This window comes from Mauremys reevesii, linkage group 7, assembly GCF_016161935.1.
Source record: "Mauremys reevesii isolate NIE-2019 linkage group 7, ASM1616193v1, whole genome shotgun sequence".
Classification (NCBI taxonomy): Eukaryota; Metazoa; Chordata; order Testudines; family Geoemydidae; genus Mauremys; species Mauremys reevesii.
The window spans coordinates 87,652,982-88,132,950 of NC_052629.1; the positions used below are offsets into that span (position 1 = coordinate 87,652,982).

At 43.2% G+C, this 479,969-nt stretch overlaps 2 protein-coding genes and 1 long non-coding RNA gene across 10 annotated transcripts; 2 read left to right on the top strand and 1 right to left on the bottom strand.

Moving 5' to 3' along the window:
- Positions 1–107,069: 107,069 nt before the first annotated feature.
- LOC120409118 lies at positions 107,070–117,878 on the bottom strand. Its single transcript, XR_005601132.1, has 3 exons — positions 117,837–117,878; positions 107,697–107,783; positions 107,070–107,258 (listed from the first exon to the last, which is right to left on the bottom strand). It is a non-coding gene; the product is annotated as an uncharacterized LOC120409118 (long non-coding RNA).
- Positions 117,879–143,628: 25,750 nt separating this feature from the next.
- Positions 143,629–145,130, top strand: HRH1 (histamine receptor H1). The gene has a single exon (XM_039482171.1). It carries the CDS (start codon positions 143,703–143,705, stop codon positions 145,128–145,130), a length of 1,428 nt encoding a protein of 475 aa, XP_039338105.1. The 5' UTR covers positions 143,629–143,702.
- A 19,991-nt stretch (positions 145,131–165,121) lies between these two features.
- ATG7 (autophagy related 7) lies at positions 165,122–467,078 on the top strand. 8 transcript variants are annotated; one of them, XM_039547597.1, is made up of 19 exons: positions 165,122–165,209; positions 170,802–170,997; positions 171,321–171,375; positions 173,336–173,453; positions 176,977–177,054; positions 181,346–181,462; positions 185,157–185,306; positions 187,167–187,255; positions 194,934–195,055; positions 197,339–197,432; positions 200,594–200,738; positions 201,226–201,384; positions 216,829–217,023; positions 257,859–258,062; positions 258,325–258,440; positions 259,417–259,492; positions 275,530–275,610; positions 314,199–314,321; positions 314,708–315,930. In XM_039547597.1, exons 2-19 carry the CDS (start codon positions 170,820–170,822, stop codon positions 314,753–314,755), a joined length of 2,148 nt encoding a protein of 715 aa, XP_039403531.1. In that variant the 5' UTR covers positions 165,122–165,209; positions 170,802–170,819; the 3' UTR covers positions 314,756–315,930. The 8 variants fall into 8 exon arrangements, with proteins under 8 accessions (XP_039403531.1, XP_039403534.1, XP_039403532.1 ...); XM_039547600.1 differs by lacking the exon at positions 165,122–165,209 and adding an exon at positions 167,061–167,081; XM_039547598.1 differs by lacking the exon at positions 165,122–165,209 and adding an exon at positions 169,623–169,826.
- Positions 467,079–479,969: the final 12,891 nt, after the last annotated feature.

Consider the following 479,969-nt stretch of genomic DNA (forward strand, 5'->3'; position numbering starts at 1 on the left):
TTTTAGGTTTCATGTTTGTCCAAAATGGAATATTCATCAAGCTAGAAAGAAGCATCTAGAAATGCCATCTGGTTCCAGCCTTACCAGCAGGAAATAACTCCTAGGAGACCACATATTTGGCAGATATCCATGGGAAACATCTATAAAACCACCCTACAATCACCCATAGTTTCATCTGTTGGAAACATCTCCTGTGAGATGATGTACCCTTGGACTGCATGTCCATCAGAAAAAATCTCTACTATGAGACCTCATATAATCAACTGCAATATCAACTGAAAGATTATACATCCTTATTCTACTGTGAACTTCCCAGATTAAGGACTGTCCTCTGTTTTGTACTGCTCTTGGCACATCACTGAATATAATAAAATAACTCATTTTACTACTTTCGCTGTTTTCTTTCTAGTCCAGGAGAATCTACCTTCTCCATTATGTGCTCTCTCTCAACATGATATTGCTGAACCTGTAACAATGCCTGAGCTTTGGAAGCTGGTCTCACCCTCCATTATTCCATTGCACTACAACTGTGCAGCATTGCAGTATATTGGTTGAGCTGGACTATCAGCAAAGCAGTCTGAGGCCTGGGGAGAGGTGTGAATTCTGAATCACTGCATGAGAAGAGGGACCAGGATTACCAAATAAATCCATCATCCCCAGTAATGCACCCCATAAGACAAATCCACTCCTCTCTCTCTCTCTCTCTACTGCAGCCCTGTGAACACAAACCAATTAAACACACACCCTATGCCAAAAAAATCTCATTCCCAGCAACCAAAATCAATTCAACTGCCTCCCACCACTAAAAGAAAAAACAAATCCCTCACTCTCAATGACCAAAACCAATTCAACGTTTCCTGCCCCTCCTCTGCACACCCCAGAGACCAAAACCAATACAATGTTCCCCCACAAAACTCACCCGCTGTGACCAAATCCCATTTCTATTCCCCCCATAGCCACTGAAGGCTCCTTTTCATGGCCACATTCTGTGCTACTTGAAGCCATCACAGGCTTCTCATCCTGCTGCATGGAGCCATTACTTGTCACAGCTACTGCTGCAGGGAGCATCCTGAACCCAGCCACCTGCCAGGCTCTTCAAATTCCCCATTGCCCATCAGGATTCAGTGGAGAGACAGGCAACCCTTCACCACCACCCTCCCCACTGCTGCAAAGATCCATTCTGCATATGGCTCAAGCAGCTTCACTCTGTGGCTTCAGCTACTGCAGTGTATTCTGGGGTAATGTGAGGTGCTGGCATCATGAATGCAGAGCAGCAACTGTTGCTTCCCAGCAAGTCCCCTACAGGAGGGAGCGAAGGGAGGGACTTATTGTTCTGTATGATTTAAAAAACTAGGACTTTCTTTCAATATACAGAGGAGAAGTTTAAAAACAGACACGGCCATTGAATTACAGGAGCCTGCCAAGAAATTTCTCAATAATCCTATGGGACAGTCCAGTCCTGGATCATTGATGCACCTCACCCAGTCAGCTGTCAGGTCATTGCATTATGGAATGTTCCCATTCTTTCAAGAAGGGGAAAAAAAGTGACCCGGGTAACTACAGGCCTGTTAGTTTAACATCTGTAGTATGCAAAGTCATGGAAAAAATATTAAAGGAGAGAGTAGTTACGGACCTTGAGGTCAATGGCAATTGAGACAAATTACAACATGGTTTTACGAAAGGTAGATAATGCAGAACCAACCTGATCTCCTTCTTTGAGAAAGTAACAGACTTTTTAGACAAGGGAAATGCGGTGGATCTAATATATCTTGATTTCAGTACGGCGTTTGATACGGTACCGCATGAAGAATTACTGGTTAAATTGGAAAAGATGGGGATTGAAATTAAAATCCAGAGGTGGATAAGGAACTGGTTAAAGGGGAGACTGCAGCGGGTCGTATTGAAAGATGATCTGTCGGGTTGGAGGGAGGTTACCAGTGGAGTTACTCAAGGTTCGGTTTTGGGTCCGATCTTATTCAATCTATTTATCACTGACCTCGGAACCAAAAGTAGGAGTGGGCTGATAAAGTTTGCGGATGACATGAAGTTGGGAGGTATTGCCAATTCGGAGAAGGATCGGGATATCCTCCAGGGAGATTTGGATGACCTTGTAAACTGGAGTATTAGTAATAGGATGAAATTCAATAGTGAGAAGTGTAAGGTTATGCATTTAGGGATGACTAACAGGAATTTTAGTTATAAGCTGGGGACGCACCAGTTGGAAGTAACGGAAGAGGAGAAGGACCTCGGAGTCCTGGTTGATCGCAGGATGACTATGAGTTGGCAATGCGATGTGGCCGTTAAAAAAGCTAATGCGGTCTTCGGATGCATTAGGCAAGGTATTTCTAGTAGAGATAAGGAGGTGCTAGTCCCGTTATACAAGGCGTTGGTGAGACCTCATTTGGAGTACTGTGTGCAGTTTTGGTCTCCCATGTTTAAGAAGGATGAATTCAAACTGGAACAGGTACAAAGAAGGGCCACTAGAATGATCCGAGGAATGGAAAGCCTGTCGTATGAAAAGAGACTTGAGGAGCTCGGTTTGTTTTCCTTAACCAAAAGAAGGTTGAGAGGAGATATGATTGCTCTCTTTAAATATATCAGAGGGATAAATACCAGGGAGGGAGAGGAATTATTTCAGCTCAGTACCAATGTGGACACGAGAACAAATGGATATAAATTGGCAGTCGGGAAGTTTAGGCTTGAAATTAGACGAAGGTTTCTAACCATCAGGGGAGAGAAATTCTGGAACAGCCTACCGAGGGAAACAGTGGGGGCGAAGGACCTCTCTGGTTTTAAGTTTAAGCTTGATAAGTTTATGGAGGGAATGATTTGATAGGATAACACTATTTAGTCAATAGGTCAATAACGTGCCACCACTGGTAATTAGTACCGAGGGTCAATGTTGGGATATTGAAAGTCTTTTTCCCGAGTGTCTGGCTGGAGAGTCTTGCCCGCATGCTCGGGGTTCAGCTGATCGCCATATTTGGGGTCGGGAAGGAATTTTCCTCCAGGGTAGATTGGCAGTGGCCCTGGAGGTTTTTTGCCTTCCTCCGCAGCATGGGGCAGGGGTCGCTTGCTGGACGATTACCTGCTACTTGAAGTCTTTAAACCAGGATTTGGGGACTGCAACAGCTGAGTCAAGGGAGAGAATTATTTCAAGAGTGGGTGGGTCAGCTTTTGTGGCCTGTATTTTGCGGGAGGTCAGACTAGATGATCATAATGGTCCCTTCTGATCTTAAGTTCTATGATTCTATTCATCTTTAAATTGGGAGAGAGGTAACTATTTGAAAAGTTGTTGTATAACTTAATTATTGTTTTGCATTTTGAGAGCCTTGGAAGCCTGGTGTTATGTTATCTAAGGGTCTAATCCAAAGCCAAATAAATGTAATGATAGACCCCTATTGACTACAATTGACTTTCCATCACACCTTAAGTGCAGACATCATCATTCATATAAATGGAAAGTTATTTATTTAATATTTCACCCTAGATAATAGGATATTTATCAATATTTATCCTCATTGCACCTCTGCTTATCCATCGTTGAAATGGAACTAATACTTACTACTCCACAGCATATTTTCTGGCTTAAAATTGTTGCCACTTTTAACAACCTTGGAAACAAGTTGCTAGCTGAGTGCAGGCACAGTGACTATAATAAAAGTTATTCTTGAAAAATTCAATATTTATAAAAATATTTACCAATATTTCTTTAGATGCATCAACATTTTCATGTTTGTATGGGGCTCTGACTGGACTAGTCGCTAGACAGGGCACTAAGATCGTAAACACTTTGATAGTCCTGGGAAGAGATGTACACATACTGTGGCAAAGTTCCTCCTCTCCTCTAGTAGGTCCTGTGCTTATTGGCGGATTTCCTCCCCTCAGTGGTCTTCCCCTTGGATGAAACCCACAGTCTGGATCACCTCCTCCTATGTCTGATTAGGAGTAGCGAGGCTTGGGGGGAACCCTGGCCCACCCTCTACTCCGGGTTCCAGCCCAGGGCCCTGTGAATTGCAGCAGTCTCTATAGTGCTACTTGTAACCGCTGCTTGACCGCTACAGCTCCCTGGGCTACTTCCCCATAGCCTCCTTCAAACACCTTTCTTATCCTCACCATAGGATCCTCCTGGTGTCTGATACTGCTTGATTGTATGGTGTTTCCCCAATCCTCCAGTAGTACACCCTCTTAGTTCCTTGTGTCTCTGGCTCCCAGCTCCTCATACACCCTTCCTTCCTCTGGCTCCTCCTCCTTAACTGGAGTGAGCTCCCCTTTTTATACCAGGTGCCCTGATTAGCCTGCCCTGATTGGCTGCAGGTGCTCCAATCAATGTAGCTGTCTCCGGTGCCTTCTAGAAAGTTCTTAATTGGCCCCAGGTGCCCTGATTAGCCTGCCCTGATTGGCTGCAGGTGCTCCAATCAATGTAGCTCTCTCCAGTGCCATCTAGAAAGTTCTTAATTGGCCCCAGGAGCCTTAATTACCCTGGAGCAACTGCCATTTTGGTTCCCATGGTACTAGGGATTTGCTTAGCCTGGGGCTAACATACCTGTTCCTGAGTACTTTCCTGTAGCCATCCGGCCTTGCTCCATCACAATACATAACAGCCCATGCACTGCTATTGGGGCACTGAGCTAAAGTCAGTACTCCGTTTGGCCTCTGGAAGAGCTGGTTTGCACTGTGTGATACTGCAGCAATTTTGATAATACCTGTGATGTTCGTCGCGAGACTCGACATACAGGCCTTCGATAGAAGTAAGTGAATTTTTTCAGATGGCCAACGTAACACAACTGTGTAAGTTATATATTAAGTAAGTTGTGGTTCCAGAGTGGTCTTAGACCAGTTCTTCGTGAGTGCTTAAAACATTTCTTCTGTCCTTCTCAAGCTACACTATTCCCATGTAACACATGAGGAATAAATAAAAGGTTGTAACTCAGCATGTTAGGAATTTTAGCAGAATGTCCACTGGGATGGTAAGTCTAACTGTAGTATAGTCAGAGTTCTCTGCTCACTGATACATTTTGACAATAAAATACAAAATCCCATTAACTAATCAAATTGTGGCTTTCAGATAATGTCCACAGTGTGGGTCTGTGTGGTCAGGGGCAGTTCCAGGCACCAGCACGCCAAGCGCGTCCTTGGGGCAGCAAGGGGCGGGGGGCGCTCTGCTGGTTGCCACCAGGGCGGCAGGCAGGCTGCCTTCGGCGGCATGCCTGCGGAGGGTTCGCTGGTCCCGCAGCTTCAGCGGACCTCCTGCAGGTGTGCTGCCGAATCCGCGGGACCAGGGACCTCCCGCAGGCAAGCCGCCGAGGGCAGCCTGCCTGCAGTGCTTGGGACGGCAAAATACCTAGAGCCACCCCTGTGTGTAGTGGGGCTGTACTACAGCTGGAGATTCAGCAGAAATTCTCACTAATGTGGGTTTTGGTGGGTACATTAGGGATTAAGCAAAACTACTCATGCACTTCAGGCATTAACTTTGATTTTAGCAACCATTGATATTTGAGGTGCCTCACTTTATTCATCTTGAAAACAGGGATAATGGTAAGTATCTAAAGTTATTAATTATTGTTTGGCATTTTGAGATCCTTGAAAGCACAATGTTATGTTATCTAAGGGCCTAATTCAAAATCAATTACATTTCCTGGAGAACCCTATTGACTAGAGTAGACTTTCAGTCACACCTTTAGTGCAGACAATATTATTAATATAAATAGAAAGTGATTTATTTTAGGGTTGATAAATATCCTAATATCTATCATCACTGAGCCTCTGTTTATCCATCTTTAAAACAGAGATAATATTTACCTACTCCACAGTGTGTATTCTGGAGTCAGCAATGCTTTTACTCCACAACTTCTCAGTGCCTTCCTTAAACCCATGGTCTATTAATTGCTTTGGTTATTGGTAAAATATCACAAATTTCCTGGGATATTTTCCTGTCATTTTACACACAGGAACAAAATAATAAATATATTGCGTATTCCCAACCCTAAATCAATAGATAATGAAGCCTCCCGGTGCCCCGCCATTCCTAACATTTTGTTGTTTCTATTTCATTTAGGATGAAATCTCCATTGAGGGTCAGACCACATATCTGCAGCCATTTTGCAGCTACTTTTTGGCCCCTCACATACTTCTTCATCCCAAATGAAGCCCCTTCGCCTCTCACAAAGGCACATCAATCCTTATTCAGCAGGTAATTCTGGCAATTCGCACACTCATTCCTGTAAGGTACAGTACTTTAGGGACTGCAGGGTTTCAGGTACATGTATGGAACAGGGCCCCCATTTTTCTGAAACTGTGGATGCAGTCCTGTTTAAAAAAAACCTCTTCCCTACCAAGAGGTCTGTGTCCTGCCTAGACTCCTGCAAAGTCTGGGTCTAAGGAATGCCCATGTCTGGAGCTTGGTACACATTTTTCTACATTATGAGGCTCCTCTCAAGTGAGAGAAAATAAGGGAATTAGGAACAGAAAATGCAGCAGTCACATCTCTAGTGCTATAACAACTTTCTTCTCTGTATTTCCCTTGGACTGTAGAGTAGGCAGAGGGTGAGGAACATTTCTACTGAGAGGACAATGTATTTGTAAAGGCCCAGTTTGGGGAAGGGGCAACTGAGAGCTCCTCCTATAATCACTTGTAAAGAGATTATTCCCTAAAATCGTTTGCCTCTGAGTAGTGTAACACTCTGTCCCTGATTAGATGAAGACCAGCAAGAATGGCTGATGAATGGCTGATGAAACAAACCACATAGAAGGGACCATATAGAGACTAGGCAACCCTGGGGCTCACTTGTGGTCCGTGCTTTTGCCCATTTTGTTGATATGAGAATTTCGGGATATGCAGGAGCCCAGTTCCCAAAATAAGTTTGAAATTTCTGCTGATGAAACAATAGAGATTTTATTAGACAATGGAAGGACGCTAGATTAACATTCATGTTGCTGGAAAGTAGAATTATGGGGTGTTATTAATGTATTTTAGGATGAGTGCTCCCTCATGAGTCAATTTAATCAGTTACTCTCCTTTGCCTGCCTAGGTACTCTCAGATGCTCAGCTCTTCATGCATTAAGATGCTTTCCTTGAGCAGAGCAGATCCTCTGCTGCTGAGTGAGGATTGGGATTCCTTCACTTCTTTCTCTGTGTGTATATTAGGGAGGGTGTGTGGCAGGGCCACCTGGGGGGGGGCAAGTGGGGCAATTCGCCCCAGGCCCCGCAGGGGTCCCCACGAGAGTTTTTCAGGGCCCCTGGAGTGAGGTCCGTCACTGGCTCTGGAGGCCCCGGAAAACTCTCGTGGGGCCGGGGCCCCTGGAGCTTCTTACGCTCCGGGTCTTCAGCGGCAATTCGGCAGCGAGGGGGTCCCTCTGCCCTGGGACCCGCCCCTGGAATGCTGGGGAAGACACCAGGCCCCCTGAATCCTCTGGGCAGCCCTGATGTGTGGACATGTCTGTACAGGGCTTTGCGTGCAAACACACAACATGGTTACCACCTTTCTAAAAAGATATAAACAAGACAAGAGATTCTCTGAAGTCGTTGTAAGGAAGAATCAAATTCTGTCTCACATTGGGCACTTTCTGACCAACCATTCCTTCTCATGTTAACATTCTTGCGATACAAATATACCTTTCCCTCACTTCTGACTTCACCCTGTTACTACCCATGTAGTGATTGTCATATTCTCCCATATGACTGCACTTCAGTGGAGGGGGAAAGTCTTAACATATTTTGCACAGTAATTCAAAGACTCAGTCACTGCTACGGCAGAGGAATTTACTGCTATTCTTAGAGCTGGAAATCAGAGCTGCACTGGTCCTTATCAGCCTGAATCCCATGGCCTAGCACCTGCCACTGACAATTTTGGGGTTCAGAGTAAGATATTTATTTTCAGCTACTTGTGGGGATAGATCGTGTTATGTCTATTGTCCCATGGAGTAATAGACTTACTTGTTAGGGTGAAGCACCTTTGGTTGTTCCTCTTCTTCTCACAATTATTCACTTGTTTCTACTACCACAACAAAGACTGAAAGGCTTTGAACTATGGATTTTATTAAAAGTTGGAGGCAGGCAAAGGGGATTTAAACAGATTGTACTGGCACGGGTGAATTTAACTGATCATGAACAGGGACCAGTATGGCAGATTGGGGACAAGTGGGGACATTGTTCAGCTGCTAATATTTTGTGTCTATTTCTCTTATTTTAGGACATTCTGTACATTAGCAGAGAGCTCAGATGCTCACATTCAGTCATTGGCCCCATGAAGTTTGGGCTGGTCATGTAATTCCAATCCCTTCCCCCCACCCCCACACCAGTGAGTGGTCAAGTTCTCCTGAATTCTAGCTTGTGTGTAGCTTGTGTGTCGGAGAGGGTCTATAAGGGTTCAGATGCATGTGAGGAATAGTGCTGCCAGCTTCCTGAAAATGCAAGACAGTTCTCTCATTCCAGCCATTGTAAGAAAGCTCCACATTCGCTCTCAGCTTGTGCACTGTCTGACCACTAAATAGCCCTGGCCATGACTCCACCTCTTACCATCCATAATTAGAGCAAACTGCCCCACCCTTTCCTTATTTATATAGTTCCAACGGTGCTTTACAGAGAAGACCAAAGGCAAGGTCTCTACTTGGAGACTCTACAATCTCTCTGGACAAGGGACAGGTGAAACATGTAAAGCCCATTATTCCCCTTCCTTTAGTTCTTTGCCTGCTGCTTCCTCCCCCTTACCCAGATGACAAATGCTCATATAGCCTCCTTTCAAGCAATACACGTTTTATTAGAGAAGGGAGGAGGACTGATACAAATATGAGTGAAATACAAACTGGCAGAGCTGATAAAGGGGTTAGCTCTGCAGCAGCTAACAATTCAACTCTCTTTCTTTACGGCTGAGCTCTCCACCATCACAGCTATTGCACCATCACTGGCAGCTGAAGACCCTTATTTTACCCCAGACCAACCTCACATTCTAGCCGGGGGCTTTCCTGAATCACAACTGACCATCTTCCCCAGAGTGAGTATTCAGAGTCTCAGCCATTCTTCCCTGAGTGAACCTCAGAAATGGGTTTGCTATTTGCCAATTTGTACAGGGCTTTGGCTGCTGAAAATGAAACTTCAGAACTACAGCCTACAGCCATTCCAAGGAAGCACCAAACTGACTCACTCAGGGCATTATCGAACCCATGGCCAGATCCAACAATTCTAATTTCATGGGACTTGTCCATTGTGAGGGAGCCTGCTAGCGCTGACTTATTAATATCTATGCAATGTTTACACAGAGTTCCTTATTTCTGGAGTTTACTGCTGCCTACTGCAATCTTTTACTTGTTACTTCTGCCCTCCTTGGGCAGAGAGGCTTTGCATTTTCCCCTCTAAAACATGATGGCATTTATCAGGAGTCTGAGGGAAGGAGAGTGGATTCCTATAGCTGTGACAGGCAGATTAGATTTCAGATCTATACAGGGTATGAAATGGGATTTTTCAACTTTGGCTGAAAATTTAGTTCTCTATTTCTGTCCTTTTAGGATGTGGAATCCAGCATCAGGCAGTTGCCCAGATCAGTGTTCATTCCCCCAGGAGGCCTCAGTCTAACCATTCTATCGAGAAAGAAGAGACTTTATTTAGAGCAGATCCTCTTCCATTCAGCAAGTACATAGGGTATTCTTTTCTTTTTGTGGGGGGAGGGGTCTGTAAAGGCTTAAGTTAAAGCATGGAATAGAGAGTTGCCATCTACCTGAAAACAAATACATTTTGCCATTCCTGTCCTATCTGCCACTTTCAGGAGTCAGCCCCACAACATTAGCAGAAATGGTTTCTGTCAGCTATTTTCACATGGCAAGTATGGGGATCTCCTCACTTCTGGCAGATGGCAATTTAAGAGGCAGAATTTTGGGCACATGCAGGGAAGGATTCTGCCTCTAACTGCAGTTGGTTTCCTTCATCTCAGAAGGTGAGAGAGTTAAAGGGAAAAAATAAGTTTACGGTTCTAGCAATTAATTCCTGTAGTTTTTATTGGTTATTGCCCAACCCATGAATTATTATTTGTACTTAGTTTTCTGATGTCTGAAGAGTTCCACCCATGAGATTCCTTCATCTAATTGGTGATATTTCAGCAGGGATGTGTTATCTATTTCAAAAAGCAAAATATCAGAGATGTAGCCGTGTTAGTCTGGTTCTGTAAAAGCAGCAAAGAATTCTGTGGCACCTTATAGACTAACAGGTGTTTTGCAGCATGAGCTTTCGTGGGTGAATACCCACTTCGTCTTGCATCTGACGAAGTGGGTATTCACCCACAAAAGCTCATGCTGCAAAACGCCTGTTAGTCTATAAGGTGCCACAGGATTCTTTGCTGCTTTTACAAAAAGCAAAATGTTGATGGTATGATTTAGCTGAATAAAACTGATGTCTCCTGATTGCATTGCTTCATGTGCTCATCAGAGCATAACTGGGACTTGGGATACCATGCAGACATGCAGTTCGGTGCCTATCAATGGAGGTCAGAACACAGGCTCCCATCTGAAGAGGATTCATAGGGTGGCATTAATAAACCCATTATGCAGCAGTGGCTGTATGTAAGACCCTCGTCATATTCTAATATTCTCAAAGCACTGTACACTATCAGGATCAGACTAATTATTGAAAAAAGACTGGGAAGCTGCACTGCTACCCTTCTGCAATGGCTCACACAAACCCCTGTGGACATTAGAAGCTGTTTTGATGCAAGAAGAAAACGATGGACCAAAATTTTCACATGGTTCCTGTATGGAGGTAATAGGTGAAATCTTTCTTTCCAGGAAGACATGCTCTCCTGAAAGGAAACAGCAGGTAAAGGGAAAAATCGAAGCCAGGCATAACTTGGGAATCAGTGTCTGGATGTTCAGAGTTAGATCAAAATTTAAAATTAGGTTTGGCAACAGTGAAAAAGTTTAATGATTCAGATGCCACTATGACAAAAACTGCATATAAAATAGAGGAAAGGGTGGCCGCCCTCAAGAAAAAAACTTGAGAGGGAATCAGTAGAAACCTTCTCTGACAGTGGTTCTCAGGCCAAAGGTGACCAGCAAGGGAGAATGAAGGGAAGAGGGATAAAAAGAAAATGAAGGCAACAATGTTGTCTCCTACCAAACTAGACAGCAAAAAGCCTTGGCCTATTGTGGAGTTTAGCTTGGAAGAGACTATTGCACTATTAGGTTGCCGAAGTCCTCCAAGAGCAAGCTGACTGTGAGGAAGCTGAATTTACAGCTTCTTCACCCTTTAAGGAAGAGGTCCCCAAACTGTGGGCCATGCCCCCATAGGGGGCACGGTGGAATGTTTAGGGGGACACAATGGGTCCCAGGCCAGCCCTCACAGGGGCTGTAAGGGAACGTCACTCAGCTCCAGCCCACCCCCAGCCACGACCCCAGCTCCTGGCCCCACACCCGGTCTCTCCTCCAGAACTGGCCCCCGACAGCAGCCTGGGTGTGGCTCCGCACCCAACCTGATCCTGGCCCCGGCCCCAGCCTCAGTTTCTGGCTATGGCTCCATTCCTGGTCCCATTCCTGGCCCCAGACCCTCCCCCACCTGCAGCCACAGCTTCAGCCTCCTTACCCCTGTCCGCGTCCCTTTTCCCCCCTCCCTGGGAGTCGTGGCCCTGCTCCCAGCCCCGGGGGGGTCGTGGCCAGGGATAAGGGGGGGGGCACAATCCTGAAAAGTTTGGGGACCATTGCTGTAAGGAGATAGCATAAGAAAACACACCTAATCTCTGCAGTGTCAGCATAAAATCATGCCATTTTAGAGCAAAAGAAATCAAGCCTTAAAACAAAATTATATGTTTAAAAGGGACCAATTACAAATGTATTAATGAAATAGGAACTTTGTAAAAATGGTTATTGAATATTTAGCTAGAGTATTTTATTCCACAAGTACTGTGAGTTTTGAGACTGTTTTTTCTTAATTGCAGTATTGATATATGGTTCTATTCTGTTAAATTTCTAAATCTGCCAATTTATAATCTGCTTTGAGTGACTACAAAAGCATCCTAGAGAAGCAGAAGTTAATGATAAGATTAGTATAATAAGTAGTGTTTGTTGTCAGACACTCCCAGTGTGGTGCTCTGTTGTGCTCAATGTTGATATCAGTCAGCTGCGTGCGTGTTCCTCCTGTGTGCTGCCCCAGCTCTGCGCAGATAGCTGACCCAGCAGAACCCGAGAGAATCCCCAATGACCACAGACTCTAGTAAGGTACAAAGGCACCCAGGCCAGGTTTATTGTCAAAGATAAACAGTCTCCAGCTCCCCAGCATAGAAGTCCAAGGTGCTGCTAAGGTGCTGCTAGCTAGTACTTATGTGCTCCCTGACAATGGACTCTGCTCAGTCATTGGCAGGACTTTCCACTGCCCCCTAGGCCAGACAAAGACACTGCCCCAGGGATGCATTCTTATACACAGGTAAAAACAAGTTACACATCACTCCTGACGTATTGAGGTGCAATCCCTCTACGTAGTAAGGTGCCACCTCTCACCTTGTACATGTTGGTTCGAACAAAACAACTCTATCCATCATATTACCCTTTTGGCCCTGTCATTGGGATGGTTCAGCCTGTTCCTTGTTATCTGTAGTGTACAAGTATGTGAATGTTCTGATATCTGGTGTCCAGTACCTTTTAGGTATGTCTCTTTTTGCAGCATCAGCCCTTTCCTTGCCAGCTTCTGTGAGCAGGGCCTGCCTCTGGCTCACAGCTTAACTTTGCTTTATGTTAGCAAAGTCTTGACCATGACTTTAGTTCAGGCCTTAGGCCTCATACTAGGCCTCTGATAAGGGTTTATGTTTCAGGGCCTCATCTTACTACAGTGTTATATAAAAGAATAAGTATTCTTTTGCATTCTAAATATAGATAAGAGAAAAAGGCAGTGAAGGAGAAAAACTGTCAGGGAAAGAGATGCAGGAGACTGAGGAACAGAATCAGGAGTGGACATTTACTCTCTTAGAACCCTCATTCCTTGAATCACTTCTTCATTGGAACCATATCTTAATTGTGATCTATTCTCCCCTTCTAACTCTTCATTATCTGAATTTTCTCCTTCTGAATCCTCACTACCTCAGCCTCCTCTCCCTGGTTTCTTGCTGCTAAAACCCTCCCCCCTTGAACCTGTATTACCCCCTCTGAAAATCTCAGGATTTGGATTCCCTTCTGTGAAGCATTCAATATCTAAACAACCTCCATCTTTGGAATTGCATCCAAAAATTATACCAAAACTGATGAAAGACCTCCCAGCCCCGGGTCCCCGCCCGACCCTCACCGGCTGCGGCACGGCGCGTCCCCGACCCCGAACCCCTCCCGGCCGCCCGGCTCGGCCGCACCCCGGCCCTGCCGTGCCCCACCTACCGGGATGCTCGGCTCTGGACACGGCCCCCACCTCCAGCCCGGCCTGGCCCGTGGCTCCAGCCGCCCCTGCTGTTTTTCCAGGGGCCGGGCTCCGGCAGCGCGGGTCTGGGCGTGGCGGCGGCCCGGCTGCCCGGCTCCAGCTCTGGCCGCAGCCCTCCCTGGCTCCACCCGGCCAGCCACCTGGCTCCGCCGCCGGGCTCCTCCGCATCCTCCGGCCCGGCCGCGCGACTCCTGTCCCGGCCCAGCCACGCCCAGGCAGCGCGGTAAGGGGGCAGGAGGGGTGTTGGAGAGAGGGTAGGGAGTTTGGGGTGGGGGTTAGAGGGCAGGGAACAGGGGATTGAATGGGGGCAAGGGTCCCGGGAGCAGTCAGGAAAGAGCAGGGTTGGATGAGGTGGTGGGGGCACTCCGGGACAGAGAGAAGGAGTAGTTGTATGGGCTAGGGGTTCTGGGGGGCCATTGAGAATGAGAGGAGGGGTTGGGTGGGGCGGCAATGGGCAGTCAGGGGACAGGGAAGGGGGGATGGATCAGGGGTCTCGGAGTGTGTGTGTCAAGGAACATGAGGGGTTAGATGGGGCACGACCCCCCCCCAGAGGGGGGGGGAAGGAGGGAACCCGTTGTTAAAATTTTGGAGGGAGGAGGAAACCCGTTGTTAAAAATTTGGCAGCTCATCACTGGCTAACAGGTACTGGGGGTTGCAGAGGGCAGCCCAGGGGTAGGCCAAGGCAGCAGGTCCAAACCCTCCTTGCCAGTGATGAATAGGCTGATACTGCAGTCTGCCCCAGGATGTGGGGCTAGATAATGACTGGCAGTAGCCATACACTGAGGCAAGGTGGGGATAGAGGGTGGGGATTCCCTAAGGAGGGGAAACCCTGAGAGAAAGGGGTTACTGCCAGGGGGCAGCACCCCCATGTAAAAGGGCACCGGGTCCAGGGAGGGACACGGGGGGGGGGGGGGCTGAGGACAGGTGGATCACCAGCCTGCAGAGGGCGCTCCAGCGCTGAAAGGAGCTAATTCCTGGAGTCACCAGCCGGAGGCGCCGCAGGGGTGAGTCCAACCCGTCTACAGTTGGTTTTTGATATGAGTATCCAGTTTTGAGAGTTCATTCTTAATCTTTCCCTGTTTGCTGTTTAGGATATTGATCAGGTGGTTCCGCAGTCTCTTTGAGAGTGTGTGGCACAATCTGTCTGTGTGGTATGTAGATTGTAATGGATTTTTTTTTTTTACCTTCAGTCCTTCTGGTATGATGTCCATCTGTTTGCATTTGGAAAGGAAGATGTCTGTCTGTATCTGAGGTGTGTTTTTTTTTTTTTTATGAAGTTGATGGATTTCCACTCCATATGGCTAAAGTCAGTGCCTTGCATAATGACAGGTTTCAGAGTAGCAGCCGTGTTAGTCTGTATCCACAAACAGGAGTACTTGTGGCACCTTAGAAACTAACACATTTATTTGAGCATAAGCTTTCGTGGGGTACAGCCCACTTCATCGGATGCATGCAGTGGAAAATACAGTAAGAAATTACACAGAGAACATGAAACAATGGGTGTTGCTGTACACACACTAACGAGAGCGATCAGTTAAGGTGACCTATTACCAGCAGAGGAGAGAGAAACTTTTTGTAGTGGTGATCAAAATGGCACATTTGCAGCAGTTGACAAGAAGTTGTGAGGAACTGTGTGTGTGTGTGTGTGTGTGTGTGTGTGTGTGTAGGGGGAAATAAACATGGGGAAATAGTTTTACTTTATGTAATGACCCATCCACTCCCAGTCTTTATTTAAGCTTAATGTAATGGTGTCCATTTGGCAAATTAATTCCAATTCAGCAGTCTCTCGTTGGAGTCTGTTTTTGAAGTTTTGATGTTGTAATATTGCGACTTAGGTCTGTAATCAAGTGACCAGGGAGACTGAAGTGTTCTCCGACTAGTTTCTGAATGTTATAATTCTTGACATCTGACTTGTGTCCATTTCTTCTTTTACGTAGAGACTGTTCGGTTTGGCCAATGTACATAGGCAGAGGGCATTGCTGACACATGATGGCATATATAACATTGGTAGATGTGCAGGTGAATGGGCCTCTGATAGTGTGGCTGATGTGATTAGGTCCTATGATGTGTCCCCTGAATAGATATGTGGACAGAGTTGGCAACGGGCTTTGTTGCAAGGATAGATTCCTGGGTTAGTGTTTTTGTTGTGTGGTCTGTGGTTGCTGGTGAGAATTTGCTTCAGATTGGGGGGGCTGTCTGTAAGCAAATGAACCATTTTGATTACCACTACAAAAAGTGTTTTGTTCTGTGTGTGTATATCTCCATCTTCCAACTGTATTTTTCCACTGCATGCATTTGATGAAGTGAGCTGTAGCCCATGAAAGCTTATGCTCAGATCAGGGGCGGCTCTAGACATTTTGCTGCCCCAAGCACAGAGGGTCTACTGGTCCCTGGAGCCACCCCTGGCTCAGATAAATGTATTAGTCTCTAAGGCCTGGCCTACACTGGGGGGGTTGGGGTCGAACTAAGGTACGCAACTTCCGGCTACGCAAATAGCGTAGCTGAAGTCGAACTACCTTAGTTCGAACTACTTACCCATCCTCACAGCACGGGATCGACGTCCGCGGCTCCCCCGTAGTTCCGGAGTCGACAGGAGCATGTTCGGAGTTCGATATATCGTGTCTAGATGAGACACGATATATCGAACTCCGAGAAGTCGATTGCTACCCGTCGATCCGGGCGGGTAGTATGGACGTACCCTAAGGTGCTAACACAACTGCTATTCTGAAACCTACAGTTATACTGACTGTCAGCCCATTTCTCCAAATCAAGCCTAGGAGCATCATTTTCACAAACTCTGTCAGAAGAACCAATGCAGTAAGTCCTTAAAGCCCCAGAATTTTGCACACTGCTCCATATAGGACTTATCCTTTAGCACTAATTTGTCACTGAAATGATACGTCAGGAACATTTCAGTGGTGAAAGTACAGTGTCATGGCACTCTGTAGTTCCAGAGACAAACTGGTAACTTTTTACCATGTAAGTGTTTGGTACAAAGCACTAGGTTTCACCCAGGCCATTCCAATGATGTTGATTGCATGTGGTCCCATCCCCTGTTTGTAAAGTATATATAAGGAATTATTAGATTATATGGGATTTAAAGTTTAAAGTTCTTCCAGTTTTTATATACAGATAAACAATGTCCCATTTGTTCTAAACCATGGCATTCGAAGTGCAGCCCTCTGCAGTGAATGGCTCTGCTTTTAGATCTTTTATAAGGCTTCTCTGATACCCAGTGGAGAAGAGCCAGGTTTGGCTTAAGGAGTCCTGATACAGTCCGGTAGCGCTGGTTTTGATCTGAGAGAATTTAGATGGATTTTGATCTCAGATAGCATCTGTTTCTTTGTGCTGGTATAGTACAGAGTTTGCAGGGAAGGAGAATTGTATTGGCTCAGAACTGCAGTATATTTTACTGTTTGTCTGACTTGTGTGTCAGTATGATGACTCTCTCCCTCTGTGGGTGAAATATGGAGGATTGTAGACCTGCCAGGCATCATGTGGTGGAATTTGAAATGACATGGTCATGGGTACCATCTATGGTGGTGTTTAGATCTCTCATCTGGTGACTGCTGGGAAGCTAAAAACCAACAAACAGGAACTTAGTAATAGCTTTAAAAAGAAGGAAGTTTCAGAGTCTTTGCTATGATGAGACATCAGAGACAAATGGCTTTTTCTTTCTATTGTAAATGGATTTTTTTTTGTATGAAGCCCATTCCCCATGGTATTAGCATTGTGTGGTGTATAGAGACCCATAGAACTATAACCAGCTATGGTACAACAGCCTCCTCTGAGACAATATTTAGAAAAGGATAGGAATCAAAACCCCAATGGAAGCCTCTCTCCTGTGTTTCAATGAACTGGGGAGGGTATTCCATGAAGATAACCTGCTGGAAACTGGGAAAAGAGATTTGAGAGAGTTTGAAAGTCCCTTGTCTTTTCTTGGATTGTAACAGAACATGTGGGTCCCCAGGAAGAAATATGATTCTGCTTGATCTTTTACATCTTCCCTCCCTCCCCTTGTGCACCGGTCATTGCTACTTACTTTTAATGGTGGCCTGGACCCCCACACAGCCTGTTTCTAGGTCTCCACGAGGAGTCTGAAAGAGGAGGGAAAGCAGAGTTAATGTCACACAACCTAGGATTATATTAGTCTGCTAAACATCAAGTTTTTTGGGAGAGGGGTTCCTTGATCCTACAAAGACAATGCAATCTCAAATTTTGACACATTCACTTGGTATAATTCTCTGCCTAGAAGACTTGCAGGCGCACATGCAGCCTCCTTGCTTCTAAAGTGGTGTTAGAAAAAGAAATCACCTTAGTGATTGAAGTGCTGAATTCTTCATTCTCATCTTCATTAATGACTGTACATTTCTCAGTTATCCATGCCCATAATAACTCAGCAAAAGATGGTTTGCTCTCTTATACTGTTTACATCTCGTGTACCAAACACCCCTAGTGATTTGGTGGTATAGCATCACTTCAGCCTAGTAGGAAACGTTTACAAACCCCACGCTGCCAGTACAGACTGTGGGTCACAGCAGATCTACCCTCCCCTCATCAGCTCCCCCAGTAAAAGTGATTGACTCCCCTCCAGAAAATAGATTCTGAGTGTAGCCCTGGGGTGGGGGTGGAGCTTGAAACTCAAGCGTTTCCCACAGAGAGCACCACAGAGGCAAAGACTTTAATGGCAACTAAAACTACCTACCTTGCCTGTGCCTGAGGGCCACAAACAGTCTCTAGGGGGTTGGACCAGAAGTCCGATTGACAAGCAGGATAGCCAACTGCAGCCCCTGGAGAACCTGCACTGGCCTGAGACAACCCCTAACATGTGAGAGGCAGCCAACAGACCTCCTGTCTGGGCAGAGGAGGAGTTGTTCCTGGGGACAGACCCTGACTGGCATGCCTGGGTGACCTACTGCAGGCCCTGGATAGTCTGCACATGAGAGAAAGGAAGGGGCAGAGGGATATAGTTGGGAGGATGGTTGGGAACTGAGACTTTTGTTTCTCATTTTCTCAGATCTTGTACTCATGTGTCTGTTTCTTTTCTTCTTCCTGAACTCACCATGCTGCTGAAGGAGGGAAGAAAATGCACAAGGCAGCACCATGAGGTTATTTCTGGTGCTTGGCTCAAGGTGTGGTCTCCCCACTAAACTCATCGTGAGGTGTTTTTCCCCACATCCATATCCTTTTTTTGTGGGGCACTAGTGGAATTTGGTGACTAGGGTTAGTGGAGAGGCACCTAGTTCCCCGGTTAGGGTTAGTGGAGAGGCACCCAGTTCACCTATACCTTTCTTGGCCTGGTAAATAAGTATTGACTTTTGCATTGATAATCCCATAATCTTCCACAGCAGAAGTAGAAGGAAACAATGCTGAGAAAAGTGAGGCTGGTTTGATACTAATTATGTTGCATCTCCTGCAGGCAGACAGATCTCCCTTGTCTGTCTCCAAATGGCCACTGGTGGTAGCTGCCTAGCATGGGAATAGAGAACTGCTGTGGAGGGCATGTCAAGCTGTGGGATTGGATGTTTGCAAGTTCCCTTCCACCTCCCCCTATAGTATAATGGCAGTGAGTCACAGTGTCAACATTACATCCTCTTAGTCTTCTCTGAAATATAGTTCTAGTTTTAGTGTGGCTGGAAATGCAGGATGTGGCCTCCAAAGAGGCACAAGGAGTTTAAGAAGCACTAAATGTTTCATAATCGTTCAGCAAACTGAATGATGCTGCTGCCAAAAAAAGACATCCTCTGAAAAATGCTAGAAGGTGCAGCAAACAGCACATTCAGTCATCCAGTTCAATCCTCCCCTAGAGAACTGTAGAAATCACTTACCTCCTGACCCTCTGTAAGGAGAGGAAGTAATATGGCTGCTATTTGGGTGCGCAGAGTTGCTGAAAAAAGAGAGATCGCATCCATTAGATGGGGAAGACAGCTGCTACCGAATTGAGGAGATTGGGGACATGGTTTCAGCTTAATAGCTTGCCCTGCAAAGGGACTCCACATTAAGAGTGGACCAAACTGGGGTGTCTGTAAAACTAATGGCAATTACTTTATTCTCACATGGTGCTGCTGGCCAGTTACCAGCCCTCCTTTCTTCTTTCAGAATCCCACCATTCAATGGGCTAAACCCGGGGTCGGCAACCTATGGCTCACGTGCCAAAGATGGCACGTGAGCCTTTTTTTAAAAATGGCATGTGGCTGCCTGCTGGGACTCCACCGTGCCATTAAAAATCCTGTCCGGCATGACAAGCCATGGGGTTGCGGTCCTGGGCTGGAGCACCAGGCTGAGCACAGCAAGCCACCAGCCCCTCCTCTACTCCCCTGGAGCCCTGCTGCCGTGCACGCAGAGCTCTGGAGGCCGGAGCTGCGTGCTTCCGCGGGGCAGTGTTTGGCTCTGCAGGGAGGGAAATACGCTCCCCACTCACCCGGAGCCCTGCCGCGGCGCGCACAGTGCTCTGAGGGGCGGGGCTGTGCGCTCCAACAGGGCAGTGTATCTGGCTCTGCTTGGAGCCTCAAGGTAAGGGTGGAGGTGGATAAAGGGTGGGGGCAGTCAGGGGACAGGGAGCAGGGTGGGTTGGATGGGGGTGGAATCCTAGGGGGTGGCTAGGGGCGGGAGTCAACTTTTACTCAACTGCCACTACATAAGGAAAATTAAACATAATAAATGTTGACAAACGCTTATATCAAAATTAATTAGCAACGAAGATATATTTTTAAGATAAAAATACATAGCTTTAGGAAATGATCTCAGAATATATAGACAACAATTTAGGATACATTTATCATGAATAGCTATCTAAGTAGTAAAAATAAAATTTCTCTAAAACTGTTTAACCAATCCCTCCCCATAATTTTTTGTTCTGCAAATCCACCATGGCATTTAAGATCTGTAAAATGTCTATGCCCATTACCCCAAATCTCTTCTATCCATGATTCCAACCCTCCCATACAAGGTTGCTGCTCCAACTTGTAGCTCAATTGTTTTTGATAAACAGGATCATGTCCGGTGCTCCATTGAAACCTGTTGCATGCATATAGCCAGTGATAGGCCAAAATAAATGCCACTTAGATTTCAGTGCATTGATTATTGTAGTACCGGCTCCTGTATCTATTAGGATTTTTGTAACCACAAGTCCATCCTCGATTGTTACATTTCCCAAGGGTCATCCATAACATCTGTTTTAATACTTGCAATTGTCCGGGAGTACAGTCCATAATAAGTTGGTTCAGTGATTCATCTCAACATTCTTAAGTTTTTAAAATTATTTTTCAGTTGATCCTACAAATATAACTAGTATTACAATCCCTATTTTCCTACAGGGAGACTCTTGTTTGAAGATCTTTGACTTAGGGTTGGGGATTGAGCATGTTATTCTTCATTATGAAGAGAGACTTTTGATTCAGTCTCTTGTTTTTCTTTTTTCTTTAACTAGATGTGTGTTCGATGCTTTGTGGCAGTGCACATATTTTGGGGCATGCATGACTTACCCAGGGAGTGTGGGTGTGACAAGCGTGCCTGTCACTGATGGGAATGGCCTTCCATCAAGAAGGATATTTTTTAATCCAGAAACCCAGGCATATGCCTGTCTCTTGACATCTCTCCATCAGAAGGAGAAGAAAGAGAGAAAGTATTTTTTTTAAATTTTATTATGGGGAAGGGAGGAACAGGACAGGTGGCTTTGATTAAATATTTTTCTTTTTATTTCATTACCTTTATTTAGTGTTGAGCAGAGACGCTATCGCATGTCTTGTCTCGGCGGCAGAAGAGAGATACTGACATGGCTAAACCACAAAATTCTGTAACTGCTGCTCACAGCCCGAGATGGGTGTGCGTGTGCCACCCAAATAAATATTGCTACTAAAATGTTCTGATTACAATGCAGGGACACAGCTGTATCTACTGTCTTAATTATTTATTATTAGGATAGAAATGTAGAAAGCCTGGTCTATTTGGAGCAATTTTCAATTTTTGCAAGATACTATAGATTTTAAAATCCTATTGTCTAAATTTAAGCATTTAAATGAAGTATAAATCAGACTAACATAACAAAAGGCAATGGCTATTTAGAGTACTCTTACAGTTAATACTATCTGAATTTAGAACTTTATTTGTAATGCTAATTTATTGACATGTTTATAGCAAAACTAAAGCGCATTTTGTGCCTGTTTGTTACTTTACTTTATAATATTATTTGCATCAGTTTTTCTGGTATAGATATCATTCAATGTCGCAAGTAAAGCTAAGCTAATTTCAGTTAGGCAAACATTTTGGAGGATACACTATTTTTAAAACACCATGAAACAGATCATAAGCTAACAACTTCAGAGTTTCCTCTCTACTCTTTTTGATGCTTCTTGTACATCTATTAAAAAATAACTAAAGTTACCTATTACTGTAAGTTTTCCCTAATAATAAAATTACTACTTATACTACCTTAAATCTACCTTCTAGTTACCTTATTATACACACTAGCCTGAATTATCAAACTAAAAGAACGTATCTTATTTTCCAGAGCACATCATTCACAGTATCTATTGAGCAAGACAGTTGACAGATTAAAGCCTGTGTGCCCCTGCCCTGCTTCCTCCCAGGTCCTATCTCCGGACCTCTCCACCCCCACAAACATGATACAGTTCTGTGGTGACCTTGAATCCTATTCTCGACATCTCCGACTCAAGGAATATTTCCAACACACTTCTGAACAACACAGAGACCTTCCTACCAACACTACAAAAAGTAGGATTCTGGGTGGACTCCTCCCAAAGGTTGAAACAGACCAGACTTCTACATAAAGTGCTTCTGCTGACATGCATGGGCTGAAATTGTGGAAAAGCATCACTTGCCCCATAACCTCAGCCGTGCAGAACACAGTCCCATCCACAGCCTCAGAAACAACTGACACCATATTCAAAAAGGCTGACAAAGGAGGTGCTGTCATCATTATGAATAGGTCAGAATATGAACAAGAGGCTGCTAGGCAGCTCTCCAACACCACATTCTACAAGCCATTACCCTCTGATCCCACTGAGGGTTACCAAAAGAAACTACACCATCTGCTCAAGAAACTTCCTGGAAAAGTACAAGAGCAAATCCGCACAGACGCACCCTTGTATCCCCAAGCAGGGGTATTCTGCTACCCAAGATCCATAAACCTGGAAATCCTGGACGCTCCATCTCAGGCACTGGCACCCTGACGGCAGGATTGTCTGGCTATGTAGACTCTCTCCGCTACCAGCACTCCTAGCTATCTCCGAGACATCACTGACTTCCTGAGGAAACTACAATCCATTGGTCCATCTTCCTAAAAACACCATCCTAGCCACTATGGATGTAGAAGACCTCCACACCAACATGCCACACAAAGATGGACTACAAGCCATCAGGAACAGTATCCCCGATAATGTCACAGCAAACCTGGTAGCAGAACTTTGTCCTCACCCATAACTATTTCACATTTGGGAATAACATATCCCTTCAAATCAACAGCACTGCTATGGGTACCCGCATGGCCCCACAGTATGCCAACATTTCTGCTGCTGGTAATAGCTCACCTTAACTGATCACTCTCTTTAGCGTGTGTATGGTAACACCCATTGTTTCATGTTCTCTGCATATCTATCTTCCTACTGTATTTTCCAGTGCATGTATCCGATGAGGTGGGCTGTAGCCCACAAAAGCTTATGCTCAGATAAATTTGTTAGTCTAATGTGCCACAAGTACTCCTGTTTTTTGAGTATAACTGCAGTGAATCAATCTCTGCACTAGGAATGCTATAAGATGCTTCTCTCTGCTAGGACAGAAAACTTGGCTTTGCTAAAACTGTTCTCAGTAACCACACTGCAGTGAGTAGCCTGTCCTCATGGAGCCAACAGTTCACTTTCTTGAGCTCCCCAACTTAGGTCATAAACACACTGCACATACTCCTCTCCTCCTTACCCAACCACCTCTACAGTTTGCCCTCTGTCCATTCCAAGTTCTGGAATGGAAGCAAGTTACCGTGTCAAACACACACCCCTCTACCGTAACAGGGTGGCATTGTCTGATGCTCAAACTCATGCTGCAGCATTTTCAGTGCAGGGTGTCCTATCTCATAAAGCAGCAAAGAGTCCTGTGGCACCTTATAGACTAACAGACATTTTGGAGCATGAGCTTTCGTGGGTGAAAACATCTTAGTCTATAAGGTGCCACAGGACTCTTTGCTGCTTTTACAGATCCAGACTAACATGGCTACCCCTCTGATACTATTTCATAAAGATATACCCTGAGCCTGACAGTGGATAAGTACTTGTTGTCAGAAGCCTTCCAATGCTCCCTGAAACAGCAGGTGGCTATGAGGAGGGTTTTCCTCACCCTGTTCTCGTGTTTTAAAATGTGAAGGAAACATTCAAGAACAGCAGTGCTGTTACAAGACTCACCCTTCCAGAGACACCCCCTCATGATAGGGCCCAGCACTGCAGCAACTTCAGCCCATCTCCTCCTTCACACTCTGGTTGTCTAGGATGGGGACTCGACCCTCCAGCCAGGTCACATTCAATTCCATCCCCTTTCTGAGGTAACCAAAGTCCAAACCAAATGATATATCCCACAAATCAAAAGCAATAAGCAAGATCTTCGACCCCCAGCTACCCCTCCCATGTTCCACAGTTTTTCCCACTCTTTTCTTAGACTGCTGAGTCAAAGGCCCAGCTCCCCCTAAGTCACTGACCCTCAGGCCTCTTCCTTGGAGTCCTTCCCCTTTTGTCTGCCTTTTCTTGGGCTAGCGCCTGCTCCCTCAGCTGTCTGGCTGTGGTCTGGCCTTTTACAGGAACACCTCACTTAAAGTCATCCTGGTTAACATTGTTTCGATGTTAAGTTTCTGATCAATTAGGAAACATGCTCGTTTAAAGTTGGGAAATGCTCCCTTCTAACAGCGGCGTTCGGCAGCCGCCTGTTTTGTCCCCTGCTTGCAGGAAGAGCAGCCCGTTGCAGCTAGCTGGTGGGGGCTTGGAACCAGGATGGACTGACCACCCCCCTATCAGCTCCCCACTCCTCTAAGTTCCCTGTGCTGAAGCTGCCCAGGAGGCTATCAATTACAGACTATCAATTGCAGGCAGTTCAGCTGTCCCTCCCCCCACTGCCATGTGCTGCTCCTGTCCTCTGTCTTGGAGCTGCTCCCAGAGACTCCTGCTTGCTGTATGGGGGGAGGAGGGTAAAGAGAGGCAAGTGTCAGGGTGTCTCCCTCTCCCCCCGTGCCTGCACCCCGCTTACCCCCACCTTCCATAGAGCAGGGGGGGACACGTCTCTGTCTGCCCTCCCGCCTTTCCCGCTGCCTTGTAGAGTGTTGTGAGAGTTAACCCTTGAGGGCTCAGCCAATTGCTAGTTCATCATTTAGCAGTAAGGGAAATATCCAACCCTCTGACTCCTCCACCTCAACCAAGCTTCACAATCATCATCACTGTGTACCAGTAGTAAATTGTTTGTTTAAAACTTATACTGCGGGGCGGGGGGTGGGGGAGAGGTTTATATAATGTCTTGTCTGGTGAAAAAAATTCCCTGGAACCTAATCCCATCAGTTACATTAATTCTTATGGGGAAATTGGATTCGCTTAACATCATTTCACTTAAAGTTGCGTTTTTCAGGAACATAACTACAACGTTAAGTGAGGAGTTCCTGTACTTCTCTTCAGTAGCCCTCTCTTTTCAAGGAGAGCAACAGAAGACACTCCCCCGCAAGCAGCTCATGTCCATTGAGTCAACTCCTGCAGCATTTTTTTTTAAAGGAACACTTGTCCACTTCTCAGTTGCATCTGAATAGTAAACTGGATGGCAGTCCTCAGGCCTCTGGCCCTTAAAGGGACAGGCCACCCTTTTACAAGGGCCTAGCTGGAAGAGTCCCAGGGCTGGATTTGTAAAGGTATTTAGGTGCAAAGTAGACTTTTCAAAAGTATGTATGTAACTATCTCCCATTGATTTCAATTGGTTTTAGGCACCTAGGTACTTTTGAAAACCCCACTAGGTGACTAAATATCTTTAAAAATGTGGCCCTTAGTTCCTCCAAAGGCAGGTCTAGAATATAAAAATGTGGATAACAGTAATGGTGAATCCACATCATAGTAAGGGATGGGGAACCATTTTGAAAAAAAGTTATCACTCCCAAACTACCCAAGCTTCTTTAAAAACACTGAAATACTTGCCTAACATTTTTGCCTCCACTAGTTTGAGAATTACAGGAAGTGTTCCTAAAATACAGAGTGCACAAGAGACTCAAGATATTGCTGCCAAAGCTTTTACAAGAAAAAACTGTTATACTATTTCCAGACAGTTAGTCAGATCCTGGAAGTTGCAAGTTTGGAAAAGCATAATTTTTAGCATGAAATGAAAGGATTCAGAGAACCCTTTTAACCTCCACCCTGCAATTAGATTTTGTATGTGCTTAGCCTCTAGTTTAAAGGGACTGACCAGTCAAAAGGACTGGTAGAACCTTACTGTACCAAGTGTACCCTGGGCTGCACTCAGAGGAATATTTCTCAGACATACTTGTTATAATATAAAAGGGTAAATACCTTTGCTTTTGGTCCAAAATGGGTTCTCCATTAACCAGACTGGCACCATAAGTAAGACCTTTTTCCCCCTCTTCCAGTTACAAGGATGTAATCAGGTGGGATTTTTCGTCCTTGTCGCTTAATTGTTGCTCTTTTATTCCCCAGTCTCTCAAAAGGAGTGTGGCTCTGGAAATGAATCCCATGGCCAGAGTGGCACCATTTAGAACAAATTGGTAGGTAGAATGAACACCTTTTCATGTTCCTTTATTCAATACTAGAGATTTAGACTGGTTCTTGACGCATATGAGACCAGACTCTCCCCTGCACTAGGAAAAGATACAACCTACCTGATCTGTGGGAACACTGTTAGCACTTTGATGACAACTGGAGGGTAACTCCACTGCAGGGAGATTCTTGGGTGGTATCCTCATGCCATGCTGGCTCATATGCCACTCCTTCCTTGTGGCCAGTGGATGGGGGAGTGATTAAGGGAAAGGGGACATGGCTGGAATATCCCAGTGATCCCTGTAGCACAGCAGCCACAGGATGGGGGCAGTGCAGAGGTGCCTGAAACCCATCTGCCTCACGCTTCTCAGCTGGATCTGAATATTAGGGCCATTATTTACAAATTAGTTCCAGAAAGAGTCATCTCTGTTAATTTCTTACTGTTCAGTAGCACTGCTATTTCATTTAGTGTAACAGCTGATAGAAGTATCTCCTATATGGAAGATCAATGGATATTGATTGTGTACGTTTGATATTTGGACAATAATTGAAATTACACTCATATAAAGCCTATGCTTTTGTTAATTGTCTATGTGACATTGGCTTTAAACACAGAATTGACTTTTGTTCTTTCTTTGTATGAGGCCGATGTCCTTGATGTGTGGATGTATGTAACTTTCCTTAGAAATTATACTTCTTCCACTCTTGCCCTGCTGTAGGTGTCATCATTTAATTCTGAGCAGGGCACCTAGCCCTCAGTGTTATCAAAGTCATTCCGCTTTGTAAATAAATGATTTCATGTTTATTATACAGGGGAAAGGAAGAAATTCTTTTGAGGATAGATGCTTTTTGCAGGAGCTATTTTCTTTGTAGTCTGTTTGATGACTTACATGCTTTAAATTTAAAGTATGTACATGTGTTTTCAGAATGGGAGGACTATACTATCAATCCATAGCCTGCCTTCTAGAGAGTTGCAGAATGCTGCTCTCTTCTAGGCGTAAAGACTCAAGTACTTGTACACATAGGAGCCAAACCTTCAAAGGTATTTAGGTACCTAATTCCCACTGATTCAAGGTGAGTTAGGTGCTTAAATACCTTTGAGGATCTGGCCCTAGGTGTTTAAGCCATGGCAGTCATAACAGTAGCTCCCTCCTCAGAGGAACTATTCATGTGAGTGAGGGTTGACAGGTGAAGACCCAAGAACTATAAATTTCATTTACTTCAAGAGTGAGTGTTCCCTCTAACAAAAGGATCCAGAGACATTAAAAATGGAGTTCTAGCTATGTGTTTTCCTTCAGTGCCACAGAAGGGCAAAAGCACAATGGAGCTGCCACAGTTCTGCTCTGCAAAGGCTTGGGAAGCTGTGAGGCTGCACAAGAAGCACACTGCAGAGCTCCCCATGCACAGCTCACCTTCTTAGCAGTTGTGTATGGACATAGGAAGGGCTTCTGGAAAAGTGGCCAAAGAGTCTGACCTTCATGGACCTATGAGCATTTGTGTCCAATAACTGGTGCCCCCACATATTGGCATCAATAGGAAACCTGTGCACAGAGGACTTGAAAGATCTGTGTGTTAGCATCTCACAGGACAGTGGCCAGGCATTTGATGCCACCTGGCTGATGTCGTAAACTGACTACACAAAATGTTTGATGCTAAATCTAGCCAAAGCTTGAAGTCCTCTTTATAGGCCAGGACCTTCCATCATCTACCTTTTCCCCTTGAGATAAATTCTTGCTATATTATCCATTTCATGAAACAGAAGAATCTGGGGGTCCCATTCTTATCATTCACTTCTCATATCAATTCTGTTCTTAGATCTTAGAAGTAACTCTGCTCCAAGAACTTTGGTCTATGCACCTGATCATCTCTCACAATGGGAATCTTCTCACCAGCCCTCCATTTTATCACAAAAGGTCTGCAACCAATTCCAGACAGCTCTTCTTTAATTTGTTGTCGCATGTGCTGGTCTCATTTCCCTCCTGCTCTTTGTACAGTTGTGCTGCTGGCTTCAGAAATACAATAAAAGCTGCCAATTCTGTGATGGTTGCTTATTGTGACAGTGACTTCAGGCTGGATGAGAATAGGGATTTCCATTTGCCTCAGTTCAGCCAAATCCCTTGAGACAGTTCTGTGCATAGTGGATTTATTGCAGTTACAATCATTCAAAGCCAGGAGATTAAAGCTTTTTATTTTCTCTTCACACCAGCATTTTGGCCTCGTTTCTATTTTGAAAATAAACTTTTCAGATAGGTTTAAGTCCTCTTCTCTCTCTCTTTAACCCGTAGAATGCTATTATTTTTCTTCCCACAAACCAAATCCAAGTATAGGAGAATTTATATGTAGGTACTGAGGGGAGATTTACTCTGCTTTTCACTGCTTTCCATATGACAACCAAATCCTGAACTCCTTACCCATACATGCTTTTCCTTGAAATCATGAGTTTTGCTTGTAAGTAGTATGGCCGAAGAGAAGCTCAGGATCTGAATAGAAGAGTTATTGCAGCTCAGGACTGATGATCACTGGTATAGCTGCATGATAGCAGCTTTCAAAGCACTGGCTCCCTGAACTCTGCCTGGCTCCAGTCAGTGCTGTTTGATCCTCACTTTCAGGAGCACCAACGAACTTCCCTGACAAATTAAGATGTGGGTACTTTTGCTTCTATCTCAGAGGAGGGGAGGAGCTTTGAAACCGTTATAGTGAAATTACATGAGCCAGCTGTTATCCCCACACAGCTTTCAAAACGGTTATGAAGAGATGGTGCAAAGGCTCCATTAGTCACAACAGCCAAACTGCTAGCTTAGACTGCAAAGACCTTGTCAAAGGTCATCACTTGAGTATTTATTTTGAAAGCTGCAGGAAACCATCTTAATCCCACCAGCAATCTTTCCTAGTGACCAGCCAATGCACTGCAGTTTATTAAATACATGTGTACAACATACAGAAACTGTACGGCTTATTTTACACTGCATCTTTGCTACAAAGCACAGTGGTTATTAATATACATTCAGATAGGTTCTCTGCAACCACAACTCAAAAATACGGCCATAACTACACAGCAAGGAGGCACTGGCCATCTTGTTCTGTCCTTGTTGTGTGTTAGGAGATGTTTCTCTGCTGAATTGCTTGATACCATTCTGCATTAAGTAAAGAAACCTCAGCTCTGCTGCTGAAAGAAAGACCAACTATGACACTGGAGACCCAGATGCCAACTCTTGCCCAGGCTGCATGCATTAGCTAAGAGAGAATAGTCTCATAGCTGGAGGCCAGACCAGGTCACTTCTGTGTTAGTTTTGCCCAAAATAGGTCTTAGTCTTTAAAAGTGTATTTAGTCTTTAGACTCTGTGGAATGTTTGTAAGTTGCTGCATGCATTAATCTCACTTGTAATGTCTGTATTCCATGCTTTAAGGAACTATGCATGTATTGTTTTAGAACTTTGAAAATGTCTGCTATGAACTTGTGAGCTCAGGCATGAGAATCATCCCCCTACCGTACCCATCCAGAAGGGCTATCAAAATCAGATGGGCCATCAAGGATCACCACAATACAAAAGGCCCTATCACACCTGGGAAATGCTATGTGCAAGAAAGCTCTTCCTTGGGCTTGGAAGCAGAATGAAGGAAATAAAACAAAGCCACAGAAAAATTTTCCACGCAAAGGGCCAGACTCCCCCAGGGGCTGTCTCCTGGGTCTGCCCTGAAAGACACTTTGAATTGACAGATTACTACAATTCTGTCATTCTTAGGATTCAGATGGTAACTCATTTGTACGTGTATGTTTGCTTTTTTTTTTAATCTGTAAGTAACTTATTCCTTTTTCCTAGTTAATAAACCTTTAGATAGTTTATTACAGAATTGGCGACCGGCATTGTCTTTGGTGTAAGTTCTAGGGCAGAGCTGCTCAGAGGATTCAGGGGGCCTGGGGCAAAACAATTTTGGGGGCCCCTTACATAAAAAAAAGTCACAATATTATAGAATACTATATTCTTGTGGGGGCCCCTGTGGGGCCTGGGGCAAATTGCCTCACTTGCCACCCCACCCCTGGGAAGCCCTGTTCTAGGGTACCAATCGATCTGGGGTAAGTGACTGGTCACTTGGGACTGGAAGCAAGCTGAATGTGATGTGATCTGTGTGTAAATAACCATTTATCAGTATGTCCAGTTTGTCTGGGTGGCCAGGTAGACTGGTGAGTCTAAGGGGATTGTCTAGAACTCCATTTTAAGACTGTTATAGTGATCCAGGAGTTCACATTTGTTACTGGCATGGTGAAATCTAATTCTTGACCACATCACCAGTTTGAGGTATCTACTCTATTTTTGACAATCTTCCCTGAGGTAGGCACTAGTGGTTGTGAGTGCTAGACAGCATGACACACGCTCTAATGTAACAAAATTTTCTAGTCTGGAAGGGGAAAGGAGTAACTCCACATGGGAAGAAAGAGCCTTTCAAAAAGGGCAATTCCATGACAAGCTCTGTGTAAGTGTAAATCAGGCCCCCTAAGTTCCCTTTGCCCCACCCTGGAAAATTAGGTCTATGGGGTCCATTTTCTTTTCAAAGGAAAGCTTTTACTGCAACACTGAGAATGTGATCTTTGTTCTCTTTAATACAAAATCCCCCTCCCACCCAAAAATAAAAGCATGAATGATATTTAAGTCCAAGATTTACAGTACATCATTCTGAAATAACCAATTTAGCATTGAGGTTATATGCCCAAATAAATTCAGTATCTTATACATTAAAATGAAGGAAACCAAACCACTATTTCAGCCAATACCCACTCGTATCCTTGTTAGTCTGATTAGGTCATAGAGATTGCAATGCCCTCTTCATTCCCAGAAATGCTCTTTATAAAACAGTATCTGAGACCCACAAGTCTCAGGGCAGCCTGAGCAAGGCTTGTATTCTTGTTCTGGTCCCCTTATTAGGGGACCAGATCATGGACAGTCAGGCCTAGCAATTAGAGCAGCACTCATACCTAGTGGTCAGAGACTGACTGCCAGAACCCAAGCTCAAAGCAGAGTCAGAGCCAGGGACCAGAGCTGAAGGTCAGAACCGAATTACCTGAGTCAGGGAAGACAGGAACAAAGTTGGCTCCAAGACAGGAACAAGGCTGGGTGCACAGCTTAGAGTGAGGCCAGCGCAAGGAGGCAGAGAATCAGCAGGTGTGTGCACTGAGCAGCCAGAGAGCTATTACTGCTGAGCTTAAGAACCAGCCTGCTGTTTTTTTCAGCCAGTCAGGGAGGGCTGTCCGTCAGGCAGCTGAGCTGACTCATTATGCTGTCAGGAGTACTGAGTAGGTGCAGGGCCTTAGGCTACGTCTACACTACCCGCCGTATCGGCGGGTAGCGATCGATTTTTCAGGGATCGATATATCGCGTCTCATCTAGACGCGATATATCGATCCCCGAACGCGCTTCTATCGATTCCGGAACTCCACCGCCGTTCGTCGACATGGAGAGCCCCGGACATCGATCCTCCGCCGTGAGGACGGGTAAGTTATCGATATAAGATACTTCGACTTCAGCTATGTTATTCACGTAGCTGAAGTTGCGTATCTTATATCGATTTTTCCCCTTAGTGTAGACCAGCCCTTAGTCCCGAAACCCCTTTTCTATGGTTAAAGAGCAGCAGCCTTCACTCTCCAAGGCTCTCAATCCTGTAGTTTCACTAGAACAATATTCACTTTCAACAACTGAAAAAATAAAATAAAAAATGCATTAAAGAGAGTTCCAGGTACAGTCCTGCAATGCTTACTCGTGAGTAGCCCCGTTGACTTGATCCTAGAAATAGGCAGAGGAGACAGAATTCAAGTCTATGGCAGACCATACATTTGGATTTATGTACATTTTGTTGGGCACTCAGGTATCACCATTATAAGCATAAGATAAATACCCAGACAGATAGGCAGACAGTAGTGGGACCATTTACATGAGCAGGTATTACAGACTCAAGTAAACATTGCAGGATGGGACTCTATTTTGGTAATATTTAAGAGGATGCTGTCAAGATTGATACTACTACTAATTAATTTGCCTTTAAAATTAGATTAAAATAAAACACTTCCTGATATGGGGCAAAGATTTAATCAGCCATACAAACTGCATCTGTGGTAGACTAAAATCATAGTTCCTGAGCTAGACAGCGATGCAACAAAAGCAAACCCAGTGCAACATGCACTTTGCCAGAATACAAAGGTATGCAAGCCCAGCTCACCATCCTGCCACACTTCCTGCTACTTTGCTCTTGAGAACTGCCAGGGAGTAAAATGAACAAGAATCTTGCATAGTGAAGAACTTGGAGAGCAGGATTCTCAAAGAGTTTTGATTCCCCATTGTCTGACATGAAGAGAACTGTAAGGATGAGCATAGGGGTGGGATGGTCTGTGTGATCAGAGCACCAAGCTCACAACAGCTGTGAGTTACCTTACAGAAGAGCTAGGAAGTTAATCAGTGTCACCTCTCCTTTTTTAATCAGGTAATATTTTATTACTATTAGGGAGATATTTAAAAGCCAGTGCAGATTTCAGAAAAGGGGAGGAGGACAAATACATTTCAGAGTAACCATTCTTGACAGGCTGCTTAATTAGCCAGGGAATTGGGCTTCTTTTGTTTGTTTAATGTACTGTTTTCAGTTTGAGATACACAAATGCTAATCAGTTGCCATAACAACTTCATACATTGTTCTCCAATATCCCTTTTATCACATTTTAGAACTGTAATTGCTATGGTCATAGAGTGCAACATTTTAATTGATTCACTCTTGTGCTTTTGCTCTTGGGAAAAGAAGGCTGTTTCTGAACACTGGGAATAATTAAAAGTGTGTAACGCCACGCATCAAAAACATCTTATTAGTGATGGGCAAAGCACCATCCTATTAGCAATAATACATCATCTTAGCAGTGATGGGAAAAATCTTAACGATTTGGAGTTCAGCTTTGATTTGGATAAGCACCAAAATAGTTCAAACTTTATTCGAACTACCTGAACCTTTTCAGTCTGTAAAACTAGGCTAGAAATCTTGGGTGAATAGTGTTTCTCTTTAGAAATTCTGGCTCTTCTGCTTCTACAAAAACCTAATAGCAAGTCTTCTTTATTTCGGGCCTGATCCAAAGCCCAGTGGAACAATTCCTGTTGACTTCAGTGAGTTTTGCTTTCTGCTGAGGTTCTCAGAACTCTTTGCAAAGATAGATATCATCTCAGTTTTACCCGTGGGGAAAGTGAGACACCAAACTGTTAAATGAGTTTTCCATGTTCAAATATTGGGTCATGGCACAGCTAAAAATAAAACTTGTTTCCTGTCTCCTAGCTCTCATTCTGACCATTAGATGTAGAATCTTCCCCAGCCTTTTACTCATTATTTCATCCCTCTCTTTTCTGCCTATAAGGAGGGTGGGGTTTTGTTTGTTTAAGAATTAAACCAATCCATATTTAGGCACCTGAAAAAACTAGCTTCTTAAAAAAAAGTTTAGCACCTAATAATTATCCTGGACTTCACTGGGAGGTGCTGAGGGCTCAGCCCTTTTGAAAACCACGCCATTACCTTCCAGAGAAGATGCTTCTTGCAGAGAAATTAAAATCTAATGACATCTTGTTCATTTGATGTACCAATGAACAAGAAAGGCTCTTAGTCAAAGTAGCAAGAAATTACTTACAAGCACTCAGACAGACCAACCCAGCCTTACAGGGGAGCTTTTTCCTTAACACGCAAATGTTTCTCATTCCATTACACAATTCACATGCAGCTTGAACCTGTAAGGAGACCATTTCCTGTAGCAATGTGATTTGAAAGTTCTATTCTATTACCAATTGTTCCCTGTCAGATCACTGTTTTCCCTAATACAGTTTGAAAGACAAGCCGTAAATAGGAAGAGATTTCTGTATCATAATGGGATGATTATACTGCACATTTGTTTTCACTAATGTAAAATAAAATGTCAACAAAATAAATTGCAGCAACATTATGAAAAGTACAAATGACTATATAGAGAAAAATTCTGGATTCTGCAGAGATGAGAGAGAAAGTTGATTTTGCAACATGAACTGTGGTTAACCTCAAAATGCAGCTGGATATTTTTCTGTGCTTTTCCAAACCTTTCAAGCCTGCAGCATTTGGAACAGGTGCACTACTTGGACTTCAGAGCAGATATGCTGAAGTCATTGCTCGGAAATAAGACGGCTTCTACTCATTCAGAAAATGGATTACTGTTTTCAAGAAAACTTCACCATCAATCTCCCTTTTTAAATTGGCTCATTTTGCATTTACTACTGTTAACCAAGATAATGTCATTTTGTAGTGCAAAAATCATCCAGCTTGATTCTACCTGTGTTATGTGGTAGAGCTCTAAAATCCAAGAACAGACATGCAAAATGGAAAAAAACTTCATCTTAACAAAATATCTCATGGCAGAACAGTGTCCCAGTGACTTAATGTGATCTCTCTATTTTTAGCTATTTTCATTTAGTATCCTATCTCAATGAAATTAGATTCCATGATCTCATGAATCTCATCATCACACATGAAAACTGTGACAATTATGAGGATGCTCTTGAATTGTACTGTAGCTTGCCCTGTTACTGGCATGGTTTTCTGCACAAATATTTCTGATTAAGTTCATCCCACAGGCCAGAAGGCAGAGATAGTTCACAATGGTTGCCTAGCAGCTTCCACTTAAGGGTTGCTAAGAGACAATGCCAGAACAATTACCTCCAATTACTCTAGCCCCCCACAGCACAGCCTATAAAATTAGTTTGACCTGGGTGGGCAAGTCCCACCACTTCTTGAAACTTCTGGGCCTTATATTCACTATGGAAAATAAGGTGTGTTTGTAATTCAAGTTAATTAATTTGAGGTAAAATCCTAGTGAAGACAAGGCTGTTTGTAATTGTCACATGTGTTAGCAGGTTCACTATAGGGGAGCCCAGGGCTTACCTTCACCTGCTAACTCATGTTAAAACTACAAACTGTTTTGTCTTCCCTAGGATTTTACCCTTGTGTTAGTTACCACAGGTTAGCCAATGTGAGGTGAGAACATCTTTTTCCTAGTGAAGACAAGACATTGGAGAACAAAGAAACTTAGCAGGGTTTTAAGAGACACTCTCAGGAGTGCAGAGGGGAATGAGACTCAGGGCTTGTCCACACTGGGACACTCAGGGACTTAGAGGTATAATATGTTTTGACTTGGATGCATTAATGTCACACCTTTAGTTAATTAATCTTCACTTTCCTGTGTTTCCCTGTGTAGATATGGCCTCAGATTCAAGAAGTCATATGGGTATCTGGAGAAGCTAATCCTATCTAGGTCACCAGTTTGGAATGGTAGTACTTCAGGGAAGGCCTGGTCTACACTACAAGTTTATACCAAATTTAGCAGCGTTAAACCGAATTAACCCTGCACCCATCCACACAACGAAGTCCTTTATATCGATATAAAGGTCTCTTAATACCGGTATCTGTAATCCTCCCTGACGAGGTGAGTAGCGCTGAAATCAGTATTGCCATGTCGGATTAGGGTTAGTGTGGCCGCAATTTGACGGTATTGGCCTCCGGGCGCTATCCCACAGTGCACCATTGTGACTCTCTGGACAGCAATTGGAACTCAGATGCACTGGCCAAGTAGACAGGAAAAGTCCCGCGAACTTTTGAATTTCATTTCCTGTTTGCCCAGCATGGAGCGCTGATCAGCACAGGTGACTACGCAAAGCTCATCAGCACAGATAAGAATGCAGTCTGAGAATCGAAAAAGAGCACCAGCATGGACCGTACGGGAGGTACTGGATCTGATCGCTATATAGGGAGATGATTGTGTGCTAACAGAACTCTGTTCCAAAAGATGAAATGAAAAAACATTTGAAAAAATCTCCAAGGCCATGATGGAGAGAGGTCACACCAGGGACTCAGTACAGTGCCGTGTGAAAGTTAATGAGATCAGACAAGCCTACCAGAAAACCAAAGAAGCAAACGGAAGGTCCGGGGCAGGGCCGAAAACATGCCACTTCTATGCTGAGCTGCATGCAATTCTAGGGGGGTCCACCACCACTACCCCACTGCTGACCGTGGATTCCAAGGTGGGGGTAATCTCAGCCATGGCTGAGGATTCTGCGGACGGGGAAGATGAGGAAGAGGAAGAGGAGGACGAGCTTGCAGAGAGCACACAGCACACCATTCTCCCCAACAGCCAGGACCTTTTTCGCAGCCTGACGGAAGTACCCTCCCAGCCCTCCCAAGGCAGTATCCCAGACAATGAAGCCATGGAAGGGACCTCTGGTGAGTGTACCTTTGTAAATATAAAACATGGTTTAAAAGCAAGTGTTTTTTAATGATTAATTTCCCCTGAGGACTTGGGATGCATTCGCGGCCAGTACAGCTACTGGAAAAGTCTGTTAACATGTCTGGAGATGGAGCAGAAATCTTCCAGGGACATCTCCATGTAGCTCTCCTGGAGGTACTCCAAAAGCCTTTGCAGAAGGTTTCTGGGCAGCGCAGCCTTATTTCATCCTCCATGGTAGGACACTTGACCACGCCATGCATGTAGCAAATAATCTGGTATCATTGCATGACAAAGCCTGGCAGCGTATGGTCCCGGTGTTTGCTGGCATTCAAGCAACATCCGTTCTTTATCTCGCTGTGTTATCCTCAGGAGAGTGATATTGTTCATGGTAACCTGGTTGAAATACAGGAATTTAATTAAGGGGACAGAGGTGGCCATTCCTACTGGGCTATTTGCCTGTGGCTGAAAAAAAATCCTTCCCTGCAGTTAGACAAGCAGGGGGAGGAGGGGGGGAGGGTGATTGGCACTGAGCTTTTTCGCGTTTGGCTAGCAGGGATCTTCGCTGATACCAGACACACGGTGGGGTTGGGGAGTGGCTAGCAGGGATCTTCCATGATACCAGCCATGCGGTGGGGGGAGGGGTAAAGCGATCATCCCAGAGAATTGGATGGGGGGGGGGTGTTGGTTTCTGCTGCTGCATGTTAACAGGAAAGACTCAACGGGCTTTGCTTGGTATTTGGGAAAGGAGGGTGCTGGATATATGAAGGCTGCAGAAGCCGAAAGACAATGGCTTACCATGGCCGCATGCAAGCTGAATTCTGTTGCCCGGACCTGCATCTGTGATCTCTAACACCAAAGCCACAGGCACTCAATATTTAGATGCAAAATGCGACCTTGTACTGAAATTACATGTGCTATGTAAGGTGAATAGTGTTGTTCACCGTGAAAAAGTATAACCATTATTCTGTAAAATGTATCTTTTTAAATACTTCTCTCCCTTTTTTCCCTCCCTCCTGCAGCTGCAAATTTTTCAAGCCTCCCTCCTCCGTCCCAAAGGCTATCTCAGATAAGGCGGCGAAAAAAAAGGACACGAGACGAAATGTTCTCAGAAATCATGGAAGTGACCCACAACGAAAGAGCTCATCTGAATGAGTGGAAGGACGTGGTATCAAAATACAGGAAAGATGCCAGTGACCGTGAGGACAGGAGAGACCAACGTGAGGAGAGGAGAGACGAATGTGAGGAGAGGAGAGACGCTTGAGATGAGAGGTGGCTGCAGGAAGATCAGAGGAGGCATGATGCAACGCTGTGGCTGCTGCGTGATCAAACTGACATGCTCCGGCGTCTGGTGGAGCTTCAGGAACAGCAGCAGGATCACAGAGTGCCTCTGCAGCCCCTGTATAACTGCCCTCCTCCCTCCCCAAGTTCCATAGCCTCCTCACCCAGACATGTAAGAACGCATGGGGGGGGGGCTCCATGTACCCACCCACTCCACCCCAGTGGACAGCCCAACCAAAAAGCTGTCATTATTTTGAAATTTTTAGTGGCCTTTTCCTTCCCTCCTATCCTCCTCCCAAACCGCACCCGGGCTACCTTGTCAGATCTCTCCCTCTTTTTATAATTAACTAATAAAGAATACATTATTTTTAAATGATAGTGACTTTATTTCCTTAGAAAGCAAGCTGTAATCGAAGGGGGAGGGTGCACCGCTTTCTGGTGTGCTCTTCTAATTGCCCTGGTGTCTGGCTGCGCGTAATCAGCAGACAGGTGATTTGCTTCAGCCTCTCATCCCGCCATAAAGGTCTCCCCCTTACTCTCACAGAGACTGTGGAGCACACAGCAAGCAGCAATAGCAATGGGGATATTGGTTTGGCTGAGATCTGAGCAAGTCAGTAAGGTGCGCTAGTGTCCCTTTAAACGTTCAAATGCACATTCTACCACCATTCTGCACTTGCTCAGCCTGTAGTTGAACAGCTCCTGACTACTGTCCAGGCTGCCTGTGTATGGCTTCATGAGCCATAGCATCAAGGGGTAGGCTGGATCCCCCAAGATAACTACAGGCATTTCAACATCCCCAATTGTTATTTTCTGGTCTGGGAAGTAATTCCCTTGCTGCAGCCATTTAAACAGAGTAGTGTTCCTGAAGATGCAAGCGTCATGAACCCTTCCCGGCCATCCCACGTGGATGTTGATGAAACATACCTTGTGATCCACCAGTGCTTGCAGCACCATTGAAAAGTACCCCTTCCGGTTTATGTACTGGGTGCCCTGGTGCTCCGATGCCAAGATAGGGATATGGGTTCCATCTATCGCCCCACCACAGTTAGGGAATCCCATTGCAGCAAAGCTATCCACTATGACCTGCACATTTCCCAGAGTCACTACCTTTGGTAGCAGCCCCCGCAGTAGATTTGCCCACTCTAAATTGATTCCCGACTGACCGGTAGCTGTCTGGCATTGCAAGCTTCCAGAGGGCTATCGCCACTTGCTTCTCAACTGTGAGGGCTGCTCTCATCTTGGTATTCTGGTGTTTCAGGGCAGGGGAAAGCAAGTCACAAAGTTCCATGAAAGTGCCCTTACGCATGCGAAAGTTTTGCAGCCACTGGGAATCATCCCACACCTGCAACACTATATGGTCCCATCAGTCTGTGCTTGTTTCCCGGGCCCAAACTTGGCATTCAATGGCTAGAACCTGCCCCATTACCAGCATGATCTCCAATGCGCCGGGGCCTGCGGTTTGAGAGAATTCTGTGTCCATGTCCTCATCACTCTTGTCGCCGCTCTGCCGTAGCCGCCTCCTCTTCGCCTGGTTTTGCAGGTCCTGGTTCAGCATAGACTGCACGAGCATGCGTGAGGTGTTTACAACATCCATGATTGCTGTCTTGAGCTGAGCAGGGTCCATGCTTGCCGTGGTATGGCGTCTGCACAGTTCACCCAGGAAAAAAGGCGTGAAACGGTTGTCTGCCGCTGCTTTCACGGAGGGAGGGGTGAGGCTGTACCCAGAGCCACTAGCAACAATGTTTTTTGCCCCATCAGGCACTGGGATCTCAACCCAGAATTCCAATGGGTGGGGGAGACTGCAGGAACTATGGGATAGCTATGGGATAGCTACCCACAGTGCAACGCTCCGGAAATCGATGCTAGTGTCAGTACATGGACGCACACCACCGAATTAATGTGCTTAGTGGGGCCGCGTGCACTCGACTTTATACAATCTGTTTCAAAAAACCGGCTTCTGTAAAATCGGAATAATCCCGTAGTGTAGACATACCCGAAGATTGACATAGATTCTAGGACTGGAAGGGACCTCAAGAGGCCATCGAGTCCAGTCCCCTGCCCTCATAGCAGGTCCAAATACTGTAGACCATCCCTGACAGATATTTATCTAACCTTGTCAAGGTTTCCTCCCCCACTCTGAACTTTAGGGTACAGATGAGGGGACCTGCATGGACCCTTCTAAGCTTAATTCCTAGCTTAGATCTGGTAACACTGCCACCAGCCAGAGATCAGTGTCTGGCACACTTTCTGTTTCCCCAAAACCTTCCCTGGGGAACACAGATCCAAACTCCTTGGATCTTAAAACAAGGAGAAATTAACCATCCCTCCTCCTTTCCCCCCCAGACTTTCCCCTCCCTGGGTTGCCTTGAAAGGCTTCACACAGATCCAAACTCCTTGGATCTTAAAACAAAGAGGAATTAACCATCCCCCCTCCTTTTCTCCCACACCAATCCCTGGTGAGTTCAGACCCAATCCCCTTGGGTCTTAAAACAAGGAAAAATCAATCAGGTTCTTAAAAAGAAAGCTTTTAATTAAAGAAAGAAAAGGTAAAAATTATCTCTGTGGAAGGATGGAAAATGCTTTACAGGGTACTCAGATTTATAGAGACCAGAGGGACACTCCCCACCCCAGCCTTAGATTCAAAGTTACAGGAACAGAGGTAAAAATCCTTCCAGCAAAAGAAACATTCACAAGCTGAGAAAACAAACATAAGACTAATCTGCCTTGCCTGGCTATTACTTACAATTTTGAAACATGAAAGACTGATTCAGAAAGATTTGGAGAGCCTGGATGTACGTCTGGTCCCTCTTAGTCCCAAGAGCGAACAACAACAAAACAAAGAGCACAAACAAAGACTTCCCTCCACCAAGATTTGAAAGTATCTTGTCCCCTCATTGGTCCTCTGATCAGGTGTCAGGCAGGTTTACTGAGCTTCTTAACCCTTTATAGGTAAAAGAGACATTAACCCTTAACTATCTGTTTATGACAAACCTACTCTTAAATATCTCCAGAGATGGAGATTCCACAACCTCCCTAGGCAATTTATTCCAGTGTTTAACCACCCTGACAGCTAGGAACTTTTTCCTGATGTCCAACCTAAACCTCCCTTGCTGCAGTTTAAGCCCATTGCTTCTTGTTCTATCCTTGGGAATAAGATGAACAAGTTTTCTCCCTCCTCCTTATGACACCCTTTTAGACATGCACAAGGATTATTTTAAAATTCTTAATCCAACTGCTAAACAAAATAATACTTTATTTTAAGAAGGCTGCTAGTCAACAGGTTCCTGAAGAGAGCAAACACAGGGGTGATTAGTATACATGAGGGTAGTTTGATCCTGGTCCCACTTAAAGAATGAGAGAACTGTGAAATTCTACCTTGAAGTAACTAGGGCTGAGCCCAAGACCTGAGGAGGGTACACCAAGGGTATGTCTACCCTGCAGCACAGCCATGGCTGGCCCAGGTCACTTGACTCGCAGGGCTCAAGCTGCAGGACTAAACATTGCTGTATAGATATATAAGTTTGGGCTGGAGCCCAAGCTCTGGAACCCTCCACCCTTGCAGAGCCCAAATGTCTATAAAGCAATTTTTAAGCCCCAGGTGCACAATTCAGCTGACCTGGGACAGTTATACCTACACAGAGATTAAAAAAAAACATACCTTGAGAGACTTGAAAAGGGACAGAGGCACGGATAACCCCATAACCATGGCAAAAGGTCATTGTTCTAATTTGATTAATATTTTATGGCATCAAACAACCTATAGAACCTACAATTTGATTTTTACCTGATTTTTGTATATCTGGCCTTTCCCCCCCGCCCCTCTGAACACTCCTCTCAGCTATGCAGTAGTTGTCATGCCAACACTTTTGTCATCCCTAGCCATTCACTGAGAAAACAAGGCTCATCACAAACTGTGAAGACTGATGATATGATGCAATTGTTAAGGGGATGCAGCAAATAATACATATGATCCATGTCAAGTGTGTGCATGTGTACACACTTTCATTCGATATGATGCACACCATCTGAGGAACACAGGAGCTCAGTTTTAACTTTTAGACTGCGAGTGCTTTCCTGGAGACACAACTTTAACCCATTCTGGGAAATGAAATGGTGCAAGTTTCAGATATCCTGGTTCATTTTGAAACATTGCTCTGCTCACAGCTCTCTTCAGAAACCTACCACAAAGATATTTGAAACTGCCTTTAAAGAACTTCTCCCACTTGAACAATGGAAGATGTACCCACAGCCTCACAATGTACACCTGTATAAGTGTGACTCCCTAGCTGGCGTGTCCCCATTTGGCTGGGCATGGCATACCAGACTCTCCCCTTTTTAAGTCCCCTGCTGGTAGCCACTTTGGCCATGTGAGAGGCTGCACATCGCCAAGTGGGGTAAGTGACTGTCTGTAGTGTGTGTTTGTTTGTGTTTGGGGGTTACTTGCTGTGTGCTGAGCTTGTGTTTGTCAGTCTGTTTGTTTGGTTGTTTGAAGGACTATGTGCTCTGGCTGGCAGTTGGAGGCAGGTTTGAAAGCTCGAAGCCTCTGGTAATTGGCTGAGCCTTAATCAGTGGGCGGGGCATTCACTCAGGCCAGGGCTTTATAAAGCCGTGCACAAGCGACCAGAGAGCTTTGTGACCAGGGGCTGCTAACAGGGAGTTTCGCAAGGGAGTTTAGAAGGGGAGTGGGAGTCCCTCGCCAGCCCTAACCCCTTCCCTGTAGTCCCCTTAAAACCTATAAACCTAACCACATTTCAAAACCCCTTTCCGTAAACCACCCTTCCATTAACTAGGAGACAATGCAGGCAGAAGCCCAGCAGCAGAGTGGGGGCTATCCAGTTTATTGCACTGAGTGTTGCATGTATGATTACCTGCCCTGTGGGCGGGTGGCGTATGTGTGCAGTCGGTGCAAGGAGCTCCTAGCCCTCAGAGACCATGTACGGGCTTTGGAGGCCAGGGTGGCGGAACTGGAGGAGCTAAGAGAGGCAGAGAGGTATGTTTATGAGGCTTTCTGGGACACTGTAGAATTGTCCCACCTCCGCTCAGACAGCCCCTGTGCTGTTGAGGAGGATGAAAGGCGCAAGGAAGCAGAGCAGGCAATGGGAGCAGAGGGAAACCTTCCCGTAGTTGGGACTCTCCTTCCAGATGGTGCTGGGGTTGCCTCTCGCACTGAGGTTGCCTCTCCGGGGGAGGGAACTCCAGTTTCTAGAAAAAGGCAGGTGTTAGTAATGGGAGATTCGATTATTAGAAACGTAAATAGCTGGGTCTGTGATGACCGGGAGAACCGTATGGTGACTTGCCTGCCTGGTGCGAAGGTTGCAGATCTCTCGAGGCATCTAGACAGACTTATGTGTAGTGCTGAGGAGGAGCCGGTGGTCGTGGTACATGTAGGTACCAATATCATAGGGAAGGGTAGGAGAGATGTCCTGGAAGCCAAATTTAGGCTGCTAGGGAAGAGACTGAAATCCAGGACCTCTATGGTGGCATTCTCAGAAATGCTCCCAGTTCCACGCGCAGGGCCAGATAGGCAGGAAGAGCTTCAGACTCTCAATGCGTGGATGAGACGATGGTGTAGAGAGGAGGGGTTCACGTTCATTAGGAACTGGGGAAACTTCTGGGATGGAAGGAGCCTATACAGGAGAGATGGGCTCCACCTAAACCAAAGTGGAACCAGACTGCTGGCACTAAACATTAAAAAGGTTGTAGAGCAGTTTTTAAACTAGGAGATGGGGGAAAGCCGACTGCTGCAAAGGAGCGTGTGGATCGGACACAGACTTTTCTTAGGGGAGAGTCTGATGATAGAGAATCTCCAGGTTATATTCAGGAGCAGAGGACTGAAGAGTATAATGTAAGGGCCGGATCAGATGATAAACAGTCACATAAAAAAGAATCTGGCACATCAGAAAAAGGCAGGCTAATAAACAGGGACAAGTTTTTAAAGTGCTTGTACACAAATGCCAGAAGTCTAAATAATAAGATGGGTGAACTAGAGTGCCTTGTGATAAAGGAGGATATTGATATAATAGGCATCACAGAAACCTGGTGGACTGAGAGCAATCAATGGGACACAATCATTCCAGGGTACAAAATATATCGGAAGGACAGAACAGGTCGTACAGGGGGAGGAGTGGCACTATATGTGAAAGAAAGTGTAGATTCAAATGAAGTAAAAATCTTAAGTGAATCCACATGTTCCATAGAATCTCTATGGATAGAAATTTCATGCTCTAGTAAAAATATAACATTAAGCATCTATTATCGACCACCTGACCAGGACAGTAATAGTGATGATGAAATGCTAAGGGAAATTAGAAAGGCTATCAAAATTAAGAACGCAATAATAGTGGGGGATTTCAATTATCCCCATATTGACTGGGAACATTTCACTTCAGGACGAAATGCAGAGATAAAATTTCTCAATACTTTAAATGACTGCTTCATGGAGCAGCTGATACGGGAACCCACAAGGGGAGGGGCAACTCTAGATTTAATCCTGAGCGGAGCGCAGGAGCTGGTCCAAGAGGTAACTATAGCAGGACCGCTTGGAAATAGTGACCATAATACAATAGCATTCAACATCCCTGTGGTGGGAAGAACACCTCAACTGCCCAACACTGTGGCATTTAATTTCAAAAGGGGGAACTATACAAAAATGAGGGGGTTAGTTAAACAAAAGTTAAAAAGTACAGTGACTAAAGTGAAATCCCTGCAAGCTGCATGGGCCCTTTTTAAAGACACCATAATAGAGGCCCAACTTCAATGTATACCCCAAATTAAGAAACACAGTAAAAGAACTAAAATAGAGCCATTGTGGCTCAACAACCATGTAAAAGAAGCAGTGAGAGATAAAAAGACTTCCTTTAAAAAGTGGAAGTCAAATCCTAGTGAGGCAAATAGAAAGGAGCACAATCACTGCCAACTTAAGTGCAAGAGTGTAATAAGAAAAGCCAAAGAGGAGTTTGAAGAACGGCTAGCCAAAAACTCCAAAGGTAATAACAAAATGTTTTTTAAGTACATCAGAAGCAGGAAGCCTGCTAAACAACCAGTGGGGCCCCTTGACGATCAAAATACAAAAGGAGCGCGTAAAGACAATAAAGTCATTGCGGAGAAACTAAATGGATTCTTTGCTTCAGTCTTCACGGCTGAGGATGTTAGGGAGATTCCCAAACCTGATCTGGCTTTTGTAGGTGACAAATCTGAGGAACTGTCATGGATTGAAGTGTCACTAGAGGAGGTTTTGGAATTAATTGATAAACTCAACATTAACAAGTCACCGGGACCGGATGGCATTCACCCAAGAGTTCTGAAAGAACTCAAATGTGAAGTTGCGGAACTATTAACTAAGGTTTGTAACCTGTCCTTTAAATCGGCTTCAGTACCCAATGACTGGAAGTTAGCTAATGTAACGCCAATATTTAAAAAGGGCTCTAGAGGTGATCCCGGCAATTACAGACCGGTAAGTCTAACGTCGGTACCGGGCAAATTAGTCGAAACAATAGTTAAGAATAAAATTGTCAGACACATAGAAAAACATAAACTGTTGAGCAATAGTCAACATGGTTTCTGTAAAGGGAAATCGTGTCTTACTAATCTTTTAGAGTTCTTTGAAGGGGTCAACAAACATGTGGACAAGGGGGATCCGGTGGACATAGTGTACTTAGATTTCCAGAAAGCCTTTGAAAAGGTCCCTCACCAAAGGCTCTTACGCAAATTAAGCTGTCATGGGATAAAAGGGAAGGTCCTTTCATGGACTGAGAACTGGTTAAAAGACAGGGAAAAAAGGGTAGGAATTAATGGTAAATTCTCAGAATGGAGAGGGGTAACTAGTGGTGTTCCCCAAGGGTCAGTCCTAGGACCAATCCTATTCAATTTATTCATAAATGATCTGGAGAAAGGGGTAAACAGTGAGGTGGCAAAGTTTTCAGATGATACTAAACTACTCAAGATAGTTAAGACCAAAGCAGATTGTGAAGAACTTCAAAAAGATCTCACAAAACTAAGTGATTGGGCAACAAAATGGCAAATGAAATTTAATGTGGATAAATGTAAAGTAATGCACATTGGAAAAAATAACCCCAACTATACATACAACATGATGGGGACTAATTTAGCTACAACGAGTCAGGAAAAAGATCTTGGAGTCATCATGGATAGCTCTCTGAAGATATCCACGCAGTGTGCAGAGGCGGTCAAAAAAGCAAACAGGATGTTAGGAATCATTAAAAAGGGGATAGAGAATAAGACTGAGAATATATTATTGCCCTTATATAAATCCATGGTACGCCCACATCTCGAATACTGTGTACAGATGTGGTCTCCTCACCTCAAAAAAGATATTCTAGCACTAGAAAAGGTTCAGAAAAGGGCAACTAAAATGATTAGGGGGTTAGAGAGGGTCTCATACGAGGAAAGATTAAAGAGGCTAGGACTCTTCAGCTTGGAAAACAGAAGACTAAGGGCAGGTCTACACTAAGAGCGGGGGTCGAACTAGGGTACGCAAGTTCAGCTACGTGAATAGCGTAGCTGAATTCGAAGTACACTAGTTCGAACTACTCACCCGTCCAGACGCCGCGGAATCGAAGTCCGCGGCTCCAAGGTCGACTCCGCGACCACCTTTTGCAGTGGTGGAGTACCGGAGTCAACCCCGGTGCTGCCGGAGTTCGAACTATCACGTCCTGATTAGACGCGATAGTTCGAACTCCGAGAAGTCGAACTCACCGCGTCGACCCGGCTGGTAAGTGTAGACTAGCCCTAAGGGGGGATATGATAGAGGTATATAAAATCATGAGTGATGTTGAGAAAGTGGATGAGGAAAAGTTATTTACTTATTCCCATAATACAAGAACTAGGGGTCACCAAATGAAATTAATAGGCAGCAGGTTTAAAACAAATAAAAGGAAGTTCTTCACGCAGCGCACAGTCAACTTGTGGAACTCCTTACCTGATGATGTTGTGAAGGCTAGGACTATAACAATGTTTAAAAGGGGACTGGATAAATTCATGGTGGCTAAGTCCATAAATGGCTATTAGCTAGGATGGGTAAGAATGGTGTCCCTAGCATCTGTTCGTCAGAGGATGGAGATGGATGGCAGGAGAAAGATCATTTGATCATTGCCTGTTAGGTTCAGTCCTTCTGGGGCACCTGGCATTGGCCACTTTCGGTAGACAGATACTGGACTAGATGGACCTTTGGTCTGACCCGGTACGGCCATTCTTATGTTATGTTATGTTCTTATGCATCTTCTTGCACTTTGGCCTTCTGGCTGGGTGACTTGTAGTTCCAACCCCTGCTGGGGTATGCCAACAGTCCAAAAATCAGTACTCCGTCAAACACATGTTTGGCCTTTGGTCTGCCTCCAGGCTCACTAGTCCTTACCACTGGCACCAGGGGTTTCAACAGTCCATATCTCTTGTCAGGGGGTTCCAACTCCATCATCCTCAGTGGGCTGGTAAGGGAACCCAATCCCTCTCTCTTCTCTGCATTCTGGTCCAGGGAACCCTTGAGTAAGCAGTCAAGGCCTGACTACACAGATCCCTTGCTGCCTCCTGGGACCACTTCCTACCCTGCCCTGTCTTGGGCCTTTGCCACAGCACCTTCCTAGGCTCACTGTGTATCAATACCTCCCTCTCTAAGCCTCTTCCACAGGCCCACTGCAAAGGTTTTTTGCACTTTCTGCTACCCAGCTGGTTCTGCTGCAGGACAATTATCTCTACTCCCCTCACAGAGCAGCCCCAGCTCAACCAGAGTCTTCCTGCTCCTTGTACACCCCTCTACCACCCCAGAGAATCCTGTGCAGACTCACTTCCTCCCACTTGCCCCCAACTGCTTTGGTCTTCCTGTGGCAGACATACCTTCCTTCAGGAGGGCTCTAAATGCCAGCAGTCCAAGTCAGCACCACAATTTCTGCCCAGCTACTCTCTCTGAGGGAGGGCCAGAGATCTTCTCTCCTTCCTGGCCTACCCCCAGCTGAGCTGGGTTCAACCCTATTCACTCCTTTCTCCAGGCTTGTTACCAAGTGCAGGTGTGGTGAGGTAGGGCTGAAGGTGGAAGGCCACATCTCCTTTGTACGGTTAAAACAACTGGGCAGTGGAAAAAGCTGCAAAAGGAAATTGTAGAATCATCATTTCCCTAAAACCATTCCAGACTAGACAATGAACTATTAGGGTTCTATTAAGAAGATACAGAAAACCATTTTAGAGTGATTCAGGGATCTGAACTACATAAACCTAGATGCCTATTCCAACTCTTTAAGAAAATAATCTATTCAACAGTCATTTTTTAAAAAGTAAAATAACATTAATAAAAACAAAACATTATAAATGGTCTGTTAACTAGCTATTTTAGAGGTTATGAGCCAGATCCTGGGCCTTGCTAAGGTCTCTCTGTATCACCCGAGTGGTACAAAGTAACCTTTAAACTGTCCTAAAGGAGAAGCGAGGATTCCCCTAGCAGGCATAAATTGCAAGGGACATATCTGGGTCACTAGGGGACATGACAGTTGGAGAAAATGGAGCTGCATTGCAATACACTCTGCCATGCCCCCATCTAGTGGAACTGTCCTTAGGGGACTGTGAGAACTGTTCTGTAGCTGCTCTAACTTGTCATTGCACTGTGGCCCCCTTCTACAACACAAATTACTACATGACCCCAGTATGGCGGATCAAAGCCCGAGCCCACCCTAGCCCCACAGCGCTGGGCAGAGGGGCCAAAGCTGAAGCCCAAGGGCTGCTGCCCTGGGCAGGGGGCATGTAACCTTAGGCCTCAGTCCTGGGTGGTGGTGCTCAGGCTCGGCTTCAGACCCCGGCAAGTCTAACACTGGCCTTGCAACCCCATTCAAATGGGGCTGCGACCCATTTTGGGGTCCCAACCCTCAGTCTGAGAACCCCTGAACTTCACAAAAGTGATTTTAGTGTTTATAACCACATTGCTAGATTTTTGTCTTCCTGCCCTTTTATTTCACTTTCTTCTTACCAAACTGTGGAATACTTTTAACTCCCCTGGGTAGGAGGTCAGTTATTTGACTGATCGGTGAATCTCATCATTTGGGGGCAGAAAATAGGAATGTCTAATTGTCCGGTGTCATAAACAGTTAGTTAAGGGTCAAGGTTTTTTTCCTACCTGTAAAGGGTTAACAAGCAGTACCTGTGAACACCTGACCAGAGGACCAATCAGGGACAAGATATTTTCAAATCCCTGTGGAGGGGAGTTTTTTTTCTGTTTTTTGTTTTTAGAGAGTCTCTCTTGGGAGTTAAGGGAGTACAGACATCTTAATCAAGTCCTCCCAGGTTTCTGCAATAAATTCTTCTATTCAAGCTAGTGAGTATTAGCAAGGAACTAGTATTCTTATACTTTTATTTCTGTATTTGCAATTCTGTGTTTTGCTATAGAATTTCTTTAATTCTGTACGGTTATTGCTTTTACTGAGAAAGAAGGGAGGGGGAATTCTCTCCAAAAATTGATAAGTTTAGACCCTGGGTATTGTTCTATCTTGGTATTACAGAGACAGTTACTTTCTTTTTATTCTTTAATAAATCTTTTCTGTTAAGGACTTGGTTGATCTTTCCTTGGGTGAATTCTCAGGGAAAGGGGAGGAGGGAGGAGGACGGCATCCCTCTGTAGTTGGATCCTGGTATCTCTCCTAGGAGAAGGGAGGGGGGAGGAAGCAGGGGGGAATGGTTTATTTCTCCTAGGTGTAAGAACTCCATGGATTTGGGGCTCTTGGGATCCCCAAGGATTTTGGGGAAGGACTGTGTCCCAATACACATACATTATTGGGTGGTGGCAGCTTTTACCAGATCTAAACTAGGATTTTAGTTTAGGGGAGTCCATGCAGGTCCCCATTTTGGAACCCAACAGCTCTAAGTGGGGGTGAGACCTATGACATCTGGCAATCAGGCAGGAAGCTCACTTATAGTTTAATTAACCCTCACTACTTTCATTTGTGTCCTGCAGTGCACAAACCACTCATTCAATACAGTACTAAAGCATTTCTCATAACATTGTTTTACAGTTCAAGTGTTGGACTGTACATTGTTTATGGCTTTTATTTTATGCATCTGACTGAACCCAAATGAAGATTTTGATGACCCAGTTTAAGTTCCATTTTTCCCTGACTTGTCAAGGTGACATATTTATAAATGAAATGTTTGTTCGTTATGCAATAGTACTTGATTTTGTTCCAGAGTGGGTTACTGCACTCTGGCTCCAGATTGAAACCGATCATACAAACAGCCTTTGAGATATTGCTTTAGTTGCAGAAAAGGAATCATCAGTTCTATTTACATTGAACCCAACCCTATGAATACTATGCACCTGAATACTAATTGTATATACATTTACATGGGCAACTACATTTAAAGGCATCATTGTAATAAATACAGGAAGATACATCCATTATATTTCTGACATAATGACCTTCTTTACTCTATGGCATAATCAATGAGAGAGAAATAAATACTGTATATGCATATGCAGAACACTAATAACATACAATAATTTAATTCTTATAACGAAATCTCTCTGCAGACAGTTTGAACCTCCCTTCAAGTTCTTGAAGCTACAGACTGTTATTTCCGGTGGAAATGTTCTTTTGCATTTCCACAACTCATGAGCTCTTACAATGGGTATCAAACTAACTCATGCTACAACTATAGACCACATAGGTGTGCCCAGAGTGCTAGTCATGTGCACATCTATAAAGGTGGCTTAAAGCAGAATCCAATGTTGCTTCAATGTCGGAATAGTCCTGTTCCAAGCAACAACCATCCCAAAGGACAGATTCTGTAGTTAGTGGCTGCACTGGCACAGGGAAGTCCCAGCCATACCCTGTTTCTGCTACTGTGCAGATATCAGGGAGAAAAAATGGTACTGCAGCCCCTATTGGAGTTCTAAGCCCCCTTTTTAATGGAGTAGTCCTCCCAGGTCTGGTTACACTGATTTTAGGACCAGATTCCCCTGGCAATCCAGAACCACACTGGAACATCTGTCCCTATTTGCCTGCATAAATTACTAGATTATGTTAAAGATGGATGAAATAGTTTAGGAAAGAGATAAACCACCTGAAACATCTCCCATTTTTAGAACCAAATTTGAATCAAACCTTTTAAAATAAATATTTAGTGCTTTTGTGTTTCTGGCCCAGCAGAACTGACAGTGACAAAATAGTGCAACAGAGACTGTTCTTGTAATACTGTAGCTAGAACTGTACTGTATGTAGTACTGAGTATTGAAATATTTCCAACCGTAGCTTGCAGATTCAAGGAGCCAGATTCAATTGTAGCCAATTATTTCATTTAATTATTTAAGAGAGATTTATTGTTTTAGTTATGTCTAATTAATCAATGTGTGATGACAGGCATAAGTAGGGTAGGATCATAGGCATATAAGGTTAAGACAGTGTTAATACAACTTCATTGATTTGTGGAATTGCACTTGTATATGACAGTGAGGAATTTGGCCCAAAGTGTTGTGGGGGTTCATTTATACTCTCAGATGCTTATTGAAATGAATCTAAATTCTGAAGTTTAGTTGCGAGAAAGGGGCAGGAGCACTAGGTGCTCCTGTGCTGGGTTTATATAGAAGCTGTGGACCAATCAGGACCCCAAGCATTCTGTCTATCGGTTATATTTATAAGTACTGATTGCGTTTGATTTTGACCCTAAAGCTCCAAAGAAACTCAGGGAAGTAGGTTCTAACCCTTGGTAGTCTGAAAACAACCACCAAAACTAAAAACAGAACAATCACCATCAAAACAAAAAAACCCGTAAATACTTGCATGAAATTCTGTTGTGTGAAATTGCCCAAGAATCACACAGATCCCATCTGGAGTCATTATCTAGTCTAAGTTTGACCGCTTAAGTTTATGGCCAATCTGCCAACCTATCCCCTGATTTGATTTGATTTCCTGGCATCCAAGCCTGGCTTGACTCCTAGTGTCTGACTTCTCATTCCAATCTCCAGTTTGTCTCTTTCCTCTGACCTCTTGGTATCCTGATGCAACCTAACTTTGACTCACAACCTGTGGCTCTGTCCACTAGGTCCTTTATTGGGGTTCAGCTTCTATCCTAGTAATTGTTAGTAGGTCACTGGGTGGCAGGTTAGAGTGTGCTTGTGCCTAAGACTCTTGTGGCCCAGGTTTCAAGACCTGTAGTGGTCCCTGACTTGCTGTATGACTGTCTCGTACATCAGGGCCCCAATCTCTGCTGAGCTTTCAAGGCACTATACATAAGTAATAATAATAATAATCTCATCAGTTCAATGGTCTAATTAAGCCAGCATCCTGCCTGCAATAGCACTTGGCACCAGATGCATAGAAGAAGGCACTTAAGTACACTTTGGACCAGATACCTTTACCATCCTAAGCCTTTTTTGAGAGACAATGCTTCTGACCTTGACACCATTAAATTAGGCCTGAATAAAGACTGGGAGTGGCTGAGTCACTACAAAAACTAATTTTCCCTTTGTTAATACTCACACCTTCTTGTCAACTGTGGGGAGTGGGCCACATCCACCCTGATTGAATTGGCCTCATTAGCACTACAAAAACTAATTTTCCCTCTGTTGATATTCACCCCTTCTTGTCAACTGTTGGGAATGAGCCACATCCACCCTAATTGAATTGGCCTGGTTAGCACTGACACACACACACACACACCCCTTGGAAAGGCAACTCCCATCTTTTCATGTGCTGTATATTTATACCTGCCTACTGTATTTTTCACTCCATGCATGTGATGAAGTGGGTTTTAGCCCACAAAAGCTTATACCCAAATAAATTTGTTAGTCTCTAAGGTGCCACAAGGACTCCTCATTGTTAATGCTTCTGACAGTTTGTTTTCCTTGTAACTCTGTTTTCAGGAGCATGTGTTTGTATGGAATGAGTGCTCAGCAAGAAATACCAATTGATATGTCAATGGGCTAGGACACCCACAGGGAAATCTTGTTAGTAAATATATTAGTGGAAGTTACCAACAGTACTGATTCGTAATTTTCTCCCAGCAAATTATTTAAGTATTTCAAGATGAAGATGTTGTGTCTCAAACATTGAACTTATGTGTGAGTGAATTAGGAGGTTAAAAGCCACAGTAGAGTGGACTGAAGATGAAATTGCTGCCTGCAATAGCACTTGGCACCAGATGCACAGAAGATGAAATTGCTACAGGTATGAATCTTAAAACGGTATTGAGTAGTGGATGAGCATAAATACCAAGTACACAAGGAAGCACTGAACTCTAAACAGGAAGAAGGATGGGTTGAACTCTAATGATCTGTGCAGCAGTCTTTGTTACAATATGAGTATCAATTTTCCCTCTAGACCTTATGGATGGCATGATGGCTGTATTATCTATCCTCAGAAAAGAACTTCCAAAACTGATGGTTGAACAGTAACTTATGTGTGAGATGTAGCTGATCAGGTACTTGAGCACAAATGTACAAAATGGTCAGAATGATTAAAAAACAAAACAAAAAAACAACAACCATCCCACTTTCTTAAGTAACTGTACAGTTACCTAATCGTATTTAAACATTTTGAATTGTCTTCAATAGCAGAGAGGTATCCTTAATAAGTGTATAGAAAACAGTTAGGTTTTTAGCCACATGCGGTTCACCTGCAAGAATCTGGTCTTTCTGATATTGATACTTTGGAGTTCCACCACACCCTGCAATGTTAGTGCCACTGCATACTTACCAGCCATAAAAAAAGAATATATTGGCTGTTTCTACACCAAATAAGGATTACTATTAATTTCCCTTGCATTTGGCTGATACCAGCTCTGGACTACTCCTGTGGGAAATTGTTCATCCTGTGACACATACATGTTGATGAATACTTGGTTTGTGTAAATTAGGCTGGATGAGAAAGCTTTGTTCCATCAGTTCTGTGTAATTTAGATTAAAAAATACCTAGAAGAAATTGTTTCACAATCTACCAACAGGGTTTAAGTGTATCTTTTTGTAGTACAATTTAAACAGGAAAGAACTGGAAAGTGGATGAAAAAGTCAAGTGTGATTTTAAACAGACCAGGGGGAAGAAAACAGAAAAATTACAATATAACATCTTTTAAATCTAACAGCTGTTTTATGTTTAACATAAAACAGATGCTCTGCATAAGTGCAAATTATGAATGATTGCAATTTGTATAAAATGTGCAGTAATAATATAGTATATGTTATGATAAAGCAAGACCCAGGGAATCTCAAATATTTTTGAGCAAATTGTCTCCCAGGATGAACACACACAAACGCAAACATTCTCACATCCTCTGCCATTTACATGCACACATGTTTATTCATAGCAAGTAGAAACATAATCTTGCCACTACAGCACAGCATCTGGAGACAGGAGGTCAGGGTCTTATGTCTGGCTCTTCCACAGATTTCCTGTGTTACCTAAGACAAATCACTTAATCTTTCTGTATCAGGGTTTCCCAATCTGTAAAAAGGGAATCAGATCTTCGTAAGTAATAAATTGATGTTTTTATGCACTTTAAGATTGTTGTTAGAGAGAGATTCTATGGAAGTGCAAAATCATCTTATTTATCAAATAAACAAATACAGTTACACCCTGGTGCTCTCTCTAAAGCACTTTTGTATTATTCATCCTAATTCAAGCACAAACTGCTTGGTTTTTACTTTTGTAAAACTGCTTGGCTTTTTTTTGTTTTATATTTGCTCTTCAAAATGAAATATATTTGCAGTGCTTATATGGAAATATTTTCAAGCTTGCTTTTAGTGGTCTTGAAAAGCATGGCTTTTTGACCAAAATGTTGTTTTGTTTTTGTTTGTGGTTTTTTTTAATTTACATTTTCTGGGATTTGTTTGTTCAACAAAAAAACAGAAACCCCAAACTTTTTTCAGGAAATTATTAAAAACACCCCCTTTTAAAAACCATTTCCTTCCCCCTCCCCAATGCATTCACATTTCCCGACCAGCTCTAGTTCTGGACCGATTCTCAGAGGTTCTGAGCACTCACACTGGGCGTGTGCAGCCCACATGTAAGCCGGGTCCAGACTTGCCTTTCAGCCTGGGAGCTCATCTTACCACCTATTGGAAGTGGGAGAGAGATAATTAGATCATCCGCTCCCGGTAGAGCTGCGAGAAGACGAAGACGAGCCATCGTTCCCATAGGGATGGGCATTTAACTGGGGAGTGGGAGGAAAATCCCAGCGAGCGTGGGAGTGTCTGAGCCCAGGCTAGCAGCGCAGAGGAGACGCACACTCATGTTCCGGCTTCCTTCACAAAGACAGAGAGCGCCGCAGAGTGCAGCTTCGCCGGTGTTACAGACAGGCAGAGCCAGCACAGACCGCAGGAACCAGCTGGCACGTACCTCTGCTGCACACGGGAAACTTCCTTCACCAGAAAGGTGAGGCAAGCCTGTGGCTGTAGCTGCGCGCGGCTCCTGACAGCAGGGAAGGGATCTCGGGGACTGAGCACAGTAGCTGCCCCCGGACACGCACAGACAAAGCGAGCCAGAGCCGCCTCCTGCCCCTGCCCAGCAAAGCTCCCTCGCTGCCTGCCCGGAGCCTGCCTGAGAAATCAGAAGAGGAGGAACAGCAACAAGTGCGCTCCGGTCCTGTCCCATCTCCTGTGCGCCCCGGTCCCGTGCCAGCCTCTGTGCGCCCAGTCCCGTCCCTGCCTCTGTGAGTCCCTTCTCCTCTCCCGCTCCACCCTTTGAGCCACACTGCCCTGCCTGCCTGTATCTGCGTGCGCTCCTGTCAAGTCTCAGGGCGCTTGTGCTCCTTACAGCGCTGGGGAGCTGGAAAGTTTCCCGTCCCAGTCCGAGCCCTATAACAGGGATTATCCAAGCCAGAAGAACTTCCTCCTTTTGTTCGGTGAGTATTTTAATCTCCCTCTCCCCCAGCCTTTCGTCCTTTCTGGGAATGTTATTGGGAGTCCCAGCGCGATTCCCACCCTACCAGCGCAGGCTGCTTCTGTCCCAGAGCCGAGGGAGCCAGGGAACACTGGGAGAGGTGGAAGGAAATGTAAACCAGAGAGCGCTTAGGTGACAGGACTTCGGGGCACACTGAACAGTGACAAACAGTGCCTTGGCCATCTTGAGATCAGTAGGCAGCAAGCCCTTGGTGGGGCAGGGATCGGGTCCCTGCAGGGCTGGGAGGGATGTGGACATGTGAGAATGGGATTAATAATGCTGAAATGGAACTACAGCAAGGATTGCAGTTTAAATAGAATCCCAGAGCTAATGTGCCCACTGAAGATAGCTGTCTCCCACTCATTCGAGACATGCTTCTAGACTGTTAGGCAGTCTAGAAGCAGTGGGAATGAGCTCTGATCTTTACACACATACCCCTCACCTGTCTTTTCCTAACATCTGGTCACTGGTTGGAAGGGCTTGATTTGGAAAGTATTTTCCCAATCCTGCTCACTGAAAGCAAATGGCAGAAGTTGTCTGTTGGGTATCAGGAACGCTTCCCAGCTAACAGAGGTGAGCATACTTTGAGAGAGCGTGCACCATCCTGAATAAGCTCTTGGTTTGTTTAAGGAATTGTGTTTTTGGTGTTAGTAGTTGCACAGTATAGAAAATGTTATTTAAAGTTTACAACTAGACAGACTGCAGCGCTAACGCCAAGGCATTGGAGGTTTATACCATCACCAGATAAGCATGTCTCAAAGAATCAGGGAGTAGAAAGAAAGTGTTCTAACTTTGGTTTGCTGCTTTGTTTGTTCCCTGAAACACTTTAATGAAAAATGTAGACTTTCATTTGTAATTCAGCACAGAGGAAATCAAGCTAATTATTTTATGAACAAACAATTAAGCTGTACAAATCTAAAGTCATGCACAAACTATAATCAGCAACATAATTGTGGCAAATGCTGTTGCTTTGTTCAACGACTCTAAGCACAAAATATTCTGACACATAAGTGTTTGAGTAGAACAGAAGGTCCTCAAGTCATGTTTAATATTGTATTATCAATTAGTCTTTGGGTCTCAACAGAAAGTGACAAGTTATTGTAAATATTATGGTCAGTACTTTCGAAAGGACATTGTATGTGTCAATGTTGTAAACAACATCATGGATAATGATATTCTAGAGATGCCTTTTAGTGGCACTGTAATTAATAATGATTGCTGTAGTTTTCCAAAAGGCTCTGATTTCACTCTGCAGAAGCAAGGACTTTTAGCTAAAATCCTCCCTTCACTCAGAGCTAGTGGGGACTACATGTTTCCAGTCTAACCTCCTCAAACAACATTGCCCTGTGGTTTATGCCTAAACTGACAGTGTTAAATCTATGTTACTTTTAAATAAATTAATCTGTTTTGATATTGCAAGAATTAGATACACATTCTTCAGCCACTGGATGATTTTACATATCATACTGTAAGCACTATAATGCATTGGGCTAGATTAGCTACCAAAACCTTACTCACATATGCAATCCTCACTCATGCCATACTCCCATTGGAATCAGTAAGATTTCCCATGTGAGCAAACAAGAATTTGCAGGGTTGGGCCATTGATTTACACCCAATACTTGTATACCTGCAGGTTTGAAGATGTGCAAATACCCATGTTTCCGCCCAGGGTCTGTTGTGAGTCTATACTGATAGTATCTGTCTGTACAATTACCCAAACTGCATGTGTTGACATTTGAGTTTACAAAAAAATTGCCCTTAAAGACTTGGAGATATAAATGTACAGTCTGGGTGGAGGCCCTTTGATAGCGCAAGTCTTTATCCATAGTACAATGGAAGGAGTTTTAGCTTTAACTGAGAATTCCTTTGTTTATGGAGTTTTGTCAGACTTTTAAACCTTACACCTATGTCTACACTACACACCACTGCCATTAGCATATGTGTAGCTACATGCTGCAGTGAAAAGCATTCTGCACCCACACTGTGAAAGGCTCTGGCATGGGTCAGACAGCAGGGAATAGCTTCAGCAGTTCCCCAGTGCTGGAGCCTATCACTGCGTCCAGCCGGGAAAGGCGCTGACAGGGGCAGGCAGCTGGGAAAGACTTTTCCAGCTGCCTCCCCTCTTCCAGAGCCTTTCCCTGCGGTGGGGAAAGTCTCCAGCAGCAGGAAGGCACCAGGACACTACACTGCTAAAAACAGCAGCGTAGGCGGAGGCACAGCTTTGGCAGGTGGAGACTCATGAAGGGTGTGTATTCGGGCACATGCCCTACCACTGCAGGTGTGTCTGTGCTCATCTCGCCTAAGCCATGCCTCACCGACTACACTGCTCTTTATACCCAGGCTAGTTTATACCCAGGCTACCCGACTACACGCTGACGAAAGGAGCACAAAGTGCAGCTGTAAAGGTTACAAATCTCTTGTGTAGACAAACCTTAGGGTACAAAGTGTATTTTAAAATACGTTAGCTAACACATTTGAACTAACTTGATTTAAACTCTAGTGTAGACAGAACAAACTGGATTTGAACATGTCCTGTTTGGTCAAGGTAAACCTTGGGCTCTCCCGAGACTGCGCTTCACTATAAAGTAGAGCAGCCTCTGCTGTATTTTTCACCAGCTGCCAATATCCCTCAAGGGTCATTCCAGCAATCAGGGATTTGGGGGCCATAGACACCACACTCCTTTCACTTGGCCATGCCTCACACACACTAGTTATAGAAGTCACTATTGTAGCTCCATACCAGTGGCTCTCAAGTGTTCCAGACAACTGTGCCCCTTGCAGGAGTCTGATTTGTCTCGCCTACCCCCAAGTTTCACCTCACTGAAGAACTACTTGTTTACAAAATCAGATGCTAAAATACAGAAGTGTCACAACACAGTATTACTGAAAAATTGCTTTTCTTTTTTTACCATATAATTATAAAAGACATCACTTGGAATAGAAATATTGTACTTACATTTCTGTGTATAGTGTATAGAGCAGTATAAACAAATCATTGTCTGTATGAAATTGTAGTTTGTACTGACTTCACTAGTGCTTTTTATGTAGCCTGATGTAAAACTAGGCAAATATCTAGATGAGTTGATGTACCCCCTGGAAGACCTGTTCGTACCCCCAGGGGTACACGTATCCCTGGTTAAGAATCACTGCTCTATACCGCCTAAGGATTCCTTCAGACAGCAGTTATCAAATGGCCAGATCTGTCAAGTTTATGGCTACCATGTGCAGCTGGAATGGCACAGTGTGGTCAGAAGGCACCCAAGGATGTGGCCCATTGCCTTTAAAAGTAAAAATACTTTCAAGCATATCAGGCAGAGAGCAACTTTTCAAATTCAAGGATAAAGGTATTTGGTAAAATAGACAGGATGTAAAACGAATGAGCCAAATTCATCCCTGGTGTAACTTCACTGACGCTGTTAAACTCCAGTCATTTCAGTGACATTATACCAAGGAAGAATATGGCCCAGTATCTTTTTCATTCCTTGACAATTGTTTTCCTAGGAGTAGTTTAGTGTATATGTAGCTAAGATTAGCAACAACATTCCTTGTGTTGTTCACAGCCAAAAGCTTTACCACTTGGACAATGAATGATTATATAATAAAAGAGACAATCTGTAAAATGCTGACAGTTGTGTTCTGTGGACAATCTCATTGACAGCTCTGAAGAATTTGTATAACATAGAAATCTCCCTTGTTTTAACTATCACCAGAGAAAAGAAAATACACTAAAACTCCACTCAGAACAGTTCTAGCATAATTTCTTAAATGTCATTTTTAAGATTTGTACAGTGAATCGGGTTTTGTTTGTTTTCATGGCATGGAGCGAGCATTTTTTCACATGGCTAGTTAAATAATCCATCAGAGCACAAGCAACACACATAGGATTTAAATTAATTTTCATCAGCATTGAACAGGATTTAGGAGATCCATATGAGCACTGTACAGTAAGGGATCAGTCCTTCAAACTATAGAGTGCCTGCTGTGTGGTATAGTGCCCTCAGCTCCTGATTAAACTAATGAGTTTTGAGGGCAGTCTCCAGCTTGCAGGGTCTATACTTGGCCAAATAGTATTTGCCAAACCAAAATTTTGCCATATTTAGGCCATTTTGGGTTCACGATACAGAAATCGTTCCCAAGGTCTTTTCTATTATTATTTAATTTATATTATGGTACCACCTAGGGAACCCAAATGGGATTACATCCACGTTATTCTAGAACTGAACATATCATGAGACAGTCCCAGCACTGAAGGCTGTAAATGTAGCCACTGTTCACAAGTATTACCAGCTTGCTTGGACAAATAATTGTCAGACAATGGCTGGTTTGTGATCTATTCATAAACTAGTCACTATAACTATGTGCCATTGATTATTCACAATTACTGGTGTGTGATTGGTCACATGGTATTATTTTTGCTCTTTTGATTGGTCAGTGAAGCAATAACGGAGAAGGAGAATGAAGAGTAAACACCACACTTTTTTGGTAAAACTTTGAGAAGCTTTCTGGGTACTCACATATAATTCCAAGGTCATCTCTACATGTTACACATAATGAATTCTATGACCCACTGAATTCAATGAGTTATTTATCTGTATATAAATATGATTTTTTCATTATTCATAGAGATCTAATTGGTCCCAAACAATCCTGTAAAATTGTTACATCATATTAATTATTTCATTAATCAAAACGTATCGGTTATACTCACTATCTCAATAAACATGCTGATTAAAGATGGGTCAGAAATGGTTTTCCCATCCCATGAGAGCTTTTGAGATTTCTCAAAAAATTTCCCATCCTGAATCCAGATGAAAGAAAAGTGAAATGTTGGAAGTTTTCATGAAACAATAATACCCACCCCCCCAAAAAAAATAATTGGATTGGGTCAATCAAAACCTTTTGTTTTGATCATTTTGAAAGGTTTCACTTTAATTTCAACTTTTTTTAGCCTTTTTTTTCTTTCAAAACAAAAAGTCATTTTGAAACCAAAACCAAAACTTTTCATTTTGAAAATGTCAAAACAGGCCATTTTGATAATTTCAAAACTTTTTCTTTCACAATTTTTCAAATAGGGAGAGTTAGCAAAATTGAACCTGTCCCATGAATAGTATCAGTTTTGAGAAAATTTGGAATGAGCTCTACTGTTAATGCTTCTAAACCACATCAATTCTAATAAAAGAATTCTCATTCATTATAGAAGGCCCCAACCTTCTTTTGACCCTAAATAACACTGTCTATGAATCTTCTTGTCTAAGCTGTCAGTGGTAATCCCCATGTCTATCATTAAATAAGTGTGTGTTGCAGTATTCCAAGAATTAGTTGTGCATTGTTCAGCCAGATGGATGCACATTTTTTTATTTTCTGCACCTCCACACATACCATTCAAGTGCTGAGAATGGTTTGGAATGCTCTGTTGGTCCAAAACACCTAGTTATTTTTCCTTCCATTTGTGATATGTGGAAAGACTCATTTATTTTGTACATAGTAACTAAAGCTGGCTGGAAAATGGTTTCGATTTGTAAAAGCAGCTGTGATGTTTCGTGAGATTTGTAGTTCAGGTTCCTCATGCTTCCTTTCTCCTTTATATACCAGGCTGCCTGATCATCTCCTACAAGGCACCACATTTTGGTGTGGAGAGTCTTGGTATGGAGAGGCAGTGCATTGTGGGAGTAACATGCCCGTGATGCATCAGAGGAGATGAAGTCAGGCTGAGGAGTCAGGCACACAAAGGAGAATGGAGACATAAGGTAACCAAACGTCCACTCCCAGGAGGCACCACAGAAGCATTTTTCAATCAAAATATTTAGGTTTACAGCCTAAAACCATAAGCTTTTTGGGCGTTCGGTTTTTCAAATTTGAAATTTTCCACAGAAAGAGAACATTTTCCATGAAAAAAATGTATTTTATCAAAAAACAAATTTTCCTTCAAGAAACAGGTTTGAGGGAAATTTTTCAAACAGCCCTAATAGAAACATTTCCTTTGAAATAAGCTGGCTTGCTGATTTCACAGCACTAGGTCGATCAATGCATAAGAAACTGTAATTAACATTTGAAAGAGCTTTGAATTATTCTGTATATTGGATGTGACAAGCCTGGAGGTCCTTGTTCTCATTACAGACCCCATGGTACTTTTCTCAAAAGTAGGATTGTTTAGAGTAGAGGTCCAACATCTTGGCAATATTTCAGTATGATGCTGGCTCCCAAACTGTCCATTTTTTATACACACACATTCACAATTTAGTTTAGTTTATATTTGTATATAATATCAGTTACAACTGGACATTACCAATTACCAAACCCATTACTAAACAAATGTCAATTACCAATTAGAACTCTAATTACAAATAACTACTTAAAATACCAACTGAGCAAGCTGAGTACCAATTAACCAAAAGCCTCAATAAGTAATTAGAATAGCAGTTGCCAATTAGAATACCAAGTACCACTTAAAATGCCAATTTAAAAACCAATTACCAATTCACAATTTATAATATATAGTATAAAATAAAATATAATGTAAATTAAATAAGATAAAAAGGCAATAAAATATAATATCAAAGTGGAAATGTTTTGACTCTACTATGTCATATCAGAATGTCCTGCCATGATATATAATATGGCATCACATAGTATAATAGCCAAAACATTTTGACTTTTATAATGAATAGTCTCACAGAGTTTAAGGCCAGAAGGGACCATTAGATCATCTAGTCTGACCTCCTGTATATCACAGACCATTATGTTTCTCCTAGATACCCTTACACTGAGCCCAGTGACTTTAGTTAAACCAAACCATTTCAGTCCTCAGAAGACTAAAGTGTTGTGAACCATAGGCAGAAAACACAAGAGACTGAAGTACCACCAATGCCCAAGGCCCCTGCAAAGGCAGGAAATAGATTTGGTGGGATGTGATGCTGTGATTCTAGCAGGTGATCCAAGCCCCATGCTACACAGGAAGGCAAAAAAAACAAAAACTCCAAGATCCCTACCAATCTGATATGCGGGGAAAGCTCCTTTCCGACCCCAAATCTGGGGATCAATTTGACCCTGAGCATGTGAGCAAGACACACCAGACAGGCATCTAGAAAGAAGATTCTTAGTACAGTACCACCTCAGAGCACTATTACCGGGGTGGCTCTAGCTTTTTTGCTGCCCCAAGCACGGCAGGCAGGCTGCCTTTGGCGGCACGCCTGCGGGAGGTCCCCAGTCCCATGGATTCGGTGGCTTGCCTGCGGGAGGTCCTCTGGTCCCGCGGCTTCAGCGTACCCAATGCCAAATTGCCACCAAATCTACAGGACAGGTGGACCTCCTGCAGGCAAGCTGCTGAAGGCTGCCTGACTGCCGCCCTCGCAGGGACCAGCAGGGCACCCCCTGCAGCTTGTTGCCCCGGGCACGTGCTTGGAGCGCTGCTGACTATTACACCCTGTGAGTGACCTATCCCCAGCTGTGGCCAATCTCTGATACTTTAGAAGAAAGGGGAGACGGGGAGGAGAGAGAATACATCTAGGCGATTGTGCATCAGGGAGGAAAAAATCTTTTCTGACTCCTGCATGCGACTGGTTGAAGCTGTAAAGGAGATTTGATTACAGTCACTGTCATAATGCAGAGTTGCAAGTGTTATGAGCATGGTGAATGGAGAATGCAGGCAATTGATTCTGTTCTACCCGTCACCAATGAAGGAAGGGGATGATCAGCGAGATTCATAAATTTGCAGACTCACAGATTCTAAGGCCAGAAGGAACCACCGCAACCACCCAGTGCAATGCTGGATTAAAGCATATTTTTTAGAAAGCTCCCTTATCTGGTTTTAATGGTGATGGTGAATACACAACTTCTCCTGGAAATTTGGTCCAATGTTTCATTGCCATCACTACGAGGCAATTGCATTTATTTCAAGGTTGAATTTGTCTAACTTCACTTTCCAACTGTTGGATCTTCTTATGCCTTTATCATCAAGGTTGAAAAGTCCCCCACTATCCTATCTTTTCCATGTGTAAGTATCTATACACAGGGATCAAATCACCTCTCAGCCTTTTCTTGGATAAGGTGATAAGTTGAGCTCTTTAAGTCTTACATCATAAAACTTGTTTTCTAGCCTCTGGATCACTGGTGTGGCTATTCTTTGCCCCCTCTCCAGTATTCCCTCATCCTTCTTGAAGTTTGTGGTCGTACCCATGCTGTGTACAGAGACAAAATTACCTTCCCTACTTCTACTTACTATTCCCCTTTTCATACAATCAAGGATTGCATTAGTCCTTTTTGCCACAGCACTGCACCAAGAGCTCATATTGAGGACTTATTAACGATAATTAATTAATTAAATTATATTCTTATATACTCAAGTTGATAAAGTGAAAATGAAACTACTTCGACCTTATTAAAATGAAAATATTTTGATACGGTTGAATCAAAATTTTTCTATTTTTTTAGTTTTGCAATACATTTCAAATTTTCTATTTTTTTTTATTATTATTATTCCAATTCAAAATCTTTCAGGTTCTGACCAACTCTACACTGGAGGTGGGTTCCTTTCAGTGGCAGGTAACATAATTCCAGAATATTGTTTGCTAAGGCACTGTGGAATACCTCAGGATGAAAGTTATAACATAAATGTAAGTTGTTACTAATACTTGATCATATTTTCCCCATCACATCGGTAGTCATGCGCCAGTGATCCACATTTTTACATTTTAGTTTGATATCATATATTCTTTACCTGCCTTTCACAGGCTTGTTGAGAGCTTTAATTCATTAGTGTTTATGAAATACTTGGAAAACTGCATACTAAAGGCTGTACTGTTCTAATGAGACCTGCTAATGATGATGGAGGATTCCAACTATCACACTTTAACAACAATGATAGGTAAAAGCATCAGGATTGTGTACAGGTCATAAAAGAGACAAATTTAAATCAAGAAGGAAAGTTAATTATTGTTCCATTACCTGAACAATAGCATTAACTTGAATATACTGCTAGAAGAACTGCAGCCATAAGGTTTAAAAATGAAAAGTTTTCTACTAAAGTAGGTAGGTTTACAGACAAGGTCTATATTTTTCATTTAAATTCTCTAGGTTCAGAACATCTGCAGTATATTTTACAGTGGCACAATATAAAACAAATGTTCCTTCTCCAATGGATCAGTTGATTTTTGAAATCTGTTTAGGATTAATGCTTAATGTTAATGTAAATAGTTGGCATAACTGATATGCCAGACCCAGAAAAGTGCACAATATCATATTTTAATGATAACATTTTGAAAATCATAACATTGGGGAAATGCTGCATGCACTATGTTAGTAAATTTACCAAACTCCTCCTACACACCAGCTGCAGAAATAGCCCAAACCTCACATTCAGCTATGATCAGACTCATTAAAGCCCAGAGTCTCAAAGAGCTATGGCTTTACTGCACAAAATGTGGGGGTTTTACATCAAGATAGCGGACTCAATGTAAAATTTTAAAGGACATAAACCCAGGGTAGATTTACACCTCAATATGGCTAGTACTTAGAACCCCCTCCAGGGTTTATGTCAGCTAACTACACTGAAGTAAAAATTTACCTGTGCCTTGTCTGCACTCTGATTTACAATGAGGGTATGACTCACAGGGATAAAAAACCTGTGGCTGGTTTGGGTCAGCTCAGGTGGCTTGGGCTCTGAGGCTGAAAAATTGCCGTGTAGACATTTGGGCTTGGGCTGGAGTCCCAGTTGTGGGACTCTCCACCCTCACAGTGACCCAGAGCTCAGACTCAAGCCCAAGCCCAAACAGCTACACAGCAATTTTTAGCCCCACACTCAAGTCAGCTGACCTGAGCCAGCAGCAGCCAGGCCACAGGGCTTTTATCCCCATGTAGATGTACCCTGAGAGAGCTTTCTTAAGTTAGCTATCTCCATGTAAAAACACACTTATCTTTTTGCAGGAAAGGTAGATCCTCAGCTTTCTACTCCTGAATTATTATTCCACATAATTTAACACTGGAAGCAAATACGTATGGGCCAAATTCTCTGCTGCTTTAACTCCAGTAAAGTTACCCATCCACAGAGAATTTGGCCCAGTAAATCGAAGGGAAATCGTTATTGTAATATCCTTTGTTTTACTGACATTCTTATAAATATAGAAAAACAACAAGGAGTCTGGTGGCACCTTAAAGACTAACAGATGTATTTGGGCATAAGCTTTCATGGGTAAAAAACCCACTTCTTCAGATACATGGAGTGAAAATTACAGATATAGGCATAAATATATATTGGCACATGAAGAGAAGGGAGTTCTCTTACAAGTGGAGAACCAATTTTGAAGGCCAATTCAATCAGGGTGGATGTGGTCCACCCTCAATAATCGATAAGGAGGTGTCAATATCAAGAGAGGGAAAATTGCTTTTGTAGTGAGACAACCACTCCCAGTCCCTAGTCAAGCCCAATTTGATGGTATTAAGTTTGCAAATGAATTGTAGCTCTGCAGTTTCTCTTTGAAGTCTGTTTCAGAAGATTTTTTGTTGAAGAATGGCTACTTTAAATCTGTTCTTGAGTGTCCAGGGAGATTGAATTGTTCTCCTACTGGCTTTTGTATGTTACCATTCCTGATATGTGATTTGTGTCCATTTATCCTTTTACATAGAGACTGTCCAGTTTGACCAATGTACATGGCAGAAGGGCATTGCTGGCACATGATGGCATATAGTAGTAGATGTGCAGGTGAATGAGCCCCTGATGGTGTGGCTGGTGTGGTTGGGTCCTATGATGGTATTGCTAGAACCCAACCCCATAGGATTGGCCCTGATTCTGAAAATCCTCCTGTACAGAACTCTCAGTGACAACAAATTATATTGAAATTCTACAAGGACCATGCTGGTCCAACCTTTTTATTTCATTTTATCAATTCCAATGACTCCTTAGAAGATTTCTATTATTTCTTCTAATCTGTGTGAAGTTAAAATACTGAGTTTTACCCATCTCTGGATTAAGGTTATTCCAGATTTTACAATAATAGGTGTTTTTGAATTATGATCTCTAATTAAAATGAAACTCCCTCTGTTTGTGGACAGCCTAGTCCTAACAGAAACTGTTTATGACCAGGAAGGATTCAAATTCAGATGTGTTGGAAACAGGGATGTGACTTGATAATAAAAATCACCAAGATTTCTTTCCTTTTCATGCCTTTGTTCTTTTATTTGTAATTCTCCACTGTTAACATTTGGAAATCACTTAGGGATAGGTTTAAATCAATGCTGACACCGCATTATTTTTCCATTGCTTGAACAAAAAGATTCATTTAAATGTATTGCTGGTAGACCTGTATTTATAACATTTAAAGAAAGGCATTTTATACAGGAAAAAGGCTCTTATGATCCAGGAAAAATAACAGTGCTGGGCAAAGAAAGATTTCGAGATACTCTGTTTGTAAAGGTGGATTCAGTGTTTTGTTTTTTTTAATAAAGGCTGGTGCATCCAATTATGATGGATGACAGGGGCTGCTCAGTTTTAGGAATGAAGCAATAGTGCAGAAACCCTTCTCATTTATAAGATAAAGTTAAAGAAATTAACTAGCCACGTTACTTATAGATTTATATATTAAACTGCAACTGACATTTCATCCATTTACATCAATTGTTCTAATATTTGGCTGTGACAGTGCTTCTCTTCTGAAGATTTCAACACTTCACATTGGTGGACAAGTACAACTACTCCATTACTCTCAATTGACAGATGGGTAACAAGGCACAGAAAGCTTAAGAGACCACTCAGTTCAGAGCTAGGGATTCAACTTTGGTCTTCCACTTCCCATCTACTGGCTCATGCTTCCTCCTTAATGAAAACGCAATTAGACAGCCAAGTACAAAGCCTTATGCTGAGTTAGCCTACTTCAGTGTACTGTACATTCCCATTAGAGATTAAAACATGTTGTCCCATCTTCAGGCTTCCAGATGAGTTTTTAAGTCACAATGATCTTCCAAGTCTCTGAACACAAATAATGAAGTAATGGGAAGTAATATAAGAGGAGCCTATAGGAGACTTCCAATAATTTTTCACTGAGAACATGATTTCAAAGGACACTGGCAAAGAGAGTGAGTCATTCTCATAAGTGGAAAAGTTTGATAAGAGTCCAGGTTTATGGTTCGTAGTTCAAAGTGTTTTGTCTAGGATCATTCAGAAACAGAAGCTACAGTTCTGTTAGTACATTTGCTTTGTCTGGATATGGGAACAATGGGTCACAATAAAATATGTACTAAAGGAAGAAAGCCTTTTATCTGGAAAAACAGGTATATATGTTTTATTGACAGTTTTATTTTAGGGAGGCTAAAAATATTCTACACATGAAACCACTGTGTTACTGGCAACAGGAGGAAGAAATGAGAGATTCCTTGGAGGATTCTATTGTTTGTTGTGGTTGTGATATCCAGGGATGTGATGTTGGAACTAGAATCAGTTATGATGCTTACCGTAAGATAATATTTACGATCACTATCAGGATACGCCGGCTTAGAAGGAGTTAATTGTTTACCCCTGCAGATTCAAACTATCAATTTCTCATTCTACCCAAAAACCCAGCCCAAAATATTTCCATCATTACTCATCACAAATTGAAGGGAATGAAAGTTAAAACTATAGGACATGTTGCACATTTAGACAAATGTTGCACTCTCCGTCACTTCTATCTGGTAAAATGAATACTAAAGAAACATTTTGATCATCAGGTTATACTTTTGAATCTTAACTTGTCCTGCCATTAGAGCTTCAGCATCTGTCCTCGTGGCCTAGTACAAATGTATTTTGGCATCTCTCTCCTGTTTCTCTAAGTAGGAAGATCAGGATAGAAACCCTTGAAATTGTGTGGGGTAGTTGCCTCACCTAGTAGCTTGCACAGAAGGTAAAAGATGGGGAGAGTAGTGGCCAATTAACATAATCTCCTAAAGATCCAGGGACAGGCCACCAGAAGGAAGCTGGCTGTGATGATAGCCCAATGGGCCTGCAAATATCCACCTGTGCTGACTTCCTCCTTGCAGATTCACAAGGATTGTATCTCAAACCTAGGCTTACACAGATGCTAAAGATATATTCTGTAGCTATTCTGCCTTGGGGTTGTCTATATTAGGAATACAAGTGTACGATCAACATTTTAAATGAAACATAACACCCAAAAGAATCTTAGTACAGGGCTGTGAACACAAATTGTTGATCTCTGAGAAGGAGAATAAAAATGTATTATTTAGTATGAACTAGGGCTCTCAGTGATACAAAGTCATTAAGACACATCTTAAAAGGAGATTGTCAAATGGGTAAGCCACACAATTTAGCTAAGGGCTCCCCAGATGTGATTCTCTGTAATACATCAAAGAGGAAAGTACACAAAACAACAAACAGCTGAATTGTGTAGTCCCTAACAGTAAGTGAGCTGCACACGTATAAACCTGTCACACACATTTCACTGGATTATGCTTTTGGTTTCCGCATGCGTGTTGGACATTTTGACCTAATGAATAAGTGTCAAGACACAAAAACCCTCATCTACCAGTGACTGTTAACATTTAAATAGTTCAAGTTAAATGTAATTTGAGCCAAATCTCTCTGGTTCACCTATTTACACATTTATTGCTCACAGAACATCCATACCACTTATTAATCAGGGAACTGTTAGTTAAAAATCAGCCTTCAGCTTACTGCATAGCAACAGCCATCAGGTAATTCTGGCTGTTTTTCTTCAGAGGTTTTTGAAAGCCATTCAGGAAATGGTCCTGAAGCATCACTGAGATGAACTTTCCTCATGGTGGTGAGACATTTCCTCATTCTCCAGTCATGGTTATAAACGTGATGAGCTGGAAACCGGTTTCCTGTAAGTTAAAGCTCTCCAGTCTTCAAAGCATTGGGGCATTTTCTGCAACACTAAGATTTATTCCTGAGAGGATCTCATCCTGTTAGAGCAGTTTCCATGTCTCAGCCACATAGAGATGGTGTAGAGCTGTCACGTGCTCAGTAAGCACAGGCCATTCAAGTTGTTGTTGTTTTTTTTTTAAACAGACAGCAAAATCCTGGCTAAGCTCACCAATAGTGTGCCAGGATAGAGGAAAGGTGGAGCAGAACAATAGCAATTAAGACTCTGGCACAGAGCAGGTTGCCTCAGAGGTGTGTGGGATCTCTATTCTCTGCAGCACTATCTCATCTACTCCTCCTCTCCAGCACTTGCTATCAACTATAGCATGTGCCCAGAAAGCTTGGCTTCAAGCCATTGACTCACACCCCCTTGAGGCCACGGAGTTGTGTGGAGGTATATCAGCCAGCCCCCTCCTAAAACTCAAGAGTGTATCCTCCTTCACTCCTGATCAGGTGCAGAGGGACAAAGAGGCTCCCTAGACCCTCCCAGCGCCGTCATGCAATGCATTGCATGGATTTTACACACTAGCAAGAGTCATACAGCAGTAGCAGTCTAAAGAAGGGTTGCACATGCACACTGTAGGACAAGTGTGCACAATTTTCTGTATTGCATAGGGCATGGGTGGCCAACCTGAGCCTGAGAAAGAGCCAGAATTTACCAATGTGCATTCCAAAGAGTCACAGTAATATGTAATGATTATGTACATATATCTATATGTTTGTGTGTGTGTATATATATATGTATATATATATACACACACACTTCTGGCAATCTTTGCTTTCAACAATTCCCTTGAAGTTTGGTTTGTGTTCAGTGGTGTTCACATGCAGCAGTTCTCTTAAGTGGCTGTCTGTCAAAACAGATCGGTGCTTGGATTTCACATGTTTGAGTGTCGAAAAAACAGACTTACAAAGATAGGTCAAGGCAAACATTGAGATTAATTTTAGGGCTGCACCTCTGATGTTGGGGTATTTATCTTTTGGTACAGGTTTCCAGAAAGTAAGGGTCCTCCTGTGTCTTCTGAACAGATTTCAATCTGTTGTCTTCCAAAAGTTCTGTGATTTCCATCTGGGATGTTGCTTCATCAGTGACTAAAGGGGGCTTCAGACAATTGGCTTCAGCACTAAAAGAGTCAATCAGAAATCTGATCTGAGGTCTTTTTTGCTGCAAGTCTTGGAATCCTTCCTCAAAACTGTCCTTAAGATCTTTAATCATGCTCGCATATCTAGTTGTGTTCCATTTTAGGGGTTCTACTGCATCTTCTTTTGATCTGGCTTGAAGTTGTGACATTTAGGGAAAGTATGTCAGCTCTCCCTCAAGCATTTGTCTGTGAAACAACTGCAGTTTGTTCAGGAACACAAACACGCCTTGCACTAGATCAGACAGGAATCGGGATTTTCCTTGCAAGTCCACGTTTAGTTTGTCCAAATGCAGCAGCATGTCTGCAAGAAATGCCAAGTTTAGAACCCATCCAGAATCTGTAAATTCAGGGTGTATTCTGTGCTTTTCCTCCATAACCAATTTTACTGGTTCCAGGAGCTCGAAAAAACAGGAATTAACTTTACCTCTCGAGAGCCATCGAACTGCACAGTGAAATCAGCAGGGGAGTCATCTTCATCCAGTTCTCCAAATAGATTTTGAAATTGTCTGTGATTGAGTGCATTTGAGAGAATGAAATTCATAATCATAATGTGCAAGACAGGTTTCATGATGTGATCAAATTTGAGATTTATATATATCAGTAGCTCCCAATGAATAATACAGTGAAATGTTCAAAATTTGGGAAAGCTCTTGTCAGATTTACAAAGCCCGACTAATCCATTCACAGATCCCCACATGGATGGAGCCCCGTCCATTGCAATGGCAGTGAGCCTCTGTAAAGGCAAGTGGCTTTTCGCAACTACCAACATCAATATCTCCTTTAGATCTCGTCCACGAGTTCTGTCCTTTCGTGACATGGTATTGAAGAGTTCTTCCATTACAACACAGTCATCAGACACAGTGTGGACAAATACCGATAAGGTTCCTGTGCATGGCATGACTCATACAAAGTGATGCTCAAATACTCACACTGCTGAAGCTGTGATTCGATGTCACTGATCAGGTCGGAGATTCTGCGTTCTATTGTGTGGTGTGAAAGTTGCAGGCCAGAAATTTTCTTCTGTAGATTCTCGTTCTCTGGTGACAGGATTGAAATAACATCAGTGAGGCACGTTTTTATAAACTCTCCTTCAGAGTAGGGCTTTTTCACACAGACTATGTGCCAGGCCACATAATAGGAGGCTAACGTTACAGTCTGCGATCGGTTGGCAAATCTGGTGAAGAACTTGGCTTCTACATCCGTTTGTTTTTTCAAAGTTTTCAGTTTTAAAGTGTGGAGTTCAGAACCTTGTGGGAATTCTTGAGCCATATGTGCATGGCTAGAAGTGAAATGACGCTGCAGGTTTGAAGATTTGAACTGAGAGACACATGTCTGGCAAATAAGACACGTGGCCTTACCATTACATTAAACAAAAAAGTATTTATTCTCCCACTCCTGTTGGAAGCCTTGATTTTCTTTCCTGTTTGCACTTGCCTTCCATTCTTAGATGGTGTAAGAAACATTTTGATTAAACATTTCCACACCAGCTAGGCACCATGTGCTTTATTCAAGGAGACACCGGTGCCAGCCTGGGGGTGCTGGACTCCTGGTTCTGTCTCAGGCCCCGCCCTCACACTCCACCTTTTTCCCCATGTCCCCACCATCTCTTCCCATCCCCTCCCCTGAGCGAGCTGTGTCCTCACTCTCCCACACCCCCAAGCCTCCTGTGCATCGCAAACCAGCTGATCACAGTGGGCAGAAAGCACAGGGAGGAGGCACTGGGAGAGGGAGGGGTGAGGCTGCGCACCACGTCCTTGCTCCTCCCCCCCCCCCCAAGCCTCCTCAATGCCATGAAACAGCTGATCACGGTGGGCAGGAGGAGTAAGGGGAGGGAGGGGCACTGCATGTGACATCCTCACTGCTCCATCCTTCCCCACCAGAGTCTCCTGAACACCACAAAACAATTGATCACAGCAGGCAAGAGGCATGGAGGAGGGAGGAGGAGGCGCTGATTGGGGGGGCCGCCAGTGGGTGGTAGGCGCTGGGGAAAGGAAGAGGGGCTGATGGGGCGTGCTGAGCAACCACCATTTTCCTCCCAGAGTCAGCTCCTAACAGGAGCCACATATTATCTTCTGAAGAGCCGCATGCGGCTCCAGAGCCACAGGTTGGCCACCCCTGGGGTAGGGCCTACAAGAGGGGGGGGGAGGGATGACTCAGCGGTTTGAGTATTGGCCTGCTAAACCCAGGGCTGTGAGTTCAATCCTTGAGGGGGCCACTTAAGGATCTGGGGCAAAAATTGGTCCTGCTAGTGAAGGCAGGGGGCTGGACTTGATGACCTTTCAAGGTCCATTCCAGTTTTAGGAGACTGGTATATCTCCAATTATTACCTTTTATTACCTTTACCTTTAGATAGGGGAGGGAGGCTGCATTTCTGACATGAATGCTAAAAGTTAAGAGTAACAAGAAAAAACCTGCCCAATATGCCAGTTTGACAGCTTACTCATTTTAGTACGCTCCCTTTCATTTGATCCAAATCTCAAGACAGATGATGATTTAGGGAAGCAAATGCAATAAATCCAAATTAAATAAAAAAACATTTGTTTTCTTATCTCAGTGAAGTCAATGTATAAGTTCCAATTATCTCTCTCAGCAATGCCAAGGAAGTCTGTAAAATAGACTGAGCCCTTGATCCTTTTAGTTACACGTTGCTTTCTAGGCAGCAGCCTGGCATACTAGTCTGGCCTGAGGGATGCATGTTCTCTGCTCTGCCCTTCCAGCCAGACCCAGACCCAGCTCATTGCCCATCAATGTATCTTGCCTTTGTTTCTTGGCTCCCAGATTTGAAAGGCACCGTGGAGGCAGGGGCGGCTCCAGGCCCCAGCACGCCAAGCGTGTGCTTGGGGTGGCATGCCGCGGGGGGCGCTCTGCCGGTTGCCGGGAGGGCGGCAGGCGGCTCCGGTGGACCTCCCGCAGGCGTGCCTGTGGAGGGTCCGCTGGTCCCGCGGCTTCGGTGGAGCATCCACAGGCGTGCCTGTGGGAGGTCCACCGGAGCCGCGGGACCAGCGGACCCTCCGCAGGGACGTCTGCAGGAGGTCCACCGGAGCCGCGGGCCCGGCGACCGGCAGAGCGCCCCCCGCGGCGTGCCACCGTGCTTGGGGCAGCAAAATTGCTAGAGCCGCCCCTGCGTGGAGGCACCTTGCTCAGCCTCTGGTAGGCAGGAGTTCCATGTCAAAGCTCACCTACTGATTAAGGAATGATATCAAGAGGCTCTGAAGCAAATGCTGTCTGCTCCTCCTGAGTTATCAAGTTGGTGGCTGATCAGTCCCTTACAGGAGAAAGTTAGAGAGCTAAAATGGGGAAAATCTCCACATGTTGTCAGGGAGAGGGAAATAAACTGATATATCAAAAGTCTTGGGAGGTTCTTTTAGACTCATTCAAAGACACATTGAGTCAGAAAAGATAAAAGGGTTGGGGTCTTTCTTTTGCTGGTGCCCTCCAGCTGATTTTTATACACCAGAGAGGGTATACTGTGTGAGAAGCCGTGTACCCCAAGCCACTATATTCCATTTGTTCGCTTGAAGGAAGGTGTGTCATGAGTTTCCTCACTAGCTCTATGGGTGCTAACAAGACCCAGAATTGGAGAATTTGTGAGTATTATAAGTCCTCAGCAGCAAGCCAAGCAGTATTTCATGGCAAAATTAAGATTAGTGACAAAGGAAGGCATCCAAGAAAGCCACAAGAGGGCTCCATAGGAAAATCTACTGGAAAATGAACCATTTAGGGTCCTGTTCTCATCAGCAATAATAAATTATAACTTCATATTTATATATAGCATTCTAAGTGCATTACAGAGTTTAGGGATTACTTCTCCTACCACCCTGACATTCAGGTGCCTCTTAGGATGGAATGTGCCAGCCATTCTGCATCAATAGATCTTAGGAAGGGATGTGAGGAGAATGTCATATCTAATTGAAATAATGGGGATTTTAAGTAGGCAGAATGTAGTAACATGGAATATAATTGAAATGCAATAAAAACAGAGGAGCAACATTGTAAATTTTACATGGAATCTTTTATGCCCACAAATGGCCAGGGACTCAGTTTTTATTTGATGTGAGAACAAGTCAAGTAGCCAGACCAATACAATGAATCAGTAGATTTGCTATTAACCTGCAAAACTCCTATGTGAATTAGGCAGCTTCATTTCAGGCTTGTGAATATAATATTTTTTAATTGTGCTTATTCCCTTTAAATGACATAGAAATAAAAGCAAAGATGCAGTGGCACTGATGACTCAAGAGACATTATCTGACATGTCTGAGATATTATCACACTACTACATTAAAATTTAAGAAGCCCATGGAATGACGAAAGCATAGCTTTGTCTAACATATATTTGACTGATAGTGTACTTCTGGCATTCTGAAAAACAAAGGAACTTTAAGCATACTGAAAGATTGTGCCCCTCTGACCCAGTAGCACTCATTCACTTTGTAGTGAAAAAATCAAAATTCAGAAAAGAGGCCTTTGGTTCTTCTCCCATGCTGGTGTCCAGCATCTTTGGGAAAACACAGTGATCTTATCTCAATCATTTCTGCCAGTGTGAAATATTACAGTTTGTGCTTTAGAAAAAGCACTATGGACTCTAATTATGCCATTACATTAAAGCTGCACTCTGAGATAAGATGTGTCTTTCTTCAGACTTGCTCTCCTCTCAAGTGGGATAAAAATAGAACATAATACAAAATATAACTCTCAGACGTATTCAGAGAAGATTACTCCTATCTTTTGTTTATGTGGTCTCCAATTTCACAAATTTTGTAGCTCAGATGTATAATAACACTTAGCACTTTTTATATAGACCACTGCTTAGCATTCTTGAATATTTTAACTCTGCTGCCACTGAAGGTGATAGTAAAATTCCTACTGACTCCAATGGGAGCAGAGTTAGGACAATGGAAAGAGCTTTTTAAAATCCTACCTTTCATCTGTACATCTCCTAGATTCCAAGGACAGAGGGAACTACTGTGATCATCTAGTCAGACCTCCTATACAACACAGGCAGTAGGACTTCCCTGAATTGACTATTTTAACTAGTGGGTCTCTTTTAGACAAACATCCAATCTTGATTAAAAAATTTCCAGTGATGGAGACTCCACCGTAACCCTTGGTAAATTGTTCCAATGGTTAATTACCCCCACTGCTGAAAATTTGCATCTTATTTCTAGTTTAAATTTGCTATACCTTTCTAAATTGCAGATCCCTCTATTATCAAATTTCAGTTCCCCATGTAGATATTTGCAGACTGAGATCAAGTCACCCATAGCCCTCTTTTTGATAAGCTAAATAAATTGAGCTTCTTGAGTCTTTGAGGATACATCATTTACATATGTACATTTATATTTATATAAAAAGCATTTTACAAAAGCATATAAATATTATTATCATCTCTCTTGCAGACGGGAAAATTTAGGCACACAGGGAAAATTGACAGGCATAGCTATTCCGGAAAAACTACACTGCCATAACTATTCCAGAATAACTCCTTGGGTGGACACCTTATTCCAGAATTAAAGTGACTTTATTCCAGAATAACAACTCCACTTTGGAATACGTATCCCAGATTAACTATGCCAGCCAATTTCCCTCCTGTAGACAAGGCCTACATAATTTCCCCGAGATCACACTTCATTAGCATAGCAGGGGAATAGAACCAAGATGTCACTTCACATAGGTGCACACTGTATACATCAGTCGATCTCCAAATATATAGATTTTAGCCTTTTAACTGGACTGTCAACTTTTACTACAATGACATAACAACAACATTATTATCATTATTACACTGTTTTGTTCTGTGGTCATTGACTCTAAAGTTATTATATTTGAGTTAAAATTTTAGTCAATGTAAACATGATAAGCATCAGTAAGCAAAGCCAGTAGTGAGCTGGAGCTGGTTCACGAGAACCCATTGTTAAATTTAGAAGCCGTTTTAGAACCAGTTGTTAAAGGGGTGGGCAAACTCTGGCCTGTGGGCCACATCCGGCCTGTGGGACCATCCTGTCCAGCCTGCCTGAGCTCCTGGCTGGGGAGGGTCCCCCAGCCCCTCCCCTGCCTTCCCCCCTTCTAAGAGCCTCAGCATGCCGAGCCACCGGCACCAGCACTCTGGACCGCTCCTGGGCAGCTCTGCAGCTCCTGCCACTTTGAGCGGCATGGTAAGGGGGTGGGGCTGCAAAGTCCAGCGGGCCGCACAGCATCCATACACGCTGCCCTGAGCAGCATGGTAAAGGGGCCGGGCCGGGGCTGGGAGGAGGGGTTGGATGAGGGGCAAGGAGCGGTTGGAGTGAGCAGAGGTTCTGGGAGGGTGGTCAGGGGATGGGGAATGGTGGGGGGGTTGGGTAGGCGTGGGAGTTCCAGGGGTCTGTCGGGGTGGTGGTGGATGGGGTCTGGGCAGTCAGGGGACAGAGAGCGGGGTGAGTTGGGTAGGGGGTGGGGTTCTGGAGGGCAGTTAGGGTGGGGGGTCTCGGGATGGGTGGTCAGGAGACAAGGAGCAGGGGGGTTGATGGGTTGCGAGTTCTGAGGGGGGCAGCCGGAGGCAGGACATGGGTGGGGGTCAGATGAGTGGGACAGGCTGTTTTGGGAGGCACAGCCTTCCCTACCCGCCGCCCGATACAATTTTGCAACCCCGATGTTCAGGGCCAGCTTTACAAAGTGCAGGGCCCAATTTGGCGGGTCCTTCACTCACTCCGGGTCTTCGGTGGCACTGAAGTACCCGCCGCCAAAGTGCTGCCGGAGACCTGGTAGGGAACCGGTTGTTAAGATTTTGGCAGCTCATCACTGAGTACACCCTTTATCCAAAATGTATGTTTTGTAATATCCAGAACATTCAGGAAAATGGGTTGTGGATGAAAGCCTCCTTTTGTTCAATAATTTTCTGCATAAAGGAGTTGTACTGCAATAAAGCTCAGAAATTACTTGTTCTTTGTCAGAGATGAACTTCTGCGCAGTAACACAGTTCATAGCAGTAATAAAATTACTACTATAAAAATTGAGAAAATATTAAGGAAAACAATTAGCAACTCACTAAGGAACTTGGCCTCTGGGAGTAAATTGTCAGATCATAGGAATTATTAGTAGTCTTCAGTCATCTGTCTTGTCATAGAATCATAGAATATCTGGGTTGGAAGGGATCCAATGTCCTGTCTTCGTACAGTACATCATAGTACTGTAAAATTGAGAGGGAGGTCCCCCAAAAGATCCCATAATGAACAAGTATGGAATAATATGCCCATAAGGGCAGTCACTTCCTAACCCCAGATAATCACTAGTTGGCATGAAATCAGCATACTTTTTGTACTGTTTAATGCAAGTTAGGGATGTTCTTAATATCCATATCAATGTCCAATTCTTCTTTTGAATCCCGTTGACTTCTTGGCCTCCATGATATCTTGTGGCAGTGAATTTAATCATAGAATCATAGAATATGAGGGTTGGAAGAGACCTCAGGGGGTCATCTAGTCCAACCCCCTGCTCAAAGCAGGACCAATCCCCAACTAAATCATCCCAGCCAGGGTTTTGTCAAGCCTGACCTTAAAAACCTCTAAGGAAGGAGATTCCACCACCTCCCTAAGTAACCCATTCCAGTGCTTCACCACCTCCTAGTGAAAAAGTTTTTCCTAATATCCAACCTAAACCTCCCCCACTGCAACTTGAGACCATTACTCCTTGTTCTGTCATTTGCTACCATTGAGAACAGTCTAGATCCATCCTCTTTGGAACCCCCTTTCAGGTAGTTGAAAACAGCTATCAAATCCCCCCTCATTCTTCTCTTCTGCAGATTAAATAATCCCAGTTCCCTCAGCCTCTCCTCATAAGTCATGTGCTCTAGCCCCCTAATCATTTCTGTTGCCCTCCGCTGGACTCTTTCAAATTTTTCCACATCCTTCTTGTAGTGTGGGGCCCAAAACTGGACACAGTACTCCAGATGATGCCTCACCAATGCCGAATATAGGGGAATGATCACATCCCTCAATCTGCTGACAATACTCCTACTTATACAGCCCAAAATGTCGTTAGCCTTCTTGGCAACAAGGGCACATTCTTGACTCATATCCATCTTCTTATCCACTGTAACCCTTAGGTCCCTAGTCTGTAGCAGTGCATGGGATTCCTCTGTCCTAAGTGCAGGAATCTGCACTTGTCCTTGTTGAACCTCGTCAGATTACTTTTGGCCCAATCCTCTAATTTGTCTAGGTCCCTCTGTATCCTATCCTTACCCTCCAGCGTATCTACCACTCCTCCCAGTTTAGTGTCATCTGCAAACTTGCTGAGGGTGCAATCCACACCATCCTCCAGATCATCCCAAGACTGACCCTTGGGGCACTCCGCTTGATCCTTCTATTTGGCAAGAAAGTTCTGCTTATAGAATATTTTCTTATTCTCTCTAGTAAGAGGAAAGTCTTTGAACAAACAATGGCACAAATACTTGGGAAGATGCTGAAGGGGCTGGGATTCAAAGGAAAGCCCACATTTTCCCTCAGAAACAATGCGATGTTTCCTCTCCTCCTTCCTAGTTCAAATGCTTAGAAACAATCAGAAAGGTTTTATGAAATGCTGTTTCAGAGAAACCAGTGAATGAATCAGTTTAAAATAATGACTCAGATAGACAATATACAAAAGCATGCAACAAAGGCATTAAGAATAATATAGCTTTTACATTTTATTATTGGATTATCTTTTTATTCTTCTTATCAAAACTGGAAACTGCTCTTTGAAAAAACTCAAACCCTTTATTTTTCCTCTTCCTTTCCCACTGTCTGCGTCTGAACTTGCATTAGTGATACAAGTATTTAAAAGACCATTACAACTCCCCCGTACCCTTACTTGTAGCTCATTCAAACAAAGTCTGTTTGTGTGTGAAGTGAGTGGGACTGAAAGAAAAAGAGCAGAACTTCAGTTTTATATTAGCTTCCATAAGCCCCAGTGGTTCTGTCTCTCCATATATCCTGGTTACCATAGAAGCTGTGGAACGGTGGCTGTACAGTCATCATCAACAAAGCACTTCAGATGGAAAAATCCTATTCTCGATATCAAACCAAGCTTCACTCAGCAGGACTGAGTTAGTGAGTCTGAATAGAAACCAGGCTCAACCTGGCCTCTTTCTTTTTGAGGTGAGTGTCACAGTTACCCTCCCACCAACAGCACAAGAAGAAAAACTCCACATGGACTCCTCCTGAGGGCCGAAATGACAGTCTGAACCTATACATAGAATGCTTCCGCCGACGTGCACAGGCAGAAATTGTGGAAAAACAACATCGCTTGCCTCATAACCTAAGTCGTGCAGAACGCAATGCCATCCACAGCCTCAGAAACCACCCTGACATTATAATCAAAGAGGCTGATAAAGGAGGTGCTGTTGTCATCATGAACAGGTCTGACTACCAAAAGGAGGCCACCAGACAACTCTCCAATACCAAATTCTACAGGCCACTTCCCTCAGATCCCACTGAGGAATACACCAAGAAACTGCACCATCTACTCAGGACACTCCCTACACTAACACCGGAACAAATCAACATACCCTTAGAGCCCCGACCAGGGTTATTCTATCTACTACCCAAGATCCACAAATCCGGAAATCCTGGACGCCCCATCATCTTGGGCATTGGCACTCTCACTGAAGGACTGTCTGGATATGTGGACTCTCTACTCAGACCCTATGCCACCAGCACTCCCAGCTATCTCTGTGACACCACTGATTTCCTGAGGAAACTACAATGTATTGGTGACCTTCCAGAAAACACCATCCTAACCACCATGGATGTAGAGGCTCTCTACACAAACATCCCACACACTGATGGAATACAAGCTGTCAGATGCATACACAGAAGCCTCCTACTGCAAGACAAACCCAAGAAAGAAACCAACAGAACTCCACTGGCCATCACATACAGTCCCCAGCTAAAACCCCTCCAACGCATCATCAGGGATCTACAACCCATCCTGGACAATGATCCCACACTTTCACAGGCCTTGGGTGGCAGGCCAGTCCTCGCCCACAGACAACCTGCCAACCTGAAGCATATTCTCACCAGTAACTGCACACTGCACCATAGTAACTCTAACTCAGGAACCAATCCATGCAACAAACCTCGATGCCAACTCTGCCCACATATCTAAACTAGCGACACCATCACAGGACCTAACCAGATCATTCACCTGCACGTCCTCCAATGTAATATATGCCATCATATGCCAGCAATGCCCCTCTGCTATGTACATTGGCCAAACTGGACAGTCTCTACAGAAAAGGATAAATGGACACAAATCAGATATTAGGAATGGCAACATACAAAAACCTGTAGGAAAACACTTCAACCTCCCTGGACACACAATAGCAGATCTTAAGGTGGCCATCCTGCAGCAAAAAAACTTCAGGACCAGACTTCAAAGAGAAACTGCTGAGCTTCAGTTCATCTGCAAATTTGACACCATCAGCTCAGGTTTAAACAAAGACTGTGAATGGCTTGCCAACTACAAAACCAGTTTCTCCTCTCTTGGTTTTCACACTTCAGCTGCTAGAAGAGGGCCTCATCCTCCCTGATTGAACTAACCTCGTTATCTCTAGCCTGCTTCTTGCTTGCTTATATATACCTGCCCCTGGAAATTTCCACTACATGCATCCGACGAAGTGGGTATTTACCCACGAAAGCTCATGCTCCAAAACGTCTGTTAGTCTATAAGGTGCCACAAGACTCTTTGCTGCTTTTACAGATCCAAACTAACACGGCTACCCCTCTGATATTTAGGTTTCTAAGCAGCTGATCACACCTGCAGTTAACTGGTGTGGAAAACCTGGATCTCCTCTACTCCATTACATTAGTTTTACATTGTGGCCACTGGAGTTACTCCCCATTCACAGTGTGTAGTAAACAAGAAGAGAATCATGCTTTCTTTGCCTGATACCCACAATTCACATTTGTGACTGTGCATAGGTCAAAAATAAGATGTCATCCTGGACTCTTAGTTGCTCAGTAGCAAGGCTGCATTTGTATCATAGCTTCTGTGATTTTCATATTTAAAAAAGAAATCTCTAACTTTTGACTGATGGGACCTTGATTGCATGTGATGGGTAGAGAGTCAAACCGTATTTCCCAACAGTCCCAAGTTAAACCCTGGGCTACCTGGGAGGCTTGTGGGCTACACTGTGGTGACACAAAGGACCAGGCAATTTAACTCCCAGTGACCAGTTTCACTCCTCAAGGATGGTGAGATTTCCTCCCTCCGATAGTGGGAAAAAATGGATTTTGTTTTTAAATAGAAAGGAATTACTCAGGTAATTGGTATAACTACGGTACTGTGGTCACAACTCTACATTCTCACAGCCTGGTTATCTGCACTAAAATGTCAAAATAATGTTTATATGTGTCGTGGAAAAATTGACCACACGTTTGAATTTAGGGTCAGACACAGCCTGATGGCTCCTTTATTCAAGTATGCATACAGGGAAGGTCGACAGATCCCCCAGCGTGGGGTCTGGCCGCCTTAAGCAACTTTTCGTAGCTTCTAGCTTTTAAGGACAAAAACCGCAAAGCATCATCACACATTACAAATCTTATTATCCTTATTAGGTATACACTTAATAGCAGACCTATCAGAAACCCCCCGGGGGCCGCGCTTTGGGCCCAATTGCCTTCTAGGGCTTTTCCTGTTATTCTCTAGGGGCTTCAGATTTCACCAATTTTCCCTTCTTGCGCCAGCCTGTCTTGCGTATCTTATTGTTTACTAAATTGCTTAATATAATTGCAGTTAGATGTCTTGTACAATAAGCTTTGTTAGATGTCTTGTACGCTTTGTTTCCCAAGTACCCCTCGTGCCCCCCCTACGTGCAGTTTCAATTGTACAAGACCAAAATTTTCCATTGCTATCACACTATAATATGAGACCAAGGTACACAATTATCAGTCGGTGGTAGTTCCTCTTTTCTTCAGGCTTGATTTAGTTACGCCATATCATACTATTACAAATTTTCCACTTGGTCTATAGTAGCCTACTGTTACTTATGCTAAGCTAACTTAGTGCTAGGCCTATTGCTTATGCCAAGCCAACTCACTTGGGCCTGTGAGGCAGAGTCTTGGGGTTTTGTGCATGGGTGTAGTAAGCAGGGTCTTGGAAAATCCCCCACAATTCCCTCCTTTTGATGCTTTATGCATCAACCATCTATGCCCTCAATATGGATGGTCATTAGACCGTGGACCTCGGGGTGTTCTTCCTGAGGTGTCTCATACCCGCTGTAATAAGTTATTTCCAGGGTATCATAAACTGGAGATTCAGGCTCTAACACAGACTCCCTCAGTGGGGCAAGAGGCACAGGGTCGGGATATGGGGGTGGTGGCGGAAAAGTGAGGACTGCGGGGGTTATAGGCCGGGCACGACAGCGGGTGCAACAGCAGTAACAGGTGCAGAAGGCCAATAGGAGACCTCCCCCAACGAATCCCCAAAACAGAAACCTATTCACCTGAGGGGGGTGCAACACCCTGGACATAACACGAAGGAGATCCGAGCCAGTACAAAGGGTTGTAACCCGATGGGCTGTTTCAAAGGCTCGGAGTTCGGAATTATAGGTGGTTTCCAAGACATCAATCTGAGCCTTCAACTTGGAGAGTTTACGAATTTCAGGCAAAAGGGTCTCGAGGGAATGAAATCGGTCTAACACTAGGGCAGCCCAATCAAAGGGAATAGAGAATGATAAAGAAACCTGATAGCGTCGGTCCGCAGGCCAATACACAACCTGTGAGCCCGAGGCAGTGGTTAAATTAAAAACAGTGTCTAGCGAAGTTGAGGAATTAACAAGGACACAGCTGTCGTTAGCCTCGAGGATGGTCTTAGAACCTAACGTGGCCAATCTACCCCAGCCTTCCCAGCAAACGTGCTCGTGGAGGACGATGATTTCTCCGGGCCTTAACTTACGGATGCATCGGAGCTGAGGGGGCTGTAAAGGCCAGAGGGTCCATAATGAGCCCTGGCCGAACCAAAGATCAGGGGTTATCTCCGCAGCACTGACTAGGAACCTGTTGGGGCCGTGGGGCGGCTTAATTTCCCAAACGTCCTGATGGATAACCCAATCCCATAAACATCCGCCCCAGGGGCCAGGGAGGATCCGGTAAGTGGGAGCCCAAATTCCACCTACAGGCCCATAGGCTTGGAAAGAGCACTGGGAGCGTTGGCAATCCCAACCGGAAACCTCCATGTATGCCTCCAGGGCCACAGTTCTGGGGGAACACCCGAGGTGTTTCGAAGGGCAGTGGGCCACGCCTGGTGCCAGAGGTCCTCCTGAATCTCTGCAAGCTGAGTGTTGAGGAAATCCTGAACCTCTGAGCATGCAAGGTCCCACTGCAATGCCTTCCCAGCATCAGTGATATTTAATACCACCTCTTAATACCTTCTGGGTCATAGAACTAAGGGCTGAAATAACGTGCAATTCACCCATTTCCACCTACACCTGAGTTAACTGCGCCCCAGAAATAAGACTGGGTATACTTTTCCAGTTGGCCCAATTTACCTTCAGGCTGTTGGGTTTCACAAATACTTGGATAAATAGCGGCAATTTGAAAGTGAGTTAACGGTAAAGTAAACCTGATAGTCCCTAACGTGGCATTAAGTATAGTTCATTTGAATCCCTCTGGGTCTCTTTTCTATAGGGGCTATACCACAGCTATTGGTTATATACGTGGACAACTTCCTGCGATGCCTCTGGGTTTTGTAGTATGAGAGGGAGAATACTGTAATAAGGTACAGGTGATGTTATCAGCTACAGGGATGGCCTCTAAGCAGGAAAACAGACTTTTCCATGAGTATCGTGGCAGATTCCAGAAACTAGCATTTTATCTACCTTGTTATAGAATGCATCTATTTCAAAGATTGTTTCCCTACACAGTTTGGCTAGTTAGTTTGCAAGTTCCCTTTTTCCCATTCTACTGCCCACGCGCTCTGAGGGTGGTGAGCACAGTGTAAATGTTGCTCAATGTGTAGAGCCTTGCAGACTCGTTGCATGACCTGACCCATAAAGTGGATACCTTGGTCACTGTTTATAGAAACAGGGAGACTGAATCATGAATAAAATCCCTAAACAATTTCTTTGCTACTGTGACGGAGGCAGCCTCTGCACAAGGCAAGGCTCCAATCTATCCAGAGACTATACAGACACATATTCATATGAGCAACCGTTTGGCATGTTGATAAAGTCAATCCAGATATTCACAGGCAGGCCCCACAGAGTGGGGTGAACTGCCGGTTTAGTCCGGACTGGCTTACCACTATTGTGTACTACTAGTGTCGTGACACCAGTGCAATCATCCCTCCTTTGCTCACATGGGCCAAACCATGGGTCACATGAGCAAAGCAAGGCAACAAAGTATTGGGCGCTACCGAGCGATCATCCAGCTGCTCCATCAGCCCCGTCCCACCCTAAGTTCATTAAGGAGGAGAGTTTGAGGAACACTACAAGTTTCATTTTTCAGGTAGTTTTGGCTAGCTTCCGCAAGCTATTCTTCGAGATTTCGTAGTCTTAATTCACTTAGCTGTCCGGCAGTGAGGCAGCAAGGGAGAGGTTGCTAGCATTATTACCTTGCTTGCTTAGAGGCTTTATTATGTCCTCAGGTGGAAAGGTTGTGTTCTTAGTAAGATTCAAAGGCTCAGTGGGTCTGTCAGCAGACAAAGGAAAAGTTGCCACATCGTTACCCTGTCCTTTACTCCTGTTGGCTAGAAGGAGCAACAACGCCAGAAGGAAAGATAGACCAATCATTAGTCGGAGAGCCATTACAGTGAGAAACATGGGCATGTAGTCAGTTCTTGACACTTCACAGCGGTGTTGGCAATTAACAGGATTTGATAAGGGTCTCGCAGAATGAGGCCAGAGTAGTTGCTCACTGGTGGACCTCCATGTAGATTCAGCCTTCTGGTTTCAGCAAGCAGCAGAGCTCCTGTATATAAAAAGACCTAACACATTTCATTAATCTCTTGCAATAATTAAGTATCGTGTTATTTAACAAAGGAATGTCCATCTGAGCCAAAGCCATCAGGGCACTGTTGATAGTTGCATTGGGTGCCCTGGTATAAAATTTATAAAAGCTTAATCTGGCCTTTCAATTGGGAGTGGCCTTCAAAAGGCATTTAACTATGCTAGATCTATGAAGTTGCACAACTTGTTATAAATTTTTTTTTCAGTACATTAAGTTCATAATCACTGTTGCTACTTACAGTTTTACAGCAGTTTTGGCATTTGTCTTATTACAAGAAAATATTTTACTAAAACTAACACATACTTACAATTACAACATTTACAACATAAAAGTAATCTAAATAATTCTCCTTTATAAATACCCTTACTGATTGCAGGCAAAACTGAGGAATTACTTAAATTACTCCCCATATTTCCTGTATTTGTTTTATAGACAGGGTCAGGTTTTAATGGTTTCTATCTTTTAACTTCTGTTCTTAAATACATGTGGATTGTCAAATGGAAAACACAATTCATTTTGGCTTTCCTTTGACAATGTAACCGTTGATTTCATAGAGCCACCTTAAGGCTTAGTGTGGGGTTCTTACTACAGCTTCTATTGGCTATTTGTTACCAAAACAGATTCAAAATTTCTTACCAAAATTTTATAACACAGTACATTACCTTAAGGATCAAATACTAAATACCAAAATTAACATTAGTTTCTTTTTGTTTGTTTTTACAACCCCAAAACAACACCAAGTTATTATAAAACAAAGATTGTACCCACCATACGTGTTTTTCAAAAAATGACTATCTTTTACAGACAAATGATTTTACTTATATAACCTCTTGCCTGGATTATTCACAGACAGTCTTATTGCTTAATTTCCTCCAATAACTACAGAGTTAATTTTTAACTTTCCTTCTTTTAACTTCCTCAAACTGCGGTTGCCTGCTTGTATGGGCCCGATCCTTTTTCTTGCTACAATTTTTCTCTTTTCATGGGCACAGGCATTGTTTCACTACCAATTTAGCAAGGAGGGCGGGCTTTTGACTTAACCCTCCATTTATCTATTTACATACACACATTATTTTTGATGTATTCTATTTAATAATAACATTTTTATATGTCTTGACTTAATACAATCCTTCTCTGAGCCGGTGACAACCCCTCAGTACCGGTACATTACAAAAAGGATAATAGCAGGGCTACAGACAACGGGAAAGATAGAGAAAACAACAACATGAACAGCACAGTAAAATTCCTCTCTTGGTCTACTTTGAGAGAGGGTTTACTACACTTTGGGAAGTGGTCCTGCTGAGTTTAGGCGAATTTCAGCCAGTTGGGCAGCCCCAAGGTGCCCAACCCGGTTGGCATGATCGGCTCACAATGCCCACCGGGAGGGAGAGACCTTAACCAGCTGTTCCTGTTGCAACAAGGAAGGGCTGGGGTCAGTCTGCTCCTTTAGAGTGTCCTTTTGAAAACCTGCCAGGACCTCATTGTGAGCAGGATCAGACACATCCAGATACACACCATTCGGGGTACAACAGATTGCACAATTTAATTCACAAAGCTTTTGATATTTCTTCCCCTCAGGACCAGTGGAGGCCGGGCAACAGCTCCCTGCCTACTTTCTAAGACCATAATATGAGTATATATACATGGCAGGAGTGCCCTTCTCTGGCATGGGAATCTACCTAGATTCCCCTTTTGCCCCCATTACGGATACCGGGCAGACAATTACACCCTAGCTGACAGGCATCTCTAAAGGGCTAACTATAAAACACTTAACAGACATGCTAGCATTCTAGCACAGTGGACAAAACATACAACAAAACACACCACATTTACCGTGTGCCCCTTCACCCCTATTACTATCAGTCGGGGCGTAACTCTTAATTATTTCAGCATTCACTGGCACATCTATGGGTTGTTAGCTCCAATTACTGGCAGCTAGTTTTACGGCCCCTCCACTGTCTGCCTATTGCTGACGGGAGCCTTGGCCAACCTTATCTCTAGGGCCACTCCGGGGTTACTCACTTCCCCAGGGTTCATAGTGGCTTCTACCTTGGGGGTTCTAACCCCAAACCTATAACCGACACAAAACAACCTTCACAATACAGGCATGGCGTTGACAAGGAGTGCACCCCTGAGGTGTACAATCCCGTCAAGGTCAAAACTTCCCTTCAGGGGAAACTGCAGTTTTGGATTATTTCTGGTATACCAATTTCATTTTTCTAAATATTTACACGTCGACGACCTATAATGTACGTACATATAAGCAGCAGGTGTGCCTTGGGGTGGGACCTCCAGGATTTTCTTTCCTTTGGCCCCCATTCTCTCCACAGCTCACTTTTACTCAAGCCAGTCACACCAGGATGCCAACTCGGGGGTCACCACAGTTCTACACTAATGGCCCAACTCGGCCTGCCCTTGTTTCATGGCAGGAACACAAGGGAGCAGGTTCCCAGGCATTTTCCCTCTGGCGAACCTACAGGGAAACGGACAAGGGGGGCGGGCTGAACAACCCGTGGTCCCCGTACGTCCCTCTCCAGCCCTGGGCACCAGCCTTCAAGCCAACGGTGCTGCAGTAGCTTTTGAGCTGACGGTACGGTTTCCTGGGGCTTCCCTCCTCTCCGAGGAAGGGAAGGGAGCTTATGGCTCCGGGGGGAACAAAAAGGGACTCTGCGGCCTTTTACAAGGCAGTGCTCAAAGAGCGGTCACAGGGCCGTGGGGATATGGAGGGGTAAGGGACAACAGGATAGGGAACACACAAGCACCCTGACAGGCTAGCCACTTACCAAAGCCTGCCAGTCAGGGAAGCTTTTCAATCTCTCTTCAAGCAGGCTGTGGAGCTTGCTTTCAGAACACCTCCGGTCACGAGCTATTGCTTCGCAGAGGGTCTGGGGCGTCTTTCCACAGCCAACTCACTCCGGCCGCTCGGCCTTATACACACGCACAGGCCGCACGGCCTCACTCACACAGGCACGTTTCCTGGCACAGCTCGCCAGGGCTGAAACTACCCCTGGTCCCTCCCAACCTAGTGGCTCCGGGACGCCGAACGCCCAGCTCTAATAGGCGATCAGTTTTCTCCGGACCCAAAGAGCGTGGTCCGAGGGGCTGCCGGCACAACCTGAGACTGAGACTGTAACCCAGCCTAACCTGAAACCTGAGACTGAGACCGTAGCTCAGCCTAAATATTCACACGTCTCCCGACAACGTCTCCCAACGAGACTGAGGCCGTAGCTCAGCCTAAATATTTACACGTCTCCCGACAACGTCTCCCGACGACTTGATTCCCGTTCCCTCCCAAATCCTAGCTCGAGTCTACCAAGGCCTAAGCAAGGGCTTCAGGTGTGTCTGACCGTGTCCCAAGGTTGGATCCAGCTTGTGACTTACCCCAGCCAGAGCCTACGGACCAGTCCTCTCCCAAGCCCCTAGCAGCAGAGATTTCAAAAGGTCTCTTACCTTTCAGAGGGGCCCTGGGGTTGGAAGGGAACTGCCCGCGGTCCTCTGATCCAGGGATGTCATCTGTGGATCCCGGACGAGCCCCCAAATTGTCGTGGAAAAATTGACCACACGTTTGAATTTAGGGTCAGACACAGCCTGATGGCTCCTTTATTCAAGTATGCATACAGGGAAGGTCGACAGATCCCCCAGCGTGGGGTCTGGCCGCCTTAAGCAACTTTTCGTAGCTTCTAGCTTTTAAGGACAAAAACCGCAAAGCATCATCACACATTACAAATCTTATTATCCTTATTAGGTATACACTTAATAGCAGACCTATCAGAAACCCCCCGGGGGCCGCGCTTTGGGCCCAATTGCCTTCTAGGGCTTTTCCTGTTATTCTCTAGGGGCTTCAGATTTCACCAATTTTCCCTTCTTGCGCCAGCCTGTCTTGCGTATCTTATTGTTTACTAAATTGCTTAATATAATTGCAGTTAGATGTCTTGTACAATAAGCTTTGTTAGATGTCTTGTACGCTTTGTTTCCCAAGTACCCCTCGTGCCCCCCCTACGTGCAGTTTCAATTGTACAAGACCAAAATTTTCCATTGCTATCACACTATAATATGAGACCAAGGTACACAATTATCAGTCGGTGGTAGTTCCTCTTTTCTTCAGGCTTGATTTAGTTACGCCATATCATACTATTACAAATTTTCCACTTGGTCTATAGTAGCCTACTGTTACTTATGCTAAGCTAACTTAGTGCTAGGCCTATTGCTTATGCCAAGCCAACTCGCTTGGGCCTGTGAGGCAGAGTCTTGGGGTTTTGTGCATGGGTGTAGTAAGCAGGGTCTTGGAAAATCCCCCACATATGAAACCCAAAATGATGCCATTTTGCCAGTGTCTCTTTACAGTTCCCATGTTTCCTAGCCAATGACAGAAGAGATGGCCACTCTAGCAGTCAGGAGATAAGAAAGTTCCCCCACACTGGGGTTTAGCAGACATCAGAGCTGTGTGAGATCAGTGGCTCTTAGAACAGAAAAAAGACCAGTGGCATGTTAAAAGTCCTGAATTGGTTATTTTATGTTCATACTTTAGTTGCTTAAGAAACTTCTGCTACATGATGGGGTTATTTCTTGTGTTGCAATAGTGATGCTGGACATAAATAGAATGGACTTGGAAGCCTCATGAGAACTGAGCAAGAATACCAAGATGTTCTTTTCTCCTGTCTTTCACTTAGCACACTGGTGTTAATGTCAGGCACAGTAGGGTGACTATTCAAGATCAATACGTTTAGGTGCTCAGCGTGCAGAAATAGTAAAAGTGTGCTTAGACTGGGAGGGGCAGAAGCTGTAAAATCCAACACTCTTATTGGAATCAATAAGAACAAATCAAGTGCAGGTCCCCCCTCAAGAAAATGGTTATTTTTAGAGCAGAGAACCTTTTTAGCAAGCGAAAACATATTTGCTTTGTTATGTCTAATGTAAGACTATTATTCTTGCACTATGAAATGTTCATGAATGGGTAACCAAGGTCTAGTGTTTGGCTAGTGCTAAGTGCTTGAGGAAGATAACAACAGGCTTTTCTCATTCAGTTCTGTCCTGCTGAGTGTGTTTATCAGCAAGAACTGAAAAATTAAGTAGTTTAATGTATGAAAATGAAACGTAGATTGTCATGACCTTATAGGAGGCTGATACCTTCAGAAAGCTAGGTTGAAAAATATTTAAACTTAGAAAAAATATTATGGGAATTCAATACATGCTGTTACAAAACAAACAAAAAGCCCCCAGCTAGACAGGATTTCATGGGCTTGCAGACTAAAAGCAAACCTTCCTGTTCCCTACTTGGCAGTTCTGAGTTCAGTCTCATGGTTATCAGCATAGACTACCTCATACCAGTCTGTAATTCAGCCCTCTGCAGAACCTGAGGAATCAGGCTAACCTGGAAGTTGCAGGCAGCACCTGGGACTTTTAAGGGGTGTACATTAGTGTAGTTTCCACATAATGTGACAGGATCCTTAGCCCTGCTCCATCCCCTTTGTGTCACTCTGGTGGTTCAAAGGGGCTGTAATGCTGGTCTAAACAGCTGGTGATTTCCCTTGGCATTGAAGAATCCCTGGGTGGCATAAAGCCGAGGTTTGCCACCTCACTCATTGGCAGCACAGCCCCAGGATGGCTGCTGTAGCCAGGCACAACTTAGTGTAGTCCTGAGGCTGCCCTGAGCCAGCCTGCCCCAAGATCAGGAGAACACACAGGTGATGAAAAAGTACTTTCCCCCCACTCCACATCCTGCCCCAACCATAGCTCGGCTAAACCTGTGGATTAGGCCACTATCCTTGAACTCCAGTGCAAACCACAAGTGTCGTGCTAACTCAAAACAAAGACAAGCTGTTTTTCCTGCGACTGTAATGTTCTGCAGTGCTTGTTATTCCAGAAGATCCTAGAATGCCTTAGAGATACCAATAATCTCTCTCTATATATTTAATCCACTCATAAATTAATCCACTCTTACAATTCAGAAATTAAAATAACTCTTTCTTTTTTTATCCTCCTTCACCCTCAAGTGCATAGGACGTCCACCAGTTTCCACCATTTATTTTGGTCAAGTGCTGGTCTATTCAGGCTTCTGTGTGCCATGCTGATGGATTTCGCTTCTTTCTCTATTGTTCTTCATAATATTTCTCTAGGTCTCCCTCTTTTTCTCTTTCCAAGTGGTGTCCATAGAACCAAATACTACTAGAGTTTCCTAATTATGCGAAGTTCTCAGGCTAAGAATTGTGACCCCTTTGGTCACTGACTCATAGTCAGTTTGCTTTAATCTACAAAATGCATATTCAGTTGTTTCAATATAAACGTGTTTGCTTAATTCCATTAGTTTTAGGTCATCTGGAATGTCTTGCCTTGACTATAGAATCATAGAAATACAGGAATGGAAGGAACCTCGAGAAGTCATCAAGTCCAGTGCCCTGTGCTACAGAAGGACCAAGTAAACCTAGACCATCCCTGACAGGTGTTGTCTACCCTGTTTTTAAAAACTTCCAATCATGGGGATTTCACAACCTTCCTTGGAGACTATTCCAGAGTTTAACTACCCTTATATATAACCTACATATCCTTTGCCTACCTTCAGTGGATATAAAGAATAATTGACCACAGTCCTTTTTATAAAAGATCTCAACAGATTTGAAGATTATTATTAGGTCCCCTTCAGTCTTCTTTTCTCAAGACTAAACATGTCCAGTTTTTTCAACATTTCCTAATAGGTCAGTTTTTCTCATTCTTTTTATCATTTGTGTTGCTCTCCTCTGGACTCTCTCCAGTTTGGACACATCTTTCCTAAGCATTGGACACAGTACTCCAGCTGAAGCCTCACTGCCAAGTGGAGAGGGACAATTACCTGCATGTCTTACATACGACATTCCTATTAATACATCCCAGAATGATATTAGCCTTTTCGCATCTGCATCCAGGGCCGGTGCAACCATTTAGGCGACCTAGGCAGTCGCCTAGGGCACTAGGATTTGGGGGGCGGCATTTTCCTCGTCAGTGACTGCGGCGGCTGGATCTTCGGCCGCCCCGGTCACCGCCGGCATTTAGGCGGAGGGAGCTGGGGCAGGGGAGCATGGGGAGGGCCGCCTGCAGCAAGTAAGTGGGGGGCGGCACACAGGGGAACTCCCCGCCCCAGCTCACCCCTGCTCTGCCTCCACCTCGAGCACACCATGGCTGCTTCACTTCTCCCGCCTCCCAGGCTTGCGGCGCCAATCAGCTTAGGCGCCGCAAGCCTGGGAGGCGGGAGAAGTGAAGCAGCCACAGCGTGCTCGGGGTGGAGGTGGAGCAGAGGTGAGCTGGGGTGGGAGGGGTGCCTCAGGGCGGAGGGGGGGAGCTGCCGCGGGGAGGGGGGTGCCTCAGGGCAGGGGTTTGGGGACGGGGGAGGGCGCAAGGTGGAAGTTTTGCCTAGGGCGCGAAACATCCTTGCACCGGCCCTGTCTGCATCACATTGCTGACTCATATTCAATTTGTGACCCACTATACCCCCCAGATCCTTTTCAGCGGTGCTACCATCTTGTCAGTTATTCCCCATTTTGTAGTTGTGCAGTTGATTTTTCCTTCCTCAGTGAAGTACTTTTCACTTGTCTTTACTGAATTTCATTTTCTTGATTTCAGCTCAATTCTCCAATTTGTCAATGTTATTTTGAATTTTAATCCTCCCAGCGTAGTGTCATCTGCACATTTTATAAGCTTACTCTCCACTCCATTATCCAAGTTATTAATGAAAATAGTGAATAGTACCAGACCCAAGACTTAGCCCTGCAGATAACCCCACTAGATACGCCCTCCCAGTCTGACTGTGAACCATTGATCCCTGCCTTTTGTGTATGGTCCTTCAACCAGTTGTGCATCCACCTTATAATAGTTCCAGCTGGACCACATTTCCCTAGTGTGCATATGAGAATGTCAAGTGGGACTATGTCAAAAGCCCTACTAAAATCAAGATATATCACATCTTCTGCTTCCCCCATCCACTAGGCCAGTAACATTGTCAGAGAAGGAAATTAGGCTGGTTTTGCATGATTTGTCCTTTACAAATCCTTGCTGGCTATTCCTTATAACTCTTTTATCCTCCAGGGCTTAAAAACTGATTGTTTAACAATTTGTTCCAATGTCTTCCCCGGTATCAAAGTTAGGCTGACTGGTCTGTAATTCCTCGGGTCCTCTCTTCTCCCCTTTTTAAAGACAGGTACTATGTTTGCCCATCTCCAGTTTTCTTGGAACTCACCCATTCTCCAGGAGTTAAAAAATAAAAGTACATCAGCAAACACAGTATTTGCAAGGGCTTGTTGGGAATACAGGGGTACACTGTACTTATATTATACTATCTAACTTGTACAGTATAGATTTTGATTAGACGTTTTCCCCCATGATATAGTACAGCAATATGCATTTCAGAAATACAGTGGTATTTGTCACTTGCATCCATTTTGGTTGGTACACTGCTCTCTAGATACCTAATCGTACAAAGTAAAAAGCACCTATCAACACTGAGCACCATCCAGGATGAGGCTGCAAAAGCCAGAGAATATGCAATTTTCTGAACTTAGTGTTGTGTTATATTTTTTTCTCTGATGCCTGCAGGGAGTGAATCAGGAGACTGATTACTCATGTTACACCAGCTGAATGTTTCCATATGGTGCCTGACCAGACTGTATCCCAAATAGGCAGAAAAATCCACTCTGCTCACAGATTCATCTTATGATGTTTAGGCTGCCTGCACGCTATCTGATAGCTTATAAAATCCAATACACTTTGGTACAAAAAGAAGAAAAAAACCAATATAATAAAACATGATGCAGTTTGTAGAAGTAACTTCAGCCATTGCACAATGGAAATACATACAGGAGTATTGGAAGTGTGCTCTAGCCTCCCAAACAGGCCCAAAGAGATTGAGTATTAGAATTTTGATAGCTAAGCACTGTGGGTCAGATTCTGCCACCATCTCTCATGTTGAGTAGTACCTAACTCCACAAATATCCATTTAGTTCAATGGGACGACTCACAGCCTTGGTTACTTTGCATCATGAGTAAGGATATAAAAATCTGGCACATTGATTACAGCTTATTTCATTGCCAGCAATAGAATTACACCCATGTCTGTTGCTTACATTTTGCACTGGGTGCCTTGCATCGCCACTGCAGAATTTGGTCTAATATGTAAGAATTGCAAAATTAAAGTGCCATTTCTTTATTTTATCTTATTTGCTCTTTCATCTCAGCAGTGGAGTGGGAGACCTCCCCCGCACAAGCCAAATACTCTGATGTGCTGAGAAGCAGTCTGCCTGCTTTCTTCACATTCACTCTCTTCCTCCTGTATCTCTCCCATGCGTTTATCAGAGATGTGAAGATAGCAAAGTCCCCAACACACTGAGATGACAAAACAAAAAGCTCATCTGCTAATTGCCTGCAAAATTTCATGTAAGGAGTTTGCCTTGGCCACACACATAACCTTATACCTGAAATCTGCTGGAGCAGGAAATGAAATATACAAGCGTTAAATCATAAGACAGAGGAGAAAGACCTTACAGGTGACCATATCATCCTGCAAATGGAGACTCACTCCCTAGAGGACAGCTATAATATTGTGTCCAAACTACTTTAACTGACACTCGTGGCAGGGCTTCCACTACTTCCCACAAGTGAGTGTTCCACTATTTACTAGACCCAACTCGTAGGAAATTTTTTCTGATGTTCAACTTACATTTTACTCAGCTCCACCTTCACCCTGCTACCCCTAGATTATCTCCTGGGGGAATAAGTGCCTCTCTGGAGCTTCAGTGAAACAACATGGACCTGATTCCCCTTTCACTCCCTACAGGAGAAAGATGGGCTTGTACTGGCAGATAGGAGATCTATGTAGCACTGTCTGTCACCAAACCCACAAGACTTCAGCTGGTGCGTTATTGCTTACAGGGTCATCATTAACTTACCCACATATCCTCTTCCCATTGTGGGACGCCAGCTGAAGGAGTGGTTTCTGGAGACAATGTGTGTGGGGGGGAGCTTCAATTGGAACCATTCTGGGTAGGAGCTAGGGTACACTGCAGCCTAGAGTCAGTGCAGAGTCACAGGCAGGGCTCGCGGGGCATTTCGGCGGTGGGGGAGCCCTTCAGTTGCTCCACGTCTTCAGTAGCAGTGAAGGGCCCCCCGCCGCCGAAGACCTGGACCGCCACCGGGCCAGGGCTCGTGGGGTCCCTGCGGGCCCCGGGGCCTGGGGCAAATTGCCCCACTTGGGGCCCCCCCTCGGGTGGCCTTGGTCACAGGGACTGCACACAGAAGGACCTGCCTTCTTCAGATTCTTTGAGATCTGGAAAGTGGGAACGAAACTCCTTGCTACATCCCTGGGAAGAAAAAGGAGAAAATTCATCCTCCCAATGGAATAAGTGGGGAAAAAACTTAGTAAGTACAAATTGGAGCAGTTTCCCATATCCTCCATGGGAATGGAGAAATAGGGGATGTTAAGGCCCTGGGCTTTGTTGGAATTCACTTGAGAGCTCGTTGAAATTTTTCCAAGAGACATTTTTCTGTCAGAAAATGCAAAATCACCAAAATCTAAGAATTCCATAAAAACATGTCAATTCTGACAAAATTTTATGTTGAAAAAAAAATCTCAAAAATTAGTATTTCTATAAAGTTGGACTTTATTAGAATGGATTTTTCATTTCAAAACACCTTTTCATGTTGGCATTTATTTTATTTCCACTTCCAGTGCCAATCACCAATTATAATATTTTATTTTACATTATATCATAATTTTAAAATAATTTTCAACTTTTATTTTGAAATGTAAAAATAAAATAAAATGTAAAAATATAAATTAATTAAAAATATATAAAAATTCAAAATGAAATGTTCTGATTTTATCAAAACATTTCATTTCACTCAAAACTAATTTTGTTCTCAAATTTCATTTTGTGGGAAATTTTGATTTTTCTTTTCAGTTTGGAACAACTATTTTATTTTATTTTATTTAGAAATGCTCGAACTTCTTGTGGAATTGAAATTCTGAGTTTTGACCAGCTGTAGTTCAGTCACATTGACAGAAATATAATAATATAGAAACAATGAAAGCTGATACTTTAGGCTTGTGTTTTTAAATGAATTTATGAGATTTAGGACCCCACTAACTTTCAAAGGGATTTGGGTCTTTAACTCCTTTAGACTTAGGCCTGCCTAGTGTGACTTGCTCACATGTGGAGGGTCAAACTAATCACCATATTTGGGGTCAAGAAGGAATTTTACCCCAGGTCAGATTGGCAGAGACCTTGTTTTTTTGTCTTCCTCTGTAGCATGAGGTATGGCTCACCTGCTAGGATCATCTGGGAATATCTCACCTAAACAACTCCCTACCACTGCAGTGGCCTCAGGAATTGATGACACCTTGGTCTCTCCTGTTCTCTACCTGTGGCACATGTTTAGTCTCCTGAGCAATTAAATGCTTTGGTCTAATTAAAGTCTTTGGGCTTAATATAGAAGTATCTGGGTGAAATGTAATGGCCTGTAATATATAGCAAGTCAGACTATATGATGTGATGGTCCCTTCTGGCCTTAAACTTTATGAAACTATGAGACTCCTTTGAAAATCAATGTCTGAAAGCTCTATTGAGTTAAAAACCCAGATTAAGTACAAAGGAACAAGAATCCTCTTACCTCTCACAGTTTGACTCTTTAGACCCGAAAGGCACATGCTGTTCCTTTTGCCATTGAAAAAAACAAAAATCATGGAGCAGAGGCCAGTGCCAATATTACCTCACTGCTAAGACTGCAGAAATGGTAGTTTATTGCCCCACTGCTTTGAAGCACACCCACACAAAGGGCGTGGGTTGACCAAACAAGGGAACCCACTTATTAACACCAAGGTTACAAAGAGCAGCTCCCTGCTCGAGTGGGCCTTGGTGGGGTGGGGTCTGGGTGCAGCTAATGGGGGCTCAGTGGGTGGGGGTCCAGGTGCGGGGAGTTCAATGGGGTGTTGTATGGAGCTTCCTGCAGCCAGAGAAGGTTCCCAGAGGTGGGTCTGACCTGGCCTGTACAGGGGAAGAGGAAGTCTGTTCCCCCTCTCCCTCCTCAGCCCAGCTGGAACTAACAGCTGGAGCCTGGCAACTGTGAAAGGGACAGAAAGAGCCCAGCCCTGCCCCTTGAGGCCGTGATTTATGTCTCCCTCAGCTGCTCCTGATACCCCCTCCCAGACTGCTGTCCAGGAGAGGTGTGTGAATCAATTTTTCTGCAGGGACAGTAAAATCTGCGGGGACATTAATTCTGCAGTTGTGCAGTGGTGCAGAATTCCCCCAGGAGTAAAATATGTGTGCATTTACAGCTCACTGGACATGAAAAGACAGAAATAGTCCCACCATAAACACCATGCTGATGTTGGTCACACCATCTGTCTGCTGCTGCCATTACATTTTCACCCACGTCATCAAATATGACAGTCGCATATATGGCATCATCAAATATGGCAGAGAGGCATACGACCAAGGGAACCATGAGCAGTGGGATGCTTCACAGTGAGGAGTTAGCACAGCTCAGAGCAGTTTTGAAAGCCCAGTTTACCTTATGAATATCTGTAAATGTTTCTAGTTTTTGTATATTTAATTCTTAACAACAATGTATCTAAAAACTGAGCAGGCAAAGTCATGCCTGCATATCAGTGCCCAATTTGAGACACCCTACAAAAATTTGTTCCAAAGCCTCACATTCTGGCTCAGTACACTCGTGTAAACTGACTTCAGTGGAGCTACTCTGGATTCATGCCTGCATAAAATGGATCAAAATGTAACCTGAAGAACCTAGCGCCTCTACATAGCCATTCAGGGATAGAAGGGCAAGCAAGAAAGCTCTCCCACTTTGTGTGGCTGCTGAGGGGGCTGCTACAACAGTAGTCCCTGCATCAAGGCCCTGCACCCACTCTCCACCAGCCCATGAAGAGGGACTAGAGCAGGGGTTGGCAATCTATGGCACACATGCCAAAAGCAGCACGTGAGATGTTTTTGAGCGGCACTCACACTGCCTGGCCTTGGGGCTCTGCTGCTGGCCTGGGGTCCTACCGCTGGCCCCCTGCCACCCGGGGTCCCATCCCCTGCCACAGAAGGAAGTTACAAGATTGCACAGTGCATTGCAATTTACAGATGGGGAATATATAAAAGAATGCAGTTCAGAGATTTTGTTCAATGATTTGCCAAATAAAGATATGATCTTATCTAGAATAAAAGAACTGCCTGTCTCTGCCAGAACAGTTGAGAGATGTGGAAGCAAAATGGCAGAAAACATTAACAAAAAGCAGACAACAGCATTAAAAGACACAGCAGTGTTTAACGTTGCAGTTGATGAGAGTGTGGATATTAACGATGTTCCACATTTGGCAGTTGTTGCAAGATATTGTGCTTCCGATGAAATCCAGAAGGAACTTTGTTGCCTAAAACCCGTGCATGGCACAACAAAGGGGGGAGATATACTGGAAAGTTTTGTAAATCATTTTGAAGAACAAGGAGTTGACATCAGAAAAATATTTTGTATGACAACAGATGGTGCTCCTGCCATGGTTGGCAAACAGAAGGGATTTGCTTGAAGCTCAAATTGGTTGCCCGACAGTCAAATTTCACTGTATCATCCATCAAGAAAACCTGTGTGCTAAAATTTCTGATTCAGAAGTTAATAATGTGATGAATACAGTGGTGCAAATTGTGAATTTCCTTGTTGCTCTATCTGCTTTGACTCACAGACAATTTCAAGCACTGCTAGAAGAGATGGACAGTGCTTATAACAACATTCCACTTCACAGCAACATTCGGTGGCTAAGTCGTGGCAAGGTTTTGGTGCGCTTTGTAAACTGTTTTGATCCTTTGTCCTTTTTGTCGGAAAAAGGACAAAACTACCCTGAATTGGATGATGACAAATGGCTGTGCAAGCTCATGTTTCTAACTGATATCACCACTCACCTAAACGAACTCAACCTCTGTCTCCAGGGTGCAGGGCAAATGGTTCTGGATCTTTATGAAGCCTGGAAAGCATTTGTTGTGAAACTAGCAGTTTTTCTCGGGATATTCGAACTTTGACTTTCTGCTACTTCCAACACATAAAAAAGCTATTGACACGTTGCACTATCAGTGTCGATGAGATTGGAATGTACATGCAAGAACTAGAATCAGAATTTTCTGACAGATTTCAAGATTTCCAGCAATTTGGCCCAATGCTTTCTTTTCTAATTAAACCTGAAAAGTTCAGCAAAAGTGACTTGGATTTGTCTGTATTTCAGTGGATGGGTGTTGAAGATTTCGAAATGAAGCTCATTCAGTTAAAAAGCTCAGAACTGTGAGCATCAAAGTTTTTGGATCTGCGGAGTGCACTTGAAGCTACCAAGAGAGATCATGGGGCTTCTATTCTGACCTGCTGGACATCCCTGCCAGTGAAATTTAATTGTCTGAAGAAAATTGCGTTTAAAATGCTTTCAGCATTTGGATCCACATACCTGTGTGAACAGGTATTTTCACACATGAAATCTGTTCTCTGTCCCTCTCAAGGACGGTTAACAACTGATCACTCAGAAGCCTGTGTGCAGCTTAAAGTATCCAAATATGTGCCAGACATTGGAAAACTCAGCAAGGAAAAGCAAGGGCAAGGATCAGACTAAACTGATAAGATCTGCATTTTAATTTAATTTTAAATGAAGCTTCTTAAACTTAAACCTTATTTACTTTACAACAATAGTTTAGTTATATATTATAGAGAGATACCTTCTAAAAACGTTAAAATGTATTACTGGCACTTGAAACCTTAAATTAGAGTGAATAAATGAAGACTTGGCACACCATGTCTGGAAGGTTGCCAACCCCTGGACTAGAGGGAACAATCTGCTCTACATCCAAGACCAAAAGCCAATGTGCAAGAAGCAGAATTCTGAAACAGTGGTGAAAACAAGGCAATAATAACCCCTCTCTTTGGCTTTTTTCCTGCTTTTTCAGTACAGACTCTTTTGCTTATTGTTTCTGATACTAGTCTTCTCTCCAAGTATCCTTACTATTTTCCCCAAACAGTTGTAAGATTAATATTTATTAGCTTCAATCAGTTTAGCTGGGGAGAAATTAATCAGTAAAGTTCTGAACCTATTTTTCTGTTTTACATTGCAGTATTATAACCTGCAAAAAATTCTGGTGTGAGTGATTGCAGGACCCAGACTAGGAAGGAGTCTAGTCTGTCAAAGAAGCTTATTGGAACATCTCTGAGGGTGAGATTTACCTGCATTTAGTTTCCTACTATATTAGCTTAGACTTCATGTTTTTGTTTTATTTTGCTTGGTAATTCACTTTGTTCTGTCTGTTATTATTTGGCACCACTTAAATCCTACTTTTTATATTTAATAAAATCACTTTTTGCTTATTAATTGGCCCAGAGCAAGTAATTAACTCCTGGGGGAGCAAACAGCTGTGCATATCTCTCTATCAGTGTTATAGAGGGCAAACAATTTATGAGTTTACCCTGTACAAGCTTTCTATAGAGTAAAATGGATTTATTTGGGGTTTGGATCCCATTGGGAACTGGGTATCTGGATGCTGGAGACAAGATCACTTCTAAAGCTGTTTTCAATTAAGCCTGCAGCTTTGGAGGGACGTGGTTCAGACCTGGGGCTGTGTCTGTGGCAGGCTAGTGCATCTGGCACATTAAGACAAGGTACTGAAGTCCCAAGCTGCCAGGGAAAACCGGCTCAGAGGTAGCAACAGCACATCAGGTGGCAGTCCCAAGGGGGTTTCTGTGACCCAACCCATCACAACCACAACATCCTGTGCAGCTGAACATTTGAAACCTATGCAACGCCCTGGAAAAAGTTATCCTGAGCCACCATTTATTTGTTTAATTGCTTCCTTTTTCTCTTCTATACAAACTATTCTTCTACCTAGCATTATTAGCTCCGCATTAAAAAAAATCCCACAACTCATTCAGACCATGGGTCTCCTCCTTCTACATACAACCCCACTCCTGAGGTTCTGCCCCTCATGGGGTTGGGAGGCCCCAGAACCTTGAGGGTTCTTCCACTTGCTGCTGCTGACTGGAGGGCAGGGTCACATCCTTTCAGGTGTCACGTGTAAGAGGGCAGAAAATGCATCTATCAGTTATGGAGCGTCCATTCTACTCCACTTCACCCCTTTCCCACTCCTCCCACACCCAACACTTAGCTTTGGGGAGGGAGAGAAAATAAGATATTGCAACCTTTGAAAGAGAGCAAGTTACATCCCTTCTTCAAACCTGGCCAGTTGCTTTCCTGAGATAGAATCCCTCTTGGAGCTCCCATTAGGATGGCATGGCAAGGCCCCCAGCACTGGGCAGTTCCTACCAGGCACACTTAACCCCTATGCTTGCTGCAGAGCTGAATCAGCATGACTGTTTCCTGGGTGGATCTTTATTTCTCCAGAGCATAGACAACTGTTCATTTTCTTTTTTTCTCCCCACCATGTCCCCATACATCAGCAACACTTTGTAGGCTCCCCAGTTAAGCCTGACCCTTTGATTGTGTCCACTCCAGCATCTTTTCCACATGTATACATTTTTTTTGGCAGATCACTGTAAACCTTACGTCGCCAGCATAAACAATTACCAGATCCAATAGACACATTGACACACTGCAGGCAGACACTGAGTCAAAAACCCTGTGTAACCACACTTCCAGGGATATGCTTTAGTATACACTTTTTGCTACCGAATACATTTATTAGAAGCTTTCAGTACTTTGTTAACACTCTATCATAATGATTTAAGTCATAAAGGAATATTGATCCTCCTCACTTCCTTGTTAACACTGGCTTACACACATTCTCTGGGGTTTATTTGAGATATTACAGCTGTGAGAGTTCAGGATAATATTCTGAAAAAACAAGGTTCCTGAGGAAAACAGTCACAAAAATAGACTCTGGGGAAAGGCTTTGTTGTTCACACACAATTTTATTGCAAGTCTTGTGATTTCTTTTTTTTTTCCTCCACTTTTTTCTTCTTTTTTTAAAGCCGCGGCTCTTGTAGTCAGAAGAATCTCATCTTTCAGTATATTTCTAATCCTCTTGGCTGCAGTGTAGACAAGGGGCAATGAAGATGCTGCCCTTGTTTGGTGAATCCCACCACTATAACCTGGCACCAGTACTCAAAACAATTATTTGAAATCCTTAAGTTTTCTTTGGAAATTCAAACTTCTCCCTTTAAAACCATTCTGGTTCTCCACTGCCAAAGCTCTGAGAGATATCCATGCCATTTAAGCACAGGGGGTTCATTTAGCAAACGTTCTAAAAAAACTTGCGATTTGCAACGGACTTGTGATGCAGAAGAATGGTAGCATATACTGTTGCTACTGCCTGGCTACAAATATCTTAACAGTGAACTGCAGAGCTAATACAAACTGCGATAAGCAGGAATTTTTGTGCTGAATATCCCCACTAACCAGGCTATAAGGCACATTCAGCACACACAAGCTTTCACTGCTCTCTACAAAATTGTTTTTCCCTCCCTGTGAAATCCTCTTGCTACTTCCAATGTCACTGAAGATATCCCAGAATGTATCATTCTGTGACATCCCATGTATTATATGGCATTTGGGATGTCTCACTCTAGGATTCACAGCTTTCAGAGCTAGAAGGGACCCCTATGATCATCTAATCCAACCTCCTGCATAACACAGGCCATAGACTCTCACCCAGTATTTCCTGTTGTTGTAGAGCCTATCTTCTAGAAAGACATCCAGTCTAGATGGAAAGATTCCAGCTGACAGCGAGTCCCCCACAGCTCTTAGTGAACTGTTCTATTAATTATACTGGCCATTTAAAACACTGTTTTATTTCCATTTTGAATTTGTCTAGCTCCTGCTAAGCCAAATCTCCAGCAAACCAGGAATTATCAAAAGCTGGGCTAATATGCTCCCTACAGCTTCATACAGAAGTCTCTATGTGTGAGTGTGTGTAAAATCCAGGTCTCAGTTTCGCAGCTCACCTTTAAGTGCTATTGAAAAGTGCTGGCTGGATATTCCCGGAGAGTTAACAGGCAATAAGAGGCACAGCATGGACTGTGGCAGTGTAAGCTGTTCCACACCACTGCGGCTACAGTAAAGTAAGGTTTTCTACACCACCCTACCAATATGCATCAACAACACAGGCGCCGACTTTTGAAAATGCCCAGCCCCTGCCCCCACTCCACCCCTTCCCCAAAGGCCCCACCCCTGCCCCACTTCTTCCTCCCCAGTTCCGCCCTCCTCCCCTGAGCGTGTCTCCCCCCTCCCTCCCAGCCTCCTGCATGCCGTGAAACAGCTGATTGTGGTGGGCAGGAGGTGCGGGGAGGGAGGGAGAGTTGCTGATCATGGGCAGGAGGTGCTGGGGAGGTGGGAGGGCGCTCATAGGGCGGCTGCAGGTGGGTGCTCAGCACCCACCATTTTTTCCCTGTGGGTGCTCAAGCCCCGGAGCATCCATGGAATCAGCACCTATGCTCAACAATATGCCTCTTGAAGGCCAAGACAATATAACAGGGTTTAAAAAAGAACTAGATAAGTCCATGGAGGATAGGCCCATCAATGGCTGTTAGCCAGGATAGGCAGGGAAGGTGTCCCTAGCCTCTGTTTGCCAGAAGCTGGGAATGGATGACAGGGGATGGATCACTTGATGATTACTTGTTCTGTTCATTCTCTTTGGGGCACCAGGCATTGGCCACTGTTGGAAGGCAGGATACTGGGCTAGATGGATCTTTGGTCTGACCCAGTATGGCCATTCTTATGTTCTTATATTCTTAACGCCAATCTGGAGGGAATCACCTCCTTGCATGAGAGGGCAGAAACGGACAACTGACCATGAACAACTGGTCTGAAGGTATGTCCACACAGCCGGCAGCAGTGAGCTTCCCAATCCAGGCTGACAGACTCTGGCTTGCACTACTCCACTAAAAATTACTGTGTAGATGTTGTGGCTCAAACTGGAGCTTAGGCGCTGAAAACTAGGAATGATGTGGTCAGTTCTGCAAGGCAGTGCAAGGTAAGACTGGGGCAATTAGTCATCCTCTTCCTCACCCACTTTGGAGAGGGCTAGATTAACCACATGCAGTAGGACTAAATGATATTTTTGTGATTTTGCAACATTTTTTACAGGAAAAAAAGTCATTTTCATCTAAACTTTCTGTTTTTGATAAAATCTCAGAACAACAAATATAAAAAAAAATTTGTTTCCGAATTGTGGGGGATATCCCCTTTTCTATGTTTTTTTTAAATTTTACCGTCCCTTTTTTTCCCCATTGGAAAAATGGAGACAGTGGGGGAATGAGAGTGGGATTGTTTCCCCAAAATATTCACAATAAAATATTAATTGAAGGAAAGAAACCATGAACCTTTTTTTCTGATCAGCGTATTGTGCAGCCCTTGAGCCCAAAGGCCAGATTTTGTTCAACCCTGCATAGACTGTTTTGGTTCATTGTTGGGAACAGGAGAGAGGTTCCTTGTTCCCCTCCTTGTATTAATATAAAGTGTTGCCCTAAGATTAATAACAGATTGACCTTATCCATTGCAAATCAAAAAGGTACTAACACTTAAAATATTAAAAAAGAAACAAGTTCCTTTTAAAGAAAAACAAGGCCAGATGTCTCTGCTTCTCAAATCCAGACACACCTCAGCTCATAGTTTTTGTCTCAATCCATCAGTTTAACTGGTTTTGTAATTTGCATAACACAGTGAAAACATTTTTAAAATGCTATTCCATAAGCAGTGAGTGTGTTTTCATTAATATCCGTTTAATATGTTTTAATGAAAGCAACTTTAAACTTCGTGAAGTGGTAATAGCAGCTTTAAACATCAGTAAATTTAGCAACATCATCTCCATTTAATTGTGTAAGAAAGAGAATATTTCCATTTCCTCACTGTAAACAGAGAGGTGCTAAAAATACAGTAGTCATAATGTAAGACAACTTGCTAACTGAATACTTGAAAAATAAATTAATCTTAAGTGTTCCCAAGAAAATACTTCTGCATTCTGCTTGGTAAATCTTGTCTTTGATAGAATGACTGGAAATCAGTAAGTGATTTCCAACTGTCATTTACAGGCTGTTAAGTTTCTCATAAACTATGCACAAAATATCAAAATTATTAATCAGAATAAGAAATCAGAACATATTTTCTTCCACATGCACCTGAAGTGTGCTTCAGGAAAGAGAGCAACAGAAAAACACATTCTTATGAGACAAAGGAAGACCAGGGTGTTAAATGTTTGAGCTACTTCTACAGAATGAGACTGCAGAGTCTATGAGAAGATAGGAATAAGGAAGTGAGAGTTCTGTGAAACTGACTGTTTGGGACTGGATTTGAAAATACAAACCCATTGCCCCGTTCACACTTAGGGAGAACAATTTTTAAATCATGATTTTACAGGCCCATAGAAACTTCCCCAGTAAAGATGCTAACATCTTTTTAATTTGCAATAAGAGTGGGGGTGGACATGAAGCCACATAATCTGAAGGTCAATATAAAACAATTCATTATTCTTCATGTTTAGAGTTAGAGGTACCCTTTTTCCCGGTGCTTAAAGTGGTCTGAAAAAAACGTGTAGGGAGGGAGTTTATCAATCTGGAAGCAGCATCTTTGTTAAGACAATCTTTAAAGTGCACTCCTCAAGCGACCTGGCTTGATTTTTTATTTATTTGTTATTTGCTGGGTCTGCAACCCATGGCACCCCCCCTTCCTACCCACTTTAAGCACTGTTTCCCCACCCTACATCAAATGAATGTTCAATTGTTTAGCAAGTCTTTAGAACATCTACTGAAAAAATATCTTATTGATTGTATTCCATTCAGTCAGACAGTTTATAGTGGCAAACACACATTGGGACACAGCACATTAATTTAATTAATTGAATTCATTTATTTGTATTGTGGTAGTGCCTAAGGAATTGTGGCCCCATTGTGGAAGGCGCTATACAAACACTTAGAAAGACGTGCTCCCAGACTGGAAGAGTTTTACGAGCTAAGAACAGACGCTGATACCTTTAGTCATGCAGTAGCACCTTATTTTACAAATGGTCTCCCTGACTTCATTGGGGCTACTTGTGGAATATTATGCTACTCAGCATGAGAAAGGACATCAGAATCTGGCTCTCAATACTGAAACAAAAATCATTATTAACACATAGTGGTAAAGATGCTTAGGGCCAGACTGTGAACCTGTTGCTTACATTGGTGGGCAGTTACTCACACCACCGTGAGCGAGGGATTCACTATCTAGCTCTTCTGTAATAGGAGAAAGCAAATAACAGAAAAGCACAAGGTGCCATAGCCTAAAGGTCAAAATCTAATTAATCCCACCTGATGTGATTGAACAGGTACGTAGAGACCTTAAATTTCAACCACAAGTCTATCAAGAAAATCAAAATAAATTTGAGACAGATCTCAAGGCACCCGCTGGGATCTAGCCTTTGGATCGTGTAGCCTTACTTCCAGTTTCATTTTTCCCCTGCTGATCAATTTGTCTTTCCTGGTATGTTGCCCTCAGCCACACTGTGATAAGATGATTAACCATCAAAAGGTCTGGCAGTGAAAACCTCATGGGGCTACAAGCTTCCTACATCTTCAGACACTTCTAAATTGCATTTTGTATCTTTATTTATTTATTTATTTAGTGGTGGTGTCATCCAGGAAAGAACACTGTCAATGCTACAAACATGACTTTGGTTAAAAAACTCTACAAATATTATCAGTAATGAACCTGTCAGCACCTTCCTCTACTCTGTAATCCATGAGCACATTGGTTCCAAAGTATTTCTGGTCTTCTTTCTGCAATATGAATAATCTTGTATGAGTCATATGACACTCATCGATACCTCCTATTGAATCACTCTATCATGTGTCTATTACTATGGTGTCTAGGTACCAACATTACAGACAGCAGTAACTGCCATCTATTCCTTGCATCTCACTGGTGCCGTACTAAGGTTTTGGGGTGGGACTTTCAAAGAAGCCTTAAGGATACGGTTGCCCAAATCCCACTAAATTCCATTGGTGTTCGGCCACCTAACTCACAGCCTTTGTAAATGTGTATTCATTAAAGTGTTGGGATATTTCTGCACACTGTCTCCAGGGAAAGGAGAACAGCAATACAGATTTACGTATATTGCCACATCCTTTCCAGCATTCAAATCTATTAGAAGACTTGCAGGAGCACTTAGCATGGATGTAGCTTATCATTTTTTTAAACATGTGATTCAATCATACCTGTAGCTTAAGCAGTCCAGGATTGCTGATGTAAAGCCCCAGCCTTTCCTCCTTTCTGTGTCAGCAACATCTTAGTCATCCAAAAGCCTAAATGTTTATGAATGAAAATCTCTGAGTGAATTGATATTCTCAACTAAGAGTCAGTCACACTGATTGCACTACCTACGGTGCTAACTCATACACTGACCCTCTTACCTGTCAGTTCTGCTATTCATGCCCCAGGAATGACTCATTCCCTTTCCAAAACAGTAAAAGGCAAGACAAGCTGTGATTTCATGGCACAGTCTGCTTATATTTCAAAACAACCTTTCAAAATGATTTCCTCCCCTCCTTATTTTTTTTCTCTTAGCAAACGTTAGTGTTTAGGAGATAAAACAAGTACTGGCTGCAGATGATGGAAGGGACTGAGGGGGCATGGATGGGGGTGGACAGGGGGACTAGTGTGGGCCATCAGAAAGGATGTGGTGTAAGGAGGCTACAGGGAAGGGAGAGATGCAGAGATGGAGACAAAGGAAAGCCTGTCTTTTTTTCTCCATTAAAAACTGTAATCATGTTCTATTTATAGTTTGTTGTTGTTTTGACCTGTGCATATACTATTTTTAATGAGGGGACAAATTTAAATTTGGGCGGATGATGTAATTTGGGTGGGGTGATAGGGCAATTGGAATTGTCTGGATTCTTTAACTCCTTGTTACCAAACTTCTTGACATTTAGGTTTGGGGTTTTTTTAAGCTATAGAAAGTATAATTATTTTTGAAGTGTTAGCTGAACTCCATAAATGCACTTGCAACACTGACTGATTTTTATGTAGGGATGTGTCTGAAGTTTTAGTGGTAGCTGCAAGGGAATGTATAACTACACTTTGGCCCTCTACGTTGTAATGAAGTCACCAGAACATCCACAAGACCTTCAGAAACTGTAATTGATTACACCTATAATGAATTATTGATGTATTGACATCACAAATGTTAGTACCATACCAAGGAAGTGAATGAAGCACATTCATTATTTTGGTGTGTATATTGGTCTCTGTTGTAAAGATATAAAGGGGCTGGGGGAGAATCAATCTTTGCCACACAGAAAAGGAGAAAAGCAAAGCAGAGAGCAGTGTTGTTAATAGCTAGGTGGTGGGCACACCACAAGATACCGCATTTCAAACAAGGACAGTTCTCACTGCCCCCTGCTCCACACGCACCTAAACAAGAGGCAGCCAGAATGGGGCTCCTTGAGCGCTCAAGAACCAAGCTGAGGCATGAGTTGACAGGGAGTTTAGAAACAATCTCACCACTGCTGCCCCTCCACTGAGGACTCAGTCAGGTGCTGTGGAAGCCAAATGCTGCACTTTTTGAAAGGGAGAGTAGTTGCTACATCTGAGCACACTCTCACCACTGACCCTCACTCTCCCCTGAGGCATTTGGCTTGCCATTGCCCTCCACAAGTAGAATGCCTCTAGTGGCTACCATTTGGGTGCTACACATCTGCACCTTCTTCCACTACAGCTCTGGCTCCCAAAGAGCTGGTTTACACTGGGGGGGGGGGGTGTCGATCTAAGATACGCAACTTCAGCTACATGAATAGCGTAGCTGAAGTCGAAGTATCTTAGATCGATTTACCTCGGGTCCTCACGGCACGGGATCGATGTCCGCGGCTCCCCCGTCGACTCCGCTACCGCCGCTCACTCTGGTGGAGTTCCGGAGTTGATGGGGAGTGCATTCGGGGATCGATATATCGCTTCTAGATGAGACGCGATATATCGATCCCCGATAAATCGATCGCTACCTGCCGATAGGGCGGGTAGTCTGGACATACCCAAAGATAGAATCAGAATGTAGCTCACTGGCCCAGTTACTGAGGTGCACGTTGCAGCTCGGGATGGGTGAGAGAGGCTGGCACACAGCATAAAGTAGAACAGCTTCAGGTCTGTTCTGTTTTGTGCCTGCTGCCAACTGCTGCTAAGAGTTGCTTTGATGCCCAGGGATCACTGGGATATACTGACATTCTGGCTTTGCTCCCTTTTACTGCAAACACCACCTACACCAGGAGCTGCAGGGGAGGGGGGAAGAGATGGGGTAGGAGTGGTTGCTGTGGTCCTGTGCTGCCTGCAGTTTCCTCCCCAGATATGGAAACCTCAGGTGTCCAAATCCATGGGCTAACTGTCTGCTTGGTGCCTCTGCAGTGTCATGCAGAATTCAGGATGTCCCCCTTAATATTTAAGCTTGTCATGAGAAGAAGATGTTTGTAAATCAAATATAGCTGTTCATATGTTCAGGCACTTTGATTTCTCACTGGTAATAGCTATAAATTGTGAATTTTTTTTAAAGGTAACTTTAGCAGTTCATTGCTCAAGAAACACTATGATGTTGTAAGAACATTTGCACTACTTGTATAAAACTATTGTGAGACTATTTCAGCTGGTCTAGTCAAAATGAGACAAGGCTGGATTAAACACTTGCCTTTTCACATTTGTCTTGTCTCTTTCTAGTTAGCTGGGAGAATGCACAGTCCCTAAAAGCAATCCTCCCCATAGAATGAATCTTTGCTTAAATTCCTTTATTTTTTCCCTTTCAAATTCTTCCTTCCAAAATTAGTCACCTAATTTCTGACAGAATGCAGGCTATCAACTTCATAATTTAAATAGAAAAAGATTCTTTTGGTGCCTTGCAAATGTTGCATGGGGATTTGTTATGAAAAAGATAAACATTTCTGAATGGAGTCTAACTGGAGAGTTTGAGCAAAAATACACTTCCAAATATTGCCATGTTTAGCACTGGTCGGTCACCAGCTTTGTTCCCGACATCTTTGTGGTGCAACTCCAACGTATGATCAGTAGAAAATGACTCTTACTGGTGCATGTAGAAAGACGTTCAACCTTGATCTTATCCCTTGCATGGAATACTAATGGACACCACTTACACAGATTTCAAAATTAATAGTCACTTGTCAGATGGAAGCAGTGCACTACTTTAGGGGCTAATCTTGCACCCACTGAAGTCAATAATAAAGCTCCAATGGACTTCACCAGTGTAGGGTCACATCCTAGGGAGAAACAAGTATAATGCAGTGGGCTATTTTATGACATAAAACTTGGTGATTCTGTAGCACCTTTTAACTCTCCATAAACTTTAAGCCTCATAACGGTCATGTGAGGTATTATCCTAATTTTACAGACATAAAGAGGTGAAGTGACAAGGCAAAGTTTGCACAGTGAGTCAGTGTCAGAGCTGGAAATGGCAGGATCATAAGTCCCAATTCCCTGTAGTTAATTATTAGATTTCATTTTCTGTCCTTCAAGGAAAGTACTTCCATGAACAGCAGCTAAGCAGGCTGACTCTGGCCCTAATTTTTATGTGCCACAGAATAGGCCAGTTATTTGGAGGTACTTTACAGCATATATAGGGCCCTATAAAATTCACAGCCATGAAAAACGCCTCACGGACTGTGAAATCTGGTCTTCCTCCATGAAATCTGGTCTTTAGTGTGCATTTACCCTATACCATACAGATTTCAGGGGAGAGATCAGCATTTCTCAAATTGAGGGTCCTGACCAAAAGGGAGTTGCAGGGCGGTCACAAGGTTATTTTATGGGGGTTGCAGTATTGCCACCCTTACTTCTACATTGACTTAAGAGCTGGGCAGCCACAGAGTGGCAGCTGTTGGCCGGGCGCCCAGCTCTGAAGGAGAGAGAAGGACCTCGGAGTATTGGCTGATCACAGGATGACTATGAGCCACCAATGTGATATGGCCATTAAAAAAGCTAATGCGGTCTTGGGATGCATCAGGCGACGTATTTCCAGTAAAGATAAGGAGATGTTAGTACCGTTATACAAGGCACTGGTGAGACCTTATCTGGAATATTGTGTGCAGTTCTGGTCTCTCATGTTTAAGAAGGATGAATTCAAACTGGAACAGGTACAGAGAAGGGCTACTAGGATGATCCGAGGAATGGAAAACCTGTCATATGAAAGGAGACTCGAAGAGCTTGGCTTGTTTAGCCTAACCAAAAGAAGGCTGAAGTGGGGATATGATTGCTCTTCATAAATATATCAGAGGGATAAATATCAGGGAGGGAGAGGAATTATTTGAGCCTAGTACCAATGTGGACACAAGAACAAATGGATATAAACTGGACATTAGGAAGTTTAGACCTGAAATTAGACAAAGGTTTCTAACCATTAGAGGAGTGAAGTTCTGGAACAGCCTTCCAAGGGGAGTAGTGGGGGCAAAAGACATATCTGGCTTCAAGACTAAGCTTGATAAGTTTATGGAGGGGATGGTATGATGGGATAGCCTAATTTTGGCAAATAATTGATCTTTGATTGTAGCAGGTAAATATGCCCAATGCTCTGTGATGGGATGTTAGATGGGGTGGGATCTGAGTTATTACAGATAATTTTTTCCTGGGTGCTGGCTGGTGAGTCTTGCCCACATGCTCAGGGTTTAGCTGATTGCCCTATTTGGAGTCGGGAATGAATTTTCCTCCAGGGCAGATTGGCAGAGGCCCTGGAGGTTTTCGCCTTCCTCTGCAGTGTGGGGCATGGGTCATTTGCTGAAGGATTCTCTACACCTTGTGGTCTTTAAACCACAATGTGAGGACTTCAATAACTCAGACACAGGTTAGGGGTTTGTTACAGGAGTGGGTGGGTGAGATTCTGTGGCCTGCGTTGTGCAGGAGGTCAGACTAGATGATCATAATGGTCCCTTCTGACCTTAAAGTCTATGAGTCTATGAAGGTGGCACCACCAGCAGCAGCAGCCTAGAAGTAAGGGCGGCAATACCATACCATGCCACCCTTACTTCTGTGCTGCTGCCTTCAGAGCTGGGAGGCCGGAGACTGGCGGCTGCTGACTGAGGGCCCAACTCTGCAGGCAGCAGTGCAGAAGTAAGGATGGCAATACCATTGTGACGTTGCTCTCTATATGATTTTATGAAAATATGCTAATGAGTGTGAATATAATATAACTTGAATATGATTCATGCAAAAGGTCTCATTACAAAGCTTATAATCTATTGAGTGTGTGGTCATCCTATTTGTATGTATGTATCACTCTTGTATTTGAAACTAGAAATATGAAATCAAGTATCAGAGGGGTAGCCGTGTTAGTCTGGATCTGTAAAAGCAGCAGTGGCACCTTATAGACTAACAGACGTATTGGAGCATGAGCTTTCGTGGGTGCACTCTTTGCTGAAATATGAAATATAACTCTGAGGGCCTATTGTAATTATTGTAATTATGCAAAGTGTGGGCCATTAATGGTGGTTTGGAATCTTGATGGCTCCCATCAAGCAGGACAATTGACTGTGGATGGCTCTGTTTGCAAGCAGGCCTTCCTGTAAGTCAGGCTGGGAGGCATGAAGGCTTGGAGTCTTACAGTGACATGTGATCATGTCACCTGAAGTGGAATACATCTTTAATCTGGTGCTTTTCCATTTAGAATGAGGGGTGGGAACCCAGAGAGGGACAAAGGATTCCCACCTTATGCAAAAGCTATATAAGGGCATGGAACAGAACAAAAGGGGCTGCAATCCTGAGAAATCCCCTAGCCACCACCTGAGCTGGAACAATGGCTGTACCAGGGGAAAAGATTGTGCCCAGACTAGGAAGGTGTCCAGTCTGTGAAAGAAACTTATTGGAACATCTCTGAGGGTGAGCTTTCATCTGTAATCACTTTCTTACTGTATTAGGTTTAGACTTGTGTGTTTTATTTTATTTTGCTTGGTCATTCACTTTGTTCTCAGAGTAGCAGCCGTGTTAGTCTGTATCCGCAAAACGAACAGGAGTACTTGTGGCACCTTAGAGACTAGCAAATATTCTCTAAGGTGCCACAAGTACACCTGTTCTTCTCACTTTGTTCTATCTGTTATTACTTGGAACCACTTAAATCCTACTTTTACTTATTAATTGACCCAGAGCAAGTAATTAATACCTGGGGGGGAGGGCAAACAACTATGCATATCTCTCTATCAGTGTTATAGAGGGCAAACAATTTATAAGTTTACCCAGTATAAGCTTTATATAGAATAAATCGGATTTATTTGGGGTTTGGACCCCATTGGGAGCTGGGCATCTGAGTGCTGGAGACAGGAACACTTTTTTAGCTGTTTTCAGTTAAGCCTGCAGCATTTGGGGGACGTTGTTCAGACCTGGGTCTGTGTTTGCAGCAGGCAAGCGTGTCAAACAAGGCAAGGTTCTGGAGTCCCGAGCTGGCAGGGAAAAAGTGCTCAGAGGTAGTCTCAGCACATCAGATGGCAGTCCCACTGGGGTTTTCTGTGATCCAACCCATCACAACCATACCATGCCATTCTTACTTCTACACTGCTGCTGGCAGCGACTCTGCCTTCAGAGATGGGCTCCCGGCCAGCAGCCGCTGCTCTCCAGCTGCCCAGCTCTGAAGGCAGCACCACTGCCAGCAACAGCACAGAAATAAAGGTAGCAGTACCACCACCCCCACTACAATAACCTTGCAACCCCTCCCCAACTCCTTTTTGGGCCAGGACTCCTACAATTACAACACTGAGAAATTTCAGATTTAAATAGATGAAATCATGAAATTTATGATTTTTAAAATCTTATGACTGTGACAGGGACTGTGAATTTGGTAGAGCTCTAAGCATATGGAACTTTTGTAGGTTGGTTCTTCTCTAATTTTGTGCATCAGGAAATACTGATCATGTACAGATGACGCATATGATCTTGTCATTTACAGAACAGCAAATACAGATGCTGTGGACCTCTCTTTGCTTAATCGCACATTTTCCCTTACTGGGCTTCATTAATTGTTCATTCCTTTGTCCTACTCTGAAAATGTGAATGTTGGGACAGATTTTGTAGTAAGAATACAAAAATAAATAAATAAATAAAATAAAGACCCACTCTGAGCCAAATCTTGAACTTGGGTTAAACCAATAACTTCAGAAGAGCCAACCCCAATTTACATCAGAAGAGAACGTGGCCCCCTGTGTTGTATGCTTTCTCGTAACTCGTCAGCAACCTCAGAAAAGGAAATCTCATTAAGTCAGCTGGTAGGGATGCACAGTTAAGAGTGTGGTTCTTGCTGTTCTCTGTAACATGTCCACTCTCTGCTGCCCTGTGTTTCCTGTATGGCTGTCAACATGAAATAAATTGTGTTTCTCCGTAAGATTGGTAATGAGCTCGATTCCTGCAGGCATGCATTCATTCATGCATACGTTACTTATTTCTCCAGCACAGCGGTGGAAGCCACCCGGGTTCAGTTATACCAGTGCCATTGCTGATGTCACAAGAAACAAGTTCAGTTCTGGAAAACGTTTGTTGGCTCCCTGCCCTTCCAGAGTCACCAGAGGGAGCTCAAAATGCCAGCTTGAGGAAATACTACAGAGTAGGGGCTAGAGTGGCTATTGGTTTGCTACTGCCTACCATTTCTTGGTGCTTTTTTCAACAAGATTTCAAATCTTTTGTGGCAGGTCAGCTTTAAGTTCCAAACTACTCGACTACATGTTACAGAGCTACATGCAAGATCTGTGAGCTGCTAAATTCAGCATCTTAGTCATAAACTGTCTTTAGTAAAATCTAAAGGTAGAAAGTGTGGCCAAATTTAAACAGCATCTGTCCAGTTTATTTTTGGACGGTCTATATTATTAAATACTGTCTGATAACAGGTCACTTGCAGGAGCGGTGGCAGGAAAATGCTGCCCATCCAGGAGTCACTAATGAAAGATATCATTTCTAACAGGGAAAAAGTCCAAATAAACATTTAGGCACAGCTGCCTGTTCCTTGCAGGTGGACAGGGCCTGAAAGGCAGCAGAATCAGATCAGTTCTTCTGTGTGTGAGATAGGAGCCAGGCTGCAGAGTCTTTGCTTTGGTGCACACATGGAATGCTCAGTAGCGTCTCTCTCTGAAAGGCCATGGGAGGATGGTTTTATCTGGGGGTGAGGAGGGGACGTAGAGCAGTGGGCACAGGGAACAGCAATGGGTTTACAAATTATGTGGATCCATGGGCCAAACCCTGTAGAGGAGTGGGGGTGACTGCCCTGGTATGCTGTCCGCTGCTACCCAGATGAAGCTCTTCCAACACTCATAAAAGTCCCCTGTGTGAAACCTATTCTCTCAGGCTTTGTGGGGGGGATAAACATTTGGCCTTTATAAGATGGATTGGGTTTTGTTGGTTCACTCAAGCCATCATGTATATTATATTATATTATATTATATTATATTATATTATATTATCTCCTGGGCTGCTTGCTTGTCTCTATCTCCCCATCCTGACAGTGAACCACAGACAGGGAAATGAAGACCAATGTTTAGCTTGCATCTTTGCATTTTATTATACTTAATGAAGATGCAAATTGGTACAAATCATGACAAAAATCAACACCGCTAGTTGTCTGTTGCATAGCCTGGTGGCAATTACTGAGCTAAAGCACTGAAAACAGATTGGCGTCTGTTCATGGAAATTCAGTAGGGTGTTATATATCAGCAATTAAAACCTCAGTCGCTTCTGGGAACAAATCCTGCTCACCTTTTCTACATGATGAGATTGATGGTGTGAGTCAGGCAAGTAGGAGAGGGGTTTTCTCTGGCATTTTGAGCCTGGAGTGAGAAATGGTTCAGGGGCAATTTTTCTGGAAATATGTTTTTATATTCTTGTCATGTTTGTTTTTCAACATTTCTTGTAGATAGCTCTGCCTTTCTTCAGCAGAGAAAACAGTCTGGGGGTGGATGTCTCATTTTTGTAATGGATTTGTTCCAACACATACACTTTTCCATCCAAGCCAGTGTTTTTGTTTGTCTGCAATGACTCCGTTCATTTGTGTGCCTCCTATTAACTAAGGAAAAAGTTATATTTTCTGCAGGTGGCTGAGGCTTAACTAACTTAATATATATTTTTTGGAGCATTGTCTGTTTCACTTGTATGCAGTATAAGATATAATCACTAAACACTTTATGTAGATACAGTACTTTTGGTCCTTAATATTTGTCCTTGTATGTTTTCTGTGTCTCATTAATTTCAGCAGTAGAGTACACTGCATGATATATGTGTAATCATGGTAATTTTCCCTTTCATAATACCATTTAGCATCCTTTTGTTATGGTACCCATTCACCACCTGCAATGTTGCGTCCAGATATGTTGCCAATGTGTGTCTCTGGAGTGTATTTTCACTATCCTTTCAAACAAGCAGCAGCACAGATAAAGGGCTGAGCAGAACTTCTGATAATTTTCAGTATGAAATTCCTACCAGCTCACTGTCACATTGTGTTTCTTATCCATTCTTGGCTTTGAACAAAAAAATCAGCACTATTTATTTCTGTTTTCACTGATACTTTCTCCAGTTACACGAATTAATGTCCATTAAGGCATTTCTGGTCCATACGGAAACATGACAATATACATTTACTGGACATTTCTGGCTCATATTGAAACATTCTGGCCTTGTAACCCTGCTGGTTGCTAGCATATGTCTGTGGCTGCTTTTTGTAAACTGGCAGCTTCAGCTGTAGTGGCTTTACCAGGAGACTAAAGTCTGTCAAATCTAGTTTTGAAAGTGTGTCCAGAGCATATGTGCACATATGCACTGATCCCACTGTGACAATGTGTTTATGCATAGTCCAAAAACTGCTATGCTGAATGACAGCAATGTTAACTGAATCTTTAGGCTTACGCTCAGCTGGAGATTGTCTATCACTTTTCTTAGTCTGTATGACTTTGAGGGAATCCTCAACAGATATTTTATGGATCAGAAAATAGAATAAAAGGAATATAGATCTTCCTTGTTGTTCATCCCCTGACGGTATCTAGTGAAGTCTTTGGCATTGTTTCCCACAGGTGATTCCTGAGAGTGCACCCAGGGCCGGTGCAAGGAAGTTTTGCACCCTAGGCGAAAATTCCACCTTGCGTCACCCACCCCCCCAGCTAACCCTGCCCGCCACCCCACCCCCCGTGGCAGCTAACCATGCCCACTCACTCCTCCCACCAGAGGAGCCCCTCCACGGCAGAAACCACACCCACCTGCCCCTCCCACCAGAAGACACCCACACACACACAGCAGCTAACCCTGCCCACTGCAACAGCTAACCCAGACTGTCACCCGGGGAGTCCCCCCGGCAGCTACCCCCCACTCTGCGGCAGCTAACCCCGCCCAGGGACCCCACCCCAGCTCACCTCCGCTCCGCCTCCTCCGCTGAGCATGCCGGCGCCGCTCTAATTCTCATAGAATCATAGAATCATAGAATTCAAGATCAGAAGGGACCATTATGATCATCTAGTCTGACCTCCTGCAAGATGCAGGCCACATAAGCCGATCCACCCACTCCTTAGCAAGTGACCCCTGCCCCATGCTTCGGAGGAAGGCGAAAAACCTCCAGGGCCATTGCCAATCTTCCCTGGAGGAAAATTCCTTCCCGACCCCAAATATGGCGGTCAGCTGAACCCCGAGCATGCGGGCAAGACTCTCCAGCCAAACCCTCTGGAAAAGGTTATATCATACCAGGCACATAATTGACCTATTGACTAAGCCCGTTATCCTATCATACCATCCCCTCCATAAACTTATCTAGCTTAATCTTAAAGTCATGGAGGTCCTTCGCCCCCACTGTTTCCCTCGGTAGACTGTTCCAGTATTGCACTCCCCTGATGGTTAGAAACCTTCGTCTAATTTCAAGCCTGAATTTCCTGACTGACAGTTTATATCCGTTCGTCCTCGTGTCCACATTAGCACTGAGCTGAAATAATTCTTCTCCTTCCCTGGTATTTATCCCTCTGATATATTTAAAGAGTGTAATCATATCTCCTCTTATCCTTCTTTTGGTTAAGGAAAACAAACCGAGCTCCTCAAGTCTCCTTTCATACGAAAGGCCTTCCATTCCTCGGATCATTCTAGTGGCCCTTCTTTGGACCTGTTCTAGTTTGAATTCATCCTTCTTAAACATGGGAGACCAAAACTGCACACAATACTCCAAATGAGGTCTCACCAACGCCTTATATAACGGGACTAGCACCTCCTTATCCCTACTAGAAATACCTCGCCTAATGCAACCCAAGACCGCATTAGCTTTTTTAACGGCCACATCACATTGCCTACTCGCCTCCTCCCCTCCCAGGCTTGCGGCGCCGATTGGAGGAGAATTAGAGTGGGGGCTGTGTGCTCAGAAGAGGAGGCAGAGTGGAGGTGATCTGGGGCAGGGAGCGGTTCTCCTGTGTGCCTCCCCCCCTCACCCCCGTTACTGTGGGCAGCCCTCCCCGTGCTCCCCTGGCCCAGCTCACCTCCACTCCACCTCCTCACCCTGAGAGGGCTTTTAGGCGCCCTCAACCACTAGGCGCCCTAGGCGGCCGCCTAGTTGTTGCACCGGCCCTGAGTGCACCATGGACATTTTAACATAAAATTGATGGTGGCTTCCCAGCAATGGTTTTTGTGATTTTTTTTTTAAATACACTCACTACTGGACAGGTGTGTTACTGGCTCTCAAGGATTCCTCATGAGGCTGGCTGTCATAGGTCTCACCCCCACTTGGAGCTGTTGGGTTCCAATAAAGGGACCTGCATGGATTTATCTAAACTTAAATCCTAGTTTAGATCTGGTAAAAGCTGCCACCACCCAATAATGTACGTGTATTGGGACACAGTCCTTCCCCAAACTTCCCCTGGGGAACACAGATTCAATCTCCCTGAATCTCTACACACAGGGAAGCAGCCCACTTCCCCCCTCCCTCTCTCCTAGCCACTGTGGAGAGATTTACACCGATTCAACCCTGTGAATCAAGAGACCTTAACCCTCATCTGTTTATTTATGACACTGGCAAAAGGACAATCCAGTGCTCCCTGGCTGCCCCACCCTTGGATGTTCCAGAGACAGGGCAGTAATGCCCCAGAGGCCACTGACCCCTTCTCCCCCTAAGACAACAAGGGTCTTTCTGCACTTGTAACCCTCCCACTCAGTGTGTGTTTTATCCCTCTCTGTGTTCAGACCACAAAGTATATGGGTTTGTTACTGCTCTCACCTTCAGAAAGCCTGGCATGCTAGTTCAAGCTAGAGGGACTCGTGCTTTTAGCTGGAGATTGCTGGTTCAATCCGTGGGGTTGGCCAACATAGCAGCCCTGACACAGAGTGGTGTACGTTGGTAACTCGCAGTAGCTATTGAGAGTCACTCACATGTTACGTCATAAGAAGAGTCTGATTTATGGGCAAAAGGTTTATTTATTTATTAGGCACTTCAGGATCCAAAAGTGACTTACTTTTATCTGACAAAAGTCTTCAGGATCATCAGAGCCAACCCCTCCCCTGGCCGGTACAGTGAGGATGAGCAGAGATGCTGCTCAGTACATCCTCTGCCATAAGACTCCTGCCTACCAGGCTAGGATTCCACAAGGCAGTCTGGTGAAGAAGGTGTGCTCTATATTATGATGAGCAGAGCCCTAGCTAGGTCTTGACGCCTGCTGCCTTTATACATAGTAGGAGGCTGAGAATACCTCATAACTAATAGACCAAGCCCATGGGGATTTGGTGCACTAGCTCTAATGGCAGCAGGGCTTCCCCCCAGCACCTAGACCAGGGGTCTCAAACTCAAATGACCACGAGGGCCACATGAGGGCTAGTTCATTGGCCCGAGGGCCGCATCACTGCCACCCCCCCGCACCTTGCTGCCCCCGGCCCTGCCCCCACTCCACCCCTTCCATGAGGCCCCACCTCTTCCCACCCCTTCCCTGCTCCCATTCCAACCCCTTTCCTGGGGTACAGGCAGGGGGTTGGGGTGCAAGCAGGGGGTTCAGGGCAGGGGATTGGGGTGCAGAAGGGGTGTAGGATGCAGCAGGTGGCTCAGGGCAGAGAGTTGGGGGGCGGGGTGCAGGAGGGCTTCGGGCTCTGGGGTGGCAGCGGTGCACACTGGGGTTGGGGCCAGCAGCCTGCCCTGGCCCCGGCCCCGCTCCACTCCGGGAAGTAGCTGGAACCATGTCTCTGCGGCCCCTGGGGGAGGGGGATGCAGGGCTCCGCGCACTGCTTTCCACGCCGCCAGGTACCTCCCCTGAAGCTCCCATTGGCCGCGGTTCCCCATTCCCAGACAATGGGAGCTGCGGGGAGTGGTGCCTAAAAGCCAGGGCAACACAGGGATGGAACCCTCTGCTTCTTCCCTCCTCCCTTCCCCCCAGCTGCAGGGATGTGGTACCAGCCGCTTCAGGGAGCGGCGCGGGGCTCGAGGGGGGCAATCCCACGGGTGTAGTTTGCCCACTCCTCGCCTGAAGGTAGGCCGGGGAGGGCACGGGCCGCAGGAAATAGCCCCGCGGGCCATGTGTTTGAGACCCCTGACCTAGACCTCTCCTGCATTTGGAAACATGCTCCCCTCCTCCTTCCCTGGGGAAAAGAGGCTTTCATTTCTTCCCTTTCCCAACTTGCACTCCAGCACAGCAGTGGGCAGGAACTAGCCTTAAATATCTGATTGTTAATAGAACTCCAATATTATCAGCAAGAGAAAGCTATTGTTTGTTGCCGCTCCTAATAATATAGTTCTGTCCTTTTTTACTGGTTCTTAAGCAGCAATTAACAAATTATGTTATCAGATTAGTGTTGACATAACTGAAGCTCACTGATGCTCTACACAAACAAAGTAAATCAATGCAAGAAACCTGCCCTGTTAATGTCTGCTGTACAGAAATCAGGAAATAATCAAACTGTGCTAACAGAGAATAGACAAAATCAGTAAGCAAAGACGTACTCATTATAATGATGACTTACAAAACAACATAGATTAAAAAAAAAACCCTAAAACAAAACCTATGTGCTAGTTCTCTTTAGACCAACTATGATTAGCATTGCCCATAATTTTACAGGTAGCTACTTTCTGAGGTAGCAATTTGCTAATGAGCGATAGTAAGAGAAGGAGGAAAGAAAGCCATGAGCAGCACACTTATAGGTAACATTTCTAAAGCCATAGACACTTCTTGTGGGTTCATTTGAAGAGGGCAAGGTATATGGTATGATCTTGACTAAATCCCACTGAAATTGAGACAGTCAGTTTTATTCATATAAAAGTCTGTTTCCAGAAATGAAAATAATTGACACATCATTGAATAATAAATGAAAATAATGTTAAAAATAAATCAAACAGGCAGAAGTAGCCTGAGATTTACTAACAGCCAGACTTTCAGTTGATCAGTCATTTACCTTCTGAATGTGAAATTCAGTATTATTAGGGCTGGGATTTTAAAGGTGAGTGAGATGCCGGATTCCCATTGAATTGTGACTATTAGTCTCTGAGGCAGGGGCTATCATTTTCTGTGTTTGTATGGTGCCTAGCACAATGGGGCTCAACCTGGTTGATGCCTTTAAGCACTAGTGTAATAAAAATCTGGTTATTATTTAACAGTTCCCCCTTACATCCTGAAGGAAAGTCCTAGTTTACGTAGGCTACCATTTCTCAAGCTATTAGTTGCTAAGTAAGAAACTGACAGGTGAATTCTTCTTGACTCCACAGTTCATCTGTTTATACAAAGTTTTCTGAAGGCGCAGGTATTATACTGACTGACAGGACTTCCTGTACTGTGCAGTTAGAGTTGGAATGATTCATCTAGATTTTCTCAGGACATTCCTGATTTTAGTAACTTGCTACCGCCAGGCTTGCTTTCTTTGTCCCGTTTGTTTTTGCAGTGACACAGTTTGCCTTCTAAGGACTCGATCTAGGGAGTGAAAGACAAACATTTCTCCATCTCATATGGATACCAAAGAAGTGGTTGCCCTAGCAACAATAAGCGCTTAAAAGCTCTGAGACCTTTCCCTGCTAATGTGATAACGCTTCAGGAGTGTGTTTCAGTAATATGAATAATACAAACAAGCATCCCTTTCAAACATATTATGGCTTAGGGAAGCAGGGCAGGTTCTGTGGCTTGCCAGATGTGTGCCTTATTTTGTGCAGTTTAGCACTTTTCTCTGGCTATGTCTACTCTGACAAGTGTAAGACAAAACTTTTGTCGTTCAGAGGTGTTAAAAACAAACAAACACATGCACCACAAAGGACAAAAGTTTTGTTGATGACAAGTACAAGTGTGAACAGCACTTTATCGGCAGGAGAGAGCTCTCCTGACGACAAAACAGTGGCTACACTGCGCGACTTTTAGCGGCACGGCTGTAAGGGCACAGATGTGTCGCTAAAAGCTGTATAGTGCAGACATAGCCTCTATTTCAAATGAATGGATTTTAATCACTCCTTGGGGCGAGGCGACGACTCACTGGTGTGGTGCCTCCTGCTGGTCATCCAGGGAATTAGCTCTTCCAGCCCAGAGCGCCCTCTGCAGGCCGGTGTCTCGCCTGCCACCGGCCCCGTGTCCTTCCCAGACCCTTGCCCAGGGGTTCTGCCCACCACAGTACCCCCTCACTCAAGGATCTCCCCTCCCAGGGGAACCCCCATCCCCCATCCCCACCTTGCCTCAGTGGTTACTGCCCGTCTCCATTTAGCCCCCGCTCACTGGGGCAGATGGCAGTCTGTAAACCACTCATCACTGGCAAGGGGGGGTTGGACCAGCCACCTCTCACTATCTCTGAGCAGCCCCTCTGCAGCCCCAGTACCTTTTGTGGGCCCTTAACTAGGCCTTCAGCCTGGCGTTTTGCTGGAGTTCCCCAGCTCCCTCTCCCCTCCCCCAGCACTGCTCCACCCTAGGTACCTTCCTCTGCTTCCCAGGCAGCCAGGTTCTTCCCTCTCTAGGGAAGCTAGAGAGAGTGTCTCTTTCTTCTGGCCCACAGCCCTCTTATAAGGGCCAGCTGGGCCTTGATTAAGCTGACCACAGCTGTGGCTGCTTTCCCAATCAGCCTAGCTTTTCCCCTGCCACAGCCCTTTCCCAGGGCTGTTTTAAGCCCTTCAGGGCAGGAGCAGGATGACCACCCCGCTACACTCCTGCTATAGCTAGTTTCGAATTAACAGGCTGAAGTAAAAAGACCCATCCTAATGACCTACCTGGGGTCCCCCAAACAAACAATTTTGTTACACACAAGTTATTCCCCAAAGATGGCTGCAATCTAAAGATCCATAATTTGTTAGTACATACAGAACTCTAAATCATGGTTCCAAATCTGCCATGCATGCCACCCATGCTACAGTAATGATAACAGGGCTGTACTGTTGCTGAACTTGCTATTGGGGCCTCTGAAGAAGCTGTAGGTTAGCTATTGATGACCTACCAGGATAGGTGAGCAAGGTGGGATTTCCTCTCTGATGAGGGCGCTAGAGTCTTAGACAGATAACAGGGAACCCAAGGAACAGCCAAGTCTGAGGAAGGGGTGGGAGAATTTCTGGATTCCGTGAAGGCAGGTCCTTCTAAGTCATTCCATTGGATGTCAGCCCTTGGTGATTTTCCATTATTTAGCCTATTGCTAAATAATGCACTAGTACTATAGTTTCCAGGGGTCTTCAGAAAAGTTTTATGTTTAGTGATCTAGTAGCTAAGAGAAACTTTCAAATCAAACAGGAGCATAAGAACTGTAACAGAATAAAATCAAAACCAGTAAAATATGTATTTGGTGCTTTAAAAGAGCCAGTTTCACAAAGCTGAAAACAATTGTGAGCCAAGTCATCTAGGAGAAAGAATTGATATAGAATAATGTGAATGATAATTTGGAACGGTTTAAGAACTTTTTACGAGATGCCCCAAAAGCCACAATCCAGAAACAAGGCTACACTGGTTAAAAAAAAACAACCTGGTTTAGAGGAGAAATTAAAGCAGCTATAAAAAATATATAAAAATTTAAAAGGAGAGTTGGGGCGGGGGGGTTAAGTATATTAGGAGCAAAAGGAATCCTAACAATGGTACTGGTCCTTGACTACATGCAAATGGTAGAATTTTCAATAATGCAGAAAAGGCAGAAGTGTTCAATAAATATTTTTTCTGTATTTGGGAAAAGTTAGATGATGTATTCATATACACCTCTACCCTGATATAACTCTATCCTCGGGAGCCAAAAAAATCTTACTGCGTTATAGGTGAAACCACTTTATATCAAACTTGCTTTGATCTGCCGGAGTGCGCAGCCCTGACCCCCCGGAGCGCTGCTTTACCGCGTTAAATCCAAATTCGTGTTATATCAGGTCGTATTATATCAGGGTAGAGGTGTATGTTGATGATGATTAAATACTTTCCAACAGTAACTTAGAAGGATATTCTACAGAAGCTAATAAAATTAGACATTTTTACATCTGAAGGTCCAGAAAACTTGTGTCTAAGTGTTTGAAGAGAGCTGATCAAGGAGCGCCCTGGACAACTAATGTTAATTTTGAATGAGTCTTGGAACACTGGGCAATTTCCAGAGTAGTGGAAGAAAACTTATGTTGTACAAATATTTAACAAGGGTAAACAGAATGAACCAGGTAATTAAAGGTTGTAAGTGTAACATAGACCCCAGGCAAAATAATGTAATAGCTGATACAGGCCTCAGTTAATAAAGAATGAAAAGGAGGATAATATAATTAATACCTATCAACCTGGGTTTATGGAAAAAAAGATCTTGGCAAGCTAACTTGAATTTTTTTAAATGAATTATAAGTTTGGTTGATAAAGGTAATAGTGCTGATGTAATAGACTTCTGTATGGCATTTGACTTGGTACCACATGACATTTTGATTAAGAAACTAGAATGATACAAAATCAACACAGCACACATTATATAGATTAAAAACTGGCTAATTGATAGATCTTAAAATGTAATTATAAATGGGGAATTATTTATTGGTGTGTTTCTAGTGAGATCCCGCTAGGGGGATTGGTTCTTGGCCCTATGCTATTTAATATTTTATCAATGGCGTGGAAGAAAAAATAATTACTGATAAAGTTTTCAAATGACACAAAGATTGGGAGTGTGGTAAATAAGGAAGAGAACAAATCACTGATATAGAATGATCTGGATCATTTGATAAAGGGAGTGCAAGTAAACAGTATGCATTTCAATACATCCAAATGTAAAGTTGTACATCTAGTAAGCAGGGGTGAAAGTAATTTACATTTCTTACCGGTACGGTCCAATCGCCAGCAACTCACCTCTCCTACATACTTCATGGATCCCTCCCATTGCATGACTTAGATATAGAAAATAAAGCTACTACTATTACTATTAAACACCTGAAATGTCCTTAGGACATGGGGCACGATCTCAGATCTCTTCTTTGTTTTATCAGTGTTCTGCAGAATGTGGAGGCTGAAATTGACAAAACTTTCTCTAAGTATCTTGTATATTTCATGAAGGCTATTCTAATTGTCCTTCACTCACCCCTGCCTTCCCCCACTACTAGCCATCCATTGGTGTGCCTCCTGCACCGTTTGATGTGCCTGGAAGGGAGATTAAACAATCCTTGATATCTGATTTACTAGGAAATAGGAAGGGTCTAGGGCAGGCAGGTCACTGGCGGGCATGGCACAGCGCATCCCCTTGCCCCCGTCCTCCTGGCTCGCTGGCTGTGGTTTTTGCCTCCATTACTTACTCTTTGGCAGACCCAGCCCAGCTGGGTCGCTGCTGGTCGGCTGCAGTTGCATTGTTTGTGACACATTCAATACACATACATACTGTATGTATTACTGTCCTTGTGCAAGCAAGCGGCCACCCATTGCAGCAGCCAGGTGCATTTCTGCAGGCGCGCAGCCCATGGGTAGGGTGCCAGCTTCCTTTTGAGGGGTGGGGGAACAAGGGAGACAGTGTTTCTGCTACTAACACCTCAGGAACTTCTGCTTAATGTGTGTGCTGCTTAATGGTGTCCTGCCCCAGGGGGGCTGTTGGTCTGACTCCTACACTGAAGAGTTATCTTTTTTGAGAGATCCATCCATACTGTACATATAAATTTATAACATACCTGGATGAGAGTAGATTTAGATCTGTCAAGCAAGAGAAGAAGATTTTGTTTTCACAGGAAGACGTTCACGTAGTTGTTCCAAACGTTAGCTTTTGAGTGCCATACTGCCACATAGTAATCACACACCCTTGCTTCTTATTGGTCAAGTCTTGTCAGGCATGCAATTAACAGTAGGAGGACAGTAAGTGGGGAAAAAATGCCGCCTAAGAAGATACACATTCAACAGAGCCTAACAGGTATGTTTAAACGTAAAAGTGAGGAAATGGGGGATCGTCAGTCAAAAAGAACAGCAACAAATGAAGAAGCTGAAACTAGTCATCCACGGGGAAAAAACACTGATACTTTTACACCTTTGTCATGTGGTGAGCCGCAGCCACCACAAAGAGAAGAGACAAAGGAAAATGCTGAATTGCTGGGTAAGAAAACTGATAGTCCACCACCATACCCTACTGCGTGATCAAAAATGCAATTTGAGGAGTTCAAAAAGAAAAACAACTGACTTTTTGCTTCAGGCGGTAAACTTGGGTGCACAGTATGTCATGACGTTTCTGATTTGAAGCTGCATTCTGCAAGAGGGATTAACATCTCTCCAAACTGGGCCTCTTGTGAAATATCCTCGTCCTGAAAGAATAAAGAGATAGAGCTGTCCTCCCTTCGCAAAAAAATAAATGAACATAAGCAATCTGCAGCTCACCTGGAGGCTGAAAAAATTCAAGTCATGGCTAAAAAAGAAACTCTTCTTAATCTGAATGCTCAAAGTGAAGAAGCACCATTTGAAACTACTGCTCATGTATTCCAAACAGCCTACTACATTGCCAAAACAAATCGACCACTCAGTGACCACGAGAGCCTCATTGACCTACAGCAAATCAACGGAATTGAAATGGGGTGTTTGTTGCACAGTAGAACAGTTTGTGTAGACATAATCAATCATATAGCCACTGAAATAAAAGAGAATTGTCAGTAAAATCATCAACAATAAGGCAAAACTTACAGTACTTGTTGATGAATTGACTATTCTTACTGGAAACTCGACTCTTATAATTTTTTTGAAAGCCAATATAGATGGAGTTATGAGGCCACTTACGTTTCCTCTGGACTTGATAGAACTGCAAAGTGCAACAGCAGCAGCCATTAAAGGGGAAATTTTGAAATGCTTGCTGTGTTGTGGGTTCACTAAAGAACTATTATTGGAAGTGTTGATCAGCTTTTGTAGTGACAGCGCAAATGTGATATTAGAAGTCAAAGCTGATGTTGGAAAACTACTACAAACGGACTTTCCTAATGTGATATTATGGCATTGCCTCAACCATAGACTGGAATTTGCTGTTGATGAAGCTTTAGAAGTCACCGGAGGTACAAATGACTTTTAGGCTTTTTTGGATGCATTATATTCCTTGTACACTCAGTCACCAAAAAACTCTTGTGAACTGAGTGCTCATGCCAACGAATTACACATTGTACTTCAAAAAATCGGCAAAGTGTTCAATTTAACATGGGTGGCATCAACATGGAGAGCAGTCAATGCAGTGTGGCAAACATACCCTGCTTTGGCAAAGCACTTCAAGGCGGTCTCACAAGACCTGTCAAGAGTCGGAAGCGAACGTATTAAATTTCAAGGACTACACTCAAAGCTGTGTTCTGTAAATTTCATCAGAAACCTTTCTTTAATGCTGGATGTGCTGACAGAACTGAAGAACTTGTCTGACATGTTACAAGAACGAGACAAGACCATTCCAAAAGCAGAAAACCTAATGCAAATATACATCAAGAGAATCGAAAGTCTAAAAACAGACCCAGGGATTTACTCTCAAGAAGCTCAGAAGGCTGAACAATCCATGATATTCAAAAACAGCAAATTAAACCCCAGAATCAACTCGTCTCAATTCATTCAAGCAGTCATTGACAATATGAGGACAAAACTATTCACAACTGCCTCAAACAAAGCTGATCAAAGCACATGTGAAGAAAGGGTTTCCAATTATAAGAACTTAATTATAAGAACAATTTGTCGGTTTTGAATCCCGAAAAATGGCAAGAGAATCCAGAGAATCCCCACTTTGGAGAAAAGGAAATAAGAGCATTGCCTGATCAAGTGAGAATCAATCAACAGGAAACACACTTGAGATTTGTTGAATTCAAGGCTTCTGGAGGAAAAAACATTCCTGGTAAACTTAAAAAACTTGTCCTTGCAGTGGACACTCTTGCTGCAAGCAACGCTGACTGCGAAAGGGGATTCAGTGTGATGAACAACATCATTACTGTGAAACGGACTGCAATTACCACTCATCATGTGGCAGACTTGCTATTCATTTCATGTGTGGGACCTTCTTATACTCAGTGGAATCCCATGCCATATGTGAAATTGTGGCTTGGAAAGGGCCAACGTGCAGCACATTCATCTCAAGGCATGGCACAACAGGGAGAGCAGAGAGATCAGCTGTATGTCCCAATGTGGGAGAGATGCTTTGCTCCATCCAGTCCCTCACACAGATTCCCCTTTTTTGCCCCCGCTGGCCCACTCACACCTTCCACGTGCCAGGACCAAACCGGGGACTGGGGCAGCTTTGCTGTAGGTAGTGGTTCCCCTTGGAGCTGCAGCCCCCACCTGCCACCCCACATCGCTGTGTATGCGGTTGCTGCCGCGTGCCCCCTGGACCTCCATCTCCTCCATGCCTCCCGGGCGGCTCCTGTGTGCGGCTCCCTCCTGCAACCTGGCAGAGAGAGCAACAGCAGCTGTGGAGGCTGGAAGTTTTCCTGGGGACACCATTTAGCAGCAACCCAAAAAGTGGGCGCCCACAGATGCACTGGCAGTGCCCAGCCAGACTTTGCTCTTGCAGAAGTTCCTGAGGTGTTAGCTGCAGAAACACTGTGTCCCCTGTCCCCACACCTCTCAAAAGCACACCAGCGCCCTACCCATGGGCTGCGCGCCTGCAGAAATGTGCCTGGCCACTGCAATGGGTGGCCGCTTGCTTGCACAAGGACAGTAATGCATACAGTATGTATGTGTATGAATGTGTCACAAACAATGCAGCTGCAGCCTGCCGCTGACAGGCAGCAACCCCAGCAACCGGCCCCCATGATCTGCTGCCTGCAGAGAGCCAGCAGCTGCTGCTGCACCTGGCACTGGGCTGGGTCTGCCAAGGAGTAAGTAAAGGAGGCAAGAATCACAGCCAGAAGGAGGGGGGCAAGGGGCTGCGCTGTGCCATGCCCTCCAGTGCCCTGCCTGCCCTAGACCCTCCCTATCTCCTAGCAAGTCAGATATCAAGGATTGTTTAATCTCCCTTCCAGGCACATCAAAGGGTGCAGGGGGGCACACCAATGGGTGGCTAGTAGTGGGGAAAGGCAGGGGTGAGTGAAGGACAATTAGAAAAGCCTTCATGAAATATACAAGATACTTCGAGAAAGTTTTGTCAATTTCAGCCTCCACATTCTGCAGGACACTGATAAAACAAAAAAGAGATCTGAGATTGCGCCCCTACACCCTAAGGACATTTCAGGTGTTTAATTCAATATATAAAGAGGGTGGAATGAAAACTATTATTTCTTTCAAAGGAGGCACAATAATTTCCCTGAATATCCAGTTTTCCCCTCCAATCACTTTGTACTTTTGTCTATCAGGCTACTTTCTTTCCCTGTGAATCTTTAGTTGATTTAACAAAATTCCTTTGCCCAAAATAAACCTGGATCATCATGACACATCTTTCCACCATGTTCTCCATGTTTTTTTTTTAAACAGTAACATTTCAAAGTGGATCTGCAAGGAGTTTGGGTATCACAACCATGATCCTCTGCTGGGGAGGGAATGGGATAGATTTGAACTTGGAAAGGTTCCCAATTTGGATTGTATTTTTTGTGTATTATACTATTGGAGATCCCCTCATCCAGCGGGCAGAAAAGAACTGCCCCTGCCTTGGTCTCTCTCTCTCTCTCTCTCTCTCTCTCACACACACACACACACACACACACACACACACACAACTGTGAGTGAAATTAACAAGAGGATGCTAGAAATGGCTCCTAATCCCATGGGTTGAACTGCGGAGGGAACAGCTGAGTTTAAACTGTTATCATGCAGGCGGCAGGCATCCTGAGCAGGCTTCTCCCTCAGCCAGTTCCCCTGCTCCCTGCCACAAGCTAGAGGGGAGCCACTGCAGCTGCTGCTGAGTGCAAGGCAGGGGGTAACGCAGAGCCTAGCCGCCTTCCGCAGCCTGGCTGGAGGAGGAGAGGGAGAGAAACAACCAACAGATGTGACAATGAGTTTTCCCTTTCCAAGCTTTTATTAGCGCTGAGTTTAAGCTGTTTGTTATGCAGCCAAAGGAAGTGAACATAAGCCAGTACTGAATGCTCCACTTTCTTGTCAGTACGCTGCTGCACATTTTTTTCCTGGTACACCGTACAGGCCCGTACCAGCTTACTTTAATCTCTGCTAGTAAGCAAGAATACAGACCATGCTTACAGAATGGTGGACACTATCCTGGGAAGCACTGACTCCCATCCCATTGACAGCAAGCCTAATGAGCATCCCTGTACTCAGTGCCAATTAGGTTCATCTGCAGAGCATGAAAAGGTGAAGCTGGTCACAGAGCAGAGGGGCAAGTTTGGCTTAGTAGAGAGACTGTGAAGGAGCCCAGCCTGAGACAGTGACTAATCTTCCCTCCCCCACCATCCTTTGTTTAAGGAAGACAGGGGCTCTAGATGTCTGCTCTCTGTCAGAGACCGCAGGAGCAGCACCAGGGACTGAAGATAATTAGACTCAGAAAGGACCCCAGGACTGAGCTCGACTCCTGCAGGAAACAGTGATCTTGCCTAGGAGAGGTGGTTCTGGAGGGAACCCAGTGCAAGAGATATACATATATGATGACCAAACCCAGACTGAGAGCTGGCTGACTACAGTGATCATGGTGGATCATTAGCTGAACATGGGATCCCAGTGCAATGCAGTGGCCAAATGTATGCAGTCATTGGATGTGTAAACAGGGCAATATCGAGTGGGAGTAGAGAAGTTATATTACCCCTGCATTTGGCACTGGTGAGACAGCTACTGGAATTCTGTGTCTAGTTCTGGTTTCAACAATTAAAGGGTGTTGATAAATTAGAGAGGGCTCAGAGAAGAGCTATGAGAATGATTAAATAATTGAAAACATGTCTTATAATGAAAGACCCAAGGAGCTTAATGTATTTAGCTTAACAAAGATGTTGCCGGCCCAAAGGGCCCGAGGAGGAGCAACAGCGGGGTTCGTTGCCCGGTGTGCATCGCACTAATTAACACACCAGGGTGGAGAAGCAAACCAAGTTTATTTGAGCCCAAATAAGGTGCCAGGGAGAAAAAGCATTCTCAAATCCTGCACACCTGCACGCAGGTGGGGTCCCAGCATTTATACCCCACTTGTTTTTCCTCCTTTCTCCCTCCCCCTTGCAACAGTTACACTTAACACTATAATGTAGCTTGTTAGAACTGTTCTCATTCACATGTTTATCTATGGCCTTCACAGCACAGACGCATGCAGACTTTCCTCCCCCTTCTCCCTCGTCTTACTGCAGCTTTTGCTGTTTCGAGCTATCCTGCAGCTGCAATCTAAGAAAGCTGACAGTTACACATTTTGCTTGCTGTTTATTAGCATCTTAGGCTGGTTAAAGTTCACAGCATGGAAGAACTTTGGTTCACTCAGGCCTAAAGTTACAACTTTGGTTTACGTAGGCCTAGGGACACCAACAAAGAGAAGGTTAAAAGCTGACTTGATCATAGTCTTTAAGTGCCTACATAGAGAACAAAATTTCAATCTTCAATCTAGCAGACACAGGTATGACAAGATCCAATGGCTGGAAGTTGAAAAAGACAAATTTAGACTTGAAATAAGGAACAAAATTTGAAGCGAAGATAATTAATCATTAGACCAGCTTACCAAGGGTTTTGGTGAATTCTCAATTTTTCAGTCAGGATTGTATGTGTTTCTAGAAAGATATGCTGTAGTTCAAACAGGAATTAATTCAGGGAAGTTCTATGGCCTCGCTATGCTACGCAAGAGGTCAGATTAGATGATCACAGTGGACCCTTCTAGCTCTATCATCTATGCATTTGCCATGTAAAACGATACTAAACTCTAGCTGTCGATCAGTGTATGCCCTGCAGCATGATGAAGAATCAATGAAAAACAAGACTAAGTAAATTACAAATGGTTGTACTTTAAAAGCACTCATTTCTCAAGCCTCTGTGAGAACCATAACCTGAAAGCAAGTGTGTGCAGAATGTAATTTCACTGATTTTTGGAGATTAGAAACAAGTCTGTGTGAGAGAGAGAATCTAATCATCTGCTGTGTTGATGGCTTCATGAACAGAAGGTCACTGGGAGCAAGTGACTTTCTCAGTCAAAGCCAAACTACACATGTAGTTTATAGTGAAAACTTAGCCTCATCCTGGGGTTTTGCTTGATTAATATAGAGACACAAAATTCCAGCCCAGTCCTTCTTTGCAGCTCTGGCTGCTCTAAGCTCTTCCTTGAGGACTATTCAACCCACACTGCCTGTTTCTAGAGATCTACCCCCACACTGCTTCTAGCCAGGGTGGAGCTTATTGAGCTGCACCTACAGCAGTGAGTCTGCGGTGACTTGCTGAGCATCCCCCACTAGGATCAACACCTGCTAAGGGGGCAGGCAAGGAGAACGTACCATCCTGGAACAATAACAAACAAGCTGCATTTGCTCATTTTCATTTGTAAAGGAAGCTTTACATAGACAGTAAATATGAATCCAGGCATTTTAAAACAAGGCAGGGACTTAGGAAGTCCAAAGAGCTGGCCAAGACGTTGGACTGTTTGTTTTCATTAAAGTCTGTTCTATGAGTAGTACCTCTAGGCGCTAAGATAATACAAATCATAAATAATAAGTAGCACCTGTCTGCTATTGTGGACGCATAAGTAATGGTACATATTAAAGCAGACTGGTTCAGTATTACAGACATACTGTTAAGGGTTGGTATCATTGCTTAGGGCATGGGGGGTGATTTGCATTTGATATTACAGTATGATGTAGGGCTACTGATTTTCAATGTATTTTCCAGGGATAAAGTTGAGTTTCAGGATGTTGTGCTATTCATGACATAGAATTGCACTGATGTGTTGTGATACAACTTTATTTCAGAGGGCAAAATTAAAGGGCACTAAAGCCATAGGCAAAGGGCAGTGTGGAGCTGCACTGCCCCAGGAGGAACATCTTGCACAACATCTTCCAGGGCTATTCTGTGTGCACAAGCAGCACCATTCATTCAGATGAAGCTTACTGCTCTCCTTGGTACGCTTCCTCACCCCTTTTTAGAAACTTATTCCCTGAAAGGGGAGCAGGAATGAATGGTGTCTGTTCTCTCCTAGGGCACACAGTACAGGGGCTTCCACTATGAAAAGCCATTGTTCAGCTATGAAAGGGATGCAGGGAAAGCAAAAGGACTCTCCTCCCCACACGGCTGAGCAAGAGCCATAACCATCTGGCTTCTAATGTAAAACCATCATGTCACAGCGCTGAACTTCTTGAGCTCTTCAAGTAGTGTGGGGGTGAGATGATCCTGAAGATCTCAACCCTTTAACTGCAGTCTCTTTGGGGTGTTGGATTCCATAGTGGAGAAGGCAGGACAGCTGCTGCCAGGGAACTGCAGCAAAAAGATTCAGTATTTGTTCTTTATCAAGTTGTAAGTTATTCCCTCTCTGGCTACAGCTTTTGAACTGTTTGAAAGAGCTTAACCTGCTTTATCAAAGGACAATTAGGTGGAAGTATGTGCTGGGAATGTCATAGTCACATTGAAGGAGATAGTACAGAGAAACTCTGCTAGTTAACTATTGTCTTGGCTTGTTTCCTCATTAACGTGCTCCAGAAATGCCGTCTGTATGCATACAAACTCAAGGTTGTACAAACAGTATATACAAGAGCCACAGAACAACCAAATTCCTGGAACAGGGGTTGAATTTATTTGCTCAAGAGCAAAGATGCAACGTTTGGCCCAAATTTCTGAAATGCTCCTAACCCAGCCTTGACATTTATATGTCTAAAAACTGGGGTACACAATTTGGGGTCCAAATTCAGAGCCTGATACTATAAACACTTATTCCCAGGCACAGCACTGCTAGCAGTAGCAAGTGTTGAGAAATAAGTTGTACAAAGTGCTTTTTATGCGCCCTAGCCTACACATGTGTTTATTACAATAAACATCAAAACATCAAAAAGGTCAAGGACAAATTAAGGCTGCTCAGGCTGCGTTATAAGGATTAAGGACTGAAGTCACTCTTTAGTTTGTAATTCAATTAAATTGAGAGTCTAGGGTACCTTGCCATTGTGGTGAGACCAATGGTCTAGTGGATGGGACACAGGACGGAGGCCTGGGTTTAATTCCTGGCTCAGTCACAGACTTCCTGGGTGACCTTAGACAAATCACTTAATCTACCCTGTATCTCACCTCAGTTCCCTTTAAAATGAGGATAATAATTCACCACATCCCTGTGAAAGAGAGAAGATAAAATCCATGAGGGACTGTGGATCACTTAGCTGCTATGGTGATGAAGACCATATAAGGACCTAGAGAGAGAGCGCAATAGCGCAGACGTCAGCTGCTCCAACCAACTTCTAGCTGTGCTGTTTTTTGTTTGTGTTGGGGAAGGGGGCATATTTTTCAGCAAGCATATGCATTTTTATTTTTCATATTCTCAAACATAACTAATAGCTTTGACATCAATTCTGTGAGTGATTTTTCTGATCTGTGCAAATTTAAACTTTGTTTTTCTCCCCACTCTGTTCTCAAACATCAAGGTGGGTGAATGTCTGCATTGAGGGGATAAAAGGGAAAGGATGGGAAAGAAATGAGCAGAAGAGAGAGTTGAAGGGCTGGATCCTGCAATCCTTTCTCAGGAAAAACTACTGAAGCAAGAGTTGCTCTAAGGGCCAGTGCCTGCACGCCTGCACCACTCCAGGAGTACAAAGTGCACAGAAAACTAAATGAGTAGCTAAGATTCCCCTAACATGCAGGAACAATGTACTGCTAAAAGAGTTATTCCATTTGCAGGCAGGGGCAGTAACTACTCAGGTCAGACGCCTCACTGCTGCTGTTGCTCTAATTGTGGGATTCAGCTGGATTCATGTTTTCATTTTACAGTTCTTATCACTAATTTCATTGGAGGATCCCTGAAGCATTAACTCCCACTCTCAGTTATCAATCACACTCTATTCCCCTAGCCCCTGTGGAAGGAGAGCAGTACATAGGTGTGGTAGGGAAGCCAGTGGCAGTCTGGTTTGTGAGCATATGTTGTGGCAGGACTGGGTGGGTTAGGAGGCACAAAGGGTGACATCTGTTTTCCATGTCTAGCTGGGGAAGCTGAAAGCTTGGGTTAGATCTCTGAATTCTGTGTTCCTTCTGGGCATTCCTACCCAACTGAAGGGATGATGTGGAGAAAACATGGCAGAAACTTGCGGACTACCCTGAATCTGATTTTTCTCTTGGGCAGGTATTGCATTGTTTGCATACTTGCTCTCCCTAGTCGCAGCAGCAACACCTGTTGTTTGTTTTATAACACCAGCGTTATTAATCCTGGTTCATAAGAGTGCAAAGTTTATGGAATGAGGAACTTGACTTCTTGTGAAGAGGGGTTTGGAGATTCCAACTCCAGCACTGGCTACTGAAATATGAAAGAGACGGAGTTAGCATGGGGCAGTATCTGTTGTCTCTACTTCCAGAATAATTGGGATCAGAAATCCAATACATGACTTGTTTGATTTGTGCAAACATCATAGACCTACATATGCACACATGGATGTTTAATGTCCTTCACTGTTGCTTTTATGAGCTAAACAGACACTTCCTGTTAGACTTATCCAGAATGGAGGGAAGTGGCAGGTCACCATCACAGGTAAGATTTGTTTTTTATAAATCTTTGGAGTAGATTGTTGGTCTTCTGACCCGACATTCAGAAGCTTAAAATATCATTAGAGTACCTTCGGCCCTATATCAGCTCCTCCGGTTAGCTGAGGGGGAGTAAAAGGCATCAAAGAAGCAGAGAGTTTCTCTAAATGAATAGCAATAACTACCCATCTTTATAGGAAAGAGAACTACTCCACCTGCTGTCCCCTTCTTCCTCTTTTTCTTTCGACCTTTTCTCCTTTATTAACTTTTGTGGTATCGTGCTTGTTACACCCTAATAAAATGGAAGAAATGTAAGCAATGTATAAGAGCTAGGTATTATTATTAATGTTTATAAGGGCCAAACTTGCAATATACAACCTCTGCTTTTAGGTTCGACAGTCCGCACATGTAATCGTACATGCAAAAGCTGTTGATGCACACCTTGTGCATAACTGTTGTCTGTGCATGCAGAGTCTATCACTCACTCCTGATAGCTCATGCAAAACTGTGTGCATAAATGAGTGTCAGGTCAGAATATGACCTTCATATTGAATAACATTAAAAATTAAGCATGTTTTTCTTCCTGAGATTCTGTTTCTGCTGCTCTTCCCATTTGAGCCAGATTCGCTAAGGTGGGTAGATCAGCCTCACTTGCCAAATGCCATTGCACCTGTTCCACATGAAGAAAAACTTACTGTTGTGCATCTAGATCAATGGCTCTCAACTTTCCCAGACTACCGTACCCCTTTCAGGAGTCTGATTTGTCTTGCCTACCCTCAAGTTTTACCTCACTTAAAAACTACTTGCTTACAAAATCAGAAATAAACATACAAAAGTGTCACAACACACTAGTTCTGAAAAATTGCTTACTTTCTCATTTTTACCATATAATTATAAAATAAATCAACTGGAATATAAATATTGTACTTACATTTCAGTATATAGTATATATAACAGTATAAACAAGTCGTCTGTATGATATTGTAGTTTCGACTGACTTTGCTAGTGCTTTTCATGTAGCCTGTTGTAAAACTAGGCAAATATCTAGATGAGTTGACATGCCCCTTGGAAGACCTCTGTGAACCCCTGGTTGAGAACCCCTGATCTAGATCACTAGTCCATACAGAAATCTGTGTAACCAGATGTGCAGATGAGTTTGGTGTGTCCAAATGCATAATTGTCTTGGTCCAAATTTGCATGCATTTTCCAGGCACAAATAAATTTACCTACCCGGGAAAAATTAGCCCTAAGGCCTTCCTCTGTGACAAATTCCACAATCAGCTCTCCTTGCTAACTGTAGTCACCACAATGATTTATTCCCTTGTGTTATTTCTGTCCAAGTCATTAGACACTAGATACTTTACTATTCACCTAGTGCTTTGTAGTCTTATGTCATGTCTTAAAATGATTAGTTCTGGTGTTCAAAATCCACAGTCCTATTTATTTTTGTATTTGTAACAACAATAACAAAATGTGTTTCTCTTAATTTTCACCTATAAACCACATCTACTTCAACAAGCTGATTGTTTTGTTTTCCCAATGAAGCTAAAACACACACATATGCAGAGAACAATCTGATAGGGGTTGTGTGTACAATACATCTGCCTGCTTATGCTCAAAGAGCTTTCTATTGATTCTCACTAACAGAAAATGTATATAGAGAGTTTCATTTAAAACATTGTTCACAATTAATTTTTTTAAGGAACCACCTTATGTATTCACTGACATGTGGCAGGGCAGTGCTAGCAATAAACATGGCCCTGATTCAGGAGGGTACTTAAATATCTGCCTATGTTTTACTCATATGCTTAAAATTAGTTTAAGTACCCTCCAGAATTGGGACATATGTTCAGAAGTTTGTATTTTAAAATAGTAACTATAGTTATGTCTACATTTGAGCTGGGAGGTGTGGTAGATGTGCCAGCACTAGCTCCACTCAAGCTAGCCTGCTACAAATAGCAGTGTAGTTGGTGGCACCAGGGGCAGTGGCTCAGGCTAGCTACCGGACTACAAACCCTTCTGGCCGCTGGCTATGTACTCAGACAGCTAGCCCAGCCTCCACCCAATATGGGGGGAAATGTTTTGTTATTCTCTATACAAATGATTAAATTGCATAATATCTGGGGGTTTCAGAAACCAGACATCTGTCTGTCAGCAGCCATAGAATTTTATGTCAGACTTTTATGTGTCTGCGACTGTTTAGCAGACTAAAAATTAAAATCCCAGCTGTGCCAGTGTCTGCCAGCTCCCATTTCATTGTGTACACTTTAATCTAGTCTCCTGGGTTACTGAAAGTTTAGAAGATGCCCAAATAAATGGCATGCAGATGGCTGCAGCTCACCAAGGCCTCCTGCAGAATCTTAACGCTGAGGTAGAGAAGAGACGATTACTGTTGAGCAGGAAGACCAGGGCCATAACTAGGAAGGGGTGAGTAGGGCAGCCGCCCAGGGCGCAGAGCTACCGGGGATGCAAAAAATGGGGCAGCCTGCAGAATCGGGCCCAGTGACCCCAGCCGGAGCAGGCTCGCCAGGACTAGGACCCTGGTGGAGCGGCAGGCAGGCAGGGTTGTGAGTGCTGCTTAGCTTCTACAGAGCACGCCCATTGGGAGCAAATTGGGAGGCGGTGGGGATGATGGGAAAGGTCTGAGCAGGGGTGGAAACTGACTAAGTGGGTGTGTGGGGGTGTCAAATAGCTGGAAGCAGGGACAGGAGAGAGGCCAAGGAGGAAAACTGCGCGGGGAGGGCAGGAGCCAGGTTCAGCCCAGGGGTGAGGCTCTGCGAGATGGTGTCAGAGGGCAAAGCCCCAACAGGATGAGCCACCTGCACTGTTTGCAAAAATAAGGTAAGGGGGCAGAGGGGCTTCTATGCTCAGGCAAAAAAACTGAAGGGGCTGCTTTGTGATTTACAGTTAGGGGAAGCAACCCTAGAAACAGAAAGTAAACACTGCACAAGTAAAACATGCCTTTAGTCAACACACACGCCCTGCTCCCTCCTTGAGCTGTGTGTTTCTGTTACTGTGACCTGCCCTCACTTGTTGCTGCTCTAGCCTGATTCAATTGTTATTACAGAGAACAGAAAAGGGAGCCTCCCTCTGATCCACTGGTATAATGCTCCATTAACTGGTGCACTCACACATCAGGGAATTGACACCTTCAGGGCAGACTGGCCCAGGATGCTGAACACACCTTGCCTTTTCTTTTTCAGTTGTGTCCAGACAGATAAAACAGAGGCATTTAGTGTACGGGGGAAGAGACCAATAGGGAAATCTGCCTTGGGTGCAGATCTAGAGTGGGGCTGCTGGTGAGCTATGCACTAGCGAAGAAACGAATCCACTGTGACCTGTGTTTGTAGCATTCTGGGCTGTGGCCCAGCCAGTCTGTTCCTGACGCACTTCTCTATGAGACCACGGCCATCACCTCAGTGTTATGTCCATCTAGCCACTATAACCATGGCATTGGCATTGTCACACACTGAAACACAGCATAATCTGATTTCACAATCACCACAGCCATATACTTTCTTCTGTCTCCACACTTAGGCCTCTTATCAGCTGTCACAACATAGCTTCCCCAACCCAATGATACTTCCCACACTGGCCTTATACAAATAAGCTATGCTGCTATAATCCTTCACCTCAGATGTGTCATTGAGAGAGGTGACTGCTTATTCTAGTCACAGGCTCACTGTGAGGTGATGGAAAACCACCTGTATCATTTTTTTATAAAACAGAAATGCAATTTTGTCTTTCTGAATGTTTCATGCTATTCAGCCATTGTAGTATCCATATTTATGTTACAATTATTTTCAATCCATGCTTTTTTTTCCAGTGCCTATCAATGAGTTTACTTAAAGGTTATATACGAAGATATTCTAAGGTTGCTAAGGATTGTGTGAAAATTAATGTAGCACCTAAAATAATTATACAGTAGCTTCTTTGTCTGTGTGCAGTACCGATACGCAAAAATAAATGCATTGTCATTATTCTATAATATCCTAACTCATATAATTTAAAAAAATGGTAGGGGGCACAAATATGCTTGCTCTAGGGTGACCAGATGTCCTGATTTTATAGGGACAGTCCTGATTTTTGGATCTTTTTCTTATATAGGCTTCTATTACCCGCCACCCCTATCCTGATTTTTCACATTTGCTGTCTGGTCACCCTAGCTTGCTCACACAGGGCACTAAAATGTCTAATTCAGCTCTAAGGAAGAAGATTCACTGAATTTAATTAAGATTCTGTGCCTCAACTGCTAAAAGTACTAGACAAATAAAAATAATTCCCTATTCAAGACAAACGATCCACAAGCAGTTTCTCAGACACTGAGAGCAAGCAGGTTATAGTGTGTATCCAATGCTGCCTCCCCTCAGCTGCTCAGGTCTTGTCTACGCACAAGTTTGAACTGATATAACTAAAAGAGGTTTAGAGATTGAGTTAAACTGGTGCAAAATCTTGCTATGGAATACTCTTGGATTCATTTAAACCTGGCTTATATCCAAATAGCTTAAATCAGCTTAAATCAGTTTCTTACTGAGGTAAGCTAAACAGATATAACAAGCTTTTGTAGTTTGTCTTCTTTTTTCAGTTTTTATTAGCAGAGGGACACCTCTACCTAATTCTTGCACTGTTGTTGTTTTTTTTAACTCCGACAGGCATCTGGTATGTGTGCATGCAGGAGTGTCTGTGGTTAGACCAAGGGAAATTATTTGAGAACAGTTCCTGTAGGATAGCTTTTCAAACACCTAAAACAACCCTAGGTTAAATAATCTCACTTTCTATAACACTAGCTTAGAAGGATTAGAGTTTTAATTGGTAAATATCAGTAAACAGATTTCACCATACACAAACTGATGAAAAAATATTTCCATGAATGATAACTGAAATTTCAGATAGGCAAAGTAGGCAAAAATGCTGATCACGCACTTATTAGAGTTTGATTTAAGGATATTTACTTTGTATATTTTGGCAAGTAATGTTGAGGATTTGTATTTTAACTTTTGAGTAAAAGCTTTGAGTTAAAGCTTTAACTTTTGAATACCAGCATCTACTGTCAGAGAATTATTGTCTGACCATCCCTTTTGTCTGACACCCCCAAATTTCCCACAACTGTGAAAATTTAAATTAGTAAAAATAAAAAATGCTGAAAAATAAACATTTATATTATCCACTTTTTGTTTGTTTGTTTTGTTTTTTACAAAATTCAGTTCTGCCAAAGCCCATATAAAATCACACACGCATATTTTACAGGTTGAGATTTGTTTATTAATCTTGAGAAATCTTGTTTTCACCAGAATTTTTTATTTGAATTTTAAAATTTAGTAAATTGTGTCATCTCAGTTTGGAACCTTTCATGTAACCCTGTGTTGAGGAGGAAGAGATTAGCTATTATGTAACCACCTATATGCCTTAAATGGCCTCAGATGCAGTCTCATCTGTGGCTTCACTCTTAGGAGTGATTTGACCCTACCAGTATCAGCCATTTGGCTAGAACATAAATTATTAATTGGCATTGTGATTGGTAATGCCTTATTATTTTGGGGCTGATAATCTGGGAGGGCAGCAGTCTTATTCAACTATCAGATAAAGCTTATGAGGAATTATTGGTTTATTTGACACGGATCAGCCCAATAATTAGATAAATGGATTATCTGATATCCTCTACTTTTATTTTGTTATTTATAGGCAGCTTATTTTACTTTCTTTTCAATCAGTTAATTAAATAAAATATATTCAGTTGGAAATCTGGATGGACTGAAAGTTTCTTCCCCAGATGTACGGATCAGAATTATGAGGAACCTGATAGTAAATAATTGAGATAACTCTGTTCTTATGCTGTATATCTTTGATTTCCATATGTTATTGGGTTTAGTGAATGCTGTGGATACCTTTCCTATTCTTGATGTCACTTCCTACAAGGTCTCCATTGGCTAACAAGATGCTGCCCAATTAGAAGAAATATACTACTTTCTTGATGTTTTAGCCTTCTAATGTAATGTTGCTACTTGACATCTGGGTTTTGAGGATATTTGTTTCAGCATAACTGATTCTGAGCCCAGCTTGGCTGCTGTTGCCAGATTATCTGTCTTTGATTGTAGCTTTTTGGGGTATTTCTCAATAGCGCAATATCATCAGCAGAGTCTAGATCTACAAGGCATTTTCCATCTACCCATGTTATACCAGTGTGTGTGTTGCTAATACACTTCTTCATTAACCAATCTATGGTAATGCCAAACAGCACCAGAGCTAGAAGGGAGCCCTATTTCACACAAGTACCCACTTTGAACTTCTCTGTCTGATTATTCACCCTTACAGAGCACTTTGCATTTCCATACATGGCCTTAGTGATGTAGTGATGCTGATAACTAATACAGGCTGTAATCAAGAAGCTGCAAAACAAAGCAGCAGGAGATGATCAAATCACAGCAGAAATGCTAAAAGCAGTTGGTATAACCACCCTAACAAAACTGACAGAACTGTTGAATGAAGTCTGAGAAAAAGAGACTCTTCCTGACCAGTGGAAACGTGGAATCATTGTCAGAATGCCCAAAAAGGGTGATCTCACTGACTGTAACTAGAGAGGAGTTACACTACTCTCTGTTGTAGGGAAAGTCTTCTACAGCATGATACTACATAGGATGAAAAAGGCAGTGGATGTAAAGTTTAGAGAAGAACTAGCTGGATTCAGGCCCAAGAGATCATGTGTAGATCAGATATTTACACTAAAGATAATCATCAAAGGATGTATAGAATGGCAGCTTCCCCCTCACCTCCCCCCTATCACCAGTTTCACTGATTTTCAGAGTTATCTGACAGCCGGCACAGACATATATTGTGGAATATTCTTCAGACCTATAGAATCCCAGGCAAAGTTGTTAACATCATTAAGACTATATATATTCCTCATACAACTCACTTGACCTTTCCAAGCCTTAGTTAAAATTGATTAATGTTTGAAAAGCCCTGTCAAAGGGGAGATATTATGCTAAAGTGTGCAGTATTCTTTTTATTTTATTGCAATTATTGAACCAAAGGAGGTTGTGGAATCCCTGTCATTGGAGGTTTTGAAGAGCAGGTTAAATAAACACCTGTCAGGGATGGTCTAGGTTTAGTTGGTACTACGTCAGAGATGGAGAGGGGCAGGGAGATGGACTAGGTGTCCTCTTAAGTCCCTTATAGTCTTACATTTCTATGATGCTATTTTTTTTCTCTTACAGAGTCACCAAAAGAACCAGAAAGCAACACATCATAAACTCAACCACACTTGTAAACAAGAGTGCATTACCAGGATCCTTACAGCTGCCCTGATTTCTCCTCTGTGACCTTGAGCAAAAGATGTGTGAAACAAAGAACTCAACAGAGGCTCACCCAATCCCGCTAGGGATGGCCCTGGGGAGCATCTCACTGATCACAGTCATCATGAATATTTTGGTCCTATATGCAGTGAAAACAGAAAGAAAGCTGCATACAGTTGGGAACCTGTACATTGTCAGCCTATCAGTCGCGGACCTTATAGTTGGTGCAGCTGTTATGCCGCTGAACATTATGTACCTACTGAAGCACAGATGGGAACTGGGCAGACCAGCCTGTCAGTTCTGGCTCTCAATGGATTATGTAGCCTCCACAGCCTCCATCTTCAACCTTTTTATACTGTGCCTAGATCGTTACCGTTCAGTTCAGCAGCCACTCAAGTATCTCAAGTACCGGACCAAAAGTAGAGCTTTGGTAATGATTTCTGGAGCTTGGCTGATTTCTTTTCTGTGGATCATACCGATTCTAGGCTGGCGTACTTTTACCAATGATAGGGAACAGCAAGTGGAAGAAGGGACCTGTGAAACAGAGTTCTCCAAAGTCACCTGGTTTAAAGTGTTGACGGCCATTTTCAACTTCTATGTCCCATCTTTACTGATGTTATGGTTCTATGCAAAAATATACAAGGCTGTCCGGAAACACTGTCAGCACCGAGAGCTAATCAATGGATCGTTTCGGTCTTTCTCAGAAAGCAAAAGTATACATCGTGATAAGGTGCAGGAAAAGCAAACCATTTGCCACCAAAAGCCAAATAAAGATATAAACACGGATCTTTTGAAAAGAAGCTCTGTAGACCCTTGCTGCAATGTAAATCTCTACTTCCCTCAGTCCAAAAGTATGGGGGCGAAGCTTAAACTCAGCAGCTTTGACAAACCCCCAAAAGCTCTCATTACAGAAGGTGACAGCAAGGTAGTAAAACTAAGCTGTTTTCCCCTTGCCATTGCCAAGACTCAGCTAGGACCAGATAAAGTGGGAATGAAATATGTTCCTGTCAAGAAGGGGTCTTGCTCACAGGCTCCAGAGTTAAGTGACACATCAGGTGAGCACACTTTCATTGAGGAGGCCTCCTGTAAAAATGACTCCGATCTCACCCTGATCCCAGCAACTTCTAGTGCTGAGGAAAAGACTAACAAAAACTCTGCAGACCTCAGTTACCTGAAGAGCACCTGGCGGAGACTGCGCACCCAGTCCATGCAAGGGGTGCATGTGAACAGGGAGAGGAAAGCAGCCAAGCAGCTGGGTTTCATAATGGCAGCCTTTATGGTGTGCTGGATTCCCTATTTTGTGCTGTTTATGGTAATAGCCTCTTGTCAAAGCTGTTGCAACTACAGTTTCCATATGTTCACTATTTGGCTTGGTTATGTGAACTCCACTTTAAATCCATTCATCTATCCCCTCTGTAACGAGAACTTCAAGAAGACGTTCAAAAAGATCTTTCATATTCACTCATAATACCTCATCAGGCTGTTTTTATTTGGGGTGGAAAAAAAAGTGAATCCATGATTTTTCAAAGAAAGAAAACTTTCCAGTTTCAAAGGAAATTATGAATGAGGTAGAAGGCTTTAAAAATGTAATCCATAGAACTATCATGTGAAAACAGGAAACACGTATTTACATGACAAATAAAAGCTTTAAAGTTCAAAGTATTTAAAGGGGAACTGGCTTTGACAAGGATTCCTGAAAACTCAGGGCTCAGTCTCAGGACTGCTATGCTAATGTACATATTTTACAACTTTTAAGACTTCCTTTTTCCATTATGTAGAACATAACTGTAGAGATGGACAGAAATCTTCAGTGGTTATGAGCTAATTAGATATGGAAAGAAAAAAGACTTCAGTTTATATGTTCACTCTAATGTTCATGTTGTCTTCTGTAACTTACTTTTTTTAAAAGTTAACCTGGAGACGTGCTGCTTGTTAAAGGCACGGATCTCCTACAGGATATGGTATTTCATGCAGTCAAAGTGTGACCCTTGAACTGTTTGAAAATGTACCCTATTTATTTATAAATTCCCCCAGAATCATGCACTTTTAGAGATACCAAGTTGCATTGTCATGTACTATAGAAACCTTTGATATTGTGTTTGTGTTGATTTCCAGCAGCATTGTTCATTTTATTGGAAAAGATATCAATATTTTTCTATATGCTAAATATTTTACCATATTGATAGATTTCTCAAACCCACCATGCTATAGTTACCTTTGCTAGAAGAGAATACAATTGTTTCTAAACTTGTACTGTAAAGTAGAGGGAGGATAATCTACTTTGTCCTCCTTCCTAGAACTAGGACATAGCCCTAGCAAGTTCCCTTAAAGCTGGTGCAAATACACTGCGCTACATTAGGTGAACTCTTCACACAAAGCTGCATACAGCAACTGATCTTTTCAAGGAAAGTGAATAATTAGAGTACATTTTCCTTTCCCGTCATTTAAATTTAATTTCATCTTACAAGCCACATTTTAATGGCTATTACACATTTCCTGAACTAAGCTATGAATGGAACACTTGTGCCAAGAAAACAAGTAGCTTGATTTAGAACTGGAGAGCCTTGCAGTCAGAGGTGACACTAACAATCTGACACTTGCCTATGCATTGGCTGACTCCTTTGCCCCCTATAGCTACAGTGTACCAATAATCCCCAGAAACAGACATGCCCTTCCACACAATAGGAATGAACTCTGCCCCAGTGAGTTCATTTAGATATAGATTTCTAAATATGTATTAATTAAAGGTCAGAGGAAGACAATAAAATATAGTTCCTTAGAGCAGTGGTTTGCAACCTGTGGTCTGTGGAGGTCTGCAGACTGTGTCTACACTACGAAATTACGTTGAATTTATAGAAGTCGATTTTTAGGAAGCGATTTTATACAGTCATTTGTGTGTGTCCCCACTAAGCACATTAAGTCGGCGGAGTTTGTCCACAGTACCGAGGCTAGTGTCGACTTTTGGAGCATTGCACTGTGGGTAGCTATCCCACAGTTCCTGCAGTCTCCACCACCCATTGGAATTCTGGGTTGAGCTCCCACTGCCTGTTGGGGCAAAAACATTATCACAGGTGGTTTTGGGTATATGTCAGTTGCCCCTCCCTCCGTGAGAGCAACAGCAGACAATCGTTTCGCGCTTTTTTCTGCACAGACGCCATACCATGGCAAGCGTGCAGCCCGCTCAGCTCAGCCGCTGCTGTTGTGTCCTGAGTGCTGCTGGCAGCAGACGGTACAGTAGGGCTGCAAATATCATCATGCTTCCGCTGCCACTCTGCTCTCCTGCTCCGGCAGCAGACGGTACAATAGGGCTGCAAACCATCGTCACGCTTCCGCTGCCACTCTGCTCTCCTGCAGACACCATACCACGGCAAGCATGGAGCCCGCTCAGATCACCGTGACAGTTATGAGCACTGTAAACATCTCGCACATTATCCTGCCATATATGCAGCACCAGAACCTGCAAAAGCAGGCAAGGAGGCAACGGCAGCGCAGTGACGAGAGTCATGAGGACATGGACACAGACTTCTCTCAAAGCATGGGCCCTGGCAATTTGGACATCATGGTGGTAATGGGGCTGGTTGATACAGTGGAATGCTGATTCTGGGCCGGCAAACAAGCACAGACTGGTGGGACCCCATAGTGTTGTGGGTATGGGATGATTCCCAGTGGCTGCGCAACTTTTGCATGCATAAGGCCACTTTTATGGAACTGTGTGAGTTGCTTTCCCCTGCCCTGAAGCACAGGCATACCAACATGGGACCTGCCTTGACAGCTGAGAAGCGAGTGGCGATAACCCTGTGGAAGCTTGTAACGCCTGACTGCTACTGGTCAGTCAGGAATCAATTTGGAGTAGGCAAATCTACCGTGGGGGCTGCAGTGATCCAAGTAGCCAAGGCAATCACTAACCTGGTAGCAAGGGTAGTGACTCTGGGAAATGTGCAGGTCACAGTGGATGGCTTTGCTGCAATGGGATTCCCTAACTGTGGTGGGGCGATAGACAGAACGCATATCCCTATCTTGGAACCGAAGCACCAAGGCAGCCAGTACATAAACCGAAAGGGGTACTTTTCAATGGTGCTGCAAGCACTGGTGGATCACAAGGGACATTTCACCAACATCAACGTGGGATGGCCGGGAAAGGTACATGATGCTCGCATCTTCAGGGACTCTGGTCTATCTGAATGGCTGCAGCAAGGGACTTACTTTCCAGACCAGAAAACAACTGCTGGAGATGTTGAAATGCCTGTAGTTATACTTGGGGAACCAGCCTACCTCTTAATGCCATGGCTCATGAAGCCATACACAGGCAGCTTGGACAGTAGTCAGGAGCTGTTCAACTATAGGCGGAGCAAGTGCAGAATGGTAGTAGAATGTGCATTTGGACGTTTAAAAGCACACTGGTGCAGTTTAATGACCCGGTCAGAGCTTAGTGAAACCAATATTCCCATTGTTATTACTGCTTGCTGTGTGCTCCACAATATCTGTGAGAGTAAGAGGGAAACATTTATGGCGGGGTGGGAGGTTGAGGCAAATCACCTGGCTGCTGATTACACGCAGCCCAACACCAGGGTGGTTAGAAGAGCACAGCAGGGAACGCTGCGCATCAGAGAAGCTTTGAAAACCAGTTTCATGAATGGCCAGGCTACGGTGTAAAAGTTCTGTTTGTTTCTCCTTGATGAAAACCCACCCCCTTGGTTCACTGTACTTCCCTGTAAGCCAACCGCCCTCCCCTCCCCCCTTCGATCACTGCTTGCAGAGGCAATAAAATCATTGTTGTTTCAAATTCATGCATTCTTTATTAATTAGTCACCGAAATAGGGGGATAACTGCCAAGGTAACCCGGGAGGGGTGGTGGAGGAGGGAAGCACTGGGTGGGGTGGTGGAAGAGAGGAGGAGGGAAGGACAACGCCAAACTGCACTTCAAAACTTATTGAATGCCAGCCTTCTGTTGCTTGGGCAGTCCTCTCGGGTGGAGTGGTTGGGTGCCCAGAGCTCATTCCCCCGCATTCCTGGGTGTCTGGGTGAGGAGGCTATGGAACTTGGGGAGGAAGGTGATTAGTTACACAGGGCCTGCAGCAGTGGTCTGTGCTCCTGCTCCCTTTCCTGCACCTCAACCATACACCGGAGCATATCAGTTTGATCCTCCAGTAGCCTCAGCATTGCAGCCTGCCTCCTCTCATCATGCTGCCACCACCGCTCTTCTTGCTCCAACCATCTATCCTCTCCTGTCCTTGCATTCATTTTGTGCTTTCCTGGACTCTGACATTGTCTGCCTCCACCCATTCTGCTGGGCTCTTTCAGTGCAGGAGGAATGCATGAGCTCAGAGAACATTTCATCGCAAAAGTGCAGGGGTTTTTGGCCGCCTAATCTGTGCTAGCCTCTGGGATGGAGATGATAGGGGGAGCATTGAAACATTTGAAGCTGCATGAGGAAAAAAATGGGTTGGCCATTTAAAAGGAGGGGCTGTGGTTTTTGGGTTAACGTGCAGCACAAACCCAACTAACCACCCCCCCACACACAATTCTCTGGATGATTGCTTCACCCCTCCCCACAATGTGTGGCTAACAGCAGGGATGATTTCTTTTCAGCCACAGGCACACAGCCCAGCAGGAACGGCCACCTCTGAATGTCCCCTTAATAAAATTCCTCTATTTCAACCAGGTGACCATGAATGATATCACTGTCCTGAGGATAACACAGAGGATAACACAGAGAGATGTTGCTTGACTGCATTCCAGAAGCTTTACTGGCTGCGAATACATCCCAAGTCTTCAGGGCAAATTAATCATTTAAACACGCTTGCTTTTAAACCATGTATTATATTTACAAAGGTACACTCACCAAAGGTGCCTTCTACGCCTTCAAGGTCCAGGAGCCCGGGTTGGGAGGGTAATGTCTCCAGGGTGATAAACAGTTCCTGGCTGTCGGGGAGAACGGTTTCTCCGCTTGCTTGCTGTGTACTATCTTCAACCTCGTCATCATCATCATCTTCCTCGTCCCCAAAATCATCATCCCTGTTGTGCAAGACGCCCTGGCAGGAGTCCACGTACGGGGTGGGATAATTGTAGGGGCACCCCCTAGAACTGCATGCAGCTCATGATAGAAGCAGCATGTCTGAGGGTCTGACCTGTAGCGGCCGTTTGCCTCTTCGGTTTTTTAGTAGGCTTGCCTGAGCTCCTTAAGTTTTCTGCGGCATTGCTGCGGATCCCTGTTATAGCCTCTGTCCTTCATGCCCTTGGAGATTTTTTCAAATATTTTTGCATTTCATCTTTTGGAACGGAGTTCTGATAGCACGGATTCGTCTCCCCATACAGCGATCAGATCCAGTACCTCCCGTTCGGTCCACGCTGGGCTCTTTTGCAATTCTGGGACTCCATGGTCACCTCTACTGATAAGCTCTGCCTGGTCACCTGTGCTGATCAGCTCTCCACGCTGGCCAAACAGGAAATAAAATTCAAAAGTTTGCGGGGCTTTTCCTATCTACGTGGCCAGTGCATCTGAGTTGAGTGTGCTGTCCAGAGCAGTCACAATGGAGCACTCAGGAATAGTTCCCAGAGGCCAATACCATCGAATTGCATCCACACTACCCCCAAATTTGACCTGGCGATGTCGATTTCAGCGCTAATCCCCTCGTTGGGGAAGAGTACAGAAATCAATTTTAAGACCCTTTAAGTTGACAAAAATGGCTTTATCGTGGGGACGGGTCAGGGTTAAATTGACCTAACGCTGTTAAATTTGACCTAAATTCATAGTGTAGACCAGGGCTTAGATTTTCAAAGGGGTCTGCACCTCCATTCAAAAAAAGGTTTGAGAACCACTGCTTTAGAGAATGTGTATGCGGTGGCATATGTGAAAGGCCTGTTTACAGCCAGGCTTGCAGTGTACCCGAACAATTACACCAAAATTGGGTCATACGGAGAGTGGGGAGCATTTCTGGCCATATTTTATGTGACTATCGCATCACACTATGACGAGGGCACATCATCCCCTGATGGGAATATTTGAAAGAATCTTTGCAAAGAGAATCTCATCTATTGTTCATCCCTTTGGGATGGATATTTCCACAGGTACTAAGATGACTCTTGACCCTCTGCTATTATACTATCCGCTTCTATAAGAAATACAATGACCAGACTACTTTAACAGCTGTAGTTACAGTTGTCAGTGCAGCAGCTGGGAAGATTCTTCTCAGCACGAGCAGACAGACACACACTACCTCTTCTCATGCTAGCGTGCTAAAACTAGCAATGTTGCTGCAGCAGCACAGGCAGTGGTTTGGGCTAGCTACAAAGTACAAACTCGTCCAACCCCCTGAGTATGTACTTGGGCAGCTAGACCAAGCCACTGCAGCCAAAGTGCTATTTTTAGTGCACTGGCTTGAGCAGAGCTAGCATGTATCTGTCTACTGGAACTGGGAAGTACACCCCCAGCCAATGTGTAGACATACCGGAAAGGTGGGTGTGTGGAGAGTAAATATTTAGGCATACCTTGCAGTCAGGAAGATGAATGGTCTCATTTTCAGAGCTATCTCCAACATTCAGTGTAAAATTTAAAAAGTGGCTGTCCTCCCCACTGCTATCTTGGCACATTTGCCAGCCACAGAGAGATGTTACTGTTTCCTGATTGACAAACAGGAGGCGGGTGCATCTGACAGTGCTCAATTAGCCTAGCAGCCAAGGTCTTTCATTATAGCCAGGCAAAGAGTTAGTGGAGGAGTGTGGGGGGGGTGGAGTAGGGTTACCAGATGTCCCATTTTAAAGGGACAGTCCCATTTTTGGGGACTTTTTCTTAGATGGGTGCCTATTACCCCCCACCCCGTGTCCCGTTTTTTCACAGTTGCTATCTGGTAACCCTAGGGATGAGAGATGGGGTGAAGGGAAGATACAGTAAAAGGGAAGAGCGGCTTTTACCTGCCTTTTCTGTTATTACCCCTTTACTGTATTACAATACAGAGGAAGATTGTAGTTTAATGATTAGAGGGTAGCTGGGAGTAAGGACTCCTGGGTTATATTTCCTGCATGGCCACAGACTTGCTAAGTGACCTTGCATAAGTCAGAACCTCTCTGTGCCTCACTCTCTTCATCTGCAAAATTAGTGTTAAGATTTACCTACCTCCCAGGGGTAATGTGTGACTTAAGTAATGACTGCAGAGTGTTTTGAAACCCTGAGATGAAAGGTACGATGCAAATGCACAGTATTATCATCCTCCTTCAGTTACCTTATCTGCCTTAAGATCCTTAACACTCTCAAATGTATTTAAAGAACTCAGTATTAAATGAAGACCCATTAAATGTGCACTTTACTAAATGGCTGGCTTGAGGTCCAGAAAACCACATCTTCCAATGAAAGACAAGCTGAATAGATTGAACTTCTTATCAAAGAGGAGTTTAAGAGGTGACTTGATTGTGCTCTCTAAATATCTACACAGAGAGAAAATATCTGAGGTTAGGGAGCTCTGTAATCTAGCAAAAGCTTAACAAGATACACAGACAGAAGTTGAAGGCAGAAAAATTCAATTTGGAAATGACAACTTTTTAACAGTGAAAGTAATTTACCATTGGAACAGTATACCGGTGTCCCGACGCCATGGTAAGGAACATCGCAGTGAACACCCTGCATGACGTGACAAAGAAGCAGATCGGCAAAGCCCCCTCCAGCCAAGACATCGCCACGTTCCTGAGCGGCTCCCTGGATGGTGAATTTGGACGGGACGGGTGTGACATCGCTTCACTGTGTCCCGAGCTCGCAACACCATGCGTCGCCTGAGGAAGTGCGTTGGCTGCCGTTGGGAGTGGTGCAAGGAATGCCAGGAGCTGGGAATTCTGGTGCCGCAGATCAGGTCTGACGACAACACCATCATCACCCCGAGCACCAGGGGCATGCTGGAGAGGACCCTGAAGTCCACCATCCACTTGCTGTACGTGGAAACCCTGAAGCATAAACCGGACCAGGGTAAAGCCTTCGAGTTGACCAGCAAGTGGGACACCAGCAATCGCTTCCTTGCCAGGGGTGGCTTCACCTGTTTCGCCGACTGGCAGTTCATCCATCGTGCCCAGCTCAACTATGTCCCGCTCAATGGAGCCGTCCGCCACGAGAACCGAGACAAGCATTGCAGAAAGTGCGGCTACTCAAACGAGATCCTGCCCAACGTCCTGTGCAGCTGCAAGCCCCACTCCAGAGCCTGGCAGCTGTGCCACAACGCCACCCAGAACCGCCTGGTGAAAGCCATCGCACCGTGACTAGGGGAGTTCTCTGTGAACTGCGCCATCCCTGGTACCGACAGCCAGCTACGACCTGACGTCGTCATCACTGACGAGGCCCAGAAAAAGATCATCCTCATCGACATCATGGTCTCCTTTGAGAACAGGACCCTGACCTTTTGTGAAGCCTGAGATCATAAGCTGGAAAAGTACGCTCCCCTGGCCGACCCCTTGAGAGCGAAGGGCTATGAGGTGCAGATGGACACCCTGATCGTTGGAGCCCTGGGCACCTGGGACCCCTGCAATGAGCGTGTGCTACGGACCTGTGGGATTGGTCGATGCTATGCACAGCTCATGCAGTGCCTCATGGCCTCAGACACCATCCGATGGTCCAGGGACATCTACATCGAACACATCACCAGCCACCGACAGTACCAGGAGGCGTGAGCCGGAATGACATCATGCATCAACTACAAGAAAGGGACTGGGAGACTTTTTCCATTGGAGCATATGAACTGGAATCATAAACTCACTGAACGTTAAATCTCACCAAATGAGGGTCAACCCATCCTCGTCATTGTATCCACTTATTATACTCCACACCTGAACATAGCCATTATCAACAACATACCCTCATATCTCAATGTCTGTTCTTTGACCTGTTAACCTTTGACCCCAAACTGGGGATATTGCAGATTATGTATTCCTTATGCCACCCAATCTTAAATCAAACTTCGCACCCCTCAATAATCTGTACGCTATTTCCTGATAACCAGAAACTTCTACGCTTAAACTCTGTATCATTCACTTTTTTTTAAACATCATCTTAATAAAATTCATCATCACTTGGAGCCTTTCAATTGATACTGGATGTCTCTCTAAAAGTTCAGGGGTTCTCAACCCTCCACAAACAAGTGTCAGGAGGTTGTGAGCACTATACCTTTTCCATATTGCTAAAGGGCTAGACTGGAGGGGGATTTAGGAGGGTCCTGCCTAAAGGTTAAGAACTAATTTATTGTGCTTGATACTGTTCTCTTGCGCAGTGATGAAGAATAATTTTCTCCACTGTAGGAATCACTGTGTTATGCAGAAGAGCAAACTACATGGTCATAATAGTCCCTTCTTGGGAATGTATAAACCATACAGCTGACTGTGGATATAAGGGAGGTGAGAGTAGGCCTTAGGAAGAGAAAACTAGGGTTTGGGATAGGGATAGTTGAGGGAAAGACAGTGAAGCCTGGTGTAAAGTAACCATATTGGCAGCCAAGCTGGGGTGTCCTGTACTATTATTTTGAAAGAGTCTTTGTTAATAAGCAAGGCCCCAGGAAGGGTGCCTTTAACTCTGAGTGTGTCACTTTGTTATGAGTAGGGTAGGAACACGCACCTGCCTCCAACTGTCAGAAAATTATATCTGTGGGATTTCTTCTGTAGCAGCAGTGACATCTATTGGCTAGTTAGAAAAAAAGCCTATTTTCTACCCATGGAGTATATTGTACATCCCACTATAGTACTGAAATGCAGACGTCCAAAAAGCAATTGGATCCCAGCAGCTTGTTTGCATTTATTTTTCCTATTAAAAAGTTTAGGAAATATTACCATTATGAAAAAAGTTAACCATCTTTGTAGAAAAGGAGGCTGCTACTTCCGCTGTGTATGGCTGGGTTAGGGGATTACAGTGTCACCAGCACTCACACTATTACTGCAAGTGTCATGATTCGAGCCCATCTTTCAGGGGCTCTCATGAGAAAATGCTGGCAGCCCAGGGAATTTTTCCTAAGCTGCGTGCAGTTTCCCGGTCCGCTGCTAGAGGCCACTGTGCTGCAGGCAGCCAACAGTTCTGGGGTCCCCTGTGCAAGACAGAGCCTCAGAGCAGCTGGGAAGGGGAATAGTTGCTGTAAGAAAGAGTCCAAGGGAATCCCCCTTTCTGGAAGGCTGGTGACAGGGCCTGGTTACTGGGGCCTACCAAGAGAGGGGAGGCTGTGGGATCTGCCTGTGGATTTGGGCTAAGAAGCCTGGCATGGCTGAATGCAAGGTGGGATGGGGAGGGGGCAGACTGCAGGAGCCATGCAGAGAGGTCTAAATGAGCCTGCTGGGGCTGAGTTGGAATGGCATGAGAGGGGCTATAGGAGCCTGCCAGTGGGGAGCAGAGAGGTGTCTAGACAGTGGGAGGGCAGGAGTCAGGGGCACAGTGGAACTGGTGCCTACATATTCATGTGTTCACATTTTGTATGTGTTATAAGCTGAAAATACAGCCTGTACTTGTCATGCGCACACACCAGGGGCAGGAAGAGGTAGTTCATAAGAGTGAAAGAGTAGGCAAAAGCAAATGATTCTTTTTAAGCTCAATTTTTAGGCCAATCGTGATTTTTTTGTGCTCTAACGCATGGTTTTCAGCCTCTTGAAGTTGGTAATACTGGTTAGTAATGGAGTGTGAAACCTTTCACCACTGGGACATTGATTTAGATATTGACCAGATCAATAGCAATCAAGCCTCATTACCACCTGTTTGATGTTTAGTTTGGTGACCTTAAAATTAACATTGTCCCTATCCTGTAGGAGACTTTTTGCACTGCAAGATAAATTCCACTGAACAACATTGAGTTGCCCCAACATCTAGATGTCATGGAGACTAAACAACCTTCTCATGTGTAGAAACCATCACTTTTGAACAGATTCACAGAGCAATTTGGAGAAAGCTTGCATTTGTCACTACGTATGGCATACCAATGGTGTGGGATAAACAAAGGGGCCTAGATCCTTTAAGGTATTTAGGCTTCTAGCTTCCACTTAAATCATTGGGAGTCAGGTGGCTAAACACCCTTGAGGATCTTGGCCAGGGTGTCTGCCTCCAATACTGCAGTCTGGCACATTTCTTAAGCACCAAACTAACTAATAGTTAATCAGCAAGTTATTGGTAATAGGTCTGTTCTTTAACAGCTTTCAATTGCAGCAGGCACCATCATTCTGAAATAGTGTTGATATACACAGAAACTGTAATCCTTTAACAGATGCACATGTATAACAAGTGAGTTTCTATTATACTTTCTGGATCTTCAAAGGTGATCCATCACATTTATACTCCCTGATGCCATAAAGGAAATATTAAAAAGAAGCTAGAGTTGTTCTTTCACTTCCCACAAAAAAGAACTTTAATAAAAGTAACACTAAGGGAACAAAACTCATTAATGTGTGATCCTAAAGGAATTAAACTTAGTACAATGAAGAAAATCTCTGCTTTTCCTTCTAAAATTGCCCTCTGCCAGAGAAATAACAGGTAAACCATCACAAAGGGGCAATCCTTTACCTTTGAAGCCTCATCCCAATTTTGTGTGGAGTTAAGTATGCACAATTGATCTCCACCATCTGAAACCATGTAGCAACTAAGCCAATTGTCCATGTTCTGAAAGAATATCACTTCTCTGATAGATACAGTACATGTACCACATGCTTCTTATGTGTCTGTTACACAAAATGGACCCTCACTGGGCTTACTTTGGAAGAATTCAAAGTCATTTTAATTCATGTAATAGAGATTTTTACATAAGCAGCCAGGTTAAGTGTGGCAGAATCATGAAGCCCAACACTTTGTACTCTTTCATACAGATTAGGTTCTGTAACTTTCTGCTGGTAGAATCTTAAAGATGTTTACTGTCTAACAGCTTTGGTCATGTAGCTATAACATGTACATGTTCATATTAGAAACCTCAATAAAACCCATGGAAAAAATTTACATGATCTGTGGTCTGTTAACAGAATATTGAATCTGCATGAAGCTAATGGGAGTCAACCCCATCTCTAACTACTATTATTAGTACACACTTCCTTTCTGGCAAAGAAGCAGGTGTATGTGAGAGCACGTGAGAAGAACATGAGGGAAATCTGCTAGAGAAAATTTATGAATCGATGCTATTATAAAATGTATTTCAGTGATAATATAAAACTTATGAACTAGATAAGGACCTACAGTCAAGATTTTATGACTGTACCTGTTGATGAAGATAATACTAACAGAGGTCACATCCAGATAAAGAATGTTCCTGTACAGACTGTTTATATTCAGACGGCTACAAGACAAAGTCTATTGGATAATACTATGTTCCCAAAGAGTTTAACATGATTCTTAATCTTCTACTACTATTTTCATGTATACCGTAGTTATTTGAGAATCAGCGGCTTCATAAAAACTTGATTGTCTGACAATCTTGTGGAAAATGCTATGATTTCAGTTCAGAACTTACTCATTAAAGGATGAGTTTTAAAAATAAGTTTCTATAAACATAGTAAAACAATAATTGTATAGTGTGAAAGAAAGCTTTGGAAGTTCAGCAGGTAGGTGTAAGGAAGCATACTAGACATAAGGTGCATGTTGCATTTAATTTGAAATTATATGTTTGATTTAAGGCTAATTTCAGTCTTTGCTTATGAAAGTGCAGTGCTGTGGACCCTGGAGCTATTCTATTTCTTTTTTTTCTTTTTCCTTTTCTTTTCTTGGTAAATCAAATCACACTTTTATGATCATATTGCTATTTATGAAGGGGAGGGGAGATACTCATCATTGGACCCCCATGGAGTCAGGATGTGGCACTGCCTGAGCTCTTCTACTCCAGGACTCTGGTTTTCCAGGGATTTGTTGCTTCTATAGCCCAGTCCTCCAGCCAGGTCAGTTTTCAGTTCAGTCCCCTCGCAGGGTAACAGAATAATCCAAACAAGGGAAAAAACAACCTTTCTGCCAGGCCTTTAGCCCCCATCTGCTAGTCACCCTTTGCCGCTTTTACTCCTGAGACACAGGCTTGTCCCCAGCCCACAGAGGACCAATACCACACCCAAAGTTCCTCAGTCCACCCTCGGCTTCAGCTGCCAGAGGACTGTCCCCTTTGCCCTTCTCAATCCCTCCTGCTTCAGAGCCTATTGCAGGATTCTTCTGTGCTCTTTTAGCTAAGCATCACCACTCAGGGACTTCTCCCTGGAGGCCCTTTTTCCTTCAGCAGGCTCCCAGTTTTTTTTTCCCCCTCCCAGGGAATTTCCTGCTGTTTCTGCTTCCTTAGTGGCAGCTGCCCCACCCTCTTACTGGCAAAACTGGGAAGCACCTGTCCTAGCACAGGGGTACTACACCTGTTTTATTTAAAGGGACCAGACATTTTGTGACACTTGTATATCCTCTCTTGCTGGGGAAGAACCCAGGCCTGCTCTCTGCTCTGGGTTCCAGCCCAGGGAGCCTGCATTCAGAAGCAAAAGATTATTCTTTACAATCCCTCACTGCTTCCTTAGGCTACTCCTACTTCCCAGTTTTTTCATCATCATCTCTCACCAGGCTGCAGCCTCTATTACTCATGCTATGGCGTTCTGTATCCTCATACAGTTTTTTCCTCCTGGCTCCAAAGTCCTCTCTTCTAGGTTGCTTTGAGCCTGCCTTCATAGAATGATCCCTCTCCTCCTCAGCTGGACTTGATACTAAATTAGGTCTGACCTACCCTAACCCAGGTGTAACCTGGTGGGCTAATTAGGCCCTAAAGCTCCTTTTACCCCTTTATGTGCCAGTGTTAAGCATTACTTTCCCCCATTTTTAACATCTCTATATTTCAGCAAGCAAACCCCAAAACAGGAATCATGCAAAAAATCAAAAACAACAACAACAAAAACCAGAGGTTTACATTTAGGAATGAAGGACTGATATATGACCAAAGTTTATCATATGGTGGAGTGACTGAGTTGGCTCTAGATACACATACATTAATCTTCAAAAAACAAGAAAAGCACTGACTTATTATAAACAGAAGAACACAGATAGAATTAAATTTACTAAAGACTCATATGTCCCTTCATGCTTCAACCACTGTTCCAGATGACATGTGCCCACGCTGATAATGGGTTCTGCTTGATAACCATCCAAAGCAGTATGGAGTGATGCATGTTCATTTTCATCATCTGAGTCAGATGCCACTAGCAGAAAGATTTTTGGTGGTTTGGGTTCTGTAGTTTCCACATTGGAATATTGCTCTTTTAAGACTTCTGAAAGCATGCTCCACACCTCGTCCCTCTCAGATTTTGGAAGGCACTTCAGATTCTTAAACCTTGGGTTCGGTGCTGTAGCTATCTTTAGAAATCTCACATTGGTATCTTCTTTGTGTTTTGTCAAATCTGCCCTGAAAGTGTTCTTAAAATGAACAAAATATGCTGCGTCATCACCCGAGATACTGCGTCAGATGTGGTCTCATCTCAAAAAAGATATACTGGCATTAGAAAAGGTTCAGAGAAGGGCAACTAAAATGATTAGGGGTTTGGAACGGGTCCTATATGAGGAGAGATTAAAGAGGCTAGGACTTTACAGCCTGTAAAGAAGGAGACTAAGGCGGGATATGATAGAGGTATATAAAATCATGAGTGATGTGGAGAAAGTAGATAAGGAAAAGTTATTTACTTATTCCCATAATACAAGAACTAGGGGCCACCAAATGAAATTAATGGGCAGCAGGTTTAAAACAAATAAAAGGAAGTTCTTCTTCACACAGTGCACAGTCAACTTGTGGAACTCCTTGCCTGAGGAGGTTGTGAAGGCTAGGACTATAACAGCGTTTAAAAGAGAACTGGATAAATTCATGGAGGTTACATCCATTAATGGCTATTAGCTAGGATGAGTAAGGAATGGTGTCCCTAGCCTCTGTTTGTCAGAGGGTGGAGATGGATGGCAGGAGAGAGATCACTTCATCATTACCTGTTAGGTTCACTCCCTCTGGGGCATCTGGCATTGGCCACTGTTGGTAGACAGGATACTGGGCTAGATGGACCTTTGGTCTGACCCAGTACGGCCGTTCTTATGTGACTGCTATATCATGAAATATATAGCAAAATGTGGGTAAATCAGAGTAGAAGACATACAATTCTCCCCCAAGGAATTCAGTCACAAATTTAATTAATGCATTATTTTTTTAACAAGCATCATCAGCATGGAAACATGTCCTCTGGAATGGTGGCCAAAGCATGAAGGGGCATATGAATGTTTAGCATATCTGGCACATAAATACCTTGCAGTGCTGGCTACAAAAGTGCCATGCAAATGCCTGTCCTCACTTTCAGGTGACACTGTAAATGTAAACAAACATATTTGTCTTAGCAAGTGGCAGAACAAGAAGTAGGACTGAGTAGACTTGTACGCTCTAAAGTTTTACTTGTTTTGTTTTTGAGTGCAGTTATGTAACAAAAAAATCTACATTTGTAAGTTGCACTTACATGATAAAGAGATTGCACTACAGTACTTGTATGAGGTGCATTGAAAAACACTATTTTTTTGCCATTTTTACAATGCAAATATTTGTAATAAAAATTATATAAAGTAAGCACTGTCAACTTTCTATACTGTGTTGAAATTGAAATCAATATATTTTAAAATATGGAAAAACATCCAAAATATTTAATAAATTTCAATTGGTATTCTATTGTTTAACAGTGCGATTAAAAGTGCGATTAATTGTGATTAATTTTTTAATTGCCATTAAATTTTGAGTTAATCGTGTGAGTTAACTGCGATTAACTGACAGCCCTAGTCCATATGACTGTTGAAGGGAAATGAAATTTAAACCCTTAATTGACCTTTATTTTGTGAGGAAACAAAATCTGCTTTGAGCAGAAGTTTTTCTCATGACAGTAGAACCTCAGAGTTGTGAAAACCAGAGTTATGAACTGACCAGTCAACCACACACCTCATTTGGAACTGGAAGTACGCAAATTAGGCAGCAGCAGAGACAAAAAAAGAAGCAAATATAGTACAGTACTGTGTTAAATATAAACTACTGAAAAAATAAAGGGAAAGCAGCATTTTTCTTCTCCATAGTAAAGTTTCAAAGCTGTATTAAGTCAATGTTCAGGTGTAAACTTTAGAAAGAACAACCATGATGTTTTGTTCAGAGTTATGAACAACCTCCATTCCAGAAGTGTTCATAACTCTGAGGTTCTCCTGTATTCTTATTTGTGTTCCAGCAGTGCTCATTGGTGCCTGTAGATGAGAGGACTCACCCCTGTGGCGCCTCCTGCTGGTTATCCTGGGAATTAGGTCAATCCAGCCCAGAGCGCCCTCTGCAGGCCGGTGATCTGCCTTCCAGCTACTGGCCCCCGTGTCCCTCCCAGGACCCCAGTGCCTCTTTAACTGGGTCTCCCCCTCCCAGGGAAACCCCCACCCCACTATCCCCACTTTGCCTCAGTATTGGCTACTGACCAGTCTCCATCTAGCCCCTGTTCACTGGGGCAGACTGCAGTATCAGCCACTCATCATCGGCAAAGGGGTTTGGACCTGCTGCCTTTGCCTACCCCTGGGCTGCCCCCTGCAACTCCCAGTACCTCTTGGCCTAATGCTAGGCCGCAGCCTGGGGCTTTCCAGGCAGGAGCTTCCCAGCTCCTCTGCCTTTCCCCAGCCCTGCTCCACTCTAGGTACCTTATCTAGCTCTCTACAGGCAGAGGGAGAGTGCTAAGCTCCTGGCTCCCTGCCTCTTTATAGAGCCAGCTGGGCTCTGATTGGGGCGTGGCCCAGCTGCAGCTGCTTCCCCCAATCAACCCAGCTCTTTCCTTCCACAGCCCCAGCTCTCTGCAGGGCTGGCTCTAACCCTTCCCAGGCAGGAGCAGGTGACTACCCTGATACAGTGCCAACTGAGATCAGGGTGCCATTGTGTTAGGCATTGTGCAAACACACAACAAGAGATGTCCCTACCCTGCAGAGCCCATACCTTCCCCCAACAGAAGTTGGACCAATAAAAGGTTTTACCTCATCTAGCCTGTTTCTTTGCTTTTCATTGCAGTAATGGGCACTAGTAGCAAGCAGAAATTACAAACAAAAAACCAAGCAAGTTCTGAACAGCTGGCTACTAGAGTATTTCAGACAAAATGGAGGAGTTTCCAGGGGCTTATATAGTCTTTTCCTTGCGGGGGGAAACTCCTCTCTTCCCCTGTGTAGAATCACAACTACAGGATGGAGTTTTGTAGTTGCATGGGCAAGTCACATGTCCATGCATGACTCAGTTCTTTACAGGCTGATGCGATTGCCCATGTTAGCCCGAAGGTTCCCAGGTAAGCTCAGATGTGGATTGGTGTCCATCAGGGTCCATTGTTAGCTAAGTACTCCTAATTACCTGAATAACCCCTTCACACACTGTTGACCAAATCTGCCTTTTGTGCTTCCTACAGCAAACACTTTAAATACAAGCATAGAGCCAACTCTCATAACTTCAGATATAAAAATGATACATGCATACAAACAGGATGAATACATTCAGTAGAACATAACCTTTGCAAAGATATGTTACATGGCATATCTAGCGTAAAACATATTCCAGTTATGTCATATCTACACTCATAAGCATATTTCTATAAAGCATTATGGGGTGCAACATCACAGTTATCATGTCACAATATGCTGATTTCTGCCAGGGCAGTGCTATGTCACGATACAACATGCTGAATTCTACAACGTGCCAAGATTACCATGCAGCAAATGTGTGTGAGGGGGGGTAATGTTGGCAGTGGCTGTTAGGACACCTAGACCTATAATGGGTGACAGTGCAGTACTGCACCCAGTAAATGCCACACCTCCATTTGGTACAAACCCCATGCATATGCACATCAGCTCACCACACTCTCTTTTGGTTATATGATCTACTTCAGTGTCATGGCTGAGAACGCTCGCCCTGAGGCACTTCAAGGGGTGGTGACATCATTTGACTGTGCCAGGAAGTGATGCCAGAAGTAAATAGCGGTGAAGCTGGTGAGTAGCCCATAGTGGGGAAGGAGTGAGAGTAGATGGCCTTCTTGCCTTTGGTGGGGCTGGTAGGACGGGAGTGGCGGCACAGGGAGCTAGGCAAGCGGATCCTGGGAGTCCTCCCCAACAGGCAGTGCACCCCGTACCCGGCTGCAGGTCTCCCTGTCCTCTGGGGTTCCACTTCTCCTTGGCTCCCCTTCCCTGGGGGGGTTCCTGGTCCCTGGGGTCCAGCTACCCCTAGCCCCGGTACCTGCCCTTGTCCTGGCTATTCTGCTTGCTCAACAGGTGTTGGAGGAACCCAGGTCCAGGCCCCTAGGTCTCAGCATGTCCCTCTGAGCCAGCTCTAAGACAGCAGGTGGTGATACAGAGTCGGTGTCAAACTTTTCTAGCACTGCTCTGAGTTAGGTCTAGGCTGGAGAAGCCAGGAGGAATTCTTCCCCATCACTTGAAGTAGCTATCTTTCAGACCCCACCTGCAGGTCTTAAAAGCTACCTCTGGCACAGCCAGTCCACAAACTGTCAAACTACATTTATTTTCAAATTAAAATGGTGTCTAAATCTTTTATAAAATCCAGGTTCAATAGAAATGTTTCCACTGTTAAAATATCTTTAACAAAAATTAAATAACCAAACATAGCCATGCCAGGTTAGAGGCCCAAATCTTGCAGCAGTGAGAACTTGAATATGAGACTGGCATTGCTGAGTTTAGTTACAAGTTGAAAGAAATGCAAAAAGTGACAACTTGAAGTTCTTTCACGCTTAAAAACATTGGATGTTACTAATAACAGATAAATTGGTTTATTTACAAAATCTGATTTTTAAGATGAGTGTTTCTTATAGATGTACAGTCTATCAGTGGTGTTCCCGTAAACACAGAAGACTTCAGCACATTGTCAAAATACTAGCTTTTTAACTGGAGAAGTATTTGGATCATCTGGTGGCTGTAATCAAACATCTTTATTTCGAGAGTATGTAGTGGTTGGGAAGTTAATTGACTTATGTTATGAATGTAGAAAAGGCCTTAAACAGGTACTTTTCCATTTTTCAGTATGCAATAGATTTCTGTGGAAAACTTGTTTGCATCTCTATTTGGTTTATAAGTTATTAAAACTTTTCACAGTATTAATGCTGAAGGCCCTTTAGGCAAACTATTTGCATTTCTTTAAAAGGGGTTGTTAATAACATAAATCAAGGTGGAAAGGAATGTCTTGCAGAGGCTTTGTATGTTGCTTAAATTAATTACTTTCAATGTTATTGCTTGCACCATCCTATTAAAATGTACCCATCCGTAACTGGAGGAATAAGTACTAGAGCACAGATGTATTATTATTATTACCAGGCTAAGTAAACTAATATTTGCTTATTACTGTAGAACATCTATAGGATGAGCCATTCTTAGACTGATTCAGCAAGGTACTTAAGGTGTGCCTAACTTCAAGCATAGGAATAGGCCTTTTTACTTCAAGTACCTTGCTGAATTGGAGTCTTAAGGAATTAAACCTGAATTTATTTTTTAAAAGTCTTGATACCTGGTTGTTTTATTTGGCGTATTCTTAAAATAAATGTTTTTGGGAAATTTCAGAGGTTGTTTAATATTGTTTCTTTAAAAGAGTTTTCCGGTACTTGTATGCACCATCCACTAGATGTCTCTGTTCTGATATTTGCTGTACAGATATTCACAAATCACAAGTAATAGTGATTGACATAAATATATGACATTAGCAAAATGTACATGTGTGGTAACCATGTGCCCAAGAAATATCTAGGTTTTCAAAGGACGGGATAGGCCAAAAAAATCATATTCAGACAGACACTATGGTACAACATGCAAAATGAAGTAAAGCTGTCTTGATAGTGATAATTCCACAGCATGATAGAAAATCCACAATCTGATAAAATTAGAATGTCTAAAACTAAGATATAGCTATCAATATATAGATATAGATATTAAACCTTGCTGTATAACAGTACATGATTTGAGACACTGTTAAATAATACGCATCCACGCTACCGAAAAATCCAGCTGGTGCTAAAAACACATAAATGCAATGATGCAGTCCAATATGTGTTCACAAAGTTAACATAGTGTGGAACACTATAAATAGACTGATGCAGCTTTCTCAATCTGAAATGAGAAAAATATCAAAACCAGATAGAAGGATGCCCCTCAAAACTTACTAACAAATAAGGAAGAACAGTTGTAAAGAGTAAACTGTGTGCGCACATGTATGTGTATGAGAAAGAGAGACTGTATACATACTCTGAACATAGTGTTTGAAGTCTTGGCAGAAATCACGTCTGATGCTGACTCTGATAATGGACCTCAAAGGGTCAGAAGGGGATTGCATGATTTTCCAGGAAGATACGATTTCATGTTACATCTTTGCTGTATTTAGAAATAATAGAATAACTGAGTGCATGATACAGACCGGAAAGACTGCATGAGACAGATATTGCGCAAAAAAAGTGTAGCTGTGGTTTTCTGAATCTAGCTCTGTTAGATTTCAGAAATTATCCTGGAGAAGGAACTGCCTTTCCAGACCAGCTACTGAAGGGGAGAAGAGCTTAGAAATCTTACAGAAGCCTTCTGTTGCTGTCAGCACCCGTGAGTTTATAGGGGACACAAACTAGAAAATTGTTCAATCTGAACAAGGATGTGATATACCGGTAACAAAACTACAGAGCATCTCCTTGCAGTTTTGTAGGAGATGGTATTGGATGAGGACCATCAACCTGTACATATAAATCAGTGGGAGTTTTGTGAAAAATCAGTGACACAATATGGTCCTGTGAGAATATACTGTATAATCAAAGAGTCCTTTTTGGAAGAAAAAGAGAGTGCTTCTTAAACTTAGAGCCAGATTTTTTAAACTACTTAGGTGCATAACTCCCTTGGAAATCAAAAGTGCTTGTATAATTTTAAAAATCTGCCCTTAATCTCTTAAAATTATTGCTATGTTTTCATTAAAAATATTAATTTCAATTTAATTAGGGATCTAAAGATTTTTGTATTTGGTATTTTGATTATAAGCCTTTTGCACTGTTGGTACACAACCTAAATAGAAGAGAGCTCAGAAAACTACTTAGAAAATAGTGAGGTATTAATCTGATGAAAATAAGTTTTGATACAAAAAGATATGAATAAGTGCTTTTGAAAGTGGTAGGACGATTGTGGCATTAGGAGTGCTGATGATTTTGAAATAAAAGAAAATTCATTGATCATGGTTGTAAAGTAATTTCTGAAATTTGTAAAATACATTTTTAAAAGTAATTTCTATTTTATATCTTTCCTTTTATTTTGTGGTTTCATTAACTTGTATTACAATGATTTTGTTTAATTTACCTAAACTGTTAAAGATGGAACACACAACTTAAAAAACCTATGTATTCAAATATTCCACGCTGTTCTTTATGATTTCATGGGTTATATCTTTGATGTTTGCATTTTAGTGCCAATAGTGGTAGACATCAGGACAAATGCCAAACATAAGAAACTGAAATTGTAGGGAGACCTGGTTCTGGGGTACAGCAAAGCTATGAATATTCTTCCTTAATTATCAGAGGGGTAGCCGTGTTAGTCTGGTTCTGTAGAAGCAGCAAAGAATCCTGTGGCACCTTATAGACTAACAGATGTTTTGCAGCATGAGCTTTCGTGGGTGAATACCCACTTCTTCGGATGCACTGCTTGCATCCGAAGAAGTGGGTATTCACCCACGAAAGCTCATGCTGCAAAACATCTGTTAGTCTATAAGGTGCCACAGGATTCTTTGCTGCCTCTTCCTTAATTGTTTTCTGCTCTTAAATTAAGAATGATATTGTGGTTATTGTTCCTACAGATGTAAGGTGATGTCTTAGCTGCAGAATGTGCCAAAACTCAGTATTTATAACACTTACATTTATTACACAGATTCTTAAGGGTTCATGAAAAAAGTGGCAAAGAGTCCTGTGGTACCTTATAGACTAACAGACGTATTGGAGCATAAGCTTTCATGGGTGAATACCCACTTCGTCAGATGCACGTAGTGAAAATTTCCAGAGGCAGGTATAACTATGCAGGCAAGAATCAGTCTAGAGATAATGAGGTTAGTTCAATCAGGGAGGATGAGGCCCTCTTCTAGCAATTGAGGTGTGAACACCAAGGGAGGAGAAACTGCTCTTGTAGTTGGCTAGCCATTCACAGTCTTTGTTTAATCCTGAGCTGATGGTGTCAAATTTGCAAATGAATTGAAGCTCAGCAATTTCTCTTTGAAGTCTGGTCCTGAAGTTTTTTTGCTGCAGGATGGCTACCTTTAAATCTGTTATTGTGTGTCCAAGGAGATTGAAGTGTTTTCCTACGGGTTTTTGTATGTTGCCATTCCTGATATCTGACTTGTGTCCATTTATCCTTTTACGTAGGGACTGTCCAGTTTGTCCAATGTACATAGCAGAGGAGCATTGCTGGCACATGATGGCGTATATTACATTGGTGAACGTGCAGGTGAATGAACCGGTGATGTTGTGGCTGATCTGGTTAGGTCCTGTGATGGTGTCGTTGGTGTAGATATGTGGGCAGAGTTGGCATTGAGGTTTGTTGCATATATTGGTTCCTGAGTTAGAGTTACTATGGTGCGGTGTGTGGTTGCTGGTGAGAGTATGCTTAAGGTTGGCGGGTTGTCTGTGGGCGAGGACTGGCCTGCCTCTCAAGGCCTGTGAAAGTGAGGGATCGTTGTCCTGGATGGGTTGTATATCACTGATGATGCGTTGGAAAGGTTTTAGCTGAGGACTGTAGGTGATGGCCAGTGGAGTTCTGTTGATTTCTTTCTTGGGCTTGTCTTGCAGCAGGAGGCTTCTGGGTACACTTCTGGCTCTTTTGATTTGTTTCCTTATTTCCTCATGTGGGTATCATATTTGAGAATGCTTGATGAAGATCTTGTAGGTGTTGGTCTCTGTCTGAGGGGTTGGAGCAAATGTGGTTGTACCCCCAGCGCTTGGCTGTAGATGATGGATCGTGTGGTGTGTCCAGGATGGAAGCTGGAGGCATGAAGGTAGGCATAGCAGTCGGTGGGTTTTCCTGGACAACATTATACCTGTTTTCATTGGGTGTCTGGAAGGTCATCTTTCATAACCTTAAGGGCTGGCAACCTTTTTAAATAAAAGCTTAAATTCTTCAGAAATTAGGTGGCTTTGTCTCCTATTTTCAGCAGGGGAGGATGACTATTTTCTAGTATTGAGTGCATTTTTCAGGTCCTCTTTATAATGGAAAAAACCTACAAAAATAGTAATAAAGTGATATGCCTAGAAATGCTGTAAAAGCAGAAGAAAGAAAATTAGGCCATAAAAGTACAATTTAGATGGGATCCAGATGGGTGTAGGGACTTAGAAAAACCCACAATACATCTGAAAATAGTGACTACTGTGGAGGTGATATAAATGCGACAATTGGTCATAGGTAGAGCTAGCTGAAATTTTTCACACAAAACATTTTCCATTCAGAAAGTGTTGATTTTGAAAATTTTCTGATTTTTCCAATCAGGAGAATGAAAATGAATATTTTTATTTCAAGTCAATATTTAAAAACAAAATTATGTTTTTCACGTCAACATTTACAATTCTAAACTGCTTGGAATTTTTAATTTGATACTGTCACTTTCCATTATGCTTTGTAATGGAAGCTAATTTGGAAATGTCAAAATTTCTTACAGCAGGAGGAAAATTCTGTTTCTTAATCAACTCTAGTCATAGGCAGTTAATGTTGCACAGTAGCTAGAAAGAACTGGGGGTGTAGGATAGCTGACTTCATTTAAAGTTCATATGCAATGTTTTGTAGCCATGTTCGTCCCAGGATATTAGAGACAAGGTGGGTGAGGTAGTATTACCGCACCCACTTTGTTTCAGCATTTAAAGGGACATAATCAATTTCCAAATTTCACTTCTGCCTGTAAATATTTTACACGTTCTTCTTACAAATATACCCTAAAATTACAATAAGCGAAAGAGATTAGAGGAATAAAACAGATTTTTTTTGCAGTTTGTTTACGTTGTGCATTTGATAACAGTTTAGTGTTACAATCGTTTTCACTTTTAACTCTATATATTCTACAATCAGTTTCCCCTTCTTCTTGATGTGGGGCTTTTGGGTTAAAACAAAGGAAAGATGTAAAAATAAGATGGTTATGAGTGTAAAACCACAGACACTGGCAGAGGGGCTCAATGGGTGGCATACTACTTTATTTTTTGGTCTAGATTAGATTTCAGATTGATACCCAGCAGCAGGTTAAAGAGATGTCAGTTTTAAAAATTGATTGTTACAAGTACATTTCTTCACCTATGCTATATATAATACCATGAGTGCAAATGAAAGCCCATTAAAAATCAAATTTACTTGTCATTATTTGAGCTCTTAGTTGAGAATATGCATTTCCTTCAGCTTGGAATATGAAAGTTAATGAAGTCAGATCTACATTTCTTTTCTTCTAAAGATTGCTTCACTTTGAGGTTCTTAGTGCTGTAAACTTTGTTTTAGACTCGGTGGGGGGCGGATGTTTTTGTGCTTACTAAGCATTGTTTTCAGGGAGATTAGTGTAAAATTCTGAAAACATTAGTGTTTGGTTTTTTTAAAGTTCATTTTTACAAAATATTATGCTTGTGCCAAATAAAAGTGGATAAGGCCTTCTAAAATGTAAACATCCCTGGTTGTACTGTGTAAGTCCAATTTGATAAGTCTTCCATTATAGCAGTAAGCAAAATATTTTTCAGAACAGATTGTGTTATTCACAGATGAATGAAGGGTGGACACTAAGCTTTTTTTCCCCCCCCAGACTGGCTATTTGGAGGTTTTTCTAAATTAATTTCACTCATTTAAGACAAAATGCTTAAATACATTAATCCAAGATGGGGAATGTTTCTTCCGCACCCAAATCAAATTTGTTTCAGGACTGGCTTTTTGGCAACACTTCATAGCTATGCTGATTATCAGGGTGGCCAAACTCTTTGAAGTGAGGTTGAGCGGGGCACTTCAGGTGCCTCAGGACTGCTATGAGGTTGCAGGCCGGCTCTTTGCTTGCCTGACGATTTTAGCTCTTCCTCCACCTTCCCTTCTGGCACCGGTACCCATCCCTTAGACTGTCTTTGCGCTGGACCCATCTCCATCTGACTCTGTCAGATTCACCCATAGTAACAGCAGCAGCAAACGGAAGAAAGGAGCCTGCTACTCGCACGGCTGCTAAGCTGTGGCTAGCGAAAGGCGAGTTTAAATATGTTGGCCCGGCCCTACCTAAAATGGCGCCCTGGGCGAGGCTGGGGTGGAGCTCGGCCGGGGCGCGTCGCGGGGCGGGGGGGGGATGATGGCGGATCCGGTCTGGGGGCGGAGCGTAGCGGGTGATGGGGGCGGAACGATTGAGGGGGCGGAAGGGGGCTGGGGGAGGAGCTGGGCGGGAGGCGGAGCGGAGGATGGTGGCCGAGAGGGGCTGGGGGAGGAGCTGGGCGGGAGGCGGAGCAGAGGATGGGGGCGGACAAGGGTTGGGGGAGGAGCGAGGCGGGGCAGGGGATGGTGGCCGAGGGGGGCTGGGGGAGGAGCTGGCGGACTCGGAGGTGGAGCGGGCGGAGGGGCAGGCGGCGCGGGGGATAGTGGCGGACCGCGGCTGAGGTGAACAGGGCTGGGGGGCGGAGCCGGTCTGGGGGGTGTCTGTTATTCTGACACTTTGTAGCGCGAGACCCCCCCGACTAGTGCACGGTGCCCTGGATGGTTGCCCAGCCCCCCCCCACCCCATAAGGCCGGCCCTGGCTTCTGGGCCACATGTGGTTTCTGGGGTGTGCTTTGGCCACCCTTGAATCTGGTGTCTATTAGGTTTAGTTAGACCAGCTTTGTCTTTGCTTCTCTCTGGCACGGAATTAGCGTGTTGAAGAAAAAAATGGTCCCGAAGAAGCGAGAACTTAATTTGCAGAAGGGGTGTGTGTGTGTGTGTGTGTGTGTGTGTGTGTGTACGTACGTACACACGCACATCCTTCTTCCGCAAATTAAGTTCTCGCTTCTTATAGAGAGAGAGGGCTTGGCTAGTATACTAAAGATTTTGACATTTTGTTTGTTTGTGAGTGGCATCTGTGGGCTTTGAAAAACAAAATACTGTTAAACCTCCAAAAGCCAAAGCCAACCTAATCAGCTCAGTAAGTAGCTATCAGGAATGACTCTTCTCACAGAACTTTTGTCTGTTTTTAACAGCTTTAATTGAATAAAACAATGGCAACTGCTGATAGTGAGACACACAATCCCCTGGAACCTAGAATCCCAAAGCTACAGTTTGTTCCCTTCACCAGTGCCTTGGATGCGGGATTCTGGCATGAGCTGACACAGAAGAAACTTAATGAGTATAGATTAGATGAGACTCCAAAAGGTATCAAAGGCTACTACTATAATGGTAGGTAGAAACTGAACTTTTATTAGGCATACCAGATTTTCTCCTCTTGTCTTTTGTTTAATTATATTTCTGTTATAAGAATTTGTACTACATGTACAAAATATTCCACAGTCATAATAAGGGATAGAAAAAAGATCACATGAGTTGTATATGGATATATAATCTGTGACTATATGAAAAAGTAGAGATTCTTATCCTATTCACATTTACTTCAGTGGGAACAGGATTGGACCCTTGATTCAGGAAACTATATTTGGCCTGTTGTTTTTATTGTGACATAGTTGCTGCTGCTGTTATTTAAAAGAAACTTTGTTTTTGTCCAGGTGATCCTTTTGGTCTACCAGCTCGTTTAACATTGGAGTTTAGTGCCTTTGATGTGTAAGTATCTTATGTGATTTTGAAGTTTAAAAAAGTGATGGATAACAATATAGTTACACCTAATTGACAAATCACATGAATATGTTTGGTGTGCATCTTCTAAGAGTATTAGCAGAATTTTAATGAGGATCTATCCACATTTTGATATCTCAATCTGATTTTCATAATTGTCCTCACTAATGACTTTGAAAAGTTTTTCCTTTCACTTTGTCTTATATTCCTGTGCTTTTAATCAGTTTTCTAGATAATGGCAGTGAAGAGAAGAATCTATCTACTACAGATGACAGGTTTCAGAGTGGTAGCCGTGTTAGTCTGTATCAGCAAAAACAACCAGGCGTCCTGGTGGTACCTTAGAAACTAACAAATTTATTTGGGCATAAGCTTTTGTGGGGTAGAGCTACCACTGGAATTATTTGCCTGCAGGAGATTGTAAATGTCACACTGAAACCTAACAAAATCATCTCAGAAAACACCGTTAAAATTGGGAACTGAAGAAAATTGTGAAAAACAAAAATTTTATGTAACTTGATATCAGGGCTATTTTAATATTTTTATGGCAGTATTACGACAACCAAGTGTTCACTTATGCAGTGAGAAATAATTCCACTGTGGGAATTACTGGGTGGAATTCAGACTACATGATCAAAATGGTCTCTTCTGACTTTAAATTTTGTGGAAGTTGCATGTCCTGTATATGTATAATGTACCTTTTCTGATAATCATTAAGGCCTTGGTCCTGCAAACACTGCAGTCTCATGGAACTCATTGAACTCCTCACATCCATTGAATAAAGTAAATATATAAGTATTTGCAGTATTGTGGCCTAATTTACTAAACTACATATTCTACCAGTAAAGAAATGGAATAAAACACACTAATATCTATAAGGAGCATTGGCTAGTTAATGTTGCTATTGGTAACAAAACTTTTGGCTTTTCTGCCTTTAACTGTTCAACATTAGTACTGTGTTTTATGTTCACTTCGGGATGTCTTTGTTTTTAACTTACCACTTTTAACTGAATCACTTTTTTTTTATTTAAAAGAAAAAAATTGATTTTTTTAAAAAGTTGTATTTATCTCAGAGATTCCCAAGAGACTCTGCACTGAAAATCATAGTGCTCATGAAAAATTTACATTATGATGTGACATTTGAACCTCCCTGCACCTTCTAGAGACTATAAGTGATTAACTGCAAGGATGTGGAAAATGCAGTAGGCATAGAATGTTTTACAGGCTTTTATGAATAATAGTAGTAATTTTATTTAAGAAGACCATCAGTGAGCAATACACGTAAGCAGGTGCTTAAGCTGATTCCCATTTGATAAAGCAGTAAAGCATGTGCTTTGCTGAATCAGGGGCAAGGCATCTCAACTTCTATTGGGGTCTGAAGTACAGCACAAAAACTTCTAAATTAAATTTAAACACTGTAAACACTTAATGGAATATTTGGGGAAAACCTAGAGGACTCAGCAGTAGTTATACATAAAAACACCTCCTTAAAGACAGAATTCTCATACGCTTTTGAACAGTTGGGAGGATGCCACTGAGGCAGGTCAAACTCTACGCACGAGACTATTTTCATAATCTTTGTTAGAAGCATAAAACTAAATCTTTTCCAGCTCTTTCCTGTCTCCAATACCACAGCAGCATTTGTCGTTGTACCATGAGGTGTACTCTGCATTTCTAAGCCTTTAGTTGATCAAATCATCCTAATAATTACTGAGTTACATGTCAAATTTGTCCATGAATGCAAGCACATTTTTGTAACTGCCTGCAAGCATTCCGAGTGGGACTGTCCTTGACTTGCCTTCTGCCTCGTTGTAATGTATATAGTCACCACTCTGCTTGGAAAACTGCATCATTGGGGCTTAATGTGAGAGTTCCCATTGGTTACTGTTAATGAAAGTTCTGGAAAAAATGCTAGTGTGTGGTTCCAAGAGTGTCCTTGTCTCCTGTCTAGGAATGCTGCCACCCCGGCACATTGCTGTCCTGCTGTTGGAACATTATATAACACCAACACTTTTGAGTCTTTCAAATCCTGTGATAAGAAGTCACTTTTGGAAAAAGCAGCAAATGAGGTGAGGTTAACAATTAAATACATTTACAGAGAAAACAGGATTTGGGGAAAGCTAGTGAACAACTTTGCAGTTTGAGTCCCAGGCAATGGAGAGACTATCATCCCCCACTGACCCATCTAACCCCGGCTTTGGGATACAGTTGCTTTTGGAGGAAGTAGTTTGGTGTCTTCTGCTTGCTTCTGATCACCTCTGGACAGCAGCAGTTAGATGATGATGCTCAGTAACCTCCATGCTGAGTCCTCCCTCTCATCTGTTTAATCTTAGCAGCACTCTTGGACTTGCTCAGTTACTTGAATTCCAGGGAGTATTGTGTTTGTGAAACCCAGAAATCAGCTTCTGCTTGCTTTTGGGATTCAGATTATCACAGTGCACTCTGGGGCGTAAGTAATGGCATGAAGACTGAGGAGATGCAACAGCGAAGAGGTTACTCAATCTGACCTTCAGCTGGTTCCACTGGAGGGGAGGACCACTGGAGGGGAGGAGGTACAGTTGTCTGGTCCTTGAAGAGAACTTATACGAGACGTTACTAAATAAAGTGAAGTGGCTGAGAGAGACTTATACACTTAAAAAAATGTTTTTTGTTTGAATTTACTTATTATGCTCATCCCTAGATTCCCTAATTAGGTTGCCTTAGGTCAGGATAATAGTTTTCACCCATCTTCTCATTTGAAGTCATTAATTATTTTCCCTCTTGTTGTGACCTAGTGCTCCTTTACCATGTGATGGTTATGATGCAGTAATCTTGATGATGCCTCTTAAAGAGAAGTAGAGAAGTCAAAAAATGTAACCTATCCTAGACTTTTTCTTTGTGTGTGTGTATCTCTCTCGTATGTGCGTATGGCATCTGCAGAGGAACATGGTATAGATAAAGTTGTAGGTCCATAAACCATTTCAAGGCCTCCTCTATGACTTGTGGATATCATTCAGTTCACCTCTGAATCCATATTTGGGGGACTCCATTATGATGTGTTTGATGGTTTGGTTGTTCTCACTGCAGTCGCACGAAGGGGAGTCTTTGATTTTCCACTTGTGCATCAGGTAGCCTCATTTTCCATGGTTTGTTCGGATGCGTTTCAGTGTGATCCGAAGTCTGTGTGGCAGGTCAAAACTGGGAGGGTTGCTAGTTGGTCAATAATAATGTGCAAATTACCCAAGAGTGACTCTTGAAGGGCTGACTCCAGCCTCCTTTCCTCCTCCCCCACTTCTTTGCTTTTTCCTCCTGGATTCAAAGACATGAGGTGATCACGTGTGGTCCATAGTGGTTTTTGCAATTTCAGGCATGGATGGGGTATGTTAACCGTAACCTGATGGATGGGAAGTTTGGGGGAGCCTTTGGCAGGTTTAAGTTTTTGTGCTATGGCTGTATCTCAATGGATAACTGGAGGTTCAATGTTTGCTAATATAGAAAGCCATGGTAGATTTTTCTTAGTGACCCCTTGATACTGAAAATCCTGTCAGCCTCCAAACAAGGGCTGCAGTACTGTTTATAATTGCAACTCTTTGTCCCACAGACTGGTGTAGCCTTCTATTTTATTTAAAGTGATTTTAGTAATGTATTACACCTCTGTGGATTTGGCTCTAGGCGCTAAAGTTTCAAGCTCAACAGAATGAAAGTCACCTCTGCTACTTGTTTCTGATTCAGAGCTTCTAGGAACGCATGAAGAACGAGGAAATAACACATACATTCACAAGTAAAACGTCTATTCTGTCTTATATGTTTTATTAAAGTCACAAGCAAAGTTATGATTATCCAGGCATATGTAAATCCTACAAACAGTCATGCACAAGTAACAAATATAGACATACTCACATCCTCAAAGATATTTTTAGAGTCTGATGGATTCCTCACCAATTGATAATCAATAAAGGAATGTTTCCTGCTGGAGTTTTCATTAAGGTAACTCATTTTATTCAATGAGGGAGCCTTCTTTTATCATGTGACTCTGACTATATCTAACACTCTGTGCATGTGCATTCAGGTGTGAACCCTCTTTTCCCTTATCTGTATTGTGCCCCCAAGAATATTGGAGTGCCCCATTTTTCATAGGTTTTAGTTCCTTTTATTCTTCTTAGACTCTACGCATCTGTATCCTGTGATCAGGACACTTGTTGGAAAAATGTTACAGTAAGGTATCTCTTGATTTTGAATAGTACATCAAGATCAATTTTTTTCAACGTCACCTGTTGACACATCTTTCTTGTGATCTTGTGGCTTAGGGTGACTCTTTGGTCACTTATGTCAAGCATTCTTAAGCTTATGGCCTAGTATTGCTAAGCTGACATCTTACAGGGCTCAGCCTGTAGGCCTTTTGTTTCAGTTCTGCTTTACTTAGAAACCTAATGCATACTTTTCACTTCTAAATACTTCTCAGTCTCATATGAACCTATAATTTAAATCTGTTTAGCATACCATGATTATATATAGACATCGTATATGAGTTAATCATAACATCACACAATATACAATAATGAATGCAAAAATGAACTAATTGGCTACATTTGGGTTTATTTCTAACTGTGCACAGCATGCCACCTGTCTGCACTTCTAGACCTTTTCATACTTGTGATCCTGCCACTGGGATTTTTGTCAGTTTCAGTACCCTACATAGCACAAGGATGAGAAATCTAGGAGAACAAACCAGCCCAGTGCTGCTGTGTTGGTTATGGTTCATCCATGTGCGGGGCTGTTGCTGTAGGAAAAAAACATATTAATTGTTATCATTTTTATGTGTAACTTTGTAAAACCTTCAAAATTTAAGTCTAGATGTCTGCTGGTATAGGTTGTGTCTGTCATATGGGAGATGTAGTTCTGAATGAGCTCTGTGCTTCTGATCCTTACCTGGCAGAATGAAATTGAAATGTAAAGCCTATAATAGTAGAACTGTCATTTGTAATTCCCAAGACCCCAGGACAAACCAGAGCTTTGTTGAAATAAATGCTCACCCCATAAGCAGGCGTTAGAGCAGGGGTCAGCAACCTTTCAGAAGTGGTGTGCCGAATCTTCATTTATTCACTCTAATTTAAGGTTTCACGTGCCAGTAATACATTTTAACATTTTCAGAAGGTCTCTTTCTATAAGTTTATAATATATAACTAAACTATTGTTGTATGTAAAGTAAATAATGCTTTTAAAATATTTAAGAAGCTTCATTTAAAAGTAAATTAAAATGCAGAGCCCACCGGACCGGTGGCCGGGACCTGGGCAGTGTGAGTGCCACTGAAAACCAGCTCACGTGCCGCCTTCGGCACCCATGCCATAGGTTGCCTACCCCTGCATTAGAGCATGGGCTGAATTAAGTAGGGCAAAATCATACCTAAATTACTGAGAATATTACTTAATCCTGCCTTGACACAAGGAGATGGAGTAGATGACCTCTTGAAGTCCCTTCTAGCCCTACATGTCTTGTCTATGATTAGTTTGAGCTTTTAACATATATGGAAGAAGGAAAGATGAATGAATCTCTCCGTATGCTTTTTTAAATTTAATTTATTTTATTTATTTATGTATTTTGTCCACTGACAGATATGGGAGACAATAAAATCAGGGACTGCCCTTGAAAACCCCATGCTCTTGAACAAATTCCTGCTTCTGACTTTTGCAGTAAGTAATGCCATTTATTCCATACTCTGAATAGTGAAACAAAAATAATAATGAACCATGTCAGTGAAAAATAGTAATATAACTACTGTAGTTACCAGACTGCATTTCGTACATGCATATACTTCTCTACAAATATAAAGGTTCTTGGATTCCATATATAAAAATAAATAACGGCAACTAAACTCCTGGGTCAAGTGAGGACAGTAAAAGTCAAGACTGATCAAAGAACCTGCAGGCTTGATTCACTTATTCCCTGAGCAATACATTTGCTGAAGAGATGGGACGGTGAGAATAAGTGCTAAAAGAATATTGCTCAACTCTTTCATCATAGGGGTACAAACACTCCTATCACAGAATAGGTCATTCAGTCACAGGCGCCGACTTTCCAAACTTCTGGGGGGTGCTCGACCCCCAGCTCTGACCCAGGACCTGCCTCTACTCCATCTCTTCCCCCAAGGTCCCACTCCCATCCTGCCTCTTCACGCCCCTGCTCCACCCCATCCCCTGAGCGTGCCGCGTCCTCGCTTCTCCCCATGCCTCCTGCGTGCCGTGAAACAGCTGTTAGCGGCGAGAGGGGTGTGTGGGGAGGGAGGGAGGGGAAGGCACGGTTCTGCAGGCCCCTCTGATGAGCAAGAGCCGCTAGGGGAGGTGGAGGGGGGGAGCTGATGGGACTACCAGTGGGTGCTCAGCACCCACCATTTTTTCCCTGTGGGTTGCTCCAGCCCCAGAGCACCCGTGGAGTTGGCGCCTATGCATTTAGTTGAATAGTGCATAACAACAGTTTATATTCTTATTTTGCCTTTCAATCCAAAGTGATTCACAACCCACCTACAAACACAAACTTTGTTTAGTAACAGTGAAGGTTGCATTAGAACACCCCAAGCACCTACCGTAGCCTACAGTACTGCAAAAATACATAACACTCCAACAAATACTGAAAAGCAATACCCACCCTAACTTCATCCAGCCTGCACTTGCAAAACCTTAATGGCCATCTCCTACTCTCTTGCATCAACAGTTGGGCATGTATGACTGTCCCACAGTCCATTAATTTAGAAAGGTCTTCTGATTCAACATTGCTCAGGTCCAACAAGTTGAAAGTTTTAACAAACATTGGCCTGGACAACACATACTAAAGAATTACACGCACTACACCTTAGACTACTTGATTTTATATTTAAAAGGCTTTTGGAAAAAAAGGTAGGGCAATCCACAATTTTTTTTATAACATGGTGATTTTTGGAATAGATTTAACTAAACTCTGGATGATTTTTCCCTTCTCTCTTCTCGCCACTCTTACTTTGAGTACCACAAAACATTAATTTACCAGCTACACTAAGCATTTCAAATTAATTCTACAATTCAAAACGCACAATTTTTAAATAACTTTGTCGTTGCTGCCAAATTTAAAATTCTGGCACAACCTTAACTATGATGTAACTTTTGTGACACCACAATGCAGAACTGAAATGTAGCCACTGCTGGGGTGAAAAGCAGCTGTTTGATGCACAGTACACTGCACAGTAACGGAAAATGTTGATTAAGAGCAGCAGACCAAAACTCTACACCTAAAGCAATAAACAGGAAATCATTCTTGTTGTCCGTTCAAAGCAGACAGAACCTTTTTGCAAACTGGACCAGGGTTTACACAAAGTAAATTTCATGGTACTCCATGTACCTATCTTTGAAGGGTGAGTTGATCTGATGGAAATTGAATGTTTCATTGTAAGTATCCTATGTGTTGCAATGTTTAGATGACTAAATTAAGCCTCCTTTACTAAGTTGGGTACAAATGTTTGTCTTCTGAGGTAGAAGAAAATGAGGACAAAATGGTTGTAATTATAAATGTAGGTTGATGTTTTCAAAGCCAACTAAGTCTTAGCCATGCAACTCCCATTGAAGTTAATGGGAGCGGTGTTCCTAAATCCTCTAGTCTGCTGTGAAAATCTCCACCAAGTATTTCTAACAGTTCCAGTTAGCCCTATATGTCAGGGTTAAGTTTACTGCTTGCTGCACCTTCTCCTTGCCTTTTATCTGCTTTCTCTCACGTAACTAACTAAGCATGTGCAAATACACCACTCCTGAAATTATATACACATGCACTGAATTTAAAGGACAGATATAGTCCTACTGAAGTTAGATCTGTGTGCATGTTTTTGCAAGATTAGGGCCATAGTTTCCTTTATTTTATAACTATTAAAAATTTGTGGGTGTGTTTCTCAAATTACAAGTACATACATGTCTGGTTGCCTGTGTTTCATTGGTCTTCAAGGAACTTTCTTCACTATAGCTTAAAAATAGAAGTGTTGTAATGTTTAATTTTTACGTCTGATACTTTTATCTTCCATATATTTGGCATAGTTCAAAAGAGATTATTTTATGTTAGAACCTTTCCTCATATGAAAAAAAAATTCAAAATACCGGCATCAATGAAATGTCATGAGAAGTTCATGTATTAAACTGTTCTTCCTGATGAAAAGATTACAAATTCCCAATATAAAAGCTGAATTGTGTGTTTAATCAAGTTTCCATATACTTTGTATATGTATGTGTGTGAGAGAGAATGGATCTGTGTGGGGGTATCTCCGTATCAATATATAATAATCTCTTAATTTACTGTAGATGCCACTGCATAGATTACAGAAAACCATGACCTTTTTAATAAAGGTATCCTAGAGCACAAATTATTTTGATCTTTTAAAGATCAGGTCAAATTAAAACACTGCAGAGATAATGATCTCATAAACGGTGCTTGCTTTCACTTAATGCCTGTCTGTGCTATAAGGGAATATTTAAATAAAGAAAAGTTCACCATATTTATTCATGACAGCTGTTTGTACAGAGTTGTCACTTCTGACAGCCATAGGGATAAAAAATGAGGGCATGCAGACTCAGATGTTTTGGTCATGTAAAGTGCGGTACTGGCAACTATGTTGGTAAGAAAGACCAACAGATCAAGATGGAAGGAAAAAGACAGAAGCCAACCCAAGAAAAAGTAGTGGGATGTCATGAAGGAAGACATGTAAGCATGTGGTGTGATAGAGTATATGGCAATGAACAGAGCACTTTGGTGGGGGAAGGCTTGTTGAGTGGACCCCAGTTGATGAGATTAACATGAAGGAGAGATAAAAGTTAAGAGGTAAATCTAGGGTGATTTCTAACTGGGCTGTACTCCACATTGGTAACACATTTGTGGTGACTATTTTAAAAGCTTTCATCCATCTGGTCTATTTACGTAAAAAAAAAATTAACCATATGTATAATAATGTGGTATATTTAAAACTCTAGCTTTGTTCAAAAATAGAAGCAACAGATGAGTACATCACTATAAAAGACAGTTGGTGTCCTATAAGATTACGCAAAACTGATTTGTGCAGCTTTATAGTTTAACTGCATTATGGTGCTGTCCAATAAAATTGGTTTAACAGTAGAAGTGCAGTAAGTTATGTCTAGTGCAGGGATTCTAAAATATTTTATGGTGTCTCTCTTGGATACAATCTCTCCTTCCATTCTTGATTGTATGGAAATCCTTACACTACATATATCTGGCAATTGTAGCAATTGTTTACGTTGAAAAGTAATCTTAGGATGTTATTTCTTTTATGTCTGGCTGTATTTTAATGCAATTGAGTAACTAGAAAAAAAGAGAGAGAGCCAGCCTCATGTGACCAACCATCTATCCAGAGACCACCAGAAACTGCTTCACAAACTTGCAGCAGTCCATGGAACACAGATTGGGAACCTCTGATGCCGTGGCTCTCAACCAGTGGCCCATGGGCTGCATCTGGTCCAATTAGCACACTGTTGTGGCCCAGCTCAGCTGTGTGCTAAAGGCTGACCTGAGTGGCAAGGTCCAGGTTCTTGGCTGCTTGGCACGGTGGTGTCCAGGCTGCCGTGGCGGGGTTGGGACTGCTGGCCCACCCTGTGTGGTGTGCGTCTCAGGCCTTATTGCAAAATTCCAGGAGGCCGCTTGGGTTCTGGGGCTGCATTGCTATATTTGCCAAGAAATTAAAAAAATATATTTAATAATAAAAAATGGAATTAACTCAGTTTCCTATTGTGTAATTCCTTGACACAGCTCTCATGGTCCCCTAGTCTGCAAAATACTACACACATTCTTAAGTTTACTCCAATGGGACTGCTCACATGAGCAAAGTTAAACACCTGCTTAAGTGTTTGCAGGATCATGGCCATAGCTGTAATTGGAAGTGCTATAAAGTTTTTAAGTGGCTAGTTGGGTTAGTAATTATTTGTCTTCTAACATGTGCATATATATATTTTTTTCCTCTAGGATTTAAAAAAGTATCGCTTCTATTACTGGTTTTGCTACCCTGCTCTCTGCTTCCCTGATGGCATACCTATTGTTCAGCAGGCAGTCTGCCTAGGTGAAAGGTTCTCTCCAACTCAGGTACTCAAACACCAACTGTCAAATCTTTAGTACTGATCATTCTTTCTTGTTGCCTGTAAAATTACATATTTTGTCCTTGAACTTGCTGAGTTTTAACTAGTGTAGCTAGTTTATTTGAGTTACTGATTTTATACTTTTTTTACTTTATAAAATTCTCATTTTGATGTTTGATTGCCTCTTGCAACAATCCAGTTAGCCCAAGAGGTTGAGTATAAATCCTTACTGGGCTCATGTTAGCATCTTTGGACAGAATATTGAATGTACAAAAGATTTTTAAGCATTTCAGAGGCAGCGTGGTCTGAGAGAGTAGGTTGTTAATAGAGCTGATCAGGAAATAGTTTTCCCATCTTATGAGAATTTTTGAGATTCTGAAAAAGTTCCCCACCCCCTACTAGGGGGAAAAAAGTCAAATTTTTCACAAGCTAGAAATACAAAAATTTATTAGATCAAGTCAGTTGAAACATGTTGATGATTTTAAAGTATTTTGTTTCAATTTTGACCATTTTTAAACACTTTTGTACTTTTTTTTACTACAAATTAATGTAAAATTCTAAACAAGAAGTTGTTCAGAATCAAAAAATGGTTTTGAAAATGTTAAAATGGCAATTTAAAAAAAAAATCAAAATTTTTTTTAAATAGTTCATTGAAACCGATGTTTTTCCACAGTGGTTTTGGTTTATACAGATTTGGCATTTTCCAATGAAAAAATGTTTCATCAAAAAATTCCCAACTAGCTCTAGTTGTTAGCATGGTGGGAATATTGAGCCTGGGGAGGGGCTTGGTCAGCCTTGGGAGAAATCTATCACTCTCTCTCACCCTTTTGTGTGTCTTGTTTATTGAAAATATTAACTCTTCAGGGCAGTGAATGTTTCTTATGTTTGCACACTACCTAGCACAACAGGGCATTTCTGGGTACTACTGCAATACGAATAATATATATTAAGAACTTTTGGGTCTAGAAAACATCATGGCTGGCCTGGAAAGAAGAAGAAGAAGGTTGAGGGTATTCTGGATGATACTTTATCTGACAGAAAAGGAGGCTGGTGTGATAGCAAGATTCTGTCATCAGCAGAAACATTTGACTGATGAACTAGAGGTCAGACTTCAGAAAAGAAGGAGGTAGCAAAGAAAAAGCTCTTGGATTGTATCAGAAAGTGTAGACATGCAGAGGAAAATCCTGAGGAAAACAGTTTAGAAAATAGGGTGACTGTTTGGCAACAGCTTCCGGCTTCTTGGTTAGAAACTGAAAGTTCACAGGAATCCAGTTATTTAATACCATTGATTTTAAATCTGTTTTCTTTACAGTTATGTCTTTAATAACTCTTTAGCTTTTTTGGTAGAATTTGAAACAATTATTTTTACTATTCTGACTAAAATGATTGTAGATGGAGCATCTTATAGTGAAAGATGTGAGTCACTAATGAAGATTGACATTATGGGAGCGTATTGAGGATACCATAAGCCCTTTGTACTAAAAAGGGTCTAACTGAATTTGGTAAATTGAACATGTATTTTTAAATGGTACTGTTTCATCTGAATGTGTGGACTGTGGTGGAGCCTTTTTCATTGATGGCTCAATGTGGCACGTTTCAATTTTTTCTTTTGACGGAAAATATGGTGATGGATGATCTAAAGCAGTGGTTCTCAAACTTATTTGATCGAGCCTCCCTTTTTTATGTCTGTAGTCATTTACCCCCCTTCTCCCCCAAATATATATACCTCCACCCAGCTCTGAAGGCAGAGCGGAGAGCAGTGGCTGCTGGCTGGGTGCCCAGTTCTGAAGGCAGCGCCACGTCAGCAGCAGCACAGAAGTAAGGGTGGCAATGTGAAAAGTGATATTTGTCAATATCACTTTTCACAGCAGACTTGGTGCCCTATAGCCACCCTTACTTCTGTGCTGCTGCTGCTGCCACTCCAGGGCTGATAGCCAGAACCCTGCCTCCTCCAGGTGCGGGGTGGGAAGGAGAGCCTGCGCCTGGAGTTGCCTCCCGCTGAGGGATGGTGGGGAGGGGAGGAAAGCCTGAGCCCAAGTGGCAGGTTCTGGCTGTAAGTCTCAGTGCGGTGGCGCTCCAGGTTTCCCCTTTATCTCGACCTGCTGGGTGTACACGACTGTTCTGTGCAAGCGCCAGCCACCTGGGGTTGACAGCCAGAGCTCTTAACCAAAAACCCCCACAGCTCACACCTCCCTTGACACATTCCCACACTTCTGTTGGGAAGCCCGCCCCATTGTTTGAGAACTGCTGGTATAAAGCATTCCCATTGGAATTAAATCATCATAATCATTCTTCTAGGTTACGAAAATGTTGGTTGAAAAGATATGCCTGGATTATTTTTAGAAGTACTGTAAAAAATGTTAACACATGACTGTGCAGGGAAGAAGGGAACTAGGTTATGAGACAGAGAGAAAGTAGGAACTCCTGAGGGGAGAATGAGTCTGTTTATTCTGTGCTACAAAGGTAAAAGAAATTGTAGAGTTACTTAGTTGTACCCTTTGTTTTAACTGGAGTGAGTTATTGTTAAACTGTGAAGTGCTTTTAATGCCACTAGAAATTGGTGGGAAGCCGAGCCCCATAATGAGGTATGTGGGAGAGACGCTTGGTACAACAGCGCAAACATACTACACAATGAATTTTATCATCTAACAGTGGAATACAATTAAAATATACCTCTAGAAATGGTTTAGGTATATTCTTACAGGAATGTTCTAGGTGGTTACTAATGGTTACCTTTACTATAGGTAGAAGAATTGGTTACCTTTACTATAGCAATTTGGATAATAACAGCAATTGTTATATGCAGTGTTGTTGTAGCTGACTTGGTCCCAGGATATTAGAGAGACAAGGTGGGTTAGGTAGTATCTTTTATTGGTCATGCTGTTGTTGGTGAGAGAGAGAAGCTTTTGAGCTACAGCTTCTCTCTCTCACCAACAGCAGTTGGTCCATAAAAGATATTGCCTCAACCACCTTGCCTCTCTAATTAAATAACAGTTGAGTATTTTGAAAGTAGGAAAGAAAGTTTAGTTTTTGTGGTTATTCATATTTCCTTTTAAACAGAATGGAGGACTAAAGACTGTTTCTCTGAAAAAAACATAGTTTATGTAGGATGGTGTTCAATGGTACAGTTAAAGTGTAGATGTAAGGATCCAAGGAAGCAATTGCAGCTGACCACTGAAAACCGATGTACCAAAGTAGACAGAATGGATGGTGCTGATCATTATGCCGCATCATGAATAGTGTTTACCACCATCTGATCCTGTGCTAAATATTTTAGTACCTTAAGGACAAATCAGAGCTCTTAGCCCCCTCTCTCTCTCTAACAATGGGACTATTATTATTTAGGGGACTTCCATATTTGCACGTTGTTTTGGCCATAAGAATAACACTTTAATTTTGTTTTGTCTTTTTTTCTATGTATCAGTTTGCAGCAGTGGCAGCAGTGCTTCTTCTGCCTGTTTTGCATTGAAGATTATATGGTTTTAATTTTTGCATATTAGTTCTCAGATGCTTGGTTATAGTTTTAAAAAAAACTACAGAATAAATGGTTAAAAACTGTTAGAATAGATGCATTTGTGTTCAGCAAGTTAAAAGAAAAAAAGTATTACATATTCAGTTAAAGAAAATATTTTTACACTCACACAGGCACTGTTGAATTAAGATAATTCCAACCGTCTGTTATGATATCTTTTTGCTTTCAGATTCAAGCGCTCCAGAAAGCATATGATGAACTTTGCCAGAGGGAAGGAGTTACAGCCTTGCCTTACTTTTTAATCAAGTATAATGACAAGTCTGTTTTGGTGTCACTGCTTAAAAACTGGAATGATTTTTTCCAAGATCAAGAGGAAAAGGTAAGTGGAATTTTGCACATATGCTCGGATGCCAGAAATATTTGTGCTAAATGTACAAACTGTTTGACCTCTCACTGGAATACTATACTGAGATCCAGTGCTTGAATAGAGTAGGTCAAGTCTCCGAACACCAGTTGCTCCCATTGACTACACCTGGTCTTCAGGGAGCATAGTTTTAGGCATCTCAACCTGGGTATCCAAAAGTCCAGACATCCCAAATTAGTCGATGGTTTGAAAATTTGGTACTTGAGCTCTCTATACTCATTACCCCATCTTTAAAAGAGAGAACATAAAACTTAGCTACTTTACTGGGCTGTTATGAGGATGAGTTAATAATATTTCTTAGTCACTTTGAACAGATAGCATTATGTAAGTGCAAAGCCCACCTATATTATTATTTATTTGCTTGTATGCTCCATGTAGGGGAGGAGTATGCAACAATTCATTTCTATAGTTGCTGCACTAGCTTTAAGTATACCTGGAAATGTTATAACAGTGACCTTCTACAAAAGAAAATATATGGTCCTATTATAAATTAATAACAAATGTTAATATTAATATATTCAGCTTGTATCTTTCAAAGTACCAACAATAATAGAAGAAAAACTGGCTCCTTTTTAAACTCTGCTGAAAAAAAAAATCTGTATTTGAACAGTGTACAGTTAAGTCCTTCATAGTCCTGTAGATGTGATGCAAGCTAAATGTTGGTCAGATGAGGTTGGAATGATTTTTTGTTGTTACGGGGAAAACGTCTTCTTTTGAATGCAAAAAAAGCAATCTCCATTCCTTGGAGCCTCAAGAGAATTTCCATCCTGATAATTCGTAAAGCAGAAGGCATCAAGGCAAGGGTTGACCAAGCTAGTTATACATTAAGTAGTACTTATCTGTTCCATTTATCATCATCTTGTCCAGGTGCCTAGCTTTATTAGAGCCTTCTGAAATTCTTCAGAGCCCTCTTTATTTTGACTAACCTTAACTCAGAGCCTTGAATAGTTTTTTGCTTTATAATGCTAAAAATTTACTGAGGAGCAAAGCTCCATAATGAGGCTGAGGGAGAGCTAATTGTGCAGGACAGAAGTCTGTAAAGCAATTCATATCTCACACACAGGTTAGAAATTAAAATAGTCATTGAAGTAGTTCAACTCTGTTTTATAACATTTGAGCTCCAATCATTTCCTCTGCTTTTTCCATTCTTTTTCTAAAATAAGGAAAATATTGTATTGTGGCTATGTAGGTATTATTTTGAAATAAGGAAACTTTAAAGACTAACTTTAAAAAGTGGCACTGATAGGGCATGCTTCTATCAGATGGAATCTTCCTCTATATGAGAAAAGCCTGTATCATACAAAATAAAGTCCTTTCTTAGTGTTCAGTTTGGAGGGCAATATCTGAGCTCTGTGCTTAAATCCTTTAATAAAGGATTGCCCTTGCCAGTGACTTTACCTTTACATTGACTGACCCAGCATCTATTATCCTGTCTCCTTTTATATCATCATTATCCACCATCCATAAACATTGCTTATGAATCAAGGCAATAATCTGACCACTTGGTAGGCATCTTCAGGTTTTGTAAAACTGCTTTTTGGGCGTAGATAGTTGAGGAAATGCATATGGCGCAGTGAAGTACAAGTGAATGTTAGGTGGCCAAAATGAACAAAACTGGGAGCTGTGGGAAACATTAAACTGTGTGAAAGGCATACAATTTGTCATAGTTTGGCAGGAATTGTTAATTACTTTTTAAATGCCATATGTGATTTCTTACTGACATAACATGTAAGATAACAAGATACACTGACAGCTATTTTTGTGACTCTTGTGCTGTTATGCATAGACTTTTCAATGGGGCTATTTTGTTTGCAGGTGACAGTTGGAGTTTATGATCCCTGCAATTTTACTCAGTATCCAGGATGGCCGCTGAGGAACTTACTGGTCATGGCAGCACACAGATGGTATTGGTTTTATCTTTTATTAGATGAGCCCTTTTTTCAGCCCACCTGACTTACACAACACACCCTGAACCTTAACTTTGCCTGAAATATGCAAAAATATATGCAAAGGTGACAATAAGAAATTACTAGGAGTGTGTTGAGGAAATGGATCCCTTGAATAGGAAATACCTTCGAAATTTATTTTGATCTTTCTGCATATTTTTGCAAATTTTAGTGGGCAAAGGCCAGGGACCCAGCCTGTTGCTACTTCCATATAGTCCTTCACTTCTTGGCTGCTCCCCCCACATCCTTAATGGTTAGTTTCTAGACTTTGAGCCCTGTTTTTAAATTCTCTCCACTCCAAATCTTTCCGAAGTTTAACCTGCTACATCACATTCCAGAGCAGAGATTTATTTCTGAAAAGTTTGGTAAAAGTAAAAAAAAAAAAAAAAATCCTCTTTTGGGGGAATTTGGAGCAGAGGAGGGTTAATAACTGGGTTTATAAAGGGAACCTACCTTCGACTTAAACTAAGGAGCAGCTACTGCCACTTCATCATGTAGCAGATTTCTACATGAGTAGAAGCAAAACCTGAAAGCCAGTCTAGTCTCTGGATTTGTTGTGTAGCACAGACTGATTGAGGATGCTATTGTGTGCAAGTGCCATTGGAAAGCTGTCTTGCTCCAGAGAATAAAACTGTCAAATGACCACCAATGGTACATGAGCTAAAGTCTGAAGAACACATACTCTAAAGTTCTTCTTCGAGTGATTGCTCCTATGCATTCCATTTAGGTGTGCGCGCCGCGCGTGCACGGCTCTCCGGAACATTTTTACCCTAGCAACTCCGGTGGGCCGGCTGGGCGCCCCCTGGAGTGGCGCCGCTATGGCGCTGAATATATACCCCAGCCAGCCCGTCTGCTCCTCAGTTCCTTCTTACTGCCCGTGACGGCCAGTTGGAACAGTGGAGTGCTCCCTTACCTCCACAGCCCTAGCATTTCTCCATCTCTTCCTTTATATATAGTTCATTAATTAGTTGAGTAGTTAGTATAGTTGTATAGTTAGACAAGTTTAGTAGTTAATAGTGTAAGTAGGGAATTAGAGGGGTTAGCCCTCTTCTTCCACTCCCGGTGCGGGCTTATGCCCGGGGCACCGGGATTCAAGCCCTGCGCGGCTTGCCAGCGGCACATGCCGGTGAGTGACCCACACGACTCCTGCCTTCGCTGCCTCGGGGAGTCACACAGGACTGACAAGTGCCCGATCTGCGTGGCCTTCAAACCCCGAACGAGGAAGGAGCGGGACTCTCAACTCAAACAACTGCTGATGGAGGCTTCGCTCCAGCCTCCGGCGCCAACTCCACCGGCGCCGAAGCCTTCCTCGGCGAGCAGCGCACCGGCAGCACCGTGCCGCTCCAGTGCCGAGCGACACCCGGCACCGCTCCCTCTCCCCAGGAAGGAAGCATAAGGCGCCGAAGACGGTCTCTGCAAAGCATCCGCAGAGACCGTTAGCCCAGCCGCCTCCGACACAAACGGTTCAGGCTGAGGCAGTGCACAGGCAGTGCACGGTGCCGTCGACTCCGGCGCCGCAAGGGCCGTTGAGTCCGGCACCACCCAGCTCCCCGGTACCCACCGAGGATGAGCTGCGGATCCCGTCCACGCCTGAGGCGTTTGCGACGGCGAGGGAGCTAATCGAGCTCGCGGAAGCTCAAAGCCTCCGGCCCCCGGCACCGCCGGTGCGGGCGCTTAAGTCAGTGGGCAAACCGCTGATGATGCGGCCTCCTTCCCCTGACGAGCGAGACGGTCGGCGCTCCAGGATTCGGTCTCGATCCCGGTCCCACTCTCGGAGACGGTCGCCGCCGCGCCGATCCCGATCCGAAAGACGATCAACATCGCGACGCCGCTCCCCGTCCCGGCACTGCTCTCAATCGCGGTACCGGTCGTACTCCTGGCAACGGTCCCGGTCACCGAGTCACCGGCACCGCAAGAGGTCCGGTTCCAAAGACCGCTTTCGGCACCGAGACTCCCGGAGCCACTCACGACGACGCCGGTCGAGGTCGAGCTCCCGGCACCGCCGGTCGACCTCCCGGCGCCCTCGGTCGAGCTCCCGGTACCACGCCACAAGCAGGTCCCGCTCCCCGATTAGGTCATGAGATGACCGACACCGACCTTCGACACCGGCTAGGCACTTGACGCCGGCATCGGTCGCACGCTCGGGGATCGCCTCAGCTCCTCCCTGGCCCTCTCGTGAGCCCTCCATCGCTTCCCCTGAGGGCAGTGCAGTGGACTTCAGGGCAGAGTCTCAAGGACGGGACCATGGACCCCAACAGTGGGGATTTTGGGTTCCCTGGGCCCAACACGAACGAGGTCCTCCCCTTCCGCCGAGGCAGGCGGGTACGGAGCGTTCGGTGCCGGAGGCCACAGTCAGCAGGCCCCCCCCGTCTCCAACGGGAAAGACCAATTCGCCTCAAGGCCCGGCGTTGGGGCAGGAGGCCGTGGCGGCTGATCGCCCAAGGGCAGAGCAGACATCTGACGAGGTGCTGCCAGGCCGCTCCTCGTCCTCCTCACCCGACGAGGCGGTGGCGGGGGCATCACCATCCGAACCCCCGTCTATTGACCTAAAGGCACACCAGGACCTTCTCCGCCGTGTGGCAAAGGCTATTAACCTGCCCATTGAGGAGGTCCCAGAGGACGATGACCCAGTAACTGATGTCGTGGGAGCGGAGGCCCCCGTGAGAGTGGCACTGCCCTTTATCCGCACGATACAGCGGAATAATGCTACAATCTGGCAGTCGCCTTCCTCAGTCCCCCCCACGGCGCGAGGGGTGGAGAGGAAATATTCCGTCCCGCCCAAAGGGTACGAGTACTTGTACGTGCACCCAGCCCCGGACTCTCTGGTGGTCCAGTCGGTGAACGACCGGGAGAGGCACGGGCAGCCGGCCGCTGCGCCAAAATCTAAGGAGTCGCGGCATATAGACCTGTTGGGGCGAAAGATCTATTCAGCAGGTGGCCTACAGCTCCGCATAGCGAACCAAATGGCGCTCCTTTCCCGGTACACTTTTAATATCTTGGGGTGCCTGGGTAAATTTTTGGAGCTGACCCCACAAGACTCCCGCTGGGAATTCTCGGCGCTCCTGGACGAGGGCAGGATGGCCTCCCGGACCTTAATTCGAGCAGCCTTGGACTCCGCTGACTCAGGAGCCAGAACTATGGCTTCCGGGATAACCATGCGGCACATTGCGTGGCTGCAATCCTCCACCTTGCCGCCGGAGGTGCAATACACCCTCCAGGACCTCCCCTTCGATACACAGGGTCTCTTCTCAGAGAAGACGGACTCGAGAATTCAGACCCTGAAGGATGGGAAGATTGCTATTAGAACTTTGGGCATGCACACGCCGGCCACCCAGAGACGGCCGTTCCGGCAGCAGCCCTACCGGCCCTTCACCCAGGCCAGGTCTAGGCCATTTAACAATCGCCGGACGGCCCCCTACCGCCGCAGGCCGTCGGGGTTAGGCGTAACCAGACCCAGGGCCCCTCTAAGGCCCCTCAAGGCCCAAAACCGGCCTTTTGATGGGACGCCCGAGGACGGCCCACCACTCTCCCCCCAGGATCCATCCCTATTATTTTCAAATCGCCTTTCCTGCTTCCTCCAGGCGTGGTGCTCCATAACATCGGACAGCTGGGTCCTCAACACCGTCCAGCACGGCTACCGCCTGCAGTTTGTTTTGCCCCCCCCTCCCACCCACCTTCCCCATCCCACTTCAGGGACCCCTCTCACGAGCAAGTCCTCTTACAGGAGGTCGAGACTCTGTTGAGCGTGGGTGCTATAGAGGAGGTGCCTCGCAGCAGGCGGGGCAGGGGATTCTATTCCAGATACTTTCTCATCCCCAAGGCGAAAGGAGGCCTTCGTCCCATCTTAGACCTCCGGGAGCTCAACAGACACCTGTGCAAGCTCAGGTTTCGTATGGTGACCTTGGGGACCATTATTCCTTCCTTGGATCCGGGAGACTGGTTTGCCGCCCTCGACATGAAGGATGCATACTTTCATGTGGCAATTTACCCCCCCCCCACAGACGCTACCTGCGCTTCGTGGTCAACGACGCTCACTACCAGTTTGCGGTACTACCCTTCGGCCTCTCCACCGCACCGAGAGTGTTCACCAAGTGTATGGCGGTCGTGGCCGCAGCCCTCCGCCGTTGTCGAATACATGTGTACCCGTATCTCGACGACTGGCTGATTCGCGGTCGGTCCCAAGAACTGGTAGCGGCTCAGGTGACCGAAATACTGTATCTGTTCCGTTCACTAGGCCTGCTTATCAATGCCGAGAAGTCCAGCTTAATTCCAGCACAAAGGGTGGAGTTCATAGGAGCGGTCCTCGACTCCAATTTAGCCAGAGCCTGCCTCCCTCGTCCTCGGCACGAGACGATGGTCTCGTTCATACGGGCACTGCAGGCCTTCCCTACAACGACGGTGCGATCCTGCCTGCGCCTACTGGGTCACATGGCAGCGTGCACGTTTGTGACCGAGCACGCAAGGCTGCGACTTCGCCCGTTCCAAATGTGGCTGGCATCGGTGTACCGCCCCCATCGCGACCCCATAGACATGGTGGTGACGGTTACAAAGCCCACTCTCCAGACGCTCACCTGGTGGCTGGATCCGGGGATTGTCTGCGCAGGGGTCCCGTTCTGCCCTCCTCGCCCGTCTGTCACCCTGACCACAGACGCCTCGGCGCTTGGATGGGGTGCTCACATAGGAGACCTGCATACCCAGGGTCTCTGGTCAGCTCGGGAGCTCTCCCTCCACATCAATGTCCGGGAGCTGAGAGCGATCCGCTTGGCGTGCCTCGCCTTTCGGGCCCACCTCCAGGGCCGCTGTGTAGCGGTGTACACAGACAACACCACAGCAATGTTCTATGTGAACAAGCAGGGCGGAGCCTGATCCTCCCCGCTTTGCAAGGAAGCGATGCTCCTATGGGATCTTTGCGTGACCCACTCGATTCGCCTAGAAGCGTTTTTTCTGCCGGGGGTGCAGAACATGTTGGCCGACCATCTCAGCGGGTCCTTCGCCTCCCACGAGTGGTCCCTTCGCCCAGATGTGGCTTATACAATCTTCCAGAGGTGGGGGTTTCCCCAGATAGACCTGTTTGCCTCCAGGGCCAACAGGAAGTGCCACAGGTTCTGCTCGTACCAGGGTCAAGCTCCGGGCTCCCTCTCAGATGCGTTCCTCCTGCCATGGACAGATCCCCTCCTCTACGCGTTCCCCCCGTTTCCGCTCGTACACCGGGTGTTACTCAAGCTTCGGAGGGACAGGGCCCGCGTAATACTCGTCGCTCCGGCCTGGCCGAGACAGCACTGGTACACCCTGCTGCTCGAGTTGTCAGTTCGGGATCCCATTCCCCTTCCGTTATGGACGGACCTCATCACTCAGGACCTCGGCAGGCTTTGTCACCCGAACCTGCAGTCGCTGCATCTTACAGCTTGGTTCCTCAGTGGTTGACCAACGCAGAAAGGGGTTGTTCGTTGGCGGTGCAACAAGTGCTGCTCGAAAGTAGAAAGCCTTCGACGCGCTCTACCTACCTCGCGAAGTGGAAACGCTTCGCGATCTGGTGCGACCAACGAGGTCTTAACCCATTCTTGGTCCCCATCCCGACCATCCTCGACTACCTCTGGTACCTGAAAGGTCAAGGTCTCGCGATCTCTTCCCTGAAGGTGCACCTGGCGGCTCTGTCGGCCTTTCGGCCCGCCATAGGAGGCCGGTCCGTCTTCTCTAACCCGATGGTTGCCCGCTTCCTTAAAGGTCTAGACCGTCTGTACCCGCCGGTACGTCATCCTACTCCAACTTGGGATTTAAACCTGGTTCTGGCTCAGATGATGAGACCACCCTTCGAGCCCCTGGCCACGTGCTCTCTGCTTCATCTTACCTGGAAGACGGCCTTCCTCGTGGCAATCACATCTGCCAGACGAGTCTCGGAACTCCGCGCCCTGACGGCCGGTCCCCCGTATACCGTCTTCCATGGGGACAAGGTGCAGCTTCGACCGCACCCGGCCTTCCTCCCCAAGGTGGTGTCGGCCTTCCACCTCAACCAAGAGATCTTCCTCCCGGTCTTCTTCCCGAAGCCGCACGCCTCACCACGTGAGCAGCAGCTCCACACCCTGGACGTCTGCAGGGCCTTCGCGTTTTACATCGACCGGACGAAGCCCTTCCGGCGTTCGACCCAGCTATTTGTGGCGATTGCCGATCGCATGAAAGGCGAGCCAGTCTCCTCGCAGCGGATTTCATCCTGGGTGACGTCATGTATACGAACGTGCTACGAGCTTGCTCGCGTCCCCCCATGCCAACTCACCGCACACTCGACGAGGGCGCACGCCTCGTCGGCCGCCTTCCTGGCCCATGTCCCCATCCAGGACATCTGTAGAGCGGCCACCTGGTCTTCTGTACACACCTTCGCTTCCCACTACGCGTTGGTGCAACAGTCTCGAGATGATGCAGCCTTCGGCCACGTCTCACTCCGAGCCCACCGCCTAGGTAAGGCTTGGGAATCACCTAAATGGAATGCATAGGAGCAATCACTCGAAGAAGAAAAGACGGTTACTCACCGTAGTAACTGTTGTTCTTCGAGATGTGTTGCTCCTATCCATTCCAGACCCGCCCTCCTTCCCCACTGTCGGAGTAGCCGGCAAGAAGGAACTGAGGAGCGGACGGGCCGGCTGGGGTTGCTAGGGTAAAAATGTTCCAGAGAGCCGTGCACGCACGGCGCGCACACCTAAATGGAATGGATAGGAGCAACACATCTCGAAGAACAACAGTTACTACGGTGAGTAACCGTCTTTTGTTCTGCTTTGCCTGATTGAACATTTGTTTTTGGTTTATTTCACACTGTCATCTTTTGCGTTATAAAATACCATCCATCTAAGATTGGGTTGTTTGATTAATTTAAGCTGCAACTTCAAATTTTTGACGTTCTAGTAATGTGTAATGAGACAATAAACCTTCAATTAGCCATGTTAACAGTGGCATTTTCCAGGCTCATATGTGAAAGATAGCATAGGAGGGTATATCCATGTGCATATCACTTATCTGTGCATCCTTTGGGGATATGAGAATCCCAAATTCTGTTATTTGCCAAACACCTAATTCTTTTACTTTGATGCTCAGCAGTGAGTGAATGTGAATAATGGGTGCAGAGCTTAGTTGGTGAAGGTGGGGGAGACAAAAACTGAATCAGATCAAGGATTCTGAGGAGCGTGCTAAGTCATGGAGGAGGTAGAATGGCACCTTCTGCTACACTGTCATTGCAACTTTATTACATTGTACTCTGGGGCTTCTCTGGTCATTATGCCTCAAAACATATGGTGCTTCTAGTTGCCAGTAACACTGTGCAGATGGGTAGTTAACAGTGGGGAAGTCCTGAGTGCAATTTCAGTGGAGCTGCACCAGTTTCCATATAACAACAGTAGACTGTTTTAGGTATTCATTAATCATGTTGGGTTTCTTCATATTTGATCAGATAGAAATATAGGCACATTATTGTATATGAATCCAATACCAATGGAAGATTTGTCATAGTCTTGAGTTTCCAAAGGATTAAAGCTGTATGATACCAGAGGACTAATAAAGTGAAGTTCCTGCTTGAGCATCTTTCTTTTCTGCTGGAGGAGTGCCAGATCTTTTATACCTTGCTATAGATTTATTTATTTTTCAATGCCAGGGGTAGCCACCTCCATTCAGTTGAAGTGCTCTGCTTCAGAGACAGGACCATGCAAGGCGTGAGAGACATAACACACAGCAGCATCTTTGAAATAAAGCTTCCACAGATGCCACAGAGCCCAGGTAATCCATTGTCAAAGGATGACTTTCAGAATACAGAAACTGATGTTACTTGACTTCTCTTCTCTATGATCACTAAGAAGATGGAAGAGAGATTAGTGCTGCTAACTTGTTGCTGATATTAACTGCTACCTCAAATATAGTGTATCTTAAGAATCAGAGGGGTAGCCGTGTTAGTCTGTATCCACAAAAACAACGAGGAGTCCTGTTCAGGTTGGGGGGCTGTCTGTAAGCGAGGATTGACCTGCATCCCAAGGCCTGTGAGAGTGGGGGATCATTTTCCAGGATAAGTTGTAGATCGTTGATGATGAGCTGGAGAGGTTTTAGCTGGGGGCTGTACGTGATGGCCAGTGGTGTGCTGTTATTTTCCTTGTTGGGCCTGTCCTGTAGTTGGTGACTTCTGGGTACCTGTCTCACTCTGTCAATCTGTTTCATCACTTCCCCAGGTGGGTATTGTAGTTTCAAGAATGCTTGATACAGATCTTGTAGGTGTTTGTTTCTGTCTGAGGAATTGGAGCAAATGCGGTTGTACAGCCCCCTGCTAAAACCTCTCCATCTCATCATTAACAATCTACAACCTTTCCTGGAAAACGATTCCCCACTCTCACAGGCCTTCGGAGGCAGGCCAATCCTCGCTTACAGACCGCCCCCCAACCTGAAGCAAATACTCAACAGCAACTACACACCATGCCACAGAAACACTAACCCAGGAACCAATCCCTGTAACAAACCCTGTTGCCTTCTCTGTCCCCATATCTATTCTAGTGACACCATCATAGGACCCAACCACACCAGCCACACCATCAGAGGCTCATTCACCTGCACACCTACTAATGTGATATATGCCCTCATGTGCCAGCAATGCATACATTATTAATGTACATTGTCATTTCTTATTAAAAGTGTGTTTAATCACTAGACTACCAAAAATACACACAGTCATATTAAGTGCGTGAAACAAGGTACTTATGAGAGTACAAAGTGGATTTATAAAACCATAAAAATCACAATTTTGGTATGTTTGGAGTTTGGGGTGTTTTTGTATCTGTATTTTGTGGTATTAAGACCTGAAGGAAATTAGAGCAATGCATTGGAAATTTGGGAAACCAGGACTCAGTTGCTATTGATAATATTGCATCAGAACAGAACAAAACTATTTATAGGTCCTTTCATCTGAGGGTCTTAGAGTATTTCACAAATAATAGTTAAAACAAAAGTCACCATCCATGCAAGGTCAGCGAGTGGTATTATACCCATTTACAGATAGGGACACCAAGTCATGGAGAAGTGAAGTGACTTGTCCAAGGTCACTTAGCCCCTAGTCCTGCAGACAATCATGCATATGCACCACTTTAAACATGAGTGTAACTCTTTGCAGGATCAGGATCTTAGCTAGTCTTTGTCAGAGCTGGGAATAGAACACAGATGTTCTGATTCATATGCCTCTCTTCTAGCTCTGAGAATCGCACTGTTATTTATTACTTATAAGAAGCTTAACAAATACTTGGGAAAGATCAGTGTAGGTATTATAATAGTCAGTTAACAAGCTTACATTTTCAGTCTCCATCTGTAATATTAAATATTGCTGATCAAAAGAACCACACATTCTTGTTTTTGTAACCTTTCTCCTCCCCTTCTCTCACTCCTTCCCATGCCTTTTCTCTGTCTCTAAAGTGCCTAGTACACATCTGTAGATGCCAAATTTAATAATCACATACAGGAGGTTTCCGTTTAAAAGCTGATATAGGCACATATCTGTGGGTGAACAAGATTTTTGGTACTCTCTTGAGGGGATCTAGAGTCCTGCTGTCCACTGTCCTAATGGTGTCCTTAGGAGAAGACCCATCTGTCTTGACAATGGCCTGGGATTTTGATGGTTAAATCCCAGCCAGAGTCCAGAGAAAGGGCAGGGAGACACTCACAGCTGGAAACTAATTAGGTGCAGCTGAGTCTATTTAGGTTCAGTATGTTAGAGGTTCTGTCTAGACTAGGAAAACAAGCTACATCTAAAAGCATGTTAGCTAAGACTTTTCAACTAACATGTTTTAAAACACTAGAATAAACAAAAAGCAGTGTGCAGTGCACACAATATGAAAAAAGGGACATTTTCTACCAATTTTTTGCCATACAATAGAATCTCTATTGCAGTGAAGAGTTCTGTTATTTAACATCCTTAATGAATTGACAGTTTTGGGAAAGGTGGGTTGTTTTGGGTTTTTTTTGTTTGACAAGGTGAAATTTAGATTTTTAATATCATGGAGTTTTTTGTTTGTTTTTTCTAAAAAGTAGATTGTCCAAAAGCTGTTGGATGGGAGAAAAACCAAAAAGGAGGCATGGGTCCAAGAATGGTGAATCTCAGCGAATGTATGGATCCTAAAAGGTATGTGGTGGTTTAAAAACATTTATAATCTGATCATGCCTGAAATATACCAGGCTTGGAGGGTATGGGGAGCGAGAATGTAAGGTCCAAAGGCTACCTGGATCTTAAATGTGCTTTGTCAGATAAGAAAATATAGTTGTGACAATGTTAGTGCCCAATCCTGCCATCCATTTTTACCAGGTGCAATGCATACTCCCATGAAAGGTCCCATTGACAGTGGAACTTCACAGAGTAGAAAGCACCATGCCTAGTAATAGGTGCTTCCAGGGTGGGGCACTAATTGGAAATCCAGATTAGTTACTTTTTAAAGTTAAGTTGAATGCAAGCTGTATTTCTTTGTAGCTGTGCTTCTGTGCATAGACCTATGTTTGTATTGTTGAATTCTGTGATTTTACTTATTGTCCTTCCTTTTTAGTTTAACTTTTATCAGTGCAGACTCACAATTTACTTAATGGCTGGCAAGACATAAGAACAGGTTGACTGCTGTTAAGCATGTGGCCTTGGTAACTTCCATCATTGTGCCCTTAGGTTTTGATTGTTCAGGCTGCAGAATCCTCCTGTGAGAAAGTACATGCCCTCAACTCCTGCTGAAGTCAGTGGAAGTTGAGGGTGTTTAGCACCTTGCAATATTGAACAGTTTTAATTTTATGGATAGTTTTCCACTCCCTCTACCTCTGAGTACACTACATCAAGTGAATGATGGAAGAGGTAGAAAAGATTCACATAGCCCTTCCTGAGGAGAAGCTGCACATAGCCCTACCTGAGGAGAAGTTGGAAGTAAGAGACAAAAAAATGAGTGTATGATGCATAGCTGTACACAATGACTGGATGTAATGTAGTGGAGCCCTCTGCAAAGAAGAGGTGATAAAAACAAATCAAGACTTATGTGAGACTGAAAGAGGGGACCATGCTGAGTGTAAGGAGGGCTGGTTCTGGCAGAAAGAAGGCTCCTGTATATGTTATGTATCATTTATCTCCCTTATGGATAAGCTGCTGTGATCTGCTCTGCTCAGAACTTTGAAAGCCTGGTACATTGCCCAGCCAGCAAATCCAACATAGGCTGCAAATGAAACTGGTTAGCTGCTTTGGTATCCTTTAAAGCATCCACACAGCAATAAATACTGCACTCTGGAGGAAAGGCATGTGTAATAATTCTTGTGCAGTGTGACGGTGACTGGCTGAGGGGCATCAGAGAAAGAATTTAACAAAGTAGAAGGCTAGGGGATGGGACATTTGGATGTGGCATTTGGATGGAATCTGAGGTGAAAGGTCACTTCTCATTTTCAAACTTGGGTCAGAGGCTGTTCACTTTGGAATATAAAATGTGGGTCAGCTTCTTATTCAGCAGACTTTACGGGCCTGATCCAATTCCATTAACTTCCATGGACTTTGGACTTAATCCAAAGTAATTAAATCAATTTTCTCCACGTTTCCCTGCAGCATGGGACGTGGAATGTCTGCTAGAATCATCTGGGGATATCTCACCTCATCACTTCCCTGCCTTTGCAGAGGCCTTGAGCATTGGTGGCATCGTGAGCTCTCCTGTTTTCTGCCTGTGGCACCTGAGAATTGAAATGCTTTACTCCAACTAGTGTCACTGGGCTTAATATAGGAGTACTTGAATGAAATATATAATCTGTGCTATTGAGGAGGTCAGACTGGATGATCTAATGCCCCTTCTGCACTTAAACTCTATGAAACTAAATGTCATTTTCATGGACTGCCTATTTTGGTTTATAACTTATGGGCCTCTGGAGTATACGATTTTTCCTAGCATGAAGTATATGTTTAATGGCAATCTTGTCAAATACCTAGGGAGTAAGTTTTTAAAAATAGGGCAGTTACTGATTGTCTTCTTGTTCTTGTTTCAGCATCTTTCTAATTCATTTGTAAGAACCACAGTAAAGATTTTTATAAAAGTTTATTGCGTTACTGTTTTTGGTGTATTGATTGTTGTATGAGATGACAATAGGATAGAATATCAAAATTTGTGTAGGTAAATAATGCTGCTGGCACAACACTTCATCTTTACCTTCTTTTTTTATTACTATGTATCTGATTAGCAAAATGTTTAATAGAATTTATGCATAGTATCTTTAAGAATTCCCAAAGTATATGAGAGTAAATTGCATGGACTGATTAATGTCAAATCCGTTTACAAGGTTCTTTATGCATAGCATGGATTGTTATGCAGAAGCAAACTCTGTGATTTTTTTACTTTTCATTTTAAGTATTCTTAGAGATGCTCATACTGTATACTGCTTTAGCTATTTCATTAGCTAGTGCAATGTTTCCCAACTTTGGATGTCCTCCTCTAAAGATCATTTAGATACAGATATGCAAAATAAATTGATTTCTCTGTTGTATATCTGCATTTAGCTCTGTAGTATCTAGGCACAGGTGGCTGTGAGAGGAAGAGCTCGCATGTAGCCTGCTAGCCCAAGCTTTTCCATTTTGCATCCGTGCTGCTTAGGTCAGTCATGTGAGCGCATGCACCCTTCACTAGAGAACCTTCAAAGGTGCTTATCTTCTTTTTGCCTGTAGAGAAGGATGATCCATTGGTTAGGATGCTAGCCTAACACCCAAGAGACACAGGTTCAATTCCCTATTCCGACACAGACTTCCTGTGTAACCGTTGTGACTTATTCCCTGTGTGCCTCAGTTCCCCATCTGTAAAATGGGGATAATAATACTTTCCTACCTAAACGATAAATACAGTAAGGATTATGACTAAATATAGGCTAAGTACATTCAGGATTGTGATGTAATCAGATACTTCATTGATGGGAGACATGTACAAACTTCAGACAGACAGAATGTAGTCTTGTGGTCTGCTGGGCAGGAGAGAAGGAGACTGAGAAACAAAAAAGTCAGTGAAAAATAATTTTAAAAATATATAGAGAAAAGACAGGATTTAAAAAGAGAAGAAAAACTGAACTGAGATCAAGTGGACAGAAAAAGAGAGAGATAATAGCAACTGGTGGGGTATATCATGAAGGGATATGTGGCAATGAGTGGGGGGAGCGCCAGTCCTCTTCCCCACCTCTCAAAATAAATAAATAAATAAAAATTGAGAACCAGTGCTTAGTTAGAACAAAAGGCCAGTGCTGCATTAGAGAGTATTCAGGAATGATGATGTTTGTTTTTATTTCTCTATATAGGTTAGCTGAGTCGTCTGTGGATCTTAATCTTAAATTGATGTGCTGGCGGTTAGTGCCTACTCTTGACCTGGAGAAGGTTGTGTCTTCTAAGTGTCTGCTGCTAGGAGCTGGTACGCTGGGTTGTTGTGTAGCCAGAACCTTAATGGTAAGTACCAGAGTTACTCCTGAAGGTAACCTGATGTCTCTCATAAAGGTTGCTTTTTTCATCCTTGTGCTAAAGAATGGAAGAATACAATGAAATCAACATATGTATGTGATATGTGTGTATCACAGAAATATTGCAGTTTTATGTGTTTTTTTAATTAAAAACTGCCCATATACAAAGTGCCAATTTGTCCTGAATAAAATAACAAATGGGTTCAAAAAATCAAATTCAAATGAAAATATTTGAAATAAATAATTGTGCCAGTGAGAGACAGTTCAGTGTGATCAAAAGGAATTTTACTATAGTTAGCTTCTAAAACTGTAATAACTTAATCTGCAGTTAAACGTAGAATTTGAATTGTGAACAAAAGTCCACTTATGCTTTTAATGCTATAGACTCAAAGGGGTTTCTGTTACGCCCTTTGAACCAAAGTCTTACAGTGTTAAATTAGTCATTACCAATTACTTGGATTTTTTGTTTGTTTTAGGGATGGGGAGTCAGACAGATCACATTTGTGGACAATGCAAAGATCTCCTATTCCAACCCTGTACGGCAGCCTTTATATGAGTTTGAAGATTGTCTCGGTGGTGGGAAGCCCAAGGCACTTGCGGCAGCAGACAGACTGCAAAAAATATTTCCAGGAGTGGTAAGTAAGATATTTTGGTGGTTACATCTCAACATATTGAGAAGACAGCTGGCCTTAAATAGCTCCATAGTATACCTTTGCTCTGCTCATGTTAATGCTTAAAAAGAAAAAGGGAGCAGGAAACTAAAATGCAGATTTGGAATTGTTTCCTTCTAAATCTGAAAGTGTTTTCTTCTAGGCTGGTTTTCTCCCTAACTCTTTTTATTTTTTTTAAATAGTAAGTAGCCTAATTGTCATTGAATAGTCTGAAATACATAGTTTTCTATTAGATCAAGAGATGAACTGCTGTTGTTTTCAGACATTTGGGAAAGGTTCAGAAAATGATTTGATACAACAATAGGGAATAGAGTTACAAAGATACAAAAGATGTTGATTTAAATTTGGAGCAGTTACATTTTCCCCACAAGCTTTACTGGAAATATATTCATAGTCCTCATCCATGCAAACACGTATGTAGATAAGTTTATACACCTGACTACCTGCATTGAGTTCAGTGGGGCTGTTCATACATGTAGTTAATTATGTGGATAAGTGTTAGCAGGGTCAGTGTTTGCCCATATGAATACGTGACCCTTGAGACATGGCAACAAATGCTGAAGGTGTCCAAAAGAAATTAGAAAGTGTGTTTACAGTGGTCAAAGTATTAGAAATAATAATTTGGCAAAATATTTCACTAAAGCTTGGTTAACTTAGCAACATCATTTGGGCTTAAATTTTGTATCTCAGCCAATGTATCTAAGTTAGATGGAACACCATTGGACCAATGGATTTGGATCTTTTTGTTTGTTGAGAGCAGAATTATTATTAGGCATTGGAATTACAGGGTTGGAGTTCACAATAGTCAGTAAAAACAGCTTCTTCTGAAACCTTCTTCAGAATGGAGGATTGCGTGATTTTGAATAAATATGGGCATCTTTCCTAACATTTGTAAAAGAATCATGACATTCAAACAGCAAATGCAATTAAAAAGGAAGCATTGGGGGTTGTCAGAGTGCATGTAATCTGGGAAGGGTTGGGGGGAAGAAGTGAAATGTAAAGTAGTAACATAACACAATTCTACTATGTGAGGTGAGAGGTTAAGGCAGAAGGGGATCTTGTGTATTACACTGAATATGTATTTTTATGCCTTCTTCCTCTCTGTGGAGCATGCATACAAGACTGTTCACAGGATTTATTACCTATCTTATTAAAATGTTTATCTATATTTTTGCAGGTATTATATCTTCTAAATAGTAAAGCTTTTTTTAAAGTGTGAAATAGTATTATCCTGATTCCAGGTGTGAGAGCAAACTTCTGTATATTTTTAATGTCCCCTGTTGTCCACATTTAGCTTCTATATTATTTTTCAAGATTGATATTGAACAATTAGAAGTAGAATTTGGCCAATAATAGGGATTACTCAGGTATTCAGTTCATGTGATCCATGTAATTTAAAACATTGTTCTCAAAAGCGACATAGTCTCGTCTCGTCTCTCTTCTCTCGTCTCTCTTCTCTCGTCTCTCTTCTCTTGTCTCTCTTTTCTCTTCTCCTCTTTTCTCTTCTCTTCTCATAAATAGTCTGTAATGCTCCATTTATACTTCAGATGTCTGTATTTCTTCTTGGTTTAGCTGCTGCAAGTTATGACTTTTTTCTGAATCCCATAACCATGTGGGCTTTCCAGATATTTTTCTCATCTTGAACTGTGTCCTTAATATCTTCAAATTATGTCAGTCCTCATTATTACTCTAATGAATTCAGCTTCCTGTATGCTTGAAACCATTAACCATTCTGCACACTGTATCCATTGTGGCCTTGTCTAGAGGACTGGGCCCTGTTCGCTCTGATGTCCCACCTGACTTCCATTATGTTATTAACATGAGGTGAGAAAAGGTGGCCTTATGACAAAGATAATTAAGAATATCCTGTTTTTGTAAGGAACGTGACAAGCTGAATTGTGAAAATGTCTGTTAGACTTTGGCATTTTTTCCTCACCACTCTTTGGTTATAGGCCAGAGACTAAAAAGGCTGGTGGAAATGTGGGGCCTGGCTCCTAGAGGGTGTCCCTTGTTTTAGGTATCAGTTTAGTATTTTGAAACTGAACATGTGAACATAAGATACTGGGCAGACAGTTGGTGACGGGGGGATACTTTTAATAAAATTATTCATGTGTCCCAAGACCTGTGGAGGAGCAGGGTAAGAAATGTGCATACACACAGTGGCTATGCAGATTTCCATAAGAGATCAGCACTTGCGTCTGGGTACAGATTTTCAAAAGAGCTCATCACATGGGATAGCAAATTCTTTTGTAGATCTGGCCATGACTGTGGCAGTAGAAACTGCAGAGCACACCTGAATATCTGGTCCTGTGTGGGTATACAAGCAATGTTGAGAGGGAAGTGGGCAATTCTGACACATGACTTATGCTGTCTTGCCTCCTGTTTTCTACAGAATCCTGCAGAAAGGAATTAACTATGGGAAAATATTGCTGTAAATGTATGTTTGAGATAATTAAACTTCACATTTGACTTTTATATGATATCCAGCCAGTCATGGAATGATTCTTTAATATATGAATGTATTCAACTCCTTTTCTAATTATTATTAATTTCTCCTATCCCCCTTCATTATTAATAATAAAAATAAGGATGTTTTAAATATTATTGAGAAGCATAAACTGTGTGACTTTGCTCTGTTACAGCTGCTCATACCCTACCCAATTAAGTAGACCTTATAAAGAAGCTTCTTTCTAAAGTTTTGGAAATATGTTTTAATTATTCCAAGGACTGACGTACTCAGCTGTACCAGCATATTTCTTTTCTGCTTCTATTTCTTGATTGATGAATAATTATGGAATTACAAATTCCCCACTGCCATTCCAAGTAATAAATTTGGCAATAGATTTGAGATGAGTTATCTAATTATGAGAAATGAAAGCTGTTTGTATTTTATTTTAACTCTTGGGTTGCCGCAGATGTTTACACGCACCCTATTATTATTATTATTATTATTATTATTATTTATGTTGTCATGCAGTACCACCTGAAGCCTCAAGCACCTGTAGTTCCATTGTGTCAGGCACTGTACAGCCAAATAGGAAATGACAGCCTCTGCCACAAAGACCTTATGAGCTAAACCTTACCAGCAACCTTTTTGTGTCTGGCAAAATGGGAAAATACACAAATATTATACCACATGAGTCTGTAATAATTCTACAGCACTCATATTAGTACTTTTAAAAATAAAATAAAAACAAACACTTTGCCAGTGAAAGGAAACACAATTTTGCTTTTGTTCAGATATCACACTTGAGCAAAACTTGTCTCTTTATACACACACAAACTTTCCTGAGTAAACATTTCACAGTTGTTTGATTTGTTTGTTTTGTTTGCTGCTTTGATTCTTCCCCTCCCCCCCCTTTATTCCAGGCATGGTTGGGGAGGTTTGTTGAATCAGGGCTGCTGTGGCTGGCTCAATATGCAGATTGTGAGACATGAGATGTATATCTGCCTAAGTGACTAGTAATTTCTGCCAATATATTTTTCATGTTTAAAAAAATAGGAAATTCAGTGTCAAAAACTACATTAACACAAAGTTAAAATTGCTTGGTGGTAAGAGTGAATGGGTTGTAAAAGGAAATGAAGAGCTTGTACATTTTACCAATTGGGATTGGCAGAATAAAGATGTGTGTTTTAATGGGGCATATTTGGGCATTGCTGAAAGAGGGAATGGGCAACCTTAACTGTGAATTTCCTGGTTTTCAGAAGTTTGAATTTTGCTCAACGCCACATTCTACAAGGGATGACATACCCCCAAGTACTGTTAACTCTGTGGTAATGTGTATTTTTGCTGTTGAATTAATCGTTTAGTTTAATTGTTGTCTTAAGTCTATATTGTATATAAGTCTTTGTCACAGCTGTATGCCCTCCATCCAATTATAAAATACACATACAGTGCTAAGGGTGTAAACACGGAGAAATAAAGCGCATCAGAGAGTTGTTACTGAATATGTACAGTGTTGCATGTCCTAAAGAGGGCTGCTCAGATGACTGCTCACCCTAGTAAGGGAGGGGCCTAGAAAAGGTGGCCTAAAAATTGCCTGTCCTACAACAGCTGGCCAGCAAGCCACGGCTGGCAGTTTAACCCAATCTGTGGCCGAAACCAAAAGAAAAATTTGAGAAAACTTACCATTGGTGTATGGAATGTTCATACCCTCATGGATCGAGAAGCTGTTGCAAGACCTGAGAGAAGGACAGCTCTCATTGCTCGAGAACTAGCCCGCTACAACATTGATATAGCGGCATTAAGCGAAACAAGATTGCCTGGGGAAGGTTTCTTGAGCGAAACAGGAAGTGGTTACACCTTCTTCTGGAAGGGTAAGACTGAAACAGAGGACAGAATACATGGAGTTGGTCTGGCAATAAAAACCTCATTGATGCATCAACTCCCAGACCTTCCAGTGGGTATCAATGAAAGATTGCTGAAACTACGCTTCCCACTAAATGCCAAACATCATGCCACCATCATTAGTGCGTATGCACCCACTCTAACATGCTCTGACAACTCAAAGGAACAATTCTATGAAGATCTCGACAGACTGATCAAGGCCACACCTGTAACAGACAAACTACTCCTACTTGGAGATTTCAACGCCCGAGTTGGGGCTGACAACGAGAACTGGAAAGGAGTAACCGGGCCACATGGTGTAGGCAAAATGAACAGCAATGGACTACTCCTTTTGAGCCTTTGTTCTGAAAATGACCTGACCATTACCAACACTCTGTTCCAACAAGCGGATAAATACAAAACGACGTGGATGCACCCTAGGTCCAAACAGTGGCATCTGATAGATTATGCCATAGTCAGAAGGTGAGACATCCGAGACGTAATGATCACCAGAGTAATGCGAGGCGCAGAGTGCTGGACAGACCACAGATTAGTCAGGACGTCTCTCCAACTTTACATCGCTCCCTCTCGGCACAAACGCCCTAAGCATGTGCGACCTGCTTTCAACATAGCCAAACTGAAGGATGCTCAATGTTTCAACAACTTTCAGAAGAGTCTTGATGACAAACTGACATCCCACGGACAACTGATCGGTACTGCAACCAGAAAAGTGGGACCAGTTCAAGCAGATGGTGACTGACACAGCAATAACATCTCTTGGACCAAAGAAAAGAACACATCAGGATTGGTTTGATGAGAACCAAGAAGAAATATGCTCAGCTCTGGAAGTAAAGAGAAAAGCCTTTATCGAATGGCAGAATGATCCCTCCTCAGTCTCCAAATGGGACCATTTCAAGTACCTTCAGAGCAAAACACAGAAAGACCTCCATCAGATACAAGACAACTGGTGGGAGAGCAAAGCCAAAGAAATCGAGCACTATGCTGAGACCCACAACTCAAAGATGTTCTTCAGTGCTATTAAGACTGTCTATGGACCTTAAAAACTAAGGACCACCCCACTGCTCTCATCAGACAACACAACGCTGATTAAAGATAAAGAAGGCATCAACGAAAGATGGCGAGAACACTTTAGCAACCTTCTCAATAGACCATCAACCATGAATAATAACATCCTCAGTGAAATTCCACAACAACCTGCTCTGACAGATCTTAACTCTGCCCACTATAGATGAGATTAAGAAAGCTGTTAGCCAGATGAGTTCAGGAAAAGCTCCTGGAAAAGATGGGATACCAGCAGAGAGATACAAAGCAGCAGGTCCAGCAGCACTAGCAGCGTTACACAGTGTGATCATCAGCATCTGGGAAGATGAAAACATACCTCAGGACCTCCGCGACGCTACTATTATCTCTCTTTTCAAGAACAAAGGCAGCAAAGCAGAATGTGGAAAGTATAGAGGCATATCCCTCTTCTCCGTTGGAGGGAAAATCATCGCCCGCATCATCTTGAACCGCCTAATAGCCAGTATTTCTGAGGCAAATCTACCTGAAAGTCAATGTGGTTTTCGACCTGTCCGGAGCACAGTCGACATGATGTTTGCTGTCAGACGAATACAAGAGAAGTGCATTGAACAGAACATGCACCTGTATGCTGTCTTCATAGATCTGACAAAGGCGTTTGATACCGTCAACAGGGAAGCCCTTTGGACTATTCTAACACGACTTGGCTGCCCAAGAAAATTTGTCCAGATTATACGCCTTTTTCCTGACAGGCGAAGTATTGTCTGATGGAGCCACATCTGCCCCCTTCAACATCACCAACGGCATGAAACAAGGATGTGTTCTCGCTCCTGTCTTATTTAACCTGTTCTTTGCATGCGTCCTCAACCATGCAATGAAAGATCTGGATCGAGGTATATATTTGAAATACCGGCACGATGGTTCACTTTTTGACCTCCGTCGCCTGAATGCAAAGACTAAGACAGTGCAGAAACTCCTTCTTGAGGCACTCTTTGCCGACGACTGGGCCCTCATGGCTCACACTGAAAATGATCTTCAGCACATTGTCAACAAGTTTGCCGAGGCCTCGCAACTCTTCGGACTAACTATCAGCCTCGGAAAGACAAAAGTTCTCCATCAACCTGTACCTGGATCAAATGCTTCTGTCCCAAGTATCTCCATTGATGGCACTCAGCTTAAAGTAGTGGAGAACTTTAAATACCTGGGTAGTGTCATATCCCACGATGGATCACGGGATAATGAGATCAACGCACGAATATCCAAAGCAAGCCAGGCACTTGGCTATCTGCATGTCAAAGTTTTAAACCACCACAACATCCGAATGTCAACAAAACTGCTTGTGTACAGAGCTGCTGTTCTTTCATCTCTTTTGTACAGGTGTGAAACATGGACACTATATAGGCGTCACATCAAGCAGCTCGAAGCATTCCACATGCGTTGCCTGCGCAGCATCATGAAGATCCGCTGGCAAGACAAAGTGCCCAATCTTGAGATTGGGCGACAGAACACAGTGGCGTGCAACAGTCAGAAATACCTGCATCGCCTTTGAGGAAGACCGCTGCCGGCGTCTACAAGAGGCACACGAACGACGTCACAAAGCACCAGCAGCGCACAACCCACTGACTGCGAACTTCCCATGCACCGTCTGCAGCCAAATGTGCACCTCTAGAATTGGCTTGTATAGCCATCAGAGGGCACACCATGAGACCAACAATAGATGATTTGCTCAGTTTTGTCATCATCGGATCGATGGACTACCAAGAATAGTGTTGCATATAGTATATATGACATAGTACTGCCTGTTTTTAATTTCTAAGAATCAAAATCTGGTCCTAGTGCACAGCCAGATTGACTGAGGTGTATGCATGGGATTTTACTGTAAAGAATCCCACGTCCACTCTACCCCCTCAGGTATTCCGTGTCAGCTGCTGCTTTCTTAGGGCCCTCAGTAGCCCTCATTGATATTATGCTTTCCTGATTATTCCCCCGTAGGGGGAACGGACAAACCTGGCCAGCTTCCACTTTGGCCCCAAACCTAACCTGTACAATTTTGTGGCACACGAGTGGTGCAATACCCCTTGCATAGGTCCTGGGAAGTCCCCCTGCCTTGCCATGTAGGGGAACATTATTAGCTCTGCTTCAGTCAAGGAACTTCATATGCACAAAGTGCGGGAGAGGAAGGGGTCACATGAACAAAAGATTTAAAAGGACATTGGCCAGATAAAAATCTACTTTACTCAACAGCCATTCCTAGTCCAATGTTTGAGTAACACGCCAAGCACATATTCTTACCCTAGGGTTTTGATAAGTGTAGGGTGGAGTCTTAGTGTCTAGGTTGGAACAGTTGGACAGTGACACTGCTGTTAGCTGGAGACAGTGATACTTTTACTAACGTTCTCAGAATGGAACTGCATCTGTGTACTGCAAATTGTCCTGGTGCTTTATGAAAATTCCTGTTCAGGAGCATAAATACTTGTGAATAAATAGATTAGGTATCCAGGATTTTATATCAGTGAGGAAATAGCCAATACCGTCTTTGAGTATTCAAAAGCCTGGACAATAATTTTAGGTGACTCTGTCCTTGTCTCTCTCCCCCAGCCATTGTTTCACTCCTAAGGGGAAGCTGGATCTGGCTTTAAAACTCTCAGCCACTGTTTCAACCTTTGTCTTTTGTACGCCTTAATTTTATATCCTGTCTCATTGAAAAGCAGAGTAGCAATTTCTTACAAACTACAAATAAAACAGAAACCTTTGAAAAAGAGCTTGAGTTTTTTAAAAGAATGTTAGATACTAATTATAGTGATACATTTAACTGTCAGGTTGAGAGAGACACCAGTGGAATAGCAAGATTGATGGACTTATGCCCTTTTGACAGATGTATGGTATGCATTGAGTCATTCAAATAATTCATTGACTGCTTTCCTATAGCCATTATGGCTATTATTGGCCTATAGCATATAATTTTTATGTAATACCCTTCCCTGGACTATCCAAACATGAAATGCATATGTTTTCAGAATTCTGTCTCCAGTAAAAACATCTTCAATAGAGAAAAAGTTCATAGGTTCATTTAACAGACCAGTTAGGTTAATGCAGAAATCCTGCTTTATCTCTTCAAAGGGTTTCACCTGTGACACTATCCTGTAGCTTAGATTTTATTTATGGTCCACATCAGAAGTAAGCATTTATTTTGTTGATGAGGGTGGGATATGAATTATGTGAGGCGGGGAATTAGAAATGCTACTAAAATGACAGTGTTCCTGAAAAATTAATTGTAGCCTTCAGAAGAGGTGGTGGCTGTGCCAGAAATTATATTTCATTAAGATTAGGTTTCTGTTTTTAAGAATATGATAGTTGGAATTAAATATTAAAAAATTGATCAGCTGTGAAGAAGTATTGGAGACTCAGCATGTATTACTCATTTTTATGATAGTGCCCATATGAACAAAAGGATCCCATTTTGTGAATAAAAGGCCAAATAACATGTAATGCAGTACAATATTCTGTTTCATTTTCATCCCATTTAATTTGTACAGTTTTGGATAATTGTTCAGCTTTTAAAACTCTATTTATTGAGGTGTCAATATCAGTGTAGAAAAGTATGTGTAAGACATCTTTAAGACCCTTCCTATCTGTCCATCCCAGCCTCCTGCTATTGGATTTGGAGTCCAGCTACTTGTGCTGAGGTCTGAGCACAGCTGCCAAGATTTTAAAATAAATTTTGTGAGGGATAATTATTTAAATAAGATGAAAGTCTGTGGAGACACTCAACATGCACATGCTTATGATCACTACCCGGATACTGGAGAGTTTTTGTGCGTTGTGGTGGATTTGAGCATTTTACAGATCTTAACTACTGAATCATCACAACCTTCTACTGAGTTACCTATTATTACACCTATTTTGCAGATGGGAATGTGATGGCAGAAAGGGTCAGTGCCTGATTTCAAGAGAGGCAGAGCACCCGAATCTCCCATTGACTTCAACTTGAGTTATGGGCACGTCTACAAGTTAATTCCTAAGTGCCTTCATTGACTTCTTGTCAAAGCTGTGATTAGCATGCAGGCATTTCTTATCCTTGTGCTTAGTCCACTACACCATTTTGCTTTCAATTCCATTGAGTTTCCTGAGAGAGAGATCCGGCAGGGTCCCCAGTGCTATCAGCAGCCCTTCCATGGCTGTGTATGTATTTGGGTTCTGTCCAAGTATCAAAGGACTCATAGCCATGGTTTTCATACCCAAATGGTTTGTATCACTTCACATGTTCACGGAGATCTTCAAGACGAGAAGAATTAAAAGTTCACCACCTTAAAAACTAAGCAAAAAAATGCTTTAAGATTCTCTTTTACATGGTGAGGTTCCCCTCAATTGGGGAAAGGGAAGGAACCACAGGTACAGACTTTGCCACCTCTATATTTTTGGCAGTACCTTTTTCTTAATTTAAAGTGATATGTTTTAAAAGCAAGCAGGGGTGTGGAGATAAAATGTATATTGTTATGAATTATATTTATTATGGTAGTGCCTGAGGACCAACCCAAGAGTGGGGTCCCATTGTGCTAGGCACTGTACAAACACCAATAGACAGTCCTTGCCCACAACACACACAAGCAGAGTAAACAACGTGATGGAGACAAACATGGTGTGAATTTTGAGGTGTTTTGAGGGGAAGAGGGCTTTATGTGTGGGGATCAGCGAAATGGAAAGAAAAGGGGAGTGAACCGAGCTGGGTAGGGAAGGAGAGGGTAGGAAGGGCAGGTGTGATATGAAGCGGAGGTGAAGAGATGGTGAGGGCAGGGGATAGGGAACAGTCAATCACCACAAGGCAGAGAAAGTCAGAACTTTCTACAGTCATGACTGGAACGTCCAAAGGTGAAAGAGGTTCCTGCCTTAGCTGAATCTGCTCCTGTTGCAGTCTTTCGCTGTCTGTTCTTTACACTTTTCCCCCCAAGTTCACATGATGGGGGAGGAAAAAAGGGTACCTTGTGGGGCAGAGTTGGGGTTAGGGGGAGTCTCTCCTGTACGTTTTTATATTACTCTATGTGTATTTACTGGAATGTTTCATGAATGTGCTAGAATTCGAAGGCAGTGTGTTTGAATTCAGTCGATTCATGTTTCGTTTTTCTTACGACAGCAGCTTGGTGAGACAGGGCAATGAAGGTGGCACTCATTTTTGTAAAATACTGTGTATACAAGGTTACACCCAAATTTTGTGTGCGTGGATGAGACTTTAATATGCTGCTCCACTATTTGTCATCTTATTTTATTCTCATTCTATATTTTTATATCACTCTTGTTCTTCTTTTATATTTTTTCTCTGCATTTGTAAAATTTTAAATGCTGCCAAATTAACCTTTGTTTTTCTGTATAATTAGACTTGAAAGGATTAGATTTTAATCCGTAAATGTCAGTAAACAATTTCACCATACACACACAAACTGATGAAAAAATATTTCCATTGATGATGATGATTGAAATTTATAGATAGGCAAAGTAAGAAAGATGCTGCTTGAGAACTTCGTATATTTTGACATGTGGTGATGACGATTTGTGTTTTAACAGTTATAAACTTCTAAGTTTTTGAATCTCAACATATACATTAAATAAATCTGACCCCTCCCCATAATTTCCAGCAACTGTTAAAATGTAAATAGATAAAAATTGAAAACAATGTATGAAATGTATTGATATTTTCCATAGAAATTATAAAAAAAATTTGGACTCTGTCAAGCCTATATATAAATATATGCTCTGCACCAAACTGAACATTTACTTACTGCAATAGAAGTGAACAGTGAGGTGCACCATCTACTGGTAAGTGAACTCAACTACATTACCACCATCACTTAAGAGCGCAGTTTTAAAAAAAGAACATGTATTTTAATAATCTTTTACAAAATCCCCAAATTTCAATAGTTGTTCATGTACATGTGTGTACTTGCACACTAAACTTTACACAAAATGCGTGTGTGTGTGTGTGTATACACACACACACGTATTTATAATGTATTACCATAGAAATTATAACGTACATTAACTTTGTATTTTGTCATGCCTGCCCTTAATCTTGTGGACTGTGTAATATTTCATTTGGACAGGAAAAATAATAGAGTACGGTTGACCTTCAGCTAAAAATTCACTTCCCAAATACCACCAGCATCATGCTGAAACAAAGCATTCATGTGTAAATTAGTGTCTCATAGAAGCCTTTAATTCTTCAGGATTTCTTAGATGAGTAGGAGACATTTTGTGCTGGTTAATTCACAGATAGATTTATTTTAAAAGAAGACAAGTGCAAAATGTTCTCTTACAGTTATTTCCCATTTTATTTTTAAGATTAGAGTATTAAAATCTATCCAGTAATTATGTAAATCATCCATCCATAAAGGTTCTGATTTGCATTATCCTTATGAGTGCACATACATTTGAGGCCTGTGATACATTTGATCATTTATCTGTATTATGGGCAAAAATATAAAAATGACAGTGATATTAATAGGTTTAAGAAGGACTGTTTGGTGCAATTTGAATAGCCATTCTTTTCAAAGACTTAGAAGATGAATAGCCAGTGTGCTTGAAATTCCATTATACCATGAAAGCAAGTGATTTTTTTTTGCCTATGTCAATGAAAAAATTGTTTAGGCTCTGATCAGGGGAAAAGGTTAGAAATTTCCTTGGATCCTGCTTTCATACATGGCCAAACTATTTGAAACTAATGGAGCTAAGTCAGAGGATTCAGTGTTGGTTAGAATTGCAAGTGTCTCCTGGAATGGAAACGTCATTCAAACTAGTCTCTTCACCATTCTTCTCCAACAGTTGTACACCCAGCTCTATAGGGAGGAAAAATTAGTCTTCCTCAGTCATGTATCATTTTGTAATGAAAACTTAGGTAATATCTGGATCAACCCTCCCTGAAGCTGCTATTCCGCAGCAAGGGCCTTCACACAGACATCCCCTTAACAATGTGCGTTCATTTTTTATGGATATTTTGTTGTATATTCTTGAATTGTGCACTAGTCTATGCTAAAGCCTCCTGTTATTTTTGCTTCTCTCCCCACATACACACGTGCGTCTTTGCTGCATCCAGCTGTTATGTCTTTTAAACTGTAAACTCTGTAAGGCAGGGACTGTCATTTACTATATGTTTATACAGTGACTAGCACACTAGGACCCTGACCTGGTTGACTCCTCTAAGGCTGTGTCTGCACTATGAGCTAAAGATGTGATTTCCCTGCTCATGTTCTCATCAGGCTACCACAAGGATAAATAGCAGGGTAGCCACGGTAGTCCAGGTAGTAGAAAGTTCAAACCTGCCTGAAACCAGTGAACTATCCATGCTATTGCGGCGGCATTGCTATTTATACTGTCATTAGCTTGATGAGAACTAGTGCAAATATCTGTACAGGAGCAGGGGAATCACATCATTAGCTCATAGAGTAGATATAGCCTAAGTTCTATGGTAATATATATGGAGGGTCTTTTTCTAGCCAATAGCAGATGTTTTACACCTTTTATAAATGTACTTACCAGATGAGCAACATGGTTCAAATGACCCTTCCTCCATGTTTGTTCTTTTTTGATTCTCTAATGCATGTTCAGTTGAGTTCACCTTGTTCAAATATGGACATGAAGGAGACATGTTGTAAGGTCCTGCTGCAGGATCAGGCTGCTTTCAGCAGCTCTGAAATGGAAGCCTGCAAAGCATCTGACGATAGGCGCCATTTAAATTATACAAGTATCACTGAAGACTGAGGAATTTTATATTTTATAGAATTTGAAACAACAGAGGTACAGAGTATGATGCTTCCCATCTGTCTAACGGCATTTGGGTAAAGATTCGATCTCAGATAAGACTTAATAGAGGTCTTATTGTTCACTTTGTGTCAAGTAACTGGAGCCTATCTAAGACAAAAATTATATGTGAATAAAATTAATTGCTCTAGTAAGTGAAATTTGGGGGTTGTTTTAAAGATACTTGTAAGGCATAAATAAATTGGTGCAGTCTTTTTAATCCTTACATTTAAGAAATGATGAGACAAGACAGTCCCTGCAAAAACTTTGTACAAAAGTCAGTAGTATGGAATTTGATCTTCCAAGAGATACTGAGTTTAAGAATGGTTTTTATGAGGTGCAGCAGTTTCTAATGAATTTGCTGAAGATTTAAGGCAATTTTTTCTTGCACCAACAGAAATATTTAAATCAATAATTTACAGAAAGATGATTTGGGATTTCAGAAGAATTTTTAGAGGCAGGATTCTGCATCTAATATTGTACAGAATGAGTTCCGATTTTGGCCTGAAATAGTACAGTGGAGTTGTTATAATAAAAGAAGAAAGTTTAATTTGTGAAGAATAATCAGTACACAGTCTTTTTTTGAAAAAATGCTCAAAATACTAATCACTGTGTTCAGCACGGTTCAAAAACTAATATAGACTGTCCCTGCTTTGATGGATTTATAATCTGAGAGTCCTATTTTGCAAACGCAGAGCATATGCCTAACTTCATTCATTCTGTTGACATATTGTGGGACTACTCAGGTACGTGGTTGTAGGATCAGGGCCTTAAAGACATCAGGGCCATAACATATGGCTGAAATGTTGCATTGAGGCGTGTCCAAAATAGAGTTGCATATAGTCCAAACAACCCTTCCACAGTGGGATACCCAAACATTTTTTCTTAGTATCTCTGTCCCTGTAAAAACAGGGCCACTCCAAAAGTGATTATTCTGTTTTATAATTCTTGATTGTCCAGACTAGTCAAATGGAATGTGATCTTCTCAAAATCTGGTTCAAAAAAGTTGGTGAACAGTGCTAAATTAGCGGGCTAGATCCTTATAGTTACACAATAAATAGAGCTATGCTGATTTGTGCCGGCTGTTCTCTTCTCTATATAGGTTTTAGGGCTGTCAAGCGATTAAAAAAAAATTGTGATTAATTGCATGAGAAAAAAACAATAGAATACCATTTATTTTAAATATTTTGGATGTTTACTACATTTTCAAATATATTTTCAATTACAATGCAGAATACAAAGTGTACAGTGCTCACTTATATTTATTTTTTATTACAAATATTTGCACTGTAAAAAAACAAATGTATTTTTCAATTCACCTCATACAAGTATTTAAAAGGTTCATATGTCCCTTCATGCTTCAACCACCATTCCAGAGGACGTGCTTCCATTAATTTTTTTTAATTGCGATTAATTTTTTTCGGTTAATCGTATGAGTTAACTGTGATTAGTTGACAGCCCTCATAGGTTTTTATACTGCTTTCATCACCATAGCATGTGAGCCCCTTTAAGTAGTGCATTAAGCATTGTGACTACATATCTCTTGCATGGTATTTTTTTCTTTTGTCCTCTCCTCAGGGAAGAAGCATGTGTAGCAGTGTGTGTTATTTTGGCAGGATATTAGATTTGTGGTTTTGTTTTGTTTTAAAGTATACATGTTGCTGTGTATTTATGTTATAAAAGACAAGGTCAAAGAAATGCGAGTCAAAGAAAAACTGAAAATCTGACTCAACATGGTTACCATGTATGTGTATAATCTTAAAAGATTACAACAGTGGGACAAATTTAGTTCTGCTGTAACTGCACTGAAATCATTGGCGGTATATTGGAGATTAATGGATACCAGTGCTTTCCATAATCCTTGTCTAATTTTTGAATTTTTATTCTTAAAAATATTATTAATCTAAGACTGTACTCAGCCAAGCAGAAAATCTTCCTGGTGCAATTTATTCAAGTGATGAAATGCTGGAGGTGCTGCACTGAAGCTATGTTTACTTATGTATGGTTGCAAATGAATTAAAATCAGTTATTTTGGTGACAGTCTTCAGCAGTCTTCTGTTTCTTGTAGTACTCTATTTCATTCTAGCTGTCTTTTCCTTACATCAGAAAAATGTGGACTTTATCAAAGGTCGACAGCTCATAAGGACTACAGTAGTACCCAATTAACTCTTGTCTTGATCTTGACTATTCCTACAATAATTTAATGGCTGCGGGCATTGTTTTGACGTGTCCATTTCCTATGTGTTTTCCCCTAGAATGCAGAAGGATTTAACATGAGCATCCCCATGCCAGGTCACCCTGTGAATTTTTCTGAAGTCACGATGGAACAGGCTCGAAAGGATGTGGCACAGCTTGAACGGCTCATTGATGCTCATGATATTATTTTCCTGTTAATGGACACTAGGGAAAGTCGATGGCTTCCTGCTGTCATTGCAGCCAGCAAGAGGAAGGTACAGTAGATATGCCTTGTTAATATTCCTGTAGTCATACCGCAACTCTCACTTAATGACTTGCCATGTATGGTCAAAAGTACTTGACAGGAACCAGCAATTGTTGACCAATCAGCCGGAATTATATCATGCTATTGCATGGATTAGCCAACACTTCATTAATAAAACAAACAAACAAAACAAAACCCCCAACCAACAACTTCTCTGTAAACTCACCCAGCAATATACAATATCTGGGTTGATCATATCTACCTAAAGTATTTATGTGGCCCCTGTTAGCATAACATCTGAGTGCCTCACCATTTGTAATGTAACTATCTGCACAGTCTCTGGTAAGAAAGTATTATCCCCATTTCACACATGGGAAACTGAGGTACAGAGAAAGTAAATGGTTTGTCTGAGGTCACACAGGCAGTCTGTGTGGAGGAGCAGGGAATTGAACCTGAGTCTTCTGAGTCTCAGGCTAGTGTCACAACCACTAGAGGATCTTTCTTCCCTTGAAGGCAGTGGCACTACATGTGTAAGTGTTTCCAGGATCAGGCTCTGAGACATTCACTCTGTGCGCATTAGTTCTTTTACAGTCAATTTACCTGAACCAAATTAAAACATACAACAGAATCAGTGAATATGAACAAGTTTACCCATAACTGCATGCTTTTAGGAATCTGTTCCTGAGTGTGATTCTTACTAGAATGTAATAAAAATTAAAATAGAGAATAGGAAACAATGTGCTCTTTTTTAGGTTAAGTGAGAATAACTGCCTCTCTCTAACTCATGGCCCTTTACCTTTCTATTAGTCATGCTCTTGAGTGTCAAACTGAGTTCAGGCATTTCCTGAATGGAAGAATATCCTAAATGTCAGATTATAGAATCCTGCCACCAAATTTTTTCAACAAATTAATATTCCACACATTTGGTGCAGATGGGTTAGTTAGGAAACTCTTAATTGCATTGCCCTGCACATTTGATTCCTAAACTATTTTGACCAAGACTTTGTTAAAGGTAAGGTGTTTACAACAACTTCTTTGTCACTTTTTTAAGAGTTAGTGCAAATTAAGTTTACACATCTACAAGATACAAAGTTGGAAAATGCACATGTTAAGGTTTTAAAAGCATGAGAATTGTACCACATAGCACATTCCATATATTTTGTGGCATAAATGTAGTGACATTCATAGCACTACATTAAGTTACAAATTAAATAAAAGAAAGAGTGAAGGAAAATAGTACATATGTATGACACAGCTGAGTCTGTGTTGCTTTTGGAACATTAACTTTTTCACTGTCTGACTTTTTTGTGAATTTTAGCTGTGCAGCCTCAACTTTGCACAAACATAGTTTTTGCTTGTAATTTCTTAGTTGTTTGGTGATTTTTTTAAGAATAAGAAAGTGATTGGACAATAAGAAGAGAGAGAATCCAGAATTGCTTGTGATACTTACAAGCAGGCTTTTGGTCTTGTAAGTTCTTTGCATGTGTGCATCTCCCTTGGAGTGTGCACCTGTAGACTTAACCAAACTTTCTCTGCGCTTGGTCATGAACATTTTTAATGGCATTTTAAAATCCTAAACTAATTATGTTCCAACCTAGCAATCCTCTTTGAGGAATGTGTCCATGTCAAGTCTTAAACATCAACCCACTTTTCTGTGGCCCTATTTATAAGGGTGAGTAAAATTCTGTTTGGTGGCCACCAAGAATAGAATTTTTTTTATTCTTTCATAATTAAAAATTGGTAAGATATTTTATTCTCAAAACTACAACAACAACAAAAATCATGTTAGAATAGAGCTCAGACATAAAAAAAATTCCACAAAAATTGAATTCTTTAGAAAGTTATGAACATATGAACACTGGCCATTTATAATCAAGATGATTTTGGTATCTCAACAATAGTCCTGATCACCAATGAGATCTGTGCAGTTGAAACTCCATGCCTGAATGGAGCCCCATTAAAGTCATTGAAGTGCCTGAATCCTTTTATCCAGCTCCATCTTAAGGTACAGTGACTATAGGTCTGTGCCTAGGACTTCAGATAAGATTTTTATCGTTCATTTCCAAACACACTTTGTGTCTTGCCCTCATAGATGCAAAGAAAAGTTTGAAAATGTGACCAGAGTATAAGTGATGCTTGTTTGACTTTTCAGACAGCTTGAAACCATAGGTCCAAGAGACATGAACTGGTCCATTCATCTTAACACTGAAACCTGCTGCCAGCCCCTGAGGGGATCAACCACTGGGGGAACCACACATGGTGGTGTCTGGGGCCACAGACTGGCTTAGTTCAAACCTGCCTCAGTCTGTGCCTGCACAAATATTTCTCCATCAGGAAACCCAGTATTTTAATTACTTTTTGTTCTGAAATTGATTGCCACATGTGGTTCCAAGGTATATCATTATTGTTTTCTTTGAATTATTAGACAACACAGTACCCAACTGGTCACACCAAGAGCTATCTCAGGCTGAATACTGTATTTACTGATTCTGTCATTTTAACAATCAGCTGCATTGCTGTTTATAGTGAGTAAGACTTAGAGTAAAATAATATGAGGACAAGTATGTCAATATGATATGAAGATGGAGGGAGGACATTTTTCATTTAAACAAGTCAGTTACCTAAACTGTTTTGGCTTTATTGTGGGGAAGGGAAAGAATCTAAAAGCTAGAATCTGAAGAGCTGCAGTATACTGTGCAGTCTCTTCCCTAGCATTTTAATGAGAATGCTGTGCTTCAAGGGACAAACTGAAGACAATTTAAAGTTAAAATAGTAGACAAACCATCAAATGTGTCTCTGATCTGTCAGCTGGGGGTAAAGTCATTTATGGGCCACACTACTGAAAAATAACAGGAATTTGATGAACCATTATGTCCTTTCATATTGGCCTGTGAGTTTTCAGGTGAAAATGAATGAGAAACGTAATGAGGTTTTGCATAATCCTCTGCCTTAATACAGACTTTTCAGCAGTCCACACTGTGCTTTGGCAGTCACTTCCGAATTTCTCTTAGCTATTTAAATATTACAAGCAAAAAACTACTTTAAAAGACCATTATTAAGGGTGCAAAGTCAAGCACTCAAAAGTTAGGAAATGCCAGAATTAAGGTTGCCTGTGCAATCGTAATTTGGCCACTTGTTCATATGCATTATCACATAGTCTTTAATTGTAATATCAGACTATTTTCCCCTGGAACCCCTCCCTCATTCAGTGCACAGAATGAACTGTGCTCACTTAATGAGCAGCTATTCAAAATATTTTCACCTTGTCATTCAGTATGTGGCCCACTGCCTTATTTACCACACTCTCTTCAAACTCTGCTCTGAAGACAGAATTATTATACGCTATCCAGATTCTGCAACAAATGGAAAAAGGGTCCTACAGACAGCAGCTTTCTTTACTATACAGACCTGATTCATCCCCAGAGCAGGTCCATTTTATGCAGTGAATGAGTCCTCCCAGTTTCAATATCCCCTCCTGGATTCCTCACCTAATCTCAGTGTCCGCCAGGTTCCCTGTCTCAGCCTCTTTGGTCTGACATTGCCAGTTCTGTCTCCACACTCAAGCTCTTAATCAGATCTGTCTCCCTTCTCTCTGGGTACGTCTACACTACGGGATTATTCTGATTTTACATAAACCGGTTTAGCAAAACAGATTGTATAAAATCGAGTGTGCGCGGCCACACTAAACACATTAAATCGGTGGTGTGCGTCCACGGTCCGAGGCTAGCGTCGATTTCTGGAGCGTTGCACTGTGGGTAGCTATTCCGTAGCTATCCCATAGTTCCCGCAGCCTCCCCCGCCCCTTGGAATTTCCGGGTTGAGATCCCAGTGCCTGATGGGGCAAAAATCATTGTCGCGGGTGGTTCTGGGTAAATGTCGTCAGTCACTCCTTCCTCTGGGAAAGCAACAGCAGACAAGCATTTCACGCCTTTTTTTCCCTGGATTGCCCCGGCAGATGCCATAGCATGGCAATCATGGAGCCTGTTTTGCCTTTTGTGACTATCACCGTATGTGTACTAGAGGCCGCTCACAGAGGCGATTCAGCAGCGCTACACAGCAGCATGCTTTTGCTTTTGCATGACAGCAGAGATGGTTACTAGCCATACTGTACCATCTACCATACCATAAATTGGTAATAAGATGATCATGGTTACCAGTCCTTTTGCACTGTACCATTTGCTGCTGTCATAAGTGCTCCTGGCTGATCAGCCAGGGGCGCAAAAGCCAAAATTGGGAATGACTCCCTGAGTCAAACCCTCCTTTTTGGTATCTAAAAATAGAATCAGTCCTGCCTAGAATATGGGCAAGTGTACTAGAGAACCACTGTATCATAGAACCAGAGAGCACAGCTGCTCTGTGTCAGATCCCACAGAAATTATGAGCTGTATGCTATTCACAGGGGGTGGTCCTGCAACAGCCCCACCTGTTGATTCCGTTCTTCCCGCAGCCGTCCTGGGCTACCGTAGCATTGTCCCCCCACTTGTGTGATGAAGTAATAAAGAATGCAGGAATAAGACACACTGACTTGTTAGTGAGAAATGAGTGGAAGGCAGTCTCCAGCTGCTATGATAGTCCAGACAGGACAGTAAGGAGTGTGGAGGAGAGGAGCCCAGCATCCCTCTGCTAGTCCAGGGGCAATTGAATCTTTTCTTCACACATGAAGGGTGGGGGCTGATGGAGCTCAGCCCCCTGTTGCTATGATGACGATGGTTATCAGCCATACTGCACCATCTACCAGGAAAAATTAGGGCCAGGCGCCCTTGATTGACCTAACTGATGCTAGTCGGCATGGTTACCAGTCCTTTTGCACTGCCCCATGTGCCAATAGGCTGATGATGAGGACGGGTACCAGTCATATTGCACCATCAGCCACCCATGGCGGGGGAGGGGGGCGGGAGCAAGGATGTTGGTGTTGAGTGCTGCAGCATCGCATCTATCTGCAGCATTCAGTAAAGATAGGGTGACATGTTAAAGAGTCAAGAGAGGATTTTTTCCCCTTTCACTTCTGGGGGTGGGTGGGGGGTGCATAAATTGCCGAGCTATGCCCTGACCCACCGCGGACACTGTGTTTGACCCTAGAAGCATTTGGAACTCAGCCAAGAATGCAAATACTTTTCGGAGACTGCAGGAACTGTGGGATAGCTTGAGTCCTCCAGTCCATGAGCGTCCATTTGATTCTTTGGCTTTCCGTTACGCTTGTCACGCAGCAGTGCGCTGAGCCCCTGCTATGGCGTCTGTCTGGAGATTTTTTAAAAATGATTTTGAATTTCGTCTTCTGTAATGGAGTGCTGATAGAACAGATTTGCCTGCCCTTACAGCGATCACATCCGCATGGTCCATGCGGGAGCTCTTTCTTTATTTTGATTTTTAACTGCATCGCCACACGTGCTGATCGGAGCTCCATGCTGGGCAAACAGGAAATATTCAAAAGTTCGCAGGGCTTTTCCTGTCTACCTGGCCACTGCATCAGAGTTCAGATTGCTGTCCAGAGCGGTCAGTGGTGCACTGTGGGATTCGATCTGCGGCCACACTAACCCTAATCCGATATGGTAATACCGATATTAGCGCTACTCCTCTCGTTAGGGAGGAGTACAGAAACCGGTTTAAAGAGCCCTTTATACCGATATAAAGGGCCTCTCAGTGTGGACGGGTGTGGCGTTAAATCGGTTTTACGCTCCTAAAACCGGTTTAAACTCCTAGTGTAGACCAGGCCTCTGCCTCAGTGCTTCTCCATCCTAGTCTTCCCCCTACTTCCCAGTCAATCTCATTTCCCCTCCCCCCCAATCTACTGGCTCCTAGTCCAGGGGTAGGCAAACTTCTTGGCCCGAGGGCCACATCTGGGTGGGAAATTGCATGCAGGGCCATGAATTTGGGTAGGGGTGTGGGAGGGAGTGCAGGGTGTGGGGGTAGCTCAGGGCAGGGGGTTGGGGTGCAGAGTGCAGGAGGGGGCTCAGGGCAGGGGATTGGGTTGCAGGAGAGGTTCGGAGTGTGGCAGGGGGTTGGAGTGCAGGAGAGGGCTCAGGGCAGGGGGTTGGCATGCAGGAGGGCTTCGGGGTGTGGGCTCCGGCCCGGCGCTGCTTACCTGGAGCGCCTCCGGGGTGGCAGCAGCGCGTAGCGGGGCTAAGGCAGGCTCCCTGTCTGCCCTGGCCCCGCGCCGCTCCTGGAAGCGGTCGGCACCACATCCCTGCGGCCCCTGGTGGAGAGGGCTCTGTGTGATGCCCTCGCTGTGGGTACTTTCCCCCAAAGCTCCCCGGTCCCAGCCAATGGGGAGCTGTGTGTGTGTGGGGGTGTCGGCAGGTGGAGCCTTCTGCCCCCTGCTCCTCCGGAGCTGCAGGGATGTGGTGCTGTCCCCTTCCAGGAGCGGCATGGGGCCAGGGCAAGCAGGGATCCTGCCTTAGCCCCATGGTGCCATGGAGGTGGCAATCCCGCAGGCCAGATCCAAAGTCCTGACAGGCCGGATCCGGCCTGCAGGACGTAGTTTGCACACCGCTGTCCTAGTCTGTTTCATTGCTAGCCAGTCCCAGGTCCACCCTTCCCAGTCCTGTATTCTTTGTCCAACCTCACCAGCCTCCAATCCCTGTACCCAGGACGACTCCTCCTAATCTACTCCCTCCCTGAAGATCTGGTTCTTTTCCCCCTCTGCATTCAAATCAGGGTAGTATCATCTTCCTTGCTGCCTGGGCTCAACGGGGTCATTGGAAGGACAAGCAAGATGAGCTCCCTGCTCTCAGTGCAGGTGTCTGGACCTGGCCTGGCCCGCAGAAGCCCAGAGCTGCAGTTTCTGGGAAGTCCTGCGCAGCCTGATGCTCAGTGTCTTTGGGGAATTTAGTTGCAAAAACTGAGAAGTCAAAGTCTGATCAATTTGTCCAAATTTGGGTGGATTTTCACAGGGATGGTAAAAGGTGCATCTCTGACACAAAGGCCACCCCTTGCCAAATGTCAGCATACTTCCTCCAAAATATGGAGGTGCTAGAGCTTTCAAAAAAGGTCGCCCAGAAGTTTTTAATATGGGCAAAACAAAGTATATTTCCCTAGCCTCATTCTTGGAAAGAGATGAGCCATTTTGGCTGAAATTTTTTGAAAACATTCAGCTTGAGGTAGACACCTGACATGAAAAATTTCAGTTCAACCTGTTAAAAGTTTGGAAAAGCTATAAGCAACTGAAAACGGAGTCTTATGGTGGGATGTGTGAGGCAGCCTTAAAAATAGATGGTGCTATCAACCCCTCCTATACTACTGGTGTTTTGAATATGGGCTATTCCCTCTTATCAAAGATCCTGTGTGCTTGTTGTTGAAATGAAGTTATAATCCTGTATTGCTTGCTGTTGAACTGGCTGTGTTGTCACAGATTCAGCACTGTGATGTCACTACACAGGATCGAGGAGGAGGATAAACAATTATATACAATAAGGAAAAAATACCCTTGTTAGAAATGCACACACTTTTGAAAATCATCACATTCCCAGGTCAGTCATTAAAATCATGACAGATTAATAATTATTTATAATAAACAATGATATTACTATAGTGCCTGGAAGTCCTAGTCAGAGACCAGGATTATTTTATTTATTTGTTATTTAAATTAAAGATAGATTTATTTTATAAGATGAATGTATTTAAAATAAATGTGAAATTATTACATTTGCCAAGGCCTAAACTTAAATGATTTAAATAGATAATAGTAAGTAAAATAATATAAATTTTAAGCAGTACATGTTTGCTGCTTAAGTTTTAAAGAAGGATTAGACCAGTGAACTGGTGGAAGTCACTGGTGAAGGATCTGGAACCAGAGTTTGAAGTGCTAAAATGGTTTTTGATAGCAGTTTCCTCTTCTGCAGGTGCAAGATAATATTTTCTTCATTTTATTCAACTAGTTCAGTTCAATGATTAGTTCAATGATTAGTTCACTGAAAGTTAAGAATAAATTAAGAATTGAAAATTAAGGCAATCTTGTTTACCTCTCCAAATATATGAATAAAAACTAGGTGCGAGAGGGTGAGATCTACTGGTTCTAAAATCTTGAAGGACATATTGACCAGAAACAATCAGTTCAATTCACTAACTACAGATAATACTTCCTTTGTTTAATAAATCAGTTAGTTTTAAATGCAAAACATGTTTTGATAAATATCCTGGATACAGAAGAAAAGTAATTAAGGTACTTCTATTTAACTGATAAAAACAATTTTAAATGCTTTTTGTGCATTATTAATCAAATTCAATTTCTATCTGAATAGAACTTGGCACAAATAATGAGTAACAATTAATCATTACTAGTAATAAGAAATGTATCATTTACCATTTTCTAACATAAAAATGTAAAAATTAGGAATCTGAATAAATGTAAATTAAGCTACATAATTGCTTAAATAAAATATGCACCTGGTTAACATAACGAAGCATGAAATTTAGTGTAAAGGCTATATTGTTGCAATCAGCGTGTTTTTCTGATTACCAGCCAATAAGAATCCTCTTTTCTTAAGGAAAATAACTAGACTATACAAATGCAAAACATGATTAAAATCAATGATTTAAATCAAGGTGTCCTGCTTTTTAATTTAAATCATAATTAAAATTGATGAGTCAAATCACTTTGATTTAAATCATGTCACCCTGATACAAATACAGAATGTTTTAACAGTGGCCATCTTTTCCTGAGGGCTCAAATCCCACTAAATAACTCGCATTATATTTACAATAATAAAAGCAATTCACCAATTTGCAGTGTAAAACTGCCTATCTAGAGTGGCTAACATTACAGTACTTGGCTTGGCTTCACAGTATGCCTTTCAACATGCTAATTGTGCAATTAACTTTGCATCCTGCTATGTCTCATCCATATTTTTAGTGAAACCTGTTGGTCTAGTTGTTGATCCTATAATCAGTCCTATTACAGGCATAATGGGTGTTTTCCCATATCTGTGTAGCTATTTTATTTTTCATATTCAGTTCCATGCTCAAGTGAATCCCTGTCGCATCCTTTGAGGAGAGAATAGAATTGTGTGTTTCTTTCTTCGAGTGCTTGTTCATGTCCATTCCAATTATGTGTGTGCATGTTGTGTGCACGGACGTCGGAAACTTTTAGCAGCTCCTGTCAGGACGGCAGAGGAGCCCCCTAAAGGACACCCTTATGGCACTGTATATGGTACCTTGCTGGCCCAACCTCCCTTCAGTTCCTTCTTACTGTCCGTGGTGGCATTGGAACGTGTTCTCGCTTGCAAGTGATCCCTTAGCAGTCTAGTTTTACCAGTTAGACAGTTTGTTGTTAGATAGTTAATAAGTTAGGTACAGTTTAGTTAGAGGTGACTGGGATTTAGTTCCAGCCACCAGCATTGGGCTGTGGGACATGCCGCAAGCCCAGGAGTTTAAAGCTTGCGCTACCTGCCGCAAGTCTATGCTCAACAGTGACCCCCCACGACTCCTGCCTTAGGTGTCTGGGGGAGGCAGACCAGGTCGAGTGCTGCAAAATTTGCAAGGCTTTCGTCTTAAGCAGCTGCTCATGGAGGCCGCGTTACAACCAGCGGCCCAGACCGCCCAGTACCAGGCCCGAGCTCTTCGGTGAGAAGTGGCCCGACATCGGTGCGCGATTTGGCACCAGGCTCTAGAGATCTCTTGCACCATAAATCCCCGGCACCGAGACTACCAGCCCTGGCACTGCTCAAGTTCCCTGGCACCAGCCAAGCGCCATAAGAAAGGAGAAGGAGGACGCTCCCCTCAAAGAGCAACTAAAACACTCAGAGAGGCTCCTACAGCTCAAAGACAGGACTCTGTTTCCCATCAGGAGCTGGAACCGTTGAGTTCAGCGCCCAGCAACTTCAGCACGGACCAATGTCTAGAGGAGGTCTTGGAACCACCCCCATCCATGCCTGACATATATGAGGCTGCAAAGAACCTCTTTGACCAGTCAGCACCCAATCCCCTCCCATGCAGGGAGAAGCCTCCGGCACCACCCAGACAGGTGCCATCCAGAGGGAAACCGGCAATCGTGAGCCATTCAAGGTCATCGATCTGGCACCACTCACGGCACCGCTCCTGTTTGAGCTCACCACTGCGCCACTCCCTATCACCGACAACCCCACATGAGCTTATGGCACCGGATGAAGAAGCGCCCTCAGCTCCACATTGTCCTCGGTCACTCGGCACCGAAGCAAGATACCAGCCATTTCCCTGGCACCGTATGCTCTAGGGCAGTCGAGGTCTCGGGATAGCCGGTACCACTTACCATCCCAATCCTCTCGGCACCAGTCCCCAGCCTGCACCTCTTGGCACCCCCTGGTGGCTCAAGAATCATCGGCACCGCCTTGGTCCTCCCGTTCAGCCTCCTCAGACTCTGAAGCCGACTCAGGCCTCTTGAGTTATAGCTGGCACCAGACGAGCAGTAGAGAGTTCCACACAGCCTGGCAGCTGCAGTGGCCACCTCCGGGGCAGGCCTGTGGGGTCCAAAAGGGCCATGATCACCAACAGGGCACATTTTCTAGAGCCTCCGGGGGTCGGTGCACTCAATGTGACACCATTCAAGGTCGCCGTATGAACGCACCTTGAAGGCAAGAGAGGCCATTCTCTCTAGACCAATCTTGGACCCTCCACCCCGCAGAGCAGCCAACAGAGGCAGGTTCATTGCCCGCCCCACTACTGAGAGAGACAACCCCAAGACCTCAGGAGGCACAGTCTGCCTCTCAAGAGGTGACTGCCTTGACAGGCCCTGACATGGCCCACGACTATGGGGGATTACAGGAGGGTCAGGACGAGGGCAACCATCTTCATGACATGTCCTCATCCTCCCCAGATGAAGCAGTGGTGGGAACATCTGTATCAGGACCCCCACCTATTGACCATAGGGCCCCATCAGGAATTTCTCCGTCGAATTGCCCTTAATATGGGCCTTCAGGCGGAAGAGGCTGTCAAGCCTGAGGATCCGATGGTTGATATCCTGGCTCCGGAAGAACCCTCAAGGATAGCATTGCCACTGATCAAGACTATCCAGAGTAATTATAAAACAAACAATCTGGAAAACCCCGGCTTCTATTATCCCAACAGCCAGGGGAGTGGAGAGAAAATACTTTGCCCCATCTAATGGCTATGAATTCTTGTTCTCCCACCCTGCTCCTTGGTCATGTCAGCCATAAACAAGAAAGAATGCCAGGGTCATCAGGCCTCAGCACCAAAGTCCAAATAGGTCAAACGATTGGACCTCTTTGGCAGGAAGGTCTACTTCTCGGGAGGCCTGCAACTCAGGATAGCCAACCAACAGGCCATCCTTAACAGACACAATTTCAACTCTTGGAATGCTCTATCCAGGTTTAAGGATCGCCTGCCACAGGATTTGCATGCAGAGTTTTCTGTGCTAATTGAGGAAGGAAAAACAGTAGCCAAGACATCTCTGCAAGCCTCCCTCAATTCTGCTGACTGTGTGTTCAGAACCATATAATCAGGAGTGGTTATGAGGCGTTCAGCATGGCTACTGGCGTCATGCCTCCCTCCTGAGGTCCAGAACACAATGCAAGACCTCCCTTTCAAAGGCTCTGGCCTTTTTTTTTTTTTTTTTTTGGAGCAAATGGACTCCAGGCTGCATAGCCTCAAGGATTCCAGGACTACAATGAAATCCCTGGGAATGCATACACCAGCAACCCAGAGGAAGCTCTTCAGGCTTCAACCTCCACAGCAAAGGCAATACCAACCTTGCCCCAGACAAGACCCCTACCGCAAGCGAGGCAGGAATAATAGAGGCAGGACATCGAACAACGCGTCTAACCAAGGCCCAAATAAGCCCCAGCCAGAAACAAGCAAGGGTTTTGAAGGCATGCACGAGGACAGCCTACCAATCCAATCCCAGGATCCCTCCCCACAGTTTTTTAAACCGGTTATCCCACTTCCACCGTGCATGGTCCCGTATAACGTCGGACTGCTGGGTCCTACGCATGGTACAGGTGGGATACTCCCTCCTGTTCTCCTCTTTCCCTCCCTCCCTCCCATCCGCCTTACCCGTCTTTCAGGGACTCCTCTCACAAGCAACTCCTTATGCAGGAGGTATGATCGCTCATCTGTATAAGGGTGGTGGAGGAGATTCCCCAGGAGCTAAGGGGAAAGGGATTTTACTCCTGTTATTACCTAATCCCCAAAGCAAAGGGGGCTCTATGACCCATTCTAGACCTTCGCGGGCTCAACAAATTTATGGTGAAGCTCATGTTCCGCATGGCTTCCCTAAGCACTGTCATCCCATCACTGGATATGAGAGATTGGTATGCTGCCCTCGACATGAAGGACACTTATTTCCGGCACACAGACGCTTCCTACGGTTTGTGATAAACATGAGCATTACTTGTTCACGGTGCTCCCGTTTGGCCTTTCCACAGCCCACCCCCCAGGTGTTCACCAAGTGCATGGTGGTGCTAGCAGCATTTTTTGCACAAAAGAAATGTTTGAGTGTACCTGTACCTCGATGATTGGCGTCCCATGTTACACTGGTCAGGGACACCTTTCACAGATTGGGGCTCCTTCTCAACGTAAGCAAGTTGTCACTCATACAGACCCAAAGGATAGAATTCATAGGGGCGGTCCTGGACTCAGTACAGGCAAAAGCAAGCCTCCCAGAACCCAGGTTTAAGGCCACAGAACAAATAGTCGAGATCATATTATAATACCTCTCCACAACCGTGAGGGGTTACCTGAAGTTAATAGGGCATATGGCAGCCTGTACTTATGTAGTCAAGCATGCCAGACTGAGTCTCAGACCCCTACAAGCATGGCTCGCATCATGTTACCGCCCAGCACAAGACAGCCTGGACATGATAGTAACGGTACCCGGGCAAGTCCGAGAGTCTCTGCGTTGGTGGCTGGACCAATCAGTAGGGTTGAAGTGCACACCTAGGGCAACTGAGAACACAAGGTTTTTGGACGCAACACGAGATATCAACACGAAGGAGCTCAGAGTGGTTCGTCTGGCCTGTCAAACTGTTCACGCCACTTTGCAAGGTCACAGCATGACAGTCCTGACAGACAACACCACCGTCATGTTCTACATAAACAGGGTGGAGCTTGCTCCTCACCCCTCTGCCATGAAGCTCTTCTCCTCTGGGACTTCTGTATAGCCTGGTCCATACAGCTGGAAACATCCTACCTCTCCGGGGTGAGGAACGAGCTGGAAGATCACCTCAGCAAGTCCTACCAAGCTCATGAGTGGTCGGTCTGATCAGATGTCCTGCAGTCAGTTTTCCAAAAATGGGGTTATCCCCAAGTAGATTTATTCGCCACTGCCAAGGTTCCTCCCCCACTCTGAACTTTAGGGTACAGATGTGGGGACCTGCATGGACACTTCTAAGCTTAATTACAAGTTTAGATCCGGTAACACTGCCACTAGCCAGAATTCCAGTGTCTGGCACACTCCCTGTCCCCCCAAAACTTTCCCCTCCCTGGATAGCCTTGAGGCTTTTCCACCAAGTCCCTGGTGATACCGATCCAACCCCTTGGATCTTAACAGAAGGAGAAATTAGCCATTCCCCCCACCAACTCCTGGTGAGTCCAGACCCAATTCCCTGGGATCTTAAAACAAGAAAGAAAAAAATCAATCAGGTTCTTAAAAAGAAAACTTTTAATTAAAGAAAAAGAAAGGTATAAAAAATCATCTCTGTAAAATCAGGATGGAAAATACTTCACAAGGTACTTAGATTTATATAGCCCAGAGAAAACCCCTCTAGCCTTAGGTTCAAAGTTACAGCAAACAGAGGTAAAATCCTCTCAGCAAAAAAGGAACATTTACAGGTTGAGAAAACAAACATAAGACTAACACGCCTTGCCTGTGCTACTTACAAGTTTGAAACATGAGAGACTGTTTTAGAAAGATTTGGAGAGCCTGGTGTCGAAGAAAAACTCAGTTCTCACTTTTTGTTTGGATGCAGCAGAAACAAATACTTTATTTTAATACTCTAGTGATCACAAGAGGGAGAGAGAGAGTCAGGAGCTAGGTTTGCCCCTTGCCCTGGACGGATCTCTCTCAATTAGTAAACAATTATAACAATCTTTATACCTTTCTAGCAGACCATGGTTAGCATACTTGCAGACAGTAAAAGTAAACATTTGCATTTGTTTATACATAAGCCTATTCGTTATCTTATTTGTCTGCAATACTAGAACAGAAAACAAGACTGCAATTCACAAGGTCGTAACGACTTTTCACACAATTCACTCTGCACCAGTTACAGGGTAACATCTTAACCTCTGCTAATTAGCTAACATACATTAAGATCCCTTCAAACTTCTATTAATTAATTCTTGGCCTCCACACTCCCCCCTTTTGTACTTCTAGTACAACAAATATGTCAAATTTCAATGTGCATTAAATCATGGATCTCAGAGTCTACAGGAGAGATGGTAACATTAGGGGTCTTCATGGGATGTAATGACAATGAATGATTAGTATGAACATGAAAAGTATTATTACCATCATTACGTCTATTACAACAACAACAACAATAACATAATCCCACACCAACTAACAACACTACAAACAATAACATCCCCATAGGAATAAAATAATGGGGTTGTCGTACAGTTTTGGTAACAAAGCACAATATATCAAACTTAGTACATAAAGTAGATACTCTATAAGCTGTATGAAAGGCATTCTGTTCAGCATGATATATATTCTGAAGCATGTGAATTTGTCCTTGCAACGCAGAGATTCTGCGAACCTCTGGCAACAATGAAAGCAAATTCTGAAAGCGATCAGGTATTACTTTAGTCCAATTAAAATATACCTGAAATCTAAGAGCTACATGTAACATTCTATCTGCAGGCCAGTAAATAATATGATTGCCTGCAGCAGTGGTAAGATTAATATGTATATCTTGTAACGTGGTGGTATTAACGTACACACAGCTATCATTAGCCTGAAAAAGTGGGTGTCCTGTAAGGGTAGTTCCTTGACCACTACCCTCCCAGCAAATATGGTCATAAACAGTGACAACTTCCCCTGGCTCCAGTTTCCGTATACACTGAAGCTGTGGTGGTTCTAACGGCCAAAATGTCCATAAATTCCCTAACCCCATCCAAACATCAGCGGTAAGCCCAGGAGCACTAACTAAAAAGCGATTAGGAGAATCAGGTGGCCTCACTTCCCAGATATCTCGGTGAATCACCCAATCCCACATGCATCCTCCCCATGGACCCGGCAGGATTCGGTATGTGGAGCCCACACCCCTTAACAGGTCCATATGCTTGGAAGGAGCACTGTGAACGTCCACACTTCCATCCAGAAAGTCTCCAAGTATGTCTCCATGGCCACAGATCAGATGGTACTCCTGACGTGACTGTAAGGGCAGTGGGCCAAGCTTGGTGCACTAGATCATTCCGAATGGCCATCAGCTGGTCATTCAGGAAATCCTGAATTTCGAACATGCTAGATCCCACTGCAATGCCTTCCCAGCCGCAGTGATATTCAGTACCATCTCTACAATAAATTCTGGGTCAGAGAACTAAGGGCGGAAATGACATGTAACTCACCCACCCCAGTTTGCACTTGTGTTAGCTGTGCCCAGAAATCAGGCCGGTGGCCTTTTCTAATTGGCCCAATTTCTCATCATGTTCCTGGGTCTTAAAAATATTCCAAACAGCAGCTGCAGAATTGGCCCCATCCCACAAGGATCCGGCTAGATCCTCTTCTTTCTAGAGGAAATAACCCAGGCCCTCTGTTGTGCTAATCTAATGGCAGCCCCTTGTGAACAATTTGGATATGTAGAGGTGATCTGAAAACTAGATAAAGGCAATGTAAACTTCACAGTCCCTAGTGTAGTGTTAAGTACAGTCCACCGATATTCTGGCACATTTCCTCAGCGTAGGTCTATACCACATCTGCTGGTTGTAGACCTTCATATATTTCTGAGAGGTATTAACATCAATAGCATAAGAGGAGTGTATTGCAATAAAGTACAGGTCACATTATCAGTCACTGGAATGGTCTCAATACAAGTAAAATTTCCAGTAGCAGAACAAACTCTGTGGGTAGTCGTTTGATTATTCACTAATTGAGTAACCAAATAACAATAAGGGCCTCTTTCAGGTAACATAGCACAAATTCCAGGAAAAACCATCATATCTACTTCACTATGGAACCTATCAATTCCATTTATAAAATCTCGGGCTGATGTGCAGTAATATTATGGATCCCTATTTCCACTGATCCATTTGTTTTCCACTCAATGGTTCGCTCATAGGAAGTTTGGTGAACTTTAAAATATAGGCTTTCTGAGCAATATTCTAATAAATCACTAAGATGGGAAGGTCTGGGCCAACGAATCTCATTAGAATATACAATTTTGTTTACATCTGGATAAATTACAGAAGTGACGGCCAGGGTTGAGGGGCTAGTGGGGCTAGTGGGGGTAACCTTTGTGGTAGCAAGATGCTTTTGGTAGTCATTATCTGAAAGCCAATTAGGAGGGCAGTACATCCCCAGGGTACTTGTCCATAAGCACAGAGCCCTGCCCTGGAAGAAATCCAAGCCACCATTCAACCCCACATGCCCAAGCACGATCCCCACAGTTCCCTCCTTGCCAATAAACGATGCTTCGTTTCTTCCACCAGGGCCAGTTCATAATGTCTCTTTTAGTCAGGAATCCCTGGACGCTGGAGGAGTTTGCAGAACGAATGTATCTTCTTCTCTTCCCCAAAAACAATCGTGGTCTAGCATGATAAAGGGAAGAGGGTTGTAATGTGGGAATTCCTTTAGAAAAATCCAAAGGCACAGTAGGTCCGTCAGAGGACAAGGGAGAGGTCACCAGTCGTCACCTTGTCCTCTTCTTCCGCTGTCCAGCAGGAACAGCAGGGCTAGAAGAAGGAGCACGTTGATCATCAGTAGGTGTGTCCTCCCGAGGTGGAGGGTCTTTTGCAGTGCGATGCATGGGTCCAGGCAGGTAGTCCTTGACACTTCACAGCAGTGTTGGTAGTCAACAGGACTTGGAAAGGGCCTTTCCAGCGTGGAGCCAGGGCAGTCTTTCGTTGATGGATCTTTATGTAGACCCAGTCTCCCGGTTCCAACGAGTGGCAAGGTTGCACAGGATCCTTCGGTAAGGCTTCCTTCACCTGTGTATAAAAAGACTTAACACATTTCATTAGTGCCTGACAATACTTAAGCATTATATCATCCATCAAATGAATGTCCATCTGAGCTAAGGTCAGTGGGGGTGCAGTTGGTAGTCGCATTGGGCGCCCCGTCAAAATCTCATGAGGGCTGAGTCCAGTCTTTCGATTGGGAATGGCTCTCATACTCATCAGTGCCAATGGAAGGGCATCTGGCCACTTTAAGTTCGTTTCAGCACAAATCTTGGCCAGTTCGGCAGTTCTAATCTGTCCCACTTCATTTGCATGACGAGACCAGAGATGGGGGGGCACATGTGACAACAAATGTACAAGGTCAGGGCTGAGTGGAGACTTCGACGCAGCTGGCTCGGATATATGGAGTGTGGCCAACACCAGGTTAGTATTCTCACCAGGAACCTGTAAGAATACGCCATCTGGTGTACAGTAAATGGTACAACCTAATTTACACAACAGATCTCTTCCCAGCAAATTCACAGGAGAAGTAGAACTGAGTAGAAAGGAATGTTTATCTTCTAGAGGGCCAAGACAAATTTCAAGGGGTACTGAGACAGGATGCGAAACAGGACAGTTTGAAATGCCCACAGCATTAACAGACAAAGTGGACAAAGGAACAGAGGGAAACTCCGAGGATCTCAGAGCGGATCTACTAGCCCCAGTGTCCACAAGACAAGTAACAGATTTACCAGCAATATCACAATCAACAAATGGACCTTCTTGATTAATAGGAATTAAAGGATTCATGATGCAGTTACGTTTCCTCAGGCTGTCCTAGTAAGGGGTTCCTTGTGGGGAGAATACAGGAGCTTCAGGATTTGGGAACTGAGTAGGATTTTGAGCTAACCGATTGGGACACTCATTCCTCCAGTGACCCTCCTGACCACAAAAGTGGCACGCAGTGCTCCCAGTCGGGGCAGGATTCTGGGCAGGATATGAGGAACCCCTTCCCATACCTCTCCCACGACCTCGTCCCCGTCCTCTTCTCATTCCTCCACGACCCCTAAGCTGATAAGTTTGTAACTGTAAAGCCATAAGTTTTGTTTCACTAGTTTCTTTCTTCTGGTCTATGCAAGCCGTACAGTGATTTGCAACTGTCACCAATTCTGAAAGGGGTTTACTCTGCCAGCCAATACAAATAGTTCTCAATGGTTGCTGAACCTTCGGCAAGAGTCCCTGAACAAAAGCAGCTCCTACCGCTTCCCTGGCATTATCAGCTGGATCAGTAATTCCTGAATGCTGTTCAAAGACCTTTGTTAGTCTATCAAGATAATCAGCAGGGGATTCTCCCTTATTTTGTTTACAATTTGCAATCTTGGTCCAATCTGTTTTCTTAGGACAAACTTCTGAAATAGAGGTCAAGAGACGATTTCTAGCCTCTGTCAAAGCATCCAATACCAGGGTCGGCATCAGGCCAAGCAGCCTGTCTATTAAGGCGTTGTTGAACTTCAGCGGGCAGGACAGCTCGTAAAGCTGATTAATATCTGCCCAAGATGGATTATAGCACTGAATCACTGTCTGGAGCTCCTCTCTAAACTTTACCGGCTCCTCCTGATTTTAGGAAATTCTTTCACCAAGTTTCTAAGATCCCCAGGCGTCAAGGGCATGGACCTTAACCAACCCCCCTACAGCCCCAGCTCCAGGCAAGTCTCTTAAAGGAGCCTGGAGTGCCTGTGTCGTGCTTCTAAGAAAGTAGCCGGCATTGTTACCAGCAGAAGCAGGGTTAATCGGACTACTGGTGTCAGTGAGTAAGGAAGAAGATAATTCCTCTGAAGAAGGAGAATGAACAACTTGGGCAGTTGATACTTGTGGCGGCGAGACAACCACTGCCTGCACAGCCCGAGAAGGGGGGGTCGTGGGGGGGGCTGGCAGCGGCTGTGGAATGCTGCTAAAAAAATCCACTATATCTTCTGCAGTCTCTTCCTCACTGTCAGGCTTAACTAACTGAGGATAAAGAGAAGCAGAGGGCTGCACTGAAGCAGGAATACCTTTGGATGTCTTACATTTAAGTTTTAAATCCTGTACTTCAATTTTTAATTTATCTTGGGAGTCCTTCAGACTCCGCTTTTCGAGACTCATGGAGTCTCTTTGTTGCTTCCTCCCACCAAGACAGAAACTGCTCGCACTGCGCAGCAGAGGCATGTGATCTAAGGGTTTCTCGGAGGTATGTAAGTTTACCTAAGTCAAAGGTACCTTCTAATGGGCATTGTTTAAATGAATTTTCACGCGTGTATAGAGTCCAATCATTTAAATACCTGCAGGTTTGAGGACCATAATGTACGTACATGTAATATGCAGGGGTACCCTTAGGGGGTAAGGTGGAAAGTTTAGACTGTCCCTCCCCCATGTTCCAATCACACAAACTCAGAGGGGTTCCTGTCGCTCATGGACCAGAATCTAAGGAGTTCTCCCTACAGAGTACGCACAAACAGGAGAGACTCACAAGAAAGACTACGACTCTCGTACACGTCCTTTCAGCAAGAGCGTCGGCTAAAGACTCCATTTCCGGGAGATAAAGCCGCATACTCTAATTGCTTACAGGAAACGATCAGATTGTCAGTAGCCCACACAGAAGGAAAGGGAGGGAAGATGGGTTCACACACTCCTAGACCCAGGCAGCTTCCTCGCCGGACTATGCCAAGCTGAGTCAGCCCACCGTGGGTCGGATCTCCTACAGATCCTCTAGTTACTGGGCTTGCGTTAGACTACTCCTGATCATTAGCAATCGCTTCACAGGGCAATCTGGGCGTCTTCCAGCAACAAACACTCACACAGGTAAACACACACACACACACCAAGGCCTCTTATCCTTTTCTTTTAACCCTTTTTATCTCTTTTTAAAATTTTTTTCTTTTTATTTTTTTTTTTTTAACCAAGATGCATCGTTACCTGGTCGGACCAATACTATGAGGCGGTATGACAACCCCTCTTGAGGCGGTAAAACAAAACCCCTCAGCACCGGTGCATTCTAATGCATTACCTTATGCATTACCTCATGCATTACCTTATGCATGTACCTGTTGGCCAACTCAGCAGTTCCCAGTACTGCTATAAACTAACCTTATTGGGGCCTCTCCCCAATACCACTCTGCATTTGATCCTGCTGCACAGTCAATAAGTTCAGATGGCGTGAGCCCAGCAGAAACAGACGTCCCCCACAGACAGTCCTCCTCCGATACCCCAATAGAGATTTCAAAGGTCTCTTACCTCTATTGTGGCGCCATGGGGTTCAAGGGGAACGATCCGTAGCAGCCGTCTGTGTGTCCGTGGGCGTTGCCATCCCGGACGAGCCCCCAAATTGTCGAAGAAAAACTCAGTTCTCACTTTTTGTTTGGATGCAGCAGAAACAAATACTTTATTTTAATACTCTAGTGATCACAAGAGGGAGAGAGAGAGTCAGGAGCTAGGTTTGCCCCTTGCCCTGGACGGATCTCTCTCAATTAGTAAACAATTATAACAATCTTTATACCTTTCTAGCAGACCATGGTTAGCATACTTGCAGACAGTAAAAGTAAACATTTGCATTTGTTTATACATAAGCCTATTCGTTATCTTATTTGTCTGCAATACTAGAACAGAAAACAAGACTGCAATTCACAAGGTCGTAACGACTTTTCACACAATTCACTCTGCACCAGTTACAGGGTAACATCTTAACCTCTGCTAATTAGCTAACATACATTAAGATCCCTTCAAACTTCTATTAATTAATTCTTAAAAAACTCAGTTCTCACTTTTTGTTTGGATGCAGCAAAATCAAATACTTTATTATTTCTCCAGTAATTACCATGGAGGGAGAGAGTGCCATAGGACACAGGGTCCTGGACAGGTCTCTCAACTGGTAAAAAAATCACAGCAAGCCTTTATACCTTTTACAGACAATTTCTAGCAATAATACAGACAGTAAAAAACAACAAATACATTTTGTTTATACATAAGCTTTCCTCCTATCTCACTAGAAAAACAAGACTGCAAGACTGCACATTGCAAGGTCGTAATAACTTTCACACAATTCACTCTGTCTTACATTATCTTGCTTCCTCACGTCACCAGGGTCACAGTTAACCTAACTCATGCTAACTAACATTCATTAAGATCTCTTCAAAACCTTGTTAATTATTTACTGGCTTCCACACTCCCCCCTTTTGTACTTCTAGTACAACAAACATTTCAAATCCCAATTTGCATCAAACCATGGATATCAGATTCTACAGCAAATATGTCAATCTTAGGGTTTTCATGGGATGTAATGACAATGCATGATCAGCACGAACATGAAAGGTATTGCTATTCTTACGTTATTTACAACAACAACAACAACAATATAATCCTAAATTAACTAACAACATTACAAACAATAACAATCCCATAGGAATAATATAATGGGGCTGTTGTACAATTGCGAACACAAAGCACAAAACATCATACCTAGTACATAAAGTAAACACTCCATAAGCTGTATGATAGGCATTCCTTCCATCTTGATATATATTCTAAAGCATGGGAATTTGCCCTTGCAATTCAGAGATTCTTCGAACCTTTGGTAACAATGAAAGCAAATTTTGAAACCAATCAGGTACTATTCTAGTCCAATTAAAATATACCTGAAATCTAAGAGCTACATGTAACATTCTATCTGCAGGCCAGGAAATGATAGGATTGCCTGCAGCAGTGGTAAGATCAATATGTATATCTTGTAAAGTGGTGGCATTAACGCATACACAGCTATCATTAGGTTGAAAAAAAATGGGTGTCCCGTCAGGGTAGTTCCTTGACCTCCACCCTCTCAACAAATATTGTCATCAACAGCGACAACTTCCCCTAGCTTCAGTTTATAGATACACTGAGCTGTGGTGGTTCTAACGGCCAAAATGTCCATTGACTCTCTATTCTCATCCAAAATGTCAGGTGTCATTCTAGGGGTACTGTCTAGAAATCAGTTGGAGATACCAGGTGGTCTAATTTCCCCAGATGTCTCGGTAAACAATTACAGTCCCACAGGCATCCTCCCCATGGACCCAGCAGGATTCGGTATGTGGGAGCCCACACCCACCCTAACCGGTCCATATGCTTGGAAGGAGCACTGTGAATGTCCACACTTCCATCCAGAAAGTGTCCAAGTATGTCTTCATGACCACAGATCAGATGGTACTCCTGACGTGTTTGGAAGGGCAGTGGGCCAAGTCTGGTCCAGATCCCACTGCAATACCTTCCCAGCCTCAGTGATATGCAATACCATCTCTGTCAGTAACTTCTGGGTCATAGAACTAAGGGTGGAAATTACATGTAACTCAGCAACTCCAGCCTGTACTGAAGATAGCTGAGCTTCAAAAATAAGACTAGTGGCCTTTTGTAGTTGCCCCAATTTCTTATCATGTTCTTGGCCTGGAAGAATAGTCCAAATGGCTACTACACTATTGGCCAGATGAAATAACCCAGCCCACAGGGATCTGGTCAATTCCCTTTTTGTCCAGAGGAAATAACCCAGGCCTTGTTGTTGTGCTAATCTAATGGTAGCCCCTTGTGAGCAATCTGGGTATGTAGAAAACTGGATAAGGGCAATGTCAGGTAAAATCCAATTAGGGAGGGCAATACATACTGAAGGATTTATCCAGAACACAGGGCGCAGCCTGTAGAATAAACCCCAAAATCCAATTAATACCACAGTCCCAAGCATGGGTCCCACAAATTTCTTCCTGCCAGTATGTAATTCTTTGTTTCTTCACCAGGGTCAGTTCTCAGTGTCCTTTTCAGTCAGGAATTCCTGGACTTTGGCAATGTCAGTGGAGTGAGTGTGTCTTCTGCATTCCCAAAACAATCGAGGTTTAGCATCCTACAGGGGAGAGGTTTCCAGCACATATCACCCTGTAATAGCTGTGCTCTTTTCTAGAAAAGTCTAAAGGCACAGTTGGTCTGTCAGTGGTCAAGGGAGCTCTTTCCCTGCTGTCCAGAAGCACAGTAGAACTAGAAGAAAGAATAGGCTAATCATCAATAGGAAAATTCTTCTGATGTGGAGGGGTCTTTTTGCAGTGAGAATCCTGGGTCCAAGCAGTCAGTTTGTGGCACTTCACAGCGGTGTCGGTAGTCAGCAGGACTGGGAAAGGGCCTTTCCAGCATGGAGCCAAGGCAGTCTTTCGCTGATGGATCTTTATGTAGACCCAGGCTCCTGGTTCCAACGAGTGGCAAGGTTGCACAGGATCCTTTGGTAGTGCTTCCATCACCTGTGTATAAAAGACTTAACACATTTCATTAGTGCCTGACAATATTTAAGCATTATGTTATCCAGCAAATGAATGTCCATCTGAGCTGGGGTCAGTGGGGGTGCAGTTGGTAGTCAGCATTGGGTGTCCTGTCAAATTTCATGAGGGCTGAGTCCAGTCGTTCGATTGGGAATGGCTCTCATACACCTCAGTGCCAAAGGAAGGGCATCTGGCCACTTTAAGTGTGTCTCAGCACAAATCTGGCCAGTTTATTCTTTAAAATCCTGTTCTGGCGTTCCACTGTCCCAGCAGATTCTGGGTGGTGAGGGCAGTGAGTTGCACATAACTCCTTTACAATCTGTCCAGTAAAAATGAATTCCACGATCACTGTTGATACCCACAGGGATGGCAAAACGTGGCACAAAATCTTTAAGCAAAATGTCACAACAGTCCTGACACCTGCTTCCCTGCAGGGAAAAGCTTTAACCCAATTGGTAAATACATCAACTAAAACAAATACATATCCAGAACCACAACATGTAGACATCGAAATAAAATCAATCTGAATATTCACAAAAATTCCCCAAGGAGGAGAGTGGGCTGGCCGCTGCACACCAATCTCGTGTAACTGCAACAACCATTTCCCCCCCCCCCTTCCCTTGGTAGGCAGCCAAGCGGTGTCCTTGACTGGGGCCAGCGCATGTTAGCCATTCTCTACTTGGCTTTTTTTTTTTTTTTTTTCTCCATTTAACCTACAAAGGAAACTTTTACTCTTCAATTATACACCTTTTTCATACCATGAACACATAATTCTTGGCCTCCACACTCCCCCCTTTTGTACTTCTAGTACAACAAATATGTCAAATTTCAATGTGCATTAAATCATGGATCTCAGAGTCTACAGGAGAGATGGTAACATTAGGGGTCTTCATGGGATGTAATGACAATGAATGATTAGTATGAACATGAAAAGTATTATTACCATCATTACGTCTATTACAACAACAACAACAATAACATAATCCCACACCAACTAACAACACTACAAACAATAACATCCCCATAGGAAGTGTACTAGAGAACCACTGTATCATAGAACCAGAGAGCACAGCTGCTCTGTGTCAGATCCCACAGAAATTATGAGCTGTATGCTATTCACAGGGGGTGGTCCTGCAACAGCCCCACCTGTTGATTCCGTTCTTCCCGCAGCCGTCCTGGGCTACCGTAGCATTGTCCCCCCACTTGTGTGATGAAGTAATAAAGAATGCAGGAATAAGACACACTGACTTGTTAGTGAGAAATGAGTGGAAGGCAGTCTCCAGCTGCTATGATAGTCCAGACAGGACAGTAAGGAGTGTGGAGGAGAGGAGCCCAGCATCCCTCTGCTAGTCCAGGGGCAATTGAATCTTTTCTTCACACATGAAGGGTGGGGGCTGATGGAGCTCAGCCCCCTGTTGCTATGATGACGATGGTTATCAGCCATACTGCACCATCTACCAGGAAAAATTAGGGCCAGGCGCCCTTGATTGACCTAACTGATGCTAGTCGGCATGGTTACCAGTCCTTTTGCACTGCCCCATGTGCCAATAGGCTGATGATGAGGACGGGTACCAGTCATATTGCACCATCAGCCACCCATGGCGGGGGGGGAGCAAGGATGTTGGTGTTGAGTGCTGCAGCATCGCATCTATCTGCAGCATTCAGTAAAGATAGGGTGACATGTTAAAGAGTCAAGAGGATTTTTCCCCTTTCACTTCTGGGGTGGGTGGGGTGCATAAATTGCCGAGCTATGCCCTGACCCACCGCGGACACTGTGTTTGACCCTAGAAGCATTTGGAACTCAGCCAAGAATGCAAATACTTTTCGGAGACTGCAGGAACTGTGGGATAGCTTGAGTCCTCCAGTCCATGAGCGTCCATTTGATTCTTTGGCTTTCCGTTATGCTTGTCACGCAGCAGTGCGCTGAGCCCCTGCTATGGCGTCTGTCTGGAGATTTTTTAAAAATGATTTTGAATTTCGTCTTCTGTAACGGAGTGCTGATAGAACAGATTTGCCTGCCCTTACAGCGATCACATCCGCATGGTCCATGCGGGAGCTCTTTCTTTATTTTGATTTTTAACTGCATCGCCACACGTGCTGATCGGAGCTCCATGCTGGGCAAACAGGAAATATTCAAAAGTTCGCAGGGCTTTTCCTGTCTACCTGGCCACTGCATCCGAGTTCAGATTGCTGTCCAGAGCGGTCAGTGGTGCACTGTGGGATTCGATCTGCGGCCACACTAACCCTAATCCGATATGGTAATACCGATATTAGCGCTACTCCTCTCGTTAGGGAGGAGTACAGAAACCGGTTTAAAGAGCCCTTTATACCGATATAAAGGGCCTCTCAGTGTGGACGGGTGTGGCGTTAAATCGGTTTTACGCTCCTAAAACCGGTTTAAACTCCTAGTGTAGACCAGGCCTCTGCCTCAGTGCTTCTCCATCCTAGTCTTCCCCCTACTTCCCAGTCAATCTCATTTCCCCTCCCCCCCAATCTACTGGCTCCTAGTCCAGGGGTAGGCAAACTTCTTGGCCCGAGGGCCACATCTGGGTGGGAAATTGCATGCCGGGCCATGAATTTGGGTAGGGGTGTGGGAGGGAGTGCAGGGTGTGGGGGTAGCTCAGGGCAGGGGGTTGGGGTGCAGAGTGCAGGAGGGGGCTCAGGGCAGGGGATTGGGTTGCAGGAGAGGTTCGGAGTGTGGCAGGGGGTTGGAGTGCAGGAGAGGGCTCAGGGCAGGGGGTTGGCATGCAGGAGGGCTTCGGGGTGTGGGCTCCGGCCCGGCGCTGCTTACCTGGAGCGCCTCCGGGGTGGCAGCAGCGCGTAGCGGGGCTAAGGCAGGCTCCCTGTCTGCCCTGGCCCCGCGCCGCTCCTGGAAGCGGTCGGCACCACATCCCTGCGGCCCCTGGTGGAGAGGGCTCTGTGTGATGCCCTCGCTGTGGGTACTTTCCCCCAAAGCTCCCCGGTCCCAGCCAATGGGGAGCTGTGTGTGTGTGTGGGGGGGGTGTCTGCAGGTGGAGCCTTCTGCCCCCTGCTCCTCCGGAGCTGCAGGGATGTGGTGCTGTCCCCTTCCAGGAGCGGCATGGGGCCAGGGCAAGCAGGGATCCTGCCTTAGCCCCATGGTGCCATGGAGGTGGCAATCCCGCAGGCCAGATCCAAAGTCCTGACAGGCCGGATCCGGCCTGCAGGACGTAGTTTGCACACCCCTGTCCTAGTCTGTTTCATTGCTAGCCAGTCCCAGGTCCACCCTTCCCAGTCCTGTATTCTTTGTCCAACCTCACCAGCCTCCAATCCCTGTACCCAGGACTCCTCCTCCTAATCTACTCCCTCCCTGAAGATCTGGTTCTTTTCCCCCTCTGCATTCAAATCAGGGTAGTATCATCTTCCTTGCTGCCTGGGCTCAACGGGGTCATTGGAAGGACAAGCAAGATGAGCTCCCTGCTCTCAGTGCAGGTGTCTGGACCTGGCCTGGCCCACAGAAGCCCAGAGCTGCAGTTTCTGGGAAGTCCTGCGCAGCCTGATGCTCAGTGTCTTTGGGGAAGTTAGTTGCAAAAACTGAGAAGTCAAAGTCTGATCAATTTGTCCAAATTTGGGTGGATTTTCACAGGGATGGTAAAAGGTGCATCTCTGACACAAAGGCCACCCCTTGCCAAATGTCAGCATACTTCCTCCAAAATATGGAGGTGCTAGAGCTTTCAAAAAAGGTCGCCCAGAAGTTTTTAATATGGGCAAAACAAAGTATATTTCCCTAGCCTCATTCTTGGAAAGAGATGAGCCATTTTGGCTGAAATTTTTTGAAAACATTCAGCTTGAGGTAGACACCTGACATGAAAAATTTCAGTTCAACCTGTTAAAAGTTTGGAAAAGCTATAAGCAACTGAAAACGGAGTCTTATGGTGGGATGTGTGAGGCAGCCTTAAAAATAGATGGTGCTATCAACCCTCCTATACTACTGGTGTTTTGAATATGGGCTATTCCTCTTATCAAAGATCCTGTGTGCTTGTTGTTGAAATGAAGTTATAATCCTGTATTGCTTGCTGTTGAACTGGCTGTGTTGTCACAGATTCAGCACTGTGATGTCACTACACAGGATCGAGGAGGAGGATAAACAATTATATACAATAAGGAAAAAATACCCTTGTTAGAAATGCACACACTTTTGAAAATCATCACATTCCCAGGTCAGTCATTAAAATCATGACAGATTAATAATTATTTATAATAAACAATGATATTACTATAGTGCCTGGAAGTCCTAGTCAGAGACCAGGATTATTTTATTTATTTGTTATTTAAATTAAAGATAGATTTATTTTATAAGATGAATGTATTTAAAATAAATGTGAAATTATTACATTTGCCAAGGCCTAAACTTAAATGATTTAAATAGATAATAGTAAGTAAAATAATATAAATTTTAAGCAGTACATGTTTGCTGCTTAAGTTTTAAAGAAGGATTAGACCAGTGAACTGGTGGAAGTCACTGGTGAAGGATCTGGAACCAGAGTTTGAAGTGCTAAAATGGTTTTTGATAGCAGTTTCCTCTTCTGCAGGTGCAAGATAATATTTTCTTCATTTTATTCAACTAGTTCAGTTCAATGATTAGTTCAATGATTAGTTCACTGAAAGTTAAGAATAAATTAAGAATTGAAAAAGCAGGCAAGCTTGTTTTCCTCTCCAAATATATGAATAAAAACTAGGTGCGAGAGGGTGAGATCTACTGGTTCTAAAATCTTGAAGGACATATTGACCAGAAACAATCAGTTCAATTCACTAACTACAGATAATACTTCCTTTGTTTAATAAATCAGTTAGTTTTAAATGCAAAACATGTTTTGATAAATATCCTGGATACAGAAGAAAAGTAATTAAGGTACTTCTATTTAACTGATAAAAACAATTTTAAATGCTTTTTGTGCATTATTAATCAAATTCAATTTCTATCTGAATAGAACTTGGCACAAATAATGAGTAACAATTAATCATTACTAGTAATAAGAAATGTATCATTTACCATTTTCTAACATAAAAATGTAAAAATTAGGAATCTGAATAAATGTAAATTAAGCTACATAATTGCTTAAATAAAATATGCACCTGGTTAACATAACGAAGCATGAAATTTAGTGTAAAGGCTATATTGTTGCAATCAGCGTGTTTTTCTGATTACCAGCCAATAAGAATCCTCTTTTCTTAAGGAAAATAACTAGACTATACAAATGCAAAACATGATTAAAATCAATGATTTAAATCAAGGTGTCCTGCTTTTTAATTTAAATCATAATTAAAATTGATGAGTCAAATCACTTTGATTTAAATCATGTCACCCTGATACAAATACAGAATGTTTTAACAGTGGCCATCTTTTCCTGAGGGCTCAAATCCCACTAAATAACTCGCATTATATTTACAATAATAAAAGCAATTCACCAATTTGCAGTGTAAAACTGCCTATCTAGAGTGGCTAACATTACAGTACTTGGCTTGGCTTCACAGTATGCCTTTCAACATGCTAATTGTGCAATTAACTTTGCATCCTGCTATGTCTCATCCATATTTTTAGTGAAACCTGTTGGTCTAGTTGTTGATCCTATAATCAGTCCTATTACAGGCATAATGGGTGTTTTCCCATATCTGTGTAGCTATTTTATTTTTCATATTCAGTTCCATGCTCAAGTGAATCCCTGTCGCATCCTTTGAGGAGAGAATAGAATTGTGTGTTTCTTTCTTCGAGTGCTTGTTCATGTCCATTCCAATTATGTGTGTGCATGTTGTGTGCACGGACGTCGGAAACTTTTAGCAGCTCCTGTCAGGACGGCAGAGGAGCCCCCTAAAGGACACCCTTATGGCACTGTATATGGTACCTTGCTGGCCCAACCTCCCTTCAGTTCCTTCTTACTGTCCGTGGTGGCATTGGAACGTGTTCTCGCTTGCAAGTGATCCCTTAGCAGTCTAGTTTTACCAGTTAGACAGTTTGTTGTTAGATAGTTAATAAGTTAGGTACAGTTTAGTTAGAGGTGACTGGGATTTAGTTCCAGCCACCAGCATTGGGCTGTGGGACATGCCGCAAGCCCAGGAGTTTAAAGCTTGCGCTACCTGCCGCAAGTCTATGCTCAACAGTGACCCCCCACGACTCCTGCCTTAGGTGTCTGGGGGAGGCAGACCAGGTCGAGCGCTGCAAAATTTGCAAGGCTTTAGTCTTAAGCAGCTGCTCATGGAGGCCGCGTTACAACCAGCGGCCCAGACCGCCCAGTACCAGGCCCGAGCTCTTCGGTGAGAAGTGGCCCGACATCGGTGCGCAATTTGGCACCAGGCTCTAGAGATCTCTTGCACCATAAATCCCCGGCACCGAGACTACCAGCCCTGGCACTGCTCAAGTTCCCTGGCACCAGCCAAGCGCCATAAGAAAGGAGAAGGAGGACGCTCCCCTCAAAGAGCAACTAAAACACTCAGAGAGGCTCCTACAGCTCAAAGACAGGACTCTGTTTCCCATCAGGAGCTGGAACCGTTGAGTTCAGCGCCCAGCAACTTCAGCACGGACCAATGTCTAGAGGAGGTCTTGGAACCACCCCCATCCATGCCTGACATATATGAGGCTGCAAAGAACCTCTTTGACCAGTCAGCACCCAATCCCCTCCCATGCAGGGAGAAGCCTCCGGCACCACCCAGACAGGTGCCATCCAGAGGGAAACCGGCAATCGTGAGCCATTCAAGGTCATCGATCTGGCACCACTCACGGCACCGCTCCTGTTTGAGCTCACCACTGCGCCACTCCCTATCACCGACAACCCCACATGAGCTTATGGCACCGGATGAAGAAGCGCCCTCAGCTCCACATTGTCCTCGGTCACTCGGCACCGAAGCAAGATACCAGCCATTTCCCTGGCACCGTATGCTCTAGGGCAGTCGAGGTCTCGGGATAGCCGGTACCACTTACCATCCCAATCCTCTCGGCACCAGTCCCCAGCCTGCACCTCTTGGCACCCCCTGGTGGCTCAAGAATCATCGGCACCGCCTTGGTCCTCCCGTTCAGCCTCCTCAGACTCTGAAGCCGACTCAGGCCTCTTGAGTTATAGCTGGCACCAGACGAGCAGTAGAGAGTTCCACACAGCCTGGCAGCTGCAGTGGCCACCTCCGGGGCAGGCCTGTGGGGTCCAAAAGGGCCATGATCACCAACAGGGCACATTTTCTAGAGCCTCCGGGGGTCGGTGCACTCAATGTGACACCATTCAAGGTCGCCGTATGAACGCACCTTGAAGGCAAGAGAGGCCATTCTCTCTAGACCAATCTTGGACCCCTCCACCCCGCAGAGCAGCCAACAGAGGCAGGTTCATTGCCCGCCCCACTACTGAGAGAGACAACCCCAAGACCTCAGGAGGCACAGTCTGCCTCTCAAGAGGTGACTGCCTTGACAGGCCCTGACATGGCCCACGACTATGGGGGATTACAGGAGGGTCAGGACGAGGGCAACCATCTTCATGACATGTCCTCATCCTCCCCAGATGAAGCAGTGGTGGGAACATCTGTATCAGGACCCCCACCTATTGACCATAGGGCCCCATCAGGAATTTCTCCGTCGAATTGCCCTTAATATGGGCCTTCAGGCGGAAGAGGCTGTCAAGCCTGAGGATCCGATGGTTGATATCCTGGCTCCGGAAGAACCCTCAAGGATAGCATTGCCACTGATCAAGACTATCCAGAGTAATTATAAAACAAACAATCTGGAAAACCCCGGCTTCTATTATCCCAACAGCCAGGGGAGTGGAGAGAAAATACTTTGCCCCATCTAATGGCTATGAATTCTTGTTCTCCCACCCTCCACCCTGCTCCTTGGTCATGTCAGCCATAAACAAGAAAGAATGCCAGGGTCATCAGGCCTCAGCACCAAAGTCCAAATAGGTCAAACGATTGGACCTCTTTGGCAGGAAGGTCTACTTCTCGGGAGGCCTGCAACTCAGGATAGCCAACCAACAGGCCATCCTTAACAGACACAATTTCAACTCTTGGAATGCTCTATCCAGGTTTAAGGATCGCCTGCCACAGGATTTGCATGCAGAGTTTTCTGTGCTAATTGAGGAAGGAAAAACAGTAGCCAAGAAATCTCTGCAAGCCTCCCTCAATTCTGCTGACTGTGTGTTCAGAACCATATAATCAGGAGTGGTTATGAGGCGTTCAGCATGGCTACTGGCATCATGCCTCCCTCCTGAGGTCCAGAACACAATGCAAGACCTCCCTTTCAAAGGCTCTGGCCTTTTTTTTTTTTTTTTTTTTTGGAGCAAATGGACTCCAGGCTGCATAGCCTCAAGGATTCCAGGACTACAATGAAATCCCTGGCAATGCATACACCAGCAACCCAGAGGAAGCTCTTCAGGCTTCAACCTCCACAGCAAAGGCAATACCAACCTTGCCCCAGACAAGACCCCTACCGCAAGCGAGGCAGGAATAATAGAGGCAGGACATCGAACAACGCGTCTAACCAAGGCCCAAATAAGCCCCAGCCAGAAACAAGCAAGGGTTTTGAAGGCATGCACGAGGACAGCCTACCAATCCAATCCCAGGATCCCTCCCCACAGTTTTTTAAACCGGTTATCCCACTTCCACCGTGCATGGTCCCGTATAACGTCGGACTGCTGGGTCCTACGCATGGTACAGGTGGGATACTCCCTCCTGTTCTCCTCTTTCCCTCCCTCCCTCCCATCCGCCTTACCCGTCTTTCAGGGACTCCTCTCACAAGCAACTCCTTATGCAGGAGGTATGATCGCTCATCTGTATAAGGGTGGTGGAGGAGATTCCCCAGGAGCTAAGGGGAAAGGGATTTTACTCCTGTTATTACCTAATCCCCAAAGCAAAGGGGGCTCTATGACCCATTCTAGACCTTCGCGGGCTCAACAAATTTATGGTGAAGCTCATGTTCCGCATGGCTTCCCTAAGCACTGTCATCCCATCACTGGATATGAGAGATTGGTATGCTGCCCTCGACATGAAGGACACTTATTTCCGGCACACAGACGCTTCCTACGGTTTGTGATAAACCGCGAGCATTACTTGTTCACGGTGCTCCCGTTTGGCCTTTCCACAGCCCACCCCCCAGGTGTTCACCAAGTGCATGGTGGTGCTAGCAGCATTTTTTGCACAAAAGAAATGTTTGAGTGTACCTGTACCTCGATGATTGGCGTCCCATGTTACACTGGTCAGGGACACCTTTCACAGATTGGGGCTCCTTCTCAACGTAAGCAAGTTGTCACTCATACAGACCCAAAGGATAGAATTCATAGGGGCGGTCCTGGACTCAGTACAGGCAAAAGCAAGCCTCCCAGAACCCAGGTTTAAGGCCACAGAACAAATAGTCGAGATCATATTATAATACCTCTCCACAACCGTGAGGGGTTACCTGAAGTTAATAGGGCATATGGCAGCCTGTACTTATGTAGTCAAGCATGCCAGACTGAGTCTCAGACCCCTACAAGCATGGCTCGCATCATGTTACCGCCCAGCACAAGACAGCCTGGACATGATAGTAACGGTACCCGGGCAAGTCCGAGAGTCTCTGCGTTGGTGGCTGGACCAATCAGTAGGGTTGAAGTGCACACCTAGGGCAACTGAGAACACAAGGTCTTTGGACGCAACACGAGATATCAACACGAAGGAGCTCAGAGTGGTTCGTCTGGCCTGTCAAACTGTTCACGCCACTTTGCAAGGTCACAGCATGACAGTCCTGACAGACAACACCACCGTCATGTTCTACATAAACAGGGTGGAGCTTGCTCCTCACCCCTCTGCCATGAAGCTCTTCTCCTCTGGGACTTCTGTATAGCCTGGTCCATACAGCTGGAAACATCCTACCTCTCCGGGGTGAGGAACGAGCTGGAAGATCACCTCAGCAAGTCCTACCAAGCTCATGAGTGGTCGGTCTGATCAGATGTCCTGCAGTCAGTTTTCCAAAAATGGGGTTATCCCCAAGTAGATTTATTCGCCACTGCCAAGGTTCCTCCCCCACTCTGAACTTTAGGGTACAGATGTGGGGACCTGCATGGACACTTCTAAGCTTAATTACAAGTTTAGATCCGGTAACACTGCTACTAGCCAGAATTCCAGTGTCTGGCACACTCCCTGTCCCCCCAAAACTTTCCCCTCCCTGGATAGCCTTGAGGCTTTTCCACCAAGTCCCTGGTGATACCGATCCAACCCCTTGGATCTTAACAGAAGGAGAAATTAGCCATTCCCCCCACCAACTCCTGGTGAGTCCAGACCCAATTCCCTGGGATCTTAAAACAAGAAAGAAAAAAATCAATCAGGTTCTTAAAAAGAAAACTTTTAATTAAAGAAAAAGAAAGGTATAAAAAATCATCTCTGTAAAATCAGGATGGAAAATACTTCACAAGGTACTTAGATTTATATAGCCCAGAGAAAACCCCTCTAGCCTTAGGTTCAAAGTTACAGCAAACAGAGGTAAAATCCTCTCAGCAAAAAAGGAACATTTACAGGTTGAGAAAACAAACATAAGACTAACACGCCTTGCCTGTGCTACTTACAAGTTTGAAACATGAGAGACTGTTTTAGAAAGATTTGGAGAGCCTGGATTGACGTCTTAGTCCCAAGAGCGAACAACGACCAAAAGAAAGAGCACAAACAAAGACTTCCCTCCACCAAGATTTGAAAGTATCTTGTCCCCTTAGTCCTCTGGTCAGGTGTCAGCCAGGTTTACTGAGCTTCTTAACCCTTTACAGGTAAAAAAGACATTAACCCTTAACTATCTGTTTATGACAGCCACCAAGGACAACAAACAGTGCCCTCGTTTCTGCTCATTTCAAAACCACAGCCCGTGCTCCATCTCTGGCCTGGTCTACACTAGGCGTTTAAATCGGTTTTAGGAGCGTAAAACCGATTTAACGCCAAAACCGTCCACACTAGGAGGCACCTTATATCGATTTTAATGGCTCTTTAAACCGGTTTCTGTACTCCTCCCTAACGAGAGGAGTAACGCTAGTATCGGTATTAACATATCGGATTAGGGTTAGTGTGGACGCTGATCGACGGTATTGGCCTCCGGGAGCTATCCCACAGTGCACAAGTGACCGCTCTGGACCGCAATCTGAACTCGGATGCAGTGGTCAGGTAAACAGGAAAAGCCCCGCGAACTTTTGAATATTTCCTGTTTGCCCAGCGTGGAGCTCCGATCAGCACGGGTGGCGATGCAGTCCGAAATCAAAATAAAAAAAGAGCTCCCGCATGGACCATGCGGATGTGATCGCTGTAAGGGCAGGCAAATCCGTTCTATCAGCGCTCCGTTACAGAAGATGAAATTCAGAATCCTTTTTTAAAAATCTCCAGACAGACGCCATAGCAGGGACTCAGCGCACTGCAGCGTGACAAGCGTAACGGAAAGCCAAAGAATCAAATGGATGCTCATGGACTGGAGGACTGAAGCTATCCCACAGTTCCTGCAGCCTCCGAAAAGTATTTGCATTCTTGGCTGAGCTCCAAATGCTTCTAGGGTCAAACACAGTGTCCGCGGGTCAGGGCCTAGCTTGGCAATCTACTCTCCCTCGCGCCACCCACCCCCAGAAGCGAAAGGTAAAACAATCCTCTGACTCTTTTACATGTTACCCTATCTTTACTGAATGCTGCAGATAGACGCGATAGTGCAGCACTCAACACCAACATCCTTGCTCCTTCCCCCCCGCCATGGGTGGCTGATGGTACAAAATGATGGAAATCCATCCTCATCATCAGCCTCAGCTGATGGTACAAAAGGACTGGTAACCGTCCTCGTCATCAGCCTATTGGCCCTAATTTTTTCTGGTGGATGGATGGTGCAATATGGCTGGTAACCATCCTCATCATAGCAACAGGGGGCTGAGCTCCATCAGCCCCCACCCTTCATGTGTAAAGAAAAGATTCAGTTGCCCCTGGACTAGCAGTGGGATGCTGGGCTTCTCTCCTACACACTGCTTAATGTCCTGTCTGGACTATCATAGCAGCTGGAGGCTGCCTTCCACCCATTTCTCACTAACAAGTCAGTGTGTCTTATTCCTGCATTCTTTATTAATTCATCACACAAGTGGGGGGACAATGCTACGGTAGCCAAGAAAGGCTGGGGGAAGAACGGAATCAACAGGTGGGGTTGTTACAGGAGCACCCCCTGTGAATAGCATACAGATCATAATTTCTGCAGGCTCTGACACAGAGCAGCTGTGCTCTCTGGTTCTATGATACGGTGGTTCTCTAGTACACTTGCCTATATTAGGCAGCACTGATTCTATTTTTAGATACCAAAAAGGAGGGATTGACTCAGGGAGTCATTCCCAATTTTGCTTTGCCCCTGGATGATCGGCCAGGGGCACTTTGCGCCCCTGGCTGATCGGCCAGGGCACTAGCAGCAAATGGTACAAAGGACTGGTAGCCATGATCATCCTCAGTTCCAATTTATGGAAGGGTTTGGATGGTGCAATATGGCTAGTAACCATCTCTGCTGGCATGCAAAAGCAAAAGCATGCTTCTGTGTAGCGCTGCTGAATCGCCTCTGTGAGCGGCATCTAGTACACATACGGTGAGAGTCACAAACGGCAAAACAAGCTCCATGATTGCCATGCTATGGCATCTGCCAGGGCAATCCAGGGGAAAAAGGCGCGAAATGCTTGTCTGCCGTTGCTTTCCCAGACGAAGGAGTGACTGACGACATTTACCCAGAACCACCCGCGACAATGATTTTTGCCCCATCAGGCACTGGGATCTCAACCCGGAAGTTCCAAGGGGCGGGGGAGGCTGCAGGAACTATGGGATAGCTAGGGAATAGCTACCCACAGTGCAACGCTCCAGAAATCGACGCTAGCCACGGACCATGGACGCACACCACCGATTTAATGTGCTTAGTATGGCCGCGCTCCACCCGATTTTATAAATTCTGTTTTACAAAACCGGTTTATGCAAATTCGGAATAATCCCGTAGTGTAGACGTACCTTCTGACACGTTCTTAGTGCAGTGGGGAGAGAGCCTGAAGTATGACTTCCCTCCAATCCTGCTGATCCACTGGATCTTGCTCAAGATACGCAGGGACAGAGTAATGGTGATCCTGCTTGCCCCATCCTGGCCACGTCAGCATTGGTATATGACACGCCTTGAACTATCAGTAAATGCCCCAATAGCCCTACCCCTGTATCACTCAGGAACACGGGCGCCTTCTCCACCCAAACCTACAGTCCCTGCACATCATGGCTTGGAAGCTCCATGGCTAAACTTGATGGAGAGCCAGTGCTCTCAGCCAGTGAGACAACTACTTCTTGGCAGCAGGAAACTTTCCACTAGGTCAACTTACTTGGCCAAGTTGAAAAGGTTCTCCTGCTGGTGTGAAGCCAGATGTCTGTTACCTTTCCAGGTCTCTATCCCGGTTATTCTGGACTACCTACTTCACCTCAAGCAACAAGGCCTATCGCTTTCATCCACAGAGTACACCTGATGGCTATCTCAGCTTTCCATCCAGGGGAATCTGGGCGCTTGGTGTTCTCAAATCCCATGGTGGTGCGTTTCCTCAAGAGATTGGAGAGGGAGCACCCTTACTTTCGATCACCAGTACCAACCTGGAAGCTGAACCTGGCCCTCTCCAAGCTCATGAGCCCACCGTTTGAGCCCCTGGCCACTTGTTCCCTCCTTTACCTTTCATGGAAGGTGGTATTCTTGGTGGCCATTACATTGGCAAGGAGAGTGTATGAACTAAAGGCTCTCACTTCCAAACCCACTTATATAGTGTTTCATAAGGACAGGTGCAACTTAGACCACACCCTAGATTCCTCCCCAAGGTGGTCTCCCAATTCCACATGGGACAGGATAGTTGCCTGTGTTTTTTTCCAAAGCCTCACACAAGCCCGCATCAGCAGAGCTTGCACACGCTAGATGTTCAAAGAGCCCTAGCGTTCTACATAGAGTGCATAAGGCCTTTTCACGAATCAACCCAACTGTCTGTGGCCATAGCCAATAGACTGAAGGGCCTTCCAGTATCTTCTCAGCGCATCTCGTCCTGGATCACAGACTGCATTCGCACGTGCTATGAGTTGGCTAAGATCCCAGCTCCGGCAATCACAGCCCATTCGATGAGAGCCTAAGTGTTTTCAACCACCTTTATGGCACAGGTACCCATCCATGAAATCAGCAAAGCAGCTACCTGGTCCTCAGTGCATATGTTTACAGTCCACTATGCCATCAACCAACAGGCCAGAGATGATACAGTGGTCGGCAGAGCTGTCCGCCAGTCAATCATTCCTTGACTCCTATCCACCTCTGATGGCCAGCTTGGAAGTCACCTAATTGGAATGGACGTGAACAAGCACTTGAAGAAAAGATGGTTACTTACCTCTGGTAACAGTTGTTCTTTGAGATGTGTTATTCACATCCATTACAATACCCGCCCCGCTTCCCCTCTATCGGAGTCAATGGCAAGAAGGAACTGAAGGGGGGTCGGGCCAGCAAATAGTGCCATAAGGGCGTCACTAGGGGGCTCCTCTGCTGTCCTGATGGGAGCTGCTGAGGGAAAAAGTTTTGACATCCGTGCATGTAACGCGCGCACACCTAATTAGAATGGACGTGAACACCACATCTCGAAGAACAACCATTACAAAAGGTAAGTAACCATCTTATCCTGAGTGTTGGGTTCCTTTTCTGACTCTACGTGAATGAGGGTCTTAAATAGGTAATTACTGGCAATGCTCATCAGAAATTCTCTTTTTTGGATGATAGATGGCTTTGTGTTGCTTTTCTATTTTCACATAGGAGTGTTTAATGAGTTACATTTCAAATCACAATGAAATGAAAATACTGAATAGTATTTCAAATGAAATGAAAGACTGTTCCTGCAAATAATTACTGTTCCTAAGTAGTATTCAGAATACTTCAATAGCTCTTACTTGAATCTACTGTGAAAAAACACATGGCATACTTGAAAACACAGTGTGAGTTAGAGCCAAATGATGATCTTTAGCTACTGTGCCAGATTTCGATCTTAGTCACACCAGTGAGATCTGCAGTAATCCCACTGACTTTAGTGGAGTTACTCTGGATAATCACTGGTGTGAGATCAAAATCTGACCCTACATTTATAAATGTTACATTAGTTTATAAATGCCCCAATTCTCCCCAATTCCTTAAGTGAAGGGCAGTCTGTCTCTGCTGGAGGTAGTGATATGAGGAATGCCGCCTCTATGGTACGTTCCCCTAAGGGAGTTGGCAGGACTCTACTAGAATTTTGTCTCCCCTCCACAAAAGGACCTGTGGGGAAGCAGGAACAATTTAATGCAAATTGACTTTCACGCCTTTTCCTTTTTTTTTAATATGGAAGTCCATCTGAGAGAAGTTCCAAGGGCAACAGCAATTGAGCTTGGCGCAGCTCCTGTAGGCGCTACAGTGGCTAGAGACCATTGAAAGTTGGGGTCACTGGGTAGCAGCATGTCGGCAAGGAGCCTTGGCATGTATTGTGACAAAGTTCTGTCCTTCTCTCCTGTGTTTCCTGGCAGATTTTGGTAGCCTCAGAGGCTCACTGACCCTCCGCGTAGCCCTTCTCTCTCTAGAGGCAAGGGTCACAGCCTACTGAGCCAGTTTCATTATAAGCCAGCAAGGGAGGTGAGGTGAAGCTACCTCCCTTGCACAGTCTCTGTTGTCTCCAGGTCTCAGTGGTTAATTGGGGGGCAAAGAGGGAGCCCAGGCCTGCCCTCTACTCTGGGCTCCAGCCCAGGGACCCTGATAGTATCAGCTATAGTAGCTGACTTTTTAGAAACAGGATACATATAATTCCCTGGGCCACTTCCTCACAGCAGCCCCCCACTTCCTCAAGATCCACTTCACCCTTACCTCAGGGCCTCCTTCCTTGTGCCTGATATGGTTTGTACTGCTCAGTCTCTCCAACAGCACAGCATCCTCCTACAACTCCTGACACGCACTCCCACCTGACTAACTGGGAGGCATTTAACTAGTTTCAGCCAGCCCCTGATTGGCTCCAGGTGTCCTAATCAACCTAGCTGTCCTCCCTGCCTTCTGGAAAGATCTTAATTGGCCCCAGGTGTCTTAATTGATCTGGAACAGCTGCCATTTGCTTATCCTGGTAACAGGGATTTGTTTAGCCTGTGGCTAATATATCTGTCTCCCATTACTTTGCTATAGCCATCTGCCCTTGCCCCATCACAGTATGCTTGTGACTCTAGGGAATGCAAGCAGTGAAGGAAGGACTAACCCATCCCCTGATGGAAGAATTACCAAGAAATTCCAGGACTGAATTACCAGGATTGAAACTCTGGAATTTTCCATTCCTAGGCAGGAAGAACCTATGGGGGGCAGCATTTAGCCCACTGTTAATGATAATCACCTTATTAGGGAGTTTATATCACTTCTAAATCCAGCTCAATTGTTTCAACAAGTCAGAAATTAATTTTGCCATGGGTTTGTGAAAGAATCCTGCCAAAGTTCTCGTAAAGTGAATAAACAGTAAATTGAAAACATGTATACAAATGTATGGCTACTGATGCAATCTGGATGTGAAGCTGGCTGCTGTATTTGTAAACAGACAGACACATAAATTATGCCTTTCAAACATTTTCTTAAATAAAACGTCTATGCTTGTGTTTGATATAAATAGAAATTGACATACAGAAGACTCAGGCTCTCAAAAAATACTTTAAAACAATTGGGTGATACAAGAGCCCTTTCCAAGTTGGAGATAAGTATTTGTCTGAACCAGGGGGTCAGCCAATGAAATTAATTGACAGCAGGTTTAAAACAAACAAAAGGAAGTACTTCTTCACTCAGTGCACAATCAACCTGTGGAACTTGTTGCCAAGGGATGTTGTGAAGGCCAGAACTATAACTGGGTTCAAAAAGCAATTGGATAAGTTCATAGAGGTTAGAACCATCACTGGTTATTAGCCAAGATGGTCAGGGATGCAACCCCTAAATCTCTGACTGCCAGATGCTGGGAGTGGATCATGAGATGGATCACTTGATAATTGCCCTGTTATGTTTATTCCCTTTGAAGCATCTGTCATTGGCCACAGTTGGAAGACAGGATACTAGGCTAAATGGACCATTGGTTTGACCCACTATTTATGTTCTGAATGTCTCATTTGAGGGGGGAAGGTATATTTTTACACTTTTTCCCCTTTTGTTTTCGGAACACAAATACACACAACTTCTTCCATAGAGAAGCTTGTTTATGGATTACCATTTCAGAAAACTCAATCCCCACCAAGTCTGAGCACAGCATTTCTGTAGGGCTCAAGCTCTGCAATTCAACTCACTTCATTAAGCCTGATGTCCATGTTGATAATGGGATGCATTGTTTGTATTAATCTAACTGCAGATAGTATTTCTGAAAATATATTGTATGAAGAAAATTGTGGTAATTAAATACACAATTTGACATTCTTTAACAGTTAACTGTGGTTTGTATTTTATTGTAAGTAATAAAATTCTATTCATAATTTTCAAAACATATAAGCTGTTTTTTCTTTGGCTACCTGTGCTCTTCTTTATTTTTTATAGCTGGTCATCAATGCTGCATTGGGATTTGATACATTTGTTGTGATGAGACATGGACTAAAGAAACCAAAGCAGCAGGAGTCTGGTGATTCATGTTCCAACAATGCCTCTGGCTCTGCTGATCTCCTGGGATCATCGCTCTTTTCAAACATCCCTGGCTATAAACTTGGCTGCTACTTCTGCAATGATGTTGTGGCACCGGGGGATGTGAGTAGAGCTTTAGGCAAATAGTTACTGTGGACCCATTTCAGGTTGTTTGTTTTTTATTGCATTAAAAATGATCCCTTTATGAAACCTAATTTGTCACTGTAAGTGATGTTTATTTATAGCAAATCCCTTTTACTGATATTCAGAGAGATATTGCCACCCTGTATTCATTGAATGATGGGTAGTAAAAATTTCTTGTGCAATGGGGTAGCCAAGTACTTTCAAGTAAGTGTGTGTGTGTGTGAATTGTTTTTCTTTGTAGTCCACCAGGGATCGGACATTGGATCAGCAGTGCACAGTCAGTCGACCAGGATTAGCCATGATAGCTGGAGCCCTTGCAGTAGAGCTAATGGCTTCTGTTCTGCAACATCCAGAAGGGTGAGTCTTATTTGAGGGGAAAGGAAGGTGTTTATAGGACAACAGGTATTTTGGGGAAGGAACAGTTCTCTCCAGTATTTTTATTACACATTAAGTAGAGTTAGAGGAGTCCTGTAAGTTTTGAATATTAATAAATATATGCAAGTATCTCATGCAATGCAGACTTCATTATTACAATAATAGTTAGAATTTTGGTTAGAAAAAGTTCTTGTTTGAAGAGTGGTGACATTTGCCTTGCCTATTGCTTTTATGCATTTGTTATCTTTAAAAGAAGTACTGAAAACATAACATTTCAGTAGAAAAAAAAAAGTTGCTAATAATCTTAGTGTTCCTGCTGCATATTTCTTTGTAATGAGGACCTACCATAACTATTTGCTATGAAGCCCATCAGGGGCTTCATTGTAAGCCAAAAAATTGTGATCTTTTTAGCTTAACCCAAAAGTTATTGGGCTTAAAGCAGAAATCACTGGGTGAAATTCTTTGGCCTGTGTTTTGCAGGAAGTCTGACTAGCTAATCATAATAGTCACATCTGACCTTAAAATCTATGAAAAGAAAAATAAATAAAGGAAGTTATGATTTAGGTCTGAGTAAGCGATATGTCTCTGAAGCCCTGACGTTGGAAAGGGATCCTTGCAGGCCTGTGCTGAGTCTGAAAGGGAGCTTCCAAGTTGGTTCCCTTGCAAGATCAAGGCTCTAAAGCGTAAGTTGGTTATGGAAGGAAATGTCTTAGAGCTGGTCTGGAAATGATGTTTTTCCCCCATGAAAATATTTGACAAAAATGAATTTTTCCCTCTTGGTCAACAGTTTTTTGCAATTTTTTAGGTTTTCAGGTTTAAAACTGGAATGTTTTGGTTTTTTAACAAAAATATTTTGTGAAGCTGTATGTCATTTTCTATCAGACATTTCAGAAGATGATTTTCCACCAGCCTTAGGCTTAGTCTTTTGTTCTAATTTTCTTTCTTTGATTTTTGCCAGCGGTTATGCTGTTGCTAGCAGCAGTGATGACAGAATGAATGAACCACCTACCTCTCTTGGGCTTGTGCCTCATCAGGTCAGTGAGCTAGGAATAAATAAGCTTGTTGATATATGTAGCTATGGGGACTTGTACAGAATAAATGTCACATATTTTGCAAAATGAGGTATCCTAACTGAATAAGGAGATATATGGCCAGATCCTAGACTGCACTCTGGCTGCTTTGTGCTATTTGAATCTGTGTGGACGAGTCTTGTGGCAGTATACACTTGTGTGTTTGTCCCAACAATCCCTAGCTGCCAAGACTGCCTTCGGAGAAAGGAGGGATGGCCCTGGGTAGCCAGCATAAAGTAGCAGTCTTGAGAATGCTTTGCTTTACACAAAGAACCAACAGCCAGCTAGCTTCAGTATTGATGGAGAAGGAAGCTAAAAAGATGCCTCAAAGCCACCTCTTTGTCTGTCTGTCTCTCACACACTCTCTCTCTCTCTCTCTCTCTCTCTCTCCTCTGACATAAAACATAGCTCAGCTGCGGCCCAGAATCAGGCATAACCCAAACTCCATTATTATAAATTCCTCAGTACTGTCCTGTAGGTTCTATTGCATGTAGAGAAATCATCTGGATCGTCACTTACTGCATTTCAGGGCTTGGGACCCACAGTCCAATCCTTTGTAAAGCTTGATACCACTCTACCAAACTGGCCACCAGTCTACCAAGCTGGCCTACAACCCCTCTTGACTGTGATGCAGTGCTGGGGACTTAAAGCACAGCATTTCCAAGGTGATAGCCTGGCTTCCTCTTTTGTCCAAAATCCTGTTTATTCAACAGTTTGCAATGTCCCTCTGAGAACTTTGGCTAATTGGGGTTGTGTGATATACTGAAGGACATTAATAAAGGGTTATATCATGTATTTAAGTGGCATTTGGGGTCTTTGTTAATTGTAAAATCAGACTGGACTTCAGTTTAATGTCCCAAAAAGAGAAGATAAAATTATTGGTGGTTGGTTTGTTTAGGTTTTTTGTAATGTCCAAAGAATTAAAGGAAATGATCTATATAAAAATACATATTCGGTTCAGCTTATATATTTTAAGTGATAAAAATATCCATACTTCCTGTTTGATAGTTGTGGAGGTTTTAGGAGATTACTTGAAACAACTCACTTTCTCCAGGGATGTTTTTGTATCAGTCTCCTAGCACAGCATGCATATTATCTGAACTGAGTGCAAATAAAGATTTCTACATTTATCCAGAGGGGATTGTTTTCCTTTTGAGATAAGGAGAAACAACAGCAAAAGCAAAACCTCATTCTTTTCATGATCAAGTCATTCACTTCCAACATGAAAACATATACACTCAAAAGTATTTACTTTTTTAGTTAAAAAATCCTGCCTTTTATTGAGAAAGATTTATCTTTGTAATATTGTGGATATATCTCCTTCTAAGAGAAATGGGATAATATGGGGAAAACAATATTTAGTTGAAGTTGGGAGGAGAGGGAATGTGTTTAACAGTGACCACCGTTTTTGAAGGTTAAATTTTCAATAAATAGTAATATAAAAATCAAATTGTAATATATTTGCTCTGACTTCATTGTGTATGAGTTTTAACCTTACACTTGTTACTGTTTCTATCAAAATGTCAATCTTATGCTGGTGTTCTTTGTAAAACAGAATTACATTTCTACCTTGTCTTAAATAAAGAATACTGAATCAGTATTAATATGAAAATAATTTCCTGTTCACTGCTTTCCATGTTTGGATGCAAAGAAGATTGCACTAATGCTGTATTCTGTGTGACACTTGCTGTTGAAACTCTCCAGCCATTCATGTAGGTCAGAAATAATATTTCCCATTCCCTATACTTTCTGCAAATGAAAATTGTATATATAGCCTATAAGTAGCCTATAGTTTTTGTTGCGAACCTTGCATGGTATTCACTTGCCTCATTGTCATTTACTGAACTGTAGTCTTAAGATATGTCGTTCATAAAATATTAGACTTCAGACTGAGAAAACCTTAATTTAGTTATTGTTCTTGCGTCAGACATGGTTTTGCTTCCACATTTTATGTTAAATTACAGTCTTTTCCATCCAGATACTGTTGAGCAAAAGTTTCTTCATTGGGTGTCAAATGTCAAAATATAGAAATCCATGTTTTCTAAGTACTATGGCAACTAATCCTATTATGTATTGCTTATCTCTTTGAGCAATGCAACTGTCCAGCCATTCACTTACTTCACTAGATATTTTTTTCTGATTTTTAGTGTCTAAAGAATTACTTTATTGGCCACTCCTTTGTTTTACCTTCTTTAACCCAATGAATATGCAACCGTATGTGGGGAAAGTATGGTATTAGTATTTGTGTAGTTGCTTGCTAGCGTTATTGCAAATTTTAAGATTTTTGTCTCCCTTTCAAAGGAGGAACTGCATTAAGTCAAGCTGCTCTTTGTGTGTCTAGTAAAACTACTTTTTACAAAGTGGTCAGAAATCCTGTGTTTATTACAAGAGACATTTGCACAATAATAGTTAGCTGTGTTGCAATGCCTTCATGCAAGGTCAGCATTTTCTTTCTCACTCTGTCTTCCTGCATTTGGACAAAAAGTTCCCTGTTGGTTAAGGAGATGTAATCCAATCATTGTGCCTCCTTTGCCCATAGCATATCGCTTTAGTATAAAAGGAAGGAACTGCCTTAGTTTCCCAGTCTAATTTCTCATTAGGCAAATTTTAGTTGGTATTTCTTATAACATTGCTGCATCTCTCTTTTCTTCCCTAGTTATACTTTTTTCTATGGCTTTTAAGGACATCTTGGCTTCATTTTTCAAATAATTTTCACTAATTTTGGGTGCTTCAGCCCCAGATTCTGATTGTTACTTGCATCAAATAGAAACTTACGGTACTTCATGAGTACTCTCAAGTCTGATGGCAATAGAACTGCTCATAGAGTAAGGCATTATTATTCTTCGAGTAGTGTTCCACATACCTTTCATTGGAGATTTTCACTAACAGTGTCCGTTCAGCCCACGCATGCGCTGCTGATATCCTCATGACCCTCACCAAGGCTATATCAGACTGCACAGGCAAACTATCCTCAGTTCCTTCTCAGCCATCTCGGCCTGGAACAGGTCCTAGCATGTCTGCATTGTGCGTGCTTTGGCTATTTGCTGTCTTGCAGTCTCGCTTGGAATATTTTCGTTTTTCGTTAGTAGTAGTTAGTTACTGGTTATTTGGAAGATTATTTTATTTCCTCCCAGTAGGTCCTCTGTGAAAGTGGCATGCCTGGTTCAGCAGGTTTAAATACTGCATTATGGGTAGAGGGGGGATCTCAGTCAGTGATGGACATGCTAAGTGCATTCATTGCCAAGGGGAGTCCCACATCCCACAGAAATGTAATTTCTGTTCAGCCTTCAAATCCAAGGCATAGAGGAACCAAGCTGCGACTGTTAATGATGGAGCCCTGCCTTTGCTCCACTTCAGAGCCAGACCACAAGAACCACAACCTCACTTAGTGCTGCAACTCGACTTGGTACCACAACTCTGCTTGGTACTGCAAGACTTTAGGATCTATCGTGATTGCTGAGCCAGAGTCTCCATTGCTTCCAAGTATCGATCTCCTGGTATGAAGAACTGCTTGGTCTCCAGACCATTATAAATCTTCAGTAAAGTCTAATTCACCTCCCTTTTCATTATCATCAATCCCTGTTCAGGCCTCTCCTGCACACCCATACAGGAACCCCCTTTCTCAAAGATACAGGGAAAATCATAGAAGATTAGGGTTGGAAGAGACCTCAGGAGGTCATCTAGTCCAGCCCCCTGCTCAAAGCAGGACCAACACCAACTAAATCATCCAGCCAGGGCTTTGTCAAGCTGGGCCTTAAAAACCTCTAAGGAAGGAGATTCCACCACCTCCCTAGGTAACCCATTCCAGTGCTTCACCACCCTCCTAGTGAAAGAGTGTTTCCTAATATCCGACCTAGACCTCCCCCACTGCAACTTGAGACTATTGCTCCTTGTTCTGTCATCTCCCATCACTGAGAATAGCCACACTCCATCCTCTTTGGAACCCTCCTTCCTTACTCTTCTCTTCTGCAGACTAAACAAGCCCAGTTCCCTCAGTCTCTCCTCATAAGTCGTGCCCCAGCCCCCTGATCATTTTTGTTGCCCTGCGCTGGACTCTCTCCAATTTGTCCACATCCTTTCTGCAGTGGTGGGCCCAAAACTGGACGCAGTACTCCAGATGTGGCCTCACCAGTGCTGAATAGAGGAGAATAATCACTTCCCTCGATCTGCTGGCAATGCTCCTACTAATGCAGCCCAATCAGGACCAGCTCCAGGCACCAGCGAAGGAAGCAGGTGCCTAGGGCGGCCAATAGAAAGGGGCAGCACGTCCGGGTCTGCGGCAGCATTTCAACGACGGGTCCTTTACTCCGTCTGTGCCGCTTTGGTGGCAGCTCAATCGTTTTTTTTTTTTGTTTTTTTTCCTTCGCTGCTTGGGGAGGCAAAAAAGCTGGAGCCGGCCCTGAGCCCAATATGCCGTTAGCCTGCCTGGCAACAAGGGCACACTGTTGACTCATATTCAGCTTCTCATCCACTGTAATCCCTAGGTTCTTTTCTGCAGAATTGCTGCTTAGCCAGTCGATACCCAGCCTGTAGTGGTGCATGGGATTCTTCTGTCCTAAGTTCAGGACTCTGCACTTGTCCATGTTGAACCTCATCAGATTTCTTTTGGCCCAATTCTCCTATTTGTCTAGGTCACTCTGGACCCTATCCCTTCCCTCCAGCATATCTACCTCTCCCCGCAGCTTAGTGTCATCCGCGAACTTGCTGAGGCTGCAATCCATCCCATCATCCAGATCATTAATAAAGATGTTGAACAAAACTGACCCCGGGACACTCCGCTTGATACCAGCTGCCAACTAGACATTGAGCTGTTGATCACTATTTGTTGAGCCTGACAATCTAGCCAGCTTTCTGTTCAACTTACAGTCCATTCATCCAATCCATACTTCCTTAACTTGCTGGCAAGAATACGGTGGAAGACCATATCAAAAGCTTTGCTAAAGTCAAGATATATCACGTCCACTGCTTTCCCCATATCCACAGAGCCAGTTATCTCATTATAGAAGGCAATCAGGTTGGTCAGGCATGACTTGCCCTTGGTGAATCCATGTTGACTGTTCCTGATCATTTTTCTCTCCTCCAAGTGCTTTAAAATTGTTTCCTTGAGGACCTGCTCCATGATTTTTCCAGAGACTGAGGTGAGACTGACTGGTCTATAATTCCCTGGGTTCTTTCTCTTCCCTCATGTCCAGGGACTTCATTGCTTTTGGTGGGAACAGCCTTGGATGCCACCCCCACCCTCATATGGTCCTCCATGCTCATATTGGGATCCCTGGGCAGCTGATCGCCAGCAGTTCTCCAACCCTCTCCTATCAAGAAGCTCAACTCAAGCTTCCACTCCCCAGCACACCACTCAACAGGAGGAAATTTTTGAGGCTCAGGAGGCTAGGACAGAGAAAGGAGCTACCCCCTCAGACTACCATCTTGTCCCCTCTTGTCAATGAGGCAGTAATGCCTTCACCTCCATCTATGGCTGATGATTTTTGGCAGTGTCAAGACCTCATTAAACATGTGGCAGACTCCCTGCAGTTACCTATTGAGGAGGTCAAAGAATCTCAACACAAGCTATTGGATGTTGTTCACTCTGCGATGCCATCCAGAGTTGTCCTTCCTGTTGACAAGGCTGTGCTGGAACCTGCGCGATGCATTTGCCGCACACTGGCCACAGTAACACCTATGTATAAGAGAGCCAGTAACGAGTAGTATGTTCTCACCAATGCCTCTGAGTTCCTGTTTTCCCACCCTCTACCCAACTCTAGTAGCTGACTCAGTGAATGAACAGAGCAACACTGGTGTAAGTCCATCCTACATGACAGACACCAGAAGCACCTGGACCTTCTGGGGAGAATATCTTATTCATCTGCAACCCTACATTTCCACATCACAAATTGCCAGGTGCTGATGGCCAAAAACAATGTTACAAAGTATGCAAAAATGTGGTTCTTTGGTCTCCCTCCAGACCAAAAGGAACAATTTCAGGCTGCTATAGCTGAGAGATGGTTATTGGCCAGACCATCTCTCCAGGTGGCTTTGGATGCAGCAGTAATGGTAATGCACAGGGGCATCCTGGCTCCAGTTGTCTAGTTTCCCCAGAAAAGTCTGGAATATGGTAGAGGACTTCCCATTTGATTGACTGAAGTTGTTTGCGGAGAATACTGATGAATTGTTGAATACAATTGAAGATTCTAGGGCCACTACACTCCTGTGAACAAAAGGAAATTCAATACATTACAAACAGCCCAAAGATCCCACCTGGTGCAATGGTCTGGAAAGAGAGACAGGTTCTGGAGAAATAAATCCTCTAATCCACCTGACAAAAGTTTGCAGCATGCTTCATCTTTGAAGCACCAGTTTTGACAGGATGGTTAAGGGTTTCAGCCCTCTCATCTCTTCAGCTTGTCAGCTGCAACGATTTGCCTGCCTCCTCCCATATGGAGACTGACTCTTCCATTTCTGACAAACATGGGAGCATATCACCTCAGGACACATGTGTGCTGGAAATATCGTCACTGGGCTACATCATTCATTTTATCTCCCTCCCTCCTCCTCATTCCCCTCCCCTGTCCCTCTTCAGAGACCCTCTCATGAGTTCTTATGAAGACAGGAAATAAACACCCTTCTTTGTATTGGAGTAATAGAGCTAGTTCCCGGTCAGCACAAAGGAAAGGACTTCTACTAAAGGTACTTCCTTGTGCCAAAGAAAAACTGAGGGTGGAGACCATCTTAGATCTAAGACTCTTATACAAATTTTTGAGGTCTCAAAAGTTCAGGATGGCGACCCTGACAGCTGCTATTCTGTCTCTAAATTCAGGGGATTAGTTTTCAGCCCTCGACCTTCAAGACACATACTTCCACATAACGATACACCCATTCCACAGGAGGTTCCTGTGTTTTGTCAGAGGCTGGGATCACTTTCAGTACTGGGTACGATCATCTGGACTTTCCTGGGCTCCAGTTGTTTTTTCAAAAGTTCAGTTGGTAGTGGCTGCCTACTTGCATGATCAGGCAGACACGGTATTCCTGTACCTTGTTGATAGACTGTTCAAGGGTTGATTGTGCCAAGAGGTGTTGATTGCCATGTGGACAGCACATTCTCTGTTCTTGGACTTGGGTCTTCAGTTGAATTGGGTGAAATTGACACTGACTCCCATACAGAACATACAATTTATAGGAGCATCCCTGGATTCCTTGGCATCCAAGATCTTCCTTCCCATGGACAGGTTCATGACACTATCAGACCTTGTCATAACTATGCAAGGGAGCCCTCAGACTTCAACAGAAACAGTCTTTGACTTCTAGGTCACATGGCGGTTGCACTTTTGTGACAGAAAATGTGAGATTGACTCCATTGTTTCCAGGGATGGCTCAGCTCAGTGTACTCACCAAAACGAGACAGCCTGCACAAACAGGCATCAGTTCCTCAGCAGTGAAACACTTCCTAAGCTGGTGGAAGGTTCATCGCAATGTAGGTGCAGGAGTTCCCTTTCTTCAATTAACGCTAACCATAATCATGGATGCATCTCTTTTAGAGTGGGTGAGGGCACACCTCGATGCTCTCAAGGTACAGAGCAGATGGGCACCCCATGAAACCACTATCCATTTCAACCTGTTGAAGCTTAGTGATCAGAAATGCCTGCTTTCATTTTCTGCCTCTCATCTAAAATGCCATCTATTCTGTTCAAGAGGGAGTGGGGCATTTAGGTCACAATTCCTTGGGGAATACCTTTCTTGGATGAAGAAACTGTTTTATACCTTTTCCCCAAAGCCTCTGATCCTCATAACGAACAATATGAGACAGGACAAATCCACAGTTATTCTAATAGTGCCAATGTGGTTGAAGCAGGCATGGTTTCCTTAACTGTTTCACCTAGCTCTTTGTCCAGAGGTAAGTCTTCCGATCACTCCTCAGCTCCTTTCCCAGGACACCAGTCGACTGCTGCATCCCAATTCTGAGAATTTTCCACCTCAAGGCTTGACTTCTTGATGGTTCATAGGATTAGAGTCAGCCTGTTCTACAGAGGTACAACATATATTACTAAATAGTAGGAAAAATTCTACCAGAAATACTGACCTGCAAAAGTGGAGAAGATTTAGTCACTGGTGCAAACTTCAAGGAGTTGTTTCCAAATCTGCCTCACTTCCAGTTATTCTAGATTACATGCTGCAACTAAAGAAAATGGGACTGTCAGTTCTCTTAAGGTTCATTGAAAGTTTTGCATACCACAGTTGAGGGGTTCTTGCTGTTTGCTCACCCTACAACTATAAGGTTTGTGGAAATCTTTTTTCACAGGTGAAAGTTCCTTCCCCAGTTCGGGACCTTAATTTAGTTCTTAAAAAAAATCTCATGAAACCTTCCCTTGAACCAATTGCAACCTTCTCCTCACAGAATTTGTCTGTGAAGACAGCTTTCTTAATGGCTATTACATCAGCCACAGAGTCAGAGAAATTGGGGCCTTAATGGGAGGCCCCTCTAAAACAGTATTCTACAAGGACAAGGTTTCCTTACAGCCACACCCCAAGTTCCTTCCTAAGGTGTCTTCTGAGTTTCATCTGATTCTGATCATTTACCTACCAGTTTTCTTTCCAAAACCATATAATTCCAATCAGGAGACTGCTTTCCATACTCTAGATGTGAGGAGGGTGTTTAGCCTTCTATGTAGGACGAAATCATTTTGGAAATCTCTTAGACTGTTCTGTTGTTCCTACCCAAAGACTATCAAAATGAATTTCTGGATGTATTATTGCTTGTTACGGTGGTGCGAGCATTCCACCCTCTTCTGGTGTGTTAGCTCACTCTACAAAGTCACAGTTTACATCTATAGCTGTACTTGAGAATGTCCCAGTATCTGAACTCTGCAGAGCTGTTACATGGTCATTGGTACGTACGTCTCCAGACACTATGTTCTAGTCAGCGCTTCTAGATCTGATTTGGCAGTTTGCAATGCAGTTCTGGACTTGATTCCAGAGTTCCCTCCTCTTTATAGGGGATACTGCTCAGGAGTCATCTGAAGTGGAGCACTCAGGATCATTACTTGAATAAGAAAGAGAGGTTACTCACTGTGTGCAGTCACTGTAGTTGTTTGAAATGTGTCTCCCTATGGGTGCTCCATTACCTGCCTCCTTTCCCTCTGCTTCAGAATTTCCTTCTAAGACTCAGTGGTGGAGAGGGAGCTGAGGATGGTTCACTTGTGCAGCTTGATATATCCTCAGTGCAGGGCACAAGGATATCAACAGTGCATGCGTGGGCAGAACAGACATTGCTAATGACAAGCTCCCACCAGAGGTACATGAGGCATGTGCCCGCACCTGAAGTGGAGTGCCCAGAGGGAGACGCATTTTGATTAATTATATTTAGTGAGGAGGGTGAGTAACTTCTCTTTCAGTTTGACTAAAAGGATTGGAGTGTAGTCCTCAGTTTTTAGGTGTCCAATTTGAGACTTCTATGACCTGTTTTTCAATTATGTCCAGTTCCACACCATTCATGTGTGATGCCTGGCTGCTTGCATAAATCAAAGCTGACAATGTAATAAAAATGAGGCTTAATACAAGAAAATAATATTTGATTCATATGTATCCATTTTTAATAGAAAATAAAAGTAACAAGTAATGTAGTTACAGGTACTTGCCTATATATAAATTCAGATATTGTATGTCAGTGCCACCAAGTGGTTAATTGCAATAATAAGCCACACAGTTCAGAATTTAGATTGAAATAGTCTCCTTAAAACTGTAAATAGTGATAGGACTATCTGCCTTCAGAGGAAATCCATCAACATACATCTGAAGGCAGAATTTGGCCACAGACTGTTTGGCCCTGTGTTTGGAGACTCTCTATCATAAGAAGGTGAGTTCAGGATAATCTCAGCATAAGATCTGAATTTCTTTGTAGTATTCTTATTCGTTTGTTAAACACCAATGGTGTACAAAACACAGAAGAAGAAGTAGTCCCTGCTCCAAGGACCATGTGATCTAAGTGGACAGACAAATAAACCCAGAGCATGGTCCTGTTGTATAGGTTATTATGGATTTTAAATATAGTTTTATGATCAGTGTATGACATGTTTCTTTCTTAGTTTTCCTCTTGGAAGAAGGGGTTTGAAAGAAGAGAGGGTGATTGCCTTGTGCACCAGGCCATGGATGTGAGAGATGTGCAGAAATAAGGAATACCATGGAAGAAAATAGGAGAAGGAAACAAATGGGGCGATAAGAGAGAGGGTTAGGGAGAAAAAATAATTTCTTCCTGATATGCATTTGTGAGCCTGTGTCAGATCATTAAAGTAACAACTTGAACCCAGGGTCCTGTGGTTGAATTAATTTGTTTTATTGTAATATCAAAAAAGGAAAAGTAAATAAAGCTTTTAAGTGTTTCTAATAATTTTGGCAGAGGACACCAGAGTTAATTCCTGCCCACCAGTCACAATGTACCATTGCAGTAATTCTGAGATAAAAGTGCAGTTTAAGGGAACCTGACAGACCATAAATAACAAGGACCCAAACGGACACAGTACATGCTCAGTGTAAGGACTGGTCCACACTGAAGTTACATCAGCATAGCTACGTCTCTCAGAAGCGTGAAAAATCCTCACCCTTGAGAGACTTAGTTAAGCCAACTTACAACTTGGTGTAGACAGCAATAGGTCGATGGAAAAATTCTTCTGTCAACCTAGCTGCCACCTCTGGGGGAGGTGGATTACCTATGGCAACAGGAGAACCCCTCTCATTGCTGTAGTAAGTGTCTTCACTGAACTGCTACAGCAGCACAGCTGTATCACTGCAGTTGTACCACTATAGGTTTTAAATGTAGACATAGCCTTCAGCGTCTTCTTTGGGCTCTTGCTTTTGAAATGGAATTTGACTTCATTGGAGCTATGGCGATTTACACCAGCAGAAGGACTGTCCTGTTGAGTCTTAGTGCAGGTCTATGCTAAAAAGTTAAGTTGACGCAGCTCCGTTGCTCAGGACTGTGAAAAATCCACACTCCTGAGCGAGGTAGTTAAGCCAACCCAACCCCCAGTGTAGATGGGGTTAGGTTGACAGAAGAATTGTTCTATCAGTCTAGCTATCTCCCTCTAAGGGAGGAGGATTAACTACAACAGTGGGAAAACCCCTCCCATTGCTGTAGTGAGTGGCTTCACTGAAGTGGTACAGTGACACAGCTGCAGCAATGGTTTAAGCATAGGCATAGCCATACTCTTACCCCAGGATTGTTGACATAGCAGATTGTGACTGCTCTTTTTATTTTAGAGTAGGGATTTTCTCTGGTAGGTGTTGTTGCTCCCGCTTATTCTTGTACATTCTTTTGTGTGCTGGTTGCTTGCTGTCATAACCGCTAATAGCTCTATTTCAGTTGTGCTTCATTTGCAATAGGTATTTTGAGAAGCATTTAGGTTCTTGTCCTGGATTGGCTTTTTTTTTTTTTTTTTAGTTTGTTAGTTTCCAGGAGCTGCTGAGAACAAACTGAATTCAGGAGCCTCCGAGGACAAATTCAACTATCATAGGTTATGTTGCCTAATATCTGGCTTGCCCTGATGTCATTTTCTTACAGCTGTATAAAGTTCACTGTTTAAAAAGTATCAGATGTGGCCATTAGGTAATTTAATGTGCAGTTATGGCTTTGAAATTATGATTCAGTTCTTAGTAGACAGGTTAGCCTCTGCCAGTCTCTTGTTAAACTGAAGTGTCTAGACTAAGCAAGTCTGATGAAATTGATACCATAAATGAATTGTTGTGCATTCATTTGTGGTCAGCCGCTGTCAGTATGGAATACAATATTTTTATGTTGAACTTATCTTTTTTTTTTGTCTGAAAGGTTTTTAATTTCTTTTGAACTGTACTCCATCTGTACTGGCTTTTAATGTAGCTCCCCAAAATCCACTAACTGGTATGAATGTGGGACCAGATTTTGACTCCCCCAGACCTGCTCACTTCTATTAGATTGTTTCTGTTGTTTGGCTAATGATATATTTTGTTCATCTATTACTGTTACTTTTCACTAAAATAATAGAGTAAAGATCCCATTGATAAAGAATGCTGTTGGGTTCAAAGCTTTATGCACAAAGGTTGTATGAGTACAATCTGTCTAATTTGCCAGTTCAGACCTTTTCTGTGTGTTTTTTGTTACTTAAAATGTGGCCTTCCTTCAGTTGCAACGTATGTTTGATGTAAAGGTGGTTTGAGCAATGAGAGACACTTTTTTTGATAAACTATTGATCGTGAGTAATTATATTGTCACACATGGCTAATTTAATATTATTGTTACTGTAGTTACCAAAGCACATGGCAAAATCAATGCAGTTTACACTGGAATGATGCTGTTACTTACTATTCTCTGTTTGTATTAATCTGTTACAACTGACCTGAGTGTACTCTGTGGCAGTGTTATGGGTTTCCCAGCATAACAGAATTACAAAATGGCCAACATAATAACGGTGAAAGGCAGTAATAATGTCAATATCTCCCAAGCATTTTGAAACCATCTATAGTGACCATCAGAGATACCAGGGTGGTAGTGGGGTAAGTTGTTAATAATAATGTGTAAATATTAATGCAATTTAGAACCTGTTAAATACACCTCCACCCCGATATAATGCTGTCCTCAGGAGCCAAAAAAATCTTACCGTGTTATAGTTGAAACCGTGTTATATCGAACTTGCGTTGATCTGCCGGAGCGCGCAGCCCCGCCCCCACAGAGCTCTGCTTTACCGCGTTATATCCAAATTTGTGTTATATCGGGGTAGAGGTGTAATTAGAATGATCTTGATATTATAATGGAACACATTATAAAGCAAGGACTTGTAGTGTTAGAGATAACCCTCCATTCTACTTGGGTACTGTTATGGTCTCATAAGTGCATGAAATCTAGGCATCAGTTCTAGCAAGGTTACTACATGTTCATGATTTCTTCCACTACGCTAGGAATAGCAATTGAGAGGAATATTATTTTGGACTATGGTAAATTCAAATGAGAATGAGTTTACCAATATGTTTTGATGTATAAAACACAACTGATTTTCAATTCTGTACGAAGCAGAACATCCTGTGAGAGACGAGGTGAGTGAAGTAATATCTTTTATTGGACATGTTGTGACATATTAGACTTAAATTATGTGGCAGGAGCCACAAAATTATGTATCAGAGGGGTAGCTGTGTTAGTCTGGATCTGTAAAGAGCGACAGAGTCCTGTGGCACCTTATAGACTAACAGAAGTATTGGAGCATAAGCTTTCGTGAGTGAATACCCACTTCGTCAGACGCATGTGGTGGAAATTTCCAGAGGCAGGTATAAATATGCAGGCAAGAATCAGTCTAGAGATAACGAAGTTAGTTCAATCAGGGAGGATGAGGCCCTCTTCTAGCAGTTGAAGTGTGAACACCAAGGGAGGAGAAACTGCTTTTGTAGTTGGCTAGCCATTCACAGTCTTTGTTTAATCCTGAGCTGATGGTGTCAAATTTGAAAATGAATTGAAGTTCAGCAGTTTCTCTTTGAAGTCTGGTCCTGAAGTTTTTTTTGCTGCAGGATGGCTACCTTTAAATCTGCTATTGTGTGGCCAGGGAGGTTGAAGTGTTCTCTTACAGATTTTTGCATATTGCCATTCTGAATATCTGACTTGTGTCCATTTATCCTTTTACGTAGGGGTTGTCCAGTTTGGCCGATGTACATAGTAGAGGGGCATGGCTGGCACATGATGGCATATATTACATTGGTGGATGTGCAAGTGAATGAACCGGTGATATTGTGGCTGATCTGGTTAGGTCCTGTGATGGTGTCGCTGGTGTGAATATGTGGGCAGAGTTGGCATTGAGGTTTGTTGCACAGATAGGTTCCTGAGTTAGAGTTACTATGGTGCAGTGTGTGGTTGCTGGTGAGAATATGCTTAAGGTTGGCGGGTTGTCTGTGGGTGAGGACTGGCCTGCCTCCCAAGGCCTGTGAAAGCGAGGCGATCGTTGTCCAGGATGGGTTGTAGATCACTGATGATGCGTTGGAGATGTTTTAGCTGAGGACTGTAGGTGATGGTCAGTGGAGTTCTGTTGGTTTCTTTCTTGGGCTTGTCTTGCAGCAGGAGGCTTCTGGATACACATTTGGCTCTGTTGATTTGTTTCCTTATTTGTTTCCTCGTGTGGGTATCGTAGTTTTGAGAATGCTTGGTGAAGATCTAGTAGGTGTTGGTCTCTCTCTGAGGGGTTGGAGCAAATGCGGTTATACCTCAGTGCTTGGCTGTAGACGATGGATTGTGTGGTGTGTCCGGGATGGAAGCTGGAGGCATGAAGGTAGGCATAGCGGTCAGTGGGTTTTTGGTATAGGGTGGTGGTAACATGACCGTCACTTATTTGTACTGTGGTGTCTAGGAAGTGGTCTCCTCTTTTCCTCCCTCTTTGGGACAGGAGCAGATTTGACTTAAATTTGGGAAAAGGAGGGCTTGAATTCCCTGTTCCCCATGCTGGTGACCTTTGAGAGCAACCAGCTGCCCCTCTGCATCCTGCCGTTGCATCCATCAATGACAAATAGGCACGTTTCTGCTAAAATGCTCAGTAGTGAAATGGTTAATGATATTTAAAATACCATCATATTTTAGAGATAATACCCATTGAGATGAATATGATAATTCACATCACAGAGAGCTATTGTTTCAGACCGTCTGCAGACAGGTTAACATTTCCATTTACGTCATTAGTGTACATTCAGATCTCGTGCTGAAGGTTATCTTTTAAAAACATAATGGGTGAAATCCTGGCTTCACTGAGTGTTGTCAGTATCTACAATGAGTCTCAGATTTCATCCAATGTCTACAGATGAGGCATTTTTCAAAGATGAAAATGTAGACTCTGAAGCATAGTTATGTGGCAATTAAAAATATAATGGTATTATGTAATCATTTATGCAGCCTCGCAAGCATTGTTTTGTGTGTGTGTGTATGGGGGGAGAGGGAAGAATATGTTGCACAATGATCAGCTATAATAAAAATGTTATAAGAACTTCTCTAAAACATCAAATTAGTCATTATTTTTATTATTGTATTGTATTGTATTTTAGTTGTATAGCAATGGCACCCAGTCACAGACCAGGACCCCATTGTATTAGGCACTGTGTACACATACAGTAAAAAGATGGTCTCTGCTCCAGAGAGTTTACAATCTAAATGCTCAATCCACTTTAGTTTAAAAACATATTCCTGGTCTGAGCCCCTACTGGAAACTTCATCTGGGAAAGCAAACTAAGAAGATAATAGAAAAAAAATTAGTTCTATACAAAGAATTCCAATGTTCAAGCAGTTGATTACTTTAACAATTCATCAAGTACAACATGACGTTAACAATGAATTGCATTTACCAAAAAAGCAAGAACTTAAAAATGGGGAGAGAGGAAAAACACTTTTGTGTTAATTATTTGTATTGTAATAGTGCTAAGGTTCCTCAACCAGCATCCAGGTTATTCTGTTGGGTTTTGTGCAAACATATTGGAAGACCCAGTCCCTGGCCCAAAGTCTGTATGGAGCGTACATTTTATCAGACCCAATTCTCTGGAAATCTTGTGTGTGTATTAGTTTTGTTTATACTTTTCTAATATGTCAAATAGGTCAGCAGCGGCTGTTCAGTACGGGAATGCACAATGTTTACATTTTCAGATTGTAATTTTTATAAAGGGAGAGAATGTAGGGAAATGCACAGAAAAAAGTTATGACATGGCTTTTTATTTGTTTTCTTGACATTAACTAAAAAGTTCAAACTGCAGGTGGTGCTGTGCCTCTGTCCATATTTAAATAATATTGCATTTATATTGCCCTACCATTCATGTGTGTGTAGAAAAATCAACTAATTCACATATTGTACCAATATAGATCTAGTAGAACAGACTATTGAGGCCATTAAATTGGCACCACCCTGATTTTGCAGAGGTATAGGATGATGTTCATCCCTTTGCTGAATGTGTCTAACTCAGCTGGAATTTTGGAAGTACATTTACTATAATTACATGATATGAATGTACATTTTATTTCTTTCCAGATTCGTGGCTTTTTATCAAGATTTGATAATGTCCTTCCTGTCAGCCTTGCATTTGACAAGTGCACAGCCTGCTCTCCCAAAGTAAGTCTGAGTTGCTTGTATTTTATTTCTGAATGTACAATATTTTACAATCAGGTTTTGTGGCATCTAAGGTTGGTTCACTCAAAGACACTTCTTTTTCTTGTTTCTTTAGGATCTGGGATCTAACCCAATACTTATTCCTATGTTCTGGCTACAGATTAAATCATTTTGGTCTGCCTCCCCTCTCCCTACACTATTTTCTGGTTTTCCTTGGGTTACATAGAGATGTCAAGTGTGTCACCTACTGTCTCTCTACATAAGAGTTTCATGCTGACATGAATAAATACATTACATTATGGGCAATGTTAAGAAGCCAGTATAATGGAGCTTTCCCCTTTGATCTTCAGTGAAAAGGCACCAAGAACAACATGCTGCTGTACTGTTAATCCAGACACATTATGAAATAGTTTAAAGTGTACAGTGGAAGAATCTTTCTTTCTTTCTTTCTTTCTTTCTTTCTTTCTTTCTTTCTTTCTTTCTGAAATGATTTCTGAAGTCTGGTTCTGCCTCTTTTTAACACACTTGCACTGGGTGCCTTTTGCAATTAGAGAAAGTGTGAATAGCTGATGTTTCTTGATAAAGACTTGTATGTAGAGATAAAGTAAAAATTACCTTTATAACTATGTAGTATTGAAGAGGCTGCTTAGTTTTCATGCTAGTGCTGACATCCTGACTCGACTAATGGATTACAGCAGTTGCTGGGATTTTGAGTTGAACCTTGCCAGTACATACCACTTGTGTGTCTGTGTGAGGCCTCTTCCTTGCTGGATTGTTTTCCTGTATTGTATCCTTGAAAAGTTTCGTTGGCAACTTTTCTGGGACTGTGTAGTGTAAGTCCTAGTGATCTTTACTGGGATATCTCAATATGAAGAGTCAGTGGTTTAAGTCAAAATTTGGCACACATGGAAATGCTATTAATTCAGTCAAGTTTTGTGTACCCAGAGACTCGCTGCAGGAATTTCTTTCCATTCTCTACACTAAACTCATCCTTCATATTCCAAATACAGATCTTGAGAGGCTAGGAATTTTTTTTTCTTTCAAGATTTAGAGTTCTGTCTTGCAGAAACTTCTGTTGATACAGTATACCACTCACTCCTTTAGTGTAGCTTATATGTTAGTCAGGCCCTCAAGGACTTTTATGTGCATATTCTCTTCAAAAACTCCAGTGCTAAAATTACAAACTTGTAGTAATGTTGGGAGCACATATCTACTCTCTTGAGTGACTAAGCAACACAGTGGTAGTTAAAAACAGTCATTTTCTCTTTATTTCCACTTGTATGTTTTTGCAGAGGTACTCTATGGGTGTCATCCTAGGTGTTTTGTTTTATAAAAGAAAGATAGTCAGTTTATCCTGTTTGTTTTGAAAGTGCGGAATCTGATATTTCATACTAAATTTGTCTGTCCACCTAAGTAGCTTTTTCACCTCCTGATCATCTACCCTATGACTAGAGATACTCTGATGAGTGTACACTCACTCACACCCCAACCATTAAATTAAATGCAGGTATCAGTTTTAGTTTGCAAATGATTTCCTCTTGGTGGTCATTTTAAAAGAGCCCTGTTTTATATAAACAGACCTGATGATTTAATAAAAACTGACTTGGATTTTAGCAGCTGTACTATTCCCATAGAGATCACTTTTCATGCGGTTTGAGTATTAAATTACTTTTGTGCTGAAAAGGTTGTTTCATTGGTACATGTATTTCCTTACAGTAGAAACACAGCATTTGTTTATTTGGCTAACTCCCTTTATTAGCATAGGAGTATGTCACCCCCTATTATCTGGAAATCTGATACTAATACTTTGAAATGACAAATCCAATTATATTTTCATGTTGGTTTTGTATGTGAATTTTTCTTAATGCATAAACTTAGCATAATTTCATCATGGCTCACATCAGAGATGCTCTTAATTTTATGTTCACTCTCCTGTGCTGTAAATGCTTTTGTAAAAGCTGTTTTTTGGCATTATTGAACCTATTTTAATGTTATTAATTTTCCTTCTTCTGTCCCCAGTCCCATTCTTGCATTATCATTTTATACCTCCTTTTAATAAAAAGAAAAAAATAAAATAAACAACCACAAAGTTAAAATTTAACAGGTACAGCTGGTAGATGCTGAAGAGGCAGCTAAACTGCCTTAACATTTGGAATTAGATTTCATTTCATTTCACTTTGACCTAGAAGACCCCCAGACATTCAAGCATCAAGTTATCCCTTATCTGTCCCAAATAGGCTGCATGCCAAGGAGGCTCTCATTTCTCTGAGGCAGTTGTTCAAGAATATTGGGATGATCACAGCAGGGAACCACTGTATTTTTTTATTTTGGCCTGTTTTTCCCTCCTATGATCTCCTCCAACCTTTATTAGTGCTAAACATGCTAGAGTGGCAAGCTGACTCCTGCAAGATTAGTGACCCTGCACTTTCAGTTTGATAGTGGGTGCATTAGAGCAGTGTTACTGGTACATGCCTTATAGTGTCTACAAGTCTCACCACCACTGGCCTGAGGAGGAAAAGTCCCAAGTTCTTCAATACAGAATAAGTCAGTTTATGATAACAAGTAGTGTGTTTCATGGGATAAAAGTTTACAGTTTATTAAATGTTGTGGAGATAAAGGTGTCTGTTTATTCTATTTATTCCTCAGTTGAAATAGGGAGGAAAATCAGGCCACCTGCTCCCGGGGAGTGTTCAGATACTATGGTGAAGAGCACTACTACAAGTGCTTAAGTAGGCAGATGGAGCCCAGTCCCGCAAACAGTAATGCATGCACGTATCTTTGGGTGTGCTAGTAGTTCCATTGACTTCAATGGCATTATTGTTGTCCGCAGTGTGGAGCACCTTATTAGCTGATTGCTTGAGAAGATTAATGAAGAAGCATCGATTCTATAAAGCTATTAAATTTCCTTTTTAATCATAACTATCAATTTTACAGTACTGTTCAGTCTTCATTATTTTTTGTATTTCATTGCAAATAAATAGGGCCCTTCCAAATTCACGATCTGTTTTGGTAAATTTCACGATCATAGGATTTTTTAAATTGTAAATTTAATTATTTCAGCTATTTAAATCTGAAATTTCATGGTGGTGTAATTTGCAGGGGTTCTGACCCAAATAAGAGTTGTGGGGGGGGAGGGTCACAAGGTTATTGTAGGGGGGTTACAGTACTGCTCCCCTTAGTTTTGCGCTGCTGCTTCAGAGCTGGGCAGCTGGAGAGCGGCGGCTGCAGGCCGGGAGCCCAGCTCTGAAGGCAGAGCCGCTGCCAGGAGCAGCGCAAATGTAAGGATGGTATGGTATGGTATGATATTGCCACCCTTAAACCTGTACTGCTGATGGCGAGGCACTGCCTTCAGAACTCGGTGCCCAGCCAACAGCCGCCACTCTCCGGCCGCCCAGCTCCAAAGTCAGCGCGAGACCGTGACCCCCCCACCATAAAATAACCTTGTGACACCCTCCCCCCCCCCCGCAAACTCTCTTTTGGGTCAGGACCCCCAGTTTGAGAAACACTGATCTCCTCCGTGAAATCTGTGTAGTATAGGATAAAAGCACACACAAGACCAGATTTCATGGTATGTGACAAGTTTTTCATGGCCATGGACTTGGTAGGGCCCTATAAATAAACTATCTGAAACATAAACTTACTCTCAGCTACCCTTCTCCCATCAGAATCGCTGCTCATGCTTATTCCTAGTGTTTCAAATAAATACCATTTCACATGTTTTTTTTTTTATTTTCTAAAAATAAGACTTAATTGTATCCTTACTAACGTGGTTGCAAACAGAGAAGAACCCTTTCAATTGTAGTTTGTGATAGCAGACCAAATTTGGCAGAAAAGCTTTCTGGTAACACAAACAAGATAGTGCTGTAAATGTTACTAAAGGAATATGACTAAAGTGAGGAAAATGCAGTTAAGAGGCATTGATGAACCAGAGCCCTGATCCTGGACTTTTCTTGTGGAACCCTGTTGACTTTCAAGAAGTTGATATGGCGGAATATCTTCCTTGTGTCTCAAGATATCTCTCAATCTTTCCTGACGGTCTTTTAGAGAAGTGAAGATGATATATTTTATGTTTTAAAATGGTTGAATAAACATTATTTAACAAACATAACATTCCTGTGAGGTAGGTAAGTAGTATTTATCTGAGGGAAATTAAACATAGACTGAAGCATAGTCTACACTGGTATGGCTACACTGACAAACCCTCCTAGTGTAGACACTGCTTATACTGATAAAAAGGTGTTTTTGGCAGTGGGTTTTATACTGGGTTGGCGAGAGAGTGTTTGAAATACATAGAGAGAGTCCCATATGACATAAACTAAGAAAATATCAAGACAGGACTGTGAGTGTGACACCTCTGGGGGGTACCCAAAGTTGTGAAGCACCTCGCTAATACCTGCCTTCAGTGTGAGGAAATCTTGGCTGTGCCTGCTGGGGGTCAGTTCCCCCACTCTACCAACCTCTGGCAACAGAAGCGCTGCCTTCCAGGCCTCTGCAGGCCTGGCTCTTTCTGTACATGTTAACAATAAGCACACTCCAGCACCTGAGCATTCCGAGTGTCCCCCTGCAGTGCCCAACCCCGTTCCACTGGACACTCTCAGAATTCACAGACCCACTACTCCCAAAGGAATAGTACACACCTGCTTACCAGTTATACCTCAGGATCACCACACTGCTCAACACACAGCATTTAAATATTTTTAGTAAAGAGTAGTAGTTGTTTGTTTAACAAAAAATTAAAGAAGTAGAATTAATGGACACAACTGGGTACATATAAAATAAAATCGTAACATGCTTTTTAGAGCCTAAACTTAACAAACGAGACATTTTTTCTCAAAAAGGTTAGCTCACCCAAAGTTTCTCTCTGTGTTAAACAGCCAGACCAGCTGTGATCCTCCATTTATAAGACAAATCAGCTGGCAGCTTGTCCCCTGGGTGAAGGATAAGTGGGTGTACCTCTGCACGTCCAGATATATTTCCAACATTCCATTGTCTTCACTTGTAAAAAAAAGGTAATTTTGCTTGTTTCCTGTCTAGAATCTCCGTCTAAGCATCTCCTGCCTGAAAGATACTTGTTTATCACCTTTTTGTGACCAGCCCCAATTCACAACCCTCAAGAACATAATTTACAGTATATAAACAGAAGTTCTTACATAGTATCAGTACACATATTTTGCAGTGATTGTGATGTGCACTGACATACTGGTTTTCAGTAGAGAACTAGTATGTAAATACCCTTATGCAGTCCTGTACCCTCTGCCAGTTGGCACCAAGAGGTCCCTGATTCACAGGGTGAGCAACGGTGAAATGTATTCCTTTAGAGTAGTGTACTGGCAAACATGGTTAAAAATCTTAAAACCTACATCAGCACAGAACATAACCCTAATGATGATGTGACTATACCATGGAATGGAGGAAGAGGGGAAGGTATCAATGGGCAGGATCAAGTTTTTATTATTTGTGCAGGGGAGAAATAGTGGGCAGGCTAAGCATGAGCATGAATTGGTAGGAATTTGGGAGTGAAGTAACTTTTTAATGCACGATCTGAAAGAGTGGGTCTCAGTCATGGGTACACATACCCCTGGAGGTATGCAGGGGGTACATCAACTCATCTAGATATTTGCCTAGTTTTACAACAGGCAATATGCAAAGCACTAGCGAAGTCAGTACAAACTAAAATTTAATACAGACAATGACTTGTTTATACTGCTCTATATATTATACACTGAAATGGAAGGACAATATTTATATTCCAATTGATTTATTTTATAATTTTATGGAAAAATGAGAAAGTAAGCAATTTTTCAGTAATAGCGTGCTGTGACACTTTTGTATTTTTATGTCTGATTTTGTAAGCAAGTAGTTTTTAAGTGAGGTGAAACTTGGGGGTACGCAAGACAAATCATACTCCTGAAAGGGGTGCATTAGTCTGGGAAGGTTGAGAGCAAATGATCTAAAAGACTCTCTGGGATATATAACAAAGTACAATATACAGTAGAATGGGTGTATTTTGTTCCATAATTTCTCAATTAGTCCATAGCAATGAGTGGAAACAATGTGATACTGTATGCAGACAAGAATCCAGGCAATGATACCAGATAAGCCTCCTTGCCCATAAAAGCCCCACACTAAATAAAAGTGAGCACACACAATGTGGGGTAGGGCACACCAAGCATACGCCCCGTCTCAATCCCCACTGCTTGCCAGAAACTACAAACCAGGTGATGTTCTCACAGCATTTGTTGGTTGTTCAGAGAACTGGATACCTTTTGGAGGCAGTTGTGGAAGCAATTTTTGTGATGATATATCACTGGGGTCTGTGAATGCTCTCAAATCAAATTCAGGCAGAGTCACAAAAATGCAGATTTACTAACTAGTACTAGATGATTCAAGTTGTTACTACGACACCAGATAGCATACCAAAGTCAGCAATGCAAGACAAAAATTTGGGTTTCAAGTTACAGTGGTTTATGCTATAAAGGAAGTATGTTACTTTTTAAATATTGGTCAGATCACCATCAGGAAAGCTATCCAAAATATTTACAAGTAAGTTTTGCTTATAATGTCTTATTTGTTATAAGTCTCATGACAATCATGGATTCTTTCCAAGCTCTGAAAATGAAAGTACTGTAAATATACTCTTTTTTGTAAACAGTTGTTTTAGATCCCCTTTTCCATCCAATTTACATAGTAGTTACACCTTTGAACTACTTATGCCATTCACAAAAATTTATATGTAGTAGTAAAATTCTAGTTGAAGAGTATTTTAAGTCATGTATTTTAACTATTTTAAGTCCGTACACCTTTTGTTTTTCTGAACTCATTTCTGTTATTTTGATGACTCTATTCCACACTCTTCAGAAGTGCTAAATTACCAGATGCAAAGATCAGATTAATTCCTGGTGTAACTCTATGACTTCAAAGGAGTTACATCAGGAGCAAATTTGCTGTTGAGGTGAGAAACTGGTACGCTTCTCAACGATGAGTTAGTACGAGATCATTCCATCCCAGTCGATGGCATCATTTTCTTATGTAATCATAGAATCATAGAATATCAGGGTTGGAAGGGACCTCAGGAGGTCATCTAGTCCAATCCCCTGCTCAAAGCAGGACCAATTCCCAACTAAATCATCCCAGCCAGGGCTTTGTCAAGCCTGACCTTAAAAATCTCTAAGGAAAGAGATTCCACCACCACCTAGGTAACCCATTCCAGTGCTTCACCACCCTCCTAGTGAAAAAGTTTTTCCTAATATCCAACCTAAACCTCCCCCACTGCAACTTGAGACCATTACTCCTTGTTCTGTCTACTGCTACCACTGAGAACAGTCTAGATCCATCCTCTTTGGAACACCCTTTCAGGTAGTTGAAAACAGCTATCAAATCCCCTCTTATTCTTCTCTTCTGCAGACTAAACAATCCCAGTTCGCTCAGCCTCTCCTCATAAGTCATGTGCTCCAGCCCCCTAATCATTTTTGTTGCCCTCTGCTGGTCTCTTTCCAATTTTTCCACATCCTTCTTGTGTGGGGCCCAAAACTGGACACAGTACTCCAGGTGAGGCCTCACCAATGTCAAATAAAGGGGAATGATCTCGTCTCTTGATCTGCTGGCAATGCCCCATCTTATACAGCCCAAAATGTCGTTAGTCTTCTTGGCAACAAGGGCACACTGTTGACTCATATCCAGCTTTTCGTCCACTGTAACCCCTAGGTCTTTTCTGCAGAACTGCTTCCTAGCCATTCGGTCCCCTAGTCTGTAACAGTGAATGGGATTCTTCCGTCCTAAGTGCAGGACTCTGCACTTGTCCTTATTGAACCTCATCAGGTTTCTTTTGTCCCAATCCTCTAATTTGTCTAGGTCCCTCTGTATCCTATCTCTACCCTCCAGCATATCTACCACTCCTCCCAGTTTAGTGTCATCTGCAAACTTGCTGAGAGTGCAGTCCACGCCATCTTCCAGATCATTAATAAAGATATTGAACAAAACCGGCCCCAGGACTGACCCTTGGGGCACTCTGCTTGAAACTGGCTGCCAACTAGACATGGCGCCGTTGATCACTACCCGTTGAGCCCGACGATCTATCCAGCTTTCTATCCACCTTATAGTCCATTCATCGAGCCCATACTTCTTTAGCTTGCTGGCAAGAATACTGTGGGAGACCGTATCAAAAGCTTTGCTAAAGTCATGGAATAACACATCCACTGCTTTCCCCTCATCCACAGACCCAGTTATCTCCTCATAGAAGGCAATTAGGTTAGTCAGGCATGACTTGCCCTTGGTGAATCCATGCTAACTGTTCCTGATCACTTTCCTCTCCTCTAAGTGCTTCAGAATTGATTGCTTGAGGACCTGCTCCATGATTTTTCTGGGGATTGAGGTGAGGCTGACTGGCCTGTAGTTCACCGGATCCTCCTCCTTCCCCTTTTTAAAGATGGGCACTACATTAGCCTTTTTCCACTCATCCGGGACCTCCCCCGATCGCCATGAGTTTTTAAAGATAATTGCCAATGGCTCTGCAATCACATCCGCCAACTCCTTTAGCACCCTCGGATGCAGCGCATCCAGCCCCATGGACTTGTGCTCGTCCAGTTTTTCTAAATAGTCCTGAACCACTTCTTTCTCCACAGAGGACTGGTCACCTTCTGCCCATACTGTGCTGCCCAGTGCAGCGGTCTGGGAGCTGACCTTGTTTGTGAAGACAAAGGCAAAAAAAGCATTGAGTACATTAGCTTTTTCCACACCCTCTGTCACTAAGTTGCCTCCCTCATTCAGTAAGGGGCCCACACTTTCCTTGACTTTCTTTTTGTTGCTATCCATATCCAGAAATGACATGGTTTGTGGAAGGTTAGGGGTCATTTGGCATTTTGTGAGATTAGGCTACCCTCAAAAATATTTTCATATATTCAAGGCTTGTTTTGAGTTCATGCAAGACTGCTCTGGGCTTTAGGTGAGGAGTGTGTATTTTCAAAACTTCGGACTCCAGGATGAGTAATTCCCACTCCCATAGACTAGTTGTTGGATTTGCTCTGCCAAATAGGGTGTGTATATTTACAAGATTTATATTTTGTAAAGTAGAGGGTCACATTGTTCACCCACTTAAGAGTGCTGAGCAAACCCAGATCTTGTTACCCAACTCTTTACCAAGATGAAAATAACTGTCTTTACTCCAGCAGATCCAATTACTTTCAGTATAAGAGGCTATTTCCACTATGGAAGGCAAATGTAACAGTTTGATATGTGAGATAAGAATAGAATTTTAAATGCTGTTTGGTGTATAAATAATCTTTAAAAAACAACTCATCCCACAAAAAAGATCTTCTTGGTCCTGGATCTGGGCATTATTGCCCAAGAGAAATATGGCTCTGTTCCCATTGAAGCAAATAGTCTTATTTGGGAGCACTGAAAAAGCAAGTTTCTTCTCTGCAAAGTTGGGGCTAGAAAAATTGACATTCTGGAACATCATAATCTTAGAAGGCTTGATTCTCTGGGGGCTTATATTACTAATTTTCTAGATGTTTTTTGTTGGGGATTGCAATCCAGAAATAACTATTATTGAGTTTATGGTCCCAGTATTTGTTCTGATATGTTTACTATTGAGAGAAATTCCTAAGTTTTTAAAGTGTTTTGCAAAGAGTATCTTTAAGGGAGAAACTTCCTTTCTTTAGTTATGATCTAATGTTATGCATTCTGGTTAGGCCTTTGAGTAGGAGTGTGGATTTTGTCTCCTTTAAGTTGTTAAAGATTAAAATTGTATACTTGGTCTTGATTGTTTAGCAATAATTCTATATTGTTTATACTTAGGGCTCAATTTAACTCCATTGAAGTCAGTGGAAAGACTTCCATTGACTTCACTGGGAGTTGGATCAGGCCCTTATGGTGGAATTTTGAAAAGCTCCTGAATCACATACACTCTTTTGAAAATCATACCTTTAAATTGCCTTATATTTCTTGCCCACTCCAATTAATGGATGACATATGGAAATACTCATTCCTGATCATAGACCATTCCTATCGTGTAATCTTCTATCACAGTGCTCCCCCATGTAAAACCCTTCTTTTGTGGGAATGGGAGCTCGACACTTCACAGGCTCAGGCTCTTTAGGAGGCTTCAATGATGGAGAAAACCAAATGAGAGAAGAGACTATGGGTCACGCCCAGTAACAAGGTCTCCTTTTTTTCCTCCTCTAGCTCTCACTTCACTTACCTCACCACAGGAAAATCTATAGTAATGTTGTATAGTATAGGGTGTGATATAGTAATGTTGTTATCTTTATTGCTTGGGGCAGGCTGTGATTAGCAAAGCTACTAGACTGAGAATCCATCTTTTGCAGATGAGTAACATATTTTTGCCCTAGAGAGATCTGAGGAAATGACTCTCATTATTGTTGTTTGTAGTTTGTTTTTTTTTAATCTGGTGAAGTTTTTAAAAGCTCCCTGATATATGAATGAAATGGAGTGTCAGTTATACTGATATAGGGATAAGGGACAATCAATGGCTTATTGCAGAGAATCTCAGATTGCTGTTAACAGAGCAGCTGCTGGAGCTGACTGGTCACTTGGTGCTAACTGGTTTCCTTGTTTCCAGTTGCTAACTTTGTATTAAGAAAAACTAAAAATATATAAAATGTGTTACTGTAATTGGCCTGATCACAAATGAGGGGAGGAGATCACCCCATGCAATTGTGAGTGAGAAGGGGATAGTACATGAGGCAACCTTCCTATTAAGTAGTAGTGCATACATGCATAGGAAACCCTTATATAAAACTATGGGAGTTGTCCATTTTCAAAGTTAAATAGCTTATTAAAAAATAACAAAATTACCCTTGCCAAAAATAATTAATCCATATTATGGAGTAATTGCTTTACAAATGTTGTTTAAACTAAGCTTGGTTTTTAAGTTCTGTCCTGCAAAAAAATTCTAATGTAAAGATTTGTGTGGTTTTATAAGCTCCACAAGGAAGGAAATTTTCACAGCCAAGTTATAGAACATTGAAAAACTAATATTGTAAAAGGCAACAAGCATGCAAGCTTAACTAGAGTAGTGCAAATGTCCTTGATACAATATCTTCATACAGCATTTATTCATCAACTCAGAGTCTCTCAAACCCAATGATGTGTTGTGCAATGTATGACAGTGTGTTTGTATGAATTATTTTGACTCATGATTTCCTACCTCTGTCTTGTCTTCTCTCCATGAAACTATTGTGTTTCTTTTTGGGTATTCAAAAATATCTTAAAAACTCACTTTGAGTTAAAGTACATTCTTACTGTCAAAGGTCTTTGAAGCAGACATGAAATAATAAAATCAGAGAGTAGTGAATAATTGTCTATAAACCAATAACGTGTTGTGACAGGGTTGATCTCCGCCCTCCCCTAACCATCCACCCAAACCAGTGCCAAACACAAGAGAAAGAAAGTTTTGCATTTCTGTAGATTTCCTTTCCAGAACTCATAAAGTCAGATTTCATCTCACTGGATACAAGTCATTTATAACTGTTCGTCTCATTTCCTCAAGATTTTTGCCTACTCAGGGCCTGATGCAGTCTGTATGTTTTTATTATTAGTTTTATTTGTGAGTTGGACCCAGGATTTTTTGTGTGATTAATGAAGAAAATATGGACATGGGTGTGCATCAACGTGGAAGCAACATTTTGGTGCAGGTTGGTTTTTTGTTCTTGGTTGGTTTTTTTTTTTTTTTTTTTTGGCCTAACAAATAATTTTGTATAAAAGAAATAACACTGGCCACATGTTCACCAGCTGGAATTTATATGATTCCCTAATTCAAGTAGTTACTAATAGCCCCCATTGTATTGATTCCTCTAATATAGCAAGAAAATAGTGGCACAAAATAACTGCTTATATCAAACACAAGCTGTCTTTCCTAACTGCACAGTGTGCTATCACTTTAACATCAAGGCAGGGTGGATTTGATTTAACTCAAATTGATTTAAATCATGATTTAAATCACTAGTCAGCAAGACTCGATTTAATCATGGATTTCCTCATAAAAGTTCATTCTTGTTCGTTGTTATAACCTTAATACATATTCTTTAAAATTCAGATAGATGTAGGTTTCATTTTTAGAAGGTACACACTTAGCATTTTTAAAGTGATTTATTTTGAAAAATTTTCAGATTAGTTTTACAGCTACTTCAGAAAATGAATGATTGGTTATTTAATTTACTAAAGGTAATTGAAGCAGATATTTATGAAGTTATTGGGAGGTGAACTGTCTCCAATTCAACAGGTTAATCATTAATATTTGGAGGATTTTCTTGCTATGCTGTATTAGGAGGAGAACATCACCAGACAGATGTTGTTTTAGTTAAATAAAACAATTTAAATATTATGTATTCTGGATTTTTTTCTTCAACAGCAAACATAATATTTTAACAAAACAAGCATATGCAGATTTGAATTTAAACACTAATTTTTTTTAAATCAGGTTTGTTTTTGTTAAAGTTGTTTTTAACTAAAATAGTTAAATGAAATATTAAAAAAAAAAACCACCACAGAAATTAAATTGACTACGTCTGCCGGGTCAGCATGAGAAACTTAAAATATTGGCTTCTGCAGCCAACTCAGTCTTCCCCTTGATTTTCCTGTTTGTTCATAATCTGGAAAAGAAAAACAAGCCTTCCTGCTTTTTCAGGTCCCAAACGATTTCTCAGTTTGGAATGAATTAGTCCAAAGAAAGAAAATATTCTTTCTACACTGGCAGAAGAAGCTACTGCTGTTAAAAGTGAGATTATCACTTCAACAGTCTCTGAATCTTAGTGCTTAAGTGACTTCCACCAATTCAGTGGTGTGACTTTCATTAAAACATCATCAGCAAACATATATTTCTTGGATGGTTCATCCTTAACTCCGAAGTTTATTATAGTTGGCATTATGGAGGGATGATTGCTGGATGTCCACGTCATAGCCAACTCCTCTTCTTCAGCAGGTAAGGTTTGACCCTGGTACCGAGTATTGAGAATATTTGCAAGAAAATAAGCTGAAGATAAAAGTGCTTGTCCCATTCGTTTTTTTAATGCTTGTAATTTAACTCTGTCATTGCATATTTCTTGTTTTAAGATCTATCTCAGTTCCTTCCAAATTTCAATAGCATCAGCAATAAAACAGCTATTTCCCTGCATTTTGTTCAAGGCTACAGAAATAGGCTTCAGGGTACTCAGCACGTGTTCAATATTTCTCTTAAGCCCAATGTTGAGAACTTTGGCTGTGATAGTGCCATCTATTTTTTCACGATTTTGTTCACAAAGTGTCATTAAATTAGGCCAGTTCTTTATATAGTGCTCAAAACACTACTGAGTTCCATCACACGTCTTGTGGGAGAGTTAGCTTGGTTCCTCCCACTTTTTTCAGAGCAGCTGCTGCAAAGTGGTTGTTACAGAAGTATTTTGCAATTTGAACAACATTAGCCTTTACTTCTGGAACACTGAAGTCTTTGGCTAGGAGGTGCATCAAATGAGCACGGCAACTGTATGTTGTTAGCTTGGGACTCTTTTTTTAAATTTCTTCTCATCTTGGATACATTTTCAGCATTGTCTGTGACCAAGCTGAGTACTAGACATTTGAATTTTTTTCGCAGTTTATCATAGCTTTTAATGCTACTTCTTGTAAGTATTCTGCTGTGTGTGCATTTCCTTATAAATCAATTGTTTCTGTAAGGAAGACGTTCCCTTCTTCTGTTGTCACACAAGCACATACAACGGGATCATTGTGGGACATTGCTCCACCCGTCAAGATTCAGGTTAACAATTTCACCCTCTAGACATACTGCTCAATTTCTCTTTCATACACTTTATCCAGCAATTTGCCTGCGACATCTGCTCTTTTTGGTGGACTGTATCCTGGTCTTAATGACTGAACCATGTTAATGAAGTATGGGTTCGCAATAGTTTGTTGCATAAACAAACCGGGCATTTTTTTCATCAATTACTACTTTTTTGTAGTCTGCTGGTTCTTATCATAATCTTATCTATGGCTGTTTCTGGATGATGGAGATTTTTTTTTTTTTTTTTTTTTTTTTGCTACAGGTGATATACTGTGGTTATGTGACATACATGATGTGATTGGAACACTATCATTGGCAGATAACTCTGAAACTATAGAAAATGATGGTGATCTTGATGGTGGATAGTCTTCAGAATCCTGTATGTTGAGGATGGATTATCCTAAACAAAATAAATCAATGCAGTTATTTAATTATTATAACGATACTACTCATTTAGTATTAGTCATTGCATTCACTGACACTCAGTACTACTTTAAAGATGAAATTGTAAAAGGAAGATTTGCCTATCTCAGCTATTTATTTTTTTATCACAACTGCATCTAAAATGATAGCACCATAGAGTAACAACTATATCTTTTCGTCAAACATGAGAATTCAAGAATAGTCCAGAAGGAAGGCAGACAGTCCTTAAGAAAGTATGAAATAAAAAAGTTTACCAACCTGAAGATCCTGCATGTTCAGACAGGTTCCTTTCATCTTCAATGCAGCTTCCTCCTGAGAAGGAACACTTCTCGTGATGATGTTTCATTCGGGCAACCAGGCCTTGCATTTCTTTGTTGCACTGTTTGCATTTTGCATGCATGCCTGTCTTACCTACAGGTAGAGGAACTTCATTAAAATATTCCCAAACTGGGTCTCTTTTATGATCTGCTGCCATTATAGGTTTTCCTTTCTAGTGAGGGAATGGTATGGTAGATCTCAAATCAATGAAACTTCTGGAATATGCTGCTCAAACAATTTCACTTTTGTTTCTACTGCCTGTCCCTCCCTTCTCATATTTATCTCCAGAGTACTTCTCCTTGTCCAGATCTATTCGGCCCCCAACAATCTTCTATTCATTCAACTTTTTGAAACTTTTCACTTTTAGAGAGAGGTAAAAGAGGTGTACTCTGTGTACACAAATTTGCAGAGGGACAATAGGGTTGAGGTCTGTTATTTCTCACCTCTCTATATTTATTTACTTAAAAACATTTTTGCTGTTAACAAGCATGTTCTCTTTGGAGACACAAATCCACAGTTTGAGAACTGCAAAACTAAGCATCTCTGATGGTTTCTTCTAGACTGAGTCCCATTGGTTAGATAGAAAGATTAACCTAAATTATCTATACAGAAGCCCCTGGAACCCCATAAGATTGGGTCCCTAATCCATGAACTATTGGAACTCATTTACAAAAACTTTTCTTAAACATTACATTGATATATTGTCTTATACTATAGAATTAGAAATTATAATCTCTATTCCACGATGAGATATCTTTGAGCTATAATGTACCTTAAATAAAACTATCTTTTGATAGGTTTTTTCCTCAAAAAGCATTTTATCGAAAAATTCCGATTAAAATCACAAAAATCCATTTATTTATTTATTTATTTATTTAAAATTGATTTGTATCCACTCTGCATCAAGACATTCACATGAGCAGGAAACCAGCTTCTCTGGGAGCAGAAAATCCTGTCATGAAGATATTTCAGGATTATGACAGTGTTTTCCATGGAGGTGATAAGCAATAGGCTATTTGATCACAGATAAGGCTCTGTGTTTGTCACAGTGATCTCTGTGACTAGTGCAGCAGCCCATGCAGCTGGCCCAGGAGCCGCTTGGGCAGCCCCTGGGTCAGGCACACTGGCTGCTGCTGGGGCAGTCTCTGGGCCCCCCAGCCTTCAGCAGTAGGAGTTTTGGTGTGGGGGGGCTCAGGGCTGGGGATTGGGATGCGGGGTGGTGCTTATCTGGGGGGGGGTCCCTAGAAGGGCAACAACTCCCCTCCCTCAGCTCCTAGCTCCATGTGCTGCCTCTGCCCACAGACACTGCCCTCGCAGCTCCCATGGGCCGTGGTTCCAGCCAACGGGAGCTGCAGAACTGGGGCTTGGGGCAGAGCAGAGACAGCACATGGAGCTAGGAGCTGGAGGTCGCCGTTTCACAGGAGCCAGGTAGGGAACCTGCCCCAGCCCCACCAACCCTCTTTAAGCATCAGCTGCACTCCCTGGACCACCATCCCCCTGCCCTTGAGCACCCATGGTGCCCTCCAGGCTGCGCCCCCTCAAGTACTCAGGGTGCCCTCCGGGCCGTGCCTCCCCAAGTATCCGGGCCACGTTCCCCAACACCCGCAGTGCCCCCAGGGCTTCCCCCCAGAGTCGTGCACCATCCCCAAGTTTTAGTCAGGGGCATATAGTAAAAGTCATGGACCAGGTCACAGGCTATGAATTTTTGTTTGCTGCCCATGACCTCTCCATGACTTTTACTGTGACTAAAACGTAGCCGTAATCATGGATCTTGGTGTATGATGCTTGTGCTTTTGAATTTTTTTTTTAAATTTACATGTAGTTGATGATCTTAGTTATAGAAACTAAATTTTCAAACATGCAGGGATTAGTCCAAGAGGCACTCTAGTGTATTGGCAGTTTCACCTCACCAATCTCCCAGGCATAGGTGCTGACTCTGTGGGTACTCCAGGGCTGGAACACCCACATGAAAAAATAAACAGTGGGTGCTCAGCGCCCACCAGCAGTCCTATGGATCACCTCCTCTCCCTCCCTCCTGAGTGTCTCCCGCTTGCTGGTGGCCCTGCCAGTCAGCTCCTCCCCAGTGCTTCCCATCCACCACAGATCAGCTGTTCAGAAGTGTGCAGGAGGCACTGGGGGAAAGGGGGCAGAATGAGGGTGGGGCACGCTCGAGGGAGGGGGCCGAATGGTGTAGGAAGGGGTGGGAAGAGGTGGGGGTGGTGTGGAGTGGGGATGGGTAGAGGCGGGGAGGGGATGGGGCCTTGGGGGGAAGGGGTGGAGTGGGTGCAGGGTCTGGGGCGGGGCAGAGCGGGGGTCGAGCACCCCTGGCGAAATGAAGAAGCCAGCATCTATGTCCCCATGTATGCATACAAATGAGTAATGCCTTAGTTAAATTTGTGTATTGTGCAGGTGTAACATGTTAGGCCAAAATAGCACTGAGGCAGGCTCTGCAGCTTCTTTTAAAATGGTACCTGTGACAGGTTTACCCCCCCACCCCCGGAGTGCCACCTGATGTACCGGGATTCCATTGAGCCCCCCCATTCCACAAGCCTGGGCTCCCTCACCTTGTCCTGCTGTGCCAGGCCCTCAAGCCTCTTCTAGCACACACAGGTAGGGACACACCCAGATGCAAAGGCACACAGACACTGAGATCAGCTCTGTGTGGGAAGACTCAGCTTGGGGATTGCCCAGCACTCAAGTGCACTGCCTCTTCCCCCCCAATTATGAATTACACAAACTGGTTTTAGAATAAACAAAAGAACAAGTTTATTAACTACAAAAGATAGATTTTAAGTGATTATAAGGGATAGCAAACAGATCAAAGCAGATTTCTGAGCAACTATCATAATAAAACATACAAACTAAGCTTAATACACTAAATTAACTGGTTAATAGTAGCAAATTCTCATCCTAAATGTTGTTTTATGCAGGTTGCAGAGCTTCTTGATGGTAAACTCCTCTGCTTGCAGGTTAAATCTCCAGGTATTCCTTTCACAGGCTAGACCTTTCTCACCTTGGCTCAGCCCTTGTCCCTGCCGTCCCCCACGCTTAGTTCCTTTGTTTGTTCAGGTGTTTTCAGTACTCTTCCTTCTTGGGCAGGGAGGTACTGGAAAAGAACCAAGATTAGCTCTCTCCAGCATTAAATAGGATTTGCATATGGTGGGAATCCTTTGTTTCCCAGTTCAAGATGGTGTCCAGTACCAGGTAACATGATCACATGACCTGTAGTGTCAAAGCAGCATCCCAGGAAACTTCTCAGGAGGGAGATTAGTATCTTCAAAGACCAGTTGTCCTTCCTAATGGTCCATCCAGGTTGATTGCCTACTGCCTGGTGGGCGTTCCCTAGGTGCAAGCACTTTTGTAATAGTCCATATTCCTAATTTCAGATACAGAAATGATACATGCATATGTAACACTGACAGATCCTGGTCACTGGTGGGCGGGATTGAACTGGGGACCTCTGGAGCTTAGTGCATGAGCCTCTATTGCATGAGCTAAAAGCCAACTGGCCGTTAGCTTAGGCTGTAGAGCAGACTCGTTTTATTTCTCTCTCTTTAAGTGGTCTCGATGGGACAGAACACCACACCCGGAAGGTGTGTGGGTTACACATATAAATAGGATAATCACATTCAGTAAATCGTAACCTTTCCAATTATATGTCACACAACCCATCTTGCATAAAATATATCTTTCTTATGCCATATTCATATCATAACAATATTTCTATGAAGAATATGGGGTGTAATGTCATAGTATCATTATTTTTCATTCAGCGAGGCACCACTTGTTTTAGATCCAAATAAGTCCAGTATTAGACATCTCCAAATACGTCTAAGGTTTCTTCAGACCTTCGTTCCAGGAGATTTGGTTACATGAGAATCTTCACTATTATAGCAAAATAGATATACGTAAGTTTCTAGCTCTCCTGGTGGTAGATGAAAGCTTCAAGATGCTCCATAAAGACTCAGAAACCAGAAGAAAATTAAAAAGAACCAAACATTTTTTTTGCAATTACATGATATTTTGTGGCCTGATTTTTGAACTCTTGGGGTTGGTAAAACTGTATCACTTTCTCAGATACCCTTTTGCTATGTCTTTGTGTCTAACCATGAATTTGCAGCATAAACCTCGTATCAGTTCATACATTCTTCTGCGTTTCTTGTTGTGTCCCTTATTTGGAATCTGTACATGTCTGTACCTGTTTTTCCCATTTGAACTTTGAAAATTGAAAGCCATTGTCTGTTGGGCAAATATCATTTTTTTAAAAAATGCATAAATATGTATTTGCACAATTCAAGCCACATATTAGATTAATAAGGTGTTTTGGGGAATTGTCTACATCTGTTTTTACAGGAGTGGGCTGTTAGAGTCTAAGTTTTCAGGACACATTTTTTCTATTTTCTTTTTAAATAAAAAAAGAGTGAAGGAAATTGAATTAAAAACTAAGATAAAATGTCATTAAGGATCTGGCTGCAACTGATGAAACTCAGTAAATCGGTATGGCTAGGGTCAAACTCTGTTGTTCCTCAACCTTATTTGGCCTAGGTATTGCAGCTCATCCAGATTATAAAATCTTCTGTTCTTTGGTACCCTTTGCAATACAGATTTTAAATTAGTGGCCTGATTTTTCAGCTGTGATGAGTGACTCAACTTTAATTGAAGTCAAAGGGAGCCTGGGGGCCTTAGAATCTTTGAAAAATCAGGCCATTAAACCTTGTTTTTTTAGGGTAAATAATTGCCTCACGTGGGCAGGGATTTTCCTGTTGGGTTGACTCAGCACATGGAAATCAAAGACTAACATTTCACTTCCCTCTTCTTAGGGAACAGGTTCTGTGCCAGATAAAATTTGGTTTCCTTCTGATGGTTCTCTGAGTGGTAGGAGCTCTTCTGTTGGGTGAATGTTCTGTTGGAGGGGCATTTTCCTTCCCTGCCCTGTCCTCCCATGGGTGCCATGAGTGTTGGTTTTAGCCTGTTTTCCATATGTAAGAATAAGCATGATGTTAAAGTTTCATGCTGTTGATTGATCATTGAAGGAGAGAGTGGTCCGAGCTTTGATTAATGGTCTAAATGTGATTGGAGGAAAGAAATTGCCAATCTTTTAATAGTGTATGCTAATTAGTAGTTAATACCAGTGGGAACTGAAGCCAAAATTGCGTAACCCTTATAATGAGATAATCAGATTAGCATATGACTTGGGCATGACATGGTGGAAGGGAGTAAAGGGATGGACAAAAGTGACAATTAGAAGACCATAAGGTTGTAGGATATCACCCAAGAGTCAAATGTGGAGCCTGTGTGTGCATGCATGTTTAACCATTATCATTAGGCAGTTCACCATAAGTGTGGATCTTAAGAAGGGATCTGAAAGAACACCAGGTACAGGTGAGTCTCATCTTATGCGCATTTAACGTGTGCAAATTCAGCTTTGCAGGCTTGGCAAAAACTTTAAAAAAGAGAAAAATAACAATTTAAATACTGTACCTGTAGTGCGGGCGATTCCGCCCGCCTTTACACTCAATGTAATTTTGACTATACGCGATTTTTGCTTTACGTGCTGACAGCGGAACGTAACCCCAGCATAAGATGACTCGCCTGTAATCATATTATTTTGGGAAAGGCATTCCATGCATGAGGTACAATATATAAAAAGGTGCAAGGGCACCTATGGGAGAAGCAGACAGGTGATTGATGGGAGACCACCATTGTTGACAGAGCAAATGAAATGGGTGGTGACATGGTAAGATAAGAGAAGCACCTTGGAGGTAAGGACCAGAAGTTTCTAGAGTAGGGAGAGGAAGTGGAGGGTCTTGAAGAAGTCAGTGACATGATCAGATTGATGATCTAGGAAGATGATTATATTAGCAGGATTTTGAATGGACCTGAAAGGGTCAGGATTGCAGGAGTAAAAAGAGGAGGTGAGGGCCTGGATAGAAGTTTTGGCAGTCTAGACACCCAGACGAAAGGGTGGGTCATGGAGGTGTTACGAGAAAAGCATCATGATTTGACTAAAATCCTATTGTGAGGAAGGGCAGAGTTCATGATGCCCAGATTAAAAGAGAAGAAAGGGAAATTTAGTAAGATAAAACTTCCAACTATTTTATATAAAGAAAAAATCAAAATATTATAATACAATAATACAATTAATTTTATATAATAAAAATACAGTATATATAATTTAATATTAAATTTAATTTGAAGTATGATGGGGCCTCAATTAAGAGGCTTTATAGTGTGTGCCCTTTCAGTGGTATGGGTTACTCAAAAAATATGGGACATTATAAAGAAATTATCCTTCTGCAAGATGGTCTTGTGGCCTTAGAAGCTGACTTATAAACGCATATTTACTATTTAATAATGACTTTTTAAAAAATCTACTGATAATGTATTTATTAGTTATAAGTAATCTCACATTTTATTTTCCCCAAATCTTTTAATATACTACTGTTTCAGGCTTTGCAGCTGTATTATTAATTTTAAAAAAAGCTTAACCATCACAAAAGATTAAAAAATGATGTGATAAAAATGAACATCTAAACTTGAGCCGGTTTGTACATTCGTGGCGGACACTAGGACTCTGGATGTGGCTTCAGTTCCTGGCTCTGCCACAGATTCCTATGTGATTTTTAGGGCCAGATTTAGTGGTATTTAGATGCTAACTTCCATTGAAATCTCTGTTTTTTCTGTTTGGATTGTAAATGGTTCCGGACAGGGATTTTCTCTTTCTGTATGTACAGTGCCATGCACAGAGAGATTCCATCCCAGTTGGAAGAAGAGTTAAAAGTACTAGTAGCACTGTCTAGTTAAATTTTTATGCCATCTATTTTAGATGTCATGAAAGGGTTTCCTGTAGGTGAAATATATAAGGAATCCGTTTCAGGAGATGGGACAAGCACACTAGCTTCCTGAGAACTTTACACACACACAGGCATAGATGAAGGGGGAAATATTGTTGTGGGGAGGCTGGGCCCCAGGCTGGGAGAGACCTAGAGAGTGGGGTTCGAGGGCAAGCCCGCTCCACACTCACCCCAGGCAGTGCTGACTCCTGTCTCAGGGGCTGGGTCCAGCTGTATCTGGGCCTAGTGCAGGGGGAGGGTTGGAGACCGAGCCAGTCCCATACTTACCCTGGGGCAGTGGCAGCTCCTGTCCCATGGAGGTTGCAGAGGGAGCTTGCCCAGCACTCATCCCAGGCAGCAGCAGCTCGTCTCTTGTCCTGCGGGGTTGGACCTGGGGATTACAGAGTGAACCTGCCCAACCCCACACTCACCCCAGCTCCTGGACCTGGTGCATTGGAGAGCTAGCTTGGGCAACAGAAATTCCACCTGTCCCCCAGTGCTGGTGTGGCCCTTGCTCCCCATTCCGAAACACTGTCTCCTGCCACTAGGAAGAAGCTGGAGGAGACCGCCATAGTGTCATGTTGCACATATCAGGGCATGCAGACCTGGACATGCATGGGCTGGGGAGGGAGAGAGCCAGGCAGTTGGGGAGTTGATAGGTAGTTTGATTTGGAGGGGCTCAGTCCCCTCTAGTCCATGCCACCTATACACACAGGGCAAGGTTACACAAACGTGATACATTAGTAACTTTAAAAAATGTTTTCCTTCTCTTCTCCCAGTCCCCTAAAGTAAGGATTGGAATCTGAAGCAATCTCATAGTAGGATAAAAACTGCCAAACTTGGAAAGACACCTTTGAGGACATGCTCTACAAGAGGGTAATACTTTGTTTGCTGTCAATCACACCCCCAAATTAATGTACATTACATGTAAATATTGACATTTATGAACAGTCTTAAAACTTGAAAAGAACAGACAAAACATTTTGTAATTGCTACAGATCCCCCCCCAATCAAAATAGCAATTTCTCATTTAGATGAATTTTTAACATAAAACATTTATACTTACATGAGCTGAGAATATTTTCTTCCACTCTGATTGCTTTCCTTTTAAATATTAATTACAGGAAATTGGGGAGACAGTTATTTATACACAAGGTATTTTCAGTACTTGGGCACCAGCCAAAAATGATGCCATAGCTGGTTCTTGGTCTATAACCATCCAACTATTTCAACATAACCCCCTCAGGCTTGCACCTGGACTGCAGTCCTTTTCAGAAACTTAATTTTATGAATGAGATCATAAAAATAATATAATGTATTTATATAGGGATATGTGTGTGTTTGTGAGTGTGTACTCAAACTCACTCTCATCCATGTGCACAGTACATAGTGGTGTGGTATGATGGTTTTATTGGCATGAATTTAGGATGACCACATTACAATGAGTGATGCAGTCATAAGTTATTTATGCAAGTCATCACTAGTGATTTCTGATAAACCTTTATATCACATCGGGCATTTTTATATGCCCCCCACATGTTACAGTAACCAATTTTACAAATGTTTCAGTTCTTCTTCAAGTACTTGCTCATGTCTATTCTACGTTAGGTGTGCGCATGCTGCTGCATGCACTGTTGCTGGAAATTTTTCCCTCAGCAATATTCGTTGGGCTGGCTCAAGCACCCTCTGATGTCAAGCGCTTATGTGCCAGTATAAGGGGCACTACCGGTCCCACACCCTCTGAATTCCTTCTTATTGCCGTGATGGTCACTGGAACAACTCCTCTTGCTTTGGCAAAGTGTTATTCAGTGGTTTCTCTTCAGCTTAGTTTGTTAGTCTTAGTTTTAGTAGTAGTATAAATATTGTAAATAGTATTAGTGTAGATCAGTCATAGAATCATAGAATATCAGAGTTGGAAGGGACCTCAGGAGGTCATCTAGTCCAACCCCCTGCTCAAAGCAGGACCAATCCCCAACTAAATCATCCCAGCGAGGGCTTTGTCAAGCCTGACCTTAAAAACCTCTAAGTAGATAGTTAGACCCTTTAACATAGAGGGGCTCCCGTCACCCCTGGAGCTAAGCACTCCCTGGTCCCTAGGTTTCAAATCCTGTGCCTCCTATGGCAAGCCTGTGCTGGTGAGTGACCCACACTCTAGTTGTCTGAAGTGTCTGGGAGAGGCTCATGTAGAAGAGTGTTGTGATATCTGTTGGGACTTCAAGCCTTATACAAAGAAAGACAGGAAGGTTAGACAAAGGGCTATCCTAATGTAAGCCGCACTTAGCCTGGTGTCAGAGCCAAGCTGGTCGAATCTGGCACTGAGCACTTCAGCTTCGGTGTGAAAGTGCCCCTCCAGCACCGTTTGTTTCTCAGCACTATTCTCCATCTCTGGTCCCGAGGAAAAAAGATAGGAAGCAACAGTTCAAGAGGGACGCTCCCCGATACCAAGAAAGGACAAACAAGGGGTGCAGTGTAGTGCAACCTGTGTTGGGCCACTCCTCCACCCCCTCTCCCCTAGTGGCACTGTTGACTCTGCCCTGCTCACAGGTGCTGTTGAATCTGGTGTGGAACCACCTCTGATGCCAGGAGTCATCGCAGTGCCAGTAGGATTGCGATGCGTTCCATGCTGGAGTCCTTTGCAGTGGCCAGGGACCTACTGTCATTCTTGGGTTCACTGACCCTGATGGAACAACCACCAGCTCCAATGAGTATAACAAGCAGAAGGGAGCATGCAGCTCCAAGCTGTTACCTGGCACCTGGCCCTTTGTACTGACTCAGGGCAAACCAGCCCTCCTATCATTGACTAGGTCTTCCTCAATCCAGCACTGATCCACTGACCCTTGGCACCGACTGGCAGAAACGAGGAGTATTGCTCCCCCATGGTCACTTTAGAGGGACTCATCTTCGGAGTCAGAGGTGGAGCCCTGCACCCAGTCTAAGAGCCACTGCCACTACCCAGCTTACATCCTGCCAGATCCTGGTGTAGGTCCTGCTGCTGGCACCTGGCCCAGAGGACAGTGGCCGATGCAGGTCCAGTGACTGTTCTGGAACCTGTGGGGCTTTCCCCCAGTTCCAGGACTGCTGTCCAACCGTTCCTATTCAATTGTGTCCGACTTTGGCATCCAACCCATACTCTGGTAATGAGCTCAGTACTGACACATAAGACGTGGGCCTGGGGGACGTTATCCAGGCCAAAGAGGAGGAAGTCCCCCCACTAGTTCAGGGATCTTCCTCCTCCTTCCCAGATGAAACTGCCTTGGGACCGAGCAGCTTGATGCCCCAAGATGACTTTAGAGTCCATCAGAAGCTTCTAAAAAGGGTGGCTGCTAACCTGGGGCTGGAGGTGGAGGTACTAAAGGAGTCATCACATAGCCTCATTGACATTGGTTGCAGCAGCCCTATCAAAGGTTTCCCTACCCATCAACAAGGCTGTTTTAAGTCCAGTCAGGTCCCTGTGGCAGACTCCATCTTCTCTCCCTCCCATGGAACCTTTGAAGGTGCGCCAGAGGGTACTATGTCAGATCCTGCCCCCCTTTTGTTTTCTGACAGACTCTCCTACTTCAGCCCAGCAGGATCTCTCATCACCTCAGACTCCTGGGTGCTGCGTGCGGTGGTGGATGATTACACTCTTCAGTTTTCTTCCACCCCCCCCCTCTAACCCCCTCTATACCCATCCCCCTTCAGGCACCCTTCTTACAAGCAACTTTCGCCCTTCTGTGGATAGGGGTGGTGGAAAAGGTGCCTCAGAACTTGAGAGGGAAGAGGTTTTACTTCCAGTATTTCCTAACCCTGAAGGCCAGAGGGGGTCTTTGACCCATTCTAGACCTGTGTCGTCTCAATGGTTATCACAAGAAACTGAGATTTCACATGGTCTCTCTGGCCTTCCTCATTTCCTTCCTGGGTCCAGGGGACTGGTATGCCAACCTTGACTTCAAAGACACCTGTTTCCACATTTCCATTTCCAAGGCCACAGAAGGTTCTTCAGGTTTATCATAAACCAGACCTATTATCAGTTCACCATCCTTCCCTTTGGTCTGTCTGCAGCCTCTCTTGTTTTTATGATATGCATGGCGGTGATAGGAGGCGAGACATTCAGGTCTGTCCATATCTCGATGACTGGCTGATCAAGGTTCCGCTCAGAAGCTCATGTGAAGAACAGCATGAGCCTAGTCCAAACCACCTTCCAAGCACTGGGTCTATTAATAAATGAGCAGAATCAACTCTTGTTCCAGTCTAGAGAACAGAGTTTATCGCGTTGCTAGACTCAAACCAGGCCAGAGCCTTCCTTTCAGAGGCTCAGTGCCAGACAATGTCGGATCTGATATCCAGGGTCAAGGTCCACCCCTTCGTGACAGCCTGTGTTTGCCTCAAACTTTTGGGTCACGTGGTCGTGTGCACTTATGTGGTACGGCATGCAAGACTGCGCCTCAGACCCTTGCAGACTTGGTTGGCCTTGGTGCTTAGGATTCCCACCCTGGTTTTCACTTCCCTCAACTTGTGGAAGGACCCCTGTTAGTAACTGTGAGTTTTCCCTTTGTCACTCCCCAGCCTTCAGTATCTTTAACTTCGGACACATCAGCTCTAGCTTGGGGAGCACACCTCGAACACCTTTGGACATAGAGCCTGTGGTTCCAGGAAGAGCTTTCCCTACACATAAATGTCAGAGAGCTCAGGTCTCGGAAATCAGGGCCCTTATATCAGAACCACCGTACGTGGTGTTCTTTAAGGACAAATGCCCCACCTGGCGTTCTTTCCAAAGGTGGTCTAGCAGTTCCATAGTAACCAGGCTATTTTCCTGCCAGTTTCCTTCCTGAAACCACACAGGAATTCAGAGGAGTCCGTTGGACGTTAGGCATGCCCTAGCTTTCTATATTGAGAGGATCAAGCTGTTCCATAAATACATGCAATTCTTTGTGGCAATAGCAGATAGCATGAAAAGCCTATCGGTTTCAGCCCAGAGAATCTCATCCTGGATAATCTCCTGTTTTCATGCATGTTACGAGAAGGTGGGCATCCCTCCTTCTGCCATCTTGATCACTCATTTGACGAGAGCTCAGGCCTCTTCAGTGGCATTTCTGGCGCAGATCCCAATCCAAGACATCTGCAGGGCTGCAACCTGGTCCTCAGTGCATACCTTTGCCTCCCATTACACCATCACCTAGCAGGCTTGAGATGATGCCAGGTTCAGGAGAGCAGTGTTGCAATCCGCATGTTCATGAATTCTGAGCTCACCTCCTTTGGTACCACTTGTGAGTCACCTAATGTGGAATGGACCATAAGCTAGCACTCGAAGAAGAAAAAACGGTTATTAACTTTCCATAACTGTTCTTTGAGATGTGCTGCTCATGTCCATTCCACGACATGCCCTCCTGCCCCTTGGTCGGAGTTAGCGAGCAAGAAGGGATTGAGAGGGTGTGAAGCCGGCCAGTGCCCTTTATTCTGGCGCATAAGCGCGCAGCACCAGAGGGTGCTGGGGATGGTCCAACAGATACCAGTGAGGGGAAAATTTCCAGTGACGGTGCACGTAGCGCGGCACACCTAACGTGGAATGGACATGAACAACACTTCTCATAGAACAACATTTATGGAAAGGTTTGTATCCATTTTTTTGTTTTTGTTTTTTTAAAAATCTTCTTGGATTTATTTTTCATATCCTTCTGCCTGTAAATCCAAATACCTTAGTTACCAAGAGACTAACTGCACAAGTCTCAAAGGAAGCCATGAAAAGCTGTAAAATGACATAGGATAGCTTTTCTAGATGTAAGTTCTGGGTCCCATTGGGAAGGTCGGAATCCTCTTTTTCTAGTAGTATGACACTTTTCTTTCTAGCCCTGCAGTAACAGGAAATATCAAACCTTAAAGCTGTGATGTTTTCATGTCTAGAAAAATCTGTTATTTGTCTAAGACTGAACATTTCCTGGGCCTCAGGCAGGGACAATATTGGTGGGGAAAGAGGAAACACTTCGGTGGAGTTTGTTTATTCTTGTAAAAGAGCCTTTTCAGGCTGATTGTGGCTTTGGATGGGAGAATGGATTCGGGGGATGACAGATTAGTGGGTGCAATGTCATAAAAAGGATGATACATTATTTTTGATATAGTGACAGCCAGCTACTGCCCCTTAGGTCGATCAGGGATTTTAGGTTATAATCACTGTGCACTCCTGCAATATTGCCAACAGTAGGTGTTCAAAAATCATGAGTCAGGTTCCCCCAAATAGTGAGATTGGCTTAAAAATAAAGAGATTTTTTAAAAAGTAATCAAAGTTGGGTTCTTGCCTTATGGATTTTGAGCCCTTAGGGGTCAATTTTTCAAGCTTTTCTCCACAACTATGAGGGCAAGACACTAATGAAAACTGAGATCCTCACAAAATCATGTGATTCTAGAAGCTGAGCCTTTAAGAAGAACTTCAAATATCAGAAGACTTGCAATAAAATTGAGTGTTCACAACACTGCTTCTGCAAACTTAGATTTCTGTTCCCTGGGACCCGTGCCACAGGGAATTGGGACCCTTGTCTTCAGTTCCTCTCCCACTTTTATATGCAGTGCACGCTCAGGCAATAGCACACTTCATGGCCATTGTAGTTCTCCATTGTACTTCCTGTTGCAACTGTAATTAGATAGGACTCTGGAGAGTTTAACTGGCAGGGCTCCTAAATGACTCTTGTTTTACGTGCAGTCACTGAAATTGACATGTCACTTCTCAGTGATTTAACATTTATCATAATTGTAAACATAATTCTATATCTGAAGACAGAGCATCATGGTACCTATTCTGGCTGGCTGATTTCCAGGTGCCTGCAAAACTTGCCAGTTTGTATAAGTTTGTCTGACAAAACATAACTTTCTGTGAGCTTCTTTTCTTGAAGTGGTTAAACTTTTTTCTTTTTTCTTTTTTTCTTTTTCTTTTTTTTTGTAGGGGGGTGGGAGACAGACAAAGGGGAGGGACAACAAAGGACCAATACAAGTTCTTTACTCAAAACCAGTATCTGTTATTTGAGCACAGCCTTAGAAGGTGACTTACAAACCCATATTTATGATTTAATAATGACTTTTAAAAATACAACTAGTAAATCCATTATCAGTAGAAGTAATCTCACATTTTATTTTCCCTGAAGCTTTTAATATACCATTGTTTCAGGCTTTGCAGCTGTATTATTAATTTTTAAAAAAGCTTAAACATCACTAAAGATTAAAAAATGATGTGATAAAAATGAACATCTAAACTTGAGCCAGTTTGTGCATCAGTGGCAGGCAATTAAAATCAGCAGCTTGTATTTCATATTTTTACTTAACCATATGGTAAATATGATTATATGATGTAGTACTAGAGACAGAGATTCTCTTATTGAAGCTCTTTCTATCCAAGAGTTCAGACTTCTTTGTGGAGCAGACTGTTAAAAGCATCTAACACCACAGTTATACATCTGTTTTGCATTTCAAAACAAGCTCTTTTACACTAAGTCCCCTATATTATTCTCCTATCATCAGATTCAATTCTTTTACTTTAGTAAACAGACTGGAATAAAAAGGGCTGCTAATAAAATGTATCAGTTACAAAAATAGTTTCAGTACTAGACTAATTAATCCTGATGGTTATGCACATCCACAACATCTTTTATTCGAATTAAGAGCCATAACGTAAGCAGCTCATATGAGGCCAAAGCTCTGCAAAGTGAAGACTGGAAGGGAGGGTGTCTCATCAGCCTAGGAGAAAAGCTACAATCATCAAAGATGCATGCAGATGCGTTAGAAAGGGAAATTATTTTAAAAGGTGGTGGATCACTCTAACTCTGATAGTGGAATGGACGTGGAGTGCAGAGAAGCATGCTACTTTGCTGGTCCCTCTTCTACAAAAGTCTGAAGAGGGGCATGCTGTGTGGGAAAGAAATCAGGGAAGAAATACAAGAAGAAAGGAGGCAGTGATGGGATAGTTCCATAGTTTTGCAGTAGCTCACATTGGTGAGCAGGAGAATATGGTCTTTGTTTTGGTTGGTTGGTTGAGAGTGCAAAAGTACCTATGAGGGAAGATTGACAAAATTGGGTTTGTTTAGTCTGGAGAAGAGAAAACTGAAAGGGGACATAACAGTTTTCAAGTACATAAAATGTTGTTACAAGGAGGAGGAAGAAAAATTATTCTCCTTAACCTCTGAGGATAGAACATGAAGCAATGGGCTTAAATTGCAGCAAGAGAGCTTTAGGTTGTACATCAGAAAAAAACTTCCTGTCAGGGTGGTTATGTACTGGAATAAATTGCTTAGGGAGGTTGTGGAATCTGCATCATTGGATGTTTTAAAGAGCAGGTTAGACAAACACTTGTCAGGGATGGTCTAGATAATACTTAGTCCTGCCATAAATGTAGGGGACTGAGTTAGATGACCTCTGAAGGCCCCCTCCAGTCCACTATTCAATGATTAGCCACAGAATACTCCCAGTATTACCAGGCCTGCTGTTCCCAAAGGAACAGTACCCACCAGCTTGTAAGAGTCAACTCAGGATCATCATTTTGCTTAACACCAGAGCACTCACATATATTTATAGTGAAAACAAGTGTAAGTTTATTATCAAAGAATGTAAGTGATAGTGAGAAAGAATAATGGAAACAAATGGTTACATATAAAACAAAATCATAACATGCTTTCTAGAGACTAAACTTAACTAAGCAAGCAACGTGGAGTAGAGTGGAAGAATTACTTCCTGTGTCTTGCTTACCACACTCCTGCTAATACACCTCAAAATGTTTTTCTTTTTTTTTGCAGCAGCAAACAAAATGATTTTTTGGGGGGGAGCAACAGTGTTTTTTAGCTTGTGTTCCATTATGACCCCCATATCTCTTTCTGCAGTACTGCTTCTTAGGCAGTCATTTCCCATTTTGTATGTGTGCAACTTATTGTTCCTTCCTATGTGGAGTACATTGCATTTGTCCTCATTGAATTCTATCCTATTTTCTTCAGACCATTTCTCCAGTTTGTCCAGATAGTTTTGAATTTTAATGCTATCCTCCAAAGCAGTTGCAACTCCTCCCAGCTTGGTATCATCCGCAAACTTTATGTGAACTCTCTGTCATTATCTAAATCATTGATGAAGATATTGGACAGAACAGATCCAGAACTGATCCCTGTGGGACCCCACTCAATATGCCCATCCAGCTTGACTGTGAATTACTGATGATTACTCTCTGGGAATGGTTTTCCAACCAGTTATGCACCCACCATATAAATAGCTCCATCTAGGTTATATTTCTCTAGTTTGTTTATTAGGTCATGCAAGATGGCATCAAAAGCCTCACTAAAGTCAAGATATACCCCATCTACCGCTTCCCTCCTGTCTACAAGGCTTGTTACCTTGTCAAAGAAAGCTATTAGATTGGTTTAACATGATTTGTTCTTGACAAATCTGCGCTGACTGTTACTTATCACCATATTATCATCTAGGTGTTCGTTGATTGTTTAATTATTTGCTCCATTATCTTTCTGGGTACTGAAATTAAGCTGACTGGTCTGTGATTCCCCGGGTTGTCCTTATTCCCCTTTTAATAGATGGGCACTATATTTGCTGTTTTCCAGTGCTCTGGAATCTTGCCTGTCTTCCATAACTTTTCAAAGATAATTGCTGATGGCTCAGATATCACCTCAGTCAGCTCCCTTGAGTATTTGAAGATGTATTTCATCAGGCCCTGGTGACTTGAAGACATCTAACTTGTCAAAGTAATTTTGAACTTCTTTCCCTGTTTTAGCCTCTGATCTTACCTCATTTTCACTGACATTCAGTACGTTAGACGTCCAATCACTACTAATCTTTTTGGTGAAAAATAAAACAAAGTCATTTAGCACTTCTGCCATTTCCACATTTTTTGTTACTGTTTCCCCCCCATCATTGAGTAACAGGCCTACCCTGTCCCTTGGTCTTCCTCTTGCTTCTAATATATTTATAGAATTTTTTCTGTTACCCTTTATATCTCTAGCTAGTTTAATTGTGTTTTGTGCCTTGGCCTTTCTAATTTTGTCTAATGGTCTGCATACTGCAGCAGAGGTGCTGGAACAATTTTTATAGTGGGGGTGCCGAGAGCCATTGAACCAAACTGTAAACTCTGTATATAATGGAAACCATTCCAAGCCAGGGGATGCGGTAGCACCACCAGCACTCCTAGTTCTAGCACCTATGAACTGCAGGGAATGTTTTGAGGACTCAGGGACTGGTATGTGCCTATTACTTCCTGTACAGAGAGCAGGACCTGCGCAGACATGGAAGATAGTGCTTATGTTGCCAGAGGCTGGTGGTTTCAGGGAGTGGATGTACCTCATCACCACCTGCTGTGTCTCTCAACCCTGGGAATCCCTGGTGAGCGTCACAGTAATATATTTTAATAGATAAGTGTATATGTACATCTACGCTATATAGAAGATGGCTTTGATAATGCCATATCTCAAATATTTGTCCTCCAGTGAAAGCCCTGTTCAGGCCAATCATCCTGATGTCCTGAGAACTGTATTCGCAGCAAAGAAAATAATTCTAGTGAAGCAGAAAAGCAAAACCACACCAACCATAGAACTTAGGATTCCTGCCCTTTGGGACATGGTTAAACAGGAGAGAATTCTCTTTGTGCGCAACAACAAATTAGGCACTTATTTAATCTGGAAATGTTTTTTGGAAATTATGTTGTGATTAGCTGATGTCTGATTTATTCCTGACTACCTGCCAGAATATGCTTGTGTGGTCTTTTGGCATGGGAGTTTGGGATGAATAATCTTTCTCCGTCTGTCTTCTACTTCCTTATTATATTCTATAGCTACAAATGCATCTGATGCTTCCACCTGAGAGTATGGGATATCTGCTAAAAAGGATAACATGTCATCATTGTATTTCTGTAATACAGTGTATGTTGTTCAGATATTGATGTTATGTCAAATACCGATTGCTATTATTTCTCCCTTTTATAGTTTAATGTTTATTTATTTATTTTTAATTCAGAAAATTGATATAATTTTTAATTATAAAGGACCTCTTGTGGTGATGAAATTTCAGGTTGCTTTGTGGATACAATCAGTCTGATTCAAACCTCAGCTAACTGTATCTGAAGAGGAAGAACCATATTTGGAAGGGACAAATGCCGAGTCTTCCATGTTTGAGCTCAACCCAGTGTCTGGATGTGCTGGGAGAACCTCATGCCATAATCTTTGCTTTGGGTATTTTGTCCTTCCTGACTGGCAAAGGCAAGTGGGTGGGAATTATAGAATCTTTAGTGGTGGAAACTGTCAGTGACACCTTGCAGTGTTGGTCCCAGGGTATTAGAGACACAAGATGGGTGAGCTAATATGTTGGACCGACTTTTGTTGGTGAGAGAGAAAAGTTTTTGAGCTTAAACAGAACTCTTCTTCAGGTAAAGACAGAGTGCCATTTGCACTAGAGAAAGCATGTGCTTGAGCTCTGTATCTCCTGATGCTGACAAGATAGCCAGTGTTGACCACTATCTAATCTTCCATATTTGGTTAAGTTTAGGGAAAAGTTTGTGGTAAGAGAACTCTGTGTACCTGGATACCTCTGACTTCCTAGTTTCTTATCAGTTGTGGTTCTGACCTAGGTACAGAATAGAGACCACACTTGTCATGTTGATTGATGGTCATCTTCTAGTGATGGATAAAGATCGGAAGTTGAATTATGATGTTTTTGACACTGTGGGTCAAGAGGTGTTCAGTGTCTTGTTTCTGGCTGGAGTGGATAAGGCTGCCCTTGCATGGCTTTGTTCTTTTCTCTCAGAGAGCTCCCAGAGAACAATGTTGGGTGATAGCTCTTCAGCTTGGAGGTTTCTCTCTTGTGGAGTACCAACAGATTCTGCACTGTCATCCCTCCTAATCAATGTGTAGATAAAGCTGTTAGCAAAGTTAATGAGGAGGTGCGTTTTTATTTAGTGAGCAATGCAAGTTTTGTTACTCTCTTGCTTCGGTTCAGCTAGTGCTAAGGGTGGGTAATTGTCAGAGTCTATTTAAAATTAATTGTATTTTAAGAGTTTTAAAGAATGACCAGAGCTTGGGATGGGCACTCTTTCATGTGGTACACCTCTACCCTGATATAACATTGTCCTCAGGAGCCAAAAAATCTTACTGTGTTATAGGTGAAACGGCGTTATATCGAACTTGCTTTGATCTGCTGGAGGGCGCCCCCCACCCCCCGGAGCACTGCTTTACCGCGTTATATCCGAATTGATGTTATATCGAGTTGCGTAATATTGGGGTAGAGGTGTAGTTATAAATTGAATAAATAAATATGGGCTGAAAATTTCAGGTGGAGTTTAAGGTGTTGACATTGACCTATAAATAAATCCCTAAATGGTCTAGGTCTATCCTACCAGAAAGAACATTTTTCTTCCTTTGTGTGATGCTACTACTGTTGAGATCAGTAGACATGGAGTTGCTGCAAGGACATTCTCCGTGATAGGTTCCTTGACTTACCAGTTTCTTTTGGTCCTTTATATTGGGTTGTGAAACTTACATGGACTCCTATTCTTAGTTTGGTCCAAGGTAAAATTTAGTTTTCTGTTTCTAAGACTATAAATATGCCTGTAGTCAATGAAGTATTAAACTTAAAACATATTTTGTTGTTAGCGCTTTTTGGTTTTGTTCAAAATCTTGGGACCTGTTACATGAATCATAGAATTATAGGACTGGAAGGGACCTTGAGAGGTCATCTAATCCAGTCCCCTGCACTCATGGCAGGACTAAGTATTATCTAGACCATCCCTGACAGGTTTTTGGAGATTTTTTAAGAGCAAGTTAAACAATGACGGAGATTCTGCAATTTATTCCAGTGCTTAACCACCCTGAAAAGTTAGGACATTTTTCCTAATGTCCAAACTAAACCTTGCTGCAGTTTAAGCCTATTGCTTCTTGTCCTATCTGCAGAGGTTAAGAAGAACAATTATTCTCTCTCCTCCTTGTAACAACCTTTTATGTACTTGAATATTGTTATCATGTCCCCTCTTAGTCTTCTATTTTCCAGACTAAACAAACCCATTTTTTTCAATCTTCTCTCATCAGTCATGTTTTCTAGACCTTCAATCATTTTTGTTGATATTCTCTGGACTTTCTCCAATTTGTCCACTTCTTTCCTGAAATGTGGCACCCAGAACCGGATACAATACTCCAGTTGAGGCCTAATCAGTGCAGAGTAGAGTGGAAGAATTGCTTCTCGTTTCTTGCTTACAGCACTCCTGCTAATACATCCTAGAATGGTGTTCGATTTTTTTGCATCAGTGTTACACTGTTGACTCTCCTTTAGCTTGTGGTCCACTATGACCCCCAGATCCCTTTCCACAGTAATCCTTCCTAGGATTTTGTTAGTCTCTAAGGTGCCACAAGTACTCCTGTTCTTTTTGCGGATACAGACTAACACGGCTGCTACTCTGAAACCTTCCTAGGCAGTCATTTCCGATTTTGTATGTGTGCAACTGATTGTTCCTTTCTAAGTGGAGTACTTTGCATTTGTCCTTATTGAATTTCATCTTGTTTACTTCAGACCATTTCTCCAGTTTGTCCAGATCACTTTGCATTTTAATGCTATCCTCCAAAGCAGTTGCAACCCCTCCCAGCTTGGTTTTGTCCACAAACTTTATAAGTGTACTCTCTATGCCATTATCTAAATAATTGATGAAGATTTTGAACAGAAGTGGACCCAGAACTGATCCCTGTGGGACCCCACTTGTTTTGCCCTTTCAGCATGACTGTAAACCACTGATAACTACTCCCTGGGAATGGTTTTCCAGTTGTATTTCCCTAGTTTGTTTATGAGAACGTCATGTGAGACAGTATCAAAAGCTTTACTAAAGTTAAGATATACCATGTCTGCCGCTTTCCCTCCCCCCATCCACAAGGCTTGTAGAAGAGCGCTCTAGAAGCGATGTCTGTCTAGGTTGATATTATAGATTTTCAAGACACTGACACTGTACTATCATGTTTGCCTTCCTAACCTAAATATACCATCGTAGGATCATGTGAAGCCAGCAACATGTTCACATGAAAGTGTGCATGTATAACAGAATTGAGTTTCAACTCTAGAAAAATATAGTTTAAGATCAATTTATAGCAATAGGAAATTTGGTCATAATAGTATAATATTCATATGCAATTTAAATGGTTTCTGTTACAATTTAACAGACCCCAAAATAATATACCCTAAGCTCATAGTTTTATAAATTAACATACCTTATTTTATTAATATTCATATTTTATTAACATACCTTTTTTTAAAAAGTACATTTAATTGGAACTTCCATACTGATCACATTACAAAGAAGCATTACAACAACATACAAAAAATTTCCTCCACTTCCAGGTCATCCATCCAAAACAAATACTGTGCACTGAAAATTTCAGTGCAATCATGTAAGCTGCTCATTTGCAAGTACACATAATGCAAACATAAGTATTCATACACAGCTATTGTGGCAAATATAGAAAGGCTTAGAGGCATACTTGAAATAAAGCAGGGCAATTTGTATACAGAACTCTGGCTGCTGAAGGAACGATACTGGGCCAAGGAGGGAAGCAGCAGCAGGAAAGGTTCAAATCTGAGTTGAGTCACAATTCCTGGGAATTTAGGAGATGGGCATTTGGCTAGAATCTAATGTCTGGGTTTAGGAGGGTAGAAGGAAACAGAACTTGGGAGAGGGAAATTGGGCTGGTGCTGTATTTCACTGGGGGCAAGAGGAAGCAGCAGGGGGACAGGGATTGTACCAGGGATTTGACATGTGTAACTACTTGTTTATAGCTTCCAAGTTGTTAGTATTAACAAAAGAAAATACACATGATTTAAAAACTGATTGAACCTTTGAGAGTATCCTTTCATTATTACTTGGTCACTTGGTTACCTTTTTTCCACTTCCTTAGCATTTGATTATCCAAAAGTAGTGTACATCCTTCAGATTTTAGCTGTGGGCAAGGACCAATATGTTATGTTATCTGCTTTATGTTTGACATGCTTCTAATGTTTCAGGATAATGCTACAGTTTATGGCAAGTGGACTGTGTGTTGCTGTTACATACCATGCATATAATCTGGCCTACATCATTAAAGAGATGTCATATAAACTCTGTATTCTGGTTCCAACAAAGTAAATTAATAACAACACATATCGGATAATGATGATAACTCTGCAGACTACATGCAGGCCTAACTCTGAACATAGTCCAAGTTTATAAATTGACTTCTATATGCAGTGTTTCACGAAGAGCCAGATGCAAGAAACTGCTGCACATCTGGTTGCTTTTAATAGACTTTTGGAACAGAGAGTAGTCATTAAAATATATATATATATTTTTTCAAAGAGTAGTTTGAAAAGGTATTGCAGTATATGCTAGATAATGTTAAGAAAGGCACATCTCAAATGGAAGGCTGTTTCCCAATTCTCTACATATACATTGTGTGCACTTAGCTAAGGGTGGTGTTTTGATTTCTAAGGAGTGAATTTTAAAAGTATCATTATGTAAGAAAGGAATACTTGTACACTTGTAAACAGTTTGTCATCTTACTCAGATTAACTTCTCACACAGACCTATGCACTAAAGAGAAAACGCATAAACCCTGGTATGATGAAATACATCTATGGAGTATTAATAATAGTTTCTGCAGATTTCCCACCAGAACATATAGTGCTATTAATGTCTCAGTGTTTAAATGTGTATGGCTTGATTTAAGAAGAGGCTTAATTCTTCATTCTGTCGTATCCATTTATTTGTCCTTCCTCAGATTAATGCTGTTAAGAGATTATTGGTGTCAGCATTCAGAGATTTCCATTTCAAAAGTGCGACCTCCAGAACTGTTTAACTCTTTGAATTTTGAAGAAGCTTTCCTCCTCTTTAATATAAAATATTTTTCATTCTTTCATAATTGTCTGTAATACATGGAAACCTAAGTATGCAGTTGCTAATTGTGCTACTAAATGAACATCTAACAATAAGATTTGACTCAATATCACAGACTCCTTAGCCAATTAAACTTCTAGTGCTGTCAGCTGAAAACTATTGGATTCCCCTGGGGCAGTTTGCCGGAAGTTCTAGAGAACCCTATGGGAAAGCCCTGTAGACGTATTCTGCCGCATCTCTAATGATGAATCCTGACAGTCTGTGCAAGTTCCCACAATTTTCTGCTACAGCAATTCAAGACCTGTTTGTTCTCCTAGGCTTTTGAGGAGGGGTAGGACTAGAAAAGAATGAGGTTGTTGAAGAGGGGTAAGAGGTGATTTTGGTTAATTTTAAATGACTGGGCAAGAAGGTCTTCATTTCTGACTTGTAAATTGTTTTATAATACATATACTAGGATCATTGAATGGATGCTTCATTTAAAATAAAACAAAATATAACCACTTACATTGAGTCTCACATAGCTGAATCCACTTAGTGATTATTAAAGAGATTACTAGCTGCAGCACTTCCGGCTTCTTTTGTAATCCAGGGAGAATGAACTACTTCAGTTTTAGGGGAAGCTACCCACCTTCTGAAGTAGAGTGAATGTGATTAATAGGAATTAGCAGTTCAGTTCCCAGCTGTTTCACCACAAAAACATTGAAAGGTGGAATATGAACAGAACATAACACGATAATTTTTTTCCTAAACATTTCAGCTTTGTGGCATGCTCTTGGTTCTTATCCAGAAGTGCTTAGCATTCTACTTAAGATGATGTGGTGATTGGGAGGACTTTTCAAAATGGACAGAAAAAATATGCGAGAGAAATTGTATATGCAATGTATCTATATCACATATGGGAAGAAATAAATGGGGGACAATATAGTAATTTTCTATAGTATATGATTAGGAAATTAAAAATTCTAAGTAAAATAGATCTCTTGTCAAAGAAATGACATGTACACTCTGTGCTGCGATAGCTAAACATTTTGTCCCAGTTGTACATGATGTACAAAACAGAACAAATAAAGTGTAATGGAGGTTTCCACCAGGTTCTACAGAATCTGCAAATTTTTTCTGCATGATTTTGGAGGAGAATACAACTTTTTTTTTATTGACATTTTTTGGTAGTTGTGAAATGAAAGATTCTCTGCAGTGGTATGAAAATGTAATACTGTGTCAATTCTTCTCCTCATCCCTACCCCCACTGTGATTTTCTTCATTAGCCATTGCGCAATAATTGTATGGGTGTGCAAAAAGCTCACCCTTTATTTCATAGACTATATGTAGCAATGAGTAATAGTATACCTTTTCATGTTGTCTTTATATCCTTTTCTGTCTGTTTATTTCACAGGTCCTTGACCAGTATGAGCGAGAGGGGTTTAATTTCCTTGCAAAAGTTTTTAATTCCTCACATTCCTTCTTAGAAGACCTAACAGGTCTGACTTTATTACATCAGGAAACTCAAGATGCTGAGGTAAGAAAATACACTTCAGACTTTAGAGACTAAACACATAATGGCAAAAGGTACCTCATCCTTAATATTCAGCTTTATAAATATTGGAGCAAATGATTCACTGTTAGAATTGATCAGTGACATTTTGTTTACAAAATCATTTGTGTGTGTCACACTGTGCAGTGAGATAACAATATAACATCTTATGGTTACAAGGTCATAAATATCATTGGAAGAGTGAGGTAACCAGTTCTTCTAAGAGCATAAGATTTGACTCAGTCAGTTTTTGGGGAAGTTAATTATAAGAAAAAGTAACTGTCTAGTGAGTAGTGTCAATGTGTGATTCTTCCTAAAGAAATCAGTTGCCTTTTAGGTCAATCCAAAGTTAATTTCTATTTTGTTTTGAGGGATATGGAAAATGTGCCACTACCATCATAGTGACAAAGAAAAAATGAGACACTTTCTGGCTTACGAGAAAATGCAGTGGATAAAGATATATAAAATCTTGACTGTGACCACTTAAAATCAGACAGATAAAAGTTCTGAACAGTGTTTTGTTTTGATGATTTGTGACCCTTTTGATGCCTATAAATGTCTATATTGTTGTACATCTATAATTAATCTTGCAGTATGATATAGTAATACCCCATGAATGTTTTTAAAGTTGGCTTTAAGAAGTGATTATTCAGTTATTGTAGCCTGCATAAAAGATTTTAGCTGTTTCTTCGGCTGGAAATGTCTCATCAGTTTTGCTTAACAAGTTTGCTGGGATAATGATGACTTGGCTTTTGGTCTCATGTTTTAACCTTTTAAAATAATTGCCACAGATACTGGAGACAAGAAACCATGTAATACCTGATGGTTTATTAAATCAGATTGTTAACCCCCCCCAGAAATCATTACTTGCAATGATAGGATCCAACAACGAAACAAGTACTATACAGTTTTTCAGGTGTTACTTATTAGCACAGTAGTGGTGATGCCTTGGTCTAATTGCCATACATCAGTGACTTTTTCAGTTTGCTTAGAAGACTGTGTTGTTCTAATGACATAATTAAAGGGAATAATATTTGAACTGATTTATAATGCATCCCTTCACATTTATTAATTCATGAGTATCATCTGCAAGTTTCAGAATGTATTCAGGTGTTTCCACTTGTCAATTTGTGGATATTCTATTATCTACAAAAATATATAGAGTGATACAGATTATTATGAAGTTGAGGCAGTTTACAACTTCATACATCTAGAGCTACAATAATTTTTGATTATTATAAAAGCAGAAAGTATCTGATTACTCTGCTGCCCATACGTTTTTAGATTACATGCATAAACATTTAATAATGTGGAGCATAACACAAACTGTAACACACAGATTTTAAAAACTGGTTTTTGTTATTGCATTTCAGAATAATTACATAATATATTTTCTGGCATAAAGAACTAATAGCTTCTTCCAATAGAATGATTAATCCAAAAACTGTGGTAGTATATTACATTGTATGCAATAATTAAAGTAGTATTAATAATTTTTTATTTCAGTTAGTGAACTTTAAAAAGTCTCCTCAGTACCTAATGTTGGCATGAAATATACAATTGTCTTGCACAATTTAAAACAGACCCTTTTTTATTTGAGGGAAAAATAAAAAAACTGATTTTTAAAAATGTTATTTGTGTGTGTTTCTCTTCTAAGCAAAAAGAGTGACTCAGCATAGGCCACACCCTTAATTCTTACTCTGGACTGTTGCCTGGTATTTTTGAATTCTTAAATTCCCTTACAGGTGAGATTTTTTTAAAGTGTTATTTTACATTGATTGTTTCTATTTATCACATGATACTATCAGATATTGAGTTCAGTTTAACCCTATTAATCTCATGAAGCCCTGGTCTACACTATGAGATTAGGTCGAATTTAGCAGCGTTAGGTCGATTTAACCCTGCACCCGTCCACACAACCAAGCTTGTTTTATTGACTTAAAAGGCTCTTAAATCGATTTCTGTACTCCTCCCCAGTGAGGAGTTTAGTGCTAAAATCAACCTTGCTGGGTCAAATCTGGGGCATTGTGGACACAATTCGACGGTATTGGCCTCCAGGAGTTATCCCAGAGTGCTCCATTGTGACCGCTCTGGACAGCATCTCAACTCAGATGCACTGGCCAAGTAGACAGGAAAAGCCCCAGGAACTTTTGAATTTCATTTCCTGTTTGGCCAGCCAGGAGAGCTGATCAGCACAGGTGACCATGCAGATCTCATCAGCAGAGGTGACCATGAAGTCCCAGAATCGTAAAAGAGCTCCAGCATGGACCGAACAGGAGGTACTGGATCTGATCACTGTATGGGGAGAAGAATCCATGCTATCAGAACTCCATTCCAAAAGACAAAATGCCAGTATATTTGCCAAAATCTCCAAGGGCATGATGGACAGAGGTTACAACAGGGACACACAACAGTACCGCATGAAAGTTAAGGAGCTGAGGCAAGCCTACCAAAAAACAAAGGATTCAAACGATCGCTCTGGGTCAGAGCCTCATACATGCCAGTTTTATGATGAGCTGCATGCAATTCTAAGGGTGGCCCCTACCACTACCCCACCACTGTCCGTGGACACCTGCAAGGGTGGAGTCTCATGCAACAGGGATGAGGAGTTTGAAGATGAGGAGGAGGTTGAGGATAGCATAAAGCACAGCAGGGAAGCAGAGAATCCCTTCTCCCCGGAAGCCGGGGACTGTTCATCACCCTGGAGCCAATACCCTCCCAATCCTCCCAAGGCGGGCTCCCGGACCATGAAGCCGGAGAAGGAACTTCTGGTGAGTGTATCTTTGTAAATATAATACACGGTTTAAAAGCAAGCATGTTTAATGATTAATTTACCATGCCAGGCCAGTAGGAAGTAGTCTGGAATCATTGCAGAACAAAACCTTGCAGCAAATGGGCCCGGGCTTTGGCTGTTTGCCTTTGCCTGAAAATAAATCATTCCTGCTGTTAGCCACGCGGTGGGGGGAGGCCCGTTTATGGCTGACCAGGATCTTCCCTGATACTAGCCACATAGTAGTGGTGGGGCAATCAGAGACTTGGAGGGGGAGTTGGATTGCGCTGCACGTTCACCCTAAAACCGCAGCCCCTCCTTTTAAATGGCCAGCCCAACAGGCTTTGCTTAGTATGGGAAAGGAGGGTGCTGCTGTTTGAAACCGTTCCCACATGTTAGGAAGGTTGAAGAAGCCGAAACTCTTTGCCTTACCATGTCTGTGCCTGCAAGCCGAATTCTGTTGCCCAGCCGAGCGTGTGTGATGTCTCACACCAAACCGGCAGGCACTCAATATAAGAGGCGAAATGTGACCTTGTAGCAAAAGCACATGTGCTATGTAATGTGAATCACTTGATTCATTCTGAAATAGTCTTCCCTTTGTTCTATAAAATGTATCTTTTTAAATACTACTCTCCCTTTTTTTCCTCCCACAGCTGCAAATGTTTCTATGTTCCCCCTACCATCTCCGTCCCAGGGGCTAGCGCAGATTAGAAGGCGAAAAAACCACACTCGCGACGAGATGTTCTCAGAGCTCATGCAGTCCTCCCACACTGAAAGAACTCAGCAGAATGCGTGGAGGCAAACAATGGCAGAATCCAGGAAAGCGTTAAATGAACACGATGAGAGGAGGGAGGAGCATGCTGAGAGGAGGCAGGATGCAATGCTGAGGCTAATGAGGGAGCAAACTGACATGCTCAGGCATCTGGTGGAGCTGCAGGAAAGGCAGCAGGCGAACAGACTGCCACTGCAGCCCCTGTATAACTGCCTGCCCTCCTCCCCAAGTTCCATATCCTCCTCACTCAGATGCCCAAGAATGCGGAGGGCAGGATTGCCCAAGCAACAGAAGGCTGGAATTCAATAAGTTTTGAACTGTAGTGTGGCCTTGTCCTTCCCTCCTCCCCTCCTCCACCACCCCACCCAGTACTTCCCTCCTCACCCACCCCTCCCAGCCTACCTTGCAAGATTTCCCCTTATTTGTGTGATGAATTAATAAAGAATGCATGATTCTGAAACAATAATGACTTCATTGCCTCTGAAAGCGGTGATCGAAGGTGGGAGGTCGGTTGGCTTACAGGGAAGTAGAGTCAACGAAGGAGAAACAAAGAGAACTGTCACACCGTAGCCCGGCCAGTCATGAAACTGGTTTTCAAAGCTTCTCTGATGCACAGTGTGCCCTGCTGTGCTCTTCTATCCGCCCTGGTGTTGGGCTGCGTGTAATCAGTGGCCAGGCGATTTTCCTCAACCTCCCACCCTGCCATAAATGTCTCCCCCTTACTCTCACAGATATTGTGGAGCACACAGCAAGCAGTAATAACAATGGGAATATTGGTTTCACTAAGCTCTGACCGGGTCATTAAACTGCACCAGTGTGCTTTTAAACGTCCAAATGCACATTCTACCACCATTCTGCGCTTGCTCAGCCTATAGTTGAACAGCTCCTGACTACTGTCCAGGGTGCCTGTGTATGGCTTCATGAGCCATGGCATTAAGGGGTAGGCTGTGTCCCCAAGGATAACTGTAGGCATTTCAACATCCCCAACAGTAATTTTCTTGTCTAGGAAGTAAGTTCCTTCCTGCAGCTGTTCAAACAGACCAGAGTTCTTGAAGATGCGAGCGTCCTGCACCTTTCCCAGCCATCCCACGTTGATGTTGGTGAAACGTCCCTTGTGATCCACCAGTGCTTGCAGCACCATTGAAAAGTACCCCTTGCGGTTTACATACTGGCTGCCAAGGTGGTCCAGTCGCAAGATAGGGATATGGGTTCCGTCTGTCGCCCCACCACAGTTAGGGAACCCCATTGCAGCAAAGCCATCCACTATGACCTGCACATTTCCCAGAGTCACTACCAGCAGCTCAGTGATTGCGTTGGGTACTTGGATCACAGCAGCTCCCATGGTGATTTACCCACTCCAAATTGATTCCTGACTGAAGGGTAGCTGTCTGGAGTTGCAAGCTTCCAGAGGGCTATCACCACTCACTTGTGAACTGTGAGGGCTGCTCTCATCTTGGTATTCTTACGCTTCAGGACAGGGGAAAGCAAGTCACAAAGTTCCATGAAAGTGCCCGTATGCATGCAAAAGTTTCACAGCCACTGGGAATCATCCCAGACCTGCAACACTATGCAGTCCCACCAGTCTGTGCTTGTTTCCCAGGCCCAGAATTGGTGTTCCACGGCACGAACCTGCCCCATTACCACCATGATGTCCAAATTGCCAGGGCCCGTGCTTTGAGAGAAGTCTGTGTCCATGTCCTCATCACTATCATGATCACGCTGTCGTCGCCTCCTCACCTGCTTTTGCAGGTTCTGCACATACTGCAGGATAATGTGCGAGGTGTTTACATTGCTCACAACAGCAGTGGTGATCTGAGTGGGCTCCATGCTTGCCATCGTATGGCGTCTGCAGGAGAGCAGAGTTGCAGCAGAAGTGGTGGAGGACACCACTTAGCATTGCGCACATTTCCCGAAGAAGAACACATGTACCCATGACAGACAACATGGAGAAATTTGCTATCGAGGCAAGAGCAGGAGAGCAGAGTTGCTGCTGAAGTGGTGGAGGATGACGGTTAGCACCGTGCACGTTTCTCGAGGAAGAACACACATACTCGGGAGCCTATGAGACACAACATGGAGAAATTTGCTATCAAGGCAATAGCAGCAGAGCAGAGTTGCAGCAGAAGCGGAGTATGATGATGGTTTGGAGACCTACTGCACCGTCTGCTGCCAGCAGCACCCAGGACACAACAGCAGCGGTGTTGCTGAGCTGAGCGGGCTGCACACTTGCCGTGGTATGGCGACTGCATGGAAAAAAGGTGCAAAACGATTGTCTGCCATTGCTTTCATGGAGGGAGGGGAGACTGACGACATGTACCCAAAACCACCCATGACAATGTTTTTGCCCCATTAGGCATTGGGAGCTTAACCCAGAATTCCAATGGGCAACGGAGACTGTGGGAACTGTGGGATAGCTACCCACAGTGGACCGCTCCATAAGTCGATGCTAGCCACTGTAATGGGGACACACTCTGCTGACTTAATGCGCTTAGTGTGGACATACGCAATCGACTGTATAAAATCGATTTCTAAAAATCAACTTCTATAAAATCAACCTAATTTCATAGTGTAGACATACCCGAAGAATCCTGACTGAAACCTGTTTTCCAGTTTGCCTTTATTGTCCTCATATTTGCTGTAGAAACCTTGCTGTTCAGAATGGAAGAATCTTAGCATTATGGTTTTGCCCATACTTCAGTACAGATATCATTTGTTCATGGGGGGCCAGTGTGATCTCAATGAACAATCCATTGCACTGCAGGAATTCCCATTGCTTACTGATTAGGGCCCAGATTCTGCAAAGACTTATACATGTGCTTAACTTTGACATCAGTGGAATTACAGTATGTAAAGTTAAATTTATTAAACCTACAGTTCCATAAGATCCATTCTATATAGTAGGTACATTGAGGTTGCTGGCAGGAAAATTAGTCTAACCTATAAACAACATATGCAAACTTTCACATCATAATCAGCCCAAGTACCACAGTACTGTAGATGCAAATAAACTTTTTTCTGATTACTTCCCTGCTCCTTTTGAGAGACAACAGAAATTCTTGGGTTAAATTAGAATTACTAAACCTTGGAATAAATAAGCTCTCCTGTATTTTATGAGAACCTCTGTGGCTTGTGGTGGTCAAAACTGTGTTTGTTACCCCAATGAAATCAGAGTGTTCATGAAAAACAGGGTCAACAGGTTGAAAATTAGATGAACTTAGAGCCTGTTTACCTGGAATAATAACTACTAACACCTTTCTTTGATATGTAATGCCTCCTATATTATATAATGCTCTTTGTTGCATTTTTGCCATTGCTGACACTTTCATAATAAGAAGAATGGATCTCTTCTCAGAGTACGAGGTTTTGTAAAAATTGCTTTACTGAGTTTGTGTGCTATTATTTCTGTTAATGTTTTTTTACCTTTAATGACCTGCCTGTAGAAATTGTTTATCTGAGGTCAGTTTACTTACACAATAAGGCCAATACAACTTATACTGGTGTTCTGGGGAGCATTGCCTGATGATTTATGAGGTTCACTGAGGGGCATGGTTATTGCTGAGCTACCTTTTGAGGAGAATGTGCTATCCTAATCTTCATATGTGTTTACATGATTATTAAATGTAAATATTATTTTTAGATTGACTCCAGGTAGTCTTATATTTGCTATGACTGTATGCAAGGCAAGACTAAAGAAAATTTTTGTATATTGTAAGATGTGTGTTGGGGCTTTTTCCTGTGAGTTACAGAACTTAATTAGGATAAATAGGTCCTCGCTTGTAAACTATACATGTATGATTGCTCCTGTTACCGGGCTGCTTATCTTCCAGCACTCATTAGACTTCTCATGGAAGTGTTGTTAGATAGTATATGGTACTGGAGACCATAAAAATCATAAAAAAGATTTTTCTTCCTTCCTTTGGTAAAGTTAGTCCATTGCCACAGTTGTAACTGAGGATTAATATATAAACAAGTTTGAAATTTTAATAGGAAATTGTTTTTGAGTTTTATGAGTGGACCAAAAATATTGTAATAATCTTCAAACTATGGATAAACAACCACTTTTTTCCCAAAGTCTCATCAGCTGATCTGCTGTTGTGACCTGCATAGGATGTGCCATGTTTGTCTTTCTCCCAGAGGATAGAAGTGACTTTGTCTGTACCAAGTTCAAACTGGTGTCCATATTGGAAGAGAAGGTTAAAGGACTAAAGACACAAGTAACAACCTTGCATTGCATCAGAGAAAATGAAGACTTTCTGGGCAGAAGTCAGCGTTTGGTTCTGGAAAAGAATCAGAGAGGGCAGCGCAGAACGGGGAAGAAAATTGGCAGCATGTGACCTCCAGAAGAAGAATGAGGAAAAGCCATGTACCCCCTATTCAGATAGAAGAAATAAACCGTTTTCAGGCTCTCTGCACAGGTACTACTGCGGAGAATGATTTTGAAGAGCCATCTGAGGGAAGGGGTCAGAAGGAGACCCCATCGACTAGAAGACATGAGCTGCACTGTCCTAGGGACGGGCATTCCATGACCACCACTTCCAAGAGGAGGAGACGGGTAGTGGTGGTCGGGGACTCCCTCCTAAGGGGGACTGAGTCATCCATTTGCCGACCAGACTGAGAGACTCGAGAAGTGTGCTGCTTGCCTAGAGCTAGAATTCAGGATGTGATGGAGTGTCTGCTGAGACTGATCAAGGCCTCCGACCGCTACCCCTTCCTACTTCTCCATATGGGCACCAACTATACTGCCAAGAATGACATTGAGCAGGTCACTGCAGACTATGTGGCTCTGGGAAGAAGGATAAAAGAGTTTGAGGTGCAAGTTGTGTTCTCGTCCATCCTCCCTGCAGAAGGAAAAGGCCCAGGTAGGGACCGTCCAATTGTGAAGGTAAATGCGTGGTTACGCAGGTGGTGTCGGAGAGAGGACTTTGGATTCCTCGACAATGGGATGTTGTTCTGGGATGAAGGATTGCTAGAAAGAGATGGGATCCACCTAACGAAGAGAGGGAAGAGTATCTTCGCAGGCAGACTTGTTAACCTAGCGAGGAGGGCTTTAAACTAGGTTCGCCAGGGGACGGTGACCTAAGCCCTGAGGTAAGTGGGATACCGGGAGGAAACACAATGAGGAGATGCAGTGTGGGGGCCTCCTGATTCATACTGAGGAAGCAGGGCAATCGGCTAGTTATCTTAGGTGCATGTACACAAATGTAAGAAGCCTGGGAAACAAGCAGGAAGAATTGGAAGTTCTGGCACAGTCAAAGAACTATGATGTGATTGGAATAACAGAGATTTGGTGGGGTAGCTTACATGACTGGAGCACTGTCATGGATGGGTATAAAAAGTTCAGGAAGGACAGGCAGGGGAGGAAAGGTGGAGGAGTTGCACTGTATGTAAGAGAGTGGTATGATTGCTCAGAGCAACAGTATGAAACTGGAGAAAAGCCTTTTGAGAGTCTTTGGGTTAAGTTTAGAAGTGAGAGCAACAAGGGTGATGTCGTGGTGGGCATGTGCTATAAACCACCGGACCAGGAGGATGAGGTAGACGAGGCTTTCTTTGGATAGTTAACTGAAGTTTCCAGAACACAGGCCCTGCTTCTAATGGGGGACTTCGATCCCCTGATATCTGCTGGGAGAGCAATACAACAGTGCACAGACAATACAGGAAATTTTTGGAGAGTGTTGGGGACAACTTCCTGGTGCAACTACTGGAGGAAGCAACCAAGGGCCATTCTCCTCTTGACCTGCTGCTTACAAACAGGGAAGAATTAGTAGGGGAAGTAAGAATGGGTCGCAACCTGGGCAGCAGTGACCAGGAGATTGTTGAGTTCTAGATCCTCACAAAAGGAAGAAAGGAGAGTAGCAAAATACGGACCCTAGACTTCAGAAAAGCAGACTTTGACTCCCTTAGGGAACTGATGGAGGAGGAGGAGGAAGGTGATCAGGAACAGTCAACATGGATTCACCAAGGGCAAGTCATGCCTGACCAACCTGATTGCCTTCTATGATGAGATAACTGTCTCTGTGGATATGGGGAAAGCAGTGGATATGATATATCTTGACTTTAGCAAAGCTTTTGATACAGTCTCCCACAGTATTCTTGCCAGCAAGTTAAGGAAGTATGGATTGGATGAATGGACTACAAGGTGGATAGAAAGATGGCTAGATTGTCAGGCTCAATGGGTACTGATCAACGGCTCAATGTCTAGTTGGCAGCCGGTATCAAGCGGAGTGCCCCAGGAGTTGGTCTTGGGGCCATTTTTGTTCAGCATCTTTATTAACTATCTGGATGATGGGATGGATTGCACCCTCAGCAAATTCATGGATGACACTAAGCTGGGGGGGAGATAGATACACTGGAGGGTAGGGATATGGTCCAGAGGATTGGGCCAAAAGAAATCTGATGAGGTTCAACAAGGACAAGTGAGAGTCCTGCACTTAGGATGAAAGACTCCCATGCACCGCTACAGGCTGGGGACCGACAGGCTAAGCAGCTGTTCAGCAAAAAAGGACCTGGGGATTACAATGGATGAGAAGCTGGATATGAGTCAGCAGTGTACCCTTGTTGCCAAGAAGGCTAACGGCATATTGGGCTGCATTACTAGGAGCATTGCCAGCAGATCGAGGGAAGTGATTATTCCCCTCTATTTGGCACTGGTGAGGCCACATCTGGAGTATTGCATCCAGTTTTGGGGCCCCCCACTACAGAATTTAAAACCCATGCTTGTGTCCCTTAAGCACATTCTTAAGTGCTTTCACTGCATAGGAATGGACTTAAAAGCACATGCCCAAGTACTTTCCTGATTCAGTACCTAAATGTAGCTTAAACAAGTTGCTTCTTAAAGATTTAACACATTTTTATGTACCTAGAGAAATTTTGGGTCTTAACATGCAGAAGAAACAGGCAGGCAGTTGATTTTCTTTGGTCAATGTATGTTCCATTTAAGAAATATATATCCATTACGTCAGTTATAGTCAGACCTCAGTGGTTCAGGAGCCAAATTAGTGATCAGTAGTTCCCAAAAGAGCCACAGTTGTGTGAATTTATTGTTTCATTTCCTATAGTACTATACGTTCAAATTTAAACAACATGATGGGAAATATTTAGTTTATTTTTATATATATATATATATATATATATATAGTTCTCAAAGCAAAACGACTGACCAAATATTATTATTTTATCAATTACAGTTGTTTAATAACATAGTAAAATCATCCTGATTGGTTAATAACTTAGATTGGGTAATAATTAAATCACACGGTTTTTAATTTCATGTGGTGCAAAGAGCTGCAGGAGATGCATTAAAGAGGCTCTAGCGGCTTGCAAGCCTCAATCTGAGTATCACTGCATTACGTGAAGCATTTCAGATGACATTTAGTGTTATGAATTCATTACCTTCCCTACACATTGTATGATAGCTATGTGTAGATCTACTTTTATTCTTGCTAGTGTAAGTGTAAGTGCAGTAAAGCATGCAAGATTTCTGTATTTACTGGATGGGTAGTTTGCAATGTTTATTAATGTTATCCATCAGGCCTGTAATATTTGAGTATTAACAATACCACTTTATAAATGTTGTAATTCATCTTTTTAAAACTACAGATATAAAATACAACGTTAACTCAGTGTACAATAAGAGCAGGAATCTGAAATGCACTAAATTTTACTCCACTTAGGAACAGAATTCGTCATCCAAAATACTAGCTTTAATATTTTAGACAATAAAACATTTCCCTCTCTAATAACATAAAATACATAGGAAAAGCATTATAGCCATCTGATATGACTTCATTGGAATGGCAATTTACTGCTTGGCAAAGTAAATAATACAATTAACACATGTTTCTGCTGGGTCTTTTGAAATGACACCAAGTTTCTGACTTCTGCATCTCACATCTGGTTTTAATATGGGTCCTGTGGAACAGTTTTTGTTTTTTAACAACAGTTAGATATTTATGTACAGCTTCATCAGCGGCCCTGATGACACACATGGCTTTAGAGGCCAATAGAAGCTGTGGGAAACTCCCACACCAGCACTGAGATCTTATATCCACAGGAGACAGTTCACTTTGGGAGCAGCCCCAGCTTACTTATGAATTCCATCTCCATTTCCCGAAGCACTTTCTCTGTGCATTCCGAACCTGGACTGGTCTGGTTTGTGAGCCTCGCTCAGCATGCATAGGCTTTACAACCAAAGAGGAAGAGTCTGAGCAGTGTTTACTCATTATGTCAAAACTGGAGGCATAGGGTCAGAGACAAAATGAACCACTTCCAGGCTTTACCTTGGCCTGGCCCTACAATAAATGGTTGCATATTAAAGTGCATCTCTAAAATCTGCTACTGTACTTGCCATCCAGTTCAGGCATAACTGCAAAGTGTGTAATGTTCAGTTGGTTTAGAAAACTTATTGGATTTAATATATTCTAAACTAACAGTTTTCTTGATAGAAATATGACCACTAGGTAGTGAAGAGTAACCTGTGTTGATGTGCTAGCATGCAGAAAGTAAAGACTGACTCTTTAATAATGTTCATGGGTGGGATAATTCCACTGGAATAGAAGAGTTATTACCATTTGTAGAAGACTTTTGAGATTTTCTTGATAGTTCCCCGCCCCCACCAAAGGGCTCACTCACATATAGTGGCCATATCTCTTTCTAAATCAACTGCCACTGTTTAAGCAAAACACTTAAGCACATGCTTAACTTTAATCATGATCTTAAGTGCAATGTAGTCATTGGGAGTAAAGCACATATCTAAGTGTATTGCTAGATTGGAATGGGATAACTCAACTGCTTAAAGTACAGTGACCAGACAGCAAATGTGAAAAATCGGGAGGGGGGGGTAATAGAAGCCTATATAAGAAAAAGACCCCAAAATCAGGACTGTCACTATAAAATCGGGACATCTCGTCACCCTAGCTTAAAGTTAAGCATGAGTTTAAGATGTTTGCTAAATTATGCTCTACAATATCTAGGGTTGTATTAGGGATGGCTGGAAAAACAGGAATTCCATTTTTTAAAAAAGTGAGAGGTTTTGAAATTTGTTTTCATTCTGCATCAAAAGAAAAATAAGTCCTTTTGAATTTTTTTTGTCAAAAAAGGGGAGAAAGGAGGGCACACGCCCCAGACTAGCCAGTAGTTCAGTTAGGAGTGCACTCATGATATGTGGGAGAACCTGGTTCAAGTCTCTTCTCTGCTTGATTTGGAGTGCCCTAACTGCCAGACTATAGAGTCAGACTGTGTGAGTGTTTCTCTCTCTCTCCCTTTCCCCCTACCCCCTTCTGGAACTCTTCCACTGTAATTAACTATTTATTGAGCCAGAGAGACACAGACAGTCTTTGCCTGACAATTCTTCAATATTTAAATCCTCTGAATCTTTGTCATTTTTTATTTAATGGTATTGTACACCTCTAATTTTACAGCCAGATTAAGCTTTGAAAAGAAAATAAAGTGTCAGCTGAACACTATCTATTACTTTGTGAATGGCACTACTACTATTATACAGTTGGAAATAAATATTTTCTAAAGCCCTCATGTTGCCCAATCCTCTTCATATATTTTCACAGATATTCCTTCTGTTTTCATGCACATGCGACTGCACACACACACACACACACATATTTTTTGCTTGAGTTTTCATTTTTCGAAGATGCTAAAATTTTACATAGGTTCACTGCGTTCAGAAATCTTGCAATAAAATGCTGTTTGACTTGCTTCCAGATTAAAGTTTAGAAACAATTGGAAGCCCTCCAAGTTATGTTTTTAATAGTTTTGTAAGTGTGATGCCTAGATGTTGTTTGTTTATACAGACACAGTGCACTGAAGTGTTTCAAATCCTGGTTAGATTGTTATTACTGCTGTCATTGGATGAATGAAGAAGTCCAGAAGCTTGGTGTTCTGTAAAAGTAAGGTGTGTCCAAGATCTCAAAAAATGTCAGGGTGGTAATTTGTACATTTCCCTTCAAAAATGATTTGTGAAATATTGATGTTATTTAATTATTCCCTTGCAGTAGCAGTGCATTCTTGCTGTTGTGGTTTGCTATAAAATCACTAGAACAAAAAAGATATATATTTACCTTTTACATATCCTCACATTGTCATATCTATAGTATTTCTGTTGCTTACATTTTTCCAAGAAACTAAAATTTTTCCATTGATATAAAATACAGTCCTTATTGATTTAAGTCTTTGAACAAAAATACTGTGAAGAATGTTATTTCTTCTGATAAAACCATCCTCTGCTCCCATTCTACTGTTGTTAGTTTACTGTTCTGACAGTCAGATATAGCCATGAGTTTTCTAGATACTAGCAAAATGTGATGCTTGTGTGTTCCCTGTTTACTTTACAGTAGCACTCAACCAACATAATACTTAAATACCCTTCCCAGAGCTGCAGTGATATCAACACAGAATGTTGAGCACAAATAGTCATTTTTCATTATATGTATGAAATGTCTGTAAACTGAAATATTTGTTGTTAATAGGGCTGTGTGAACAGCAAGGTAAATGTTTGGTAGCGTATTCAGGTGGCTAATCATTGCTGTCTGCTGGAGATTGAGAGGGTGAAGGGGGTCTAAGGGTTTTGTAAAAATGAAGGTGGAAGAGTTTACTGGCGATGGAGCACACCACAGAAATCCACCATGAAAAAGTTCCAAGATAAGGCAGAATGGCAGGGCAGGGGGTAATAAGGATCCTATAAAGATGAGAAGGCCAGAGCCTGGGGTGGGACAGAAGTGACAAATATTAATCAGCCAAATCGCACTAATATTTAGGGAGCAAAGTTAGTCTCGCAGCTAAAGTTGTTGACCACAACAGTGATGGCAGCTACAGAAATACCATACACAGATAGAAAGATAAAGCTCAGGACTTTCTAGGTTCTTTGAGTAGTATCTCTACAGGTGCTCTGCTACAGATGTGCATAGGCCCTGTGTGCCTGTGATCAGAGATTTTTCAGAGGCAATGACCTTTTGGCCTACTCATGTACTCCAGTCATCTTCATGCCCTTACTGGGGGTATATAGAGCTGTGTCGGTGAACTGGCTTCAGTTCTTTCTCAACCATCCTGTGGTCTGAGACACAGCACCTAGCATGTCCGCATCAAGCTTAGTCTATAACGTAGCATTACAGTTCTTCGTTTAGAATAGTTTAGTTCAAGTTTACTTAGCTTTATAGCTCTGAGAGTTTTTAAGTGAGGTTTCCATTCTCTCCCCCTCCCCCCCAAGTCTGACGGGCTCTCCTTAGGAGTAGTCATCACTGGGGTAGGTGGGATCCCTGGGATTCAAGTACTGTCTCTCCTGCTGGGAATCCATCCTGGTTAACGACAGACATTTTCAGTGTCTTTGCTGTTTGGGAGACCCCATATACCTTTGAAATGTGAGATCTGCACCTCTTTCAAAAGCAGATCTAGGAAAAATGGAAATTAAGGTTAGCCTTCCCCTGATGGTGCAAACCCTGCAATCAGCCTCTGATCCAGGGCTAGAAAACTGTACATCAGCCTTGAAGTAAACTTAGTGCCCTGTCAACCTCCACATCCTGATCACTGAGATCCTCATGGGAGAAGAGTGTGGAAGGTACCAACAAAGCTTTAAAGAGTAGGGGTCCTGGATCTCCTAACAGAGAGCCTCATTTGAAGAGAAACTAGTCATTTCAGAGACCAGCTGATTTGGAGACATCAGGACCCAGCTCAAAGCTGCTCCAGTACCAGGAGTTATTTGAATACTTACAAGGTAGCATCTGTCCCTCACCAAGTACTTGACTCACTCAAATTGGTGGAAGGATCCCTCCAAACTCTGTTCTAGAGTCCTTTTCACCCAGCCTCCTCATACCATCACTGTAACATTAGATGCATCCTTTATGGGATAGGGACCACACCTAGGGACTTGAACCGTTCAGGGCAGGTGGTCTGCCTAAAAGTGCCTCCTGCATATCAGTCTCAGAGAAATCAAGAATGCCTACATCCACTTCTTTCTGTTAATAAGGGGCGAATCTGTCAGAGTCATGACAGACAATGTAGGCTACATTGTCTTACATCAATTGTCAGGGTAGGATGAGATCTCCCTCTCTTTGTGACTAAGCAATGAAGCTATGGAACTGGTGTACAGCCAGTCACATCCCCATCTCAGCCTCTTATCTTCCAGGCATACAAAATGCCCCAGTCAACAATCTCCGCAGACACTGCTGTCAACATTTATAAAAGGATTCTCAAAACTATTTTTCTGATGTGAGGGTTTCCCGAAGTGGACCTCTTCATCATCACTGCCAACAGGATGTGCAAGAAATTCTATTTGAAAGGAGGACTGTTCAAAAGGAGGTCCTTGTTCCCTAAGAGATGCCTTCCTCATTCCTTGGATGAAGGTAGTTCTCTATGCATACCCTCCGATACTGTTGATTTTGAGATTGTTGAACATGATCAAACAAGATAAAAAGCATGCCTGCACTTAAAATGCTACTGTGTAGATGCTCACTACGGCAACAGAAGGCTTTCTCCCATTGCCGTAGTTAATCCACCTCCCCAAGAGGTGGTAGCTAGATTGATGGCAGAATTCTTCTGTCAAGCTAGCACTGTCTACATCACGGGTTAGGTCGGCATAGCTGCGTCTCTCAGGGATGCGAATTTTTCACATCTCAGAGAGACGTAGCTGTGCTGATGTAAGTTTTCAGTGTAGACTAACCCAAAGCTGGAGTCATTTTAGTTGTACAGAACTGGACAAGACAAGTCTTGTTCCCTTCCCTGATCTGCCTAGCTTTCTGTCTAGCATTGAAACTTCTGTTCATTCCCTATCTGCTGTCTCAGGACTCTGATTGGACTTTTCTTTCCATCCTGAGAATTCATCCACTCTTAGTTTGGTTCTTCAATTGTTCTTGGGGCTATAAACTTCTAGTTTGGCAGAAATACAAGAAGTATCATTAACCAGCAGAAAGGTATCTATGCAAAACATTTACTTTCAAAAGTGGAAGAGATTTCGCTGCTGGTGTGTCCAGCAACAGGTTTCACCTGTTCAGTCTTCCCTCTCCACTGTTCTCAATTACCTGCTGAAATTAAAAAATTCTTTCCATGAGTTTCTTCAGGCCTCACTTGGCAGCTATCACAGCCTTACATATCTGTAAAATGTTTCTCAGTGCTTGTCCACCCTCTGATGGCAAGATTCATCAAGGGATTGATTAGACAGCCTACCCCTGTATGGGATTTCAACCCCTGGTCCTTAATTACCTTATGACACATCCTTTTGAACCACTGGCTACCTGTTCTCTACTTCACCTGTCTCTAAAGACAACTTTCTGGGTGACAGTCATCTCTGCCTGAAGAGTCAGAGAAAGGGATATAGGGGTTGTAATGACCGATCCTACCTTTACATTATTTCTCAGGGGAAATGTTTTAATATGACCATACCCTAAATTTCTACTTAAAGTATCTTCTGGATTCCCTGTTTACCAGGTATTCTTCTTCCATTTTTTTCCACAAAGCCACACCTGAACAGGAAGGAGGTTGGTCTTCACACCTTGGATATCCCAAGGACGTTAGCCTTCTACCTGAACAGAACCAAACCATTCAGAAAGTCTCCTAGACTGTTAATCCTTTGGATCCGTCCTCAAACAAAATAAACAGTCTCCACTCAGAGACTCAGGATCTCTGGGTGTATTATTGTGATGGGTTGGACCCCCCCGTCCAGGATGCCACCTGATGTGCTGAGGTCTCACTAAGCCTGCCCGTTCTACCAGCCTGGGCTTCCTCACCCTGTCTATGCTGTGCCAGGCCCTCAAGTCTTCTCTAGCACACACAGAGGTAAGGTCACACCCAGCTGTAGACACAGACTGAAATCATCACTGTGTGGGAAGAATCAGCTCAGGGATTTACTCAGCACGCACGTGCACACCCCCTTTGGGAAATAAACCCAAAATAATATTGTCTTGCGCTATATAGAAGAATCTGCACAGTGCAAGCTCATAAAAATTGCCCTCTGCCTCAATGTGGAGAGGGAGATGCACAGCTTTTTGTCTGCCCCCCCCCCCCCCGATATGAATTGCACAAACTGAGTTATGTTGTAATTAATAAACTTGTTTCTTATTTATAAAAGGTAAATGTTAAGTGATTATAAGGGATAGCAAACAGTACAAAGCAGATTACTGAACAAATAAAACAAAACACGCAAACTAAGGTTAATACACTCAAGAAACAGGCTACAAAATGTAATTTCTCACCCTAAATGTTGTTTTAGGCAAGTTTCAGAGTTTATATAGCTTAGAGTTCCAGTTATTTGTTTTTACAGACTGGACCCCTGTCTCAACCTGGACTCAATCCTGCCTTTCCCTTCAGGTGTTTTTAGCAGTCTTCCTTCCTGGGCAGGCAATGGAGGAGAGCCATGATTGATTTACTCCCCAGCCTTAAATAGAATTTATATAAGCCTAGAACCCTGTGTTTCCAGTGGAAAAATACTACCAGTATCCAAGGTGGTACGCTGTACCAGGTGACATCATCAGATGACCCTGCAGTGTCAAAGCAACATCCCAGGAAGCTCCTTAGGAAGGTGGGAGATTAGTATCTTCAGAGTTCTATTGTCCTTCTTAAATGGCTGTCATAAACAGATAGTTAATGCCTCTTTTACCTGTAAAGGGTTAAGAAGTTCACCTAGACTAGCTGACACCTGACCAGAGGAACAAATGGGGGGACAGGAAGTTTCAAAAGGAAGGAGGGAAGTTCCCTTTGTCTTGGTCAGTTTCAGTTTCAGCCGGAGTGGAAAAGATCAAGGAACCAGCCTCTTATCAGAGTAATGAGTATTAGAAAAGAATAAATAGGTTTATGTTTATTTTCTTTTGTGACTTTGTCTTTGTGCAATTAGAGGAATAATCAAATTGAGGATTCTTTTGTGTACTAAGTTTTTGCCCAGGGGAACATCCTCTGTGTTTTGAATCTGTTGTCTGTGAGAGTAGCTGGTATGCTAATCTCTCCCAGAGGTGTTTTTTCTTTTCTTTTACCTTTCTTTTTTTAATTAAAAGCCTTTTTTAAAGAACCTGATTGATTTTTTCCTTGTTTTTAGATCCAAGGGGATTGGGATCTGGACTCACCAGGGATTTGGGGGGAATGAGTAACTCTTCCTTGTTTTAAGATCCAAGGGGTTTGGATCGGTGTTCACCAGGGAATTGGTGGAGGAGTCTCTCAAGGCTACCCAGGCAGGGAAAGGTTTTTTGGGGGAAGACAGAGTTTCCCAAATGACTCAAATATTTGGGTGGTGGCGGCAGCATACTGATCTAAGCTGGTAATTAAGCGTAGGGTTTCTCATGCAGATCCCCACATCTGTACCCTGAAGTTCTGAGTGGGGGTGGAACCTATGACAATGGCTCATTCAGGATGTTTGCCTACTGTCTGGTAGTCGTTCCCCTGAAAGTACACACACAGTTGTAATTGGTACATAGGAATATTGACTATCTTCAGATACAGAAATGATACATTCATACAAATTGGATAATCACATTCAGCAAATCAAAACCTTTCCAATGATACTTTACATGACCTGTCTTGTGTAAAACATATCTTAGTTATGCCATATTTACAACATAACTATTTTTATGACGAATATGAGGTGCAGCATCACAATTATCTCTTGTTATGAGGCTGCCAACATTCAACCTCCTCCTTTAGTAACAGCCCATTCTACAAGGTCCCAATCTATTTCTGTGGCATTGTTGAAAAATGTTCCAGTTGTTCAAATTTGCAGAGTTGCAAATTGGACTTCAGTACATACTTTTGCCAAACATTCATGCTTCTAGATTAGATGCTGTGGTTGGCAATACAGTTCCATCTTCAATTTTAGAGCCAACTCTAAAGCTCCCTCCTCCTGGGGATATTACTCAGGAGTCTGCTGAAGTGAAGTACCCATAGGGACACTACTTGAAGGAGAGGTTACTTACCTTATGCGGTAACTGGAGTTCTTCAAGATGTGTCCCTCTAAAGGTGCTCCACTACCCACCGCTTCAGAGTTCCATCTCATAGGACTTTGTGCTAGAGAAGGAACTGAGCACAGTTCACCTGTGCAATGTTATGTATCATTGTATGAGGATATCTGGAGTGCATGTGTGGGCTAAAAAGGCACCGGTAATGAAAATCTCTGATCACAGGTGCTTGCGGCTCATGCACACCTGAAGGGGAGCACCCGCTGGGGGAAACATCTCAAAGAACTCCAGTTACTGCACAAGGTTGAGTAACTTCTTTTTCACAGTTAACGTTGTTTTGTTGTTACATTGCTGATCAATTAGGGAACAAGTTTATTTAAAGTTGTGTAATGCTCCCTTCTAATGTCGTTTGACAGCCGCCTGCTTTGTCTACTGCATGCACGAAGAGCAGCCCGTTGCAGCTAGCTGGTGGGGGCTTGGAACCAGGGTGGACCGGCAGCCCCCCTATCAGCTCCCTGCTCCCCTAAGTTCCTTGTGCAGCAGCCGTCCAGCAGGCTAGCAATTGAAGCTGTCCCTCCCCCCCACTGTCATGTGCTGCTCCTGCCTTCTGCCTTGAAGCTGCTCCCTGAGACTCCTGCTTGCTGTGCGGGGGCGGGAGGAGAAGGAGGGAGGCTAATATCAGGGTGTCCCCCTCCCCACTGCTCCTGCACCTTGCTTACCCCATCTTCCATAGAGCAGGGGGGACACATCAGGGATCAGGACGGAGGGAGCTTGCAGCAGCTGCGGTCTCAGGAAGCTGATCTAATTAACAAGGCAGTGTACTTAAAGGGGAAATGCGCATATCTCCCTCCATTCCTGCTGCCTTGTAGAGTGAGTGTTAACCCTTGAGGGCTCAGCCAATTGCTAGTTCATCATTTAGTAGTAAGGGAAATATCCCACCCTCTGACTCCTCCACCTCAACCAAGCTTCACAATCATCATCACTGTGTACCAGTATTAAATTGTTTGTTTAAAAATTATAGTGTGTGTGTGTGTGTGTATATATATGTATATATATATATATATATATATGTGTATATATATGTATATATATATATATAAAAATATAGTCTTTTATCTGGTGAAAAAAATTTCGCTGGAACCTAACCCCCTCGTTTACATTAATTCTTATGGTTGAAATTGGATTCGCTTAACATCGTTTGGCTTAAAGTCGCATTTTTCAGGAACATAACTACAACATTAAGTGAGGAGTTACTGTATTTATGCCATCTGTAAAATGGGGGTTACAAACTTCAAACCAACCCTTCAAAGAACTCAATTGTTTATAAATATTCTGAGATCCTCTCATAGAATTCTGGGACTGGAAGGAACCTCAAGAGGTCATCTAGTCCAGTCCCCTGTACTCATGGCAGGGCTAAGTATTACCTAGACCAGGGGTTGGCAACCTTTTGAGAAGTGGTGTACCAAGTCTTCATTTATTTACTGTAATTTAAGGTTTCACATGCCAATAATACATTCTACATTTACAGGGGCCGGCAGACGGAACCTCAGACTGGCAGCTAGGACGGCAGATGGCACCCCAGACCAGCAGTGGGCTGAGCTGCTCAGCCCGCTGCCAGTCTGGGGTGTCCATCCGTCAGCCCCTGCCAGGCGGGGTCCCGGCCGCCGGCCCCCGCTCAGCCCGCTGCCGGTCCAGGGTTCCGTCCATCCAGGCCAGCAGTGGGTTGAGCGGGCCTGGTGGCCGGGACCTCGGCTTGCAGCAGAGTGCCGCTAAAAATCAGCTCCCGAGTCGCCTTTGGCATGCGTGCTGCAGGTTGCCGACCCCTGATCTAGACCATCCCTGACAGGTGTTTGTCTAACTTGCTGTTAAAAATCTCCAATGATGGAGATTTTGCAACCTTCCTAGGCAATTTATTCCAGTGCCTAAGCACCCTGACAGGAAGTTTTTCCTAATGTCCAACCTAAACCTCCCTTTCTGCAATTTAAGCTCATTGCACCTTGTCCTATCCTCAGAAGTTAAGAACAACAATTCTTCTCTTTCTTCCTTGTAGCAACCTTTTATGTACTTGAAAATTGTAATCATGTCCCCTCCGTCTTCTATTTTCCAGACTAAACAAACCCAATTTTTTCAATCTCCCTCATAGATCATGTTTTCTAGACCTTCAATCATTTTTGTTGCTCTTCCCTGGACTTTCTCCAATTTTTCCACGATTTTCTTGAAATGTGGCATCCAGAACTGGACACAGTACTCCAGTTGAGGCCTAATCAGTGTGGAGTAGGTTGGAAGAATTACTTCTCGTGTCTTGCTTACATCACTCTTGCTAATACATCCCAGAATGGTGTTCGCTTTTTTTGCAAGTATTACACTGTTGACTCATATTTTGTTCCACTATGACCCCCAGATCCTTTTCCGCAGTACTCCTTCCAACGCAGTCATTTCCCATTTTGTATGTGTGCAGCTGATTGTTCTTTCCTAAGTGGAGTACATTTGTCCTCATTGAATTTCATCATCTTTACTTCAGACCATTTCTCCAGTTTGTCCAGATCATTTTGAATTATTATTCTATCCTCCAGAGCATTTGCACAGCTTGATATCGTCTGCAAACTTTATAAGTGTACTCTCTATGCCATTATCTAAATCATTGATGAAGATACTGAACAAAACTGGACCCAGAACTGATCCCTATGGGACCCCACTTGTTATGCCCTTCCACCATGACTGTGAACCACTGCTAACTATTCTCTGGGAACGGTTTTCCAACCAGTTATGCAACACCCATGTCATAAAAGAGGTTACTGAGCAACTCCATGGATTGGAAATTTTATTATTCAATTCATTCCTCTCCAGTTGTTGAAATAGTCAGACTAATTAAAACTCTGGGCAGACTATTGGGCAGAATCAGTGTGTCATATGCTAGAGAACAAAATTAGCACAAATTATGAACTTTTCATGCAAGCATTAGCAATTATTTAATCTGAGGAAATACCTTAGCTAGAAGTATTGCAGTTTATTCTTGAATAACAACAGAAGCTGTAGCTAGTTAAAATGCCAAATATATGAAATAAAATTAAGAACAGAACTACCAAAAAAGGTGGAATGCTTGATGGTACAGTATTAATGATATACAGGTTAGCAGCAGGTGGTTGCTTGAGGTTTTTTCATGGGTTATGGTAAAATTGTAAATTGCTGTCATGAGGCCAAAACATTGATAGAGTTTAAAATATGTCTGTATAAAAATTCACTGTAAATTATAAAACTGCATAGAAATTTACAGCTGTTTAAAAGTAACATTATCTCATCAGTTTGTATAGAAGGGAAAAACAGCTATGCCAGAAATGGCAGCCACTGCCTCAGTTTATATGAGGTGTAAAAAATTAGTCTTAGTAAATGTAATACTATTCCAGGTGCTATGAAAACTATAGCACAGGGGTAGGCAACCTAAGGCGGCACGCGAGCTGATTTTCAGTGGCACTCACACTGCCTGGGTCCTGGCCACAGATCCGGGGGGCTCTGAATTTTAATTTAATTTTCATTTAAGCTTCTTAAACATTTTAAAAACCTTGTTTACTTTATATACTACAATAGTTTAGTTATATATTATACACTTATAGAAAGAGACCTTCTAAAAACATTAAAATGTATTACAGGCACGCAAAACCTTAAATTAGAGTGAATAAATGAAGACTCGGCACACCACTTCTGGAAGGTTGCCGACCCTGCTATAGCACATGTAACTCCTTGTAAATGTAGTGTGGTTAGTCTTGATTCTTCATAATGTGCTGTATTGCTTTTGAGTTCTGTTTTGTGTGTGTTTATATCTAGTATTTTGTATCACCTTAAAACAATAATTCATGGTGGGTGAAACTATTATTAAACATGGGACATTTTCTGCTAGTAGCAATTAAAGTTACTTCTTACTTTTCCCATTATAACTATAGAGAATACCTCAAATACCATAGCAAAGGAAAATACTGTGGTGCACTAAACATCCATTTTTAAAGGTGCTCACTGAATTGCTAAGATGAACATTTAAACTGAAAACCTGAAACTTGAGTTTGTCATGACAGTAATTTTTTTTTTATTTTAAGGGCCTGAGATATTTTTAGCTGGTGGTGAATAAAATATAAAAAATTTTCTTTTCAAAGTCTTTGAGAAATAGTTTGACTGAATTTCCTCATGTGATGTCTGTGGAAGCTAATCACTCTTTCAGAGCACAGCTTTTTCTTTGGTAATAGTTGTATAATTCCAGTTCAGGCATTAATCATGCTTAGCACCATCCTCTTCCAAAGGACAAAGACTGTGACACTCGGCTGCTCACCAATTGCCAGTATATAACAATCTGGCAAAAAGGAATGGTATTAATGGAACTGACCACGTCTGACAACTTAACATGAGTTCTTTACTGACTCTTGATATTGTCAGAGAGTGAAGAATGGTTTGAGCAACTGAAAAACTATCTGTATAACAGTGCAGGGTGTCCCTTTAAGGTAAACCTGTAGTCCAGCTCTACCTTTTTTCAGCAACAAGGGCTTCTGGGAATTGTACTTTATAAGTAGGGCCCTACCAAATTAATGGCCGTGAAAAATGCATCACAGACCTTAAAATCTAATATCCCCCATGAAATCTAGTCCCCCTGTGAAATCTGGCTAATGTAGGGGTGGGGCAGGGCTGGGGATTCTTACCATGCGCCAGGCTCCAGATGCTATTCCCAGCTGGGCTGGGAATGGGACTTCCTGTTCCCCTACAAGGACCCTTCCTGGGGCTGGGTCAGACCCATCTCTGGGAACCTCTTCCAGTTGCAAGAAGCTTCATGGCTGCTGGCTGAGAGCTTAGAAGTAAGGGCGATAATACTGCGACACCCCTACAATGGCCTTGCAAACCCCTCCCTCCCACAGCTCCCTTTTGAGTCAGGATCCCCACTGTTACAACACCACAAAATTGCAGATTTAAGTATTTGAAACCATGAAATTTATGATTTTTAAAATACTATGACCATGAAATTGACCAAAATGGACCATGAATTTGGTAGGGCCCGATGTATAAGGGACTCTTGGAAATTATGACCTGAAGGTGTGTAGGGTACGGGATCTGGATGTATAGGCAGCTGGGTCCATCCCTCAAAAGAGGGGGAGACTTTGAGAGAGCATGGTCTGTTGGTAGGGTTCTTTGGAGGGAGTGCCTTGAAATGTGCCTGCAAATGGCAACTCACTTAAACCTCACTTTGCCTCAGTTTCTCTGTCTATTCTGCTCCTGACATGCCCCACTGGACCCTTCTGAGAAAGTACTCTACAAGGCCTGGTCTACACTAGGACTTTAAGTCGAATTTAGCAGCGTTAATTCGAACTAACCGCTCAACCGTCCACACCAGGAAGCCATTTAATTCGAACTAGAGGGCTCTTTAGTTCGAATTTGGTACTCCACCCCGACAGGTGGAGTAGCGCTAAATTCGACATGGCTAGCTCGAATTAGGCTAAGTGTGGATGCTAATCGAACTTAGTAGCTCCGGGAGCTATCCCACACTGCACCACTCTGTTGACGCTCTGGACAGCAGTCCGAGCTTCGATGCTCTGACCAGCCACACAGGAAACGACCCGGGAAAATTTGAATTCCTTTTCCTGTCTGGGCACTTTGAATCTGACGTCCTGGTTGGACATCGGGGCGAGCTCCGCAGCACCTGCAACGATGCAGAGCTCTCCAGCAGAGGAGTCCGGGCAATCCAAGAATAGAAAGAGGTCCCCAGCATGGACTGACCGGGAAGTCATGGATCTGATCGCTGTGTGGGGCGAGGAGTCTGTGCTCTCGGAGCTGCGCTCCAACAAGCGGAATGCAAAGACCTTCGAGAAGGTCTCCAAAGCCATGATAGACAAAGGATACAGCCGGGATGCGATGCAGTGCCGCGTGAAAGTCAAGGACCTGAGACAAGGTTACCAAAAAGTCAGAGCGGCAAACGGATGCTCCGGAGCCCAGCCCCAGACATGCCGCTTCTACGAGGCACTGCATGCCATTCTCGGTGGGTCTGCCACCACTGCCCCACCAGTGACCGTGGACTCTGACGATGGCATAGTGTACCTGGACAGTTCCTCGGCGATGTTCGCCGATGGGGAAGATGAGGAAGGGTTTGTGGAGGACGGCGCAGGCGACAGCAAACACAATACCGCTTGCCCTGACAGCCAGGATCTCTTCATCACCCTCACAGAGATCCCCTACCAATCCTCCCCGCCCGTTAACCCGGACTCAGAATCAGGGGAAGGATCAGGCGGTAAGTGCTACAAACAGGGAAACATTTATTTTTTAAAAAACAGGTATATAAAAAATAGAAATACTATATAAAAATTTTTAAATCTCAAACTATACAAAAAGTAGGTCCACACATATAGGAATAGAGCAATAATCCTCTTGGGACAGTTCAAAAAAGCTCTCAGAGAGCAGCTCGAAAAGCCTCCACAGGAGGTTCCTGGGGAGAGGTGCCTTGTTGGGTGCTCCGTGGAAGCACACTCTTCCGCGCCAGGACATCCTAATGTACAGAGGAATCATCGCCTCCACCAGCATTGCTGCATATGGTCCTGGTCTGTGCAGGGCTTCCCTTAGCATCCGCTCTCTCTGACTCCGAGTGACCCGCCTCAGGGTGATGTCGTTCTGTACAGGCTGCATCTAAGTAGGGCAATTAGTGTATTGTTACTACTGTTAATGGTTTTAAATTAGGTTGCATAACAATGACCCTCGCTTAACAGCCACGTGCTGGAGGCCACAGAGAACAAGCATACATTGATCTTTCCCGTGCACTGGCGGGAGGGGCTGGAAAAGGCTCAGCCTTTCTGCTTTACAGATTGCCTTTAGCAGGAGAGCACAGCTATCCACTAAATGATAAGCATTATCTACTTTAAGGCTTACCAGGACTGTCTGCAAGACGGATTCAGCTGTCTCTCCCCGCTTGTCCGCTCTCCTGTGCAATGGCGCCGCCAATGAGAGCGTATTCCGAAATCTCGAACTTGTCCTGAGATCTCGTGGAACTTGGTGCCCTGTATGGTCTTGTTCAGAGAACCGTTGGCGAGTGAGGAGCGAGAGCCAGAGGCTCCTCTGCCAGCATGGCTTGTACTCGTCCATTAATATCTGTATACTCCGAAAAGGGAGAGATATCAGGCAAAAATGTCACCATGCCAGCTGTATTTAAAGCTCCTATTCGCCCTGATATCGTGAACTTTGTTCATACCAATTTGCGCAAGAACAATAGACAACCCTATGCTGTCAGTGAACTTGCAGGACATCAGACCAGTGCTGAATCTTGGGGTACTGGAAGAGCTGTTGCTCGTATTCCCCGAGTGCGAGGTGGTGGAACTCATCGCTCTGGCCAAGGTGCTTTTGGAAATATGTGTCGCGGAGGCCGTATGTTTGCTCCAACCAAGACTTGGCGACGTTGGCATCGCAGAGTAAGTGACTACACTGTGTTCACTGTTCGCAAACATGTATCTGTTCAAGGAAATCACTTACTGTTTCCCATCACACAGCTTCTGCTCTTTCCCGGACTGCCCCGGCATCCCCCTCGCAGAGGCTGGCTCAGATTAGGCGGCGAAAGAAAAAGACTCGGGACGAGATGTTCGCGGAACTGATGGCCTGCTCCAGAGCCGAGGCGGCCCAGCAGAGCCACTGGAGGGAGACCCTCTCTCAGCAGCAGCGCTCACACAGCGAACGGGAGGACAGGTGGCGGCAGGAAGACCAGCAGGCGTCTCAAACGCTGCTTGGGCTAATGAGGGAGCAAACGGACACGCTCCGGCGCCTTGTTGATGTTCTGCAGGACCGCAGGCAGGAGGAGAGAGCCCCCCTGCACTGTATCTGCAACCACCCTCCAACGCCAAGAAGTCCTGTCCCCCCCTCACCAAAAATTACAAGACGGAGGGGCGGTAGGGGCCGTGAGAACTGTCACTGCACCACAGCTGAGCGCTAATGTACCACACACCTCTGATGCTATAACTGTGTAGAAGCGCTTCCCTTACAGGATCACCCAGTCCCAAATCCAAGTTTCATCACCCCACTATGTAGTAGATTAATAAAAGCTGTTTGCTGTTGTTCACTCTTTCCGTCACGTCTTTCGTGTCAGAAGACTGTGTGTATGTAGGGGGGGGGCAGGGGATTTATAATTGCACGGGATAGCCTACATTAGCAGGGTACAGAGTATCGGGGGCAGGATCAACTGCAGGGCACACACAGACTGCAGTCAGTAGTCACCAGGGTCACTCTGTGTGGTGTAGGCTGCCCCAGGTCATTCTGTGATGTACGCTTGTCCACGGTCCTAGCGCCTGCCACCCCCTAATGTTAAGGCATGCTTCCCTTACCATGCACTTCCACCGTAGGCGCGATCCTCTCCGCTGCCCTGAGCCCCAACAAGAGCCCTCATCCACGGACAGATACTCACCCTTCCCCCACACCCATCACCCCTTCCTACGCCCAAACCCACAGCCCAGAGCCTGCATCCAAATCCCTATCCAAAGACTGCCCCACTCGCTCCTTCCAGCAAACCCACCCCTACATGCACAACCACTTGAAACCGTCCCCCACCCCAGAGACCTATGTAGGAGCAGGAGGCTGTCCGTCCTGTATTGTACAAGCGGTCTGTACATCAGTGCACACCGTACCCAGCACAGTATGCGTCCATGTTTCAAACCCAGAACAGAAATGCAAAGTAAAAGAAAGATTTATTAACAATAACTGTTCCGTTTAATTTGTTTTAAAACATGTTTGGGAAGTGGGGGAAACTTGGAGAACGGGGTATGTAACTGCAGATCTCACTCAACACATAGAGACACAGGCCCAGGATCAGCGTCTCTTAAAATCAAATGAAGGGTCATAGGTTAGCCTGCTCTCCGAGGAAACTTGCTTTCAAAGCCTCCCGGATACACAGCGCTTCCCGCTGGGATATTCTTTCGGCACGGGTGTCTGGCTGAGCGTAAACAGCAGCCAGGCAATTTGCCTCAACCTCCCATCCGGCCAAAAAGGTCTCGCCCTTGCTCTCACAGACATTGTGGAGCACACAGCAAGCAGCAATAACTACGGGGATGTTCTTTTAGCTGATGTCCAAGCGAGTCAGTAAGCTCCGCCACCTCCCCTTGAGACGTCCAAAAGCACACTCCACCACCATTCTGCACTTGCTCAGCCAGTAGTTGAAGAGTTCCTTCTCACTGTCCAAGGCGCCTGTATAGGGCTTCATGAGCCAGGGCATTAGCGGGTAGGCTGGGTCCCCGAGGATCACTGTAGGCATCTGCACATCCCCAACCGTTATTTTGTGGTCCGGGAAGAAAGTTCCTGCCTGGAGGCGTCTAAACAGACCAGAGTTCCTGAACACACGCGCGTCATGAACCTTGCCCGCCCACCCGACGAAGATGTTGGTCCCCTATGGTCCACCACTGTTTGCAGCACCATTGAAAAGTAGCCCTTTCGGTTAATATACTGGCTGGCCTGGTGGGCTGGTGCCAGGATAGGGATGTGAGTCCCATCTATAGCCCCATCGCAGTTTGGGAATCCCATCGCGGCGAAGCCATCTATGACGACCTGGACGTTTCCGAGAGTCACTACCTTTGAGAGCAGTTGCTCAACGATTGCGTGGGCTACTTGAATCACAGCAACCCCCATGGTAGATTTGCCCACGCCAAAGTGGTTCGCTACTGACCGGTAGCTGTCTGGCGTGGCAAGTTTCCAGAGGGCTATGGCCACTCGCTTCTGCACACTCAGGGCTGCTCGCATCCGGGTGTCCTGGCGCTTCAGGGCAGGGGCCAGCAAGTCACAGAGTTCAAGGAAAGTGCCCTTACGCATCCTGAAGTTTCGCAGCCACTCTGTTTCATCCCAGACCTGCAGCACTATGCGGTCCCACCAGTCCGTGCTTGTTTCCCGGGCCCAGAATCGCCGTTCCACACCATGAACTTGACCCATTGCCACCATGATCTCCACTGCCCGGCGTACCCTGCTTTCTGAGAGGTCTGCGCCACTCTCCTCACCGCGCTGCCGGAGCCTCCTCGCCCGATTTCTCAGCAGCTGACCGTGGAAGAGGTGGACGATAAGGTGCGAGGAGTTGACAACGGCCATAAGTGCAGCGATGATCGCAGCGGGCTCCATGCTCACAGTGCTGTGGTGTGCGCGCTGTAACAGACCAGAAAAATGCGCGAACAGATTTCCCACCGGCGCTTTCAGGGAGGGAGGGCGTGATTGACGGTTCGATGACGACAGTTACCCAAAACCACCCTCGACACATTTTTTCCCCCAGCAGGCATTGGGAGCTCTACCCAGCATTCCAATGGGCAGTGGGGACTGCGGGAACTGTGGGATAGCTTCCCACAGTGCACCGCTTCGAAAGTCGATGCCGGCCCTGTTAATGTGGATTCAGAAATTCGAATTAGTGTCCTTAGTGTGGATACACAAATTCGACTTCATAAGGTCGAATCCACAAATTCGACTTAAGTAGATTCGAAATAGTCTTGTAGTGTAGACAAGGCCCAAGACTTAAACAGTCCCTGGGTATTGCTGCTGCAAAAGCTGGATTTTCTCCTCCTTTTTTGGCTTTGTGCAACAGGCTATGTTTTTCCATTTTTAATATAGATGAGTGGTTGCTCCGGCAGCATACACAACTTACTGGTGCTTAATTGGCCCAGACAGTAGTGCATATTTCTGCAGCATAAATTACAAGATCTTATTTCATGCCTTCATTTCATCTGTTCTGTATTCAAATGAGGAAATGTCACCTAAGGTATTCTGAGCATTCTCTTGTCAAGCATTGCAAAACTGTCATGATACCTACCAGCCCAGGCACAGACTCTGCTCAGTCAACCTATGGAGCTCTTTGCCAGAAGATGTTGTGAAGGCCAAGACTATAACAGGGTTAAAAAAAGAACTAGATAAATTCATGGAGAGAGAGGTCCATCAATGGCTATTATTCAGGATGGGCAGGAATGGTGCAATGTTCCCTCTAATTTCTTCCATCCATGTGCGGAATAAATTTTGTTATGTGCACCAAGGGTCACTCTGTGTGGTGTATGCTGCCCCGGGTCATTCTGTAATATAGTTGTATATAGTTAGTAGTTTCTTAGGTACTCTTAGGTCTGGTCTATACTGGGGGAGGGGGGCTAGCTAAGGTACGCAACTTCAGCTACGTGAATAGCGTAGCTGAAGTCGAAGTACCTTAGCTCGAATTACTTACCCGTCCTCACGGCACGGGATCGACGTCCGCGGCTCCCCCGTCAACTCCGCTACCGCCACTCGCACCAGTGGAGTTCCGGAGTCGACGGGAGCGCATTAGGGGTTCGATATATCGCGTCTAGATGAGATGCGATATATCGAACTCCGAGAAATCGATTGCTACCCGCCGATCCGGCGGGTAGTGAAGATGTACCCTTAGTAGTAGTTCTCAACTTTTTGTTAGTCCCAAACGTAACTCAGGCGGGGTACGGGGCATGCCCTGGTCCCCAAGCTTTAAACCTTGAGGTCGTTGGAAACGGCCTGTGCCCGTCAGCGATCCACGTACCAGCTGCTTAAGGAGCTTAGGCGAAGGACACATAAGTGACAAGTGCCGTATCTGCAAGTCCTTTAACCTAGGATGAAAAAGGAGCACGATATCCATCTGAAAGCACTCCTAATGGAGTCGGCACTCACTCTGGCACCAGAGCACCATCCATGAGCCAGCACCGGTCCCTGCCCAAGTCTCTGAGGAAGAAGCTGAAAAAGACTGGGAGGGGAAGATCTCCTACCTCCCGTAAGGGAAAGGAGAGGACTGGGACTGAGCCACGACCTGTGCTGGGCAGCTTAAAACCCACTTCGGGAAGTTGGGCCCAAGCTCAAGTCGAGCTGTGCCGCCCATTCCATGCTTCACCTGTGACCCCAGATAATGGTGCAGGCCCTAGCCAGCTTCAGCTGCTGCCAACACCTGAAGCTCTTCGGGCGGCTCAAGAGATCCTGATGCTCCCGATGCCGATCACAGCAGCTCCAGCAGTACTGATCCCCATCGAGAAGGACGTCCTGCCAGTGTTTGCCCGCCCGAAGCTGTTGCGCCTCAGGACTGGAGAGGCAGGCTTAGCAGAGCCCTCTTCAGTCCCCGCACTGGGGGCACCTATCACTAATGCCCTGTGGCAGACTCCCTCTTCCCTGGCCCGTATCTCTAAAAGGGCCGAACGCAAGTACTTCATGCCAACCAAAGGGCATGAGTACTTATACTCCCATCCAGTCCTCAATTCCCTTGTGGTTGAGATGGTTAACCACAAGGAAAGGCAAGGACAACCCGGGGCCAACCGCAAAAATAAAGACTTGAGGAGGCTGAAACTCTTTGGATGTAAGGTTTATTCGTCTTCCAGCTTTCAGCTGAGAGTGACCAACCACCAAGCTTTTCTTGGCCGATATGACTTTAATATGTGGCAAGCTATGGCCAAGTTTGAAGGGTCACTCCGCGAGGCATCCAATGGTCTTATTTTGAGGGTGCGCCTGAGGACGACCTACCAGACTATTCCCCAGATCCGTGTTTCCCAGTGTTCCCCAACTGCCTTTCCCCTTTCCTCCCAGCGTGGACTGCTATAACTTCAGACTGCTGGGTCCTCAGCACAGTGGAAAGGGGTTATACCCTCCAGTTCCTTTCTACCCCCCCTTCCCACCCGCCTTCCCTGTCCCTCTTCAGGGACCCCTCTCACAAGAGTCTCCTCACGCAGGAAGTAAAGGAGTTACTACAGCTGGGTGCAGTGGAAGATGTTCCTCTCTAGTACAGGAACACAAGGGGTTCTGTTCCAGGTACTTTTTAATCCCAAAGGCCAAGGGCAGTCTATGCCCCGTCCTGGACCTGCAAGACCTCAACAAGAACCTACAGAAGCTAACGTTCCACATGGTCTCTCTGGCTTCTTTTATCCCCTCCCTGGATCTGGGAGACTGGTATGCCGCCCTTGACTTGAAGGATGCATACTTCCACATAGTGATCTTTCAAGGATACAGACGCTTTCTCCTGTTTATGATGTGGCCCCACCACTACCAGTTTATGGTCCTCCCGTTCAGCCTTGTAACAGCACCGAGGTTGTTTACCAAGTGCATGTCAGTGGTAGTGGCTTACCTCAGGTGCTGGGGCATCCAGATCTACCTGTAGCTCGACACTGGCACGTCAAGGGCGGCTCCAGTTCTCAAGTCCGAAAGGATGTCGTGGTGCTTCAAGCCACATGCTGCTCTCTGGGCCCTACTGGTGAACAACAAAAAGTCAACATTAGTGCCAGTGCAGAGGATAGAGTTCATCAGAGCGGTCCTTGACTCTACCTGCGCCAGAGCGTCCCTGCCGCTGGAAAGGTTCCACATGATGGTGAACCTTATCGCGGAAGTCTCCACATTCCCTCTGACTACAGCCAGGATTTTCCTGCACCTGCCAGGCCACATGGCAGCGTGCATTTACATGGTCCGCCATGCCAGGCTCCAGATGCGCCCCCTGTCTATTCCCAGTCCCAAGACCCCCTGGAGAAGATCGTTACCATTCCCCAGGCGATACTTACCTCGCTGAGATAGTGGACCGACTGCAGGACAGTCCTGGAAGGGGTTCCGTTCAACAACCCCCCAGCCCCCCCACACACTCAATCGAGTTGGTGTCAGACACCTTGGACCTTGGCTGGGGGCACATCTCGGCAACCTCCAGACACAGGGGATGTGGTCTCCGGAGGAGGCGCAGTTATACATAAACATCAAAGAACTCTGAGCAGTCCGGCTGGTGTGCGGAGTCATCTTGCCCCACCTGTCAAGCAAGGTGGTATGAGTCCTAATGGACAACACAGCCTCGATGTTCTACATCAACAGGCAAGGGGGAGCACGCTCGTCAGTTCTCTGTCAGGAGGCTCTCCGTCTGTGGGACGTCTTCATCAGCCATGAAATCCACCTGGAAGCTTTTTTTACCTTCCCGGCATCATTAATACACTGGCAGACCAGCTCAGCAGAGACTTCTCCTCTCAACCCTAGTGGTCACTCCATCCAGAGGTAGCCAGATCTTCCAAAGGTGGGGAACTCCCCAAGTGGACCTGTTCGCTACCAGACAGAATAGGAAATGCCACCAGTTTTGTTCTCGATGGTCTGAGCAAGGACTCCCTCTCCGATGCCTTCATCCTCTTGTGGTCAAGAAGCCTGACGTACGCATTCCCTCCGATTCCGCTCATCATCAGGGCATTGGCAAAGATCAAGAGAGACCAGGCACAGGTTATTGTGATCGCCCCAGCGTGGCCTTGCCAGCATTGGTTCAGCATGCTCATGAGCCTGTCAGCAGCCCCTCCTTGGCCCCTATCCAACCAACCAGACCTGCTGTCGCAGGACCACGGTCGGCTCTTACACCCCAACCTCAGTTCCCTCCACCTCTTGGCATAGATGCTGCATGATTCAACCCGGAGGCGCGGATCTGTTCGGAAGGAATCCAACAGGTCCTCCTGGAAAGTAGGAAGCCCTCAACTAGACTGACTTACCTGGCTGTCTTGGACTACCTGCTCCATTTGAGAACCAGGTCCTGGCACACTCTTCCATTAGACTGCATCTTGAGGCCATCTCCGCTTTTCACCCGCCGATCCAAGGACAGACGGTGTTCTCCCATGACATGACGATCAGATTCCTGAGAGCGCTGGAGAGATACTTCCTGCAGGTATGTGCCCCCGTCCCACAATGGGATCTTAACATGGTCCTCTGTAGGCTCACTGGCCTGTCCTTTGAACCGCTGGGTTCCTGCTCACTTTCCCATCTGTCATGGAAGGTCGCATTTCTGGTGGCGGTGACATCAACGTATCAAGCCTTTCCGTAAATTGACTCAACTTTTCATCGCTACAGGGGATAGAATGAAGGGTCATCTGGTGTCCTCGCAGAGGATTTCCAATTGGATCACCGCGTGCATAAAGACCTGTTACAACCTGGCAGGAGTTCCGCTGCCACCGATTGTCAGAGCCCACTCAAGAGCTCAGGCATTTTTGGAGGCCTTCCTGGCACATGTCCCTATCCACGACATATGTAGAATTGCACCGTGGTCCTCTGTCCACACATTTACCACTCTATATGGCATCATTTAGGCCAGGGACGATGCTGGGTTTGACAGAGCTGTGTTTCAATCTACATGTCCATGAACTCCTATTCACCTCCAGGGGTACTGCTTTGGAGTCACCTAATATGGAATGGACATGAGCAAGCACTCAAAGAAGAAAAGACAGTTACCTGGTGGTCTTCAAGATTTGTTGCTCATGTCCATTCCATGACCCGCCCTCCTTCCCCACTGTCAGAGTTTCCAGCAAAAAGGAACTCAGGGTGAGGGGAGTTGATGGCGCTCCTTATACTGCGCCATGTGGGCGCCACTGCAGAGGATGCCAGAGCCAGTCCTCTACAGACACTGCTGAAGGAAAAACTTCCGGCTCCAATGTGTGTGGCGAGCACACACACCTAATATGGAATGGACACGAGCAACACATCTCAAAGAACACCAGTTACAGAAAAGGTACTGTCTTTTTCTCATCTAGCAAATATATTACCCTATTCATATAAGTAGAATTTTACAATGCTGTCTTAATCTCTACACCCCAAAAGATATTTAAACCTTGAAAGTAAAGTAATATCAATGAATATGTCTATAAATTGATGTAGAATTAATAAATTACATTCAAAAGCTGTAAAGAACTTTCAAACACTTAACTCAGACCTTAAGTTGTGGGTTAAATCTCTGGAAAACTGGTCTTTCAGAACAAATGAACAACTAAGGTTCTAAAACCTCTGTCTACAGTGTTTAGACAGTGTTTTACACCTTCTGCTCCTCAGCTCAGTCTGTAACACTTTTTACTGTTTTCCCTCTTTCCCCTTCTTCCTCCCAGGTCTCTAATGTGCTAGACCATCTAACCACATATGTTTGAGATATAAAATTACTAACTAGCCACTAAGGGCCAATGATGATAGCAATAAACCTATGAGCATAATAAAAACATAACTTTAACATTCTTACCCCCATCTAAAATTGCTGATATAACTTATTCACATCTTCATCTTTGGGCCTGAACAGAAAAATTTGGTGATACGTTGCTACAAGAGGTATAAAGTAGTAATATTGGCAGCCCTTTCATTTTTTAGTACAGGGTCACAGTTCACAGCAAGAAACATGGGTTGCAAAAATGTGATTTTTGCCAATATCAATATGCACAGTGGTGTGAGAAGTCATGTCCTATATATTTTTAATCTGTGAGAAGTATATTCTGCTTCTTCTTATTACTTATATATCATGAACAATGAGCTTACGTCTCAACGGACAATGGAGAATGAAAGGGGGTAGCGAAATGCTTTGTAATTGATTAAAATTAAGCAAACATAATGTTTGTGCCACAATTTTTGTGAAGATGTTTTTTTTTAAATGAGGGGTTTTTCACAGTATTTTATTTTATGATCGATACCAATAAGACTTCATTGGATGATGTTGGAAATTGTGTTGTAGTGGTTGACACAAGGCTAGGACTTATCAAATATAAATTCTGTTCTTTGTTCTGCTGAGGGGCGGGTTGTGTAAACTTGAGCAACTCATTTAAACCTCGCTTTGCCTCAGATTTGCTATTTGTATTCTGCTCCTGATATGCCCCACTGAACCCTTTCAAGAAAGTATTCTACAAGGCTCATAAAAGTCCCTGGGTAATGCTGCTGTGAAATCTAACGACTCTTTTCTCCTTGGTTATGGAGACCACAAATCCTCCCCTCTTGAATAACAATGTCACTATTGCCTGTGTTCCACAAACACAGAGATAACTGTCGAAGGATCTAGACAGTGATATACTGTCAAGAGTCTCATCTATGCACAGTGCACCCTGCCCAACCCTCAAGTATGTGGCCCGGTAAATTTATGAGAATCCAGGTAGCCTGTGAGTCATGCAGTGCAGACCCGGCAAAGGGGATAGCCATGGCCTGACCATAGTAACCATTGGGGCCAACTATTAGGGTGTGTCTACACAGCCCACAGGAGTGAGCCTCCCTGCCTGGGTTAACAGATTTGGGCTAGTTAGCTCATGCTAGCTGTCTAAAATAGCTATGTAGACAGCACTTTGAAGTTGCGGCTTGGGCTAAGGGTGCATCTTCAAAGCACTGTCTCCACAGCTATTTTTAGAGCACTAGTACGAGCCCCGCTAGCCCATGTCTGTCAGCAGGTTGTGTAGACACAGCCTTAGGGGCTAATGGGGCTAAGCCCTACTAACGTCACAATTGTGTAGCGACATTGCAGAATTGGGACAATATTATCATTTGGACAGAAATAGGAATTGTCAGATCAGACTAATGTCCTGTCTCTGACAGTAGCCAGTACCATCAAACCTGCAGTAGACAGTTGAGGAATAAATTTGCTAACAAAGAGTGATTCTTCCTAATCCCTATTAGTTAGAGGTTTGCTTGTGCCCTGAAGCATGAGGGTTTGTTTAAATAATTATTACAGTAGTCTGTTTCGCTCTAAGCACAGTGGCAGGTGCTGTATTGCACAAATGGAAAGGGCAGCAGCTGATTAAGGCTTCAGTCCTGCAGAAAGGACGTGTTACAGGATACCTGTACCTCCATAGACTCATTTTTGTGACCTTTAAATGATAGGCATATTGGAATGTGGAATTTTCATGCCAACAAGTCTTTGGCATAACAATGAACAAAAATGGAACATTAGAACATGGTGAAAGTAAAGAACTCCAGAAACATGCTGAAATAATATTTTGAAACATATCTTTTATTTAATAAAGAAAATGTAAAAGTAAACAAACACTATGGCAGCCTCAGTTGTACAGGTTCAGTTAAGTTAATGTTGGATATCACTTTCTAGTACCAACCCCATCTTTTCATCATATGAGAAATTTGTTTAGGCATTGTATCATACTGCATGTTTCAGGAGTGGGTTCATTTAATAAAATTTCCAGCTGTTTATTTCTAGCTATTTATAATTCTCATTTGGCCTGGGCCACAATTTTGGTTTGGTATCTGAAGCACAGATGAGAATTTAAAATGTGCATATTTAGAATTTAGAATATTTTTAATAGTTCATTCTAGGTGGGAGTTTCAAAATATATCTATTACTTTTTTTACATGGTAAAGACCCATTTTAAAAATTTGAGATATTTAAAATAACTGGGGGTTGAATCTATCCTATTCTATCCCAATATGTTCTATTATGGTGGCTAATGAATAGGCTGTTTGAGACACATTCTGTTACTCTCTTGTGAAGACTAAGAAATTACACAACATGCAGAAACATGTTGATAAACCATTTTCTGTAATTAAGAACATAAATTATACAATGCATGTCTGAGTGAAAATGAACAGTTGCACAGTATATGGGCCCCTGTAGATTATTTAACTTAGGGGAAAAAAAAGTTGGTTGCTGCTGAACAAATTGCTACCAGATGTAGATTTCAATAAACACATACCGTTGTTGCCTTACCCAAAGGTGCTATGAATTTCTGGAGGCAGGTCTGCATCCAGTAAACTGTTGAGAGTCTGAATGTTAATAAAGTTACTGTATTATGTATGAATATATCCACAGCCCCTGGTGTTTAATGTACTTGAGAACTTTCCTCATCTTATAAAGTCTTAAATGTTGTCCCTAAGAGTATTTAATTGTTAACAACCATGTTTGCATTTTTGTGACCACACTCTGTGTATTTCATCTGGAAACATCTGTAAGACTTCTCTTTGGGATTTCATACTAGAGTGAGCTATGTGAGGGTTTTTACATTATAAATTACCTTATCGACTAAACAAAGTGCATTGACATTTTATTATAATTAGCATCCAGTTTTAACCACAATATTTTGCTACACATGAAGGAGCAGCTTTCTTATGCTTTTTCTCAGTTTTATAATCAATACCAGTTTTCATAGGAATAAAAGTATAGCTAGTAAATGGTAATACACAGTGAAGCTACCTTATTTATATAAATATTGTAAGATTGAAAAGTGTGAATAGAGATTCTTCTTCGAGTGCTGTCCCTGTGGGTGCTCCACTCTAGGTGACAGTGCGTCCCGGCGCTGTCGATCGGAGATTTTCGGTAGCAGTGCCTGGTTGGGGCGCATGCACCCAGATGGTATCTCCCGTCTAGTTGGAATCTTCCTGAGTGCATGCGCCCCACACCCTCCTCAGTTCCTTCTCAACCGTCCTCGGCTGAAGACGGGACTCGGAGCAGTGCTGCCTTCTCTTCCCTGATCTCTGTAGGAAACATAGAAATAATTATTAATTACTTCCCAGTTGTTTCCCTTCCTTTAGTATAGTTACATAGTTAGTTACTTAGTTAAAAAAAAAAAAAAAAAAAAAAAACCCTCAGGCTTGTCTCCCATTGAGACACTTTCCTCGCCCATCTCCAATTCACAATGCCAGGAGCTTCGGGTTTCAAAAGATGCATCTCCTGTCAGGACTCCATGCCACAGTCAGATGGTCACTCCCAGTGTTTGAAGTGCCTCGGGGACACCCACATCCCCGCAAAGTGCCAACACTGTGCGAGCCTCAAATCAAGAGCTCGTCGTGACAGGGATCTGCGCCTCAAGATCATCATGATGGAGAAATCCCTGCAGCCACTGTCGGAGACGGGAAAAGTGGAACCCGCTCCCACACGCTCCCCAGCCAGATCAGAACCGGTGGGGAGCGTCGCTTCACCCTCCCTGGAGCGGAGGCACGAAGCGCAGAAGTCTCACAAACGAGACTCTAACAAGGGTAAGGGGTCTCCGGCGAGATCCCTACCCCCTGTGCTGACAGCAGGAAAGACAGCTGCCTCAGCCTCTTTGAATGCCTCAGCTACTGCTCTGACAGAGCTGAAAGGCAGGGACCAGACTTCCCGCGCTGGGAAGGCACTTACCCGTTCGGTCCCCTCGGCGCCGCAAACGGCTGCGGCACGGACACCTCGCTCCTCTGCGGCACCCAGGCACGCTGCAACACCGGCACCACGTGCCTCGGCACCAGCAACAGCAGCGGTGCCGACAGCGCATTCGGCACCGACACCAAAAACAGCCGCGCTGCTTTCAGCCTGGTCAATTTCAGCGCTGAAAGCAGCCCCGATCCCGCCAGCGCGCTCTGCCTCAGCGACAAAAATAGCTGCGGTGCCGACAGCTCGATCAGCCTCGACACCGAGAACAGCGTCGGCACCCAGCCACTCTGCTACCCGTGCACTAGCAGCAGACCCCCTGCAGGGGGCGTCCAAGCACAATACAACAGGAGACTCTCTGTCACTCTCGCCTAGTAAACAGCTACAGCAGAGAGTAGACTTAGCTCAGCCTAGAGAGCAGGAACGACAGCTGCTCACTCAAAGGGACCTTTTAGTGCCACCTGAGCCTCACTCTCCACTCCTGGAAGCAGAGGACTCCTTCCTTGACCTGCCACTTTCTCCACCTGAAATGGCTTTCACCGATGGTGACCTTGAACTGCAACAGCAGGCAGAGTTCTCCCCTCCTGCTTCTCCTCCACAGGCACCTTTACCACCTCAGGTCACGGCTCAAGTTCAGCAGCCTCAGTTTCCCTATGCTGCCCCTCCGTGGGTGATGCCTGGGTTCTCCTACCCCATGCCTTGGCCGCAGTGGTACCCATGGCAGAATCCTCCTATCAATCACCTTCCTTCGGTACTTCAGTCTCCTGCTCCATCCACTTCCAGGGTGCCTGAACCCCCTCTTGAACTGGGGAGCTATGCACCATATCTTGATTCGCCTAATCCTAACTCTCCATCTGCCGCAGATGAAGCCAGACTCCCTCCACCTCCACAGATCGTGGACGACTGCAAACAGTTCCAAGAACTTTTTCGGAGGGTTGCGATCACCCAGGATATTCCCTTAGAAGAGGTTCAGGAGAAGCAACACAAACTCCTTAAAATCCTTCAACCGTCTGCACCCTCGAAAATCGCGCTCCCTATAAATGAAGCACTCATGGAGCCAGCTGACACTCTCTGGCAAACCCCAGCTTCTCTGGTACCAACTTGCAAGAAGGCTGAGCGTAAATATTACGTTCCTGCAAAGGACGCAGACTTCCTATTCTCTCATCCACCACCGAACTCCCTTGTCATCGATGCAGTGACACAGAGGACCAAACATTCACAATATCGACCCACCCCTCAGGACAAAGACCTTAGACGCCTTGATGTCCTGAGACGCAAGGTTTATACATCTTCTACACTACAGTTCAGGATTGCTAACTACTCTGCCCTCCTCGCCAGTTATGATTTTGATAATTACAATAAGCTTTTCGAATTTGCCTCCTACATACCAGAGGACAGAAGAGCAGACTTCAAATCAATCCTGTCTGAGGGACAATTAATCTCCAGAACAGTCCTACAGGCGTCTTTAGACACGGCGGACACAGCAGCCCGTACTACCGCAACTGCTGTGGTTATGCGCAGAACCTCATGGCTCTCTGCATCCGGCATTCCTAAAGAACTCCAGACTAAAGTGGAGGATCTCCCATTTGACAAGGACAAACTTTTCTCCCAAAAAACTGACGAACTCCTCCATACCATGAAGGATTCCAGAGCGACACTGCGCACCCTGGGCATTCAACCATCTCTTCCCAAGAGACAGCGATACCAACCCTACCAAAGAACACGTCAGTATTATCGCCCTCAATCCAGACCGTACGACACAACTCAGAATCGTAATAGACCTCCCAAACGCAGACAAAATCAAAACCAAGCCACCACCTTCCGTCCACAGGGCAATAAACAACAGCTTTGAAGTTTTGGTCGAGGGTCTGCACGACCACCCCTTGATTCCACCACTTACTTTCCCATTTGGCCACCGCCTCCAGTATTTCCAACATGCCTGGCAGCGGATCACACAGGACCGCTGGGTCCTCGAAATAGTTCAGACCGGTTACTCCATTCCTTTTATTTCCTACCCTCCTACCCATCCCCCTTCCCCGTCCCTCTTCAGGGACCCCTCCCATGAGCAATTACTTCGCACAGAAGTGGCTCACCTTCTGCAATTAGGCGCAGTGGAGCCTGTGCCTCTGCAACACCAGGGGACAGGTTTCTACTCCCATTACTTTCTAACACAGAAAAAGACCGGGGGATGGAGGCCTATATTAGACCTACGCCGACTGAACAAATTCGTGAGGACACAAAGATTCAAGATGGTCACACTGGGCACAATAATACCCGCATTGGATCATGGGGACTGGTTCACAGCCCTCGACCTACAAGACGCTTACTTCCACATATCAATTCATCCAGCTCAGAGACGCTTCCTACGATTCACAATCGGTCACGATCACTTCCAATACCGAGTTCTTCCTTTCGGACTCTCCACGGCTCCAAGAGTTTTTTCCAAGACCTTAGCCGTTGTTGTGGCTCACCTCCGCAAACACGGAGTCACACTTTTCCCCTATCCAGACGATTGCCTCATCAAGGGCGACTCCTGTGGCGACACACTTCAAGCCACACGTCTCACCATCTCCCTCTTTCACAGCCTAGGCCTCCAAATAAACACCCAAAAATCCACCCTAGTACCCGCGCAACAGATAGAGTTCATTGGAGCTCATCTCGACTCAACCCAGAGCAGGGCCTCGCTCCCATACAACAGATTCCTCACTATCACACAGCTCATACGCACACTCTCTATTCGTCCCAGGACACAAGCAAGAATCTGCCTACAGCTCCTTGGTCACATGGCAGCTACCACCTTCGTGGTTCAACATGCCAGGCTACATATGAGATGCCTCCAGGGCTGGCTCAACTCCAATTTCAAACCCAGCAGACATCCCTTAGGGATGCTGCTAACTCCTCCTCCGAATGTTATAACTTCCCTACAATGGTGGACAAGTCCAGAAAACCTCTGTACAGGGGTTCCCTTCCAGCAACGATCCCCAACGCTCATGCTCACCACGGATGCTTCCCTGATAGGTTGGGGAGTGCATCTAGGAGAACACAAAGCACAAGGTCGATGGTCTCCATCAGAGACGCATCTACATATAAATCTAGAACTCAGAGCAGTGAGGAAATCATGCCTTCACTTTCTTCCCCTTATAAAGAACAGATATCTGCGAGTTTTAACAGACAACATAGCATGTATGTATTACATAAACAGACAGGGGGGTGCCAGATCACATTCCTTCTGCATGGAAGCCATTCGACTCTGGAATTGGTGCATACAACATCGAATACAGATCATCGCCTCCTATCTACCAGGCTGCCACAACACTACTGCCGATGCACTCAGCAGGCACTTCTCCACAGAACACGAGTGGGAACTGCACCCCACAGTACTCCAACACCTTTTCTCCCACTGGGGCACTCCATCAATAGATCTCTTTGCCACGACCCAAAATCGAAAATGCCCCCTGTTTTGCTCCAGGGCGGGACTCGGGACTGCATCCCTAGGGGATGCATTCCTCATTTCATGGAACAATTACCTCCTGTACGCCTTCCTGCCTATCCCTCTACTACACAGGGTTATTCAGAAGATCGCGGACGACAAGGCCCAGGTCATCCTTATTGCCCCGGCTTGGCCAAGACAGACGTGGTACCCTTACCTTCTCCGCATGTCCTCCCATCACCCATGGGCTCTCCCCAACAGGCCAGACCTCCTTTACCAGGACAACGGGCGGGTCCTTCATCCCCAACTCCAGAAGCTCCACCTCACGGCCTGGTTCCTTCATGGTTCCAAACCCATGAACTAGCTTGTTCCGAGCAAGTCCTACATGTCCTCCTGCACAGTAGGAGAGACTCCACCCGCAAAACCTGCCTTCAGAAGTGGAAGCGCTTCGCTCTTTGGTGCTCTCATAAACATTTAGCACCCAACAATGTGACCCTTCCTAACATTCTAGATTACCTCCTCGAACTAAAACAGGACGGACTTTCGCTTAGCTCCATCAAAGTGCACCTGGCGGCGCTTACCACCTTCCACGAACTATTGGATGGGTACTCACTCTTTACACACCCCACCATTAAACGCTTTCTCTCTGGCCTGCAAAATCTCTACCCTGAAATTCACACAACAGTGGTTACATGGAATCTTAACTTCGTTCTTCATGCTCTCATGAAACCTCCATTTGAACCCTTGGCTACCTCCTCTGATCTCCATATGTCCATGAAGGTGGCTTTCCTAGTTGCCATAACATCAGCAAGGAGAGTTGGAGAAATAAGTGCCTTGATGGCCCACCCTCCATACACAATGTTCTCCAAAGATAAAGTCACTTTGAGACCGCATCTTCAATTTCTTCCTAAGGTGGTATCGACCTTCCACCTCAACCAACCTATATATTTACCAACTTTCTACCCCAAACCTCACAAAACGCCACAGGACGCAACCCTGCATACTCTCGACGTCAGGCGAGCAATTGCCTTTTATTTAGACAGGACTAAACCATTTCGCAAGTCTCCACGACTCTTTCTTTCAATTGCCGAAAGATCAAAGGGCACGGCTATTTCTAAACAACGCCTATCCAAGTGGATCTCTGACTGCATCAGATCCTGTTACCGTGCGAAGAATCTTCAACCGCCTGAAGGCGTTAGAACTCATTCCACTAGAGCCATGTCGGCATCCATTGCCTTCCTACACAACGTTCCCATTCCCGATATCTGCAAAGCAGCTACATGGTCATCTGAACACACGTTTGCAAAACACTATGCTTTAACGCAAGACACCATGGCAGACACACTAGTAGGTCATACAGTACTATCTTCAGTACTCCCTGCCGTATCTCCAAAGTCCCACCAACCGTAGTGGGTACTGCTACACATTCACCTAGAGTGGAGCACCCACAGGGACAGCACTCGAAGAAGAAGAGAAAGTTACTCACCTTGCAGTAACTGAGGTTCTTCGAGATGTGTGTCCCTGTGGGTGCTCCACTCCCCACTCTCCTCCCCTCTACTTTGGAGTACTGAGATGACTCTCCACGGTAGAGAAGGAACTGAGGAGGGTGTGGGGCGCATGCACTCAGGAAGATTCCAACTAGACGGGAGATACCATCTGGGTGCATGCGCCCCAACCAGGCACTGCTACCGAAAATCTCCGATCGACAGCGCCGGGACGCACCGTCACCTAGAGTGGAGCACCCACAGGGACACACATCTCGAAGAACCTCAGTTACTGCAAGGTGAGTAACTTTCTCTTATTCAGAATTATATAAAACAGCTCCCCTTAACACTAAAGATTGCTATGCATATTAATTCCTGGACATGATGTAAACATGCAAAATATGAATGATTTACTTTGCAATAAATAGACCAATTTCTGTATCAAAAACCCATTTGAAACTTTCTTGTGAAACTCCTCTTGTTTCACTTTGAATTAGTGTGGGATTCTGGTTTTTAGAATCTGGAATAATTTCTCACTAGCATTATTTGTTGAAAGGTTTACAGAATTGCATATAATACAATAGTACAAAAATCATTTGAAAATTAACACTAATTTTGAGCTATTTCTCTGATGTTAATGAAGCAGCTGTTCATCAACATCAAATCTGAATTCCTTTGAAATGAATACTGACTGCAGTTATTTTTGTATGATGATTTCTTTCTATTTGACTTTGTATATTTGCATGGGACTTTGTCCTTTTGTGTATATTATGTCACAGCAGTACCATTTGCCCTGCTTTTGTGGAGGTTCTCTTAAAGTTTTCTAAATAAATGCAGTGGTGTTGTAGCTGTGTCGGTCCCAGGATATTAGAGAAACAAGGTGGCTGAGGTAACATCTTTTATTGGCCCAACTTCTGTTGGTGAGAGACAAGACTGAACAGATAGTTTAGCATAAGTAGTTAGTACGTATTCTAAGGGACCATTCCAGATGAAGTGGTGATGCAGGAATTTGGTAAACTGGCTTCTGCCTGAAACTTGTTATACAGTGCTGTACACGCCTATTTGGTTTTGTTGTAATAGAATTGGTTAGATCCAGCAGAGCCCACCTATAAGTGCAAAAGTTGTAAAGTAGATGGCACACTTCCATAGTCAAGAACCATTGGCATAGGTCAGTGATTCTGGTTTCTCTCAGTAGTGGCTGCTGTTAGTTGGTTTAATTATTAAGTTGCTCAAAAGGAAAGGTCTTGTCCGTCTCAATGTAAGATGTGCCTGACTTCTTGGAAGAGGCATTAAAAATGTTGCAAAAGGATACATGTCATAATCCTATCCAGGGAAGAGGGAGAGCATTAAAACTGAGGCCCCATTATTAGGTAGGGGACAGTTCTGTAACGCAAATGTATTTAGGCTGGTTTTGCATGTGTTTTGGATGACTTAATCATTTTAAAAAAAGTCTCCAGATTATTAATTAAATTTAGAAAGCCTAACTAATTGCTTTTGCTATTTATTGAAAAAGTGTAAAAGTTATTTAGTCTTGACAATCAGTCTCTACACCTGCAAAGCATAATTCTTCCATCTATTTTTTCCTACTTTAGCTTATCGCATTCTTATTGATTCCATAATGACTCATATTGCTCCCTGATACGACCTTTTGATTAATGGGTCCAGAGTACCCATTGATACAGTACATCAAATCTGTTGTGAAATATTCCATTTGCTCTAATTGGGTGCTAGTCTCTGAAGCAATAAATCAGAACTATTCCTTATGTACAATATATCATTGAGCAAATCAAGACATATTTGTGGGGTGTCACAAGGATATTATGATACAATTTTCTTAGAACAGTAAGAATGTATAACCTTAAAAGAGCAGCATATCTCAGGTCTTAATATGATTATATATGTAAGCAAAAGAAGAGTCTACAAAGTGAACATTGCTAAATAAATATTTTTCAGAACAAAAAACCTTTACCACAATCACATGCTGTCAGCACTTTTAATTTGATTGCTCTTTGAGCATATTAAAAATTCCTGGATATACAGACAAATGGATGTTAATGGGAAAAGTTACATATAGAGAAATAGGATGGGGGAGAGAACCATTTCAGGGTGACCTACCCTGAATTTTACAGAACCAGAATGGCCTCCTATCCTAGACAGCTGTAAACCAAATTCAACAGCTGAAACCATTTCACAATCCCATTGCCAAACAAAAGGTAATACAGTGCTCTTGCAGCTGAGGTTATTGCAGTGGGAAGGAACACTATGTAGCTTGAGTGTTGTGAACAGAGCTACCAGGGTCCAGAAATTTGGAAGGATCAGTTACCATGGAAGACTATTGGGCTGAAAGAAAATGAGACTGGAGAAACCACTACTGGAACCACAAGGGCAGGGAGAAAGCCAGCACAGAACCAGGACCAGACAGAGTTTAATTTACAAGCCAAGAGGAGAAATGCCAGGGGACCACATAAGTCATGAGAAATTAAACCAATACCATTTTGTAAAACATACAACAGAGTCTGCAGTGTCAGAAAAGAGAGATGAAGAGGGAAAACCAGACAAAGCTGGAAGAGTTATTCTAGCACAGAAATTGAATTAATAGGAGCAACTACCTAATTTTCATTAGAAGACTGCTTTATATTGCCGGCGTGCAATGAATAAATATCAGACCTTATTTCTACATTAAAATTATGGACATAAAACTTGATACAGTTGTGATGTTGCACTTCATATCTTTATAAAAATATGTTTAAGTGTGCATATGATGTAACTGGAATATGCTTTATGCAAAAGGTCTCTTATAAGGTATCATTACAAAGCTTATAATCTACTGAGTGTGGTCATCCTATTTGTATGAATGTGTCATTCTTGTATCTGAAACTAGGAATATGAAATATAACTCTGAAGTCCTATTGTAATTATGCAAAGTGTGGGCCATTAATGGTGGTTTGGAATCTTGATGGCTCCCATTAACCAGGACAATTGGTTGTAAATGGCTCAGTTTACTTGTACACCTTCCTGTATACCAGGGTGCTAGCCAGAGAGTAATGAAGTTTCTTCTTCAAGTGATTGCCCAAGTGTATTCCACAATAGGTGTGTGTACTTGCCACGTGCACTGGTGCCAGAATTTTTTCCCCTAGCAGTACCCGTAAGGGAGCATCCCAAGCGACCCCTGGAGTGGCACCTCTATAGTGTGGTATAAGGGGCGCTGTGCACTCCCCCCACCCTCAGTTCCTTCTTGCCACCAGTAAAGGTGCATCAGAACTGCTCTGCTTCAGCTTGCTTGCAGCTTTCCTCTAGCACTCTTGTTCGTTTGTAGTAGTAGTACCTGTAGTTGAAGTAGTTTAGATTACTGTTAGTTTAGTTTAGTGCGCCTGGGTCGGGGCATGCCCTGGGCTTTAAGTCATGTGACAGTGACAGTGATTGACCCACACTCGGACTGTTTATGCTGTCTGGGGGAAACTCATCTCAGCGATCGCTGCAATATTTGCAGATCTTTCAAGCCTCGGACCAAGAAAGAAAGAGACGTTCGGCTCTGAGCCATTCTGATGCAGTCGGCATTGAACCCTACTCCGGTGCACCGCTTTGAGTGAGCACCGGCTACCTTCGGTGTTGGTGTGCGGCAACCCTTCGGTGCCTTCCACCAGTCAGCACCACTCCCCGTCTGTGGGGAACGCCAAGAAGGCTAAGAAGAGGTTTTCTCCGCCGAGGCACGGGAGCAAGACTGAGGGAGAGACTAGACCCATGTTGGGCAGTTCTCTGTCCCCGTCAGCCTCCAGGCCTCCGACTCAGGTTGAGCAGAGTAGCCCAGCCCAGTCGGCGCAGGCTTCCCCAGATGTCCGGGTGCCCTCCATGCCAGAGGCTTTGCAAGCGGCCCAGGACATTTATGTTCCTGACGGTACCAGGGGCACTGCCACAGTTGGCTCCCCGGTCCAGAGGCAAGCCGCCGCTTGGATTGCCGAAGTCATCTCCTGGTCCGTACCGTTCGCAGTCGAGGGAATGTTCCCAACGCTGTTCGCCACTCAGTGACCATCCCATGCGTAGTCCAGGACAGTCACCATCGACCCCACCACCAGGTTGTCAGTCTGGGTTACGACTGACAGGAGTTCCAGGCACCGCTCTGCCTCAAGGGACCGTAGACCTCGCAAAGGGAGCGGCCCCTGTCAAGACCGAGACAGACAGCATTGGAGGTCCTTGTCTCCGAGAAGCTACCGTAGCCCATTGCGATATGGGCTTTGACGCTGTTCCCATTCTTCACCTTGCTCCAGGACCCCACCGCAGCACTGCTCCCGCAGTCCCGGGCGTCAATCATCGATGCCTCGCTGTCGCAGATCCGCCTGCCAGAGCTGATTGCGGAGCAGCTGCTACCAGCTGTACCATTCCTTCATGTCAGGATCACAGTCTCGTGGTCGGCACCGTTCCCGACGCCATCGCTCCTCCCGGTCCAGGGACAGTGGCAGGTCGTACACCAGCTCAGCCTCCCTTCGTAGTCATCAGTCAATGGGACAAGCTAGTGAGGCTGAACAGCCTGCTGTGCCGGTGCCACAGCAGGTATAGTGGCACCGGGCTCCTTGGCCAGTACTGTGGTACCAATGGGCCCCGTGGCCCCTGACGCAGCCCCCAGTGCGGGCTCGCACGGTGACTGGAGCCTCGGAATGACCATCAGCCTCCCTTTCCCAGCCTCCCAGAAAGGAGTAAGCGAGACGTGCATCTTCGGTTCCGTGCCTGGAGGGCCACCAAGTGGTGGGACTTCCAGTACCGGTGGGTACACAGAGTACCGCGCCTGCATCCTCACCTTCTCCGATGAGGCAATTGCGGCCCTCCTCCCTCTGTTCCGCAGGAGGACTCTAAGGCCCACCAGGAACTATTGAAAAGGTGGCATCAAGCATCAGCCTTCAGGCCGAGGAGGTGGAGAAACCTTATCAGCCTCAGTACCAGGCAGGGTGGCCTGTACACCCACCCTGCCCCCAACTCCCTGGTGGTCAAGTCGGTCAACCACAGGGAGAGGCAGGGCCAGCAAGCCCCTACTCTGAAAAATAAAGACTCATGGAGGCTGGACTTATATGGGAGACAGGTTTATTCATCCTCGAGTTTCCAGTTAAGGGTGGCAAACCATCAGACTCTCCTGGGTTGGTATGAGTTCAATTTGTGGGGCTCTCTACCCAAATTTGAGAACTCCCTCCAGGAAGGAGTTCAAATCTCTGGTGGAGGAGGGTAAAGCGGCTGCCAGAGCAACCCTGCAGGCAGCGTCAGATGCTGCGGATACAGCTGCAAGGTCCGTGGCCTCCGCGGTGTCCATGAGAAGGGCATCGTGGCTCCTGCTGTCTGGGCTGTCCAGTGAAGTGCAGAACTCCTTGCAGGACCTCCTGTTTGATGGCAAGGCCCTGTTTGCAGAACAGACGGACGTGAAACTGCATGACTAAAGTCACGGGACTTTAAGAAACGCCTGCAGAGGCAGTCCCGGCTTGCCCCCCAGCCTAGGTCCTCCAAGGGTAAGCAGGCGGGAAAATGTCAGTTTTGATGGGACGCCTAGGGACGACCTACCACTTCACACCAGGGATCCACCTGCAATAAAGCTTCCCTTCTCCAACCAGTTGTGTGCTTTTCTCCCGGAGTGGTCACGGCTGACTTCGGACCGTTGGGTCCTCAACACCGTCTCCTGGGGCTATACCCTCCAGTTTACCACTACCCCACCCAACCACCCTCCGCCCCCGTCCCTCCAGGGGGACCCTTCTCATGAGGCCCTGCTAGAGCAGGAGGTGGGGCTGCTCCTTGGTTTAGAAGCGGTGGAAGTGGTGCCAAAGGAGTTCAAATGCAAGGGGTACTACTCCTGCTATTTCCTTATCCCAAAGGCCAAAGTGGGGCTCAGGCCTATCGTGGACCTGCAAGGCCTGAACCAGTACATGGTAAAGCTCAAGTTTCGCATGGTTTCTCTGGCCTCCATCATCCCCTCCCTGGATCCCGGGGACTGGTACACTGCCCACAATCTGCAGGACGCGTACTTCCACATTCATATATTTGAGGGGCACAGGCGCTTCCTCCGTTTCATGGTTGGGCAGAAGCACTACCAATTTACGGGCCTCCCGTTTGGCCAGTCCACTGCTCCCAGGGTATTCACAAAGTGCATGTCTGTGGTGGCGGCCTACCTCAGACATCGTGGGGTCCAGATCTTCCCCTATCTGGAAGACTGGCTGGTCAAGGGCAGCTCCTGGTCACAGTTACGGGATCACGTGGCGCTCCTCCTGTACATGTGTGCCACCCTGGGCCTGTTGGTGAATGCCATCAAGTCCACGTTAGTCCCGGTACAGCGCATAGAGTTTATTGGGGCAGTCTTGGACATGATGTCAGCCTCCCTCCCACTGGACAGATTCAAGACTCCAAAAGGGCTCATTGACACATTCACAAAGTTTCTCTTGATGACAACCAGAGCATGTCTCCAGCTCCTGGGTCACATGTCTGTGTGCACATATGTGGTTCGCCACACCAGGCTCAGGATGAAACCCCTCCAGCTCTGGTTGGCCGCTGTGTTCTCCCAGGCCAGAGACAGGATGGACAAGGTCCTCACTGTGCCCGAGCCGGTGATTGCCTCCCTACAATGGTGGTCCTCCCTGGGGAACATGCTCTGTGGGGTCCCGTTCAGGGGTAGGTTCCCGTCAGTGGAGCTGGTGTCTGACGCATCAGACCTGGGTTGGGGGGCCCATGTGGGGGATGTTCAGACCCAAGGTTTGTGGTCTGCGCAGGACATTGCCCTACATATAAACATCAAGGAACTCAGGGTGGTCCAGCTGGCATGCATGGCCTTCTGCTCACACCTGGAGGGCAGAGTGGTCAGAGTTCTCACAGACAACACGGCCTCGATGTTTTACATCAACAGGCAAGGCGGGGTCCACTCCTTTGCCCTCTGCCAGGAAGCCCTCAGGCTGTGGGACTTCTGTATAGCCCATGACATTTGCCTACAGGTCTACCACCTACCGGGCGCCCAGAATTGGTTGGCGGATTGCCTGAGCTGAGACTTCTCCTCTCAGCACGAGGGTCTCTACACCCAGAGGTGGTGGACAGACTTTTCCAAGAGTGAGGAACTCCCCAGCTGGACCTGTTTGCGACTCGGCAGAACTGCCAGTGTTCCCAGCTCTGCTCGGGGTGGAGGGGAAGGGGGCGGGCTGGGAGTGCGCGCTATCTCTGATCCCTTCCTCCTATCCTGGTCAGGCCAGCCTCTCTATGCCTTCCCCCCCGCTCCCGCTGATCGGCAAGGTCCTGGAAAAGATAAAGACAGACAGGGCCCGAGTCCTCCTGATTGCCCCGGCATGCCCCAGGCAACATTGGTATGGAACCCTCACGAGCCTGGTGATTGCCCCGCCGTGGCCATTGCCATCCCGCCAAGACCTGCTCTCCCAGGACCAGGGCCGCTGCTTCCAGCCCAACCTAGCGGCACTCCACCTCACACCTGCCCTGATCCAGCTCATTTTAGACTATCTCCTTCACCTTAGAGCCCAAGGCCTGGCACCCTCGTCCATCAAGTTGCATTTGGTGGCCATATCGGCTTTCCACCCGCTGGTGCAGGGGCACATGGTATTCTCCCATGCTATGACTGGCCGATTCCTTAAGGGATTGGATCGTCTCTTCCCGTATGTTAGGCCCCCCCAGTCCCGCAGTGAGCCTGAACTTGGTGCTGGCCTGGTTGACGGGTCCCCCCTTTGAGCCATTAGCTACATGCTCCTGGTTGCACCTCTCGTGGAAGGTAGCCTTCCTGGTGGCGATCACGTATGCTAGATGGGTCTCAGAACTCAGGGCCCTGACCTCCGAGCCCCCGTACACGGTGTTCCATAAGGATAAGGTCCAACTCTGCCTACATTCTTCGTTCCTCCCGAAGGTGGTCTCCGCCTAACACATGGGTCAGGACATTTTCCTGCTGGTCCTCTGCCCCAAGCCCCATGCATCCAGTGAGGAGCACCTCTACACACTGGACGTGAGATGGGTTCTGGCCTTTTACCTGGAGCGGACAAAGCCGGTCGGCCGATCTCCACTCAGCGGCTCTCCAACTGGATCACCTTGTGCATCTGTACCTGTTATGACCTGGCAGGAATCCCTTCTCCATCAGTTGTGAGGGCACACTCAACTAGGGCGCAAGCCTCGTCGGCTGCCTTTTTAGCCAATGTCCCCATTCAGGACATTTGCAGGGCTGCCACATGGTCTTCAGTTCACACGTTCACCTCACATTATGCAATCGTCTCCTAGACCAGGGAAGATGCTGGGTTCGGCAGGGCTGTGCTCCGTCCTGAGAGTTTGTGAACTCCTACCCACCTCCAACAGATATAGCTTGGAATCACCTATTGTGGAATACACATGAGCAATCACTCGAAGAAGAAAAGACAGTTAGTTACCTTTTCCATAACTGGAAACTTCGAGCGGTGTTGCTCATGTCTATTCCACATCCTGCCCTCCTTCCCCTCTGTCGGAGTTGTCTGGCAAGAAGGAACTGAGGGTGGGGGGAGTGCGCAGCACCCCTTATACCATGCCATAGAGTGCCACTCCAGGGGTCGCTAGGAGCGCTCCCCTATGGGTACTGCTAGGGGAAAAACTTCCAGCACCAATGCACGGGGCGAGCACGCACACCTATTGTGGAATAGACATGAGCAACACATCTCGAAGAACACCTGTTACGGAAAAGGTAACTGTCTTTTCACAGGACATGTGAACATGTCACATGATATTGGAATCCATCTTAAACCTGGTGCTTTTCCATTTAGAAGGAAAGGGGGGAACCCAGAGAGAGACAAAGGATTCCCACCTTGTGCCAAAGCCAGAAAAGGGGATGGAACAGAACAAAGGGGTCCCAGTCATGTGAAATCCCCTGCTTTTCACCTAAGATGCCTGCTGGAATTAACAAGGCCTGTACCGGGGAAAGGATTGGGCCCAAACTAGGAAGGAGTCTAGTCTGTGAACGAAGCTTATTGGAACATCTCTGAGGGTGAGATTTTACCTGTATTCAGTTTCTTAAATGTATTAGGCTTAGACTTGCATGTTTTGTTTTATTTTACTTGATGACTTACTTTATTCTGTCTGTTATTACTTGAAACCACTTAAAGCCTACTTTTTATTCTTAATAAAATCACTTTTGTTTATTAGAGATTAATACCTGGGGGAGCAAACAGCTGTGCATATCTCTCTATCAATGCTATAGAGGGTGGACAGTTTGAGTTTACCCTGTATAAGCTTTATACAGAGTAAAACGGATTTATTTGGGGTTTGGATCCCATTGGGAGCTGTGTGTCTGAGTGCTGGAGACAGGAGTACCCGCTGAGTGGTTTTCAGTTAAAGTCTACAGCTTTGGGGACGTGGTTCAAACCCAGGGTCTGTGTTGCAGCAGGATAACATGTCTGGCTCAAGAAGACAGAGTTCTGGAGTCCGAAGCTGACAGGGAAAACGGGATCAGACGTAGTTTCAGCACATAAGGTGACAGTCCCAAGGGGGTCTCTGTGACCGAACCCGTCACAACAGTATTTGTGTATTTCACAAAACATTGAAAGCAATGATGATATGACATTTTCACCGCTTGCCCTATAACTTCAGGGTGCATGGGTGTTGTCTGATTATGATTCAGATTCCTAACACCTGAAGCCACCTCACAAGCATAAGGTCTCACCATAACTCTCACCAGCCTAGTTACTTATTATGGGGTGACACCAAAACCCGTCCAGTACTGAGTCTCCCAAAATCCGAGTTCTTAATTACCAAACACTTGGACCATTCCCCCTTGGTTCACCACTCTGAAAGCATGAAACCAGTCCCCCCAGTTAACAATTCACTATGGGATAAACAGTCCACAAAGTTTGCACACCAGAGAATCTTCTTGGGTTGAAAATAAACAAAATGTTTTGTACTAGAAAAATCACATATTCAAATATGAAAAAGTAATGGAAAGCAAACATATACCGAGTACACAGAAAATAAACATAAAAACACAACCTCAAGCTTTGCACTTCCATATTAAATAAAATCCCTTTTCTAATACAAGTTACCTATTGCCTTTGAACAGTTTCCCAGTGCACCCCTTAGCTATAGAGGGGATCCAGCATTCATGGACAGGTTGCCACATAGAGGCTGACCCACAGTTTCTGGATGGATTTCACTTCAGACCCCTTTTATTTTAAATGGGTTTGCAGTTTTTTCCCTTCATTCCCTACAGATATTCAAAGTGGGTAAATTCCCAGTTGTCTCAATGTCTTTCAGTTAACTCTGATGGTACATCATATGTCTCTTCCTGTTGTACAATGGATCATTAGATTACTCTGGTTTTCTGTAAACACCTGGCTTGGGAGGTTCCTCTTTCTCTCTTATCCCTCACCGCCATGCTGTAAGTGGGAGCTGAGGTTTGTGAGCACAGTTCTCTATATGTACAAGTACAGGAATTCAGAACATAACCTGCATACATATCTCATAATGATTATTAAGTTTAGAACATTACAAGCTTTCATAAAATACCTTACTCGATATGTTTTTGCAGTATAATAAGATTGTATACAATCAGTTGATTTAACTGCTTATTTGGAGGGTTTAAACCTTCTGTTCTCTTGGTGTGTCTGGAACCTGATTTTCAGATATTTCTTATAGTAACATGAAAAGTATTTCATCTTTGAACTGTTTATGTATTTTAATCTTTTGGCCTGGAATTTTTCACTACATTATTAATGTAAAATCATAATTAAAATAATTTCATAAAGATGAGTATAAAATCAGTGTGAATTGCAAATTTCCAGAGGTAGTAAGATAGTCATCTCTATTAATTACTTGCACCGGATAACAGAAAAAACTAGCACCTTTAGAAATAATTTATATCTTACACTTATAAAGCAGCTTTCATTCTAGCCCTTTAAAAACTATGGCCCCAAATCAGGACACTGCTTAAGCATGTGTGTAAATGCTGTCCTGAACAGGGATGCTTTCCAGAGTTAGGGGCCATATGTAGATATGACTTCATACACATCTTTAGAGGAACACATTAAATGTTTAATGGCACACAACAACTCTGCACAACTGCTGATGTTGAGAATTGAACAATAACACTAGTCTTGAGAAAAGTATCAGGGGAATCTGTAAGTGGTGAGGACAAGGAGTTCTCAGTCACTCATATGTTGTCATTTTAGCCAAGTTTTACTCCCTAGCATCATGTTAGGTCATCGATTCATTAGTGACTCTCAGGGAAGATCATCATCTACTGAAATAACACAACTTCCTGTAGCCCAGTGGAAGTCTCCAAGTATTGACCCAGCCTGATTCCTATATATTATCAGATCTGACTAGATCACAGCATAAAATAATGTTGCTGATGAATAATACAAATACCATATTTAGGAATAGCTGTAAATATATATGTAGATGAAGTTTGAAATCCCAAGATTCTTGTTTCTCCTGCAACTAAGTAAGCAAGAAGAAAAGTAAGACAAATAGAGAAGGGGCGCATCTGATGAACCTGAGAAGTATTAAGTCATTACTCCCCCCCCCCCGCCCAAGGGATGGAGTTGAGATACTGTTTAGAAAAGGGCTATATTGTTGAAAAGATTATTTGTCTAGTGTCTGCTGAAACTGTGAGCCAACAATAGCAAAACTAAACTAAAAGGATGAAAAAAATAGAAAAGGAAAAAAGAAAACTACTGCCGGATGAGTATGTAAAGGCATAACAAAGCAATTCAAAAATATTACAGTGCAACAGCTGGTTTTTACTAATATGGTTCTTGGACCTTTTTTTTTTAATTTCATCTAAGTTTCTAATTCCTTTTGTCTTCTAGCTTTGAGTAATTACAGTATAATTCTTGCTATCCCATGAGTCATTCTTCCCACAAATAAAATCTCCTTGAGTAGCACTTGTAAAAACACACATTTCATATTCATTGTATTAGTTGGCAATTGTGTAGCAATTTTTTTTTGTGGGTGGGTGATTTATATGCACTAATCTCTGGATCTGTCTGTGCCACACATACAGCACACTAAAACAGCGACAGTGTATATAGTGCATGATACTTATCAACTTTGTACCAGGCAGTCAAGAAGGATGTATGTTCTTTGTAAGAATAGAACGCTAATGATGTATGTTAGATAGTTGCTGTATGTTAGATAGTTGCTGAAAACAATGTTTAACTCTCCTCCCCCCTCACCCCCACCCAGACTAATAACCTGATGATTATAAGTTCCAGATATCCTCCACATGTCTTCAAGTGCAGTCACTCATATGGTAGTTATCTTACATTCTTAGAGGTTTGGCCTCCAATGATGTATGAGTTAAACTCCCAGTAGTATTAATAGGAGATAATGGATAGAGGCATGCTGAGTGGAAAATGAGCTATTTAATGTTTCCAGCCTCTCAAAAATACTGTCTAAATGGGCTGACTCACCCCAAGACTGTGGAATATTAATCAGAACAAAAAATCCCACACTCAGCTAAGTGACTCTTGGGTGTTTCAGGTAGAACAATTGAAGAACATTTATTTTACTTTCCATGTGGAACTGGCTGCTGTGTGGTCTATTCTAATAGTCTCATGATAGGAAGTTATGGAACTTTTACAATGGAATTGCAATGGCGGTAGCCTTCTTTGTTGCTTGTACAGTAGCCGAGGTTTGTTCTGATAGAACAGCACACCAGGCAAGCTTCTGTGAAGGAACTACTTAGTGAACCAGTGTTGAAGAGCTATAGATTGGAACTCACCCCATGAGTTTGAGGCCGTTCTGTGGGTTCATATCCTTGTGGGATTAACAAGCAGCAGAAAATACTATTTTCTTGGGATTTTTATTCCCACCCCAAGAGTGAGAGCCAGAGCCTGGTTTGGGTAGTGCAGATGCCTTTCCATATACAGATATGGTTACCATACGTCCGGGTTTTCCCGGGCATTGCCTCTTTTTTGAGGCTCCATCCTGTCACAGCAGATTTTTCAAATAACAGGAAATGTCTGGGATTTTTGGAGAGCAGACATTGCAGCTCAGAAAGAGCCTCAATTAGTCCATTTCCTGATTGGTCCCTCCCCTGCCTCCGCAGCTGATCGGTCCCTTCCCCTGCAGCAACATGTACCAGATCCCGGCCACCCAGGCACCGTCTTCCAACACAAAATACAAAGTGTACAGTGCTCACTTGATATTTTTATTTTTGATTACAGATATTACACAGAGCTCTTCCTCAGGTCTGGGAAAGGTACTCAGATTGTCACAGCTAAATACAAAATCGAACAGATAGTTTAGCATAAGTAGTTAGTGCATATTCTAGGGATCATTCAAAGTGAAATGGCCTGTTAACACCCCTGTAGTCATAGGACAAAGCGGAGTTAGTGAGTTACAGATTGTTGTAATAAACCATAAATCCTATATCTTTATTAAGACCATGATTTTTGGTGTCTAGCAAAGTTATGAATTGGTCTTAATAAAGACACTGGGTTTATGGCTGGATTTAAGTAGGTATGTGTTCAGGGCTCACATGCAAAAAGTTAAGCAGATACCTGTAAGTATCCTGGCCTTAATGTATCAGAGAGTTTATTGTTATTTGCTGCTGTTGATTATTTGTATTGCAGTAATGCCTTGAGGCCCCAATCAGTGTCAGGGCCACACTGTGCAGGTCACAGTCTACACATAACAAAAAGGTTGTGCACTACCCAAAGATCTTCCTATCCAAGTATAATACAAGAGCAGCAGGTTAATACAGCAAACTAGTGATAGGCAGACAGACACTAGACACTTCAAAGTACTTTTTGTAATAGGTTTTAACAGCAACCATCCTGTACAGTTTTAGTATCTCAATACCATCATCAGTTCTACTGAAGAAATGTATGAGTCTTTTGGTAATATTGCTCATTTTCAAATTAAACCTAAAATTTAGGAAAATTAGACCAAAAGCCATTATAAAGTTACTTAAAATGTAGATTTACACGACTAACTGCTAGTAGCTAATTTTGGTTTCTTGAAGTTGCTAGAGAAGTAAAGGTTGAAAAAAGTGTCTCAGGTGAAAATGGAAAAATAATTTTGCTGGGGGCCTCAGTTGATCAGTATTTTTTAGTTTGCAGTGGTGTTGTAGCCACGTTTGTCCCTGTATATTAGAGACAATGTGGGTGGCATCCATCTCCACCCTCTGACAAACAGAGGCTATTCCTTACTATACCATTCCTTACTCATCCTGGCTAATAGCCATTAATGGACTTAACCTCCATGAATTTATCTAGTTCTCTTTTAAACCCTGTTATAGTCCTAGCCTTCACAACCTCCTCAGGCAAAGAGTTCCACAGGTTGACTGTGCACTGCGTGAAGAAGGGGCTGCAAGGGTCATCTAGTCTAACCCCCTGCCAAGATGCAGGATTTGTTGCCTAAGCCATCCAAGACAGATGGCTATCGAGTCTCCTTTTGAAAATCTTCAGTGAAGAAGCTTCCACAACCTCCCGAGGCAGTCTGTTCCATTGGTCTACTGTTGTTATAGTTAAGAAGTTTGTTCTGAGATTTAATCTAAATCTGCTATGCTGTAGTCTGAAGCCATTGACTCTTGTCTTGCCCTCTGTGGCAAAATAAAACAACTTTTTTCCATCTTTTTTGTGGCAGCCTTTTAAGTATCTGAAGACCGGTATCATATACCCCCTTAATTTCCTCTTTTCCAAACTAAACAGACCCAGTTCCTTCAGCCTTTGCTCATATGGCTTGCATTCCATCCCTTTGATCATCTTTGTTGCTCGTCTCTGGATCCTTTCCAGTTTCTCTGTGTCTATACATTGGTAAGCAAAACTGGATACATTACTCCAGCTGAGGCCTAACCAGCACTGAGTAGAATGGTACTATCAGCTCCTGTGACTTGCATGTTATTACTCGTGTGGTAATTCTTTGCCAAAATAATTAAAATGCTGTGCACAATATTTTAAAATTCTGCATATTTTGTTTGTCACAATACACAATATAATCATGCCAGTTTCAGTTATGTTGGTAATTTATTTTGAAATACCTGTCAACAAGTATGTCGGTAACAATACAGATAAAAAAGATTCAGGAAATATTTTTGACAAATAGATTCCTTACTAGGCATATTACTACAGATCTTTGACTAATAATTCATTTAAACAGAAATACAGAAATTTATTTCCTGCACCCCTCAGAAGCAGTGCAAAGGCTTGGGAGAGTCAAGGGTAATGGAGGATCTGAGGGAGAGGGAAGTAATTGCTGAGAAGGAGCCTGGGAGTGAACCAGAGGGGTTGTTGGGGGTGGGTGGGAGAAGTATAGACCGTTTTTGGGGGGGAGAGAGGGAGGGATTGTTAGGGAGTTCTGGAGCCTCCCGCAAGCAGACCCTGGCTGACTCCTAGCCTCTCCCATTCAGTCAGGCACATCTACCTCTGTCCCCCTGTGTCCTTTCATCCGCTGTAGCAACTGTGTCCCTCCACTGCCACTCAGCCACTCCTCTCCTCCCATCCCCATATGTCCATGCTCCTCCCTGTTTCTGTCCCAACATGTCCCTGCATCCCCACTCAGCCACCCCCTGCCAGTGTCCCTATATTTCCCCCCTAGCTCTGCAGGGGTCCTGCACCCCACACCCAATCCCCATGTGTCTCCAACCCCACTGTTATTCACACTAGTGTCCCCCCCACTAGCCCTTCTGACCCCAGTCTGTGTGACCTCCCATCATGCATGTGTGCCCCTTTCTGTCTAGTTCCACCCCCACACACACATATACTGTGCCTTCTCACCTGGCCCGGTGGACAGGGTGCTCTGAGGAACACAGCCTCTCCTCTTCCCTATGCATGGCTGGCTGAGCCGGCTGCCCTCTGTTCTGGCACCACAGCAGCCCCTAGTGAGAGAATGGCATAACTGCAGCACCTCTCCAGCAGAATGTATTTTCTGCTGAGGGGGAGGAAATTTGTGGGAGACATAGATTCTGCTCGTGCGCAGTGGTGCAGAATTCCCTCAGGAGTAAAGTTATGTCTTTATTAATGCAACCTAAATAGAAGGTGGAACATTACCTCACCCATCAGTCTCTCCAGTATATTTTAGAGCAGGAAATCAATGTTGTGGGTTTAATTGATGGTATATGGGAAATAATTGCTATTAAATTTGCTCATTTATATTGAGTTAATTCATAAAGGTTTGACAATAAACAGGATTTTCCATTACTTGAGTTGAAGTTAAGTGAACTTGGCTGTGCAAGTGTCATTTTTTTGAGATTTAATATTGGAATTATTCTTTCCTACTCATAAATAACTAATAACTAGAGGAAAAATGTTGTTTGAGTATGTCAGAAAGGTCTTGAATACAAAATATCTTAAAATATTTGGAATATTTCTAGAATTTTAACTTATTTATGAAACAAAAAATATTTTCTTTAATTAAGAAACGTGTTAAAGACTGGATCTTGTGAGCAAAGAGCCACTCCTTTGCTTTGCAACAGTGAATGAAAATTTGCCAGCCCTGTCATAAACTCTACTCACCTGTCCTTCACCGTGATTATTAAACAAACAAAAAAATTACACACACAAAACTAAAACTTAATGATATTTACTCTTCTATTTAAAAAACAAATAAACATAATTTTACAACAGAATTTTCCAAGACTGCTTTTGGGGTATTTTGCCTGTTTAAAAACATTAATCTGTTGATATTGCAGGAGGAACTAAGAGATTTCCAGTTCCCTAGCAAAAACAATCTTAAACTGCAAGATATAATGGTTTACTGTGGTAACAAGAAGATGCCTTCTCACTCTAGACAAATATTGTAAAAATATTGATGTGTCTTTAAGTATATGTACTATAAAGGACCAGAGACTTCATCTACCATTCTGTTTAGTGTGAGGCTGCATTCTGATTAGCATATCTGTTTTGGAAAGAGTACGCGAAGCATTCTAATTTCATGCTTAAATATGGAACTGTGATTAATACTTCAGGCATGTAAGGGAGAACAGTAACACTAAGACTGTTGTTACTATAGAGAGACGCTGTTACAGACATCACAAGACTTGTTATACAAAGAAACATAATTACTGTGGATTAAAGAACTTGCCAAATGCTTGAAGGATTTATGAATGCTGCTACCCTGGGTGTTACATAGTTATAGTGTTATCATTTAGTTATTTAAACCATATTTAGATGCAGATTTAATGAAGTGCAGTAAGTGTGAATAAAATGAATCAGCAAATTTGACAGCTAGTAATGGAGGCCAAACTGATGATTAATTTAGTTTTTATTTTAATTTATTTATATAGCTCCAAAACTGTGCTAAGCAGTTTACGGACAGCAAGAGTATAGGGCTCCATTAAATAAACAATTCACAAATGGGCATGGGATGCAACAGAAGTGAAGTGGTAGAGCCGTGAAGTTTAGCATATTTCGTAATAGTTTTTTGTTTGCTTGTTAGTTAGTTTGTTTGTTGATGTTGTCTGCTGTCTGACTTGTTAACATTTCTTTAAGGAGAGGAGAGGAAATAGAGTCTGTAGACTTCCTGGAAGAGGTGTCTAAAGTGGGATTTGAAGGAGGAGAGGGGAAGAAATATGGTGATTCAGGTCTGGGTATGTTCTAAGTGCAGGTGGCAGGGGACGGGGGGAAGCATGGAGACAAGTGGAGAGAGGATGTGAAGGGGCTGATGATTTGTGGCACTTGGGTGAATCCAACATGGCAAGACAAGAATGGAGTGGTAGTGAACAGCAAGGGCCTTGACAGCAAGGAGCTGGCATTTGATATGATTTGAAAGAGGTCTGAACATGGTTGGAGCAGCAGGCAAGCTGGGTGGATTGTTTTACAGCATTTTGGGCAGATTGAAGAGAGTCAATGAAGAATCTGGAAGTCCACAGAGGAGGAAGAGGCAGAGATTGCAGTACTTGGGGGAGTGATAATTTACAGCCTGGATGAACTTTTTAGCTGTGGCTATGAAGAAGAGTGAATGAATTTTGGAGATGATTTTGAAGAAAAAGCAGGATTTAGTGACACTGTCATAGTGGTGGGAGGGGGAGAGTGAGGTGGAAAATCATAAAGTTTGTGGTGTCCTAACCAATGGAAAGTGTACTATTTCAATTTGCATAAACTGATGTTCTGTATATGCATTTCATATTAACTAGCTAGTGCCATAATTTTCTGTTGCAGCAAATTAGCTGTTTTTCGACACTACTTCATTACCCCACTTTAGGCAATAAACTGGCATAGTGACTTTTCCTAGTAATGTGAGACAGCCTCATTCTAGTCATGTAGATTTTGTGTTCTTCCCTTAGAAAAGGATGGAGGTATTTTAGAAACATGATTTTCACATCTGGTTAATCACACTGCTGAGTACAAATCATATTATTTGTTAGGATGTTAGTTTTCTTTGATTGCTCTTTTGTTTCTGTACACTGTAGAATGAAAAAAAAGTTCTGCAACTGGGCTAGACATGACTTGTAGACGTTTGAATGAAGAAACTGGTAATTACTAATTGATGATGAAAGCTATTTCAGTTTTGAAATATTTATATTCTTACTACCATATTTCTGTTTCCCAGAGACAAGACTTCTGCTTACAGTGTGTTTAATAACAGTAATATGCTCTCAGCTATATTAGATGCTAGGTCAGTAGTATAACTCAGGAATTCAGCTGTGTCAAAATATGACTTTCAAGTCCCTTTTGCCATTGAGGTATATAGGGTTGGATGAAACCCAATATGAGATTGGATTTCAGTAAGTCCAGAAAGGTTCTTTCCAAGTCATTTTTAGCCTTGTGGATGTAGGACAAAAGTACATAGGGAATTGGAAAAGGCTACACATACAAGCATGTATGATCATTTAATACCATGCTTTTTCCCACAAATAAAATCTGATTATTTACGGAAGGCCCCCAACATTTTGTTTGTTTACAGATTTTATTCTGATGGTGTCAAATTTGCAAATGAACTAAAGCTCAGCAGTTTTTCTTTGAAGTCTGGTCCTGAAGTTTTTTTGCTGCAGGATGGCTACCTTTAAATCTGCTATTGTGTGTCCAGGGAGGTTGAAGTGTTCTCCTACAGGTTTTTGTATATTGCCATTCTGAATATCTGACTTGTGTCCATTTATCCTTTTACGTAGGGACTGACCAGTTTGGCTGATATACATAGCAGAGGGACATTTCTGGCACGTTTGCAAATTTGACACCATCAGCTCAGGATTAAACAAAGTCTATGAATGGCTAGCCAACTATAAAAGCAGTTTCCCCTCCCTTGGTATTCACACCTCAACTGCTAGAAGAGGGCCTCATCCTCCCTGATTGAACTAACCTCATTAATCTCTAGATTGATTCTTGCCTGCATATTTATACCTGCCTCTGGAAATTTCCACTACATGCATCTGACAAAGTGGGTATTCACCCATGAAAGCTTATGCTCCAATATGTCTGTTAGTCTATAAGGTGCTACAGGACTCTTTGTCGCTTTTTACAAATCCAGACTAACTAACACGGCTACCCCTCTGATACTTGACTAATACTGGTAGTGAGGAAACAACTGACTAATAGGTATTTTGATAGTGCTAATCATCACAAGTACCTAAAAGTAAAGTGTTATCTAACGGTTCATAGGCTCCCTTTTAAATTTAAGGAGTTTGACTGAGAGTAACACAATATTTGCATTCAACTGACACTTTGGGTAAAATCCTGGTCCCGTTTATGTCAACTGGAGATTTGCTACTGACTTACATGATGAAATCTTGCTCTTAGTTGTCTACATTTTGGGTCTGGAAGACAAATGGAACAAATATTAAACAACAGAGATCAAAATTATCCATTCAAGTTTCTGAGGCATCAATGAACCTCATCTTTAATATGTCCTATAAATACCATAATTACAAAGCTAGAGTAAATAAGGTATAAATCTTTGGTGGGGCCCACTATTTGCTTATTGAATGATGATAAAATATTATAGTGATACTTGGGAGATATATGATCCCTAAGTCTATCTGCGTCTCCTTTATTAACCTCACCCACCTTTGCCCCCAAAATAAGATTTAATGGAAATGCAGAGAGATTCTTAAGATGCTAGTAAGCATTACAATTTTAGATCTTACTGGATTTCTGATCTCAGGCAGCTTGTTAGATCTATTCTTTGCTCCACTTTTACTGGTTGTTCCAAACCAGTTTATATTTTTACCACATTATGAAATTCATTGTCAAGGGCAAAACAACAACATTCACTCTCATTGGGAGTGAATTAAGGGATTAAGTGAGATTTAAGTGGTGAAAAGATCTTTTGCTGGCGCTCCACATGGATAAATTTCACTCATAGTGAACAGCAGAAATAAATTTTATAATTTTAAAGATCAGAGAAAAAACAATGCAAACAATGTACAAAAACTATCCCAGTTTGGGTTGTTTTCAAAGTTAAGAGAAAACTAGGATAAACACAGGGGAGGAAAAAAGGAAAAATAGCCACACAATATTTGACTTCCCTTTTCCAGAGGCATAACAATAAAGGCTTTGTTTGGTCTATGAAACTATTCATTTCAGATCCTTATCTGTACTTCTGTCCTTTTATATCTTTTGCATTTGTTTTAAAATTAAATGTCCATTGAGATATCTTCCTCTTTACTTTCTTGTATTGCTTATGTTGCCACCAGCTGTTGATTGGATACACACAAGTCTGAACTCAACACTAGTTAGCAAGTGAAGATGGAAATAAATAAATCTTCAGGAATTCTGTAAATGCCCTAAATGATTTACAGTACACAGGCATAAAGAGGTAACTAAAGAACAAAGCAAAAAATATTCTCTCTCTTAGGGGTTTAAGTAAAATGGCTTCTTAATATAGCTTTTTCATATTTAATTGTCAAATCTATAAAGTAATAGGACATGAGCACATCTACATTATAATAATGCCTTACTCACAAACAGTGCCAATAGGATTATAGGCAAACAGCACTGCTGAAAAAGGGAGAAGGGTTTGAAAGTGTGTTTCTCGAAATTGAACTTTAAACTATGCCTGATTACTACCTAACCTAAGTAACACAAGTATGGACATTTTTCCTTGCTTAACTAGAGGATAATTACTGGAAAATACATGTCTGTACAAATAGTATTATAGGTCATTCAATATTTTGCACTAGTAAGAGTTGATTGTAAAGGTAACAAATGGATAAACACTGGTATAAGTCAATTTTTGTTTTGAATTTCTACAATACCATATACTTCATCTCACATCTGAAGTAACCTTGAAGCAGTAAAGTATTTGATCTTAATCTGGAGGTGAGCCCTTTATGAAGGAAAAAAATTTCAAATAATTATTTCTGCTGTTAGACTAGTTTACAGTTTGGCCACAGTAATTGTTTATGTAGCACATTTGAGTTGCCAAAGTAAATGGTAAAGATGAAAGAGCTCATAAGTATCAAGACTACCTTGGATGTCATCTTAATTACTTGCACAGTTGCAGTGTGAAATAAAGGAAGTAGTAAAGAAAGAGATTTGGTTTGTTTCTGAAAATATTTTGCTCAAGACAAACATTGCCAGAATAATAGCAAACTATGAAAGAAGTGAGAATCTATGTTACTGTGTGTCAGAGAGCTGAGTCTGTTGTTCAAAAATAAACTGTTCTGAAGCATTTATTTGTTGATTTTCAGCCCTACTGTTGTAACATTAGTTATCTAGAGTTGTTTAGTTTCTTGGTCATGCAGGAAGAAAGATCAGAGCAAGGGTTGTGATTTAATTAGGCCTCAACTTTTTTACTTAACTCATCTGGGAACTAATTTGCAATAACATGTACAGTGCAGGTTATGATTCCTTTTCTTAATCACTTCCACCTGGTGGAGGCCTGCCATCAGCCTCCCACCCCTCCATAGCTGGTCCCAAGGCCATTGCTGGGACATACTGCCCCCCCCTCCGTCCCTATGTGAGTATTAAGGGGATGGGGAAAAGGGGTTTTCAGGTATCCTCTCTGTCTAGGAATTAACTAATTCTATCCAAGGATGTTTTGAGGCTCAATATTGTGCAGATTAGCATGAGTGATAGTTTTAATTTATTGTGAGGTGAGGTGGGACGGGGACCACGTAAGAGTCCAAGACTGTCTCTAGGCTGCAAAAACCTTTCTCATCATCTATCCTGTTTCACAACCTGCAATGGGTCATGATGGAATTGCCATGGGAAGATGGTGACAGTGTTGGAGGGGGAGTGGCTGTGAATTGGCCCTCTATACTGGAGAGACATTCTGGCACTTGATATGGGAGATTAGGAAAAGTTAGGGAGGAGGGCACTATAGCTATGGTGTTGTAATGCCGTAATGCAGACTTAGACTACAGTGATAGAAGGTGTTTTTCCATAACTGTAGGAACATTCTCATACCTGAACCCTAATCAATGTGACATGCATACTGACTCTTTCAACACACACCACTAAGTTTTATGCATTTCATAGTAGATGCTGCAAAAATCTCCATGTATGTCATGTGAGTCAGAATTACAGATACAGAATTGTGCAAGGTGAAATTTTTACAGGCACTTTTTGTTGACAGTTAAGTACATGAACTGCAAGTGCAATAGAAAATTTAAGTAAGTTACTTTAATTTCATATTTTTGAATTGTTCATTATTTTTCCATATGGATTAGATTATTTACTGTGACAACCTTAGTGCTATAACATTCATTTATGGGTTATGTTTGTTTTTCTCCCCTTTTTATGGGTGGAGAAACACAGTGATTGAAAGATTCAACTTGTTTCTCCATATTTGTGTATTCACATTTTTAATGAGAACTTTTTTTCCTTGTTTGTGGCACTGTATTTCATCAGTTTATACAGTCCCATAGTCATTGTGAAAAGTTTAGATTTACTTTACATAATTTGAGTTGATTATACATTCAATGCTTTGGTTAACTGGGTTTCTCTCTCTCTCTCTCTCTCCCCCCCGCCTCCCCCGAGTAACTTACTTATCTTCTGAATCTTTGATTTCTAAAATTCATTCAACTCAAATTTTAATATTGGAGCTGGCATAAATGTAGCACATTATATATTTTTAGACCCTGTAATCAGCTTTCATGATTTATGTTCTTTTGTTGTGCTAGCTTTAGCGTGTCTGCAATATTAAAGATCCCTTCCCCCCCACCCCACGAAAAAATTTAAGCCAGCTGCCTTTGTTGTGGGAATGTTCTTATCTACAATTCAAATCTCTGTACATCCTGATACACTAATCAGGGTAGTAGAATTTCTAGACTGCTAGGGAGGAGGTAAACTTTTGGTAACCCATAGTTCTTCGCATCATTTACTTTAGCAGAGTCTGAGAATCTAGTTTTTTTTAATCTCTGGCAAGTGTGTATCTGTTCATAGAAAAATACTGGAAGTTCTTGGAATTGCAGAGATATCAATTAGACAAATTTTCCTTGGCTAAAGAGTGACAGAAGCTGTCTATCGATCAGAGTATTTTTCTGATGAGAACTACTGTACATTCTGAGCTGAGATCATCCAAAATATTTCAATAAGGACTGTGTGTTAGACTTTGTTGTTACAGAGATAGGATATGGATTTGGAGGAACACTGATCTGATTCTAGCTAGGTTCATATGCCACTCTCATAACCATAGTATCTGATCACTTTCATAGCTAAATTTGTTTTCTCTGACATATTACAGTGGAAATGAAACTCTTTTGTAGCATATTAATAATTGTAGGAGACTGTTCTAATCTAAGATGAAAATCAAATGTTCAGCATATAAACAGGGCAGTCCAGACAATGGGTATTGTATCTAAGGCAGTCTTATCTAAGGTGGTTTGTTGTCCTTATTTTTTCTGATTTTCTGTGTTTAGTTTTTGCTAATTTTTAGGAGTAAAAATTGTTAGAAGTAAAACTATTGGAGTAAAATAAATTCCTCTAATTTTCCTTGTTTTTCCTGATCCCTCTGGAGTTATCCCTGAGGATCAACCCACTGTATCAGTATCTTCAGTCAGTGTCGGCTTCTCTTGCTCTCCTTGGGTAAACTATTGCCAGTCACAGTTTGCATGGACACAGCACATCTAGATTAGGGGTTTTCACAAGTGCAGTTACATCTGCCTAACTACATCAGTGGCTAAAATCCCATTATGACTAAGGCCTTAATTTTCTGGGCTTTGCAGAAAGATGTGTCTTAAGGAGAGAGGGGAGGATTGACACAGAGGGATTGTTAGCTTGTCTAGTGTACAAGGGGCAGTACTTGTGTGTCTGTTAGACCTCATATTGTTGTTGGCTTTTGGACTAGTTACTTGATAGAATTAGCAACAATATTCTGTCCAAATGCCTTCCCTCTCACCACTGCAATACTTTTCTTTCAGTGGACAGTCCAGGATACACTAGGGTCACCAGTTTGCAGTCAGAGTGATGGAGGCCCCACTCCAGAGATTTCATACGCTGCAATTTGCAGGATAAAAATGGCCTTGATCTTGTATCAAACTATACTAATGTCCATTGACTGAAATGCATTCTGAAGTTATGCCAGAAAGCTGGTTTGTTGACTGAACCACTGACAGGCCTGTAGCAGAACAACAGTCAGTACAGATCAGGTTTGGGCAGTACAGGAAACCTTGTATTCTCTCTTCTTTGGCATAGTAAACTTGGAATCTTGGACATCTGATGGTATCAGAGTATGAGCAGCTTTAGACTTGTAGGATTAAAGGAGAGGGGACCATATCAAAATTTAGATGAGCTAAATTTGGATAGTGTCACAGTGAGCTACAGGCCATGTTAAGCCAAAAACCTCCTTGGGTTGCTGTTGATGCTGTGCACCAGCCATAACATTCATGTTGCCATTCCGAGTCTCAGAAACTTCTGTTGGTGAGAGAGAGATGCTTTTGAAGTTACATGGAGCTCTTCTTCAGGTCTGGAAAATATACTCGGAGTGTCACAGCTAAATACAAGGTGGAACAGATTGTTTAGCATAAGTAGTTAATACATATTTCAACAAGCTATCCAAATACCCCAAGAGAGCCTGCTTCAATAAAAAAAAGAAAACCACCAATGACCGCACACTCCTACTTGTCACCTACCACCCCGCACTGGAAGCCATATGGAGTATCCTCAAACTACAACTTGATGGGGACCCCATACTGAAAGAAATCTTTCCTGAAACCCCTCTTCTGGCCTTCAGACACACCCCCAACCTTTCCAAGCTCCTCATCAGAAGCAAACTCCCCACAGACCAGGACATACCAACTCACAGCAGCACCAGACCTTGCCAGAACAACAGATGCAAAACCTGCAGACACATCTCCACTGCTAAAATGATCAACACCCCCACAACACACCTTTCAAGATCTGTGGATCCCACACATGCTTATCACACTATGGTGTACCTCATCCAGTGCACTAAATGCCCCAATAAGTATGTATTTGAAACCAGATAATCGGTACGCTCTTGAATGAACTCAGGCAGGAAAATGGTAAAAGACAAAAACACCCTATCACCTGTGGGTGCACACTTTCCACAAAGAAATCAATCTGTATCTGATCTATGAGTCCTCATCCTCAAAGGAAACCTGCACAACACTTTCAAAAGATGAGCCTGGGAGCTTAAATTCGTAACTTTGTAGACACTAAAAATCATAGACTTAATAGAGACACTGAATATATGGCTTATTACAAGAAACTGTAGCCCACTAACAACCAACCCCATGCCCTCACCCAGCTGCCTTTTCCTGCCATGTATCTTTCCCTCTTCCCCTCCCATAAATGAAGGGGTGTTAACAGGCACTTCACCTTGAATGGTCCTTTAAAATATGTAACTACTTATGCTTAGAGCCTTGTGCAGATACAAAAATTTTATCCGTATCTGATCTGTGATCCACAAAAATGGTCTGCGAATATAAAGTGGGTATCCGCAGATTTTCAGGGCTCTACGTACAAAATTTGTATTCGCATCCAATCTACGATTTGCAAAAATGGTCTGCATATATCTGCATCCATCTGCGGTTATAAAGAGGATATCTGTGGATTTGCAGTGCTCTACTTATGCTAAACAATCTCTTCCATCTTGTATTTAGCAGTGACATTCTGAGTTCGTTTCCCAGATCTGAAGAAGAGCTTTGTGTAAACTCGAAAGCTCGTCTTGATCAACAACAGAAGTTGGTCCAATAAAAAATTCTACCTCATCCACCTTGTCTTGCTAACATCCAAGGACTGACATAACTACAACAATAGTGCAAACAAAAGATACTAGTGTAACATATCTTAGCAAATGCCTCTTGACAGCCACCCACTACTAGGACTACTGTGAAGGGAATCCAAGATTCTGTGCTCTGGATCCTCAGGGTGTCTCAAGCTCCTGGAGCCTGAATGGAGTCCAGCTACTGCCCCAGTCTCAGAATTCCTAGACACATTCCCAGGCCATAAACCTTCTATCTGACAACCCGCTCTGAATGCCGGAACTGACTGTTCAGCAATCTAGCCCCTCAGGCAGTGCACTGACTCTTCAGACCCCCCTGTATTTAAACACACCTGTCTCACAGAACTCCCATCTTCTGTTACAAAGCTTCTGGTTCAGAGTTTCTCTGGCACACAGCAGTTGTTAAACAGTCAATAAGCATACACTTTGGATAGTGTACCATTTTATGCTCTTTATATTTAATCTTGTAAAGCAAAGGAGAGTACAGATCATACAAAACAATAAAATGTAATATTCTTCACTAGCTAATCCTTGCCTTGGGAGATTGTCAGTGTTGCGGCAGGCAGGCAGGGTCCTCTGGCTCCTTGCCTGTCCTGTCCCTGCTGCAGCCTCCCTCCCTCTTCATCTGATATAAATTGGCTCTCTCCGTCTCCCCCAGTTCCCATTTATGAGTCTCTTTATAAACTCCTAGTAGGAGGTCACCAGCTTCTTTTGTTCTGCCTTTTGGTGATTTTCCATTACTCCCAACCCCTCCTCCTTTCAGACAGGTGTCTTCTCCCAGGTAGAGCAAACCATTTGTCCCAAGGTGCTTTACTTTGAATAGACAGTCATTGACTACTGATCGTTCACCGTTTTCTCTGGCCTGGCAGAAACATGACACAATCCCACTAACCCATGCGGGATTCATATAATATAGGCTTTCCATGACACAGTTACATCATGATTCAATTTAATAAAATTGTCCATGATTCAAAAGTGAGAGAGAACAGAGTGAGAACCCCCAACCCATCACAGATGGCATAATCAAGCATCAATTAAAACTGAGTCAGGAGCTTATATAGCCCAAATTAGGGCCATTCTTAAGGAAATCTACACAGGCAAATTTGTGAGTACATTCTGTTTCATGATGCACTTAATCACCATTGTTGCTGCTGAAGTTTCTCATACTTTTCAAGAAGAGGATCTCTTGCTGTTTGAAGCTGTCAGTGACAACAGAGGCAGACCATCCTGGCTCTTTTGTCTGAAAATTTAGCAGATAATAAATCACTGTAGTTTACATTTCCTTGGTGTTTTTCATTTTATTATCTAAAGCAAATGTACTAACCCATACAATAATTCACTATAGTTGAAGGAAAAAATATTTATTTTTGTTTCTTCAGTGCATGCAATAACTTTTGATCAAAACATGACTGCATTCCTTTATTTAATTCTGACCATCTGGATTAGAGGTTTGTCTTAATCTTAAATACAGATTAGGATTCTTTCTTTTTAAACATACTGCCATAACACTTTGGCTGACTTCCAGTTTTCCTCATTAAAGCTTTCTTTATTATGGCTTTTCAAGTCAGCAGCCATTAAATGATCGTTATGTTCAGCGGGCACTTGATTATAATTATTTGCTGAAAGTGGGAATCGGTTATTGCTATAATTTGGTACTGTAATTAAAAGAGAGCATGTTTGTACCTGCCAGGCTCTTTTGAGAGTTCTGATGTGGGGCGGGTGGGTGAGAGAATCATAGAGTACCAAGGTCAAGTATTCATGTTAATAAGATGTTTTAAACCTTTAGTTTGTCGATACTTAAAGTTCTGTGTGATAGAAGTGTTGTTATTGGCTCAATAACTAAGGTTTAGCAGAAGTTTGCAGTTATAATGGGATATAAGGACAGTTTCAGTAGTCAGAATACCTTTCATGTGTGTTGTTTTGTTTAAAAAGGTAGTATGCAGTTACAGTTTGGGATGGCAAATCAGGGCTCCTTGATTCTAATCCACATCTGCTATTGTCCTGGGTATGGCATTTGTCAAATCATTCAACTTGCCTTCATCAGTTTCCCATCTGTAAAATAGGAGATATAGAAGGAATATTACTTGACTCACAGGTTTTGAGAGACTTACATTATTATTAATATATGTGAGTATTTGGGGCCAGGTTCACCTATAATGCTCTGGCTGTTTTTGTCCTGCTCCTTCAAGGCAAAACAGATATAAACCTGTTGCAGCTGTTTGGCTAAACTGGGATTATGGCCATTTTATGATTCTGGAATACCGCAGAGCAGTCAGAACGTATCAGTGAATCTGGCCCTTGTATCCATTAATGAGTGGTGTTATAGAAGTACGTAGTATTACTATTAGAAAACATAGAATAGATATTTGGTGTTTTGAAATTATGCTACTTAAATGGTTATTATTTTTTCCCAGACTCATGTCCCATCTGAACCCACTGCTTTCAGAATTCCTCTTAGAAATTCTGCACCTGGAGGACTTTGACTTCTGGGGGGGTAGGCTTGAGGGGCCATGTCTTTTATTTATACCTTTTCATTTTAACTTTGATAAGCATGCTTTTGCTTCAAAACAGTTTCACAATGCTACTGTAAAACAAGTTGCAACATAAAATATATCAAAATAAACATCAAAATGATATAAACACTGTATAGGAGACAAATTCCTAGCTTAAATGTAGCTGTCTGCACTGACTCATACCTGTTGTAAAGCTTTCTGTGCTTTAATGTACACACACATGTATGCATGCACACAAACAATTATATTGTTTTTTTATGTTAAAATACCTATAAAATTCTGACAGAAGGTATTGGAAAATAAAATGCAAGATTAATTGTACAAGTACAGTTTAACTAAGGTAGATTACATTCTTGGCTCTACGATCAGCAGTGCAGAATGAAAACATCTGCCTCAGATTGCACCAAGACCTTTAAAAATTAATGTAAGCAGCAAATTTAGAGAGAGAGAGATAAAAAGTTTAGTTCACATGATCTAATCAAAATTGCTGGTGGGGTAATTCTGAATCAGCACTTTTCCTGAGCAAATGGGAAAGACAGCCTTTAATTTGCCAACCCCTCCTTGAATAAATTCACAATTTCCTATCTTTGTATTTATTTAATCTGCAAAGACCTCAGCGATGTGATGTTCTGGGTATTCTTGAGATGTGTAAGCCTTTCAGGATAAATTAAATAACTCTATAAGACAGCACTACCTGAACAATCTCTTCCTTCTTTTATACAAACCTTTATTTTATTTTATTTTTTTAAAAGAAGTTTGTTGATTTTGGAAGAAGTAAAAGGCGTTTCTTGTGAATCTAATCTTCTCAGTGGCAAGCTGTTGTGCTGTCTCTGCCAACAGTTTATTTCATAGGTGTTCAGTGCCAATTTTCTTTTCACATATGTGAAATAACAGTTTGGCACATGGTAAACAAAACACAGCAACAAAAAAATGATTTTTACTTTTTAAAGGAAAAGTTTTAGTTTATGAACTTTTTTTTTCATTTAAGCAAACAAGGTTAAAATAAGATGATATGAGATATTCCACAGTAATTATGTGACTTTTAAGAAATGAGAGTTCAAGGTAATGAAGTATTTTCATTTTATTAGGTTTTTCTTGGAAAAGTACAGTATCATGTGATAACACACCACAGTTTATGAGAGCAGTTTGCCAGTACAAAATCCAAACATCACAAAGTAATTTCCAAAGACCAGATGTTTATCAGTTCCCTCTCATGGAACAGAACAGCAAGGTCCTTATTCTCAGTTTGTCTACTGGAACTCCAGTTCAATTTCACAGTAGGCTTTCTCTCAGAATGACTCTGAGAGCATTGATGTATGACCCACAATAGAATTACTGTACATTATAACGTGAGAAAAATGGTTGTATGACTACACTTTCAAAAGTCAAAGCAATAGCCGACAGAATATAAAGTGAGAAAAACAACTGGAGTTATGGCTCTGTTCAACAAATACTACATTTTGTGTGACTGTGACTCTGGTCCCAACGAGGCTTCTCCAACGTTTATGAGTTAAGAATTAATGCTTCCTTCTGTTTTTCCTGGAAGATCCTCAGAGCCTGATGACATCATCTTCCCTCTCCCCTTCTTTTCTTGCTTTACTGCCTCTCCTACTCTCTGCATTCATTTATTTTTTTATTTTCCATATATTTGTAGATTCTGAGGCCAGAAGGGACCATTATGATCATCTGGTCTGACCTCCTATAGAACACAGGCCATCTAACTTCCCTAAAATAATTCCTATAGCAGATCTTTTAAAATTATGGTTTTACTACTACTTTATTTATCACTAATAATATTCCTTCAGTGCATGAACAGTGCTTTTTAAAAAAAAATAATGAAAACCTATACAAGTTGATTGAAAGCCAGTCAAAATTCAAATGCCGTGTCTAAAGAAGAAAAGACCCTAGACTGTGGTCTAGTGGATAGGGCTGTGCCACTGACCCTGCTATGAGACCATAGGCATGTCACTTCACCTCTTTATGCATCTGTTTCTCCCTCCTTAGGCTGTCACGTCTGGTTAGATTGTAAACGCTTCAGGGTAGGTCCTGTTCTTATCATGCATTTGCAAAGTGCCCATCACAATGGGGCCCCAATCTTGGTTGGAGCCTTTAGGTATTACTGTAATGCAAATGGTAATAATGCAGCCTTTCCCCAAATCACCCCTCAAGCCAAACCTTGTGAGAATAGATAAGTTTTGCAGCATGCCTTGAGTGGGCTTGGAGAGGGAAGTGAAGTTGCTTTCTAGGAGTGGGTAAGAGCATGCGGCAGCAGCAACTGCTGAGGAAAGAAGCCAGTTTTTGACAAGAGACCTAGCTAGAGCTGGTCAAAAAAATTTCTAGCTAAATGAAATTTTGACGCAAAATAGAAAACCTATGTAGAGCTCTGAGGTCTAGAGCCAAGGAGCCCCATCGCTGAGAAGGGCCTGCCAGCCACACTGACCATTGAAAACAGGAAGCTATTGGCTCAAGTGACTTGGCATACAGAGAGATAAGGCCTTTCAAGTATCCAAGATGCAAATGATTTAGGGCTTTATTGGTCAAAACCAACAACTTGAATGACGTATAGAGGAACAAATTGGAAACCTGCAGCTCCTGTAGAACAGGTGTAATGTACTGTAATGTAAGGAGGAGCACTGCTAAGCAAGCAGCCCTGCTGTGCATGTGTTGACATTTTCAAACATTCTAGTCCTAAGTAAAGCATGTTACAGTAATCTGATGTAGAGATGGCAAAGGCATGGGTAACTGTAGTGAGAGCTAAATCCAAAAGAAAAAGTTGCAACCTTGTTGCCAACATCAGATGGGGAAAAAAGCATTCTTGACTGCTGATGCTAGCAGGCTGTCCAAAGCAGATGAAGCTCTAACAGGACCAATAGGTTGCAAACCTATGTAGGTAATAAATGTCATTCATACTTTCCCAGTCAACCCAGCCAAAATAATTCTTCAAGTTCTTACCTCCAATTTACAGACATTACTTCAGTCTTCTCTGGATTAGGTCTCAACTAGTTAGCTCTCATCTTAACTGAATTCTCTGACTGGCACTGAGTAAGTTGTTAAACTTTACCAGTGGGGCAGATGGGACAGAAATACCGAGTTGAATGGTACCACACACAAGCCTTAATGTATAGTTGATGTGTTTGAGCCATTACACTTATAGGAATGTTTGTGTTCATTAATTGTCATAAAAGTAAGAGATTTTATTTAGCATTCACATTTTCATTTTTCTCCCTTTGCCATGTATTTTAGTTATTCCCATAAATCTACACACACAGTAAGATGAGCACAAAAACAGAGATTTAAAACAGTACTTTTATTGAAAACATTGTTTCAGGTAACTGCAAAGTGATAGTTTTTCTTTTCATTTGCTCACTAGAGCATTAACTCTGCCATAATAGGCTTTGTACTAATCCAGTAAAACAATTCTAGAGAAAACTCTTAATCACTAATAGGCAAATGCATATTTCAGTAAGCCTTATGTAATGAATTCTTCCTTAACTAGAGATAGTACAGGTAAATAGTTTAATTTTTTTCATATTGTGTTTTCTAAACTTTGGAACATGCTTTTGAATTGGATGCTAGAGTAGGAAAAAGTTTTCAGTCACTCTGGTAGCTCTGTAAAAGAAGATGAAGCAGCTTCACTGAGCTGATGTGACCGAAACCATAGAATTTACCTTTTGGTTTTAATCTTATAGGAAGTAACTCATAATTTTTCTTTAGTGGAGCTGGAGATAAACCCAGATTGGCAAAAACAGCTTGCAAAGTTTGAAAATCTCTGGTAGGGTGACATTACTGATGACTTCAGAGGGCCCCTCCTTTACAATCCTGTGATCTCTCTCCTGCACCCTGAGCTAATTTAGTTTTACAACTAATCTAAACTTGTATGAAATCAATTCGTCATGGTCATGCTTTGCCATAGAAATTACTCATTTGATATATTCCTTGCAGTGGCAAATGCTATCAGATAATTTCCTAAAGATAACTTCTGGGGATTGATTGTATGTTTTGCTCTACCAGCCCGTCTTTCTTTATTGAGGCAAATTTTTTAAAACTGAAATATAATACAGTGCCTTCTCTTTCATGTAGTACCATTCTCATCCAGCCATGAGAATTCCTTTCAGGAAGTACAGAATTAGTATGACCCCGGAGACTCTTGATGTGTACTGATGGCAGGCACAGGAGGGGTTACATAGAGTTTTACAGAGATCCCCTGAATCAGTTATATGCATAATAATTCACTACAGGGTGAGATGTGAGGTCTCTACTGAAAGCCAGTAACAAACTAGTCATCATAGCCATTGTGAAGTGTATGTAAGGATAATATTTAAGGAGTTATGTACTGAGACTGGAAATTATGTCCTTAAAATCTCAGAGTTAAAGCAAGTCACCAGGAGGTGACAAACATGTTCCTTTTAGACAGGCAGGAGACACTTATCTCTCTGGTTATATGCAAATTGTGCATTGTGTTCACAATGGATGCCTACTCATATGTTAATCTTGATTAGCTAGTGATTTTAAGAAATTAACAAGATTATAATAATTTTAATGTAGCGTGAACCAAAATTATTTTAATAGTTTTATTGTACCGATGATGCATATTTCAAGACAGTCTTAGTTGACAAATTAAACTACAGCTAGAGCTGTATTTATCAAAGCCCAATGTGCATATTATTCAGCTGGTTCTTTGCTTTGATACAGAGCTTTCATTGAGTCTCTGTTGCCTTTTCCTAAAAAACTACTGTACTTCTGTCAAATACAAATCAATTACTTTGCTTAATTCTGAAAAGGCTACTCTTAATCTAAAATATTTATAGGTTGATACAGTCAAAGAGAATTTTTATCATGGTACCACCTGTCCAACTCTACAGAACAGCCAAGGGACAAAACTAATGTGATGGTGGATTTATAACACCAGCTGACACCATAATTATGAAAATAATAAAAAAAATCAAAGGTGGACAGATGGATTAAATGCACAAAAGTTTTATACAGAAAGGAAAATTGAATTTTGGCTATGACTTCACTCTATGGTAAATTCAAATTGTATATCACACTGTGAGCAAGTATCTGACATTGAAATTACATTTTCTCACACAGAGACCTTATTCGATGACTTTCTGCCATTTCTGTGGTGATTATTGTGTGTACTAACACACAGCTAAATTTGTTTGACATCGGCAGCTGTGTTTTAACATTAAGAGAAAAATTGGAATAGGCTGGGTTTTGGTTCATTTTAATTTGGAAAAAACAATCTTAACACATAATTTCAGCAAACAGTAAGGACACTTTTTATACCAACACAAATGATTATATTCATAATCAATATACTGAGGTCATTTTCATGAAAATATAATTTTCTTTCTCTCTTTCCACCCCTTTTCCATAAGCCTTTTTTTTCTTATGAAGCATATGGAATGACTACCTGAAGGATACTGGTTCAAACCACCTTATTGCAATAGTAGAATTACTAGTTTATTATTGACTTCATTTAATTATTTTATTACTCGATGTTTTCCAGAATGATTAAAGGAAAAAATTGTCACTTAGCTTCTCAATCCAATGCTAAAAATAAAATGTATTTTTTCATTTAGCAATCATAACAATCTCAATACTATTTAATATAAATAACTAATGTTATTACAGCTATTTTCAATGGGCAGATACTGTTTTCTCTGCTTCTTTTAGGGGTATTCATATTTTAATTTATCCTTGCAATTCTACTGTGACGAAGTGGGAATGTTCTTAATGTTTTCTCTAAATATTGTGTGAGTGCCTCAGTTTCCCCTGTGCATTTCTTAAGTATCTAGGTGGTAGGATAAGGGTGTGCGATTGTTGCAGAGCCCTAGAGGGCATGGGTGTGCAAGGGTCTGCACAGAGAATGGCTGACACCCTGTCTCCTGGCAACTGATAGCCTGGGACCCTCCCCTGCAAAGGTGCCAACTGAAGGAGAACAAAGGGATCAGGTGACCGTCTGGCCCGGGAAAGAGACAAAGAGAGAGGAGGTGCTGGCGAGTTTCAGTTTGGAGCTGTCTGGGAAAATGGAGGGGAGGCCAGGCAGACCTCCTGGCCTCCCCTGCTCCCTCAAGATGGACCTGACTGAGGGGATCCTGTTGTCTGTACCTGCAAGACCTGTCTTGGACTGTGTTCCTGTCATTTAAGTAAACCACCTGTTTTACTGGCTGGCTGAGAGTCATGGTGAATTGCAGGAAGCTGGGGATGCAAGGCCTTGTCTCCCCCAACTCCGTGACTTCTACACAACATTTGGTAGTATTTCCGCTTCATGTCAGTAACTGAAGTTACCTTGATCATTTTTCTTTTATGAGATAGTTCAATAATTATTACTTTTTAAAAAAATTAAATCCCTTGTGTACATCCTTACATTTGAATTTTCTTGAATCTAGGTCGACAAGCTTGGTTTTGTAGAAAGGGGGGGAAGACTAGATTTCATCTGAAGTTGTGCATGCTGCTCTTAGCAGTGCTCATCACACTTATTAGAAAAACAATCAAAAACCTTAAGATCTTCAAACTCAAAGCCTTGAAGAATGTGTAAGCCTATATAAAGGTGAACTACTCTGATATGCCATGATTTCATAAGGATACTTTTCTAATAAAGCAAAAGACATAGACTTTGACAGACCACTGATCCAATTTCTTCTGGATTTAGGGGAATGATTTCATACCCCAGAACGGTCTTTCAGGGACATCATACACGTGAACATCTTCAGGATGAAGGTGCTCTTTAATGCATTTAATGTAGATGCTTTAACATGTGTAGCAGCTCTTCAGTTGATATAGATTAGTGTAACTCCACTGAGTTCAGAGGAGTTATGCCAGTTCAGACAAGCTGAGAATGTCCCTCATCTATTTGCTGATATGACGAAGCAATGATAATTTGCTACGCAAAGCCAAGGAGAAACAGTTATTTCTCATTTATCTTGAAGTCCTTGAGTTTCAGCAATGCCAGTCAATTTACAATCCAGAAGATATTAACTTGTAATGAAGGAAAACATAATTGAACATTTTTGAAAAAAATAACATCTTATTCATCTTTTGAATACTTTTGCTCACATAGCTGACCTTTTTTGAGCTGTCCACAGTAACTTTTCCATGATATATTAAAACTGATTCAGATTCCATGAGCTTTTATGAGCATTTGAAATATTCTTCCTATTGTTCATTACCTTTTGCTGCTTGTTACTGAATTTCATCAGCCACCAAGCCTAGATTTTTATATGGGGAGTTTACTTTCTTTGGGGAGTTCATACAGTTCTCTTTCCTCTTAGAGAGACAAGGTGAGTGAGGTGATCTTTTATTGGACCAACTTCTGTTGCTAAGAGAGATGAGCTTTCAAGCCATGTAGAGTTCTTTTTCAGGTCTGGGAAAGATACTCCCAGTGTCACAGCAAAATACAAGGTGGAACAGATTGTTTAGCATATGTAGTTAACACGTACTGTAAGGAACCAGTCAAGGTAGAGTGGAGTCATAACACCTCTGGAGTCATAGGAGGTGGGTTACAGATTGTTGTTATAAGCCATAGATCCAGTGTCTCTGTTCAGTCCATGATTTTTAGTGTCTAGCAGATTTATGAATTTAAGCTCCCAGGCTTGTCTTTTGAAAGCATTGTGCAGGTTTCTTTGAGGATGAGGACGGTGGGTCAGATATAGAGTGAGCGCTTTGTGAAAAGGTGATAGTATTTTTGACTTTTATCATTTTCCTGTCTGAGTTCATTTGAGAGTATAGTGATTGTGTGTTTGGGCTCCCCACAGCTGCAAGGGCTCCCTGGGTGGCTCTTACCAGAGCCTAGGACAGTGGCCCCCAAACTGTGGGGCATTCTCCCTAGGAGGGCACAGAGGAATATTTGAGGCTGTGTGCGGTAGGGCCTGGGTCAGCCCCCACGGGGGGGTGAGGAGGGAGCATCACCTAGATCTGCTCTGCCCCCAGACCCACTCCAGCTCCACCCCAGCTCTGCCCCCAGACCCAGCCACGGCGCTGCCCCATGCCACTTCCCAGCCATATCTCCAGCCCTGCTCCCAGCTGTGGCCCCACTCCTGGCCCCCTACTGCAGCACCCAGCCCCACCGTGACCTCCAACTCCCACTCCTGGCTCTGACCCTGACTCCCAGATGAGTGCGGACCAGGTAAGGGGGAGGGCACAACCAAAAAAGTTTGGGGATCTCTGATCTAGGGTAACTATATGTCCTGTTTTAGCCCCAGATGTCCCAACTTTTTTGGCAAAGCTGAGCATTTGTCCTGTTTTCTCTTGCCAAATGATCACCAGTTGGCAAGAGCAAATGGGACAAACGTCCAGTTTTGCCAAAAAGGGGCTCAGAGGGAGGATGAGTGGCAGGGCTAGAGCCAGCCCTGTGTGTAGGGGGAGGACACTTAGGCAAGTGGCTCAGGCTGGCTCCGTGTGGGAGTGGGAGGGGATTGGAGAGGGGGCTTGGGCCAGCTCCACATGGGGAAGGGTGGAGGGAATATACTCATACTACACAGGCTTCGTTTTCTGGCATGGCCAGTGGCATGGCCTCAGGGAGAGGTGGAGGAGCAGGGCTGAGGGGTGGGGAATGAAGGAGTAGCAGGGGGCGGGGCAAGAGTGCTGGTGCTTCTGTGGGGGCCCCCAAATTGACTGGGGTCCCTGGGCACAGGTCCCATGGGCCTATGGGTTTCTTGTCTATAGGGTTCCATTATTGAAGCTGATTATGGTGTCCAGGAAGTTGGTGTTAGTGTGGGAGTGTTTCATAGAGAGTTTAGTGGACAGGTGTTGGTTGTTGAAGTTGTGGTGGAAATCTGTGAGGGAGTTTAAGCCATCTGTCCAGAGGATGAAAATATCATCAGTGTATCTCAGGTATGTAATTGATTTCATGGTGCATTTGTCCAGTAATTCTTCTTCAAGGTGGCCCATGAAGAGTTTGGCATATTGGGGAGCCATCCCGGTACCCATGGCTTGGACAAAGTGTTGTTGAATGTAAAATTGTTACGGGTGAGGATGTAATGGATGAGTTTGGGGTGGATATCTGAGGGTTCTTCTTCGAGTGCTGTTCCTGTGGGTGCTCCACTCTAGGTGACGGTGCGTCCCGGTGCTGTCGATCGGAGATTTTCGGTAGCAGTGCCTGGTTGGGGCGCACGCACCCAGATGGTATCTCCCGTCCAGTTGGAATCTTCCAGGGTGCGTGCGCCCCACACCCTCCTCAGTTCCTTCTCAACCGTCCTCGGCTGAAGACGGGACTCGGGGCAGTGCTACCTTCTCTTCCCTGATCTCTATAGAAAACATAGAAATAGTTATTAATTAATTCCCAGTTGTTTCCCTTCCTTTAGTATAGTTACATAGTTAGTTACTTAGTTTAAAAAAAAACAAAAAAAAACCCTCAGGCTTGTCTCCCCTTGAGACACTTTCCTCGCCTATCTCGAACTCATAATGCAAGGGGCTTCAGGCTTCAAGAAATGCATCTCCTGTCAGGACTCCATGCCACGGTCAGATGGTCACTCCCAGTGTGTAAAGTGCCTCGGGGACACCCACATCCCCACGAAGTGCCAACACTGTGCGAGCCTCAAAACAAGAGCTCGTCGTGACAGGGATCTGCGCCTCAAGATCATTATGATGGAGAAATCCCTGCAGCCACTGTCGGAGACGGGAAAAGTGGAACCCGCTCCCACACACTCCCCAGCCAGATCAGAACCAGTGGGGAGCGTCGCTTCACCCTCCCTGGAGCGGAGGCACAAAGCACAAAAGTCTCACAAGCGAGACTCTAACAAGGGTAAGGGGTCTCCTGCGAGATCCCTACCCCCTCTGCTGACAGCGCGAAGTACTGCTGCTTCAGCCTCTTCACATGCCTCAGCTGCTGCTTTGACAGAGCTGACAGGCAGGGACCAGACTTCCCGCGCTGGGAAGCTACTTACTCGTCCGGTTCCCTCAGCGCCGCAAACGGCCGCGGCGCAGACTCCTCGTTCCTCCTCGGCACCGAGGAACGCTACAGCACCGGCACCACGTACCTCGGCACCAGCAACAGCCGTGGTGCCGACAGCGCAGTCAGCACCGGCACCAGGAACAGCCGCGCTGCTTTCAGCCTGGTCAATTTCAGCGCTGAAAGCAGCCGCGATCCCGCCAGCGCGCTCTGCCTCAGCAACAAAAATAGCAGCGGTGCCGACAGCGCGGTCAGCCTCGGCACCACGAAGAGCGTCGGCACCCAGCCACTCTGTGACCCGCGCACCAGCAGCGGACCCCCTACAGGGCACGTCAAAGCACAACTCTACAGGAAACTCTCTCACTCCCTCCTAGCAAAGAGCTAGAGCAGGGAGCAGACTTAGTTCAGCTTAAAGAGCAGGAACAACAGCTGCTCACTCAAAGTGACCTTTTAGTGCCACCTGAGCCTCACTCTCCGCTCCCGGATGCGGACGACTCCTTCCTTGACTTGCCACTTTCTCCACCTGAACTGGTGTTCACCGATGGGGACCTTGAACTACAACAGCAAGCGGAGTTCTCCCCTCCTGCTTCTCCTCCACAGGCACCCATACCACCTCAGGTCACGCCTCAAGTTCAGCAGCCTCAGTTTCCCTACATTGCCCCCCCCCGTGGATGATACCTGGGTTCTCCTACCCCATGCCTTGGCCGCAGTGGTACCCCTGGCAGAATCCTCCTACCAATCATCTTCCTTCAGTACCTCAGTCTCCTGCTCCATCCACTTCCAGGGTGCCTGAGCCCCCTCCTGAGCCGGGGAGCTACGCACCATATCCTGACTCGCCTAACCCTAACTCTCCACCAGCCTCAGAGGAAGCCATCCTCCCTTCACCTCCACAAACCGTGGATGACTGCAAACAGTTCCAAGAACTCTTTAAGAGGGTTGCACTCAGCCAGGATATTCCCTTAGAAGAGGTTCAGGAGAAGCAACACAAACTCCTTAAGATCCTTCAACCGTCTGCGCCATCTAAAATCGCGCTCCCTATAAATGAAGTACTCCTGGAGCCAGCTGACACTCTCTGGCAAACCCCAGCTTCTTTGGTACCAACCTGCAAGAAGGCTGAACGTAAATACTACGTTCCTGCAAAGGATGCAGACTTCTTATTTTCTCATCCACCACCAAACTCCCTTGTCATCGATGCAGTTGCACAGAGGACCAAACAGTCACAATATCGACCCACCCCTCAAGACAAAGACTTTAAACGCCTTGATGTCCTCGGACGCAAGGTTTACACATCATCTACACTACAGTTCAGGATTGCTAACTATTCTGCCCTCCTCGCTAGTTATGATTTCGATAACTACAATAAGCTTTTCAAATTTGCCTCCTACATACCAGAGGACAGAAGAGCAGACTTCAAATCAATCCTGTCTGAGGGACAACTGATCTCCAGAACGGCCCTACCGGCGTCTTTAGACACGGTGGACACAGCAGCCCGTACTACCGCAACTGCTGTGGTCATGCGCAGAACCTCATGGCTCTCTGCATCCGGCATTCCTAAAGAACTCCAGACTAAAGTGGAGGATCTCCCCTTTGACAAGGACAAACTCTTCTCCCAAAAAACTGATGAACTCCTCCATACCATGAAGGATTCCAGAGCGACACTGCGCACCCTGGGCATTCAACCATCTCTCCCCAGGAGACAGCGATACCAACCCTACCAAAGACCACGCACACATCAGTACTATCACCCTCAATCCAGACCATACGACACAACTAGGAATCGTACTAGACCACCCAAGCGCAGACAAAATCAAAATCAAGCCACCACCTTCCGTCCACAGGGCAATAAACAACAGTTTTGAAGCTTTGGTCGAGGGTCTGCACGACCACCCTTTGATTCCACCACTTACTTGCCCATTTGGCCACCGCCTCCAGTATTTCCAATGTGCCTGGCAGCGGATCACACAGGACCGCTGGGTCCTCGAAATAGTTCAGACCGGCTACTCCATCCCTTTTATATCCTACCCCGCTATCCTTTCCCCTTCCCCTTCAGGGACCCCTCCCACGAGCAATTACTTCGCACAGAAGTGGCTCACCTTCTGCAACTAGGCGCAGTGGAACCTGTACCTCCGCAACACCAGGGGACAGGTTTCTACTCCCATTACTTTCTAACGCAGAAAAAGACCGGAGGATGGAGGCCTATATTAGATCTACGCCGACTGAACAAATTTGTGAGGACACAAAGATTCAAGATGGTCACCCTGGGCACAATAATACCCGCATTGGATCAAGGGGACTGGTTCACAGCCCTCGACCTACAAGACGCTTACTTCCACATATCGATTCATCCAACTCACAGACGCTTCCTACGATTCACAATCGGTCAGGATCACTTCCAATACCGAGTTCTTCCTTTCGGACTCTCCACGGCTCCAAGAGTTTTCTCCAAGACCCTAGCTGTTGTAGTGGCTCACCTCCGCAAACATGGAGTCACACTTTTCCCCTATCTGGACGATTGCCTCATCAAGGGCGACTCCTATGGCGACACACTTCAAGCCACGCATCTCGCCACCTCCCTCTTTCGCAGCCTAGGCCTCCAAATAAACACCCAAAAATCCACCCTAGTACCCGCGCAACAGATAGAGTTCATTGGAGCTCATCTCGACTCAACCCAGAGCAGGGCCTCGCTCCCAAACAACAGATTCCTGGCTATCACACAACTCATACGCACGCTCTCTACTCGTCCCAGGACGCAAGCAAGAATCTGCCTACAGCTCCTTGGCCACATGGCAGCTACCACCTTCGTGGTTCAACACGCCAGGCTACATATGAGATGCCTCCAGGGCTGGCTCAACTCCAGTTTCAAACCGAGCAGACATCAATTAGGGATGCTGTTAACTCCTCCTCCCAATGTTATAACTTCCCTACAATGGTGGACAAGTCCAGAAATTCTCTGTGCAGGGGTTCCCTTCCAGCAACGATCCCCAACGCTCATGCTCACCACGGACGCTTCCCTGATAGGTTGGGGAGCGCATCTAGGGGAACACAGGGCACAAGGCAGATGGTCTCCATCAGAGATGCATCTACTTATAAATCTCCTAGAGCTCAGAGCAGTGAGGAGAGCCTGCCTTCACTTTCTTCCCCTTATAAAGGACAAATACCTGCGAGTTTTAACAGACAACATAGCATGTATGTATTACATAAACAGACAGGGGGGTGCCAGATCACATTCCCTCTGCATGGAAGCCATTCAACTCTGGAATTGGTGCATACAACATCGAATACAGATCATCGCCTCCTATCTACCAGGCTGCCACAACACTACTGCCGATGCACTCAGCAGGCACTTCTCCACAGAACATGAGTGGGAACTGTACCCTACAGTACTCCAACACCTTTTCTCCCACTGGGGCACTCCATCAATAGATCTCTTTGCCACGACCCGAAATTGAAAATGCCCCCTGTTTTGCTCCAGGGCGGGACTTGGGACTGCATCCCTAGGGGATGCTTCCTCATTTCATGGAACAGTTACCTCCTGTACGCCTTCCCGCCTATCCCTCTACTACACAGGGTTATTCGGAAGATCACGGACGACAGGGCCCAGGTCATCCTTATTGCCCCGGCTTGGCCAAGACAGACGTGGTACCCTTACCTTCTCCGCATGTCCTCCCGTCACCCATGGGCTCTCCCCAACAGGCCAGACCTCCTTTACCAGGACAACGGGCGGGTCCTTCATCCCCAACTCCAGAAGCTCCACCTCACGGCCTGGTTCCTTCATGGTTCCAAACCCATGAACTAGCCTGTTCCGAACAAGTCCTACATGTCCTCCTGCACAGTAGGAGAGACTCCACCCGCAAAACCTACCTTCAGAAGTGGAACAATGTGACCCTTCCAAACATTCTAGATTACCTCCTCGAACTGAAACAGGATGGACTTTCGCTTAGCTCCATCAAAGTGCACCTGGCGGCGCTTACCACCTTCCACGAACTATTGGATGGGTACTCACTCTTTACACACCCCACCATTAAACGCTTTCTCTCTGGCCTGCAAAATCTCTACCCTGAAATTCACGCAACAGTGGCTACATGGAATCTTAACCTCGTTCTTCATGCTCTCATGAAACCTCCATTTGAGCCCTTGGCTACCTCCTCTGATCTCCATATGTCCATGAAGGTGGCTTTCCTAGTTGCCATAACGTCAGCAAGGAGAGTTGGAGAAATAAGTGCCTTGATGGCCCACCCTCCATACACAATCTTCTCCAAAGATAAAGTCACTTTGAGACCACATCCTCAATTTCTTCCTAAGGTGGTATCGACCTTCCATCTCAACCAACCTATATATTTACCAACTTTCTACCCCAAACGTCACAAAACGCCACAGGACGCAACCCTGCATACTCTCGACGTCAGGTGAGCAATTGCCTTTTATTTAGACAGGACTAAACCATTTCGCAAGTCTCCACGACTCTTTCTTTCAATTGCCGAAAGATCAAAGGGCACGGCTATTTCTAAACAACGCCTATCCAAGTGGATCTCTGACTGCATCAGATCCTGTTACCGTGCGAAGAATCTTCAACCACCCGAAGGCATAAGAACTCATTCCACTAGAGCCATGTCGGCATCCGTTGCCTTCCTACACAATGTTCCCATTCCCGATATCTGCAAAGCAGCTACATGGTCATCTGAACACACGTTCGCAAAACACTATGCTCTAACACAAGACACCACGGCAGACACAATAGTAGGTCATACAGTACTATCTTCAGCACTTCCTGCCGTATCTCCAAAGTCCCACCAACCGTAGTGGGTACTGCTACACATTCACCTAGAGTGGAGCACCCACAGGGACAGCACTCGAAGAAGAAGAGAAAGTTACTCACCTTGCAGTAACTGAGGTTTTTCGAGATGTGTGTCCCTGTGGGTGCTCCACTCCCCGCCCTCCTCCCCTCTACTTTGGAGTACTGAGATACTCTCCACGGTAGAGAAGGAACTGAGGAGGGTGTGGGGCGCACGCACCCTGGAAGATTCCAACTGGACGGGAGATACCATCTGGGTGCGTGCGCCCCAACCAGGCACTGCTACCAAAAATCTCCGATCGACAGCGCCGGGACGCACCGTCACCTAGAGTGGAGCACCCACAGGGACACACATCTTGAAGAACCTTAGTTACTGCAAGGTGAGTAACTTTCTCTTGTCCATTGTCTTTTAAATATTTGAGGCAGGCAGCTATGCCATCATTGTGAGGGATGTTGTTGTATAGGGAAGTGACTGTTTTGGTGGTGAGGATGGTGTTAGGAGGGAGGTTGTTAATATTGTGGAGTTTGTGAAGGAAGTCAGTTGTGTCACGGAGGAAGCTGGCCCTTTGTGTGGTGAGTGGTTTGAGGATGGTTTCTGTGAGTGCTGATATTCCTTCTGTAAGAGTGTCCTGGCCACTTACGATAGGTCTGCTTGGATTCTCTTGTTTGTGTATCTTGGGAAACATGTGGCAGGTCCTTGGGGCGGGTTCGTGGGGGCTGAGTTTGTAGAGTTTCAATTGGATTTGTTTGGAGGAAGATATGATGATATCCTTAAAATTCCTGGGTAAATTGTGGCGTGGGGTCTTCTTTGAGTTCTTTATAATAAATGGTGTCAGAGAGTTGTTGGTTGGCCTTGTTAATATAGTCCTCATAGTTAAAGATTACAATGGCACACACTTTGCTGGTTTGATCACTATCAGGTAGTTAGATTTCAGGAACTGTCTGGCTGTCTCGGCCGTGGAGAGATTACAGCGGATATGATGTTTAAGGATTTTGCAGTTGAGTTTTTTCCTGAAATAATCAATGTAGTGAAGTTTTGTCCACTCTCTGGTATCCCGTCAGATGATTCTTTTTTCTTATGATTGTCGATGGGGGCATGGTAATTGTGAGTGGTGTCGTCATTGTTGTGAAATAATTCTTTGAGCCAGAGACAGAAGAATTCTTCTAGTTCTCTACATAATATTATGTAGTGGTTCTGTAGTGGGGGAGAAGTTCAGTCCCTTAAAGAGTACAGATAATTTGTCTCCAGTGAGGGGAAGTCTTTTTCTTCTTCACAAACATTTAAAAAAAAAAAAGTGTCATCAGCAAATCAGACCATCCCACTCTCCACTCCAATTCTGCGCCATTTGAATAATGCTGGTTCTTGTACAGATCTACAGGGACTTAACTGATGATTAAAGAAAAGAGAAAGCTCATGTGAAATACCCGAAGGTAATAAATTAACTTTTGTATTTATGGTTTGTTGTGTTTTGTTGCTAAGGAAGGAATTTAAGAGATCAGACTACAAAAACTGTGATAGGGAACCAGCTTAAATTTGTTTTCTTCTCAGTCTAATATTCAAACTCCATCACAGTGCATCTGTCTTCAGTTCCATATAGTTGAAAAATAGGGGTAAAATACTCCACACTGCAAGCAAAAATTCACATTTAGACAGTAGGTGTTCTCCCTTTTGGAAACACTTAAAATCCCTATTTTTTGCATGCAAATAGCTGTATAGGTGCCAGTCTAGCCATGTGCACACACAAACCTCAGATTTGCACAAGCAGTTTGAGTAGCGTCCATAATGCAGGAGTGCATTTGTACACTTGTTTACTGATATTTCTAAAACAAGAGAGAGAGACAAAACAGCTTTATAAAACCAACCTTGCAAATCTCACTAAACCAACAAAACCAAGATTCTTGCAGAGATTTTATATCATTGTAAGGATCTCAACAGTGAGTCTAAGCCCTCTGCTATGAAAGATGTTATATGAAAAAAAGTGTTAACAGAATAGTGGTTAAAATAATGGAGAATCATGTGTTCCATCTCAGGGCCAGGGCCGGCTCTAGGTTTTTTGCTGCCCCAAGCAAAAAAAAAAAATCCCCCCCACCCGGCGCTTTTTTTTTTTTTTTTTTTTTTTTTTTTTTGGCATTTACACGTTTGCACTTTTGCAGTTTTGTTTTGACTGTTTAAAATACTCTCGGCAGTGTACAGGACATAGTGGATGGATTTGCAGCAGTGGGGTTCCTGCATTACGGTGGACTGTTAGACAGCAAGCACATCCCTATTTTGTCAACAGACCACCTTGCCACTCAGAAATGGCTACTTTTCTATGGTTAGATAACCATTGGTGGATCACTGAGGAATCTTCACTGACCTCACTGTGGGCTGGTCCGGGAAGGTGCATGATGCTTGCATCTTTAAGAATCCAGGACTGGTCAGAAAGCTACAAGCATGAACTATCTTTCCCAAATGGCAAATTACCATTGAGAATGTTAAAATACCAATAGTAATCCTGGGGGACCCAGCCTAACCCCTAGTTCCCCAGACTCATGAAGCTGTACATTGTCCATCTCAACAGTACCAAGGAATAATTTAACTTCTGGTTCAGCAGGTGAAGAATGACAGTTGAATATGCTTTTGGTTGTTTGAAGGGACACTGACACTGTTTACTCACAAGATTGGATCTCAGTGAGAAAAATATCCCAATGGTTATGGCTGCCTGCTGTGTCCTGCATAATATCTGTGAAGCGAAGGGGGAAAAGTTTCTGTTGGGGTGAAGGGCAGAGGAGAAGTGCCTGTCTGCTGAATTTGAACAGACAGATAAAAGTGCTATTAGAAGAGCTGAGCCCAGAGCTAAATGGCTCAGGGAGGCTTTGAAAGACCATTTTAACAGAGAGCTTGAGTAGTGTGTGTTGTTGGAGTATTCTCTACCTGGCCCTGCTCTTTTGTGACCTGGGAGGAATCGATTGGTGCACATGTAGGAATGTAACATTATCAATGCACTTATTAATTTTGTTAGTGAATGATCCTATGAGTTATGTGACAAGTAATTGGTTTCTTTCAGAACTGCTGAGCACTCGGCAGCATCTGTTGTGAATTAATAATATGAATTATGTTCCAAATAATAGAATTGTATTCAATAACAAAATCAGTGGGGAAGAAGAACCCTGCATAATTTTAAAACAAATACATTAAAACCTTAATAAAATGTAATAAATTAAGAGACCAGAACATATGAAGGGGAAAGAACATTCATGTCCATTTCAGCTACACATACACCAGCCGTGGCTTTCACAGGCCAGTGTATGTGAAGCTATGATTGTCTTTAATGCAGGGTTGGGGGCGTGTAGGGAGGTCCCAGTATTGAGTTCTCAATGGGCTGTAGAGGGAGGATAGCCTGGGATTGTTGAACCTGCAGGTCCATCGGAATCTGCAGCTTCTTTTTCGAGTGATTGTTCACATCCATTCCAAGCAGGCGTGTGTGCGCTGTGTGCACACCAGCGGAACATTTCCCCCTGGCAGTGTCCGTAGGGTCGGCCTGGGCGCCCCAGGAATGGCGCATTCATGGCACCCAATACAAGGCCCCGCCAATCCTCCACCCTCTCAGTTCCTTCTTGCCGCCAGTGATGGCTAGCTGGAACTTTGCTCACTCTTGCAGCAAGCGCCTTAGCAGTGTCTGATAGACCTTAGTTGTATATAGTTCTCAGTTTGTTAATAGTTGTTCCCCTATAGCCATAGTTAGTTGGTTGTTAGGACGTTTTTCCCCGCTCCTGGGGTATGCCCGGGTTTCCAGGGTTTAAGCTCTGCGAGGCCTGTGGCAAGTTTATGCCCAAAAGTGATCCTCACTCTTCCTGCCTGCGGTGCCTTGGTGAGAGTCACCAGAAGGAGAAGTGCCACATTTGCAAGGGTTTCTGCCCCAGAACCCTTAAAGACCAAGAGCAGAGACTAAAACTCCTGCTGATAGAGACGGCATTAAGACCACAATCCGACCTGGGACCTAATGACCTGGCACCAAGCACCTCCTCTTCAGTGCACAGTGCTCCGGCACCAGCCGCGCACAAAATGGGCCTGGCTAAAGACTGTAAAGCCCACTGGCACCGCCACGGGTCGGCCTCAGTATGGCACCACTCACCATCCCCAGTGCCAATAAAAAAGAAGAGGCCGGTGAGGGGTTGTTCACCCCTCCTGAAACTTGCAGGATCGGCAGCATCCACAAGCGGATTGGGACAGACCGCCTCCTTCTTTCTTCCACCCAGGATTTTGTCGACTCCTGCCCTGTCCGGGGTCCAGTTGAGTCTAAAACCCCACGCCCACTCCACCGGTCACCGGACCACCAGGGAGACATACAGCCACCATTGACACTGGAGGCGTTCGAGGCAGCCATGGACTTGATGCGCCTCCCGGTGCCCTCCTCCCCACAAAGGAGGGATAAATCGCTGGCGACCGCGTGCCCCCTGTTCCACTCCAAGGATAAACCGGCCATGATGGCCCTCCAGTCTCCATCTCCGGCACCACCCACGCAGGTGCAAGAACATTCCGCATTGGCGAAACAGGAGTACCAGGTGGAGGCAACCTCCCTCCTCTGGGCAAAACTCTGCCCAGCCCAAGCCTCCACCTGGGCCTAGACCACCCTTTTGAGGGTACGGTTGAGGACAGCTTTCCAGTACGATCTCTGGATCCTTCCCATCTTACCTTCTTATCCCATCTATCCTCTTTCTACCATGCCTGGTCCCGAATTATTTCAGACTGCTGGGTGCTCCGCATGGTAGAGAGGGGATATGCCATCCAATTCTATACCCACTCCCCGCCCCCCGAACCCGCTTCCCCATCCCTCTTCAGGAATTCCTTTCGCGAGCAACTTCTAATTCAAGAAGTGCAGTCCCTCCTCTCGGTATTCCTCAGGAGCTAAGGGGAAAGGGGTTCTACTCCCGGTATGTCCTAATACCGAAGGCCAAGGGGGGCCTCAGACCCATCCTGGACCTGCGACAGCTCAACAAGCATATAAAGAAACTCAAGTTTCGCATGGTCTCACTAACGTCCATTATCCCCTCACTGGATCCAGAGACTGGTACGCCGCCCTCGACTTGAAGGACACGTATTTTCATATCGCAGTAGTCCCACATCACAGACACTACCTCAGATTCGTGGTCAGCAGAGGCCACTATCAGTTTGCCGTCTTCTGGTTTGGACTGTCGACCGCCCCCTGAATATTCACGAAATGCATGGCAGTCATCGCAGCATTCCTGCGCAAACGCCAGATCCAGATTTTTCCATATCTAGATGACTGGCTAATCAAGGGACATTCAAGAACCCAGGTGGAGGCTCAGGTTGAATTCATAAGAAGGACCTTCCTCAAACTGGTCTCCTCCTAAACGAGGAAAAATCTACCCTGTCCCCGGTGCAGAGGATAGAGTTCATAGGCGTGGTCCTGGACTCTATCCAAGCCAGGTTTTGATCACTTTGGGATATCATACAGGGCCTCAGGCAGTTCCCCACCACCTCAGCAAGGAACTGCCTAAGATTACTGGGGCACATGGCTGCGTGCACCTACATGGTGCAGCATGCCAGACTCAGACTGCGCCCACTCCAGTCTTGGTTGGCATCGGTGTATCGGCCAGCTCAAGACGCTCTGGACTGCATTGTAACCCTGCCCCGCCCGGTGTTGGACTCCCTCCTGTGGTGGCTCGACCCGCAAGTGGTTTGCCTGGGAGTTCCCTTTGTCATTCCTCTCTCTCTTTGGTGACAGACGCCTCGGATCTGGGCTGGGGAGCTCACCTAGGGCACCTCAGAACCCAAGGCCTCTGGTCTCAGATGGATCTCGCTCTACACATCAATGTCAAAGAGCTGAGAGTGATGCGTCTGGCATGCTACGCTTTCAAAACGCACGTAGCGGGCAGTCATCACAGACAACACCTCAGTGATGTTCTATATCAACAAACGAGGGAGTGCACGCACCTCTCCCCTGTTCTGGGAAGCCCTCGCACTGTGGGACTTCTGCAGAGAACACCGATCCACCTACAGGCGTCATACCTCCCAGGGGTTCAGAATGCACTGGCAGACAGTCTCAGCTGGACCTTCCATGGCCACAAATGGTCCCTTTGACCAGATGTGGTGAACTCAATTTTCCAGTTCTGGGGCTCTCCCCAGATAGACCTGTTTGCCACTCATGGCAACAAGAAGTGTCAGGCATTCTTCTCCCGCAGGAGTCACAGCCCAGGGTCTATTGGGGATGCCTTCCTTCTCTGTTGGGCGGGCCACCTGCTCTATGCTTTTCCACCTATCCCGCTAATCCACAGGGTGCTCCTCAAGATCTGCAGGGACCAGGCTTGAGTTATACTGATAGTGCCGGCGTAGCCGCGCCAACACTGGTTCACCTTGCTCCTGGAAATGTCGGTAGTGGCTCCACTCACTTTACCGCTGGTCCAGGACCTGATCACACAGGACCATGGTCGACTCCGGCCCACAAATCTGGAGCCTCTTCACCTCACAGCCTGGATGCTCCATGGCTAAGTGCCGCGGAGCTGTCATGTTCGGACCAGGTCAAACAAGTCATTCTGGGTAATAGAAAGCCCTCCACCAGAGCAACGTACCTTGCCAAGTGGAAACGGTTCTTCATCTGGGCAGAGCAACGCCATCAGTGGCCTCTCCTCACCCCCATACCATTCATACAGGCATTGGTAATTTTAGCTGATATCTCACTCCTGAGTGTAGCAAAGGCAGAAAGAGGCTGCTGGTATCCCAAAGCTTTCCAGGCCCATATGCTGCTAGCGTGTGTACTGCGATGATGCCTGCTGAAGTTATTGCTGAGTGGTGTGGGGAAGTGTCCTATCGTGGAGGAAGAAATAAGGCAACCCTCTCTAGAAACCTTTGGCAGAGGATTGCAGAATACCTCCATGAAAGTTTCATAGAGATCTCTCAGGAAGATTCAGGGGACATCCCTGTCTAAACAACCTGTTCTGCATGCCCCCCACTGCCTAATTCTAGAGGGGAATGAAAAGCAGATAGCAACTCTGCCTCTCATGGTCGTACCTCTACCTCTTCTAGCACGAGTAAATTAATAAAAAGTCAAAAGCTGTGTCATGCTACTTTGGGGATGCCATCCCTGTCACTGAAAATTTGTCTACAGACTTACGTGAGGTTCCTTCCCCTGCATCGGACTTGCCTTTACTTGACTGGCAGGATTGGCTAGACCATTATGGAGTCAAAAACAGTTCTTGGCTTGCTGTGCAACTGGATCTCCCAGGCATTTGTCCCACATAATCCTCTTCCTTCTTCTCTTCCTCATCCACTACTTCCTCCTTCTCACTGTTCATGGCAGGAGCCTGTGACTCGGGCTCCTTGGAGGCATCCATGGTGCTGGGGGAGTGGGTATCCACCAAGTATGGCATACAGCTCTTTGAAAAAACAGCAGTTCTGTGGTTCAGCACCGGATAACTTCTTGTCCTCACTGGCCTTCTGGTATGCCTACCATAGCTCCTTGGCTTTCACATGTTACTGCTGCTGGTCCCTCAAACCCCTTCTGCATCGCCTAAGCAACCTGCTCATTAATGTCAATGTTTCTATGGCTGGTTCGGAGCTGTGCCTTTAGAGTATCTTCTCCCCACAGCCCAGAAGCTCCAATATCTCCTGTCTGCTCCAGGCAGGAGAGTATCTGGAGCGTATATCCAGCATGGTCAGTTGGGCAGTTGCACTCAGCAAACGAGAGGGGCTAGATGTGCTCGCCAAGCTGAGCAATCAGGAAAAGGAATTTCAAAAATGTGTGGGGCTTTAAAGGGGCGGGGTGAGGGGAGTTACCAGTATCCATGATCCCTAGGCAGTGGAGTTCACAATGGTGTCCAGCAGTCATTGTGGGGCACTGTGTGACAGCTGCTGGAGGACAGTTATTGTCGAAATAACACATGTGCTGTGTTGACCTAAGTACATCAACCTGGCTTTATGCTGCTTAGAGAGGTGGCGTTACTATGTCAGTATAATAGGGCACTTACATTGGTGGGAGACAAATTTAAGCGTAGACATGTACATAAATAGGTCGATGCAAGCTGTTTAGGAGTATAGACCAGGCCTCTTTCTTGACTTTTGTTGACAATTCCTCCCAATTTAGTATTGTCTGAAAATGTTACTCACATGCCATTTGCTCCCTTTTCTTTTTGGCTAAAGAACAAATAACATACAACCAGTTGTAACAAGCTGCCAGCTGTTGTTTTATACCCATTCTGTTAGCAAGAAGTGAGCTGTGAAAAGTGAAATGGTGCTAATTCACTGCCGTAGTTGGCTCCTTAACTACCTGTTACAATAGAGGTAGGAATAGTTTTCTGGAAAGGGCGACTGACCTGATTAATCAAATCTGATGAGCTGGTTTAAAACAGGAGGGGTTTCCTTTACAGTTGTTTCCAAGCTATTTTTATGAGGCTGGATTAAACTAGGAGAAGTCTGTCTGTTCAAGACTTCAGTATTTATCAGTAGACTCTCAGGAGGGCTGAGACTTGTTGTTAATGGGCTGGGAGAGTAGGGTCAATTTACAACAGTTTTAACACGGGTCCCTGTGAAACCCAATAGTCACTTTTCTCCAGCATAGTACATTGCCATTCATCATACATAGTTTTCAAGTCATATGACAGTTTTCCTCTTCAATTGAATTAATTTTTCAAAAGATATGTTGCAACACATTATGAAATGCTTTACTGAAATCTCTCTCTATATTACATCTGCTATGTTTCCTCCATCCACTAATTTTAAAATTCAGGTTTCTCTAGCAAAATATTTGCTTCGTGAAACAATTATGCTTGTTCATATGTCCATTAATCTCACTAGATATTTAGCTATTTTTTTATTTAATATTTTTGCATTATTTTACTAGGAATAGAAGTTAGACTGACAAGAAGGTAATTACTTAAAATACCTTTTTTCCCTTATTTTGAAAATTGGTGCTTTGGCTATTTTCTGATCTTTCAGTATCAGGAGGTTATAACCATATGAAATATAGCTAGCTATATTTATAAAGCACTCCTCATTGTGTAAAACTAGATCCATATTCTACTAAGTAAAGGCTATTATAATTCTGACAGAAAAACACATGGGCGTTATAATTTTTGTATAATATTTTTTTTATTATGTTCAGTTTTTAAATCTTAATGCTCATGATTTATTTCAACAAACCTGTAATTTCTGAATCTATTTTAATCATTAGCAGCGTATTTGAACTGCACTAAACTCGCTCATCAGACTTCCTGCTTAAAACATAATGACCAAATCATTCTGATAAGAATCTTAAGTGTATATCCATATGGAAATACGAGAGTTGTCCTTGATTTTATTGCTCAAGTAAGCTTTTAATATCTACTTTGTAAATCAGTTGAACATTCTTGTTTACGTTCATGGATTATTCACAGAGTATTATCATACAACATGGATGGGTAACTGATCTTGATACAGTATGGTATAAAAACAGAGACATTACTTTGCAGATGGTTATTTATATAAATGAGGCTTCCTGAGTTGGTTTTCTCTCTAAACATGGGATACCTCTATTTGCTTGTACCAGTTACCCATGGAGACTGCTTCTTCTGATAATTGAGTTGTCTTTACCTAGAGATACAAAGGCAAGAAAAATGCTAGTTCTTACTAGAGCTACACATAACTGCAATTTGGCAAATATTAGGGCTTTTTCCTGTCATCTGTGAGGCCCAGCTTTCCCTGTAGGAAGGCTCTTATTGGTCTCTGAGCAGTTTCTTTCTTACCAAACCAAACTAATTGAATTGGAAAATATTTGCTCCTCCAAAAAACAATTTTTACCATATCTGACAATTTTCTGCCACTCTCCACATCTTCCAGTTGCAGATAGATGTTCATAAATAAGCTACACTCTGTACAGCCAATCAGTGTCCCAATTCCTGGAGATTCTTCTGCTGGGGGAAAAAAAAGCAATGTTCTTTACTAAAACTATAATGGTTACTTATAAAATATTATACCTTAAGTAGAAGCCAGTATTGTCAATGTGCAGCCGATTTAACTTTTTCCTAATAACTCTTTCTTATCAGTGACAGCTTAAGCACCCTGCAAGCTAGTGTTGCATATTGATCTTGTCATTCACTATTTAATTAAATATGTTCACAACACTGAACCTTTAAAAATGAAGTGAGAAACTACTGTATTTTAGCACATTTGTATTCAGTAGCTCCTTTAATATGCTAGTCATAATTTAAAAATGTACCATATATCTAATAAATGTATAGAACTAAAGACCAACTTAATGCTCAAAGAGACAAGGTGGGTGAGGTAATATTTTTAATTGGAAAATCTTCTATTAGAGAGAGACAAGTTTTCAAGCTTTATAATTCTCAAAGATAGTTTTGTTTTAGTGCTGTCTCCCTGGAATATTAAACCGTGGTAGCTACAGCCATGTTCTAAAATAATTATCCAGCATCATCCTGAAGACTACTGAATCATGCATGACAGCAGTTTTCAAATGTGGCAATAACTAGCATGGTTTTCCCGTGTGATTGTAACTAGCAGTGTGAACAGAGATTTGCCTTTAAAAATAACCGTGCTAGACCAAACTGCCTTATAGACTACCACCTACCATGGTTCTAGCATGTTTTCTGTACCTGTTGCAATATGATTTATAACTATATTGAGTGTGTGTGAATTGTGTTAAATCTGCATTTGGGTGTATCTCTTCAAAAACAGTTTCAAACATGTTACAACTTAAGGTAAAATCCTTACCTCATTGCAGTCAATGGGAATTTTGTGTTGACTTGCTTCTTTATTAAGGCCAGAATTTTATACATATACCGTACATACCCTGGTGTAGACATGGCTTAAGCTATGTTAGGCAGACCACATTTGAAAACTTCTGTTTTATAGCTGATATGTAAAAGGGCTTCCAGGTGCACTGGAGAAGGTATCTGTCTATGATGGAAGCACATTTGGTGAGTAATGTAATTATGTACTTTCACATGCCTTATGTGATCTACATAAATGGATTTTCAAAGGAGTCACTTAGTGAAGACTACTTTAGGAAATAGAAAAGAACAGAATGGTCATACCGTTAGTGTGAGTTTTAAGACTTCATAGAAATCATAGAATCATAAAACTGGAAGGGACCTCGAAAGGTCATCTAGTCCAGTCCCCTGCACTCATGGCAGGACTAAGTATTATCTAGACCATTCCTGACAGGTGTTTGTCCAATTTGCTCATAAAAATCCCCAATGATGGAGATCCCACCACCTCCCTAGGCAATTTATTCTAGTGCTTAACCACTCTAACAGTTGGGAAGTTTTTCCTAATGTCCAACCTAAACTGCCCTTGCCGCAGTTTAAGTTTCTTGTCCTATCCTCAGAGGTTAAGAAGAATAAGTTTTTCTCCCTCCTCCTTGTAACAACCTTTTATGTACTTGAAAACTGTCGTCATGTCCCCCCTCAGTCTTCTCTTCTCCAGACTGAAAAAATTGAGTTTGTTTAAACTTCCCTTATAGGTCATGTTTTCTAGACCGTTAATCATTTTTGTTGCTCTTCTCTGGACTTTCTCCAATTTGTCCACATCTTTCCTGAAATGTGGTGCCCAGAACTGGAAAGAATACTCCAGTTGAGGCCTAATCAGTGCAGAGGACAGCAGAAGAATTACTTCTCGTGTCTTGCTTAAGATACTCCTGCTAATATATCCTAGAATTATGTTTGCTTTTTTTGCAACAGTGTTACACTGTTGATTCATATTTAGCTTGTGGTCCACTATGACCCCCAGATCCCTTTCCGCAGTACTCCTTCCTAGGCAGTCATTTCCAATTTTGTATGTGTGCAGCTGATTGTTCCTTCCTAAGTGGAGTACTATGCATTTGTCCTTATTGAATTTCATCCTATTTACTTCAGTTTGTTCAGATCATTTTGAATTTTAATCCTATCCTCTAAAGCACCTGCAACCCCTTCCAGCTTGGTATCGTCCGCAAACTTTATATGTGTACTCTCTATGCCATTTTCTAAATCATTGATGAAGATATTGAACAGAACCAGACCCAGAACCGATCCCTGCGGGACTTCGCTCATTATGCCCTTCCAGCGTGACTATGAACCTCTGATAACTACTCTCTGGGAACAATTTTTCAACCAGTTATGCACCCACCTTATAGTAGCTCCAGCTAGGTTGTATTTCCCTAGTTTGTTTATTAGAAGGTCATGCGAGACAGTATCAATAGCCTTACTAGAGTCAAGATATACCATATCTATTGCGTCCCCCATATCCACAAGGCTTGTTACCTTGTCAAATAAAGCTATCAGGTTGGTTTGACATGATTTGTTCTTGACAAATCCATGCTGACTGTTACTTATAACCTTATTATCTTCTAGGTGGGGTGACGGGCATGAATGAATGAATGATTTCAAATTGATTGCTTAATTATTTGCTCCATTATCTTTCTGGGTATAGAAATTAAGCTGGTTGGTCTGTAATTCCCCGGGTTGTCCTTATTTCCCTTATGGGTCAGATATTGCCTCAGTCAGCAACTTGAGTATTCTAGGATGCATTTCATCAGACCCTGATGATTTGAAGACATCTAACTTGTCTAAGTAATTTTTGACTTGTTCTTTCCCTATTTTAGACTCTGATCCTACCTCATTTTCACTGTCATTCACTATTTTAGACATCCAGTCGCCACCAACCTTCTTGGTGAAAACCGAAACAAAGAAGTCATTAAGCACCTCTGCCATTTCCACGTTTTCTGTTATTGTCTCCCGCCCTTTCCCCCTCACATTGAGTAATGGGCCTTCTCTGTCCTTGGTTTTCCTCTTGCTTCTAATGTATTTGTAGAATGTTTTCTTGTTTCCTTTTATGTCACAAGCTAGTTTGATCTCGTTTTGTGCCTTGGCTTTTCTAATTTTGTCCCTATATACTTGTGTTGTTTGTTTATATTCGTCCTTTGTCATTTGACCAAGTTTCCACTTTTTGTAGGACTCTTTTTTGAGTTTTAGATCATTGAAGATCTCCTCGTTAAGCCAGGGTGGTCTCTTGCCATATTTCCTGTCTTTCCTACGCAATGGGATAGTTTGCTCTTGTGCCCTTAATAATGTCTCTTTGAAAAACTGCCAACTGTCTTCAGTTGTTTTTCCCCTTAGACTTGCTTCCCATGGGATTTTATCTACCAACTCCCTGAGTTTGCCAAAGTCTGCCTTCTTGAAATCCAGTGTCTTTATTGTGCTGTTCTTCTTCCTACCATTCCTTAGAATCGTGAACTCTACCATTTCATAATCACTTTCACCCAAGTTGCCTTCCACTTTCAAATTCTCAACCAGTTCTTCTCTATTTGTCATGTAACTCAGCAGAAAAAAGTAATAACTACTTAATGTAAAATTTCATCGTACTTTAACTCATACAATTACAACAAATACTTAAATTTAATGGGGCAAGTTATAATATATACAATTGAAATTTCCTTGGATTTATTTTTTTCTCTGGGAGCAGAATTCCCTTTTGATTTTATTTTATCCTCTTAATCCTTCTACAGTCTCCTTCCGATAGCTCAGGGGCTTGAGCATTGGCCTGCTAAACCCAGGGTTGTGAGTTCAATCCTTGAGGGGGCTACCTAAGGCTCTGGGGTAAAATTGGGCCTGCTAGTGAAGGCAGGGGGCTGGACTTGATGACCTTTCAGGATCTCTTCCAGTTCTATGAGATAGGTATATCTCCATATATATTATATCAACCCTCACATCTTTTTCCAGAGCTATGTCAGTGCTGTTCTTTAACTCATCAGCACTGTGGGATCATCTGTGTTAAAATAGGATGTTCTAAAATGACAAGCCAGTTTGAATTTAGGGTTAATGTACTTTCTGTCAGAGCCTACAAATCTCCCAGTGCTTTCGTGAGGAGCACCATAAACACAGTGCCCACACCTGTTCCTATTGAAGTTAATGGGAATTTTGCAGCTGACTTGAAAAGAAGTAGCATTTGCCTTCAGAGAGCAAACTGTTTAGCCTGAATTTTTGACTTTTGGCTCAGACATAGGTTAGGGGTTTGTTGCGGGAGTGGGTGGGTGAGATTCTGTGGCCTGCATTGTGCAGGAGGTCAGACTAGACGATCATGATGGTCCCTTCTGACCTTAAAGTCTGTGACTCTGTGACTTTTTCTCTTAATTAATATCTGTATTTGTCCGATCATCCTCTGCCAACGTAAACTCAAGGAAATGCTGTGCTATCAATGCTAGGAGGCTCATTAAATTAAACTAGTGTTTTAATTTCAAACACTGCTATTGAAGTGGAGATAAAATGAAAATAAAAATAATTTCATAGATCTTTCTCCTTTCTGTGTAATAAAATATATAGCTTGTTGCTCAGAGAGAGATTAAGAACTGATTAGAGACAACGTTAGGAAAAATCATGTATTAAGTCCTGTAGTTTCCCCAACGCTTTCTGTTTAAATATATATTCTTCTTTAGTTTTCTCTGTGAAGGCCTCTGTACATACACTATAGAGCATAATTTATATTAAATGAGACACATTAAAGTGCAGTATTATGAATGTGAAACATGTAGACTTTGAGAAGTACTCTACAAATTAGCAAGTATTTGGTACAGTGATCGAAACCGTATAGGACCATATTACCTATTTTGGAAAACCTTTTTACATATTCACTCTTTTGTTCAATAAACTGTTTTGCATAGTTTTTAACAGACAATTTAATTTATAAATGCCTTGGGAAATCAGGCTGAATTTTCATATCTTTTATGCTCTCCACATGAAACATTAAAAATCGATTGCAGCTAGAGCTCATGGAATCTGAAAGAGTCAGCTTAGTTTTTCCAGATCAAATGGTAATCTTTAGCAGGGCTTTAGAAAATATAATTAAGAGAGTAAGCCATGCTGCATTTCTTATTGTAGGCTTCAGGATGAAAAGCACACACAATACAGTAAAAGCAAAAAAGGATATTTTACAAACCCATTAGCCACTAATGTCCAAATTTTAAGTAAGCCTTGAGCATTCCTGCAATAGTTTCATTAGAAACGTCATTATTGTACCTATATGCACTGTTTGTGAATGCACCAATTCATGGAACTCTGAAAGCTTGAACTTGTGTAGTCAATAAACACTATACAAAAGGGTACAATAGTTCTTACAGTTTTTCGGTGACACTTCAGGTTGTTTTATGCTATTGTAATGTAAAGTTATTGCAATATAGAAATGCTAAAAAATAATTTATTCAAGGTTTCTGTGGCCTTCCACAACCTATCACAGTGGGGACATTATTTTGTAGAACCGGAAATATAATTGACTTTAGACACTTTTAACTGTTTTCCTTGGGCTAGAAAATTAACTTTTCCATACTCTGAATAGTAACCCTACGAAGAAGTTAGTGTTTCCTGTTGTTAATTCGAGTTCCTCTCTGTTGGTTGAGTTGTGTGATTTAACATTAAGATGAAATGATGTGTGTTCTTTCTCAGTCCCTCCCAAGCATGACACATATTACCCTGTTACAGGAAACACCATCCACTATTGTTTCCAAGACTTTTCAGCTCTTATGCATATTAGGCAATTTAATTGAGATATGGTAGTTAAAATGAGATGTTATTCTGGTCCATGAGAAGAACTCTATTATGCTTTTTCCAAATGTATGTTAATTAAATATATATATAAATAAATACGCTGGGAGGCAGCTTTCCCTCCCCGAAGTTTTATGTGTCAATTGATTTCTTAGTAGTCATCTATTTAAAGATGCTAACTCTGTTGTACTCTTCTAGCACAACTTACTGCAGTGACCTGATCTGAGAGGACATTTAAATTTCCAACATAATGCAGAAGCATAGTGTTTGGTTCCTTTTCCAAATAAAAGACTGTGTTTATAAGGCAGGAGTGACTTTAAGATGGCTATAATGTCAAGGGAATGAAGATTTCCTATAGAATAATCATTTCTCCACCTAAAAATGGAGACAGCAAGGGATAGTAATAGGTAGAACACTGTGATCTCTCAGAAGACCATAGAAATCAAAATCTTGGGGCTTGTCTACCAAGTGTGGTAATGCATACTATAGGGGTATGATTTCTAATTTGCATGTTGCACACTAATTGGTCCATTTGGACCCTGCTGATGCACACTAAAAGTTTCCTAGTGCACTTTAACATAGTACTGCCTCAAACTACTGTTTCAAAGTACTATGCTGAAGCTCACTGGGGAACTCTTAGTGCAAACCAGCAGGTCCACACAGACCAATTAGCGCATAACACATTAGTGCACTTCAGCAATCACAGCTCTGGAGTGCATATTGCCACACTGTGTAGATCAGCCTTTGGTGAATTAATGCATGCAAATCATCCAGTGAGATCCAAACAAAATTACAAGGAATGCAGGACTTTGTAGAGGATTAATTAAACATGTTCAAACAAGACTTTTAAGAATTTCAAATTAGCTGCACAAAGTTTCTGCTTTAGACTGACCTCTACACCGATCAAAATATATTCCGCTGCCAGTGAATAGATGAAAATGGGAATATGTGTTAAAGACCTGTTGCCTTAGTCTACTTTCTGGAAGCCCCCAAACACCATTCATAATTTACCCTTCACCATTTCCTGTTCGGTGCTTACCATGGAGTGATCACAATTGAATTCTTTACCGATACCTTTGCAAGTAACAAAATATTACTCTGGTATTGTAAAACAGGAAATATCACAAATAGTGTTGTAATATTATCTACCACCAAGGGCCAAATTTTAAAAATTGAATAGCAAGTTGATTAAATGATCAGTCTTGTTCTCAGGGTTATTGTTGATTTTGTATTGTTGGAAAATAGCAACACAAACAACAAAATCCTGAACAATTATTCTGGCTCTGGGTTTATAATCTTTAGCTCTAATTTAAAAAAAATAAACAGTAAAATTAGTTTTGGGAAGATAATTATTGTTCCTCTAGTACTGTAGCTTAGCTTAGCTTAAACTGGGGGTAGGTTCTTTTCTCAAAAGGCAAACTTTGGTAAATTCAAGATCTGTTTCCAAGTTATTTATTAGGAAGACTTACAGTTACATTGCTCCAGACTTACCAAAGGCTTTTATTCCATTATTCAAATGTTTCGTGACATATATAGTAATGTTTTAGTAGTGTTGAACCTTCACATGCATCTGTTTCAAATGTCTGTATTGACTAGACTGTAATATAATGAAACCTATAGGATGTGTTGTAGCCTTGTATTACTTCAAAGGGATCTGAATCAAGACTTGAGTCACCATAGGACATGCTCTGATTTTGTCATCTCCCACAAGCTAAGGAGAGTTATGCATGATCTGGGCTTGTTTGAAAGTCAAAACCCGAGTGCTTGTGATATTGTCACTTGAGCAAATGAGACGTTCCTTCTGAATCAGCACTGAATCAATATATTAGCATGCTGTTAGAAGGCAGTTTTCTAGTGAAGGTGCCATCTTTCATGGCACTGATTACACATTCCATGGTAGTTTCTGCAATGCCTGGGTTCTTACGGTCTTCCTGATTTTTAACAAACAAGAAAAACTACTCCTGAAGTTAAAGTTGTCAAAATTATTGTTCATTTCCATATTTAAAAATTATTGTGCTCTCTGTCTTTGTGCGATGCAGAATGGTTACTATGTTCCTGGAGGTGGGTGTATTTCATTGGTTTTGTGAGTGCTGGCTGTAGAGCCTCTTCTGGATCCTTAGGGGTGAAAGTACTATATAAATGAAGGTGATTATTAATCAAAGTACTTTTATCCCATTCTCTGCCAAAAATTGGGAGTGGGAGTTGGGAGATGGATCACTTGATAATTGCCCTCTTCTGTTAAGTCCCTCTGAAGCATTTGGCACTTGCCACTGTTGGAAGACAGGATACTGGGTTAGATGAACCATTGGTCTGACCCAGTTAGCCATTCTGATGTTTTTATGTTTTGCTTTTATGCTACCCTCCCTCCTGTCCGCATCTACTGCAGTCCATCAGTGATGCATCCTATTCCACCCATTTCTCAGCTTTTGGCACAAACATATCCTTGCCTTTTTCCAAGACACTCCTTTCACATAGAGTGCCCTTCATGAATTTATGTGTGAAGACACTAACCCTCTCCTCCTCCAAATCCCAGTTCAATGGCTATTACACCAGAAATCAATCAATTGATAATCATAGAATCTTAGGACTGGAAGGGACCTCAAGAGGTCATCTAGTCTAGTCCCCTGCACTCGGGCAGGACTACGTATTATCTAGACCATCCCTGAGAGGTGTTTGGAGATTTTTAAGAGCAGGTTAGACAATGATGGAGATTCCACCACCTCCCTAGGCAATTTATTCCAGTGCTTAATCACCCTGACTGTTAGGAAGTTTTCCCTTATGTCCAGCCTAAACCTCCTTTACTGCAATTTATACCCATTGCTTCTTGTCCTATCCTCAGAGGTTAAGAAGAACAATTCTTCTCCCTCCTCCTTATAACAACCTTTTATGTATTTGAAAACTGTTATCATGTCCCCTCTGTCTTCTCTTTTCCAGACTAAACAAACCCACTTTTTTCAATCTTCCCTTATAGGTCATGTTTTCTAGACCATTAATCATATCATCGAAGGGCTCTCTTCGCCCCCGGGGCTGGACATGCCCTAGTCCCTGTGCTTCAAACCTTATGCCTCCTGTGGCAAGCCTATGGCCATTAGCAACTCAAACTCCAGTTGTCTGAAGTGTTTGGGAGAAACTCACTTGAGAGACCAGTGTCAGATCTGTCGGGACTTTCAACCCCATACAAAAAAAAAGGACAGAGAGATCAGACTGAAGGCTTTCCTAATGGAAGACGTGCTCAGACTGGTCTCAGAGCCAAGCTGCTCCGATTTTTCACAGAGCACTTTATCCTCTGTACAAAGTGTTCCTCTGGCACGGCACACTTCATGGCACCATTCCCCAGTCTCCGGTGCCAAAGAAGAAGCACAAAAAGCAGCTCACCAACAGAGGGTGCTCACAAGTGCAGAGGCAAGACAAACATGGGGAAGGCAATAGAATGCAACCTACACTGGGCCACTCCTCTATCCCTGGTCCCACAGTGACACCATAAACTCCTCCCAGAGCATCGAATCCAGTGCCAGACACTCCACCTCGGCACCAGCAGATTGACAGTACCATCAACCACTGAGGCCTTTGTAGCTGCGAGGGACCTATTGATGCTCTCGGTCCCACCAATTCTGATGTGACAGCCGACGGCTCCAGCGACCATGAGCAGGAGGAAGCATGGGACTCCAAGCTCCTTCCCAGCACCAGGCCTCCCAGCATTTTCTAGGGGCAAGCCAACTCTGATACTGTCTTCATGACCATCTCTGGTCCACTGCCGGTCTCCAGACCCTCGGTACCGAATGGAGGCAGAGAAGGTTACCTCTCCAACGTAGTCACCTCGGGAGGACTCTTTATCCAAAACTGAGGTGGAACCCTTTATCCAGCCTAAGGGCCACCACCGGTACCCATCCTATGCGCTGCTGGACCTCAGTACAGGTCCTCCCACCTGTGTCTGGCACTGTCTACTTGGCCATACTGGAACCCTTGGGGGTTTACTCTGGTACCAGGTTCTCCTTCCCACTGATCTTGGTGGCTTCAGAGAGGCAGACTGCTGCTCCTCTCTGCTCGGCACTGAACCCCGATTCCAGTACCAGCCCCAGTACCAATGTTTAGGATGTATTCCCCATGGACATTATTGAGGAAGAGGAAGAAGCCCCTCCTCCGATACAAGCCTCTTCCTCTTCCTCCTCCCCAGATGAGGCTGTCTCAGGGCCAAGTAGCTCGCTTCCACAGGACGACTTCAGGGCCCCTCTGAAACAGATAGCAGCTAACCTGGGGGCTAGAGATTGAGAAGTTTAAGGAATCATCTTGCAAATTTATTGACATTCTGGCTGACGCAGCTCCTTCCACAGTGGCTTATACATTGATGAGGCTGTAATGGGTCTGGTCATGGTTCTATGGTTCTCTGCCCCCCAACTTCAAAAAGGGTGGAAAAAAACAGTATGTGCCAGCCAGTGGGTATGAGTGCCTATACTCCCACTAGGGTCCCTCCAGCATCCCTCGTTGTGCTGGTGTTCAACGAGAGGGCCAGACAAGTGCTACTGCCAAACAAAATGATGCAAAAAAACCCTGAACCTGTTTGGGAGGAAGGCTGATTTAACAGGTAGTCTACAGCTATAAATCTCAAACCAGCAAGCCCTACTCAGGCAATACAACTACAATCTGTGGAACTCCTTATCCAAGTTCAAGGATTCTCTGAGTCAAGGTAGGAATTCTCTGCCCTTTCAGAGAAGGATAAGAATGTAATTAGGACCTCACTCCAGGTGACACTGAATGCAGCCAACACGGTAGCCAGGACAATAACCTCCACTGTCACCATCAGACAATACTCTTAGCTTCAGTTCTTGGGACTCCCTCATGAGGTCCAGCAATCAATCCAGGACTTCCCTTTCAAAGGCTCCTCATTATTTTCAGAGCAAACGGACATGAAGCTTCACAGCTTGAAGGATTTGAGGGCCACCCTCAGGTCCCTAGGTCTCTATGCTCGGTCTACTTCAGGGAAGCACTTCAGGCCCCAACAGACACCATGCTTCTTGGTTCTGCTCTGAGACAGGAACCCTATAAAAGAAAAAGGAGAGGTTATGAGCGACGTCAGCCGCTTCCTTCCACCTTAGCATCTCAGCTGGGATTGCATAGATACTCTTGTGGGCCTAAGCAGGCCTTTTGAAGTTGTACCTGAGGGCGCCTCCCCTTTATTTTTGTACCTACTGTCCCTTTTCAGCCTGGTGTGGTCCTGCATAGCATCAGACCACTGGGTGCTAAATACAGTGGCAGTCAGCTATACCCTGCAGTTTTCATCACCCCACGTCCCATCCCTGTCCCTCTGCAGCAGAGGCAGGCAAACTTTTTGGCCTGAGGGCCGCATTGGGTTTCATAAATTGTATGGAGGGCTGGTTAGGGAAGGGGGTCGTGGCCTGGCCCCCACCTCCTATCTGCACCCCCCCCCCAGACGCCTGCCCCATCCAACCCCCCCCCCATTGCCTGACAGCCCCTCTGGGACCCCTGCCCTATCCACACACCCCTGCGTCCTGTCCCTGGACCCCCACCACCCCATCCGACCCCTCCTATCATTCCTGATTGCCCCCCTGGGACCTCTGCCCCATCCAGACATCCCTTCTCCCTGTCCCCTGACTGCCCTCGGAACCCTTGCCCCTGACTGCCCCCTGCTGTACCATCCAACCCCCCCTCCTTCCTGACTTCCCCCCCCCCGGACCCCATTCAACCCCCTGTTTTACCCCCCGACCACCATCCCAAACTCCCCTGCCCTCTATCCAACCTCCCTGCCCCCTACCGTACTGCCTGGAGCACCAGTGGCTGGTGGCGCTACAGCCGTGCCACCCGGCTGGAGCCAGGGCCATGCTGCCACCATCTTCACCACGCAGCAGAGAGCACCAGGTCAGGCTGGGCTCTGCAGCTGCGCTGCCCCTGGAGCTTACAGCTCTGCCGCCCAGAGCATTGTGCCGGTGGCAGAGAGAGCTGAGGCTGCAGCGGAGGTGGAAAGCAGGGGAGGGGCCGGGGGCTAGCCTCCCGGGCCAGGAGCTTGGGGGCCGGGCAGGACGGTCCCTCAGGCCAGATGTGGCCCACAGGCCGTAGTTTGCCCACCCCTGCTCTACAGGGACCTTTCTCGTAAGCAACACCTCACCCAGGAGGTGCAGACCCTCCTACAGTCGGGGGCTGTGGAGGAGGTTCCTCAAGACTTAAGAGGGAAGGGGTTTTACTCTCGATATTTCCTAACTCCGAAGGCCAAAGGGGGCCTTTGGCCCATCCTGGACATGCGTCGCCTCAACAGATATCTCAAGAAACAGAGGTTCCACGTGGCCTCCATTATTCCCTACCTGGATCAGGGGGACTGGTACGCTGCCTTCAACTTGATGCTTACTTTCACATGTCTATCTTCCATGACCACAGAAGATTTCTCATGTTTATTGAAAACCAAACTCACTACCAATTCACTGCTCTTTCCTTTGGCCTGTCCGCAGCTGCCTGGGTTTTCACAAAGTGCATGGTGGTGGTAGTTGCCTTCCTCAGATGGCGAGGCTTTCAGGTCTACTCAGACCTTGACAACTGGCTGATCAAAGGTCATTGAGAGGCTCAAGTAAAGAACAGCATCAGCATGGTCAGTGCCACTTTCTGAGTGCTGGGCCTGTTGATAAACAAGCAAAAGTCGACTTTTGTTCCAGTTCAGAGAATAGAATTTATCGGGGCAGTGTTCGCCTTGATGCAAGCCAGAGTCTTCCTTCCAGAGGCTCGATTCTAGACTAAGTTGGACCTGATATCCAATGTCATGGTCCATCCCATCACAACAGACCAAGTTTGCCTCAAGTTACTGTGGCACATGGCCGCATGCACTTACGTGGTCCGGCATGCAAAGCTGCACATCAGGCTCCTGCAGACATGGCTAGCTTCAGTTTACTCCCCGAACAGACACCACTTGCGCTCAGTTCTCACTGTTCCATCCCCGGTCTTCACCTCCCTCGACTGGTGGAGGGACCCAAAATTGGTGATGATAGGAGTCCCATTTGTCGCCCCCCCCCCAGCCATCAGTGCACATAGTCTCAGATGCATCAGCTCTAGGTTGGGAAGCCCACCTCGACAGCCTCAGGACCCAGGGCCTGTGGTCCCAGGAAGAACTCTCCCTGCATATAAAGGATAATCTGCATTTGGGCATATTATAAGAAGGTGAACGTTCCTCCTCTGGCCATCTTAACCGCTCACTCCATGAGAGCTCAGGCTTTTTCAGCAGTGTTCCTTGCACAGGCTCCATTCCAGGACATTTTCAGGGCCACAACTTGGTCGTTAGTGAATGCCTTCGCATCTCACTACACCATCACCCAACAGGCTTGAGAGAATAAATGGTTACTAACCTTCTGTAACTGTTCTTCTTCAAGATGTGTTGCTTATGTTCATTCCACGACCCACCCTCCTTTATCTCCTTCAGAATTGGCCAGAAAGAAGGAACAGAGAGGGTGTGTGGCCAGCAGCGGCCCTCATACCAGCACATAATCACATGGCACCAGAGGGTGGGTGCTAGAGCTGGCCCAACAGATACCACTGAGGGAAAAATCTCCAGCAATGGTGCATATGGCGTGCGCACACCTACCATGGAATGGACGTGAAGAACAACAGTTACAGAAAGTTAGTAACTGTTTTTTCTCCTTGGAAGATGAGTACCAACATCTTTTTATATATATATATAAAAAATAAAAAATTGAGATCATTGTACCCTTTTTTAGTACCTTGAAGAACATATGTCAAACCTGTGTAATTCACATTATAGTTCCCTATCTTGTTTCAGTACCTTCATACTGTGACAGAAATCCTTTCAATCATTTTCACTCTATTTACATACAGTACTTTGTGTATGTAAAATATAAAGATTAAGTAATGTTAATCTTAATTTTTAGTATTGTTTGGGTTTTTCTTTCAAGATGTTTTGACTGTATTCCTTTAAGTGCTTTCTGCCCTTAGATGATTGATGTCAGCAAGAGTCAAAACATCACTGAAAAAAGTCAAAATGGCACTGAAGGACTATAAAATATTTTTGACAATCAAAATCCCTGAGAAACTCTCTAAAATTTGTATTATAAAACATGACTAACAACATGACACACTGGTAGCTATTAGAACAATTCTGCAATCTAAGATAAAATTTAACTCAAAGAGCAAGACTATAGCTTTTGAGAGACCAACATTCCATATATCTTTCGTATGATTATGATCTGATTATTTGAAAATAGTACATTTGAAATTATTTGGACATAAATAGAATAATTCCTGCATTGATGCAAGATAAACTTCTTCCTCTCTCAGTAGAAGTGAAAAATATGGCCGCCTATATATGACACATCATCCAGGCAACCTCACAAATGTTCCTTTAAAACAAAAATTGTAGGGCATTTCCAAGTTTCTAGTTTAGTATCTCAAGAATGAACCAAAGCATAGTGTACCTTGGGAATAACGTTAGAGAGAAATGGGTGCTTTTAGTGGGGGAAATATCTTTTATTCTGGGGGAAATATCTTTTATTCATATGGGAGCATCAAATGTTTATTTTTTATTTTTGTCTTAATGAAACATTATTTATAGTGTCACCTTAATTCTTATTTCCTTTTACATACTGCGAAAGACATACTCTGGTTACATTAACACAGGGCATATAACAAAGTCTTTAAGATGGTCCTGGAAACAAATCTTCACCTTATGATGTTAGAATAATTATACTGAACTTGATCTGTAATTACTGCCAAAGCAACAGTTACTAAATCCAGCTGACATATAGAAAGTAGAAAACATAATGAGGCGAGATAAGACTGTGCTTTGATTGGCTAGAAAGTTTCTGTTCCCACTTGTCTGGTACTAGCTGCAGGTCTTTCCCCCTCCCCCCCGTAGCCAAAAGCACTTTGTCATGTTGACACTGGCAATTGAACCATCATGATTTAAAACTAAATATGAAACAACTTCTTTTATCATTTCTGATATGCAGCCTAGGGCCAAAACAAGCAAAGCAATTTTAAAGGGCTAGATTCAGAAGTAGATTGGAATTCCCATTGTACAGCCCTTGGGAATATGACTTCAGTAATCAACTCTAAAGCAAATATTTCTCATAATGACATCTGGTGATCTTCCTATAATTGTTCAAATGAGCTCCACATTATTTGTTAGATAATTAGCCCTCTTGCCATCCATCCTTGCAAAATGAAAATTAGTTATAACCTCCTGAGACATATGGAGACACCTATATCATCTCATCTACTATTTCAAATTATTTCGTACTTTCTTGCCTGGAAACTCAAACTGGGTCACCATTTGTATGATTCTTTAACAGAAAAATCTGGTACAGAAAACAGTATTTGCTAATTTTATTCTGCTAGCAAAAGAAATACCAACATAGAAAAACACTTGTAGGAAGTTTAGAACTGGGGTTATGTATTATGTATATTCCAATTGTCATATTCTCCACTGAGATTCTCCTGAATGGCATTAAGAAGGGAAACATACAGAAAATTGAAAGACGCTACTGGTACAGTGTAGTTAGGGGCTATAGTAAAGATGTGTTCTTGGGGTTGCTTTGTGGAGGGCAGAGGGTTGGGGGATGGAGACAGAAATTAGGATTCCTAAATGATGTTGAATTGACAACCCTGGAGAATTAAGTCTACTTCTTATAGACAGAACAGGTATGACATAGGCAGGAGCAATGCAAATAACTCCACAATACCTCATCAATGTGTTTAAACCCTAACAAGAAAAAGGACATCTGTAGGAACCAGAGTGTGGGTGATTCTCCTTCTCTACAAGTCCTTGGTTCCTCTGCTGAGACTGCCACTATATGCTGCCAGTTGTAGTGGTGGATTTTTTTTCCCAATATAGGCCATGGCTACACTTGCAAATTTGCAGCGCTGCAGCAGGGTGTGAAAACACACCCTCTCCAGCGCTGCAAATTGCGGCACTGCAAAGCGCCAGTGTGGTCAAAGCCCCAGCGCTGGGAGCGTGGCTCCCAGCGCTGTACGTTATTCCCCACAGGGAGGTGGAGTACGGACAGCGCTGGGAGAGCTCTCTCCCAGCGCTGGCGCTTTGACTACACTTAGCGCTTCAAAGCGCTGCCGCGGCAGCGCTTTGAAGTGCAAGTGTAGCCATAGCCTGCAAGAGCTGGACTGAGTTGACCAGAAGTTTTTCTCTTTAGAATTATCGGAGGCTGGGCACGCAAAAGTATCAGTAAGTCATCCTTTTCTTTATGTGCAAATCTGAAAACTATTTGTTTTCACAGTGGAGAGTGGTAAATAGTGGGGTCCCCCAAGGATCTGTACTGGGACAGTGCTGTTCAATGTATATATAAATGATCTGGAAATGGGTAAACACTGAAGTGTCAAAGTTTGTGGATGATACAAAATGACTCAACATAGTTAAGTCTAAAACTTACTGCAAAGCGTTAGAAAAGGATCTCACAAAATTGGGCGGCTGGGCAACAAAATGGCAAATGAAATTTAATGCTATATGTGTGAAGTAATACACATCGGAAAACATAATCCCAATGATATATACAAAATGGTGGGATCTAAATTATCTGCTAACACTCAAAAAAGGGATCTTGGAGTCATCATGGAAAATTCTCTTAAAACATCTGCTCAATGTGCAGCAGCAGTCAAAAAAGCTAACAGAAGGTTAGGAACTATTAGGATAGGGATAGATAAGATGACAGAAAATATCCTACTATATAAATGCATGGGTATGTTTACACCTTGAATACCGCGTGCATACTGGTTGTCCCATTAAAAAAAAAAGATATATTAGTGTGGAAAAAGTACAGAAAAGGGCAACAAAAATGCTTAATGGTATAGATCAGCTTGCATGTGAGGAGAAACTAAAAAGATGAACTGTTCAGCTTAGAAAAGAGACCTCTAAGGGGGGACATGATAGAAGTCTATAAAATCATGAATGGTGTGGAGAAAGTAAAGTGTTATTTATTCCTTCACATAACATGAACCAGGGATCATGACAAAATTAATAAGCAGCAGGTTTACAACTAACATAAGGAAGTATTTCTTTGCACAAAGCGGAGGCAACCTGTGGAACTCGTTGCCGGCGATGTTATAAAGGCCAAAAGTATAACAGGGTTTAAAACGAATTAATAAATAAATATATCCATCAATGGTGGTTAGCCAAGATGGTGAGGGACACACCCCCACACTTTAAATGTCCCTAAACCTTTAACTGCCAGAAGTTGAAACTGGATGACAGAGGATGGATCGCTCAATAATTGCCCTCTTCTGTTCATTCCCTCTGAAGTATTTGATGCCGGCCACTGTCGGAAGAGAGGATACTGGGCTAGAAAGACCATTGGTCTGAAGCAGTATGGTATTCTTATGTTAAAACTCTCCCCATAATGCCTGTTGCGATGAAATTTGTTAGATTTTCTCAAATTCCTGCATTTTATACAATGAATTTAACTAAAGGCTAACCTACACACTTCCCACTGTTCCCTCCTTTTTCAGTAATATATATATATATAATATGTGTGTTTTTAGAAATCTTTCACTGAAGTGCTACACACATTCAACTAAATGCTCGTGGAGACCAATAATAACCATGAACCATCACCGGTTCATTCACCTGCACGTCCACCAATGTAATATACGCCATCATATGCCAGCAATGCCCCTCTGCTATGTACATCGGCCAAACTGGACAGTCTCTACGGAAAAGGATAAAGGGACACAAATCAGATATTAGGAATGGCAATATACAAAAACCTGTAGGAGAACACTTCAACCTCCCTGGCCACACAATAGCAGATCTTAAGGTGGCCATCCTGCAGCAAAAAAACTTCAGGACCAGACTTCAAAGAGAAACTGCTGAACTTCAGTTCATCTGCAAATTTGACACCATCAGCTCAGGATTAAACAAAGACTGTGAATGGCTTGCCAACTACAGAACCAGTTTCTCCTCCCTTGGTTTTCACACCTCAACTGCTAGAACAGGGCCTCATCCTCCCTGATTGAACTAACCTCGTTATCTCTAGCTTGCTTCTTGCTTGCATATATATACCTGCCCCTGGAAATTTCCACTACTTGCATCCGACGAAGTGGGTATTCACCCACGAAAGCTCATGCTGCAAAACGTCTGTTAGTCTATAAGGTGCCACAGGATTCTTTGCTGCTTTTACAGATCCAGACTAACACAGCTACCCCCCTGATACTTGACACCAATAATAAAAACACTACAAAAGTTATTTTTCCTCCCTTGGTATCCTACTGTTAATTGAATTGTCTCATTAAACTGACCTCACACTTGGTAAGGCAACTCCCATCTTTTCATGTATTTATATCTGCTCCTGTATTTTCCACTCCATGCATCTGATGAAGTGGGTTCTAGCCCACAAAAGCTTATGCCCAAATAAATTTGTTAGTCTCTAAGGTGCTACAAGGACTCCTTCTTGTTGATTTTTTTAAATAAAAACAATGACGTTTTAAAGATTTGCTGTAATGAACAAATGTGTACAAAATCAATAGACGGATTTTGTTGAAATTTAACAATGTCTGTCTTAAACCTTGACTATTCTAAAAAAAAATCATGTTGTGATTTCACATTTTGAAATTCCAGGATCATTTAATGGAAAGAGCAAAACAGCTCAACTATTCCTTTTTAACTACTCCTTTGGACTGGTACTGTATGACGGTATTTGATGCAACAGTTTAACCAGTAACACAATTAGATTTTGATTATAATCTACATCCTATTCACTAAAGAGTAATCATTTCTTTTATCTGTGACTGAAAAAGCATTTATGGACTAAACATTAAAAAGGTTGTAGAGCAGTTTTTAAACTAGGAGATGGGGGAAAGCCGACTGCTGCAGAGGAGCGTGTGGATCGGACACAGACTTCTCTTAGGGGAGAGTCTGATGATAGAGAATCTCCAGGTTATAGTCAGGAGCAGAGAACTGAAAAGTATAATGTAAGGGCCGGATCAGATGATAAACAGTCACATAAAAAAGAATCTGGCACATCAGAAAAAGGCAGGCTAATAAACAGGGACAAGTTTTTAAAGTGCTTGTACACAAATGCCAGAAGTCTAAATAATAAGATGGGTGAACTAGAGTGCCTTGTGATAAAGGAGGATATAGATATAATAGGCATCACAGAAACCTGGTGGACTGAGAGCAACCAATGGGACACAATCATTCTGGGGTACAAAATATATCGGAAGGACAGAACAGGTCGTGCAGGGGGAGGAGTGGCACTATATGTGAAAGAAAGTGTAGATTCAAATGAAGTAAAAATCGTAAGCGAATCCACATGTTCCATAGAGTCTCTATGGATAGAAATTTCATGCTCTAGTAAAAATATAACATTAGGGATCTATTATCGACCACCTGACCAGGACAGTAATAGTGATGATGAAATGCTATGGGAAATTAGAGAGGCTATCAAAATTAAGAACACAATAATAGTGGGGGATTTCAATTATCCCCATATTGACTGGGAACATTTCACTTCAGGACGAAATGCAGAGATAAAATTTCTCAATACTGTAAATGACTGCTTCATGGAGCAGCTGGTACGGGAACCCACAAGGGGAGAGGCAACTCTAGATTTAATCCTGAGTGGAGCGCAGGAGCTGGTCCAAGAGGTAACTATAGAAGGACCGCTTGGAAATAGTGACCATAATACAATAGCATTCAACATCCCTGTGGTGGGAAGAACACCTCAACAGCCCAACACTGTGGCATTTAATTTCAAAAGGGGGAACTATACAAAAATGAGGGGGTTAGTTAGACAAAAGTTAAAAGGTACAGTGACTAAAGTGAAATCCCTGCAAGTTGCATGGGCCCTTTTTAAAGACACCATAATAGAGGCCCAACTTCAATGTATACCCCAAATTAAGAAAAACAGTAAAAGAACTAAAAAAGAGCCACCGTGGCTTAACAACCATGTAAAAGAAGCAGTGAGAGATAAAAAGACTTCCTTTAAAAAGTGGAAGTCAAATCCTAGTGAGGCAAATAGAAAGGAGCACAAACACTGCCAACTTAAGTGCAAGAGTGTAATAAGAAAAGCCAAAGAGGAGTTTGAAGAACGGCTAGCCAAAAACTCCAAAGGTGGTAATAAAATATTTTTTAAGTACATCAGAAGCAGGAAGCCTGCTAAACAACCAGTGGGGCCCCTTGATGATCAAAATACAAAAGGAGCGCTTAAAGACGATAAAGTCATTGCGGAGAAACTAAATGGATTCTTTGCTTCAGTCTTCACGGCTGAGGATGTTAGGGAGATTCCCAAACCTGAGCTGGCTTTTGTAGGAACTGAGGAACTGTCACAGATTGAAGTGTCACTAGAGGAGGTTTTGGAATTAATTGATAAACTTAACATTAACAAGTCACCGGGACCAGATGGCATTCACCCAAGAGTTCTGAAAGAACTCAAATGTGAAGTTGTGGAACTATTAACTAAGGTTTGTAACCTGTCCTTTAAATCGGCTTCGGTACCCAATGACTTCAAGTTAGCTAATGTAACGCCAATATTTAAAAAGGGCTCTAGAGGTGATCCCGGCAATTACAGACCGGTAAGTCTAACGTCGGTACCGGGCAAATTAGTTGAAACAATAGTAAAGAATAAAATTGTCAGACACATAGAAAAACATAAACTGTTGAGCAATAGTCAACATGGTTTCTGTAAAGGGAAATCGTGTCTTGCTAATCTATTAGAATTCTTTGAAGGGGTCAACAAACATGTGGACAAGGGGGATCCGGTGGACATAGTGTACTTGGATTTCCAGAAAGCCTTTGACAAGGTCCCTCACCAAAGGCTCTTACGTAAATTAAGTTGTCATGGGATAAAGGGGAAGGTCCTTTCATGGATTGAGAACTGGTTAAAGGACAGGGAACAAAGGGTAGGAATTAATGGTAAATTCTCAGAATGGAGAGGGGTAACTAGTGGTGTTCCCCAAGGGTCAGTCCTCGGACCAATCCTATTCAATTTATTCATAAATGATCTGGAGAAAGGGGTAAACAGTGAGGTGGCCAAGTTTGCAGATGATACTAAACTTCTCAAGATAGTTAAGACCAAAGCAGATTGTGAAGAACTTCAAAAAGATCTCACAAAACTAAGTGATTGGGCAACAAAATGGCAAATGAAATTTAATGTGGATAAATGTAAAGTAATGCACATTGGAAAAAATAACCCCAACTATACATACAACATGATGGGGGCTAATTTAGCTACAACGAGTCAGGAAAAAGATCTTGGAGTTATCGTGGATAGTTCTCTGAAGATGTCCACGCAGTGTGCAGAGGCGGTCAAAAAAGCAAAACAGGATGTTAGGAATCATTAAAAAGGGGATAGAGAATAAGACTCAGAATATATTATTGCCCTTATATAAATCCATGGTACGCCCACATCTCGAATACTGTGTACAGATGTGGTCTCCTCACCTCAAAAAAGATATTCTAGCACTAGAAAAGGTTCAGAAAAGGGCAACTAAAATGATTAGGGGTTTAGAGAGGGTCCCATACGAGGAAAGATTAAAGAGGCTAGGTCTCTTCAGCTTGGAAAAGAGAAGACTAAGGGGGGACATGATAGAGGTATATAAAATCATGAGTGATGTTGAGAAAGTGGATAAGGAAAAGTTATTTACTTATTCCCATAATACAAGAATTAGGGGTCACCAAATGAAATTAATAGGCAGCAGGTTTAAAACAAATAAAAGGAAGTTCTTCTTCACGCAGCGCACAGTCAACTTGTGGAACTCCTTACCTGAGGAGGTTGTGAAGGCTAGGACTATAACAATGTTTAAAAGGGGACTGGATAAATTCATGGTGGCTAAGTCCATAAATGGCTATTAGCCAGAATGGGTAAGAATGGTGTCCCTAGCCTCTGTTCATCAGAGGTTGGAGATGGATGGCAGGAGAGAGATCACTTGATCTTTGCCTGTTAGATTCACTCCCTCTGGGGCACCTGGCATTGGCCACTGTCGGTAGACAGATACTGGGCTAGATGGACCTTTGGTCTGACCCGGTACGGCCTTTCTTATGTTCTTATGTTCTTAATGTGTAGTAATTTTTTCAAAAATGTTTGTTTAATCTGTCATTTGTTCCCATGAGAAATCTGATGCCTGGGATCTTTCCCTCATAACAAAAATACACCAGGACACTGTACTGAAATTAACTCTGAAGTCAGTGTTCTAAATATTGGATGTATCTGTCTGAATTTGGGTGGGTGGGTGCTGAGAAATGTTTAAGAACACTCTATAAATATGTCCTCAATGAATATAGTGAATATATTTGAGAGATCCTGATTATTAATTGTTCTAAGTATATGAGAATACTACAGTCTCTGATACCACAGACTTGTTAGTGTTGGTAGATATTGACCTGCCAATGTGTGTGTGTGTATTAATCGTACCCTGAAAAAAAATTTTTTAATTGGGCTTGCACCCTTCTTTGTTGCCTTTTTTCTTTTTATGGTACATAAATCTGATAGGGTTTAAAATGTTTTGTTTTAACCTTAGGCTAGGTCTACACTAGAAACTTTTGCAAGTATAATAATGTTGGATGGAAGTGTGATATTTTATGTCATTTTTATAACCAGCAAAAAGCCCTAGTGTAGATACAATTATACTACTTATACAGCCAAGAAAGTCCTTTTGCCAGTACAGCTTATTTTGTTTGGGAAATTGGTACAAGCTATACTGGCAAAATAATTCTTGCTATACCCTTGCTATACTCCAGCAAACCCTTTCTAGTGTAGACAGGGCCTTTAAAATAGAATATGAAGTCTGGTATTCTCTGGAGGACCTCTAGGTGATCTTAAGGGATGCTTATTGTGAGCACTTCACACGTTACAGAAGGAGTGAGGGTGAGGAAACTTTAACAAAAGGTTAATAGGTTAATAAAATTAAGTTTTATATGGTCTGGTTAAAAAGCTTTTCCTTTCTCAGTTTTCCAACTCATCAGATCTTGTGATGTCACCATTTCTCTAGGTGTCCAGTCATCACAGAGTCTTTCAGCCTAGACAAGTCCTGAATTTGTAATGGAAAAACATGCCATAGTATTTGTTTTTGGATAAAATGTTTTCAGGCCCTTTTTGTATTTCATAAAGGAAAAACAACCCATTTTTGTTTCCTTTGCAGGACAACTTTACGTTAAAACTCATAAACACCTGAGGTGACCTTAGATTATAATTCATCACACCTTGATTTGATACAATATATCATTATAGAAGAGGATGGCATTAGCATTCTGACTTTTTATATTCAAGCTGATTTCCCTTGCTGTGCGGCAAAATTATGTCCCTAAAATACCCAGCCTTGCTATTTATCTTTAGAATAAAGATATGTGTGTGTGTGTCAAACAACAAAAATGCATATTATAAATTCCTAAAGTTTCCGGGACCTGTAACAAAATGTTCAGACTGCTTGGCTAGTGGGTCACTAGCCTTAAAAAAATCCCAACAGCATCATATCAAAAAGGAATGAATGTGCTGGGAACCTGTTTGACAAACACCAATATCCAGAGCTTATTTAAATAGCTGTATGATCAACAGTGCTGCCACCGTTTTTCTAAGAAGTTCATCTGCCATTAGCAAATCTCCTGAGGAACCTTAACTGCATATCTCCATTCATAAGAATGTTTGACTTCTTTGCAAATTTAATCTTAGCACTGAATGTCTTGGCTTTTAATGGTTAAGTTTTTGCTTTTTTGTTAACTACAACACATGTGTAAAACTCCTTTCCCTTCAACTGCTGATAGGGTATGTCCTCTCAATCTTCACTTCCCAGACAGACTGAATACGGATTTTCCTTTTGTAGGGAAAGTCTTTGTCCACAGATAAATTTCCTTTTGATTGGCTGCCATGTGTTAAACAGCCATTGTGTATAATCTAATATCACTAATGTCATGGCTGCCCCCATTTCTGAAGTTGAGTATTGAATAGACACTCTAACAAAGATATGTTACACCTTTCAAAAAGGCAGATTTTTATTTTTCATTCCTTGTGATAGATGAGCCAAATCATAACTTATCTGCTACATGGACATGGAACCTGAACATTTCCCTGTTCTGATGGGACTACATGCTCATACAGCAAGCAATTAAAAAAACCTGCCAGCTGACAGCTGGGTTGAAGATTCCCCATTTGGAAAATGAGGTTGAAGGGGGTAGCACGTGCTCCTCTGGCTCTTTCTACACAAACACTTTTCTTGTTGGGATCACAGTGATCCTTGGACTGTCTCGGCTCTCAATATGCATTTTAAGTATTTAATTGTTATATATTCTGTGATATTAAGACTTTTTTTGACTTTATTCATGTTGAAGCTTTTTAACTCAAAGATACCCTATAAACACACTCGCCACATAACAGTGACAAGCACTGCATATCTCACAGGGCTCTGAGACTATTCTTTGATTACTCATTTGTTAGATTCCATTAAAGAATTGTTTGTATATTAGCCAAGTGTAAGGACAGTCTGAGTGATCATGCCCGTGTGTATGTGTTTTTCTGGAAAGGAACTGGAAAGCCAGCAATGAGAACTGGCTGACCTATGTGGAAAGACACTGCATAGATGTTGTAACATCCTTCCCACCTTAGCAGACAGGACTAAACACACTTTGTCTGTTCTGAACAATTAAGATGTTTGTCAAACCAAGTTCTCAGAGTGCGTAGGGCCCTGTGCAAGCTCCAGCATGTTCAAGAGTGATAGGAGAGATGTTACTCTGTATAAAAGTATTACCTGTTACTGTTCTGTGCTTCTTTCTTACTTTTACCCTATCATGCACAAGGAAAAATACTTCTGAGCTGGTGTTGATTCCAGTTCCCTTAACGCAACATTTACACTGTGCAACAAAGCAAATTTTGCTTTACTTGAAAATAAATATAAGTAAAACCAAAGATGTTTTTATGACCACTTAGTTTTCCTGATAGCATGACTCAGAATACAGCTTCTTCTGCTAAGAGAGCTACATAATTCTAGCTTAGTGTAAAGGCCATTACAAGAAAGTTTAGAGATCTAAAATGATGATCCACATGATATAAATAGAATTTAGGACAGGTATTACATCAGTTGAAGTCAGTGGGAGTTTTGTCATTGAATTAAATGGGTGCAGGTGAAGGATCATTATCTGTACCAGGAGAGTGCTTGTAAACACTTAGCATGAGTAATCATGAATTATGCAGAGGTTCTCAAGAGCATTAAGAGACAAATGAAAATTCAGTTTATCAGGTTGAACAATATCTTCAATGATACTCAGCGAGGCCCTGATCCTGGATCTGCATGGCTGGACCATTATGCCTTCCTGGAGCCTCATTGTGATCAGTGAGGCTACACATGAGTTCAAAGGTGCTTCCACACACTTCCATTTACATGATAGGGGACCTTTACTTTACAGTAACAGCAGCAGAGTTACCCTAATATTTCAGTCACTGAGTATGAGCTGTAGAATAATATTGAATTAGTCCTTCCCTGTGTATTATTAAACCCCGTTTAGTATGGTTTTGCAATCTTGGAACCCTGCTGAAAGCTCACACAGGAAGTGAAGTGAGGATTGTTGCTTGGATAGACATAAAAACTTTTAAACGTTTCCTATAAAAATTAATGCTGCTTATTCATTTCCGCTGTAAAGATTGAAATCTGTAATTTAATTCAGCAGAGGTGTAGCACAGGCAGTGACATTCTAAGCATTCCTATATAGTCCCACCAATGTGCTTGTACCCTAATCTAAAGCGATCACCTTTATTAGTGGGGAAAAGAACAGTTCTGTCTTGATAGCCGTTCAACCCTTGACCATTCTGCTGAGGCAAGGGTGTCTAACTGAAGTTGTGTGGTGACAGTGCTGATATAGACATGTTTCCATTAGGAACTGGAAACAGGCTACCTTTCCACCATGTAAAACATTTTTATAGAGCATGGCAATAGGAAAAAAAAAAAGTGAAACTTTTATCCCTGGGTAGGAGATTTTGAAAAAACAAGCACTTTCAAAAGAAGCAACTTCAGTTATTTTAGCATACAGCATCAAACCTGAGATAAGAATGTTGTCATCTATTTTAAATATCCATCAATGGTGGCAGTTGACACTATAGAATTCCTTTCCATTTTGTTGATATTTTATTTGTAGTTTTGTAATGTACATTGTGAGGATGCAGAACCAGAAAGGCCAAAAAGAGCACAAAGTCTCCCAGTTAGCAACGCCAACCCCCGAGTCCCCAGAGCAACAGTAACCAGAAACCACATTGTCTAGGAGGCAGGCAGATGGGACTACAGACATAGTGCTCACCTCACTCAGTTTTCAGGAAACCACCCACTGTAGTGGGAGAGGCTTGGAGGGGGTCTATGGACTGAGCACAGGGCAGCGGCCAAAAGCCAGCAGATCCAGGGGATCCACAGGGAAGGCACACCAAACTTCAGAGGCTACAGCCACCCTGTAAATATGAATTAATTCAGGCACCTACATCTTTTGAGAAGTCTGAGTCTGATCAGAACACTGGTCCTGTTCCCCAAAACTCCATGGAGAGAAGGCTCTCTGCAGATTTGAGTTTCAAGGGAGAGTTAGATAGCAGGACATCTTCTCTCTTCTAGGCAGCCATGGAGTTTCACCCACATAGAGTTCACCTTGTGTAAATGGAGGAGACCGTCCTGACCCAGAATGTTAATGGTCACTTTTAAAAGCATGTAGATGAGCAAGTTATGCTGCATGACTCAGCCCATCCTCAGCTCACGTGGGAAGTGTCAGGACAGGTATTTCTCAATTAGCCTCTCTGTCTCAGTTCATCTTCTAGTATTGAGAAAACTGTGTTTGTGCATGTTTCCTCAATTTACCATTCATTTAAATAGTAACAACACTTACCATGGTGCTTTAACAGATTCTAAAACATGTATTTGATGGTATATATAATTATTAGTATAATACTTTTATAAAATATATAATATTTTATTATTTGTATTATAGTAGCACTTAAAGGTTCCAACTAGGATTAGGATTTCATGCTGATAGACGTTATACAACACATGGAGAGAAACAGTTCCTTACCTGAAAATCCTACAATTTAAGTATGGACTTAGGTTAAGATTTTCAAAGCCTTGTAAGGCTTTGATTTCCTATGATGGTTATAACTCAGTCATGTGAGTAATGTGATCAACCCAAACTTCATGTTAGCTACTTCCATACTAGACAGTTTGCTGGAAAAGTTAAGGGATATGTTTGGTTGGAAAGTTATCTGAATGCTCTATATGTTACTCCTACTGTATTGTTTACTCTCTAGCTTTTGCCTGACCTCTTCTTTTCATCATCACTCTGTATGTTAGTTTAAGCCAAAGTCAACCAAAACTAGGAAAAATGATCCCTAAGGATGGGTTTATGTTCTGACTTTCATGTGGGATGATTTTATTCTTCTTCGAGTGCTGGTTCATGTCCATTCCAATCAGGTGTGTGCGTGCACACATGCACAGTGACCAGAAAATTTTTCCCGTAGCAGCATCTGTCGGGCCGGTCTGGGCACCCCCTGGAGTCATGCCTTCATGCCACTCAATATAGAGCACTGCCGACCGACCACCCCTTCAGTTCCTTCTTACCACCAGTGACAGTTGGCTGGAACTTTTCTTAGCCCTTGCTTAGCAAGCGTGTTCTATAGTATCTGTATATAGTTACCTAATATACGTTATTACTATTAGAGCTCTTAGTATAGAGTTGTTGGGGGTTCCCTCTCCTGCCATTGCACCTCCCCGGAGCCGTGGTATGCCGTGGCCGAAGAGCGATCCACACTGTTCGTGTTTACGGTGCCTAGGGGAGGGCCACCAAAAGGATCACTGTAAGATCTGCCGCGAGTTCCATCCTAGAACTCCTAAAGAAGGGGAGTGGCTTAAGGTGATTCTCATGGAGGCAGCCCTATGCCCCCACTCTGACCAAGGCTCCGGGGACCTGGCTCCTAACGTGTCATCCTCGACACGGAGCACCCCAGCACTACTGTCAAGCTCAGCTCTGAGAAAGGTCTCGTCCCTGGATGCTCGGTGCTGACATGGCACCTCACAAGTCCCAGCTGAGAGCAGGCACCGATCCCACTCGCTGGTGCCTCAGAAGAAGAAGCAGCCGGACAGCAACTCACCTCCGGCTAAATCCAGAGAAGTGGGACCCCAGGCGGGCCACAGCTCCAGATCCCCTACTGGGGCCGCATCGACTCTGGCCCAGGCAGTTGAGTCCGGGCTCCCCATGGTTACCAGCCCCTACACAGAAGCTACAGCTCCCTTTGATGCCGGAGGCTAACCAAGCCACTCGGGACCTCCTGCACCTTATGGTGCTGTTTGTCCCTGAGGAGGGAAGAACCTCCAGTGCTGGCAGACTCACCCCGCTTCCCGGTGCAGTCAGGAAGGAAGCTGGCTATGATGTCCAGGCGCTCCCCCTCTCCATGTCCCTCGGCACTGGCCCGCTTGGACAGAGAGCCTATCCGCTCCCCAAGCTCTCAACATTCAACGCACCAGGCTTGGCTCTTCCGTGGTCTTCAGTCTCGGAGACTTCAGAGTCAGAGTCCGACTCCTATCGCTCCAGGAGAAGTAGGAGCCGTAGATGGAGGTCTGGGAGAGACAGGAGGGAGCCCCAGGCGTGGCCTCCGCAGTGGCAGAACTCACCACAGTGGCCCTTTTGGACCCTCAGGCCTTCCACCAAGAACAGGAAGGGACCCAAGGTCACCGTTCTGCGGCATCTTCTGTGGCCTCAACCACCTTCATCCCGCCATCGGCTACACAACTTCCCTCGGTGTCTGCCCACATACCAATGCCTCTGACAGCAGTACTGTTACTATTGACACTGGCACTGGATTCGGCACCGCTCCTGGCAACATCCTCAGCACTGCTGACGCACCCAACTTCCACGCCGGCACCGTTGTCAACGTCAGCTACAACGCAGGTACCAAATTTTAGTGGCTACAGGCATTTTTTTGAAAGAGGAAGAAACTGCTCTTGACTTAAAGAAAAATTCTTTTGCTGGATGATCTACAGACATGTAACAAAGAAAACAGCCCCCCCACCCCAGCTTAGGTGCCAGAGGGGATGCAACTGGTAGTCTGAACAGACAATTAGTTTGTAGGATGAGTGGAAGGATATCTAAATCTTGGCCTGTCACTTGTCTAACCAGTTCCAGATGGAAGTGATTTGTAGGCATCACATAAGCAGAGTTAAGATTTAAAGATGGATTTAAGAGAACAAGATATATGAATTTTGGTAGAGATCTGTTCCTATGCATGTGGGGCAGCACAAGGAAAGGGCAGAAGTGACTGAAGAAGAAGTAGGCAATTGAGAGTCTGATTAGTGGCAGTAAACATGGGGGTCAACAGCTCAAAAATCTAGCAAATCAGATAGGTATTTGGGGCTAAATGGTGAAGAGAGAGAGTTGCCAGGTGTCCGTTTTTTGATCGGAACACCTAGTTGAAAAGGGACCCTGTCCACTCCGGTCCAGGCTCCTACAAGTCCGATTGGCGGCGCAATGGGGGCCTGGGGCTAAGGCAAGCTCCCGACCTGCCCTTGCCCTGTGCTGCTCTCAGAAGTGGTCGCCAGCTCCCTGTGGCCCCTAGGCAATGGGGTGACCAGGAAGGCTCTGCACGCTGCCCCCACCCCCAGTACCGGCTCTGCAGGTCTCATTGGCCAGGAACTGTGTCCACGGGGGGTGGCGCCTTCGGACGTGAAGGCAGCATGCACCGCGCAGAGCCATCTGGCCACCCATTCTCCTAGAGGCCGCAGGGACCTGGCGGTCGCTTCCTCGGAGCCGCAGTAAGCGCTGCCAGGATCCTGCACGCCAATCTCCTGCCCCAGCCCGGAGTCCCCTCCTGCACCTCAGACCCCTCATCCCAGGCCCCACCGCAGGCCGGAGCCTACATCCCCCCACACCCTGACCCAGCCTTTTGAAAGTGAGTAAGGGTGGAGAAGAGCAAGCGATGGAGGAAGGGGGGATAGAGGGGGCGGGGTCTCAAAGAAAGGGTAGCGCATGGGCATGGCCTATAGAAGGGGCAGGGGGTTTTGTATGATTAGAAAGTTGGCAACTCTACGAAGGGACTGAAGTCAAATACAGGAAGCTTGTGTTTGATATTGTGTAAAAGGCGGACTCAGAAGAGAGGGATGATATGGTTGGAATGCAGAGCCCAAAAAAGATGATTCTAGCTGCAACATTTTGAATAGATTTGAGGGGGAGATGTCTGTAATCTAGGCACAAGATAATGTGGGCCTTTACAAACATGTTAACAGTCTTGACAATCAGAAAGTCAGTCCTGGAAATGTTTGTGTAGATAGAAGCGGCATGACTTGGACATTTCCTGGATGTGTGGCTCCAAACAAAAGCAAAGTCAGAGGTGATGTCCTGATTATGGACTTCAGTGACTGGAAAGATGGTGATGTTGGGGGAGATTTTCTAAGGCACAAATCTTCTCCAACATCACAATTTTCCCACTAATGCAGGCCCATAATCTGGGCATCCTCTTGACTCCACTTTCTTGCCTGCATTTATACCTTTTGATAATCTCCTTCATTATCCATGGGAAAATCTTTCCTCGTTATCCACCCACAGAAAAATGGAGAGGGGGAAGGCTTGGGAGTTGAAAAGATCACTAGCTCAGTTTTGGCCTCATTGAACTTTTTATAATACTTTTTTAAAGGTTATATAGAATTGTAGTTTATTTAACATACCCTAAGTGAGGCAACAGAATGAAGTTTTTTAATTATAATGTGTTAATAGAAAGATTTTTTTTTTATAATTTTTGTAACCAGGTTCTGGACACCAGAACATTTAGCCCATAGAAGGTGTATTCTGTTTTGCAGAGAAATGAAAGAAGTACAACTTCTCTGATCTGCTAGTGATTATGTTTTTGAAAAGTACTGACATGGGAGGAAAAAACTTACAATGCTCTCGAGTTTTTAAACTTTTTCCTTCACACAACTGGTGAATAAAAACTTACTGCTGTATGCCTTTCTGTAAGGGTAGTCCCTGGAGCCAAAGGATTTGTAGGGTAGGAAGAAGTTTGTGAAACTGAAAGGGGTCAAGAATCAAATGGACATATATGGAATTGCAAACCAGAATACAGTGTTTTAATGGATACATTGTAGCAAGAGTACACAAATGTACACAAAACAAGATCTATATTTAGGGAACTGGGTTGAATGTTGCCAAAGTAAAGAGATAGATGATCAGAGTAGTTCTTGTAAGCTGTTTATTTTGGATAGAATCATCTGCCAGTCTCAGTCCTCAGATTGCAGCTATACAGTACCATCTTGTGCTTCCCTGAATCCCACATATTCAAATTAACCTTCTGAAAATGCTTATTAGAAAGTTTGGCATTTTCAACAGAGAAGTCACAAATGATGGTCTTCTGCTTCTCTTCTTGGTACATATAAAAGTTCTTCTATGGTTTAGATTCCACCAATTCTTCAGGTTTTGTTCTGAACAAAAAATACAATCAGAATTTTTTAATTTCCATTTACAGTAATATTAATATTTTAAAGACCCCAAAGTGCTTTACAAACAAGTATCACTATAGTAAAAAGCAGCCCAGTCTAGCAAAAAGTGCAATGGAATCTTATATGAGTACAAATGATTAGGACAGGGGTGTCAAACTCATTTCACAGAGAGGACCTGATGTGATACCCTGCCACTTGGCATGGGCTAATTTTGCTAGATCGCTGAGCAGAATTGCTGGTTGGTCATTAAGAGCAAACTAATGTTACTTGCTGGGATTCAGACCCAACCTCATGTATACATGAGGAGGAGACTGCTATGGGTCAACCACAGTCATCATAAAAAAAGAAATGTATGTCTTGTCTGGACTACAGGTGTATGATTTGTAGAGTGCACTGGTATGTTGTTTACTAACGCCCCTGTATGAACCCTGCTGGCACACACTAAGTATTCCTTAGTATGCATTGATGTAATCCTGTTTGAAACCAGGACAACATTAATGCAGACTACCGGGGTCTACATGTGGGGGAGTTAAGAGCCCGACACACTAATGCGCTTTACAAATCACACCCCTGTAATCTCCTGTAGTGCAGACTCCAGGGTTGTGTAGGCCATTGGTTCTCAAACTGGGGGTTGCGACCCCACAGCGGGGTTATGTGGGGGGTCATGAGCCCTGATCTCAGCGTGCGGCCGCAAGCTGCGAGCCCCAACTCCTGCACCAGGCTGTGAGCCCCAACCGCGACACATGGCTGCGAGCCCCGACCCCTGTGTGGAGCTGCGGGACTGCGAGCCCTGACCTGGGCGCGCGGCTGTGAGTCCTGACTCCGACCCCTGTGCCGGGCTGTGAGCCCCGACCCTGACAGGGATGCATGGCTGCGAGCCCTGACCCCAGTGTGCAGCTGCGAGCCCCGACCCCGAGCTGCAAGCCCTGACCCCGACAGGGACGCATGGCTGCGAGCCCCGACCCCGGCGCCAGGCTGTGAACCCTGACCCTGACAGGGACGCATGGCTGCAAGCCCCTACCCCAGTGCATGGCTGCGAGCCCTGACCCCGAGCTGCGAACCCCGACCCTGGCGCCGAGCTGTGAGCCCCAACCCCAACAGAGGCACATGGCTGCAACCCCCGACCCCTGCACCAGGCTGTGAGCCCCAACCCTGGCCAGGAGCAGGGCAGCGAGCCCTGACTCTAACCCTCCATGGGACTGCGAGCCCCGACCCGAACCCTGACCAGGAGCAGGGCTGTGAGCTCCGGGCAGGCGCGGGGCTGCGATCCCTGAGTCCGACCCCCCCATGGAGCTGTGAGCCCAGACCCCAACCCTAGGCAATAGTGGGGCTGCGATCCCTGAGTCCGACTGCCCCAACCAGAAGAGGGGCTGTGAGCCCTGAGCTGGGGCATCCAGGATGCTGTGAGCCCCGACCTCTGTACTGGGGTTGTCAGGCGGAGCCCAGCCATGCGGAGGGTTATTACTTGCTTCAGGTCATTAATTGCTGTCAAGTATTAAAATAAAGTTCTACTTAAAAATAACTTTTCCACTTATATTTAATTTGATAAAAATGTGTTTTAGTCTTAATTTAAAAGCAGTGAAAAAAGGTAAATTCATTTTAAGCAACAGAGTTTAAATTTAGTATTTAACATAGTGTTAAATATCAAAAATGTATTTTTAATTTCTAAGGGGGGGTGTCACACTCAGAGGGTTGGTGTTCAAAAGGGGTCACCAATACAAAAAGTTTGAGAACCACTGGTGTAGGCAATTCATGGTAAGTCAACAGGCCAGATGAAACTGTTCCACAGGCCAGATCTGTCCCTTGGGCCATATGTTTGGCATCTCTGGACTACTGCCTTCTTTTTGAATATAATCTGAAAGCAAGTATCCCATTCAATTCCTGAGCATGGTGGTGTGGACACTAATTCAGAAGGAAAAGTGCTATCTAGTGAATCACCAGCAATGCTTTTTGGAACAATAGAGTGTTCTCTGGAGATCTCCCAATCAAATGCTGGCTTGGCCTGACACGCCGTCAGGTGAGTGATCTGACAAGATCACAACTCACGATGGTGGAACTGCAAGCTCTGCTATATTTTGTATAATGCATACTTATAAAAAGATGTTTGGTAAAATAGACATCATGTTTAAATTATAATACTGTTTCATGGAAAATGAGGGAGCATCATTTTGCAAATATATTTCCATTCTTTTGAATTACTTGGGGAGTGGGAGCGGTTTGTGAAGAAAGTGTGAGATTGAAGATAACATGGAATTAGGGCTGTAAAAAAGGAACAGTCTTAATAGGGCAGGATATCTGCTGGCAATATTATGATGTATTTTATAGAAAATTCATGTAGCAGCCGTCGTGAATATTTCCATTTCAAGCACACACTAAATATATTTGGAGCCCTAAGATCAAACTATTAAAAGTAGCTTCTCACACCATCATTCACAGTGGGATTAATGTGTTCTTTCTACATTCCCTGTTGATCCAATAAAATGAATATAATTGCATTCATATAACAGTCAAAAAGATCAAAGTAGTCCCACGTGGGAGAGGGAGGACTCTGAGCCAAAACAAGCTGTTTGGCTTGTAAGCAATTGGAAGCCTTTAAGGTGCTGAAGCACATCTGCAACATACTCTGCAATACAGCGCTACGGAGCGTGGTTTGTTACACAACGCATGTAATTACGATAGTGTAGAAATAGTACATGTGTTACAGCACTTCAGTAGGCTTATGTGCACTGAATAGATTCAGTTTTAATAAAAAAAAGAATTCTTCAGCAAGACAGTTGTTACTAATGGATTGGGTCTATTTCATTTCTCCTCTTGAGAAATCAGTTTCCAGTGTACTCCAAATAATGTAGTACAACAAAACATGTAGGTACATGTTAATTCTTAATTGGTAAGTTAGTCACTACAGTTAAAGAAACAAATCATTTAGGGTTTTCGGAAAGGCCATATCTAAATGCATTAGAAGAAAAAATACTGACAGTTTGAAATAAAGTTCATCTATAAAACCAGCAACTGGTTAAAGAGTAGTTTTGCTAGTGTACTCTGGAAATGAAAATAAGACCAACAGGAGAACAAGTGGGTTTCCACTTTGTTAAAACAGCTCTAGGGAGACAAAGAAAGGAAAGGGGAAAAGGGAAGGTTAAATAAGGAGCTTTGTTAGCTAGGTCATATAAAGTATTTGCAAAAGACCTGTTAACCCTACAGATGTTGAACTTAACAAATCAAAGAATCTGAAGCAATTTTAAAGAGGCTACAGAGTCACGTCAGACTCTCCTATGTTCAATACTGGTGTGGAGATAAGTGTCTTACTAATAATTTTAAATGGCCATGTTTGTTTAGTAGTTTCCCTATTAATGGAAATGGTTGGTATAAAAGCAGGTCTGTGAATTGTGGAACCTTGCAATTGATTCTATGGTGGGTTTGTGTCCTGAGGCAATAGCGACATTTTAAAGTAAACTTGAGGTTGATTATAATCTGTAGAAAATGCTAGTAAATAGTTTGTCTCTAATACATGTTCATAGCAAATATTCCAGATACTGGACCTAATGTCCAAAGAGGGCTATATTACACTAGTGCACAATATGTTTTTTCATGTTAATGTTCTATTTAAAGGAATAGGGATGCAGTAGAACTAAGTCCAATGTAACTCTCGGTCCGTGGTATTTCTAGGATGCCCATCATCATAGTATCTAAACGCTTATTAGCAGAGCTATCTCGGATGTCATAATCTCCCTACCAATAGCTAAAGAATTTTATCCTGTTTTACAAACACAATTTTCTAAGGAGTAAAAATGAGGAAAGGGGGAAATAGACATTTTTATATATGATTTTAATAAAAACACGTTTTCTTTTCTAAGGTCTGCAAGTGTCTTCAAATGTGTTAAATGAAACATAGGAATACTCTGAATAAAGTCATACCTGCACCTTTATTTAGATTTTGTAAGATCCCAAGCTACCTGAATTCACTCTCTTATTTTCCACTGATATAATCAGAAACCATCTTACATTGTAGCTACTTGAACAGCATTCTTCCTTTTGAAGAGAGGAGAGGGTAAATTCCTTCCCTTGGCACCTTGCCTCTCCATGCATGATATAAACAGCATTGAGAGCAGTGTGCTATATAAATATCAGGAGATATTGATGAGACCACTGGAAGCTACAAAAGCGATGCTTCTCTTGTGACATTATCCAACTCTTAAGATATTTGGATATTGTTTTTCAGGTTTTCTGGGCTGTTTTATATATATATATATATATCTGTCAAAGACATTGCATGAATTTAACAAGAGAAAACATGTTTATATTAAAATAGCACACAAAATGTCCCTATGCAAGATGACCTAACAATTCAATACAAAACAATATCATGGGATGTTTGTATCAATTAATTCCATTAGATATTACAGCTATTTGAATTGTGAGCAATGTCCTAATGGGGGTAGGAGATGAGAAGGGTCCATATTATTTATTTGGGATTGAATGATTTAAAAAAACGTTTTTAAAAAAATGTACTTGTTTCTATATCTCCATTTTATGGCACATAGAATGTAATTGTCCAAATCAGAAGTCAGTCATAGCACAGGGCTGACATCCATTTTGTAGTTGAGCATTTGATTTTTCCTTCCTAAGTAAAGTACTTTCTTGTCTTTATTGAATTTCATCTTGTTGAATTCAGACCAATTCTCTAATTTGTCAAGGTCTTTTTGAATTTTAATTCTGGCCTCCAAAGTGTTTGCAACCACTCCCAGCTTGGGGTCATCCAGCAAATTTTGTAAGCATACTCTCCACTCTGTTATCTTAGTCATTAATAAAAATGTTTAATAGTACTAGATCCTAGTCTTACCCCTGTGGGATCCCACTAGATATCCTCTCCTGATTTTACAGCAAACCATTGGCAATGGTAATTGACAGTTACATGAGCTATCAAGGGTTTCCATTCCCTTCCTGCCTATTTCATTCCTCATAGCCATCACCTTGTCCAGGAGAGCTGGGGAGCTTGGATGGCCAATCCACCATACACAGTGTCCTATTAAAATAAGGTGACACCACACCCTCACTTCCTGCCTAAAGTTTCTTCAGAATTCCACATTAATTAGGAGATTCACTTACTGGTGCTTCACCCCAAGCCTCCATACAATGCACATAAAAAGAGTCTCACTTTTTACCTAAGCAGGTTTAGATCTTTTGGGGCTTCTCCTCAGCTCTTCATCTCAGTTGCACAAAGAATTAAAGGACATACAATATCCACACAACAGCTGTCTGTATGGGTTTCCGGGTGAATCCAGTCCTTCTATGAAACTGGGGTTCATCCAAGGGTAATTGGTCACTCCATTAGATCTTGATCTATATCTGTGACTCTCCTGAAAAATATACCTATCTCAGACATCTTGTAAGGCAGCCACCTGCTCTTCATCACACACATTTTCTCATCGCTACTCTCTTCCGCCTGCTTCCAGAGCTGATGCTTTCGATGATGCTGTTCCATGATGTGTATTGAATCCACTTCCTTAGCCCCCTCTTCCATGATGGAGGTACTGGTTGGGAGACTCCTGAGCACCCAAAGGGACACTGCTCAAAGGAGGAAGAGTAGTTACTTGCTTTATGCAGTTTCTGGAGTTCTTCAAGATGCGTGGACCTGTGGGGGCTCCACTACCCACCCTCAACCTCAAAGTCTCTTGTTGGATTTGGTTGAGAAGAAACTGAAGTGGTGGCAGGTCCACTCCTCCAATATACTCTTGTGTTGGAACACATGGGTATCCAGGCTGCAGGCATGGACCTGCAGACACAGCTGACAAAAATTTCCAATCAAGAGTGCATGCATGTGTGCACATCCTGACATGGCGCTCCCATAGGGGGGACACATCTCAAAGAACTCCAGTAACTGTACAAGGTAACCTCTCCTTTCTATGTATATATTTCTTTCCCCGCCCCTCCCCTCTGGAATAAGCCAAAATTCTGATTTATCCTAAGGATCAAAGTCTGTGCTGGCTGCTGCCCACACACAAACACACAATCTCATTGAAATTGATGGGATTGCACACTGCAAAACAGGTCAGAATTTGGATCTAAGTATTTTTTTCATATGATCTAGACATCCAATTTTTTTCTAAATTTGAGATTCAGATTCTCATTAGAGTTTTAAGGAGAATTTCAAATGAGAAGTTGTTCTAGATGGATATGAAATTTCATAATACCCCTTATATATGAAATATATTAGTTCATATTCCAGTATGTAACATTGTTAGTTTCAAAAAAACTATATGCAAGGGTTGTGAACCATTTAGGTAATAGGAGGATGGACAGATCCCATATTGGAGTAGTAAGCACTCATGTTTTCATAGTCAGAGAGTCACCTTCATTGATCAAATGTGAATAATTTATTCTGGAAATCCCACTGTAAACAGCCTTTTCATTGACAAGGATTCTGTGTTCTTAAAAATAGTTTGCAGGTCTCAGATGAAAGGTGTGTGTCATAAAGTGAGTTTCAAAGATGCAGTGAAAGAGGACTAGCACTTGATTTATGCCGAAAACAAATGAAGTGTGTTATAATTATAATGGGGGGGGGGGAGATCTGTTTCCTCTGTAGAAATAGTAATAGTTACATTGATGTATTAATTTACCTTCAAAATATGTTATAAGAGCCCATGGACCATCAAAGCTGGGTTTGTATTCACACCTACATTATTCATCTTTTTTTCTTTCAGGCTTTATGTGTGTAGTAAAAACACTTCAGTAAGTTCAGAGTATTATTATTATTATTATTTACTTCATTTATTTTGATATATGAAGTGGGCACCCGTTAGACAAAGATTGAAGTGAAAATTTGAATATGTGGAAAGTTCACACTACAGTACTGTTATATATGGCAATGTTATTAAATAAGGAAAACTCCAGCTACTACTTTTAAGATCTGTCTATTTATCTGTCTTGTGTTTTTTCTAGTTCTCATTTGATTTAAATGTTCAGATGCCAAGAGGCTTGTACTTGGACACGTGGGATCAAAACGCTTATTGACTTAAGTAGAGCCAATAGTTCACCTTTGTGGTATTACATGTGATGTGTTATATGTAGGTTTTAATTTTTCTTTTTCAAACCGGCATGGCACATCTCCAGTGTAAAGTATCTGTGATAGAAATATATAACCCTTGCATTATATTTTTCTTTTTGTTTAAATGAGTCAGAGTTTGTGTTCTGTTTGAGGGGCTGTATAAGGACTAAGCGTAATAGTAAAATTCTTTTCATTTCAATCTGACTTTGAATATTGTTCAAAGAAATGTTCTGATTGGCTAGTTGATTTCTTTGGCAATATCATAACTATGTTTAAAATTCTCCACAGAGCACAATTAGGACATCACCAGATCATCAAATCTACTTGAGTTCTGAGTTCTGTTTGACTCCAGGTTTTGAGAGCCAGCATGATAGACTCTGTACTAGATAAGTTCCTATTAAGAAAACATCACTCCAACAAAATAAACACAGTGGCCAGTACTAAATCACCCCTGGAGAATAAGTCCCCTCTGTTTTCTGGTTGTTTTGTTTTTGTTTCTGTGGTTTTGGTTTTGGGGTTTGTTTTTTTGGGGGGGAGGGAGGCCGGGGGGGGAGGGTTATTTTCATTTTGGTTTTTGGTTTCTTTGTTTGCTTTGCTTTTCCTGTTGTCGTAAGATGTTAGGGCAGAAACGTTTAAAAAAAAGTAGATGTATTTTTCAGCTCTTTGTCTATTGAGGATTTTAATGGTGGTTTTGAAGTAAAGAACATGCTTTTTTGTAAATGTAGACTTAGTATTGTGACACCGTGAAGCCCAGGCTTTTCTGTATTTTGTATAGAAGTGATTGCATGCCCTTTAACTGAAGAATCAGAAGTGCCAAGTACCATATCCTGTAGTTAGCCATTTAGATTTCTCTCCTATTCCTAGCCACTCTGAGAGCTTCTAATGTGGTGCTTACATCCAAATTGTTATACCCCAAGCTCAGAGGGATGAACTAATGCCACTTAGGTACAGCAGAAATGGCCATCACAGCTGACAAGTCATGTCGCAGACTCTGTCATGCATAAGAGAACAAAGCTAAGCACTTTATATTTATGTCATTAATACTGCCTTTACAGCTGCCTTCTTGCTGCTCATTTACTTTTGTTCCTGGGGGCAAAAAGGGGATGGGGAAATTGCAAAATATGTAATGTGCTCAGGACACATTTTCAATGCTAATAAGATTAAGTGTCATGCTTCTTCATGTGGTAAATATCCATGACAGATGAAAGCAGGGTGCTGAACTTGATAATTATTTTCCCTTAGTTCATAATAGGAAGCTCTGAAGAGATTTGATGTTGTAACTTGTATGCATTTAATTAATTTTAAGTCACAATCTCATTTGTGCTGCTGTTTCTGAAACGTGATATCGGCAATTAACTGAAAAAACATTGTGAGAATCTCACCAGGACTGAGTTGCTGGCTGGCTGCTACTATGGACCCATCGTATGGTATAGCCACCCTTACTTCTGAACTGCTGCCTGCAGAGCTGGGCCCTTAGTTAGCAACTGCCACTCTCCAGCTGCCCAGCTCTGAAGACAGGAGTGCAGAAGTAAGGGTGGCATGGCATGGTATTGCCACCCTTAATTCTGTGCTGCTGCTGGCGGGGCGCTGCCTTAAGAGCTTGGCGACTGGACCAACAGTCACTACTTTCTGGCCACCGAGATTTAAAGCAGCGTAGAAGTAATAGTGGCAATACTGCAACCCCCCTAAAATAACCTGGTGACCCCTTGAAACTCCCTTTTGGGCAGGACCCCCAATTTGAGAAATGCTGGTCTCCCCTGTGAAATCTATATAGAATAGGGTAAAAGCATACAAAAGAATAGATTTCTTGGGGGTGACCAGATTTCAGTGTCCGTGACGCATTTTTCATGGTCGTGAATTTGGTAGGGCCTTAATAAGGAATACATAACAGATTTATAATATTTATATGGAGTCCTTGTGGCACCTTAGAGACTAACAAATTTATTTGGGCATAAGCTTTCGTGGGCTAGAACCCACTTCATCAGATGATTGGAGTGAAGAATACAGTAGGCAGGTATAAATATACAACACATGAAAAGATGGGAGATGTCTCCCCAAGTGTGTTGGGGTGGTCAGTGCTAAGGAGGCCAATTCAATCAGAGTGGATGTGGCCCATTTGCAACAGTTTACAAGAAGGTGTGAACATCAACAGAGGGACAATTAGTAGAGGGAAAATTACTTTTTGTAGTAACCCATCCATTCCCAGTCTTTATTCAAGCCTAATTTCATGGTGTCAAGTTTGCAAATTAATTACAGTTCTGCAATTTCTCGAAGTCTTTTTTTGAAGTTTTTTTGTTGAAGAATGGCCATTTTTAAGTCTGTTATTGAGTGTCCAGGGAGATTGAAGTGCTCTACTACTGGTTTTTGAATGTTATAATTTTTGATGTCTGATGGTGTGGCTGATGTGGTTAGGTCCTATGATGGTGTCCCTTGAATAGATATGCGAACAGAGTTGGCAACGGGGTTTGTTGCAGAGATTGGTTTCTGGGTTAGTGTTTCTGTTGTGTGGTGTGTAGTTGCTGGTGACTTGCGGGATCGTCCTCCAGGATAGGTTGTCCAGCGCATCATCAAGGATCTACAACCTATCCTGGAGGATGATCCTTCACTCTCACAGACCTTGGGAGACAGACCAATCCTTGCTTACAGACAGCCCCCCAACCTGAAGCAAATACTCACCAGCAACTACACAAGTGGGTTATAGCCCATGAAAGCTTATTCCCAAATAAATTTGTTAGTCTCTAAGGTGCCACAAGGACTCCTCGTTTTTGTTGATACAGACTAACACGGCTACCCCTTTTAAATATTTATATGACAATTTAACAGCCTATCAAAAGAACAATAACATGATTCTTGTAAAATTATCATCTACCTGATAGCCGATTGAATTTTTTTCCTACTGAGCATATCATGTATCAAAAGCTCATGATCTATACCTGTAAAGGACTTTTTCGTTTCTTTAAAGTTAAGCATGTTCTTAAGTGCTTTCCTGAGATGTTTTATCAGAGACTCCAGCTGATAGGGGCAGAAGTAGCCAAGGGACACCCCTCCCCCCAGCACCCCGTTGGACCCAAACTGTGCAAGAGAGGCTTCCACACACACTCTATGGGGGCATTAGGTCCCAGCTGGTGTGCCCCCTACTCCCATCTCACCATCTGGACTCGGGAGGAAACTGCAGAGAGGATCCAACCAGAAACTCTAACACAGTGGTTCTCAAACTTTTGTACTGGTGACCCCTTTCACACAGCAAGACTCTGAGTACGACCCCCCCCCCCAAATTAAAAATACTTTTTTTTATATTTAACACTATTATAAATGCTGGAGGTGAAGTGGGGTTTCGGGTGGAGGCTGACAGCTCACAACCCCCCACGTAATAACCTCCTGACCCACTGAGGGGACACGACCACCAGTTTTAGAACTCCTGCTCTAGTGGATAGGGACAGAGCAGCCAAAGCAGGGACCTTTGGACATTCTGAGAACTTTCTGCAGTTCTACTGTACTTTCTTTGCCCTGTGCTGATTGACTGTATGCTACAACCTCCTCCGATTCCTCCCCCCACACTTCTTACCCCTTCATAGTCTCTTCATCTCAGATTTACTCAACACCTATACCTTTTACCCTCTTCACTGTTAAAAATGTATGCCTTATTTCCAATCTGAATTTGTATAGCTTCAACTTCCAGCCATTGGATCATTTTACACCTTTCTCTGCTAGATTGAGGAGCCCATTATTAAATTTGTTCCCCATGTAGGTACTTCTAGACTGTAATCAAGTAGCACCATAACCTTCTCTTTGTTAAGCTAAATTAATTGAGCCCCTTGAGTCTGCCACTGTAAGGCGTGTCTTCCAATCCTTTAATCATTCTTTTGATTCTTCTCTGACCTTCTCCAGTTGATCAACATCCGTACTGAATTGTGAGCATCAGAACTGGACACAATTTTCCAGCAGCAGTTGCACCAGTGTCAAATACAGAGATAAAATCATAGACTCAGAGACATATAGGACTGGAAGGGACCTCAATAGGTCATCTAGTCCAGTTCCCTGCACTGAGGCAGGATTAAGTACTATCCAGACTATCCCTGACATGTATTTGTCTAACCTGTTCTTTAAAACCTCCAGTGATGGAGATTCCACAACCTTCCTAGGTAATTTGTTCCAGTGCTTGACTACCCTTAGAGATAGGAAGTTTTTCCAAATGTCTAACCTAAATCTCCCTTGCCGCAATTTAAGTCCATTGCTTTTTGTCCTGTCATCAGTGGATAAGGAGAACAATTTATTATCCTCCCTCTTTATAACACCTTTTACACAATTGAAGATTTATGTCCCCCCCTTAGTCTTCTCTTCTCCTGACTAAACAAACCCATTTTTTTCAGTCTTGCTTATAACCTTCATGCTAATACATCCCAGAATGCCGTTCATGTTTTTTGCAACAGTATTACATTATTGACTCTTATTTAGCTTGTGACCACTATACCCCCAGATCTTTTTCTACAGTACTCCTTCCTAGGCAGTCATTTCTCATTTTGTATTTGTGCAGTTGATTATTCCTTCCTATGTGTAGTACTTTGCATTTGTCCTTGTTGAATTTCATCCTATTTATTTCAGACCTCATTTCCCCAGTTTGTCAAGATCATTTTGAATTCAAATCCTGTCCTCCAAAGTGCTTGCAACTCCTCTCAGCTTGGTATCATCTGCAAACTTTCACTATGCCATTATCCAAATCATTTATGAAGATATTCTGTATAACTTGACCTAGGACAGATCCCTGCAGGACCCCCATTTGATATGCCCTTCCGGGTTGTGAACCATTGATAATTATTCTCTGAGTATAATTTTTGTACCCACCTTATAGTAGGTTCATTTAGGTTATGTTTTCCTAGTTTGTGTATGAGAAGGTCATGTGAGACAGTATCAAAAGTCTTACTGAAGTTGAGATATATCACATCTGCTTCCCCCCACCCCCACCCCATACACAAGGGTCACTGTCAAAAGAAGATATTAGGTTGGTTTGATATGATTTCTTCTTCACAAATCCATGCTGACTGTTACTTATCACCTTATTATCTTCCAAGTGCTTACAAATTGATTGTTTGATTATTTGCTCCATTATCTTTCTGGGTACCAAAGTTAACTGGTTTATAATTCCCTGGGTTGTCCCCTTTTTATAGGTAGGTACTATATTTGCTTTTTTCCAGTCCTCTGGGATCTCTCCTGTACTCCATGAGTTCTCAAAGATAATCGCTAATGTCTAAAGAGGTCTCTTCAGTCAGTTCCTTAAATATTCTAGGATGCCCTTCATCAGGCCCTGCCAACTTGAAAACATCTAACTTGTCTAGGCCTGGTCTACACTAGGAAATTAGGTCAGTATAATTATGTTTCTCAGGAATGTGAAATATCTCTGAGCTATGCAATTAAACCAACCTAACCCTCAGTGGAGACAGCACTAGGTCAGTGTCAACTTAGCTACTGCCTCTTGGGGAGCTGGAGTATCTATGCCAATGGGAGACGCAATCAGCGTAGGTACCATCTTCACTGAAGTGCTATAGCAGTGCAGCAGCTGCGGCGTTCTAAGTATAGACAAGCCCTTAGTGCTTCTTAACTTGTTCCTTCTCTATTTTAGTCTCAGATCCTACCCCATTTACACTGATGTTCTCTATAGTAAGCCTTGTCTTTATGTACAGTGCTGCAGCAGTGCGTACAGCTGCACCACTGCAGCGCGTCTGGTGAAGGCTCTATGCTGACAGGAGAGAGCTCTCCTGTCAGCATAATAAAACCACCTCCGAGAGCAGCAAAAGCTATGTTGGTGAGAGAAGCGCTTCCGCCGACATCATGCTGTGCACACATGCTGTGCTTATGTCAGTATATCTTATGTCGCTCGGGGGTGTGTGTGGTTTTTTTGCATATGTAGTGTAGACAGCCTCTGTCATCTGATCACTGCTAACCTTATTGGTGAAAACGGAAACAAGAAAGGTATTTAGCACTTCTGTCATTGCTGCATTTTCTGTTATTGTCTTTCCTTCCTCATTGAGTAACAAACCTACTCTGTCCTTGATCTTCCTCTTACTTCTAATGGCATCCTACAGACTAACAAATTTATTTGAGCATAAGCTTTCGTGGGCTAGAACCCACTTCATCAGACGTTTCGTGGGTTCTAGCCCATGACAGCTTATGGCCAAATAAATTTGTTAGTCTCTAAGGTGCCACAGGGACTCCCCGTTGTTTTTGCTGATACAGATTAACACAGCTACCACTCTGAAACCTTACTTCTAATGGATTTGTAAAATGTTTTCTTGTTACCCTTTATGTCCCTAGGTAGTTTAATCTTTTTTTTTGTGCTTTGGCCTTTCTAATTTTGTCACTACATGTTTGTGTTGGTTTTTTTATATTCATCCTTCGTAATCTGACCTATTCTCCACTTTGTCTACGACTCTTTTTTAAATTTCAGGTTGTTGAAGATCTCCTGGTTAAGTCAGGGAGTTTCTTACCATACTTCCTATCTTTCCTACGCATTGGGGTAGTTTTCTTTCATGCCCTTAATAATAGCTCTTTAAAAAAACTGCCAACTGTCCTGAACTCTTTTTTTTCCCCCTTAGACTTTCTTCCCTCGGGATCTTACCTACCAATTATCTGAGTTTGCTAAAGTCTACCATCTTGAAGTCCACTGTCTTTATTCTGCTGCTTTCCCTCCTACCATTCCTTAGAAGCATGAACTCGGTCATTTCTGGATCACTTTCAACCAGGCTGCCTTTCACCTTCAAATTCTCAGCCAGTTCCTCCTTATTTAAAAGAATCAAATCTAGAACAGCCTCTCCCCTAGTCACCTTCTCCATCTTCTGTAATAAAAAGTTGTCTCCAATGCATTCCAAGAGTTTGCTGGATAATCTGTGCCCTGCTGGATAATTGTCCCAATAGATGTTTGGGTAATTGAAGTTCCCCATCTCCTCCAAGTCCTGTGGTTTGGATGATTTTATTAGTTGTTTAAAAAAAGCCTCATCAACCTGTTCTTCTTGGTTAAGTGGCCATACTGTGATATCTCCCTTGTTTTTTTACCCCTTTTATCCTTACCCAGAGACTTTCAACAGGACAGTCTCCCACTTATATCTCTACTCCTCAAGATTCCCCTCTTTATTCATCCCAGGATCACATTAGCCCTTTTGGCTACAGCATTGCAGCTCATGTTCAGCTGATTATCCACCACAACCTCTTAATCTTTTTCAGAGTTACTGCTTCTGAGAATAGAGTCCCCCATCCTGTAAATATAGCCTACATTTTTTATTCTATAATGTATACATTTATATTTAGCTTTCCACCCCAACTCTGGAAAAAAAATCATGGAACTGATAGGATGTTTGCCTCCATCACATTGATCACCCTGCTTGTGTATTCTATCCCTTTCCTACCCTGTGTCTGTCTTGTCTGTTTAGATTGTAAGCTCTTCGAGGCAGGGACTGTCTATTGCTCTCTGTTTATACAGTGCCTAACACAGTGGCGCTCCACTCTTGGTCGGCCCTTAGGCACTACCATAATAAACATGATTAATAATAATAATAATTGAATGAGGATGGTTTCCTGAATCAGGGCGTATGCTTTGTTGTATCTGAAGTTTGAGTAAAGTTGTATGCTTTTATGTGATACTCAAGCATTACGTTTAATACTAGGCTGAATTTCAGCCTTAACATTCAGTTCAATTCCGTTCATGTGGGTTTTTTTATTCTTTAACATGTTTGTGATGTGTACATATATGTATAATATGATACATATTATACCTTTCACATTTGTATTTATAGATATATATTTATATGTGTGTGTGTGTTTATATTACATTTTCCTAAGCAGTGAGTGCATTATAGGCATTGAAATAGCTACTTTGACATTCAGATGTTCAATTTCATGAGCAGTTACAGTAATACATGCGCGGACACACACAATCTGTAAGGACAGGCTTGTATTCTTCCAACTCTGCCTATGAGGCCATAACTAACTATATATATTTGCACTATATATTTTAATCACATCAGATAAAAGTCACTACATATTTCCACCCATGTACACACACACAAAACCCACCTAATACTTTTGTATCTGTTCTCACAGAAATGAAGTTACAGGTACCTTTGTTGCGAGAAGGAAATGGAAAGTACTTATTATCCCTTTAATGTTTTGAAATTGTTTTGAATCAGTGACTGAGAAATGAATGAACAGTTAACCTAATACATTGGGGGTTTTGCTCCTTCCTGTTATGCAGGAAAATAATACTTGTCATTTCAAGAAAACAAGTGTGGAAATGCTCCTCTAATCTTGAATAGACTTAATTTGCATCTGAAACTTAAGAACCCCTAAAGTGAAGTTTAAACATAAAGTAGGTACTTGAACATAACAGGTGCATTCAGATAATCTCTTCAGATCTGTACACACTGAGTAAGTTTGACAGCTGGTTCATTATTTGCCTATTTTATTACCTCCCCTGTCATTACCTATAGCTTCACTTAGATTGATTCGCCCAGGTGTGCTGTAAGAGAAAGGGAGCTCAAAACAAAACCCAAATTCACAGCTTTTATTGGACATAAGGTGCAAGGCATAACAAACAGTCATTTAGACACTCCTCTTCCACATTCTCTCTTTCTAAAATGCTGCTTTTAAAAAAGTCACAATAAACTAGCTCCTTTCTTCTTGCCCATCAATGAAGGGAATATAGCTGTTTGCTTTTAGCATTTTAAAAAATATATATATTGAATTTGAATTTTTAAAAGGCTAGTAATCATTCATTTGCTTTTTTCACATTTGGATTTCCATCTAGTTAAAGCACATTTTCATGGGAAGATCTGTTGCTATTAACTAAGCGCATATGACATTTATAACTTTGCTGTCAGCGTTGATGTTTATGTAATTCAGGTCTAAACATAATATAATGCTGCTTTCCCTCTAGAGGGATATTTTACTATTACAGTTTGACATGCCCAGCTAATGTGCATTTTCCAGCTTGCTGTCATTTAGTTGATTTTTAAAATGTTCATTTTTGTATAGAATTATCCTTCTCTTCTTGTTCTCCACTTGCCTCTACATGTACAATTTCATTAGAGATAACTTTGACCCAAGCACGCCACTCCATTCTTCTGTAACCCTCAAAAATCAGGCTATGACCATCTTAGAAGCTTTTCACTGAGAATATATACACCAGCCTAAGTATCAACATGCAGATCAAGATCCATATTATGCTGAATGATTCTTGCACTGTTCTTTTGTTTTTGTGCTTTCTCTCTGCAAGTTTTAACTTAGTGTTGAGCTACTTTATTATTGCCTCATCATTCCTCCTGATGTTGATCATTCCACATCATCTTCCTTTCCACTCATTTTCCCAGATTCCTTACAAAGATGAAGCTGTATAATTGTCTAGCCTAACATTGGGGCTAATCTGGGCCTGACGAGCTTACTCCACCTTTGAATTATAAGATGCTTTGAGGTTTGCTTAATTGTTTCCCCCCACACAAAATCCCTGCCAAATTTTTTTGTTGGTGTGTTTATTCTTTTAAAAACCTAGCTGTGAAAAATACTCTAGTGAATCATAGTGGAGCAATATCTGGCAGCAAGAAGGAGACTCGTCATAGCAGCAGAGCACCTTAGTATAGGACACAATTCTGACTGGTTCCTGCACAAAGAGCTCCTCCCACAGGCTACCCAGGGGCTGGCCTGAATTTTGTAATGCCATGATCCAGACACAGGGTATTCTTCTGGACTAAGTGATCTGTCCCAACTGTATATAAAGCCTATTCTTTTGGGAGCAAGATATTACCATCCTTCTCAAAAATATTATGTCTCAATCCAGGATGTTTGCATAGTGGTTTAATACCTGTAAAACTCAATTCGGGTCTTTTGCAAACATTTTCAAAACTTCTAGAAAGAATCTTATGTAGGTAGGAAGATATGTAATCTTCTATTTAAATGTAATTCTTTCATATTCTCCACTCTTTCATCTCACTGGTTTCTAAGAGCATGGTTTGTGGAGAGATTACAATTAGGAAACATTACCCTCTTTAACTGAGTGTAGTTGGATGCATTCTACAAATAAGAAACGTTACTATGGTACTCTGCATTAAAGCATTGTAGATATGTAAAGTTGGGCACGTGTCCAGATAATACCATCCAGTGTCCTTCCTATTACTATGTCATAAGATTCTATACTTTCTAGCTTTCCATTGAAGCATCTAATTGCCAACAGCATGTGGAAGACAGTGCCCTCTCCCCCATTGGCAGAAAAAATAAACTGAAATGTAGTTGTGATTATTTTTATTTGTATTGTGGTAGAGCTTAGAGGCCCCATGTACTAGGCACTCTATAAATATACAACTAAGAGTCCCTGCCCCATAGAGCTTATGGTCCTAACAGAATATCAGTTGGTATTTCAGCTTACCAGGATGAGATAAGAAACTCAAAATCCTGAACCCCTAGGAAAGCTGTAGATGCCGCTTTATTCTTTAAGAAGCAGTGGTAAGATGTCAGGTCTTAGATCCTAAGCTATTTTTTTATTTTTACCAATTTCCAAAAGAAATCGCTTCTATTGCTCTTCAGTTAAAACACAACTTGGGGGCAGGTGGTGTTAACTGAGCAAATAGTTTGTAGCATAGAATAAAACTTAAGGTTCTTTTAAAATGTACATTTTAGAACCTTGTATAGAAGATTTAAGATAAAATAAATTATAGTATAGAAAATTCAGTATCTAGCTTTACCTGAAAGGAACTAGGAAAAAAAAAATTAAGGCTGAGCAAGGTGACTGGAAAGGGAATGGAATAGGGAGCCTTTCACCTCTAAAGTACCAGTTAAAATCCACCCTAGGTCAGGAGCGATTAATAAAGATTGCCACCTAACAGCTATCCAGAGGCCTTTCTGAAATGAGTCAGACGTTTCAGTCCATTTCCTACTGGCACCCTTGCCATCCACTCTCAGTAAAGAGGTCAAGAAAGCATATAGGGCAAACTTACTTGGAGACAGTGAATAAGGATGTTTCAGAGTGGTAGCCATGTTAGTCTGTATCAGCAAAAAACAACGAGGAGTATTTGTAGCACCTTAGAGACTAACAAATGTATTTGGGCATAAGCTTTCATGGGCTAAAACCCATTTAATCAGATGCATGGAGTGGAAGATACATATACAGAGTGCATGAAAAGATGGGAGTTGCCTTATCAATTCTAACGAGACAATTCAATTAAAGTGGGCTATCATCAGCAGGAGGAAAAATCACTTTTGTAGTGGTAATCAGGGTGGCCCATTTCAAACAGTTGACAAGAAGGTGTGAGTAACAGTAGGGGGGGAAATTAGCATGGGGAAATAGTTCTTAGTTTGTGTAATGAGATCACTTGATCATTACCTGTTCCGTTCACTCCCTCTGAAGCACCTGGCATTGGCCACTGTTGGCAGAGAGGATACTGGGCTGGATGGACCTTTGGTCTGACCCAGTATGGCCATTCTTATGTTCTAAAGTGCCACAAGTACTCCTTGTTGTTTTGGCTGAATAAGGATGTGTTTTTACCCTTTCACATAACACAAGAACCAGGGTCACTCAGTGAACTTAATAAGCAGCAGATTTAAAACAAATGTAAGGAAATACTTCTTCACACAATTCACAGGCAACCTGGAACTCATTACCGGGAATGTTGTGAAGGCCAAAAGTATAAATGGATTAAAAAAAGAATGAGATAAGTTAATGGAGGATGGGTCCATCAGTGGCTATTAGCCTCTAAGATTGCCAGAAGCTGGGAGTGGATGACAGGGGATGGATCACTCAATAATTGCCCTGTTTTGTTCATTCCCTCTGAAGCACCTAGCACTGGCCACTGTTGGAAGACAGGATACTAGGCTAAATGGACCATTGGTCTGACCCAATGTGGCCATTCTTAAGTTCTCAGCCGCACTGTTCAGAACAGAAATGAGATGCACTGCTTAGCACAGTGAGGGGAAGCTGGATAGGACCATGATATATTTCTTTCATGAATAAAGAAAACTTTTGGAGCATTCACTTTGTTTGTTTAAAAGAAAATCGTGGCTATCCTGTCCTCAACTCATCCCACTGTGCAATCTATAAATGTGTTTAGTATCTTTCTTTAACACAGAGAAGAGTGAGGGTTAAAATCTGTCCTTGTTGCTATTACAAAGTTTGAAAAACTCAAAATGGGGTTAGCTGAGGATGGAATATCAGCCTGAACTTTGAATTTCTTGCCTTTTGTCAGCTTGATTCATACCATAAATTCTATTTAAAGATAATTCTTTCATATTTATTTTCCACATCCTTGACCCTGAATGGTGAGCTGGACATTTGTATTTTCATTGGCAAACTCTAAGTCGCTCATCAACTCTTTTTTCCTTTTGTAAACATACTGTTCCTTCAGCATTTTCCAGAAGGATTTTTATACCACCATTTTGCAACCACTTGTAGGAATTGAGAAAATCTTACCATTTAAAGTATGTGTTTTACAGAGAGCTGTGTGTAGACGTTCCTTGGTCCAGATTTTGGTGGGGCTTTGTCAGTAAATATCCAAATTCTAGAAAAGTCATATTTTGCAGGGATAGGTTTTATGGAAATTATATGTAAATATCAATTACAGTCGTTCTGAAAATATAATTGTTTTTATTTATTATTTGTATTGCAGTAGTGCTTCAGGGTCAACCAAGAACAGGACCCTGTTGTGCTAGGCACTGTAAAAATATAGTGATAGTCTGTGCCCTGAAGAGTTTACAGTCTAAATAAATGTTGGTATCTTGCACTTCTATTGGCACATGTTTTTCCATCAGTCAGGCTGTAAAACAAGAGAATAATCTTGTGGCCAGCCTAATGTCAACACACAGCACTTCCAGGCAGATAACCTGGGCCTGATACTCGATAGAGACAGCTAAGAAAGAGAAGATTACTACGGTGATGCTCATAGTTCCTAGATTCAGTTATTATGGTGGGCTAACCTTTTGAGGCCCAAGGCCTATGCCTTGGAAATGCCAATCTTATTCTTGTAGTCAGAAGAACCTGACATGGTAGTCAGTCCATGGCATTTAGCTGGACATGCATGGAATGATCCAAGTTTTAGATGAATTTTTAGCACACTTAAGGGTAAAATTAATATTATGACAGCCTGTCAGTAAAGCCAAAGACCACCTGCTAGGCATGGGTGGCAAGTTTCTAAAAATTTTGGTGGGGCCCAGAACCCGCCCCCAACTCCGCCCCCCCCAACTCCGCCCCCACCTGCCTAAGGCTCTGGGAGGGGGCTCGGCGGGGGAGGTCTGGGGTGCAGATCCTGGGCTGGGGATTAGGGTGCAGGAAGGGTGCTGGGTGCAGGCTCTGGGCTGGGGCAGGGGGTGGGTGTGCAGGAGGGGGTGAAGGGTGCAGGCTTTGGGATGGAGTTTGGGGTTGGGAAGGGGTGTGTGGGAAGGGGGAGGGAGTTTGGGGATAGGAGGGAGTGCAGGGTGAGGACTGTGGGGCTGAGGATGAGGGGTACATGATGCAGGAGGGGGCTCAGGGCTAGGGAAGAGGGTTGGGCTGTGGGGTGAGGGCTGTGGATGAGGGGTTCATGATGCGAGGGGGCTCAGGGCTAGGGAAGAGGGTTGGGCTGTGGGTGAGGGCTGTGGATGAGGGGTTCATGATGCAGGAGGGGGCTCAGGGCTAGGGCAGAGGTTTGGAGTGTGGGGTGAGGGCTGTGGATGAGGGGTTCATGATGTGGGGACGCTCAGGGCTGGGGCAGAGGATTAGGGTGCGGGGGGAATGAGGGCTCTGGCTGGGGCTGAGGGTTTGGGGTTGGAGAGGCTCAGGGTAAGGGCAGCCTGCCTTGCCAGTACTGGCGGAGGGCAGGCACTAGGACCTGCGGCAGCAGACAGCAAATCTGCTGGGAGCCCTCCGGGCAGCAGGCAGGGGAGAGGCGCGCTGCGTTCTGTCAGGCAGGGACGCAACACAACGCGGCGGAGGGGGGGAACACGCGGAGGGGGGGTGGCAGGCGGGGGCTGGGACCTGCTCCAGGCAGGGTCGCGGCGGCGGGGGGAGACCTGCGGTGGCCGGGGCCGATCCAGGCAGGACCGGGGGGCGGGAAGAGACCCAGCTCCAACTATTGCTGGAGCAGGGCGCCCAGCCCTGAATATTGCTGGGGCCCGGGCCCCACACAAATATATAACCTGCCGCCCATGCTGCTAGGTAGTCTTGCTACATGCCTTAAAGTCCTGCTTTAAGGTATGATTCCTATAGGACCAAATTCATTCTCTGATATAACTCTTTTAAATTAAATGGAATGAATTTGACTCAGTCACTGTAAATAGTAATCAGACAGGGAGAAATATATAAAATCTATAGTTTACATTCAAAGAGCAAGGTTTTGGGGAGGATTTTTTTGGGGAGGGATGTGGGGGGAGTATACATTAGTCGTACTCCATTGCAAACTAATTTACTTTTCAAAAATGGCCATACTGGGTCAGACCAATGGTACATCCAGCCCAGTATCTTGTTTTCTGACAGTGGCCAATGCCAGGTGATTCAGAGGAAATGAACAGAACAGGCAATCATCGAGTGATCCCATCCCCTGTTGTCCACTCCCGGCTTCTGGCAGTCAGAGGCTGGGGACACCCAGAGCATGGGGTAGCCATTGATGGACCTGTCCTCCATGAACTTATCTAGTTCTTTTTTGAACCCCATTATAGTTTTGGCCTTCACAATATCCCCTGGAAACAAATTCCACAGGGTGACTGTGTGTTGTGTGAAGTAGTACTTCCTTTTGTTTGCTTTAAACCTGCTGCCTATTAATTTCATTGGGTGACTCCTGGTTCTTGTGTTATGTGAAGGAGTAAATAACACTTCTTTATTCCCATCCTCCATACCAGTCACGATTTTATGGACCTCTATCATATTCCCACTTAGTCGTGTCTTTTCCAAGCTGAAAAGTCAGGTATCTCCTCATACAGAAGCTGTTCCATACCCCTAATCATCTTTGTTGCCCTTCCTCTATACCTTTTCAAATTCTAATATATCTTTTTTGAGATGGGGTGATCAGAATTGCATGCAGTGTTCAAGGTGAGGGCGTATCAAGGAATTATATAGTGGCATTATGATATTGTCTGTTTTATTATCTATCCCTTTCCTAATGGGGTTCCTAACATTCAGTTAGTTTTTTGACTGCTAGTGCACATTGAGTGGATGTTTTCAGAGAACTATCCACAAGGACTCCAAGATCTCTTTGTTGAGAGGTAACAGCTAATTTAGATCCCATAGTTGGGATTATGTTTTCCAGCGTGCACTACTTTGCATTTATCAACATTGAATGTCATCTGCTATTTTGTTGTCTAGTCACTCAGTTTTGTGAGATCCCTTTGTAACTCTTCGCAGTCTGCTTTGGACTTAACTATCTTGAGTAATTTTGTATTGTCTGCAAATTTTGCCACCTCACTGTTTACCCCGTTTTCCAGATCATTTATGAATATGTTCAGCAGCACTGGTGGCAGTAAAGATCCTGGGGGACACTGCTATTTACCTCTCTCCATTCTGAAACCTAATCATTTATTCCTTCTGTGTGTTTTCTGGCTTTTCACCTGTTACTGATCCATGAGAGGACCTTCCTTCTTATCCCTTACCTCAGTGGTTCTCAAACTTTTGTACTGGTGACCCCTTTCACGTAGCAAGCCTCTGAGTGCCACCGCACCCCCTTATAAATTAAAAACGCCTTTTTATATATTTAACACCATTATAAATGCGAGAGGTAAAGCGGGGTTTAGGGTGGAGGCTGACAGCTCGTGAACCCCACATGTAATAACCTCATGACCCCCTGGGGGGTCCCAACCCCCAGTTTGAGAACCCCTGCCTTAGCTCTTTATCTTTTCACATCTCTAATTGCAACTTTTGAGGGGGGAAGGGGAAGGAGAATGGTTATTTAGTATAGCAGACTTATTTTACAATTAAAAAAATTGAAACACAAGTTAGTGGCCTTTAAAGTAAACCTTAGCCCAGACCTATGGTACCTTCCACTATTACTGCATACTCTGTTGTGGGGTTTCCCTTTCGATTATTCCATTTTGTTATTTGGAACTCTGTGAATTTTTCAGAAAGAATGCAAAGATTTTGAACTTACGGGTATAATGTCTGGGGCAACCATTCACTGAGCCTCCAGAATAAATGGTAATAAAACCTGCTAAATACACCTGCATTTCCGTGAAGGAACAGGCATGTCTTTAGTGTGCACTTACTGTATGTACAAAGGGGCGATTGCAAATTTTTGCATTTTTTAAAATGTGTCACTCTATGTCCTGACAACTGATTGAAAATACAGAACTTACATTCAGTTTGTATGGCCTCTAGGACTCCAGGTTCCATGGGGATTCTGTGAATACGTGAACCTTGTTTTCCAGGTTGGGTTTCCAGGATATGTCTTGGTCATAACCCATAACCAAAGTAAATATACAGTTACATCTTGCTACATAAAATATGTTTTTCAGTAAATTATTAAATGGTTAATAGAACTTTTTAAAAAATGAGGGGAAAAAACAAATTCACACCTATATATTCAGCTTGAATTAAATTTACTGCTCTTTGTGGGTCATACTATTGGTTATTCTCAAATATTTGGGTGGCCCCTGATTCTTCTGGGTGATGATCACAAATTCCTAAAGTTTTATACTGAATATGTATTATTTATTATTCATCATTTGTTATTTTCCTGGTAACAATTTGTCAAGCAATCAGCAAGCAGAAACAATACCAAGTTACCAGCCACACACCATACATATTGAATAGCAAACAGACAAAGGAATAGCTCAGAAACAACCAATGAAAATTATTCATTCAGACTATTATAGGAATAAGTACAAGTGCCAAAATGTGTGTGCAACTAAAGAGATTGGTTTGCAAATGATTTACTGATCCAAACAACCTCGACTCCACTGAGCTGTTAGTTTCATTAATACTATTCAACAATCTCTAGAGTGGATGGTCCATAAATGAAATGTATTCTTCCTCTTAAGTTGGATTAAGGGTTTTATAAGGTATTTTGAAAGCATATTTGAGCTACTGAGTGAAATGTCGCTTGTTTTCTCATTACAGATTTGGGACATGAGTGATGATGAAACAGTCTGAAAGCCAAATGAATGAAGTGGAAGATGACCTGCTTTAGGCTTCAGTGATGTCTTTTATCCATCATTTGACAAGTTAATGATTGCTTACACGTTTTGACTTACAAATATAAACAAATATAATCTACATCTGTGCTATGAATGGGACATTATCTTGAACTAAAATAATAGTTCTACTGTGGATGTAATTCTCCTCTGCTTTTCATTTTTATCCTATGCATGAGATAACACTCTTGCTAGAGCAATGTGTTTGTTTAAATCCCCTTTCTATTTTTTTTTTGTTTCTAAACATAGCTTACATATAAAATATGCCACTTTAAATAGCCTTTGGTGTTTTCATTTGTCCCAGTTTTCATTTTACTTGTCAATAGATATGCCTAAATATCATTGTATTTTTCATGTTTCAATGATTTGTCACATTTTATAAGTATTTAATATTCAGGCTATAAGAAAATTCCCCTATAGATGGGAATTAAATCACATTGTTATTTAAGGGAGTGGGGAAAAGATAACCAAACATCCACCTGCACAGTTTTACTGTGTTAGATCATGTTGTAACATACTAGCCCCCCTCCTTATTATAATGCAGTTGGTCTTGCCTGTGCAGATGGGAACAGACAAAGCTTCAGAATCTTATTAGAGTCCGATAAAAGACTTGAGCTGTAGCATGGTTCCACACTGTGGATAAAGCATCATTTGACATTGCCTACCTAGTGAAGACCAAACCGTGTTTATATCCTGATTGGGGCAGGGCCGCCCAGAGGGGGGGCGTGTGGGGCAATTTACCCCGGGCCCAGCAGGGGCCCCCACGAGAGTTTTTCGGGGCCCCTGGAGCGGGGTCCTTCACTCGCTCTGGGGGCCCCGGAAAACTCTCGCGGGGCCCGGGCCCCGGAGCTTCTTCGCTCCTGGTCTTCGCTGGCGGGGGGGGTCCTTCCTCTCCGGGATAGAAGGACCCCCCCCCCGCCGCCGAAGCGGGGCCCCCTGCCGCTGAAGACCCCGGGACCCCGGAATCCTCTGGGCGGCCCTGGATTGGGGGCTATGATGCTTACAGCAAGATCCATTACACAGTAAAATTGCTTTGAAGGTAGGTCCTTAGGTAGATAAAAGTGTATAGTGTAATTGAGATATATATCTAAGGCAGTGGTTCTCCAGCTTTGTCATTCTTAAATCCCACCACCTAGCATGTTCATGGACATCAAAACAGTCCTAACCTTAATCTCCCATTGGAGGCATTTGAAATGTTTCATTCTTGCTGGTGCACAAAACCATAGTTTGAGAACCACAGAGAAAAAGGATAATTTATGAAACTCAAAATTTAAAAAAATCAAGTGTATTACTACCCTAAATGTAAAGAGAAATATATCTATTGTTTTGCATCTTGAAATAGCTAAAAACAAAAAAAAATGTTTTAAGCCTCTTTTACAGCTTAAATCTGGTTATTTGCATTGCTTCATTCATGAGGAAAAATGGAAACTGCATTATTGTTTGTTGTCTTCCAACCATTCTTTCGTTTGCATATAAAACCTTTCCTTTGCATATTCTGTCCTTAGCCTTAAGAAAACGTACAGCAATCCATCCAATTAGTCAATCAGTCAAATTATCTTGTGTTCTTCCTCTACCTTTAATTAAGTTCCAAGTCCCTGAATGTAGAAGTCAGATCAACTTGTTCATTTGCCTGCTTAGCTGACATATCATTTGGGGGGAAGTTCTATAAGGGTCAGTTTACCCAGAGCAGAGGATGCTTACAGCTCCTAAATTATGAATTTAAGTGACATTTTAATGAAACACAGCACCCTCTTCATGGGATGTTTAAAATGTTATCTCTTCTGACATTTTTTTTTCAAATAACCATAAATGAATGTCTCAGCTAAGTAATGCCAGTGTAATGTAAAATATATCCTACTAATCTAGCTATAAAGTAAGTTATTGAGTCATACTTATACATACACACACACACCTGATATCTTGACTGATAATGAACGCTGGGAAATTGCAGTTTCCATTTGTGTGCATGGGCAAGTATGATCTTTTGATGATCGTGAACTAACAAAATACATATTCTAAGGTTATTTATAAGTCCCTGATTCTCGTGTATTCGAAGGAGATGTAATTTTTGTAGTCCAGCTGTCATCAGACTGCCGTTTGGGCTAGGAAGTATCAGTATGATGGCAGCTTGCATAGAGAGACCAACATCTATATCACTCATAGTTACAGAGATTGTGAAAAGGAAAAGTCTAATTTGAAATTGAGCAGACTTGATTATCTGAAACTCCAAAAAGGGTCATGTCCCCCCAGGTTTTAGTAATAAAATTGAAAATTCCCTTAATTATCTGAAACTATGATTGTCCAAATAAAGTTGCACTGTATTTTTAGGTAGTAAGTATCCCTTTAACTATTGAAATATATGAGATCTAAAACTCAGGGTTAATATGATGTTTCCTTACCTCTGTAATTTCAGTAACATACAACTGTGTCAGACTGTGCTTCTTCCTGTACATACGCTTCCCAGATGTGTCTGATGTTCCAAAACACTCCAGTTTGACTTGGAAAAACTTCCGTTGTCTAACTTTACTGTTTTCTTTCTCCCTGAAAAACAAAATTGTTCCTATTTTGCTTCTAAAATGTTTTAAGCATTTACTGAGGAGGGAAATAGTGAAAACATATATTCACATGAATGAAAACATATATTAAAATAGTATAAGCCACTAAGTACTGTTATTTACTGACTTCTACACACTAGCAGCACGGTTTTGGCATAGCTCTCCCATCTGCTCTTATTGCTGCTAAATGGAGGACGTTGAAATTTGAACTTCATGCAGGGAGTGGGGGAGTTAATTTTATTTTTGCTGGAATGAGCTCATAGGCAATGAAAGGGCAAAACTCATCCCTTCGTTCTACAGGCCAACAGCTGCCACTACCCTTAGGACATTTACCCAATCTGGCTGGGTTGGTAGAATGTGTAGCTTCCTCTGAGGTTGCTGTTATTACCTCTTCACAAAACATCCAATGTAAATATAGTGAGATCATAAGGTAGTGCAGGCAGCACCCTAGAGAGCAACTGTGCCATCTGCACAACACATCTGAAGCCAAATTAATTCTGCTGTAACTCCACTGACTTCTGTAGAGATTCATCAGGTATGAATTTGGTCCTCAGAGAATTAACATCTCTGAAAATTGTAGATCTCACTTTCAAACATTATCAACTAAAGATAATTTTTTGTTGATACCACTCTGTCAATGATGTGTTTGCTGGGTACAGTCAAAATGCTAACCTGTCTTAATAACACATTCATGAAAAGGAGAAACCTGATATTTTCTGTTTCAGAGTACATTTTGGACACAACCTATTTTAAGTAATGGCTAAAGCTACACCCATCAGGTTAATTCTGAGTGCTGTAATCCCAGTTTCATGGTTTGCTGCTGTTCGTGCACTTGCCATATGTGTTTGTAATCTGTGTTTTAGGAGTGAAATTTACTCACCGGGGCAGATCTTCAGCAGGTATAAACTGTCATAGTTCCACTGAAGTTAGTGGAGATGTGACCACTTGCACCAGCTCAGAATCTGCTGCATGGGGCTAGCTCAGGGCCCCTCACATGGCAACATGGCCATAATAAACAAGGACACAGATACAATGTGGGGACAAATAAAATAACCTCTTTGCACTGTGGAAAGACTCTCCATGCCAGCTTCCCATAGGCTGGCCTGAAAAAAAAACAATGGGATGGGCCCATGGGGTCTATGTTCACAAATCCAGTGGCCCCAAGATCTAGGGTGAAATCCTGGCTTCACTGAAATCAATGACAAAACTCTCAACAGAATTTTCACACCGAGTGCATCTGGTGCAGAGGGGTTCTGGCTGCTACCCCAGCCCATGGGCTTACGTGAGCTTAGGAAGGTAGGTTTAAATGCTCTCTGCATCCTGCCTGCATAGAGCCTGGTTACCCATAGCTCTAGGCAGGAGGGAAGGATTTGACCCTGAGTGAACTCCAGTGCTATAAACTGACGTATCCTTTTTGCTGGTTTTGAACTCTTGTTCCTCTTCTTTCACTCTGCACGTTCTGAATAAAGCTTCTGCATGTAAGACTATATTCACTTTTCATGTGTGATGCAAGTACCATTAATAGAATAGAGCAATATGTTATAGATTTCTTCCCCATCCATCCTACCTGCCTGTTAACTTTTAAATAACTATTATTGGTGTGGGGGTTTGGACATAATGAAAATTTAACATACATAGTAGAATCCTCTTGTAGTGACATTTTTTCCCCTCCCAGAATAACTTCACTGTAGGTTTAGCTAGAACTGCAGTTTGCACATTGCAGTACATTGAAACAGTGGATCATAGGGCTACTTCACTTTGAAGAGTTTCCCTATTTCCAACTTCCCTGTGAGCTCCATTGCACTTCCTCCTGCTCCATCCACCACACAGCAAAGCATGTGAAAGTGCTAAGGAATCAAATCCATAGAATGTACAATTAGCTTTAATTTCCCAAGGCAGAAAAGGATCTTCAATTATGATTCTGCTCTGAAAAGGGACTGTAAAAGTGGCACCTTCTTCAACTGATCTGCCCTTTCTGTGTCTATAGCATTATGTCAGCACTAGTGACAAAGATGAATTTTTACTCTGGCTAACGCTGCAGCTCCAACACCACTTCAAATATATAAATTGAATTCAGTTGTTAACCAAGTTCCAATTTCAGAGGCAGATTCTTCCCATAAGGAAACTTGTGCAAGTCTTTTGAAGTCCATCGAGATGCACGGGTGTCACTGAGGGCAGAATCTGTATACAATAGAATTGCTCAGATATGACCAAAGGCAGATTTTGAAATGATAGGGTTGCTCAGTTGTAACTGAGTTCAGAATTTGGTTATAGAACCTCTATTAATGGCAATAATATGTGAAAAGATCTGTGCGATCCCAGGAGACAGTTCCAGAGTTGGTGAGCTCGTAAAAAACCTGACCACATTTGCAGTGGAATTACTGAGATCCACAAAGATTGATCAGTGGTCCAACAGATCCCTTTTTACATAGTCATTTTTCAGAGTATAGCCACGTTTTAAGTGTTCAAACCTAATTTAGTCTCCTCTCAGTTATTAGGGGGGCAGAAGGGATAGGTCACATTCTTTCAAAAATAAATGTGTTCCAAATAAACATACAATTGACCTTTCTTCTCATTCTGCCAATATAAAAGAGATGTTTCTATTCTGTATATAGAAAAAGAAACACATTTCTCTATCATGGGTGCAAGTAGTCGTTCACTTACCTTCCATTGATTCAGAGGTTGCTACACTGTATCTTCATGCATTAGGACACATCAGAAGGTAAAGAGGGAATAAACAATGTGATGTGTATTTTTCTTAATGCATTATCTATATTTTAAAACCTAACATTTTTTTAAAATGGTAATGCAATAGTTTGCTTAGAGACAAATGAGGAGCCGTAGTCCAAGGAAAGCAATTAAAGAAATGTGAAGGATGATAAACATTAGAAGGCTAGCTAAGAAACACAGTCTGCAAGACTTCCCTAATACATTATCATTTCTGTCCAAATCTTTTGACATGGATGGGATCCTCAGCTATTTTCTTTTTCAACATTTTCCAACTTCATTGTTGTCCTTGGGGATAATGAAATTTCCAGTCTAGGAGACTTTTTGCACCTTCTGAGGCATCTGGTGCTGGTCATTGTTGGAGACAGGATTCTGGACTTAGATGGACCTTTGGTCTGAACCAGTCAGATAATTCCTATCTTCCTAATCAAAAGAGACCAAATCTAGGTGTCCCATTCTGATACCATGTCTATATTTTTTCTGCAGCTGACCAGAATCTCTATGGAGGCCTAGCAGGGTTTAAAAATGCCATGGTTCTACGTGCATGTGTGTGATGCATCTTTCCAAATCAGTGCAGGGTTTTTCTGTATTACTTCAGGAATTCAGCATGATCATTAAAAAGAAGTGCTTGTTTATTTTCTCATTTGTGCAGCATGTTCAACTATTGAAATGAAAAATATCAAATTCCATGGAGAATCCACCTTCATCCAATATCCTTAGTATTGCCAACCTTTGGCCCCTTGCCATGGACAATGGCTAATCTTCCAAATCTTTTTGGACTCATTTTAAGCATTGAGTCACTAAGACATTGGCCCAGATAGCTCTTGTGGAGCTCTCTATTTTGTGGTAACACTAACTGCTTGACTAAGATAGGCATTTTAATTTATTTTAAATAAAATATTAAAAATAAAGATCTCTAACTAAAATATTTTGAGTAATCTAGCAGACATGCCCATAACACATGCATAATGCTGTATTGCTAAGCAAATGTATGATCTTGATTTGTATCCTTTCTCTTCCCGTCACACTCCCTTATTCTACCTTCCCCTTTTCCTCTTCTTTAGTTGTGCCATGTCTCTGTTTAGTCTCTTATCTTGCAAAAACTTAAGCAAGTGATTAACTGTAACTTACCTTTGCAGGATCAGGGACTTAAATTATGAGCTCTCTGGGGAGGGGGCCGTGTCTTTTGATTTGTTTATGAAGCACCTTGCCCACTTTTAGGCTCTACATAAAGAATAATAGGAAGAGTGAAATCCAGTCTCGTTTTCACGGACCAGGTCAGTAATGTTTCCTTCCCCCTCTTCCTCACCCCCTTCTCTTGCACTTAGTATTGTGTGAACTGTCTTATTTAACTTTGATTCATTCACCCCTTGCAAGAGTAGACAGTGCTGCAGGAAGCTAATCGGTGCTCCTGAGGGTGCAGGATGGCTTCTCATTGCTCTAGTTTCCAAATCAAACCAGTATGGGCTGGATGTGGGTGTGGAGGAGCACATAAGGAACTGCTCCCAGCTAATGGAAACATGCCTAACTTAAGAACTGAGTGGTTCCAAAACCAGTTCAACCTTGGTGGAAATTAACCTTTGGATTGTGTTTTGACAGCTTGCACACTGTGCCCAGTTACAACTTCACTTTTTTCCTCAGTGATTACTGGGTTGAAGCACTGTCCATTCATTGGGGGTAAAATATGAATGAACATGGGGTGGGGGGGAAATAATAACCTACATTTATATTTTAGCCAGGACTCCCTCCCAAATTAGTGCAAATAAAGAGTAAAGGGATTCTCTTAAATAGATTTGTTTGGTTTGCATGGCTTTTAAATTTTTTTTTTTACATATTTTTAACTCTCTGAAGTCTCCCTCTTATACAGTAGTTCTCTAGGAGTTGCCACTTCCTCAGGAATCTATGACTCAGAGAGTGTATAAATAAAATGACATCACTGCCAAGCTTTGTTTGGATTGCCCGTTTCCTAAATGGACACTCTGTTGTTCTAACTTTAATGCTTGCATCAGTTGTTGTTGGTTTTTTAAATAGTAAAAGCATCCTTGCCAACACTGACTAATACATATTCAGTGCAATTATCTTTTTGAATCCTTTAAATCACCTATTTTGAAGTTCATTTAAAACAGTAGATACCATACGTTAATTCAAGATATTATTCATGACTAAAATAATTGTAACGCACAAGATATTGTTGTTACACAGTATTCCTAATATACTGCCAATGTGCAATGGGGGAAATAGCTGAGTGTGAGAGCATAATTTTTTTCCATTATTATTTTAACAAACAATGAAAAGAAAAACAATTGTTTCTTCTGAAACAACTTATTTTTACCATGGAAAACAGGCAATAGCTCTCTCTGTGGATAAGTGTCATCCAGTAGATAGAGGCTTCACTTTTTATGCTTTAGCTTCCCACTCAAATATTTGTAAATATTTCTACCCCCCCCCCCTCTCCCATTGAGCATGCAGCCTCAAACCACTGAAGGGTAAGAGTTAGATCCCAATTGTATCTTTCCTGAAACCAACACTTTTCGGTTAGAACTGCCTTTTAATACACCATTGAAATAGATAGACCCAAAATACATCCTACTTCTTTGCTGGGAGTCACAGGTGCATCCAGGAAATGAGCTGTTCTCCCGTGGAATGCCTGTCTGCTGCATTCTTCTGAGCTTAAGGCCAAATCTGCACTTCTTAGCCAAAATGCCCTGTGACACCACTGCAAAATGGGGCCATCAGATTATCAAAGGCAATTTGCTCATTGTGAAGAGTTAGATTGCTTGTCCAGATCATTTTGTTCCAGGAAAGAGCATGTTGCACTGGAGTAACATGCCCTGATTTTTGTTGTAGAGTAATGAAGCAGAGTTTTTTTGCTTAAACAGCAGCAAAAAAATGCAATTCCAGGAATAGATGGACTTTAGTAAGACAGAGCCTATAGCTATATCCTCTGACTGTCCTCTGATCATGTCAGTTCTCACCAACTAGGAAAGGCTAGCCTGGTTAGAGCTTAATAGGTGACCTCCAAAGTAAGCCCAGGTGCTCCTAGGTGGTGGTCTTTCTTCTGAGTGAATCAGTACTTTACCAAACCCTGGCACAGTGTTAGGAAGAACTGTGCTGAAAAAGCAGTCATCTTTCAGATGAGAAACAAAACCTAGGACCTAAAAAGATCCCCTAACACCTTCTGTAATGGAAAGGGGCAGGGCCAGCTCTAGGTTTTTTGCTGCCCCAAGCAAAAAAAAATTGGCTGCCCCCACTCCAGCCCTGGGCTCCCCCCTGCACCGCCCTGCTGCCCCAGCCCTGGGCTCTCCCCCCCCCCCACCTGCACCCCCTGCTGCCCCAGCTCTGGGCCTCCCCCAACCCGCACCCCCCTGCTGCCCCAGCCATGGGCTCTCCCCCCCCCGACCTAGACCCCCCTGCCATCCCAGCCCTGGGCTCTCCCCCCCACCTGCACCCCCTGCCGCCCCAGCTCTGGGCCTCCCCCCACCCACACACCCCTGCTGCCCCAGCCCTGGGCTTTCCCCCCCGACCCACACCTCCTGCTGTCCCAGCCCTGGGCTCTCCCCCCCACCCGCACCCTCTGCCACCCCAGCCCTGGGCACCCCACCCCATGCTGCCCCAGCTCTGGGCTCCTCTTTCCCCTCATCAGTCCCCACACACCCCCTGCCACCCCAGCCCTGGGCTCTGCTCCCTCCACCCGCACCCCCTGCTACCCCAGCCCCGGGCTCTCCCCCCACCACCTGCACCCTCCTTCTGCCCCAGCCCTGGCTCACTGGTAACTTGCTCCCAGGGTGGGAATTTTGGATGTGCACAGAACACAGACAGGATTGGTTCCCATATGGTTACAGAACTGCAGTAAAGTGGAACAATTTTCAGCTTGTGTGATTGGAGGATATCTGGATGCATATTATAAGACTGTCCTACATCAATGAGGAAAATTTGAGGTGCCTTTATTATACTTTTGTTCCAGTCTTTCTTTCCATGGGGAATTTGCCAATACAATATCACTGTCTTCCTTTTAAACAAATAAAACTGGAGGGAAAAAAAAAGCAATGGCTGTGGAAAATAGCAATTCCAGTCTTAAAAACCACTGGGAAGCATTTCTTGCTCAATTTTATCCTACTTTTTCTACAGCAAATTACAGTGGATCAGTATATTTGATTTGGGAGAAATGAAGTAACAGCTGCCCAAATTGAGCTTGAGCACTCCTGAATTTTGAACTGTTAAAAATCTGGAAGGCAGGTGCTAGATTCCCTTTCTGAATATTAGCTAAATCTGGGAAGGAAAAGTCAATTTCTGCTTCCATGGCTCAGAAGTGGAAATCCTCCTACGTGCCTGGTACTGTATCTAAGCTGCCCAGGTCCAGAGCCTCCCCTCCCTTACTTTTCATTTTAAATTCTAGTGGGATCCACGTACCTCCCTTGCTAGGCTTCAGATAGAGAGGGGCACTGTCCATTTAGTCCACCCAATTCTTTCTTTGGAGGCTGCAAGGTGAGGTCACACCAGTATCCCTAAGCCAGTCTGGGGATGTCTTCTGAAAGTGATATCTGGGCCAAAGCCTTCTACTCCTTGGGCACACTTGTTCCCCATTCACAGTGCCACCCCGCTCTAGCAGTGAGCTCTCCATTCACGGCAAGCTGTAGCATGAGGTTTCAGCTGTCATACTCCCTCCCCCTCCCTTTCCTGTTGATAGCGGCCAAGGGAATGCTGGGAAATGTTGTTCTTTCCCTGCTCCAGCGCTGGCTCTATAGGCAGGGAGCTAACCAAGGAACTACTGCTCCCAGGGCCCCCTGTTGGTTCTCAGCTCCCAGGCTGGATCCCTTCCAGCTGTCGCCCCTGCAAATGGGCTGTCTACCCAAATTGCTGCTGCAGTTTCTCTTCTGTTCTTTGCTGTCTGTCGGACTATCATGTAGGGTTGCTGTGTTGTCGTTAACAGAAAAAAATCTTAACAAACAAATTCAAACTGCTGTATTCCACTCCAAAGGTGACTGTTTTTCAGTGATTGTTGAAGCAATAGTTGCATATTGTCATTTGTACTGTGCTTTAGTATCCTTTGAGATGATAGGTGCTAGAGCAATGTAATAATCTGATTTTAGTTTGGTCACACAGATACGAAACAGTGCTAAATATTTTCTATTCTAAATAAGAGTTTGGTAGTTGAGGTGGCTACCATCCAGCCAGGTTAAAGTCTAATGATCCATTTCCTTAAATCCCCACCTATCCTCTTCCCATGCATTTATTGCAGGCAGTGCTCACTGCAGATATTTTCTAATTCCACCCTCGGATAAGCACCTAGAAGGTTCACTGGGAAGGAAGATAAGCCTTGACAAGGACAAGGAAGTTTTATTGTGTATTAATGTGAGCAGAAGTTGCTCTTGCATGTTGGGCTTCTGAGCCTCATCAGCATTTGTGATTTTATGTACATCAGCATGTCAGCTCATGGAATGAATGAACAATGTCAATTTTGCAGTATTAAATCTGCCGGGCAACAACCAGTATATGGAATCCAGTCAAAATATTATTGCTGACACCGTGATATACACCTTGCATAACTAGTGCTTTCACAAATCCTAGCAGTAAAGTACTCTAGTTTCTTAGAGACTGTAGTGCACTGAGTGGGAATGCAATTGCATCAACCAGCTCAGATCCAGCTTGACAGACTTCAAATAGGCTTCTTGGAAATTGCTTGTTCATGTATGTAGGGATGAGAAGGGGAACAAGTCAAATTATGCTCATGTGATAAAATTATGTTGTGTACATAAACAGCCTATGTTGCCGTTGATGTTCTAGCACTGTTACCAACAAGCGATAGTATCTGTTACTTTACTTAGCTGCCTCATAGAATGGTAGCAGCTGGGGATCATGCATAGAATCTGAGGGGGACTAGTGTCAAGCACCGGATGCCTAAAAATGAATTGGAAATGGAGACAGAAATATATATTAACTTGGGATGCTGAAAATGAATGTGATGTAAATGTCATCTGTATCTTGCATGTAGGAGGCAATCTGACTGCCCACTATGACAAACAGTGTTGTGCATTGTTTTTAAGCATGACCTACTAAGATTTAGTCATATTGTTCTTCAGTGTTTTTGAACTCCTGAATGATTGTGACTTCAGAAAATTTCTCAATCAAGCTATTGTACACTGGTACTAACAGTTTTGAGATAATATGAATTGTTCACTTCTGTGACTTCTAAAGATATATTTGTATTCAAGGAAACTTTATCATTTCCAAAAGCAATTACAGAGTTGGGGAGCCAGCATGGCCCAGTGGATAAGACAGTGGACTGTGAGTAAGAGACTCTGCCTCCTGTTCCTGATGCTGCCCCTGACCTGCAGGGCAAGTCTACCCATCTTCACGTCACTGTTTCCCCACCCATTCTTTGTCTGTCTTGGGTTTTTAACCTGTAAGTTCTTTGGGTCAGATACTGTCTTTCACTGTGATTTTTATAGAGTGCCTAGCGCAATGAGGCCCCAATCTTGGTTGGGACATCTAGACATTGCTGTATTATAAATAATAATAGTATAAATATCTCTCATCTCTAACACAAGTCTATTAATGCCTTTTAATTAACTCATTTTGGCCAAGATTTTCCAAAGGGACTAATGATATTAGCTGCCTCAATTTGCGAATGCCCAACTTGAGACACTTTACAGGTTCTTGATTTTCAGAAAGTGCTGCTGAGTACTCACCTAATGAAAACCAGCCTTCTTAAAATGGGTCTCAAGTTGGGCACCCAAAATCAATAGCCACTTTTGAAAATTCTTGGCCTTCTATTTTATGACTCAAAGAGGGGCATGAGCTGAGGCTATGGCTACACTGGCGATTTGCAGCGCTGGAAAGCCTCCACCAGCGCTGCAATTAGTAAGTGGCCACACCTGCAGGGCACTTCCAGCGCTGCAACTCCCTGGCTGCAGCGCTGGCCGTACACCTCACTCAGCATGGGGAATAAGGATTGCAGCGCTGGTGCTGCAGCGCTGGTCATCAAGTGTGGCCACACACCAGCGCTGTGATTGGCCTCCTGGGAATAAGGTGTATCCCAGAATGCTTTTATAAATTACTCTCTTTGTTTTGTTATGCAGCCTCTCTTTGTTTTGTTGTGAATGAGCTCTGATCGGAGCTCCGTTCTGTACCTGGCTGTAAACAATCAAATGAGAGGCAGGCAGGCAGAGTGAATGAAACAGAACGGAGCCAATCGGAGCTCCGTTTGAACTGCTTATCTATAAAAACAAACACTGATCACAGCAAACAGGAGCTATCTGTACCTGGTTGTGAACGATCAAATGAGAGGCAGGGGAAACAGTGTTGGATGCAGGCTGTTAGGGTTCGCAAACATTTTGTGATTTTTCCAATCTCTCTCTTCCCCGCTCCCTGTCACAGTACACCACAGGGAGTGAGTGAAACAGGGGGCAGTCCGTGTTGGAGGCAGGCTGTTTGCAATTAGAGTTAAGACTAAGGGCTCATGAACATTTTGTGATTTTTCCAATCCAGGAAGCTAACACACAGTGTTGGCTCCAAAAATCCACACTCTATCTTCCCCGCTCCCTGTCACAGTACACCACCCTCCATCCCCCCCCCCCCCCTTTTGAAAAGCACGTTGGTGCACTTGAATGCTGGGATAGCTGCCCATAATGCAGCACTCCCAACAGCGCTGCAAATGCTGCAAATGTGGCCACACACCAGCGCTGGTAGCTGTGAGTGTGGCCACACACCAGCGCTGCTCCTACACTGCTGGATGACCAGCGCTGCAAACTACCAGCGCTGCAAACCGTAAGTGTAGCCATACCCTCAGATTTGAAGACAATCTTACCATTTAGTGTGTATTTTAAAAATTGCAGTCTATGTTTAAAAGAAGATTGAATAAATGAACCTACTGTTAACTTTTAATAT

What these genes read in the sequence shown, in the direction of transcription:
- HRH1 (XM_039482171.1), top strand. Translation starts at nt 143,703, where the DNA reads ATGTGTGAAACAAAGAACTCAACAGAGGCTCACCCAATCCCGCTAGGG.
- ATG7 (XM_039547597.1), top strand. Translation starts at nt 170,820, where the DNA reads ATGGCAACTGCTGATAGTGAGACACACAATCCCCTGGAACCTAGAATC. An exon ending in AAAGGTTCTCTCCAACTCAG is followed by an intron (nt 181,463 to 185,156) that starts GTACTCAAACAC and finishes TTTTGCTTTCAG; the next exon opens with ATTCAAGCGCTCCAGAAAGC. An exon ending in ACAGATGCCACAGAGCCCAG is followed by an intron (nt 195,056 to 197,338) that starts GTAATCCATTGT and finishes TTTTCTAAAAAG; the next exon opens with TAGATTGTCCAAAAGCTGTT.